The sequence below is a fragment of the Schistocerca nitens genome, chromosome 2 (genome assembly GCF_023898315.1).
Source record: "Schistocerca nitens isolate TAMUIC-IGC-003100 chromosome 2, iqSchNite1.1, whole genome shotgun sequence".
Taxonomy (NCBI): domain Eukaryota; kingdom Metazoa; phylum Arthropoda; class Insecta; order Orthoptera; family Acrididae; genus Schistocerca; species Schistocerca nitens.
In genome coordinates, this window is record NC_064615.1 from 211,289,593 (window position 1) to 211,866,308 (window position 576,716).

The 576,716-nt window shown below is 42.8% G+C and overlaps 3 protein-coding genes across 7 annotated transcripts; 2 read left to right on the forward strand and 1 right to left on the reverse strand.

The window, feature by feature from the left end:
• Positions 1–12,376: 12,376 nt before the first annotated feature.
• Positions 12,377–318,847, reverse strand: LOC126235928 (uncharacterized). 5 transcript variants are annotated; one of them, XR_007544840.1, is made up of 4 exons: positions 318,742–318,847; positions 283,504–283,561; positions 273,826–276,761; positions 12,377–12,971 (listed from the first exon to the last, which is right to left on the reverse strand). XR_007544840.1 is itself a non-coding variant. In XM_049944889.1 (3 exons), the coding sequence occupies exons 1-3, from the start codon at positions 318,817–318,819 to the stop codon at positions 15,701–15,703; spliced, it is 318 nt and encodes a 105-aa protein (XP_049800846.1). In that variant the 5' UTR covers positions 318,820–318,841; the 3' UTR covers positions 12,377–15,700. The 5 variants fall into 5 exon arrangements, 2 of the variants coding, with proteins under 2 accessions (XP_049800846.1, XP_049800847.1); XR_007544841.1 differs by lacking the exons at positions 273,826–276,761; positions 283,504–283,561 and adding an exon at positions 27,245–27,302 and having other exon boundaries at positions 12,377–15,882; positions 318,742–318,824; XR_007544842.1 differs by lacking the exons at positions 273,826–276,761; positions 283,504–283,561; positions 318,742–318,847 and adding exons at positions 27,245–27,302; positions 50,474–50,555 and having other exon boundaries at positions 12,377–15,882.
• Positions 318,848–374,619: 55,772 nt separating this feature from the next.
• LOC126234929 (uncharacterized) lies at positions 374,620–522,582 on the forward strand. The gene is made up of 3 exons (XM_049943669.1): positions 374,620–374,893; positions 488,657–490,407; positions 522,388–522,582. The coding sequence occupies exons 1-3, from the start codon at positions 374,620–374,622 to the stop codon at positions 522,580–522,582; spliced, it is 2,220 nt and encodes a 739-aa protein (XP_049799626.1).
• Positions 522,583–528,966: 6,384 nt separating this feature from the next.
• LOC126234329 (uncharacterized) lies at positions 528,967–551,760 on the forward strand. The gene is made up of 3 exons (XM_049943014.1): positions 528,967–529,087; positions 539,257–539,421; positions 550,251–551,760. Exons 1-3 carry the CDS (start codon positions 529,039–529,041, stop codon positions 550,604–550,606), a joined length of 570 nt encoding a protein of 189 aa, XP_049798971.1. The 5' UTR covers positions 528,967–529,038; the 3' UTR covers positions 550,607–551,760.
• The last annotated feature ends 24,956 nt before the right edge of the window (positions 551,761–576,716 follow it).

Below are 576,716 nucleotides of genomic sequence, written 5' to 3' on the forward strand. Positions count from 1 at the left end.
GTAAATACCAAATTAATGCAACAAATGCCCAAAATGATGTCCGTCAACCTCAATACATTTAGCAATATGTGTAACGACATTCCTCTCAACAGCAAGTAGTTTGCCTTCTGTAATGTTCGCACATGCATTGACAATGTGCTGACGCATGTTGTCAGATGTTGTCAGTGCATCACGATAGCAAATATCCTTGAACTTTCCTCACTGAAAGAAATCCGGGATGTCAGATCCGGTGAACATGCGGGCCATGGCATGGTGCTTCGAAGACCAATCCACCTGTCATGAAATATGCTATTCAATACCACTTCAACCACACACGAGCTATGTGCCGGACATCCATCATGTTGGAAGTACATCACCATTCTGTCATGCAGTGAAACATCTTGCAGTAACATTGGTAGAACATTATGTAGGAAATCAGCATACATTGCACCATTTAGATTGCCATCCTCCCATAATGCCGCACCATACATTAACCCGCCAAGATCACTGATGTTCCACTTGTCGCAGCCATCATGGATTTTCCGTTGCCCAATAGCGCATATTATGCCGGTTTATGTTACCGCTGTTGGTGGATGACGCTTCATCGCTAAATAGAATGTGTGCAAAAATCTGTCATCATCCCATTATTTCTTTTGTGCCCAGTGGCAGAACTGTACTCGGATGTTCAAAGTCATCGCCACGCAATTCCTGGTGCATAGAATTATGCTACGGGTGCAATCGATGTTGATGTAGCATTCTCAACACTGACGTTTTTGAGATTCCTGATTCTTGCCAAATTGTCTGCTACTGATGTGCGGATTAGCCACAACAGCAGCTTAAACACCTACTTGGGCATCATCATTTGTTGCAGGTCGTGGTTGATGTTTCACATGTGGCTGAACACTTCCTGTTTCCTTAAATAACGTAACTATCCGGCGAACGGTCCAGAGAGTTGGATGATGTCATCCAGGATACCGAGTAGCACACATAGCACACGCCCGTTGGGCATTTTGATCACAATAGCCATACATCAACAAGATATCAACCTTTTCCGCAGTTGGTAAACGATCTATTTTAACACGGGTAATGGATCATGAAGCAAATACCATCCGCACTGGCGGAATGTTAAGTGGTACCACGTACTTATACGTTTGTGACTATTACAGCGCCATCTATCATAAAGCGAAAAAAGTGGTCCAACTAAAACATTCATATTTCTTTACATACTACACGAATGTGTAATAAAAAATGGGGGTTCCTATTTAAAAAAAAACACAGTTCATCTCCATTTGACCTATGGCAGTGCCATCTAGCAGGCCAACCATAGCACCATCTGGTTTCCCCCTTCAAGCTAGACGAGTTTCGTTCTTTGTGGTTTTTTCATTTGATGCTTATTTCGTGAGATATTTGGCCCGGTCACTATCAATGGACCACCCTGTATATTCACTTATGAAATTTGTTATTAACAATCCGAACGAATTCAAAAGTAATAGCAGTGTACATGGTTACAACACTAGGAGAAAGGATGACCTTCACTACTCAAGGTTAAATCTAACTTTGGCTCAGAAGGGGGTAAATTATGCTGCCACAAAAGTCTTTGGGCACTTACCTAATAGCATCACAAGTCTGAAAGATAGCCATATAGCATTTAAAAGGAAATTAAAAGAATTTCTGCGTGGCAACTCCTCCTACTTATTAGATGAATTTTTGGATATAGTAAGTGGGTAACGCCACCCCCCCCCCCCCCCCACCAAAAAAAAAAAAAAAAAAAAATTAAGTGTCATGTAATATTTTGTGTAATGTAATATCTTGTGTAGACACCTTTGATTAACCTGACACGTTCCACATCATTACGAAGGTCGTATTCATGATCTATGGAACAAGTACTAATCTCATCTAATCTAATCCCCATAAATACCTTCCTCAAACATTTAGCCTTCGACCTCCACATAAATCATACAGTCTAATTCTTAATAAAAGCCAACGTGACTTCCCATCCTCTCTCCAGTATCTTCAACACCATCTTTATTTTTCTCACTACTATTGAGAGTCACATCTTCCTCACTAATCTCACTGTAATTGTCTAAGACACCCCCTTCACTGTTCTCACTATTATTACCTAACAATGGTTCTTCCCACATAGCTACAAGATTGCCAAGTTCACCAGCTTCAACATTAAAAACAGTAAATTAACATTTTGTATCTGAAATCCCTCCTCCCATGAATTATGGACGTTGCCATTGGTGGAGAGGTTTGTGTGCCTCAGCAGTACAGATAACTGTGCCATAGGTGCAGTCACAATGGAGGGATGTCTGTTGAGATGCCAGAAAAACATATGGTTCCCGAAGTGGGGCAGCAGCCATTTCTGTAGTTGCAGGAGCAACAGTCTGGATGATTGACTGATCTGGTCTTGTAACATCAACCAAAATGGCCTTGCTGCACTGGTACTGCAAACTGCTGAAAGCGAGGGGAAGCTGCAGCTGCAATTTTTCCAAAGGGCATGCAACTCTGCTGTATGGTTAAATAATGATGGCATCCTCTTGGGTAAAATATTCCAGAGGTAAAATAGTCCCCCATTCAGATCTCTGGGAGGGGACTAGTCGGGAGAATGTCATCATCAGGTGAAACAAAACTGGTGCTGTACGGACTGAAGTGCAGAATGTTAGATCCCTTAATCGGGCAGGTGGGTTATAAAATTTGAGAAGGGAAAAGGGAAATGGGTAGGTTACAGTTAGATATTTTGGGAATTAGTGAAGTTCAATTGCAGGTGGTATAGGACTTCTGGTCAGGTGAATAAAGGGTTAGAAATACAACACTAAATAGGGGGTAATGCAGGAGTAGGTTTAATAATGAATAATAAAATAGGAATACAGGTAAGCTATGAAGGTTGCCCAGAAAGTAATGCACCACATTTTTTTCTCAGCTGAAAACAATGCTACAAATGTGAAGTGTTATGTATGTACACTCCTGGAAATTGAAATAAGAACACCGTGAATTCATTGTCCCAGGAAGGGGAAACTTTATTGACACATTCCTGGGGTCAGATACATCACATGATCACACTGACAGAACCACAGGCACATAGACACAGGCAACAGAGCATGCACAATGTCGGCACTAGTACAGTGTATATCCACCTTTCGCAGCAATGCAGGCTGCTATTCTTCCATGGAGACGATCGTAGAGATGCTGGATGTAGTCCTGTGGAACGGCTTGCCATGCCATTTCCACCTGGCGCCTCAGTTGGACCAGCGTTCGTGCTGGACGTGCAGACCGCGTGAGACGATGCTTCATCCAGTCCCAAACATGCTCAATGGGGGACAGATCCGGAGATCTTGCTGGCCAGGGTAGTTGACTTACACCTTCTAGAGCACGTTGGGTGGCACGGGATACATGCGGACGTGCATTGTCCTGTTGGAACAGCAAGTTCCCTTGCCGGTCTAGGAATGGTAGAACGATGGGTTCGATGACGGTTTGGATGTACCGTGCACTATTCAGTGTCCCCTCGATGATCACCAGTGGTGTACGGCCAGTGTAGGAGATCGCTCATCACACCATGATGCCGGGTGTTGGCCCTGTGTGCCTCGGTCGTATGCAGTCCTGATTGTGGCGCTCACCTGCACGGCGCCAAACACGCATACGACCATCATTGGCACCAAGGCAGAAGCGACTCTCATCGCTGAAGACGACACGTCTCTATTCGTCCCTCCATTCACGCCTGTCGCGACACCACTGGAGGCGGGCTGCACGATGTTGGGGCGTGAGCGGAAGACGGCCTAACGGTGTGCGGGACCGTAGCCCAGCTTCATGGAGACGGTTGCGAATGGTCCTCGCCGATACCCCAGGAGCAACAGTGTCCCTAATTTGCTGGGAAGTGGCGGTGCGGTCCCCTACGGCACTGCGTAGGATCCTACGGTCTTGGCGTGCATCCGTGCGTCGCTGCGGTCCGGTCCCAGGTCGACGGGCACGTGCACCTTCCGCCGACCACTGGCGACAACATCGATGTACTGTGGAGACCTCACGCCCCACGTGTTGAGCAATTCGGCGGTACGTCCACCCGGCCTCCCGCATGCCCACTATACGCCCTCGCTCAAAGTCCGTCAACTGCACATACGGTCCACGTCCACGCTGTCGCGGCATGCTACCAGTGTTAAAAGACTGCGATGGAGCTCCGTATGCCACGGCAAACTGGCTGACACTGACGGCGGCGGTGCACAAATGCTGCGCAGCTAGCGCCATTCGACGGCCAACACCGCGGTTCCTGGTGTGTCCGCTGTGCCGTGCGTGTGATCATTGCTTGTACAGCCCTCTCGCAGTGTCCGGAGCAAGTATGGTGGGTCTGACACACCAGTGTCAATGTGTTCTTTTTTTCCATTTCCAGAAGTGTATATCTGAAGTCTCCTTAGTGAGTGTGCCAAGTTTCTGTCACGTCTGACAAAGCTTAGCAGCAGGACAGTTTCAAAATGGCATCCGTAGGTGATGTACATTACAATCAGTGTGCCACCATTGAATTTCTCACTGCAGAGAAAGAAACTGTGGGGAATATTCACAAACGCTTGTGCAAAATCTATGGAGCATCTGCTGTTGACAGAAGTACGGTTAGTTGCTGGGCATGGACGGTAAGGTCATCAGCAGGAGGCAGTTTGGCAGAGCTCCACGATTTGCAGCTGTCATACCTGACAACCCTGACCTAGCTCCTTGGACTTTCACTTGTTTTTGGCCATTGAAGGATGCCATTTTGAGGACAATGTGGAGGTGATTCACATACTGAAGCACTGGCTCTGCCACCAGGACAAGGATTGGTTCCGACAGTGCATACATGCCCTTGTTTAGCACTGGAGGAAGGCAATAGAATGAGATGGAGATTACGTGTGAAGATAAAACACCATTCTTTTGTATGTGTAATTCTCATTATGTTCAATCAAGAATTGTTGAAGAAAAAAATGCAGTGCTTTACCTTCTGGGAAGCCTTCATACTATGTACAGCATTGTGGACATATTGTTGTAGCCAAGATAGACAGAAAGCTCACACCCAGCACAGTAGTACAAGTTTACATTCCAGCTAGATCTGCAGATGATGAAGAGATTGAAGAAATGTATGATGAGATAAAAGAAATTATTCAGATAGTTAAGGGAGATGAAAATTTAATAGCAATTTGTGACTGGAATTCGATAGTAGGAAAAATTGTTGGTGAATGTAGACTGGGGGAAAGGAATGAAAGAAATGTCTCCCATCTCATCTTGATCTACCTTCTCTTCCTGTTTCTATAATACTGTCTGCGAGTTAAACTCCCTTATATACAACGTCAATGTACTCCTTACACTTTTCAGTTTTCTCTTCTTCTCTGCAAGCTATACCCGCAGCCCCATGGGGATCATACGGTCTGGTAGCCCTCCTTACTCCATTCACTATAGTTCAGAACTGCAGGGGTTAGTTTTAAGGATATGGGTGTCAAAGGGCGTATCACACCTTTCGAATTCTTATGAGAAGTCGATGAAGCACGTTGGAAATAGAGTGCCGAAGTGGCTGACTGGCCAAAATGTTCCCCCTAGAATGTTAGAGAATGTTCCAGAATGTATACAACGTTACAGAAGGTTCAATAACGTTTTTTAATGCTTTAGAAAGATGAAGTGAAGTGGGTCTTTTTCAGCTAGCAGAATTATGAAACTTGATGTCATAAGGATACGTATAATTTGATTCTTAAATTTTTTTCATTCTTTGCCTTTTGGACATTTAAATTTTTGAGGGTTATATCGTACATTAAGGTCAATGTATAGAAAACTCATTTTTATTTTGCAAAAAGGAACTACTTGGATCATAAATGGGTCTGAATTTGAGCTTGTCCGTCAGCTCACTCAGTCTCTCAAAGAATCTGTCGGCTTGTTCCCAGCTGAAACCAGCTACTGCTCGCTGCAGACACGTGGATTCAGCTGTTCTCAGCCTTAAGTTTCCATGTGTTTTCATAAAAACAGTAAATGTCTTTACCTGTTTTCATTTTTGTCTTATAGAACCAGTGCTTCATTTTCCGTTCCTCTGCATATTTGTACACTAGATTTAAGAACTCGTGTTTACTCTAAGGCACATGTTGGTTGCCAAAATTTTTACCATGATCATACAACATTGTTTTCTCTCTCTCTCTCTCTCTCTCTCTCTCTCTCTCTCTCTCTCTCTCTGTGTGTGTGTGTGTGTGTGTGTGTGTGTGTGTGTGTCTGCGCTGCTTCTACACTATTCACTATATTCACTTCATATCAGTCTCTGTCTTGCTGCCTGTATGCTCCAAAGTTTCTCATCCTTTCATAATCTTTTCTGGCTGTTTTTTCTTGCCCCAAATTGACAGGCTGCCAGAGGGACAACCCCTAATTTACCTGACCATTGCCCTATTCTCATATCTACTGTTGTTAAATGTTCTGTTATTTCACTTCTATGATATGTTCCTATTTTCATGTACTCTACTTCACTTCCTATTTCTGTCATTCCACTGTGATTCTCTCCTAGCACCTCTTCTCAGATGATAATTTGCTTAATTTCCTCCTCCTCTCCTTCCCGTAATTTCCTATATTATTGCAATTTTGATTCTTCATGGACTCCACCATACTTGTATTTATATTTTACAACAGTGTCAACAGTTACTTTCAATATTGTTAAAGTAATACATAATTAAATTTATAACTGAAATTTATCAGTTTGCTTGATTTCGATGACAGAATTTGCTTTGATGTTTCTCTGTAACAAATTTGAAATAATCAATATATTGAAATAAACCAGTTTTCACATTGAAATTTTATGGAATATGTATACATAACATCACTTAATGGTATCACTATCTCCAAAACATTTGGTGACGATCTGTTCACTATGTACAGTCACATTCTGCTACATTACTTTGTTTACATACTCTAGCTCATCCAAGGATTCGTGTGAAAACTATCAAAGTTTTCATTTCTTTTTGTGTGCATGTCAGGTGAGTGTTCTTTGTGAAAGATGCACACCATTGAGTAATGCTCAATTTATGTATCAAAATAAAAAATCTAGGTTTTATCACCAGTAACAGTGTTATAAATACATCTACAGTTAACTGATTTATATTTATACATAGTACTATTTCATACTGATAACCTTTTGTGTGTCCATCAAATAATGATTTACCCATTGGTGTGAAATTTTCATAAGTGACAGAATTTGGACAAAGCTGCTTAAGCAATCATATTGCCACTTCGATGAAATTATCCCCTGAGCGGGTGCACCTACATATAAAGTATGCCAAACACAAATAAAACTGTTTTGCACCTTTCATTTGTTGTTTCTTAATTGTGAGCCCATACCTAGTCTTTCACTATTCCTTCAGCTAACACAGTAATAAGTTGTGCTGTCATATTTCTAAGTGAGCAGCAGAAATATAAAATAAACAGTGAGATAGGGGAGAAAAAATGTACTATGCACGCAAGAAAATGACATGATTGTGAGCTAGCAACTCAATCCCACAATGAGGCCATTGTTCCATGAAATAATTAGTAATCGAATAATTGGCTGACTAGCATCTGATGCAACTGCATTGTTTAATGCCTTAAATGGGACATTACTTTATTTATTTATTATTTATTTGTCCCGTAGATCAAATCAGTACAATGGCTTGTACAACTGATATGGGATAAGTCAATACAAATATACAGTTTACAGGAGTCTAAAACAGTAAACAAGAACACAGAAGAATGATTATTTTACATTACCTACAAATTATGTTACTCAAAGTTACAGCTTTACAGAGAATTGTTACATGATGTGACAAAATTGACTTAATAACATTCAGCTTTGATACATTATCATGCACCAAGACAATTTTGATTCCAAATATTCCTGGATGGTATAAAAGCAGGCTTTTATTAAAAGAGATTTCACCGTCTGTTTGAATTTATTTATTTCTTGGATTTCTTGTTTAAAGGTTGGAAGATGGTTATATAATTTTATTCCCATGCACTTGACACCATCACTGTGCAGTTTTGTTGAGTGGGGAAGTATTCTTAGAGAGGTTTTTGATCTTGTGTCATAATCGTGGTAATCCATATTTTTGCTAATTTTGTTGATACTTTTTTTTGTAAAGAATAATAATTCTAGTATGTATTGGCATGGGAGGGGCAAAATATTTAGTTTCTTAAATAATGGTTTACAAGTGTCTCTTTGTTTTTTTGTTCTGACTGTCTTCTTGTGCAGTTTGAATATCTTAATTGATTCAGAATTTTGGCCCCAGAAGATGATTCCGTAGTTAAGTACAGAGTGAAAGAGTGCATGGTACGTTGTGGTTAGGGTACTTGTGTTAGTGACGTTCCTTATTGATCTAATCATGAAGCATACTTTACTAAGTTTTGTGTTGGTAACGTCAATGTGGCTTTTCCATGTGAGCGTATCAGTAATAGTGACCCCCAAAAATTTTATTTCATTTTCAAGTTTAACATTATTTTTTTCCAGTGATATAGTTGGTAGTAATGGATTTCTGGTTTGGGCAGTGTGGAAGGTTCTTCCAATTGTCTTTTTTGCATTAAGAAGCAGCCTGTTACTTTGAAGCCATCGACTTATTTGATCTGTGGTCCTATCTATATTAGATTGAAGAATTTGTTCGGGCACAGATATGAGTACAGAGGTGTCCTCAGCAAAAAAAAAAAAAAAAAGGGTTTTTGTGTCTGGTAGGCTGTGAGGAAGGTCATTTATGTAAAGTAAGAACAGCAAGGGGCCCAGGACGGAGCCTTTGGGAATGCCTTGCTTTATGGTATGTATGGAGAAATGTACAGTGCTAGCTGTATCTGAGAGCTTAGTTTCATTTAATTCGACATACTGCTGTCGATCTTCCAGATAGCTTTTAAACCAGTCATAGGCATTTCCTCTTATTCCATAGGCATGCATCTTTTGCAAAAGTATACTATGATTAACCATGTTGAAGGCCTTTGTTAGATATGGGAAGATACCTATGGCTGGGAGTTTTTTGTCCACAAGCTCCAGTGCATGATCTAGAAATTCTTGTATTGCATCAGTTGTAGCTTTCTTACTTTGGAAGCCGAACTGAGCAGGTGACAGGATATTTTCTTTGTCTAGAAAGGACATGATTCTGGTGGCCATTATATATTCAAATACTTTACTAAAAGTTGAAAGCAGTGCAATGGGTCGATAATTACTGGGATCCTCTTTTCTTCCTTTTTTGTGGACAGGTATAATTTTTGCAATTTTGAGCATACCAGGAAATGCACCATTCAGGAATGAGAAGTTTATTATGTGGGCTAGGGGTTTACTGATAAAGTTACTGCAATTATGAAGGAGGAAGCATGGAATTTGATCTTGTCCAGCAGATGATTTTTTTTTAAATGTTGCTATGAAGTGTCTTTTCTATTTCTATTTCAGATATAGGCCTTAAAAATAGAGTCTCAGAGCATAAGTTTGGTTCTAGTTGTAAGGGACAGCTATTTTTAAGATGGTTAGCCAGGCTTTCTACTGTTTCTGTAAAGTAGTTATTGAATTCCTCTGTTTCTTTCCCACTGGAGACTAATTTTCCATTTATTTTTAAGGTAATATACCTTTGTAGTTGTTTTTATCTATTAGTATTCATATTAATAAGTTGCCACATGCTTTTGCTCTTATTTGATGACAATTTGAGGTAGTTATCATTCTGTAGCTTTTTGGCTGCGTTTACTACATTCCTTAATATCTTTTTATATAGAGTAAAGTATGACTTAAATGCTTCACTACTGCCTAGTTTGGATTTGCTAATGTAAAAAAGTTCTCTTTTTCTTTGTGATGATCTAATGATTCCTGGGGTGATCCAGCTGGAGAGTTTTCTATCTTTGTTGATACATTTTGTTTGTAAGGGAAAGTGGCAATTAAAATAATAACAGAAAATATCCAAGAATGCTTCATATTTGCTGTCTACTGTTTGAGCCTCATATACATTTTGCCAGTTTTCATTTTGTATATCAAAGAGGAAAGTATGCATGTGGGTTTTATTGAAGTATCTCCTCTGTACAGTGATTTTATTGTGTTCGTGACTGTTATTTTGCAACCAGACCTGCATAATTAATGCATTGTGGTCTGAAAATCCTAGTTTGATGGAGGATGCAGTACAATTTATATTGCTTGCTACTTGATCCAGACAAGTGGTACTGTGACTTGTTATCCTGGTTGGAGTGTTGACCATTAGGTCTAGGTTGTAGCTGTTCATAAAATTTTTAAAGCTTAGATGGCTAGAGTTTTCTGAGAGAAAATCTATATTATAGTCACTACATATTAGAACACTATATGATTCTCTTTTACTTAGATTTTCTATTACTGGTGCTAGATTTTTGTAGAAAGTCCCTATGTTACCAGAGGGTGACCTGTAAAGTGCTATTATATAAACATTTAGATTTGTAAACTCTACACCTGACAGTTCTATATCTTTTTCAATACTATATGAATTGCAAATATCAAGAGGTGCAGCAGTAATGTTGTCTCTTACAAATATGCAACTACCTCCACCTTTGTAAGATGTTCTTGAGAAGCGACCTACGAGTTTAAAAGTTGGTATCACAACACTTTCTATTTCAGAAGACCTCATGAAATGTTCATTAATACATAATATCTGTCTATCTGACAGTTCACTTGCACTTGATAACAAAATTTCTAATTCATTAAGTTTGGTTTTGAGCCCTTTTACATTATGGATGTATACTTTTCGATCAAGAAATTTTTTGTTTACTTTTTTTATACATTGGTGAGGAGGTTCAGACTTCACCTTATTTACTACAAGTTGCTGATGGAGTCCTTTGCAAGTTTTATGGTGTATCTTTAACTTGTTTGATGATGCTATCTTTAACTTCTTTGGTGATGCTAAGTTTTTTCTTTTCTCAGAGGGGGATAGAAAAAATCCTCCTTCTTGGGTATATTCCACCTTGATCTTAAATTAACACTTACAGGTGTAGCTGCTGCAGTCGTTTGTGGATCTTCTGATGTCTCCTCTTTCCTGCTTTCTTCATTCTTGTCGAATTTGCTTTCCTCATTTTTGCCTGTAAGTCTTTCAGGAAGCTGATAGATCTATTTCGTAATAGTCTTTCTTTAATTATTTCACTGATGTTATCGCACATAACACTTTTTCCATCGTAATTAAGGTGCATTCCGTGTTTGGTGTGCAGGTTTCGATGTAGTTTACTTACGTCCAGTACGTCACACTTTGCGTATTACTCTGGGGTAATACCTGTCTGTGGCAACAGAATGATGTAATGAAAATTTATCTCATAATTGTGTAATTAAATAGTGCTTTAGCTCATATAAAATAAGTTTATTTTATCATTATTTAACTAAACAGAGATCAAACTGTGATATTTGCTCATATATACAGTATATTTACCTAGATAACACAAATATATCCATTCTCTACATGTCTACGAAGTGCACCATATGCCCCGTCATGTTGTGAAAAATTGTGTGCCCATTTGAGAGTTAAGTATCACTAAGTGGTTTTTCCCCCTCATGAGTTTTCCCATAGCAATGCAGTTTTCACAAATAACTGCAATTGTCAGATGTCTAGTCCTTAGCTTCTGATGAAGTTCTACCTCTTAAGAATTTCTGCAACCACTGAATGGCTGTTTCATCATAAGGATTTTTTTAAAACCCTGTTGCATACTCCCTTTCACACTTACTTAATCCACTCCTGAAATTAAAGAGATTGTGTGAAAGTGCTCCTTTCCCAGCTCCATGATGGTGATAATAAAGACCTAGTGTCTCGTGGACTGAATGATCGCAGCCCACACAGTGGTAAGTAGTTTGGTATTTCAAAACTTTCACAGATTAGTAATGAAAGACTTCTAAAGATACCATGTAAGCACTGCCTGACAAAAAAAGTGAAGTACTCAGAAGAGATGGTCAGATGTCAATGTAACTTCATATATATAACAGAGGGAAACATTCCACGTGGGAAAAATATATCTAAAAACAAAGATTCTGTAACTTACCAAACAAAAGCATTAGCATGTTGATAGACACACAAACAAACACAAACACACACACAAAATTCAAGCTTTCACAACCAACGGTTGCTTCATCAGGAAAGAGGGAAGGAGAGGGAAAGACGAGAGGATGTGGGTTTTAAGGGAGACGGTAAGGAGTCATTCCAATCCCGGGAGCGGAAAGACTTACCTTAGGGGGAAAAAAGGACAGGTATACACTCGCACACACACACACACATATCCATCCGCACATATACAGACACAAGCAGACATTTGTAAACATTTGTAAAGGCAAAGCAAACTACCAGCTACTAACTGAATTATGAAGTAAAAGCAAAAACAATTAGAAAAAACTTATTTATTTGTTTATTAATTATAAAATACAGAAGTAGTTGGAAACAAAAAGTGTTATTAGTGACAAGAATACAGGATTTTCTTAGAGGTATATATTGTCTTTCAAATTCCAAAAAGTAATCTGATGTTGCTGCTATTTAAAATAAAAATAACAAAGGAATATTTATTTTGTGTTCTTTATACATGTACTTGTACCAAGAAAAATTGGTAGAAAGCTAAAAACAGAAAAATAAGCTGTGAGAATTGCGTTGTACAATGAAACTATATATGAGTGGTATAGAGCACCACTAGTAAATATGTTAGTGAATCTTGTGTATCATCAAAATAACAGACAGGTATCGGTTTACATGTTTCTTGTTATTACTGTGTAGCACACAACTGCATTAGCAGCAAAACAGCAACCCATATGATTCATTCACATTCATTCATTATCTATGGATTGGAGTAAGGCAATTATACACCACCTACAATAGAACTTACTATAGATAGATTGAGGCAGCTAAGGCACGCTATCACAAATACGTCGAGAATGAATAAATAAATTAATTGAGATGCTACATTTTTCAAGTTATGGCAGACAATACAGCGAATTTCCCAATTTTCACAAGTAATTTTTATTTACATAACATGCATGGGACATGATCAAACAGTATCAAGATAACAGCACCATGGACCTGTCTCACCATCAGGGGAAGAGGTTCCATGAACGTCTGCCCTATTACACCAAATGTAAGCAATGACAGAACTCGGGGTATGGTTTTTATGTGTATCATCATGGCTATCATACCATGTGCTCAAAATGTTGACCTTGAGAATTGCTGCACACTATAAAGTGATTCTGGTGAAACAGCACTGCACATTGAATTTCACCTGGAATCAATGTGTTATAAGCCATTGCATTTCTTGGGAGTCATCAGTGTTTCGTCATAGACTTCTTGTCTTAAATCTCACCACAGACAAAGGTTAGAAGTGTTAAGTTAGGTGAGTCTGTAGACCATTTTGCATTTCCTGAACAACTGTTCCAATGCTCTCCAGAAGTTCTCTTAAGAGGGCCTGTCAACATATGTGTGGAATGAGAGGGATATCTATCATGTTGGTACCACACTGACTGCCTCATGTTCAGTGGGGTGTCTTCCAATAACTGCATCAGCAGTATATCTTAGGAACTCACATTACTTGAATGTATTTAGAATACATAGAGACCAGTGTTGTGGGTCTTGAAAAACATGCACCAAATATTGAAAGACCAAGAGCATTCATTGAGTCAGTATGGACTTTCAACTGACAATTAGTGCATATTGCAAAGACTGACTTGCCTATGGTTTGTAAATGGTGCTTCTTCCTTAAACAAAATTTTGCTTAGATATGCCGCATCACTTTGCACTTTTTGTAGATAACATTCAGAGGGCTGTAATCAAATTTGGATAGACACTGCCATGAAGCTGTAGATGTAGCGAAATTTGAAGAAGATGAAATATGATGGAATGCAGTGTTCGCAGAATGCTCATTTGATTGATACCTCTTGTACTTCTGAACTGCCAGTTAGTGACATTTGCATTGTGTGTTACTCCTTTAAAATGTTAGTTTAATTTCTTTCATCAGTTGCTCTTCTTTTCCCTTGGCATATTTTATTCTCCACACTTCAAGTTTTTAGAACTTTATTTATAACATTTACAAAGAAAGATTGTGACTGCTTGGAACAATCTGGACACTCTTCAGTGTACAACTGCACCGCTTCTATAACACTTTCACGACATTCGCCATAAACAATGCTTAATGCACAATGTGAATGTCTCAATAGTTTTACAAGCAAGTTGTCTGATTGCTACAACAGCAGAACACAGATTGGTGGGCTTCATGCACTCAGGTAAAAACAAGAACCATACCTGAGTTTTGTGTTTGCTTACATTCAGTATAACAGGGCAGATATTGATGGAACCTCTTCTCCTGGTGGTGGGACAGTGGTTTACAGTGCTGTTATTTTGATAATATTTGATCAAGTCCCATACATGCTCTGTCATTGAAGTTCTCTTAGAAGCTTCTTTCAAGTATCACAGAAAAAAGTATATACTTCCATCAGAACATAACAAAGTCAGTGTCATAATTTGGAGATTATAAATGATGAAAATTGATTGTGAATGTCAGGAAATTCGCCTTAGTGTTCACTACAACTAGGCAAAAACTGCACTCACACAAAAGACATACTTGCTCAGTTTTATGCCAAGGCATGCTTTGGTAAACATATCAGATAAAGTAGGATCAGGGATGTGCAAACACATTTTTCCTCAAAGTGAATGGAATTATAATTATAGAGGCACCTGTAATAAATTATTAAGGCAGAAAGTAAGAAAGCCACATTAATAACAACATTGAATAAGGTGAGAGCAAGTTGTGATGGCAAAGTGAGAAACTTTACTTAATATGTGGAAAACTTTTTAGAGAAATAAAAATGGTAGGTACAGTTAGATGCATTACAATTTAAGAACTGAGTGGTAAGGTACAATATTTATAAGCTTTTTCCAATCCATGATGATGTAACGCAGCAAACACTGGTAACAGTATCTGTTTTTCCATATTTATAAGCATTGATAGTACAAAAGCTTACTTGTTTAATAAATAATGACAACGAAGAGGCATCTGTTTATAATAATTATTATACAGCATAAAGAACAGAATTAACTGGTGTTACCAATGAAGATTTCTAATTTAAGACAAGTGCTATAAGAACTTCAATAAGGTACATGAGGGAGAATCTTAGTTCACTTCCTTAGATTATTGCCCAGTATCACATGATCATTCATTCAAAATTTCTCTTCTTACATGAGAGGTCTCTTAGAAATATGCACATGAAACTGGTAACTACGTCAGCAGAAATGGAGCAACTGCTGAAACTGGATGAATAATGAAGAAAATGATGTGTTATTAGAGCGACAGAGAAACACAGCTAAAAATGAATTGAAGTCAACTCAACATATGTACAACATATTTTAACCGCATCTTTCACTCACTAACTTTTATGTGTAAAAGTTATTCGCACTTGTAATCTATGCTTTGTACATGAAATTCATAAATGACTAAGAAGGAAAACAGTGATGACTGCATGCAAAAATAGTTACAGTCAGACTACATACGTAATTTATCAGTGTTGTCAGTTCATTCTTTTCAACCAATCAGAAGCAAAAGCTCATACAAGTGGACTGGAAGAGCTGTGATGAGGTTTGACAACAGAAGACTATGATGTTTCAGTCTGATTTCTGTTATTCTGTGCATTATTCCTATTACATATAGCTGCTCAATGGCAACATATTATTTCTTTAAGGTACTGTAAATTTCTGTTGTTCTTGATATTTATTTCCTATTGACACAATTTTTGAAAGAATAAATTCCATTGCCCATCTGAACATCAAAAAACCTGTTCATTGTCTGCTGAGCCTTCAGGCAGCAGAATTACCACTGATGATTTTGCTTGTTCACTTCCTAGCACCCATGCTGGCACAGTATTGAAGTGTTTTTTTATGGGTCTGTTCCTAAGATGTAACAGTTGTAGCACTTCTGGTCTTACATAAATCTCAGCATTTGACACACCTGTAAGATAAGTAAATTTTAATAATGAATTTGAGCCTGTAATGTAGCAGATCTATCAATTAAACAAGTAGAGAACATTTTAACTTTGTCAGAGAGCATATTAACTAGATTTTATACAAAACAATTTGGAGTTCATTGCTGCTGTGGTTTGAATGTCAATACCTGTATATCAGACTATATTGACTATTTGAAACTAGATATTGAAACACAGCAAAGTTGAACTTTTAGCCAAGTATGCTGTTGGAAAAAGTGGACACGTCTGTTGGGCCATGGGTGTGATGTCAAAGTACACCCAGAGTTTCTGTAAACTATTGTTGATTTGAACATGTTACAGTCAGTTTGTAAAGCATGTGAAGACAGTAGATAAGTATAACATCAGTGCATGTTACAGAGTAAAGAATTACTACTTTACAAAGCTCCCAATCAGGAGATTAATTGGGTAAAAAGTTCATGTAAAAAGTCTCCTCTTAATTAATTAAAACACAATTAATAATATTAGTTCTGATTGTGAATCTGATATATGAACCCCACAAAAGGAGACCTATCAGATAACATAGTTACAAATTAAAACTCAGAGAGATCAAATCACACTAGTTAAATAGCTATGAGCATATTCAGTACCAAACAATGATTAATATGATAGTATATGATAAATAATAACTATAGCCCACATATTTATAATGTACATCACTGTCATGGGATACTGTTCCTGACGAAGTACTAATGGTTTTCGAACTGAATGCATTTTGGCATGATTCTTATTGTTGTAACTGGGACCAGGATGGTCGTGGGGTAGCAATGACAGAAAGCGCAGCGGGACCCACAGAGAGGCCCGCGAACAACAACACAACGGGAGAGGACAGACATGACCAACGAAGTACAGAACAAATACAACAAGATTGAACAACAGAGTCACAAGGAAATAAAACACGTCTACTCGTACACAGAACACGGAAGTAAACTGTCTAACGTGAGGCGAGGTGTCAACCGACGTACGCGTGATTAGACTGGCTGGCTGAGCGAGAGACAGGTGCCTAAGTATGCTATTGGGGGCACCGCTATTGGCCGCTGGAACCACATGTTCTGCTGTGGCACCCTCACACTAAAAGCGGGCCAGGAGGCGCACGCCGCCACAACTTACGGCACAATGGTGCAGAGACCTCTATGGGTCTTCGACGTCCATGACATCTGACGCAGTTTCAAATTCTGCGGTGCACGGTACCAGACTTATATCATCACAAAAAGCTGATTAGATAATACAGTGGTCTCATATGGCACACTATTGTTATCTGTTTGATTATTATTTTATTTGATACACTGAATTTATACATGTCATTTGAATGCACATTTTAATAATTAATGGATCTCAGTGAACACTGAAATAATCATCTATTGTCTTTGTCAGCACTACAGTACACACACACATCATACGATTATAAATCATCTCTTATAATATAATTTTTTAAATTTATTCCTGTAATGTGAATAATAACATTGGAATATTTAAGAGGAAGGTGGTTTAGGTACACAAGAAGAGTTGCTAGAAGCCCCATGGATGGTTCTGGCCAGGCTTTTTGATGTAAGAGAAATGTTGAAGCTATCCCAGATCAGCAAATAAATTTCCAGCCAAGAGATATAAACATACCTTCCCCCTTTTCAAAATATATCTTGATAACAACTTAGTGAAATTGCTACAAAGAACTTAGTAATTTATTTTCACGTTCCATGGATCATTTGCACAATAATTCTCAATAGTATGGAATGAGTCATTTTACATTTACACTGCAAATTACTTTGCAAATATGGAAACATGCTGAACATTTTTAAGTTATTTTATTTTATTTATTTATTTTTTATTGTTTATTGCTTATACAATTGTGAGTTAGTAATTCTTACCAAACACCTTTTACACATTACAGTAACAGAAATTCTTCTATAGAATAAAAGGAGTTGTCAAGGAGAAACTTCTTCAGTTTGCTTTCAAATTTTACTTTGCTGTTTGTCAGACATTTTACATCACTTGGTAATTTGACAAACTGCCTATTGGCTTCTGTCTCGGGTTCTTCAGCCGACGTTCGTCTAATGATTTTTCTGACGTTTCGCCAGCACGAGTGGCTGGCATTGTCAAAGCTTCACCCTCCATTGCCGGTGGTGAACTGAAGGCGAGCTCGCGGCCGCAGACTATATGTACCTGGCGCGCCAACGTCCGAGGGCTTCTCCGCGGTCATTTCCGGTGCGGTTCTCCTCTTGCTACCTGCGACGGTCGTTCGCTGCAGTACGGGAAGCCAGGATGCGTTTACCTTAAGGCTTTCCTCTTTCTTGTTGAAACTGTTCACGTGTTTTTGGATTTCTACAGCTTCTCTGAACAAGCGCGTGTGATAGTGCTTCTCTACAGCCAGAACTTCCGTGTCGGCGAATTTTATTACGTGGTCGGTCTCATTCAGTGCGTGCTCTGCCACGGCCGATTTCTCCACCTGCCCCAACCTGCAATGTCGCTTATGCTCTTTGATCCTGGTGTTAATGGATCGTCCAGTCATTCCGACATAAACTTTTCCGCATGTGCAAGGTATACGGTATATTCCCGACATTGCAAGTGGGTCTCTTTTCTCCTTCGCCGATCTAAGACACTCTTTGATCTTCCTTGTCGGTTTGAAAATCGTCTTTACGCCGTGTTTGCGCAATATACGGCCGATTCTGTCCGTCACTCTGGGAATGTATGGCAGAAAGGCCGTACCCGACATTTCTTTTTCTGTTTCCTTACTTCGCCGAGTGTTTAGCTCTGTTACACTTCTAATGTAATTTGTGGAGTACCCATTGCTCCTCAGAACAGTTTCCAGGTGTTGCATTTCTCGTTTGAGGTGTTGAGGCTCACATATTCGTCCTGCTCTCGTTACGAGCGTACTAATCATGCCTCTTTTCTGGCTCGGGTGGTGGTTTGACAGTTTGTGCAGGTATCGGTCCGTGTGTGTCGGTTTTCGATACACGCTGTGTCCCAGGTTTTCGCCGTCCCTTGTGACCAGCACATCTAGAAATGGCAGTTTCCTGTCCTTTTCTACCTCCATGGTAAATGTTATGTTGGCATGGAGGCTGTTCAAGTGTCTCAGGAATTCACCGAGCTGTTCTTCACCATGGCTCCACACCACGAAAGTATCATCGACGTACCTGTACCACACCTTAGGTTTGCAAGTCGCCGAGTCCAGTGCCTGTGCTTCGAATTGTTCCATGAAGAAGTTGGCCACCACTGGACTGAGAGGACTACCCATGGCGACGCCTTCCAGCTGTTCGTAGAAATCGCCATTCCACGTGAAATAGCTCGTGGTGAGACATGCATGGAAGAGCTTTTTGATGTCTTGTGGGAACATGGAACCGATGTGCTCCAGAGCGTCACTGAGTGGCACTTTCGTAAATAACGAAACAACATCAAAACTGACCAGGATGTCGTTTGGCGCAAGTTTCAGTTTCTTCAGCTTCTCAATGAAATGTCCTGAGTCCTTAATGTATGTGTCGGTCTTTCCCACGTGTGGCTGGAGCAGAGAGGCCAAGTGTTTCGCCAGTTTATACGTTGGTGAGCCAGGAGCGCTAACGATCGGTCTCAGTGGAACGTTGTTCTTATGGATCTTGGGTAATCCATACAGCCGAGGTGGTAGGGCTTCTGTGTTGCGCAGGTTTCTCTGTATGTCCGCCGGCAGAGAAGACGCCTTGATTAATCGATTCGTATTCCGAGTGATACGCTGCGTCGGATCTGCGCTTAGTTTTCGGTACGTCGTCGGATCTAATAGGTCTCGGATCTTTTGCTCATAATCTTCGGTCTTCATTACGACGGTCGCATTCCCCTTATCGGCAGGCAGTACCAATATACTCTTGTTGGCGTTGAGATTCTTAATGGCTTGTACCTCTTCTTTCTTCAGGTTGCAAGCTGGTGGTTTTGCTCGGCGCAGTATCCTGGCTGTTTCAGTGCGTATTTCCTCTGCCCTTTCACAAGGAAGGGTCCGAATGGCTGCTTCGGTGTTGGCAATGATGTCCTCCATAGGTATAGTTCTCGGGATGATAGCGAAATTCCCTCCTTTTTGAAGGACTGACACTTCCTCTTCGGTCAATTGTCGTTCAGTGAGGTTGACCACTGTGTGTGACATGTCGGGAATCGCCTTGTCGGTCTGCTTCCGAGCGGCAAAAGAAAAAGTTTGAAAGATGCCGGAAGCAGACCGACAAGGCGATTCCCGACATGTCACACACAGTGGTCAACCTCACTGAACGACAATTGACCGAAGAGGAAGTGTCAGTCCTTCAAAAAGGAGGGAATTTCGCTATCATCCCGAGAACTATACCTATGGAGGACATCATTGCCAACACCGAAGCAGCCATTCGGACCCTTCCTTGTGAAAGGGCAGAGGAAATACGCACTGAAACAGCCAGGATACTGCGCCGAGCAAAACCACCAGCTTGCAACCTGAAGAAAGAAGAGGTACAAGCCATTAAGAATCTCAACGCCAACAAGAGTATATTGGTACTGCCTGCCGATAAGGGGAATGCGACCGTCGTAATGAAGACCGAAGATTATGAGCAAAAGATCCGAGACCTATTAGATCCGACGACGTACCGAAAACTAAGCGCAGATCCGACGCAGCGTATCACTCGGAATACGAATCGATTAATCAAGGCGTCTTCTCTGCCGGCGGACATACAGAGAAACCTGCGCAACACAGAAGCCCTACCACCTCGGCTGTATGGATTACCCAAGATCCATAAGAACAACGTTCCACTGAGACCGATCGTTAGCGCTCCTGGCTCACCAACGTATAAACTGGCGAAACACTTGGCCTCTCTGCTCCAGCCACACGTGGGAAAGACCGACACATACATTAAGGACTCAGGACATTTCATTGAGAAGCTGAAGAAACTGAAACTTGCGCCAAACGACATCCTGGTCAGTTTTGATGTTGTTTCGTTATTTACGAAAGTGCCACTCAGCGACGCTCTGGAGCACATCGGTTCCATGTTCCCGCAAGACATCAAAAAGCTCTTCCATGCATGTCTCACCACGAGCTATTTCACGTGGAATGGCGATTTCTACGAACAGCTGGAAGGTGTCGCCATGGGTAGTCCTCTCAGTCCAGTGGTGGCCAACTTCTTCATGGAACAATTCGAAGCACAGGCACTGGACTCGGCGACTTGCAAACCTAAGGTGTGGTACAGGTACGTCGATGATACTTTCGTGGTGTGGAGCCATGGTGAAGAACAGCTCGGTGAATTCCTGAGACACTTGAACAGCCTCCATGCCAACATAACACTTACCATGGAGGTAGAAAAGGACATGAAACTGCCATTTCTAGATGTGCTGGTCACAAGGGACGGCGAAAACCTGGGACACAGCGTGTATCGAAAACCGACACACACGGACCGATACCTGCACAAACTGTCAAACCACCACCCGAGCCAGAAAAGAGGCATGATTAGTACGCTCGTAACGAGAGCAGGACGAATATGTGAGCCTCAACACCTCAAACGAGAAATGCAACACCTGGAAACTGTTCTGAGGAGCAATGGGTACTCCACAAATTACATTAGAAGTGTAACAGAGCTAAACACTCGGCGAAGTAAGGAAACAGAAAAAGAAATGTCGGGTACGGCCTTTCTGCCATACATTCCCAGAGTGACGGACAGAATCGGCCGTATATTGCGCAAACACGGCGTAAAGACGATTTTCAAACCGACAAGGAAGATCAAAGAGTGTCTTAGATCGGCGAAGGAGAAAAGAGACCCACTTGCAATGTCGGGAATATACCGTATACCTTGCACATGCGGAAAAGTTTATGTCGGAATGACTGGACGATCCATTAACACCAGGATCAAAGAGCATAAGCGACATTGCAGGTTGGGGCAGGTGGAGAAATCGGCCGTGGCAGAGCACGCACTGAATGAGACCGACCACGTAATAAAATTCGCCGACACGGAAGTTCTGGCTGTAGAGAAGCACTATCACACGCGCTTGTTCAGAGAAGCTGTAGAAATCCAAAAACACGCGAACAGTTTCAACAAGAAAGAGGAAAGCCTTAAGGTAAACGGATCCTGGCTTCCCGTACTGCAGCGAACGACCGTCGCAGGTAGCAAGAGGAGAACCGCACCGGAAATGACCGCGGAGAAGCCCTCGGACGTTGGCGCGCCAGGTACATATAGTCTGCGGCCGCGAGCTCGCCTTCAGTTCACCACCGGCAATGGAGGGTGAAGCTTTGACAATGCCAGCCACTCGTGCTGGCGAAACGTCAGAAAAATCATTAGACGAACGTCGGCTGAAGAACCCGAGACAGAAGCCAATAGGCAGTTTGTCAACAAGTGGCCACGAAAGCCTTAACAATTTTGTACTTGGTAATTTATCAAAAATTTTAGTTGTGCACTGTGCACCCCTTTTGTGCTAAAGACAACATTAATGTTGACTATGAAAGTAATTTTTTCTTCTATTATTACAGTTATGCACATCATTATTCCTTTTGAACTGCAGTGGATTATTTATAACAAACTTCATGAGGGAATAAACATACTGTGAAGCAATAGTACACCCTACATCTTCAACAGATTTCTACAAATATGTCAGCTTACTGATTTGTCTCTCCCCAAGATTTGCAATGATTCTGAATGCAAATATGGCTGAACTAAGTTGTTTTAGGAGGCCCAAAAGTGCTTTTTCCAGTTTAAATTCACACCAGTGTGGGTATCTAACAATTTTGAATTTTTCACCCTGACTATTATTTCCTCACCATGAGTTACACTTATTGATGCAGTACCCCTAGATATGCAGAACTGAATAGCTTGTGTTTTTTAAAATGGAGGGTGAGACAATTTGCAGAAAACCAGTCAATGATATGTTTAAGAAGCTTGTTTACCATTTATTCTGTTGTTGCATGTATGCTTGGATTGAGTACAATACTAGAGTCATCTGCAAATAGAACTAATTCTGCTTGTTGTATAATAAATGGAAGATAATTTAAATATATGAGGAACAGTAGTGGATGTAAGACTGGGCCTCAGGAAACTTAGTTTTCTACATCTTTCACTCCTGATCTGTCCATTTTTAGCATTCACCCTCCCACATCTATCATAAACAATGCACTTAGCTTTTTGCTGTTATTAACTCATGTATGATGTTCTAACAGTAATCTCTGTCCTGCATATTACCCTATCTTCCATCTTTCAGCTCTCAGGTTTTCAGATCTCATGCAGTATAGTCCCCAACAATCAGTCTTTTCTTCTCATCCCATCCAGCAAGTCTCCCCTGACCTCGGGTTCTGGGTGACTTTTCCAAACTCTACCCCTTTCCCTATACCTCACAAGTCCTCTTCCTTCACTCCTTCTCCTTACGTTTCAACCCTTCTGTCAGAAGAAGGAGCCAATTGCTCTGAAAGCTTGCATATCTATACCTTATTTACGTGTGTTGCTGCCACTTGGTGAGTACATTTTTTTTTATCTGTCCAATTACATTATATGAGAATATTGTGATTTACAGAGTCAAATGCCTTAGATAGGCCACAGAAAATACCAAATGGCACTATTTTGTTATTTAATTCTTGTAATATTTGGTGATTGAACATGTAAATGCCATTCTCAGAAGAGCAATTCTTCTGAAATCCAAACTGTGATTTGCAGAGGATATCATAATTGCTGAGGTGATATGCTATTCTAGAATTCATCACCTTCCCAAAAAATTTGGAAAATGATGTCAGTAGTGAAACAGTTCAGTAGTTATTGACATCTGTTCTAACACCTTTCTTAAAGAGGGTTTTAACAAGGGAAGATGCTTTGAGATAGTGATGCATTACAGATTTGAGATAAGACACGGCTTGCTATATGGGAACAAATCTTTAGTCCTCTACTGGGAACACCATCAAATCTAGATGAGCTTCAATTTTTAGAGAATATATAAAGTTCTTAATTTCAGTAGGAGAGGTTTGTGTTATACTCATATGACTGAATTTTGTGAAAGTTGCTTTTTCAACGTACTGCTGTGATTTTTCTCTTGTACTGTTGGTCCTATACTTTCTGCTATATTTAAGAAATGATTATTAAATATATTTGGTACCTGTGACTCATCATTTATAGCCTTTCCATTCAGCTCAATAGTGATGTTATCCTGTTCTGTTGCTGGATGCCCTGTTTCTCGTTTCACTATTTTCTATACAGTCTTGCATCTGTTGTTGGAATCATTAGTTTCTGACATTTTACAGATATTCCCTGATTTTTAATAAGTTTTCTTAGTAATTTTGAGACGTTTTTGTAGTGTGCAACTACTACAGGACCTCTTCTTGTTTTCACCAATAGACATACTTCCCTTTTCCTTTCACAAGATACTTTAATCCCTCTAGTGATCCATGGTGTTGTACATGACTGTTTAATATCCTCTCTGATTAGCTTATGCAGAAAGCTATTTTCAAATAATAATATGAATTTATCATGGAATAGATTAAATTTTATTAATTATAAATTTTATTGCAGGTTGTCTCTTTAAACTGTTCTTGAAAATATTTGTCCTAGAGTAATTAATTATTCTGATTTCCACTGAGGAGTATCTATACTGTAAGGCACTGTCTTATTTATCCTGACTGACTTTGCTTTGTGATCAGCGAGATCATTTGTTACTGGGTTAACAATTATTTTCTTGCTTTGAGTGTCACCAAAGAAAATATTATCAGTTAGGGTTCTTCTGTCTTTATTCACCTGTATTGGAAAGTTAATTACTGAGATCAAATTGTAGAATCCAAATAAGGCTTCCACATCGTTTTTCCCATGAAAATCCCTTAGTAAATCTACACTGAAGTCACCACAGACTATTAATGCTTGCTACTGCCTAACTGACTATGTAGCAACGAATGGAGACTCCTCATAAACAGTTCCAAATTTTCCAGTGGGGAGCTATATACAATTACAGTTAAAAGTGATATATTTTTCAGTATTAATTCACAAGCACACACCTCTGCATGCTGATCACACAGAATCTAGTTGTGTCAATGTTTCTGAAGTTGTGTTCTGTCTAAATATATTTAACTAATTTTGTGCATCTGTTCAATGACCCTTCTTAAAAATGGGAATGACTTGAGCTTTTTTCCAATCATTAGCAATGCTTCACACCTCTGGAGACCTATGGTTCACTTCTGCTAGGAGTGTACGAATGAACTGGTATTCAACCAGGTCCAGTGGCCTTTCCTCTCCTAAGTGATTTCAACCGCTTTTCTATTCCTTGGTCACTTGTTACGATAACTGTCATTTGCCATCCATGCAATGATTTAAAGGAGGAACTACCTTGTGATCTTCCTCCATGAAATAGTTTTGTAGAAAGATTTTTAGTATTTCAGCCTTTTCTGTGGCATCCTCTGTTTCAATGTCATTATGGTCACTAATATGGTTGTCCAAGCATGGTGAGCCTTTTCCAGCCCTCACAATTTTACTCGACACATATCTGTCTAAAGAATGTTCTATGATGCTCTTCAATCTGTCAACTGATGCAGAACACTGTCAGTGCTGGAAATGAAATTTTTGTGTTTGCCTGTCAGGCAATCTGGAATTTGTCTCTTGTCACCCTTGTTAAACAGGAAGATCTTCATACCTTCCTTTGTATTTCTATTTACAGCCATATTCTATGAAACTGTAATGGACTTATGATCACTGATTCCCTGTTCTGTGCTGATTCAAAAACTTCATGTTTTTTTGTCACCAGCAGGTATAAGATTTTATCTTCATGAGTTGGTTCTCCAATTAACTGTTCATTATAATTTTTGGGTAAGGTACTTAGAGAAATTTCAAATGATTTTCTGTCACTACTACCAATCCTAATCACTTGAGTCTCCCAGACTATAGCAGGTAAGTTAAAATCTCCACATGATCAGAAAAATTACATAAAATGTTTTCCAAGTTTCCCCTTGGGTGTTCCACCATTGCTGCTGCTGCTGCTGCTGCTGAGGCAGGGAGTCCATAAAAGCATCCAGGGACCATGTTTGATCTGTGTTTAACACTTATCTTCACTCAAATTGTTTCACATTCTGAATCAGTATTCACCTCACTAGATATTATTGTATTTTTTATTGCTATAAACACACTTTTACCACCAGTGTTCAATCTATTTTTATGACACACATTCCAGTTGGAGTCTAGATTTCATTGATGTGACATGCAGTTTCAGCCAGCTATTTGTCCCTAATATTATGTGGATATTTTTTACTATTTATAAATGAGACTAGTTCTGGGACCTTCCATAGATGCTCTTGCTATTAGCTAATACAGTATTAACATTTTGTTTCTCCAATCTTCTATGATGAAAGCTATTCTGTGTTCACTCAGAATGTCTTATCAGGCGTGTAGAGGGATTTCTCTATCCTAAGAAATCGACATGTGATCGCTGCACTTACTCCGCTACCCTGGTAGCTACTTCCTGCATGTAGTGCACACACCTGACCTAGGGGGCTATACATTTCTCCAACCAATAGCAGAGGTCAAGAAATCCACATCCACAATGATCAAGGAATTGTCTGAGCTTCTGTTTTAAGCCTGCCTATTACCTCCAAACCAGAGGACCATGGTCATTTGTGGGAGTGATGCTGCATAATGTTAGCACTGTTTTCACTCTGTGAGAATGACCTGCTGTCTTCACCAAATCAGCCTGCTGCCTGTAGGAACTAAGGATGGCCTGTGAATCCTGGCAGCAGACATCAGTCGTGCTGACATGAGCAATGATTTGCAGCCAAGTGCACACAGTGTGCTCAGTCGCTGCTGACAGATCCTCCTCCACATCTCAGACAAGACACAAGACCCCCCCCCCCCCCCCTGTCAAGCAGACAGAGAGTGGACACTAGCCTTTTCCAACCTGCTCTGGCCATAACATTGCCCATGCCATGGGCTCCTGCAGAGCACACAGATCAGGTCAAACTGTCTTCGCTGTGTGCGTACCATGAAGTGTATAACATTTTAGGCCATGTATCATATACTGCTATACTGAATTAAGTAGTGTATTTAATAGTACAGCACTGTTTACCACATGTTGGGTACTGCAACAGAAGTTTGCAAGATCAAATACTGGCAAATAACACCCAAAAAAAATCATCACTACAGCTGCACACAGTGTCATCACAGTTTTTTTCAAGACAAGAAAGAAACTCACAAAGGAAATAAAGGAACAAAAATGCAATTGCAGGAAAGATACAAGTGTTAACTAGACTTAGTGAAAGACAGTGTAACAATCATGAACAGCATATATCTAAATTTATATTAACGTCTTAGGAAGACATTTGATAACTGCTTCAGACATAAAATATTTAAGACATTTGTACTTAATTGTTCAGGTTGTTGATCTAAAAGGACGAGTATGATACATATAACATACCATCCCCAGATGAAGTGAAAATAGTGTCCTCTGGATCCTTTTCCCTCCAGTTTAACTCCTGAAAAATACATGTGACTTAAACGAACAGTTAGCAAATGTATATTCTAAATGCATTGACATTTGTGAAACTGACAGCACTCAAAATTTATGGGATTATATAAATAATATTATTGACACAGCATATAATAATATTATTTACACAGTATATGGTGTATAAGAATAATGACTATCTATGTACAGCCAACTATCTCTCTATGTGATGTGTGCATAAAAGGAGGTAATACATTTGTTGGTTAATCCTGGAATACATACTCTCATAATTTTTAGAGTGGACTTGTGTCCTTCACCTGGGCAACACTGGCAACATTTTGAGGCTTATTACATATGTTTATTAATTAACTTTAACTTAGTTTATGACTTGTCACAAAAGAAAGATGAGAGCATTGACTTTGGACCTAGAGTTGCAACAAAAACCCCTATAAACATGTATACATTCCCATGCAACCAGTGCCTAACAAAATTTCCTTGATCCTCATTCTTCATATCAAACCTTGAGTTTCTATGGAAACTTCACTTCAGGCACTGGAATGATGAAAGACATACATTATTTTTGTACCTCCTCCATAATGTTGCCATTCTCTGACTTATCTGTAATATTTATTAATAATGATCATGTGATCATCTTCCTGCCAATATCTGGAGGAATATTTCTGTGGAACTTTATTTTATTTCTCTTTACAGTCATTTGTGAGTGGTGCCTCCTCTTTTACTAAATCCTGGAGTAGTAACCTCCGTGAAATGGAAACAAGTACTTGCCCTTGGCGGCCGAACTTCCCAGAATGGGGGACTTCCGGCCCACAATGCCGTACGCTCATTTCCATTTCCATGGCAGCAGAGCAGCTAGCCAATTGAGGTTTCCTTTCCTTCTCCTCTGGGAGGACAGGGGTATGTCATTTAGTTTTCCTTTCAAACTTAGTTGGCAGTATCACATCTTAACAGAAGAACAGAACTTTCACACTGTTCTTAAAATTGTGTCTGCTGGGTAGAATCTTCTCTAAGTCTTCTCTGTTCAGAAAGAAGAGGGCAAAAGATCCTTGTGTTTTTTCCAACCCTAATTGGGTTAACATCTCATGCTTTATGGTCGGTGTGGGCAACTGGTCAGTTTGCCATGCTCTCCATACAGGACTGATGCTGAGGGTTGTGACAAGTCTAGGGCGAAAAAGATTGTGAGTGGAGAGTCTGCTGAGAGGAGCTTGTGAGTATTGATGCTGTACTGAAACGTGGAGATGTAATTCTAGGTTGACTTGGATTTTATGAGTTAGGATCTGTTTAAACTTGTGGCACCTTCAGGCATAGGGAATGACTATGTTTATATTAAAATATCTTTTTGCATGTGAAATTTGTTACATCGAGTGAAGCTTGGTGTCAAAAATTCGGTTTATTAGAGGGTCTTGTATCTGTTTGTGTAGATGCTCCATGTAGTCATCATTAGGCTTGTACCCATCCTCCCCATTTAAAATCACTAAATTAAATTTGATGTGTGTAGCACTAATTCATTTCATCATACTCATGATGGCGAGTGAGTATTGTATTTCTCACCATGTGCAGAGTAGCATGTGGTCTTCAATCATTGTTATTTAGTTGGCAGCCATTTTGCCATTAAGCGGATCCTTGCAAGTTTTACTGTCACGATAGTCGCCGTTTCCCACTCTTATGCTTCACTGTTGATCTGACAGCCCGAAGGTATGTATGATACAGAAACCTATCCTTAAATAGATGATAAACTTTATGTTTCAGTGAGGCTTACCAGTGCTGATGGTCATACAAATTCACTTAATTCCCCTGCCTCATATATAAGTATGGGACTATAGCTATCACAACTTGACAATGAGTTGTGCTGATAATGTCCTGTTCAGTGCTAAATGATGTCACTAAATAACTGGATTCTTGAATGCTAAATCTCTAGACCATTAAGATTATTCAGGATCCCATTCCTTTATACACTGAGGTGATAAAAGTCAGAGGATACCTCCTAATATCGAGTCAGATCTCATTTTGTCCAGTGTAGTGCAGAAGCTCGACATGGCATGGACTTAACAAGTTGCTGGAAGTTCCCTGTGGAAATACTTAGCCATGCTGCCTCTAAAGCCGTCCTTAGTTGCAAAAGTGTTGCTGGTGCACAATCCGTGCACAAACTGTCCTCTTGATTATGTCCCATAAATGTTAGTGGGATTTATTGGGGTTTGCACAGCTGAATAAGTATTAAGGAGAAAAGAGACATCTTACTAACAACTATATTTGCACATTCAAGAACAAAACAAGATTACAGCGATCACAACACAAGAATCAGCGCACACAAAGAGTGTTAGGCAATGCCAAAGAGGTCAAAGAGGTCTATTTTACACAGTGCACTTTGCTCCGTCACACACGAAATATATTGTTCACACAATTCCAACACCCCTCCTTGAACTTATATTTTGTGTGTTGCTTCCACAAGATAAACCAAATAGTCCCACAATCTTCTCAAACTTCTCCCTTTCCAAGGGTTTGGTCAGAAGGTCAGCTAACATGTCTTCTGTACGCAGATAGTCCACGGCAATGTTCCGTCGTTCTACGTAGTCCCGAATGAAATGGTGCCGTATATCAATATGCTTTGTCCTAGCACTAGTAACATCATTTTTAGCTAGGTTTATGGCTCCCTTATTGTCACAGAAGATGGTTGTAGGTTCCTCAATTAAATTGGGTTCTATTTCACTTATTAATGTTCGTAGCCATAATGCTTCCTGTGTGGTGTAGGATAGTGCCATATACTCGGCCTCTACGGTGCTCAATGCAACAGTTTTTTGCTTTTGACAGGACCATGATGTGAGGCCCCCCATTAATTTAAAACAGCAGCCAGTGGTGGAGTATCTGTCTCCCAATTCACTCCCCCAGTCCGCATCGCTATATCCCTCTAGTTTTGCGTTACCATCTCTATGGTATTTTAGCTCATAGTTTGAGGTTCCTCTTAGGTATTGGAATATCCTCTTTACAGCTTTCCAGTGCTTTTCCTTTGGGTCTCTGCAATATCTGCTCACTGCATTGGTGGCAAAAGCAATGTCGGGTCGTGATGTTTGAGACAAATATAACAGACTCCCTACTGCTTCTAAATAAGGAACATTCTTGTCACATTCCACATCAGTCTCATTTACACTTCACTCCTACTTCCATTGGAGTACTTATGGGTTTGCAATCACTCATGCCAAATTTCTTTAATATTTTTTCCGTGTATGATGATTGACTTATGCTCAATTCTTGTCTTTCTTCATCCTTAGTAATTTGCATACCTAAATAACGTTTAACTTCTCCCAAATCATGCACCTTAAACTTGGTTTGCAGCTGTTTCTTGAAAATTCTCATTTGGCCTTCACTTTCAGTCAGGATAAAGAAATCGTCCACCCATATCGCCATAATTATTACACTCCTGGAAATTGAAATAAGAACACCGTGAAGTCATTGTCCCAGGAAGGGGAAACTTTATTGACACATTCCTGGGGTCAGATACATCACATGATCACACCAACAGAACCACAGGCACATAGACACAGGCAACAGAGCATGCACAATGTCGGCTCTAGTACAGTGTATATCCACCTTTCGCAGCAATGCAGGCTGCTATTCTCCCATGGAGACGATCGTAGAGATGCTGGATGTAGTCCTGTGGAACGGCTTGCCATGCCATTTCCACCTGGCGCCTCAGATGGACCAGCGTTCGTGCTGGACGTGCAGACCGCGTGAGACGACGCTTCATCCAGTCCCAAACATGCTCAATGGGGGACAGATCCGGAGATCTTGCTGGCCAGGGTAGTTGACTCACACCTTCTAGAGCACGTTGGGTGGCACGGGATACATGCGGACGTGCATTGTCCTGTTGGAACAGCAAGTTCCCTTGCCGGTCTAGGAATGGTAGAACGATGGGTTCGATGACGGTTTGGATGTACCGTGCACTGTTCAGTGTCCCCTCGACGATCACCAGTGGTGTACGGCCAGTGTAGGAGATCGCTCCCCACACCATGATGCCGGGTGTTGGCCCTGTGTGCCTCGGTCGTATGCAGTCCTGATTGTGGTGCTCACCTGCACGGCGCCAAACACGCATACGACCATCATTGGCACCAAGGCAGAAGCGACTCTCATCGCTGAAAACGACACGTCTCCATTCGTCCCTCCATTCACGCCTGTCGCGACACCACTGGAGGCGGGCTGCACGATGTTGGGGCGTGAGCGGAAGACGGCCTAACGGTGTGCGGGACCGTAGCCCAGCTTCATGGAGACGGTTGCGAATGGTCCTCGCCGATACCCCAGGAGCAACAGTGTCCCTAATTTGCTGGGAAGTGGCGGTGCGGTCCCCTACGGCACTGCGTAGGATCCTACGGTCTTGGCGTGCATCCGTGCGTCGCTGCGGTCCGGTCCCAGGTCGACGGGCACGTGCACCTTCCGCCGACCACTGGCGACAACATCGATGTACTGTGGAGACCTCACGCCCCACGTGTTGAACAATTCGGCGGTACGTCCACCCGGCCTCCCGCATGCCCACTATACGCCCTCGCTCAAAGTCCGTCAACTGCACATACGGTCCACGTCCACGCTGTCGTGGCATGCTACCAGTGTTAAAGACTGCGATGGAGCTCCGTATGCCACGGCAAACTGGCTGACACTGACGGCGGCTGTGCACAAATGCTGCGCAGCTAGCGCCATTTGACGGCCAACACCGCGGTTCCTGGTGTGTCCGCTGTGCCGTGCGTGTGATCATTGCTTGTGCGGCCCTCTCGCAGTGTCCGGAGCAAGTATGGTGGGTCTGACACACCGGTGTCAATGTGTTCTTTTTTCCATTTCCAGGAGTGTATTTCTTCTTTTCTCCCTTTACTCCCTTTATAGTAAATGCTGGGATCTGCCTTGGATTGCTTCATATTCATATTTATTAGAGTTTCATGTAGACATCGATTCCAGCAACGTCCACTTTGTTTAAGTCCATAAATACTTTTTCTCAAACGCCAAATCTTTTTACTTTCTGACCTGGTTTTTATGGCTTCCCTTGGTGGAATGACATATATCTCCTCCTCCAATTTCCCATTTAAATATGCCGTTTTAACATCCATATGATGAATTATTAAATTTCGTTTTACTGCCAAGGCTAAAAGATATCTCAATGATGTATACTGGACTACAGGTGAAAAAGTTTCTTCGTAATCTACCCCTTGTTTTTGTGAATATCCTTTTACCACAAGTCTTGCTTTGTATTTTGGTGATGAGCTTTCAGGGTTCTTCAGATTGAATACCCATCTTGCCTGCAGTGGTTTCTTATCTCCTGGCATATCTACCCATTCAAAGGTTTCGTTTCGATATAAAGATTCTAATTCTCTCTTCATCGCTTCTTTCCATTCTTGAGAGTTTGGGCCACTCATTGCTTCTTCTGCTGTTCTTGGCTCATCATTAAAAGACTGTGCTGTATACATCTCAAAATCCGGATATTCCTTCGGTTTTGGTACACGAGAAGAACGCCTTACATTGGTTTCTTCATGTTTTTCATCTTCTAACTCATTGTCATCATAAATTGCTTCCATTTGTCCTTGGCTGTCGTCTTCCTCTTCTTCACTTCCTATTTCCTCACACAAGGTTTCACCTTCTGAACTAGGTGCAGTTGACTTAGTGGTTTTGCTCTCTTCTGAGTCCTTTCTATTTTCAAAGAATATTACATCTCTACTTGTGACAATCTTTTTAGTCAATGGATCCATTAATCGGTAGCCCTTTGAATTTTCACAATAGCCTACAAAAATATACTTTTTAGCTTTCGGATCCCACTTTCCTCTTAGCTGTTTTGGAGTATGTGCCATTGCATCACACCCAAAAACCCTTATATTGCTTAGATCAGGTTTCTTTCCTACCCATATTTCATAAGGGGTTCTACTCTTTAATGTCTTTGTAGGTGATCTATTGTTTAAATATACAGCTGTTGACACTGCCTCTGCCCAAAAATCTTTGGATAATTCAGTGTCAGTCATCATGCTCCTTGCTTTCTCAACAATGGTCCTATTAGCCCTCTCAGCAACCCCATTTTGAGATGGGCTGTACCTTATGGTAGTTTGATGCCTGATTCCCTTTTCTGTCAGAAGTTTCTTCAATTTCTGGTTAATATATTCTCTCCCATTATCAGACCTGATGATCTTGATCTTCTTTCCTGTCCATCTTTCAACCATATTGCAATATTCCTCAAAGATATCACTCACTTGGTCTTTAGAACTAAGAAAATAAACATGAGTATATCGTGAGTAATCATCAATAAACATAAGAAAATAATTATTCCCACCTATGGATTCACACTCCATCGGACCACATACATCTGTGTGGATTAACTGTAAGACTTCTGTGGATTTACTCTTACTTGTCTTGAAGGGTAACCTTGCTTGTTTTCCCTTTATACATGTCTCACAAGGATCCTTGGACACACTAAAATTCTGTATTCCCTTTACCATATCCTTTATTATAGACATACTCTTTCTATTTAGATGTCCAAGCCTCTGGTGCCATAAAAAACCTTCTGCTGAATATACTGAATCACTAATATTTTTATATTTACTGTCAATGATATCCAACTTAAAAATACCCCTTTTGTTACTTGCTGTAGCTATAACTTCACCACTTTCACTGATTACACTTGCACCCTGCATGTCAAAGGTGACTGTATTTCCTTTCTTGACAATTTCCCCTACAGACAGCAGGTTAGTTGCCAAATTTTTCACATAATGAACATTGTGTGCTGTAACCATATCTGATTCACCATCTACACTTACATGTAGATCTAGTTTCCCAGCCAGGTGACACTGGAGTTTGTTGCCATCAACAGTAGATATTCCCATATGAGTCTTATCTTTGATGTCATAAAGAAGTGATTTATCTTTAACAATATGCACAGATGCACCTGAGTCTAAAATCCATTCCATATCACGGTTGCTCATCCCACAAAAAGAATAAAAACATGAGAGTGCTTTTACCTTTGTTATTGTCTCTCTGGTCTATCAGTAACATACCTCCTTCGCTGAGTGTCTGATCCTGGGCTTACTTTTTCTTTGCACTGAGACGCAATATGTCCCATCTTCTGACATTTATAGCACCTCACCGGTTTCTTCTTTTTGTTTTTGGAGTAGAGAGCAGACGCACCTTCGTTCTCCAATGTACAACAGCTTGGAGCACTCTTTACGTCCTGCAGGATTTTCACCTTAACACTGTCGCCTGTGATTGGTATACCCGAGCTTTCAAGTCCCATAATCATAGGTGCATACCTTTCGGGCAGTCCTGCCAAAAGCAATGTTCCTATCCATTCTTCAGCGATCTCGAATCCGATGTTTCTCAGTCGGTTCGACGTGGTTAATATTTTGTTAACGTATTCGTCTACACTCTTACATTTGTCCAGACGAGTGGTAATTAACTCGCGTAATAATCCTACTTTTCTCGTAAGACCACCATCCTCGAATGCACTTCGTAAATTGTCCCAGACTTCTTTCGCTGTAGCAGCTTTTTCAACGTGAACATAATTCACCGAATCGATCAGTAATATCAATTTTGATTTTGCTTTCCTATCCTTACTTGAATAATTCTGATCTGTGGATTTCATTGTCCCATCTACCACGTCCCATAGGTCGTCTAAACGTAAATACGCTTCTACTGCGAACTTCCAGGTTGCATAGTTTTCGCGACCTATAAGTCTTTCAATCTGTGGAATTTGTGCCGCACTCATTCTTAACGGTAACTTGATTTTTATTGCCGTAAAGAACACCGAAAAATAATGCGGAAAAAAATTGCGATCGTCTTGTAAGGATCACTCGCAGTAAATTGGAACTTTTCCAATACTTTCTCCTTACTATTTTGTTGATATACTTATTCCAAATGCACGCTGGGCCCATAACCTATTGGGGTTTGCACAGCTGAATAAGTATTAAGGAGAAAAGAGACATCTTACTAATAACTATATTTGCACATTCACGAACAAAACAAGATTACAGCGATCACAACACAAGAATCAGCGCACACAAAGAGTGTTAGGCAATGCCAAAGAGGTCTATTTTACACAGTGCACTTTGCTCCGTCACACACGAAATATATTGTTCACACAATTCCAACAGGATTCATGTCGGGCGATCTGGGTGGCCTACTAATTCCCTCAAATTGTCCAGAATGTTCTCCAACAGCCGGCCGGTATGACCTAGCGATTCTAGGCGCTTCAGTCTAGAACTGCGCGACTGCTGTGGTCGCAGGTTCGAATCCTGCCTCGGGCATGGTTGTATGTGTTGTCCTTAGCTTAGTTAGGTTTAAGTAGTTCTAAGTCTAGGAGACTGATGACCTCAGATGTTAAGTCCCATAGTGCTCAGAGCCATTTCAACCATTTTTTAATATCTATGAATAAAAATTTATCATTAGCTGGCAAATACTGCTGCGAAATCCATTATGTACTTTAAACGGCCAAGCAAAATTCGTAGTCTCCAGTATTTTTTGTTGATAACTAGAAAATGGACACATATTTTATTTTTAAAGTTTGTGGTAAGACGGAGAACAGATTTTACGACGTTTTCCGAAAAAGTCTTTTCATCACGAGGAATGTTAGTCTTTTGTGGATCCCGAAATTTTTATTTATTTGACCATGAATTCTACAGCTGGACGACTACAGTGAATTACTACTTGAAAGAAGCTGATAAGATTCAAAGAGGTCCAAAGACCGGCAACTTGGTTTAAATGCACAGAAACATAAAGTTGTAGACTTCACGAAAGAAAAAAGACATGGTATCGTATGACTACAATATCAGTGATTTGGCATAAGAAATCTTTGACAAATATCTGTGTGTAATACTCTGTGGATATGAAACGAGATAATCATACACGCTCAGTCGCAGGTAAAGCAAGTGGGAGAGTTCGGATCACTGCTAGGCTAGTGGGTCAATGCTTTCAGTCTACAAAAGACATTGTTTACAAAACACTCCGTCAATCCATTCTAGAATCTGCTCAAGTATGTAGGATCCATTCTAGATAGGACTATAGGGGATACTGAAAGTACACAAAGAAAAGAATCACGAACTGTTACAGGTTTGTGTGACCCAGGCGATAGCACCACGGAACTGCTGAAGAATCTGAGCCCATTCTGTGAAAGCTTATTAAGTGTTTCAAGGAGGAGTCTAAGAATTTACTACAGCTATCTACGTACCATTCCTGCAACCTTTGGTCACCTGCAGGCCTCATTCACATACACTCTATCGCACATACACGCCAAGCCACGCACAACACACACACACACACACACACACACACACACACACACACACACACAAAACCACTAAGGAATCACCCGAATGGGACGAAAATCTATAGGTGTGGTGTTCACGTACAAGTACAGACAAAGAAATAGTTACAATTTCAGAAAACCTGCATAATTTATTCACGATTAAGAACTTCACAAATTGAGCAAATCAATAACGCTTTGGTCCCCCTCTAGTCATGCAAGCAATTATTCGGGTTGGTACTGATTGACAGAGTTGCTGGATACCCCCCTAAGAAATATAGTGTCAAATTCTGTCCAACTGGCGCGTTAGATCGTCAAAATCCCAAGCAGGTTGAAGGGCCCTGCCCATAATGTTCCAAACGTTCTTAACTGGAGAGAGATCCGGCAACCTCGCTGGGCAAGTTAGGGTGCAGGTGGGCACTATCTTGCTGAAATGTAAACCCAGAATGGCTTGACATGGAGAGCAACAAAACGGGGTGTAGAATACTGTCGAGGTACCGCTGTGCTGTAAGGGCGCCGCGGATGACAACCAAAGGGGTCCTGCTACTATGAAGCAAATGGCACCCCAGACCAACACTCCTGGCTATTGGGCCGCATGGTGGGTGACAGTCAGCTTGGTATCCACCACCGTCCAGGGCGTCTCTAGACATCAGACATGTCTTCGCTGGTCATCATATCTCATCACTGAGGACAATTCTGCTCCAGTGAATGAGATTCCGGGTCGAAGACGTTTCTGGAGACCAACCTGACTGTCACCCTCCATACGGCCAGATAGCCAGGCGTGATGGTCTGGGGTGCAATTTATTTCATAGTAGCAGGACCGCTTTCGTTGTCATCTGTGGCACCCTTACAGCACAGCGGTACGTCGACAATATTCTACATCCCGTTTTGTTGGACTTCATGGCAAGCCATCCTGGGCTTACGTTTCACCAAGATTATGCCAGAGGTACTGGGAGATGAAGAAGGTTGCACTGGATAGAGTAGCATGGAGAGCTGCATCAAACCAGTCTCTGGACTGGAAACCACAACAACAACAATGCCAAACTGGTAAAATGCGAACCACAGAATGGCGAATATCCGAAAATGCGTCACGGGCGGGGTGCAACGCGAGCTCCTCGATCTGCCACGAATTTCTTCCTCTGGCTGGATCCGGCCCGCGGACTGCCTGTTGCCCATCCGTGCTGTGGAGAATGTGAAGACAAGACTGGAATTAATTACAGCACTCACAGAGACGTTAGGAAACGTTCTTCCTTGCTCCACATCCGAGCGGAACGGGAAGGAACCGTAATAAATACAACAATAAGAAATACCCTCTTCTCCACTGTGGGTTCAGGGTGTGGATATAGATGTAGATGAAAAGGTGGCAGCGTGTAGGCTGCTGCCTGGGTTTTAGACATTCGTCACTACTCTGTTTATCTCGTTTTATCCCACATACTGCCCAAGTTGCACATCCTAAAACAGCAGCCTTACAAAAACTGATATAAGGGGAAAAGATCCTCAACATTATGTCTGCGCGTTAGTGTGCGGGTGTTTTTGTGTTTTCTCCTATTGTAATAAGTGGCAGTATGGTTGTCTGTCCCATTAACATTGCGATGGTTGTTTAAGAGGCAGACAATTCTTCGCTAAGCGTATCAACGAGAGGGGAAATGAGGAACTAAAAGATGCGCTTGTCGATAATGGAGAAGTATATAAGGCACCAGCTGCGTGTCGTTGATTGTCGATTCACACTTTGAGAGCTTGCTGTAACCGTGTTCACGTGTTGTGTTCGCCATAAACTAAGTCAAACGCTAATACCGCAAATCGGATCATTTTGTATTTGTCACGTAAAGCTAAGAACATTTTACAAAAGTTTGGTCAAAATGAACCGTGTTGTTGTTTGGTTTCTTCTCCGGGTCAATGAGTGTCTCACAAGGGGAAGAAGGTTTCAGAAACGGCCAACTGATTCAGCTCATGATTGGTAGGTCCCTTGTGAATCACCTAAACAAATGAACTCTAAGATGTTTTGGCTCACTACCGCCAGTTTTTTTATAAAACCACCTCTGAAGTTCATGACGCGCTATCGACTCAGAATTGACAATATCGATAGATAGTACAAAACTGCATATCTGTCGTTATCATCATATATGGGGTTGGCAAATGAATATTTTTCGAGAAAATAGAAAAATAGTTATGCACCAAAACGGTTAACGCCTTTAAGCGCAAGTGTCGCTGGCCGAGCGACCAAGCCACCTGGCTGTGGACCGCTCACGTCATGTTTCCGATTCCTGAGTGCCTTCTGCAATTATTTTTTCATGTGTAGTTTTCTAGGTATCGAAATTGGCTGAAATAGAATGCTAAATAAGGTAAATAAATCAATAACGAGTTTTAACAAGGTAGGTAAATGTATGTCTCAAACAACTTCGATTAGTGAAGAGTTAAAATTTTAATCTTTGCCTTTCGTAGTAGCTCTTTTACTCACTCTTTTGCAAACCCTCACATTTTTCTAAAACACTATCTGGCTGGATCTAATCATATAAACATTCGAAAGAGGTATGTTCACGGCATCAATAATAAATAATGAAAACAATCTCTGAGAAACTATGGTAGCAAGGGCAGATAAGCGCGAAAACTCTCGCACGATCAGCCCAACAGCTCATATATCCAGGAAGAATGTGAAGGAGAATGAAAAAGAAAATTGAAAATCTGTTAGATGATCATCAGTTTAGCTTTCTGAAAGGTAACGATACCAGAGAGGCTGTTCTGACGTTGCTGTTGATAATCGAAACAAGACTTATGAAAAATCGAGTCACGTTCATAGGCTTTGTCGATATGGAAAAAGCGGTCGACAGTCTAGAATGGTGCAAGATATACGAACTTCTGAGAAAATAAGATTAAACTATGCAGGGAGAGACGGATAATATTCAATATTTGCAAGAACCGAGAGAGAAGAATAAGAATAGAATAGCAAGAACGAAGAGTCGGATTAAAAAGGGTGTGAGACAGGGATGTAGGCTTTTGCCCCTACTGTTCAGTCTATACAGGGTGTTCGGAAATTTTCATTACAAACTTCTAGGACTTGTAGAGGGGAGTGAGTACATAATATTTTGACTGAGAACCCATGTCCAGAAATGAACCGTTTCCGTTCTACGACGGTTTCAGTTCCGATGTGTAACGCGACCAAGTCTGCCGAGGGAAAGAGAAAAGTCTCAGAGTTGCTTGTCCTGGTAGGCAATAGGGTACACAGGATGACGTCAAATTTGGTTTCAGCATGATGATGCACCATCTCACTTCTCATGCGCGATTCGGTGACATCTCACCAGATGATATGGTGAAAGATGGATAGGCTAAAGTGGTCCAAACGCGTGGTCGCCGCGACCGCCGGATTTAACTCCTGTAGACTACTTCTTGTGAGGTCGTGCGCAAAGTTTAAATTGCGGGACTCCAGTAGATGCAGAGGAAGACCTGCTGGCACTAGTTCTGCCCGTTGCACTGGAAGCTGAAGAGATATCTGGTGGGATGCAGAGCGTGTACCAGAATATGCTTCGTACGTACAATGCCTGTAACAACGTTTCCGGTTGCCACATCGAGTTGCTGTTCTAATTTGTCAGTACCGTTCTGTACGTACAGTATGTTGGGTTCTATTTTGTTTTGGAATAACGTAAACACCTAATGGCTAAGTGTTAACACATACAAATTTGCTTAAGTGCTAAATGAATGGTTCGTTGTGTTTTGTTTGGGATTGTTAGCTGATAATTTTACTGTGTGACGCCTAATTCATTTCGTCAAGCAGAAGTGTATGAGTTAAACATTTGAGTTGAAACAGTCGTAGAACGAAAACGTTACTTTTCCGGACATGAATTCCTATTCAAAATATTACGTACTCACCCGCCTCTACATGTCCGAGAAGTTAGTAACTGGAATTTCAAATTTCAAATGGCTCTGAGCACTATGGGACTCAACTGCTGTGGTCATAAGTCCCCTAGAACTTAGAACTACTTAAACCTAACTAACCTAAGGACAGCACACAACACCCAGCCATCACGAGGCAGAGAAAATCCCTGACCCCGCCGGGAATCGAACCCGGGAACCCGGGCGTGGGAAGCGGGAACGCTACCACACGACCACGAGATGCGGGCAACTGGAATTTCCGAACGCTCTGTATATCAGAGAAGGAATTACGGAAATAAAAGAAAGACTCAAGAGTAAGACTGAAACTCAAGGTGAAAAAGACATTAATGATAAGACTCACTGATGACACTACTTCCCTCCTGTGCAAGCGAAGGAAAAATTAGAGACTCTGTTGAACGAAATGGAAAGTTTGATGAGGTCAGGGTCTGGACTGAGAGAACATCGAAGGAAGACGAAAATATTAAGAAGGAGAAATTAGATTAGCGATAAACTTAACATCGAAATTGTGGACCACAAATTAGTTGAGGAAGGAATTCTGCTATTCTGGAAGAAAAATAACACATGACGGACGAACCAAGGAGGACATATAAAGCAGACTAACAGAGACAAAGAGGTCATTCTGGCCAAGAAAGGTATGCTAGTATCAAGCGTAGGGCATAATCCGAGGAAGAAATTTCCAAGCAGATACGTTTTGGAGAACAGCATTGTGTGGTAGTGATTCGTGGACTGTGGGACAACCAGACAGGAAGAGCATCGAAGCGTTTGAGATGTTGTGCTACAGAAGGATGTTGAAAATTAGGTAGCCCGTTAAGATTAGGAATAAGGAAGTTCTCCACAAAATCGTCCAAGAAAGGAACACGTGGAAAACACTGACAAGAAGAAAGAAATAACTTCCATGGTAATAGAAGAAGTCGCAGAGGGTAAAAACTGTAGCGAAAGAAATAGAATGGAATAAATCCAACAAATAATTGAAGACGTAGGCTATTCTGAGTTGAAGAGGTTGGCCCAAGGGAGGAATTTTATGTAATCAAATAAACTTTTTCTCATTTAAACAAAATCTTATTAAAAGAGCAGAAAAAAGAACAATTGATATAAAAAACTTGAATTGAAAATGATAACAAACTTATTTTCAACATTTGATCCGTGTCACATCAAACCAGTCCGAAAATTAACAAAAACTCTGTTTGGGGAACGAACTTTGGTACTTACCATGCATACGGTAACCCCGTCGCCTGAGAAGTTTGTGCTGATCATGAATGGTGTTATGGATCGTTACTGAAACTGCGTAGTTGTCAGTTCCTGCTGGGTTTCCATAATTTCAACTGCGAAAGCCTCGAAATAGAGTTTTAACTTTTCAGAAAAAATTAACATCACATACCTGCCACACGGGCGTGTAGTTTGGCGTTATTACTTTTACCATGCAAGTTGTATAACCGCAGTCGTCTATAAACACGGTATGACGCTATTAGTTCGTCCAATCCAGAAATCCAATATGAGACAAAACTTGTTATCAGCAATGTTTGGTTTTAAAGCGCTCTCAGGATATGCTTTGTAAATTGAATTTGTAAGCTCTCACTACCCGAAATTCAAAACCTTCTATTCTCACGAATTTCAACACGAAGAAAAATATTTATGAAAAAAACTGTAGAATGCATGTATCAATCGAACACAGACGCTCCGTTAAACAGCCAGGTGCCTCGGTTTCTCGGCCAGCGCAGCTTTCCTTGAAGGGTGTTATACTTAGTGGTAGGGTAAGGTGACCTAACTGTGACACAAAACTGTTACGGAAAAATTGTAAATGTTAGAGCGTATTAGCAACTTTAATATTACACAGTCTTTAATTACAAATGTAAATTAGTAAAAATAGAACTGTATATCATTTTTTTGGACTAAAATTCTTAAATATTATGCGAGTGGCCCAAAGTATGATACACATATATTGTTGTGTACACTGGAAACAGAAGGTTGAGGTCTCAAAATATATAAATCACACAAAACGATAGGTATGTGTAAGTGAGATTTCTCTGTGGGTGATATTTCTGGGATATTTATGGCTGAAGCGTACTTAAGAATGAACTACAGAAATTTGTTTATTTGTTTTTCCTTTTTTTAATGCTATAAGGTCAACCAACAATGGGCAGGACCTGTTGACAATTATACTTAATATATTGCTAATAATACAAAAGTGAGAGATACACGAAAGAGAGTCACCGTCTTGTTATATTATTTTTCATGAACATGAAGAGAACCAGGAAACACAAAGCAGATTTCTCGTTTTATACGAGGGCCGTTCAATAACTTATGCCCCACTTTTTTTTCTCTGAACATATTTATTGTTAAGAGTCAGAATTGGTGACAATATACATCAACATGTCTTGTCCGTGTCCTGTTTTTCTATGTAGTCTCCATCACGTTCTATGGCCGTACGTCAACGTTGTGGAGGAGCAAGTATTCCCTGCTGGTAAAAGCTCTTGTCCTGTAGGTGTAGCCATATTTTCACAGCATAACTGACACTCTCGTCATCTTCAAAGTGTGTTCCCCATAGAGAATCTTTAAGCGGCCCAAAGAGATGAAAGCCCGAAGGTGCCGGGTCTGGACTGTAGGGTGGACAAGGCAATGATGTTCATCCCAATCTGGCGATGTGTTCCCAGGTTCTCTGACTTGTGCGTGGGAGTGCATTATCGTGTTGGGGCAAGATTTCTGCTGGATTCTTGTCCGATCGAAAACGTCGGAAACAGTTCTTGAGTTTATTCAGAGTCTTCACGTATGCTTCTGAACTGATGGTTGACACTCTTGGCATCACATCCACGGGAATGACACCAGCACAATCCCAGAAGATTGTCACCATGACTTTTCCGGGAGAGGAGATTTTTTTTAATTTCTTCTTTTGTGATGAATGAGGATGATGCCACTCCATGGACTGCCTTTTTGCTTCCGGCTCAAAGCGGTGCACCCAGCTTTCGTCCCCCGTAACGATCCGTGACAGACAGGCCTCTCCATCAGTCTCAAAACGCTCCAGCAATTCAGATAAAATGGCCTTTCTTTGAATCTTGTGGTCCGCTGTGAGCATTCGTGGAACCCATCCGAGAGTCTCGATCATTGCAGACGCACTTACAATGCTGACCGACAACTGTAGAGCCAAATGTCGAGCTGTGATGCGCCTGTCGTCACGAATAAAGGCATCCGCTCGATTCAGCATGTTTGGAGCAGTGGCTGTGACAGGACGTCTCGAGCGTGGCTGATCATGGAGCTCTGTTTCTGCATTTCCTCAGGCTGTAACTTTCTTTACCCATCGCCCAGCTGTACTCCTATCAACTGCAGCATCGCAAACGTTTATGGGTGCTCACCACTATTTCTTTTTCTGCACACAAGAATTCCATAACGGCAAGCTGCTTGTGGCGCGACTCGTATGTAGACGCCATTTTGACGCTGTACTACAGCTCTGCCATCAACCAGAACGGTTCGAAACTTCACCGGCGCACAGAACAAACATCAAATGAGAAGCACCAACAAGGATGTTTGTCTATGTATATTAATGGCTTAAAAAAATGTGCGGCATTACTTAATGAACAACCCTCGTATTTCCCACCGCATTAGCAACATGAGAAATTGGCACTTTCCTTGTCACATCAATAATAAGAGAAATGTCTTTTTCTTTTCATACGAAAACTGTCGTCCTTGTCCACAGTCTCTAGAGCCATAACTTTTAGGTCATTTTCCAGTACTTTTTTGTATGACACAGACATGTGTAGCTGTATGGATTCGTCTTTCCTCCTCTTCATTTAGCCAGGATATAATATCTTCCAGCTACGCTTGCAGGATCAGTCATTACAATAGGATCTGGTGTGGATTCTGCGAATAGAGCGACCTCATCCATGCTGTAGTCACTCTCCAAACAAATGTCGGAATCAGAATCAATCTCTTCAGTTTCCTTTCTATTTAATGTACTTGCCACAGCTTAGGTCACTGGCATGGCTTTCTGGCTCTCCCGCTTCTGGGCTACTCTTTTTTGTTTGGCAGCTTTTCACTTTCAGCAGTGAGTTTACTGCTGGAGTGTGGTCTCCCGCAGTTGTTTTCCTGGCGTATGGTAGGTGAGGCATCCCGCGCTACACCACTGTCTGGCTGATGGTTGGGTCATAGGCGACAGTGCATCACTTTATGGAATCTGTATAATACAGTATTTTGGAATGGAGCGTTTCGTATTTAAGGAACATACTGACTGATTAATAATCATACTCAAATAACTTATGTGTCAATAATGAATAAATTAGCAGACAGTGGACTATTTTCTATGTATCTCACACAAAAATATTTCTGGCATATAGTCAATACTTGCGTAAATGATACAAATGTTCCAGAACTGTGTTTCAGTCTGGAAAGTGAAGTTTCTAATGGAGAAAGAAATGATGACTAACTGTTTCTAAACAATGGCAGCATAACCAACTGCAGGAACATTTGTGATACGTGTGGTTTTTTTCATGGATAGACGGGGTATCATCTTTTTGGCGAGTTTTGACTATCAGTTTTAGGACACCTTACCCGGCTGCAATCATGAAAGTTTCGTTTCTCTATTTCTCGGACGTTGCAGGTCCCATATACGATGATATTGAAAACTGCTCAGATTTCAATTAGCCATTGTTGATGCCAATTATGAATCAATTGCGCTTATGAACATAAGGGCGGATTCCCAAGAAACTGAGGTAGGGAGTGATAAGGCAAAATAAAGTGACGGAAAAAAATCGCAACACCAAGAAGAAGTTGTGCGACATAAACAAAAATTTGTAAGATTATGTCTATTCAAATTTCACGACCGAGCGAGGTGGCTCAGTGGTTAGCGCACTGGACTCGTATTCGGGAGGACAACGGTTCAAACCAACGTCCGACCATTCTGATTTACGTTTTCCGTGATTTCCCTACATCGCTTCAGGCAAATGCTGGGAAGTTTCCTTTGAAAGAGCACCACCGTTTTCCTTACCCATCCTTCCCTAGTCCGAGCATGTTCTCAGTCTCTAATAACCTCGTTGTCGACGGGACGTTAGACACTAATCTCCCCCTTCTCCAAATTTCACTCCAGCTGCATAAGAGTGGCGTTAGTAGTGTCTCTATGTGGATGCAAATCAGGTTTGCTTTGAATGCACACTGTAACGGTCGCGAGCGTTAGTTACCTTTGAGATTGGACGTAGTGAGTTGATGTTAGCCGAGAACTCCTTTAAGGCGACAAGACGTCATGTGGTAGACATTTTACCACTTGTTGTTTCTCAAATGTCAGTACAACTGATTTTTGACATTTATGTAACAGGCTGTTCTCTTAAGAAGAATCCACCGTTGCTGAACGGTGGCGAAAGCATCTGTGGTGGGGGCTGCTGCATCATGATAAAGATACGCCACAGCGTGTTGTAATTCTAATCCTAACCCAGATTTGTATATACGTTTAACTATTTATCTATCTCAAGGAATATGCTTACGGGGGGTTGGAACACGATAATGAAATGCCTGAAATGCCCGTAAATATATACAGCATCTCAAGAGGTGAGGGCCATTTAAACTCGCAGAAAAATATCTTATGAAAAACGGGGGACTGAATACGGGAAATTTGACTGCCACGACACATCTTATAGTTCCGTTACGTTCTACGTAGCCTAGTCCGGCTACCGTGCTTAATTGTACAGACAACATCAAAGAAGTCACAGTCACAACCTTGTGATAAAATTAAGTGACCTGCAGACATGGAGCGCCTCGTGCAGTCGCAACATCGCATAAACACTATTATGTTGTCGGCGGAAATGGGAAATTAAGTTGTCGATACCCATGCGAAGTACAAAGAAATATGGCTGATCCATATGCAGACCTACACCACCATCTGCGAGTGCAAATTTATGCAGAATGGAACAAGAACTTGTGTATTTCTATCAACATGAAGGACAACACAATCTGTAAATCGGCACGAACATACCGTTGCGATCGCGGTACGATTCTGGAGGGTATAACGGAATTTTCTAGTGATACTGTTTAGCCTTCGTTTCCGTCGTGGAAAATTTAGATAGAATCACCATCGAGTGCAGTGGGTAGAAATAGCTTCGTGTGAGTGTGGCTGAAGGGCGACGCCAACCAAATCATCAAAGGCTGACCTCTGAGGTCAGAAGAAACAACCAATTTGCGAGTGCGATCCAAATGAAGTCCTTAAAAGTGCCATAAAATTCCTAAATGTCGTACCATTGGTTTGGAAGCTGGCAGAAGTTATCCTTGCTTTTCGACAAATGACGAGCAGTTAGCAGCCTGTTACTGTATCATAGAAAAGAAAACCATGCCAGTACAAAGGTGGCCAACACCTTATCGACTTGCACCGCTTGTAACAACAATCTGAGATACTTAGTTGAGAAGTGAAGTTGTTAAAAATGTGGAAATACATCGCAGGATGGAAGGACAGTACGGTGATCCATATGTGTCCCTGCAGCGAGTGTACGAGTGGTGTAGAAATTTCTGCGGAAGATGTTTCGCGGCTAGTTTAGGGACACAGCACAGTAACGAACTAAAACAATAGAGCTGTTGTGAAGGAGAACTGTAAAGTAATTTAAACTAATCAGTCACTGTTTTGGATGTTAGTGGTGGTTAGCACATAATTTTGTCTGTGGGATGCTGGATTCATTACAGCGTGCGAAACGGTGGCGCCACGTGAGCTGACTGCTGAATTGAAAGATCGTTGCATCGGTACCTGTGAGGAACTTTTGGGTCGTTTCCAGGTCGAAAGTAATGGGCTTCTGAACTGAATTGTTACATGAAACCTGGGCACACTATCACCAACCTGAAAAGAAAAGAGCGAGCACGTACTGGTGCCGTACCTCTTCGCCAAATGAAAAGAATGCGCACTCAACCATTGCTGCTCATCAATTTCAGCGACCGAGTACAACTGAGTGTTGTACGCAGCTGATGGTGCTGTCTGAAGATGGCCTAAGACTAGGCCGAAACCGGCCATTTTAATAAAATAACCGTCGCGATCCAGCCTGTTTTTTTTCGCTGATTTTATATGGTTTCCAAGATCGTTGTTTCCCAAAAATGTTACTAAAAATTTTGAATTCTGAAAGTAATTTCTGGAGTATGCGAAAGGAGTGTTATAACGCCGCTGTATTTACATTAATGAACTAATCGACAACGTCTGAAGCTGTATGGGGCTGTTTTCGATAATGTGATTGTGTGTAAGATGGTAACAATATGAGAAGAGGTGCAGAGGATTTTGAGTGGGGCAGGACGTGAATAAATGTGACATACTCCGCACACGTAGTAAAAGAAATCCGCTACTGTACAATTACAATTTTGGCGACAAATCAATGGAAACAGTATCTACCGTAAAATAAGTAGGAGTAACCATTCGGAGCGATCTAAAGTGGATGACCATATAAAACAAACAGCTTGAAAAGCGGATGCCAGGCTGAGATTAATTGGTAGAATCTTAAGGAAACGTCATTCATCCACAAAAGAAGTGCCTTGGAAAACACATTTGAGACCGATCATCAGTCTGGGGCACTTACCAATCAGCATTAATATGATAGAGAAGATGTAACGGTGAGCCAGGGTTGAGAAAACCGACCGGTTAAAACACATACTAGTATTTTAGTTCTAAATAAACGGTATTTGTTTCGTCTCGGCTATAACGTGTTTTTCTATTTTTTACTGATAACCGAGTAAAAAACCGAAATATCAATTACCCATATCAGCAGTGCTAAAATTTTTTGTTTTTAAATAAATCTTTCCTAAAAGAGGAGTAAGTTTTATTCGTGAAATTCATATTGGTTTGAAATATTGCGTTATTGTAGAAAACGAGGACAGTAAGCAGTGCCTTAGTAATAATGCCGACAGAAACGAGCAAGAAACACAGGGCGTGAGAACTGGTACAGCACTGCTGAGACAATAATGGTCGTGTTGTCGTGTGTGCTGGCTTAACGTACACGCGTACATGCACTGTGCAAGACTTTCCACTACCTGATATATTCGGTAGCTTCTCGCTGTCGTCGATGGGCATCCGACGTATTACAGAATGGCACCGGCTTTGGTCTGGAAATATTTTTACCAAGTTACGAAGCAATGAAGTACAACGCTTCATTTGCTTTAAAAGATGTAAGATTTGTCTGTCATTTCTATGAAATAATAAAAGAGGAAGGAAGTTATGGCAACATTAATATATTAAAAGCTTAAAAAAATTAATTCGTAGTATTCATTAAAAACATAAAATAGCTTATCTGCCTCCTGTGTCTACAGAATATGCCTTTATTTGCTTGCAGCTCTTGGAAACGGACAAATTAAAATCCACAACACAGGTATCCAGTCTCATTTTTCACCCATTAGCACTGGGTATTCGTAATGCCCATATAGTGGTACGATCTCCGATTACAAGATGATTTTTGAGCAGAGAATGAAAAAATTAGAATCACTAGGAGAATACTGGTGATTTTTTGTTGTATTCAGCCCGTTATCACCCTTCCAGAAGAGCAGTGAACGGTGGACGGGCTAAGTTTTCTTTTAAACTGCCTATGTAATATAACACTCTGATTCTTTATATCTTGAAATTAAGACAAAAAACCAAAATTGATTATTTCAGAAGCTTGTCATTTTGAGCGGTTTTAAAAGTCAGGCTAAAATGGCGTGAAATACTACCGACGGTCGACGCGTTTCGTAACGCGACGGTTTACTCGGTGAGAGAGCGTTACGGAGATGCTCAACAAACCCCAGACGCTACAAGAGAGACGTTGTGGACAGAGTACGTTTCAAGAAGAGTCTGGCGATTTCTTATTTTCTTTCACATACTTCTCACGAAATGACGAGGACGAGAAATTTAGAGAAATTAGATGGCGGTTTATCGACATCCATTCTCTCCCCGGGCTTTGGTGAATAGAACAAGAAAGGGGGGAGCAGATGATGGTACTACAAGTACCCTCTGGCAAACAACATAAGGTGCTCTGCCGACTACTGATGTAGATGCAGATAAACAATCAATAGCAAGGGTCGCAGGACAGTTGCTCAGTACTGCATCTGTATCTGACTGATGTCTGTATGTTGTATTAGTTTGTAGTAAGTTCCTATGGGACCAAACTGCTTAGGTCGTCGGTCCCTAGGCTTACACACTGCTTAATCTAACTTCCGCTAAGAACAACACATAGACACCCATGCCCGAGGGTAGGCTCGAGCCTCCGACGGGGGGAGCGCCGAAATGTGGCAAAGCGTCTCTGCCCGCGCGGCTGCCCCGTGCGGCTCGTATTAGTCGACCGCAAAATTCCAGATTGAAACTTTCACTTTCCACTGGAGCGCGCTATGATATGAAACTTCGTGGCAGATTAAAACTGTGTGCCGGATCGAGAACAGAACTCGAGACATTTGCCTTTCGCAGGCAATGAGCTACACAAACACAGAAACACGACTCATGACCCCTCTCTTTTCGGCTGTACTTCCGCCAGTACCTCGTCTGCGCCGGCCGCGGTGGTCTAGCGGTTCTAGGCGCTCAGTCCGGAGCCGCGCGACTGCTACGGTCGCAGGTTCGAATCCTGCCTCGGGCATGGATGTGTGTGATGTCCTTAGGTTAGTTAGGTTTAAGTAGTTCTAAGTTCTAGGGGACTGATGACCATCGATGTTAAGTCCCATAGTGCTCAGAGCCATTTGAACCATTTTTGAACCTCGTCTGCTACATTCCTTGGGCAGGCCAGTTGGTAGAGTGCTGGCCCGCGAAAGCCCAACCTTTCGAGTATCAGTGGCGGTCCGGAACACAATTTTAATGTGCCAGGAAGTTTCGACCAAAATATTGTTTCACCTCTGAGTGAGTGCGATTTGGTCCGCTCATTGTGTCAGCGCGTAATCGGCGTTGGTATTATACGCACATCTGACCTGAAGGCATTCACAATGCGATGCGATCACTTATGTGATTGTTTACTGTCACGTCACTGCATGTTTTCGATAGCTGCCAAGTGCAATGATATCGTGGTTAAGTAGTACAGTTACGGAACCACCTTGCTGATACAGCTTTCTCAACACAAATACGTGACGGAGCTTACCCAGCGCTCGGGCTGCGCCTGAACCTGTGATGTCAGCGCGGTCAGCAGCAGACAGATGAGCAGCGCGGCGACCTGCATGGCTGCGACTGGCTGCTGGACTCCGCGGTGAGGGCCGCTATATTGACGCTTCCGCGTGCTTCCCCTCCCGCCTAGCTCGCCCACGCAATCCGTCTAGCGCGCACGTCCTCTACACACACACACACACACACACACACACACACACAGAGCGTCTTCCACGGCCGTCATTCCATAACACTCTCACCTCCCCGTGTGCGCCACGTTTGTGGAATAAGATATTGCGGTAGCCATCCCACACGATAGCTTGGGTTTTTTTCCCTTCTACTCAGATGTATTTCAGCGTGTCTGAGTCTTCTCTTTTCTTTTAAAATGCCATTGCACTTACCACGTTAGCGTTCTCGCTTCCCACGCCCGGGTTCCCGGGTTCGATTTCCGGCGGGGTCAGGGATTTTCTCTGCCTCGTGATGGCTGGGTGTTGTGTGCTGTCCTTAGGTTAGTTAGGTTTAAGTAGTTCTAAGTTCTAGGGGACTTATGACCACAGCAGTTGAGTCCCATAGTGCTCAGAGCCATTTGAACCATTTGAAATTACCACGTAAGATACGGTCTCTCAGGGGGTTTATCCGGCATCGGTGCTCTGTGGAAAATTCGCCACTGTTGGTATTTTTCATAGCCGAATGCTAATAGTTTGTCGTACGCTGTTACCAGTGCCCATCTCCCGAACAAACGCCACGCAAATTAGAACGGTGCGTGCAGATGAAAAAGAATAGTGAATGCATTCTGCACAGAGGGAGACCAAGTATGCAAGTATGTGGCACTCATCGATCGCTCTTTTCTTTTTAACCTCTAAGTAGCTGTGATATTAGTAGCGGTAGTAGTTTTATTCATCTTTGAAATACATTTTTAAATTGCGTCAGGTAAATGCTCCTTCTTTAGACCGCTGCAGACAAATGCCAAGATGGTTCCTCTGAAACAGAAATTCGCGTATCTGTAGTAAAATCGATGCACAAAGCGTAGGACAAAAAATCGCTAAGTGCTTCTAAGGCTTCTATCTAGTCCCTAGCTGACCAGTCTGGTGTGGCAGTAGAAGATAGTAAAAGTAAAGCCGAAGTTTTAAATTTCGGGTTTATGAAATCATTCAAGCAGGAGAATCGCTACAAACATACCATAGTTTGACCACCGCACAGACTCCCATATGGAGAACATAGTAATAAACATCGCTGGTGTAGAGAAAAAATTGAAAGCAAATTAGTCGCCAGGTCTTGATGAAATCCCATTTCGGTTTTACAAAGAGTACTCTACAGCATTGACCCCTTATTTAGATTGCATTTATGGCGCATATCTCGCCAAACGGAAAGTCCCAAGTGACTGGAAAAAGAGTGCAGATGACTCCTGCAAATAAGAAGAGTAAAAGAACGGACTTGCAAAATTACAGACCAATATCTTTATCATCGAATTTGCTGCAGACTCGAACATATTCTCAGTTGGAATATAATAAATTTCCTTGAGAAGGGAAAAGCTTCTGTCCACAAATCAGCACATTTGTAGGAAGCATCGCACGTGCGAAACTCAGCTTGCCCTTTGCTCACAAGAGATGCTGCGATCTATGGATGAAGGGCAACAGGCGGATTCCACATTCCTAGATTTCCGTAAAGCATTTGATATGGTGCCACCCCGCGGACTGTTAATGAAATTACAAGCGTATGGAATAGGTTCCCTGATATGTGTGTGGCTCGAAGACTTTTTAAGTAACAGAACCCAGTATCTTGTCCTCGACGGCGAGTGTTCATCAGAGACAAGAGTATCTTCAAAAATACCCCAGGGACGTGTGATAATACTGCTGTTATATTACATATACATACATACATATATATAATGAGATCTGCCAGACAGATGATGCTGCAGTGTATGGGAAGGTGTCGTCGTTGATGGGCTGTAGAAGGATTCGAGATGACTTAGACATAATTTGTAATTGGTGTGATAAATGGTAGCTATCTAAAAATGCAGAGAAATGTAAGTTAACGCAGACAGATAGGAAAAATCAATCCACAATGCTCGAAAACAGTGCTGCTTCACACAATCACGTCGATTAAATTTCTAGCGTAATGTTGCAAAGCAATATGGAATGGAATGAACAAGTACGCACTGCAGTAGGGAAGGCGAATGGTCGATTTCGGTTTATTTGCAGAATTTTTGGAAAGAACCTTGCAGAACTAGCACTCCTGAAAGAAAGGATATTGCGGAGAGCAGGAGAGCATCTGTAAAGTTTAGAAGGTAGGAGACGAGGTACTGGCAGAAGTAAAGCTGTGAGTACCGGGCGTGAGTCGTGCTTCGGTAGCTCAGATGGTAGAGCACTTGCCCGCGAAAGGCAAAGGTCCCGAGTTCGAGTCTCGGTCGGGCGCACAGTTTTAATCTGCCAGGAAGTTTCATATCAGCGCACACTCCGCTGCAGAGTGAAAATCTCATTCTGAAAACATCCCCCAGGCTGCGTCTAAGCCATGTCTTCGCAATATCCTTTCTTTCAGGAGTGCTAGTTCTGCAAGGTTCGCAGGAGAGCATCTGTAAAGTTTGGAAGGTAGGAGACGAGGTACTGGCAGAAGTAAAGCTGTGAGTACCGGGCGTGAGTCGTGCTTCGGTAGCTCAGATGGTAGAGCACTTGCCCGCGAAAGGCAAAGGTCCCGAGTTCGAGTCTCGGTCGGGCACACAGTTTTAATCTGCCAGGAAGTTTCATATCAGCGCACACTCCGCTGCAGAGTGAAAATCTCATTCTGGATCCATAACTTTTATTTTACTATGTACAATCTCAACGGTAAGCGAACATGAATCCCCCACCTAATATGTGAATTATACGTATGCATTTTAATCGTACAAACTTTTTAATTTTTTTTACTGTCATGATTTCTGCCTTAAGCCATTATCAAGTACGACAATGTTAGTTATAATTAGAGTTTGTTAAGTGATGTCATCGTCAAGATCTATTGAACTGGGTGTCCCAATGTGTAGATAAGTATAAAGTGACCGAAATGAATGACAGACAGGTAACGAACGTGTTTTCAAACCATAAAACAAGTGAGCCACAGAATGGACATTAACACGGTAGTTACATGTTTGAATTCCGTGAATATAATAATTTCAAGTAAGAGGAAGAGGGAAATTTATATAGAGGCCAAAGTAATTCAATATACGCCACTACCTGCATACTACAAAAAGTACTTCACCATTTTAAGGGAAGTCATGAGAAGGTCCAGAAGTATGCACGTGCCAATAAAAATAAATATTGCAGATAATAATATTAAAACTACATGGGATATTGTCAAACGAGAGACAGGACAACCAACCAGTGTACAAGATGCCATAACAGTTAAACTAAATGACAATGTTGTTACTGTTAATTCACAAGTTACAAGTATTTTGAACAATGAGATACTGAATATAGCAGCTAGAAGTAGTACAAGCATCCTTCACTGAAACTTACAGAATTCTGAATATTCTAAAAGACGAAAGATCATATCATGCTGATGGCATTCTGAAAACTTGTTCCAAGTTCATACGTAATATGCTTAGCGATATATGCAGTGCACAACTGTCATAGGGAATTTTTAAAAAGCAAACACACTATATTCAGTCCTGTACAGCAAACAGAATCATACTAACAAGTGATATTGAGCAGATTAACAGCAGTCAGTAAGTAGGGTAGAATATTGATGAAAATGTGAACTGGAAGAAGCATATTACCTTGCCTCTCAAACAATTACGTTCGGCTACTTTTGCTCGTCGTATAATTGCGAATATTGTAAACAAATCAATCAACCTTTTTACATATTTTCCGTATTTACACTGCTGCTTTGAACGAAACGTGGTTCAAGCCTTGAACATCAGTTCATTTCTAAGGATACAATTTGGTAATGTTGGGTAAGCTAGAGGTTAATGGAGGAGCGACACTATTAATAAAGAACAGCATCAATTACTTCAAATGACTCAAGTGAGGTAGCTGCATAAATAGAAACCCCAAAGAGAAACTACAGTGTCATGTCCATATTCAAATACTCTACGAATGAAGGATGGGACATTAGGGTTTAACGTGTTGTCGATATCGAGGTCATTAGAGACGGAGCACAACCGCGAAGTGGGTAAAGGATGGGGAAGGAAACCTGCCGTTTCCTTTTCAAAGGAACCATCTCGGCATTCGCCTGGAGAGATTTAGGGAAATCACGGAATGTGAGTACAGTGTACTAACCATTGCACTCGATAAACTTCCTAAGAACATGACCAATAGCAATATCTGGCATCAACTGTTCATTAAACTCCATCGACCATTCGCTATTGATGGAGACTTTAATTCTCATTACAGTGCTTGGGGTATTGCTATTAACGACCCAGAAACGTGTGCCTTTGTAATGCAACTGAAGATCTAGATTTGCTTATTCTGAATGTCGGCACTCTAGCAGTTACACTCGCTTTCAAATGACCGCCTACAGGGGACTTGAGTCTGGTGTCCCTCGACATTAACAAAATTTGTAAATTGAAGGTCTTATGATGTTCCATGGGATCATACCATATTCCCACTAAAATAGTAGTGAGCATCGAGCTAAGTAAGGGGAATAGGTATTATTCGAACAGTCCACGGAAAATACTGAATACCAGGTGGAAGAAATACCCAAAACTAATACAGGAAGTACTCTGGAAACAAACTCTTGTATGGAACCAAGGGAAGCTTACGACTTTCTTATGTCTGGCATACGTCTAGCGGAAACAAATTTAATATTCTAGCGGAAAACAATTGTATTGTGTGAAACAGGCAGTTTCCCGTTGGGACTGACTGCCTCAAATCATTTATCTTAGGGAACAAGTAATAGAGCGATTCCTCGAATAGAGAACACAAGACTCAGACACTAGGAGACTTATCGATGAAACAGAGAAGGCGCGGTTCACCTACTGTAATAGCTTGAATAAGGACTGCAGCATTTCAGAGACGTAGAGGACAGATCGATCTCTAAAATATATTACTATGTTTGGTTCTCCAGTACTGAATCCAGCATGATTAGAAGAATTCGTGACAAAAGTAACTGCTCCATCTTTCCTGACATCCCATATCTTTTCTGCATTATACAGATTAGAATAATCCTCTATTAGCCCCATGCACTTGACATTTCACTGGCTTAGGATAACTTCCAAGACCACGAATTCCTATTCAAAAGTTGCTATATTCCGACTCTTCTATCTGCTCCTTCAGTTTGTGCGCGAACCTTTAAAATCACTGTATTCGAAAGCTTACCTTAAAATCCAATTTATTAATTACCAAAGAAAAATTCATAGCGGATGTCTTGAAAAATTGTCTACACTACTGAGAAATGAATAGAAGATATGTCGTCCAAACGTTTCCAAAACATCTAGATTTATTTACTCGACAAAACTGATGTAGTTACAACACATCAAACAATTTTCACAAGGCAGACAATAACGCATTTTTATTTTATTCTTTGTCTCTTATTTTCTTTGTTATTCTAACTATCAAATAACGTAGGAAATTATTTTTCTCGATAAATAGATCTCGCTTTTTCAATGTGGAAAGGATTTTCTTGAAAAACGTGTATCTATGCACGTCTTATTTGTCTACAATGTAGGCCTTTTCTTCATTCAGATGTTGTAAAACGTAAATACTGTCTCGCTTTCAGGTATTTCGTCTCTCGTATGGAAGAACGATTCTAAATTTAGTCAACATCTATAATCTGAAAGCCACTTTACGGTTTGTGGCGGATGGTACCTTGTGTACCAGTGTCACTTTGTAACGGAACCTATTAAAGGCTTTATTATAACGAAGTATGCGATACCCTCATAATTGAACAAGTTTAACTAGCAATTATGATAATAGGAAAGTAATTGTGTATGTTAGCAATGGTTGCATAACATGTCTACATAAACAGTCAACCCATTAAAATATAATTAATAACTGACCCACACAAAAGTTAACATCACTTGAAGACTGATACAGCAGATGTCATTATGTAAAAACACTATATTCAACTGAAATAATTAATATGAAATACGAATAATATTGGTCAACTTACGTATTTTGGATCTCCTTAAATAAAAATTACCCAGTGAAACCTATTTATTCACTAGGACTGTTTTCACTCACTATTCACGTAAACACATCTGTTTTAAACGAGAACCACTGTAATTTTTAATAATTCGCGTTATTTACTTATGTATGTACCTTTGAAAAACGGCCTTTTTGCAACGAAGAATTGTACTGACAAGTTGATAAATCTGTCTGTCATTTTAATGACCTGTTAAATTATGTCACTAGATGTAAATTAATAACTTTTTTGCACAAATTACGATAACAGATGGATGCCTGACTTATAAACCACATCTCTTCTTAGTAGTTCTTTGACAAGGTTATAAATAGAAGCAGCAAGAAGCCTCATCAGCTCAGTCTTGATAGAACTTTTGTAAAGTGTGTATGTTATTGTCTTCTGTGGAAAAACAATGGAAATATGTTGTAAAGGAAGTGTTACTCTGTACTGTGACAATGTCTTTGGGTGGTCAGCGGAGTTAAGATGGCTACCATGCAAATAAATAGTTGAAGTTCACTTATGCTGTCGTGCATTATTTATCAACAAGCACATCAACAACACGGGACCTCATCTTTTTACCCCTAGACGAATACATATAGAGCCAACATTAACATCAAGATACATCAGTGACCCAGCCAGTAGCAGCAGCAACTACTACAATACAATTTAATGGCGCCAACCCAATTCTCTACATCAAGTGCTAGCAAGCTTCGTATACAGGAGTGATATAGTGTGAATATAGGAATATCAACGATTGGGCGACCGCTATAATTGGGGGCTCGTCCGGGATCTTCAAGTGCATCGTTGATAATAGTGCAGCGATAAATTTCGTAAGTGCTTAGCACTACAGAGAAGTTTAATCGGTGCAGTGTAGCAACAGTGAAAATATTTTAAAGCGAAAAAACGTGCGTATGTGCGACTACGAAAATTATTATCACACCACTCAGAAGATTAACATCTGGATTATATCAATGGAATTCATCATTCAAGACTGCAGCTTCGATAAAACCGAATAAAAGTGAAGAAAGTCAACAAGGAACACCGACCACGATATCATAGCAGAGCTACAGCGAAAAAGAGCAAGGTATTTTTTTTTGTTGTTGTTTGAAAAAAAAAGTGTTAAGGTGTCTGTGGCTGAGAATGATGGGGTCGAAGTAAATGTAAAAACGGAAGATGGAGAGGGCGAAAAACTAAACCTGACAGATTGGTTAATAGGGTTTACAGCTCAAATAAGCTTGCAACTTAAACAATCGAGTGATCAAATAAATTTGAAATTTAAAGAAAACACAGATAGGCATGATCAATTAAGTACCCATCTCAATGAGAAATATGAGGAAATTAAAACTACCCTCAGTAATGACACCAGAGAACAGTTAAAACACTTCAGAAAAGAATTTCAAGTTAAAGTAGAAAATTTAAATGAAACCGTAAAAGCTAACACAGACAGCATTGTTGCCATTAACAACAGAGTAGATACTGAAGTAGAAAGACTAGATCAGAGAATAGACGAAACATCAGAAAACTTTAAACAAGAGTACAACCTGTATACCACTAATGTAGATACAAAAGTAGAAAATATAAAGGACCAAGTGTCCACTGTACACTCTAAATATACTCAACTGGAGGACGCTGTGATGTCCAACCAAATTTTCAACAATCAAAATACAATGTATGGGCACATCCTAGTGAAATGCTTTCCTGGTGAAAATCTGCACCCTGTTGACTTTCTACACCAATGTAAGGATAACTTTGTAGTAGGAATGCCAAAATGGTTCAAATGGCTCTGAGCACTATGGGACTTAGCAGCTATGGTCATCAGTCCCCTAGAACTTAGAACTACTTAAACCTAACTAACCTAAGGACACCACACAACACCCAGCCATCACGAGGCAGAGAAAATCCCTGACCCCGCCGGGAATCGAACCCGGGAACCCGGGCGTGGGAAGCGAGAACGCTACCGCACGACCACGAGATGCGGGCTAGGAGTGCCAGATAACGTAAAAATTAAGTTAGTAAAAAGATATCTAGGAGGAGAAACCCTGTCTTGGGCAAATGAAAATAATGGTTCTTGGAATACTGTTGAAGAGTTTGAAGCTAAATTTATTTGCAAATTATGGTCACAATCCATACAAGCCAGATTAAAGTCAGAATTTCTAATTGGACCAGTGTATAGAGGGAAAGTAGGGGGGAATGCAAAAGTTGTGCAGAGATCAATTGAAAAACCTTACTCATTTGAATAACTCTTTTGATATTATTACACAGATTGATGTTTTAAAAAGAAGGTTACCAGAGAGACTGCAGTGGGAATTGGTCCATGGACCAGTTGATTCAATGGAAGAGTTCCTGAAATATGTAGATAGATTGGACAGGGCCTTGGAAAGAGAAAATAACCAAAGTTTTGATTCCAACAACAACCAGTATGGGGGGTGGAACAGGAATGTAAATGGAGATAATTATGGGAGGAGAGACTTTGAAAATTCTAGAAATAATGCTCCAACTAGGGGAGATAGGAGATATGAAAATGGTTTCAGAAACAATACACATGAAGGAGGATGGAGGAGAGATAACAGGAATGATAGAAATAGGTATTGGGGAAGAGAACAAGATAGAAAGGGATTTGTTGAAATTAATGAACAAAACGACAACTACAGACAGACAGACCAAGGGAACCAGCTGGGAAACGGTGGACAGCCCCACTAGATGTCCATAGTTCTTGGGCTAGACAATATTATGACAGGACAATACATAATCGAAACTGGGAAAGGAGAGGATACAATGTAAAGAGAAGGTATCATGAAACTACTGAAGTTATTAGAATGAATAAATTTGAATTTAATAAAAGTTTTTGATATACTATGATCAAAAATGATACAGTTAGTAAAAATCGTGTTCAAGCACAGGCAGTTAGTGAAAGTCCAGAAGTTCAAGGTATTGCAGAGTTCCATAGTTGGGCTGAAAAAGATATTGGTGTTAATAACAGGTCAGACACACCACAGATAGAATCTATTTTGGGGGATTTATTTGATAAAAAGGAGGATGATGAAGTGTTCAATGGAGCCAAAGACTCAGTCGCTGAGATTCAGGTACATAAGGGGGAAACTGAAAATGGGAATGTTGTGGAGAAGGAGGAAGAGATAATAGAGGAATATTTAAATAATGATCATAAGACAAGCGATGTTATTGTTGAGAGTGTGGAGGAAGAAATAGAAGTATTTGTAGAATTGAAGAGTGATGATGAGGTAAAGGTAAGTTATGTGACAAATATGAATAATAATGGGGTTATTTTAAATGAAATACAGGAAATATGAGTAATAATGGGGCTATTTTAAATGAAATACAGGCTAGGGAATGTGTATCTGATGACGAGCTATTGGCTATTGGCTACTATGAAATACAAATCTATGAAAATGGTTGTTGTTGTTGTTGTGGTCTTCAGTCCTGAGACTGGTTTGATGCAGCTCTCCATGCTACTCTATCCTGTGCAAGTTTTTTCATCTCCCAGTACCTACTGCAGCCCACATCCTTCTGAATCTGCTTAGTGTATTGATCTCTTGGTCTCCCTCTACAATTTTTACCCTCCACGCTGCCCTCCAATACTAAATTGGTGATCCCTTGATGCCTCAGAACATGTCCTACCAACCGATCCCTTCTTCTAGTCAAGTGGTGCCACAAACTCCTCTTCTCCCCAATTCTGTTCAATACCTCCTCATTAGACATGTGATCTACCCATCTAATCTTCAGCATTCTTCTGTAGCACCACATTTCGAAAGCTTCTATTCTCTTCTTGTCCAAACTATTTATCGTCCATGTTTCACTTCCATACATGGCTACACTCCATAAAAATACTTTCAGAAATGACTTCCTGACACTTAAATCTATACTCGATGTTAACAAATTTCTCTCCTTCAGAAACGCTTTCCTTGCCATTGCCAGTCTACATTTTATATCCTCTCTACTTCGACCATCATCAGTTGTTTTGCTCCCCAAATAGCAAAACTCCTTTACTACATTAAGTGTCTCATTTCCTAATCTAATTTCCTCAACATCACCCGACTTTATTCGACTACATTCCATTATCCTCGTTTTGCTTTTGTTGATGTTCATCTTATACTCTCCTTTCGAGATACTGTCCATTCCGTTCAACTGCTCTTTCAACTCCTTTGCTGTCTCTGACAGAATTACAATGTCATCGGCAAACCTCAAAGTTTTTATTTCTTCTCCATGGATTTTAATACCTACTTCGAATTTTTCTTTTGTTTCTTTCACTGCTTGCTCAATATACAGATTGAATAACATCGTGGAGAGGCTACAACCCTGTCTCACTCCCTTCCCAACCACTCCTTCACTTTCGTGTCACTCGACTCTTATAACTGCCATCTGGTCTCTGTACAAATTGTAAATAGCATTTCGCTCCCTGTATTTTACCCCTACCACCTTCAGAATTTGAATGAGAGTATTCCAGTCAACAGTATGAAACGCTTTGTCTAAGTCTACAAATGCTGGGAACGTAGGTTTGCCTTTCCTTAATCTAGCTTCTAAGATAAGTCGTAGGGTCAGTATTGCCTCCAACATTTCTACGGAATCCAAACTGATCTTCCCAGAGGCCAGCTTCTACCAGTTTTTCCATTCGTCTGTAAAGAATTCGTGTTAGTATTTTGCAGCTGTGACTTATTAAACTGATAATTCGGCAATTTTCACATCTGTCAACACCTGCTTTCTTTGGGATTGGAATTACTACATTCTTCTTGAAGTCTGAGGGAATTTCGCCTGTCTCATACATCTTACTCCCCAGATGGTAGAGTTTTGTTAGGCCTGGCTCCCCCAAGGCTGTCAGTAGTTCTAATGGAATGTTGTCTACGCCCGGGGCCTTGTTTCGACTCAGGTCTTTCAGTGCTCTGTCAAACTCTTCACGCAGTATCTTATCTCCCATTTCATCTTCATCCTCTTCCATTTCCGTAATATTGTCCTCAAGTACGTCGCCCTTGTATAAACCCTCTATATACTCCTTCCACCTTTCTGCCTTCCCTTCTTTGCTTAGAACTGGGTTGCCATCTGAGCTCTTGATATTCATACAAGTGGTTCTCTTCTCTCCAAAGGTCTCTTTAATTTTCCTGTAGGCAGTATCTATCTTACCCCTAGTGAGACAAGCCTCTACATCCTACATTTGTCCTCTAGCCATCCCTGCTTAGCCATTTTGCACTTCCTGTCGATCTCATTTTTGAGACGTTTGTATTCCTTTTTGCCTGCTTCACTTATTGCATTTTTGTATTTTCTCCTTTCATCAAGTAAATTCAGTATCTCTTCTGTTACCCAAAGATTTCTACTAGCCCTCGTCTTTTTACCTACTTGATCCTCTGCTGTCTTCACTATTTCATTCCTCAAAGCTACCCATTCTTCTTCTGCTGTATTTCTTTCCCCCATTCCTGTCAATTGTTCCCTTATGCTCTCCCTGAAACTCTGTACAACCTCTGGTTCTTTCAGTTTATCCAGGTCCCATCTCCTTAAATTCCCATCTTTTTGCGGATTCTTCAGTTTTAATCTACAGTTAATAACCAATAGATTGTGGTCGGAGTCCACATCTGCCCCTGGAAATGTCCTACAATTTAAGAACTGGTTCCTAAATCTCTGTCTTGTCATTATATAATCTATCTGAAACCTTTTAGAATCTCCAGGGTAATTCCATGTATACAACCTTCTTTCATGATTCTTGAACCAAGTGTTAGCTATGATTAAGTTATGCTCTGTGCAAAATTCTACCAGGGGGCTTCCTCTTTCATTTCTTAGCCCCAACCCATATTCACTTACTACGTTTCCTTCTCTTCCTTTTCCTATGAAAATGGCAATAATAATAATATTAAAGAAAATATAAAGGTATGGAATGTACGTGTGTGTTTTCAAGAGAAAGGGGTAGAGTATTTAGAAGTTTTTTGGGACATCTACAGAAACTATATAAACGAAGATGATGTTTTGAAAGAATTAGCAAAGGTAAGAGCAACATTGTATCCTAGATGGTGGATAAGAACTCGTAGTGGACTTCATAAAAAATGGGGAGAAAACAGTAGTTTGTTAGATGGTAACACAGAGTCAAGAGGAACAGATGAAAATAACGGTTTACAATTAAATGTCAGTGCTTTGCAAACAGAGAGGGATGTGCCTAAGTGTAGAAAAGAGACATTAAACTTAGGAACTAAAGAAATTGAAATTGATCTATTGTTTGAAAATACAGAAATAGCTAAAGGTGTTGAGCTAGGTTGTCCATATGTTAGAGTAAACATTGACAAGTGGGAAGGAAGAGTGTTAATAAGCACAGGAAGTCCTGTTTCTGCCATCACTTCTAGACTTAGAGATAAGCTCAGAAATTCTCAACATTTTCCTGAGATGCCAGTTGTTGGACTAAAAGTGAAAGGAACTACAGGCAGATCCAGTAAGGTAGTTAAGAAACAAGTGTTACTTACTTTTAAAATTGATAACTTGAATTTTGAACATGGATGTTTGGTAGTAGATGACCTGAATGAGAATTTCATTTTAGATATGGATTGGATATTGAAAGTGCACACTGGGTTTAATTTTACAGCAAAACAAATGTGTATTGCACAACCAGTTACTCAACAAAGCTGTGTATTGAATTTGTTAATTTTAAACTGTGGTAACATCTGTAATCACATTCAATCAGTGTATCATGAAAATGAGGGTGTTTATTAGCCTGATGAGAACTTAGAGAGAGACGCAGAGTGTCAAGAGTTTGATAAATTAGTAAAGAAAAAACTAGGGGAAACTGGGAGCCTAAATAGTACACAGAAGGAAAAATTAAAAGAATTAGTATGGGAATTCCAAGATATATTTGATGACAGACATGGTAGAGTGGAATATTATCAGTGTAAATTACAGTTACAGTTAAAACCCCATGATCCTTTCTTTATAAAACCGTATGGAATACCATTTGCAAAAAGAGCTGCTGTGGAAAGAGAAATACAAAAAATAGAAAATTGGGAAATTATAGAAAGAAGTTGCAGTGCCTATAACAACCCGTTGGTCATTGTAGGGAAGAAAGACAATGATGTTAGGATTGTATTAGACTCTAGGCATCAGAACAAGTATCTCAACAGAGAAAACGATCACCCAGAAAGCATAGATGAGCTGTTGGGTAAATTTGAGTGAGTCAGACATATGACAAGCCTAGATCGCACAGCTGGTTTTCATCAAGCTGAACTTAGTCCTGATTCGAGAAAATATACAGCCTTCCTATATAATGATGAATGTTATCAATATACAGTCATGCCTTTTGACCTCAATGTATCAGTTGCAGAATTCATCAGAGCATTAGAATTTGTCCTTGGTCACAAAACTAGGTCAAAATTAACGATTTATGTAGATGACATTTTAATCACCTGGGAAGAATATCTCGATTTGTTAAGGGTGGTATTTATGAAACTCAGAAAGGAGGGAATGACATCAAAATTAGAAAAATGTAAATATGGGTTAGAGGTGTTAAAATTTTTGGGACACGTCATTACAGAACAAGGGATTTTGCCAGACAAAGACAAAATAAAAGCCATAGAAAATTTTCCAACACCTAGAAACAAGAAACAACTCAAATCATTTTTCGGCTTCACAGGATTGTACAGAAAATTCGTCATTAATTAAGCATTAAATGCAGTTTGTTTGTATAACTTGCTCAAGAAAAATGTAGTGTGGGATTGGACACCAGAATGTGAAAATGCTTTCAACAAAATCAAAACACAATTGTTTAACAGCCAACTTCCACATAGACTAGACATGTCAAGTCCTTTCTGGCTAACAACTGACAGCAGTGATGCAGGGGTGGGAGTACATTTATTTGACGAAAAGGAAATAAATGGAAAAAATGGAATACTGAACAATTGCATTTGCCAGCAGAATTCGGCAAAAACATACAAAACACTACACAGTGACTGAAAAGGAATTACTAGCTATACATGGGGATTTTACAAAATTTAAAAATTACCTCTTGGGACATAAAGTAATAGTACAGACAGACCACAAAGCATTAAGATATCTCCAAGAGTGCATGTTATATCATTACAGACTCACCAGGTGGGCCATGTTTCTCCAGCAGTTTGATTACGAAGTGAGGCACATTCAGGGCAAACAAAATGTGGTAGCAGATGCTTTATCAAGACTACCTTTGGGAAGTGATTTGGAAGGAAGTAGTGGGGAAGAAGAGAGAATTTTCAAAATTATGTATCTAAAGTTGTAATGGTACTTGAATTACGTAACCATTATGGTACCTCACCTGAACTTCTCAATACCAGTAATATTCTACTGTATTTCTGTTAACTACTTAACACATTTCTGAGACAACATTCAGATTTGGTTTCACTTTTGATACATCGATATGTTTATATTGCAATGACATTATTCTTATGTGTATTCTTTCTTTTGTCACTATGATCTTTGACGTACTTGTAACTCTGATTTTTGGGCGCGTAAGCGATTGTTAGTTGGTTGTTAACTTGTTAGAGAGTCGGACGTCTTGGAAGTAATGTAGGAAAGACGCATATTGTTGTCAACTTATAAAATGGGAATTTTAACAGTTACTGTGAGGAAGATGTTTGCAATTATGTTTTGTATTGTGAAGTGAGGTTTTGTGTTTACGTGATATTGCAATAAAAGCAATTAAAAGGAAGTGTAACTTAAATTCGGAGTGCTGATTATTTTTTTACATCACCATTGTGCTAACTTTGAAAGGTTTAATCTTGAAGAATGTTTTGAGTACAGTTACTTACCTATTTTCCATAAAGCACTTTACCAGCAAAGATTTTTACTGGGTGTGTCAAATAGCCCCTACCACTCAACCTATAGACCCTGGAAAAGTTTCAGATCTCTGAGAGAATGTTTGTACATTTTTTTATTATCACTATTTTATATTAAATTGTGAGACATCTTCTTTACTTACAATTGGCAAGTTTAACAACGGACCCAAAGAGGTGACAAACATTTATTTCCTTTTATAGTATCATTGAATATGGGACATACTTGCATTAAATATAGAAGACAATGTATAGATTGTTGTGCAAGACCCATCATTTTTGTTACTATTCTTTTCTTAAGCATAAGATTTGTGTACAAATTTCTACAGCTAAACAGATAATCACCAAGTTTGATGTTTGTGTTATGTTGTGACCAATTTAATGGGCTCTGAGCACTATGAGACGTGACTTCCTAGGTCATCAGTCCACTAGTTCTGCGACCATAGTGGTCGCGCGGTTCCAGACTGTAGCGCCTAGAACCGCTCAGCAACTCCGGCCGCCTGACCAATTTAACTGTCCAATTTTAGTATTAATATGTCAATGTAAATAACATAATTATGTACTTGTACTATCTTGACTATGTGTCTCAATGGGAGAAAATATTTAAAAAACTTTTTCATTTTTCAAATGCATACTATTTTCATGCATGTGACTTGTCTAGTGTTTGTGTATATAGCATGTCCGTACTTATGATTATGTATTTTTTTCATTTCTATTATGTGGCTCAAAGAGAGTAGACAGTTGTAATATTTTCTTATGGACATATAGCCTGTCCATTTATGTAATATATTAATGTCTTTTTTTATTTCGATTATTCTGTGGCTCAATGAGGGCCAACATTGAAATCATTTGCCTATATTTATATATCTTAACATTGCATATGATATATTTGTGTCTGTTTTTATCATTTTCCATGTGGCTCACTGGGAGCAAAGATCATACAATTTTTTTTACTTTTAAATATTAGTAAATATTTTTATTATGCTGACACACAGAGAGGCATAACACAAAGAAAATTCGACACAACACAACTAAAATATCTGCAGGAAAAAAGTCATTTTGAAATAGGGTAACAGTCATTGTATACATACACATTATACCAGACAAAAAAAATACTAAAATAAAACTTTGCAAAATTTTAGCCATTTGACACATTCTGTAAATGCTATTACCCGAGGGGGGTATTGTAACGGAACCTATTAAAGGCTTTATTATAACGAAGTATGTGATACCCTCCAAATTCAACCAGTCTAACTAGCAATTATGATAATAGAAAATTAATTGTGTATGTTAGCAATGGGTGCATAACATGTCTACATAAACAGTCAACCCATTAAAATATAATTAATAACTGACCCACACAAAAGTTAACATCACTTGAAGACTGATACAGCAGATGTCATTATGTAAAAACTCTATATTCAACTGAAATAATTAATATGAAAAACAAATAATATTGGTCAACTTACGTATTTTGGATCTCCTAAATAAAAATTACTCAGTGAAACCTATTTATTCACTAGGACTGTTTTCACTCACTATTCACGTAAACACATCTATTTTAAACGAGAACCACTGTAATTTTTAATAATTCGCGTTATTTACTTATGTATGTACCTTTGAAAAACGGCCTTTTTGCAACAAAGAATTGTTCTGACAAGTTGACAAATCTGTCTGTCATTTTAATGACCTGTTAAATTATGTCACTAGATGTAAATTAATAACTTTTTTGCACAAATTACGATAACAGATGGATGCCTGACTTATAAACCACACCTCTTCTTAGTAGTTCTTTGACAAGGTTATAAATAGAAGCAGCAAGAAGCCTCATCAGCTCAGTCTTGATAGAACTTTTGTAAAGTGTGTATGTTATTGTCTTCTGTGGAAAAACAATGGAGATATGTTGTAAAGGAAGTGTTTACTCTGTACTGTGACAATGTCTTTGGGTGGTCAGCGGAGTTAAGATGGCTACCACGCAAATAAATAGTTGAAGTTCATTTATGCTGTCGTGCATTATTTATCAACAAGCACATCAACAACACGGGACCTCATCTTTTTACCCCTAGACGAATACATATAGAGCCAACATTAACATCAAGATACAGCAGTGAACCGGCAAGCAACAGGAGCAACTACTACAATACAATTTAATGGCGCCAACCCAATTCTCTACATCAAGCGCTAACAAGCTTCGTATACAGGAGTGATATAGTGTGAATATAGGAATATCAACGATTGGACGACCGTTATAACTTCCCACTTTTCCATTTCCAGTCGCATATGTTTCCCGGGAACAACAATTGCTGGTAACCCTCGGTATGGGCTTGGATATCTATAATTTCATCGTAATGATTTTTTTATGAGATCAACGTCACAGGAGTCAATATACTGACTGTTCAAGGAACGTAGGCTCTCGGAATTTGAACGGTAGACCTTGCCGTGATGCAGAACGGTTCTGCCATTGGAATTGCGTGGCCACATCCGTGACGCTTTAGTGCTTAGTAAATGAATCTGAAACGTAACGTGCTACGATTCTTTGGCTCTCCTCTATTTACTCCATTTATTATAGCTAGTACGAATCCCAAACTGACGACCAGCATTCAAGTACTGGCCGAACGAGTGTTTTGTAAGCCACTTTCTTTGTTGATGGGTCTCATGTCCTGTGGATTCTTCCAATGCACTGGGGCTACAACTTTGCTTCCGACGTTTTTTCTCAAAGTTCGTGGCTTTATTGTGAGCATCCAACAAAAAATTTACGTTTCAAAGTATTGGCCATCGCAGAACTTTCTCCCATCTTTCGGGCAGCATACAAATCCCGCGGTGGAAGAACTGGGCGTCTTTCGAGAAGATCCATGCATCGATCCATTTTTCAGTTGTTCATATGACATGAAGCGCTGGGGAGCCAGGTCGTGTGTCATTGAACTAAAAAGCTGGTAGTCAAAGGGAACAATGTCTGGAGAATACGGCGGGTGGGGTAGGCCTTCCCATTTCAACGTTTCCAAATATGTTTTGGCTGGTTTTGCGACATGGGGTCGAGCATTGTGATGCTGCAAAATCATCTTTTCATGTCTATCGCTGTATTGAGGTCGTTTGTCTTTCAGTGATCGGCTCAGACACATCAACTGCTTTCGACAACGATCTCCTGTGAGTCTTCCGGTCGGTTACAGTAGCATCGAAAGCCATTTCCCTTTCACAACCGTGCCGGTCTTCAACGTCAAAATCACCGTTCATGAAGATTGGAAACCATTTTCTGCAAAGCTCTGTCATCAACAGGAGTCTCATCATAGGTCTTACCCAGATTTTTATGAGCCTCAGCAGCAGATTTCTTCATATCAAAGCAGAAAATTAAAACTTCCCGCAGATGACGGGAATTGGGCTCGTAAGTTGACATATTCAGCCGAGAATAACTTTAAGATGCAATCAAAAATCGACTAATATTTTGATGGCATTATGTTCGCAAATGCCTAAGCTTACTGTATGAAGCCGGCCGAAGTGGCCGTGCGGTTAAAGGCGCTGCAGTCTGGAACCGCAAGACCGCTACGGTCGCAGGTTCGAATCCTGCCTCGGGCATGGATGTTTGTGATGTCCTTAGGTTAGTTAGGTTTAACTAGTTCTAAGTTCTAGGGGACTAATGACCTCAGCAGTTGAGTCCCATAGTGCTCAGAGCCATTTGAACCATTTGACTGTATGACACTTACGACCTACGACTTGCGCCACTACTTTCCACTAATGCCGTCTACTGTAAAACGGCGAAAGCAAAGTTGTAGACCTAATATATCAGTCTGGCATCTGCCTTACCGACGATTAATTTGATGTAGTCGTTCCACTTTAGATCGCTGCGTACGCGAGCTTCTAGATTTTTAATGCAAGCAACTGCTTCCAGTGATTCTTCTGCAATAGTGTAACGATAGAATAAGGGGTCTTTATATGTGTATTGTGTATTGAACAGGGGACCTAGAAAGGACGGAGAGGCTTCGTCCCCGCCTTAGCCCTCAGTGGTTCACAACCCCACAACAGGCTACCGCCGCCCCACACCGGACTCTGGGTTATTGTGTGGTTCGGCCCCCAGTAGACCCCCCCACCCCTCCGGGAAGTCTCATATCAGACGAGTGTAACCCCAATCTTTGCGTGGTTGAGCAATTATGGTGTATGCGTACGTGGAGACAGTGTTTGCGCAGCAATCGCCGACATAGTGTAACTGATGCGGCATAAGGGGAACCAGCCCGCATTCGCTGACGCAGATGGGAAACCGCCTCAAAAACCATCCACAGGCTGGCCAGCACACCGGACCTCAACACTAATCCGCCGGGTGGATTCGTGCCCTGGACTGGCACGCCTTCCCGCTCGGGAAGCAGCACGTTAGAGCGCGCGGCTAGCCGGGTGGTCTCTTTCTATGTACTCGCAGTAAGTTACATTTGTCTATGTCGAGAGTCAGTTGCTACTCCCTTCACCAAGCGTCGACCTTCTGCAATTCTTCTTGGATTTCGCTACAGTTTTCTAGTGTTAGCAACTTCTGTGTGCATGACAGCATCATCCGTGAAAAGTCTTCCGATATTATCTACTGGGTCGTTTATATTAAATGAAAGAACAGATTTCAGCTGTTTATTACAGACAAACTATAAAACTCAAAACACATTCACATGGCCAATAGACCACAAGACAATTCATTCTGTGTGTTGGAATGTGCGCCAAGTCAATCCACTGTTCAGGTGCAACGTGCATTCCGTCGTCGATTCAGCAAGAAGCCGCCTCTATGCAAGCTGTTTTACTACTGGCGTACGAAATTCTTAGAAGTTGCTTGCAAATGTAGAGGGAAGAGCACAAGTCGGCCAAGCATATATGTTGAAAATGTGGAGCTTATCCGAGATGCGTTCACAGGCAGCCCTCGTATGTAAAATGCGTTTTAGACAGGCACGTGCCGAGTAAAACTGTGAGGGACGGGAAAAACCCACCGTGGTACAACAACAAAGTTAGGAAACTACTGCGAAAGCAAAGAGAGCTTCACTCCAAGTTTAAACGCAGCCAAAACCTCTCAGACAAACAGAAGCTAAACGATATCAAAGTTAGTGTAAGGAGGGCTATGCGTGAAGCGTTCAGTGAATTCGAAAGTAAAATTCTATGTACCGACTTGACAGAAAATCCTAGGAAGTTCTGGTCTTACGTTAAATCAGTAAGTGGCTCGAAACAGCAAAAAATGGTTCAAATGGCTCTGAGCACTATGGGACTCAACTGCTGTGGTCATAAGTCCCCTAGAACTTAGAACTACTTAAACCTAACTAACCTAAGGACAGCACACAACACCCAGCCATCACGAGGCAGAGAAAATCCCTGACCCCGCCGGGAATCGAACCCGGGAACCCGAGCGTGGGAAGCGAGAACGCTACCGCACGACCACGAGATGCGGGCTCGAAACAGCATATCCAGACACTCCGGGATGATGATGGCATTGAAACAGAGGATGACACGCGTAAAGCTGAAATACTAAACACCTTTTTCCAAAGCTGTTTCACAGAGGAAGACAGCACTGCAGTTCCTTCTCTAAATCCTCGCACAAACGAAAAAATGGCTGACATCGAAATGAGTGTCCAAGGAATAGAAAAGCAACTGGAATCACTCAACAGAGGAAAGTCCACTGGACCTGACGGGATACCAATTCGACTCTACACAGAGTACGCGAAAGAACTTGCCCCCCTTCTAACAGCCGTGTACCGCATGTCTCTAGACGAACGGAGGGTTCCAAATGATTGGAAAAGAGCACAGGTAGTCCCAGTCTTCAAGAAGGGTCGTCGAGCAGATGCGCAAAACTATAGACCTATATCTCTGACGTCGATCTAGAACTTTAGAACATGTTTTTTGCTCGAGTATCATGTCGTTTTTTGAAACCCAGAATCTACTCTGTAGGAATCAACATGGATTCTGTAAACAGCGATCGTGTGAGACCCAACTCGCTTTATTTGTTCACGAGACCCAGAAAATATTAGATACTGGCTCCCAGGTAGATGCTATTTTTCTTGACTTCCGGAAGGCGTTCGATACAGTTCCGCACTGTCGCCTGATAAACAAAGTAAGAGCCTACGGAATATCAGACCAGCTGTGTGGCTGGATTGAAGAGTTTTTAGCAAACAGAACACAGCATGTTGTTATCAATGGAGAGACTTCTACAGACGTTAAAGTAACCTCTGGCGTGCCACAGGGGAGTGTTATGGGACCATTACTTTTCACAATATATATAAATGACCTAGTAGATAGTGTCGGAAGTTCCATGCGGCTTTTCGCGGATGATGCTGTAGTATACAGAGAAGATGCAGCGTTAGAAAATTGTAGCGAAATGCAGGAAGATCTGCAGCGGATAGGCACTTGGTGCAGGGAGTGGCAACTGTCCCTTAACATAGACAAATGTAATGTATTGCGAATACACAGAAAGAAGGATCCTTTATTGTATGATTATATGATAGCGGAACAAACACTGGTAGCAGTTACTTCTGTAAAATATCTGGGAGTATGCGTGCGGAACGATTTGAAGTGGAATGATCATATAAAATTAATTGTTGGTAAGGCGGGTACCAGGTTGAGATTCATTGGGAGAGTGCTTAGAAAATGTAGTCCATCAACGGAGGTGGCTTACAAAACACTCGTTCGACCTATACTTGAGTATTGCTCATCAGTGTGGGATCCGTACCAGATCGGGTTGACGGAGGAGATAGAGAAGATCCAAAGAAGAGCGGCGCGTTTCGTCACAGGGTTATTTGGTAACCGTGATAGCGTTACGGAGATGTTTAATACACTCAAGTGGCAGACTCTGCAAGAGAGGCGCTCTGCATCGCGGTGTAGCTTGCTCGCCAGGTTTCGAGAGGGTGCGTTTCTGGATGAGGTATCTAATATATTGCTTCCCCCTACTTATACCTCCAGAGGAGATCACGAATGTAAAATTAGAGAGATTAGAGCGCGCACGGAGGCTTTCAGACAGTCGTTCTTCCCGCGAACCATACGCGACTGGAACAGGAAAGGGAGGTAATGACAGTGGCACGTAGAGTGCCCTCCGCCACACACCGTTGGGTGGCTTGCGGAGTATAAATGTAGATGTAGTAGATGTAGATGTCCACAAGGCGGGCAGGCCAGGAACTTCTTCAAACAACAGTGAGGCGTGTTCGGAAAGGACATCTGCGTATGAAAACTTACAAGGTGCAGTTACTGAAGCAATTGCGTCCCGGGAACCATAGCAGAAGGCAAGAATTTAGCGTCTCAGTTCTCCAGCATATGACAGAGAACACTTTTTCCTAACAACTCATTTTTTTCTGACGAATCGACGTTTCATCTATCGGGTAACGCACACCACCATAATGTAAGAATTTGGGGGTGTCACAAAATCCTGGCGTCGCCATCGAACATGTAAGAGACTCGCCGAAACTGAATGTGTTTTGTGCCGTTTCTGTTCACAGAGTGTACGGACCTTTCTTTTTTGAGGAGGAAACTGTGACAGGAATGTCATAGCTAGACATGCTGCAAAATGATGATTTCAATTATTTACTTTTATGCATACGGCGCCCCGTTTCATTTTCACCTCGAGATGCAGCGTAATCTTAACAACACCACCCCACCACGTTAGATTGGAAGAGGTGGACTATAAGATCTAGTTCATTGCTCTTGGCCTCTTAGGTCACCAGAACTCACACCTTGAGATTTTTTTCTGTAGGGGTGCATAAAGACTGTTCTTCAAAAGCTGAGAATTCAAACTGTTCAAGCTGTCGAGTCAGTAAACAGGAACCTGTCATGTCATGTGTGAAATTAGCAACACATGGTGCTCATATTAAGTGTTTGGATAAGTCTGCGCGAACATAAAACTTTTAAACTTCCTCTATGGGGTGACATAATCTTTTCGAATCACGCTGTATGTCGTCTGCAGCGTACTCAAGATTTTAGAATTCTATGATCGGCACATTCTACTGATCATTGACGTCGGCGAGGTGACTGGCGACTGATTTGCACGCAAGCACGTGACGCGCACCCATAACGAGTACTCGACTTTGACCAAAAAGTCGCTCTTGTAAGACAGACTTAACCGACGGACTGTTTGTGACACACTGGCGCTCCGCCAGAGGATTAAAAGAAAATGAATCTCTTCCAAAGTGCTGCGATACCGCTTCGAAATGACACGACATGAAAATCGAGAAAATTTTTATTGCATTCACATCTCAGCTGGTCAAAGAAGATTCAGCAGTCAGTCACAACTTGTGTTTATTGTAGCAGATGTATATTTCGATCACTCAACGACCATCTTCAGTGTTACAGGCAATACACTAACCAACTAAAGTGGAATCGTGTACATGTTAACACCAAAGTACAATAATATAATTTTCGCATATAAATGGATGGTACATATCAGCAGACAAAATTAACACAGTTCATCCGTTATTTGGCGTTGTCCATCTTGGATTAGACACGTCAAGAGTTCAAACTGCACTTAGGCTGCTGTTTACTGCTATCTCAAAGATGGCCTCAGTGACGTCAATGAGGCAAGTATATATTTTTTAAATGGGACGCTGTACTTTTTTTACCGTCATTCGAACGCGTATAGTGATGTAACGCATGTTGCTATTGTGATTCAAACTTTGCTTAAAAGAGGGCGGATGAGGATTTACCTTCGTAGCGTAGACCGTGCATGCTGCATAGAGCACGGCAACTGGCCTGCGGGTCGCGCGAGGCGTGTTTACAGTGTGCAGCCGCTTCCGACCGCCTCGACCTCCAATCGTACAATATTTCCCAGCGTCTTTTAAGCGAAGTTTGAATCACAATAGCAACATGCATTTCACCACTATACGCGTCTTTTCCAGAGCGTTCGAATGATGGTAAAAAGTACAGCGTCCCATTTAAAAAACAGTACTTGCCTCATTATCTCGGTCAATATAAACGTTGTGATTATCGTGCATGTACCAAAGTATGTGCCCCATAGTCAGCTATGATCCGCCGAACACCGCTTGTCGACACGTGCAATCGCCAAAGGAATAATGGGGGTGTTACGTCGTACGCGACTCACCCTATATGCACAAGTAGCCATTTTGGCGAAATGCACTTTTATCGGGGAAAACTGAAGCGCTAAAACGGTGAGTGATTTTAAATCGGTAAAAATTCTTTGGGATCGAACTGGTAGTAATGTGAACTACTTCCTGTAGGTAGCTACGGATGAGTACGTAATTGCTATCAAACAAGTACACATTAAGGTGACAAAAGTCACCCAGCGTCGTGTCGGACCGCCTTTCGCCCGGCGTAGTTTAGCAAAACGACGTATCATGGACTCAACATTTCGTTGGAAGTCCCCTGCAGAAATACTGAGGCGTGTTGTCTCTATAACCGTCCATAACTGCGAATGTGTTGCCGGTGCAGGACTTTATGCATGAAGTGAACTCTCGCTTTTGTCCCATAAATGTTCGATGGGGTTCATGTCGGGCAAACCGAGTTACCGTATCATTCACTCGAACTGTCCAGAATGTTCTTCAAACCAGTCGCGAGAAATTGTGGCCCGGTGGCATGGCGCATTGTCATCCATAAAAATTCAATCGTTGTTTGGGAGCCTGAAGTCCATGAATGGCTGCAAATGGTCACCAAGTAGCCAAACATAACCATTCCCAGTCAATGATCGGTTCAGTTTTACCAGAGGAACCAGTTCTTTCCATGTAAAGACGACCCACACTGTTATGGAGCCACCGTCAGCTTGCACAGTGCCTTATTGACAGCTTGGGTCTATGGCTTCGTGGGATCTGCGCCACACTCGAACCCAAACCCGTAACTCTTACCAACTGAAATCGAGACTCATCTGACCAGGCAGCAAAGGCACTCACGTCGGTCGTCTGCTGCCATACCCCATTCTCCACACTGTCCTAACGGATACGTTCGAGATACGTTCAACATTGTTTTCTGCAGTTATTTCTCGCAGTGTTGCTTGTCTGTTACCACTAACAACTCCACGCAAACGCCGCTACCCTCGATCGTTAAGTGAAGGCCATCTGTCACTGCATTGTCCGCTGTGGGAGGTAATGTCTGAAATTTGATATTCCAGGCACATTCTTGACACAGTGGATCACAGGATACTGAATACCATAACGATGTCCGAAATGGAATGTCCCATGCGTCTAGCTACAACTATCGTTCTGCGTTCAGAGTCTATTAATTCCTGTCGAGCGGCCATAATCACATCGCCACCAGTAATAAAACATAAGATTCAAATAGATCTAGATTTAAAGTAACTTACTTCTAGTTTAATAAAAAATGAAGTTTCGGAATAAAATTCAACTAAAGCTGATTAGTGTGAGCATAGAGAAGTCCATGAATGGCTGCAAATGGTCACCAGGTAGCCAAACATAACCATTCCCAGTCAATGATCGGTTCAGTTTTAACAGAGGAACGCAATTCTGGAGCGTATGTGGGATAATGTATCCTCACATCTGAAGTAATATCTGTTTGGATTTTATATCTGTTTTAGTACCGGTAGCAATTGAAAAAATATGGGAGCTGTGGTGTCACCGCCAGACACCACACTTGCTAGGTGGTAGCCTTTAAATCGGCCGCGGTCCGTTAGTATACGTCGGACCCGCGTGTCGCCACTGTCAGTGATTGCAGACCGAGCGCCGCCACACGGCAGGTCTAGAGAGACGTCCTAGCACTCGCCCCAGTTGTACAGCCGACTTTGCTAGCGATGGTTCACTGGCAAATTACGCTCTCATTTGCCGAGACGATAGTTAGCATAGCTTTCAGCTACGTCATTTGCTACGACCTAGCAATGCGCCATTATCATTTGCTATTTATCTTGTGATGCATGTACCGTCAGACCGATGTTCACCAATTATGGATTAAAGTTAAGTATTCCAGAAGCTACGTACTTTTTTTACTAGACTCAACTCCTTTAACTGTTCCAGACCTCACGCCAGCCTGCGTGAGCTTAAACGCGTGCCTTTCGGCTACCTCATAGTGGCTTGGCTGACTCGCCAAGTCACAACAGGAGCCACAATAATTGACAACTGAGGTGACTACCTTACATAAGCACCACCACGTGCTGATAATGGTGTATCTAAAATTGTGGTTATAATATTGTTAAATAGCTCACATAAGCACCACCATGTGCTGATAATGGCATATCTAAATTTGTGGTTTCAATATTGTTAAATTTTATAGAAACAATGGATGTGTAATGTTTCTAGATACATTTATACATGATGTACTTCTTTGATACAATATGAATGGCAATTCAGTACATATCAATAGCCAACTACAAGATATAGTTCACATTACTACCACTTTGACTGCAAAGAATTTTTGCTGCTTTCAAATCACTCACAGTTGTAGTCGCTTCTGTTGTACGTCGATAAAATATATTTCCTTAAAATGGCTACTTTTGCGATGTACAAATAACCAACTACGTATACACAATGCATTGTTGTATTCCGACATGGAACAAGGGCGCCATAGTCATGTATGGCGTACGCTGAGTCCATTTATGAGGTAATTGTTATCAGCGGCCTCAGTGTAATTTGAACTCTTGACATGTCTAGTCCAAGAGACATTATGCCAAATAACGGCTGAAATGTGTTAACTTTATCTGCTAGTATATACCACCCACCCACTTGCATGCGAAATTTATACAATTGTACTTATTTGTACTTCGGAGTTAATATGTATGCAGCAAATTGGTTCCTGTACTAACTATAGCAATGAAGATGGTCACTGAGTGATCGAAATTTAGATCTGATACAATAAACGCAAATTACGATTGATTGCAATACCTACTTTCACCATTTGAAACAACTACGCTCGCTGAACATTTCCAGGTTCCACATAGAGTCAGATTTAAAAAAGCATCTGCATCTTATAAGGGCCGAAATGATCACGAGGAATGAACTCAGACCTCATGTTGAGTTCCCAGCGAACGTAATGATGGCGATCTGTTTGGTGTGATCTAGGCGACAGCATACCTGCCGTGTCGCGACAAGGGAGAGCCGCAATAAGAACAACTTACCTGCTTGACCCTGGCAGCCGCCAAGTGTCTGTAGCTCCAGCGAGAGCAAGAGGCGGCATGCGCTGTGCCGTGGTCATCTTTATTTCTTGCTCTCTCTGTTCGTCCACGAGATACAGAGTCCTGTATACGTAGGCGCCCAATTTGATGCCGTGCTCCTTGACTTCAGGAAGGCATTTATACAGTTCTGCACTGTCGTTTAGTCGGCTTAGCGAGTATCGGTTCAGGTTTGTGAATAGATTCGGGACTCCCTTTCAGATAGAAGTCAACACTTCGCTCTTATCGGAAAAAAGTCGAAAGATGCGAGGGCAATTTCAGGAATAACCCGAGTGAGTGTACTAGGACCGTACTATTTAGACTATGTACAAATGATATAGTGGGTAACGTCGGAATCTCTACGAGGCTGTTGGCAGATGATGCAGCTGTCTGTAAGAAGGTAGCATCGATAGATGACTAACAAATTGCAAGAAGACCTGCAGACGATCGATGATTGATGTAGAAACTGGCAGTTGACCCTGAAGGAAAAGAAATATAACATAATGCGCACAAAAGGCGAAGTAATCTGCTTTTGTACAATTACACTTTTGGTAACAAATCACTGGGAGTAGTAACTACAGTAAAACACCCAGAAGTAAACATCCGGAAAGATCTAAAATAGAATGACCACATAAAAGAAATACTAGGAAAAGCAGATGCCAGACATTCAATTTTCACTAAACCACGGTTATTGATAAAAGCCTACCACCTACACATTTGGATCTACATATTGTAAGCTGTCACAACAAATATTTTTAAGTGAAAAAGAAAATAATATAATGGACAAATGATAATTAATTGAAACCCTCAGCTGCCGACAGTTGTTGTTAATGTACCTCGATGGGGACAGCTGAAAATGTGTACCCCGGCCGGGACTCGAACCCGGGATCTCCTGATTACATGGAAGACGCTCTATCCAGCCGAGCCACCGAGGACACAGTCGAATAGCGCGACTGCAGTCAGTTGGGAATGCAGGTCTCACGGGAAGCGTGAAAGGGGTAAGTCCCTGCTGTCGCGCTATTCATCTGTGTCCTCGGTGGCTGAAACGCCGGCACGGTAGCTCAGCGTTCGGTCAGAGGGCTGCGTGCTCTCTGTAATAAAAAAACTGAGTCGAGGAAACAACGATCAACTTGAACGGATGTCTTGTGACGTCAGCCCAGACCAAACGCAGCGAACTATATCGAACAGAATGAAAAAAACGAAAAAAAAGATGGATAGAGCGCCTTCCATGTAAGGAGGGGATCCCGAGTTCGAGCCACAGTCGGGGCACACATTTTCAGCTGTCCCCATCGAGGTCTATCAACACCTGTCGGCAGCTGAGGGTTTCAATTAATTATCATTTATTCTAGAGAAGCTGCACGGTGTGCAATGGTAACTGTTCTTTCGAGAACAGTTACTATCTTCATATAATATATTGGAATTACATCATTTTTCTGAAGGTTTAGATAGCGACCAAATTTCCCTGCCTTAGTGGGTACTGTGGACAGGATCATCGCAATAGGACCCCATGTTGCTTTTTAGATTTTCAGGCACATTTTTTAGGAATCTTGATTCCCTAGTATCTGAAAGAATGCCAAGCGCTTGCAGGAGACCGTTTCAATCGGACTTTTGTATTGGGCCAAATATAACACAACAGTGGCTATTTTTGTAACTTAATTAATTGAAAATTAACGCAAATGGATAGAATGGCGAATGATAGCTTTGTATAAGAAATGGTTTGGAAGTCAGTTTTATCTGTTTTATTAGGCGTGTTTTTACAAGCAACTAATTATTATTGCAGTGAACACCTTGGCCAATTTTCTCGCGAGTAGTGCAAACACTTTACCCGATCGGACGCCATGTCGACATGAGTGATTCACAGAAGGAACTATGAAAGTGAAATAAATAATAATAAACTGCATTTGTCGGATGAAAGACGTTGTATGAACATTGACATAGAAATTATTACTCTACATTTAAGTAAGGTAACAAGAATAACATAAATGATTTATTTTCTTCTCGAGCATGAGGAACATCTGGGTGACAGTTCCGTAGCTGTTCTAATGGTTCTGAAGAAAATGAACGCACCATCTTACATCTGGCCACTCAAAAAAAAGATAGAATTTACTAAAAAATAGTTGAACAAGCTTCCTCTGTCAACCTCACTGTCAACAATGGTGATGTATATTAGAACTGTCTGGCCACTTCTCGGCAGGCACAGCGCTATTCAAGGCGTAAAGTATCCAACGCCCACTATTCCCAACCTGGCCGACCTTAATATTAATCAGTAAACTACATAAAATTAGTACGTTGTATTAGTTAATAACACTAACTGCATTACGAATCACGATCAAACATGTTTCCTAAATGTTTTGAATGTCATTTTTCTTTTACTCATTACTTTTTCGTACAGCAACCTTAATATGATTTAATATAGCTGCTGCAAATATGTACCACATTTGAAGATAACAGTCTCTACAATGCGCATTCACTAATCCATGTTACTTCCGTTTGATATTTACACTGAAGGGTCAAGGAAACTGGTATAGGCAACCGTATTCAAATACGTAAATAGGCATAATACGGCCCTGCGGTCGGCAACGCCTATATAAGACAAAAAATGTCTTTTGCAGTTGTTAGATCGTTTACTGCTGCTAAAATGGCAGGTTATAAAGATTTAAGTGAGTTTGAACGTGGTTTTATAGTCGGCGCACGAGCGATGGGACACAGCATCTCCGAGGTAGCGATCAAGCGGGGATTTTCCCGTACGACCATTTCACGACTGTACCGTGAATATCAGGAATCCGGTAAAACAGCAACTCTCCGACATCGCTGCGGCCGGAAAAAGATCCTGCAAGAATGGGACCAGCAACGAATGAATAGAAACGTTCAACGTGACAAAAGTGCAACACTTCTGCAAATTGCTGCAGATTTCACTACTGGGCGATCGAGAAGTGTCAGCGTGCAAACCATGCAAAGAAACATCACCGATATGGGCTTTTGGAGCCAAAGGCCCACTCGTGTACCCTTACACTATGTGATCAAAAGTATCCGGACTCTCCCAAAAACATACGTTTTTCATATTAGGTGCATTGTGCTGCCACCTATCGCCAGGTACTCCATGTCAGCGACCTCAGTATCATTGGATTTCGTGAGATAGCAGAATGGGGCGCTCCGCGGAACTCACGGACTTCGAACGTGGTCAGGTGATTGGGTGTAACTTGTGTTATACGTCTGTACGCGAGATTTCCACACTCCTAAACATCCCTAGATCCACTGTTTCCGATGTGATAGTGAAGTGAAAACGTGAAGGGACACGTACAGCACAAAAGCGTACGGGCCGACTTCGTCTGTTGCTTGACAGAGACCGCCGGCAACTGAAAGGGTCGTAATGTGTAATAAGCTAACATCTATCCGGATCATCACACGGGAATTCCAAACTACATCAGGATCCACTGCAAGTACTATGAAAATTAGGCGCGAGGTGAGGAAACTTGGATTCCACGGTCGAGCGGCTGTTCATTAGCCACACATCACGCCGGTAAAGGTCAAACGACTCCTTGCTTGGTGAAAACGCGTAAACATTGGACGATTGAACAGTGGAATAACGCTGTGTGGAGTGACGAATCACGGTACACAATGTGGCGATACGATGGCAAGATGTGGGTATGGCGAATGCCCAGTGAACGTCATCTGCCAGCGTGTGTAGTGCTAACAGTAAATTTCGGAGGCGGTGGTGTTTTGGTGTGGCCGTGTTTTCCAAGGAGGGGTCTTGCACCCCTTGTTATTTTGAGTGGCACTATCACAGGCCTGCATTGATGTTTTAAGCACCTTCTTGCTTTCCACTGTTGAGGAGCAATTCAGGAATAGCGATTGCATCTTTCAACACGATCGAGCACCTGTTCATAATGCACGGCCCGTGGCGGAGTGATTACACGACAATAACATCCCTGTAGCGGACTGGCCTGCACAGAGTCCTGACCTGAATCCCATAGAACAGATATGGGATGTTTTGGAACCCCGACTTCATGCCAGGCCTTACCTACCGGCATCGATACCTCTCCGCAGTGCAACACTCCGTGAAGAATGGGCTGCCATTCCCCAAGAAACCTTCCAGTACCTGATTAAACGTATTCCTGCGAGAGTGGAATCTGTCATCAAGGATAAGGGTGTGCCAGCACAATACTAAATTCCAGCATTATCGACGGAGGGCGCGATGAACTTGTAAATCATTTTCAGCCAAGTGTCCGGATACTTTTGATCACATAGTCATGACTGCACGACACAAAGCTGTACCCCTCGCCTGGGCCCGTCAATACTGACATTGGACTGTTGACTGGAAACTTGTTGCCTGGGCGGAGAGTCTCGTTTAAAATTGTATCGAGCGGATGGACGTGTACGGGTATGGATCAGACCTAATGAATCCATGGACCTGCATATCATCAGGGGACTGTTGAAGTTGGTGGAGGCTCCATAATGGTATGGGGCGTGTGCAGCTGGAATGATATGGGAGCACTGATACGTCTCTGACAGGTGACAGGTACGTAAGCATCCTGTCTGGGCACCTGCATCCATTCATGTCCATCATGCATTCCAACAGACTTAGGCAATTCCATCAGGATAAAGCGACACCCCACACGTGCAGAAATGCTACAGAGTGGTAAGAGTAATACTCTTTTGAATTTAAAGACTTCCGCTGGCCACCAGACTCCCCAGACATGAACATTATTGATGTCTTGCAACGTGCTGTTTAGAAGAGATCTCCACTACCACGTACTCTTACGGATTTATGGACAGCCCTGCAGGGTTCATGGTGTCAATACCCTCCAGCACTACCTCAAATATTAGTCGAGTCCATGCCACGTCGTGTTGCGGCACTTCTTCGTGCTCGCGGGGTCCTACACGACGTTAGGCATGTGTACCAGTGTCTTCGACTCTTCAGTGTATGCCGCAGCAGCTGATCGTTGCTACTTACACACGACCGTGAGTTTTCAGCTTTGGAAGAATAACAATAAAATCTTTCCCCTCTCACTTCTTTTAACTCTGCAGGGGCCTCGCTACATAACACTTTGCTCCTGAAGTAAGTGGCAGACTTTACTTAATCACGGCTGAATTCACGAACGTCAATTAAATTAAGCACATCTTAAAATGTTAATGTTTCTGCATGTTTTTTGTTTGTTACTGAGCGAGAAAAATACAGTCTTAAAAAGACCTTAACGTTACTTGACGTTTCTGGATGGTGCTGTTAGTTGTTAGAAGCATATTGTCATAAAATACGGCTGAGAACAGCGGGCTGCACGAATACTTGATTCGTGCCGCTTTCGACGGCCACGTGTCTAGACCGTTACCAGGCTGGGCTCATAGAAGAGACAGGAAAGTTCTAAAGAAGAGCTGCGAATTCGTCACGGGGTCGTTTAGTCGACCCTAGAATGTTACGGCGTTGCTTAACAGATTTCAGTTGCAGACGGTACAAGAGAGCCGTTGTTCGTCACTGAGAGGCTGACTATTAAAATTCGGGAGAGTGCGTTCCCGGAAGAGTCTGGCTACGTACTGCTTCCTTCCACATACGCCTCGGGAAATAAGCATACCGAAAAAATCGAAGAAATTACAGCTAACGCGGAGATTTACCGACACTCATCCTTCCTGTGTGCTGTTCACGAATAGAACACGAAAGGATGATCAGACAGGGATAACCCAAGTACCCTCCGCCTCACATCGTAAACTGGCTCGCGGGAGATAGATGAAATGTTTTCAAAACATCTACACCCACACTTACACAAACTAACCACAAGCCATTGTGTAAAAAAAGTAACGAAGGGAGACAAGGATTGCATGTCCCGTCAGCGACACGGTAATTACAGATGGGACACAAACTCAAACTCGTTTCGGGGAAGGAAGTGGGCAGTGTCTTTCTCGGATGAATGATCCTGGCGTTTGTTTCAAGCGACCTAAGGAAAAACACGGAAAATGTTAATCTCGATGACGAGAGGTTGCCGTCTCCCAAATGCAATACCACTGTCTTAAGGACTGTATCAACGAACTAGTGAAATCAGTAGCAGTGAGGGAGAACGGCAGACTTGCATTTGTCGGAGGAGTGCTGTTCACGTTGTCCGAAAGTCACACAAATGCGTTTAAGGGGACATGCTCGAGAAAATACCAAAAACTAAAAAAAAAAAAAAAAAAAAAAAAATTCTTCGTCTATAGAAATGAATATTTCATGCTGATTTCAAAAATGTGTGGTTTATGGGCATTATCATTTTCCGTTCGTTCTAAAATTGAGATCGAACGTAATGTTGCACTGGGCTACTCCCGTCAGTTTAAAGTGCGTTTGAATAAGTGATGCACTATTTTGTTCTTCCATTTTTTCCGTCGTTAGTTCTGATCATTAACACAGGTGTATGCTAGAAGGCACTGACTTCTGGAACCAAAGCACAGCCATGTCTAGAAGACTGAGAATATACGATTTCGGAATTTCACAAGCGTGTGGTTTTGTAGTTATTGTGTGTTGTTTTGTTTCTGTGTGTGTGTTTCCTGTGCTACAAACGCCGAGAGTAAAGAAATTTAGCCCCAAATGAAAGTTTCGCGGCACCCAGCTGCAAACACAGCCGAATAATACACATCAGTTGCTTCAAAAGTCGCATGCGGAAATTGTGTCTGCAGGCATTGCTTGTAGACGTAAACTTTCACTTTCTGAATGTAACGAGAACAAGCCTAGTAGTATTGTGAGCAGCAATAACGACGGAAATGTTATTGTGAACCTAAATATGCTGTCAACATTCTGAAGAGTGCTGTGAAATGTAAGTACTGCAATTGTTAAGAGAGTATTGACGTTTCTGAGGATATATTAGCATGGAAGGGTCTTTTAAGTCGGTTAGTGAGTGCCTGTAACTCGTGTAAACATGCACAGTATTACTATGACACCGCCAGTAACTGATAGTCGACATTACTGTGTAAATGTTCAGCTTGCTTATGCAATGCTATGTATTGGAAGGGGAAGGAGAGCTGCCCAGACTTTTTGTGCAGTGATGGATTTGGCTCTACCTCCACTGAGATTTGACAGATACTATAAATTAATACATAATGCTTTACGTGGTGTAAGTGAACATTCAATGAAAAGAGCAGCAGAAGAAGCAGGAATCTTATCTGAGAATACAGACATTGTGGCAGCATTTGATGTATCTTGGCAGAAGAGAGGTCATACTTCTCCGAATGGGGTTGTAACTGCCATTTTTATTGAAACTGGTAAGATACTATATTATGAATGTCTAACAAACCACTGTCGGGGTTGTTCAAGTAAATTTATAGGCACCCATATTTGTGTAAAAAAATTTAACGGCCCAAGTGGAAACATGGAAACGAAAGGAGTTCTAAACATTTTTAGAAGATCAGAGGTCAGTCGCGGTGTGAGGTATGCAGGCTACCTTGGAGATGGAGGCTGTAAAGGACACACTACTGTTGTTAACGACAGACCATATGGGGACACTCTGATAGAAAAGCTTGAATGTGTTGGGCATGTACAAAAAAGAATGTGAGCTCGGCTGAGAAAGTTATGTAAAGACTTGAGTGGAAAAAACTGTCAGACGGAAAACACATAGGTGGTCCAGGTCGTCTTACAAAAGTAAAGCCGCGCGGGGTTAGCCAAGCGGTCTGGGGCGCTGCAGTCATGGACTGTGCGGCTAGTCCGAGCGGAGGTTCGAGTCCTCCCTCGGGCATGGGTGTGTGTGTGTCTGTCCTTAAGATAATTTAGGTTAAGATGTGTAAGTTTAGGGACTGATGACCTTAGCAGTTAAGTCCCATAAGATTTCACACACATTTGAACATTTTTTTGACAAAAGTGAAACTGATTATTTGACTCAATATTATGTACTAGCAATAAGGAGAAATGTAGGAGATTTGGAGAACATGAAACGAGTTGTCTGGGCAACATGGTTTCACAGAGTGTCAACAGATGAAACACCACAGTATGTGTCCAAAAGGGGAAGGAAGATTCGTGGTGCAATTACTGGTTGAGCAATGCTACACACAAGCAGCCCTTACCACTTGCCGTAATGGAGGCAATTAGGTCTAATATAGGGATTTGGCAAATAAAAATCTACTTATGAAATGTATGCATGGTCTCTCTCTCAGAATGGAAATGGAAGCTTCAACAGCGGTATATGGGAGAGAATATCCAAAACTGTATTTGTTGGGCTGACAGTGCTCAAGATTGGTGTAATGGATGCAATAATAACATTCAGTGATAGTGCAATTTCAAGGATCAATGTTACGAAGAAATTGAACATCCAGGCGGGAAGGAATATGACTTCCGTTCTAACTGCTTTCGATAAGCGGAGGGTAATCGAAGCAGAGACAGCTGCAGAAGCTGCTTCCAAGAAGTCAAGGATAAAGAAAAGAATGGAGGATAAGGAAACAGGAGGACAATTGGAGTATGCAACTGGAATGTTCTAGACGGGGAAGGTGGTAAGTTAATAAATCTGTAAATCTTCTTTTGCGGTTTACCGAAAACTTGAATTTTCATCATTCAGGTACACTTTTCTCCTAAATGACTGAAGTTAAACTCACAAAAATTGGTACAAATATTTAGAATGACCTCCTCTACCTCCCTTGCCTACTATTTACTGAAAAATTTATAACATGATGATGATATCGATGATATTGGAGCTACATTGTTAAATATTTTTGCTGTCGTAAAATAAATTCCTTGTCTTTTTCACAGATCAGCATCAGAGAAGGAAATTGGAGGCATAAAACATTTATGTGAATGTTGTCTGTACTCTCTTTTGCAAGCTGAGCAGTCAGTGGTTCCAAAGAAAATGGTACCGCAGTGAAATAGTGTTCTGTTTTCTATACTATTATAAATATTGTTGTCAGTACCAAAATATAATAAATATCTCAATGATTTTTTGGGAAATGCTTTGAATAAGACCTAATTGTGCATCAGAATTATGAGCTATCTCTCATTTATAGATCAGTTGCACTATGAAGGTGAAGATAATGCTAAAAATGCAGCCAGTTCAGGGGCGTGTCCCCTTAATGCAAGTTATTCTACAGTCGTACATCAGTGCGTGAAGCCCTCATAAAGCTTGTCTAACTGAGAAAATCGAAGGAATTTCAAAGCGCTATCGTAACTGGCCGTTGTAGGTGAAACTGAATGGTGACTGTTGGCTCCAAGGAGACAATGTTCTTGTGAAACTCCTCTGAATATGTCTAGAGAACCAGGTTTCGAGAATTCTTAGGAAGAATCTCTACTGTCTTCTGCATATGTATCGCTCAGGGATCATGAGAGAAAAAAAAGAGAGAACAGAGGATATTCGGAGGTCTACAGTAATTTTTTCCTCGCTCTATCCGCGGGCTAAAATATGTTTAAGGTGATCTCCACCATGTACTACACCATTGCTTGCATAATATCACTGTCACTGAATCTCTCGTTGTGGAAACTAATATTGTAATAGATCCGATTCTGATTCGCATAGTTCAGTGGACGGCTTGATCACTGCAATATTTAAGGTTGATGCCGCAATGACGATCCTTTGTCAACTATGAATCTGTGACACGAAATGTTAATTCTATAATAAAATAACGTATTTCAAATACAGTTGACGGATTTCATAAGTTAACTCCTGAACATAGCTTCACGTTGTTTTTACGAATACAAAATATTTGAGTTTCCTGACCCAATGAACATGATGCAACAAATCAAAAGCTCAATTAATAAATGTGGATGTTCTAAGGTCCTTACAAATTAAGCTATATTTGATGATAAAGACAAAATATTTGCACTCATTCGTTTACGCATTATCAGAATCTTAAAAATACTTCCTCTAGATTACGAATTCTGTGACGTGCAGTGGGTTCGCCTCAAATTCTTTTGTACTTACAGTATTGAAAAATCTTGTCAGCAGGCACGAAAATTTGACAGCCAGGATTGTTTCCTATCCTGTAACATAGTTCAGCCCGCTGTCTGATCTTCATTTGTAGAAAGCAGCTTTTTATCTGCGCGAGAATCAAACCATAACAAAAATTAAACTCTTCGTCTTGACTGTCATCGACTAGCTCATATGCTTAAGTACATTATGGCTTCTAGTATGATAAAAAAAATTATTACTATTAAATATATCTCAGTTGTTTCAATTTAAATATGAGTTTCATACTAGAATGTCGTGTTCCCAGTTTGGTACAGCTTTGCCACAGGAGACACGAAAGCGGTCGAAGACGTCCGTCTTCTGGTCGGCTCCTGATCGTTGTCAGAAGGAGGCTAGTTTTTGATTACGCAAAGACTTCTATTACTTGGAAAAGAACAACCCGGATTTCTTTACGTAATCAGTACGAATTTTATAATTACCTAAGGGACCTTTAACAATGAACAGTAAAAAAAAATGCATTTGCAAATGAAATCATTCATAAATGGGGCTGCTATGAGTTGTATAGAAGACAAGGAGCGGCCTTCTGTCTACGACCAGGATGCCGCAGTATTCTCTGCTGTAGTAAAAGCTGTTTGACATTCATAAAAATAATATGGCATGGAGATTAAAAAAGTATAAAGGAAAAAAACAGAATAAGAAGTCTGGTAAACATTAAATATATTCTAATAATTCTCACAAGCAATTAGAGCTACTTTATAGACAGCATAACTTACATAAGTAATTATCTAACTCCATGGTGCGAGCAGATTTCAGTCTGTCCTGTACTAGCTCCTATGTTCGCGTTTTTGTCACAAATTACAGTCACTTTTCTCCTTCGTTAAAGACAATTCTTGCACTGTTCAACACCTCTGATAACAATAGCTTGCCGAGTTACAGTTTCGAACATAAATTACTTGAATGTTATTAATTAAGAATGTTGTCTGCACGCTGGCAAGACCGCTCACTTTGTTAGCTTAAAGTCGACCTCCTTACGTTTTCACATCACAAGCAGAAGTACATTAAAAAATCTGAAGATCTACCAAAGTTTTTTTTTCTGTCATCTTTTTTTTAGATCGAAGCGGAACGTCAGTTCAGCTTCTGTTAAAATGTTTCTTTGACAGCGCAATCGATGTATTAGCGTCCGCGCTAGATGCGCATCTTTACAGTTATGTAAATTATACAAAACAAATGTCTTTCAAAGGGTACTCAAAGCTTTCATAGGACTGAAATACCAATAATATTACATCGCTTCCCGCGTGAGGAGTAATGAGTCTGAAAGATCGTTACGACTCACGCGCAGTCGTAATATTATTGGATTCACGTACTTAGTGAAAGAAGTATTTAAGGATCTCTCCTTGTAGGGAGCAAAACAAACATAACATAAGGCACATAAGAAGGGTGCCAAGACAAATGCAAATAACTACAGAGGTATCTCATTGTTATCAGTGGCCTATAAGATCCTATCCAAGGCACTACAAAACAGGATTGAAAATCAAGTAGAGAAAGAACTGGGTGAATATCAGGCTGGGTTTAGAAACGGAAGATCATGCAGTGAACAGATTTTCAGTCTACTCTCCATAATACAACTTCGCGCACGCACATCGAAAAATCTAGTAATTACATTCATAGACTTCAAAAAAGCATATGATTCTATTGATAGACCAACCCTGATTAACACATTAGAAGAATTTGGGATTGATGATAAAAGCAGAAGTCTAATCCAGGAAACCCTTACGGGAACAAAATCGCAAGTGAAGTTTTTGGGTAGATTGTCACAACCGTTTGTAATTGGAACAGGTGTTAGACAAGGGGATGGGCTCTCCCCACTGTTGTTTAACATTGTCCTTGAAAAAGTGGTCAGGGAATGGAGAAAGAAGATGGCAGAAGCTGGAGTGAAAAATGGGATAACGTTAGGAAGAAATAAAACAAAAATTGAATGTCTGGCATTTGCTGATGACATGGCAATATTGGCAGATGACATCGAAACAGCAAAGATTCAGATAGAAATGCTGCATGAGATCGCTGAGAAGACAGGTCTACAAATATCGTATGAAAAGACAGAACTGATGATACAGGACAAAACAGACCCAACACAGACATTGCAAACTAAATATGGAATAATTAAGAGAGTTCATAAATTTAAGTATCTAGGGGAATGGATTACACCGACAGGGTTACCAAATGTTTCACTACAGGAAAGAGCAATAAAGATGGAAACGGCGTACCAGCTATGCCGAAATGTATACAATAAAAAGTCGATCTCCATCAATGCCAAGCTCAGGCACTACAATGCGGTAATAAAACCAGAAAGTTTGTATGCGATTGAATGCATCCCACTGAACAGAAAACGTCTGTTGGAGAAATTGGAAATAAAAGAGAGAAAAATACTGAGAAAGATCTTAGGACCTAAAAAGGATGGACAAGATTATAAATTGCGATCCAATAAAGAGTTATACGAGAAAATTGAAAAACTGACAACATCCTTTAAAAAGAGAAGACTGAGTTTCTATGGGCATGTCAAAAGAATGGCACCAGAAAGAACGGCAAAGAAAATCCTGGAATACATGGAAAGCAGAAAGACACAAATTAACTGGCTGAAAGAAGTAAAAGAAGACATTGCAGAAATGAACATTATACCAGAGACAGTTTACAACAGAATGGAATATAGGAATGCCATCAACAAAATACAGGGATTCAAAGACCGAACGCAATCAAAGAAGACGGGAACAACCTGGTCGCAAGAACGTAAAGAAGCCCACTCAGAAAAAATGAAGAAGTACTGGGAAGAACGCAAGAAAAAGCACAAGAAATGACTGATGCTTAGCGTAGTCCAAAGTTGACTGTAACGAATAATTAAAAAAAAAAAAAGGCACATAGAATTATATACATGTCACACTATGTCGTCAAAGCTACTCACAGTTGCTTGATCATTAACAAACTTGGTTGTGGCATGATGCCATCATAAGTGTTCAAGGATTTCTTTTTTTTTTTTTTTCTCAAGAATTACTCTCATTCAGTCAATTGAAACATTGAAATACTAACATAGATACAAGTACAAATTAAATACACATACAGATACAAATATACATAAATATTGACAATAAGAAAAAAAAATTCTATTACAGTATTGGTGCATTTCCGCCAATTGTGAACAGAACATGAAACTTTTATCAGTCTTTCTCGTAGCGACGTCACTCCTCACTTTGTAGTTGGGAGTATTTCCCATGAACTCGGGTCATTTTCACAGGGGAATTCTTTCATCACTTTTCACTTTTCACTGCACTACAACTGGGGATCACTTTTTCACATTCTGGTGAAAAAACACTGGGAATTTCACTATGTGAAGAGGGAAGTGATATTTCTTGACTCGACGTTCCATCGGGTCATGTCGGGAATCAGGAAAGTTGATGACTGGTTCAATGACGAATGAGTCAGTTTGGTGGCTGTCTTAATCTCATTCCAATTCATGTTTCAGCACATGAAAATATAGAAAAAAAATCTGTATTAGGACTTGCTCATTAACTAGCATCTTAATCTAAGGGAATATAGAGTAAGAATTTAAGACAATAAAAATTACTACATAGACTATGTACATATACATTATATATTATTCATATTTTGTGTCTAGGTTTTACATTCTTTCGTTAGCAAATATTAGCAAAACACGTTTCGTCTTGTACAGGTCTTTCTTAAGCAATGTATTTAGCAATATTGCCGTAGCAATTTTCATAGTTAAGGAAAAGTCATCATTAGTGTCCTTTTAATGTAAATATAGTAAAATCGTGCGTAGTTTATCAACGTTTTATTATTTTTATGTCCATTTTCATCTCAAATCTGGAGCACGCTCGCGCCCGTTATGGAGAGGAATGCTTATTGTTGAGTACGGGCCGGCGAGCAGTCATTGAATGTTGCCACAGTGCTTCACAGTCACGTGGTAACGAACTGGCCGTTTAACAGCGTTGGCAGTCCGCGTCCTGCACGAGGCAGATAGTTCTGTGGCTGCCAACCATTCTTTTAACTTGTGCATTTTGTTGAATCGTGGGTACTGGAGCAGCTCGTCAAGGCGACATGGTCAACCTGGACGGTAAATTGACTGCACCAGCGACGAAGAACAGTCATCGATGAAAATGACTACTGTCACCTATTGCAGTAAGTACAATAGCTTGTCTATCCTTTGACTGATAGTCACTGTATCGTCGTTGCAACGTGAGAATACTTGTAATGCTACTTCACACGCGGAACATCACACGTGTCCATAAGTTTATTACAGTTTTGATTCACACAAGAGATAACTAGTTGTTCGTGTACATACATGTGTCTAATTACGATTTTACACACGTGTCCATTATTTTGTCACTGAGTCACACGCAGCAATCCATACGTGTCCATTTAGGTGTCTTTATACTACAGAGTAGTACAGGTAATGCTAAAATTACTTATCATGAAAGGATCATTTACAAAATATACATGGTTTTTTTTATTACTGTCCAAGACCTAACGAAAAACGTGTTTGCTATTCTGAAAGGTGCTTCTGAAGCACGTTAGATTTTATATATTTTTTAAATCTGATTCTTTTCCTTTTCTTATTGTTCTATAACAGCCTTCTTTTTTTTTGTTTCTTTGTTCATTTATTCGGTCACATCAATAATCAGTAAAATATACCCACTTTGGCGTGCCGAACAGTTCACGTTCAAAACTTCATCTAACAGAAATCGGGAAAATTATTCCTATTTCCTAGGATGCTTTTGCTCACAGCAAATCAGATGTACATCACGTTTCGATAAGTAACCGCAGATACGCATTAACCAACGAGCCACGATCGTCAATACACACAATATACACACGTCAAGTCTTTTGAACCAATTTCCAAATTTCTTCCCCTACCGGGTAGGGTAGAAAGGTAAGAACGCTAAAGAAGAAAACTACAATAGGATAGTGCAAGGAAATGAAAGATACGAAGATAGATAATAGGTGAAATAATCAGTTGAGCAAATTCATTCTTCGGCTCCACCGTTTTTTAGTGTCATCCTCGTGGGATAACTTGACTTCAGTATTAAAATGTCGCACAAATCCGCTTCTAAAGCATCTTCAAATATATCTCAAAATCACGGCATGCGGACATAGCAGAAGAATATAGGTAGATTATCTCAGTCCTCAACTAGGTACCTTAATATCGAAGGTTTCTGTATAATACTCATGACATAGGAATAGTCTCTCTAAGTTTCTCCAATACAGGACCTAATTATCATTATAAATGCATATTTCTTAACTGGCTGACTCATAGTAATAAATAAATTAAAGTTGCTCTCCAGTTGCGAGTACCATTATTCATTTCTTTGTACACTAACTATATATTGCTGCTTATACTCGGTGTAATCTACAGATTACAATGTATCAGTTTTTCATAGTACATTGTTCTGGCGACTTAAAATATCAATCCTTTGAAGGCTTAACTTAGGTTAATACTTCACATATACGGACATTCTGGTCTGAATGAGGGATTTAAAGAAAACCTTTACTACTTGGTAAAAAAGAGATTTGCCATAACTTAAAACTAAAGCAGCAGGTGGCACTTTGGCACATCCCTTACTCAATTCAACGACTGCAGTCTTCTCTTGCACAAGAAACTTAAAACTACCTTAAAACTAAAGTAAATCTTATTTTCCAAATACGTAGAGTACCTTCTTCAATCACTTCATATCTTTCAAGCTCCATCATTACTTTGTGTCCACCTCACTCAAATGATTACGTCACCTGCAGAATACATGTACATGCTGTTGATTCACATACTTTCTAAACAGATCACACTCTTGTTTCAAGTTGCAGCTTAACATAATAAATGATATTTTTTTAAATGTTTTTCATGGTACTTCTTCAGGTCTACATGGTGGTAAAGTCCTTTTATTCGTCCACTAACTGGATCTGCCAACACGTAACAACCAATATGTGGCTTCCTGACTATAACAAACGGTCCTTCGTATAGGTGTTGCCACTTACGATTTTTACGTAAGATGAGAGATGGTTTGAAGTGTGTCCTCAGAAGAACACGCTCGTTCAGGCGATACGACAGAACTTTATTGACATGCTTGTCAAATGCCTTTTTTCTTAAATTAGCATGAGTTGTGAGAGAGATCAGGGCTTGTCTTAACTTATTATCTAGGTTGACTTCTGGACCTGGTATCTTGAGGATAGGATCAGTCCATTCATTGCTTTCCTTTTGGCTGGAGATTAGTTCTGAAGGTGTGAAACCAGTCGAAGTGTGTTTTTAGTTTCCCGCATGTTCATTAGGTTGAATTTCGCTCACAATTACCTTTGAAGTACCGGGCGGTACGCTCGGTACGAAGTTTGCTTCCGTATTCCACCTAAGTTGCGGGCTATTTGCCGGAATTTCAGCCGAGATCGTGTGTGTTGGCTGGTTTGCTCAGGCATAATAGATGCGAGAATTTTGAGGTTCATGATTTTGACTTCGATAGTTAGTAAAAGGTGGAGGACTATTCCTAAAGTTTGGAGCATACTGTTGTTTGTATTGCTTGGAAGGATCTGGAGGATTTCTCCCTTGAGAAGAGTGCTGGAATCTAGGCTGGTTACCATACTGCTGTTTACTGTTGGTGTTAATCCAACGTCCTTTACCATTGAAATTATTATTTTGGCGATCGTTATTGTAGTGATAGCGATCATTGTAACTAACTGGTGAATTACCGTATTGCTGTTGTGTTGTCTGGTATATGGTGTGGTACCTGTTTTGATCCTGGAATTTATGTTTCTGCTTCCCGTTACGGCGATAGTAGTTGTTATTATCGCACGGAACGTCGTGTCCTTTACTGTTGTTGGGTTGGTATGACATACCTGAGTCTGCGCCTACACCGTGCGGCTGTGTAGTGTGCGGGCCAAGATTACAATTACTCCGCGCACTAGCACGCACGTCTTCTTGAATCATGTCAAGGTTGTCAAGTACTGACAGAAAAGCCTCCGTGTCGTCGTCACTGACATTTACTAACTTCTCCCTGATTGATACCGGTAGCTTTGACTTAAGGATCATAATTACGTCCTTCGTGGAAATGGGCGTGTCCCAATATTGTATTTTTCGCAGGTATTTCTCGAAGTACCTACGGAGACCAGCACTTCTCGTGTTAAACGGTTCAGCATTATATACCTCCTTTCTAAGGCGTTGTTGTATACCTGAACTCCAGAATTTGTTCAGAAATTGCTTTTCGAAGTCAGCGTAATTATTACATCTTTCAATTACTTCTGTTCCCCAGACAGAACCCTCTCCTTGAATGTATCCTACTATAAAGCGCATACGTTGCTTGTCATCCCAGCTCTCAGGAAAAACACCATTAAATGACTTCAGAAAAACCATTGGGTGGATGTTGCGTTTCTCTGGCAGAAAAGGCTGGAACACGCGGTGCTTGAGAACGCTTTCTTCTTTCATTAGGTCGACAAGAGTTACTTGATCATTCTGGTTGCGTACTAACGGATTCTTACTGCTGTGTCCATGTACAAGTGGGGAGAATTCTACACGAGACACGGGATTCTTATTGTATTCATGTTCTGAAGAAAGCAAGTGTGAATGCTCACTTCTATTGTCATTAGGAAAATCATTGACTTGTTGTTTCAACTGCTCGATTTCCTCAGTGAGGTGTCGTTTCCACTCGGGAAGATCTCGGTGAAAAACTACGAATCTCTCCTAGTTCAGTGAGAATCGTATCTCCTGATGTACCTGGAGCAGCTAAAACTTCAACTGTGGCTGACTTAACGGCTTCTTTTAAGTCGTGTTGAACCTTGTTTTCTATATACTGTTCCTTAGTCTCGACCCATTCTACAAATTCTTTTCCTATCGTGGAACGTACGTTGGCTGCAGCATCATTCACCCTCTTTTCAATGTTTATTTCGGATAGCGCCTGTGTCAGGTCATTGACTTGGCCTTGTAGAGTGACGACATTGTCTGCAAGCTTGTTTACTTTAGCTCCGACCTCAGCGGATTTTTTTGAAACTTCTGTTGTAACTGCCTGGCAACTTTCGATTTGTACTTTAATGTCTTTGTGCACGTTACTTACTGTGCTCTCACATGCATCTACCTTCTGCAGAATACCTTCTATCCTGTCATTAACTTTAGTACTTAATTCCGAGATATATTCCACCGTGACTGTCCTTATTCTTGCCTCTAAGTTGGCATCAATATTATCTAACCTATTTTTCATTGTACCAATCATGGTATTCAGGTCAAACCATTTTCGCTCTGTCTCCCGTTCCTTTTCCCTTTCTTTTTGTTCCCTTTCTTGTCTATCTCGTTGTTTTTGTAATTTATAAGCTTCCCTTTCCCTTTTCTCCTGTTCTCTTTCTTGAAAAAAAATTCTCATCATTTCAACCATCGAATTTTCTCCCGCTTGCTGTGACGATGATTGCTGTGACGATACGTCACGCACACCATCATCGTCTGCCGTTCTCTCCATTCGCGAATCGGGTCTGCCTGTTCCCGTTCGCGAACGTAGTGGGTATGACTTGACAACTGTGTCATCACCGTCATCCACACTGTTTGTCGGCTTTCCTTTGTCATCTGCCATGTTTATTTTCAAGTTTGTGACGTAACTGCTCAAAGAAATCTTTCGCAGCACGCCGATCGTCAACTCTCAGATTCGCACGCTGCGACGCTTCCTGATAGTCAAACGTCACACCGCGGTAGGTGACAATTGCAGAGCTATACCGGGTAGAAGACAAGATGGCACCTAACTTTGCAAATAAGTGACAAACACCTACTAGACACTTAATCCAGCTATTATGGCATCCATCTTGTGTTCCTATCCGTAGCAACAATGAAGATGCTAATAACGCTAACAAACAAACTTTGCATGAAGAGATCAGAAATGAATTCTAACTACGTAAATAAGCAACTCTGCAAGGAAATAACAGCGATAGGATAAAATGAAGCAGTAAGGAAAGAAATTCCGGAAATCAGTTTTTTTTTATACAAGACGCGAGATTTTATGCGTAATGAAAACCGTACTTACATCAGTCGTTTTGCGCACTGCTGTTATTTTCCGGAAAATTTTTTTTTTAATACTTCCTCGGTTTCGTTCGGTACTTCCTTTACGGCTTCCCGATGTCCACCGGATGATGTCATGAAACAATAACAGAACAGATTAAAAAAAATTTTATCAAGTCCCTGTTCGGGCGCCACATCTAGTATGATAAAAAAATTATTACTATTAAATATATCTCAATTCTTTCAATTTAAATATGAGTTTCATACTAGAATGTCGTGTTCCCAGTTTGGCACAGCTTTGCCACAGGAGACACGAAAGCGGTCGAAGACGTCCGTCTTCTGGTCGGCTCCTGATCGTTGTCAGAAGGAGGCTAGTTTTTGATTACGCAAAGACTTCTATTACTTGGAAAAGAACAACCCGGATTTCTTTACGTAATCAGTACGAATTTTATAATTACCTAAGGGACCTTTAACAATGAACAGTAAAAAAAAATGCATTTGCAAATGAAATCATTCATAAATGGGGCTGCTATGAGTTGTATAGAAGACAAGGAGCGGCCTTCTGTCTACGACCAGGATGCCGCAGTATTCTCTGCTGTAGTAAAAGCTGTTTGACATTCATAAAAATAATATGGCATGGAGATTAAAAAAGTATAAAGGAAAAAAACAGAATAAGAAGTCTGGTGAACATTAAATATATTCTAATAATTCTCACAAGCAATTAGAGCTACTTTATAGACAGCATAACTTACATAAGTAATTATCTAACTCCATGGTGCGAGCAGATTTCAGTCTGTCCTGTACTAGCTCCTATGTTCGCGTTTTTGTCACAAATTACAGTCACTTTTCTCCTTCGTTAAAGACAATTCTTGCACTGTTCAACACCTCTGATAACAATAGCTTGCCGAGTTACAGTTTCGAACATAAATTACTTGAATGTTATTAATTAAGAATGTTGTCTGCACGCTGGCAAGACCGCTCACTTTGTTAGCTTAAAGTCGACCTCCTTACGTTTTCACATCACAAGCAGAAGTACATTAAAAAATCTGAAGATCTACCAAAGTTTTTTTTTTCTGTCATCTTTTTTTTAGATCGAAGCGGAACGTCAGTTCAGCTTCTGTTAAAATGTTTCTTTGACAGCGCAATCGATGTATTAGCGTCCGCGCTAGATGCGCATCTTTACAGTTATGTAAATTATACAAAACAAATGTCTTTCAAAGGGTACTCAAAGCTTTCATAGGACTGAAATACCAATAATATTACAGGCTCTGAGCACTATGGGACTCAACTGCTGAGGTCATTAGTCCCCTAGAACTTAGAACTAGTTAAACCTAACTAACCTAAGGACATCACAAACATCCATGCCCGAGGCAGGATTCGAACCTGCGACCGTAGCGGTCTTGCGGTTCCAGACTGCAGCGCCTTTAACCGCACGGCCACTTCGGCCGGCGCTTAAGTACATAAAACAGTGGACATTCGATAATTTGTTTTCGCAAATCCTAAAGATAGGCAAGCGATCTGTACAGAGTTCAACGTATTGTATTCACTTTTTTAATGAAAATATGCGTCACTATCTTACACCAGTCTTATGATAGCATCGGCTTCTGCGTTTGAGAACTATTCCAGTGTTTCATATCAATTTCTGTTACATGTGTTTTGTCCACAACGATCCCTTAGATTTAGGTAATTTTCTCTTTCAGAGTTGTACTGCGTTTCAACTTAATATCAGGCCTACTATAGTGGGAAAGCCTACTAACTATGCAAATATAAGCACAATTTCGTTAATGAATGCTGAATGAAAAACTATGTTATACCCTATTACTGCGAGACAACATTCTGAATGCTTCATAATAGCAGACTGAAATGTTGATAACTTATTTAACCGAAACATGGACTAGTACAATACCAGTTTACAACTACAGTACAACATACGTTTGCCATCTTCATACTGCACATAATATCTGCTCAGTAAATATCCTTCTTCACACTGTACACAGTATCTGCTCAATAAACATCCTTCACTTCTTCCTGTACCTCATTATATCTCGTGATTATCAGCAAAGGTAAAGAAAAGCTAAAACGAGCAACATTTAACAATATTTTTGGACTCCTCTTACTGCTACCGTTAAAAAATAAGCTACATTTGAATATAAGTTGCACAGACTTTCATCAACAACATATTGACATGGATCGAACGTAGTTTTCCAGGTCACTATCATTAATCAGTTAACCGCGTCGTTATATCTTGGTGGTATTTTCTACTTACCGTTCCAGCATAGATTATTGTGCTTAGCCGATAATTTTTACAGCCTTTTGGTAAATATAAAGAACCACAGTGGACGCTAAAAGCAACGCATATATCTTTCAGGTGCAATAAATCGTGAACGCAACCAGCCAGCCTGCCACAGATTCCTTAATCCAGAGATATTACTTACTACTAAAGAATGCTGAACAGCTGAATAACTGAGAATGTGTACAGTGATGTGTCCACCTAATAACTGAGGTGTACATGGAATACATCGCAGTGAAACGATAGAGATAAAACTAGCGTTGTATATTTCACGTATTAACACTGAAAGTTTGCATGCATCTAAGTTAAACATCAGTTCTCTTTCATTTACATGTAAAAGAAAACGCATAGGACTACATTTTTCTGTGCTCTGTGAGCAAATGTTAGTTCTCTCTTCGTTTCTGTGTTATATTTCTACCTTTTTCCCTACCCCATTGAAAAGCATTAGGTTCATAGATTTCGTTAGTCACATACCAATGTGAACAGTTTATACTTCGTGCCTCGGAGCTATACACTGTCATTTATTATTCAGTTCCTTTACATCAAAATTCATTAAAGACAAGGCGAAGTACGGTTATAGCATTTATTTCTCAGTTTATTATGTACATGAATTACATCTCTGTATCGATGGGAGGGGGTAAACAGTTCCGGCATTCGCCTTACAACCAAGGAAAACCTCCCAAAAACCTTGATCGGAACTGAGGACGCTGTAGCTCAGTGCACTGCAGGGGAGTTGATGCGACGAGACGGAGAAGCGGCGAGACGGAGAAGCGACGAGACGGAGAAGCGACGAGACGGAGAAGCGACGATACGGGGAAGCGACGATACGGGGAAGCGACGATATGGGGAAGCGACGATACGGGGAAGCGACGATACGTGGAGGCGGCGAGACGTGGAGGCGGCGAGACGTGGAGGCGGCGATACGGGGAAGCGGCGATACGGGGAAGCGGCGATACGGGGAAGCGACGAGACGTGGTGGCGGCGAGACGTGGAGGCGGCGAGACGTGGTGGCGGCGAGACGTGGTGGCGGCGAGTCGTGGAGGCGACGATACGGGGAGGCACAGACACCGACTTCTCTGTGCCTATCTCCCGCGCAGTAGTGACGTCGTCCCATGCTGACCTCCCCTCTGCTGAACTGTACTGAATGTGGTCGCAGCGTGTGTCTTTATATACCCTCTGCACCTTTGTTGAGCTGTCGTTTCCTAGGAAAGCGACTATGTCATTGTTGTTTCGTCATATAGCTTCTGTCCATTATTATAAGATTAGCAATACTTTTCCGCATAAGTGCATGCTCAAGTTCTGTTACCAATATCTATATCTATTTATATAATACGCAAACCGCTGTACGGTGCATGGCGGAGGGTACTTGGTGCCAATATTAGCGATATTTTGTCCTATTTCACTCGCGTATTGGGAGAGGGAGAAATACCTACAGCCTCTGAACGTATCTTAATCTCTTCCACCTTATTTTTACTATCTCGACATGACATATATGATGACGGCGACAGAACTGTCGCACAGCCTTCTTCGAACACAGGTTTCAAAATTAATCCAACGTGGATTCGCGAGATAACGTCTTCTTTCTTCTGAAGGAAACATGGAATATTGCTGTTTAACGTTCAGTCTCCTGTAGGACTATTTCAAAGACACCATCACAGCATTCGCCTAAAGCTGTTTAATGAAATCATGGCAAACCTAAATCTAGTTGGCTGTGGGGGGATTTGCTCGCCGTCCTGCAGAATAGGAGGCGTCTTTCTTACCACTAAACAACATCACTCGGTTTTCTTCCAAAGATCCACACGTTATTTCCCCAAGGTCATTCTGACGTTTTCGAAAGCGTTATACCGACATGTTACGATCCTAGGAGAACGTCCCCGAATTCGTTCGACGTCTACAGTCATATCTGCCTGATAATGACTCCCATCAATGGATCACTGCTATAAAATTTGTCACAGTAACGCGTTGTATGCACATTCCACAAACCCTTCCAAGAAGACTTCCATCCGGCTAATACTGTTTTTATGTATTCATCCAATTTCCTATCGTTTCTTAACACTATTACAAAATAAAATATGTGATGCGTTCCACAGGCCGGGTACTAATATTGTAATCGGATATTAGGAGCTTTTTGCTCTTTTTACTGTGTTAATCTTCGATTTAGCCACTTTTGACGCTATATACCGTCTTCTGTGTTAATATAATATGATGTTTCCAAGCAGTGAGTGTTCTTTCCTGAGCAATGGCGTTTGTGCTTTATCGAAACTTAAGGCATGTAAATGAAGCAGCGTTACCTTTCTCGGTATTGACAGCTATCCTTCCACAATAGTTACACACATATGAGGTGACATAGACGATCACGTGAATCGATTAAAATCATTTTGAAAATGAAATTTCCTGGCAGATTAAAACTGTGTGCCGGACCGAGACTCGAACTCGGGACCTTTGCCTTTCGCGGGCAAGTGTTCTACCATCTGAGCTACCCAAGCACGACTCAGTCCCCGTCCTCACAGCTTTACGTCTGCCAGTATCTCGTCTCCTACCTTCCAAACTTCACAGAAGCTCTTCTGCGATCCCTGCAGAACTAGCACTCCTGGAAGAAATGATACTGCGGAGACTTGGCTTAGCCACGGCCTGTGGGATGTTTCCAGAATGTTTGGCTAAGCCATGTCTCCGCAACATCCTTTTTTTCCAGGAGTGCTAGTTCTGCAGGGTTCGCAGAAGAGCTTCTGTGAAGTTTGGAAGGTAGGAGACGAGATACTGGCAGACGTAAAGCTGTGAGGACGGGGACTGAGTCGTGCTTGGGTAGCTCAGATGGTAGAACACTTGCCCGCGAAAGGCATCTACATCTACATCTACATCCATACTCCGCAAGCCACCTGACGGTGTGCGGCGGAGGGTACCTTGAGTACCTCTATCGGTTCTCCCTTCTATTCCAGTCTCGTATTGTTCGTGGAAAGAAGGATTGTCGATATGCTTCTGTGTGGGCTCTAATCTCTCTGATTTTATCCTCATGGTCTCTTCGCGAGATATATGTAGGAGGGAGCAATATACTGCTTGACTCTTCGGTGAAAGTATGTACTCGAAAATTCAACAAAAGCCCGTACCGAGCTGCTGAACGTCTCTCCTACAGAGTCTTCCTCTGGAGTTTATCTGTCATCTCCGTAACGCTTTCGCGATTACTAAATGATCCTGTAACGAAGCGCGCTGCTCTCCGTTGGATCATCTGGTACGGATCCCACACTGCTGAGCAGTATTCAAGCAGTGGTCGAACAAGCGCACTGTAACCTACTTCCTTTGTTTTCGGATTGCATTTCCTTAGGATTCTTCCAATGAATCTCAGTCTGGCATCTGCTTTACCAACGATCAACTTTATATGATCAATCCATTTTAAATCACTCCTAATGCGTACTCCCAGACAATTTATGGAATTAACTGCTTCCAGTTGCTGACCTGCTATTTTGTAGCTAAATGATAAGGGATCTATCTTTCTATGTATTCGCAGCACATTACACTTGTCTACATTGAGATTCAATTGCCATTCCCTGCACCATGCGTCAATTCGCTGCAGATCCTTTTGCATTTCAGTACAATTTTCCATTGTTACAACCTCTCGATATATCACAGCATCATCCGCAAAAAAACCTCAGTGAACTTCCGATGTCATCCACAAGGTCATTTATGTATATTGTGAATAGCAACGGTCCTACGACACTCCCCTGCGGCACACCTGAAATCACTCTTACTTCGGAAGACTTCTCTCCATTGAGAATGACATGCTGCGTTCTGTTATCTAGGAACTCTTCAATCCAATCACACAATTGGTCTGATAGTCCATATGCTCTTACTTTGTTCATTAAACGACTGTGGGGAACTGTATCGAACGCCTTGCGGAAGTCGAAAAACACGGCATCTACCTGGGAAACCGTGTCTATGGCCCTCTGAGTCTTGTGGACGAATAGCGCGAGCTGGGTTTCACACGACCGTCTTTTTCGAAACCCTTGCTGATTCCTTCAGAGTATATTTCTAGTCTCCAGAAAAGTCATTATACTCGAACATAATACGTGTTCCAAAATTCTGCAACTGATCGACGTTAGGGATATAGGTCTATAGTCCTGCACATCTGTTCGACGTCCCTTCTTGAAAACGGGGATGACATGTGCCCTTTTCCAATCCTTTGGAACGCTACGCTCTTCTAGAGCCCTACGGTACACCGCTGCAAGAAGGGGGGCAAGTTCCTTCGCGTACTCTGTGTAAAATCGAACTGGTATCCCATCAGGTCCAGCGGCCTTTCCTCTTTTGAGCGATTTTAATTGTTTCTCTATCCCTCTGTCGTCTATTTCGATATCTACCATTTTGTCATCTGTGCGACAGTCTAGCGAAGGAACTATTTCGGCCTTTAGTCTGTCATCCTCTGTTTCAGTATCTTTTTGGTCACAGAGTGTCTGGACATTTTGTTTTGATCCACCTACCGCTTTGACATAAGACCAAAATTTCTTAGGATTTTGTGCCAAGTCAGTACATAGAACTTTACTTTCGAATTCATTGAACGCCTCTCGCATACCCTCCTCACACTACATTTCGCTTCGCGTAATTTTTGTTTGTCTGCAAGGCTTTGGCTGTGTTTATGTTTGCTGTGAAGTTCCCTTTGCTTCCGCAGCAATTTTGTAACTCGGTTGTTGTACCACGGTGGCTCTTTTCCATCTCTTACGATCTTGCTTGGCACATACTCATCTAACGCATATTGTACGATGGTTTTGAACTTTTTCCACTGATCCTCAACACTATCTGTACTTGAGACAAAACTTTTGTGTTGAGCCATCAGGTACTCTGTAATCTGCTTTTTGTCACTTTTGCTAAACAGAAAAATCTTCCTACCTTTCTTAATATTTCTATTTACGGCTGAAATCATCGATGCAGTAACCGCTTTATGATCGCTGATTCCCTGTTCTGCGTTAACTGTTTCAAATAGTTCTGGTCTGTTTGTCACCAGGAGGTCTAATATGTTATCGCCACGAGTCGGTTCTCTGTTTAACTGCTCAAGGTAGTTTTCAGATAAAGCACTTAAAAACAAGTTCACTGGATTCTTTGTCCCTGCCACCCGTTGTAAACGTGTGAATCTCCCAGTCAATCTGTTGAATTAAAATCTCCACCCAGAACTATAACACGGTCGGGAAATCTACTCGAAATATTTTCCAAATTATCCTTCAGTTGCTCAGCCACAACAGCTGATGAGCCAGGGGCTCTATAGAGACATCCAATTACCATGTCTGAGCCTGCTTTAACCGTGACCTTCCCGACTTCGAGTCTCGGTCCGGCACACAGTTTTAATCTGCCAGGAAGTTTCATATCAGCGCACGACCATCTGCAGAGGGAAAATCTCATTCTGGAAACATTTTGAAAATGTCTGTAGTTTAGTTGGGTCTACTAAGAATGCTTGAATCCCCGAAACATCTTATTACGTTTTAAACTGAATAATATATTTCTAGAGATATGGGATTGGAGTTAATAATTCGTTAAAATCTTACAAAGGCTCAGTATATACACGGCTTTCGGTCTCAAAATTGGAATATTTGCAGTTTTTTAATTCCTTTTTAGGGTTTCTTAACTCAGTCGGAAACAGACGGAACTATTTGGGATCGCTCTGTTGTCCGTCGGTTAAGACCCATTTTTCACCGGTAAGAGTAGAAGCATCAAACTGAAATTTATGTCGAATACTGAGGTGTATGGTCCCTTGCTAGCGTAAAAAAATTTAAGCTTCTGGGTCAATGGAGTCGAAAGATATGTATTTTGATATTCGCAAATTGACTCATCAAAACCTGGATCATGTTGAGCCCACTGCTGACATTAATGTTAATGATTAATCGAAACCACCTCATCTATCTATATGCGCAATTAAGTTTGTAAGGAACCCCAAGAGCGCGAGTTCTATTACTCGTATTTGTCCGCATTTTTTTTTTTTTGCATCCCGCGCTCTGTTGTCGGAATGGCATCTTTTGTCACGTAGAGGGCATGTGATAAGGTACAATTGCTAATAAGACTGGGACGGCAGGTAATCATCGGATCGCACCGTAAGCAGACAACGGAGTCTGCAGAATTATCGTAAAAAGCTGAAACTTGTAGAATGACGAGTGCTTTCGCCTTAAAGAATCGCGTGGTGTGGATGACAGACCAGTAAACGAAAGGCCCTTGAATACCAGCTTGTCATTAAAATGCAGGAACGTCTCAGCGCTGGCCGCTTTGTAGATCAGTACATACAGCAACGCGCGTTCAGCTCAGAAAATTATAGTCATTGGGTCAGCATAATGGGTTGCCTACCCTCCTAGTTAGAAGAATTACGCGTTAGGTTCGATGAGGTCAATGGTGGTATCAGCAAAGTAAAATCGTCAATGCTGTTAGGCCAAGGCATGGTCCTCTAGTTTCTTTCTACAGAACAGATATTTCGACTCGTCTGCTGGGATTTAAATTTACGACTGTAGACGTAAGAAGGAAAATGCTCTTATACATTGTGGTCTTCCTTCGAAATCCCGGTGGCAGAATTTGAATGTGCTGTCACGTCTGACCTGAGTGCAACACTACTGATGCCTTTTTTGCCCAAGAAAATGACGACACACAACATATTTAGCTTTGTTCCTGATGATCTCGTAAAGTCAGAACTCAGTATTTCCAATCCCTAATCGCATCCTGCACAAATTTGCGCAATGGGTTTTGTGGTGTTAATTGCAACAGATTAAGAAAATACCATTAGCCTGCGTGTTCTTCATTTTTACTAATAGCACCTTAGTCAAATTATATATCAAATACATTAAAATCCGGCAGGGGCGCTGACGTACCCCAACCCTTTATCATAGGTAGAATTACAGAAGACGTCTTTCTCACAACACACTTGGCAACCGACTACGTTCTCTGTTTTTCCGTGCCAAGTCTTTTGTCATGCGAATGTACGTACATTCAGTGAAATGTTAAATGACTTTATCATGTTGAAAGTTCTAACTATATTTGTTTTTATGTGTGAAGCTTTTGGGGGATTAAGCAAATCTGAGGATGACAATATTTTCCGAAACCGGTAATGTGAACATATATAAGCGATCGTTGACGTGATAAATTATTGTACAAACATTACAAAAGTCGCAAACTTCCAGTTCGCACCATGTCAAATTTTAAAAGCACAGCTTACCTTGGAGACATTTCGTTTTCCTTGCCTTCGAGTAAAATATCATTTGGATGGTGAGGAGGTATAACTACCTTGCAGGTAATTTCACTTCTGTTGGGTCCTCGGCTAGTTTCTGCCCGTAAAGCACTTTTTGTTGCCAGTGATGCTCGTCTATTGCTTCTATCTCACTTAGTAGTTTTGCTATTTTTGCGTCACCTGTACACACGTTTTGTTGCTTGTGATTTTCACGGGATGTCAGAAGGGATCACATCACGACCCCAAGGAGAACTGCATGTGTAAGCTATACAACGCATCGTCTGCTAACCGTTCGTTATACATTATTGTCAGTTCATGGCCAATAATGTACCAAAATCTTGAACGACACTCGACTGATAAGCCATCTGTTTAGGCTGCTTTGTTCTACATCTACATCTACATGATTACTCTGCAATTCACATTTAAGTGCTTGGCAGAGGGTTCGTCGAACCACAATCATACTATCTCTCTACCATTCCACTCCCGAACGGCGCGCGGGAAAAACGAACACCTAAACCTTTCTGTTCGAGCTCTGATTTCTCTTATTTTATTTTGATGATCATTCCTACCTATGTAGGTTGGGCTCAACAAAATATTTTCGCATTCGGAAGAGAAAGTTGGTGACTGAAATTTCGTAAGTAGATCTCGCCGCGACGAAAAACGTCTTTGCTTTAATGACTTCCATCCCAATTCGCGTATCATATCTGCCACACTCTCTCCCCTACTACGTGATAATACAAAACGAGCTGCCCTTTTTTGCACCCTTTCGATGTCCTCCGTCAATCCCACCTGGTAAGGATCCCACACCGGGCAGCAATAGTCTAACAGAGGACGAACGAGTGTAGTGTAAGCTGTCTCTTTAGTGGACTTGTTGCATCTTCTAAGTGTCCTGCCAATGAAACGCAACCTTTGGCTCGTCTTCCGCACAATATTATCTATGTGGTCTTTCCAACTGAAGTTGTTCGTAATTTTAACACCCAGGTACTTAGTTGAATTGACAGCCTTGAGAATTGTACTATTTATCGAGTAATCGAATTCCAACGGATTTCTTTTGGAACTCATGTGGATCACCTCACACTTTTCGTTATTTAGCATCAACTGCCACCTGCCACACCATACAGCAATCTTTTCTAAATCGCTTTGCAACTGATACTGGTCTTCGGATGACCTTACTAGACGGTAAATTACAGCATCATCTGCGAACAACCTAAGAGAACTGCTCAGATTGTCAGCCAGGTCATTTATATAGATCAGGAACAGCAGAGGTCCCAGGACGCTTCCCTGGGGAACACCTGATATCACTTCAGTTTTACTCGATGATTTGCCGTCTATTACTACGAACTGCGACCTTCCTGACAGGAAATCACGAATCCAGTCGCACAACTGAGACGATACCCCATAGGCCCGCAGCTTGATTAGAAGTCGCTTGTGAGGAACGGTGTCAAAAGCTTTCCGGAAATCTAGAAATACGGAATCAACTTGAGATCCCCTGTCGTTAACGGCCATTACTTCGTGCGAATAAAGAGCTAGCTGCGTTGCACAAGAACGATGTTTTCTGAAACCATGCTGATTACGTATCAATAGATCGTTCCCTTCGAGGTGATTCATAATGTTTGAATACAGTATATGCTCCAAAATCCTACTGCAAACCGACGTCAATGATATAGGTCTGTAGTTCTATGGATTACTCGTACTACCCTTCTTAAACACTGGTGCGACCTGCGCAATTTTCCAATCTGTAGGTACAGATCTATCGGTGAGCGAGCGGTTGTATATGAGTGTTACGTAGGGAGCTATTGTTTCAGCGTAATCTGAAAGGAACCTAATCGGTATACAATCTGGACCTGAAGACTTGCCCGTATCAAGCGATTTGAGTTGCTTCGCAACCCCTAAGGTATCTACTTCTAAGAAACTCATGCTAGCAGCTGTTCGTGTTTCAAATTCTGGAATATTCCATTCCTCTTCCCTGGTGAAGGAATTTCGGAAATCTGCGTTCAATAACTCCGCTTTAGCGGCACAGTCGTCGGTAACAGTACCATCGGCACTGCGCAGCGAAGGTATTGACTGCGTCTTGCCGCTTGTGTACTTTACATACGACCAGAATTTCTTCGGATTTTCTACCAAATTTCGAGACAATGTTTCGTTGTGGAACCTATTAAAGGCATCTCGCATTGAAGTCCGTGCCAAATTTCGCGCGTCTGTAAATTTTAGCCAATCTTCGGGATTTCGCGTTCTTCTGAACTTCGGATGTTTTTCCGTTGCCTCTGCAACAGCGTTCGGACCTGTTTTGTGTACCATGGGGGATCAGTTCCATCTCTTACCAATTTATGAGGTATGAATCTCTCAACTGCTGTTGCTACTATATCTTTGAATTTGAGCCACATCTCGTCTACATTTGCATAGTCAGTTCGGAAGGAATGGAGATTGTCTCTTAGGAAGGCTTCTAGTGACACTGTATCCGCTTTTTTTAAATAAAATTATTTTGCGTTTGTTTCTGGTGGATTTGGAAGAAACGGTATTGAGCCTAGCTACAACGACCTTGTGATCACTAATCCCTGTATCAGTCATGATGCTCTCCATTAGCACTGGATTGTTTGTGGCTAAGAGGTCAAGTGTGTTTTCGCAACCATTTACAATTCTTGTGGGTTCGTGGACTAACTGCTCGAAATAATTTTCGGGGAAAGCATTTAGGACAATCTCGGAAGATGTTTTCTGCCTACCACCGGTTTTGAACAAGTATTTTTGCCAACATATCGAGGGAAGGTTGAAGTCCCCACTTTACTTGGAGATTCTGAAACTATTGTTTCTCTTTCTTCTTCCGAGATGTTTTCGAGAAACCCTTCATTATCCTCGGTATTAACTGGGGGTTGTATATTAAAGAGGAAAGCTTCGTCCATAGTTGGGTCTCTGATTGAGGATTAAGATTCATATACCACCGTTCAGTACGTTGCCCTTTGGTTATCGTAGCTACTTCCTTCGTCGTTGAGAAGTGCATGGGGGCTTAATTAAAATAAAATGCAAATAATTTTTTTTTTTTTTTATTTAGTAGCTGTCTGTTCGATTACGAAGTCTCGTAAACGGTTGGCCCTGACTAGTATTATTACGCTATCTGACTGCATAGAACAATAACAAAGAATGAAATGGAAATTTTCATTAACACAATTAATTAATTAAGTCCCCAGCAACTATAAAACCTACGAAACCAAAGCACAAGTGTAACTGTTCTGTGTGTGGAAGTATGACTCAACGTACGCGTCTGGCACGGTTCTTCTTCAACAACACAAGAAATTTTAAATATCATTTATACTGAATTAATTAAAGAAAATAGAAATACCATAATTACTCAAGAAAACCAGAATTACACTCTAATACAAGAACACAAGCCAGATGCTTTGTTGACTGAACCTGTAATGACGCATTATTCAGGACATTGAAATAATGAGAAAGAAAAGAAAAGTAGTTTATTACCTTAATTTATATTGATGAAAAGCACTCTAGACATTACAATCTCTCCACACCGACTCGCTACTATCACATCTCAACTAGAACTTTTCAGTATCACATCTCAGCAAGCACTGCCTACTAGCTCATCTCAACAAACACTCCTCACTACGACATCTCAGCACTGACTACCACGAGTTCTCCCAAAGCACTGCCCACTACGAGTTCTCAATAATCACTGCCAGTGGAGGCGGCGGAACAATGCTCTCTAGCGCGATCTCTGGCGCTGTGGCTCAGTGTAGCCACCTTTCATATGCCCTTCCTCCACGGGCTAGAATTTGATGGTATTTTTGCCAGCATTGGTGGTGAAAATACCACCAAATTCGTCAAAAAATACAGACAAAAATAAAAGATAATATTAATGCGTAAATATCATATAACTAGATAAAATTTTGGCTTTGCACTGACCTTTCAATAACCATATATATGAAATACAGTAAGCAATACAAATTCTTTCATACATGTGACTTTACATAATAGTTTACACAAGTACTATGTGGTTAAACAATTCAATCAATAGCGCCAGCAATGACGAATATGTGCAGGTAAGAGTCTCATAACTTTTCACAAACAGTAATACACAAAAAAATCAGTTTATACAAACATTCACATAAACGCTTTCCATAGCTCAAGAATAAGCAGTTGACAGTTCCAGCAGTAGCACCCAGCAATGGTCAACAGGTGCAAAAACCAACAAGTGACATTTTTTCAGTAGAAACAGTCCATCAGTGGCACCCAGTAATGTTGAATAGGTGCAGACACCAACAGGTGACATCTTTTCAGTAAAAGCAGTCCATCAGTGGCACCCAGCAATGTTGAGCAGGTGCCGACACCAACAAGTGACATCATTTCGGTAGAAGCAGTCCATCAGTGGCACCCAGTAATGTTGTATAGGTGCAGACACCAACAAGTAACACCATTTCAGTATAAGCAGTTCCATTAGTGGCACCAGCAATGTTGAACAGGTGCAGACACCAACAAGTAACACCATTTCAGTATAAGCAGTTCCATTAGTGGCACCAGCAATGTTGAGCAGGTGCACACAGCAACAGGTGACATCTTTTCAGTAGAAGCAGTTCCATTAGTGGCACCAGCAATGTTGAACAGGTGCCGACACCAACAAGTGACATCATTTCGGTAGAAGCAGTCCATCAGTGGCACCCAGCAATGTTGAGCAGGTGCAGACATCAACAGGTAACATATTTTCAGTAGAAGCAGTCCATCAGTGGCACCCAGCAATGTTGAGCAGGTGCAGACACCAACAAGTAACACCATTTCAGTATAAGCAGTTCCATTAGTGGCACAGCAATGTTGAACAGGTGCAGATATCAACAAGTAACACCATTTCGGTAGAAGCAGTCCATCAGTGGCACCCAGTAATGTTGACCAGGTGCTGACCGCAGTCCATAAAATTCACTTTCACTGATCACACTGTTCATCAGCAGAAGTTAAACATGTCCTAGTGGCACCAACCATGTAGAAAAAGTGCAAGTAACAGTCCATAATATTCCCTATCACTAATCACACAGTTCATCAGCAGAAATTAGACATGTTCTAGTGGCACCAATCATGTAGAAAAAGTGCAAATAACAGTCCATAATATTCCCTATCACTAATCACACAGTTCATCAGCAGAAATTAAACATGACTAAATGTCACACATCATGTTGATAAGTGCAGCACCATCACTAATCAGACAATTCAGGCATGAACAATAGTTTGAATACACATACAATGCTTTTACACTAAACATACAAATCATAACAAACACACAAATGATATCAGATAATTGTCCTATTAACTATTACAATACACAAATACCAGTAAACCTATAATATTTATGGGTGTCAGTGCAAGCGACAACAAACAAGTAAAATAAAATTTAGGAGATAGGTTGGGATCACTTCTCTGGGATTATAAAAGGAAAACACACAAAACACACTCACTCATCTTTCATCCACATTTAGTGCTACTGTGTAGTTGAATAGTGTTAACTGTGTAAATGCAATTCTGTCAAAATTTTATGTTTATCATGTGTATCAAGTAGTAGTGGCAGCAATGTATAACAGTCAATAATAGTTAGTCAACGTCATAGTCATCATGTCAAGACCAATGTTTGCCAAGCCAGATCAAAATGTACGGTTGCTGAACAACTGTCAGTGTGCCAAGATATGCAAATACTTCCTCTCTCAAAAAAAAAGTATGTACTGCTTATTAATTTAACAAAGTGTGTGTGTAGACAATCTTCCTTCTACTTAAGTGTTCTAGTCTGCCATCTTCATCCTCCTTGTTCCATATAGACCAAAAAAAAAAAAAAAAAAAAAAATCATCAGCATCACATAATCTCAATACTTCAATAATACCTCTTCAATACGTCGATCATCAATATCATTTACCTTACCTCTTGTCCACGAAAACTCCAATAATCATCAACTTCACATAATCTCAATACCTCAATCATACCTCTTCAATACGTCGATATATATAAACCTCAGCACCAATATCATTTCACTTCCATAACAACTCTTTCCTCTAGTCAGTCTCCTCGAACAAGTACAGACAAAATCCTAGTGCAAACTTCAATTCAGCATCCCATACAATCCGAAGACACAGTGTCCACACACAACCTCTGTGTAACCCATGTGACCCAAATTTTCTACTCATTATAAATTATAAGATACATTTTGGTTCCTTGTCCATCATTAAATAAAAGAAATGCATACACGACCTCTAACAGCCTTTAGTTTGAATAACTTTCAGTAAGTAAGTACGATTACGAAGTGTTAATGATCATAATATTTCACAGTGTGTACACCACTTCAAGAATCGTGGCAGAAACAAACATGTGGAGTATTTCTTGTGTCAAGTGTCACTTCCTATTTCAATTGCTCACGAAGAATGCAGTGTAATAACTGTCAATGGTCTAACCCTAGTGTTGGTATGTCATGTCGTTATCTTCCTTCCTATTAGCGTAAATTTATACAGCTTCCATAAAACCTCCAGCTCATGTGACTTCTATGAAGTTTCTCGTACTAATGTCGTTCGTCGAATTATAGCAGTTCATTTTCTTATCTTAAAAATATAAAGCACTGAGCGTAAGCAAAACATGCAATAGCGAGTAAATATACCAGTAGAGAACAGAATGTCAACAAGTGGATGCAGCACAATCCCTACAACGAGGCTCTGCCAAGCAAACAATCTATAATTAATACCACAGTGTAACCTAAACTCTATGTTCGTACACAGTATTTCAGCATTTCTATATTCTAAATTAAAGAGTAGTTATGACAACAAAACAGAAATGTGTAAATATGCAATCCATACGCAAGGCAGCAAATATGTTATCTAACATAATAAGCAGGTCATTAGCATCATATCAGCATAAGCAAATAAATGTTCATACGTAACCTTAATAAGTAAATATGAAGGCGCAAGCAGATAAATCACAAAGTATATCTTACATACATAACCACAGTCAGCACAATTAATCAGTTGTCAATTACAATTTAAATAAATAAGGACAGCAGGCACATAATAAAAAAAATATGACATCAGTAAAAGAGCAGTGCAGCCAAGCGATGCATAATATATACAAATAACAAGCCTGTTCATTAATCAATAATTGTCAAAATCAGCAAATGTACACAAGCACGTCGTTTCACAAGTAAATTCATAGAACATGAAATTTAGCACAAAGTATGAATCACGTAATCGCAAGCAGCAAATTACGTCTAAAGTACGTACCTAAGTGGAAATATGTTACCTGAAAAATAAACTCAATTAATAGTTACCCTTTTTAGTTTATTACTTTTTTCTTCGAAATTACATTCTTCCTGAAATTTTCTCCAAAGCAAGTCGTCTTAACGTCGGACACGCATAGAATTTACCTGAAGGTCTTAAATATTTTATACAACTGTATCCTGAAAAATACTGAACGTTAATAACATAATTTATAAAGTCACCATAGCTTTATACTGAATTTAATCCGAGAAATTAGACTGTGTATTTGTTTACGTCTGTCAGTGCATTCCACTGAGCGCTCGATCAGCTGTAGACGCGTGACGTAGAAGGTGATTGTTTGCGGTCAACGACAGCCTTGTGCGGCGCGCAGACTGACTGTTGCTTTGAGTATGTGCCGCCGCCAAAACACAGCGCGGTATCCTTGTACTCTCCGCATGTTTACATGTAGCTGTTAGTTTCTCAAAAGTATGTCATTCCACAAAAATTTTAACGTTAGATATGTGATGTATTCCCTTAGAGCGCCGAGATTTAAGAGTTTCTACTTCAACAGTGTTATCATGGATAATTTTGCGAATCCTATATGGACCGTTATAAAGCAAAAAAAAAAAAAAAATTGCGACATAAGCCTTTTCCTTTATGAGACAAACGATGAGACTTAATTAACACCTTTTGACCAACTGACAAAATTTTTAAACGACCAGGACGTTTAGCTGATTTCTCTCTTCTAGCAGCCGCAGACGCAATATTTCGTAGAGCCAGGTTGACAACTTCAGAATGCCGCAGTTTCCGTGAAGGCGGAAAAGGAACGATTTCAGAAATGCGATTTGTTGGTACTTTATTTTTTAATATCAGTATAGGCGGTAAAGAAGTTGAGTCATTAGGAAGTTCATTCAGAATGTTTTGAAAAATATGAAGATACTGATCCCAAGTTCTGTGATTCTGATGACAATAAAGACGGCACAATTTATTGATTTCCTTCATCCATCTCTCTGAAGCATTAGATTGAGGGTGAAAAAGTGAAATAAAAATTGGTTTAATCTTACGACGCCGTAGAGTACGAAGCCAAATTTTAGAGCGAAACTGTGATCCATTATCTGATATAACCTTATCAACATGACCAACTTCTTTAAGAAAATGTTTGATGAAAGCGTTAGATACTGAACGAGCTGTTACTTTGCGTAAAGGTGTAAAACACACGTATTTTGATGTCAATTCCACTGCTACGAAAATGTACGCAAAACCATTAGTAGAACGAACCACTGGACCGAACAAATCGACTGCAGCCATGTCCTTTAATTTCGCTGGAATGATAGGAAACAACGGTGCTCTGTGAGAAATAGTTGGCGGCTTAGCCTGTTGACATAATTTGCATTTGGCAAGAACAGTTCGAATACGTTTTTCCATATTACTGAAGTAGCAATTTTCTCGTAATTTATAAAAGCATTTTCTAGGACCAAAGTGTGCATAACTGAAATGTATAAACGAGGTGTGGCCAAATCATCCAATCTAACAAAGCGTCTAAGAAAATTACAGACACCAAGGAAACTACGAACATCACGTTTTGTGGAAAGAACAGCATAATTACGAATTGCGTCTAGCTTCTCTGGATCAGGAAGAATACCTTCTGTAGAAATAATGTGACCGAGAAATTTCACATGAGAACGACCAAATTCAGATTTTTCCAAGTTCACTGTCATGCCAACTCGTGCAAAAATACGTAATAATGAATCCAAAATTTTGTTATGCTCACTCCAAGAACGTTTAGCAATAAGAATATCGTCAACATATGATGTAATATTGTCACGAAGATAAACAGGTAAGATTTCGTTTAAACTACGAATGAATGCTGCAGAAAATATAGTAAGTCCAAACGGTAATTTCCAAAGTCACTTTTGGGTAAAACAGTCAAATCCGGTTATTTTTTACCTACTGTCTAGATAGATGGATAGTAGAAGAGTTGTTTTTATAGATGCAAAGAATAGTATAAGAGTAGGCAGCGGTGCAGAAAACTAAAAGGAAAATAGCACCACTACAGCTCGGGGCCCTATGCTCGCTACGGCACATATTCACTTAGTGTAGTGAATCCTCTGAGGACTTTAATAGCTGCACATAAATTTCAGTTTGTGACTCAGTGGCAAATCTGGCGGAAGTGCGCACGTAAATCGATCCAACCATGAACATGGACGTATGTCATTCCTAGAATTGCAAAAGATCTTAAATTTCCGAACAGTCAAGAAGTGTTTATAGTCAAAGTTTTCGCCTCGTGGCGACAAAGACCTACCGCGTCTGTCCCAGTCCCAATGTCGATTATTGTCAAGTTCGCGCGCCTGGCGCTCTCTTGTTGCATCCCGTAAATGAAACAAATTATTTTCTTTAAACCCCTCTGGTATCTGTGATTCTAAATTTCTTTTGCCGTCTTTTCCTACGATTTCGCCTTCAATTTGTTTGACTTGCTTTTTTAATGCCTCAAATTCCCTTTTCACGCGTTCATTAAATTTTCCCTGATTTTCAACATGCTTATTTATGTTCTGATACTCTTCGGTTTCTGCAAATGGCAATGGTGCTGTATCATCTGAATCTCTGTCCCCATGTAAACTAAGATTTGTCAATTTATCTGAAATCTCCTCAACTCTTTCCGATAAGTCACCTATTTTTTCTTTCTGTTTATTTACGTCTTCCGTAAGTGTCGCGACTCGGGTTTCAGTGTTGACACATTTGGTAGTTAACTGTTCATATTGTTGTGTTAGATTATTTATTCTGTCATTTGGTACGGATTCCTCGATTCTCTCAAATATTTCTTCCTTATCGTGTGCACGTTGTAAATTTAACTCTGAAAATTTTTCTACTATCACGTGATCTCTTTCTTCCTGTTCTCTATCTTGTTCCCTTTGTCTAATCTCTACTGCAATTAATCTATTATTGTGAGAATTCAAAATTGGTTGTACTTCTTCTCTGATTTCTTTCTTTAATTCATCTTTCATATTTTTGAAACATGTCCCTATTCGTGAGTCTAACCGTGTTTCCATTGTTTCCATCTCTGTCTTTAATTCAGATCCAAACCGTGTTTCCATTGTTCCCATATCAGTTTTTAATTCAGATCGTAAAGTTCCCATATCAGTTTTTAATTCTGATCCCAAAGTTCCCATCTCGGTTTTAATTGTTCCTATCTCTGTTTTAATTGTTCCTATTTGTGATCCCAACTGTGATCCCAGTGAGTCTAACCGTGTTTCCATTGTTCCCTTTTGTAAGTCTAACCGTGTTGTCACTGTTTTTAATTCAGATCCCAAATTTAATATTGCACCCATCAACTGCTCCATAATAGCCGGTTCGAAATTCTTTTCGCCCCTAACATTTCCCGCGAAACCAACTTCTTTCGTCATGGCTGTAAAGCTATCTGTGTTCGATACTATTTCAGAATCTTCTATCGTTAATCTCGTATTCTGTGAATTTTCTGATTGAGAAAAATTTTGAATTGGTTCCGGACTATTTTCCCGACTTATTAAATTGTTTTCCACTTCATTATTCATGATACTGTTTTCCTCTGTTGGCGAGTTCGCCATGTTAACAATTTCGTCATTCTCACTATCCATCATTTTTGCCTTTTTCATCGATCGTGTAATCATTTACAAAACATACAAAACTCGTCACTATATGAAAATTACACACAATGACACTTTATCTCCAACAATACCATTCACACGAAATGTTTCCCTCAAACACGATTAATCGAACAATTGAAATAATTGCACTAATGGTCAAACCTGTAGACAAGACAACAGAAATGAAATTTTGCAAAAAAAAAAAAATACCATTAGAAGAATGACAATTACCAAATCTACACATGCAAAATAGACTACAATTACTAAACTACAAATTACTACAACAATACTACTGTCTACTATTTCTACAATCAGAAGAATTCCAAGGGACGATCCGAAGCAGCGGTCGCCACGTGCATGGGGGCTTAATTATTTATAAAATGCAAATAATTTTAATTTTTTGCTTTAGTAGCTGTCTGTTCGATTACGAAGTCTCGTAAACGGTTGGCCCTGACTAGTATTATTACGCTATCTGACTGCATAGAACAATAACAAAGAATGAAATGGAAATTTTCATTAACACAATTAATTAATTAAGTCCCCAGCAACTATAAAACCTACGAAACCAAAGCACAAGTGTAACTGTTCTGTGTGTGGAAGTATGACTCAACATACGCATCTGGCACGGTTCTTCTTCAACAACACAAGAAATTTTAAATATCATTTATACTGAATTAATTAAAGAAAATAGAAATACCACAATTACTCAAGAAAACCAGAATTACACTCTAATACAAGAACACAAGCCAGATGCTTTGTTGACTGAACCTGTAATGACGCATTATTCAGGACATTGAAATAATGAGAAAGAAAAGAAAAGTAGTTTATTACCTTAATTTATATTGATGAAAAGCACTCTAGACATTACAATCTCTCCACACCGACTCGCTACTATCACATCTCAACTAGAACTTTTCAGTATCACATCTCAGCAAGCACTGCCTACTAGCTCATCTCAACAAACACTCCTCACTACGACATCTCAGCACTGACTACCACGAGTTCTCCCAAAGCACTGCCCACTACGAGTTCTCAATAATCACTGCCAGTGGAGGCGGCGGAACAATGCTCTCTAGCGCGATCTCTGGCGCTGTGGCTCAGTGTAACCACCTTTCAGAAGGTTGAAGGATTTTCTGTTCCCTTATAATTTGGTGAACCGAAATATTTTCTTGACTGATATCAGTTGTGAGACGCGCTCGCACTTTTTTGCCTTCCATTGACTTCCGTACCAAAACAGTAATTTTTGGTTAGGTCTCATTCGAAAACTATTTGCTACCAAATTCCTTGGTTCGTTGTACAGATCGGGTAGGCATAAGAAACAGTATTCCAGTCAGCATGAAACGTCCCCTTAGAAAAATTTTACAAGACTGTCCTTAACCTGACACACAATATTTTTTTTTCTTTTAGCGCAAAACAATCTGACTTTCAAAAAAATCCCTACAAAAGAATGGCCCTGACTAACATTAACCTATACGTTTCACAAATCACTTACCTCACAAAAATCTTCACTACTCAAGCTACTACAATACTGCGAGCGCCACTACTGCCAGCTAAATAAAAGATTCAAACTACGGAAGGCACTAACTACTGATAGGCATAGTTAGCAAATGAAAGATTTTGATAGAGAACAACCAATGTATTTACCTCAATAGTCATAATATATGTAGCAGTTCATGACAAATTTCAAAACTCCGCCATCTCTCTCCCCACATCCACCACTGCTGGCGGCTCACCTCCAACTGCGCAACGCTACGCGCTGTTCACAGCCAGCTGCCTAACACTACAATGGCGAGTATTACAACAATGCAAAGCAGCCACAGACTGCACACTGCACAGCCAGTGATTTTCTATACAGAGGTGGCGTTACCAATAAAAAAACCTAAACAGCCTACTTACATAGCCCCCATGCTCCCCACAAAAAATTTTACAAATTGGTTTGGGCAGTGCCCAATACAGATTTGAAAAAAATTTTCATAATTACAATAACAAAGAAATCAAATGCACACACTTATTGATACAATGTTGGTCAAAAGCTAAAATTTTCTCACAGTCCATAAAGACAGTCCTAATCGTTCATCACAGTAAAATATCAGTCTTTTTCTCAAAGTCTGAGCAGTAAAAGAAAATGCACACTAAAGTAGTGGATTTCCATGCAGTCTTGAAGAAGTAGCGTTGTCCTTCCAACGGAAAGACAGTGCTGACTCTTGACATGCTGACAGGTAATGGGCCACAACAGACTAAACCCACAGCGGAGTCAGTCGAAATTTTGAAGAGTATTGGTGGGTAGGTCATCACAGAGCAGACCCACTGTAGTCTGGTAGAGATTACGGTATTGGTGGGCCACCAGAGGTGCAGACCCAGTGCAGTCCTTGTAGAAATAATGGTATTGATGGATCATCAAAGATGCAGACCCACTGTAGTCCTTGTAGAGATGGCCAGCAGCCATCTGTTGTGACTATGCAGGTGCACAATCACCATGAAGAGTCTTGCGGATAATAGAGCAAGTCCATAGCCACCACTTGTGCACTCACAAAGTTTTCAGGTTCGTATCCTGGCAGGGTCGCCATATGAAACGTCCCCTTTTGAAAAATTTTACAAGACTGTCCTTAACCTGACACACAATATTTTTTTTTTAGCGCAACACAATCTGACTTTCAAAAAAATCCCTACAAAAGAATGGCCCTGACTAACATTAACCTATACGTTTCACAAATCACTTACCTCACAAAAATCTTCGCTACTCGAGCTACTGCAATACTGCGAGCGCCACTACTGCCAGCTAAATAAAAGACTCAAACTACGGAAGGCACTAACTACTGATAGGCATAGTTAGCAAATGAAAGATTTTGATAGAGAACAACCAATGTATTTACCTCAATAGTCATAATATATGTAGCAGTTCATGACAAATTTCAAAACTCCGCCATCTCTCTCCCCACATCCACCACTGCTGGCGGCTCACCTCCAACTGCGCAACGTTACGCGCTGTTCACAGCCAGCTGCCTAACACTACAATGGCGAGTATTACAACAATGCAAAGCAGCCACAGACTGCACACTGCACAGCCAGTGATTTTCTATACAGAGGTGGCGTTACCAATAAAAAAACCTAAACAGCCTACTTACAAGCATTGTCTCCAACAGTTTGGGCAAACTGCATAATGCACTGCCTTTTTTGCGATTTTGCAGTTTGAATCCACCAGATAATATGCCATGACTGCCTTGACTGGTCCTGGAGGCATCGTGTCCATGTTTCAGTGATTGCTAGGCACAATACCTCGTCATCTAGGAGCGACGTGTTTAGTTTCTAGACCTCTAGCCCCAGGAGGCGCTGTTGTTCGTTGTAGTGAGCCGTGATGTGGTAGTCACGATGGTCCTGAAAATTAATAGGTCATACCTTTTTCACAGGAATTGAAATTACGGCACAGATCTTACCGACGCAAAACACAGTTCAAATTTCCTCTTAAAATTACATTATCTCAATGTCCGTTAATAGAGTCACTATTTCGTCTCGAAACAAAACCCTTCTGCCACCTTTGTCTGTTGAGCGAGTCGCAGCATTTACGAGCATACATACCAATTATAATTAAACTTTTGCTGTTTGAGAGGGGCCGCATGAAAAACGAGTGATCGTAGGAAAAGGAAACTTTGTGGAAACATTCGTGAAGACGTGTGGAAGAGAAATAACGGATAAACATTTAAAGAAACACATTTTGACTACCACACGAGGGGTAACATTTGCTAGCTGCATATCATGTTTACGTTCAGGCTTACAAACGTTGCTCAATATGACGACCACCTGCATCCACGATAGTCTGGGACTGCACTAGAGATGGCTTTACTGCTGCCTGAAATGTACCACGTGGCATTTTGGCTACCTTCCTCGCCATGCTGAGCTTCAACCTCCGATGTGTGATAGTGTTCCGATGATAAACCCTGTTCTTCTGGTAACCCCACAGCCAGAAGTCACAAGGGTTCAGATCTTGTGATGCAGTGACCAAGTGGCCTCACGAGGAATGGGTGAATAACCGCGAATAGCAGCAGCACTATTGCTGTTATTTTGATAAAACTACGAGTAAGTCCTGCTCGCCATGTCCAGACCGATGTTGACCGTCTGCAGCTGTAATGCACCCTGATCCTTGTGTTTGACCCTACGTCGCCGTACCAGTACCAGCACCAACCAGCAAGTCATGACACTGACACTATTAACAATGTAAATCTTGCAGCGCACAGTCTGAACATAATTCCTATAAAACTGCGTATCCATACGGTAAACAGTTTTCCGTATTCACTGGCTCAGGTATCGATACAACCCTATATTTACCAAGAACAGGTCGTGTATTTTTGTCGCACTCCTTCCGCTACTTTCGAGTGCTGATTGTGCTTGGCATGATATGCCCACCTTATACATTATTGCTGTCCCAAAAATGTCGGTGACTTTTTTTGTGATCACCTCTTGAAGTATAGCTACATTCACATCTGCCACGCATAAGTAATACCGTAGACATTCCACCCTGACGTCGGATTAGGTTCTGCTAATAATAACTATATTATATGCTTGCATGAATGTGAGGCGTCTATTCTTGACAGGTATCATCGGGTCAAGCTGTTACCGTATTAGGAAGGTTGTTGTTTGCTGTGTATGAGCGGTGGGTGGCTCATGTTCGTGCCATCTATTATTTAACATCTTGTTTTTACCGTACGCCCGCCTCGTCATTTTAATTTCAATTATTCGTGTCACTGAATTGCTGTCTTGCCTCCCTGTGAGTGGTAGCAGTAGCGCGTATCGATATTAGCCATGCTGCATTATCTTTGCTGGGCGGATATTTCTTTCCGGTCGTCTTGTGTCTTGAAGGGAGATCAGACGTGGAGTCGTAGAGTTGGAACGCGGCAGGAGTGCAGTCGGGACGTAGCAGCAGTCGGGGACGGAGCGCTAGGGAGGCGCGGACAGCCAGTACTCGCCGACCACTCGCGACACTGGATGAACTGTCCGACGGACGGAGATGGCAGTGGGATCGACCGTTGGCCGGTCGTTCACTTGGTCGCCTCTTTGGGCGACGTGTGTTTGGCCTTTTGACCGTTTCTGGGCATCGTCACTGGGTCATCTTGCTGGACGTGGCTCGGTTCCTTCTTGTGCGGCGACGTCGTGGCCAATCGGCAAGAGTTACCTCTGCATGATTGGGTCGAGCCAGTGTGCCCGGATCGCCGTGTCTCCCAGTTCCAGACGGACATCGGGTTGAGACGGGTTGGAGCTGCAGTGAGCTCCAGATAGTCAAGACTCGCCCGACCTTTGCTGACACATATGGTTTGAGTGGCAACGAGCTTGGTTGGTGGTTGGTCAGACGACGTGTATTTCGTCACCGACTGTCCTTCGGTTTTCTGTTTGTGTCCGCTTGTGATTTGTTCTAGTTGTTCATCAGTGATTCGTTTTACGAGTGTTCGAGTTTCTTGTGGCAGTGTTTCGTGGAACAGTGTGTACCCTGTGTCAGTTCGACTGAGCGATGCTTTAAATGCTGTAATCCTGTACTGCTGTAGCCAGTTGGTCGGTTGCGACAGAGCAGCGAGTGAGTGTTTTCTTACCGTGTTGGTGCTGTCCGCCACGGCGTTGCGATGTTCATGTATGTCAGTAGTTATTGTGCCTGGTCTTATTAACACACCAGCATCTGTAGACGAGTGTTACTGGTCTCTTCGCCTCGCTGGAATTTTGGTTGTAGGTAGTTAGTTGGTTCGTCGGCTGTCTGGCGGTTGGGTTGCCTTCCGGTTAAGAGATTGTTGGTCAGGCTGCCTGTCTCGCCTAAAAGGGCGTTAGTGTTACTATTTCATGCCGACCTTGGAAACTTCTGAGCGCCGTTCCGTGTCTGTTACATAGTAACTTCCCTGTTTGAGTGTTGGTATTTTGGTTAATGTGTGGCCTTCAGCCGAGTTTTAATATATGCTGAATTAATGTTCTTGTCCTGCCCTTAAGGCATAACATTCTTATTTTTTATATGGGGCTTTCTCCCGAATTTTACATGAAATCTTTTAAGGCTTTAAGCCGTTAAATTATTGTGCTGATGTGTGGCCTCCAGCCGAGTTTAATATCTCTTAAAGTGATGTTCCTAAGATTGTGATGCTTTACTATGGGGCCTTCAGGCGAATTTGCTTGAAATGTTTTAAGATAAGGCCTTCTGCCGTTTGGTTGAAACACTTCTTATTGCTTAATATGCAGCCTCCAGCCGAGTTCCATTAAAATTAAAGTACTAAGGCCTTCAGTCTGTTAAGATTAAAGATATAGAAAATATTCTTGGGTCACACCTGCAGAAGAAGCTTGTATGTCAATTTCTTACTTAGGCCTTGTTTCTTGGATTTTGTGCGTGGGCTTCAGCCGATCTAAAGTTAATCAAAGTAGATCGATTAAAACTTTGAGTGTTTTCCATTCTTGTTGTGATATTATTTGTGTGGACAAATAAAGTTTGTATTTTGAGTGCAACTGACAGCAACCTTATTCTGGCTTCTTTCCACAACCTAATCCGCTCTGTCCTGCTAGCTCAGGTATTTCAGTGTCCATGAAGTCATCTGTCTTATTTTCCACGCTCATCTTAACAAATTCGGCCCCGGTGTTTTCCTACGTTGAAAACTCTTGTGCTGTCCTTCTTAACCCTAGAACGCTAAAGTGGGGGGAAAAGTTACATCGTACTAAATCATTGTAAATTTTAATGTTCTACATTTTATATATAGGAATTTATAATTTATCTGTTACGCGTTAGTTAACTACAATTTTTAAATCTCCCACGGTTTTACAGAGTAAAGCATTGACTCATTATTTAGGTTGCATTTATCGCAAATCTCTCGCCCAGCGCAAAGACCCAAGCGAATGGAAAAAAAGCGCAGGAGGGACCTGTATATAAGAAGGTTAAAAGAGCATATAGGCAAAATTGCATGGACATATTCTGAGTTCGAGTATAACAAATATCCTTGTAAGTGAAGCTTCTTTTCACAAATGAGCATGGTTCTAGAAAGCATCGGTCGTGCGAAAATCAGCTTGCCCTTTTCTTACATGAGATCCTTGCGAACGATAGATAAAGGGCAACAGGAGGATTCCATTCCATATTCCTAGTGCCGCAATGCAGACTGTTAACAAAGGCACAAGCATGCGGAATAGTTTCCCAGGTATGTGAGTGGCTCAAAGACTTCTTAAGTAACAGAACCCAGGACGTTTTGCTCGACGGCCAGTGTTCATCAGATACGAGGGTATCGTCAGAAGTGCCCTAGGGGAGAATGACGAGACCGCTGTTATTTTCTGTATACATAAATGATGTGGCGGACAGGGTGTGCAGCAATGTGAGGCTGTTTGCCAACGTACATTTCGCGTAAGGACCATGAAGATGAGAGAGATTAGGCATCGTCCAGAAGCATATAGACGGTCGTTTTTCCCTCGCTTTATTTGCGAGTGGAACCGGAAAGGGAATGACTAGTGGTAGTAGAGGGTACCCTCCGCCACGCATCACACGCGACCAACGTCCTTCCGCTCAGAGGTCTGTGTACAGTGTGCTATAGGCCTGATTCTTCATTCTAAAATCGTTGTTTGTGGAACTCGTCCGTCTACCTACTTTGTATTTTCGCTAGAGGCAGCCACAGCGCACTTTCTTGCTTCTGTTGTTTACCTCCGCGCTGAGTGCGAGAGGCCCCACTGAACTCGACTCGGCCCTGGTGGCTCTGCGCCTGGTGAAGGCGGATCTACTACCTGGGTGTATGTTAGTTACTCTTCGTGCTTCATTGACGCTGCGGTTTGGCACGCAGACATCCGCTTTTTATATGTCCTGTGACACAGCAGATGACGCACGTCTGCGGTTGCCCGTCGAGTACCAGGAGGACCGAAGCCTCGAATCACGAGAAAAGAAGGCACGTGTTTCGTTAAATCGATTTTCATATTTACGACACCATTTTAAACGTTAAAGTGTTTGTGTCCTTGCCATTTACCGGCCGTTATTTGTATAAAGTTGCCGAACGGTGACAGGACCTGGCCGGATATACTCGAATCCCATTTCAGATGGAAGATGGAATAATCGAACTGAGCAAGACCTAATCCAGTACACCAGAATCCAACAGTAACAACTTCACCTTTAGAGGAGAGGTTGAAAGTACCGTTTTAATTGTAAGGTTCTTTCTATTTTTCAGTAGTTTAAAAATGACTGGTTTCGGGTTCTTACATGCCATCTTCAGGTGTCATACTGAAAATAAACACCCGAGACGGGAGCTAATAATAGTTTTTAAAAATGGTTCAAATGGCTCTGAGGACTATGGGACTTAACAGCTGAGGTCATCGGTCCCCTAGAACTTAGAACTACTTAAACCTAACTAACCTAACGACATCACACACATCCATGCCCGAGGCAGGGTTCGAACCTGCGACCGTAGCGGTCGCGCGGTTCCAGACTGAAGCGCCTAGAACCGCTCAGCCACACCGGTCGGCTAAGTTTGGTTCCGTAGGAACTTACCACCACAAATTACGAAAAACAGCATCCGCCTCCGTAACACAGCAGTTACGTTACCGCCTACCACGCAGGGGGCCCGGGTTCGATTCCCGGCAGGAGACAGGGTGTTGTGTGTCCTTCATCATCATTTTCATCATCATTGACTCGCAAGTCGCCGAAGTGGCGTCAACTAAAAAGGACTTGCAAAACGGCGGCGAACTCCCCCCCCCCCCCCCAACAATGCCATACGATCGTTTCCGTTTTCCGTTTCCAAAAATAGCGGTCGGGCTAGGTGCGGTGAAACCTAAGTCAGTGGCAAAGCGACATCAGACAGTACTACGGACGACTGTCTGGGTAAAGAATTATGCAATGAACGCCAGGACGCTTAACACTTTGTGCAATGACCCCGAGCGCCGCGCTGGACGAGTACAGGACGCGGTGTACCATCAGCGAGTGCAGAGCACCAACAAGGGAACCTCCCCATCGCACCCCTCTCAGATTTAGTTATAAGTTGGCACAGTGGATAGGCCTTGAAAAACTGAATACAGATCAGTCGAGAAAACAGGAAGAAGTTGTGTGCAACTATCAAAAAATAAGCAAAATATACAAAGTGAGTAGTCCATGTGCGACATAAGCAACATCAAGGAGAACGTGAGCTCAGGAGCTCCGTGATCCCGTGGTCAGCGTGAGAAGTTGCGAAACGAGAGGTCCTTGGTTCAAATCTTCCCTCGAGTGAAAAACTTATTTTCTTCATTTTCGCAAAGTTAAGATCTGTCCATTCGTTCATGGGCGTCTCTGTTCACTGTAATACGTTTGGTGTCTGTGTTTTGCGACCGCACCGCAAAACGGTGCGATTAGTAGACGAAAGGACGTGCGGCCGGCCGAAGTGGCCGTGCGGTTAAAGGCGCTGCAGTCTGGAACCGCAAGACCGCTACGGTCGCAGGTTCGAATCCTGCCTCGGGCATGGCTGTTTGTGATGTCCTTAGGTTAGTTAGGTTTAACTAGTTCTAAGTTCTAGGGGACTAATGACCTCAGCAGTTGAGTCCCATAGTGCTCAGAGCCATTTGAACCATTTTTGAAAGGACGTGCTCTCCAATGGGAACCGAAAACATTTGATCGCAAGGTCATAGGTCAACCGATTTCTCAACAGGAAAACACGTCTGATATATTCTATACGACACTGGTGACAGATAATAATTGTCTGAAAATAAAAAATTAAACTCTTCACTCATGTGAAGACTTGAACCCCAGACCTCTCGTTCCACAGCTGCTCACCCTAACCACGGGACCACGGCGTTTTTTTTTTTTTCGAAGATTCTTGATTAGTAACATGAAACAGAGGGATGTTGTAGTAAAAACAAAGAAAAGGTAAAAGTAAAAAAACAACGAAACAAAAACATATCAAACATCACTTCAATACTTCATGGAGCTTATATGAAATGTGTTTCTGTTATTCATAAACAACTTTAGCACACATCAATAATAACAGGAAGCTCTTGCATTTGATCGTGATGAAGAACGTTGTATTGAATAAAAGATAACTACAATAATTATATATTTTCTTTTATGTATTTGCATGTAAACTGTGCTCGCATCAAAAGTAATTGTTCTAGTTACAAAAGTTACACGACCAACTGGTTTCTATCACTTATAAAATACAACTTATATTTTGTAAAGGTATAAAATACACTTCATTGGGGACATGTTGAAAATGTGTGCCCCGACCGGGACTCGAACCCGGGACCTCCTGCTTACATGGCACATGTCCCCCTCGTCCGTCAAGGAATCAGGGATGGGAAGGGGAAATCTTTTGTGGGAATGATTATTTATTTATTTATTTTTATTTACTGTTTTAATACATTCTTAATGTGGTTTTACTTTATACCACAACAAAAATAAATGTATCTAGCACCGCATCGTGCTCTGAGAAAAAAAAAATCTCGGCACGTTCCTACACCGAGGTAATGTATATGGGGAAAACGGAAAAAAAGTGCTTCATACAGGATGCAGAAGGGTGTGTCGCTACTCTCCTTACGCTTCATCATCCAGGTACGTCTTCACGTATACCATGTTGTTCCACCGAGAATCGAACTTAGTCATGTCAGCTCACTCAATGGGTATCTTCTCCTACCTGTTGATGATCCAGCTGCGTGGAGGGTCGCGTAGGGCACTCCCTAAGTAATTAGAAAAATACTGTCTGTATTTTGGGTTCCGTACGATCTTGCAATGACGTTCTTGTAGGTAGTTCCAAAAGTCTAATACATCTTTAGGTCCATCGTGAAATAAGTAGTGTACCGCATGCGCACGGATCCACGTGACAGCGTTGGTCTTGGTGCGCGGGAAATACTGTTGATCCGGAAATAGTAGAAACCGAGGTGTAATGTGTTCCGGAGTCACTCGTAGAAAATACGACAAAATTTGACGCACCAAGCTCCATACGTCTTCTGCCGCGCCACATGTGAGACGGTGTTCGTCCGTGTCTGGTATCCCGCAGTCTACGCAGAGAGGCGATTCCGCCATGTTTATCTTGTGGATGCGTGATCGGGTGATCTGTTTACCATTGACTGTGATGTACCATGTGGATCGGACGGCTGTGTCCAGTGGAATCGCGTGAATCGTCTTCCACACCACCTTCCAATTAACCTGTGGACTTTTGGTCTCCACGATGTTTGGTGGGCGCCTCTGCTGTAGGACATGATATATATCCCGCGCCGACGCCTGTTTCGTCGGTGGTACTGCGATACGGACATAGCTGTGTTCAATGTAAAAGTTCCCGAAGTAGTAGAAGGGTGGGGGTATGTCTTGCGTCGTCAGTGGGGGCATAATGGAGGGCGGAGCTAAGGACTCCAACAGCAAACCTGTCAAACTTTCCGGGTGGTGCCGCCACAGCTTGATGTGTGAGCTGACATACAGGGCCACAGCTCTGTCGTGGACATGGACTAGACCAAGACCTCCCCTTTCTGGGGGAAGGGTCAGTGACTCATAGCTGACTTTGAAGAGCATGCCTGTACTGACGTAGGCTCCGAATGCCGCTAACAGACGTCGAGCCATCAGTAACGGTATTGGGAGAACACGCGCTATGTGTGGAAGGCGCGATGCGAGGTAAACATTGACGAAGTGTGTCCTTTGGAGAATGTCGAGGGTCCGCAGACGAAGGTTGAAGATCTGGACCCGAATTTGTTGTAATAAGCGGCGGTAGTTAAGAGCCGCGGTGTGCCGTATGTCGTCGTGAAACTCTATTCCGAGACATTTGACAGTGCCACGAAGCTGTAGGGGTTCGACACACGCTGGGGTCAACCCGTCTCCTATGGCCATGGCGACCGATTTGGCGACGTTGAGACAGCTGCCGGAAGCCACACCGTACGTGGTAATCCATTCTAGTGCTCTGTTGACATCGTTGCGATTGCGGAACACGAGAACCAGGTCGTCTGCATATGCTGTACAGCGAAATGTGACGTCACGTAGGGTAAGACCGGTGAGGCGTTGACGGAGACCACAGAGGAGCGGTTCCAGTGCCAGAGCATATAGTAACGTCGACAAGGGGCAGCCTTGACGGACGGAGCGGAAAATCGGGAGGGACTGCGAGAGACGCCCGTTAACGAGCACTTTGGAAGTCGCCCCTCGGAGTAGGCGCATCACGACGTCTGTGAATTGCTGTGGGTACTGCATGTGCTGGAGAACGGATGTTATGTACGCGTGATCCACTCGATCAAAAGCTTGGCTAAAATCTAGTGATGCCAGCGCTCCCGGGATGCGGCGTGCCCTGGCTAGGGCTATTAAGTCACGGTATCGACACAGTGCTGTGTGGATGTTGTTGATACCCCCTAGGGAAGTCTGATCTGACGAGATGACGTAAGGTAGGGTCGGTCGTAGACGGTTTGGTAATAGTCTGGTGAATATCTTCATGTCGCAGTTGACGAATGTTAGCGGGCGGTAATCTTGTATTCGAGCCCCACCTTTAGGCTTGTGAACCGGTATAATTATTCCTTCTACGAAGATCGCAGGGAGCGGCACCGCGGGGGACATAAGCTCCCGACAGATGTCTGTTAACATGGGAGCCAGTAAATACTGGAAAGTTCTATAAAACTCCACAGGGAGCCCGTCGGGGCCAGGAGACTTATTCGCCGCTCCTTTACCGATGGCGTCGATAACTTCGTCTTCCGTAATGTCGTTCAATAATTCAGTTTGTAAATCCTGTGGGACAATGCCGTAAACCAGTTGTGAGACTGCTGTCACCGTCGTCGGGTCGGAACATTGAGCAGAATAAAGTCGTGCGTAATGGTCGAAGAAGGCTGCAGCAATATCGCGTTGTGTGGTGTGATGACGGCCGTCCTCAGTGGTGATGGCATGTATCAGCGCCCGTCTTCGCAGTGTACGTTCTCGGATGACGTGGTACGTGGTGGGTCGTTCCGTTGCGAGTCTGTCTTGTGTCCGCGCTCGGACGATCGTCCCTTCGAGGTGTCGGCGCATATGGGCTACGATCTGTGCTTTCGCACGCTGTACTGTCAGCTGTCGTTCCGGTGTGGGTGGCAAGGAGGCGCATTCGCGAAGGACGGTGAAATAAAAATCAAGGGTCTGCCGCCTCCAAGCAGCAGTCTCACGACTATACGTAATAAAGGTTCGCCGTAGGGCCGGCTTGGCGCAGGTTAACCACCAACTAATCGACGTAGGATACGTTGGGAGGCGGCGGACGCACAAACTCCACGTGTCTTCGATGGCGCGTCGACAATCCGGAGAAGCGAGATGAGCAAGGTTTAATTTCCAGGGATGTCGGCTGCGCCACACCCGTTGGCGACGAAGGGTGACGGCACATATATAGGCATCGTGATCAGAAAAGGCTACTGGCCACACCTCCGCGTCACTCACCGTTGCCGCGAGAGAACGGGAGACGTAAATCCTATCGATGCGACTAGACGAGTGACTCGTGAAATGGGTGTATCCCGGTCTATTTCCTCGGACATGTTCCCATGTATCTACTAGCTGGAGATCGCCGATGAGTGTCCCAAGTTCGGGGCACGGTGAATGGCGTGGCAGCTGATCTTTAGGTGCTTGGGTGCAATTGAAATCGCCCCCTAATATCAAGTCATCGTGCCTGCCCTGAAAAAGCGGTGCTATTCCTTCTGCGAAGAAGAGCGATCGGTCACGACGGCGATTCGTTCCGGAAGGGGAGTACACATTGATAAACCGGACGCCTTGCACCGTTACGGCCATTCCTCTAGCGTCGGGGAGATATCGTACTTCGTCCGCCTCGAGGCCCTCTCTGAGGAGGATGGCGACTCCACTGTTAGTTGGCGAGGCGTGGGACACATGAGCCGTATAACCATACATACCCGGGAAATCGGCGACGAAGACTTCTTGGAGAAAGACAATGTCAACGTCTGCTGCATTGAGCATGTCTTGGAGCAGCGATAACTTCGTACGTGTCCGAATGGTGTTAATGTTGATGGTCGTCAAGCGATAGGTTTGTAGATCGTCTCCTGCGGTGGGGGCCGCCGTCAGTGTTGCCGTAAAAGGTGGGGCCCGTGATCTGCTGGCCGCGTCCGCGCCGTCATCTGTTGGTACTCGGGAGGGGCCGAGGTGTGGGAGGAGAGACCCCTCTCCTCATCCACCACAGCGGCCGTAGAATCGTCTTCAATGTCATCCGCCCAAGGTCCGTAAGTTAACGGTGACTGCGATAGAACACTTGTGGGCTGAGTGACTAAGGGTAAATCCGCAGTTGTTTCCGGTTGTGTACCAACGGCGGGCGCTGTGCTGGCCATCCGTTTGCCCGAGAGAGCGGAATCGGGTTTGTCAAAATCAGACAAAGTGACAGGTGAGGGCGATCTCGTGTCATCCATTTTCCCCGTCGTTTCGTCGGCCGTCCGGTCGTCAACTGGAGAAGACGTCCGCTGGAGGCAATCGTCTGAGGGTGTGCGACGTCGCTTTTTATGTTTTCTCGGTGACCTTTGTTTGCGGACGTGGGTTTCTGTGTCCGAAAGAGTTTGTGGTTCCCGTATAGCATCCCCCTCAGGGAGAAAGGCAGAGGTTGGTACAACCCTAGCGTCGAGTTCCATTCTCTCGTCCGAATCTTCATGTGGAATCGATGGCCGGCGTTCTTCAACCCTTGCAGACACCGTAATGGTGTTGGTCAATCCAGGACCGGCGACAGGTGCGCATTCTAACGCTTCCTGTCTTCCGGGGGGTTGTCGTCTGTCATGACGGTCGATCGTGTCACCTCTGCGTAATTGAGGGGGAGGGCCGTGAGCGTAGGAGGTGGTGTCGTGTCATGCAATGGAAGTTGTGTAACCCGACGTTGAATACACGCCGAGCGCACATGACCCTCCTGGCCGCAACCAGAACAAGTACGAGGTTTGCCTTCGTACATTATTATTGCTCGACAGCCACCTATGACTAAGTAGGACGGCACATGTTTCTTTAATTCAATTTTCACTTGTCGGACGCCGTTGAGGACTTGGTACGTCTCGAAGGTGTTCCATTTTTCGGCCACGTGGCTAATTACCGTCCCATAAGGGCGGAAAGCTGAGGTGACGGCGTCCGGTGGTACTTCGAAAGGGAGTTCGAAGACTCTTAGTGTGCGTAATCCTAGTCCAGCATGGTCAACAGTAACCTCTCCGATGTGACCATCGGAATGTTTGAACTTGAGAGTGTTCGCGCATCTGTTCACAACTGCGTGACATAACTCGTCATCGATCATCTTGACGTAAACGACGCTACTTGTGATGGATAGGTGGATACCGATGATGTGCTGTGTTGGTATTTGAACTTCGTCACGGATGAATCGTTCTACTTCAAAGGCTCGTGGTCGTGCGTAGTCGGGCTGGAAGCTGATCTTGATGGTAGCTTTTCTGTACGAATGAGCCATGGCGACTCAGTGTTAACGGACGCGAGAATTAGCTGCGGCGAGGAAGTAAACAAACTACGCGCGCTCGCGACTCTGCGGACGGGACCGCGACTCTGCGGACGGGACGTAAACAAGACCTCCTCGCCGCTCACCGGCCGAAAGCAGACTCATTCGTGAGCTCGAACTTTCCTTGATGTTGCCTATGTTGTACATGGACTACTCAGTTTGTAAATTTTGCTTATTTTTTTCATAGTTCCACACAACTTCTTCCTGTTTTCTCGATAGATCTGTGTTCAGTTTTTCAAGGCCTATCCACTGTGCCAACCTATAACTAAATCTGAGGGGGGTACGATGGGGAAGTTTCCTTGCAAGTAGCGTACACAAAGGTGGAAGTAAACTGACAAACCAGGGTGCTAAAAGTACTGCCATCTGTTGAGGGGAAGAACAACGCAGGCCCAACGAGCCCGGGCGTTCACGTTTTAAATTAGTAAGTTACATTCAAAAGGAAAGAAACCGTTGCATAGAAGTTTACATGAAAATCTATTCACGAAACATGGTTTTACACTCAAGTACGTGTTCAAATCGTCTACCATCGTGTGCAAGCCACAGATTTGGATGATACGACGTTGCATGCTACAGCTGTTCGACGGCGTAAATCGTCTGTCGTAGTTGGGGCTTCGAGCTAGACTGTACTTTTCAGTGCTCCCCACAGAAACAAATCAAGACTCAAATCAAGAGACCTGGCCACTTATTGCACTGCAGCATTCCGTCCTGTCCAATGGCCAGGAAACTTTTCATTCAATATTTGCGTTGCAACACGGGAAGAGTGAGCAGGGCAGCCGTCGTGACGAAAACACATACACTATCGATTATCCAGTGGTACTTCTTGTAGAAGAACATATAGAATATTCTCAGGAAAGTATGCGTATGTATTTCCGTTTCACATTCTTGGGATGAAGTAAGGCCCCACAACGGTGTTTCCTATAATGCCGCATCATAGATTTACGCTTCACGGTCATTATTGTTGTAGTAGACGAAGCCAGCGTGGATTTTCAGTATACCAGTACGACATGTTGTACTTAACTTTACATTACCGCGGTAAACATTGCTTCATCGGTAAAGAGCACAGGTTGGAAAAACCTAAAGTCGTTTTCCAAGCGATGCAAAGCAATCAATGAAATCCGATAAGATTTTCGAAATCACGTCCTCCGAGTGCCTGATATAGTAAAGCTGCTAAGTGTGGAATTTATGCCAGTGCTAGATGCTAATGACATTCATTTGGCTGATCCCAAATTCTGTGGCAACTCGTCTCTTGTCACCATTCGCCATTTAAAAGTAGCATGTGTATCTTCTCCTAATTAGTGTACATGTCTGCATGCAAAAAATTTTGAAGCACAAATAGATGACACAGTTCCTACTATTTCTGCATGCAGACAAATACACAGTCGAAAGGTTTGATAGAACGATATAGCCTGACTCCTCGGTAGCTGCATGGTCAGGGTGGCGGATTGCTAACCTAAGGGTCTCGGGTTCGGTTCCTGTTCAACTCTGATACTTTTCTCTACTCTGGGTCTGGGCGTTGTGTTGTCTTCATGTTTGTATCGTCATAGTTGATATTATACTATTGAGATAGCTGTATGGGCATGTCCCGAAAGCCAGGAGGGAAAAAATATAAAAAAAACAACAACGTAGCCTGGAATGAGCATATTTGCAACGCAATAGCCGAGTCCGGCCGATTACCAGTTTTAGAGTATTTCTCGGTTTCTTCTGTGAAGCGTTTCAACCTCTACAATAACAAGCATTATATAATTGTAGTCGCCTCTTCAAGCGCCTTCGAACGCCGTTAAAAGGTATATCATTATTTAAAAAATCCTGCTGCTTTAATACCTCGACCAATACAAGAGTTAAGACTCTGTATCACATGCGTCTTAGCGTACTGTAATTTGCCGAAAACCTCGTTTCGATGTCTAGAACCGTAACTGACATAGAAGGGATGTTATCGTCTCACGTGACGCATTATTGCACTGAAGCGCCAAAGAAAGTGGTATAGGCATGCGTATTCAAATACAGAGATATGTAAACAGGCAATACTCGGCGCTGCGGTCGAAAACGCCTATATACGACAACCAGTGTCTGGCGCAATTGTTAGATCCGTTACTGCTGCTACAATGGCAGGTTATCAAGATTAAAGTGACTTTAAATGTCGTGTTGTAGTCGGCGCACGAGGGATGGGACACAGCATCTCCTAGGTAGCGATGAAGTGGGGATTTTTCCGTACGGCCATTTAACGAGTGTACCGTGAATACCTGCACTCCGGTAAAACATCAAATCTCCGACACCGCCGCGGTCGAAAAAGGTGCTGCAAGAACGGGACCAACGACAACTGAAGAGAATTGTTCAACGTGACAGAAGTGCAACCCTTCCGCAAATTTCAATGCTGGACCATCGACAGGTGTCAGGGTGCAAACCGTTCAACTAAATGTCATCGATATGGGCTTTCGGAGCCGAAAGCCCACTGTGTACCCTTCATGACTGCACGACACAAAGCTTTACGCCTCGCCGGGCCTGTCAACACCGACATTGAACTGTGGATGACTGGAAACATGCTGCCTGGTCGAACGAGTCTCGTTTAAAATTGTACCGAACGGATGGACGTGTAAGGGTATGGACACAACCTCATGAATCCATGGATCCTGAATGTCAGCAGGGGACTGTTGAAGCTGGTGAAGGCTCTGTAATGGTGATGTGGGACTTGTGCATCTGAAGTGATTGGGTCCCCTGATGCGTCTAGACATGGCTCTGACAGGTGACACGTACGTAAGCATCCTGTCTGATTACCTGCGGCCGCGCGGGATTAGCCGAGCGGCTTAAGGCGCTGCAGTCATGGACTGTGCGGCTAGTCCCGGCGGGGGTTCGAGTCCTCCCTCGGGCATGGGTATTTGTGTTTGTCCTCAGGATAATTTAGGTTAAGCTTAGGGACTGATGACCTTAGGAGTTAAGTTCCATAAAATTTCACACACATTTGAACATTTTTTTTTTTGATGACCTGCGTTTATTCGTGTCCATGGTACATTCTCACGGACTTGGGCGATTCCAGTAGGATAATGCGACCACACACGTCCAGAATTGCTGCAGAGTGGCTTCAGGAACGCTCTCCTGAGTTTAAAGACTTCCGCTCTTCACCAAACTCCACAGACATGAACATTATTGAGCATATCTGGGATGCCTTGCAAAGTGGTGTTCAGAAGAGATCTCCACCCCGTCGTACTCTTACGGATTTATGGAGAGCCCTGCAGGATTCATGGTGTCAATTTGTCAATTTCCTCCAGTATACATTAGTCGAGTCCTTGCCACGTCCTGTTGCGGCACTTCTGCGTGCTCGCGGGGCCCCTACACGATACTAGGCAGGTGTACCAATTTTTTGGGCTCTTCAGACTATATATATGGTGAGTCACGTAGCCTTTGTCCATCTGAATGTTAATTAGAGAACCGTGCAAAAATTTGAAGCAACATTGTTAAGAACTATTCGATATTTTTTGGTAACAACATTTCTCCTCTCGGTCTAAAAGTTATTTTACTATTGTGTAAAAATCTGACCCAGTGAGGTGCCGCAGTAGCCAGCATCGTGGACTGGCATTCTGGAGGACAACGGTTCGAACCCGCGTCCAATCATCCGTGATTTCTCTAAATCGCTCCAGGCAAATGCGGTATGGTTCCTTTCAAGGTCCATGGCTGGATGCCTTCCCCATCCTTGACACAATCCGAACTTGTGCTTCGTCTCTAATGACCTCGATGTCGACGGACGTTAAATCCAATCTTCCTTCCTTCGTTTTTGTAAAAATCTTTTCGAGATTATTGCTAAAAACGGTGTTACAAAAAGGTACGGCCAAAATTTCAGGAAACATTCCTCACACACAAAGAAAGAAAAGATGTTATGTGGACATGTGTCCGGAAACGCTTACTTTCCATGTTAGAGCTCATTTTATTACTTCTCTTCAAATCACATTAATCATGGAATGGAAACACACAGCAACAGAACGTACTAGCGTGACTTCAAAAACTTTGTTACAGGAAATGTTCAAAATGTCCTCCGTTAGCGAGGATACATGCATCCACCATCCGTCGCATGGAATCCCTGACGCGCTGATGCAGCCCTGGAGAATGGCGTATTGTATCACAGCCGTCCACAATACGATCACGAAGAGTCTCTACATTTGGTACCGGGGTTACGTAGACAAGAGCTTTCAAATGCCCCCATAAATTAAAGTCAAGAGGGTTGAGGTCAGGAGATCGTGGAGGCCATGGAATTGTTCCACCTCTACCAATCCATCGGTCACCGAATCTGTTGTTGAGAAGCGTATGAACACTTCGCCTGAAATGTGCAGGAGCTCCATCGTGCATGAACCACAAGTTGTGTCGTACTTGTAAAGGCACATGTTCTAGCAGCACAGGTAGAGTATCCTGTATGAAATCATGATAACGTGCTCCATTGAGCGTAGGTGGAAGAACATGGGGCCCAATCAAGACATCACCAAGAATACATGCCCAAACGTTCACAGAAAATCTGTGTTGATGACGTGATTGCACAAGTGCGTGCGGATTCTCGTCAGCCCACACATGTTGATTGTGAAAATTTACAATTTGATCACGTTGGAATGAAGCCTCATCCGTAAAGAGAACATTTGCACTGAAATGAGGATTGACACATTGTTGGATGAACCATTCGCAGAAGTGTACCCGTGGAGGCCAATCAGCTGCTGATAGTGCCTGCACACGCTGTACATGGTACGGAAACAACTGGTTCTCCCGTAGCACTCTCCATACAGTGACGTGGTCAACGTTACCTTGTACAGCAGCAACTTCTCTGACGCTGGCATCAGGGTTATCGTCAACTGCACAAAGAATTGCCTCGTCCATTGCAGGTGTCCTCTTCGTTCTAGGTCTTCCCCAGTCGCGAGTCATAGGCTGGAATGTTCCGTGCTCCCTAAGACGCCGATCAACTGCTTCGAACGTCTTCCTGTCGGGACACCTTCGTTCTGGAAATTTGTCTCGATACAAACGTACTGCGCCAAGGCTATTGCCCCGTGCTAATCCATACATCAAATGGCCATCTGCCAACTCCGCATTTGTAAACATTGCACTGACTGCAAAACCACGTTCGTGATGCTACCTACTGATGTGCTTGATGCTAGTACTGTAGAGCAATGAGTCGCATGTCAACACAAGCACCGAAGTCAACATTACCTTCCTTTAATTGGGCCAACTGGCGGTGAATCGACGAAGCACAGTACATACTGACGAAACTAAAATGAGGTCTAACATGGAAATTAAGCGTTTCGGACACATGTCCACATAACATCTTTTCTTTATTTGTGTGTGAGGAATGTTTCCTGAAAGTTTGGCCGTACCTTTTTGTAACACCCTATATATAAGGAGACAACGTTTTTAGCAAAAATATCGAATAGATTTTTACAAAAACGAAGGAACGAAAATTGAACGTCCCGTCGACATCGAGGTCATTAGAGACGGAACGCAAGCTCGGATTGTGTCATGGATGGTGAAGGAATCCAGCCATGGACCTTGAAAGGAACCATACCGGCATTTGCCTGGAGCGATTTAGAGATATCACAAATGGATATCTGAAAGATTTATAGCGTATGTCCAGCGTAGGTTTATTAAAGTATTGCGTAAAAATCTGAAATAAAATGGTCACAAACTTCTCGATATTTTTGCTACAAATGTTGACCCCTTTTTAGAGTATATGTCTACTATTGTATTATATATATTAAAATATATGTAGACTACGTCTCTCAGAACAGTTGTTAGAGTATCACGTAAAATTTTGGAGTAAATAAGATAATTACTTTCCGATATTTGTGGTGACAATAATAAACATCAACTTACCTTTATGTAGTCGTATTCAAGATAACTAAATGACTATCCCGGAACCCGGAACTCAGTACCAGCTATAGCGTAGGGGCAACAAAATCCGATTGTTAATATTTAGCGTAATTATTGAGCGAGTTTAAAAATTTAAAATGCTCTCATTACCTGTTTTTAGGGGGTATAATCTTATTTTAAAGGTTTAACACAGTAACACAAGTACTATAGTTACAAACTGTGTGTTTGTCTCGAGGCAACGTACCTAACGGCGCACAAAACCACGGACTTAATCCATCCACTATTTGAGAAAGAGAGCAGTTAACAACGAAGTTTACACATAATTGCAAATCTTTACGAAATTTTTTTCTCCCTGGTAGCGGCTCCCGTCCCCTCCCCAGAAAATGATGAGAGGAAAAAAATTTATCGCTTACTACATTTTCGCCGTTCGTACAGTCATACTTCAGCATCAGGCATCACGCTTTAATTTATTACCTCTTTATTACTAACTCTTTTCGCAATACGTTTTGCATACAGTGTCTACATGTACGGGTATAATTTAATCTACCTGCAAAACTACTCCATTGTACAACCGACAATACATGAGATATGATGCCATACAGATTAAGATGAGTGAAAACCTATATTTTGCTTAAAGTGGCGAGCAAATTAACCAGCCTGTATTCACCCCGTATTCGATAGCGAGAGCGCTTAGGAAATTCTAACAAACTTTAAGCATAATTTCAAACCTTTAGTAAACCTCTTCTTGCTTACATGCTTAAACGCAAATGTTTAACACAGTAACTCATTCGTAATTAGATGTTTCAAGCTGTTTTGTGTATATGATGGTTCAAATGGTTCAAATGGCTCTGAGCACTATGGGACTTAACGTCTGAGGTCATCAGTCCCCTAGACCTTAGAACTACTTAAACCTAACTAACCTAAGGACATCACACACATCCATGCCTGAGGCAGGATTCGAACCTGCGACCGTAGCAGTCACGCGGTTCCGGACTGAAGCGACTAGAACCGCACGGCCACCGCGGCCGGCTTGTGTATATGAGTTCGAGTCTTTAAGAATCGGGCATCAATGGTTGAACACTAATTCTCATGTTGGGAAGTTAGTCCTAGACTGAAGCATTCTTGAAAGTCGACATTTTATTTGAAACTTATGGCATGATTTATTACTATCATTCAATACTACTTTTTGACAAATGATAGAATAAACGAATAGTAGCGTCTCAGTGCATTGTGCGTAATGAATTTCTTGTGATGAAACAACCCATCATCGAGAATGAGCAGAGTAACTACCAGCGAAAGGAGGCAATGCAGCAGAAGCATTACAAACTGCAGTCTGGCTTTTGACAAGTCGTAGGTAAAGTTTCACTCCCTGCATTCTTATCCTCATAAATGTAGAATGTACCTATCTAGTAAGTGTACCGTCTCAAATAACCATGACGTCGACAGAAGCTGAACTGCAAATTTCCTCCATTTTTTATAAAGACTACAGTGCCTAACGGACTTTAATTGTGCCTCCTTTTCTGAAAACGGGAGACCGTGCTCTCCACAACGCTGGCCAGTCTCCTAATCACCACGTCGCCCGCATGTTGACTCACAACAGAACAGCTGTGGACACTTTGTCGTGCAACATCTTCCAGAGCTGCAGAGGCATCCGGTTGTAAGAAGGACGCCTTGCGGTTCTGTGAAGTCGCATTTCGCCCTGAGATCGCTAGCATTCCACGGCCTAATACGGCGAACGTCGTACCTGGACCAATTAGTCGGTAAACTCCCGGGAACGGCTACATTACCAGAGCATCGTAACAGCTTCCTCCTCAAAGGCGTTGGCAATCTTACTCTCCGTTCTCAGCACTCTCTCTTAATAGTATCGGTGGCTAGTGGAAAAAAATGACGCAAATGGACTGCGCATTACACAAACACAATCATTATCGTCATCATATCCCCTCTTTCGTTACTGAAATTAGGACAGCTAAATCTGTTTCATTTGCTCCGGACTCGTACAAGCGCTTCTAAAACTACAGTTTTCGCTTTACTTACCACGTCATGTTTGAACGATAACTCATCCTTTCGATGACTTCCTCCATCGGCAGAACCACGATATGACCGACATATGCAGTTTTAGAAAATCAGAGCCTTCCTGTGCAGGAAATCGTGTATGCTCCGAGCCCCTAAAATACAAGAAATAATTTACAGAGACCGACTGTACAGAAAATATTTATAAGGTGTTTGACAAAACGGGAGAAAAATCAGAGCATTTGGCAACATCAGCATAAAAACCGGACCAGGACGTGACGTCAGACAGAGGGGTCATTGATTCAGGATAAGCGAGATATCCGATGGTCAGTCTGCACTCACCTATGCCCCGTGTGCTAAGGGTTACTTACTTTACGACATAGATTAGGGACCTGACTAAATGTTCGAATCGCAGCGAGAGCATCTGGATACCAACAAATATGAAATACAGAGGCTATTAAAGATTTAAGAATGCGCTTATAAGGGATCGCTATTTACCTTTCAGGTTTAACTAAGAAAGAAAGACCAACTTGAAATCATAACTTAGCACATTTTAGAATGAAGATAAAAGCCAGAAAGTTACCTTCGACGAGCACTTGGACACTAGTGTTCAAGGAGACTGCTCTAAAGTTAGTCTCTCATGGCGTAATGTTTAGAGGAGTGGAGCGGTAATCAGGAAGTGTAGAGTTCAAAGCTACAAGTTCTGATTTTCTTATCGTTTGCATGATTTATCTAGAATGAAATGGACGCGAACTTTTGGACAACGCTTACCCCAGTTACGAAATCAAGTATGAGAGTAACAAAGTATCAGGATTTTTTTGTTTTGAAAATGGTAACGAGTATTTTTCTTCGATCAGATTTTTGGCGACTTGCAGTGTTTTAGCTGGGAATAAGCGTAGTGTGTTAAGTAGAGACTGGTAGTGATTTATGTTCCCGATTCAATGGAAGTAATCTGGAAATTAACGTAATGTAATGAGGTTGCTACAGAGCTGACAGTACGTGGGAGGGGGTGGGGAGGGTGGTATCAATCAAATAATCGATACTTCTTACGAAAAAGACTCTTAAATTGTCTCTGTGTGCTTTCCACTTACCTTCGTCGTTTACAAGAGCCTGAAAACTATTTTTGCAGTTAGCCAGGAAGCGATGGAGAACGTACTGACCATAATTTTCAGTCTGCAAGTCCAGATTACTCTTTGTGCTCACTGAAAGAAAATGTTCCTACTTTCTATTTACTCAGCGAGATCAGGAACTATGGCTATAAATAAAAGTTTCGAGTTTAACTGATTGATATATTCTGTAAAAGTTTACATACACAAATACAAGTCCTAGTATTGTATCTAATATCCCTATCGGAAACAGCACTATTAGCAGTTCATTGGTGACCTCTATGGGAAACTCGAAGTAAAATAGTCTTTCATTCTAACTTCTAATCACTGAAGCTAATTTCTCGCCTTAAACATGGAAAATAATCTCGCCACTTGCCACTTGGTTTTGTCAACATTAGTGGCGGCACACAAACAGTTACTCGTACTTCCGTTAAATCTAAGCGATGCAGGACGGTGTACAGTCCTCGCGAGTTCATTTCCTACTTTTACCAAAAACGCGTTCAAGTCCGCCCAGCTCTGATTTCATCTGAGGAACAACAGACGCAGGTGTTTGTTTGACTGACGCGAAGAGATTGATATCTCGGGGCGAAGTATGTCATTTCACTGCCTCTCTGGCTATATTTATATAGGGGTCCAACGGACCGCGAAACGGAACAACTACTATCAACCGCCCTAGGCACAAGTAGCGGTAGCTAAATGGCCCCTTTCTCGGACACGTATCAATTAATAGCTCTGCCGTTTCACAATTTGCAATCTTCTTAATTTTCATATAAACAGAGTTAGGTTTGCTTTAGTTACTGAAAATGTTTTAGCTCGACCGTATTTAAATGTTTGCCGGCTAGAATTTTTAGAACGGAATCGACAGTAGAACATGGCCTCTGAACTGCCTTTTTAAGATTCCTTGTAAACATTATTTGCGATTCAGTCTTGAAAGCGGTACAGGTGCATTATTTCACGAATGTAATCAAGTGCTGTAATTAGAGCTTTCTATTACAAATACAAATTATACTTAGTCTATCGTGAATGAGCAAGTTTTCGTTCCAAATTTGGTTTTTAGTAAATAACTTGAAAACTACATAGGTTTTTACTTGTAACTGAGGACACATACGAATTTTCGCCTCTCTGTGTCTAATATTAAGCGCCTTCAGATTTCTCATCAAGTTGAGACTTGTAACCTTTAACTGTGATATACATTTACATATTCTGAATAATTTTTAGCTTTGTAGATTTATTATTCAGGGTCACTTATTTTTTCTTAAGATCGTATACCTTGTCTAATATATTCATTTGCTTACTCTGAGACTTTACAGTGTTAACATTGATTTACTTAAGTATGTACTGATGAAGCTTGGCGAAGTTACATTAATTTTTAATTTCTCTCTCAAATTATGGTGCAGTCCTTCGTATGTTAAGCACAGGAGCTTTATGATGACGTTGCGGTGGTAGTAGTGAACTGGGGCAAGCCATGGCACACTCGCTCGCCTCTGTACATCTTACTATGATACAGCGCTTGTTTCGCCTCAAGTAGTATATGTGAGGTACCGTTTTTGTCCATGTCTCGCAGACCAAGGCGAGACTGGTGATCCTTGACGAAAGTGTTTCGGTAATAAGTGTTGGGAGTTGATCCGGGTTTGCTGATAAATTTGTACCATGTTGGCAAAATTGCCTCGTGCAGTGAATCAGCTTATCCTATTGCAGTGCGACTGTGTTGATACTCGTCAGCATAACCAAGAACCGCGAAATTTAAAAAAAACAGTCTATGACGTGTATTAGGCGTTCTTTCGTCATTTGGGGGCAAGTAAACACAGGAATGAACTTCATTTGTTGCCTGAATGTTTCATCTGTTCCATTCTTGTATCATCTAAAACTATTCGTTTAGCATTTTTGGCCTTCTTAAGGACTTTATGAAGTTCTTACATGGCGATTCCAACTGTGTGATTGCTAGTCTCCATATCTGTTTGTCGTTCCCTTCTGTTGTATGTTTGTGACCCTCAGTTTTTCATTTATGCAAGAGCTGACGAGCAATACTATGACGAGACAGGTTGATGTTCCCTGGACCTCTCTGGAAGCCATGATTGTACCTTTACAATAGCTTCCAAGGGTTTTCAGTAGTTTGAATGAAACGATTTCATCTATCTGCCGTTAAGCATTCCGGATACGCCTCTCTGGGCGGAGGGTTTAGCTTAAACGAAGAACGATATTTACATCCAGGGACATAATTTAAGTTCCATCAACAGGCTGGGGGTTGATTGTCTGAAACTACTTTTTATCCTTACCATGGCAAGGTCTCAGTCTGCCACAGACGAAATTGTCCAGATACTTAATAAACTGTCGAATACCGCCCAGTATTTAATCAAATTATGTATTTTAACTGGTTCCACTGTCGGTTCTTGGTGGAACGTTGTAAATTACGTAAACAATGCTGTTTTTTCCCTTGCTTCACAGATTTTATTACGGTTAATGCACAAGCTAGATTTCGCTTATAACCCAATTTTCAAATACATTACGATTCCAAAGATCATAAATCAATGATAAACATGATGTTAAGGCAAAGACAAACATCCCAACTTCTTAATGTATCGGTCCTTGGTTTAATGTAAAAGTTCTTCAGTAACATTTTTTTGACAACTTACTCAATTGAGCAATTACACAACATGACCAAACATACCTAAGAATGAGGCAAAGCATCAGCCTAGAAGTTTTTGTATACTCATGGACTGAGGCCCAAAATTTTGTCAAGAAATTGTGGTATTATCTAAAAGAAGTGAATAATTGAACTGGGTTGCTCATTTAATAATAGGTGTGGGGAGACAGACATGTATATGCGCTTCAGCCTAGACCCTTTTATCTACTCATGGACCGAGGCCCAAAGATTTATCAAGGAATTGTAATACGTGTATATTTCTACACCCGTTATTAAATGAGCAAACCCAGTTAAATTATTCACCTCTTTTAGGTGATATCGCAACTCCTTGATAAAACTTTGGGCCGCAGCCCATAAGTACGTAAAAAGTTCTAGGCTGGCGCATAACTTTGTTCCTAAGCATGTTTACAGAGTTTTTTCAAAATGTTCTGTCAATTTTAAGAAGATGAGAAATGTGGATGCAAAATAACGGTCCTCTGGCGAGCTTCCAACCTATAGCGAATACGGCGATCACATTACCATTACGCTAAGAGCCAGTTCTGTTTCTTTCTCTTTCTTTTTGTATATATTTTTTATATTTTTTCAATGGATTCGGGCTTGATCTCCCAGCTGTCTACTTCTTTATTGATAGAAAGCTTCATTCTATTTACGTTTTCACATGTTTACATACCACTGCTAGGGAAAAGCACCTTTCAAATGCTTTACTTAAACTACAGACAACAATTTTACTCATCTGCGGGAATTTCATTTTCCTTCTTCAGAGAATTATATCAAATTATTAACAGGAACAAAATAAAATACAAAAAACTGTCTTTATGACTCAGTTTATAGAATGACTGCATACGTTTTAGTACGTGGATAGTGCATCGCTCCAAGAAGAATACAATCTCTGGTCAAAAGTTGTGTTGCCCCATTCGAAGAACAAAAAAACGATCATTTTTGTCACCAGACGCTACACTTCTGCCGAGGGGCCGCATATAAGGCGGTGTTCATCGTTGTCCAGGGTTTGGCACCGATGGCACAATGACGAATTCGTCATATGAATCGCGTGGAGTACGGACCGGGCCACATTTTTACCATTAACTGTTAGTTATCTCATTATACGTGATTCTATGTCTAAGGAGCATGATGTATCGATCGCCATACTTCATGCCAATTCATGTGGACGCCTTGCCTCAACAGGACTGCTACGTGCGCCGTTGCATGTCTGGTTTCCGGCAGAGCTATCTGAACGTAGCTGTACTCGATAAATAAAGCGCGTATATGGTGAAATGACTGGAAAATGTGCTAGAGCGCCACTGCCACTGTCCAACAAACTCGTTCAGTTTCTTCTGTTAAGATTTCCGTCTGACATATGTGATGTCATCTCCACAGTTTTAACACTGTGCTGATATATAACGCCGTCGCTCGATCGTTTACATGCAGAAGATCCAATGCACACCTACCGAGAGGGAGGGTAAGGGCGTCGTGTCTTACTGTAAGTAGTAGGCCTACACTAATGAAGGAACCGTAGGCCGCCAGTATGCGTCGTTCTATCATCACCGTCATCGGGTGTACTTGGGCAGAGTGCGGTATTCGTAACGCTAGGTGGGTGTTTACATTTGTGACCAGCTGGTTAGCGTCTAACGCCCGTATGATGTCCCCACTGACGCTGTCCGGACTCATTGTCTCTTATGGTTATGCGCTCCTGTGCGACGTACACTGATCAGGTAGAACATAATCATCATCTGTTCACTATCGATATAAACCCGTCCAGGCGATAGCTGCGTCACCTGACGAGTAGGCTGGACAGACTGGTAAAACAGGACAGCTGGCGAACTGTGGCGGAACTAACATCAGACTTTAATGCTGGGTAGAGTACAAATGTTTCTGAAGACGCGGAGCACCAGATGGCTCTCCGAAGCCGACGACCTATGCATGTGCCAAGGTTAACGCCACGACATCGGCAGCTACTGGCATGTGACCATCGGCACTGGACGTTGGCGCAGTGGCAGACCGTTGCATGGTCTGATGAGTCCCAACAACTTCATCATGCCAATGGGAGGGCGCGAATCCGTCGTGTTCCAGCGGAACAGCTCCTTGACGCCTGTACTACGAGACGGAGACAAGCTGAGGGTGGCTCCATTATGCCCCGGGGAACATTCAGGTGGGCATCCATCTCCAATGGAGCTCGTGCGAGGCACCATGATGGCCAAGGAGTATCGTAAACTGTTTGCAGACCACGTACACCCCTTCATGACGATCATGTTTCCGGACGGCAGTGACATTTTTCAGCAAGATAATGCTCCATGTCACAAGGCCAGGTGTGTGATGGAGTGGTGCGAGGATCACAATGGTGAGTTCGAATTGATGTACTGCCGCCCATGACCCCCCCCCCCCCCACCACCACCACCCCCACCACGCAAACTCGACAGATCTGAACCCTGCCAGTCTTGCTTACGAGATGAAGGCAGAGCTCACCATCTGCAGCATCGTTGACAGAACCGACTGCGGACCTTTGGTGCAGAGCCGGGTGGAGGGTCTGAATCAGAGGCTCAGACGGTTTTGCGACCGTGTTGGCTGCAGATTCCTTGACTTGCGCCATAGGGTGGTGGTGTTTCGGGTTCCGCTGAATAGGTCAGGAGTTCACTACACTCAGCTGGCGGCTACACGGGTAGCGGAGGCTGTGTGGCGTGGAGTGGACGGTTTTTTAGGTTAGAAGACCTCGGGAGAGTACAGGGTGGGCTGCAATCTCAAAGGGTGCATGGCAAATACAGGACGTGCTTGGATCAAGGAACAGTCGGAATTGTAGTTGTAAATTGTTGTAATTGTGCTGGGAAAGTGCCTGAGCTTTAAGCACTAATAGAAAGCACAGAAGCTGAAATCGTTATAGGTACAGAAAGCTGGCTAAAGCCTGAAATAAGTTCTGCAGAAATTTTTACGAAGTCTCAGACGGTGTTCAGGAAAGATAAATTAGGCAGAATTGGTTGTGGAGTGTTTGTGTCTGTCAGTAGTGGTTTATCTTGTAGTGAAGTCGAAGTAGATACTCCGTGCGAATTGGTATGGGTGGAGGTTATACCTAACAGCCGAACTAAGTTAATAATTGGCTCCTTATACCGACCCCCAGACTCCGATGATATAGTTGCTGAACAGTTCAGTGGAAATTTGAGTCTTGTAACAAATAAATACCCCACTCATACGGTTATAGTTGGTGGGGACTTCAACATTCCCTCGGTATGTTGGCAAAAATACTTGTTCAAAACCGGTGGTAGGCAGAAAACATCTTCCGAGATTGTCCTAAATGCTTTCTCCGAAAATTATTTCGAGCAGTTAGTCCACGAACCCACAAGAATTGTAAATGGTTGCGAAAACACACTTGACCTCTTAGCCACAAACAATCCAGAGCTAATGGAGAGCATCATGACTGATACAGGGATTAGTGATGACAAGGTCGTTGTAGCTAGGCTCAATACCGTTTCTTCCAAATCCACCAGAAACAAACGCAAAATAATTATCTTTAAAAAAGCGGATAAAGTGTCACTAGAAGCCTTCCTAAGAGACAATCTCCATTCATTCCGAACTGACTATGCAAATGTAGACGAAATGTGGCTCAAATTCAAAGGTATAGTAGCAACAACAATTGAGAGATTCATACCTCATAAATTGGTAAGAGATGGAACTGATCCCCCATGGTACACAAAAAAGGTCCAAACGCTGTTGCAGAGGCAACGGAAAAACATCCGAAGTTCAGAAGAACGCGAAATCCCGAAGATTGGCTAAAATTTACAGACGCGCGAAATTTGGCACGGACTTCAATGCGAGATGCCTTTAATAGGTTCCACAACGAAACATTGTCTCGAAATTTGGTAGAAAATCCGAAGAAATTCTGGTCGTATGTAAAGTACACAAGCGGCAAGACGCAGTCAATACCTTCGCTGCGCAGTGCCGATGGTACAGTTACCGACGACTGTACCGCTAAAGCGGAGTTATTGAACGCAGTTTTCTGAAATTCCTTCACCAGGGAAGAGGAATGGAATATTCAAGAATTTGAAACACGAACAACTGCTAGCATAAGTAGATAGATACCTTAGGGGTTGCGAAGCAACTCAAATCGCTTGATAAGGGCAAGTCTTCAGGTCCAGATTGTATACCGATTAGGTTCCTTTCAGATTACGCTGATACAATAGCTCCCTACTTAGCAATCATATACAACCGCTCGCTCACCGATAGATCTGTATCTACAGATTGGAAAATTGCGCAGGTCGCACCAGTGTTTAAGAAGGGTAGTAGGAGTAATCCATAGAACTACAGACCTATATCATTGACGTCGGTTTGCAGTAGGGTTTTGGAGCATATACTGTATTCAAACATTATGAATCACCTCGAAGGGAACGATCTATTGATACGTAATCAGCATGGTTTCAGAAAACATCGTTCTTGTGCAACGCAGCTAGCTCTTTATTCGCACGAAGTAATGGCCGTTAACGACAGGGGATCTCAAGTTGATTCCGTATTTATAGATTTCCGGAAAGCTTTTGACACCGTTCCTCACAAGCGACTTCTAATCAAGCTGCGGGCCTATAGGGTATCGTCTCAGTTGTGCGACTGGATTCGTGATTTCCTGTCAGGAAGGTCGCAGTTCGTAGTAATAGACGGCAAATCATCGAGTAAAACTGAAGTGATATCAGGTGTTCCCCAGGGAAGCGTTCTGGGACCTCTGCTATTCCTGATCTATATAAATGACCTGGGTGACAATCTGAGCCGTTCTCTTAGGTTGTTCGCAGATGATGCTGTAATTTACCGTCTAGTAAGGTCATCCGAAGACCAGTATCAGTTGCAAAGCGATTTAGAAAAGATTGCTGTATGATGTGGCAGGTGGCAGTTGACGCTAAATAACGAAAAGTGTGAGGTGATCCACGTGAGTTCCAAAAGAAATCCGTTGGAATTCGATTACTCGATAAATAGTACAATTCTCAAGGCTGTCAATTCAACTAAGTACCTGGGTGTTAAAATTACGAACAACTTCAGTTGGAAAGACCACATAGATAATATTGTGTTGTGTTGCGTTTCATTGGCAGGGCACTTAGAATATGCAACAAGTCCACTAAAGAGACAGCTTATACTATACTCGTTCGTCCTCTGTTAGAATATTGCTGCGCGGTGTGGGATCCTTACCAGATGGAATTGACGGAGGACATCGAAAGGGTGCAAAAAAGGGCAGCTCGTTTTGTATTATCACGTAATAGGGGAGAGAGTGTGGCAGATATGATACGCGAGTTGGGATGGAAGTCATTAAAGCAAAGACGTTTCTCGTCGCGGCGAGATCTATTTACGAAATTTCAGTCACCAACTTTCTCTTCCGAATGCGAAAATATTTTGTTGAGCCCAACTTACATAGGTAGGAATGATCATCAAAATAAAATAAGAGAAATCAGAGCTCGAACAGAAAGGTTTAGGTGTTCGTTTTTCCCGCGCGCCGTTCGGGAGTGGAATGGTAGAGAGATAGTATGATTGTGGTTCGACGAACCCTCTGCCAAGCACTTAAATGTGAATTGCAGTGTAATCATGTAGATGTAGATGTACATCTGGGATGTGACCGGACGTGGCGTCAGAGTTCAATGCCCCCTCCACGGAATTTTGGGAATTAGGTGACTTGTGTGTGCAGATGTGGTGTCAGCTCCCTCCAGCGACCTACCAAGACCTCATCCTTCCATGCTACGATGCGTCGCCGCTGTTATCCGTGTCAAGGTGGACATACCGGCCATTAGGTTGGAGGCCATAATGTTGTGGCTGTCGTTGGTATTTCAAGGTATCCGTTAGTCATAAAGGTGCTGGACATTCTTCCATTAGTCCACTACCAATACCCATCGTCGAAGACTTGTCTACATTCATGCGGCTGCCAGTGGCCGCTCCATACTTGTGGCCCAATCTAAAGCCACGCGCATATCGTTTCCATTCCGCACTACGAGCATCAGGTTTGTACTTAAAAGCACATCCTTGCAAAGTCATTCTTGTCAAGCGGTGACGATGGCCGCAGAGTAACACGGCGAAGGCCAGAGCACATGCTGTCTTTATCGAAGATGAGGTCCATTCTTGTCTGACCGATCTCGCTACGATGAAGGATTTCATCTTATGTCCACTGACGAGCACTTTGGAGTAGCCGTATCAAGACGGTGACAAATGGTCGGGGAAACGGTATGTGCATCAGGACTTCTTCTGCAAGACAGATGTTATGATGACGACGAACGAGTCGTCGCCAATGTTGACAGGTTACCAATGCTGGATAGAAACGTATAAATCACAGCAGGTTTGTCAATAACGTCGATAAGGTGCTGGCTGCATGGTATGGATCTGCAACGACTAAAATAATTAGAAGTCGTTGGTAAAAATAATACAGAAGGGTCCAAAAAAAAAAAAAATTATCCACTGTTTAAAAGTCCATAACTTGCAAAATAATTGACGGAGTTGTATAATTTTTGGTGAAAGAGTAAGTTAGTCCAACTTAAAGATATCACTGTAGGTGTTCGAAAAGGTCACCATTAACGTCCACACACAAACGATGCCGCCGAACTGCAGCACGAACTACTGATTGCAACGTGTTCAGTTGGATATTTGCACGTGAATGTACGATGGATTCTTGAAGTTCATCCAATGTGTGTGGCTTTTGTCGATAAACGACGTCGTTTAGTGTTCCCCACAGGTAAAAGTCCAGAGGAGTTAGGTCTGGGGAACGTGGTGGATACTCCACAGCACCTGTACGGCCTATCCGTCTTCCTGGTAGATTTTCGTCGAGATACGCCCTAACACGATTATGGTAGTGGGCTGCGTCACCATCTTGTTGAAAGTAAACTCTTCCGCCTCCTGCCGGCCGGAGTGGCCGTGCGGATCTAGGCGCTAGTCTGGAACCGAGCGACCGCTACGGTTGCAGGTTCGAATCCTGCCTCGGGCATGGATGTGTGTGATGTCCTTAGGTTAGTTAGGTTTAATTAGTTCTAAGTTCTAGACGACTGATGACCTCAGAAGTTAAGTCGCATAGGGCTCAGAGCCATTTCTTCCGCCTCCATACAAGTCTCGGATGGCAGGCAAAATGGATGTCTGAAGCTTCTGAAGGTACACCTCACCGGTAACTGTGCCGTCAAAGAAGAATGGCCCAATGAAGCCCCCGTAAGACAACCCACACCACATATTTACTCCTGGGAAATTCACGGCTTTGTCTACATGGACTTTCGGGTTTTCGGCGGCCCAGTAGATGCAATTGTGGCGATGTACTGTACCATTGAGTTTGAACTGTTCCTCATCAGACCACAGAGTCATCTACTCCATTCTACGATTTGGGTCGTCCTCGTTCATTGCGTGTAGCAATCGTGGGATGTAGCACTTCCACTTTGCTGTCTTCAAAATTCGCCGAACACTTGAGCGACTCACTTCAGTTTCACGGGCACACTGTCTCACAGACTTCTGTGGTGAGCGAGTGAATTGTTGTAACACACGACGGGAGTTAGCTGGACTTGTTACTGTTACAGGACGTCCAGATCGTTGTTTGTGTACATCTTTAACATAGCCTTCGGTTTCAAATTTGTCTCGAATGTGACGAATCGTTAAACGTGTCGGTGGCTCTGTTTGATACTCATTTCGCCATTGCCGTTGAACCTCATTAATGTTTTCGTGCTTAAAATACCACTTCAAAACTGACTTCCTTTCATCGAATGTAAGCCTTGCGCCAGTCATGTTTACTCGAGTAACTAGGTGCAACTAAGAACAAAACACTGTCTATCTGGCGACTGTCATCCGACAAAACAAAACAACGCAATACAACACTTGTGTGGCGATTGCCGGAACTACAAACTCTTAAACTACCAAAGATGAGACAACTCCGTCAATTAGTTTGCCAGTTATGGACTTTTAAACAGAGGATATATTTTTTTGGACACCTCTGTATATATTGTACTTAACTGGTTGTACAGGATTCTTCTTGGCTGCATACATATAATTATATGCAGATAGCTATTGAGGCCTCACTTAGGCATTACGTTACTAAGCGCCTTGTTAGGGGTTGCTTCCTATCAGCAGCCGAAGGCTATGCTACTTTACTACCTGACGTCCCGCGGAGCGGCGCTAGCGGCGCTGGTCGCGACTCGCGGATCCAACGATACTAATACGGACCGCGGTCGATAACTACAACCCCTAACAAGTGTGGCATCGAACGTTGATACTACAACAGATATGACTTAGACAAAGGCTTGATCAAAATCTATCGATGTTTGCGCTCCATGGAGGCGCCACGTCTTTGCTACAACAATCAAATCGCGATATTCACAAAGCGCCCTCTGTATGCTGGCAGCTCCGCCCCACGACATTTGGTCAGGTGAGATCACTTGGCCAGTACTCTTCGGAGGAGTGCTGCTAATAGTCTGGTGAATATTTTAAAGTCGCAGTTCCGTATCTGCGTGCCACCAAAGGGTTTGTGTATCGGGGATAATCAGCCCCTCCACAAAAGCCGACGGGAAGGGCATGTCAGGCGACATTATAATCCACGGCAGATAGCAGTCCATCGGGGTGCCGTGATATAGCTAAAGGTCCTACAATACTCCAAAGGGAGGCCATCTGGCCCCGGCGATTTATTCACTGCTTCCCTACCAATGGCCTCCACCACCTCGTCCTCTGTAATTTCCTCCATTAGTTGTGCCTCCGCCTCTGGTTCAATGGTGTCGAATATCGTATGTGTAATATAGGTAATTGCCACCATATCTGTATCCACTGGCGGTGTAAAGTTGAGTGTAATGTTGTACAAGGGCATTACCTATTTCGTGTTGTGCTTTAGGCGTCCGCCATCATTCGTGTTCGCAGCTTGTACCAGAGCTCTTCGTTGATGATATGACACATCGATGGGCGTTATCCTGTAACCCGGTCTAGTATCCGTGCCCTGATCGTTGCACCTTCGGACTGGCGTTGCATCATGGATATAATTCTGGCCTTAGCTCGTCGTACTACCGCTTCCCCCTCCGGAGAAGGCACTAGATCGGTGCATCCCCATAGCACCGTGAAATAGAATTCCATCGTCTCACGTCGCTACACTGCCTGCTGACGAACGTATGTTATTACCGCACGGCATAGCGCCAGTTTGGTATAATCCATCCACCAACGTAGGATTGTAGGATACGGCCGGAGCAATCCTTTGCAAGATCTCCAAACTTAAATGGCATCTCTCAAATGGGTGACGTTCATTTTCGAAGGACCGCGCCTCCGCTATACCTGCTACCGCTGGAGGGAGATGGTACATATTAATGCCTTATGGTCGGCGTAGGCTGCAGGCCACAGTTCCGCTTCGATGAGGTCAGCGTTAAGACTGCGTGCAACATATATTCGGGCGAATCGGCTAGCGGAATGACTCGTCGGTGGGCGTATTCAGGATGGATGCCATGGATATGTTCCCAGGTGGTAACCAATGCATATTCTGCAGCAACATTTGTAGGATTAAACGGTCGTGTCGACCTTGGAAGAGTGGGGCAATTTCCTCTGCGAAGAAGCGGAAACACTCCCATCTACCGTCTGTACCGGAGGGTGCATAGATGTTGATGTGTCGTACATCAAGCACCGTCATTGCTAATCCCCGCGCCAACGGTACGTACAGTACATCCTCCGCCGTGATGATCTGACTGAGAAGTATTTCTACGCCGCTGCCAGTTGCAGAGGCGTGTGGTACGTAGGATTCGTACCCATACATGACAGGAAATTCGTCAGCCTATACTTCTAGCCGGAGGACGATGTCGATCTTCGCCGCTTGTAGCATAGCTTTGGGTAAAGACATCTTAATTTACGATCGTACTGTATTGATGTTGATAGAGGCAAGTCGATATGCCTGTCTTTGTTGCGGCGCGTGTGTATCGGCCATGGGAGCTTACGCCTTCTGCTGTTGACTGACAGGGTACGTGGCTCCGTCTTGTCCACCGGCGTTGGTTGTATTTCTAACTTTATAGAGGGCACCGCCACCGCCTTGTCGCCTGTTGCGACCGAAAGTGGGACTCCTTCACAATCATCAGCCCAGTTTTCTTGGGACAAGTTTGCCGTCGGCTGGGTCTTTCCAACCACGTCTTTCTGTGTCGTTTCTTCTACTAACTCGGATTGGCAGCTGACTGCTGGTAGCTCTTCGTTGTCGAGTTTTTCAGGTCGCTCTTGGCGTATGCTGCTGTCGAGACTGTGGTGTTCTGGATGTGAAGTCTCGGTACCTCCATACGGTGGCCGTCTTCTTCGGCCTTTTCTTCATCGTGTTAAGCAGTCGTCCGACGGGATGAGGCGTCGTTTCTTGTGCCCTTTCGCAGATCGTTGCTTACGCATGTGCGTTTCTGTACCAGAACGTGGGGGTGTGTCTTTGTCGCCACTGGGTCTGACAGGGAAACAGCTGATAACACTGGTGTCGTCATCCGCTCTTCGACGTGACTGTCCAGCTGTTGGGTGAGGTGACTGTTCTGTGGGGCATGGGGCGTCCTTCCGGAACACATCTGTATATGTGAGAGGGAGGGATGTCGCCAAAGATGCTGCTACATCTTCACCTTGAAGACATGCTGAACGGGCGTGGCCTTGTTGACCACAACCCGAGCAAGTTTTTGGCTGACCATCATCTGCAGCCTCTAATTGTGGGATAAGACTACAGATGTTTTGATAGTTGGCTCCGTATTTGTAGCACCCAATTAAGTACCGAGTACTTAGTAAAAGTTGTCCATTTTTCTGTTACCATAGAGTTGTGGCGCTGCAACCACGATATCAGCCTGAATCTCAAATTGCAGCTCGAATACTCCAACAGTTCTTAATCCAAGCCTCGCCTGATTAATAGCCACTGCTCCGACATGGCCGTCAGAATGTTTAAATTTGAGTCCATCCTTGTAGTGGCGTGCGATGCAGAAGGCAATGGAAACCACTGCATTAAAGACACGTAATGTGTTCACAGGACATGTGGCCTGCAACTGAGAAAGTGTCGTGACGGTCTCTCCATTGGCTAAAGATTCCAGAATAGTCCCCCATTCGTACCTCCAGGAGAGAACTACCAAGAGCGAGGTGACTATGAGAAAAAGACTGTGGTGTGGAATGTCGGAAGCTTAAACGTGGTAGGAAAACTGGAAATTCTGAAAAGGGAAATGCAAAGGCTGAATCTAGATATAGCAGGGGTGAGTGAAGTGAAATGGAAAGAAGACAAGGATTTCTGGTCAGATGAGTTTTGGGTAGACCTGATATCAACAGCAGGTATAACGGAAGTAGGATTCATTATGAATAGGAAGATAGGGCAAAGCGTGTGTTACTGTGAACAGTTCAGTGATAGTGTCGTTCTTATCAGAATCGACAGCAAACCAACACTGACAACGATAGTGCACCTTTACGTGCCGACGTCGCAACCTGAAAATGAAGAGATAAATAAAGTGTATGAGGATATTGAAAGGGTAATACAGTATGTAATGGGAGGTGAAAATCTAATATTCATGGAGGACTGGAATGCAGTTGTAGGGGAAGGAGTAGAAGAAAAGCTTACAGGAGAATATGGGATTGGGACAAGGAATGAGAGGAGAAAGACTAATTGAGTTCTGTAATAAATTTCAGTTAGTAATAGCGAATACTCTGTTCAAGGTTGACAAGAGGAGGACGTATACTTGGAAAAGGCCGAGTGATACGGAAAGATTTCAATTAGATTACATGACGGTCAGACAGAGATTCCGAAATCAGATACTGCATTGTAAGGTATAACCAGGAGAAGATACAGACTCAGATCACAGTGTAGTAGCGGTAAAGAGTAGGGTGAAGTTTAAGACATTAGTCTGGAAGAATCAATATGCAAAGAAGTGGGATGCGGAAATACTAAGGAACGGCGAGATACGCTTGATGTTCTCTAAGGCTGTAGATACAGCAATAAGAAATAGCTTATTAGGCAGTACAGTTGAAGAGGAATGGACATCTCTAAAAAGGGCCATCACAGAAGCTGGAAAGTAAAACATAGGTACAAAGAAGGTAACTGGGAAGAAACCATGGGTAACAGAATAATTACTTCATTTGATCGATGAAAGGAGGAACTACAAAAATGTTCTGGAAAACTCAGGAATACAGAAATACAAGTCGCTGGGGAATGAAATAAATAGGCAATGCAGGGAGGCTAAGACGAAATGGCTGCTTGAAAAATGTGAAGAAGTCGAAAAAGAAGTGATTGTCGGAAGGACTGAGTCAGTATACAGGAAAGTGAAAACAACCTTCGGTGACATAAAAAGCAAGGGTGATAATATTAAGGGTGCAACGGGAATACCACAGTTAAATGCAGAGGAGAGAGCGGATAGGTGAAAGAACACTTTGAAAGCCTCTATGAGGGGGAAGATTTGTCTGATGTGATAGAAGAAGGAACATGAGTCGATTAAGAACAGGTAGGGGATCCATTATTAGAATCAGAATTTAAGAGAGATTTGGCGGACTTAAGATCAAATAAGGCAGAATGGCTTGATAAAATTTCGTTTGAATTTGTAAAATCGTTGGGGGAAGTGGCAACAAAATGACTATTCACGTTGGTGTGTAGAATGTATGAGTCTGGCGACATACCATCTTACTTTCGGAAAAACATCATCCACACAATTCCGGAGACTGCAAGAGTTGACAAGTGCAAAAATTATCGCACAAGCGGCTTAACAGCTCATGCATCCAAGTTGCTGACAAGAATAACATACAGAAGAATGGAAAAGAAAATTGAGGATGTGCTAGATGACGATCTGTTTGACTTTAGAGAAGGTAAAGGCACCAGAGAGGAAATTCTGACGTTGCAGTTGATAATGGAAGCAAGACTAAAGAAAAATCAAGACACATTCATAGGATTTGTCGACCTAGAAAAAGCGTTCGCCATTGTAAAATGGTACAAGATGTTCGAAATTCTGAGAAAAATTGGGGTAAGCTATACGGAGGGACGAATAATATACAGTATGTACAAGAACAAGACGGAATTATAAGACTGGACAACCAATAAAAAAGTCTCGGTTTCAGTATTCACCTTTTTTAAGAAGAGCGGGTGATTGGCCCACCGCTTCCGATTTCCTTGGTGGGGCTGCCACCTTATCGCCCAGATGCTCGACATATGGGATTGGCATTACCTCCGCACCCCTATGTGTGCTTTAACCGCCAGCATCGGTTAAGTGGGGGAAATGGAAAGGAAAAGAAAAAGGATGGGCTATGGACAGGAAAAGGATAGAAGGCACGTTTTCGATAGGTCGTTTAGGGACACAGTTGGTCTGGCTCCTCCCCTTTGGCCTGCCCGGCATGGGTGACCCTGCTGGTAGCTGCGCTATCGCCGGCAAAGCCCTCGAGAACCAGAGCACGCAAACCTCCTCGCTCGCAGTGCTACGTTAAGGCGGTGTCCCCTGAGGAGGAAGAACGAGGTACTCGTATTAAAAAGGTTGTAAGACAGGGGTGTAGTCTTTCACCCCTACTGTTCAATCTGTACATCGAAGAAGCAGTGATGGAAATAAAAAAAAGGCTCAGGAGTGGAATTAAAATTCGAGGTGAAAGGAAATCAATGTACGATTCGCTGATGACATTGCTATCCTGAGTGAATGTGAAGGACAATTACATAATGGAATGAATAATTTAATGAGTACAGAATATGGATTGAGAGTAAGTCGAAGAAAGACGAAAGTAATGAAAAGTAGCAGAAATAAGAACAGCGAGAATCTTAACATCAGGACTAATGGTCACGAAATAGATGAAGTTAATGAATTCTGCTACCTAGGCAAGGAGGACATCAAAAGTAGACTAGCACTGGCAAAAAGGGCATTTCTGGCCAAAAGAAGTCTACTAGTATGAAACATGGGCCTTAATTTGCGGAAGAAATTTCTGAGAATGTACGTCTGGAGTACAGCATTGTATGGTAGTGAAACACGGACTGTGGGCAAACCAGAACAGAAGAGAATCGAAGCGTTTGAGATGTGGTGCCACAGACGAATGTTGAAAATTAGGTAGACTGATACTGTAAGGATGGAGGAGGTTTCTGTGCTGAATCGGAGAGGAAAGGAATATGTGGAGAACACTGACAAGAAGAAGGGGCAGGATGATAGGAGATCTGTTAAGACAGACGGAATGACTTCCATAGTACTAGAGGGAGCTGTAGAAGAAAAAAATTGTAGAGGAAGACAGAGATTGGAATACATGCAGCAAATAATTGAGGATGTAGCTTGCAAGTGCTGCTCTGATATGAAGAGGTTGGCACTGGAGAGGAATTCGTGGTGGCCACATCAAACCAGTCAGAAGACTGATGACCCCAGAAAAAAAAGATATTGTCACAAACCTTGTTGCTGGTCATTTTGACATAGACCACACTGCTTGTATTGGAGAAGTGGTTTCCAATCATATGTGGTGGTTCAGTTTTAATTTCTTCTCGTATAAACTGTTCCACTTCAGACGCCCTCCGTCGTGAAAATTCAGTATTAAAGCCGATGTTGGTGGTAGACTGTCGGTACGGCTGTGCCATTCTACACTCCTGGAAATGGAAAAAAGAACACATTGACACCGGTGTGTCAGACCCACCATACTTGCTCCGGACACTGCGAAAGGGCTGTACAAGCAATGATCACACGCACGGCACAGCGGACACACCAGGAACCGCGGTGTTGGCCGTCGAATGGCGCTAGCTGCGCAGCATTTGTGCACCGCCGCCGTCAGTGTCAGCCAGTTTGCCGTGGCATACGGAGCTCCATCGCAGTCTTTAACACTGGTAGCATGCCGCGACAGCGTGGACGTGAACCGTATGTGCAGTTGACGGACTTTGAGCGAGGGCGTATAGTGGGCATGCGGGAGGCCGGGTGGACGTACCGCCGAATTGCTCAACACGTGGGGCGTGAGGTCTCCACAGTACATCGATGTTGTCGCCAGTGGTCGGCGGAAGGTGCACGTGCCCGTCGACCTGGGACCGGACCGCAGCGACGCACGGATGCACGCCAAGACCGTAGGATCCTACGCAGTGCCGTAGGGGACCGCACCGCCACTTCCCAGCAAATTAGGGACACTGTTGCTCCTGGGGTATCGGCGAGGACCATTCGCAACCGTCTCCATGAAGCTGGGCTACGGTCCCGCACACCGTTAGGCCGTCTTCCGCTCACGCCCCAACATCGTGCAGCCCGCCTCCAGTGGTGTCGCGACAGGCGTGAATGGAGGGACGAAAGGAGACGTGTCGTCTTCAGCGATGAGAGTCGCTTCTGCCTTGGTGCCAATGATGGTCGTATGCGTGTTTGGCGCCGTGCAGGTGAGCGCCACAATCAGGACTGCATACGACCGAGGCACACAGGGCCAACACCCGGCATCATGGTGTGGGGAGCGATCTCCTACACTGGCCGTACACCACTGGTGATCGTCGAGGGGACACTGAATAGTGCACGGTACATCCAAACCGTCATCGAACCCATCGTTCTACCATTCCTAGACCGGCAAGGGAACTTGCTGTTCCAACAGGACAATGCACGTCCGCATGTATCCCGTGCCACCCAACGTGCTCTAGAAGGTGTAAGTCAACTACCCTGGCCAGCAAGATCTCCGGATCTGTCCGCCATTGAGCATGTTTGAGACTGGATGAAGCGTCGTCTCACGCGGTCTGCACGTCCAGCACGAACGCTGGTCCAACCGAGGCGCCAGGTGGAAATGGCATGGCAAGCCGTTCCACAGGACTACATCCAGCATCTCTACGATCGTCTCCATGGGAGAATAGCAGCCTGCATTGCTGCGGGCCGGCCGCGGTGGTCTCGCGGTTCTAGGCGCGCAGTCAGGAACCGTGCGACTGCTACGGTCGCAGGTTCGAATCCTGCCCCGGGCATGGATGTGTGTGATGTCCTTAGGTTAGTTAGGTTTAAGTAGTTCTAAGTTCTAGGGGACTAATGACCACAGCAGTTGAGTCCCATAGTGCTCAGAGCCATTTGAACCAGTTTTTTGCATTGCTGCGAAAGGTGGATATACACTGTACTAGTGCCGACATTGTGCATGCTCTGTTGCCTGTGTCTATGTGCCTGTGGTTCTGTCAGTGTGATCATGTGATGTATCTGACCCCAGGAATGTGTCAATAAAGTTTCCCCTTCCTGGGACAATGAATTCACGGTGTTCTTATTTCAATTTCCAGGAGTGTATATCGAAAGTGCAAGCACTGGCAGAGACTAACACGAAGTAAACAACCGCGTGAGCGTGAAGCTCTGTGATAGGGTTGTAAACAGACGTCCTAGCCGCACGACTGCGGAAAGCATAATAATGTTTCAGGCTAATGCCATACTTATAGTTGACATAGACAATTTTCTCCGTGGAACTTTCTTCTTCGACTGAAAACCATAAATCTGATAAATCAATTCCGCATCTTACACGAAAATCATTCAGAATATTTAATGCTGCTGCAAGAAAATGTCAAGTGAATTTACGAGAATAAATCTAAGCCTTTCCAGGAAATATCTTGAACACAAAGTTGCCTAACATATTAGGTGATTTTGACAATTTGCTAGCCACAGGAATAATACGTTTACACTGCGAACGGTTTCCCTGAGCAGGCTTGGAAATGCAGAATGTAGCTCGCGTCTCAAACGTACATTGCCGAGTTGACCCAGGGCCGAAACGTGAACAGTATTAACCAATGACTTTTACTTTTATTTCTGTAACTAGTCTTATGGGCTAAAGCATAGATACTAATAACATCCAGATGCACTGACTGCAAGCTGAAAATCACAAATCAATGGCTGTCACAACCACTATAGTTTTTCTGTCTAAGCGTACTGTAAACTGAAAATCTCATTCGCCAAATGTAATTAACATTCTTGGAGCGTCTACCGTGCTTGTAATGTAAACATTATGCGTACTTAAGACATATTTTGATCTTTATAGACGTACGAAGATATTTCTTGAGAACACTGTCATTGTCTCTACCCTCAAAAACAAAACAGAGGAATGCAAATTAGAAGACAAAATCAGAGCATTGCTTGTAGAACGCGAACATTCACAAAGAAATTCCGTAAGCTACGAGTAATGTAAAGCCTCAAATCATACAAGTGAAATGCGCAAAGAAACAATACTTAATTATCAAAATTACCGAAAAAGCGCACTCCAAAGGAATACAGAAATTTAAGCAGGAAATGTAAGAAGGAACACAACACAATGACAGAGAAGTCTTTAATACGGTATTCTAAAGTAAATTTGTCATACGGTCTATAATAATCAGAAGAACGCAAAATAACTTCTACCCACGACGACTACGAAACAGTCATCGCCGATACTATGTCCAGAAGAGTGAAAATGTTCTTATGAATAAACTGTTCGGTTTGCACTACGCTTATGACAGAAAGAGACGGAAACAGCAATAAATGGTTAATGTAACTGAGCGTGGGGCACATTTGCGAAGTAATGTCTCACAGCCAGTGCCTGACAGTTTGATATTAACTTCTTTAGGTCCTCACATTATTTTCAAGGCGTTCGGAAATTTCCGTTACAAACTTCTAGAACTTATAGAAGGGAGTGAGCAGATAATATTTTGAATAGAAACCCATGTACGGAAACTTTACGTTTCCGTTCTCTGGCGGTTTCAATTCAGATGTTTAACTCTTCCACTTCTGGTTGAGGAATCGAATTAGGCGTGACACAGTACAATTAGTAGATAACAATTCGAAAGGAATCATAACGAAACATCCATTTATCACTCAAGCACATGTGTTTGTTGTGGTCTTCAGTCCTGAGACTGGTTTGATGCAGCTCTCCATGCTACTCTATCCTGTGCAAGCTGCATCATTTCCCAGTACCTACTGCAACCTACATCCTTCTGAATCTGCTTGGTGTATTCATCTCTTGGTCTCCCTCTACGATTTTTACCCTCCACTCTGCCCTCCAAAACTAAATTGGTGATCCCTTGATGCCTCAGAACATGTCCTACCAACAGATCCCTTCTTCTAGTCAAGTTGTGCCACAAACTTCACTTCTCCCCAATCCTATTCAACCCCTCCACATTAGTTATGTGATCTACCCATCTAATATTCAGCATTCTTCTGTAGCACCACATTTCGAAAGCTTCTATTCTCTTCTTGTCTAAACTATTTATCGTCCATGTTTCACTTCCATACATGGCTACACTCCATACAAATACTTTCAGAAACGACTTCCTGACATTTAAATCAATACCCGATGTGAACAAATTTCTCTTCTTCAGAAACGCTTTCCTTCCCATTGCCAGTCTACATTTTATATCCTCTCTACTTCGACCAGCATCAGTTATTTTGCTCCTCAAATAGCAAAACTCCTTTACTACTTTAAGTGTCTCATTTCCTAATCTAATACCCTCAACATCACCCGACTTAATTCGACTACATTCCATTATCCTCGTTTTGCTTTTGTTGATGTTCATCTTATGTCCTCCCTTCAAGACACTATCCATTCCGTTCAACTGCTCTTCCAAGTCCTTTGCTGTCTCTGACAGAATTACAATGTCATCGGCGAACCTCAAAGTCTTTATTTCTTCTCCATGGATTTTAATACCTACTCCGAATTTTTCTTTTGTTTCCTTCACTGCTTGCTCAATATACAGATTGAATAACATCGGGGAGAGGCTACAACCCTTCTCACTCCTTTCCCAACCACTGCTTCTCTTTCATGCCCCTCAACTCTTATAACTGCCATTTGGTTTGTATACAAATTGTAAATAGCCTTTCGCTTTCTATATTTTACCTCTGCCACCTTCAGAATTTGAAAGAGAGTATTCCAATCAACATTGTCAAAAGCTTTCTCTAAGTCTACAAATGCTAGAATCGTAGGTTTGCCTTTCCTTAACGTAGCTTCTAAGATAAGCCGCAGGGTCAGTATTGCCTCACGTGTTCCAATATTTCTACGGAATCCAAACTGATCTTCCCCAAGGTCGGCTTCTCCTAGTTTCTCCATTCGCCTGTAAAGAATTCGCGTTAGTATTTTGCAGCCATGACTTATTAAACTGATAGTTTGGTAATTTTCTAATCTGTCAACACCTGTTTTTTTGGGATTGGAATTATTATATTCTTCTTGAAGTCTGAGGGTATTTTGCCTGTCTCATACATCTTGCTCACCAGATGGTAGAGCTTTGTCAGGACTGGCTCTCCCAAGGCCGTCAGTAGTTCCAATGGAATTTTGTCTACTCCCGGGGCCTTGTTTCGACTTAGGTTTTTCAGTGCTCTGTCAAACTCTTCACGCAGTATCATATCTCCCATTTCATCTTCATCTACATCCTCTTCCATTTCCATAATATCGTCCTCAAGTACATCGCCCTTGTATAGACCCTCTATATACTCCTTCCACCTTTCTGCTTTCCCTTCTTTGCTTAGAAGTGGATTTCCATCTGAGCTCTTGATATTCATACAAGTGATTCTCTTTTCTCCAAGTTCTCTTTAATTTTTCTGTAGGCAGTATCTATCTTACCCCTAGTGAGATAAGCCTCTACATCCTTACATTTATCCTCTAGCCATCCCTGCTTAGCCATTTTGCACTTCCTGTCGATCTCATTTTTGAGACATTTGTATTCCTTTTTGCCTGCTTCATTTACTGCATTTTTATATTTTCTCCTTTCATCAATTAAATTCAATATTTCTTCTGTAACCGAAGGATTTCTACTAGCCCTCGTCTTTTTACCTAGTTGATCCTCTGCTGCCTTCACTACTTCACCCTCAAAACTACCCATTCTTCTTCTACTGTATTTCTTTCCCCCATTCCTGTCAATCGTTCCCTAATGCTCTCCCTGCAGCTCTCTATAACCTCCGGTTCTTTCATTTTTTCCAGGTTCCATCTCCTCAAATTGCCACCATTTTGCAGTTTCTTCAGTTTTAATCTACAGTTCAAACAAATAGATTGTGATCAGAGTCCACATCTGCCCCTGGAAATGTCTTACAATTTAAAACCTGGTTCCTAAATCTCTGTCTTACCATTATATAATCTATCTGATACCTTCTAGTATCTCCAGGATTCTTCCATGTATACAGCCTTCTTTTATGATCCTTGAACCAAGTGTTAGCTATGATTAAGTTATGCTCTGTGCAAAATTCTACCAGGCGGCTTCCTCTTTCATTTCTTACCCCAAATCCATATTCACCTACTACGTTTCCCTTCTCCCTTTTCCTACTACCGAATTCCAGTCACCCATGACTATTAAATTTTCGTCTCCCTTCACTATCTGAATAATTTCTTTTATTTCATCATACATTTCTTCAATTTCTTCGTCATTTGCAGAGCTAGTTGGCATATAAACTTGTACTACTGTAGTAGGCGTGGGCTTCGTGTCTATCTTGGCCACAGTAATGCGTTCACTATGCTGTTTGTAGTAGCTTACCCACACTCCTATTTTTTTTATTCATTATTGAACCTACTCCTGAATTACCCCTATTTGACTTCGTATTTATTACCCTGTATTCGCCTGACCAAAAGTCTTGTTCCTCCTGCCACCGAACTTCACTAATTCCCACTATATCTAACTTTAACCTATCTATTTCCCTTTTTAAATTTTCTAACCTACCTGCCACGCTCCGATCCGTAGAGCGTCAGTTTCCTTTCTCCTGATAACGACGCCCTCTTGAGTAGTCCCCTCTTGAGTAGATCCGAATGGGGGACTATTTTACTTCCGGAATATTTTACCCAAGTGGACGCCATCATCGTTTAAGCATACAGTAGAGCTGCATGCCCTCGGGAAAAATTTCGTTTGTAGTTTCCCCTTGCTTTCAACCGTTCGCAGTACCAGCACAGCAAGGCCATTTTGGTTAGTGTTGCAAGGCCAGATCAGTTACTCATACAGACTGTTGCCCCTGCAACTACTGAAAAGGCTGCTGCCCCGCTTCAGGAACCATGCGTTTGTCTGGCCTCTCAACAGATACCCCTCCGTTGTGGTTGCACCTACGGTACGGTTATCTGTATCGCTGAGGCACGCAAGCCTACCCACCAACGGCAAGGTCCATGGTTCACGGGTGGGGGAGGGGGGGGATGTGTTTGCATTAAAACTTAAAATTACGTGTTTACATTATTCTAAAACAAGAAAGAATCCAGCATACTGTACGTACGTACAGAACAATTCTGATGCATTACAACAGTGGCTCGATGTGGTGACCACCAAGGTTGTTACAGACATCGTACCTACGAAAGATGAAGGTATACAGTCTCCAACCATCTCACCTCATGTTTCTTCAGTTTCTAGTGCAGCGGCCAGAGCTCGTGCCAGCAGATCTTCCTCTCTCTCTGCAAGAGTGTCGTACATTAAACTTTGCGTACGACCAGACAAGAAGTAGTCCAATGGGGTTAAATCCGACAATCGTGGCGGCCGCGCGGTTGGACCATCTCGGCATACATCGTCTGCTGAGATGTCACCGAGATGTCTGAGGAGGTGGACCATCATGCTGAAACCACATTTCCTGACGGACATTCAGTGGCACAACTTCTAACAACGGGTCCAATACGTTTTGCAGGGAGATGTAGTATGCAGGACCAGTATGAGTGGAAGGAGGTATGACCCGCCCCCCGACCGTCCAGAATACCTGCCCACACATTAATAACGAACCGGTGCTGAAATCCCTAAACATGCATGAGACGAGGGTTTTCGCCTGCCCAGACATGGCTGTTTCGCGAATCCAGATCGCAGTCCCTAGTGAACTTAAATTCATCTGTGAACGGAACTCGACGTAGAAACAGTGGTGTGTCGATGCAGTGGTGCTGGAACCACGTTCAGTAGGCAACGCGTTGTGGTAAATCGGCTGGACCGAAAGCGTGTACCCTTAGCAAGTGGTTGTAATTCTTGCTCGCGCAGAGTGTCCCAGACGACTCTGTAACTAACACCCAATGCCCGCACAACAGATCGAGTTCCCGTTAAAGAGTTCTGTTCAGTGCGATGCAGCACATCTTCAAATTCGGGCGTGCAGCATTGCCGTGGAGCACAGCAGTGCTGCATCCTCAAGGTGAAGATACCCGCTTCTCACAGCCGATGCGTGACTAGGGCAAAAAATTTGTGCGATGACGTGCTACGTCGCGGGAGACGTTCGTGGTACAGCCGACTAGCAGCTCTTCCGTTATCAAGAGTTTCGCCATACACAAGGAGGATGTCTGTGTATTCCGAAAACGTATACCGAACCATATTTACTGCATCGGAGACGCACGTGCATTGAGTAGGTCTCGAAATGGGGAAGACGTTAAGTGACATCAGATGGCGGTCTGACATAGTGCACGTCATTCTCTCTACCTATTGCACACCAGTACAGGAAACTCTGAGGTTTTTCTCTTTACATCAGCAGACATCGACGCGTTGCACATCTGAAATGAAACAGTCGTAGAACGGAAACAGTTCGTTTACGGACATGGGTTCCTTTTCGGAATATTATATACACACTCCCCTCTACAAATCCTAGAAGTGTGTAACGGGAATTTCTGGATGCCCTTCATGCGAGGATCATAGAGGAGCAGTTGCTAGAACAGACTGCTATTTTATGCGGAAATTTACGAAATAAGGTAATGCTCATCGTTGATACCAACCCTTGAAGACTTCAGTATGTCCAAATACAGTCATAAAGTATGTAGACTATTGAATAGATTTAATAACGCTTTGAGCACATTTACTAGTCTGCAGAAGCAGCTCATCAGCTCTTTTTTAACTTAAAGCACTTGGGTAGACAACTAGTGTAAAACCAGAACGACCATTAGAAGTGAAAACTAGGGATCTCCCAAGTGACATCAGCATGGAAAACATGGAAAACTCATTGTAAAATCGTGAAATGAAACAGAAATATACAGCGGTATCAAAAATTAAAGCAACAAACGAAACTTTTGCAAGGTAGGTGACAGTAAAGTAGAAACAATGTGAAGAGCACAGAACGTACACAACTACAACATGCATATAACTATGGACAAAACTTCTCTTCGTTTTTTCCAACTGAACGGATTAGCACACACATTGAGACACCTGATTAATGTGCTCAGCATGGGGTGTTACCACGTCTGGCCGCCATACAGGCCTGACAACGATGGGGCATGCTGTGAGTGATGTCATCAGTCTCCTTTTGAGGCAGTAACGCCCATTCTTCCTACAGAGCTGCTCGGTTGTCTTGGAGAGTGGTTGGTGGATACTGACGTGATGCAACCTGTCTCTCTAGTGCATCCCAGACATGCTCTACGGTGTTCAGTTCGACGTCTGGGCCCACAGCACCACGCAACAACCGCACACGAGGTCCCAAGATCTCGTCGCGATACCTGACAGCAGTCAAACCTTGCCAATTCACCCGTACAATTTCATGAACAGGTGTTTCGAATGGTCGAGATAATCCCTGCCCACACCACAAAGAATCCTCCTCGATATCGGTCTCTTTCCACAATGTTTGGATTCTCAGATCGTGTTCCACATTCCCTCCAGATGCGAGTGCGTCGAGACTCTCTGTCCAGACCAAATCGGGACTCATCTACAAAAAGAACATTGACCCAATGTTCGACCGCCAGGTGGCATGCTGACCACTCCTCTCTAGATGTTCCCTTCTGTGAAGACGCATCAGAGGTACACACACAGAAGGTCTCCGACAATAAAGGCTACTCTGCCGAAGCCTCCAGTACACCTTTTGTCTCGATACAACTCATCCAGTGGATGCTGCGAGATAAGATGCTACTTGCCATGCAGTGCTAAGGCGGTACCGTCGTGCCCTTACGGCCAAATAAATGTCCCCTCCTTTTCATATCACATGTGGTCGGCCATGCCCTGGTCTTCGGGATATTGTTTCTGTCTCTATAAACTGTCACCATGTCCGAGAAACAACAGAACTATTCACATCAAGCCTTCGATTACATCTGTTTGTGACTGTCCTGCTTCCATTCTTCTTATGGCCCTCTGAGAGTCTAGTAGGCGTCTTCTTTGTGCCATAATCCACCGTCTGTGAGCGTATACATAGCGACTGTGGATGTGGGACTGCCGGGAAAAACTACTTCGTTTGATAGGAGCCATGACGTCATCGTTGGCGTCGTTGTCCATGTACCGGAGTGCCATCTTCCGTGAAGAACACGATTGTACGGACATCTGTTGATATTTTGTATGATTATACCGTGAAGTAGACACAACACGGGGAAATACCTGTTTATTGGACACCAATGTACATCGCTTGACCACCAACTAGTATCCTAAAATATAATTAGAAATTTCAGCAAAATTTTTAAAAAATCAAGCCAAACAAAAAATTCCCAGTTTAACGAGTGTCATAAGACCTGTAGGTAGTTATTCGCTGCCCTCGCTAAGTTACACCATCTTCTTCCTTTCCGTACACTGTGCTTTGAAGAACAAAACTGCTATTTACCATCAAGTCAAGCGCTTCTGCGCTAAATTACAACACTCGCCCTCGGATGTCAGATACTGGTGACGAAACTAACGCGCACACACAGAAACAGGACGTATTCTTGTACTTTTTTCATATCAGAAATGAGCTTGACCAGTCCATGTGGATCCCGTATGTCAGCTTTGACGCACTGGTATAGTACTGAAATAAAGCTGAGTCCATTTGACCACTAACACCTTCCTTCTATCCCTGACGAGGAACAATAACCGACTCGTCAATTCCACGAGGTCCCAGCGGACCTTGCAATTTTTTTGATATATTTTGTTTGGCATCTAGCCGCACACACGGGCCTTTACACTAGTCTAGCCTCCTATGCCCCTAAAAGTACAACGTGCTGCTTTCTGAACAAACCTCAGGTAACTTTCTCACCGCAAACATCAGAAAAGTTCTCATGACCTCACGGGAAACCGTCACATCGAGTCCAGAACAGCCGACGACAGTGGTTTCCCATGATTAATGGCTGCACACAAACGGAGGCATCCAGCTTGCCTACCAATCTCAGCCCAAAGCTCGTTAAGTGTGAGACATGGGAGGGGATATTAAAGGTGAAAAAATATTAGAAGAAATCTGTTACTTTGTTTTGGGAGAAGGCAGGAAGTAGCAATAGAGGGCAAGAGAGAGATGAATTTGAAATAACAAAAAATAGCCTTAAAAAGTCCCTCATAATTGATTACTTTTTAAGTATGTACGCAGAGAGCAACTGAAAGAGAAATGTAGTGTTTAAAAACATATTTAAAAGATATTTATCGCCGAAATATTTTGTCCATTGAACACTATGAACCGGCATTACAACCGTGGGCTGTTCGATCAACAAATACGCCGGGAGGAACTGAAGAATAATATTTAAAATAAATTTATGTCTATTAAAAAGGGAAATTAAAGGAAACTAATTCATATTTTATTACCCCTGGTTCAGTTCTCTAATATCTTGTCCAGAATCGCCCATTGTTTCTAACTTTAATCATGCGTCTTGGCATGGAATCTGTGAGGAATCGGATGTAACTGCCAGATGAGACAACTTTCTATCAGGTTTGAAGAGCAGTCTTGGAGGGCGTCAGATATAGCTGAATGGTTTCGTGGACACTTATCTGACAGATTTAGTGCTACCCTAGCTCAAATATTCTCAAATGGATCCTTTTTTTTATTTTTATTTTTATTTTTTTTTTTTAAGTCATCCGTCTTGTGACTGGTTTGATACAGCCTGTCACGAATTTCTCTCCTCTGCCAACCTTTTAATCTCAGAGTAGCACTTGCAACCTACGTCCTCAATTATCTGCTTGATGTATTCCGACCTCTGTTTCATCTACAGTTTTTGCCGTCTACAGTTCCCTATGGTAACATGGAAGCTGTTCCCTGACGTCTTAGCAGATGTCCTATCATCCTGTCTCTTCTCCTGGTCAGTGTTTTCCATATGTTCATTTCCTCGCCTATTCCTCGGAGAAGCCCTGATTCATTACCACATCAGTTCACCTAATTTTCAACATTCTTCTGTAGCATCATAGCTCAAATGATTCGATTGTTTTCTATTCGTGTTTTCCTACAGTCCATGTTTCACTACCATACAATGCTGTGCTCCAAACGTACATTCTCAGAAATATCTCCTTAAAATTAATTCTTATGTTTGATACTAGTAGAATTTTCTTGGCCAGGAATCCACTTTGCTAGTGATAGTCTGATTTTTATGTCATCCAGCCTGTGTAGCAGAATTCCTTAACTTCTTTTACTTTGTGATCCCCAGTTCTGATGTTAAGTTGCTTACTGTTCTTATTTCTGCTACTTCTCATTACTTTCGTCTTTCTTCTATTTAATTTCATTCCATATTCTGTACTCATTAGACTGCACATTCCATCAAACAGACCCTGAAATTCCTCTTCACTTTCACTGAAGAATGTCACCAGCAAATCTTACGATTGAAATCCTTTCAGCCTTAATTTTAATCCCACTCTAGAATGTTTCTTTTATTTCCGTCATTGTTTCTTCGGCGTATAGACTGAACAATAGGGACGAAAGAACACAACCCTGTCTTACGCCCTTTTAAATCCTACCACTTTGTTCTTGGTCTCCCGCTGTTTTTTGTACATATTGTATGTTTCCCGGCTTTCCCTGTAGCTTATTCGTATTTTTCTCAGAATTTCGGACATCTTGTACAACTTTACATTCCCTGACCCTTTTTCCAACTCGACAAATCCTATGAACGTATCTTGATACTTCTTAAGTCTTGCTTCCATTACCAATCGTAACGTCAGAACTGCCTCTCTGGTGACTACCTTTCCTAAAGCAGGGTGATTGTCATCTGACAGATCTGTAATTGTGTTTTCCGTTCTGCTGTATAGTATTCTTGTCAGCAGCTTGGATCCATGAGCTGTTAAGCCGATGGTGCGATGATTATTGCCCTTGTGGGCTCGTGCCATCTTCGGTATTGTGTGGATGACGTTTTTCCGAAAGTCTGATGGTCTATCGTCAGTCTCATAGTATGTACACGCCAATTTGAATAGCCATTTTGTTGTCACTCCCGCCAGTGATTTTAGGAATTCCAATGGAATGGTATTTACCCCTTCTGTCTATTTGGTCTTAAGTCTTCCAAAGCTCTTTTAAACTGTGACTAATGCTGGATCCCGTATCTCATGCCTGTCGACTCCTGATGTTTTTCTTTATTCGTATCAGCAGGCTGTGGCGGCCCATTTATAACGTTGATGTCCTTTTTTGGACAGCTGCTGGTGAACGAGGGTGGAACTATGCACAGGAGAATGATCTTCCTGTAACGTGAATTCTCCTTCACTGTGTAAGCAGTTCGTGGTCATGTGGTTAGCATAGCTCTGGATCACGAGGCCCCGTGTTCGATTACTGACAGCGTTGAGGATTTTTCCGCTCGGGACTGTGTGTGTGTTCGCACGCGCGTGTGTGTAAGTGCGTGTGTGTCTTTTGCTCATCATCGACGCTCAAGTCGTCGAAGTGGCTCCAAGTAAAACGACGACTGAACGCCCCACATGGGGACTCTCCACCAATAGTGCCGTACACACTTTTAATTTTTTCTTTTAATGAATAGCATTCGCTCTGAAGGAAGCATCACATTCCTCACTACGTGGAAGTACTGGCATTTCCCTCTCAGGGTTACTGTTTCACAGCGGATCTTTGTGCGCGCAGTTCTCCAGTTTCCCTCTGCCTTCGGCGATCTGCGTCACGGTAATCGATGAAGTTAATCTCTCGCCGCAACTGTTTCACGTTTAGTAAGGAAAACTTGTCGGCACTTACGCACAAGCTCTCTGTCCTCTAGGTGCGTTATCAGTTTCTTCCTGCATGAGGCAGGAAATCTGTTGTAGTTCCTTTTTCAAAATAGTTCCTCTAACATCTTTTTGTAGTTATAGTTGGCATACCAGACCTTCTGTTAACATCTCTAGTTGAAAAACCGCTTTCTTTAAGTCAGAGCGACGACTCTAAGTGAATTCTCACGGTGAGCAGTTACGGCTAACTGCCCGTGATGTTATTTCTGCCTGCCCTTCTTATACTGATGCATGGGGAGGAAGTAAACATTTATATCTCCGTCCAAAGGAGCGGTAGTTGTGACGAACTGACGAAAACCTATTCAAAAATTCTTGCTCCTTTGGTCTGTCCTTAAGCCTGTGTGGGTACGGCTTGTGGAATCCGAGTGGACCAAGATACTAAGACGCTATTTCGGAGATCGCGGAGACGAATCCCTCCCGTGAAATTGACGATTTTGTCTTGAGTCAGTGCTCATCCATGTGCGTCTGTGTGCGTCACTAAATAAACATTTGTAAATTTTCGCAAATAATTGATAGCTGAAAAGTTGTTAAATACCAGTAATTAGAGTCTATAGCAGTGATATGTTTCTGTAAGAAATATATGTATAAATAAAGAGAAAGAGTTTGTTTGGCTACCTTCTGTAGATGGAACTAGGCGGCAATGCGGAGATCGATGGTTCGAATGTATTCTAAGGCACGGTGATTTTCGTACAGTGATTCTGTTGTCTTTTTGCGTACTCAGTGAGTAATAACGATGACTGTAGAACACAGCGAATGGTTGTCTGGCCTAGTACCGGATGCCAATTTAGAGAATATGGACTATTGTAACATGCATGTTTCCAACGTCGAGTTGCTAAACAAAAGGAAAAAGAATCGTATCTACCAAAAAAATACAGAGCAAAAGTATATGTAATGTATTCAGTTGTTGTTGGCTTGTCCTGAATTCCACACATTATTGTGTTCAGAGCTCGAGACTAGACGTACATCCTTGACATTCTGAGGTTCCAACCATAGCACTGGTGGATATTTAATCCACAGTACCCAGTACACATGTGAGGTGCATTTGCCTAGTCATCTCTGAGGTGAACTCGTTTAGCCGTTGACAATAAATGTTACTGCTACTTAATCGCTGTCGTGTCGATACAGAACACCTAAAAACTTCTAAACGTGCCAGACATGTGACACACATGGATGGCAAGTCATTTTATCTGCATACGTAAGTGTTTGCTGAATCTTGTGCTGCTGTGGCTAAGCACACACTGGAGGAAAGAGAGTGAGTTCGTAGAAAATTGTTTTAAACACCTTCGACATCGTGAGCTTGATAAGAGAGATAAACATCACAAGACTATGATAGTGTGACATTAGTTATAAACCTCTCTGACAACACCTCAGTTACAGTCACCCACCCACAAGCGGCGCCACGAGCGTGGTACAGTTCACTAAGGTAAACGGTTCGAGTTTAAACCAGCACATCAATAGCGACATGTAGTGACGTGTTCGTTTGTTTGTCTATGTATATTTGTAATGTTTGTTACTAGGAATTAGTGTCCCGCGATTGTTCAAGGTCTCTCACAACTTTTTCAACTGCTCGGTGTCCCACCTACATCTACATCTACATGATTACTGTGGTATTCACAATCAAGTATCTTGCAGAGGGTTCATGGAACCACGTTTAAGATACTTCTGTACCGTTCCACTCTTAAAAGCACGGGAAAAACGAACACTTAAATATTTCCGTTCTAATTCTCATTGCTCTTATTTTATTATGATGATCATTTCTCCCATTAACAAAAATTTCCACAGTGAGGAGGAAGCTGGCGATTGAAATTTTGTGAGGTCATGCCGCAGCGAAAAGCACGTTAGTTTAAATGACTGTCACCCCAATTCGTGCTTCATATCCGTGGCACTCTCTCCCTTATTTCGCGGTAATACAAACCGAGCTGCCCTTCTTTGAAGTTTTTCGATGTCCTCCGTCACTCCTACCTGAAGCGGATCCCACAACGCACAGCAGTACACTATAAGAGGGCGGACACGCGTAGTGAAAGCTTTCTCTTTGGTAGGCATGTTACATTTTCAACGTGTTCTGCCAATAAACCATGGTCTTTGGTTTGCTTTCCCCACAATATTATCTATGTGATCGTTCCAATTTAAGATATTCGTAATTGTAATCCCTAAGTATTTAGTTGAGTTCACAGTCTTTAGATTTGTGTGTTTTGTTGCATAACTGGAATTTAATTGATTCCTTTTATTGCTCGTGTGGATGACTTCACGCTTTTCATCATTTAGAGTCAACTGCTTCTTTTTACACCTTACACATACCTTGTCTAAAACATTTCTGGAGTTAGTTTTCATCATCTGACGACTTTACAAGATGTTAAATGATAGCAACATATGGAAACAATATAAGAGGGCTGCTCGGATTGTCTCCTAAATCGTTTGTGTGGATCAGGAACAACAGAGGGCCTATAACACTCCCTTGGGGAACGCCAGGTATTACTTCTATTTTATTGCGAACCGTGCCCTTTCTGACAGAAAATCACGAATCCAGTCACACAACTGAGACAATGCTCCCTAGGCAAACAGTTTAATTAGAAGTAGCTTGTGAGGAACGGTGACAAAAGCCTTCTAAAAATCTAAAAATATGGAACCAATTTGAAGTTGTTGTTGTTGTGGTCTTCAGTCCTGAGACTGGTTTGATGCAGCTCTCCATGCTACTCTACTCTGTGCAAGCTTCTTCATCTCCCAGTACGTACTGCAACCTACATCCTTCTGAATCTGCTTAGCGTATTCATCTCTTGGTCTCCCTCTACGATTTTTACCCTCCACTCTGCCCTCTAATACTAAATTGGTGATCCCTTGATGCCTCAGAACATGTCCTACCAACCGATCCCTTCTTCTAGTGAAGTTGTGCCACAAACTTCTCTTCTCCCCAATCCTATTCAACCCCTACTCATTACTTATATGATCTACCCATCTAATCTTCAGCATTCTTCTGTAGCACCACATTTCGAAAGCTTCTATTCTCTTCTTATCTAAACTATTTATCATCCATGTTTCACTCCCATACATGGCTACACTCCATACAAATACTTTCAGAAACGACTTCCTGACACTTAAATCTGTACTCGATGTTAACAAATTTCTCTTCGTCAGAAACGCTTTCCTTGCCATAGCCAGTTTACATTTTATATCTTCTCTACTTCGACCATCTTCAGTTATTTTGCTCCCTAAATAGCAAAACTCCTTTACTACTTTAAGTGTCTCATTTCCTAATCTAATTCCCTCAGCATCACCCGACTTAATTCGACTACATTCCATGATCCTCGTTTTGCTTTTGTTGATGTTCATCTTATATCCTCGTTTCAAGACACTGTCCATTCCGTTCAACTGCTCTTCTAAGTCCTTTGCTGTCTCTGACAGAATTACAATGTCATCGGCGAACCTCAAAGTTTTTATTTCTTCTTCATGGATTTTAATACCTACTCCGAATTTTTCTTTTGTTTCTTTTACTGCTTGCTCAATATACAGATTGAACAACATCGGGGAGAGGCTACAACCCTTCTCACTCCCTTCCCAACCAGTGCTTCCCTTTCATGTCCCTCGACTATTATAACTGCCATCTGGTTTCTGTACAAATTGTAAATAGCCTTTCGCTCCATGTATTTTACACCTGCCACCTTCAGAATTTGAAAGAGAGTATTCCAGTCAACATTGACAGAAGCTTTCTCCAAGTCTACAAATGCTAGAAACGTGGGTTTGCCTTTTCTTAATCTAGCTTCTAAAATAAGTCATAGGGTCAGTATTGCCTCACGTGTTCCCATATTTCTACGGAATCCAAACTGATCTTCCCCGAGGTCGGCTTCTACCAGATTTTCCATTAGTCTGTAAAGAATTCGCGTCAGTATTTTGCAGCCGTGACTTATTAAACTGATAGTTCGGTAATTTTCACATCTGTCAACACCTGCTTTCTTTGCAATTGGAATTATTATATTCTTCTTGAAGTCTGAGGGTATTTCGCCTGTCTCATACATTTTGCTCACCAGATGGTAGAGTTTTGTCAGGACTGGCTCTCCTAACGCTGTCAGTAGTTCTAATGGAATGTTGTCTACTCCCGGGGCCTTGTTTCGACTCAGGTCTTTCAGTGCTCTGTCAAACTCTTCACGCAGTATGATATCCCCCATTTCATCTTCATCTACATACTCTTCCATTTCTATAACATTGCCCTCAAGTACATCGCCCTTGTTTTGACCCTCTATATACTCCTTCCACCTTTCTGCTTTCCCTTCTTTGCTTAGAACTGGGTTTCCATCTGAGCTCTTGATATTCATACAAGTGGTTCTCCTTTCTCCAAAGGTCTCTTTAATTTTCCTGTAGGCAGTATCTATCTTACCCCTAGTGAGAAAAGCCTCTACATCGTTACATTTGTCCTCTAGCCATGCCTGTTTAGCCATTTTGCACTTCCTGTCGATCTTGTTTTTAGAGGTTTGTATTCCTTTTTGCCTGCTTCATTTACTGCATTTATATATTTTATCCTTTCGTCAATTAAATTCAATATTTCTTCTGTCACCCAAGGATTTCTACTAGCCCTCGTCTTTTTACCTACTTGATCCTCTGCTGCCTTCACTACTTCATCCCTCAAAGCTACCCATTCTTCTTCTACTGTATTTCTTTCCCCCATTCGTGTCAATTGTTCCCTTATGCTCTCCCTGGAACTCTGTACAACCTTTGGTTTAGTCAGTTTATCCAGGTCCCATCTCCTTAAATTCCCACCTTTTTGCAGTTTCTTTAGTTTTAATCTACAGTTCATAACCAATAGATTTTGGTCAGAGTCCACATCAGCCCCTGGAAATGTCTTACAATTTAAAACGTGGTTCATAAATCTCTGTCTTACCATTATATATTATCTATCTGAAACCTTTTAGTATCTCCAGGGTTCTTCCATGTATACAACCTTCTTTCAGGATTCTTGAACCAAGTGTTAGCTATGATTAAGTTGTGCTCTGTGTAAAATTCTATCAGGCGGCTTCCTATTTCATTTCTTAGCCCCAATCCATATTCACCTACTACGTTTCCTTCTCTTCCTTTTCCTACTGTCGAATTCCAGTCACCAATGACTATTAAATTTTCGTCTCCCTTCACTATCTGAATAATTTCTTTTATGTCATCATACATTTCTTCAATTTCTTCGTCATCTGCAGAGCTAGTAGGCATATAGACTTGTACTACTGTCGTAGGCGTGGGCTTCGTGTCTATCTTGGCCACAGTAATGCGTTCACTATGCTGTTTGTAGTAGCTTACCCGCAGTCCTATTACTTTATTCATTATTAAACCTACTCCTGCATTACCCCTATCTGATTTTGTATTTATAGCCCTGTATTCACCTAACCAAAAGTCTTGTTCCTCCTGCCACCGAACTTCACTAATTCCCACTATATCCAACTTTAACCTATCCATTTTCCTTTTTTAATTTTCTAACCTACCTGCCCGATTAAGGGATCTGACATTCCTCGCTCCGATCCGTAGAACGCCAGTTTTCTTTCTCCTGATAACGACGTCCTCTTGAGTAGTCCCCGCCCGGAGATCCGAATGGGGGACTATTTCACCTCCGGAATATTTTACCCAAGAGGACGCCATTATCCTTTAACCATACAGTAGAGCTGCATGCCCTCGGGAAAAATTACGGCTGTAGTTTCCCCTTGCTTTCAACCGTTCGCAGTACCAGCACAGCAAGGCCGTTTTGGTTAGTGTTACAAGGCCAGATTAGTCAATCATCCAGACTGTTGCCCCTGCAACTACTGAAAAGGCTGCTGGCCCTCTTCAAGAACCATACGTTTGTCTGACCACTCAACAGATACCCCTCCGTTGTGGTTGCACCTACGGTACGGCTATCTGTGTCGCTGAGGCACGCAAGCCTCCCCACCAACGGCAAGGTCTATGGTTCATGTGGGGGCAATTTGAAGTACCCTGTCGAAAGAACTGATAAAGAGCTAGTTGTGTTTCACAAGAATCATATTTTCGAATCCGTGTTGACTGTTTGTCAATATATCGTTTTCTTCGTGGTGATTCACATTGTAAGAGCCGGCCGGTGTGGCCGTGCGGTTAAAGGCGCTTCAGTCTGGAACCGCGTGACCGCTACGGTCGCAGGTTCGAATCCTGCCTCGGGCATGGATGTGTGTGGTGTCCTTAGGATAGTTAGGTTTAATTAGTTCTAAGTTCTAGGCGACTGATGACCTCAGAAGTTAAGTCGCATAGTGCTCAGAGCCATTCACATTGTAAGAGGACTGTATTGGCTTCAGAATTCTACTGCGAATTGACGTTAGTGATTCGGGTTTGTAATTCAGTGGATTACCCTTATTTCCTTTCTTGGGTATCGGTGTGACTTGTGCAGCTTTCCAGTCTCTGGGTACACATCTTTCTATGAGCGAACGGTTGTATATTATTGCTAAGTATAGAGCTACTGTATTAGTGCACTCTGAAAGAAACCTAATTGGAATGTAATATGGACTGGAGTCCTTGCCTCTCTTAACTGTTTTCAGCAGCTTCGCTACAGCTAGGATGTCTACTGTTAAGTTACTCTTGTTGACAGTCGTTCTTGATTCGAGATCTCGAGTATTTACTTCGTCTTCTTTTGTGAAGGAGTTACGGAAAACCTTGTCTAGTAACTCTGCTGTAGTGGCACTGTCAACAATAACATCACCATTGTCATGGCACGGTATACTTTACATGTGGCCAGAATGTCTTTGGGTTATCAAGACAGAGTTTCGTTGTGGAAACTATTAAAAGTATCTCGCATTGAAATTCGCGCTAAATTTCGAGCTTCTGTAAAATTTCGCCAATCTTGGGGATTTTGCGTTCTTTTAAATTTGGCATGCTTTTTTTCGTTGTTTCTGCAATTGTAGTCTGACGTGTTTTGTGTACCATGGGAGATCAGTAACATCCCTTATTAAATTATTTGGTATTTATCTTCAATTGGCGCTGATACTATTTCTTTGAATTTAATCCATATCTAGTCTACACTTCCATAGTTACATTGGAAGGACGGGAGACTTTCTCTTAAGAAGGTGTCAAGCGAATTTTTATCTGCTTGGTTTTGGATGCTACGATACTCAGTCTAGCTACAACAACCTTGCACTCACTCATTCCTCTGCCTGTCACGATGCTTCCTACTTGGTCAGGATTATTTGTTGCTAAGAGGTCAAGTATCTTTTCGCAACGATTTACACTTCGAGTAGGCTCCTGAACTAGTTGTTTTCTAAACAATTTTCTGATAAGGCATTCAGTACGATTTCGGACGACGTTGAACGCTTACCACCGATTTTAAACATGTATTTTCGACAACATATCGATGGTATATTGGAACACGTGAGGCAATACTGACCCTACGGCTTATCTTAGAAGCTAGATTAAGGAAAGGCAAACCTACGTTTCTAGCATTTATTGACTTAGAGAAAGCTTTTGACAATGTTGACTGGAATACTCTATTTCAAATTTTGAAGGTGGCAGGGGTAAAATATAGGGAGCGAAAGGCTATTTACAATTTGTATAGAAACCAGATGGCAGTTATAAGAGTCGAGGGGCATGAAAGGGAAGCAGTGGTTGGGAAGGGAGTGAGACAGGGTTGTAGCCTCTCCCCGATGTTATTAAATCTGTGTATTGAGCATGCAGTGAAGGAAACAAAAGAAAAGTCTGGAGTAGGTATTAAAATCCATGGAGAAGAAATAAAAACTTCGAGATTTGCCGATGACATTGTAATTCTGTCAGAGACAGCAAAGGACTTGGAAGAGCAGTTGAACGGAATGGATAGTGTCTTGAAGGGAGGATATAAGATGAAAATCAACAAAAGCAAAACGAGGATAATGGAATGTAGTCGAATTAAGTCGGGTGATGTTGAGGGTATTAGATTAGGAAATGAGACAGCCGGCCGTGGTGGCCAAGCGGTTAAAGGCGCTACAGTCTGGAACCGCGCGGCCGCTACGGTCGCAGGTTCGAATCCTGCCTCGGGCATGGATGTGTGTGATGTCCTTAGGTTAGTTAGGTTTAAGTAGTTCTAAGTTCTAGGGGACTGATGACCTTAGAAGTTAAGTCCCATAGTGCTCAGAGCCATTTTGAACCATTAGGAAATGAGACACTTAAAGTAGTAAAGGAGTTTTGCTATTTGGGGAGCAAAATAACTGATGATGGTCGAAGTAGAGAGGATATAAAATGTAGACTGGCAATGGCAAGGAAAGCGTTTCTGACGAAGAGAAATTTGTTAACATCGAGTACAGATTTAAGTGTCAGGAAGTCGTTTCTGAAAGTATTTGTATGGAAGTGAAACATGGAAGATAAATAGTTTAGATAAGAAGAGAATAGAAGCTTTCGAAATGTGGTGCTACAGAAGAATGCTGAAGATTAGATGGGTAGATCATATAAGTAATGAGGAGGTACTGAATAGGATTGGGGAGAAGAGAAGTTTGTGGCACAACTTGACTAGAAGAAGGGATCGGTTGGTAGGACATGTTGTGAGGCATCAAGGGATCACCAATTTAGTATTGGAGGGCAGCGTGGAGGGTAAAAATCGTAGAGGGAGACTAAGAGATGAATACACCAAGCAGATTCAGAAGGATGTAGGTTGCAGTAGGTACTGGGAGATGAAGAGGCTTGCACAGGATAGAGTAGCATGGTGAGCTGCATCAAAGCAGTCTCAGGACTGAAGACCACAACAACAACAACATCGATGGTAGATTGCAGTCACCGCCAACTATAATTGTGTAAGTGGGTATCTACTTAAAATGACGGCACGTTGTCTTTTAACTATTCAGCAACTGTGTTATATGAGTCGGGGGTCGGTAAAATGAACCAGTTATTGATGATGATGTATGGATTGTGGGGCGCTCAACTGCGTGGTTATCAGCGCCTGTACAAATTCCCAACCTTTATTCAGTCCAGTTTCGCCACTTTCATAAATGATAATGACAATACAAACATCCAGTCACCTGCAGGCAGGTGAAAATCCGTAATCCCGCCGAGAATCAAACCCGGGACCCCGTGCTCGGGAAGCGAGTGCGCGACCGCGAGACCACGAGCTGCGAACACCAAATATCAATTTATTCATGTACCCATAATAACTCACAGGAACTGTATAATGCAATTTCACTACAAGGTAAACTATTTCTGACGGCAATAAATACTCCACCACCAACTGTATTTAATCTATTCTTTCTGAATACAGTTGGTCCTTCGAAAAAATTTCGGCTGGACTTATTTCCGGCTTTAGTCATATTTCTGTGCCTACAACGTTTTGAAATTCAGTGCTTTCTATTAGCGTTTGGAGCTCTGGTTCTTTTCCAAGATAGCTTTACAACTAAATATTTATTGTTGCTAGTCTATCTTCTCGCTGTTTTTGTCCTGCACCCTTTGAAACTGAATCCCTTTCTACACTTCCCTGAGATCCTTTAATAAACCCTCTTGTAACCTAAAAAGTCGCCCAGTTCCCTTCCCACAGCTCCCGCTACCTGGGAAGCCACTTCCTGCATGTTATGGACTCCTGATCTATTTAGTGGCTCCTGGAAACCCACTACCCTGTGGTGGAAGTCGACGAATCTGCATTTGACACGGTCGTGGAACGGTCTGAGCCTTTGATTCAGACCCTCCACTCGGCTCTATATTAAAGGACCACAGTCGGTTCTATCGATGATGCTACAGATGGTGAGCTCTACCTTCATCTCGCAAGCAAGACTGGCAGTCTTTACTACTTCAGCTATCCACCCGAAATCAGAGAGAATTTCTTGCGATCGAAAGCGACGCACATCGTTAGTACCTACATGAGCCACCACCTGTAGTTGACTGCAACCTGGACTCTTCGTGGGAACTGGAAGCACCTGTTGCACATCTGGAATGATTCCTCCCGGCATGCACACCGAGTGCACATTGGATTCCTTCCCCCCCCCCCCCCCCCTTCGCAGCGGCATCCCTAATGGGCCCCATTATGCGTCTAACGTTGGAGCTCCCAATTTCCAGTACTCCCACCCTTTGTGAATGCTCGGCCAGTACCCGGGACAGCCACAATAGTGAAATGATCGGGCGACGGGTGAGGCATGCTGGACGTTCCTCAGATTACCCCATTCGCCCCTCATTGCGTCTCCCACTGGCAACAGCCTCAAGCTGTGCGACCGAATCCAACATCACCTGGAGCTGTGATCTAATGGTCAACAACTTGGCTCACATCTAAACACAGCAATCACAGTTCCTATCCATACTGAAGACAGGCTGATAAATAAACAGACACACACGAAGTATATGAGTTGAACCTAAAGATACCGACAAAATTTAAAGCAACTCGCTTCTAATGAGAAGCTGTATCAAGTCGCAGTACTCTAATGCGCTGTTGCTGTCGCTACTACGACACCTATCACTCGACTGGGGGTTCTAACTACTACAAGGGGCTCTTGAAACACAGAACAAACGCCTGTAGCGATGTAAACAGGGGTTCCACGCACTACACATTTAATAAAGCGAGGAACTGTGCCTCATAAACAAAGAAATACGCACGCGATATAAGAGTTAAAGCCAAAGAACGCTGACGAAATTTAAAGTAAGTCGCTTCTTATGAGAAGTTGTGTGAACTGGCGGAACACTGATGCGATGCTGCTGCTGTTATGAGTGCCATGATGGTTCATCACTTGATTGACAGTCATCTCCCCATCTTCTTAGTTGTTTTCCCCTTCTCGTTCTTTTTTCTTTTAGGGGAGATTCGTGTATTGTTAATATGTTTGTAAATAAACACAGGGACTTCCATACGATATACAGTGTCCCAGAACTCGCGTCCGAGGCATTAACCGTATATGACGAATATGACGAAAACTGAATGATATTACAAACTCCATAAAAAGTTAGAGGCTTTTTTGCTGTAGAAGTGTTTATGGAGCTGCATTTCACAACGTCGACATTGCACTGGCCCTATGCAGACATTTTAGTCATGGGAATGCAAAGTGACATAGTTCAACACATGTGATGGATGAAGTTTGTAGACATGCAGATTGATTCAAAAGTAACTGTGCACACTTCGTGGGTGTTGTGTATGCATTAAAAGAAGTGTAGAATGTTAAATTTTCGTCTGAAATTGCTTTATTTAGAAGTTATGATACATAATGTCATTTATGATAGCCATTATATCATGAGCCAGTGCAGGCTTTTGGCGTGTCGTTTTCGCCAGCGTATCGACTGATGTTGTTTTGTGCACCCCTCGACATTAGTCGGTTGATACTGTCACGAAATACTTTTGTTTACTTGACAGGTGTGGTCTGTCATACTCTATGGCGCTGTAGTAGTATAGCTACACCCAGACGTACTATGTACATTTATTCTGTTCATCCACCGCAGTCGTTCTGTACGATACGCTGGCGTACTCAGCCAGTGAATATGCGGATATGCACCTACTGTACGATGTAGCGGAAGAAAATGGACGAGCAGCAAGACAACGGTATATGGAAATGTTTCCAAACAGAAGGCCGGCCGGAGTGGCCGAGCGGTTCTAGGCGCCACAGTCTGGAACCGCGCGACCACTACGGTCGCAGGTTCGAATCCTGCCTCGGGCATGGATGTGTCCTTAGGTTAGTTAGGTTTAAGTAGTTCTGAGTTCTAGGGGACTGATGACCTCAGAAGTTAAGTCCCATAGTGCTCAGAGCCATTTGAACCATTTTGAACCAAACAGAAGACTACTAAAGCACCAGACTTTCGCAGCTGTGGACAGGCGTTTAAGGGAAGATGGCATTCGTGTAGAGCCGTGGTTAGGTCGGCCGTTAGGTCGGCCTCAATTGAATAGAGCGTTTGTTGAGAATATCCTGGAAACGGCACACGAAAATCCGACCATAAGTACCTCCGTATAAACGTCACTGCAAGGGTTCTTAAATCAAGTGTATGGCGCCTGCTTCGGAGACAGCAATTTCACCATCTCACCTACAGAAGGTACACAAGCTGACACCTGTAGACTACGTTAGACGTCAGAATTTCTTTCACTCGTTATTCCGACGTCATGCTGCTGATCCACTGTTCGGTCGTCGGGTAGTGTTCACGGATGAGAGCCTACCTACCCATGTGGTTGTCGTGAACGCTCGTAACAAGCACTTTGGGCGTATGAGAATCCTCACGTAACTACAGTACGAGGATATCAACACCACTTTGCAGTGAATATTTAGTGTAGTACAGTGAACAATCAGTTACTCAGACCGCATGCTGTTCCACAACGCCTGACTGGTAGAATGTATCGGCAGTTTTTGTAACATGAATTGGCTTGTCTGCTGTAACGAGTCTCACTCGCTACACAAACCAAATTGTGGTTAATGCACGACGCTGACGCTGCACATTTCGTTCGGGAGGCAAGGCAGTGTCTGAACGTTGCTTATCCCGACAAGTAGACAGGCCGTGCAGGACCAGTTGCTTGGCCTGCCGGATCTCCGGACCATAAGCCCTCGGGCTTCTGTATTTGGGGCAGTCTCAGGGAGCACGGTCTTGCAATTGAGAATGTGGCACAAGTACAGCAGCGAAATGAAAATGGCTTTGCAGCTATGAGCTGAATGGAACCTGCAACATACCGAGAACGGCAAGGCTTCGAGAATGCACTGTCTTCGTCTACATGGACATCATTTTGAACATGTACTGCGGTAAATGTACAGTACGTAGTTGTGTTGAATTTCGGGTCCCTTCGTGTCTTTGCTTTCTGAGGAAAATTGATTTAATGTCGTTTGTGTTGCACTCGTGATACCTACTCTACTGCACAATTCTGAGCTAAAGCTTTTACAGACAAAAAGCTACTAACATTTTACGTTTATTTTGATGCATACATTACATTGACGAAGTGTGTATAGTGACTTTTGAACCACCCTGCATAATGGTGCATTGTGATGCAGACCAACGGGTGGAAGATACAGCGAATCACGATGTTTCACTGTTTTCATTCATTTACCATGATGTCTGGTTTGTATTTAACGAGTTATACCGAAGCAAAAGCCATTAATTGTACTTAACTCATTACACAAAATGAGAACAGTAGAGTTCCAGATCCTCTGTGAAGCTTTGAATTGTGGACATAATTTATTTCTAGACGTTCGTAACAAACTCTACTGTAAATTTATAGGTAATCCACTAACTTTAGGTTACTAATCTAATCAAACTGCCCTTTCATGAGAGCTTTGACGGCTATTTATAGGCGCACAGCTACTCGTAATATCGTTACTTGTTCGCTGTTGATGAAGGTATTCTATTGTTAATTTATTGGGAAAATGTAATCAGTGCTTCTAAACACTTAGGTGTAGCTGTACAAATTTGTGACATTCCTTGCGCTGAACTAATAATGATTTCATGTTCGGTTCTGTCTTGTGAGAACAGCTCTCGAAAACATTGCTTTTGTGTTTGGATATTTTCTTAGACATAAGGAACCATATCTTTCGCGACTTTAACTACTTGAAGAAAAATATTCCAATTGTTGCAAAAACGATATGCAGTAAGGCCAGCTATTTCGTTACTTTCATACTTGATTTCATAATTTGGGTGAAAATTGTCCGAAGTTTCGCTGTCTTTTTCATTCTAGTGCATTCGCACAAAACAATAACAAATGTATAAAATGCTTATTTGACCGGTTTCAGTCTTGGACCATCTTCACGAATAAGGGTTAAAATAGTTTAAGCCACCACATTACATTAGTCATTACTTAAATAATGTGTAATGCTTGCCATGAATATCGATATATGACGCAGGACTTTTAGAAGCAAAGATACGAATAATTGTAATTTTTATCTGTTTTCCGTCTTTCCCTTAGTTGCTCTATATTCGTGGAGGTATGTACCGTCCAAGAAACTAAATGAAGGCATTTTGTTTCTTGCCATACGCGTTTCGCTTCTTTTATTTGGGAAGCATCATCAGTGGCCTGAAATACGTGTTTCTTTTTATTCATACAATAAACGTATTATGTGATGGATATAATATGCTGCTATATTACATACTGTAGTGTTTTTCTCTTGCTTTTTAGGTTAGAAGCAACTTTTGTAGTTCCGTATTGTGAATGTATCGTTCGGTGTTACTTACGATTTCAAGGGCTGTTAACACATGTTTATGGTCCTGGAGATGTATTTGTTAGTCTTCGTACTCCAGCTGGCCGATTTCTGGCGATGTTTCATCCAAATTTGTCACATCGAATGTTTCACTTTTACTTCCATTTGGTGATCAACATATGTATGTTTTCGCTGTGTAGTGTTGCGAACTGTTGTTGTGTGTTTGTATGTGTTTTGTTTCTATTGTGTTTGATGTTTTTCATTTGTTGTGCGTGTGTGTGTTTATTCTCTGTGTTTTTTGTGAGTTTGTGTGTGTGTGTGTGTGTGTGTGTGTGCGTGTATTTCGCTGTGTGTAAATGTAGTTTTTTTAATACATATGAGTTTATGTGTATGTGTGTCTGTGTATATTTGCAGTGTGCCAATGTATTTTTTTAAATAATAAATATGGGTTTGTGTGTGTGTGTGTATTTTGCTGTGTGTAAATGTATGTTCTTTTTATTTAAATATGAGTTCATGTGGCTGTCTGTCCTTCCCCGACTTGAACCTGTTTGACTTCTATTTGTATCTACATCTACATCCATACTCCGCAAGCCATCTGACGGGGTGTGGCGGAGGGTACCTTGAGTACCTCTATCGGTTCTCCCTTCTATTCCAGCCTCGTACTGTTCGTGGAAAGAAAAATTGTCGGCGTGCCTCTGTGTGGGCTCTAATGTCTCTGATTTTATACTGATGGTCACTTCGCGAGATATACGTAGGAGGGAGCAATATACTGCTTGACTCCTCGGTGAACGTACGTTCTCGAAACTTAGACAAAAGCCACTGAGCATCTCTCTTTCACTGTCTTCCACTGGAGTTTATCTGTCATCTCCGTAACGCTTTCGCCATTACTAAATGATCCTATAACGAATCGTGCTGCTCTCCGTTGGATCTCCTCTGTGGGGGCATTTAAAAGCTTTGGTTTTATTCCAGCCCTGTTGATAGTGTCAATGAACTGTAGGGATACATTGTGGATTGCTGCCAATGCATTCAGAACACACCTGGAGTTTTTGAACCTGTACGGGCTTCAGTGAGGAGACTCATGCTGGAGCCTGCCTTCATGTGAGTGCTGGTCGTGCGGAACACTTGTAATTCGTTTCTTCTCAAGAGAACGTCGGCAGTTTGGACCCACAGGGTTTTTCACGCACTCAGGCGTAATACTTCATATTGGAGAAAACATGGTCTATGAACTTTTATTTATTAGGATTATTTCGCCTACTCGCTCCTTTAATTTGTGCACTCAGCAGTAAGAAAATTCTGCTATTGTAGATAAAAAAAAGGCAGCACAATCGGAACATTTGGCAGTGGCAGCAAAAAGCTGGGCCAGAGACTGACATCAATCAGAGGAAGTGAGTAACTGATCAGGATATGCGAGGTACCCGACGCTCACTCTGTGTTCACCTGATTTCACATGTGCTACTTTACAACACAGATTATGGACCAGACTAAATGTTCAAAATTGCAGCGACGTCATCTGGTTACCATAAAAATTAAGGCACAGAGGCTATTGAAATTTTAACAATGTACTTGTAACATCTAAGAGCATCAGCCTTGAAATCAGGAAAAGATTTTTGAAATCATATGTGTAGAGTGTGGCATGCTATGGGTGTGAAACATCGACTCTCGGGACAGAGGAAGAGCAGAAGCTAAAATCTTTTGAAATGTGGTGCTATAGACGCATGCTCAAAATAAAATGGATTGACAAGGTCACAAACGAAGTGGTTCTGGAAAGAGCAGGTGAGAAGAGAAGCTTCTGGAGTTTCATTATTAAAAGAAGAGTGCAATTTACTGGCCACCTATTAAGACATAAAGGACTCCTGAACACAACCATAGAGGGATATGTCGAGGGAAAAAGACCAAGAGGAAGACCACGACTGAGGTACATGGATCAAATCGTGAAAGATGTGGGATGTAACACCTATAAAGAAATGACGAGAAACGCTGAAAGACGCACAGAATGGAGACAAGCTGCCATTGTAGCTGTTGCAAACCAACCCTTGGATTGACCACTACAGAAGAAGAAGACTTGTAATGGTCCTCTACGTACTGTTCAGGCTTAACTAAGAATGAAAGATCAATCTTACCAATTACTTTTTTTAAAAAAAATCACTCATATTCGTCTTTTGCAAGTTGAAATAATACATTTGCTCGTTTTAGAATAAAGACTAAAGTCACAACATTACCTTCGACGAGTGTTTTCCAAGTGCCTGGTTAAGCAAGCCGTTGCATCGCAGTGCACCATTATATCCCTACAAATTTCGTCCGTCACGTGTGGGGAACTATTACTTGACTTTCTATTACCATGACTCAAGTGTTCAAGGAGAGCCCTCTGGCAGCTGTCTCCAATGGCGTTATGGTTAGAAGAGTAGAATAGTAATCTGAAGGTGCGGAACTCAAAGCTACATGTTTCCATTTTTTTATTTTAAACATTTTTGGAAGGTGACTATGAACAGCTGTCAAGTAATGTATCAAATTCATGTTTGTCCATCAGCTTCTTTTATTTTAAACCCAAATGTCAACCTTTTTCAGTCTTGGACCATCTTCACGGATAAGGGTTAAAATATTCTGAGCCACCAGATTACATTAGTCATTACTTAAATAATGGGTAGTGCATGCCATGAACATCAGTATATGACACAGAACTCTTAGAAGCAAATATAGGAATTATTCGTATGTTTGGCATGACTGTACTTGTGGATACGTCGTATCAGGGAAACCATTGGTTTCTGGACCGGTTTTTATTAGGATTAGTTGCTTGTTTCATTGGCCTGTACTCAGCCCTTTCGTTTGTACTTATAATAACCAAAACAATCTGTATATTCTAGCATCATCCATTCCTTATACTGTAACTGTCCCTATTCGAATATTGTTATTCTGTATGTCATTAGAGGCACATTTGTTTTATATGCTACAGATTTCTAACCTTATTCATAAATTTTGTTTCCCTCCATATTTTGACTCTTTGAGACTCTTGGAATCTTTCTCTTCGTCTGTAAATGATGTGTGATACGTGATGAGTTTCTTTCCTACCCTTCATTACTAAGTGTAAAGTCATAATTGGTTCCTGAGTGTTCATACCTATTTCATATCTCCTCTTTTCTCCTGTACTTTAACTCTGTTATTAATATAAAATTTAAAACAGTTTTTGCATTTTGCCATTTCTGTCGTATGTTATGTTTAGTTGTCTTTGTATATCATAAACCCAGTACGTCGATACTTATGTAGATACGACTGGTTATGTATTTATACGCTTTTGCTGAGATTGCATTTCAGCTCGAGATCCTAGAAGGTGATCACGGAAAACATTTTAAGAAACTACGTTTGGAATAATCCATTAGATTTCGGACGTGCAACCACTGGACCTTTATAACGGCATAAATGTGTACACGTGGTCTACTCGGAATTCAGTTTAATAGAGCGAGTTGAAATTATTGCTCTTATTTAACTTATCGTCAAGTATACAGTGATATCCTACATTTCTTGTTACTCTGTGTCAGTATGTCCTTTGGAGCTTTACTACAATCAAAATTAATGATTTGTGTTCCATGCTGCAGCCTTTTTCTTTCTTTACTTTTCTCTTCCTCCACTAGTCTCACAACTTCCAAATTATTTGCTCTCTCCCATAAACCAATCCAAGTTCCAGGTAATGCTTGTTGAGAGACTTCTTTCACCAAGTTATTCAGTTAGCACATTTCCGTTTCCTGTTCTGTTTCGCCATATAACTTTCAACACTCCTCGTACCATGATATTAAAAATGCTTCACAACGACAATCTGTTTTATTGTACATGTTTAGAAACTTCTTCGTTAATTCTAACGTAACAGTCGACAGTAGTTTTTACTGAAGAAGCAATATTTTCACTTGTACTGTTATCACTAATGATGGGCAACCTTTCATAACTTCTGTTACTGCGCCCCGTTATTTTAGCGAGTGCTGACGTAGGGAACAAGTGAAGGTAAATTAGTCGTCTCACAGGGTGTACAGTAGAGACCAAATGCCAGTCGCCTGGCGAATGAGGAGAAGCAAAAACGGACACGGTAACAAATTTCAGATTCTCACCACCTGCCTCAACTGACTTCTGCTTCTCAAGACGAAAAGCAGTTACGCCAAAATTTGCGCATCCGCTTAAGCAGTCGTAACTGTCGACAAATTTTAGCACGCAGACGGTTTACGTAAGGCAGGCTCCTCGAAGACGGAGATCGACACGACTGCTTGGAGATGTTACACTTCAGGGAGTTACGTAACATTCTCTGTTTCTGTTTCTCGGAGTCTGAGCAGCGCTTTTCCTTGTTTTTCTGCATCGAGTTGTTACGCCATGGATTTCTTCTTACTGACTTTTCGGCCGAATGTGTCTAATGCGAAAGAGAGAGAAAGAGAGAAAGCAAGTTGGCGGAACAGATGTGTGTATAACAGTTGTGAGCACTGTTTGCGCATTTGTGATAGCAAGAGAACCATGGGCTTCCGCAGAAATTTAGCCAGGAGGGTGGGGGGTGGGGGTGGAGTGGGAAGGGGGGGGGTAAATGGGGGGGGGAAATTGTTTTTGGAAGGGGAAGATTCTAAAATTGCCAAACAGACATGTTGTTAAAGCCACATACACTCATACCCAGAAAAAAAAAACCAGAAAACATTGAACTACTAGAGACTATTCACAGGACTTGTACATTAGTATGTTCTGCGGACGTAATTAGCATTTTAGTCACCTCCGTTCAGCATGTGTCCTGTTGCCTCGTAGGCACAGGGTCCGCCATGGGCCCTGACAACTTGTTCCATGCGTGTTGGACATAAAAGGCGCGAATGGCGTCCTGTGGGTTAGCCATCCACGCCGTATTCACCCGGTTCCAAAGTTTATCTGCAGTGGTTGACATTGATTCACAGCACTGGACCGGTCGTTTCACCATATTCCATACAGTATTGACTAGCGGCAAGTCTGGTGATTTGGCCTGCCAGGGAAATAGGCTGACATCCTGTGACGCCAAGGAGGTTCGTGTTAGTGCAGCAAAATGTGGTCCAGAAATGTCTTTCTGAAACATGGCGTCTGGGGTATTGTGCAGACGTCATTCACGTAGGTCGCATTGGTCACAGTGCCCTGGTCACGCACCAACTGTGGATTGTACCCAATAGCACCCTACATCTACATCTACATTTATACTCCGCAAGCCACCCAACGGTGTGTGGCGGAGGGCACTTTACATGCCACTGTCATTACCTCCCTTTCCTGTTCCAGTCGCGTATGGTTCGCGGGAAGAACGACTACCGGAAAGCCTCCGTCCGCGCTCGAATCTCTCTGATTTTACATTCGTGATCTCCTCTGGAGGTATAAGTAGAGGGAAGCAGTATATTCGATACCTCATCCAGAAATGCACCCTCTCGAAACCTGGACAGCAAGCTACACCGCGATGCACGGCGCCTCTCTTGCAGAGTCTGCCACTTGAGTGTATTAAACATCTCCGTAACGCTATCACGCTTACCAAATAACCCTGTGACGAAACGCGCCGCTCTTCTTTGGATCTTCTCTATCTCCTCTGTCAACTCGACCTCGTAAGGATCCCACACTGACGAGCAATAGTCAAGTATAGGTCGAACGAGTGTTTTGTAAGCCACCTCTTTGTTGATGGACTACATTTTCTAAGGACTCTCCCAATGCTCTCAACCTGGCATCCGCCTTTCCAACAACTAATTTTATATGATCATTCCACTTCAGATCGTTCCGTACGCATACTCCCAGATATTTTACAGAAGTAACTGCTACCAGTGTTTGTTCCGCTATCATATAATCATACAATAAAGGGTCCTTCTTTCTATGTATTCGCAATACATTACATTTGTCTATGTTAAGGGTCAGTTGCCACTCCCTGCACCAAGTGTCTGTCTGCTGCAGATCTTCCTGTATTTCATTGCAATTTTCTAATGCTGCAACTTCTCTGTATGCTACAGCATCATCCGCGAAAAGCCGCATGGAACTTCCGACACTATCTACTAGGTCATTTATATATATTGTGAAAAGCAATGGTCCCATAACACCCCCCTGTGGCACGCCAGAGGTTACTTTAACGTCTGTAGACGTCTCTCCATTGAGAACAACGTGCTGTGTTCTGTTTGCTAAAAACTCTTCAATCCAGCCACACAGCTGGTCTGATATTCCGTAGGCTCTTACTTTGTTTATCAGGCGACAGTGCGGAACTGTATCGAACGCCTTCCGGAAGTCAAGGAAAATGGCATCTACCTGGGAGCCTGTATCTAATATTTTCTGGGACTCATGAACAAATAAAGCGAGTTGGGTCTCACACGATCGCTGTTTCTGGAATCCACGTTGATTCCTACAGAGTAGGTTCTAGGTTTCCAGAAATGACATGATACGCAAGCAAAAAACGGGTTCTAAAATTCTACAACAGATCGATGTCAGAGATATAGGCCTTTAGTTTTGGCATCTGCTCGACGACCCTTCTTGAAAATTGGAACTACCTGTGCTCTTTTCCAATCATTTGGAACCTTCCGTTCCTCTAGAGACTTGCGGTACACGGCTGTTAGAAGGGGGCAAGTTCTTTCGCGTACTCTGTGTAGAATCGAATTGGTATCCCGTCAGGTCCAGTGGACTTTCCTCTGTTGAGTGATTTCAGTTGCTTTTCTATTCCTTGGACACTTATTTCGATGTGAGCCATTTTTTCGTTCGTGCGAGGATTTAGAGATGGAACTGCAGTGCGGTCTTTCTCAGTGAAACAGCTTTGGAAAAAGTTGTGTAGTATTTCAGCTTTACGCGTGTCATCCTCTGTTTCAATGCCATTATCAGCCCAGAGTGTCTGGATATGCTGTTTCGATCCACTTACTGATTTAACGTAAGACCAGAACTCCCTAGAATTTTCTGTCAAGTCGGTACATAGAATTTTACTTTCGAATTCACTGAACGCTTCATGCATAGCCCTCCTTACGCTAAAAATCCTTTAGCTTCTGTTTGTATGAGAGGTTTTGGCTGCGTTTATATTTGCAGTGAAGCTCTTTTTGCTGTCGCAGTAGTTTCCTAACTTTGTTGTTGAACCACGGTGGGTTTTTCCCGTCCCTCACAGTTTTACTCGGCACGTACCTGTCTAAAACGCATTTTTCGATTGCCTTGAACTTTTTCCGTAAACACTCAACATTGTCAGTGTCGGAATAGAAATTTTCGTTTTGCTCTGTTAGGTAGCCTGAAATCTGCCTCCTATTACTCTTGCTAAACAGATAAACCTTCCTCCCTTTTTTTATATTCCTATTTACTTCGATATTCAGGGATGCTGCAACGGCCTTATGATCACTGATTCCCTGTTATGCGCTTACAGAGTCGAAAAGTTCGGGTCTGTTTGTTATCATTAGGTCCAAGATGTTATCTCCACGAGTCGGTTCTCTGTGTAATTGCTCGAGGTAATTTTCGGATAGTGCACTCAGTATAGTGTCACTCGATGCCCTGCCCCTATCACCCGTCCTAAACATCTGAGTGTCCCAGTCTATATCTGGTAAATTTAAATCTCCACCTACGACTATGACATGCTGAGGAAATTTATGTGAAATGTATTCCACATTTTCTCTCAGTTGTTCTGCCACTAATGCTGCTGAGTCGGGAGGTCGGTAAAAGGAGCCAACTATTAACCTAGCTCGGTTGTTGAGTATAACCTCCACCCATAATAATTCACAGTAACTTTCCACTTCTATTTCACTACAGGATAAACTACTACTAACAGCGACAAACACGCCACCACCGGTTGCATGCAATCTATCCTTTCTAAACACTGTCTGTGCCTTTGTATTAATTTCGTCAGAATTTATCTCTGGCTTCAGCCAGCTTTCCGTACCTATAACGATTTCAGCTTCGGTGCTTTCTATCAGCACTTGAAGTTCTGGTAGTTTACCAACGGAGCTTCGACAGTTTACAATTACAATACCGATTGCTGCTTAGTCCCCACATGCCCTGACTTTGCCCCGCACCCTTTGATGCTGTTGCCCCTTCTGTACTTGCCCGAGGCCATCTAACCTAAAAAACCGCCTAGTCCACGCCACACAACCCCTGCTACCCGTGTAGCCGCCTGCTGTGTGTAGTGGACTCCTGACCTATCCAGCGGAACCCGAAACCCCACCACCCTATGGCGCAAGTCGAGGAATCTGCAGCCCACACGGTTGCAGAACCGTCTCAGCCTCTGATTCAGATCCTCCACTCGGCTATGTACCAAAGGTCCGCAGTCAGTCCTGTCGACGATGCTGCAGATGGTGAGCTCTGCTTTCATCCCGCTAGCGAGACTGGCAGTCTTCACCAAATCAGATAGCCGCCGGAAGCCAGAGAGAATTTCCTCCAATCCATAGCGACACACATCATTGGTGCCGACATGAGCGACCACCTGCAGATGGGTGCGTCCTGTACCCTTCATGGCATCCGGAAGGACCCTTTCCACATCTGGAATGACTCCCCCCGGTATGCACACGCAGTGCGCATTGGCTTTCTTCCCCTCCCTTGCGGCCATATCCGTAATGGGCCCCATTACGCGCCTGACGTTGGAGCTCTCAACTACCAGTAAGCCCACCCTCTGCGACTGCCCGTACCTTGCAGACTGAGGGGCAACCACTGGAATAGAACAAGCAGCCATGTCTCGCCGAACATCAGTATCAGCATGAGACAGAGCCTGAAACTGGTTCGTCAGACAAACTGGAGAGGCCTTCCGTTCAGCCCTCTGGAATGTCTTTCGCCCCCTGCCACACCTCGAGACGACCTGCTACTCTACCGTGGGTGAGGGGTCAGCCTCAATGTGGGCAGTATCCCGGGCAGCCACAGCCATAGTCTGATCGGGGGATGCGTGGGACGAGCTGGCCATCCCTGAGAATTCCCCGTCCAGACCCCCACATTGATGCCCACTGGCAACTGCCTCAAGCTGTGTAACCGAAGCCAACACTGCCTGAAGCTGGGAGCGAAGGGATGCCAACTCAGAAATAATGCCTGAAGTTGCACTGCATATCTTGTGCGAATGCAGTCATTGTGCCGCTCCCCTTCTCTGCGGCAAACCAAAATGCGGCCACCATTTTCAAACAAACAGATCCTGTATTTGTCCGAAAACACTGTCTGATGCCAATTGTGTCCCCAGTGACGTCGTTCGATACACCATTGCCGCCTAGCAAGTTTCTGCACATTCGTCAAAGGTAGGCGGAGAAGTGGACTACGCGCACGTAACCCATGCCATAATATACGGCAACGGACTGTCACACCTGATAGTGTGCGATGTGTTACACTGTTACACTGTTGCGTTAGAGCCGAGGAGGATGCAGATCGGTCCGGCGATGCCATTCTGATGAGGTGTTGATCTTCTCGGGGGGTTCAAATGGCTCTGAGCACTATGGGACTTCACTTCTGAGGTCATCAGTCCCCTAGAACTTAGAACTACTTAAACCTAACTAACCTAAGGACATCACAAACATCCATGTCCGAGGCAGGATTCGAACCTGCGACCGTAGCGGTCGCGCGGTTCCAGACTGCAGCGCCTAGAAACGCTCGGCCACCAAGCCCGGCTCTCGGGGGATGGTCTGGTTGGCGCAACGTGACCCATCTTATTGCGTCCTACGGTCTTTCGTGAACCATTTTAGAGATGCTCGTTGCACTGCCGAAACTCTTCGTCTGGCACGAGCAGCAATTTCCCAGACGGATGCATCACATTCTCTCATGCCAATAACGTGCCCTCTTTCAAACTCACTCATTTGAGGATACGGTTCGCTCTCACATCTGCCAGATATCCTGCACGTCTGCTCAGGTCACACTGATCCATTAGCTCCGGTCTACAGCGACAATGAGAGCCACGGGCACATTTAACAGGTAGGTGGTGTTGTGCCGCGACACCGATGTTGACCTTGAACCCGCGGGCCGACATGGTTCAAATGCTGATCATTTCTGCAGAACATACTACTGAACATGCCCTGTGAATACGAGCGTCCTATCTCTGGTCATTCAAGATGTTCTTTTTTTCTGAACGTGACTGTAATTGCATCACTGCCATCAGGCACGTGATGCTGTCCTTGACGAAACGAGATGGGCACCAAAATCACGGAAAATCGCTTCTAGACGTTTATAGAACTGTGTAGCCAGATTCCAGGGGGAGGGGGAGGATAAGTGTTCCTTCCATCCCCTTCCCATTTCGCCTATGTTGAGAGACAACAATAGCAAAGACAAAAACTGGGGTGATTTTTAATTTTTATCATTATCTGGCATTCTGGAAGGCATGACGTCAATAGCCGTTTCCAAATTATGCAATAAACTGCACAGAACTGTCTAAATTGCGATGTTAATACTCTTTGTTACTGTAAGACTGCCTTCGAGCCTAATTTGATGATGAGCTTACCCTTTAACTAGTCATCAAGAAAATTAATACTGCAACTTCGACGGTTCTCTGGAGTTTATTGCGTAATTAGGTGATTTTTAACTTAATCTTTTATTTCTATGTGATCACTCAACGGCATGCTTGTCCGAAAAGGTTGCATTACGAAAACTGCCTTGTCTATTCAAAGCTATACTGAACGAGGTGGCGTGTCTGGTAATCCAGATTCAGGATTTTAGTGGTTTCCCGAAATCACTCCAGCACAATGCCGGGATGGTTCCTTTCAAAGGGCGCGACAGATTTTCGTCTCCATCCTTGAAATTTCCGAGACTGGACTCCATCTTAAATGACCTCAATGTCGACGGGACGTAAATCCCTAATAGTGCTTCCTTCCTTTCTTTATTCTCAGTTATTTCTGGGAAACAGCGAAACACGTAATTTGTGTAACCATAATGGAAAGAAAATAGTCATTTTCGTGATACAACACGTTAATATTGTGTAACACGACCTCTAGCCTTGATGACGTCAATTCACTGAGTAATGGAGTCGATACGGTACTTCTGTTATGCCATATGCGTATGAAGCCACTAACTGATGCTTAGATCCTGTGGAGCTACCAAAATGCAGGGATGTTAGTAGTGGAACAGGATACATACAAGACCATGATCCGAGGTCGCGGCGTAACTGATACCCCACCAACGCCTCTGGGACAAGTGTGTGTGGTACATTCAAGGTAAAAATGTAACTTGGTAGATTGTCACTTATACCCTCCAGGGTGATGGTTGGCTCTTAAGTAATTCTATGACATAAATATGTACATGAAATTATTCGCAATTGCAAATTTGGACAACCATCAGCTGCATAATGCAATAATAAAACTGCAGTGTCGAAAATGCAATGACGGAAATGGGAAGTTGTGCCAGACTGGCAATCGAACCTGGATTACCTACGTATCGCGAGCGGTCGCGTTATCATTAGTTCATCCGAGCACGACTCAAGGCCAGACCGAAATTTCCATACTTCTCAACCATTTGTCTACAACCTGTACTCGTACGTCCATGATGTGTATTCCCCTTACAGGCGAGACATTTTACTTGAAAGTCGCTTGTCCTATGTCTGCACATAAATACAATATTGCAATGCCTGTGCTATTCCGAATTACGATGCAATGTTCCTTTCGAGTCTGCAATATCATATTTATCCGCCGATACCGGGTTGGTTGGGTTGAATGGAGGAGAAGACCAAACAGCGTGGTCATCGGTGTCATCGGAATAGGGAAGGATGTCGGCCGTGCCCTTTTCAAAGGAACCATCCCGGCATTTACCTAAAGCGACTTAGGGAAATCACGGAAAACCCAAATCAGGATGGCCGGACGAAGGATTGAACCGTCGTTGTCCTGAATGCGAGTCCAGTGTGCTAACCACTGGGCCATCTCGCTCGGTCCCGACACCAGACAAGCGACATTCAAGTATAATGTTTCCCCTGTACAGGAATGTATACAGTGCATGTACGAGTACAGGTTGTGGACACATGGTTGTCGACATGTGGAAGAGTGAGTCTGGTCATGAGTCGAGCTCAAATAATCTAATGGTGAGGCGACCACTCGCGATACGCGGGAAATCTGGGTTCGAGTGCGGGTCTGACACAAATTTTCACTGTCATCATTCCATTATACAGCTGATGGTTGTCCATTTCGCAATTGCGAGTATATTTCATTTCCGGCTGCAGTCGCTGCAATGTCTTTTCCTTTGAACATGCAGGTCTAAACTGAACTTAAGAAACATGTCCCCACATATCTCTATATCAGCGGCTGCCGTGCCATCGTCATTTACGACGGACAACCAAGAACCTGTTCCGGATGTAGGAAGGAGGGCCACTTCCGATCCGGATGCATCCATCGCCGGATCACGCACCCACCGCCTGCGGACATGGCGCCGCGTTGCAGCCGATACTGCTTCCCCCACTTACGTTGCCCTCCCTCACGACTGCTACCACTTCATGGCGGCAGCTGATTCTCCCAGAAGACCCAACAAAGCATACTCCGACGCAGCGGTAAGATGAAACGCCCGTTCTACGCGTTGCGGACTCCAGTTTGACAGCGACTGTCCCATCAGCTGATGACAATGTCCATAACGATAAAATGGTAATTGACTTGTTGACCGTGCCACCTGCGGCCTTTGGGCAGGAGCGTCGTGATTCGCTGCTTTCGTTTGAAACAGAAGGGCGCAGAAGGACGCGCCGTAAGCAGGGGTTCAGAGCAATTTCAGAACAGGCTGAGGACCAGCCACTGGAGGACGAGGACTTCACCTGCCAAGATGATTCTTCCATAGAGGCAACCGCCGCCAGCTGCAGCGTGGGAACACAGAATGGGATTGAGGAAGTTTCGTACATACCCACAGCTGAACGATCAGACATCGATAGGCGAGATTTGTGCTGCTGTCCACATGCCTCCAATCCTCCTGGAGTTCAGGCACCCATTCCGTGCCCTGGGGAGACGATGGTATATGGTCTTGCTCTGCTTTCAGCGGCGTGGGCGGAGGACGATGACGATGACGCCATACAAGTTACACCGACAGGGGCTGGCCTGTATGGCCGAGCGGTTCTAGGCGCTTCAGTCTGGAACCGCGCGATCGCTAAGGTCGCAGTTTCGAATCCTGCCACAGGCATGGATGTGTGTGATGTCCTTAGGTTAGTTAGGTTTAAGTAGTTCTAGGTTCTAAGGGACTGATGACCTCAGATGTTAAGTCCCATAGTGCTCAGAGCCATTTGAACCATTTTTGAACACCGATAGGGACTGATCCGGTGGCACCGGCACTTGACGAATGGTTCCAGCTGAGGTATTGGGAATGGCCAGGGGCGATTATGCAGCTCGACACTCAATAGACATTTCCGATCTAAAGAATGACTTGGCACCTGCAGTTCGACGACAAGCTCATCGTATCGCCACAATTGAAGTCAGTATGATTCGAACAATGGTGATCATCCATCTGCTACGAGAGATGTTTCGTGTGTCGGGTATTGACTTTGCCTTATTGCAAGAAGTGCATTTCGTGTTGCTCCCCGACATAAATGATACGGGGTGATCAGGCCGGCAGCTGTGCGGCGATACTAGTGCGTGACGGTATTCTCATTGATGTGATTTACCTTCCCTCAGCTTGGGGCTGGCGCTCACGGCGGTGGTTACACGTATTGTTAACGTGCATGCACCATCGGGAACCGACAAACGCCACGAAAGGTCGCAGTTCCACTCAGAGGAAATCACCCCCCTCCCCTTTCTTCCTTGGTCACTACGATCACTATATCTTCTGCGGTGATTAACTGTGCGCTCCATTCCAACGGCTAGGTCTCACACTTTGCGACTTGTGAGAATTTCAGATATTGGTGCAAGACCTGCATCCCCTCGATACTTGGGACAGAGTGCAAGGTGGCTACTACGCACATATCTTGCTAGTCACTGGGCCAGTCGTCTTGATCATATCTATGTCTCACGTGATCTTGTGTCAGGAGTGTTGGACGTCAAATGGTGGCCACTTGCCTTCTCAGACCATAGTTCCTTCTCATGAATGGTCACCATCCTAGCAATAACGCAGCCGTGGTATGTGGAAGAGAAATGCGGCACAGCTGCAGGACCCAGAATGCTGTCAGATTATCGGCATCGCGTTGGCGGAATGCAAAACAAGTCTCCACGATACCTTTCGATGTTGGCATGGTGGACAGAATATGCAAAACCAGCGTTCCAACGGCTGCTGATACAGCATCGAAAGTACATCACCACATGGCATCGTCATGCTTTGGACTTTTATTACACGACTCTTCACGAACTCGCATCCCAACTGCCCTCACCAGACGGAAAGATGGTAAGCCGCCTATTTAAAGCCAACATATTGCTTGTTAAATGGAGAAAATTGGAAGGGATCGACGTGCGGTCGCGGCGACAAGGCTGAGCAAACGGCAAAATCCCATCTGTGCACGACATAGTTCTTGATAGCCGTCGACGCTGAAAATGTCTAATTACGGACCTCACTTCGCCGGTTGGTCGAACGTTAACCACCCAGGAAACCATTGTGGAAGCCTTTGCGGACCATTATCGACGTTTTTCCCGGGAGGAGAGTATAGAGGAGAGGAAGGATAACGACATTTTGCAGCACCTCGACGACTCAGCAACATTGGCCCCTTTAGCGGCGATTACGCAGGACGACACTGAGGATGCGCTAGATAAGGGTGCACTTAACAAGTCGCCCAGGCCGAATTCTGTCGCACTTTCTGCATCCTGACGATGACATGCAGGATCACTATGTACTAAGAGCTAAGGTCCCCTTGGTTTTGTATGCCACCTACTTTCGGTGATGGACTACTCATTCAATACACAAGCCTTACAGAGGTCGGTCAATCGAGCGCTACCGCCCCATTACAACGCTCAATTTGAGTTACTGCCTGTGTGCATAAAGAAGGTCCTGTCACTAACCCTTTCAACGGAACAAACGACATAAGAAGGAGAGTCCAACATGCAAACAGCCACTGGCGAATGTAGGAATTTGGTAGCTCTCACCACATCCTGACACCTTCGAGTTGCTGTGACCTAATTGACTTCGACCACGCTGTTAACAAAGTGCACCACAAGTTTCTTACGGCAGTTCTAGCCCACGTGGGCTTCCCATCTGACTTCTTCGACGTAATTTTGCGCCTCTTACGCGGAGCAGCCTCCTATGTACTGGTAAATGGACATACAGTGGATCACTTGCCAGATTCTATTCGACAAGGATGCCCAATCGCTATGATTTTTTACGCAGTCACACTGAAACCGTTCTTAGGAGTGCTGAAAAGCAGACTTCATGGAATTACGTTGAGGGGCCACACCTTTAACTGCAGAGCACGTGCTGATGACGTTCTACTGTTGGTAAAATCAACGATGAGGTGCACTTCCTGCCTGAATGGATTAAGCGATATGGATTGGGTGCACTTCCTGCCTGAATGGATTAAGCGATATGGATTGGCGGCGAGACACCACATGAATGTAGCCAAGTCAGCGGCGATGCTTATCAGAAGGGACCTCCAGGAGGCTGCATGGCATCCCTCCCAGAGGTGGATGTGATCAGCTATTTGGGCATAACATTTACACTAGATGTGCATCGAATAGCTACCATGAAGTATATACGTCTACTGTAGGCAATACGCACAAAAGTCCACCAGAACCTACTTTGACACATGGACGTCCTACAGTGTCAGCAGTATCTTGACCTTCATGTGGCAAGTAAGTTGATACACATGGCTCAGGTTCTCCCAATACTGACACCGATGGCACGCAGACTGCAAATGGCATTTGGATATTACCTTACTGCTGAATTCCTATTTAAAGAATGCTATGACACCCACACCCTCCCTCTGTGAGAAGGCAGACTGAGACTTATAAATGTATGAACGAGGACAGCAGCCTTATATTTGTGTGCAATGACAAAACTGTGGACTCGTCAACACAGTCTGTTGGAGAAACTGATGCCGGAATTCATACCGCCACCTGTTACGATTGCGCACATAGCTCCCTCTCTTTGCCACATCTCGGCATACATGCTCGAATATAGCTATGTGCATCCTGATCTACCCACCACCAGAACTCTGAAGCCGAGAGGCATCTATCACTTGCTGCTGAGATACATCGCTTGCAATGTAACTGAAACACCAACCCACACTGTTGTATCCTGCCTACTCGTCAAATATGGGGTGCCTAGAAACACTACGGCCTGTGGCGCGGAGAGCTGTCCAACAACCAAACCCTTTCCCCCTACACGGATACGAGCAACGTGGTACCACGTGGTCAACTGAAAAATACTTCACGCGACACAGGTTACTCGCTATTCAGCTCACGGTTTCACCACTCTGCCCACCCTGCCACCTCCTGGACACTGACGAACACCATTTGACATGCAGAACAGCGTTTGACGTATTGATGCTGGTACAGAAGATCCTCGCCTGTTCCCTTCATGTCCACCTCGCAGGCTTGACCCACAGCTCTTCCTGAGCCCAGAGGATAGTTACTTCCCGATTGCGAAGACTCATGCTACAACATGATTTAAAGGCATGTCCTTTTATTACTTATTCTGCGATGATGAGAAGATGGTTCTTGACTACGGACGATATCTCCAAGATAACTAGAGCGCACTTGAGCACATGCCTCGCTATCAACAACTGTTCGCGAACTATTTGCACAGTGTCTTCATAAGCCCCCTTACAGATGGGATGTACCAGGTAGAAGGCGACCCCCCGTAGTGCACCTTCACATGAGGCGAAATGATTATCAACTTACTGCCAATGAACATTGTCCGCAGATGGGAAGCGCGCGTGGAAAAGCATGCTGAAATTGTTTTTCATCATTATTTTGATTTCCTTTGATCGTGAGGTGGTTGGATGTTTAGAGTTCACCTGTGTGTTGGAAACTGGGCGACCTTAGTAAATATGGTTAAAAATAAGAGTTCACCTTCGTGTTGTAAGCTGGACGGTCGTAGTACATGTGGGTAAAAATAGTTTTATTTCATGTTAAGATGATTTATGTTCTTTAATTTGTTTAAAGTGTTTCATACTAACAGAAACAATTTGTACTGAATGGTATCCGCAATTTTGTAGTAGAAGAACAAAATAAATAAACTGAAAAAAAGATAAAAAGTGAATGAAAGTAAAATCGGAGGGACCTTCAGGCACGGGAAGGGGGAGGCATCGTGGCCAGGTCTCGGGTTTCGACCCCTGCCCACAACGTCTCCACCAGCCTGAAGTAGACACTCCACTTCCCAAAAACGAAAGAAAAAAAAGGTGACCAGTCCGTAAAATAAGTCCTGGAGCAAAAAATAAGAAAAAAAGGTAAACTGGCCTCCCGCAATAAGCGGGAAATCCGGGTTCAAATCCCGGTCGAGAACAAATTTTCATTGTCATCATTCCATTACACGACGGATGGTTGGCCATATTAAGAACTGTACATATATTTCATGTATTTCATAACGGCTGTACGTCGTCACAGCGCCTGTTATTTGTACGATCTCCCTCACCCTGTCCTGTGAGGATGGGAGTTAGTGCTCTAATTCTATGTGTGTAACATTTTTATGTGTCATTATATGGAAGTAGGCTTTCTGTACATACTGGACTTGATGTGTTTTCTGGAGGATCTGAGTTCCAGATACCCTTTAAACGTAAGAAATTCTTTGCTTACTCATCATTATATTTCGTTCTGTTTACTTTTAAGCATTTCCAACGCATTATTACTCCCTCCCTACTGCTTTGTATTTCTGGAGCTTTGTTACATTGTTTTGTGTGTTTCACCTTTCCCTTCATTTATTTTGGTATCTTCAATGGTACTAGTTCCGTTACCTGATCCTGTGAGTGCTTGTACTCGTGTCGTATGCCATGATTCCTTTTTCTTTCTCTTTTTTTTAAATAAAAACTTTGAAATTTCATACATTTTATTGTATATCACTATATAGCATGGTTCACACTTTTTGTCAGTACATCATTTGTGCATAATTTTGATTTTGTGTAATTGATTTATACAGGGTGTTACAAAAAGGTACGGCCAAACTTTCAGGAAACATTCCTCACACACAAATAAAGAAAAGATGTTATTTGGAAATGTGTCCGGAAACGCTTAATTTCCATGTTAGAACTCATTTTAGTTTCGTCAGTATGTACTGTACTTCCTCGATTCACCGCCATGATTTCATACGGGATACTCTACCTGTGCTGCTAGAACATGTGCCTTTACAACTACGACACAATATGCGGCTCATGCACGATGGAGCTCCTGCACATTTCAGTCGAAGAGTTCGTACGATTCTCAACAACAGATTAGGTGACCGATGGATTGGTAGAGGTGGACCAATTCCATGGCCTTCATGCTCTCCTGACCTCAACCCTCTTGACTTTCATTTATGGGGGCATTTGAAAGCTCTTGTCTACGCAACGCCGGTACCAAATGTAGAGACGCTTCGTGCTCGTATTGTGGACGGCTGTGATACAATACGCCATTCTCCAGGGCTGCATCAGCGCATCAGGAATTCCATGCGACGGAGGGTGAATGCATGTATCCTCGCTAACGGAGGACATTTTGAACATTTCCTGTAACAAAGTTTTTGAAGTCGCGCTAGTACGTTCTGTTGCTGTGTGTTTCCATTCCATGATTAATGTGATTTGAAGAGAAGTAATAAAATGAGCTCTAACATGGAAAGTAAGCGTTTCCGGACACATGTCCACATAACATGTTTTCTTTCTTTGTGTGTGAGGAATGTTTCCTGAAATTTTGGCCGCACCTTTTTGTAACACCCTGTAAACCTTACACGTATTAAATTAATGCTTTATTAATGACATTTGGTGCCAATATAAAAATTGTTTTATGGCGTGTCATTTAACTGTCTTGCTTTGTATACCTTTCTGAAAGTTATGGATTATATTCAACAATTTTTATGTAAATAAATTAAAATTTATCATTCTGTTTTCACTGCTGTGCAGCTATGTATGCTTCACCGCCCTCTAGTGACGTAAATTGCCTGCATGAAGTAGTTTTGAGAATTGTCTGCCATGACTGCTGTATAAGTTACAACGTGTCTATGCATCTGAATATGGTTTGTCAGCTCTCAATAAGACAAAACTCTGTAATGGTTGTATTCTCGTCATGTTGCTCTGTATACCTTTGTATATTTTCTGTCATTTGTATTTTGGTGTCCAGACTATCTGATGATGGGTATCTCCTGAAACGCTTCAAATAAAGGCATTGGTTTTTCATCTAGTGGAATTTCATTTAACGACCAATTCAGCAATTTTGAAGCACTCATATTAATTTGCAGTATGATCGCATTTCTCCTGCGGTTTTTTTCACAGTTTTTTATTTGTTCTATTCACATATTCCATAGTACTTGTTTTCATTTGGGTAATGTCGAGGAGTGGTGTATTGACTGCCAATCCATTACCCTAAAAGACCAATTGTAGAGTTTACTCCCATGGTCGGTTTGAAGTTTGTCTGGGCGGTAATTCGTCCCTGTCTTCAGCAATTGTTCAATGCATACGAATTTGGAATATGTATGTAAAGCCATTAATATATACTTGAGACCTTTATTTGCTCTTGAATATTGCCTCATATCCACGACATCTGCCTGCCGCAAATTATCCAAACCACGTGTAATAACGCTCCTTCATATTTTTTTCCCTCTTTTTTGCGCTGGTTTATGGAGCTGTAGGATGACCATCTCCATAATGATTCAATAATGCGTCTTTCTTGAAGCTCTGAAATGACTGATACGATTTCGTTCTTGTGAGCGGTATTCCGCACACCAAACGACACTGATCAGCTGTAACCGTTCAATGTTTTCGTTAGGGTCGTCATAGTGTATCTGCTCCAACGGTCGATTGTTATTCTGTTATGCTGGATGTCGATACCTTTGCCCACACCTTGTTCAACTTACAATTCAGGTCTAATAATATTCACATTTTTCTTGCTCCTTTCTATTCGTCCATCTGTGATGTTTAGCGCATGTGCATTAGTCATACACAATATTTAAGCATATACTTACACCTCTTTTCAAATGAATCAAATGGCACTATCGTACTTAACATCTGAGGTCATCAGTCCCCTAGACTTAGAACTACTTAAACCTATCTAACCTAAGGACATCACACACATCCATGCCCGTGGCAGGATTCGAACCTGCGACCGTAGCAGCAGCGCGGTTCCGGACTAAAGCGCCTAGAACCGCTCGGGCACAAGGGGCCGGCACACCCCTTTTGTGAAATAAGTGTTAGTATTCAGTTTTTGAGACTATCAGATAAACTGAACTAGGTGTTCACTCAAATTCCTTCTCTCCAACGTTTATTAAATGCCTGGTTAAGTGTATAGCAAGCTTTCCCATCATTTATGGTTTATCCTTAATGACTCCGTACGTCTTAGCAGTTTAGATGGCACTCTGTTGGGTTATGTAGTCGGTAATAGTATACCTCTCTTCTTCTTCTTCTTCTTCTTGCTCCTCCTCCTCCTCCTCTTCTTCTTCTTCTTCTTCTTTTTCTTCTGCCCCCATTCCTCGTGTCTGAGACCCGTTTAAGACTTTCACTTACTGGCCTAAACGCCTCAGAGAGAATAATCTAGCTCCAACTGCCCTAATTTTAGCATTGGTAATTTACGACGAATAGCCTTCCATACCGATGACTTTTTCATTTTAGTAACGATACTGCTGCTTACTAAACTATCTTCAAGATGGTGCACAACTTATTTGAACATGTATGTTAATGTACAGGGTTTTATTTTCGAATATACACTCCTGGAAATTGAAATAAGAACACCGTGAATTCATTGTCCCAGGAAGGGGAAACTTTATTGACACATTCCTGGGGTCAGATACATCACATGATCACACTGACAGAACCACAGGCACATAGACACAGGCAACAGAGCATGCACAATGTCGGCACTAGTACAGTGTATATCCACCTTTCGCAGCAATGCAGGCTGCTATTCTCCCATGGAGACGATCGTAGAGATGCTGGATGTAGTCCTGTGGAACGGCTTGCCATGCCATTTCCACCTGGCGCCTCGGTTGGACCAGCGTTCGTGCTGGACGTGCAGACCGCGTGAGACGACGCTTCATCCAGTCCCAAACATGCTCAATGGCGGACAGATCCGGAGATCTTGCTGGCCAGGGTAGTTGACTTACACCTTCTAGAGCACGTTGGGTGGCACGGGATACATGCGGACGTGCATTGTCCTGTTGGAACAGCAAGTTCCCTTGCCGGTCTAGGAATGGTAGAACGATGGGTTCGATGACGGTTTGGATGTACCGTTCACTATTCAGTGTCCCCTCGACGATCACCAGTGGTGTACGGCCAGTGTAGGAGATCGCTCCCCACACCATGATGCCGGGTGTTGGCCCTGTGTGCCTCGGTCGTATGCAGTCCTGATTGTGGCGCTCACCTGCACGGCGCCAAACACGCATACGACCATCATTGGCACCAAGGCAGAAGCGACTCTCATCGCTGAAGACGACACGTCTCCATTCGTCCCTCCATTCACGCCTGTCGCGACACCACTGGAGGCGGGCTGCACGATGTTGGGGCGTGAGCGGAAGACGGCCTAACGGTGTGCGGGACCGTAGCCCAGCTTCATGGAGACGGTTGCGAATGGTCCTCGCCGATACCCCAGGAGCAACAGTGTCCCTAATTTGCTGGGAAGTGGCGGTGCGGTCCCCTACGGCACTGCGTAGGATCCTACGGTCTTGGCGTGCATCCGTGCGTCGCTGCGGTCCGGTCCCAGGTCGACGGGCACGTGCACCTTCCGCCGACCACTGGCGACAACATCGATGTACTGTGGAGACCTCACGCCCCACGTGTTGAGCAATTCGGCGGTACGTCCACCCGGCCTCCCGCATGCCCACTATACGCCCTCGCTCAAAGTCCGTCAACTGCACATACGGTTCACGTCCACGCTGTCGCGGCATGCTACCAGTGTTAAAGACTGCGATGGAGCTCCGTATGCCACGGCAAACTGGCTGACACTGACGGCGGCGGTGCACAAATGCTGCGCAGCTAGCGCCATTCGACGGCCAACACCGCGGTTCCTGGTGTGTCCGCTGTGCCGTGCGTGTGATCATTGCTTGTACAGCCCTCTCGCAGTGTCCGGAGCAAGTATGGTGGGTCAGACACACCGGTGTCAATGCGTTCTTTTTTCCATTTCCAGGAGTGTATGAAATTCGTTGAGTCTCATCAACATTTGCCTTCACTCTATTGATTAACCTCAGAATGGTTCTAGTGCTTTATTCCTGTGCATTTCTTTCCCCAGTATTCACAGAAGGAGTTTTATTTATCTTCTAATTTTCCTTCAGTTTCATTGCCCTTTACAGTTACGGTTTTGGCGTCATCTCCCTCCCTCCATTCCTCCTCCTGCGCCATGCTTGCATTTCAGTACGTTGTTTAAGAGTTTTGGTGATATTTTCAGTAGAGCAGAAAAGACTTTCAGTTTTTGTGTCAACGTATAGATAGATGTTGGTCTGCATATCACACCATCGAGATGAGTGCATGACATTCTTGTGAACCTATCCATAGCAAACAATATACTGATGCATTGATGTATTGCTACACCGTCTTTTAAACAAAAATTCCTGGAAATTTCTTCTGTATCGGCCATCATTCAGTTTCGTAGTTTTATCAATAACTACACACATCAAAAAAAGTTTTGCATCATCTCGGTTTCGAGAGTTCCGGAACCGGTGCAGAAAATTGGAGTAGAGATCAACATAAACATCATTTCCGCCCTTTTTATTGCTCATGAAAACCACACATTGCATGTTTCACCACCATACAATGAGACCTTCAGAGGTGGTGGTCCAGACTGCAGTACACACCGGTACCTCTAATAACCAGTAGTATGTCCTCTTGCATTGATGAGTGCCTGTGTTCATCGTGGCATACTATCCAGAAATTTATCAAGGCACTGTTGGTCCAGATTGTCCCACTCCTCAACGCAGATTCGGCGTGGGTCCCTCAGATGGGTCACAGCCTCCATAAACAACCCTTTTGTATTCTATCCCAGGAATCTTCGATAAGTTTCACGTCTGGAAAACATGCTGGCCACTCTAGTCAAGAGATGTTGTTAGCCTGAAGGAAGTCATTCACAAGAAGTGCACGATGGGGGTGCGAATTGTCGTCCATGAAGACGAATGCCTCGTCAATATGCTGCCGATGTGGTTGCACTATCGGTCGGAGGATGGCATTCACGTATCGTACAGCCGTTACGGCGCCTTCCGTGACCACCAGCGGCGTACGTCGGCCCCACATAATGCCACCACAAAACAGCAGGCTACCTCCATCTTGCTGTTCTCGCTCGACAGTGTGTCTAAGGCGTTCAGCCTGACCGGGTTGCCTCCAGACACGTCTCCGACGATTGGCTGGTTGAAAGCACATGCGACACTTATCGGTAAAGAGAACGTGGTGCCAATCCTGAACGGTCCATTCGGCATGTTGTTGAGCCCGCCTGTACCGCGCTGCATGGTGTCGTAGTTGCTAAGATGGAACTCGCCGGAGACGTCGGGAGTGAAGTTGCCCATCATGCAGCCTATTGTGCACAGTTTGAGTCGTAACACTACGTCCTTTGGCTGCACGAAAAGCATTATTCAACATGGTGGCGTTGCTGTCAGGGTTCCTCCGTGCCATAATCCGTAGGTAGCGGTCATCCCCTGCAGTAATAGCTCTTGGGTGGCCTGAGCGACGCAGGTCATCGACAGTTCCTCTCTCTCTGTATCTCCTCCATGTCCGAACAACATCGCTTTGGTTCACTCCGAGATGCCTGGACACTTCCTTTGTTGAGAGCCCTTCGCCGGCCGAAGTGGCCGTGCGGTTAAAGGCGCTGCAGTCTGGAACCGCAAGACCGCTACGGTCGCAGGTTCGAATCCTGCCTCGGGCATGGATGTTTGTGATGTCCTTAGGTTAGTTAGGTTTAACTAGTTCTAAGTTCTAGGGGACTAATGACCTCAGCAGTTGAGTCCCATAGTGCTCAGAGCCATTTGAACCATTTTTTTGAGAGCCCTTCCTAGCACAAAGTAACAATGCGGACGCTATCTAACCGCAGTATTGACCGTCTAGGCATAGTTGAACTACAGACAAGACGAGCCATTTACCTCCTTTCCGGTGGAATGACTGGAACTGATCGGCTGTCGGACCCTCTCCGTGTAACAGGCGCTGCTCATGCATGGTTGTTTACACCTTTGGACCGATTTAGTGACATCTCTGAACAGTTAAAAGGACTGTGTCCACGATACAATATCCACAGTCAACGCCCTTCCTCAGTAGTTCTGGGAACCGGGGTGATGCAAAACTTTTTTTAATGCCTGTAGAAAGTCATATGAGAGTCATTCCAACAGTCCTCGCATATAGTGAAGAACTCATTGAATGACATTTTGGTTTGTAGTATGGCTTGGTAAGTATGCTTTAAATTCAGACTGACTTGTTTGAAAGCATTATCCCTGATCAACAGCATTCGAATCCTTGAGTATGTCTGACTCAAATAAAAGACTTTAACTTTCATATGATGGCAAAAATAGAAATATTTCCGGATCTCATCCTGATTCTCCATTGAAACGTTGTCAAATGTGAATACACTATTTTGTTTTACTTTTTCGGTGGTGGAATATGTAGTGGACTGTTAAGGCAGCCAGTCCACAGTGAAGTAGCCGAAAGGGCACGCGTCAACTCACGCCGTCTGGCGTTAAGTCTGGAACAGGATTCGTAATGAATGTGATAAAGAAAAGAACGTAGCTACTAGAACACTCAACTTTTATATTGTCCTTTGGTATACAGCATTCTGGATGATACAAGTGAGACTCTATCTTGAGGTACATGCAACGTTACAAATGGTTAATGGCGCCTTGCTAGGTCGTATCCATTAACTTAGCTGAAGGCTATTCTAACTGTCTCTCGGCAAATGAGAGAAAGGCTTCGTCAGTGTAGTCGCTAGCAACGTCGTCGTACAACTGGGGCGAGTGCTAGTACGTCTCTCGAGACCTGCCTTGTGGTGGCGCTCGGTCTGCGATCCTGACAGTGGCGACACGCGGGTCCGACATGTACTAATGGACCGCGGCCGATTTAAGCTACCACCTAGCAAGTGTGGTGTCTGGCGGTGACACCACATAATATCAGTGCTTTCACTGAACGTCTGGTATGTTACTCCCTCGACGATGTGCAGCATTACCTGCAGTACCTGATACTTGGACTGAAATAATGGTTTTCAAAAATGTATATACATTTTCGAAGTGGATCCTACTTCCCTGCCCCCCCCCCCCCCCCCCCGCCCCACCTCCCAGGATGTGTTAGCGGCGACAGTACAAGATTACTCGTCCCACAGGCAGAAGGCCCGATAATTAAATCGCATATGTTACTGAGAAGGATTGACCCTCCTTCTCCTCGGAATCAGCATCATTGTGGGACTAGCTGGTTACTGCGAAGTCCTTGTAATTCGGACGTTTCATCCACTCAGCCATGGTGATGACTACAGGTTTACATTAGCATCCAGAGGATTTTATAGAGAGAAAAGAAAAACACATATTGCTCTTACACTTTCATTCATTTATAATTTATTACTTTTGTAAGGATAAATATACATACTTAAGTATGCTTGTAATACAGTGCTCACTGCAGGCATGGTTGGTTCACACACATTCCCATGTATTGATGCACAGCATGCATCATACAGGTGAACAATGATTTCCTCCGACAGATTAGGAGTTTGACGCGCCAACTCCATCAAATCCATCTCGTCGAATCTGTACGTGTATGGTTGTAAGCTTAGAAACCTGTCCAGAACATGCTGAATTGCATTAAGTTTATAAATGTCTGCTCCTATAGATGAGTGCTCTCCTTTCCGGTATAAGTTTTGATCTTGCCAGAGAAGTCCCATAAGGGAACTCTATGGTTATCTCATCTAAGGATATTATGACTTTGGAATCACTATGTCAAGGATCGATTGAAGATACCCCCATACTAACATGTTTATTGTCACTGGTATTTTAACTGTAGGTGGTGTTATATAACGTAAGTCTAACATCCGGTGGCTTCGCCTCACTTGTGGAAGATGAAGAAATGTGTTAGATACACACATGCGTGGTCACCTGCTTTTAGTAAATCTCCACAGCCACTAATACTTACTTGCCACTTGTCTCAAGGAAAAGGTGAGCTGTGCTTCACGGTTGACATCTTTGCTCTAAGAAGTCTTACTTGACTGATGTAGTGATATTCTAAACCGCCGTTAATATATTGTATTTGCAGCAGTGTATGAAACATTAAAAACGAAAAAACTGCATGTAATCATTCTTCGTCTCAGGTGTGTAAGAAGAAGTGTGCAGAGAGCTCCAGAGTCAGTTTATCCCTTGACACAATGCATACGGTCATGGTAATAGATGCCAAATGCGATAAGAAGTGTACGGTTGTATTAGTCATTAATTTAAATGCAAGCGACGAGTGCATACTGCAACTCCTCACCACAGAAGCATCTTTCAAAACTCTGCAGTCGACAGCCATTCTAAAGCCGTTATAAATATACTTGAACAAATTTTAACAGAATACTTGACGATGGTGCAACTAGAAGACTCTGGATTCGAGAAGGGGTAGAGTGTTATGCATATTACATACTGAAATAGCTTAAATCTAGATGAGAGGCCAAGGTGATTCTTGAAATGTATACAAACATGTTATGGATGAATGCTGTAATTTGAATGCAACAGATTACTATTTGTTTCCTAGAGAACTGAGGCCTGCTTTGTGTAATATTACTCACAAATTTCACAACCTACCACTAGTGTTTCAGACTGACGAGTTTATTTCCACGTATGACTACTGTGATAAGCTTTTTCAGTTGAATGGAGACTGTGATGCTTTTGGTCCAACTTCTATTAAACTTTGATGAGAACATTGTAAAAAAGCTATCGAATAAAAATAAATTCTTTTTTAATATGTCTTCTTATTATTTTCGTATAAAATGTGAGCCTGATTTAGCACAACCAGCTTTCATAATGGCCACTCTCTTTGTCTGTTCACAAGTACCATACTGACTGTGTTAAACCAGCAGCATATCTTTAAGCACTTTGAGTAAGATGCAAATCATGTAGAGAGAGAAACAAAGAAAGACAGTGGGCCATGTGTCCATGTGTTTACTCCAGAGAGTGAGGAAGAGGAAGGTGCGACTACCCACAGCCAACAGTCCGTGCCTTCCTGCATTGAGCACCGCTCGTCCGTCCGTTAGCCGCCTGGCGCTGTGGCATGACCCATCATTCCCCCCCCCCCCCCCCCCCCACCTATTCGTCTTAGCCGACCACAGTGTCAGTAAAAAAAGGACATAGCTAATCCATCCCAATGTTATTTACTATAATGTTATAGTGTCACAGTAGAAAGATAGTATTTTTTGTTGCGATGTCACATTAGTTACTAGGTTCTGTATTTTTGTGAAGGAACGTTATTTACTATAATATTAGAGTAAAAAGAGTATATTTTGGTGCACTGTGGCGTTAAGTTCCATATTTACAACTGTATTCCTTAAAAAATCGCTAAAAGGCATTGAGATGAATTAGTGTGCTGAGGTGGTGGTGTCGCTGGAGCGAGGTACAGACTATGAATGACAGTCTCAGGATGCTGCAGCCACTGAAGGAGGTGGTGGTGTGGTGGGAGGACACTGCAACAGTGGGGGAGGGGAGACGACATTCTAGGGTCATAAACTGCCGTCTTCATGATGACAGTTATCACTTGACGCTAAAAGCATCCAAACATCAGGGTAAACACGAACACTGACATATTGCCTATAAATTACAGTAATTATAATGACAGTTGAAGGCCCTGAATTGTAATTATCATGACAATTACTGCCCATTAATCATGTCTTAAATAAGCAAAACAAGAGTCCAAGCAAGTGGCTCGCTTACGTAAGGGTAACTAGGAAGAGGCCAGTTTGTTTACATAACAAGAACAATGGGACCCTCTGCTCTGAAACTGTTACAGCCTATTCACCCCCTCTATTGTAGTTGGTTCTTAAATGTATTCTAAAACGAAGCAAAGGCCATGTGTATCATGTGGTAGCTTAACTTAGTAAACAGCTAACATGACTAAGAGGTTAGTTCATGGTGATGATGAGGAGTGCATACTGAACGTTATGGATAATATTTTCAACGGCGACAATGAAGTAAGTGATTTGACTTTCAGTGATTCAGATTCTGAAGAACTCCAAGCAGTAGTTCAAAGTGCCCTTGGTTATGAGAAGTAATGGGTGGCGTAGACCTTCAAAAGGAGATGACAGCTCTTGTTATAATCATGTGGCGCACAGTAAAGGAGTATAGTAAGATGTTTTTTTCTTATTGATATGTGTATACTCAATTCCTTCATTGTGTATCGCAAGATCAGTGGGAAGGAAAAAAAATCTGCTACATCTCCTTCAATACTAACTTTGCGCAGTAACTGCCAGAGGGTGCCCAGCTACGTGAGTTCTTTGTTCACAGACGATCATCAACGACCACTTTAAGACACCTTAGACAAATACAGGAGCTCATTTCCCGACTCACATACCGCCCAGATGAGAAGGTAAAAAGTCACTGAAAAGGTATGTATGTGTTACTTAGGAGGAAAAAGAAGCGAACGTGCATGCGAGTGAAAAATGCGCAGTGTTGCGCTACGTTTAGGATACTCAGCACTCAGACTCACTGGTATGAATTAAATCTGACTATGGAGAGCCAGTAGGGTAATTAAATATGATCTCATTGAGTAACGCCTTTATGCATTATGTCTGCAAACATCCATCTATTTGACCATGTCACAGCCTTCATAACCTATTTCAGATGGTCGCAGCCAGATGCACTATGCTCATCTCTCAGTAACCTGCGTGATGAATCAAATAAGTATCATTTAATCGTAAATGCAACAGAAAGCCTCACTTGTATAGTATCCTAGCTTTGTCATCTTCAGTGAACTTGAGGAACGATTGCAAGACCTTTTGAATGAAATGAACAGTTTAACGAGCACAGAATATGGCCCGAGAGAAAGCCAAAGAAAGATGCCCGCCCAGTTAGCCGTGCGATCTAACGCACGGCTTTCCGGATTGGGAAGGAGCGCCTGGTCCCTGGCACGGATACGCCCGGTGGACTTGTGTCGAGGTCCGGTGAGCTGGCCAGTCTGTGGATAGTTTTTAGGCGGTTTTCCATGTGCCTCGGCGAATGAGGGCTGGTTCCTCGTATTCCGCCCCAACAACACTATGTTGGCGATTGCTGCACAAACAAGTCGTGGGGTTGTGGACCACTGCGGCTGCGGCGGGGACGGAACCTCTCCGTCCGTTCTAGTTCCCCAGTTAACATACAATACTACACAATGCAAGCCAGAGAAAGACGAAAATAGTGTGTAATAATAGATGAGAGGTTCATAACAAGGTTAACATCGAACTTTAGGGCAACGATGTAAGTGAAGTGAAGCAATGCTGTTACCTTGGTGTCAAAATAAACCATGATAGACGAAGCAAGAAGGATATACGCTGAGGTGATGAAAGTCGTGGAATAGCGATACGCACACATAGAGATGGCGCTTATATGGCGTAGACAAGGTACAAAGAGCGTATGCAGAGCTGTCTTTTGTATTCAGGTGATTCATGTGAAAAGGTTTCCAGTGTGATTATGGGTACTCACAGGAATTAACAGACTATGAACGCAGAACCTTAGTTGGAGCTAGGCTCGTGGGACTCTCCATTTCGAAAATCGTTAGGAAATGCAATATTCCCATGACTTGCTCTTCCCGCCAGTGGATCCAATTTCGAACGTAGAACACATCTCCGGACGTAACGCTTGATTGATCCACCGTCGTGCCCAATCCCACATGTGACGTGTTGTGTATCCGCATCCCAACATAGCTCCGGATATAATGCTCAGCGAATCCACCTTCAAATCCTGTTCCGGACGTGGTATATTGTGAATCCACATCCCAACATCACTCCGGATATAACTCTCGGCGTATCCACACTTGAACGCTAACTCGGGTCAACTGTGAGACATGGGAGCCACCCGCGGCTCATGGACAGTTACAGACTACAGTAACGTGCTGCAACTGCAGAATATGCGGTTGGAGGCGACTGGTTGCATTCGAGTACAGTGCTATACTATGCCGCCCGACAAGAAAAATAGTGCATTTGCGTTAGGTATTGGCAGCTGTACTACATTTACAAGCAATTTTGGAAGACGGAACGATAAGTGATGTCGTGTTCACATGGATAGAAGTAACATAAGATCGATAAATTACGGAAAATACGTATAAATTGAGGGACAATAGGCCGAAATGTGGGGAAATTGAGGAAGTACTTGCATGACTTCTGATTGGTGCAGAACTATTTTTGTACATGGGAAAGAGTATACAACAGCAAGAGGAATACGGGAAATCATTGAGATGAAGCACCAGCAACCGGGGAAACAGTCTTTTATTTTTCGTCGTGGCAACGTTCTACTGTATGTCTGTTGAGGTAATAATGACACTCGCGAGTTGATGCTTTCCTGAATAAAAAAAAAAAAGAACCATCTGCCCCTAAACTTAGTTGCATCTGCGTTAAAGGATGACAGAGAGTGGATGGAGTAATCAGTTGAGATGGAGTTGTAATGAGGTAGGATTTAGTGGTAGACTGATGATGCATGGTAGAGAGAGGGGGGGGGGGGCATGTTGCTGTAGGTCATTTGATAATTTTTTCCGTTGTTCTGTCGGGTTGCATCAGTTGTGCGATATAACCTGCGATCGACTAGCATACAACTGCGTGTTCTGTATGTGACTTAGAGCACTGTCTACTTGCGATCGTTAACAGCAAACTTCTCGGTCATCACAGGACTTCCAGCCTGTTTCGACACATTCCTCTAGACGAACGAAGATTTATACGACGTACTCCATCCCTCTGCCGCATCTTGGGCATAAAATGGAGTCCTTAGTTTCATAACTGCGGTGATTCTAAGTAAGCGACAGGTGTTTGTGAGGCACTACAATCCCTGTGTATACATTTCCTAGACAGATGTCCTGTTTACGGAGCGAATGGCGGGATGACGGGCATTTTCACATGTGAAATTCCGCTGCTATGCGTTTGTCCGTCACTAACGATCATTTTATATAGGACTGATGCGAACACAGTATAATTTCTGAACCGTCGTCGGATGTGAATAGTGGGGAGCTATACACCTCGGGAAATCTCTGTTGTACGTTTATCACAACGAATCAATGTTTTAAGGAAGTAGTTTTTCATATTACAGTTTATCACCGTAATTTGTCGTAGAGAAACCTGCAAGGAGAATGTAGGTCATGCGCTGGAAATATTTCTTACATTGGGATAGTAACAGTATTGCTTTCCATACGACTAACAGGTCGGAAACGGCAACGACCTAACATTATAGCGTGTTTTAAGTGTAGAACATTGTAGCCTTAGGAGTGCATGTGGTCATGTTCTCTCTTACTAGTGCCTTCTTGGTTCTCACCCCAGACACTAGAACAATACTTCAGAATTGAGAGCGCAGTTGATTTACGTAAAACGCAACAACCACTGTCCTTCTGGAGCTCCATCGTGCATGAAAACTACCCGTTTCTTGTTCTTAACCATCTGTTATATCATAACAACAGTTTAATATCTACTGTACTTCGATAAGGGGTGCTAACCTCCTCGACATTCGCGCCTCTGCAGAAAGCTTGTGCTCTTGGATGGGTGCGGGACAGCAGTTACAGCTTCGGTTTGCACTGTTCCTACACGGAACGTGGAATGTAGTGGTCTACTTCTGGTCGACTGCAGGGGGTGATGGTCAGAGACAATGTGAGGAGATCTTTATGTCTCTAATTGCCGCGCGGGATTAGCCGAGCGGTCTGAGGCGCTGCAGTCATGGACTGTGCGGCTGATCCCGGCGGAGGTTCAAGTCCTCCCTCGGGCATGGGTGTGTGTGTTTCTCCTTAGAATAATTTAGGTTAGGTAGTGTGTATGCTTAGGGACTGATAACCTTAGCAGTTAAGTCGCATAAGATTTCACACACATTTGAACATTTGTCTCTAACTTTATTCTTAGAATGCGAGAATGTCTTGTGACTCCATCCACAATGAGAAAGATCGTAATTTACGCACTATGATCGAAGTGCTAGAGATCTGTAGGTAGCTGTCTGGTATACTTTGGTGTGTATATTCGAGAATTAACAGTGAATGCACGTACTGCACAGTCATCTACTTACATTCGCGATGGTACTCGCAAAGTATTGGAGGGGCTGTTTAGCGATGATACAAATTGGTAAACATGCTGTCACGTCATTGGTTGGTGTTTAAAGTACGATAAAATTGCTAAAACTGATCGCACTATCAACTATGACGCTTATTATTACAGTAAATCGACGGTGTCTTTTCAATCCCAGCAGTCCACTGGTATGCTGTTGATTACCACATAATGATTGACTGACATCACTTATTTGAGATAGATAAAGAGTCTTATTGGAGGAGGCAACACCTTCCGGGGATTGTTAACACCAAAACAGTGATCATGTGCATTGCAGCAATATGAGGAAACAAGCAAACGGAACACAGCGCCATTAGCTATCCCATCACTGTGAATGATGGTCGACAATCACCTTCGGAAAGCAGTTTGGAAACGCTCCAAAATGTCTCAAAACTCTTCCAGTTTTCTTATGTTCTGACTGTCTTTTATTTTAGTCACCCAGTGTGTGGGTGTGTTGTGGGAAAAGCAGCACCAGCATGATTTACACCGTGGGATGTCTAGTTTCCTGGGGGAGTCAATGGACCAAACGTGTTAATGTCAATTTAGAATCTGACACAGACGTCGAAGTCGTGGCGGGAAAAAAAAAAAAACAAAATGTATGGCAGTGTACAAAGCGTGTTACAGCAGAAGAAGCTGTGTATCAAACAACGAAACAGGGACCCTCTCCTGCGACTGATAACATGTGGGTGAAGGTTCTCGTACCGCACAGGCGGTGAAACTTTATACCAGTCTGTGAAAGTGACGTCGATCACTGGCCACCTGCTCCAATGGATAAATACCTGTATATTTAATAGGATAGCGGTATATGTTCGATGCCGGCACGTAGACGGTATTCGTTTTCGATATATTGGAAGAGAAAGATGTGGTAAAAATCTATCGGATGAAGTTAGTGGAGCTTTCGTAGTTCGTAATTTTTCTCTGTTGGATAGTACAGAAAAACGATGATAGAATGTTTGGGTGATAGACGTGGATGGTCCCTGAGGGATGCGGATCTGCTTCAGACTGCAGTACCTGTATGATGTGGAGTCTTCCTATTTTTCCCAACAAGAAACACCACCGTAACTGTTCGTACTGTCTTTTATGCTATGTCGTGTTGCAGGAGCAGGCTTTGTTTGGAGCTGACCTTACACATCATACACGGGTGGCGGAACTACAACAATATGTTCCCATTTCTACTGAGTGGTCAAAACACGGTCCTATAGCATTAACTCAACTCACTCTGTTTCTACACAGGTTGCAAAATGTGGTAATATTGCTCCCTCTGACTTCTGGGTGAAATTGATCTCGCTATCAACTGCAGTGCGTATTACAGCACATCGCCCCATGTCAGTGGTGTGTTTCCCATTCCGACTGTCCACTGGGTACACAGTTGATACCCGCACAATGACTGACGGGCACCACGTGGTTGAGATGGAGGAAGGTTTGGCGGAACACCGGATATCTGTTACTTGTCGCTGTGGAACATGGGATTAAATGTAGAGGTCATCACCTTAATACATTCATTTGGAGGCGTTCCTCATTGCTACAGACTCGTCCTATTTCCATATGCTGCGGTGCCCTACACATGTTTTTATTTTTTTTCACCAGTAAGTGTGAACAGCACCTTCCGGCGATGGTCAACAGTGGAACAGTAATCATGTACATCAGTGCAAAATGAAGGAACAATGCTTTTCGAAACGGAGCACCGAGGCATCCGCTACCCTGTCGATGGGAAGATGAGAGTAACCATACAGGTTATCATCTTCGAATAGCTGTTGGAAACGCTCTACAATACCGCAAACACTTCTATTTTCCATCTGTTGCAATGTCTTCCGCATTTTTGTCAATGAGAAACATCGTGTCTGTGTTTTATTTCTACCAGCCTGTGTTGTTGTAGCTGTATAGTTTATGCCATGTGATGTTCAGTTTTCTGTGAGAGCCAGTGGATCGAAACGTGTCAATGTAGGTTTAGCAGCTGAAATGGATCTCTTTTAAGTCATAGTAGAAAAAAAAAGTGTATGGTGGTGTACATTGATTGGGTGTGTTATAGCCGAAAAAAAAATGTATTAAACTGCTTATGAAAGAGCAATACAGGAACCCTCTCATGTGATTGATAATCTGTTGGATATGGTCATCGTACAGTACAGGTGATGAAACTTTACACCAGACTGTGGAAGCGACTTCGATCATTAACCACATGCTCCAATGAACCAATATTTGTATATTTAATAGGATCGCCACATATGTTTGGGTGATAGACATGAATGCACCCTGAGAGACGCAGATTTCCTTCAGACTGCAGTACTTGTATGTAGTTTGGAGATGTGCCGCAATGCAGTAGCAAAATCTTCGTCCTTCCTCCATGCCATATATGATGTGTAGTCTTCCTAATTTTCCCAACAAGAAACACCACCATAGCTGCTCGTACTATCTCTTCTACTACTTCGTGTTGCAGGGGAAAGCTTCGTTTGGTGCTGGCCTTATACACTGTACACGGTTGGCAGAGCTATGAGTGGTCAAAACGCGCTCCTGTCGCATTAACTCAGCTCGTCCTGTTTCCCCACAGGATGCAGAAGGTCTTAGATGTACAGGTCAGACTTAAATTGGGACGATCACATAGACTACGCTGCAGGGAGGGCAGGGCAGAGACTTAGGAGCAATTATAAGATGCAGAGGGACTGTCTAAAAACAGCGCTGGAGTTCTTGGTGTATGGGATCCTTAACAGATGGGTTCGAGAAAAGGTGACTCGTTTCGAGATACGAGAGCGGCACGAATATGATTCACCAGTGACTGTAAACATTAAAAGACGTATCTAAAGAATCCAAAGCAAATATGTGGTAGAATCGATAGACTTGGTTCCAAATTGCAGACAGCATTTCCACCCGAAAGCGTAACACTATCAGCGACTCTTGTGTGTGCCTGTAGACGCAAGACCGCTTTTTATGGGGGGTAACGGTAATATAGTCGCTACGATTGTGTTTTTAATAGCGCAGTTCTTACACAAAATGTATGTGTGGGCTGTAGAATCCCTGTACGGTTACCTTCAAATGTCGGTTCTCAGCAGCGTTCCTCGAAAAGAACATCATGTTCCCTCCATGGATTTGCAGTTGTCCTACTTGGCGACTTTAATCCGATTGCTGAAAACAAAAATTACTTGCCAGGCAAAGTGATTCTTGTGATCAATTTAATTAATTAGCCTATCAAATTTATATCAAAGACATGCCGCCTGGCGGTTGGAAGAGATGGCTAGGGCGCCAAGGTATGATTCTCGATAAGGGTTTCTTTTTTTTTTTCTTTTTCGTTGCAGCGATATCTTGTAACGAAATTTCAATCTCCCACCTACACAGGTCGAGACAGGCTCTCACGATTTGCTTGGTAAACGATAGTATGATAAAGCATCGCATGTTTTGTCATAGTGTACAAAAGAGCTACATTCTCTTGAATTATAGCTTGTTGTTGTCGAATGTAAAATGATTGTGTTTCTTCCGACTTGTGAGCCAATGGCATGAAATATTTTATTCTCTAATGTTATTTCACGAGCATGAGAGTTTATTTGCAGACACTGAACGCAAGATACGCTCTCAGGTCATATAATTTGTTCAACAGACTGAAAGAAATTGCTTAATATAAATTATTAATTTTTTCTTTGTAGTTTAAAGTATCGTTCCTTCTTTACTCTGATGACAGTTTCAAAATACCAAGGACATTCTGTGGTGCTCAGTAGTTTTTACAGCAAAACTGTCGAAGTTTCTTTTTTTCTGATTTTACGTAGGGTTGGCATGTCTCCGCTGATCATTTGTGATCGGTGGCGGTGCACTTTGTTGGACATGACAAAATAATGAGATGCGACTGCAGTCGAACGTAAAAACTATACCGATTTTTTCTCATAAAACTGAAAAAATGGAATGTGCCTATTTTCGTGGAAAGAGGACATTTGTTACGGTCGCGATTGTGTTTTACATTTTTAATAGTTGCTTTATTATAGGAGTCGAGTTGGTGTTAAATAGTCCAGCACAGAAGGATGGGCTGCTGTGAGCGAATTCCTTAACAGGCCGCAGCTCTCTCTCTCGGTTGTGATAGCAGTCACTTATCATGGTTCTGAGGAATGTAAGCATGAGTATGTGCTCGTTTTATGCTGCAGGGGCTTCCTGTTTCACACGCAACTGACTTTTAAAATAGCCGTCTGGAGCATTCTCTGGATGGGTGAGGTTATGCTACTTAATTTCCCTTTTGTTTTCTCTAGGTCTGCCAGCTCAAGGCCTGCTGCGTATCGTTAGTGACGCAAAGGGGGTGGTAGCAGGTCGCGTCTGTAGTCAGCGGTCGCTGGACACAGCTACTCTCTGCGTAGGAGGTGGTGCGTGGGGGCTCTGTCGCTATATTTTAGAACAAGTTGCGCTTTGTTGTGTTGGCATAGGAGCGTCGCCTTCAGGCGGCGGCCACATGGTGGAAAGCCGAGTGCTGGCAGCAGCCTGAGAGGGTTGGTAGCAGGGGTGCGAGACGCTCGGTGGAGCATCTGGCCATCTCAAGAAGCTTGTGTCCCCCCCATAGGTGGATGGAGGGAGGGCGGGTGGAGGGAGGAAGAGGACCTCGATTTTCGGCAGTTTGTCGACACCTGTCGAGGAAAATGCATGTTCGACTACCGTCCCCTTTGTAGTCTTTTAGGACGACGATTTTCCCCCGGAACATGTAGTGCATTATGTACCATTCTTTACGAGTGCTGGGTTTGTTCACAACAATTTCGAAGTAAATTTACAACTGTAACGCGTTCTTTTTTCCTTCAGTTGTGGTATTGTGCATTGCCATCGGTTACCCCATCTGCAGACAGTTCTTTCATCAGGCATCTGTAGAAAACTCTGATGTCAAACAGCGATAGATAATGCATGCTTACTGGTAATGCACCTCTTAAACTTCTCTCTGACCAACACCAGCATCTCGTCAGTTGAACATTGTTCTTGCCAAAAAGATTAAAGATAATACCTTACACCCCTGCCTTTTTTCTGCCAGCTTGTATGTGTAGCGTAGATTTTGTGTCTATCACTAGTTTCCAGTGGTACTGCGAAATTTTTTCCTGCAGGATAACACCAGTTGTATGGTATTGTCAGTTTTTGAAATGTATTGCACTTACATGCCGTCCTTGTCTAGTGCTGTGCATATAGTTGTGTAATTAGGTCCAACTTTGTGATTAATTACTTAATTTGGATCGATCTTTACACCAGTTTCCCAACCAAAATAAATAAAGTACACTAACCCAACCTTCCTCTCCCGCATCTGGACAGTTCCCATGTGTTAGGGAGTTGCACTTGGGCTTTCCATCCAGCAGAATCAGGGTTCGAGTCCAAGAAACGGCACCACCAGTTTTCATTTCCTGTCAATTCCTGGGGTCGGTGGTGGGGTGTGACGTCAGCAAAGCCCTGGGACAAAGAAATTTCCGCCAAAATTCGAAATTTCCACCAGATTCTCAATTCCCATCACAATTCAAACTTTCTACCAATAGCGTAGGTTGGGGGAGGGGGAAGAGAGGGAGAGGAGAGGGGTAGGGGAGGGGTAGGGCCTGGGGCACACGTGCGGGCTGAGAAAAATGTGTGACATCATCGAGGGGTGGAGTGGGCGTGATTGGGGGTGGGGCTGGGCGGTCTAGGGTGGAGCTGGATGTGATTAATTGATCAATTTAATTAATTTTTATGTCAATTTGATATCAAAATTGCACCTGTAACCCCAACGCCCCACTACTCACGTCTGTTTTTAAAGGTCTGCAGTTCAGTTTTTCTGGCATCCCTCTTGCACTCACCCATAGGTCAGACAAACCTGTCACCATATGTTCTGCCCTTCTCTGTATACTTTCCATAACCCCTGTTAGTCGTATCTGGTATGTGTTCCACACACTTGAGCAATACGCTATAACTGATCACACGAGTGATGTCTAAGCTCTCTCCTTTGTAGACTAATTGCACTTCCCCAGTGTTCTACCAATAAACCCAAGTCTACCAGCTGTTTTACCCATTTCGTATACCCACAAAGTGCTATACTCAGGTACCTGTCTGAATTGGCCAATTCCATCTGTGACTCATTGATATTACAGTCATGGGATACAATGTTTGTTCATTTTGTGAATTGTACAGTTTCAAATTTCTGAACATTTAAAGCAAGTTGCCAATCTTTGCACCACCTTGAAAACTTATCAAGATCTGATTGAATATTTATGCAGCTTCTTTCAGACAGTAATTCATTACAGATAACTGCATCATCTGCAAAAAGTGTGATATTAGTATTACTGCTGTCTGCAGAGTCATTAGCATACGTCTTAAACAGCAAGGGTCCCAACACACTTCCCCGGGACACACCCAAAGTTACTTCTACACCTGACGATAACTGTCCATCCAAGATAATATGCTGTGTACTCCCTACCAAAAAGTCCTCAATCCAGTCCAAAATTTCACTTGATACCCTACATGATCATGCTTTTTACCTTAAGCGTAGGTCTGGTACTGAGCCAAATGCTTTTCAGAAATCAATAAATACTGCATATACCTGACTGTCTTGATCCAAAGCTATCAGTATGTCAGAGTGCGAATTGGATTTCACATGATCGATGTTTTTGGAATCCATTCGAGATACCTCATTATGTTGAGTTCTACAGCAAGTCAGGCCGAAACCCAGTCTATGCAGATTAAACTCTCATGAGCGCAACTGAAAGGTATTCTTTCTTAAAGGAAGCTTGCATTTTCTTAAAAATTTTTCGCCCTATTCAAGACTCGTTGTTCTCACGAAACTGTATTCTCCGAAAGTTATGTGGATAATTTGCAAGTGACAACTGTAAAAATATGAACGTTTTAATTAAAAGTTGTCTTCTTGTTTCCACTCTGACAAGTCACTTTCGGTTGTTTGGTGCTGTACATATCCTCCCCCCCCCCCCCCCCCCCCGCAGCCCCCAGCCCTCTCCAGTGCCTATGCCCCACCCAACTCCCCCGGTGAGTGTCACCTTGAACCTTGCCTCCACCCAACTCCCCCGGTGAGTGTCACCTTGAACCTTGCCTCCACCCAACTCCCCCGGTGAGTGTCACCTTGAACCTTGCCTCCTACCATCATCGTTCACTGTCCTGCTCTGAAAGCGCCAAAGAAAACTGGCGCGAATACCGCTTAATTTTAGCAAATGTCACGATCTCGATACGCTACGGATTTTTCTTAGAAAGGAAGAGACAATAGAGAGGCATTGTTCTTATCACCGAGTTTGCACAGCGAATCAGGAAACGTGGTTACGTCATTTACCTCGCAGTGTAGTGCGAGCACCGGACAGCAGTTTCCGCCTTTTTAAGGAACGCAAATGCTGTATGTGACATCTAATCCGAAGGTGGGGCGAAGATTCACTACCTAGCTTGTCGATAATATTTTAGAGATGATCCTGTTCCACCGAAGCAGGAAGTAGCAGCACCATTTAAAGGAGGCTGCGGGACAGTATGTGCCAAGTTACCGCCTTCAGTCCACAATGATGAAGAGTCTGGTGGTCGCCCTGCTACTGTTTGCTGCAGTATACGGTGAGAGAGACACGAGCCTAGCAATGGAGCTACGAAGATCTTTCGGCTTAGAGGAAGGTCGAAGTATTCAATACGCTTTTCCGAAATTATAATACGAGTATTTCCTGAGCATTATACTGAAACATTCCTCACACTAATTACCCCGCCCTCTGTGACGTCCAGCGGTCAGTTTAGCATTACGTAGTGGTCTCTGGATATTTTTGATCATATAGCGTATAAAATAAATGTAAGTGTGAAATGACTGTGCACGCCACTATAACTCTGCAAGCCATCCCCGCAGCCCTATGGGGATCGTATGGTCTGGTAGCCCTCCTTACTCCATTCACTATAGTTCGGAACTGCAGGGGTTAGTTTTAAGGATATGGGCGTCAAAAGAGCGTGTCACACCTTTTGATTTCTTATGGGAAGTTGATGAAGCGAGTTGGAAATAGAGTGCCGAAGTGGCTGACAGGCCAAAATGTTCCTCCTAGAATGTTACAGAATGTTCCAGAATGTATACAACCTTACAGAAGGTTCAATAATGTTTTATAATGCTTTAGAAAGATGAAGCGAAGCGGGTGTTTTTGAGCTAGCAGAATTATGAAACTTGATGTTATTAGAATACGTATACTTTGATTCTTAAATTTTTTTCATCCTTTGCCTGTTGGACATTTAAATTTTTGAGGGTTATATCGTACATTGAGGTGATTGTACAGAAAACTCATTTTTATTTTGCAAAAGGAGCTACTTGGATCGTAAATGGGTCTAAATTTGAGTCTGTCAAAAAATCTGTCGGCTTGTTCCTAGCTGAAACCAGCTTCTGCTAGTTGCAGACACATGAATTCAGCTGTTCTCAGCCTTAAGTTTCCATGTACTTTCATAAAAACATAGTAAATGTCTTTACCTGTTTTCATTTTTGTCTTATAGAAGCAGTGCTTAATTTTCCGTTGCTTTGCATATTTGTACACTAGATTTAAGAATTCGTGTTTACTCTAAGGCAAAAGTTGGCTACCAAAATTTTTACCATTATCGGACAACATTGTTTTCTGTGTGTGTGTGTGTGAATTCCTAAGGCACCAAACTTGTGAAGTCATCTGCCCCTAGACTTACACACTACTTAAACTAACTTATGATAAGAGCAACACACACACACACACACACACACACACATACACACACACACGCACGCACCCACGCCCGAGGGAGGACTCGACCCTCCGGCGACAGGGGCCTCGCAATCAAGTCTGCGGTAATGATGGAAGCCGAAGAAATGAATTAAAGTTTGTGCCACAGTCGGGACTTCAACTCGGGCTACTTCCTTACTAGGCAGGTGTGCTAGCCATTGCACCACCGGAGTAGATTAGTTAACACAGCTGGGTGGACTACCCTAGTCCGATTGCCTCCCCAACACAAACTCCAGGTGTGTTACCTATGCTGCTGCGCTGATGTCATGGTTAGCCCATCTACTTAGTAAGCAAGGAGAGGTGGGTTTAAGTCCCAGCTGTGCCAAATACTTTAGTTCATTTCTTTAGCTGCTGTCATCATCACAGATAAAGCTGAGACTCAGATGTGCCAAGGAAAATGTAATTACGTATATCAGCTTTGGTCTTTCATCCAACATATTCTTGAGACTGAATATTTCTCACTCGCTCCTGGAATGTCGTTTCAAGACGTCTTTTTCTACGGCTTCCTTCATATTCTTTTCACTCCATTTATATTTGACTTTTGGATTTTTGCTAGTTGAAGGCAAATATTAAAATTTTAAGTTCTTTTGCAATCTGTTTTGTCTGATGCAACCCGAAATCGTTTTATCCGTTACCGCCGTTTTAACTTATCATTCCCAATGTTTTTATTTGTGCTAGACACTGTTACAGCTCGCAATGTAGGGAATATAACAGTTGTATCTAAAGATAGAATTGAAAAGTAATATTACTGACTTGCAACACACAACACTTCAAAATTACGTTAGTGCACCAAAAAACTCGATAGGAAGAGATAAGTTGTCCTTGGAAATGCACTGTTGTTTTGATTCAAAATCGTGTAGGCGGTCTTCGTCCTCCATAGCTCACATTGTGGCGTTGCGACAGGCGTTGTCACTCGTGCTATCGTTTAGAGAAAGACCTTGTCCGATACAGTCCGCTTTCCAAAACTACCCGACCTTCTCGTATGTCCCGTTAATAACACTTCTGATCCCGTAGTGGTATGAGTAGCGGATACGTGGGAACAGACTGAAAGTAATATATCACAGTTGAAAGAGCCGTACGTGGAAAGGATGAGGCTCGTTTAAGATTCAGTTACTTGTTATCGGTGAAATAATTTTCTCGAATTTAATGTGACTTTAACTTGTGATTATATTTCGTGTATGTGTGGTGTGTGTGTGCTTGTATGTGTGAAGCTTGTAAAAAGTAAAGGTATTACATCCATACATACAATATTTAACATCATTTATGAGACAGGTTGCTACCCTGAACAATCGTTAAGTTCACTTTTACTTCCTTGGCTTTGAAGACTAACGTATCAAAGGCGGAGATTATAACGTTCTTTGAGCATTCATAAACTAAAAGTAATACGCCGATGACAAAAGAGAGATATGTGATTCACAATTTGGGTTTAGACAGAGGCTGGGTACAAGGGAGGTGATAGCTGCAACGGAAAGGCTCATCTAGAACTCTTATATACGACAAGAAATCATAAACTACGCTGAGGTGAAAACATTCCTGGGATACCTCCTAATATTCCGTCAGACCTCTTTTCGCCAGGGGTGGTGCAGCAGCTCGACGTGGACTGGATTAAACAAGTATTGGAAATTCCCTGTAGAAATACTGAGCCATTCTGCCTCTACAGCAGTCCATAACTGCGAAAATGTTGTTGGTGAAGGACGTTGTCCATAATTGACCTCTCGAATATGTCCCATAAATATTCAGTGGGGTTCATGTCGGGCGATCTGGGTAGAGAAAATCATTCGCCTGAATTGTCCAGAATGTTCTTCAAACCAGTATCGAACAACTGTGGCGAAGTGACATGACATCGTTGTTTGTGAACATGCAAATGTCTCCAAGTAACAGAACACAACCATTTTCGGTCAATGACCGTTTTAGCTGTACCAGAGGACACAGTTCACTCCATGTAAGCGCAGCCCACACCATTATGGAGCCACCCCCAGCTTCCAAAGTGCCTCGTTGGCAACTTGGGTCTTTCGCTTCGTGAGTATGCGGTACACTTGAACCATACCATCAGTTGTTACCAACTGAAATAGGGACTCATCTGACCAGGCCACGGTTTTCCACTCGTCTAGGGTCCAACCGTTATGGTCACAAGCCTAGGAGAGGCGCTGCAGGCGATTCGTGCCGCTAGCAAAGGCACTCGCGCCGGTTGGTTGCTGCCATAGCCCACTAACGCCAAATCTCGCCACACTGTCCTAACGGATGCGTTTATCGTACGTCTCACATTGATTTCTGCGTTCATTTCATGCAGTGTTGCTTGTCTGTTAGAACTGACATCTCTAAGCAAACGCTGCTGCTCTCGGTCGTTAAGTGGAGGCCGTCGGCCGCTGAGTTGTCCGTGGTGAAAGCCAATCCCTGAATTTGGTATTCTCGGCACACTCCTGTCATTGTGGATCCCGGAATATTGAATTCTCTAGCGATTTCCGAAATGGAATATCCCATGCATATAGCTGCAACTGCCATTCCGTGTTCAAAGTATGTTTATTCCCGTCATGTGGCATAATCATGTCGGAAACCTTTTCATATGAATCACCTGTGTACATATGTAAGATCCATCAATGCACTGTCCTTTTATCCTTGTGTACACGATGCTACCTCCATCTGTATATGTGCAGATTAGATTAGATTAGATTAATACTAGTTCCATGGATCATGAATACGATATTTCGTAATGATGTGGAACGAGTCAAATTTTCCAATACATGACATAATTAAGTTAATTTAACAACATATATAAGTTAATATAAAGACTTATTTATTTTTTGTGTTTTTAGATTTTTTATTTTTTACTTTTTTATAATTTTTTTGTTTGTTTTTCCCCTTTTTTTATTAATTTATATCTAAAAATTCCTCTATGGAGTAGAAGGCGTTGTCATTCAGAAATTCCTTTAATTTCTTCTTAAATACTTGTTGGTTATCTGTCAGACTTTTGATACTATTTGGTAAGTGACCAAAGACTTTAGTGGCAGTATAATTCACCCCTTTCTGTGCCAAAGTTAGATTTAATCTTGAATAGTGAAGATCATCCTTTCTCCTAGTATTTTAGTTATGCACACTGCTATTATTTTTGAATTGGGTTTGGTTGTTAATAACAAATTTCATGAGAGAGTATATATACTGAGAAGCTACTGTGAATATCCTTAGATCCTTAAATAAATGTCTGCAGGATGATCTTGGGTGGACTCCAGCTATTATTCTGATTACACGCTTTTGTGCAATAAATACTTTATTCCTCAGTGATGAATTACCCCAAAATATGATGCCATATGGAAGCAATGAGTGAAAATAGGCGTAGTAAGCTAAATCAATGGACACACCTAAAAATTAGGAATATTCTACCTTAGCTATATGCTTCTTATTAAGGTCTGTATGTATTAATGGCGTCATACCATTCACTGTATGGAACTCTATGTACTGTGTCTTATCAAAATTCAGTGAGAGTCTGTTTACAAGGAACCACTTAGTAATTTTCTGAAAGACAGTATTGACAATTTCATCAGTTAATTCTTGTTTGTCAGGTGTGATTACTATACTTGTATCATCAGCAAAGAGAACTAACTTTGCCTCTTCATGAATATAGAATGGCAAGTAATTAATATATATTAAGAACAACAAAGGACCCAAGACTGACCCTTGTGGAACCCCATTCTTGATAGTTCCCCAGTTTGAGGAATGTGCTGATCTTTGCATATTATGAGAACTGCTTATTTCAACTTTCTGCGCTCTTCCAGTTAGGTACGAATTAAACCATTTGTACACTGTCCCACTCATGCCACAATACTTGAGCTTGTCTGGCAGAATTTCATGATTTACACAATCAAAAGCCTTTGAGAGATCACAAAAAATCCCAATGGGTGGTGTTCAGTTACTCAGATCATTCAAAATCTGATTGGCGAAAGCATATATGGCATTTCCTGTTGAAAAACCTTTCTGGAAACCAAACTGACATTTTGTTAGTACTTCATTTTTACAGATATGTGAAGCTACTCTTGAATACATTACTGCCTCAAAAATTTTGGATAAAGCTGTTAGAAGGGAGATTGGATGATAATTGTTGACATCAGATCTATCCCCCTTTTTATGCAAAGGTATAACAATAGCATATTTCAATCTATCAGGGAAAATGCCCTGTTCCAGAGAGCTATTACACAGGTGGCTGAGAATCTTACTTATCTGTTGAGAACAAGCTTTTAGTATTTTGCTGGAAATGCCATCAATTCCATGTGAGTTTTTGCTTTTAAGCAAGTTTATTATTTTCCTAATTTCAGAGGGAGCAGTGGGTGAGACTTCAATTGTATCAAATTGCATAGGTATGGCCTCTTCCATTAACAGCCTAGCATCTTCTAATGAACACCTGGATCCTACTGTATCCACAACATTTAGAAAATGATTATTAAAAATATTTTCAACTTCTGACTCTTTGTTTGTAAAGTTTTTATTCAATTTGATGGTAATACTGTCTTCCTGTGCTCTTGGTTGACCTGTTTCTCTTTAAATAATATTCCAAATTGTTTTAATTTTATTATCAGAGTTGCTGATTTCAGACATGATACACTTACTTCTGGATTTTTTAATAACTTTTCTTAATATAACACAGTAGTTTTTATAATGTTTGATAGTTTCTGGGTCACTACTCTTTCTTGCTGTCAGATACATTTCCCTTTTCCAGTTACAAGATATTTTTATGCCCTTAGTAAGCCATGGTTTGTTACAAGGTTTCTTACGAGTATATTTAACTATTTTCTTGGGGAAGCAGTTTTCAAATGCATTTATAAAAATGTCATGAAATGAATTATATTTTAAATTGGCATCAGGTTCATGGTACACCTCATCCCAGTCTAACTGCTGTAGGCTTTCCCTGAAATTTGCAACAGGCTGAGCATTTATCTGGTTAAACTTATCTTGGTCTATACAGAAGTTATCTATCAGTGAGCTGCTATCCTTTACCACCCGAGAAGGAAAATCAATAACGGGTGTCAAATTAAAAGAACTGAGTAATACTTCAAGGTCATTTTTCCTATTACCCTCTTTCAGAGAATCTACATTGGAGTCCCCACAAATAATAATTTGCTTCCCCCCTGTCTGACAGATAGCACAACAAGGAGTCCAAATTTTTCAGAATTAGATGAAAATTTCCTGATGGGGACCTATACACAGTTACAATTATAAATGTGCCTTTATTTAATTTAAGCTCACAGGCACATGCTTCTATATGTTCCTCTACACAAAACTTTTTTGTTTCTATACTTTTTGCACAATGATAACTTTTGACATATATGGCAACTCCTCCTTTCTCCATATTTTCTCTCATTACATGTGCAGAGAGCTTATATCCATTTACATTTACCTTATCCATATCAGTAACAATGTGATGCTCAGACAGGCATAGTATATCTATTTCATCCTCAGCTTCTAAATCTTCTAAACAAACCAGAAGCTCATCTATTTTATTCTTTAAACTCCCAATATTTTGATGAAATATACTTACATTATTTTTAATTATACTTTTATGAGAACCTTTCCTTATTCTAACATTTGCAGTACTCTCCCGTCTGAGTTTCTCATTGTGCTTAGGCCTAGTTCCTATACCAGTGGTCACATGCTGTTCAGAGAGGCAGATTATGTCAACTGAGTTGGGTGACTTTAATTCATCAATGAAATTACCTAGCACTGAGATACAACTTGGTGGAGATAAAATTTCTGGTGATTGGTGAAAATTTATAATTGACATCTGTGACTGGTGATCCAATGTGCTAGAATTGTGCTGTTTAATTTCTTTCCTAAACTGAAGATTTGTTTCAATCCTGACCTCTTGTAGAACTTGACATCTTTCTGTCTTACCTATCCTAAAAAAGGTGCTGCTCCAACACCTGTAACTACTGGTATTTTACCATTCATGGCAGTGCCTCACCCCCTTAAATTTCTGCTATTACCCCAGCCAGTTTCCCCTTCCCTTTCCTGTTGAGATGAAGGCCGTGCCTGGTATAGTCCCACCTACTGAGAGAATCAACAGGAACCACACCAATATGAGCCCCCGCACCCGACCCAAGCAGCCGTTCCAACTCCAAATTAACTCTTCCAACAGAAGAGGATACAAATTCAACATTGGTGTGTCTCGATGCCGACGCAATCTTCACCAGGTCACACTCTATACTGTACCCACGATCTCTGTCGATGCTGTTCCCTGGCCCACCCACAATAACCACGGTGTCTTCCCTGGTAAATCCTTTACAGAGTGAACCTAAATCCTCTGTCACCTGATTCAGACTAGCACTTGGTTTGAAAAAATTTGTGACCTGGTAGTCTGGTCCTAATTCCTCCTGCAGAAGTTGGCCTACACCTCTGGCATGAGAACTGCCCAACAACAAAACTTTCTTCCTTTTCGATGACTTTCCTACATTCTTTTTCAATTTCCTACTGAAAGTTTGTTGTGTCCTGTCTACACCTACCTCTGCTTGAGGCTCATCAGTTTCTAACTGAAGCAACAGGTCAAACTTATTTTTGACATTCACCACAAAACTGTCAGACTTAGTTCTAGGCCTGTTCCTTCTGTTACCTGTTGCCACTTCCCACCTCTCTTTGCCCTTCTCCCTCCTTAACCTGTCCAGATCTTCCCTAGCCTGATCTCGCTCAGCCTGAAGGACAGCAATTTTCCCCTCCTGTTCCACTATCTACTTATCTCTGCTGCAAATCCTACATAACCACTGATGAGCCTGATCCACTTTCCCGACACCCACGCCACTGCAGTCCCCCCCCCCCCCCACCGTGAAAAAAATGCATCCATCACACCAAACCCCGGAACTAACAATTCTACGGCAAGTCAGGCACTTCTCACTCATGGCAAAAATAATACTTTAGTTAGAATAAATCAATTAAATTACCGAAAATCAAGAAAAGACGTTACAAGAATTAAGCCTATTCACAAATGTATATAAGCAAGTTTCTGATTTAAAATTCCGCTGTTTTTCTGAGATCTGTATTAAAACAATGAAGGTATACGCTATTTACTATATATTTCACTCGATGGAATGAAAAAAAGGACAATTAAACGAGATACTTTAAGTCTGATTCTCCAAAAACGTTACGAGAATTAGGCCTATAAACAAATGTATATAAGCAAGTTTCTGATATAAAGTTAAGCTGTTTTTCTGAAATCTGTATTAAAACAATGAAGTTATACGCTATTTACGGTAGTTTACTTATTTGTTACCGAGAAACTAGTTAAATTACCGTGAAACAAGAAACAAACACATTTACAAAATTTAAGCCTAAGCGCGACTTCGCGAAGTTACGATATTTTTCGTGTTTTCTGAAAAAATACGCAAAGAAAAGTCAAACCTTTAACGGCAAGACTAAACGATACACTAATACACGTATTGAATTTGTTGTCGGCGTTAAACTAAATTATATTCCTGTCTAAATCACTCAACTTTCTGGAAATAGTTTCTGGCGTCACTTACTCGGCGGCCATCTTGAAATCAGCATCCCGTGATTTTCGTCACCTCAGTGTAATGAAGCTACTCAGGAAAACTTATTCTAGGACAGAACAACATCGTTTATACGATTCCCCTGCATGAATGATTTTTTAAATGCAAAATTTAAAACTTCAGCTTTCCATTTGCTGTCTTCTGTTGCCACAACACGCTGCTTGATGACTGACTGGACAGAAACCTTTGACCCGATTGGTGATTTTATGTGGGTCTAGAATTTTCTCATGTTGGGTTCTCGACAAGATCTTTTGTTAATTTATGACAGTTGCCGTAGTTGTATGATTCATGTATTGATCTACTTACTGGCACATGAATTTCTACTAACTTTTATCTGCTGACATATATGCACATTCTTTTTTCAACTGAGAGTGGAAGAATCTCTGGTTCTTAGCTTAACTTTGCACTAGCAATTCTTTACTCTCTCTGGTTTCTCATCATACACATCACAATACACCCATAAAAATTTACTTAAATCCTCCTTTTGAATCTGATTAAGTTTCTTAGCACCCTCTACTTTGGCTTCTATTAAACTGTTATTATATTCTAGATCTCCTCTCTCTTCAAGATAATCATTCCCTTCTTCAAAGTACCCTTTTTCACCTAAACCTCCTGATGCAATTAATACTGTTTATGCTATTTACGGTAATCAGTTTTGTTGGTTGTGAATTTTTCATCTAGGTTCAGCGAGAAACAATTACATATTTGTGCAACAGAATCCTATTTTAACTTTTACAATCGTATCCATTCCCATAATAATTTCCTTGCTTCACTCGGGAATCACAGGGCAACACTGAACAAATGGTATGTTGTTAACTCAACAGGACAGTAATATTCACGAAAATAATCAATTTATGAAAATATAATGTAATTGGATAGATAAAAATATGTATTCACCAAGCAGTCACAGGAGAACACACATACAAAGTTTCTAAAGTTTTCAAGCTTTTGGAGCTAGTGGCTCCTTCTTCAGAAAGAAATGTTGAAGGAGTAGGACAAGGGGTGAAGAAAAAGGACTGGTGATGTTTGGGAATCATCTCTTGTCAATTTGCTTGTGAAGACATAACCCTGTCTCGAAAGTTGGCTACACTGCATTTTATCAGAAAGTTGAGTGCAGCTGTGTGTTCATGCTTCAGTTGCTGTGAGAAGTTCATGTTAATGGATTTTTACAGAGATGGGGCAGTTTGCATTAGAAAAGTGAAGTGATATTGTGGAGTGTTGAATAAAGACAGGCTCCATCAAGGAATGTAAAGAAATATTTCAAGTGAAATATCCTGGTACTAAACTCCCGCAACCAGCACTATTTAAGATCTGTACAAAAAGTGGCAGGATGTAGGATCCGATGAGAATGTGCATATAAATAGGCGACCAACAGCGAGGACACCTGAAACTAGACAGAATTTGCATGGATATTACGAGAAATTTACGCAAATTGGTAAGATGGTTTTTGCAGTAGGTTGGTGTTTCTTGTACATCATGTCATTGTGTACTAAAATATAGGAAATTAAAAACCTATTGTGTGAGTGTTGTGGAAGAGTTGAAATTTGAGGATCAGGAAAAAACAGTTCATTACTGTAACTGAGTGTTAACATCAATTGTTAACCGTTACTGGGACTCCTTGCATTATTTCATGTCGGATGAGGCTGGTTTCATTTGTCAGATTACATAAAATCCCAGAATTGAAGATATTGGTCACAGGACAACCCACATATTCTATGTGGAGAACCTCTCTACTTAGAGAAGTTTGGTGTGTGTCGTCGATTACACCTTAAGTAGTGCCAGATATTTCGACTCTTTTTATGCACAGTTAACAGATGCAGAGAAGATGTATGCAATTTTTAAACAAGATGGAGCAGCTGCTCACCCATCCAACCAAAATATGGCTCACGTCACTAACGTGTTCCCTATATATTCTCATGTCAAAATCATACAAATTTATTGTGGTCATACACATCAATAAATAAATAAATACACACACATATGTATACAAATTGTATTTATATTACATGTGCCCAGTACTTTCAACCTCCAAGGTGCTTGGAGTGGCTTGCAGGATGGATCATTTTTCATGCAGGTTGTAGGGCACAAAGGGCACTGATGCATGTGGCTTGTGATTTGTCCTTGTCCACAATCAAAGGATGTATCTTCTGTTATGAAGCCCCATCTCTTCAGATTGTCCAAATCCTGATCATAATCTGTTTAAAGATTTCCACACCAGTGAGCTTTCATTGTGTCCAGGTGGTAGTTCTTGAGCTCCTGGCATCCATCTGTGCAGGTGAGGCATTGACTTCTTCCATGACTCCAGTCTTGCCTTCTCTGATGAAATGGTGAACTTCTTCAACGTCCTCAGGAAGCTCTTTCATGAGCTCTGCCATTGCTATTGTGCATTATGTCCCTCACACAATAGACTATCTTAAATGGACCATTACAAGAGATTATTCCTGCAGATTACAGTGTGTTGTTAGTAACATCATCGCACAAAGTAAGTGATGCCTTAATTTAGCTCATTCATATCTGGATTGAGACAATGCAATGAATTATAATAATGAATATTAAATAGAGATCAATTAAGTTTACGAATTGGTAAAATATGTTTCATGCAAACTCTTGGCACTTGAGAATGGCTTTTTCTGTTAAAGATCCGTTCATGTATTTTTAACCGTGTTTCTTCTCTCAGTGTTTTGACTAAAATCAGACTCGTAATAACACAGCACCAGAAGACAATGGTTGATCAAGCTGGATGATTTTTTGCTTACAAGTACAGAATCTTTTGCCATGCCAAGTCACTCAACAATCTTACAATGATGAAAGATACAAAATAAAACATACATAGGTTATTAATAACAGTATAATCTGAAATAAAACATAATTAAATTATGACACTTACATTCAGATTTGAATTATGCAACTTGTGAACACATTAATAATCCAATGGTGGTGTACCAAAATATGTCCAACCTGGACAAGACCTAGAAAACAAAAAGTTGCCTCTTATTCCACCAATAACCTGATGATCAAAAATCTTCAGATGTTTCCAGCGGCTGCATTCAATATTTTATACAGCCATGTACTGTATCTATGGCTCAAATTATTTCTTTATTTCATTACTTATAATTATGGTTTCACTAATAAAAGCTCAGCATGTAAATGTGCCTTTAAAATGCCCATGGCCCCACTTCCAGCATCTCTTATAAACAGGTAACTACATTTTTAAAAATTATTATTATTATTATTTATCCTTTTTAATCAGTTCATTGTTACTTGGATATCAGGTGTCAGGATTACCAGTTTCATCTGGGACACCCTGAACATGTTCTGCAAGTTACAGGGTTGGTGTAGGCAGTGGTAGGTGGGTGCATAGGGCAAGTCTTACAGCAGTGATGGTTACAGGGATAGGAGCCATTGATTTCATACTCACTGAAGGTGTGCTACACACTTCTGTTCACATTAAACAAACAGGAGTACTTTCATTTTGACAGTTGCCATCCTTTCTATTTCAAACATTCCCTCCCATACAGCCTTGGCATTTGAGACAAATGTATTTGTTCAGATGCAGACTCTTTACAGGAATAAAACACCATTCTCACCTCAGCCTTTGCCGGATATAATTACCCCAAAAGCATAGTTCAAAAACAGATTTCCCGGGCCATCACATCTAATTTTAGTGCTGCTGATCCCTCCAAAAAACAACTTAGGAGTACACCAAGTGTCACTCAGTAGTATTCTGGTATTGAATGTGTTTACCAGCTACTTTGAAAAGGTTATGACTTCCCAAAATTGTGCCCTGACATTTTTCCCACCACACCCAGAGTATCTTTCCATCGCCTTCCAAATCTCTGCAATATCCTTGTCAGACCGTATGATCCTTTTGCACCCATCTCTTTAGGCTATGGATTCTACCCCTGTGACCATCTCCATTGTAAGAACTGCTCTATTCTCCCTCATACAACCAACCATACCAGTCCTGTAACTGGTGACACATATCATCAAAGGAAGGGCCAGTTGTGAAACAACACTTCAATACCAGCTATTACATTAACACTGTTCGGCCTTCTACAGTAGCATGACTACCACCAAGTTATCAGTTAAGATGAATGGGCGTAGGCAGAGGGTGAAGACTGGAAGCACACAATATCATGTTGCAGAACATGCTGTACAATGTGACATGTTTCACCACATGTGCCATCTGGATTCTTCCCGAGATACCAGTTTCTCAGAACTCCACAGATGGGGACAGGCACTACAACATATCCTTGGTTCTTGTCATCCACTCAGCAATAATTTACTTTAATTTGTTTGGTCTCAACATTTCTTCACAGTAAATATTCCTTTCTTCACTTCCTTTTTGTTATTTACGTCTTTCATTTTCTGACCCATCCTTTTTTCGTGCTACCTCCCCCCACCCATCTCTTATCACATACAATGCTCTTAGCTTTCCACTCTTATTAACTCATGCACAATGTTTTCACAATAATCTCTGTCTTGCATATTACCCTGTTTTCCATCTTTAAGCTCGCAGGTTTTCAAATCTTGTTTGGTACAGTTCCCAACAATCAGTCTTCCCTTCTCATCCCATCTGGTAAGTCTCCCATGACCCAGGGTTCTGTGTGACTTTTCTGAACTCTGCCCCTTTTACTAAGCCAGACTAGTCCTTTTCCTTCACCCCTTGCCCTCCCACTTCAACCCTTCTGCCAGAAGAAGGAGCCACAGAGTCCATAAGCTTGCAAACTTTTATATCTTTGTATGTGTGTTTTCCGGCTGCTGTTTGGTGGATAGATTTTTTAACTGTCCAATTATATTATATTGACAGTAATATTGTCACTTCACAATTTTACTATGTCATCCAGAAGCTCTTCTAATCTTAGCACCTATTAAAGATAACTCAACAAAATGTTGACTGTGTTTAGTTCCATCTCTTAATTTTTCAGGAACTGTTCATATTGTACTCCTTGTTTCAGACTGCTACTGTTCCAATTATCATTTTCAATATGAATATATATATGTAGACTTCCTTGCATATCACAATCATCTTTGTTTTCTGTTTTATACAAAAGAAATTTGTTAGTTTCCTTAAATCCCATATCTTTTACCTCATCTTTGTTTATGTGTGTTTCTACTTTCGGTTGCATGGCACTCACAGACATATCAATTTTTCCTAAGTTCTGTGCATCATTTCTTGTTTCTTTCCACCATTTTGGATACAAACTTTCACATACCTTTTTCAGCAAATCTTATATTCCACTATCACAACTCTCATTATCATAACAACTCCAAGCTACCCTTAAAATTTCATTACTTATACATTTTGCATACTTTCTTTCATCTTCACAAAAGCTTACCGTTTTACTGATATCACCCGGTAAAATTTCACTTTCATGTACCTCTCTATCACAGTTCTGACCTTCCTGAATAAGTTTTCAGCTGTCACCATTTAATATTTCTAAAATTTAAAAAAACCTCTCTCACACCGGCCTGATTTAGCTTCACTGATCAGGATAGTAAAAACATGCGTATATTAAGGGAATTTTCATTGACAAAGCAGGCTTATCACATTCACACAGTTCAATACTGTTCTATCCTGATTAAATTGAGCTTAACTTAAATTCCATAAGGCAGTGAAGCGATTTCGAAGTCTCGGTGCGACGAAAATTGTCAGTCGATCTCCTGGAAACATTTGTAATAATTATTAACTTTCGGTGATCACATGGGGAAGACCGGAGATCTGCTGGTATGACCGTGTTAGCCTATTTATTTGAAGTAACTGGATATCCTGAGCATACAAAATGGCAGGTTCGTCCAGTGTAAATCAGACGTTCCCCACTGATCCCTTCCAACACAGCGTAGTAAGCAGACACTGTCAATAATAAACAGTTAAATAATACGCGAACACACTTACTTTAATTTAGTTCATGTATTAAATTCCTTCTCATACAGAATCTCATCAAGATGGCGACTAGCCCAACAATACATACATATACATCCTTCTTTCACGACTAATCGGCAAGAAGTCCCATTCTTTTCATAAGAGAAAACATAGATAGCAGAGAAGCTATTCCATGGAGTAAATGGACGCTCCAAGGAATAATTGGGCTTGAAACTACTTTGCATTGATAATCGGTAAGATAAGAAGAGATATTTCGAGATATGTACTGAGTTATATAATTTATAAAATTTCTGAAAATATCGCGGAGAGACTGCTGCAAGAGACATTACATCCATAAATACCTTCCTCCAACAGAATGAGATTTTCACTCTGCAGCAGAGTGTGCACTGATATGCAGAACTAGCATTCCTGAAAGAAGATCTGCAAGGTTCACAGGAGAACTTCTGTGAAGTCTGGAAAGTAGGAGACGAGGTACTGGCAGAAGTAAAGCTGTGAGGATGGGGCATGAGTCATGCTTGGGTAGCTCAGATGGTAGAGCACTTACCCGTGAAAGGCAAAGGTTCCAAGTTCAAGTCTCGGTCCAGCACAGATTTAATCTGCCAGGAAGTTTCACCTTCCTCCAACATTTCGCCTTTGATGTCCACATAAATCATACCATCTAATTCTTAATAAAAGTCAGTCTGACTTCCTATCCTCTCTTCAGTATCTTCAACATCATCTTCATTTTTCTCACTACTATTGAGAGTCACATCTTCCTCACTAATCTCACTGTAATTGTCTAAGACACACCCTTCACTCTTCTCACTATTATTACCTCACATAGGTTCTTCCCCCATAGTTACATGATTGCCAAGTTCACCAGCTTCAACTTTAGAAACAGCAAATTAACATTTTGTATCTGAAATCGCTCCTCCAATGAATTATGGACCTTGCCATTGGTGGAGAGGTTTGTGTGCCTCAGTGATACAGAGACCTGGACCATAGGTGCTATCACAATAGAGGGATGGAGGGATGTCTGTTGAGATGCCAGAAAAATGTATGGTTCCTGAAGCGGGGCAGGAGCCTTTTCAGTAGTTGCAGGAGCAACAGTCTGGATGATTGACTGATCTGGCCTTGTAACATCAACCAAAATGGTCTTGCTGCACTGGTACTGCAAACTGCTGAAAGTGAGGGGAAACTGCAGCTGCAATTTTTCCCAAGGGCATGCAACTCTGCTGTATGGTTAAATATTGATGGCATCCTCTTGGGTTGAAATGTAGAATGTTAGATCTCTTAGTCAGGCAGGTAGGTTATAAAATTGGAGAAGGGGTAAGGGAAATTGATAGGCTACAGTTAAATATTGTAGGTTAGTTAGTTAATTACGTTTTCCATTAATCAAAACCGGAATGATGTGGCATGTGTCAAATGCATAAGAAATGCACACAGGAAACAAGGTTTTACTTTTTTTATTTTTTTTACGTGTTATAGTGTTATACCCAAATATTTCTGTTATCTATCCCATTTCCTTAAATGGCACAAAATGCATATATCTCCAGATTTATTAACTCATATTCAAGAATTCATCTATGGTATAGAAGGAGTTGTCAAGGAGGTATGATTTCAATTTGTTTTTGAAAGTATTACTGCTATCTGTCAGACATTTTATTTCATCTGGTAATTTATCAAAAAGTTTTATAGCAGCATATTTTACCCCTTTCTGTGCCAAAGATACGTTAAGTAAAGGATAGTGTAGGTCTTTCTTTTTCCTGGTATTGTAATCATGAATGTCGCTGTTGATTTTAAACTGGTCTATGTTGTTGAGAAAAAATTTCATTACTGGGTAAATGTACTGCGAAGCAGTTGTAAGAATTCCTAACCTTTTAGACAGATGCCTACAAGATGTGTGACTATGAACCCCACACATTATTCTAACTACTTTCTTTTGAGCAGTGAATACCTTTTGCTGAAGTGTTGAGTTGCCCCAGAATATTATTCCGTATGACATCAGAGAGTGGAAGTATGCAAAGTATGTTAGCCTACTAATTTATACATCCTCAAAACTGGCAATTATTCTGACTGCAAAAGTTGCTGAACCTAGTCACTTTAGGAGATCCAAAACATGACTTTTCCAATTAAGATTCTCATTTATATGTACACCCGAAAACTTAGTGTTCTCTACCCTGGCTACTGACTTCTTTTGATGTGTTATGTTTATTGAAGGAATTATACTTTTGCAGCAGAAAATTGGATGTACTGTGTTTTTTCAAAGTTCAGAGCAAGCACATTAATAGAAAACCAATTAATAACTTTTCCAAAGATCTTATTTGTATCATTTTCTATCAGACTTTCTTTTACTGCATTAATTATTATGCTTGTATCATCAGCAAACAGTGTCAGTTCAGCATCTTGTTTCATAAGAAGGGTGGTCATTCACACATATCAAGAACAGGAGGGGAACCATGATAGATCCTTGTGGAACACTTAATGTAATTTCACCCCAGTTAGATGAAGTGGCAAACTCCTTTGAATCACTTGAAGTATATAAAGAGACTTTTTGCTTCCTGTTCTGTAGATATGACGTAAACCACTCATATGCTGTTCCATTTATACCATAGAATTGTAATTTCTCTAACATAATGTCATGGTTCACACAATCAGATGCTTTGGATAAGTCAGAATATTACTACTGGTGACATTTTACTATTTAAAGACTCTGTCATGTAGACAGTGAAACTGTATATTGCTGTTTCAATGGAACAGCATTTCTGAAATCCGAACTGTGATTTACTAAGTATCCCATTACTGTTGAGATGGCTATCACTCTTGAGTACATTACTTTCTCAAAGATTTTGGAAAATGCTGTAAGCAAGTATACTGGCCAGTAACGATTGACATCTGTGGTTTCCCCCTTTTTGTAGAGAGGCCTGACAATGTCATATTTTAACCTGTGTGGAAAAATACCCTGAGTTAGTGATGCAGTACATATGTGACTCAAAACATCAGCTGTAATTGCTCCACATTGTTTTAATAACTTGTTAGAGATGTCATCTACTCCAACAGAACATTTATTTTTCAAAGAGTTAATAATTTTCCTTATTTCACAAGAGGTTGTTAGATGATACTTAAGCTGACTAAAATTTTGCAAAAGTGACTCATCCATGTACTTCCTGGCTTTTTCTTTTGAACAATTCTCACCAATTATTTCTCCTACACTTAAGAAGTGATTGTTAAATACATTGGCTACCTGAAACTTCCTGGCAGATTGAAACTGTGTGCCCGACCGAGACTCGAACTCGGGACCTTTGCCTTTCGCAGGCAAGTGTTCTACCATCTGAGCTACCGAAGCACGACTCACACCCGGTCCTCACAGTTTCACTTCTGCCAGTATCTCGTCTCCTACCTTCCAAACTTTACAGAAGCTCTCCTGTGAACCTTGCAGAACTAGCACTCCTGAAAGAAAGGATACTGCGGAGACATGGCTTAGCCACAGCCTGGGGGATGTTTCCAGAATCAGATTTTCACTCTGCAGTGGAGTGTGCGCTGATATGAAACTTCCTGGCAGATTAAAACTGTGTGCCCGACCGAGACTCGAACTCGGGACCTTTGCCTTTCGCGGGCAAGTGCTCTACCATCTGAGCTACCGAAGCATGACTCACGCCCAGTCCTCACAGCTTTACTTCTGCTAGTATCTCGTCTCCTACCTTCCTAACTTTACAGAAGCTCTCCTGCGAACCTTGCAGAACTAGCACTCCTGAAAGAAAGGATACTGCGGAGACATGGCTCAGCCACAGCCTGGGGGATGTTTCCAGGATGAGATTTTCACTCTGCAGTGGAGTGTGTGCTGATATGAAACTTACTGGCAGATTAAAACTGTGTGCCCGACCGAGACTCGAACTCGGGACCTTTGCCTTTTGTGGGCAAGTGCTGTACCTACTGAGCTACCGACGCACGACTCACGCCCCATACTCACAGCTTCACTTCTGCCAGTATCTTGTCTCCTACCTTCCAAACTTTACAGAAGCTGCAAGGTTTGCAGGAGAGCTTCTGTAAAGTTTGGAAGGTAGGAGACGAGATACTGGCAGAAGTAAAGCTGTGAGGACCGGCCGTGAGTCGTGCTTCGGTAGCTCAGATGGTAGAGCACTTGCCCGTGAAAGGCAAAGGTCCCAAGTTCAAGTCTCGGTCGGGCACACAGTTTTAATGTGCCAGGAAGTTTCATATCAGCGCACACTCCGCTGCAGAGTGAAAATCTCATTGGCTACCTGTGTACTGTTGGTTAAGATGGTCTCATTCTCTTTAACATTAATACTACCTACCCCAGTGGTTACTTTTCCTTTCTCCCTTCTAACAACATTCCATACTGATTTGATTTTATTGCTGGAGTTGTTAATTTCTTCTCTAGCATACATATTTCTTGATTTACTTACAACTTTTCTCAGTATGTTACAATAATTTTATAGTGTAAAACTACCTCTGGATCTTTACTAGTTCTTGCTGTCTCATACAGTTTTCTTTTTCTTTCTTATGACACTTTAATACCTGTAGTAATCCAAGGTTTCTTTGAAAAGTTTGTGGTGTTACATTTAGTAATTTTCTTTGGAAAACAATGTTCAAAAAGGGATATAAATTTATCAAGAAATATGCTGCATTTATCATTAGCATTTGGCTCATTATATACATCTTCCCAGTTTACGTTTCCTAAACTTCCTCTGAAGTAATCTATAGATACCGGCTTGAGCACCCTCACACTTTTACTTAATGGTTTCTGAAGTGTACGCCCTGTTAGGTTTTGTAAGTTAATCAGTTGTGCATCATATACCACAGGGAAAGCATGTGTTTGACATACATCCTCTTGCTGCACAAATACATTATCTATTAGAGTACTACTGTCCTGAGCTATACATGTAGGGAAATTGGTCACTGATTCTACGTTATATGTAGTTTACAACACTTCTAGTTCACTTTTCCTATCAGAATTGCTTAGAAAGTTTACACTGAAATCATCACAGAATAATAACTTCTTCTTTTTGTCTGACAGACAGCATAATAGGGAGTCAAACTTTTTATGAATAGCTCCCAATCTCCTAGCGGAGACCTGTGCGCTGTTTTTAATATCAACACAAAATTTGCTTACTTCAACATTTCTGTATCCAATAACCACAGGGATCACCCCTTGTGTGACCAGTATCTGCTAATAGAGAAGCTAACTTATCTTTCCCCTTACTATTAAGGTGCAGGCCATGTGTAGTGTAACCCCACCTACCAATAGCATCAACTGGAACAACACTCATGTGAGACTTTGCTGGTGTCTGGAGCATCCTGTTCAGCTCAGTGTTAACACACCTTACAGCAGTGTTTACCCAGGGCTGATCATGGCGCTGAAAGACCTCCACTAACCCCACATTCATGTGTCCGGTTTCTGCTCCTATTTTATCCAGATCACTGCTAATACTAGGAATTAGTGAAGTTCAATTTCAGGTGGTATAGAACTGGTCAGCTGAATATAGGGTTATAAACACTAAATTAAATAGGGGGTAATGCAGGAGTAGGTTTAATAATGAATAAGAAATTAGGAATTCGGCTGAGATGCCCTGCTAAACCTCCAGGACAGGATAGGTAGTTTAAACTGTGGAAAGGGGTCAAAATAAGCAGCTGTCATTTACACTCAAACATACAACTTTATTTACTTGACCAAACAACATAAGAGCCAAGAAAATTTATAGAAAGAATACAGCATTAATTTTTGGAACTTAATTACTGGCTGAATGAGCCTTAAGGGCAAGACCACTTTAATTTAAAATTGGCTAAAAGCCAATAACTTAAGGCTCAAACCAAATTCAGAAAAGAAAAAGACAGAAGGCCGTATCTTAAATCAGTTCTTTCAATTAGGCTGAAGGCCCAAACAGCCTGACACCTTAAGAGCAAAACTAATTTAAAAATTGGCTGAAGGCCCATCACTTAAGACTCAAACCAAAATAAATTTTTAAAAGGCCAGAGGCCTTAACTTAAAGCAGTTCTTTAAATTAGGCTGAAGGTCCAAACAAACTTACACCTTAAGGGCAAAACAACCTTAATTTAAAAATTGGCTAGAAGCCATACAAATACAAACAACAAGAACAAATAAGAAAAGGCAGTACACCCAATGGCACTCAAAAGTTTCTGAGGGTCAGCCTGGAATTCAAACACTAACCCTCACTTAGGTGAGACAGGCAGATGGCCCAACCATTCTCGATCTGACTACAACCCAACCAACAGACAGTCAATGGACTCAACGACAAGATAACTTCCACTCCACCTGACCAGCACACAACGGGGAGATCAATGGAACAATGTAGAAAGTATTGGTGCCCACAACCAATTATACATTGAGCTGTCAAACTACAGACCATGCTGGACAGCAACAACATGATGAGGAAAATGCACTGCCTGAATTTATGCCAATGGCCAGGCAGGTAACCGGAATGATCACGGCCACAAGGCAGAAGATTCCACTGGTGCACCTCAATTCAAAATAACCAAGTACAGTTGAACTCTACTGAAGGGTGGCTAAAATTTGCCAACTTGAAAACACACGTTGTTGCTTGCAGGAATGTCTTAACAGCTGACAATGAAATCCAAATGACACAATGTGATCCGTCATGACTTGCTGGTAGATTAAATCGAAACTCCACTTTCGTGTCCAGGATTGGTGAGCCACAGACCTCGTAGCAATGGGAACTGTACTACACATTCCTACCACACTTACATGCAGCCAGTGGCCCCGACCAAACTATGCGCCGTGGAGATTTCCTCACTGCTCCACGCCAACTGACCAACTGCCAAGGCCCGGAAATGGTGAAAGGACAAAATATACTTTGCCTGATGAGATGATAAACTGAGCAACCAACCAACGGTTGTCCCGTTCCAATCTCCCTCCATCGGACAGTTCATGTGTGTCGCCAGTGGCCGGCGAGCACTGGCTGTTGGTGCCTCACCGGCACTCCATCCCCGACTTCACTACTGCTGCATCCCGACTGCACTGCTGGTCCATCTCCAACCGACTGCCAGAAAACGAGGACCCAGAAATACTATCAGTCGCTCCAGAGATGGTACAACAGTGCACTTATCGATATGCGCTGCTGCTGCTGCTGCTCATGGGCAAGTGAGGCAGGAAGTTAGTGATGCCAGTAAATGGAATAAGGAAATGAGGCAGCAGTACAGTAATAGATGACAAACAATAAATGGCATGAACACGAGCCGTGCATGGCTCAGCGGATAAGCTGTGAAGGTCGCCCAGAAAGTAAGGCACCACATTTTTTTCCTTAGTTGAAAATAATGATACAAATACGAAATTGTTATGTATGCATTATCTGAAGTCTCCTGAGTGAGCGCACCAAGTTTCTGTCACTTTTGACAGAAATCTAAGCTGCAGGACAGTTTCAAAATGGTGTCTGTAGGTGATGCACGTTACAAGCAATGTGCTGCCATTGAATTTCTCACTGCAGAGAAAGAAACTGTGGGGAATATTCACAAACACTTATGCAAAATCTATGGAGCATCTGCTGTCAACAGAAACACAGTTAGTTGCTGGGCATGGAGGGTGAGGTCATCAGCAGGCAGTTCGTCAGAGCTCCACAATTTACAGTGGTCGGAGAGACCACCCATAGAAGTCATACCTGACAACCCTGACCTGGCCCCTCAGACTTCCACTTGTTTTGGGCCATTGAAGGATGCCATTCATGGAAGACATTTTGAGGACAGTGTGGATGTGATTCACACAGTGAAGCACTGGCTCTGCCGCCAGTACAAGGATTGGTTCCAACAGGGCATACATGCCCTTGTTTCACACTGCAGGAAGGCAATAGAACGGGATGAAGATTGTGTGGAAAAATAGGGTGTGTAGATAAAACATCATTCTTTTGTGTGTGTAATTCTCATTATGTTCAATAAAGAATTGTTGCAGAAAAAATGTGGTGCATTTATTTCTGGGCAACCCTTGTACTATGTACAACTTTGTGAACACATTATTGTAGTCAAGACAGACAGAAATCTCTCACCTAGCACAGTAGTACAATTTATATTCAAGCCAGCTCTGCAGATGATGAAGAGACTGAAGAAATGTATGATGACATAAGAGAAATTATTCAGATAGTTAAGGAAAATGAAAATTTAATAGTGATTTGTGACTGGAATTCAATAGTAGGAAAAATTGGTAGTATTTTGCACAGAGTACAATTTAATTATCACCAACACCTGGTTTAAGAACTGTGAATGAAGGTTGTACATGCAGAAGAGACCTGGTGATACTGGAAGGTTTCAAATTGATTATATAGTGGTAGGACAGAGATTTTGGAACAAGATGTCAAACCTTCACTCATTTCCTTGTTGTAAATTATAGTTGAAAACTGAAGAAATTGCAAAAAGATAGGAAATTAAGGAGATGGGATCTGGATAAATTGAAAGAACCAGAGGTTGCTGAGAGTATCAGAAGGAGCTCAGGCAACAATTGGCAAGACAGGGGAAAGGAATACAGTAGAAGAGAAACGGGTAGCATTGAGAGATGAAATAGTGAAGGCGATAGAGGAATCAAATAGGTAAAAAAACAAGGCTAAGGAGAAATCGTTTGATAAGAGAGGAGATTTTGAATTTAAATGATGAAAGGAGAAATATAAAATGCAGTAAATTAAGCAGGAGAAAGGTAATACGAAAGTCTCAAAAATGATATTGATAGGAAGTGTAAAATGGCTAAGCAGTAATGGCTACAGAACAAATGTAAGGATTTAGGGGAAAGATAGATACCACCTACAGGAAAATTAAAGAGGCCTTTGGAGAAAAGAGAAGGAGCTATATGCACATCATGAGCTCAGATGGAAAACTAGTACTAAGAAAAGAAGAGAAAACTGAAAAGTGGAAGGAGTATGTAGACATTGTATACAAGTGAGTTGAACTCGCAGGCAATATTATAGAAACAGGACAAGAAGGTAGATGAAGATGAGATGGGAGGCAAGATATGTGAGAAGAATTTGACAGAACAGTGGAAGATTAAGTTGAAGGAAGGCCCCAGGAGTAGACGACATTCTGTCAGAAACACAGATAGCCATGGGAGAACCAGCCATGACAAAACACTTCCATCTGGTGAGCAAGATGTATGAGACAGGTGAAATACCCTCAGACTTCAAGAAGAATATATCCCAATTCCAAAGAAAGCAGGTGCAGAAAGATGTAAATATTACCAAACTATCACTACTGGCCATTAAAATTCCTACACCAAGAAGAAATGCAGATAATAAACGGGTATTCATTGGACAAATATATTATACTAGAACTGACATGTGATTACATTTTCACGCAATTTGGGTGCATAGATCCTGACAAATCACTACCCAGAACAACCACCTCTGGACGTAATAATGGCCTTGATACGCCTGGGCATTGAGTCAAACAGAGCTTGTATGGCGTGTACAGGTACCACTGCCCATTCAGCTTCAACACAATACCACAGTTAATCAAGATTAGTGACTGGAGTATTGTGATGAGTCAATTGCTTGACCACCATTGACCAGATGTTTTCAATTGGTAGTGATCTGGAGAATGTGCTGGCAAGGGTCGCAGTCGAACATTTTCTGTATCCAGAAAGGCCCGTACAGGACCTGCAACATGCGGTCATGCATTATCCTGCTGAAATGTAGGGTTTTGCAGGGATCAAATGAAGGGTAGAGCCATGGGTTGTAACACATCTGAAATGTAATACCCACTGTTCAAAGTGCCGTCAGTGTGAACAAGAGGTGACCGAGATGTGTAACCAATGGCACCCCATACCATCATACCGGGTGATCCAGTATGGTGATGACGAATACACGCTTCCAAATTGTGTTTAACGCGATGTCACCAAACACAGACACGACCATCAGGATGCTGTAAACATAACCTGAATTCATCCAAAAAAATGATGTTTTGCCATTCATGCACCCAGGTTCGTCATTGAGTACACCACCGCAGGTGCTCCTGCCTGTGATGCGGCATCAAGGGTAATTGCAGCCATGGTCTCCGAGCTGATAGTCCATGCTGCTGCAAATGTCATTGAATTGTTCAAGCAGATGGGTGTTGTCTTGCAAATGTCCCCATCTGTTGACTCAGGGATCGAGATGTGGCTGTATGATTCATTACAGCCATGCGGATAAGATGTCTGTCATCTCGACTGCTAATGATATGAGGCCATTGGGATCCAGCACAGCGTTCCATATTACCCTCCTGAACCCACCAATTTCATATCTTGCTAACAGTCATTGGATCTCGATCAATGCGAGCAGCAATGTCACGATACGATAAACCGCAATCGCGATAGGCTACAATCCAACCTTTATCAAAGTCAGAAACATGATGGTACACATTTCTCCTCCTTACACGAGGCATCACAACAACGTTTCACCAGGCAATGCTGGTCAACTGCTGTTTGTGTATGAGAAATTGGTTGGAAACTTTCCTCTTGTCAGCACATTGTCAGTGTCACCAAAGGCGTCAACCTTGTGTGAATGCTCTGAAAAGCTAATCATTTGTATATCGCAGCATCTTCTTCCTGTCAGTTACATTTCATATCTGTAGCACATCATCTTCATGGTGTAGCAATTTTAATGGCCAGTAGTGTAGTTTAATAACTCACGGTTGCAAAATACTACCACAGAAGAATGAAAAACCTGGTACAAGCTGACCTCAGGGAAGACTAGTTTTCATTCTGGCGAAATGTAGGAACAAGCGAGCCAATACTGACCAATGACTTCTCTTAGAAGATAGATTAATGAAAGGCAAACCTACGTTTACAGCATTCGTAGGCTTAGAGAAATCTTTTTACAACATTGAATGGAAGACTCTCTTTGAAGTTCTGAAAGTAACAGGGGTAAAATACAGGGCCCAAAAAGCTATTTACTGCTTGTACAGAAACCAGATGGCAGTTATAAAGAGTCGAGGGGCATGAAAGGGAAGCAGTGGTTGAGAAGGGAGTCTGACAGGGTTATAGCCCAGCCTTGATGTTATTCAACTGTACATTGGGCAACCAGTAAAGAAAATGAAAGAAAAATATGAAACAGGAATCAAAAGTTCAGAGAGAAGAAATAAAAACTTTGAGGTTTGCTGATAACTTTGTAATTCTGTCAAAGACAGCAAAGGGCTGGAAGAACATTGAACAGAATGGGCAACATCTTGAAAGGAGGATATAAGATGAACATGAACAAAACCAAAACAAGGATAATGGAATGTATTCAAATTAAATCAGGTTATGCTGAGGTAATTTGAATTGGGAATGAGACATTTAAAGTAGTAGATGAGTTTGCTATTTGGGGAGCAAAATAACTAATGATGGTCAAAGTAGAGAGGATATACAATGTATGCAAGAGCAAGAAAAACATTTCTGAAGAAGAGAAAGTTATTAACTTTGAGTGTAGATTTAAATGTTAAGAAGTCTTTTCTGAAAGTGTTTGTATGGAACGTAGTCATGTATTGAAGTAAAAATGGACAATAAACAGTTTAGACAATAAGAGGATAGAATCTTATGAAATGTGGTGCTACAGAAGAATGGTGAAGATTAGGTGGGTAGACCACACGTATGGTGGTGGGGCAGGGGGGGGGGGGGTTAAAATCATAGAGGGAGACTAAGAGATGAATACAGTAAGCAGCTTGAGAAGGATTGTAGGTTGCAGGAGTTATTTGGAGCTGAAGAGGGTAGCATGGAGAAGGTGCATTAAACCAGTCCTTGGATTGAAAAACGCAACAACATCTGCAGCCTCCTCAATCAGCAACTTATGTAACCCAAATTCATAAAAAATTATCAGTTCTATCTTCTCCCACTAAAACTTTGTTACTCGATACATTGCAAAGATTTGTTAATGATTTCACATCTAGTTTTACTTCCACACTGTGAGTAACAAATCCCAATTTTCTATGCATAACAGTGTTTGTGTGCTCCAAAATTTCCTATCAAAATATAGAGTATTCATATCAGTCTTTGTCTTGCTGCCTGTATGCTCCAAAATTTCTCATCCTTTCATAATCTTTTCTGTCTGTTTTTTCTTGCCCCAAATTGACAGGCTGCCGGAGGGACAGCCCTAATTTACCTGACCATTGCCCCTATTCTCATATCTACTGATGTTAAATGTTCTGGTATTCCATTTCCATGATCTGTTCCTCTTTTCATGTACTCTATTTCAGTTCCTATTTCTGTCATTCCACTGTGATTCTCTCCTAGCATCTCTTCTCAGAATTTCCTTAATTTTCTCCTCCTCTCTTTCCCATAATTTCCTATATTATTGTAATTTTGATTCCTCATGGACTCCACTGTACTTGTAGGCTATTTATATTTTACATCAGTGTCAACAGTTATTTTCAACATTGTTAAAGTAATACATAATTAAATTTATTACTGAAATTTATCAATTTGCTTGATTTTGATGACAGAATTTGCTTTGATGTTTCTGAGTAACAAATTTGAAATAATCAATATTTTGAAATAAACCAGTTTCCACACTGAAATTTTATGGAATATGTATACATAACATCACTTAATGGTATCACCATCTCCAAAACATTTGGTGTTGATCTGTTCGCTATGTACGGTCCCATTCTGCAGCATTACAGTGTTTACGTACTCTAGCTCATCAAAGATTTCATCTGAAAGCTATCAAAGTTTTCATTTCTTTTTGTGTGCCTGTCAGGTGAGTGTTCTCTGTGAAAGATGCACACCATTGAGTAATGCTCAATTTCTGTAACAAAATAAAAAGTCTAGGTTTTACCACCAGTAATAGTGTTATAAATACATCTACAGTTAACTTATATATATATATATATATATATATATATGATGTGACTTACCAAACGAAAGCGCGGGCACGTCGATAGACACACAAACAAACACAAACATACACACAAAATTCAAGCTTTCGCAACAAACTGTTGCCTCACCAGGAAGGAGGGAAGGAGAGGGAAAGACGAAAGGATGTGGGTTTTAAGGGAGAGGGTAAGGAGTCATTCCAATCCCGGGAGTGGAAAGACTTACCTTAGGGGGAAAAAAGGACGGGTATACACTCGCACACACACACATATCCATCCACACATATACAGACACAAGCAGACATATATATATATATATATATATATATATATATATATATATATATATATATATATATATATATATATTACTATTTCACACTGATGACCTTTTGTCTGTCCATCATATAATGATTCACCAATTGGCGTGAAATTTTTGTAAGTGACGGAATTTGGACAAAGCTGCTTAAGCAATCATATTGCCACTTCGATGAAATTATCCCCTGAGTGGTTGCAACTATGATTAAAGTGCGCCAAACACAAATAAAACTGTTTTGCACCATTTAGTTACTATTTCACAATTGTGAGCCCATACCTAGTCTTCCACTATTCCTTCAACTAACACAATAATAAGTTGTGCTGACTAGCATCTGATGCAACTGCATTATTTAATGCCTAGCCTAGAATGGGACATTACTCTGGGGTAACACCTGTCTGTGGCAACAGAATGATATAATGAAAGCTTATGTCATAATTGTTTAGTTAAATACTGCTTTCACTCATATCAAATAAGTTTATTTTATCATTGTTTAATTAAACAGAGATCAAACTGTGATTAAGATGATGTGACTTACCAAATGAAAGTGCTGGCAGGTCAACAGACACACAAACAAACACAAACATACACACAAAATTCAAGCTTACGCAACAAACTGTTGCCTCATCAGGAAAGAGGGAAGGAGAGGGAAAGACGAAAGGATGTGGGTTTTAAGGGAGAGGGTATATATATATATATATATATATATATATATATATATATATATATATATATATATATACACACCCCTAGATAACACAAAGATAGCCATTCTCTACATGTGCACGAAGTGCACCACATGCCCACTCGTGTTGTGAAAAATGGTATGCCCACTTGAGAGTTAAGTATCACTCTGTGGTTTTTCCCCCTCACGAGTTTTCCCATGGCAATGCAGTTTTCACAAATAACTGAAATTGTCAGATGTCTAGTCCTTAGCTTCTGATGAAGTTCTGCCTCTTCAGAAGTTCTGCCTCTTCAGAATTTCTGCAACCACTGAATGGCTGTTTCATCATAAGGATTTTTTAAACCCCTGTTGCATACTCTCTTTCACACTTACTTAATCCATTCCTGAAATTAAAGTCATGGTATGAAAGTGCTTCTTTCTCAGCTCCATGATGGTGGTAATAAAAACCTAACATCTCATGGACTGAAACATCACAGCCCATACAGTGATAAGTGGTTTGGTATTTCCAAACTTTCACAGATTAGTAATGAAAGACTTCTAAAAATACCCTGTAAGCACTGCCTGACGAAGAAAGTAAAACACTCAGAAGAGATGGTCAAATGTCAGTGTAACTTCATTTATATACATACGTACAATCAGCAGGTATGTTAATGATTACAATTGCAATTCTCTGTGAAAGGTTGAATGGCTACCTGAGTGCATTAGTATTGTTTATGTTTAGTGTTGTTATTAAGCCTGGTAGAGGATGTAAGAGGAATGAATAGTGTCACATGGGTGCTCCCTATGAAGAACTCATTGCTGCTGCATACTTGTGTCAGACAGCGTGATTGGTACGTGATGGAGTTTGAAAGGAGCAGTGTTGTGGGACTCAATTTGGGTGGCTTGTTAAATTGTCCAGTATCCCAATTTGTGAGGCATTCAGATGTGACAGTGGCCCAATTTATTTATTTATTTATTTGTTTATTGTTCCGTGGGACCACATTAAGGAGAAGTCTCCATGGTCATGGAACAAGTCAATACATGAAATTATAACACGATTGTAGAAACAGATAAAATGAAATATAAGAAACATATTCAGGCGACACGTCATTAGTTTAAATAAAGAAAATCAAGAATGTAACACTGGAATTTGCTTAATTTTTTAGCTCTTCCAGGAGCTCCTCGACAGAATAGAAGGAGTGAGCCATGAGGAAACTCTTCAGTTTAGACTTAAAAGCATTTGGGCTACTGCTAAGATTTTTGAGTTCTTGTGGTAGCTTATTGAAAATGGATGCAGCAGAATACTGCACTCCTTTCTGCACAAGAGTCAAGGAAGTGCATTCCACATGCAGATTTGATTTCTGCCTAGTATTAACTGAGTGAAAGCTGCTAACTCTTGGGAATAAGCTAATATTGCTAACAACAAACGACATTAAAGAAAATATATACTGTGAGGGCAATGTCAAAATTCCCAGACTATTGAATAGGGGTTGACAAGAGGTTTTCGAACTTACACCACACATAGCTCGAACAGCCCGTTTTTGAGCCAAAAATACCCTTTTTGAATCAGAAGAATTACCCCAAAAAATAATACCATATGACATAAGCGTATGAAAATATGGGAAGTAGACTACTTTCCGTGTTGAAATGTCACTTATTTCAGATACTGTTCTAATGGTAAATAAAGCGGCATTTAGTTTCTGAACAAGATCCTGAACATGGGCTTTCCACAACAGCTTACTATCTATCCGTACACCTAGGAACTTGAACTGTTCCGTCTCGATTATAACATGCCCATTCTGTCTGATTAAAATATCAGTTCTTGTTGAATTGTGAGTTAGAAACTGTAAAAACTGAGTCTTACTGTGATTTAGCATCAAATTATTTTCCACAAGCCACGAACTTATTTCATGAACTACATTATTTGATAATGTTTCAATATTACACACAAGATCCTTCACTACCAAGCTGGTGTCATCAGCAAACAGAAATATTTTTGAATCACCTGTAATACTAGAAGGCATATCATTTATATAAATAAGAAACAGCAGTGGCCCCAGCACCGATCCTTGGGGAACGCCCCATTGGGACTGAACATCATTACCACTCTCAATATAGCGGAGAATTACCTTCTGCTTTCTGTTCTTAAAGTAAGCGGCAAACCAACTGTAAGCTACTCCCCTTACTCCATAATGTTCCAACTTCTGCAGTAATATTTTGTGTTCAACACAGTCAAAAGCCTTCTTTAAATCAAAGAAGACACCTAATGTTCGCAACCTTTTATTTAACAGGATGTTGGACTGCATGGGAATGTGAAGTCAGGTGTAGTTGTCATCAAGGTTCCGCTCAACCACATCTGACCATGACAGTGGAGGATCACCATATTGTAACTCCTTCATGTCTGTGCCTGTCGTTTGAGAATGACTGACTGACTTCCAGAAAGATTTTGTGCCATCCCGCACCATTGATCAAAGACTAGCAGCAGATGGATTAGGGAATTGCCATCCCATGTGTACACCATGGTTAGCACCAGAACAAAAACAGCTGCTTTTGGATTGATTTTATGACTGGGAAGCATGGACTGCTGATGAATGGAGTCACATTGCATTCAGTAATGAACTGTGGTTCTGCACTAGTCTAGATGGGCACCGTCAGTGAATTTGGCAGCAATGTGGGGAGAGGTGGAATTCTTCCAATGATTTAGAGAGCCACTCTAGTGTTACTCCTAGCATCATAGTGTGTGGATTCATCAAGTATGACTTACGTGGCACTGATTAAGTTACCTCTCTTCCAACATCCTGCATCCTCATGTGTTACCTCTTGAGCAACAATGGTGTTGTGCAAATTTTCAGCAGGATAGCAGGATAACAGTTGTCCACATGACATGTCTCTTTATAAACTGTCTGCGTGATGTTAAGGTACTGCTGTAGCCAGCATGATTCCCAGATGTATCCCCAATAGAAAATTTGTGGGGCAACCTTAGATGTCAACTACATCTCAGTGCCAGTATCTAGGATATCAAGACCAGTTGAACAGTTGCAGGCCAGCTTACCTCTGCAGACAATACAACAGCTTTATGACACCCCTCCCCTATATGGAGTTGGCACTAGAAACAGCACAACTTAAATCTAAACACTTCTTCTATTACGTTGATGACACATTCATTGTGTGGGAACATGGAAGAGAAGCCCTGAATGAATTCCATGAACACTTGAACAGCATTCACTAAAACACACAGTTCACAATGGAGTTAGAATAAGATGGATGTCTTCCATTTTTGGATATTCTTATAAGGAGAAAAGCAGGTGGCATGCTAGGACATGCAGTATACAGAAAGAAGACCCACATGGACCTATATCTCCATGCTTCGAGCTGCCATCCCCCAGCACAGCATCACACCATTCTAATGATGCTGGTTCACATAGCAAGAGCCATCTGTGACAAAGACAGCCTTCCAGCTGAGATGCAGCACTTTAAGGATGTGATTCATCAGAATGGTTACAGCATAGCACACATTAGATGTGCATTGAGGAAGAAAAAGAGTGACACAGCCATTCACAAAGAAGAGGAAGAGGAAAACAAACTCGCCTTTATCCCCTACATTGGTGCCCCTGTTAGCCAAAATTGCAAGAATAATGGGGGGAAAACAACATCAAAGCAACTTTTTGACCACCTCCAAAAATGAAAGAGTTACTGGGCTCGGTGAAGGACAAATTGCAGCTACAAGTTCCCGGTATATATAGTATACCATGCACTTGTGGGCTCCAGTACATTGCTCAAACACAATGCTGCAACTCGCAATGCTGCCAGGAACACATTAGATATGTAAGGCTGGGGCACAAGGGCAAATTGGCCTTGGCAGAACACAGCCTTGATGAGGCACACAGCTTCCAATTTGAAGAAACAAAAATGCATTGCTGAGCCAGTGGCTTCTGGGAGAGTGTCATAAAGGAATCAGTCGAAATAAGATTACATGACAATCTCGTCAACAGGGATGAGGGCTACTATTTAAGTTTGCCATGGAACCCTGCAATAGCAGCTATACACTGGGACAATGCTCAGCTGGAAATGCTCCTTGATTCTAAGCTAGACTAATGCGGCAGGCAGCTGGTGTTCTGGTGTTGCCTGGCCCTGAGTGGTGGGAAGGGACAGCCGCCACTTGCCGCTGACCAGTTCAGTTATATATACAGGATGGCCACAGCCCATCGACACTTTGCCAGATGATGATGTGATGATGAGAATAACACTCATCAAGCCTTGAGCAGCCGCTGGTGAAGTATCAGTGCAGTAGCGAGTCGCATATTTAGCTTTCATATTTGTTTTGTAGTTTGATTCTTAATTTCTTTCTGAGTGTTTGTGCGCTTGCATTTTTAATTACATAAAAACCTTGTGTATTCTCATATTTGAGAGGAGTAATAGTGCTTATTGATAGCTATAGAGTATAAATTCATGGAGTCATTAGATATTGGCAGTAGGATGGATAGGGTGTGTGTATGCTGTGTGCAGGCGCAGGAGGAACTGGCTACGGTTCACGAGCAGCTGAGCGTGCTGTTGGCCATGGTCAGTCGCATTCAGGCTGCTGCCTCGAGGTGCAGCGATGGTGGAGGGTCTGGCGTGTCGCTTGAGACACCCCAGGTGTTGCTTGCTGCGTCCGCTGACTCAGCCACCGAGGCACCTTCTAGTGTACCCAGCGTGTTGGGGCCGCCCTCACCTCAGGGTGAGTAGTGGGGTGCAATGTGTTCACGTCGCTCAAGGCGGAGGGCCAATGTGAAGGCTGGCTGGCTGGCCTCACCTGTCCATCCTGTCAGTGGGCAGGTGGCCGCTCCTTCAGCAGGGCCCAAGCAGGCACAACACGGGGGCAAAGGCTTGCTGGTTATTGGGAGCTCCAACATTAGGCGGGTGATGGAGCCCCTTAGGGAAATAGCGTACAGGGCTGGAAAGAAATCCAATGTGCACTTGGTTTCTCTGCTGGGGGGCCTCATCCAAGATGTGGAGGTGGCCTGGCCTGCAGCTATCGAGCGTAAGGGGTGCAGTCATTGGCAAGTAGTTGCTCACGTTGGCACCAATGATGCCTGTCACTTGGGTTCTGAGGCGATCCTCAGTTCTTATGGGCAGCTGGCGGATTTGGTGAAGGCCGCTGGCCTCGCACGCTCTCTATTTGTAGCATCGTTCCCAGAGTGGCTCGGGGTCCTTTGGTTTGGAGCCGAGTGGAGGTTCTCAACCAGAGGCTTCGTCGACTCTGTGACGGTCTTGGTTGCAGATTTCTAGACTTGCGCTGTTGGGTGGGGAATTGTAGGATGCCTCTAGATAGGTCGGGGGTGCACTACACAAAGGAAGTGGCTACTCGGGTAGCAGAGTACTTGTGGCGTGCACATGGGGGTTTTCTAGGCTAGGCAGTAGTGTGAGGTTGGTTCAAATGGCTCTGAGCACTATGCGACTTAACTTCTGAGGTCATAAGTCCCCTAGAACTTAGAACTATTTAAACCTAACTAACCTAAGGACATCACACACATCCATGCCCGAGGCAGGATTCGAACCCACGACAGGAGTGGTCGCGCGGTTCCAGACTGTAGTGCCTAGAACCGCTCGGCCACCCTGGCCGGCCATAGTGCGAGGTGTCCTGATGAGCACTCACCAGTCAACGTGCAGGCAGGGGAATCAGGACACGCTCAGTGTAAAGACACTTCAGCTATCAAGATATTAGCAGTAAATTTTCAGAGTGTTTGGAATAAACTTCCTGAATTTACTGCCCTCCAGGAAGCATGTGGCATGCAAATTATTCTCAGGACTGAGACCTGGCTGAACCCTGAGATAGGAAATTCTGAAATATTTAGTGAGGGTTGGAACATGTATCAGAAAGACAGATTAGACACCATAGGAGGTGGTGTCTTCATTGCAGTTGACAAAAATATTGTGTCTACTGAGGTCGAAGTAGAGTGTGATTGTGAAGTTATCTGGACACGTTTAACAGGGCTAGGGGAAATAAAGTTAATTGTGGGGTGTTATTATCGACCACCAGGTTCCACCGTGACAGTTCTAGAATCGTTCAAAGGGAGTCTACATTCTGTATCGCAGAAGTACCCGGATCATGCTATATTTGTCAGAGGCAACTTCAACCTACCTAGTATAGACTGGGATGTCTATGGATTCATTACAGATGGTACAGACAAGCTGTCGTGTGAATTACTTTTGAACACATTATCCGAAAACTGTCTTGAGCAGCTAAATCGACAGCCAATGCGTAATGGAAATATTTTAGATCTGGTAGCCACAAACAGACCAGACCTCATTGGCGGTGTCCTTGTTGAGACAGGGATTAGTGATCATGATGTTGTCATTACGACTATGGTTACAAAAGTTAAAAAGTTGGTCATGAAGGCTAGGAGAGTATTCTTACTAGAAGGAGCAGATAAGCAGTTGTTAGCATCCTACTTAGTAAATGAATCAACTTCATTTACTTCCGGTATGATGGATGTGGAAGAATTATGGGCAAATTTTAAACACATTGTAAGTCACGCATTGGACAAGTATGTGCCAAAAAAGTTGCTTACGGACAGAAAACACCCACCGTGGTTTAACAGCGCAATTCGGAGAATGCTCAGGAAGAAAAGGCAGTTGCACTTGCGGTGCAAGAAAGATTGGGAGAGTGAGGACAGACAAAAGTTAGTAGAGATTCATGCTGCTGTAAAAAGAGCAACGTGCAAAGCATTCACCCACTACCACCGTCATACCTTAGCAAAAAATCTTGCTGAAAACCCAAGGAAATACTGGTCTTACATAAAATCGGTAAGTGGGCCGAAGGCTTCCATCCAGTCACTCACTGATCAGTCTGGCCTGGCAACAGAAGACAGCAAAACGAAAGCTGAAATTTTAAATTTAGCATTTGAGAAATCTTTTATGCAGGAGGATCGTACAAACATACTGCCGTTTGAGTCTCGTACAGATTCCCGTATGGAGGACATAGTGATAGACATCCCTGGCGTTGTGAAGCAGCTGAATGGGTTGAAAATAAATAAATCGCCAGGTCCTGATGGGATTCCAATTCGGTTTTATAGAGAGTACTCTACTGCATTGGCTCCTTACTTAGCTTGCATTTATCGTGAATCTCTTGCCCAATGTAAAGTCCCGAGTGACTGGAAAGAAGCGCAGGTGACACCTGTATATAAGAAGGGCAGAAGGACAGATCCTCAAAATTACAGACCAATATCCTTAACATCGGTTTGTTGCAGGATTCTCGAACATATTCTCAGTTTGAATATAATGAATTTCCTTGAGACAGAGAAGTTGCTGTCCATGCATCAGCATGGCTTTAGAAAGTATCGCTCCTGCAAAGCGCAACTCGCCCTTTTTTCACATGATATCTTGCGAACCATGGATGAAGGGTATCAGACGGATGCCATATTCCTTGACTTCCAAAAAGCGTTTGACTCGGTGCCCCACTGCAGACTCCTAACTAAGGTACGAGCATATGGGATTGGTTCCCAAGTATGTGAGTGGCTCAAAGACTTCTTAAGTAATAGAATCCAGTACATTGTCCTCAATGGTGTGTGTTCATCGGAGGTGAGGGTATGATCTGGAGTGCCCCAGGGAAGAGTGGTAGGTCCGCTGTTGTTTTATATCTACATAAATGATCTTTTGGATAGGGTGGATAGCAATGTGCGACTGTTTGCTAATGATGCTGTGGTGTACGGGAAGGTGTCGTCATTGAGTGACTGTACGAGGATACAAGATGACTTGGACAGGATTTGTGATTGGTGTAAGGAATGGCAGCCAACTCTAAATATAGATAAATGTAAATTAATGAAGATGTATAGGGAAAAGAATCCTGTAATGTTTGAATACTCCATTAATAGTGTAGCGCTTGACACAGTCATGTCGATTAAATATTTGGGCGTAACATTGCAGAGCGATATGAAGCGAGACAAGCATGTAATGGTAGTTGTGGGGAAGGTGGATTGTCATCTTCGGTTCATTGGTAGAATTTTGGGAAGATGTGGTTCATCTGTAAAGGAGACCACTTATAAAACACTAATACGACCTATTCTTGAGTACTGCTCAAGCGTTTGGGATCCCTATCAGGTCGGATTGAGGGAGGACATAGAAGCAATTCAGAGGCGGGTTGCTAGATTTGTTACTGGTAGGTTCGATCATCATGCGAGTGTTACAGAAAGGAGGCATTCTTTTCCTGAATCACTACTGAGGAAATTTAGAGAACCAGCATTTGAGGCTGACTGCAGTACAATTTTACTGCCGCCAACTTACATTTCGCAGAAAGACCACAAAGATAAGATAAGAGAGATTAGGGCTTGTACAGAGGCATATAGGCAGTCATTTTTCCCTCGTTCTGTTTGGGAGTGGAACAGGGAGAGAAGATGCTAGTTGTGGTATGAGGTACCCTCCGCCATGCACCGTATGGTGGATTGTGGAGTATGTAGTAGATGTAGATGGATTTTTGACGCAGCTACCCAGATGGAAGCCCGAGAAGATTTCATTACAAGTCTCATTTTGTTTCCTGCTTCCCAATTGCGGTGCTCCACTTTTTTGTCAGGCAGTATGTCAGAAGTGAAATATTGGAACCCAACATATCATACTTTGAAACTTTCATAATGACTCGCATATATGGCTGATGAGAAAGTAACACCAGTGTTAAATTACAGTGAGGCAGTGACGCTGGTCAATACTTCCCTTCTTTAGACAAAATTCTAAGGACTGTCAATACAGAGAGAGAGAAAAGGACTATTTCTAGCTTTCTGAACTTTCATGTCTATTCTTCATGGAGGAAAGTAGGCTTAGCTACTAAAGGTTGGAAAGGAGTAGCAAGTCATTCTGATTCCAGGATGAGAAGGACACACCACATAACCTAACCGTTATTGCAATCTAATTATCCAGACCAACATAACTGTATGCTTTCATTGCGATACAATGTTTTGATTATATTGATGGAAGGATTTGCAGTTTATTAACTTAATTCATTGAATCAATTCTAACTTTCAGCAATGCCTATGTGCAAAACAGGAGGTCAATTTGTAGTAAAAAGTTGAAACTACCTTACCCCAGCATAGTAAAACCTTCAAGTTCATTATTAAGAAAAGTGAAACACCTGTACTATGCTCAAATCATAAAGTGCTCCAAGAATAAGACAACAACTATTTGAAGCATCATTAACAAGGACCAAACTAAAAACAGTGTCCCAAATGAAAGTGAGCCCTCAGAAAGTAGCTCTGGCAAAAGTGATACTTAAATCATTGGCCACATAATTCAAGGATTACTTCCTACCAATGGCAGCAAACATTTCACCCCTTATAAACAACCAGATATGGTTGCATTAGTTTTGCTTGTTCAGACAAAACCAAAAGACAACTAATGAGAATACAAAATTCATCAGGTGGTTAAAAAGCTGAAATTCTGCTGACTGTGTTCATGATGACATGATAGGACAACCCCAAACACATTAACAATTATTGTGGCTGAGATAAGTGTACACATTCAAAGGTGCAATATTTAGTCTAACTTTACAGCTGTAGAATAGGAGTGTGCACAGGCAACAAAGTGATGGAGAACAGATTTTTTTTGCTGCAGTTTTTTTTTCTTGTACACAATTGTTTGTGATATACATTCTTGGAAGTGGTAGCTAATTAATCAACACTGGGACCTTCTTACACTAAAAGGAATAGGAAGTATGAAAAATTTGCTGATGATCAGTTACTGAACATATTGGAAGGTATTGATTGTGTGTTGAGAGATAACTAATTGGAGGAGAATGGCTAGAATCTAAAACACACAGAAACTTGCCTCAGTGATGATAGTGTGGAACAGAACTTCCAAATATTTTCTGTGATGCTGAAGAATCAAAAGATAAGGGTAGTGAGGGTAACAAAAGCAATAGTGATAAAGGATCACATAACATTCAGTATCTTACATTTACAAAACAAGAATGTTCATTATACTAGTAATACACCAATGGATTTACTTAGGTTTCATACTTATAGATGTCATACTTCAGTTTGTAGTTGGTTAAAAGAATGATAATGCTGTGAATATATATTTGACTGAAAATACGAAGGATAGGCCTAGGATTAGTAAGTATGCTTATGTTTTTGAAAGTTACATTACATACAGATAATATGATATCCATCTGATAACAAGACTATTTATTTATTTTATTTATTTATTTATTTATTCATCTGTAGATAACTTGTGTTGTATGGATGTCGTCAACTGTATACATGGAATGAGTATATACATAATAGTACTTCTGGTAGTACATATTTCTATGGTGCAACTTAATCGTTTGTACACAAAACGAATACACACCAATCTTAGTTACAAATAAATATAAATTTACAAATGTATTCTTGCATGGATTACACAAAACAGATACACACCAATCTTAATTACAGATAAATATAAATTTACAAAGGTACTCTTGCATGAATTGAGGTGAACACATGTCATTTACAGTATTCTTTGAAAGTATAGTAACATTTATCTGCTAAATAATTTTTTGCAGCTTTCCTAAAGGCATGTATTCCAGTTTCAGCTTTGATCTCCTCTGGAAGTCTATTATACATTTTTAATCCATTAAATAATAAACTATTTTGGGTTTTTGTTTTTTTTTTTTCATATGAGATGCAAATGGTGGCAGGATCTAGTCCAGTGTTGGTGTATAGATCTGTTTTGTGTGTACTGGTCAATGTGTTTCTTTATATATATCACAGTCTGAAAGATGTATTCACATGGTACCGTCAAGATTCCCATGGTTTTGAATAAATCAGTACAGTGAGCTCTCTTGCTGCTTTTTGTTATTATTCATACTGCCCTCTTTTGCAGCTTGAAAATTGCTTGTATGTTCTGCACATTTGTATCCCAGAAGGTTATGCCATAACTAATTATTGAATGCACATATGCAAAGTATGTAGTCTTAGCACATGAACTATTACATACTGACATAATTATCCGGAGTGCATAGCAAGCAGTAGCAATTTTCTTTTCTAGTGCTGCAATATGGTCGGTCCAGTTAAGCTGTCAACATGCATTCCTAGGAATTTTGTGTTTGTGACACAATCTATAAGTTCATCTTTAACTTTTAGGCCTATGCTATTATGTTTTTTATTTATGTGGAAATTAATACTGTTTGTTTTTTTAATATTGAGGGTTAATTTGTTGCTTACTACCCACTTGCATACATGATCAAGAGTTTCTTCAGCTTTGTCTCTCAATTTGTCTGGTGACTCATCACTGATAAGGATGCTGCTATCATCTGCAAATAGTATTGCTTCCCCGTATTTGACACTCTGGGGAAAATCATTGATATATATTAGGAAGAGTATTGGCCCTAACACACTTACCTGAGGGACTCCTATGTTAATATGTTCTGGTTTGGAAATGTGTTTTGTCAATCTGCTGAACTTGGTTTGTGAGATCTCTACACACTGTACCCTATTTTCCAAGTATGATTGAAACCAATTATTTACTGTTCCCCTTATTCCTAGTGCCTCCATTTTGTTTAGTAGTATTTTGTGGTCTACCGCGTCAAATGCTTTGCTAAGGTTGAGGAAAATGCCTGTTACATGTTCACCTTCGTCAAGTGCTTCTAAGACAAAATTTGTGAAGTGAGCTACTGCTGAACCTGTGCTTCTTCCTGGCCTGAAACCAAATTGTTCTTTACACAGTAGGTTGTACTTGTTTAGGAAATCCATTAGTCTCTTTTTCATTATATTTTCTATTACCTTGGAAAAGGATGGGAGCAATGAGATGGGCCTATAGTTTTCTATATTTTCTGGATCGCCTTTCTTAAATAGAGGCAAAACTTTTGCACATTTTAAGTATTCTGGGAAGCAGCCTGCAGTGAAAGATTCATTTATGATGTGTGCCCAAGGATGTTGTATGCTGTCAATGCAGTCCTTCAGTAAGCACACTGGCACTTCATCTAAACCTGCTGATGTTTTATTCTTTAGATTCTTCACAACCATCCTTACTTCTTCTGTAGAAGTCGGTAACAGTAACATTGAGTTATCCATATAGTTCAATTTTTGTTCAGGCTGTTTTTTGCCAAACTTTTGCTGTAGCTTGGTAGCAACACTGCTGAAGTACTCATTTACAGTATTTACTAGTGTATTTGGGTTATGTATAATAGCACCATTATGTTTAATTTGAATGTTTACTGTTTTTAATTTATTACTGTTTGTTTCCTGTTTGGTAACAGTCCAGGCTGCTTTAATTTTATTTTCTGGCTTTTCTATAATACTGTCATTGTGGGCTTTTTTTGCATCTCGTAATACTCTTCTGTATATTCTTTTGTATGTGTGGTAGTAGTTTAGGAAACCAGGATCACTATGGTAGTTTTTTAACCTGTTCAGTTGTTTGAGTGTTGCAGAGGATTTCCTTATTCCTTTGGTCACCCAGGTATTTCTTTTGTGTGAGTGTACTGCAGTTTGCACCTTTGGGAATGCTTCATCAAATCTGAGTTTAAATAGTGAGATGAATTTAGAAAATTTCTTATTTACACTAGTTTCAGCATACACTTCTTCCCAAGTTATACTGTTTATTTGCTTGACAAATTCTGATCTGTTTGGTTTGGAGAAAACCCTTCTGTATGTGTATGTTTTAGTTGTATTGTCTATATTTATGTTTAATTTTAGGATTTGACAGGAGTGATCAGAAAGGCCAAGGTTATCTACAATAATTTCACAACTTTCTTTATCTATGTCTGTGATGATGTAATCAATTGTTGATGATGAGTTTTTGGCTATCCTCGTGGCTCTGTTAACTAATGGTGATAACTTATAACAGCACAATATATTCAAGAATGAGTTACAGAATCTATCTGGGTTTTGTGTGTTTATATTTAAGTCTCCACAAATGAGAACCTTCCCTTTAGGATTCGAAGCCATGTCTAGAATCTGGATTAGTTTTGCAGTGAAAGTATCTATATCACCACTGGGTGAATGGTAAATACATATTATAGTTAACCTTTGTGCCTCATCTGTCTTACTTATCTCTATGGCTGATATTTCTATGTGTTTTTCCTCACTTACAGAATTAATATCATTTCTAATTTTATAGGCAATTCCTTGCTTAACATATATACATGATCCACCACCTCTAATGGTGGTTCTACTATAATGACATGCTAGTATATATGAGCTTAAATTTATTAATGTTATTTCAGTTCCTCTACACCAATGTTCAGTAATGCATGTGACTGAACTGTTTAAAGTTTGTAGTTCCACTTCTAATTGTTGCACTTTGTTTCTGACAGATTGTATATTTTGATGAAAGACTGAGAAACGAGCACAGCTTACCTTGCCTGTATCTTTTGTTTGCATTTTGTTGACAGTGACTGATGCTTTGCGCTGGTTTGTCCCAGTTTTTTTCTCCTCTTGGTGCTGAACCATAAAAAATCCTACTTTGGAGTGATGTACTTTCTTGTCCTCTGGCTCCTTCTGATGGGGTGTGGTTTAGCTGGTGGCTTCTCCATTGGTACTGTGGTTTCTGGTGCTACTGCTGTTGCTGGCTTTGCTGTTGTCTGTCCCACTGTTGCTGTGTCTCCTGTTCTTATTGTTGGTGGTGGTGGTGAAGGTTCTGCTGATGTCAGTTCTGCTGCTGACGAGATGACTGCCTTTGTTGATTTTTCTTGTACTGTGGAATGTTCTATTACTGATAGTGGTATAACAGTTGTTTTTGTGTTGAAGGTGTTTTGAAGTAGTTTTAATTCCTTCATTATCATGTTCGCCAGATATTCTTTCCCAATACTGTTTCAGTGTAGTCCATGTTGTGTATGGAATCTACGACCTATATTATTTATATTAACACATTTAACATTTTTAAAACGTCTACAGATCTTGGCAAACTGATAGTTGGCTTTTTGTATTTCTGTATTTACACATGATTGGTTATCCAGATCGTGCCGATGTGGTGTATTCACGATTATCTTTTGTATGCGTGAGGTTCTTCAGACACTGTTTAAGATAACGTGTAGCATTTGCAGTTTCATTTTTATATACATCGTTTGAACCTCCGATGAGTATTACACAGTCTTTATCGTGTAGATTTTTAACCTCTCTAGATTCAGTCGTTTTTATTATTTCCCCTAGTGGGGCTCCCGGTTTTACTATGTTACACAAACTTCTATTAGTTTTCTCTTTAATTTTCTTTGCGAGTCCATGGCCATGACTATCTGAAAGCATGAGTATTTTATTATGCGAGTTATCTGTTACAATGTTTTTCGTTTGAGTGTCTGTTTGTATCGGTATTTTGTGACGTACTTCGAGGTCATTTTGTACCAGTATTGTCTCATGAAGTTCATACGACACTTTATCACTGTTTCGAGATTTTTTGATGTGTTTAGACTGTTCACTGGTGGTTTTAGGCCTACTATCTTGAATGTTTTTCTTCCCAAGCGACTCATAACGGCTCGTTTTACCCTCGCTGTCTACAATTGCGAGTACTTCAAATGAGTTTTCATGCACGAAATTAACGTTGCGGTCATTGTTCACACGATTTAACACTTCTTGTTTGTTGTTTTTAAACGTAGCTTGGTTGTTTTTAAACGTAGCTTTGTTCCAGTTTTTGGAAGCAGGCGAAACGTTTTGCACCGAGTCCCGCGTGTAGTACGTACCTTGTTTTGATCGGAGATCATAATTTTCTTTCTTGAGCCATGAAATTTCTTTACGAAGCACTTCGACAATTTTCTGTAGGCTGATAATACGTTCATTTAATTTTGTTGTAACACCATTATCATTCACATTGTTTTTCACTACGGAGCTGTAATTTTTCGCGCACAGGAATATTACGAACACTTGAATCTGTCGCCACTACTGCAAGGAAGATCTCTAGCCTCAAAACAGAGCAGTAGTGATGAGTGTGTGCAGATATGGCTTTATAATCATGTTACACTTATTATACTTTGCTAAAAAAGCCACAGCCAAGACACCCAAATAAATGATTTTGCAATACTAAGTAGGGCCTATACCAAATTATTTTAACAGCAAATTATGTCAAGTGTATTACTCATGAAGAGATACTGTTAAATGAATTGATGATTCAATTGAGATGGAGATTGTCATTTATATGATACATACCAAATAAAATGTGTAAATATGGTATCAGAATGTACATGTTGAAGAATCTGGATGGTTTTGCAAGTAAGTGATCTGTGTACAAGGGGACGCTTGACAGTATAGTTGGAAAAGTCATGTTGGAAAGCTCATTTCACATTTTTTTTAAGTAGCCTTATGTTGGCAATCACACACATTTACATGGACAGGCCTAATTATTAGGAAAGCCATACATTATCTAAAACCCTTTTGCTTATATAAAAAAAAAACACTAAGCTTAAATAGGAGGAGCATCCTTAAAGAAGTATCTGCCAAACTGAGAGAAGGAAATACAATTGTTCTGTACTCGCAAAGTGTAATGATAAAAAATGGGGGATGAGATACTATATTTCCACAGAATTAACACCAGAAAATGACCTCAAAACTTCCACCAATTGTCAAATAAAATGCAAATATGCCTCACATTGATAGGCAGTATCAGATGCTTTCATACTATTCATGTGAATGTAAGGCTATATACCAGCTTAAGAAAACTATTCTTTCATGTAACAGAAATGCTCCTTTCCATATAGCTGAGATACCGAGTCACAGAAAGGCACAAGAAAAAGACTGTCAGACAACCAGCTTTTGGCCAACAAGGCATTTTTCAGAATTAGACAAAACATGTGCGTACACACATGCACACGCACAAATGACCACAATCTCTGGCAGCTGGAGCCAGACAGCGAGCAGCAGTGCATTATGGAAGAGGCTACCAGATGGTGGTAAGGAGGAGGCTGGCACGGGAAGGGGGAGGGATGCTGGGAGTGCACAGGGACGAGGTGGAGAGTGGAGCAGCTAGGTGCAGTCGGGAGGTTAGATGGAGGTTGGGGGTAGAGAGAGTGTTAGAGGAAAAGGAGAGAAGTAATAAGACTGGGTACTGGGTGTGTTGGTGGAATAGAGGGCTGTGTACTGCTGGAATGGAAACAGGGAAGGGGCTAGATGGGTAAGGACAACGACTAATAAAGGTTGAGGCCAAAAGGGTTACGGGAATGTAGGATGTATTGCAGGGAGAGTTTTACCTGTGCAATTCAGAAAAGCTGGTGTTGGTGGGAATGCTCCAAACAGCAAAGGCTGTAAAGCAGTAATTGAAATGAAGGATGTCATGTTGGGCAGTGTGCTCAGCAACAGGGTGGTCCAGTTTTTTCTTGGCCATAGATTGTTGGTCGCCATTTGTACAGACACACAGCTTGTTGGTTGTCATGCAGATGTAGAATGGAGCACAGTGTTTGCAGCTTAGCTTGTAATCACATGACTGGTTTTACAGATAGCCCTTCCTTTGATGGGATAGGAGACAGGGCTGGAGGGATATGAGCGATGAGGCAAGGGGTTAGGAGCAGGGGTTGTGTAGGGATGAACAAGGATATTATGTCGGTTTGATGAGTGGCAGAATACCATTGTGGGAGGAGATGGGAGGCTAGTGGGCAGGACATTTCTCAGTGAGACTCTCAGTATATTTAAAGAGAGACCCCTCATCTCTACAGATGCAACAGCCATTGGTGGCTAGGCTGTATGGAAGGAACTTGTTGGTATTGAATGGGTGGCAGCTGTCAACGTGGAGGTATTGCTGGTGGTTGGTAGGTTTGATATAGACAGAGGTACTGATATAGTCATCTTTGAGGTGGACGTCAACATTGAGGGAATTGGCTTGGTGGGTTGACTAGGGCGAGGGGAAGTGAATGGGGGAGAAAGTGTCGAGGTACTGGAGGAATGTGGATGGGGTGCCCTTGCCCTCGATCCAGATGATGAAGATGAGGAGTTTGGGATTCTGGGTGTTTAGGAAGGATTCCTCTAGATGGGCCATGAAAAGGTTAGCATAGGATGGTTTCTTGTGGGTGCCCATAGACATACTCCAGATTTGTTTGTAGGTAATGCCTTCAAAGGAGAAGTAGTTGTGGGTGAGGATATAGTTGGTCATGACAATTAGGAAGGAGGTGGTTGGTTTGGAATTCATCAAGTGTTGAGAAAGGTATTGTTCAATAGTGGTAAGGCCATGGGCATCAGGGCTGTTAGTATAAAGGGAGGTGCATCAGTAGTGATGGGCAGAGTGCCGTGGTAAGAGGACAGGAACCGTAGAGAGTTGGTGTAGGAAATGATTGGTATCTTTCATGCAGGAGGGTAGGTTGCTGGTAATAGGCTGTAGGTGTTGATGGTAGGGGTCAGGAGAGAGATGGACATTGGGGAGAGGTTCTGGGACGGGCCTAAGGATTTGAGTAGAGACTGGAGATCCTGCTGGATTTCTGAAATGAGGTCACTGTGGCAGGTTTGTAGGTGGATGAATCTGACAGCTGGTCGAGTCCATGTACCAAGTAATCCTTGCTGCTCAAAACAACAGAAGTGGAGCCTTTGTCAGCACGTAGGATTATAAGGTTGGGGTCATCCTGGATTTTCCTTTGTTTGAGAAATGCTACTTTTCAATTCACTTTACCTGTACAAAGAATACTCAGTGAGTAAAATGGAGCTGTATGAATGTAGAATAAAAAATTATATGGGAACTATTTCCCCCAATGGAAATTCGAAGAAATATGAGAAAGATTGTCCATTAGAAAACATTTATTCTGAAAGAGTGCGAACCAAAATGCTGCCATAATGAAGAGAAGCAGAAATTACACTGGTCAGGTCATGCATAAAGATTCAACAAATGTCCAATAAATCCTAGATTCTGTTTTGAATTGCTGCATGATTAGACATAATTAGAGAATATTTTGTTTGAGACTGGGAATTCTTAATATTAGAAAAGAAAAGCTGTTTTTTCCTGTGCGTGATATTTGAATGTTTTAATTACTGTTTTGTAAATGCTAGTTCAAAACAAAATGTTTATTTTTCACCAAATATAAACACTTGTTTATTGTTTGAATAGTATTTTGTTTGCATTGGTAAGGAGGTACCATTAAGCTTGTCTGAAATAATGCATACAATACTTATGTGTTGATAGCATGAAGGCTTTATCAGACTATTCCACTACAGATGCCAGTAATGTGGTTTGCACCTAGCACCCTCTCATGTGCAGACATTACTTTAGCTGTCAATATTATGTAAGTATAGAACAAAAACTTCAAGGTCTTGCTTGAGTATGTTTTCAGCTTGTAGCTCATTCACACTCACAAGTTTCTGTATGTTGGTTAGTAGTTCATGCTGCTGCCCATGTCAAAATATGGTAAGAGTTAATATTTCACTGTGGCTCCTACTAGAGTCCTCTCTGCATTCATCACTGAAGACTACAGCATGTCACGCCATCTTCAAGTGATCCTCTGACAGCACCAGTCAAGCTACGCATGTCGATGCTGTGGCATGAGTTGAAGAAGGGCTAGAGGTGTGTGTGCCCATAGTTCCACTGCCACCGGCAGTGGCCATGTGGTTCTAGGCGCTGCAGTCCAGAACCGTGGGACTGCTATGGTCACAGGTTCAAATCCTGCCTCGGGCATGGATGTGTGTGACGTCCTTAGGTTAGTTAGGTTTAAGTAGTTCTAAGTTCTAGGGGACTGATGACCTAAGATGTTAAGTCTCATAGTGCTCAGAGCCATTTGAACCAAGTTCCACTGCCAATAACCAGTTCACAACAGTTTGTATCAACATGCCTGGGTTCACAAGCCCTCTTATCTGTGCTGTGATAGCTGTACAATCTGCCATTGCTGCCCTCACAACACAATGATCCTGGTGGGCATCTGTGGTGCATAGGCATCCAGATTATCATCTATGGGTGTGAGAACATTCATGGGCCACTGGTACCAGCATCACTACACATCTAACACAGCATGTCCGAATTGTGTGGCAATTTTTTGAAAGGACCATCTTATCACTCAGAAGGCCACAGTTTGATCCCTTTCAGCAGTTGGCTGAAGGGAACATGAGTGCATCTCCATGACATGTTTGCCTGATTGCTTCACACATGTGCACCACACTGAGCTTTCTGGCTGTGAGCATTCCCTATTAAAAGAGTAGACACAGATGGCACACTGGTACCTATGCCACTACACTATCTGTACGTGGATGATGTTCAAATCATTATCAGTACATCTACTATCCCCCAGGTAGCATATGCCATAATCAGACCAGAATCAATGTTGCCTTTCCAGGTGTACTAATTTCTTTTTCTGCCCCTGTATGGGGACTACTCAGAAAGTAAGGTCCAGCCGATCACAAAATGGAGATGGCAGTAAAGATTTGATGATGCTTTGCACAAATGTAGTGGACAGTGCCTCTAGTATGCCTATCAATTGTGCCACATAGGCTTGAAAGTAATGTCAGAATGTGAGAACATAATACATGAAATGCTGCAAGGATCAGTACTGGGCTCCATCTTGTTTAATTTACATAAATGATTTTTCAGTGACTGAATTGCAGTGCAGAAGCTATAATGTTTGATGATAACACAAGCATAAATCCAAACTCAAACTCAGTAGAAACAGACCAGATACCAGCTGAACAGCCCTACAAGTTGTTCACAGCTAACAGTTTAAGTCTCACAAAGACTTATGTTACACAATTTAAAATAAACAGTAATGATCTGTTGTGCCATAAGTAGACATTAATGGCCACACACTAAATGAAGCACATTTTATCTTTTGTGAATATATATCCTGACTTGTTCCATATCCCTGAAGGTTCTCTTTATGTATGGGATCTATGGAACGGTGTGAGTAAATGACTGAATATCAACCAGAAATGGAAAGTAAACAACCAGCTACTAACTGAATTACGAAGTAAAAGCAAAAACAATTTAAAAAAACTTATTTATTTGTTTATTAATCATAAAACACAGAAGTAATTGGAAACAAAAAGTGTTACTAGTGACAAGAATACAGGATTTTCTTAGAGGTATATATTGTCTTTCAAATTCCAAAAAGTAATCTTATGTTGCTGCTATTTAAAATTAAAATAACAAAGGATTATTTATTTTGTGTTCTTTATACACGTATTTCTACCAAGAAAAATTGGTAGAAAGTTAAAAACAGAAAAATAAGCTGTGAGAATTTTGTTGTAGAATGAAACTATATATGAGTGGTATAGAGCACCACTAATAAATATGTTAGTGAATGTTGTGTATCATCAAAATAACAGACAGGTATCGGATTTATGTGTTTCTTGTTATTACTGTGTAACACACAACTGCATTAGCAGCACAACAGGAACCCATATGATTCATCCACACAACCGAGATTCATTATCTATGGATTGGAGTAAGGCAATTATACACCACCTACAACAGAACTTACTCTAGATAGATTGAGGCAGCTAAGGCAGGCCATCACAAATATGTCCAGAATGAATAAATATATTGAGACGCTACATTTTTTTCAAGTTATAGCAGACAATACAGTGAATTTCCCAATATTCACAAGTAATTTTTATTGACATAACATGCATGGGACATGATCAAACAGTATCAAGATAACTAATGACTCTGAGCACTGTGGGACTTAACATCTGAGGTCATCAGTCCCCTAGAACTTTGAACTACTTTAATCTAACTAAGCAAAGGACATCACACACATCCATGCCCAAGGCAGGATTTGAACCTGTGACCATACCAGTCGCGCAGTTCTGGACTGAAGTGCCTAGAACCGCACCATGGATGTGTCTCACCATCAGGGGAAGAGGTTCCATGGATATGATCAAACAGTAACAAGATAACAGCACCATGGACCTGTCTCACCATCAGGGGAGGAGGTTCCATGAATGTCTGCCATATTACCCCAAATGTAAGCAAGGACAGAACTCAGGGTATGGTTTATATGTGTATTATCATGGCTATCATACCATGTGCTTAAAATGTTTCCTTGAGCATTGCTGCACACTATGAAGTGATTCTGGTGAAACAGCCTGCACATTGAATTTCATCTGGAATCAATGTGTTACAAGGCATTTCATTTCTTTGGGAGTCATCAGTGTTTTGTAATAAACGTCTTGCATTAAATCTCACCACAGATAAAGGTGTAGATGTGTTAAGTTAGGTGAGTCTGTAGACCATTTTGCATTTCCTGAACAACTGTTCCAATGCTCTACAAATGTCCCCTTAAGAGGGCCTGTCAACATACGTGTGGAATGAGAGGGATATCCATCATGTTGGTACCACACTGACTGCTTCATGTTCAGTGGGATGTCGTCCAATAACTGCAGCAGCAGTATATCTTAGGAACTCACATTACTTGAATGTATTTAGAATTCCATCAATAACACAGAGACCAGTGTTGCAGGTTTTGAAAAGCATGCACCAAATATTGAAAGACCAAGAACATTCTTTGAGTCAGCATGGATTTTCAACTGATGATTAGTGCACTTTGTGAAGACTGACTTGCCTACGGTTTGCAAATGATGCTTCTTCCTTTAACAAAATTTTGCTTAGATATGCCGCCTCACTTTGCACTTTTTGTAGATAACATTGAGAGGGCTGTAATCAAATTCGGATAGTCACTGCCATGAAGCTGTAGATGTAGTGAAATTTGAAGAAGACGAAATATGATGGAATGCAGTGTTCGCAGAATGCACATTTGATTGATACCTCTTGTACTTCCGAACTACCAGTTAGTGACATTTGCATTGTGTGTTACCCCTTTAAAATGTTAGTTTAATATCTTTCATCAGTTGCTCTTCTTTTCCCTTGGCATATTTTACTCTCCACACTACAAGTTTCTAGATCTTTATTTATAACGTTTAAAAAGATAGAGCATGACTGCTTGGCACAATCTGGACACTCTTCAATGTACAACTGCACCGCTTCTCTATCAGTTTCACAATGTTCACCATAAACAATGCTCAGTGCACAATGTGAGTGTCTCAACAGTTTTACAAGCAAGTTGTCTGATTACTACAACAGCAGACACAGACTGGTGGGCTTCATGCACTCAGGTAAACACAAGAACCATACCTGAGTTTTGCGTTTGCTTACATTCAGTATAACAGGGCAGATGTTGATGGAACCTCTTCTCCTGGTGGTGGGACAGTGGTTTGCAGTGCTGTTATTCTGATAATATTTGACCAAGTCCCACACATGCTCTGTCATTGAAGTTCTCTTAGAAGCTTCTTTCAAGTGCCACAGAAAAAAAGTATATACTTCCATTAGAACAGAAAAAAGTAAGTGTCATAATTTGGAGACTATAAATGATGAAAATTGCTTGTGAATATCAGGGAACTTGCATTATAGTCCACTACAACTAGGCAAAAACTGCACTCACACAAAAGTTATACCTGCTCTGTTTTACAGCAAGGCATGCTTTGGTAAACATATCGGATAAGGTAGGATCGAAGATATGCAAACATATTTTTTCTCAAAGTAAATGGAATTATAATTATAGAGGTACCTGTAATAAGTTATTAAGGCAGAAAGTAAGAAAGCCACATTAATAAAAACATTGAGAAAGGTGAGATCAAGTTGTGATGGCAAAGTGAGAAACTTTACTTAATATGTGGAAAACTTTTTAGAGAAATAAAAATAGAAGGTACAGTTAGATGCATTACAATTTAAGAACTGAATGGTAGGGTACAACAACATTTATAAGCTTTTTCCAATCCATGATGGTGTAATGCAGCAAACCCTGGTAACAGTATCTGTTTTTTCATATTTATAAGCATTGATAGTACAAATCCTTACTTGTTTAATAAATAATGACAATGAAGATGCAGCTGTTTATAATAATTACTATCCAGCATAAAGAAGAGAATTAACTGGTATTACCAATGAAGATTTCTAATCTAAGACAAGTGCTATAAGAACTTCGATAAGGTACATGAGGGAGAATCTTAGTTCACTTCCTTAGATTATTGCCCAGTATCACATGATCATTCATTCAAAATTTCTCTTCTTACATGGGAGGTTTCTTAGAAATATGCACATGAAACCGATAACAAAGTCAGCAGAAATGGAGCAACTGCTGAAACTGGATGAATAACAAAGAAAATGATGGGTTATTAGAGTGACAGGGAAACACAGCTAAAACTGAATTGAAGTCAACTCAACGCACGTACAACATACTTTGACTGCATCTTTAACTCACTCACTTTTATGTGTGTAAAAGTTATTCACACTTGGAATCTATGCTTTGTACATGAAATTCATAAATAACTAAGAAGGAAAACAGCAATGACTGCTTGCAAAAATAGTTACAGTCAGACTAGATATGTAATTTATCAGTGTTGTCAGTTCATTATTTTCAACCAATCAGAAGCAAAAGCTCATACAAGTGGATTGGAAGAGCTGTGATGAGGTTTGACAACAGAAGTCTATGATGTATTATATGGAGTTTCAGTCTGATTTCCGTTACTCTGTACATTATTCCTATTACATATAGCTGCTCAATGGCACATATTATTTCTTTACGGTACAGTAAATTTCTGTTGTTCTTGTTATTTATTTCCATTGGCACAATGTTTGAAAGAATAAATTCCATTGTCTATCTGAACATCAGAAAACCTGTTCATTATCTGCTGAGCCTTCAGGCAGCAGAATTACCATTGATGATTTTTCTTGTTCACTTCCTAGCACCCATGCTGGCATAGTATTGAAGTGTTTTTTTATGGGTCTGTTCCTAAGACGTAACAGTTGTAGCACTTCCGGTCTTACATAAATCTCAGCATTTGACGCACCTGTAAGATAAGTAAATTTTAATAATGAATTTGAGCTTGTGATGTAGCAGATCAAGCAATTAAACAAGTAGAGAACATTTTAACTTTGTCAGAGAGCATATTAACTAGATTTTATACAAAAAAATTTGGAGTTCATTGCTGCTGTGGCTTGAATGTCAATATCTGTATATCAGACTACACTGGCTATTTGAAACTAGATATTGAAACATAGCAAGGTTGAACTTTTAGCAAAGTATGCTGTTGGGAAAAGTGGTCATGTCTGTTGGGCCATGGGCATGATGTCGAAGTGCACCCAGAGTTTCTGTAAACTATTGTTGATTTGAACATGTTACAGTCAGTGTGTAAAGCATATGAAGACAATTGATAAGTATCAGACAATGAAAATATAACACCAATGCAGGGTAAAGAATTAATATTTTACAAAGCTCCCAATCAGGAAATTAAAAATCAGAGAGACCAAATCACACTAGTTAAATAGCTATGAGAATATTCAGTACCCAACAGTGATTAATATGATAGTATATGATAAATAATAACTATAGCCCGCATGTTTATAATGTAAATTGCTGTTATGGGATACTGTTCCTGACAAAGTACTAATGGTTTTTGAATTGGATGCATTTTAGCATGATTCCTGTAACATCACAAAAAGCTGATTAGAAAATACAGTGGTCTCATATGGCACACTGTTGTTATCTGTTTGATTATTATGTTATTTGACACACTGAATTTATACATGTCATTTGAATGCACATTTTAATAATTAATGGATCTCAGTGAACACTGAAATAATCATCTACTGTCTTTATCAGCACCACAGTACACACACACATCACATGATCATAAAGCATCTCTTATAATAGAATTTTTTATACCTGTCATGTGAATAATAACATTGGAATGTTTAAGAGGAAGGTGGTCTTAGGTACACAAGAATAGTTGCTAGAAGCCCCATGGATGGTTCTGGCCAGGATATTGGCTTAAGAGAAATGTTGAAGCTATCCCAGATCACCAAATAAATTTCCAGCCAGGAGATATGAACATCCATTCCCTCTTTTCAAATAATATCTTGATAACAACTTAGTGAAATTGCTATAAAGAACTTAGTAATTTATTTTCATTTTCCATTGATCATTTGCACAATACATCTTAATAGTATGGACTGAGTCATTTTCATTTACACTGCAAATTAATTTGTAAATATGGAAACATGCTGAACATTTTTAAGTTGTTTTATTTTTATTTATTTTTTTTTATTTTTTATTGCTTATACATATGTGAGTTACTAATTCTTACCAAACACCTTTTACACATTACAGTAACAGAAATTCTTCTATAGAATAAAAGGAGTTGTCAAGGAGAAACTTCTTCAGTTTGTTTAAATATTTTACTTTGCTGTTTGTCAGACATTTTATATCGCTTGGTAATTTGGCAAAAATTTTAGTTGTGGCAATGTGCACCCCTTTTGTGCTACAAATAACATTAATGTTGAGTATGAAAGTAATTTTTTCTTCTGGTATTGCAGTTATGCACATCATGATTCCTTTTGAACTGCAGTGGATTATTTACAACAAACTTTATGAGGGAATAAACATATTGTGAAGCAATAGTCAGGAAACCCTACACCTTAAACAGATTTCTACAAATATGTCAGCTTACTGATTTGCCTCTCCCCAAGATTTGCAATGATTCTGAGTGCAAATATGGCTGAACTATGTTGTTTCAGGAGTTCCAAAAGTGCTTTTTCCAGTTTAAATTCACATCAGTGTGGGCACCTAACAATTTTGAATTTTCCACCCTGACTATTATTTTCTCACCATGACTTAAACTTATTGGTGCAGTACCGCTAGATATGCAGACCTGAATAGGTTGTGTTTTTTAAAATGGAGGGTGAGACCAATTGTAGAAAACCAGTGAATGATATGTTTAAGAACCTTGTTTACCATTTCTTCTGTTGCTGCATGTATTCTTGGACTGAGTACAATACTAGAGCCACCTGTAGAAAGAGCTAATTCTGATTGTTGTACAATAGATGAAAAATAATTTAAATATGTGAGGAACAGTAGTAGATGTAAGGCTGAGCCTTGGGAAACTTAGTTTTCTACATCTTTGACTCTTGGTCTGTCTATTTTTTGCCTTCACCCTCCCACATCTATCATAAACAATGCACTTAGCTCTTTGCTCTTATTAACTCATGTATGATGTTCTGGCAGTAATATCTGTCTTGCATATTACCCTAACTTCCATCTTGCAGCTCTCAGGTTTTCAGATCTCGTGCAGTACAGTCCCCAACAATCAGTCTTTCCTTCTCATCCCATCCAGCAAGTCTCCCCTGACCTGGGGTTCTGGGTTACTTTTCCAAACTCTACCCCTTTCCTATACCTCACAAGTCCTCTTCCTTCACTCCTTCTCCTTATCTTTCAACCCTTCTGTCAGAAGAAGGAACCACTGGCTCCGAAAGCTTGCATATCTATACCTTCTTTACGTGTGTTGCTGCCACTTGGTGAGTACATTTTTTTTATCTGTCCAATTACATTATATGAGAATATTGTGATTCACACAGGCAAATGCCTTAGATAGACTGCAGGAAATTCCAAATGGCACTATTTTGTTATTTTATTCTCGTAATATTTGGTGATTGAACACGTAAATGCCATTCTCAGAAGAGCAACTCTTCTGAAATCCAAACTGTGATTTGCGGAGGATATCATAATTGCTCAGGTGAGATGCTATTCTAGAATTCATCACCTTCCCAAAAAATTTGGAAAATGATGTCATTAACGAGGGGTTTAACAAGGGCATATTTCAGTCTCTCTGGAAAGATGCCTTGAGTTAGTGATACATTACAGATTTGTGATAAGACAAGGCTTATTATATGGGAACAAATCTTTAGTCCTCTACTGGGAACACCATCAAATCCAGATGAGCTTTAATTTTTAGAGGATATATGATTTTCTTAATTCCAGAAGGAGAAGTTTGTGTTATATTCATATGACTGAATTTTGTGAAAGTTGCTTTTTCAACATACTGCCGTGATTTTTCTCTTGTACTGTTTGTCCTTATACTTTCTGCTATATTTAAAAAATGATTGTTAAATATATTTGGTACCTGTGACTCATCATTTATAGCCTTTCCATTCAGCTCAATAGTGATGTTATCCTGTTCTGTTGCTGATTGCCCTGTTTCTCATATCACTATATTCTATATAGCCTTTCATCTGTTGTTGAAATAATTGATTTCTGACATTTTACAGATGTTCCTTGATTTTTAATAAGTTTTCTTAGTAATTCTGAGACGTTTTTGTAGTGTGCAACTACTACAGGATCTCTTCTTGTTTTCACCAATAGATATACTTCTCATTTCCTTTCACAAGATACTTTACTCACTCTAGTGATCCATGGTGTTGTACATTGTGTAATGTCCTCTCTGATTAGCTTATGCAGAAAGCTGTTTTCAAATAATAATATGAATTTATCATGGAGTAGATTAAATTTTATGTTGAAATTTGATTAATTATAAATTTTATTCCAGGTTATCTCTTTAAACTATGTTTGAAAATATTTGTCCTGTAGTAATTAATTATTCTGATTTCCACTGAGGAGTATTTATACTGTAAGGCACTGTCTTATTTATCCTGACTGACTTTGCTTTGTGATCAGCGAGATCATTTGTTACTGGGTTAACAATTGTTTTCTTACTTTGAGTGTCACCAAAGAAAATATCATCAGTTAGGGTTTTGGTGCCTTTATTCACCTGTATAGGAAAGTTAATTATTGAGATCAAATTATAGAATCCAAATAAGTTTTCCACATCATTTTTCCTATCAAAATTCCTTAGTAAATCTACACTGAAGTCACCACAGACTATTAATGCTTGCTACTACCTAACTGACAGTGTAGCAGCGAATGGAGACTCCTCATAAACAGTTCAAAATTTTCCAGTGAGGAACTATATGCAGTTACAATTAAAAGTGATCTATTTTTCAGTATTAATTCACAAGTGTGATGATGGCACAAAATTTACTTGTGTCAATGTTTTTGAAGTTGTGTTCTGTATTAATATAAATAACTTTCAATGGAGAAATAACAGTGGCAACTGGTGGCAAATATTTTTTTAATACATGTACCTAGGTTTTGACACTTCTAAGGATGTCTGCATCAGAATGAAAATTTAAAAGCAATGAAGTAACTTTGCGAGAAGGCAATAATCAAAGTTTAGGGTAGACATGCTCAAGTCAAAAATTAAAAATTAAAAACATTCCAGCTTTGGTATGTACACCTATATTTTATGGAAGTAGCTACTTCTGCAGTCACACAGCATCTACCTGGCTTTCATAGGATTGTTTTTTATGGAACCCATGTTGATGTCTACAGAGGAGATGTTTGATCTATAGAAATGTCATAATATGTGAGCATAAAACATATTCCAAACTTCTACAATAGATCAGTGTCAAAGGTATAGGCCTATAATTCCGTGCATCTTTTCAACATCCCTTCTTGAAAAGGGGAATGACCTGAGCTTTTTCCAATCATTACAATACTTCACACCTCTGGAGACCTATGGTTCACTTCTGCTAGGAGTGTAGGAATGAACTGGTATCCAGTCAGGTCCAGTGGCCTTTCCTCTTCTAAGTGATTTCAACTGCTTTTCTATTCCTTGGTCACTTGTTATGATATGTGTCATTTTTACCCATGCAATGATTTAAAGGAGTAACTACCATGTGATCTTCCTCTGTAAAATAGTTTTGTAGAAAGGCTTTTAGTAGTTCAACCTTTTCTGTGGCATCCCCTGTTTCAATGCCATTATGACTACTAACATGGTTGTCCAAGCATGGGTAGTCTTTTTCAGCCCTCACAGTTTTACTCAGCACATATCTGTCTAAAGCATGTTGTATTACGCTCTTCAAATCTGTCAACTGATGCAGAACACTATCAGTGCTGGAAATGAAATTTTTGTGTTTGCCTGTCAGGCAATCTGGAATTTCTCTCTTGTCACCCTTGTTAAACAGAAAGATCTTCCTACCATTCTTTGTATTCCTGTTTACAGCCATATTCAGTGAAACTGTAATGGACTTATGATCACTGATTCCATGTTCTGTGCTGATTCAAAAAGTTCATGTCTTTTTACCACCAGCAGGTATAATATTTTTTCTTCATGAGTTGGTTCTCCAATTAACTGTTCATTATAATTTTTGGGGTAAGGTACTTAGAGAAATTTTAAATGATTCTCTGTGACTACTACCAATCCTAATCACTTGACTCTCCTAGACTATAGCAGATAAGTTAAAATCTCCACATGATCAGGAATATTACATGAAATGTTTTCCAAGTTTCCCCTCAGGTGTTCCTGCTGAGGCAGGGAGTCTATAAAGGCATCCAGGAGCCAAGTTTGTTCTGTGTTTAACACTTATCTTCACTCAAATTTTTTCACATTCTGAATCAGTATTCATCTCATTAGATATTATTCTATTTTTTATTGCTATAAACACACTTTTACCACCAGCATTCAATCTATTTTTATGATATACATTCCACTTGGAGTCCAGATTTCATTGCTGTTGACATGCAGTTTCATCTAGCTATTTGTTCCTAGTATTATGTGGGTATTTTTTACTATTTATAAATGAGACTAGTTCTGGGACTCTCCCATAGATGCTCTTGCTATTAGCTACTACAGTTTTAACATTTTGTTTCTCCAATATTCTATGGTGAATGCTATTCTGTATGCACTCAGAATGTGTCTTAACAGGTGTGTAGAGGGATTTCTCTATCCTAAGAAATCCACATGTGCCTGCTGCACATACTCCAGTACCCTGGTAGCTGCTTCCTGCATGTAGTGCACACACCTGACCTAGGGGGCTATACATTTCTCCACCCAATAGCAGAGGTCACAAAATCCACAACCACGATGATCAAGGAATTGTCTGAGCCTCTGTTTCAAGCCTCCCTATTACCTCCAAACTGGAGGACCATGGTCATTTGTGGGAGCGACGCTGCATAATGTTAGCTATGTTTTCACTCTGTGAGCATGACCCACTGTCTTCACCAAATCAGCCTGCTGCCTGTAGGAACTAAGGATGGCCTGTGAATGCAGGCAGCAGACATCAGTCGTACTGACAAGAGCAATGATTTGCAGCTGAGTGCACCCAGTGTGCTCAGTCACTGCCAGCAGAGCCTCCTCCACATCTCAGACTAGACCCTCCTGGCAAGCAGACAGAGTGGACACTAGCCTTTTCCAACCTGATCTGGCCATAACATTGCCCATGCCATGGGTCCCTACAGAGCACACAGATCAGAGCAAACTGTCTTGGCTGTGTGCATACCATGAAGTGTATAACATTTTAGGCCATGTATCGTGTACTGATATACTGAATTTGGTAGTGTATTTAATAGTACAGCACTGTTTGCCTCATGCTGTGTACAACAACAAGATCAAATACTGGCAAATAACACCCATAAAAAATCATCACCACAGCAGAACACAGTGTCATTACAGTTTTTTTCAAGATAAGAAAGAAACTGAAAAAGGAAACAAAGGAACAAAAATGCAGCTGCAGGAACAGATATAAGTGTTAACTAGACTTAGTGAAAGTTTAGCAATCATGAACAGCACATATCTAAATTTATATTAATGTCTTAGGAAGACATTTGGCAACTGCTTCAGACACAAAATGTTTAAGACATTTGAACTTAATTGTTCAGGTTGTTGATCTGAAAGGAAGAGTATGATACATATCACATACCTTCCCCTGATGAAGTGGAAATAGTGTCCTCTGAATTCTTTTCCCTCCAGCTTAACTCCTGTAAAATACATGTGAATTAAACGAACAGTTATCAAATGAATGTCCTAAGTGCATTGACACTTGTGAAACTGACAGCACTCAAAATTTATGGGATTATATAAATTATATTATTTACGCAAATTACTCATGGTGTATAGTTCACCACATTTGTTTTGAGTCCAACTCAAAAAATATTTTACTAGGAAGATTAGCTGTAGTTAAAACTGAGATGATTAGAAAGAGGATACTTTTACATTTGTCCTGCAAAACTCAGTATTGTTTCTTGGTGCATGGTGGTCACAATTGATAGGTTAATAGTGGAACAAACAAGTTTTACACACTTTCCTTCAGAGATATAAAGAATGAGGGAGGAACAGTGTATACCATCCATAGAATAACTCTTAGGCAATCTTAACCAAAAGGGCTGGGAAACATTGTGCTAACATTCTCAGTACAAAAATAAGGATTCTTTACTCAATTTTGATAATTTATACTAAAATAGGTATCGATCATTACGTATCAGATGGGATTTTAAGGAACTGCAAATCACAAAAAATGGTAATCAGTCCATATGTGTACCAATGTGTCACAGAGTCTACATATACATCTGTCCCTGCATGCACCAGTATAGTTGGCTCACAATGTCCTTCCTAGTTCCTGATTGACTTAGGCCAGTAGAAGGTGGCAGACTAGAGGCCATGAAAGTTTTGTGCCTGTCTACTGCCAACATTAGTGATCTAAAATACAGTACCTATGTGTACTGTAGCCATTATGAAGTGATTGCCTTATTGTACTGTGCCAACCCAGTAAGCACACGTGAAGTGCCAGAACTTTGTCAGGAAAGTGCAACTTGTTCTCCCTGCACTACCACTGTCACTGTAGCTGCCAATGTGTTGGGCTCCAGTAGGTGGAGCTTGCTTCCTCCACTCCTCACACCTTCCTGAAATTTCAGTCAGGACATTGTGAACAAACTATAAGTGTGTAGCAGAGGTACACAACCCTCCTCTCCTGCCTATTTAATTTGTATGTGGTATATAAGAATAATAACTATCTGTGTACAGCCAACTATCTCTCACTGTGATGTGTGCATAAAAGGAGGTAATATATTTGTTCGTTAATCCTGGAATACATACTTTCATAATTTTAAGAGTGGACTTGTGTCCTTCACCTGGGCAACATTGGCAACATTTTGAGACTTATTACATAAGTTTATTAATTAAATGTAACCTTGTTTATGACATGTCACAAAAGAAAGTTGAGAGCATTGACTTTGGACCTAGAGTTCTGTCAAAAACCCCTATAAACATGTATACATTCCCATGCACCAAAAGCCGGCCGGTGTGGCGGAGTGGTTCTAAGTGCTACAGCCTGGAACTGTGCGTCTGCTAGGGTCGCAGGTTCGAGTCCTGCCTCGGGCATGGATACGTGTGATGTTCTTAGGTTAGTTAGGTTTAAGTAGTTCTAAGTTCTAGGTGACTGATGACCTTAGAAGTTAAAGTCCCATAGTGCTCAGAGCCATTTGAACCATTTTTGAACCATGCACCTAAGGCCTAACAAAATTTCCTTGATCCTCATCTTTCATATCAAACTTTGAGTCTCTATGGAAGCTTCACTTCAGGCATTGGAATGATGAAAGACATACATTATTTTTGTACCTCCTCCATAATGTTGCCATTCACTGACATATCATCTGTATTATTTATTAATAATGATTATGTGATTCATCTTCCTGCTAATGCCTGGAGGAATATTGCTGTGGAACTTTATTTTATTTCTCTCTACAGTCATTTGAGATTGGTAACCATGTGCCTCCTTCTTTTACTAAATCCTGAAATGGAAACAAGTACTTTCCCTTGGTGGCCGAACTTCCCAGAATGGGGGACTCCTGGCCCACTATGCCATATGCTCATTTCCGTTTCCCTGGCAGCACAGCTGCTAGCCAGTGGAGGTTTCCTTTCGTCCTCCTCTGGGAGACCAGGGATATGCCATTTAGTTTCCCTTTCAAACTTAGTTGGCAGTATCACATCTTAGCAGAAGAACAGAACTTTCACACTGTTCTTAAAATTGTGCCTGCTGGGTAGAATCTTCTCTAAGTCTTCTCTGTTCAGAGAGTAGAGGGCAACAGATACTTGTGTTTTTTCCAACCCTAATTGGGTTAACATCTCATGCTTTATGGTGGGTGTGGGCAACTGGTCAGTTTGCCACTCTATCCATAGAGGACTGATGATGAGGGTTGTGACAAGTTTAGGGAGAAAAAGATTGTGAGTTGAGTGTCTGCTGAGAGGAGCTTGTGAGTATTGATGCTGTACTGAAATTTGGAGATGTAATTCTAGGTGGACTTGGATTTTATGAGTTAATATCTGTTTAAATGTGTGGCACCTTCAGGCAAAGGGAATGACTATGTTTATATTAAAACAACTTTTTGCCTGTGAAATATGTTACATCAAGTGAAGCTTGGTGTCAAAAATTCAGTTTATTAGAGGACCTTGTATCTGTTTGTGTAGATCCTTCATGTAGTCATCATTAGGCTTGTACCCATCCTCCCCATTTAAAATCACTAAATTCAATGTAATGTGTGTAGCATTAATTCATTTTATCATAATAATAATGGTGAGTTAGTATTGTATTTCACACCATGTGCAGAGCAGCATGTAGTCTTCAACCAATGTTATTTAGTTGGCAGCCATTTTCCCATTAAAAGAATCCTTGCAAAGTTTTACTGTCAGTGGTAGTCACAGTTTCCCACTCTTATGCTTCACTGTTGATCTGACAACCTGAAGGTAGAGTATGATGCAGAAACCTATCCCTAAACAGATTATAAACCTTATGTTTCACTGAGGCTTATCAGTGCTGATTGTCATACCAATTCACTTAATTGCGCTGCAGTCTGGAACCGCAAGACCGCTACAGTCGCAGGTTCGAATCCTGCCTCGGGCATGGATGTGTGTGATGTCCTTAGGTTAGTTAGGTTTAACTAGTTCTAAGTTCTAGGGGACTAATGACCTCAGCAGTTGAGTCCCATAGTGCTCAGAGCCATTTTTTGAACCAATTCACTTAATTCCCCTGCCTCATATACAGTATAAGTATGGGACTATAGCTATTACAACTTGACAATGAGTTGTGCTGATAGTGTCCTGTTCAGTGCTAAATGATGTCACTAAATAACTGGATTCTTGAATGCTAAATCTCTAGTCCACTATTATTATTCAGAATCCCACTCCTTTATACACCGAGGTGATAAAAGTCATATGATACCTCCTAATATAATGTCAGATCCCATTTTGCTCCGTGTAGTGCAGCAGCTCAACACGGCATGGACTTAACAAGTTGCTGGAAGTTCCCTGTAGAAATACTTAGCCACGCTGCCTCTAAAGCCGTCCCTAATTGCAAAAGTGTTGCTGGTGCACAATTCGTGCACAAACTGTCCTCTCGATTATGTCCCATAAATGTTAGTGGGATTCATGTCGGGCAATCTGGGTGGCCTAATAATTCGCTAGAATTGTGCAGAATGTTCTCCAAACCAATTGTGAACAACTTTGGCCCAGTGACATGGCGCAATGTCATAAAAAAAATTCCGTCATTGTTTAGGAACATGAAGTCCATGAATGACTGCAAATGGTCTCCAAGCAGCGGAACATAACCATTTCCAGTCAGTGATGGGTTCAGTTGGACCACAAGACTGAGTCCATTCCACGTGAACACAGCCCCCATCAACATGGAAGCACAATTACCTTGCACAGCGCCTTGTTGTCCAATTGGGTCCATGCCTTCATTGGGTATGCACCGCTCTCAAACCCTACCATTAGCTCTTACCAACTGAAATCTAGGATTTTCTGACCAGGCTACGTTTTTTCTGTCATCTAGGTTCCAGCCGATGTGGTCACAAGCGCTGCAGGAGAATTCATGCTGTATTCGAAGACACTCGCGTCCGTCGTCTGCTGCCGTAGCCAAATTTCGCCGCACTGTCATAACGCACACGTTGGTCGTACGTCAAATATTGATTTGTGCTTTGTTTCAAACAGTGTTGGTTGTCTGTTAGCACTGAAACTCTACGCAAACGCCACTGCTCTTGGTCGTTAACTGAAGGCTGTCGGCCACCGCGTTTTCCATGGTGAGTGGTAATACCAGAAATTTGGTTTTCTCGGCACACAATTGCGTTTGTGGGTCTCGGAATACTGAAATCCCTAACCATTTCAGAAACGGAATGTCCTATGTGTCTAACTCCAACTACCATTCTGAGTTCATAGTCTGTTAATTCCCGTCTTCCGGCCATAATCACGTCGGAAACCTTTTCACTTGAATAACCTGACTACAAATGACATCTCCGCCAATGCACTGCCGTTTTATGCCTTCTGTACGCGATACTACCGCCCTCTGTGTACGTGCATATCGCTATCCCGTGACTTTTGTCACCACTGTGTATACCAAACATGTTTAAAAATTGTCTTGCTAAGAATGCATGCTGAAGTAACTTCGTTACTACGTGGTCATTCCGGATAGTTTATTTTGTTTGGTTCAGTCTGTTTAAATCATAGGGCTTAAATGTTTCACAATCATGTCAGAATTCAGTACTACCCTGCACGCTTAGTGAACGAGCATTCATAAAATTTTATGTGTACAGACTGAAGCGGCTGCGAAAATTTGTACCCAGTTCAGGAATCGAACCAGGCTCTCCTGCTTACTAGGTAGGCACTAAGCTGCCTTGGCACAGCGATTCACACAACTGCACGGATTACCCTGGTATGGCTCTCTCCTCGATCCAGATTCGCACTGCTGCGCCAGTCTACTTTAAACTCCTCCTTACACACGAACAGAATTGCGGAGGCCCTCCATGTTCTGAAATAGAACCTCAGCATCGAACGTAAATGGGGGATCCGGCCCGAAACCCAGAAGCAGGTACTTATACAAACGAAATGACATAGTTTCAGAGACTTTACTGGTTTCATACAGATATGATTTTATGTATATAGAGTGAAGTGGTTGGTGAAAATTTGTACCAGGGTTGGGAATCAAACCTGGGTCTTCCACTTACTAGGCAGGCGTGTTAGGCACTAAGATGCCTTAGTGCAGTGGTGGAGGAGTAAGACATGCGAGGGTAAACCGTGCAGTTGTGTGAACCGCTGTGCCATGGTGGTTTAGTGGCTAACACAACTTCCTAGTAAGCAAGAGATCCAGGTTCGAGTTTGGGTCTTGGTACAAATTTTCACTTGCCACTTCAATATACACTCCTGGAAATGGAAAAAAGAACACATTGACACCGGTGTGTCAGACCCACCATACTTGCTCCGGACACTGCGAGAGGGCTGTACAAGCAATGATCACACGCACGGCACAGCGGACACACCAGGAACCGCGGTGTTGGCCGTCGAATGGCGCTAGCTGCGCAGCATTTGTGCACCGCCGCCGTCAGTGTCAGCCAGTTTGCCGTGGCATACGGAGCTCCATCGCAGTCTTTAACACTGGTAGCATGCCGCGACAGCGTGGACGTGAACCGTATGTGCAGTTGACGGACTTTGAGCGAGGGCGTGTAGTGGGCATGCGGGAGGCCGGGTGGACGTACCGCCGAATTGCTCAACACGTGGGGCGTGAGGTCTCCACAGTACATCGATGTTGTCGCCAGTGGTCGGCGGAAGGTGCACGTGCCCGTCGACCTGGGACCGGACCGCAGCGACGCACGGATGCACGCCAAGACCGTAGGATCCTACGCAGTGCCGTAGGGGACCGCACCGCCACTTCCCAGCAAATTAGGGACACTGTTGCTCCTGGGGTATCGGCGAGGACCATTCGCAACCGTCTCCATGAAGCTGGGCTACGGTCCCGCACACCGTTAGGCCGTCTTCCGCTCACGCCCCAACATCGTGCAGCCCACTTCCAGTGGTGTCGCGACGGGCGTGAATGGAGGGACGAATGGAGACGTGTCGTCTTCAGCGATGAGAGTCGCTTCTGCCTTGGTGCCAATGATGGTCGTATGCGTGTTTGGCGCCGTGCAGGTGAGCGCCACAATCAGGACTGCATACGACCGAGGCACACAGGGCCAACACCCGGCATCATGGTGTGGGGAGCGATCTCCTACACTGGCCGTACACCACTGGTGATCGTCGAGGGGACACTGAATAGTGCACGGTACATCCAAACCGTCATCGAACCCATCGTTCTACCATTCCTAGACCGGCAAGGGAACTTGCTGTTCCAACAGGACAATGCACGTCCGCATGTATCCCGTGCCACCCAACGTGCTCTAGAAGGTGTAAGTCAACTACCCTGGCCAGTAAGATCTCCGGATCTGTCCCCCATTGAGCATGTTTGGGACTGGATGAAGCGTCGTCTCACGCGGTCTGCACGTCCAGCACGAACGCTGGTCCAACTGAGGCGCCAGGTGGAAATGGCATGGCAAGCCGTTCCACAGGACTACATCCAGCATCTCTACGATCGTCTCCATGGGAGAATAGCAGCCTGCATTGCTGCGAAAGGTGGATATACACTGTACTAGTGCCGACATTGTGCATGCTCTGTTGCCTGTCTCTATGTGCCTGTGGTTCTGTCAGTGTGATCATGTGATGTATCTGACCCCAGGAATGTGTCAATAAAGTTTCCCCTTCCTGGGACAATGAATTCACGGTGTTCTTATTTCAATTTCCAGGAGTGTATATACATAAAATCGTATCTGTATGAGACCAATAAAGTCTCTGAAACTACGTCATTTCATATGTAACGATAAAATGGCGGATCACGTTACATTTTTGGTCCCAGCAAGCCAGAGTAAATTCCTTAAAGTAGAAAGTTAAGATTCCCATTTCACGCGGTTGGCTCGCAACATAGTGTAGTAATCTGTGCTTAATCTCAGAGTTAAGTATTGCTGCGCTTAATCCGAAATTTGTCTTCAGCATTACAGTGCATCTGCACCTACGTATATGCAATGCAAACCACTGCGAAGTTCATGACAATGGGTACTTAGAATGGTACCACATGTTTAGGGTTTCTTCCAGTTCCATTCACGTGTGGAGCGTGGGAAGAATGATTGTTTAAATGCCTCTGTAATTAATCTAATCTTATCCTCATGATCCCTATGCGAGGGGGTCGTCTTATATTCCTAGAGTCAACATTTAGAGCCAGTTCTTGGACCTTTGTAAGTAGGTTTTGTCTGGATGCTTTACAACTATCTTCAAGAGTGCCATTTCAGCATACCTGTATCACTCTCACGTACAAACAAACCTGGGGCCATTCGTGTCACCCTTCTGTGTTAGTCCTATTTGGTATGTATGCCACACACTCGAGCAATATTCCAAAATGGGGATCAAGTTATTTATAATGAATCTCCATTGTATACTGTCTTCATTTCCCTTGTTTTCCGCGAATGCACCAAAGTCTGCCACCTACCTTACCTACGACCGAACCTATTTGATCATTCCATTTTTCATCCCTACTAAGTGTTACGCCCTGTTGTTTGTTGGAGTCGAATGTTTCCGCAGCTAACGCATTTACGTTTATGAAGATTTAAAACAAATTGTCAAAATTGTAATCATTTTGAATAACAGGGCTCCTAGCACACACCTCTGGGGCTCGTCTGAAGTTACTTTTACTTCTGTCGACGACTTTCCTTCCAAGATAACACGGTGTGCTTGCAGGTACACAACCGACTTTTTTCTATTTTATGCACATTATTTCAGCGACCAGCCCAGTACTTATTTTCATGTGCTGTAGTTTTGCTGTTATGTGCGTTAGCTGGCTGGACCCCACCGCAGTGGCTGGAGTCTAGGTAGCGAGTGCACATCATCATCATCATTTAAGACTGATTATGCCTTTCAGCGTTCAGTCTGGAGCATAGCCCCCCCCCCATACAAAATTCCTCCATGATCCCCTATTCAGTGCTAACGTTGGTGCCTCTTCTGATGTTAAACCTATTACTTCAAAATCATTCTTAACCGAATCCAGGTACCTTCTCCTTGGTCTGCCCCGACTCCTCCTACCCTCTACTGCTGAACCCATGAGTCTCTTGGGTAGCCTTGCTTCTCCCATGCATGTAACATGACCCCACCATCTAAGCCTGTTCGCCCTGACTGCTACATCTATAGAGTTCATTCCCAGTTTTTCTTTGATTTCCTCATTGTGGACAACATCCTGCCATTGTTCCCATCTACTAGTGCCTGCAATCATCCTATCTACTTTCATATCCGTAACCTCAACCTTGTTGATAAGGTAACCTGAATCCACCCAGCTTTCACTCCCATACAACAAAGTTGGTCGAAAGATTGAAAGGTGCACAGATAACTTAGTCTTGGTACTGACTTCCTTCTTGCAGAAGAGAGTAGATCGTAGCTGAGCGCTCACTGCATTAGCTTTGCTACACCTCACTTCCAGTTCTTTCACTATGTTCCCATCCTGTGAGAATATGCATCCTAAGTACTTGAAACCGTCCACCTGTTCTAACTTTGTTCCTCCTGTTTGGCACTCAATCCGTTTATAGTTCTTTCCCACTGCCATTACTTTCGTTTTGGAGATGCTAATCTTCATACCATAGTCCTCACATTTCTGATCTAGCTATGAAATATTACATTGCAAACTTTCAATCGAATCTGCCATCACAACTAAGTCATCCGCATATGCAAGATTGCTTATTTTGTGTTCACATATCTTAATCTCACCCAGCCAGTCTACTGTTTTCAACATATGATCCATAAATAATATGAACAACAGTGGAGACAGGTTGCAGCCTTGTCTTACCCCTGAAACTACTCTGAACCATGAACTCAATTTACCGTCAACTCTAACTGCTGCCTGACTATCCATGTAAAGACCTTTAATTGCTTGCAAAAGTTTGCCTCCTATTCCATAATCTCGTAGCACAGACAATAACTTCCTCCTAGGAACCCGGTCATATGCCTTTTCTAGATCTATAAAGCATAGATACAATTCCCTGTTCCACTCATAACTCTTCTCCATTATTTGCCGTAAGCTAAGGATCTGGTCCTGACAACCTCTAAGAGGCCTAAACCCACACTGATTTTCATCCAATTGGTCCTCAATTAATACTCGCACTTTCCTTTCAACAATACCTGAGAAGATTTTACCCACAACGCTGATCAAAGTGATACCTCTGTAGTTGTTACAATCTTTTCTGTTTCCATATTTAAAGATTGGTGTGATTACTGCTTTCGTCCAGTCTGATGGAACCTGTCCCGACTCCCAGGCCATTTCAATTATCCTGTGTAGCCATTTAAGACCTGACATTCCACTGTATTTAATGAGTTCTGACTTAATTTCATCCACCCCAGCTGCTTTATTGCACTGCAATCTATTGACCATTTTCTCCACTTCCTCAAATGTGATCCTATTTCCACCATCATTCCTATCCCATTCTACCTCGAAATCTGAAACATTACTGATCGCATTTTCACCTACATTGAGCAGCTCTTCAAAATATTCCCTCCATCTGCCCAAGGCATCCACAGGATTCACCAGCAGTTTTCCTGACCTGTCCATAATACTTGTCATTTCCTTCTTACCTCCCTTTCGAAGACTGCTAATTACACTCCAGAATGGTTTTCCAGCAGCTTGATCCGTCGTCTCCAACCTGTTTCGGAAGTCTTCCCAAGATTTCTTCTTGGATGCTGCAATTATCTGTTTGGCTTTGTTTCTTTCGTCAACATAACTTTCTCTGTCTACCTGAGTTCTAGTATGTAGCCATTTCTGATACGCCTTCTTTTTCCTTTTACAGGCTGCCTTGACTGTGTCATCCCACCAAGCTGTTTGCTTCATCCTACTTTTACACACTACTGTTCCAAGACATTCTTCAGCCACTTCTAGTACTGTGTCCCTGTACCTTGTCCATTCCTTTTCCAATGACTGTAATTGACTACATTCAACTAACTGGTACCTTTCTGAGATCGCTGTTATGTACTTGTGCCTGATTTCCTTATCCTGAAGTTTCTCCACTCTTATCCTCCTACATATGGACCTGACCTCCTGCACTTTCGGTCTCACAATCCCAATTTCACTGCAGATTAAATAATGATCAGTGTCTTCAAAGAATCCCCTGAATACACGTGTGTCCCTCAAAGCCTTCCTGAATTCCTTATCTGTTATTATATAGTCAATGACAGGTCTGGTTCCCCTGCCTTCCCAAGTATACCGGTGAGTGTTCTTATGTTTAAAAAAGGAGTTTGTGATTACTAATCCCATACTGGCACAGAAATCCAAGAGTGCACATAACATCAAAATTCGCGATACCTGAAGATGACGACTAGGTAGATCGTCGAAATATTTTACGTAAAATGGAAAGAACAACTCAGCTATGTATCCAGAACCACACTTTTAATCAATCACTCCGAGAAAACCAGAAATCACATAACAAGCTTCGTCCTCCCCACCAAGAAATCCTCAATCCTGTCACAAATTTTGTTTAATACGGTAATCCATATAATAGTACTTTTTTAATAATCGTTGTTTTAATGACGTGATCCTGCTAGAAATGGCTCGCTCTTCCTCTGGCCTGCAAACCGATACGTCCAGTCACTTATGCGGGGACACAGAGCTTGGTGTTAAATCTAAACCAAAAGGATGTTTAAACATGGTCTTTTATTGTTACAGTAGCTGAAAAACAGGCATGGCCAGGCTGTTCATTTTCCAATTATCTTTTAGCAACGAAAACAAAAAATGAACTGTGTTTTTAGTGTAATATCAAAAAAATTCATTTCCTTGTATTTGTGAAAACACCTTTGAAATTACGAAACAAATGTATAAGCACAGTATCCGTATTAGACAGTTTCGGTCCACAGGGCGCAGCTGCTTCTCTTCTCTATGACTATTGTTTTCGCCTGCAGCTGTTTGCGCTTCGCACCTGAAAGCTGTCAAAAGTGCAGCCAGGTGTCAGGGATTTCCTTAAGATGACTAGACTCTGGAAATGTCTTCGTAGTAAAGAATAAATGTCTACAACTTTATGCATGATGCCGCAGTTTTTCACGCATCTCAGAGTTTATGACGTCATATCTCCTGAATTATGTGTGGTACCATGAAATAATACTGTAGGTGGATTTAGCGGCATATGTGGATACTGTCTGCGAAATTTATTGCGAATAGATTTTGTAGCACAGGAACAATAAATTTAAACATCATGCGTGATGCGACAGTTTTTCACACATCTCATTGTTTATGATGTCATATCTATTGAACTATAGTCGTCAGGGGGATCTTACCTCCACAGCGATTGTTGACCAATAGTAAGAGATACGTGTACCAAGTTTGGTTGAATTTGCTCCAGTGATTTAGGAGGAGATGTGGAACATACATACATAGATTCTTTTCTATAATATGTATGGATGCTACATCTACATCTACATCTACATCCATACTCCGCAAGCCACCTGACGGTGTGTGGCGGAGGGTACCCTGAGTACCTCTATCGGTTCTCCCTTCTATTCCAGTCTCCTATTGTTCGTGGAAAGAAGGATTGTCGGTATGCTTCTGTGTGGGCTCTAATCTCTCTGATTTTATCCTCATGGTCTCTTCGCGAGATATACGTAGGAGGGAGCAATATACTGCTTGACTCTTCGGTGAAGGTATGCTCTCGAAACTTTAACAAAAGCCCGTACCGAGGTACTGAGCGTCTCTCCTGCAGAGTCTTCCACTGGAGTTTATCTATCATCTCCGCAACGCTTTCGTGATTAGTAAATAATCCTGTAACGAAGCGCGCTGCTCTCCGTTGGATCTTCTGTATCTCTTCTATCAACCCTATCTGGTACGGATCCCACACTGCTGAGCAGTATTCAAGCAGTGAGCGAATAAGCCCACTGTAACCTACTTCCTTTGTTTTCGGATTGCATTTTCTTAGGATTCTTCCGTTGAATCTCAGTCTGGCATCTGCTTTACCGACGATCAACTTTATATGATCATTCGATTTTAAATCACTCCTAATGCGTACTCCAAGATAATTTATGGAATTAACTGCTTCCAGTTGATGACCTGCTATTTTGTAGCTAAATGATAAAGGATCTATCTTTCTATGAATTCGCAGCACATTACGCTTGTCTACATTGAGATTGAATTGCCATTCCCTGCACCAAGCGGCAATTCGCTGCAGATCTTCCTGCATTTCAGTACAATTTTCCATTGTTACAACCTCTCGATACACCACAGCATCATCCGCAAAAAGCCTCAGTGAACTTCCGATGTCATCCACAAGGTCATTTATGTATATTGTGAATAGCAACGGTCCTATGACACTCCCCTGCGGCACACCTGAAATCACTCTTACTTCGGAAGACTTCTCTCCATTGAGAATGACATGCTGCGTTCTGTTATCTAGGAACTCTTCAATCCAATCACACAATTGGTCTGATAGTCCATATGCTCTTACTTTGTTCATTAAACGACTGTGGGGAACTGCATCGAACGCCTTGCGGAAGTCAAGAAACACGGCATCTACCTGTGAACGCGTGTCTATGGCCCTCTGAGTCTCGTGGATGAATAGCGCGAGCTGGGTTTCACACGACCGTCTTTTTCGAAACCCATGCTGATTCCTACAGAGTAGATTTCTAGTCTCCAGAAAAGTCATTATACTCGATCATAATACGCGTTCCAAAATTCTACAACTGATCGACGTTAGAGATATAGGTTTATAGTTCTGCACATCTGTTCGACGTCCCTTCTTGAAAACGGGGATGACCTGTGCCCTTTTCCAATCCTTTGGAACGCTACACTCTTCTAGAGACCTACGGTACACCGCTGCAAGAAGGGGGGCAAGTTCCTTCGCGTACTGTGTGTAAAATCGAACTGGTATCCCATCAGGTCCAGCGGTTTTTCCTCTTTTGAGCGATTTTAATTGTTTCTCTATCCCTCTGTCGCCTATTTCGATATCTACCATTTTGTCATCTGTGCGACAATCTAGAGAAGGAACTACAGTGCAGTCTTCCTCTGTGAAACAGCTTTGGAAAAAGACATTTAGTATTTCGGCCTTCAGTCTGTCATCCTCTGTTTCAGTACCATTTTGGTCACAGAGTGTCTGGACATTTTGTTTTGATCCACCTACCGCTTTGACATGAGACCAAAATTTCTTAGGATTTTCTGCCAAGTCAGTACATAGAACTTTACTTTCGAATTCATTGAACGCCTCTCGCATAGCCCTCCTCACACTACATTTCGCTTCGCGTAATTTTTGTTTGTCTGCAACGCTTTGGCTATGTTTATGTTTGCTGTGAAGTTCCCTTTGCTTCCGCAGCAGTTTTCTAACTCGGTTGTTGTACCACAGTGGCTCTTTTCCATCTCTTACGATCTTGCTTGGTACATACTCATCTAACGTATATTGTACGATGGTTTTGAACTTTGTCCACTGATCCTCAACACTCTCTGTACTTGAGACAAAACTTTTGTGTTGAGCCGTCAGGTACTCTGTAATCTGCTTTTTGTCACTTTTGCTAAACAGAAAATCTTCCTACCTTTTTTAATATTTCTATTTACGGCTGAAATCATCGATGCAGTAACCGCTTTATGATCGCTGATTCCCTGTTCTGCGTTAACTGTTTCAAATAGTTCGGGTCTGTCACCAGAAGGTCTAATACGTTATCGCCGCGAGTCGGTTCTCTGTTTAACTGCTCAAGGTAGTTTTCAGATAAAGCACTTAAAAAAAATTCACTGGATTCTTTGTCCCTGCCACCCGTTATGAACGTTTGAGTTTCCCAGTCTATATCCGGCAAATTAAAATCTCCACCCAGAACTATAACATGGTGGGGAAATGTACTCGAAATATTTTCTAAATTATCCTTCAGGTGCTCAGCCACAACAGCTGCTGACCCAGGGAGCCTATAGATACATCCAATTACCATGTTTGAGCCTGCTTTAACCGTGACCTTCACCCAAATTATTTCGCATTTCGGATCTCCGTCTATTTCCTTCGATACTATTGCACTTCTTATCGCTATAAACACGCCTCCCCCTTCACTGTCCAGCCTGTCTCTGCGGTATACATTCCAATCTGAGTTTAGGATTTCATTACTGTTTACGTCTGGTTTCAGCCTACTTTCTGTCCCTATTACTATATGGGCGTTGTGACCCTTTATTAATGAGAGCAGTTCTGGGACTTTTCTATAGACGCTCCTGCAGTTTACTAATAGCACATTAATATTGTTATTCCCTGTTGCATTTTGCCTACTCCTACCTTGCCGCGTCTCAGGAGGCGTCTTGTCGGGCCTAGGGAGGGAATTCTCTAACCTAAAAAAAACCCATGTGCACTCCACACGTACTCCGCTACCCTTGTAGCCGCTTCCGGCGTGTAGTGCACGCCTGACCTATTCAGGGGGACCCTACATTTCTCCACCCGATAGCGGAGGTCGAGAAATTTGCACCCCAGATCACCGCAGAATCGTCTGAGCCTCTGGTTTAAGCCTTCCACTGTGCTCCAAACCAGAGGACCGCGATCGGTTCTGGGAACGATACTACAAACAGTTAGCTCAGATTCTACCCCGCGAGCGAGGCTTTCCGCCTTCACCAATTCCGCCAACCACCTGTACGAACTGAGGATGATCTCTGAACCCAGACGGCAGGAGTCATTGGTGCCGACATGAGCAACAATTTGCAGTCGGGTGCACCCAGTGCTCTCTATCGCGCCGGCAGGGCCTCCTCCACATCTCGGATGAGACCCCCCGGCAAGCAGACAGAGTGAACACTGGCCTTCTTCCCCGACCTTTCCGCTATTTCCCTAAAGGGCTCCATCACCCGCCTAACGTTGGAGCTCCCAATAACTAATAAACCCCTCCCCCCGTGTGCCTGCTCGGACCTTGCTGAAGGAGCGGCCACATGTCCACTCACAGGCAGAGCGGGCGATGCCACACGGCCAGCCTCCACATTTACCCACCGCCTCGTGCGCCGCGAACGCCGCTGAACCCGCCACTCCGTTTGGAGAGAGGGTGGCCCAACCGCTCCCGGTACCCGCGAAGATGTCTCGACAGCAGGGACAATGGGTGAAGCATGTAACACCTGGGGTGTACCATGCGACGCAGCAGACTCCCCACTGCCGCTACACTCCGAGGCAGCAGCCTGAAGACGGCTGACCGCGGCCATCAACACGCTCAGCTGTTCGCGAACAGTGGCCAGCTCCTCCTGCATCTGTACACAGCAGTCACACATCCTGTCCATCCTAAGAAATCAATTTACTGTAGAGAGTTAATCAACTTTTAACTAGACTGCTAATTCACTAAAGGCGGCTGATTGTTGACTAACCTGTGGTTGCTAGCCACTTCTTGTAGAAAACAATGAAAATAGCACTACCTGTCTCTGGACTATATTTAAAACAAACACTAGCACTACTGGCACTATAGCTGACTAAAGGGACTCTCTCTGGCTGTATTAAAAACAAACACGAAATCTATGGAACACTATTACTAGCACTCGACAATTAAAGCTTCCTAAAAGCAAAAACACACGGAAGAAGAAGTGACAAGTAATAAAAATACTGTTAATACTTAAATTAAGGTAGCTCGCTGTGAGGCAGACGGCAGTTACGACGACACTGTGGAGCCTGCAATGAGTGGATAACCAGGAACAAACGAAATTGGGATTCTCAAGTGATTTCTGGGAGTGTTAGTTGTTATAAAAAAGTGCTGACTTCATATTATTTAGTGATACACTGGAAACCGCTCGTCACAATGCAACGATGATTGACATACAATGTGCAGTGGGTATTAGACTCTGCCTCCAGTTGTGACTGTTGATCGTTATCGCCATATGATAACACAGTTTTTATGACCACAATTGCAAGAACTGTATGTGGAACGCATGTGGTTCCACCAGGAGAGGGAAAGCACGCCACACTAACGTTGAACATCAAGGTTGCTGAGAATAAGATTGCCTGCTCGTCTCATCTCTCGCAATGGCAATCAGAACTGGCCACCGAGTTTGACACCATGTCAAATCTCGTGTTTATATGATCAATCCACGAACCATCCCTTAACCCAAGGCGGGAACTGGACGCGCCATTGGCCAAATTCAAGCTAAACTTTGCTCTAGTATAGTCGAAAATTTTGTGGATATCTGCAGAAGAAGCGGGGTGGAACACATTTGCCTGTTTCTTGTTTAATCTCAGTCTTTGTGTTCCGTATTGGCGGTTGACATAATAACATTAGTGGTTTTCAAATAAAGTATGTGTTTTATTATTAAATTAAATATTGCATTCTTTATGGGACACCCTGTACATAATATGTAAAATTTAATATCTGTGAATAAAAAGTTATCATTAACTGGCAAATACTGGTTCAAAATCAATTATGTACCTTAAACGGCCTAGCAAAATTCGTAGTGTCCAATATTTTTTGTTGATAACTATAAAATGGACAATTATTATATTTTTAAATTTTGTGATAAGACGGAGAACACATTTTACGACCTTTTCCAAAAATGTCTTTTCATCATAAGGAATGTCACTCTTTTGCGGATCGTGAAATTTTTATTTATTTGACCATGAATCCTACAACTGGACGACGACAGTGAATTACTACTTGAAACAAGATGATAAGATTTGAAAGTGGTGCAAAGACTGGCAACTTGGTTTAAATGTCCAGAACATGACTACAATATCAGTGATTTGGAATAAGAAATCCTTGACAAATATCTGTGTGTAATACTCTGTGGACATGAAATGAGATAATCATACACGCTCAGTCACAGGTGGAGCAAGTGGAGACTTCGGATCACTGCTAGCTAGTGGGACAATGCTTTCAGCCTACAAAAGATATTGTTTACAAAACACTCCGGCAATCCATTCTAGAATTTGCTCCAGTGTGTAGGACCCATTCAAAATAGGACTGTAGGAGAACGGAATCGCTAACTGTTACAGCTTTGTGTGACCCAGGCGATAGCGCCACGGAACTGTTGAAAAACCTGAAGCTGTTCTGTGAAAGCTTATTAAGTGTTTCAAGGAGCAGTTTAAAAATATACTACAGCTATCTACGTACCATTCCAGCAACCTTTGGTGACCCGCAGGCCTCATTCACATCAACAACCCCCCCCCCCCCCCGCACACACATACACACACACACACACACACACACACACACACACACACACAAACACATACATACACACACACAAACCAGTTAAGGAATCACCCAAATGGGACGAAAATCTATAGATGTGGTACTCATGTACGAGTACAGACAAACAAATGCTTACAGTTTCAGAAACCTCCATAATTTATTCAAGAGAAAGAACTTCACAAATTGAGCAAATCAATAACGCTTTGGTCCCCTTCAGGTCCTTATGCAAGCAATTATTCGGGTTGGTACTGATTGACAGAGTTGCTGGATATCGTTCTGGGGAATATACACTCCTGGAAATGGAAAAAAGAACACATTGACACCGGTGTGTCAGACCCACCATACTTGCTCCGGACACTGCGAGAGGGCTGTACAAGCAATGATCACACGCACGGCACAGCGGACACACCAGGAACCGCGGTGTTGGCCGTCGAATGGCGCTAGCTGCGCAGCATTTGTGCACCGCCGCTGTCAGTGTCAGCCAGTTTGCCGTGGCATACGGAGCTCCATCGCAGTCTTTAACACTGGTAGCATGCCGCGACAGCGTGGACGTGAACCGTATGTGCAGTTGACGGACTTTGAGCGAGGGCGTATAGTGGGCATGCGGGAGGCCGGGTGGACGTACCGCCGAATTGCTCAACACGTGGGGCGTGAGGTCTCCACAGTACATCGATGTTGTCGCCAGTGGTCGGCGGAAGGTGCACGTGCCCGTCGACCTGGGACCGGACCGCAGCGACGCACGGATGCACGCCAAGACCGTAGGATCCTACGCAGTGCCGTAGGGGACCGCACCGCCACTTCCCAGCAAATTAGGGACACTGTTGCTCCTGGGGTATCGGCGAGGACCATTCGCAACCGTCTCCATGAAGCTGGGCTACGGTCCCGCACACCGTTAGGCCGTCTTCCGCTCACGCCCCAACATCGTGCAGCCCGCCTCCAGTGGTGTCGCGACAGGCGTGAATGGAGGGACGAATGGAGACGTGTCGTCTTCAGCGATGAGAGTCGCTTCTGCCCTGGTGCCAATGATGGTCGTATGCGTGTTTGGCGCCGTGCAGGTGAGCGCCACAATCAGGACTGCATACGACCGAGGCACACAGGGCCAACACCCGGCATCATGGTGTGGGGAGCGATCTCCTACACTGGCCGTACACCACTGGTGATCGTCGAGGGGACACTGAATAGTGCACGGTACATCCAAACCGTCATCGAACCCATCGTTCTACCATTCCTAGACCGGCAAGGGAACTTGCTGTTCCAACAGGACAATGCACGTCCGCATGTATCCCGTGCCACCCAACGTGCTCTAGAAGGTGTAAGTCAACTACCCTGGCCAGCAAGATCTCCGGATCTGTCCCCCATTGAGCATGTTTGGGACTGGATGAAGCGTCGTCTCACGCGGTCTGCACGTCCAGCACGAACGCTGGTCCAACTGAGGCGCCAGGTGGAAATGGCATGGCAAGCCGTTCCACAGGACTACATCCAGTATCTCTACGATCGTCTCCATGGGAGAATAGCAGCCTGCATTGCTGCGAAAGGTGGATATACACTGTAGTAGTGCCGACATTGTGCATGCTCTGTTGCCTGTGTCTATGTGCCTGTGGTTCTGTCAGTGTGATCATGTGATGTATCTGACCCCAGGAATGTGTCAATAAAGTTTCCCCTTCCTGGGACAATGAATTCACGGTGTTCTTATTTCAATTTCCAGGAGTGTAGTTTCAAATTCTGCCCAACTGGCGCGTTAGACCGTTAAAATTCCAAGCTGGTTGAAAGGCCCTGCCCATAATGCTCGAAACGTTCTCAACTGGAGAGAGATCCGGCAACCTCGCTGGTCAAGTTATGGTGCGGGTGGGCACTATCTTGTTGAAATGTAAACCCAGGATGGCTTGCCATGGAGCGCAACAAAACAGGGTGTAGAATATTGTCAACCTACCGCTGTGCAGTAAGGGTGCAGCGGATGACAACCAAAGGTGTCCTGCTACTACGAAACAAATGGCACCCCAGACCATCACGCCTGGTTATCGGGCCGTATGGCGGGTGACAGTCAGGTTGGTATCCACCACTGTCCGGGGCGTCTCCAGACATGTCTTGGCTGGTCACGGATCTCATCATTGAGGACAATGCTGCTCCAGTGAATGAGATTCTAGGTCGAAGACGTTTCTGGAGACCAGCCTGACTGTCACCCACCATACGGCCAGATAGCCAGGCGTGATGGTCTGGGGTGCCATTTATTTCATAGTAGCAGGACCGCCTTAGTTGTCATCCGTGGCGCCCTTACATCACACCGGTACGTCGACAATATTCTACGCCCTGATTTGTTGCCCTTCACGGCAAGCCATCTTGGGCTTATATTTGTAACGTCTCTTAGCAAAAGACATATTATGTAATAAAGAGAAAGCATTATGTGTCATGTTTTGTTCTTGTATAGAATTATGTACTGTTTTTTTTTTATTTAGATAATATCTGTGTCGGCGAGTACTGAAACCGCCACAGACGATACTTATTAAATATCAAACAAAGATGAGACTATGTGACTACTATAAATAGTACAGAACGAACATTAATTTCTCTGTCGTCTTCTTGTAGTTACGTGAGTAGGAAGAGCCTGTGACGTTATATTGTACGCTTGCGTAGCATTCTTTTGTCAAGATTGTGAGAGGGAGGCCATTAGACATAGCTTGGGAAAGGTGTGTAATAACTTGATTTGTTTAAATGTTTTGAATAGAGTTACTTAGTAAACCTTGCGTTATGATTTGTAATAAGCTTGCCTTCTATTTTGTCCCATCCCTTTAAGAAATTTTCAGTTATTTAAATATTATTCGTGGGGCAGAGCTGCGCTACGAACGAACGAGCCGCTGCCGCGGCGTATTCAAACTGCATTAAATGAAACCAATCATACCGCAAAGAAGCGGGCAGGTAATAGTGAAGTAAAATTATTTCTTTCAGCTTTCGGAATTGCAGAGCAGAGCAGCAGATTTTATGATGTGTTTTACAGGTTGACGCGGGCTGCTGATAATATATTATTAACACTGCAAAAAGATAATTTACCTTCATAACATAAAAGAAATCTTGCTGTGCGTAGTTCTGGTCTGACCAACCTTATAGTAAAAACATCTTTTTCTATGACGATAGTCTCATGTTCTCGTGTTAGTCGTGTTACTTATTGGTGTTTTACTATTAACAAAAATCCACTGCAAAATTTTGATGTTGAACAATCATTGCGTACTGTAACATCAGTATTGATAACGAAGTAACTTTCATTAACCTTTTCAATAACTATACAGTAAGGAAGATATGTTGAACTTTACGGCGAGTTACAGTAACGAAAAAATGTTCCTTTAATAGAAAGCCAGATCCAGAATAATAAGAACATAATATATTTCGTTTTATTGAAAATTAATGGTCCAAAGAAAGTCATAGCACAGCATCACTATAAGGTATTTCGGGGCTCTTTTCGTAGCAACATATTTTATCTCATATATTAGTTGCTACGCGAGTAATAGTAAAACAAAGCAAATAGGGTAAAGAGCCAGCGAAATATTTCACCGAGCTAATGCCAAACTGGTAAAATGCGAACCACAGAATGGCGAATATCCGAAAATGCGTCACGGGCGGGGTGCAACGCGAGCTCCTCGATCTGCCACGAATTTCTTCCGCTGGCTGGATCCGGCCCGCGGACTGCCTGTTGCCCGTCCGTGCTGTGGGGAATGTGAAGACAAGATTGGAATTAATTACAGCACTCACAGAGACGTTAGGAAACCGTTCTTCCTTGTCCATACGGGAGCGGAACGGGGAGAAACCGTAATACATAGAACGATTAGAAATACCCTCTTCTCCACAGTGGGTTCAGGGTGTGGATATAGATGTAGATGAAAAGGTGGCAGCGTGTAGGCTGCTGCCTCGGTTTTAGACATTCGTCACTACTCTGTACATCTCGTTTTATCCCACATACTGCCCAAGTTGCACATCCTAAAACAGCAGGTTTATAAAAACTGATCTTTTACTAAGGGGAAAAGATCCTCAACATTGTGTCTGTGCGTTAGTGTGCGGGTGTGTTTGTGTTTTTTCCTGTCGTAATAAGTGGCAGTATGGTTGTCTGTCCCATTAACATTGCGATGGCTGTTTAAGAGGCAGACAATTCTTCGCTAAGCGTATCACCGACAGGAGAAATGAGGAACTAAAAGATGTTCTTGTCGATAATGGCGAAGTATATAAGGCACCAGCTGCGCGTCGTTGATTGTCGATTCACACTTTGAGAGTTAGCTGTAACCGTATTCACGTGTTGCGTCCGCAATAAACTAAGTCAAACGCTAATACCGCAAATCGGATCATTTTGTATTTTCCCACGTACAGATAAGAACATTTTACAAAACTTTGGTCAAAATGAACCGGGTTGTTGTTTGGTTACTTCTCCAGGTCAAAGTGTGGCTCACAGGGGGAAGAAGGTTTCAGAAACGGGCAACTGATTCAGTTCATGATTGGTAGGTCCCTTGTGAATCACCTAAACAGATGAACTCTAAGATATTTTGTCTCACTACCGTCCATTTTTGGTAAAACCACCTCTGAAATTCATGACGCGCAATCGACTCAGAATTGACAGTATCGATAGATAGTAAAAAACTGTGCGACTATGGAGTCGACAAAAGCATATTTTTAGAGAAATCTAGAAAACGAGGTTATGTTCCAAAAAGGTTAACGCCTTTAAGCGTAAGCGTCCCTGGCCGAGCGACCAAGGCACCTACGTGTGAACCGCTCACGTCATATGTTCGATTCCTGCGTGCCTTCTGCAGTTCTTTTTTCATGTGTAGTTTTCTAGGTATCGAAATTGGTTGCAATAGGATGGTAAATAAGATAAATAAATCAATAACGAGTTTTAACAAGGTAGGTAAATGTATGTCTCAAACAACTTCGATTAGTGAAGAATTAAAATTTTTATCCTTGCCTTTCTTGTAGCTCTTTTACTCACTCTTTTGCAAACCCTCACATTCTCCGAAAACGCTAGCTGGATGGATCTTATCATATAAACATTCGAAAGAGGCATATTCACGGCATCAATAATATATCATGAATACACTCTCCGAGAAACTACGGTAGGAAGGGCAGATAAGTGCGAAAACTCTCCCACGATAAGCTCAACGGCTCATATATCCAAGAAGAATATGAAGGAGAATCAAAAAGAAAACTGAGGATCTGTTAGATGATCATCAGTTTAGCTTTCTGAAAGGTAACGATACCAGACAGGCACGTCTGACGTTGCTGTTGACAATCGAAACAAGACTTACGAGAAATTAAGACACGTTCATAGGTTTTGTCGATCTGGAAAAAGCGTTCGACAGTCTAAAATGGTGCAAGATATATGAACTTCTGAGTAAATAAGAGTAAACTATGTAGGGAGGGACGGGTAATATTCAATATGTGCAACAACCGAGAGAGAACAATAAAAATAGAATACCAAGAACGAAGAGTCGGATTAAAAAGGGTGTGAGGCAGGGATGTAGACTTCTGACTCTACTGTTCAGTCCATACAGGGTATTCGGAAATTCTCATTACAAACTTCTAGGACTTGTCGAAGGGAGTGAGTACATAATATTTTCACTAGGAACCTATGTCCTGGAACGAACCGTTTCCGTTCTACGGCAGTTTCAATTCAGATGTGTAACGCGACCACGTCTGCCGAGGGAAAGAGAAAAGTCTCAGAGTTGCTTGTCCTGGTAGGCAATAGGGTACACAGGATGACGTCAAATGTGGTTTCGGCATGATGATGCACCACCTCACTTCTCACGTGCGGTTCGGTGAAATCTTACCAGATAATTTGGTGAAAGATCGATAGGCTGAGGTGGTCAAAAGGCGTGGCCGCCGCGACCACCGAATTTAACTCCTGTAGACTACTTCTTTTGAGGTCGTGTGCAAAGTTTAATTTACGGGACTCCTGTAGAGACAGAGGAAGACATGCTGGCACTAGTTCTGGCCGCTGCACTGGCAACTGAAGAGACATCTGGTGGGATTCAGAGCGTGTACCAGAATATGCTTCGTACGTACAATGCCTGTAACAACGTTTCCGGCTGCTGCATCGAACTGCTGTTGTAACTTATCAGTACCGTTCTGTACGTACAGTATGCTGGGTTCTGTTTTGGTTTGGAATAACGTAGACACTTAATGGTTAAGTGTTAACAAATACAAATGTGCTTAATTGCTAAATGTGTGTTTAATTGTGTTTCGTTTCTAATTGTTACCTAATAATTTCACTGTGTCACGCCTAATTCATTTTTTCAAGCAGAAGTGTACGAGTCAAACATCTGAACTGAAACTGTCGTAGATCGGAAACGGAACTTTTTAGGATATGAATTCCTATTCAAAATATTATGTACTTATCCCACCTCTACAAGTTCTAGAAGTTTGTAACGGGAATTTACGAACGCTTTGTACATCAAAAAAGGAATTACGGAAAAAAAAGAAAGACTCAAAAGTAAGACTGAAACTCAGCGTGAAAAGACATTAATGGTAAGACTCACTGATGACTTTGTTTCCCTTTGTGCAAGAGAAGAAAAAATTACAGAAACTGTTGAACGGAATGGATGAGTACAGGATCTGGATTGAGAGTATATTGAAGGAAGACCGAAGTAATAAGAAGCAGAAATCAGATTAGCGATAAACTTAACATCAAAATTGTATACCCCAAAGTAGTATAGGAAGGAATTCTGCTATTTTGGACCAAAATAACACATGACAGACGAAGAAAGAGGACATATAAAGCAGACTAACAGAGACAAAGAGTTCATTCTGGCCAAGAAATGTATGCTAGCAGCAAACATAGGGCATAATCCGAGGAAGAAATTTCCAAGCATATACGTTTTGGAGCACAGCATTGTGTGGTAGTGATTCGTGGACTGTGGGACAACCAAACAGGAAGATCATCAAAGCGTTTGAGATGTTGTGCTACAGAAGGATGTTGAAAATTAGGTAGACCGTTAAGACCAGGAATAAGGAAGTGCTCCACAGAATCGTCCTAGAAAGGAAAACGTGGAAAACAGAGACAAAAAGAAAGAAATAACTTCCATGGTAATAGAAGAAGTCGCAGAGGGTAAAAACTGTAGTCAAAGACATAGATTGGAATACATCCAACATATAATTGAGGACGTAGGCTATTCTGAGTTGAGGAGGTTGGCCCAATGGAGGAATTCGTGGCGTGTCACATCAAACCAGTCCGAAAATTAACAAAAACTCTATTTGGGGAATTAACTTTGTTACTTACCATACATACGATAACCCCGTCGCCTGAGAAGTCTGTGCTGATCATGAATGTTGCTATGGATCGTTACTGACACTGCATGGTTGTGAGTTCCTGCTGGGTTTCCAGAATTTCAACTGTGAAAGCCCCGAAATAGAGTTTTAACTTTGCAGAAATGATAAACATCACATAGCTGCCACATGGGCGTGTAGTTTGGCGTTATTACTTTCTCTATGCAAGTTGTATGACCGCAGTCGTCTATAAACACGGTATGACGCTATTAGTTCGTCCACTCCAGGAATCCAATATGAGACAAAGCCTGTTATCAGCAATGTATGGTTATAAAGCGCTCCCACGATATGTTTTGCAGATTGAATTTGTAAGCTCTCTTTCCTCTAAATTCAAAACCGTCTATTCTCACCTACTTTGACATGAAGGAAGACATTTACGAAAAAAGAAACTGCAGAATGCATCTAGGAGTCGAACGCAGACCCTCTGTTCAACAGTTAGGTGCCTCGGTCGCTCGGCCAGCGGAGCTTTCCTTGAAGTGTGTTATCCTTATTGGTAGGGTAGAGTGACCTAACTGTGACACAAAATCACAAAACTGTTAGGAAAAAATTGTAAATGTTAGAGTGAATCAGCAGCTTGAAAATGACGCAGTATTTAATTACAAATGTAAATTAGAAAAAATAAAAACTGTATATCATTTTTGGACAGAAATTCTTAAATATTATGCGACTGGCCCAAAGTGTGATACACGTGATATTGTTGTGTACACTGGAAATAGAAGGTCTCGAAAACGTTATATAAATCACACTAAACGACACGTATATGTGAGATTTCTCTGAGGGGAATATTTCTGGGACATTTATCGCATGAAATGTACTTCAGAATGAACTACAGAAATTTGTTTACTTGTTTTTCCTTTTTTTAGTGCTATAAGGTCAACCAGCAATGGGCGGCACTGTTGACAATTATACTTAATATACTGATAATAATAAAAAAGTGAGAGATACACGAAAGAGAGTCACCGTCTTATTGTATTATTTTTCATGAACGTGAAGAGAACTGGGAAATACGAAGCAGATTTCTCGTTTCATACGAGGGCCGTTCAATAACTTACGCGCCACTTTTTTTTCTCAGAACATATGTATTATTAAGAGTCAGAATTTGGTGACAATATACATCAACATGTCTTGTCCATGTCCTATTTTTCTACGTAGTCTCCATCATGTTCTCTGGCCAGACGTCAACGTTGTGTAAAAGCATGTATTCCCTGCTACTAAAAGTTCTTGTCCTGTAGGTGTAGCCAAGTTTTCACTGCATGGCTGACACTCTCGTCATCATCAAAGTGTGTTCCCCATAGAGAATCTTTAAGCGGCTCAAAGAGATGAAAGCCCCAAGGTGTCATGTCTGGACTGTAGGGTGGACAAGGCAATGATGTTCAGTCCGATCTGGCGATGTGTTCCCGGGCTCTCTGACTTGTGTGTGGGCGTGCATCGTGTTGGGGCAAGATTTCTGCTGGATTCTTGTCCGATGGAAAACGTCGGAGACGGTTCTTGAGTTTATTCAGAGTCTTCACGTATGCCTCTGAATTGATGGTTGAACCTATTGGCATCACATCCACGCGAATGACGCCATCACAATACCAGAAGACTGTCACCATGACTTTTCCGGCAGAGGAGGTTGTTTTGAATTTCTTCTTTTTTGGTGAATGAGGATGATGCCACTCCATGGACTGCCTTCTTGTTTCCGGCGCAAAGGGGAGCACCCAGCTTTAGTCCCCAGTAACGGTCCTTTACAGAAAGGCCTCTCCGTCGGTCTCAAAACGCTCCTACAATTCAGATGAAATGGCCTTTCTTTGAATCTTGTGGTCCGCTTTGAGCTTTCGTGGAACGCTTCGTGAGGACCTCTTTGAATATCCGAGAGTCTCGATCATTGCAGACGCACGTCCAATGCTGACCGACAACTCTAGAGCCAACTGTCGAGTTGTGATGCGCCGGTCGTCAAGAATAAAGGTATCCGCACGATTCAGCATGTCTGGAGCAGTGGCTGTGGCAGGACGTCCCGACCGTGGCTGATGGTGGAGCTCTGTTTCTGCATTTCCTGAGGCTGTAACTTTCTTTACCCATCGCCCAGCTGTACTCCTATCAACTGCAGCATGGCCGTACGCCACACACAAACGTTTATGGATGCTCACCACGATTTCTTTTTCTGCACACAAGAATTCCATAACGGCAAGTTTCTTGTAACGTCAGTCGTATGTAGACATCATTTTGACGTTGTTCTACGGCTCTGACATCTGCCAGAACGGTTCGAAACTTCACCGGCGCACAGAAAAAACATCAAATGTGAAGCACCAACAAGGATGTTTGCCTATGTATATTAATGGCTTTTTTTTAAAAAAAATGTGGGGCATTACTTACTGAACGACCCTCGTATTTCCCACCGCATTAGCAACATAAGGAATTGGCACTGTTCTTGCCACATCAGTAATAAGAGAAATGTCTTTTTCTTTTAATATGAAAACTTGTTCTTGTCCACAGTCTCTAGGGCCATAACGTCTAGGTCATTTTCCAGTGCTTTTTTGTATGGCGCAGACATCTGTAGCTGTTTGGATTCCTCTTTTCTCGTCTTAATTTAGCCAAAATATAATATCTTCCATATACGTTTGCAGGATCAGTCATTACAATAGGATCTGGTGTGGATTCTGCAAATAGAGCGACCTCATCCATGTTGTAGTCAAATTCCAATTAAATGTCGGAATCAGAATCAATCTCCTCCGTTTCCTTTCTATTTACTGTCCTTGCCACAGCTTTGGTCGCTGGCATGGCTTTACTTTTTCGGCAGTGAGTTTACTGCTGGAGTGTGGTCTCCCGAGATTGTTTTCCTGGCGTATGGTAGGTGCGGCATCCCGCGCTACACCGCTGTGTGGCTGTTGGTTCGGAAATAGGCGACAGTGTATCACTTTAAGGAATCTGTATAATACAGTATTTTGGAATGGAGCGTATCGTATTCAAGGAATATACTGACTGATTAATAATTATACCTAAATAACAAATGTGTCAATAGTGAATAAGTTAGCAGACAGAGCACTATTTTCTGTGTATCTAACACAAATTTGACTGGCATATAGTCAATACTTGAGTAAATGAGGCAAATGTTCCAGAACTGTGTTTCAGTCTGAAAAGTGAGGTTTCTAATGGAAAAAAAGGATGACTGACTATTTCCAAACAATGGCAGCATAACTAACAGCAGGAATATTTGTGATAGGTGTGGTTTTCCTATGGATAGACTGAGGGTATCATCCTTTTGGCAAGTTTTGACTATCAGTTTTAGGACGCCTTACCCTACATCGACTGCAATAATGAAAGTTTCTTTTCTCTATTTCTCGGACGTTGCAGGTCCCATATACGATGATATTAAAAACTGCTCAGATTTCAATTAGCCATTGTTGCTGCCAGTTATGAATCCATTGCGCTTATGAACTTCAGGGCGGTTTCCCAAGAAACTGGGGTAGGGAGTGATAATGCAAAATAAAGTGACGGAAAAAAAATCGTAAAACCAAAAAGAAGTTGTGCGACATAAAAAAAAATTTGACAGATTATGTCTATTCAAATTTCACGACCGAGCGAGATGGCTCAGTGGTTAGCGCATTGGACTCTCATTCTGGAGGACGACGGTTCAAACTAGCGTTCGACTATTCTGATTTACGTTTTCCGTGATTTCCCTAAATCGCTGCAGGCAAATGCCGGGATGTTTCCTTTGAAAGAGCATGGCTGTTTTCCTTACCCATCCTTCCCTAATGAGAGCTTGTGCTCCGTCTCTAATGACCTCGTTGTCGACGGGACGTTAGACACTAATCTCCCCCTCCTCCAAATTTCACGCCAGCTGCATAAGAGTGGCGTTAGTAGTGCCTCTATGCGGATGCAAATCAGGCTTGCTTTAAATACACACTGTAACGTTCGCGAGCGTTAGTTCCTTTGAGACTGTACGTAGTGAGTTGATGTTAGCCGAGAACGCCTTTAAGGCGACAAAGACGTCATTATCAACACCTCAGTGAGTCTGAACGAGGTCGTGTAATAGGGCTACGAGAATCTGGATGTTCCTTTTGTGATACTGCAGAAAGACTTGGGTGGATTGTAACCATTGTACATGACTGCTGACAACGGTGGTCACGAGAATGTACGGTCGCAAGAAGGCCGAGCTCCAGACGGTAACGTACCACTACCGAGCGGGAAGAGCTTCGTGTTAGGCGTATGGCTCTGGCGCGTCGTACTTCATCTGCAGCAGCAATTTGAGCAGCGATTCTCACCAAAATGACACAACGAATTGTTACAAATTGGTTGCTTCAAGGACAGCTCAAAGCCAGACGTCCTGTAGCGTGCATTCCACCGACCCTAAGCCACCGCCATTTGCGATGTCAAGCGAGAGCCCATTGGATGGCAGGGTGGAGGTCTGTTGTGCTTTCTGATTAAAGTTGTTTCAGCCTCAGTGACAATGATGGCGATTCGACCTGTTGTGCTGCGACTGACGAACAGCATTCCAGGGGGTGTTTTCCAGGAGGATAATGCACGCCCGCATACCGCCGTTGTAATCCAACATGCTCTAAGGAGTATCGATATGTTGCCTTGGCCTGCTCGATTAACAGATCTATCTCCAATCGGGAACATATGGGACATTATTGGACGACAACTCCAGCATCATCCATACCAGCGTCAACCGTTCGGGTACTGACTAACCAAATGCAACAGGCGTGGAATTCCATCGCACAAACTGACATCTGGCACCCTTACTACACAATGCATGCACGTTTGCATTCTGGCTTTCAACATTCTGGCGGTTACGCCGGTTATTAATGTACCAGCATTTCACATTTGCAATACCTTATCTCGCATTTACATTAAACTGTGATCTTACAATGGTAATCACTGAAATATGTTATCTAGAGAAATGTGTTCCCGAATTTCATTACTCTACATTAATTATTTTTTGGTGTCGTGATTTTTTTTTTGCCAGTATATCTTAGAGTCCTTCATTTTAGGTGGTTGCCGCACGGGGTAGCGGCGCGGTCTTTGGCGCCTGGCCACGGTTCGCGCTGCTCCTCCCGTCGGAGGTTCGAGTCCTCCCTCGGGTATGGGTGTGTGTGTTGTCCTTAAAGTTACATTAAATAGTGTGTATGCCTAGGGACCGATGACCTCAGCAGTCTGGTCCTATAGGAAATTACCACAAATTTACACAAAAGACCTACTAAACAAGTGCCGAAACGGCTGGCCTTGGACGCCTTCCTCTTATCAGTGATTCCAGAGGTGACTGTGAGTGTTAGTGCTTACCACGAAGACGCCTTTTTTTATTACTTTTGCATGTTGTTTCCTAACATGTCGTGGTAAAATTGCTTCGTCCACGGATCTAACTTCTAACCAATTTCGGGATGTTCACCACTGTTTCAGTCTCCTTAGTGCCATATTGTGTGGCACGGTGTCTTGTGACGTTTACCTGTATGAAAATTATCGCGTTTTAACACAAGAGATTTCGAATTTATCGTTGAGTAACAAATTTCAAGTCAACGCGTTTCAGGGCGCCTAACTGTCTCAAAAACTACTTTATATTTTGTACTTAATCATTTCTTTCGTTAGACATCCACACAAGCACCACGGTAAGTTTACAACCAATATGACGTTATTTATTGTGTTTTTTTCATCAGTTCACTGTGTCTAGCAAGGCGCGATCATAGACTTTTTAGCTACAAGTTAAGGAATGTGCTAGACATTTTACCAGTTGTCTTTTCTCAAATGTCAGTACAACTGATTTTTGACATTTATGTAACAGGCTATTCTCTTCAGAAGAATCCACCATTGCTGAACGGTGGCGATAGCAAAGCATCCGGGGTGGTGGGGAGGGGGGGCGGGGAGGCGGAGTGCTGCTGCATCATGATAAAGATGCGTCAGAGCGTCTTGTAATTCTAATCCTAACCCAGATTTGTATATACGTTTAACTATTTATTTATCTCAAGGAATATTCTTACGGGGGGTTGGAATACGATAGTGAAATGCCTGAAATGCCCGTAAATATATACAGCATCTCAAGAGGTGAGGGCCAATTAAACTCGCAGAAAAATATCTTATGAAAAACGGGGGACAGAATACGGGACATTTGACTACCACGACACATCTTATACTTCCGTTACGGTTCTAGGTAGAATATGTCCGGCTACCGTGTTTAACTGTACAGACAACATCAAAGAAGTCACAGTCACAACCCTGTGATAAAATTAAGTGGCCTGCAGACAGGGAGAATCTCGCGCAATCGCAACGTCGCATGAACACCTTATGTTGTCGGCGGAAAAGGGCATTAAGTTGTCGATACCCATGGGAAATACAAAGAAATACGGCTGATCCGTACACAGACCTACACCACCACCTACGAGTGCAAATTTGTGCAAAACAGAACAAAAACTTGCGTATTTCTTACCAACATGAGGGACAACACAGTCTGTAAATAGGCACGAACATACCGTTACGATCGCGGTACGAAACTGGAGGATATAACGGAATTTTCTAGTGATACTGTTTACCCTTCGTTTCCGTCGTGGAAAATTTAGATAGGATCATCATCGAGTGCAGTCGTTAGAAATAGCTTCGTGTGAGTGTGGCTGTAGGTCTACGCCAACCAAAACATCATAGGCTGACCTCTGAGATCAGAACAATCAACAAATTTGCGAGGGCGATCCAAATGAAATCCTTAAAAGTGCAATAAAATTCCTAAAAGTTGTACCATTGGTTTGGAAGCGGGTAGAAGTTATCCTTGCATTTCGACAAATGACAAGCAGTTAGCAGCCAGTTACTGTATCATAGAAAACTGTGTCAGTACAAAGGTCGCCAACACCGTATTGACTTGCACCGCTTGCAACAGCAACCTGAGATACGTCCTTGAATAGTGAAGCTGTTAAACATGTGGAAATACATCGCAGGATGGAAGTACAGTACGATGATTCATGTTTGTCCCTGCACCAAGTGTACGAGCGGTGTAGAAAGTGTAAAAGAGGAGAAATTAGCACAGTAACGAACGAAAACATTACCGCTGTTGTGAAGGAAAACCGTAAACTAATTTAAACTAATTAGTCGCTGTTTTGTATATTAGTGCTGGTTAGAACATAATTTTGTCTACGAGGTGCTGGATTCAACACAACGTGCGCAACGGTGGCGCCACGTCAGTTGACCGCTGAACTGAAAGATCGTTGCATAGGTCCCTGTGAGCAACTTTTGTGTCGTTTCCAGGTCCAAAATAATGGGCTTCTGGACTGAATTGTTACATGAAACCTGGGCACACTATCACCAACCTGAAAAGAAAAGAGCGAGCACGGACTGGTGTCGTACCTCTTCGCCAAATAAAAGGAATGCGCACTCAACCATTGCTGCTCATCAATTTAAGCGACTGAGTACAACTGAGTGTTGTACGCAGCTGATGGTGCTGTCTGAAGATGGCCTAAGACTAGGCCGAAACCGGCCATTTTAATAAAATAACCAACGCGATCCAGCCTGTTTTTTTCTCTGATTTTATATGGCTTACAAGATCGCTGTTTCTCAAAAATGTTACAAAAAATTTTGAATTCTGAAAGTAATTTCTGGAGTATCCGAAAGGAGTGTTATAACGCCGCCGTATTTACCGGGTGATGTAGATAGAGAGGTAAAAATTGACACACATGCTTGGAATGACATGGGGTTTTATTAGAACAAAAAAAAAAAAAACACCCCATATTGCTAGACGCGTGAAAGATCTCTTGCGCGTCGTTAGGTGATGATTGTGTGCTCAGCCGCCACTTTCGTCATGCTTGACCTTCCAGGTCCCCAGACCTCAGTCCGTGCGATTATTGGCTTTGGGGTTACCTGAAGTCGCAAGTGTATCGTGATCGACCGACATCCGACGCCAATGCCTCACCATAACTCCGAACATGCTTTACAATGCTGTTCACAACATTATTCCTCGACTACAGCTATTGTTGAGGAATGATGGTGGACATATTGAGCATTTCCTGTAAAGATCATCATCTTTGCTTTGTCTTACTTTGTTATGCTAATGATTACTATTCTGATCAGATGAAGCGCCATCTGTCGGACTTTTTTTGAACGCTTGTATTTTTTTGGTTCTAATAAAACCGCATGTCATCCCAAGCATGTGTGTCAATTTGTACCTCTCGATCTACATTATTCCATGATTTATTCAGTTTTCAAATTTATACTGACTTTTTGATCACCCGGTACATTAGTGAACTAATCGACAACGTCTGAAGCTTCATGGGGCTGTTTCCGATAATGCGGTTGTGTGTAAGAAGGTAAAAATATGAGACGAGATGCAGAGGATTAATGAGTGGGGCAGGGGCTGAACGTGAATGTAACATACTGCGCGCACATAGTAAAAGAAATCCAGTACTGTAAAATTAAAATATTGGCGACAAATCAATGGAAACAGTATCTACCGTAAAATACGTAGGAGTAACCATTTGGAGCGACCTAAAGTGGATGACCAATTAGCATTAATATGATAGTTGGAGAAGATCTAACGGTGAGCCAGGCATGAGGGAAACCGACCTGTTAAAACACATACCGGTATTTTAGTTGTGAATAACCGGTATTTGTTACGTCTCGGCTATAACGTGTTTCTCTCGGCTATAACGTGTTTCTTTTAATTTTTTACTAATAACTGAGTAAAAAACCGCGATATCAATCAGCCATATCAGCAGTGCTAATTTTTTTTGTTTTTAAATAAACCTTTCCTAAAAGAGGAGTAAGTTTTATTCGTGAAATTCATATTGGTTTGAAATATTGCGTTATTGTAGAAAATGAGGACAGTAACCATTGCTATTTTAGTAATAATGCCGACAGAAACGAGCAAAAAACACAGGGCATAGGAATTGGTACAGCATTGCTGAGACAATAATGTCCGTGTTGTCGTGTGTGCTGGCTGGACTTACGCGCGTACATGCAGTGTGCAAGACTTCCCACCATCTGATCTATTCGGTAGCTTCTCACTGTCGTCGACGGTCATCCGTCGTATTGCACAATGGCACCAACACTAGTGTGGGAATATTTTTACCAAGTTACGTAGCAATGAAGTACAACGCTTCATTTGCTTTAAAAGACGAAAGATTTGTCTGCCATTTCTATGAAATGATAAAAGAGGAAGGAAGTTATGGCAACAATAGTAAATTAAAAACTTAAAAACAATTCATTCGTAGTGTGCAATAAAAATAGAAAGTAGCTGATCTTCTGCGTCTGTGTACATAATATGCCTTATTTGCTTGTTGCCCTTGCAAACGGACAAATTAACATGAAAAACACAGGTATCATTTTTTACCCTTTAGCACTGAGTATTCGTAATGCCCAAATACTGGTATGATCTCCGATTACAAGATGATTTTTGACCCGAGTTTGAAAAAATTAAAATCACTAGGAGAATACTGGTGATTTTTTGTTGTGTTTAACCAGTTTTCACCTTTCCAGAAGAGCAGTGAACGGTGGACGAGCTATGTTTTCTTTTAAATTGTCTATGTAATGTATCATTCTGAGTCTTTGTATCTTGAAATTAAGAGAGAATTTCTCAATCTATCTTCGATTTCCCTGTTTATTACGGAAAATAATAAGAAAAAAAATTGATTATTTCAGAAGTCGGTTATTTTGAGCGGTTTTAACAGTCAGAATAGCGTGAATTATTACCTATACAACCGAAAACCGGTTGTTTCAGCGGTAACAGCCATCCCGATGGTGAGCGACGCGTTTCGTCACGCGATGGTTTACTCGGTGAGAGAGCGTTATGCAGATGTTTAATAAACCCCAGACGCTACAAGAGAGACGTTGTGGAGAGAGTAAGTTTCAAGAAGAGTCTGGCGATTTCTTATTTCTCTCACATACTTCTCACGAAATGATGACGACGAGAATTTTAGAGAAATTAGATGGCATTCGGAGGTTTACCGAAACTCATTCTCCCTCCGGCTTTGGTGATTAGAACAAGAAATGGGGTAGCAGATGATGGTACTACAAGTACCCTCTGCCACACAACGTAAGGTGCTTTGCCGATTACTGTTGTAGATGCAGTTAAACAATCAATAGTAAGGCTCGCAGGACAGTTGCTCAGTACTGCTTCTGCATCTGACTGACGTCTGTATGTTTTATTAATTTGTAGTAAGTTCCTATGGGACCAAACTGCAGAGGTCATCAGTCCCTAGGCTTACACATTACTTAATCTAACTTACGCTAAGGACAACACATAGACACCCATGCCCGAGGGAGGGCTCGAGCCTCTGACGGGGAGAACGCCGAAATGTGGCAAGGCGCCTCAGACCGTAGGGCTACTCCGCGCGGCTCGTATTAGTCGACTGAAAAATTCCAGAATGAAACTTCCACTTTCCAGTGAAGCGCGCTCTGATATGAAACTTCGTGGCAGATTAAAGCTGTGTGCTGGATCGAGACTAGAACTCCAGACCTTTGCCTTTCGCAGAAAAGGCCTCTATCAACTGATCTACACAAACACGACTCACGACCCCTCTCTTTTTGGTTGTACTTCCGCCAGTACCTCGTTTCCTACATTCCTTGGGTAGGTCAGTTGGTAGAGCGCTGGCCCCCGAAAGTCAAACGCTTCGAGCACCAGTGTCGGTCCGGAACACAGTTTTAAGCTGCCAGGAAGTTTCGACCAAAATATTGTTTCACCTTTGAGTGAGCGCGTTTAGGTCCGCTCATTGTGTAAGAGCGTAATCGGCGTTGATAGTATACGCACAACTAACCAGAAGACATTGACAATGCGATGCGTTTTCCTTAGTTACCCATGTGATTGTTTACTGTCACGTCACTGCGTGTTTTCGATAGCGGCCGAGTGCAATGATATCGTGGTTAAGTAGTACAGTTACGGAACCACCTTGCTGGTACAGCTTTCTCAACACAAATACGTGACGGAGCTTACCCAGCGCTCGGGCTGCGCCTGAACCTGTGACGTCAGCGCGGTCAGCAGCAGACAGATGAGCAGCGCGGCGACCTGCATGGCTGCGACTGGCTGCTGGACTCCGCGGTGAGGGCCGCTATATTGACGCTTCCGCGTGCTTCCCCTCCCGCCTGGCTCACCCACGCAATCCGTCTAGCGCGCACGTCCTCTACACACACACACACACACACACACACACACACACAGAGCGTCGTTCCACGGCCGTCATTCCGTAACACTCTCACCTCCCCGTGTGCGCCACGTTTGTGGAATAAGATATTGCGGTAGCCATCCCACACGATCACTTGAGTTTTTTTCCATTCTACTCAGATGTATTTCAGCATGACTGAGCCGCCTCTTTTCTTTTAAAATGCCATTGCACTTACCATGGAAGGTAGGGTCCCCCAGGGGGTTTACCCGATATCGGTGCTCTGCGGAAGTGTCAGCACTGTTGGCATTTTTCATAGCCAAATGCTAATAGTTTGCTGTACGCTATTACCAGTGCCTAACAAAGACCACGCAAATTAGAACGGTGCATGCACATGAAAAAGAATAGTGAATGAATTCTGCACAGAGGGAGACCAAGGACAGTATGTGGCACTCATTGTTCGCTCTTTTCTTTTTAACCTCTAAGAAGCTGTGACATTAGTAGTGGTAGTAGTTTTATTCATCTTTGAAATACAGTTTAAAATTGCGTCAGGCAAATGCTACTTTTTTAAACCGCTGCAGGCTAATGACAAGACGGTTCCTCACCGGCCAGAGCGACCGAGCTGTTCTAGGCTCCACAGTCCGGAACCGCGCTGCTTCTATGGTTGCAGGTTCGAATCCTGCCTCGGGCATGGATGTGTGTGATGTCCTTAGGTTAGTTAGGTTTAAGTAGTTGTAAGATCTAGGGGACTGATGATCTCAGATGTTAAGTCCCATAGTGCTCAGAGCCATTTGAACCATTTGATGGTTCCTCTGAAACAGAAATTCGTGTATCTGTAGAAAAATCGATGCATAAAGCGTGGGACAAAAAATCGCTAAGTGGGTCCAAGGCTTCTATCTAGTCACTAGTTGACCAGTCTGGCGTGGCAGTAGAAGCTAACAAAAATAACGCCGAAGTTTTAAATTTGGCATTTAAGAAATCATTCAAGCAGGAGAATCGTCAAACATACCATAGTTTGACCATCGCATTGACTCCCATATGGAGGACATAGTAATAAGCATCGTTGGTGTAGAGAAACAATTGAAAGAATTGAAAGCAAATAAATCGCCAGGTCCTGATGAAATCCCTTTTCAGTTTTACTATGAGTACTCTACAGCGATGGATCCTTACTTAACTTGCATTTATGGCACATATCTTGCCAAACGGAAAGTCGCAAGCGACTGGAAAAAGACTGCAGATGACTCCTGCAAATAAGAAGAGTAGAAGAACGGACTTGCAAAATTACAGACCAATATCTTTATCATCGAATTTGCTGGAGACTCCTTGAACATATTCACAGTTCGAATGTAATAAATTTCCTTGGGGGGGGGGGGGGGGGGGAAGCTTCTGTCCACAAATCAGCACATTTGTAGGAAGCATTGCTCGTGCGAAACTCAGCTTGCCCTTTGCTCACATGAGATCCTATGGATGAAGGGCAACAGGCGGATTCCACATTCCTAGATTTCCGTAAAGCATTTGATATGGTGCCACCCCGCCGACTGTTAATGAAGTTACAAGCGTATGGAATAGGTTCCCAGATATGAGAGTGGCTCGAGCACTTTTTAAGTAACATAACCCAGTATCTTGTCCTCGACGGCGAGTGTTCATCGGAGACAAGAGTATCATCAAGAATACCCCAGGGACGTGTGATAATACTGCTGTTATATTACTTATACATACATAATATGTATAATGAGATCTGCCAGACAGACGATGCTGCAGTGTATGGGAAGGTGTCGTCGTTGATGGCCTGTAGAAGGATTCGAGATGACTTAGACATAATTTGTAATTGGTGTGATAAATGGTAGCTATCTAAAAATGCAGAGAAATGTAAGTTAACGCAGATAGATAGGAAAAATCAATCCACAATGCTCGAAAACAGTGCTGCTTCACACAGTCACGTCGATTAAATTTATAGCGTAACGTTGCAAAGCAATATGGAATGGAATGACCATGTAAGCACTCTAGTAGGGAAGGCGAATGGTCGGTTTATTTGGAGACTTTTAGGAAAGTCTGACTCGTCTGTAAAGGAAGCAGCGTGTAGGACACTAGTGTGACTCATTGATCAGTACTGTTCTAGTACTTTGGATCGGAACTAGATCGGATTAAAGAAAGATATCGAAGCAATTCAGAGGCGCGTTACTAAATTTGTTACCGGTAGGTTCGAACAACACGCAGGTATTACGGAGATGCTTCGGGAACTCAAATGGGAATCACCGGAGAGAAGGCGACGTTTTTTCGAGGAACACTATTGCGCAAATCTAAAGAACCGGCATCTGAGGTTGGCCACAGAGCGATTCTACTGCCGCCAACGTAAATTTTCCGTAAGGACCTCGAAGGTAAGATAAGAGAAGTTAGAGCTCATGAGGAGGCTTATAGACAGTCGTTTTCGAACGCTCTGTTTGCGAGTGGAACAGGGCAGGGAATGTCTAGTAGTGGAACAGGGTACCCTTCGGCAAACACGGTGCGGTGGCTTGTGGAGTGTGTATGCAGATGTTCATGTAGATGCGGATGTAAAAAAGGGCACGATTGAATTCCTTCCTCATCTTCCGTAATCGCAGCCTCTGCTTCTTTTCTATGGATGTCTCTGTCGATGAGGCATTAAACTCTCGTCTTTCTTTTTTCGACTCATTTTTACAAGGATATTCGACATGTCGTGATATTACAATTTAAGAACAATAAAAATAGCATGATTCATATATACAGGAATTGATGTACTGACAGGACTGGTTTGACAAGGATGGAGCAGGTAGTCGATCGTGGCCTTGTAGTAGGAATCATCCCATCATTTGCCTTAATTTATGGAAACCATGGAAAACCTAATTCAGGAGGGCTGTAAGGAATTAGAGTCTTCATACTCCCGAATAAAAGGCCAGTTCTGCTTATAACAGTGCAACATCGTTCGCTTTATTCCTGGTGCAGAATGCTGTTTTGCAAAGAAGACATTTAATAATACACTCCTGGAAATTGAAATAAGAACACCGTGAATTCATTGTCCCAGGAAGGGGAAACTTTATTGACACATTCCTGGGGTCAGATACATCACATGATCACACAGACAGAACCACAGGCACATAGACACAGGCAACAGAGCATGCACAATGTCGGCACTAGTACAGTGTATATCCACCTTTCGCTGCAATGCAGGCTGCTATTCTCCCATGGAGACGATCGTAGAGATGCTGGATGTAGTCCTGTGGAACGGCTTGCCATGCCATTTCCACCTGGCGCCTCAGTTGGACCAGCGTTCGTGCTGGACGTGCAGACCGCGTGAGACGACGCTTCATCCAGTCCCAAACATGCTCAATGGGGGACAGATCCGGAGATCTTGCTGGCCAGGGTAGTTGACTTACACCTTCTAGAGCACGTTGGGTGGCACGGGATACATGCGGACGTGCATTGTCCTGTTGGAACAGCAAGTTCCCTTGCCGGTCTAGGAATGGTAGAACGATGGGTTCGATGACGGTTTGGATGTACCGTGCACTATTCAGTGTCCCCTCGACGATCACCAGTGGTGTACGGCCAGTGTAGGAGATCGCTCCCCACACCATGATGCCGGGTGTTGGCCCTGTGTGCCTCGGTCGTATGCAGTCCTGATTATGGCGCTCACCTGCACGGCGCCAAACACGCATACGACCATCATTGGCACCAAGGCAGAAGCGACTCTCATCGCTGAAGACGACACGTCTCCATTCGTCCCTCCATTCACGCCTGTCGCGACACCACTGGAGGCGGGCTGCACGATGTTGGGGCGTGAGCGGAAGACGGCCTAACGGTGTGCGGGACCGTAGCCCAGCTTCATGGAGACGGTTGCGAATGGTCCTCGCCGATACCCCAGGAGCAACAGTGTCCCTAATTTGCTGGGAAGTGGCGGTGCGGTCCCCTACGGCACTGCGTAGGATCCTACGGTCTTGGCGTGCATCCGTGCGTCGCTGCGGTCCGGTCCCAGGTCGACGGGCACGTGCACCTTTCGCCGACCACTGGCGACAACATCGATGTACTGTGGAGACCTCACGCCCCACGTGTTGAGCAATTCGGCGGTACGTCCACCCGGCCTCCCGCATGCCCACTATACGCCCTCGCTCAAAGTCCGTCAACTGCACATACGGTTCACGTCCACGCTGTCGCGGCATGGTACCAGTGTTAAAGACTGCGATGGAGCTCCGTATGCCACGGCAAACTGGCTGACACTGACGGCGGCGGTGCACAAATGCTGCGCAGCTAGCGCCATTCGACGGCCAACACCGCGGTTCCTGGTGTGTCCGCTGTGCCGTGCGTGTGATCATTGCTTCTACAGCCCTCTCGCAGTGTCCGGAGCAAGTATGGTGGGTCTGACACACCGGTGTCAATGTGTTCTTTTTTCCATTTCCAGGAGTGTATAAAAAGCTATTGTTACAGTGTTCATTCATTTTGTACTACCGATTACTACACATACTACGTACTTATTATTACGTAATGTAAAACTTCACTTACTATCAGCTGAAATGATGGGCATAGTGACGATGTTTGTCTTCCATTTTGTGTACCGCAACTTCTCACTGGCTAGCCCGAAAAACTGAGGCACCATCCCTCTGTAATGAGTGGAATGTGTAATTATTATTCACTGCATAACTTTGACAGTAAGGTTTTCCAGAAACGGAGAAAACAGTGTGAAAGAGTTATGTGAAAAGATAGTTTATTATTATTATTATTATTTGCTTGAGCTACTTTTTAGCAAACCCCTACTAGTGTTATCTAAATAAGCATTTCCTGTGCAAAGCATCTTGCTTAAGAGAAACTTTTTAACAGCGCTTTTAAGTTAGTTTACTTTAGTAATCTCCATGGGCAGTGTATTGTGTTACGTTGTTCATCCACACTGTCTCTCCCCCTACACTATTTAATGTAACAAAGAACCGTATACTAGGAGAAAAATCGCTCCTTTGAAAAACAAAAAATATTTTTACGTGTGTTGTATTAAATATCTGCTCACGAATTATTAATATTGACTGCGACCAGTCGCTGCCATAACGTAATTTTAAAAACTATTATGTTCCTATTTCTCACTTTTATAGCCTCTGAGGATTCAGTATCACATAGTGGGAGTTTATAGGAACTCCATTTTTGCAGCAAGTGCAAATAGTCCCTGGCTTCGTGACGATGTTATGTAATTCCGTAATTTATATGCAGTTTAGAAACATCCATTTCACGCAAGTGCCGAAAATACAGCACTTGTGTGTGATTTAAGAACTTAGCACTTAGCGACATTACAAACCATCCACTAATTTAACTCAGTGGCAGTGATCGTCAGCCAGAACGACTGGAACAATTACGCTGAAGAGCCAAGAAACTGGTACACCCGCCTAATGCCGTGTAGGACCCCCGCGAACACGCACAAGTGCTGCAACACGACGTTGCAGGGACTCGACTCTTCTCTGAAGTACTGCTGGAGGGAACTGACACCACGAATCCTGTAGGGCTGTCCATAAATCCGTAAGAGTACGAGGTGGTGAAGATCTCTTCTGAACAGCATGTTGCAAGACATTCCACATATGCTCAATAATATTCATGTCTTTGGAGTTTGGTGGTCAGCGGAGGTGTTTAAACTCAGAAGACTGTTTCTGGAGCCACTCTGCAGCAATTCTGGACGTGTGGGGTGTCGTATTGTCCTGCTGGAACTGGACATAAACGGATGCAGGTGGTCAGACAGGATGCTTACGTACATGTCAGCTGTCAGAGTCGTATCTAGCCATATCAGAGGCCCCATATCACTCCAACTGCACACGCCCCACACCATTACAGAGTCTCCACCAGCTTGAACGGTCCCCTGTTGACATGCTGAGTCCATGGATTCATGAGATCGTCTCCGTACGTGCACACGTCCATCCTTCTCCTCCTCCTCCTCATCATCATCATTTAACACTGATTATGCATTTCAGCGTTCAGTCTGGAGCATAGTCCCCCTTATAAAATTCCTCCATGATCCCCTATTCAGAGCTAACATTGATGCCTCTTCTGATGTTAAGCCTATTACTTCAAAATCATTCTTAACCGAATCCAGGTATCTTCTCCTTGGTCTACCCCGACTCCTCCTACCCTCTACTGCTGAACCCATGAGTCTCTTGGGTAACCTTGCTTCTCCCATGCGTGTAACATGACCCCACCATCTAAGCCTGTTCGCCCTGACTGCCACATCTATAGAGTTCATTCCCAGTTTTTCTTTGATTTCCTCATTGTGGACACCCTCCTGCCATTGTTCCCATCTAGTAGTACCTGCAATCATCCTAGCTTCTTTCATATCCGTAACCTCAACCTTATTGATAAGGTAACCTGAATCCACCCAGCTTTTGCTCCCATACAACAAAGTTGGTCGAAAGATTGAACGGTGCACAGATAACTTAGTCTTGGTACTGACTTCCTTCTTGCAGAAGAGAGTAGATCGTAGCTGAGCGCTCACTGCATTAGCTTTGCTACACCTCGCTTCCAGTTCTTTCACTATGTTGCCATCCTGTGAGAATATGCATCCTAAGTACTTGAAACCGTACACCTGTTCTAACTTTGTTCCTCCTATTTGGCACTCAATCCGTTTATATTTCCTTCCCACTGACATTACTTTCGTTTTGGAGATGCTAATCTTCATACCATAGTCCTTACATCTCTGATCTAGCTCTGAAATATTACTTTGCAAACTTTCAATCGAATCTGCCATCACAACTAAGTCATCTCCATATGCGAGACTGCTTATTTTGTGTGCACATATCTTAATCTCACCCAGCCAGTCTATTGTTTTCAACATATGATCCATAAATAATATGAACAACAGTGGAGACAGGTTGCAGCCTTGTCTTACGGCTGAAACTACTCCGAACCATGAACTCAATTTACCGTCAACTCTAACTGCTGCCTGACTATCTATGTAAAGACCTTTAATTGTTTGAAAATGTTTGCCTCCTATTCCATAATCTCGTAGAACAGACAATAACTTCCTCCTAGGAACCCGGTCATATGCCTTTTCTAGATCTATAAAGCATAGATACAATTCCCTGTTCCACTCGTAACACTTCTCCATTATTTGCCGTAAGCTAAAGATCTGGTCCTGACAACCTCTAAGAGGCCTAAACCAACACTGATTTTCATCCAATTTGTCCTCAACTAATACTCGCACTTTCCTGTCAACAATACCTGAGAAGATTTTACCCACAACGCTGATCAAAGAGATACCTCTGTAGTTGTTACAATCTTTTCTGTTTCCATGTTTGAAGATTGGTGTGATTACTGCTTTCTTCCAGTCTGATGGAACCTGTCCCGACTCCCACGCCATTTCAATTATCATGTATAGCTATTTAAGACATGACATTCCACTGTATTTGATGAGTTCCGACTTAATTTCATCCACCCCAGCCGCTTTATTGCACTGAAATCTATTGACAATTTTCTCCACTTCCTCAAATGTGATCCTATTTCCATCACAATTCCTGTCCCATTGTACATCGAAATCTGAAACATTACTGATCGTATTTTCACCTACATTGAGCAACTCTTCAAAATATTCCCTCCATCTGCCCAAGGCATCAACAGCATTCACCAGCAGTTTTCCTGACCTGTCCAAAATACTTGTCATTTCCTTCTTACCTCCCTTTCGAAGACTGCTAATTACACTCCAGAATGGTTTTCCAGCAGCTTGACCCAAGGTCTCCAGCCTGTTTCCAAAGTCTTCCCAAGATTTCTTCTTGGATGCTGTAATTATCTGTTTGGCTTTGTTTCTTTCTTCAACATAACTTTCTCTGTCTACCTGAGTTCTAGTATGTAGCCATTTTTGATATGCTTTCTTTTTCCTTTTACAGGCTGCCTTGACTGTGACAGTCCACCAAGCTGTTTGCTTCATCCTACCTTTACACACTACTGTTCCAAGACATTATTTGGCCACTTCTAGTGCTGTGTCCCTGTACCTTGTCCATTCCTTTTCCAGTGACTGCAGTTGACTACATTCAACTAACTAGTACCTTTCTGAGATCACTGTTAAGTGCTTGTGTCTGATTTCCTTATCCTGAAGTTTCTCCACTCTTATCCTCCTACACATGGACCTGACCTCCTGCACTTTCGGCCTCACAATACCAATTTCACTGCAGATTAAATAGTTATGTGTCATCAGAGAATCCCCTGAATACACGTGTGTCCCTCACAGCCTTCCTGAATTCCTGATCTGTTATTAGATAGTCAATGACAGATCTGGTTCCCCTGCCTTCCCAAGTATACCGGTGAATGTTCTTATGCTTAAAAAAGGAGTTTGTGATTACTAAGCCCATACTGGCACAGAAATCCAAGAGTTGTTTCCCGTTCCTGTTGGCCTCCATATCCTCTCCAAATTTACCCACAACCTTTTCATACCCTTCTGTTCGATTTCCAATCCTGGCATTAAAATCACCCATGAGCAGAGCACTGTCCTTGTCCTTTACTCTAGCAACTACATCACTGGGTGCGTCATAAAAACTATCCATCTTATCTTGATCTGTCCCTTCACAATGCGAATATACTGACACAATCCTAATTTTCTTGCTAGCACTGTCAAATCTATCCACATCAGTCGTTCGTTTACATACCTTATTGCAACTACGCTGGGTTCCATTTCTTTCCTGATGAAAAGCCCTACACCCCATTGTGCTATTCCTGCTTTGACTCCTGACAGGTAGACCTTGTATTCTTCCACTTCCTCTTGTTTCTCACCCCTTACCCGAATGTCACTAACAGCTAAAACGTCCAACCCCATCTTATTTGCAGCCTCTGTCAGCTCTATCTTCTTCCCAGAGTAGCCCCCACTGATATTAATAGCTCCCCATCTCGTTACCATTCGTTTGCCGAGTCGTATCTTAGGAGTCCCTGGTTTGTCAATTAGAGATGGGACTCCGTCACCTCCAAAGGTCCGAGGCATTTTGCTCTGATTGTTGCCAGCATCATATTTATAGTACCAGGGAAGCAGGTTGCTAGCCTTACTTGCCCAGGGTCCCATTGAGTTTTACCCCTAACGGTTGAGGGACTAACCGGTGGATTTGGTAGTCTTTGCCGTCTGAGCGCAAAGGTAGCCACGACTCGGAATATGTCCGAGATGCCCAGCCTTATTCCAAAGTAACTGGTATCCCGACTATCAGGACCACTTACTTGGCCACTAATACGTTGCCCGTGGTTCATGAAGTAGGACATGATACCAGGAACCCACACCATGAACCACAGTAACATGTTTATACAAATTTAATTTTGAAATGTGAAAAATAGAATTAGAGAAGAAGAGAGTTTTTAGTCAACAAACAATCTAAATAATATCAATCCAGTACTTGTGAACAATAAATTATGAGCATTAGGTCTCTATTAGAGTGAAATGCGAAAGGGACGTACCAAGTTACGTGACGCAGTTTTTAAATCTCTGGCCTCGCATCCGGAAGGAGAAGGGTTCAGATCCCATATGGTTGTTAAGATTCATCTTTTCTGTCGTTTATGTACATCAATTCACACGGTTTTCAGAACAATGCCATCTTAATTATATATTATGAGTTCGAACTACTTTGCCAAGGACTTCATCCTTGACAGAACATTAAGCCATAATCTGAATTATTCTTTGCTTTGCGCGCAGCATGTGGCAATAGCCATGTTAGTCTTGTTGATATGAATAATAATTGTGTTCAAAAACTGTAAACTGTTCTACTAAGCTTGTGTAGCTTTGAGCACAATATGGTCAGGTTTTAGCAAATTGTCAAGGCAATGGTTATTCCTAGAAAATATTCCCAGACTGCAGATGTGGCGCTGTAAAACAGCTAGGTGGAACACTTCGACAGCATAGTGATGGACTGTACACAGACAAATACAATGATTAGAATACGTAATCAAAAAAAGTGAACTTTGAAAATTAGCACTGTTAAGTGTTACGTGCAGCACAACAGCGAACGGTAGCTGACTTATCTTTAACGCTAATGAAAGGGTATTTTGCGACTTCTTCCCATAGATCAGTCAGAAATCACAAGAATAACGATAATTTAAAAGCATAAATACTAAATGTGATAAAACATTGACAGTGAAAAAGACATGACGTGTGGGAAATAAAACATAATAGATAACAGCATACGCTCGATTTGCAACATAACTGCAATGCATTAACTTATGTGTAAGACTAGTGCAGCACAAGGAATGGCGGTGCGTCACACAAATGTGTTATTCCGTTAATAATAAGAGATTCTAAATATAGCAACTACAAGTAGCACCATCATCCTTCACTGAAATTAATAGAATTCTTAAAATTTTAAAAGACGAAATATCATGTGATGCAGATGCCATTCTGGAAAGTTGTTCCAACTTCATAAGTAATGATCTTAGTGATTTACGCAATGCAACACTGTCACCGGGAATTTTTAAAAAGCAATCATACTTTCTTTATTCAGTCCTGTACAACAAACAGAATCATACTAACAAGTGATATAGTACATTAACAGCAGTCAGTTAGTAGGGTACAATGCTCCTAACTTTTGAGCGTACATATTGATGAAAATTTGAACTGGAAGAAGCATTGCGAATCTTGTAAACAAATCAATCAATCTCCTTACATATTTTGGATATTTTCACTGCTGCTTTCAACGAAACGTGGTTCAAGCCTTGAACATCACTTCATTTCTAAGGATACAATTTGGTAACGTTGGGTAAGCTAGAGGGTAATGGAGGAGCGACACTATTAATAAAGAACACCATCAGTTACGGATAAAGAAAATGAAACTTTAATGTTTAAATGACTCAAGTGAAGTAGCTGCATAAATAGAAACCCCAAAGAGAAATTATGAAATTATGTCCATATTCAAATACTCTACGGAAGAAGGAAGGTGTAGGGCGGCAGGTGGAATATATTGTTGTTAAATCAATGTTCTGTTTGTTTTTCCCGGCCGATTAGCCATATGTGGGGCGGCGGGTGGAATATATGTTGTTATTTAAATGTAGAGTTTAATGTAGAAAAGATGCATTTCCCGGCCGATGCACCATATGTGGGGCGGCAGGTGGAATTAATTGTTGTTATAAGATGTTTTGTTTTTCCCGGCGATGCACCATATGTGGGGCAGTGGGTGGAAATTATTGTTAAAATGTTTTGTTTGTTTTTCTGGCCGATTAGCAACATATGTGGGGCGGCGGGTGGAATTATTGTTGTTAAATGTGTAGAATGTAAAGTAGAAAAGATGCATTTTCCAGCCGATTAACCATATGTGGGGCGGCGGGTGGAATAAATGGTTTATTAATGTTCCTGTTATTTATTTAATGCTGTTGTTTGCCGTTCTCAACACTGGCTCACTAACTACAATATTGGTAACAAGAAAGTGATTAGCAAAATGTGAAGCCTGTAATTAGAATTCCTAGTGCCCACTTCATCTGAGAAATACACTTATAGCTACAGCTTATAGCTCTGAGGAATTAGGAGATTGTCTGGGATTCATAATCAAAAACGATTCTCTAAAAATGTTCACTATATTCTGAAAGTCACAGACCAAAAAGCATCCACACAATCCAACTAACAGATCAGTTCAGAGTCTAATGCGCTGATACAACTATAACTGTTCAAATTAAATGTTTAAGTGAATGCTCGCCATAATTTGATGATAATGTTCATCAAACGCCTCACTAAATAATGGTAGAATGTCTGTCCCGCGGCGGCACGTGAAAATACGACATACGCCAACTGAAGATAGACCATTAAAGTCATCCCAGAATTAACACTTCACTCGAAAACGATTTCATGGTTACACATATCCCGAGTAACTTATTACGGCATCTGAGGCTGTTTATAGCAATGATACCGACGCGACGCGACTCCCGGCACAGGTGGTGTGATATTCAGCGTCTGGAGAGAACTGGGGCCTTTTTCTCTCACGCAGCGTTCTTATATATAAAGCCGCGGTGCGGACGGCTAAGGGAACGCCTGATCAAAATTGCTCTCCCGACTAGCCGCTGGGCTAGTAATGCACCACTTCAAGTTATTGAATGAACCATTTCTTCCTTTGCTGATGGCCGATGGAGCTCTCAAATTAAATGAGCATTCAGCACACAGGTAAGTAATCATAATAAAAGTCTGACATGGCTAAGTCAAATATTTTGGGTGAGAGAATTAATTTAATTACACTACACGCAGTAGACGAGCTCTGAACTTGCTCTTTGGAGATACGCTATAGCTATAGTTTTATAGTTGTTCTGTTGAAACTTCTCACATCTTTATGATTATAGCGGATCTCCCTTCTACTTAAATTTAAACATCCTAGCCTTACTTCTTCGCCTACTTAATCTATCTTGCTTTCTTAATTTCTAAGACAAAAACCAGAAAATCATGAATTTCTACTAAAATTTTAATTTGTGAGATCCAGAGTACTGTTTCTACTAAATTATTATGAAAAAGGAATCTAAATATAAATTTTAAGTTTCTAGCTCTTTTCTGTTGCGCCAATGATTTTTTACAGAGAAACGTCCAAATTTCGAAAATGGTTAAAGTTATTGAACTGACATTCAACACATATCGATTTAGTATTGCTCCTGACATGCTAGAAACGTTTAAGGTTATTTACTTGATTTTTAAAGTATTGCCCAACATTTATGACATCAGAGCTAGTTACAGCGGACTAGGCTGGCACACAATAGAAAGACTGATGTGAGTTTTATACGGAGTGAGTAGGCTGCTTCTCTACATCACCCTATACTTAATTTTTTTGATTGTAAATGGAAAAGAAAAAGAAAAAAAAATTAATTACAAAAGGGAAGCAAGAGTACAGCTTAACTCCGTATGAAAAATTAAAATTTAAATGTAGACATGTAGAAATATTAAAAAGAAAACTGAATACCTACTTCAATTATTTAAATTGCTGGCATGTTCACTGCCTCTTAAGCAACATTATCACTCAAAATTTAAGCAAAATCAATGAAACACTTTGGCATACATATTGCCTTTGACAAACAAACACATAAAAATATGTAAAATTACGAAAATCTTAAATCCATTAAATACATTTGTACGTATACAAATTCAAAGAAAATAACACAGTTATTCATGATACTTAAACAGATAATTATATCTTAGCAGTCTTTTCTAAACCTGAAAAAAATTTCACAAATCATGACAATTTCATTTTTACACACGTGGTTGTAGCCGCTTTGGCTGGCGTTCTACACTTCCATTCACAAGGGTAGAGGAGGGGAAGTTGCTATGGTGTGCGTCCTTCATGTTCACTCTAAATTACATGGGGAAAGGGGAGGGGTCACTGTGAGTTGTGTCCAAGTCACTCCACACTTACCGCAGCTACCAGGCTGCCAAAATCTGGTTTGTCATGTAGAACAAACAAAAAGAGTGCCTCAGACTCTGTTCACTTAATATCTAAGGGTGGGTCACAATGAAATGGGGAATATACGTTTTATCTTTCAATATGTTACTGGAACAAAGTTGACAGAACTTTTTCAATTTTACTCTCACGGTTACTTAACTGTCATAAAATCGATAAACAAATGGCTCAAAACGTCATTAGTCACGTACTAGAAAAAATTTATGCTCAAGGCATACAATCATAAATCCTATTTAATCTCAATTTATCATTTCTGGGTCGGAACACTGAACCAATGCTCGGTACATTCTTGATACATTTGTATTTTATTTATTTAGCTGACTCATCTTTGATTACCTTATTCTTAGAGATAGTATGAGTATATTTGATTAGTAATTGTCTTCTCAGCCTCTTTGTACATGTGAGTATACTTGTGGTAATAGTACAGTTCTGAGTGTTCAAAACACACTACGTTTAGTTGACTACTAAATCCACTTATTGGTCCTCTGCTGCTGTGTCAGTTCCACATCTGCAATTATGTACTTACTTCATCGAAGTGTATTTATGCTGAGCTATAAATAATGTTTCCAGTCTGCCATTATATTACTCAATTATGTTGCTAGTGTATGTACTTATTTAACACTCACTCTATTAACATTTAAAGCATAGGATAGCACATTTATTTCATATCTATAGTGTATAGCAGCTGATCAGTTTGCTCACGTGGCAATGCATTTCCACTCGATCGGACGCTGAAACCACAGGTAGTCTCTCTCGACCTACCACTAAAGTGCATTAAGTAATTATGGACGAGCGTAATGCTAAATTCCTTAAACCTATAGGACACCATGAGCTGCTCTGTCTCATCTAACATAAGGGTACCTACGGTCGCATTCACGCTTCCAACTCATAACCTCAATACATGTAGGTGTGTCCTGTCACACACTACACCAAATAACGGCCAGCTCCAACCTTATAAATATTTCAAAGACGTTTCCTTCACGTCTCAACCACAAACACTGTTCAATTCTATTACACTGTCATTCCTTGCTACACAAGGTGGGTTTATTCTTACAACGTATCTGCATATTTTTCATAACACAAAGCAATCTCTTTTACTATTAATTAGTTAGCTCTACAGCATACAATAGGTTTCACTGCCACTTCAGATCCTGCTTGTACACGAACTTGTATATCTTTTTTAAATATTGTTGGTGGGCTATTTCCAATAACACAACACTTTGTACTTACAATATTACCAGGATTCTATACATACTTGTTACTCAAATACATTTGTATCTTAATTACGTCATACTTCTCTGTTGTTTATGTCACTGTTAGGTTTGTCACATTAGATATTTTCTTCACTAATCGGTGGATAGGATGGTTGCAGAACTCATGGCTTAATAGCCATGACAGAAAATTTTTGTATTGCAAAGAACGAGTCGAAACTTTGGTGGATAGGAAAGATGAAGAATGAGTGAGACCTGAAATGGGAAAGAAGATCTCACGCAGCTGGGACTGCACAGCTGCCACACTGTGTAGAGGCTACAGAACTCATGGCTTGATAGCCATGACGGAAAATTTTAGTATTTGAGAGTAAGACCCGAAATTTTGGTGGATAGGAAAGATGAAGAATGAGTGAGACCTGAAAAGGAAAGAAGATCTCACCCAGCTGGGACTGCACAGCTGCCACACTGTGTAGAGGTTACAGAACAACCTCCTCCCTACAGAATTCATTAGCTTAATGCTGGCTTGATAGTCATTCCAGAAGATTTTACTATTTGAGAGTAAGAGCCGAAATTTTGGTGGATAGGAAAGATGAAGAATGAGTGAGACCTGAAAAGGAAAGAAGATCTCACACAGCTGGGACTGCACAGCTGCCACACCGTGTAGAGGTTACAGAACAGCCTCCTCCCTACAGAATTCATTCACTACCTATGAACTTCTTTAGGTCGATCACGTTCCTGAGACCTAATATCTTTTTACTCTTAGGGTACTCTAGCCTATATGCATTGGCATTTAGTTTTCCTATGATCCTGAAAAGTCCTTGGTATTTACTAAGATTAATATCTTCGTCCCAATATCTCCTATTTTTCAGAACTCGTATAGGCAGCTCCCAAGTTTCATCACTAGTTACTACATGTTTATCAATAAAAGGTACCGTAATTACTCCAGTTATCGGCAAGACCAATTTTAACTGGCTTCTTTCAAAGTCAACAACACTCTGATATTTCGACAAGAAATCTATGCCAATTAAAACCTCAATACTGAGATTGTTTACAATTAAGCATGGATGATCAATTAAATTACCATTAATGTTAAAGGGCAGCAAAGCTTCTTGCTTTACCGTTTTTGACCCCTTGCCAGTAGCACCAATTATTCTTAGTCCTGATACCTTCATTACTGTAAGCTTGTCTTTACCAGGTAATGCATCAAAGAAGGACTGAGATATCGCACTCACCTCACTACCACTGTCCAAGAGACAGCGTACATTGATACCCAACATATTCACTATTATTATAGGGTGGCTTATTCTAGTCTGTACAGGTGGTTCCTCAAACTCATCCAATAGTTCCTTTTGGATTTGTCTCCAACTGAAGTGATCGACATCTGTCTTCATTATATTTAGGTCAAAGTGTGTAGGGGTTTCCTGAATTACATTTTCAGCTGCCTTTTCCAGTCGGTCTATTAATTTTAAATCGAAACACCGCATGACTTCATTACATTTAGTTTGCTGAACATGACCCAAATTACTATAGTCTGAGCGATTCTGCGCCTCCAGACCGGGCATAACACTAGTTACAGCTAAACCACTTTCACTATTATCGTCGGGTTCCTTCTCCAGTGACAACTGGTCACAGCTACTGTGTTCATCGACCCCCAACAGGCTATCCTCTACATTCTCACTTACCTCCTGTCCTACATCTATTAGTACAGTATCAACATCCTGCACAGGTACTTTAGATAAGAGCGCATCATCCTCATCGTAAATATAAGCATGAATTTCTTCTACTTCTTCACCTGACAATTCAATATTTTGTAGCTCTTCCCTACCGTTACACTGCTGCGCCTTCTCTTTCTCTTCCCACTTAGAAAGCGTCTCTAACACGGTATCTATCAAATACTGTGAGTGATCTAATATTTCTGCTGTATCCTTAGATGCTACCGACCCCTCATCCACATGTTCAGTCTGAGTATTCTGATCTGTCTTACCAAATACTGTAATTACTGGCTTAGGAAAAGTAACCGCCTGGTGAGCGCCAGTGTCCTCATAGACGGGAACTAGTTTTCCTGCCTCGGCCTACTACTGTTTCCTTTATTTCCATTGTAGTTAACTGGCACAGCATTGCTTTCCGCACTGTTGTTTACCTGCATAATTTTGTTCGGAACAAAATTACTATCATTTGGATGCCATTGTTCGTTCTGATAATTATTTCTCCAATTCCTACCTGTCTTAGGATGACGAACACCTACTGTTCTGATGTTTACATTGCCATTCTGCTCGTTCTTAAAATTACTACTAGTGTTATTAGCATTTCTGTTATTATGTGCTTGCTCCTCATTGGCAGCAACACGGTCTACGCTTTCAAAACTGAATGAAACATCTGATTGATCAGTCATATCTAACTTATCCTTTTTCAACTCTACCACCTCTGATGAGTGTTTCGTTTTTAACTCATCAGATAAACTATCATCCAATAAATTAACGATTTCTGATTTCTGCTTTACTACAGGAGTCTCTATTATTAAATCATTGCCCCTTTTCACACTAATGTCAGGAGACAATACTTCATATATCGCTTTAACGTTACTATTTTCATGCATATTTACACTTGAACCATTGTCTGGATTTACAATTCCCTCAACACACATAGGTTCTGATTTAAGTTTAACCTCGGTTTCTTCTGGCAGTTCCATCGCCGACAGACTTTTAGTGCAGGTTAGTAAAATTTTTAACAGCTTTTCACTTAACTTAGTTCCTTCTGCACGACTACGGCGTTGCCGGCGCGACATACCAGGATTACTGATGAGACGCAGCACGTTGAACTGCAGACGGCACTTCGACGGCTGCTGTGTGGCCCGCAACTGCAGGCGCGACTCCAGTTGCTCCGGCGGACATCTGCAGTGAGGCGAAACTGGCTTCTCGCGATGCCAGCAGTGCAGCTAGACTCAGCGCCAGCTCTGTCAATCCAGATGCGTTGTTAATCCAATTGCATCGTCCACATGCACATGTAACACTGTATATCACTGTTCCATTGCTCAGTTGCATGTCACATTTCACTTCCGAATCCGAATATTTAAAAATCACTTTCACTTTTACTCAGTTTCTTTCCCGGCCGATGCACCATATGTGAGGCGGCGGGTGGAATAAATTGTTGTTAAATGAATGTTTTGTTTGTTTTTCCCAGCCGATCAGCCATATGTGGGGCGGCGGGTGGAATATATGTTGTTATTTAAATGTAGAGTGTAATGTAGAAAAGATGCATTTCCCGGCCAATGCACCATATGTGGGGCGGCAGGTGGAATTAATTGTTGTTATAAGATGTTTTGTTTTTCCCAGCTGATGCACCATATGTGGGGCAGCGGGTGGAAATTATTGTTAAAATGTTTTGTTTGTTTTTCCGGCCGATTAGCAACATATGTGGGGCAGCAGGTGGAATTATTGTTGTTAAATGTGTAGAATGTAAAGTAGAAAAGATGCATTTTCCGGCCGATTAACCATATGTGGGGCGGCGGGTGGAATAAACGGTTTATTAATGTTCCTGTTATTTATTTAATGCTGTTGTTTGCCGTTCTCAACACTGGCTCACTAACTACAATATTGGTAACAAGAAAGTGATTAGCAAAATGTGAAGCCTGTAATTAGAATTCCTAGTGCCCACTTCATCTGAGAAATACACTTATAGCTACAGCTTATAGCTCTGAGGAATTAGGAGATTGTCTGGGATTCATAATCAAAAACGATTCTCTAAAAATGTTCACTATATTCTGAAAGTCACAGACCAAAAAGCATCCACACAATCCAACTAACAGATCAGTTCAGAGTCTAATGCGCTGATACAACTATAACTGTTCAAATTAAATGTTTAAGTGAATGCTCGCCATAATTTGATGATAATGTTCATCAAACGCCTCACTAAATAATGGTAGAATGTCTGTCCCGCGGCGGCACGTGAAAATACGACATACGCCAACTGAAGATAGACCATTAAAGTCATCCCAGAATTAACACTTCACTCGAAAACGATTTCATGGTTACACATATCCCGAGTAACTTATTACGGCATCTGAGGCTGTTTATAGCAATGATACCGACGCGACGCGACTCCCGGCACAGGTGGTGTGATATTCAGCGTCTGGAGAGAACTGGGGCCTTTTTCTCTCACGCAGCGTTCTTATATATAAAGCCGCGGTGCGGACGGCTAAGGGAACGCCTGATCAAAATTGCTCTCCCGACTAGCCGCTGGGCTAGTAATGCACCACTTCAAGTTATTGAATGAACCATTTCTTCCTTTGCTGATGGCCGATGGAGCTCTCAAATTAAATGAGCATTCAGCACACAGGTAAGTAATCATAATAAAAGTCTGACATGGCTAAGTCAAATATTTTGGGTGAGAGAATTAATTTAATTACACTACACGCAGTAGACGAGCTCTGAACTTGCTCTTTGGAGATACGCTATAGCTATAGTTTTATAGTTGTTCTGTTGAAACTTCTCACATCTTTATGATTATAGCGGATCTCCCTTCTACTTAAATTTAAACATCCTAGCCTTACTTCTTCGCCTACTTAATCTATCTTGCTTTCTTAATTTCTAAGACAAAAACCAGAAAATCATGAATTTCTACTAAAATTTTAATTTGTGAGATCCAGAGTACTGTTTCTACTAAATTATTATGAAAAAGGAATCTAAATATAAATTTTAAGTTTCTAGCTCTCTTCTGTTGCGCCAATGGTTTTTTTACAGAAAACATCCAAATTTCGAAAATGGTTAAAGTTATTGAACTGACATTCAACACAAATTGATTTAGTATTACTCCTGACATGCTAGAAACGTTTCAGGTTATTTACTTGATTTTTAAAGTATTGCCCAACATTTATGACATCAGAGCTAGTTACAGCGGACTAGGCTGGCACACAATAGATAGACTGATGTGAGTTTTATACGGAGTGAGTAGGCTGCTTCTCTACATCACCCTATACTTAATTTTTTTTGATTGTAAATGGAAAAGAAAAAGAAAAAAAAATTAATTACAAAAGGGAAGCAAGAGTACAGCTTAACTCCGTATGAAAAATTAAAATTTAAATGTAGACATGTAGAAATATTAAAAAGAAAACTGAATACCTACTTCAATTATTTAAATTGCTGGCATGTTCACTGCCTCTTAAGCAACATTATCACTCAAAATTTAAGCAAAATCAATGAAACACTTTGGCATACATATTGCCTTTGACAAACAAACACATAAAAATATGTAAAATTACGAAAATCTTAAATCCATTAAATACATTTGTACGTATACAAATTCAAAGAAAATAACACAGTTATTCATGATACTTAAACAGATAATTATATCTTAGCAGTCTTTTCTAAACCTGAAAAAAATTTCACAAATCATGACAATTTCATTTTTACACACGTGGTTGTAGCCGCTTTGGCTGGCGTTCTACACTTCCATTCACAAGGGTAGAGGAGGGGAAGTTGCTATGGTGTGCGTCCTTCATGTTCACTCTAAATTACATGGGGAAAGGGGAGGGGTCACTGTGAGTTGTGTCCAAGTCACTCCACACTTACCGCAGCTACCAGGCTGCCAAAATCTGGTTTGTCATGTAGAACAAACAAAAAGAGTGCCTCAGACTCTGTTCACTTAATATCTAAGGGTGGGTCACAATGAAATGGGGAATATACATTTTATCTTTCAATATGTTACTGGAACAAAGTTGACAGAACTTTTTCAATTTTACTCTCACGGTTACTTAACTGTCATAAAATCGATAAACAAATGGCTCAAAACGCCATTAGTCACGTACTAGAGAAAATTTATGCTCAAGGCATACAATCATAAATCCTATTTAATCTCAATTTATCATTTCTGGGTCGGAACACTGAACCAATGCTCGGTACATTCTTGATACATTTGTATTTTATTTATTTAGCTGACTCATCTTTGATTACCTTATTCTTAGAGATAGTATGAGTATATTTGATTAGTAATTGTCTTCTCAGCCTCTTTGAACATGTGAGTATACTTGTGGTAATAGTACAGTTCTGAGTGTTCAAAACACACTACGTTTAGTTGACTACTAAATCCACTTATTGGTCCTCTGCTGCTGTGTCAGTTCCACATCTGCAATTATGTACTTACTTCATCGAAGTGTATTTATGCTGAGCTATAAATAATGTTTCCAATCTGCCATTATATTACTCAATTATGTTGCTAGTGTATGTACGTATTTAACACTCACTCTATTAACATTTAAAGCATAGGATAGCACATTTATTTCATATCTATAGTGTATAGCAGCTGATCAGTTTGCTCACGTGGCAATGCATTTCCACTCGATCGGACGCTGAAACCACAGGTAGTCTCTCTCGACCTACCACTAAAGTGCATTAAGTAATTATGGACGAGCGTAATGCTAAATTCCTTAAACCTATAGGACACCATGAGCTGCTCTGTCTCATCTAACATAAGGGTACCTACGGTCGCATTCACGCTTCCAACTCATAACCTCAATACATGTAGGTGTGTCCTGTCACACACTACACCAAATAACGGCCAGCTCCAACCTTATAAATATTTCAAAGACGTTTCCTTCACGTCTCAACCACAAACACTGTTCAATTCTATTACACTGTCATTCCTTGCTACACAAGGTGGGTTTATTCTTACAACGTATCTGCATATTTTTCATAACACAAAGCAATCTCTTTTACTATTAATTAGTTAGCTCTACAGCATACAATAGGTTTCACTGCCACTTCAGATCCTGCTTGTACACGAACTTGTATATCTTTTTTAAATATTGTTGGTGGGCTATTTCCAATAACACAACACTTTGTACTTACAATATTACCAGGATTCTATACATACTTGTTACTCAAATACATTTGTATCTTAATTACGTCATACTTCTCTGTTGTTTATGTCACTGTTAGGTTTGTCACATTAGGTATTTTCTTCACTAATCGGTGGATAGGATGGTTGCAGTACTCATGGCTTGATAGCCATGACAGAAAATTTTTGTATTGCAAAGAACGAGTCGAAACTTTGGTGGATAGGAAAGATGAAGAATGAGTGAGACCTGAAATGGGAAAGAAGATCTCACACAGCTGGGACTGCACAGCTGCCACACTGTGTAGAGGTTACAGAACTCATGGCTTGATAGCCATGACGGAAAATTTTAGTATTTGAGAGTAAGACCCGAAATTTTGGTGGATAGGAAAGGTGAAGAATGAGTGAGACCTGAAAAGGAAAGAAGATCTCACCCAGCTGGGACTGCACAGCTGCCACACTGTGTAGAGGTTACAGAACAACCTCCTCCCTACAGAATTCATTAGCTTAATGCTGGCTTGATATTCATTCCAGAAGATTTTACTATTTGAGAGTAAGAGCCGAAATTTTGGTGGATAGGAAAGATGAAGAATGAGTGAGACCTGAAAAGGAAAGAAGATCTCACACAGCTGGGACTGCACAGCTGCCACACTGTGTAGAAGTTACAGAACAGCCTCCCCCCTACAGAATTCATTCACTACCTATGAACTTCTTTAGGTCGATCACGTTCCTGAGACCTAATATCTTTTTACTCTTAGGGTACTCTAGCCTATATGCATTGGCATTTAGTTTTCCTATGATCCTGAAAAGTCCTTGGTATTTACTAAGATTAATATCTTCGTCCCAATATCTCCTATTTTTCAGAACTCGTATAGGCAGCTCCCAAGTTTCATCACTAGTTACTACATGTTTATCAATAAAAGGTACCGTAATTACTCCAGTTATCGGCAAGACCAATTTTAACTGGCTTCTTTCAAAGTCAACAACACTCTGATATTTCGACAAGAAATCTATGCCAATTAAAACCTCAATACTGAGATTGTTTACAATTAAGCATGGATGATCAATTAAATTACCATTATGTTAAAGGGCAGCAAAGCTTCTTGCTTTACCGTTTTTGACCCCTTGCCAGTAGCACCAATTATTCTTAGCCCTGATACCTTCATTACTGTAAGCTTGTCTTTACCAGGTAATGCATCAAAGAAGGACTGAGATATCGCACTCACCTCACTTCCACTGTCCAAGAGACAGCGTACATTGATACCCAACATATTCACTATTATTATAGGGTGGCTTATTCTAGTTTGTACAGGTGGTTCCTCAAACTCATCCAATAGTTCCTTTTGGATTTGTCTCCAACTGAAGTGATCGACATCTGTCTTCATTATATTTAGGTCAAAGTGTGTAGGGGTTTCCTGAATTACATTTTCAGCTACCTTTTCCAGTCGGTCTATTAATTTTAAATCGAAACACCGCATGACTTCATTACATTTAGTTTGCTGAACATGACCCAAATTACTATGGTCTGAGCGATTCTGCGCCTCCAGACCGGGCATAACACTAGTTACAGCTAAACCACTTTCACTATTATCGTCGGGTTCCTTCTCCAGTGACAACTGGTCACAGCTACTGTGTTCATCGACCCCCAACAGGCTATCCTCTACATTCTCACTTACCTCCTGTCCTAAATCTATTAGTACAGTATCAACATCCTGCACAGGTACTTTAGATAAGAGCGCATCATCCTCATCGTAAATATAAGCATGAATTTCTTCTACTTCTTCACCTGACAATTCAATATTTTGTAGCTCTTCCCTACCGTTACACTGCTGCGCCTTCTCTTTCTCTTCCCACTTAGAAAGCGTCTCTAACACGGTATCTATCAAATACTGTGAGTGATCTAATATTTCTGCTGTATCCTTAGATGCTGCCGACCCCTCATCCACATGTTCAGTCTGAGTATTCTGATCTGTCTTACCAAATACTGTAATTACTGGCTTAGGAAAAGTAACCGCCTGGTGAGCGCGAGTGTCCTCATAGACGGGAACTAGTTTTCCTGCCTCGGCCTACTACTGTTTCCTTTATTTCCATTGTAGTTAACTGGCACAGCATTGCTTTCCGCACTGTTGTTTACCTGCATAATTTTGTTCGGAACAAAATTACTATCATTTGGATGCCATTGTTCGTTCTGATAATTATTTCTCCAATTCCTACCTGTCTTAGGATGACGAACACCTACTGTTCTGATGTTTACATTGCCATTCTGCTCGTTCTTAAAATTACTACTAGTGTTATTAGCATTTCTGTTATTATGTGCTTGCTCCTCATTGGCAGCAACACGCTCTACGCTTTCCAAATATTCAATGAAACGATCCAGATTGTCTCTACGGGCAGATATAATTCTAGTTTGCCAATACCATGGCAGTTTGGCTTCAAGACCTAGTATTATCATTTCAGGTTTTAGCTTTTCGGCCAAATGTGACAAATGTGAGATCCATGACCTGGCAAACTCTTTAATAGATTCCTTGCCTACATAGAAGCGTTTTCCACTCCAAAATTCTCTCAACACTTCATTTTGATTATTGATAGACCAATACTCATTAATTAAAGCTGTTTTAAATTCCGCTAATGTTTTACACTTCAACATAACACCAGCTGACCAACGCATGGCGTCACCTGCTAAATGACTTCTAATAAATGAAATTTTCTCTCATTCAGACCAAGTTGGTGGAATCACATCTTCAAAATCGTTCCAGAAATCTAGCGGGTGGATATTTTTATCTGGATCGAACCGCAAGAACTGCCGACACCCGATAAAAGCGGCGTTTGCAGCTACAACTTGTTGCATACTACCATTACCAGAAGTTACTGAAGCTACTTTACTCTCAATGTTAGCAATGTTAGTACTAACATTTTCTACTCTCATTTCAACATTATCTACTCTTTGCACAATATGAGTAGTATCAGTTTTGATTGCATCTACTTCTGCTTGACATATGTTTACTTTTATATTAACATCTTCAAACCTATCAGAGCACAGTTCAGATTCTGCCTCGATCTTTTCTGTTAACTTGTGCTTCCATTTGGAAGTGTCTGCGAACCTCAGCAACTTCGGATTTTACTGTTTTATACATTTCAGAAAATTGTTGAGCAACGTTTTTCTTAATATCCTCATGATTTTAAGCAATTTTATAATTCAAACTGTCCAGATGCTCTTTCAACTTATTTCAACCAACCTTGAAGGTGTTGTCCATTACCTCCAATCGTTTATTAAAATTAGATTGGCTGGCCACAATCCTGTTATTTACCTCAATTATATCAGATTTTAATTCAGTTGTCATTTTAGCATTACTGGCTAACATTTTTGCATTACTGGCAGCTATTGCTTGTAATATTACATTTAAATCAATAGCCCCAGTATCTTTGGGTTGCTCACTAGCTGGCTTTTTATCACACTCAGGTGACGAAAAACTAGCTCCAACACCAAAATCATCAAAACTGAATGAAACATCTGATTGATCAGTCATATCTAACTTATCCTTTTTCAACTCTACCACCTCTGATGAGTGTTTCGTTTTTAACTCGTCAGATAAACTATCACACAATAAATTAACAATTTCTGATTTCTGCTTTACTACAGGAGTCTCTATTATTAAATCATTGCCCCTTTTCACACTAATGTCAGGAGACAATACTTCATATATCACTTTAACGTTACTATTTTCATGCATATTTACACTTGAACCATTGTCTGGATTTACAATTCCCTCAACAGACATAGGTTCTGATTTAAGTTTAACCTCGGTTTCTTCTGGCAGTTCCATCGCCGACAGACTTTTAGTGCAGGTTAGTAAAATTTTTAACAGCTTTTCACTTAACTTAGTTCCTTCTGCACGACTACGGCGTTGCCGGCGCGACATACCAGGATTACTGATGAGACGCAGCGCGTTGAACTGCAGACGGTACTTAGACGGCTGCTGTGTGGCCCGCAACTGCAGGCGCGACTCCGGTTGCTCTGGCGGACATCTGCAGTGAGGCGGAACTGGCTTCTCGCGATGCCAGCAGTGCAGCTAGACTCAGCGCCAGCTCCGTCAATCCAGATGCGTTGTTAATCCAATTGCATCGTCCACATGCACATGTAACACTGTCTATCACTGTTCCATTGCTCAGTTGCATGTCGCATTTCACTTCCTAATCCGAATATTTAAAAATCACTTTCACTTTTACTCAGTTTCATTCCCGGCCGATGCACCATATGTGGGGCGGCGGGTGGAATAAATTGTTGTTAAATGAATGTTTTGTTTGTTTTTCCCAGCCGATCAGCCATATGTGGGGCGGCGGGTGGAATATATGTTGTTATTTAAATGTAGAGTGTAATGTAGAAAAGATGCATTTCCCGGCCGATGCACCACATGTGGGGCGGCGGGTGGAATTAATTGTTGTTATAAGATGTTTTGTTTTTCCCAGCTGATGCACTATATGTGGGGCGGCGGGTGGAAATTATTGTTAAAATGTTTTGTTTGTTTTTCCGGCCGATTAGCAACATATGTGGGGCGGCAGGTGGAATTATTGTTGTTAAATGTGTAGAATGTAAAGTAGAAAAGATGCATTTTCCGGCCGATTAACCATATATGGGGCGGCGGGTGGAATAAATGGTTTATTAATGTTCCTATTATTTATTTAATGCTGTTGTTTGCCGTTCTCAACACTGGCTCACTAACTACAATATTGGTAACAAGAAAGTGATTAGCAAAATGTGAAGCCTGTAATTAGAATTCCTAGTGCCCACTTCATCTGAGAAATACACTTATAGCTACAGCTTATAGCTCTGAGGAATTAGGAGATTGTCTGGGATTCATAATCAAAAACGATTCTCTAAAAATGTTCACTATATTCTGAAAGTCACAGACCAAAAAGCATCCACACAATCCAACTAACAGAGCAGTTCAGAGTCTAATGCGTTGATACAACTATAATTGTTCAAATTAAATGTTTAAGTGAATGCTCGCCATAATTTGATGATAATGTTCATCAAACGCCACGCTAAATAATGGTAGAATGTCTGTCCCACGGCGGCACGTGAAAATACGACATACGCCAACTGAAGATAGATCATTAAAGTCATCCCAGAATTAACACTTCACTCGAAAACGATTTCATGGTTACGCATATCCCGAGTAACATATTACGGCATCCGAGGCTGTTTGTAGCAATGATACCGACGCGACGCGACTCCCGGCACAGGTGGTGTGCTATTCAGCGTCTGGAGCGAACTGGGGCCTTTTTCTCTCACGCAGCGTTCTTATATATAAAGCCGCGGTGCGGACGGCTAAGGGAACGCCTGATCAAAATTGCTCTCCCGACTAGCCGCTGGGCTAGTAATGCACCACTTCAAGTTATTGAATAAACCATTTCTTCCTTTGCTGATAGCCGATGAAGCTCTCAATTTAAATGTGCATTCTGCACACAGGTAAGTAATCATAATAAAAGTCTGACGTGGCTAAGTCAAATATTTTGGGCGAGAGAATTAATTTAATTACACTACACGCAGTAGACGAGCTCCGAACTTGCTCTTTGGAGATATGCTATAGCTATAGTTTTATAGTTGTTCTGTTGAAACTTCTCACATCTTTATGATTATAGCGGATCTCCCTTCTACTTAAATTTAAACATCCTAGCCTTACATCTTCGCCTACTTAATTTATCTTGCTTTCTTAATTTCTAAGACAAAAACCAGAAAATCATGAATTTCAACTAAAATTTTAATTTGTGAGATCCAGAGTACTGTTTCTACTAAATTATTATGAAAAAGGGATCTAAATATAAATTTTTAGGTTTCTAGCTCTTTTCTGTTGCGCCAATGATTTTTTACAGAGAAACGTCCAAATTTCGAAAATGGTTAAAGTTATTGAACTGACATTCAACACATATTGATTTAGTATTACTCCTGACATGCTAGAAACGTTTCAGGTTATTTACTTGATTTTTAAAGTATTGCGCAACATTTATGACGTCAGAGCTAGTTACAGCGGACTAGGCTGGCACACAATGGTAAGACTGATGTGAATTTTATACGGAGTGAGTAGGCTGCTTCCCTACAAAAGGACATTAGGATTCAGCGTGTTGTCGATATCGAGGTCATTAGAGACGGAGCACAAGCTCGAAGTGGGTCAAGGATGGGGAAGGAAATCTGCTGTGTCCTTTTCAAAGGAACCATCCCGGCATTCACCTGGAGAAATTTAGGGAAATCATGGAAAATATAATCAGGATTGCCGGAGGCGGATTTGAACCTTCGCTCTTTTGAATGTGAGTGCAGTGTACTAACCAGAGCGCTCGATAAACCCCTAAGATCATGACCAGTAGCAATATCAAATGGTTCAAATGGCTCTGAGCACTATGCGACTTAACTTTTAAGGTCATCAGTCACCTAGAACTTAGTACTAATTAAACCTAACTAACCTAAGGACATCACACACATCCATGCCCGAGGCAGGATTCGAACCTGCGACCGTTGCGGTCGCTCGGCTCCAGAATGTAGCGCCCAGAACTGCACGGCCACTCCGGCCGGCGTAGCAATATCTGGCATCAACTGTTCATTAACCTCCATCGACCGTTCGGTATTTATGGAGCCTTTTAACTCTCATTACAGCGCTTGGAGTATTGCTATTAACGACCCAGAAACGTGTTGCCTTTGTAATGCAACTGAAGATCTAGATTTGATTATTCTGAATGTCGGCTCTCTAACAATTATACTCGCTTTAACATGACCGCCTACTGGGGTCTTGAGTCTGGTGTCGCCCGACATTAACAAAATTTGTAAATTGAAGGTCTTATGATATTCCATGGAATCATACCATATCCTCACTAAAATAGTATTGGGCATCGAGCTGAGTATGGGAAATAGATATTATTCGAACAGTCCATGGAAAATACTGAATACCTGATGGAAGAAATACACAAAAGTTATACAGGAAGTACTCTGGAAACAAACTCTTTTATGGGCACCAAGGGAAGCTTACGACTTTCTTATGTCTGGCATACGTCTAGCGGGAAGAAATTTAATATTCTGGCGGAAAACAGTTGTATTCTGTCAAACCGCCAGTTTTCCGTTGGGACTGACTGCTTCAAATCATTGGCTAAACGAAAGTTAGCCTAGCCATAGATCTTAGGGAACAAATGCTAGAGCGATTCCTGGAATAGAGAACACTAGACACAGAAACTAGGAGACTTATCAAGGAAACAAAAAAGGCGCGGTTCACCTACTGTAATATCCGCCCCCGGTAGCTGAGTGGTCAGCGCTAAAGAATGTCTATCCTAAGGGCCTGGGTTCGATTCCCAGCTGGGTCGGAGATTTTCTCCGCTCAGGGATTGGGCGTTGTGTTGTCCTTATCATCATAATTTCATCCCCATCGACGCGCAAGTCGCCGAAGTGACGTCAAATCGAAAGACTTGCAACCGGCGAACGGTCTAACTCACGGGAGGCCCTAGTCACATGACTTTTTTTTTACCTACTGTAATAGCTTGAATAAGGACTGCAGCATTTCAGAGACCTAGAGGACAGATCGATTTCTAAAATATATTAATGTGTTTGGTTCTCCAGTACTGGGTCCCGTATGATTAGAAGAATTTGTGACAAAAGTAGCTCCTCCATCCTATCCTTACGTCCCATACCTTTCCACATTAAACAGATTAGAATAATCCTCTATTAGCTCCATTCACTTGACATTTCACTGGGTTAGAATAACTTCCAAGACCACGAATTCCTATTCCAGAGTTGCTGTATTCCGATTCTTCTATCTGCTCCTTCGGCTTGAGCGCAACCTTTAAAATCACTCTGTATACGAAAGATTACCTTAAAATCCAATTTATAAACTACCAAAGAAAAATTCATAGCGGATGTTTTCGAAAAATTCTCTACACTACTGAGAAATGAATAGAAGATATGTCGTCCAGACTTTTCCGAAACATCTAGACTTATTTACTCGACAAAACTAACGTACTTACAACACATCAAACAATTTTCACAAGGCAGACAATAACGCATTTTTATTTTATTCTTTGTCTCTTATTTTCATTGTAATTCTTACTATCAAATAACGTAGAAAATTATTTTTCTCGATTAATAGATCTCGATTTTTCACTGTTGAAAGAATTTTCTTGAGAAACGTGTATCCATGCACGTCTTATTTGTCTACTATGTAGGCCTTTTCTTCATTCAGATGTTGTGAAACGTAAATACTGTCTCGCTTTCAGGTATTTCGTCTCTCTTGTGGAAGAAAACTTCTACATTTAGCCAACACCTATAATCTGAAAGCCACTTTACGGTGTGTGGCGGAGGGTACCTTGTGTACCAGTGTCACTTCCTACTTTTCCTGTTCCAGCCGCATATGGTTCGCGGGAACAACGACTGATGGTAGCCCTCAGTATGGGCTTGGATCTCTACAATTTCATCTTAATGATTTTTTTACGAGATAAACAACACAGGAGTCAATATATTGTCTGACTGTTCTAGGAACGTAGGCTCTCGGAATTTTAACGGTAGAACGCCTCTGCCATTGGAATTGACTGACCACATCCGTGACGCTTTAGTGTTTAGTAAATGAATCTGAAACGAAACGTGCTACGCTTCTTTGGATCTCCTCTATTTACTCTATTAATCATAACTGGTGCGGATCCCAAACTGACGACCAGCATTCAAGAACTGGCCGAACGGGTGTTTTGGAAGCCACTTTCTTTGTTGATGGGCCACGTTTCCTGGGGATTCTTCCAATGTACTGGGACTACAACTTTACTTCTGCCGTTTTTTCTCAAAGTTCGAGGCTTTATGGTGAGCATCTTACAAAAAATTTACGTTTCAAAGTATTGGCCATCGCCAGCCCCTAATTTCTCACGTCTTTCGGGCAGCATACGAATCCCGCGGCGGAAGAGCTGGGTGTCTTTCGAGAAGTTCCATGCATCGATACAATTCTGCAGTTGTTCATATGACTGCATGCGCTGGGCAACCAGGTCGTGCGTGAACTAAAAAGCTGGTAGTCAAATGGAACAATGTCTGGAGAATACGGCGGGTGGGGTAGGACTTTCCGTTTCAACGTTGCCAGGTACATTTTGGCGGGTTTTGAGACATGGGGTCGAGCACTGTCATGCTGCGAAATCATCTTTTCATGTCTATCGCCGTATTGTGGCCTTTTGTCTTTCAGTGATCGGCTCAGTTGCTCAATTGCTTTCGATAACGATCTCCTGTGAGTGTTCCCGTCGGTAGCAGAAGCATCAAAACCTTTTTCCCTTTCACAACCATGCCGGTTTTCAACGTCAAAATCACCGTTCTTGAAGCATGGAAACAATTTTCTGCAAAGTTCTGGCACTAACAGGCGTCTCATCGTAGGTCTTACCCAGCTTTTTATGAGTCTCAGCCGCAGATTTCTTCATATCAAAGCAGAAAATTAAAACCACCCGCATATGACAAGAATTGGGCCGAGAATAACTTTAAGATGCAATAAAAAATCGACTAATATTTTGATGGCATTATGTTCTCAAATGCCTAAGCTTACTGTATGACACTTATGGCCTACGACTTGCTCAACTACTTTCCAATAATGCCGTCTACTGCAAAACAGCGGAAGCAAAGTTGTAGAGCTAATATCTCAGTCTGGCATCTGCCTTACCCGCGATTAATTTTATGTAGTCGTTCCACTTTAGATCGCTCTGTACGCAAGCTTCTAGATATTTAATACAAGCGACTGCTACCAGTGATTCTTCTGCAATAGTGGAACCAGAGAATAAGGTGTCTTTATATGTGTATTGTGTATTGAACAGGGGGCCTAGAACGACGGAGAGGCTTCGTCCTCGCAGTAGCCCTCAGTGGTTCACAACCCTACAACAGGCTACAGCGGTCCACTCACCCCATCGCCGACCCACACCGAACCCACGGTTATTGTGCGGCTTGGCCCCAAGTAGACCCCCCGCCCCCCGTGAAGTCACATATCAGACGAGTGTAACCCCAATCTTTGCGTGGTTGAGTAATTATGGTGTACGTGTACGTGGAGGCAGTGTTTGGGCAGCAATCGCCGACATAGTGTAACTGAGGCGGAATGAGGGGAACCAGCCCGCTTTCCCCGAGGCAGATGGAAACACGTCTTAAAAACCATCCACAGGCTGGCAGGCACACCGGACCTCGACACTAATCCGCCCGGCGGATTCGTGCTGGGGACCGTTTCCCGCTGGGGAAGCAGCGCGTTAGAGCGCGCGGCTAGCCGGTTGGTCTCTTTCTATGTACTCGCAATAAGTTACATTTATCTATGTCGAGAGTCAGTTGCCACTCCCTTCATCAAGCGTCGACCTTCTGCAATTCTTCCTGAATTTCACTACGGTTTTCTAGTGTTGCGACTTCTGTGTGTACGACAGCATCATCTGCGAAAAGTCTGCCGACATTGTCTACTGGGTTATTTATATTAAACGAAAGAACAGATTTCAGCTGTTATGACAGGCAAACTATAAAATATAAAACTCATTCACATGGCTACTAGACCACAAGAGAAATATTTCTGTTTTGGAATGTGCGCCAAGTCAATCCACTGTTCAGGTGCAAAGTGCATTCCGCCGTCGATTCAGGAAGACGCCGCCTCTGTACAAGCTAATTTACTACTGGCTTAAGAAAGTCTTAGAAGTGGGTTGCAAATGTAGAGGGAAGAGCACAAGTCGGCCATGCACATACGTTGAAAATGTGGAGCGTATCCGAGATGCGTTCACACGGAGCCCTCGTAAGTCCACAAGACGGGCAGGCCAGGAATTTCAACTTCTTAAACAGTGTGGCGTATTATGAAACGGCACCTGCGTATGAAAACTTACAAGGTGCAGTTACTGCAGCAATTGCGTCCCTGAAACCATAACATAAGGCACGTATCTTGTGTCTCACTTCTCCAGCATATGACAGAGAACACTCATTCCGAACAACTCATTTTTCTGACGAATCGACGTTTCATCTACCGGGTAACGTACACCACCATAATGTAAGAATTAAGGGGTGTCACAAAATCCTGGCCTCGTCATCGAACATGAAAGAGACTTCCCGGAACTGAATGTGTTTTGTGCCGTTTCTGTTCACAGAGTTTACGGACCTTTCTTTTTGCGGAGGAAACTGTGACAGGATTGTCATACCTAGACATGCTGCAAAATTGGTTATTTCCTCAACCACACGAAGATTTCAATTATTTATTTTTGTGCATACGGCGCCACGTTTCATTTTCACCTTGACATGCGGTGTGATCTTAACAACACCATCCCACCATGTTGGATTGGAAGAGGTGGACGATAAGATCTTGTTCATTGCTTTTGGCCTCGCAGGTCACCAGAACTCACACCTTGCGATTTTTTGCTGTAGGGGTGCGTAAAAGACTGCTCTTCAAAAGCTGAGAAGTCAAACTGTTCAAGCTGTCGAGTCAGTGAACAGGCACCTGTCAAGTCATGTGTGAAATGAGCAAAACATGGAGCTCACGTTAAGTGTTTGGATATGTCTGCGCGAACATAAAACTTTGAAACTTCCTCTATGGGGTGACATGATCTTTTCGAATCACCCTCTATGTCGTCTGCAGCGTACTCAAGATTTTAGAATTCTACGCTCGGCACATTATTGTTGTGACTTGGCAAGACAGCCAAGCCACTATGATTGTTAGCCGAAAGGCACGCGTTTAAGCTCACGCAGACTGGCGTGAGGTCTGGAACAGTTAAAGGGATTGAGACTAGCAAATAAAGTACGTAGCTGATGGAATACTTAACTTTAATTCATAATTGGTGAACATCGGTCTGACGGTACATGCATCACAAGATAAATAGCAAATGATAATGGCGCCTTGCTAGGTCGTAGCAAATGACGTAGCTGAAGGCTATGCTAACTATCGTCTCGGCAAATGAGAGCGTAATTTTTCAGTGAACCAACTCTAGCAAAGTCGGCAGTACAACTGGCCGAGTGCTAGGAATTGTCTCTAGACCTGCCGTGTGGCGGCGCTCGGTCTGCAATCACTGACAGTGGCGACACGCGGGTCCGTCGTATACTAACGGACCGCGGCCGATTTAAAGGCTACCACCTAGCAAGTGGGGTGTCTGGCGGTGACGCCACATTCCTCCCCCGCAAATCGGCGTACGGTTGTATTATAAGGCTTCCGCCCGCCGTGGGGAGGACCCCATGTTGACGTATGCGACGAGGTGAGGAGCCTAACAACAGGCGAGGCTGTGCCACCCGCACCCTGCCATTCGGTCCGAGGGGAGCTAGGAAACGCCTGAAAACCTAGTCCAGGGTGCACGCCAACATGCGGTGTATGCGCCCGTAAATAGTCAGGAGGGGCCGAAGGGTCGACCTCCATCGAGTCGGGGCACCCGACGGGCGAAGACGACATCTGGTCCGAAGCGGGCAAGAAGTCCATGGCGGAGGACAACGGGTCACGGGAAGCGATCGGCGGCGCGTGACCCTGGGAGGCGCCCGGCGGTTGCAGCGACGCGTCCACTGCGGGCGTCGCCGGCGGGAGAACAGGCGGCGGCGGCGGCGGCGGCGGCGGCGACGGCGGCGGCCGCGGCGCGTCGCCATGGGGCAAAATGGAAGGCAGCGTCGGTAACACCTGGGGCTGAGGCGAGCCAGTAGATGGGTCCCCAGGGCGCTGACCGGACAGCACCGTCGCTGAAAGCAGACTGGGAGCGGCAGATACCGTGCGACGACAGAGTCGCAGTTGATTGAGATGACGACGCACCTCACCAGAGGCCCCCAAAGCCAGATACATAGCGCGGCCGAGGCAGCGAAGAATGCGCCCTTCGAGCCAACGCCGTGAACCTCGATAGGTGCGGTAGTAGACAAGATCGCCTGGGGCAAAAGCCGGTGTCTGCCGCTGCACAGGAACCTGATGCGGCGGATGTAGCAAAGACATCAAGGTGCGATGAGGGCGACCGTGAAGCAATTCAGCCGGCGAGCGACCATCTCGGGGCTGAGAGCGATACGAGGACAAAAAGAGCAATAACGCGTCCTCCCGAGAATGCGACTCTTTCAACTTCAACATCTGTGACTTGAAAGTCCTGACCAAACGTTCAGCGGCACCGTTTGACTGTGGCGATAACGGCGCGGACGTCAGATGTTGAATACCATTGGCCTTGCAGAATGACTGAAATTCTGCGGACATGAATTGGTGGCCATTGTCGGAAACAATAGTCTGTGGTAGACCTTCAATGCAAAAGATAGCGGACAACGCTTGGATGGTGGCAGAAGACGTCGTGGAAGACATCCGGACAACAAAAGGAAAATTACTGAATCAATCGACCAGAACCAACCATCGAGCATTCCAGAATGGACCAGCAAAATGGATGTGTAAGCGTTGCCAAGGGGAAGTGGCTTTTGGCCATGCAAAGAATTTCCGCGGTGGTGCTGATTGTTGTTCGGCACGCACCATGCAAGAAGAGCACATATTCGTAATCGCAGCATCGATTCCGAACCAAGTACAGTGCTGACGAGCAAGTTGTTTCGTTCGCACTATACCCCAATATCCTTGGTGGAGAAGCCGTAAGACGGAGGACTGTAACGAACGTAGGACCACGACCCTGGAATGATCATTATCAGAACGCAACAGCTAAACACCACGTCGTACAAAAAGTCTCCCCTTGTGAGCAAAAAATCGGCGAACCAACGGATCCTCGATCCGTGACTTTGACAAGGGCCATTGCATAGCAACAAAACGCAAAACGGTAGCAAGGACAGGGTCGGCAGCTGTAGCTGTAGCTACACGACGAAAATCAATCGGAAACGATTCGACCACGTCATCGGTTTCCGAATCAATGAACATGCAAACAAGTTCGGAGGAATCGAATGCTCTATCCTCAGCAACAGGCAAACGGGACAACGCATCGGCGTTTCCGTGCTTAGCAGTGGACCGATACAAGATATCGTAGCGGTACTGCGAGAGGAAAATAGACCAGCGAATGAATTTCTGCTCCGTACGTGGAGGTACAGGCTTGGTCGGATGAAAAAGCGATGTCAAAGGTTTGTGGTCTGTGATGATGGTAAAGCGACGACCATACTAGAAATCATGAAACTTTGTAACACCAAATACGAGAGCCAGTGCTTCTTTCTCGATCTGTGAATAATTGCTTTGCGCAGACGAGAGCAATTTGGACGCAAAGGCAATAGGGCGATCGTGCGAACCATCTTTGTGCGCAAGCACAGCACCGATCCCGAAATCCGATGCATCCACCATCAACAAAAGGGGCTTCCGGGGATCGAATGGCGTAAGGCAAGTATTGGAAAGCAACGCCGATTTCAACTGGCGAAAGGCGCTTCGCATTCCGTCGTCCAAACGAACGGAACACCCTTACGGCGTAAGCGATGAAGCGGAGCTGAAATGGAAGAGGCGTGGCGCACATAGCGATGATGATAATTTATTTTTCCCAGCACACTCTGTAGCTGCTTCAAATTCTGCGTCTAAGGCAAGTCTTGTACGGCACGGAGGTGCTCTGGACTGGGATGTATGCCTTGGGCATTGAGTACGTGTCCCAGATAGGGTAAGTCACGAGCAAAAAACACACATTTGTCCTTCCGCAAGGGAAGACCATTTTGTCGCAAGACCTGAAATAATGTTCTGAGATTGGCTAAATGTTCTTCTTCCGTCTTTCCGGAGATCACAATATCGTCCAGATAGTTTGCTGCAGTAGGGACCGACGCACAAACAGTTTGTAGATATTGCTGAAACAATGCAGGGGCGGATGCACACCCGAATGGCAGTCATTTGAATCGGTACAAATCAAGATGCGTGTTAACCACCAATACGCGCTGGGATTCTTCGGCCACCGGCATTTGCAAGTACGCATCTGCTAGGTCCAACTTCGAAAAATATTTAGCCGGGCACAGTTTGTCAAAAAGATCTTCCGGGCGGGGTAAAGGAAATGTTGCAGTCACTAGTTGTGGATTCACTGTTGCGTTAAAGTCCACACAAAGTCTCAATTTTCCGGAAGGTTTTTGCAAAATTACTAAGGGTGATGCCCAGAGAGAAGCCTGCACACGTTCAATTACACCTTGTGATTCCAAATCGTGTAATGTTTTTGCGACCTCATCACGCAATGTGTGGGGAACATTGCGCGCTCTGAAAAATTTCGGTTGCGCGTTGACTTTCAGTTCCAAATGTGCTTTATAGTTCTTGGCGCAACCAAGGCCCAGTGCAAAAATGTCTGCAAATTCGTCACATAGACGAGAAACACTGGCTGAAGGCACAGTCTGGTTCACTGATAGGACCTGATTTACTATAGACAAGTTAAACAACTGAAATAAATCTAAACCAAACAAGTTCACTGCAGAAGAAGAACGAAGTACGAAAAATGACACAAGTTTTGTTTGTCCCTTGTATGTTGCAAGAAGGCTGCACTGTCCTAACACAGGGATCGCCTGTCCGGAATAACTAGTTAGCTTAACATTTGCGGCACACAACGGAGGTGTGCCCAGCTGTTTGTATGTGTCGTGATTGAGTAGTGAAACTGCAGCTCCGGTATCGAGCTGGAACGGTATCACTTTACCGTTCATGTCCAAGTCCACAAAAAGTTTATTGTCCTGCTGACGACAAGAGCAACTGTCTCGTGCAATGTGAACTGACACTGGTACAGAATCACAGAATCGATGTCGACGCACTCTTTTTGTGGGACGAACACAGTCACTGTTAGAGAGAGTGGCACTGGGCGGAGTGGAATTTACTACATGAATTTCCATGGGCGAAGGTTCATGAGCACGAGTATTCTTGGTTCAATTCCGGCGCGATGCAAAGGGCCTCGAATGGTTGTGAGTGTCCGATCGGAGCTTTTTCTGGCAAACACTTTGAACATGTCATTTTTTATTACAGAAAAAGCAAATAGCCTGGCGTGACGGGCAATTCTCACGTGAATGTCTAGTAGCACACCGCGGGCATGATTTCACTGCATTTGCATGCTGGCGTGGGACACGTGGCCGAGAGCCAGGCGGCTTTGTCGCGGCCGGGCGGGAGGACTGTTTACTGTTCCGTGCAGCTCGCCTGGCGGGCCGGTTAACCTGACACACGGGTGGCGAAGTTTCAAATGATTCCTGAGCAAAGTCAAGCGTGTCCTGCCTATCCAATATGTCCATCACTTGTTGAAGGGAGGGATTGACTAGCTTCAAAATCTGTGCCCGTATACGAACATCAGAAACGTTCTGTGCAATAGCGTCATGTACCATAGTATCTGAATAAGGGAGCCCACATTCACACTCAAAAGCACAATCCCTAGTAAGGCCTTGCAAGGTTGCAACCCACTCCCTGTTAGTCTGTCGGCCGTACGTTTTGTACGAAAGTACGTATACCGTTTGGCAACTACATTGACTGATTCCTTGAAATATGCATCTAATGCAGACAAAATTTCGTCATAGGACAGAGTTGCTACGTCGCGTCGGGGAAATAATTTGACTATCACACGGTACGTGGACACGTCGACACACGATAATAAGAAAGGCTGCCGCTCGTTACCTTGAATTCTGTAGGCGGCGAGATGGAATCCAAATTGGCGTGACCACTCCGTCCAGCTTTCCAGTGCCGCATCAAAAGGACGAAAAGGTGGTGCAATTGCGTGTTGTGGCTGCGTGATCGGTGGAGCGGCGGCTGCCGCATCGTTTTGCAGTGCACGTTGACCCTGGACGAGCTGTCCAAGGGCATCCAATAAGGCCTGCGTCTGCTGATTCTGCAAGCGATAAAATTCGGACAGTACATCTGGAGATTGTGGCGAAGCCATGACACATGTAAATCAATACGAACGCAAGATTCTCGTCGCCAATTTGTTGTGACTTGGCAAGACAGCCAAGCCACTATGATTGTTAGCCGAAAGGCACGCGTTTAAGCTCACGCAGACTGGCGTGAGGTCTGGAACAGTTAAAGGGATTGAGACTAGCAAATAAAGTACGTAGCTGATGGAATACTTAACTTTAATTCATAATTGGTGAACATCGGTCTGACGGTACATGCATCACAAGATAAATAGCAAATGATGATGGTGCCTTGCTAGGTCGTAGCAAATGACGTAGCTGAAGGCTATGCTAACTATCGTCTCGGCAAATGAGAGCGTAATTTTTCAGTGAACCATCTCCAGCAAAGTCGGCAGTACAACTGGGCGAGTGCTAGGAAGTGTCTCTAGACCTGCCGTGTGGCGGCGCTCGGTCTGCAATCACTGACAGTGGCGACACGCGGGTCCGTCGTATACTAACGGACCGCGGCCGATTTAAAGGCTATCACCTAGCAAGTGTGGTGTCTGGCGGTGACACCACAATTATACTGATCATTGACGTCACTGATTTACACGCAAGCACGTGACGCGCACCCATAACGAGTACTCGATTTTGACCAGAAAGTCGCTCCTGTAAGATGGACTTAAACCGACGGAATGTTTGTGACACAGTGGCGCTCCGCCAGAGGATGAGAAGAAAATGAATCTCTTCCGAAATGCTGCCTTACCGCTTCGAAATGACACGGCGTGAAAATCGAGAAAGTTTTTATTGCATTCACAACTCATCTGGTCAAAGAAGGTTCAGCAGTCAGTCTCAACTTGTGTTTATTGTAGGAGATGTATATTTCGACCACTGAGCGACCATCTTCAGTGTTACAGGCAATACACTAATCAATTAAAGTGGAATCGTGTACATGTTAACAGCAAAGTACAGCCGGCCAGAGTGGCCGAGCGGTTCTAGGTGCTACAGTCTGGAACCGCGAGACCGCTACGATCGCAGGTTCGAATCCTGCCTCGTGCATGGGTGTTTGTGATGTCCTCAAGTTGGTAGGTTTAAGTAGTTCTAAGTTCTAGGCCGGCCGAAGTGGCCGTGCGGTTAAAGGCGCTGCAGTCTGGAACCGCAAGACCGCTACGGTCGCAGGTTCGAATCCTGCCTCGGGCATGGATGTTTGTGATGTCCTTAGGTTAGTTAGGTTTAACTAGTTCTAAGTTCTAGGGGACTAATGACCTCAGCAGTTGAGTCCCATAGTGCTCAGAGCCATTTTTCTAAGTTCTATGGGACTGATGACCTCAGAAGTTAAGTCCCATAGTGCTGAGAGCCATTGTTTGAACCAAAGTACAATTATATAATTTTCACATATAAATGGATGGTACATATCAGCAGACAAAATTAACACAGTTCATCCGTTATTTGGCATTGTCCATCTTGGACTACACACGTCAAGAGTAGGCTGCTGTTTACTGCAGTCTCACAGCTGGCCTCAGTGACGTCATACATGACTATGACACCCTCTGTACATTCGTCATGTTACAGTAATGCATTGTATATATATATATATATATATATATATATATATATATATATATATCGCACAAGTACCCATTTTGGCGAAATGCATTTTTATCGGGGGAAACTGAAGCGCTAAAACGGTGAGTGATTTTAAATCGGTATAAATTCCTTAGAATCGAACTGGTAGTAATGTGAACTACTTCCTGTAGGTGGCTACAGGTAAGTACGTAATTTCTATCAAACAAGTATACACTGAGTGACAAATTCACTCAGCATGACGGCCGGAGTGGCCGAGCGGTTCTAGGCGCTTCAGTCTGGAGCCGCACGACCGCTACGGTCGCAGGTTCGAATCCTGCCTCGGGCATGGATGTGTGTGATGTCCTTAGGTTAGTTAGGTTTAAGTAGTTCTAAGTTCTAGTTTCCAGGTTAATAAAAAAATAAAGTTTCGGAATAAAATTCAATTAAAGCTGATTAGTGTGAGCATAATGAACGCTAGTTGCTGAGCAATTCAGGAGCGTATGTGGGATAAGGTATACTCACATCTGAAGCAATATCTGTTTTGATCCTATGTCTGTTTTAGTACCGGTAGCGATGCAAAAATATGAAAACCACAATAACTGAGAATTGAGGAGTTGACTAGCTCACATAAGCACCACCACGTGCTGATAATGACATATCTAAAATTGTGGTTTTAATATTGTTAAATTTTATAGAAACAATGATGTGTAAAGTTTCTAGATACATTTATACATGATGTACTTCTTTGATACAAAAAGAATGGCAATTAAGTACATATCAATAGCCAACTACACGATATAGTTCACGTTACTATCACTTTGACTGTAAAGAATTTTTGCTGCTTTAAAGTCAATCACCGTTGTAGTCGCTTCTGTTGTACGTCGATAAAAATATATTTCCTTAAAATGGCTACTTTTGCGGTGTACAAATAACCAACTACGTATACACAATGCACTATTGTATTCCGATGTATGGATCAAGGGCGCCATAGTCATGTATGGCGTACGCTGAGTCCAGTTATGAGGCAATTGTTATCAGCGGCTTCAGTGCGATTTGAACTCTTGACGTGCGTAGTCCAAGAGGCATTATGCCAAATAACAGCTGAAATGTGTTGACTTTATCTGCTAGTATATACCACCCACCCACTTGCACGTGAAATTTATACAATTGCACTTCGGAGTTAATACGTATGCAGCAAATTGGTTCCTGTACTAACTCTAACGGTGAAGATGGTGATCGAAATTTAGATCTGATACAATAAACGCAAGTTACGACTGATTGCAGTACCTACTTTCACCATTTGAAACAACTACGGTCGCTGAACATTTCCAGGTTCCACATAGAGTCAGATTTAAAAAAGCATCTGCAGCTTATAAAAAGCCGAAATGATCACGAGGAATGAACTCAGGCCTCATGTTGAGTTCCCAGCGAACGTAATGATGGCGAGCTGTTTGGTGTGGTCTAGGCGACAGCATACCTGCCGTGTCGCGACAAGGGAGAGCCGCAATAAGAACAACTTATCCGCTTGACCCTGGCAGCTGCGAAGTGTCTGTAGCTCCAGCGAGAGCAGGAGGTGTCATGTGCTGTGCCGTGGTCGCCTTTATTTCTTGCTCACTCTGTTCGTCCATGAGATACAGAGTCCTGTAGACGTAGGCGTCCAATTTGATGCCGTACTCCTTGACTTCAGGAAGGCGTTTATACAGTTTTGCACTGTCGTTTAGTCAGCTTACCGAGTATCGGTTCAGGTTTGTGAATAGATTCAGGACTCCCTCGCAGACAGAAGTCAACACTTCGCTCTTATCGGCAAAAAGTCGAAAGTTGCGAGGGCAATTTCAGGCAAAACCCGAGTGAATGTATTAGGACCGTACTATTTACACTATGTACAAGTGATATAGTGGGTAACGTCGGAGTCTCTACGAGACTGTTGGCAGATGATGCAGTTGCCTGTAAGAAGGCAGCATCGATAGGTGACTAACAAATTGGAAGAAGACCTGAAGACGATCGATGATTGATGTAGAAACTGGCAGTTGACTCTGAAGGAACTGTTCAAATGGCTCTGAGCACTATGGGACTCAACATCTTAGGTCATAAGTCCCCTAGAACTTAGAACTACTTAAACCTAACTAACCTAAGGACATCACACACACCCATGCCCGAGGCAGGATTCGAACCTGCGACCGTAGCAGCCTCGCGGTTCCGGACTGCGGCGCCAGAACCGCACGGCCACCGCGGCCGGCGACTCTGAAGGAAAAGAAATATAACATAATGCGCACAAAAGGCGAAGTAATCTGCTTCTGTACAATTACACTTTTGGTAACAAATCACTGGGAGTAGTAACTACAGTAAAATACCTAGAAGTAAACATCCGAAAAGATCTAAAATAGAATGACCACATAAAAGAAATACTAGGAAAAGCAGATGCCGGACATTCAATTTCCACTAAACCATAGTTATTGATAAAAGCCGACCACCTACACATTGGGATGTACATATTGCAAGCTACCCCAACAAATATTTTTAAGTGAAAAAGAAAGTAATTTAATGGACAAATGATAATTAATTGAAACCCTCAGCTACCGACAGGTTTTCTTAATGTACCCCGACCGGGACTCGAACCCGGGATCTCCTGGTTACATGGCAGACGCTCTATCCATCCGAGCCACCGAGGACACAGTTGAATAGCGCGACTGCAGTCAGTTGGGAATGTAGGTCTCACGGGAAGCGTGCAAGGGGTGAGTCCCTGCTATCGCGCTATTCATCTGTGTCCTCGGTGTCCGAAACGCCGGCACGGTAGCTCAGCGTGTTCGGTCAGAGGGCTGCTTGCTCTCTTTATTAAAAAAACTGAGTCAAGGAAACAACGATCAACTTGAACGGATGTCTTGTGACGTCCGCCCAGACCAAACGCAGCGAACTATATCGAACAGAATGAAAAAAAGGAAAAAAAAAGATGGATAGAGCGTCTTTCATGTAAGGAGGAGATCCCGAGTTCGAGCCCCGGTCGGGTCACACATTTTCAGCTGTCCCCATCGAGGTATATCAACAACACCTGTCGGCAGCTGAGGGTTTCAATTAACTATCACTTATTCTAGAGAAGCTGCACGGTCATCAATGGTATCTGTTCTTTCGAGAACAGTTACTATCTTCATATAATATTTTGGAATTACAAGCATTTTTCTGAAGGTTTAGATAGCCATCAAATTTCCATGCCTAAGTACTGTGGACAGGATCATCGCAGTAGGATCCCATGTCGCTTTGTAGATTTTCAGGCACATTTTTTAGGAATTTTGATTCCCTAGTATCGCAAAGAACGCCAAGCGTTTGCAGGAGACCGTTTCAAACGGACTTTTGCATTGGGCCAAATATAACACAACAGGGCTGTTTTTGTACCTTAATTAACTGAAAATTAACACAGATGGATAGAATGGCGAATGATAGCTTTGTATATGAAATGGTTTGGAAGTCAGTTTTATCTGTTGTGTTAGGCGTGTTTTTTACAAGCAACCAATTATTGTTGCAGTGAACACCTTGGCCAATTTTCTCGCGAGTAGTGCGAACACGTCACCCGATCGGACGCAATGTCGACATGAGTGATTCACAGAAGAAACTGCATTTGTCGGATGAAAGATGTTGTACGAACATTGATATAGAAAGAAATTATTACTCTACATTTAAGTAAGGTAACAGGAATAACATAAATGATTTATTTTCTTCTCGAGCATGAGGAACATCTAGGTGACAGTTCCACAGCTGTTCTAATGGTTCTGAAGAAAATGAACGCACCATCTTACATCTGGCCACTCAAAAACAAGAAAGAATTTACTAAAAAATAGTTGAACAAGCTTCCTCTGTCAACCTCACTGTTAACAATAGTGATGTATATAAGAACTGTCTGACCACTTCTCGGCAGGCACAGCGCTATTCAAGGCAAAAAGTATCCAATGCCCACTATTCCCAACCTTGCCGACCTTAATATTAATCAGTAAACTACATAAAATTAGTACGTTGTATTAGTGAATAACACTAACTGCATTACGAAACACGATCAAAAATGTTTCCTAAATGTTTTGAATGTCATTTTACTTTTACCCATTAACTTTTTCGTACAACTACCTTAATATGATTTAATATACCTGCTGCAAATATGTACCACATTTGAAGATAACCGTCTCTACAATGCGCATTCACTAATACATTTTACTTCAGTTTGATATTTACACTGAAGGGTTAAGGAAATTGGTATAGGCATGCGTATTCAAATACTGAGATATGTAAACAGGCAGAATACGGTGCTGCGGAAGGCAACGCCTATATAAGACAACAAATGTCTTGTGCAGTTGTTAGATCGTTTACTGCTGCTACAATGACAGGTTATCAAGATTTAAGTGAGTCTGAACGTGGTTTTATAATCGACGCACAAGCGATGGAACACAGCGTCTCCGAGGTAGCGATCAAGCTGGGATTTTCCCGTACGACCATTTCACGAGTATACCTTGAATATCAGGAATCCGGTAAAACAGCAACTCTCCGACATCGCTGCGGCAGGAAAAAGATCCTGCAAAAATGGTACCAACAACGAATGAATAGAAACGTTCAACGTGACATAACTGCAACACTTCTTGCTGCAGATTTCAGCACTGGGCGATCGAGAAGTGTCAGCGTGCAAACCATGCAAAGAAACATCACCGATATGGGCTTTTGGAGCCAAAGGCCCACTCGTGTACCCTTACACTATGTGATCAAAAGTATCCGGACTCTCCCAAAAACATACGTTTTTCATATTAGGTGCATTGTGCTGCCACCTATCGCCAGGTACTCCATGTCAGCGACCTCAGTATCATTGGATTTCGTTAGATAGCAGAATGGGGCGCTCCGCGGAACTCATGGACTTCGAACGTGGTCAGGTGATTGGGTGTAACTTGTGTTAAACGTCTGTACGCGAGATTTCCATTCTCCTAAACATCCCTAGACCCACTGTTTCCGATGTGATAGTGAAGTGAAAACGTGAAGGGACACGTACAGCACAAAAGCGTACAGGCCGACTTCGTCTGTTGCTTGACAGAGACCGCCGACAGTTGAAAAGGTCGTAATGTGTAATAGGCTAACATCTATCCAGATCATCACACGGGAATTCCAAACTGCATCAGGATCCACTGCAAGTACTATGACAATTAGGCGGGAGGTGAGGAAACTTGGATTTCACTGTCGAGCGGCTGTTCATTAGCCACACATTACGCCGGTAAATGTCAAACGACGCCTTGCTTGGTGAAAACGCGTAAACATTGGACGATTGAACAGTGGAATAACGCTGTGTGGAGTGACGAATCACGTTACACAATGTGGCGATGCGATGGCAGGATGTGGGTATGGCGAATGCCCAGTGAACGTCATCTGCCAGCGTGTGTAGTGCTAACAGTAAAATTCGGTGGCGGTGGTGTTATGGTGTTGCCGTGTTTTCCAAGGAGGGGTCTTGCACCCCTTGCTATTTTGAATGGCACTATCACAGGCCTGAATTGATGTTTTAAGCACCTTCTTGCTTTCCACTGCTGAGGAGCAATTCAGGGATGGCGATTGCATCTTTCAACACGATCGAGCACCTGTTCATAATGCATGGCCTGTGGCGGAGTAATTACACGACAATAACATCCCTGTAAAGGACTGGCCTGCACATAGTCCTGACCTGAATCCCATAGAACAGATATGGGATGTTTTGGAACGCCGACTTTATGCCAGGCCTTACCGACCGGCATCGATACCTCTCCTCAGTGCAACACTCCGTGAAGAATGAGCTGCCATTCCCCAATAAACCTTCCAGTATCTGACTGAACGTATTCCTGCGAGAGTGGAATCTGTCAACGATAAGGGTGGGCCAGCACGATATTGAATTTCAGCATTATCGACGGAGGGCGCGATGAAGTTGTAAATCATTTTCAGCGAAGTGTCCGGATACTTTTGATCATATAGTCATGACTGTACGACACAAAGCTTTACGCCTCGCCTGGGCCCGTCAACACCGACATTGGACTATAGATGACTGGAAACTTGTTGCCTGGGCGGAGAGTCTCGTTTAAAATTGTATCGAGCGGATGGACGTGTACGGGTATGGAGCCGACCTCATGAATCCATGGACCTGCATATGATCAGGGGACTGTTGAAGTTGGTGGAGGCTCCATAATGGTATGGGGCGTGTGCAGCTGGAATAATATGGGAGCACTGATACGTCTAGATACGTCTCTGACAGGTGACACACGTGTACGTTAGCATCCTGTCTGGGCACCTGCATCCATTCATGTCCATCATGCATTCCAACAGACATTGGCAATTCCATCAGGATAAAGCGACACCTCACACGTGCAGAAATGCTACAGAGTGGTACGAGTATTTTTTTTTTTTAATTTAAAGACTTCCACTGGCCTCCAGACTCCCCCGACATGAAAAAATGGTTCAAATGACTCTGAGCACTATGGGACTTAACATCTATGGTCATCAGTCCCCTAGAACTTGGAACTACTTAAACCTAACTAACCTAAGGACAGCACACAACACCCAGTCATCACGAGGCAGAGAAAATCCCTGACCCCGCCGGGAATCGAACCCGAGAACCCGGGCGTGGGAAGCGACAACGCTACCGCACGACCACGAGCTGCGGACCCCATACATCAACATTATTGAGCATATCTGGGATGTCTTGCAAAGTGCTGTTCAGAAGAGATCTCCACTACCACGTTCTCTTACGGATTTATGGACAGCCCTGCAGGATTTATGATGTCATTTCCCTCCAGCACTACCTCAAATATTAGTCGAGTCCATGCCACGTCGTGTTGCGGCACTTCTTCGTGCTCGCGGGGGTCCTACACGATGTTAGGCAGGTGTACCAGTGTCTTCGACTCGTCACTGTATACCGCAGTAGCTGATCGTTGCTACTTGCACATGTTCGTGAGTTGTCAGCTTTGGAAGAAAAACAATAAAGTCTTTCCCCTCTCACTTCTTTTAACTCTGCAGTGGGCTCGCTACATAACACTTTGCTCTTGACGTAAGTGGCAGACTTTACTTAGCTCAAGGCTGAATTCACGAACGTCAATTAAATTAAGCACATCTTAAAATTTTATTGTTTCTGCAAGTTTTTTGTTTGTTACTGAGCGAGAAAAATACAGTCTTAAGAAGGTCTTAACGTTACTTGACGTTTCTGGATGGTGCTGTTAGTTGCTAGATGCATATTGCCATAAAATACGGCTGAGAACAGCGGGCTGCACGAATACTTTATTCGGGCCGCTTTCGACGACCGCGTCTCTAGACCGTTACCAGGCTGGGTTCAAAGAAGAGACAAACAAGTTCTAAAGAAGAACTGCGCGTTTGTCACGGGATCGTTTAGTCGACCCTAGAATTTTACGGCGTTTCTTAAGAAACTTCACTGTCAGACGGTCCAAGAGAGGCATTGGTCATCATTGAGAGGCTGACTATTAAAATTCTGGAGAGTACGTTCCCGGAAGAGTCTGGCTACGTACTGCTTCCTTCCACATACGCCTCGGGAAATAAGCATACCGAAAAAATCGAAGAAATTACAGCTAACGCTGGGATTTACCGACACACATCCTTCCTGTGTGCTGTTCACGAATAGAACACGAAAGGATGATCAGACAGGGATAACCCAAGTACCCTCCGCCTCACAACGTAAACTGGCCCGCAGAAGATAGATGAAAAGTTTTCAAAACATCTACACCCAGACTTACACATATTGACCACAAGCCATTGTGTAAAAAAGTAACGAAGGGGACCAGGATTGAATGTTCCGTCAACGACGGGTAATTACAGACGGAACACAAACTCGTTTCGGGGAAGGAAGTGGGCCTAAGGAAAAACACGGAAAATGTTAATCTTGATGACCAGAGGTTGCCGTCTCCCAAATGCAAACCACTGTCTTAACGACTATGTCAACGAACTGGTGAAATCAGTAGCAGAAAGGGAAAATGGCAGACTTGCATTTGTCGCAGGAGTGCTGTTCACATGGTCAGAAAGTCACACGAATGCGTTCAAGGGGACATGTTCGAGAAAATACCAAAAATTCGAAAAAAAATTTCTTGGTCTACAGAAAAGAATACTTCTTGCTGATTTCAAATGGCTCTGAGCACTCTGGGACTTAACATCCGAGGTCATCAGTCCCCTAGAACTTACAACTACTTCAACCTAACTAACCTAAGAACATTACACACATCCTTGCCTGAGGCAGGATTCGAACTTGCGACCGTAGCAGTCACGCGGTTCCAGTCTGAAGCGCCTAGAACCGCTCGACCACCGCGGCCGGCTGCTGATTTAAAAAATGTATAGTTTATGGGCATTATCATTTTCCGTTCGTTCTAAAATTGAGATTGAACGTAATGTTGCACGGGGCCACGCTCATCTGTCAGTTTAAATTGCGTCAAAATACGAGATGCATTATTTTGTTCTTCCGTTTTTTCCATCGTTGGTTACGGATCGTTAACATAGGTGTATGCTAGAAGGCACTGACCCCCGGAACCAAAGTACAGGCATGTCTAGAAGACTATTGTTCGAATGTAAAGAAAGATATGAGACTATAGGATTTCGGAGTATCAAACGCGTGTAGTTATTGTGTGTTGTTTTGTAATTGTGTGTTGTTCTGTTTCTGCGTGTGTGTTTCCGCGCTACAAATGCCGAAAGTAAAGAAATTTAGCTCCAAACGAAAGTTTCGCGGCACCCAATTACAAACACAACCGAATATTACACATCAGTTGCTTCAAAAGCCGCATGCGGAAACTGTGTCTGCAGGTAGTGCTTCTAGACATAAACTTTCGCTTTCTGAATGTAATGAGAACAGGCCTAGTAGTATTGTGAGCAATAATAACGACGGAAATGTTATTTTGAACCTAAATATGGTCAAGACTTCTGAAGAGTGCAGTGAAATGTAAGCACTGCAATTGTGAACATAGTATTGATGTTTCTGAGGACATTTCAGCAAGGAAGGGTCTTTCAAGTCGGTTAGTGATTGCCTCTAACTCGTGTAAAGATGCACAGTGATACTATGACATCGCCAGTAACTGATAGTCGACATTGCAGTGTAAATATTCAGCTTGCTTATGCAATGCGATGTATTGGAAGGGGAAGGAGAGCTGCCCAGAGTTTTTGTGCAGTGATGGATTTGCCTCTACCTCCACTGAGGTTTGAGAGATACAATAAATTAATACATAATGCTTTATGTGGTGTAAGTGAACATTCAATGAAAAGAGCAGCACAAGAAGCAGGAATCTTGTCTGAGAATACAGACATTGTGGCAGAATTTGATGGATCTTGGCAGAAGAATGGTCATACTTCTCCAAATGGGGTTTCTAGTATGATAAAAGAGAAAAACAGGTAAGTTAAATATATTTCACTTCTTTCAATTTTCATCTGATAATTATATATACAGGGTGAGACACCTAACATTACCGCTGGATATATTTCGTAAACCACATCAAATACTGACGAATCGATTCCACAGACCGAACGTGAGGAGAGGAGCTAGTGTAAGTGGTTAATACAAACCATAAAAAAATGCACGGAAGTATGTTTTTTAACACAAATCTACGTTTTTTTAAATGCAACCCCGTTAGTTTTGTTAGCACATCTGAACATATAAACAAATACGTAATCAGTGCCGTTTGTTGCATTGTAAAATGTTAATTACATCCGGAGATATTGTAACCTAAATTTGACGCTTGAGTACCACTCCTCCGCTGTTCGATCGTGTGTATCGGAGAGCACCGAATTACGTAGGGATCCAAAGTGAACGGTGATGGACCTTAGGTACAGAAGAGACTGGAACAGCACATTACGTCCACATGCTAACACCTTTTCATTGGTCTTTTTCACTGACGCACATGTACATTACCATGAGGGGTGAGGTACACGTTCGACGGGCGTTTCATAGGACGTGGAGGACGCATAAATTGGCCAGCCCGTTCTCCCGATATTACACCTCTGGACTTCTTTATGTGGGGTTCGTTGAAGGAGAATGTGTACCGTGATGTGCCTAAAACCCCAGAGGATATGAAACAACGTATTGTGGCTGCCTGCGGCGACATTACACCAGATGTACTGCGGCGTGTACGACATTCATTACGCCAGAGATTGCAGTTGTGTGCAGCAAATGATTGCCACCACATTGAACATCTATTGGCCTGTTATGTCGGGACACACTCTATTCCACTCCGTAATTGAAAACGGAAACCACGTGTGTACGTGTACCTCACCCCTCATGGTAATGTACACGTGCGTCAGTGAAAAAGACCAATAAAAAGGTGTTAGCATGTGGACGTAATGTGCTGTTCCAGTCTCTTCTGTACCTAAGGTCCATCACCGTTCACTTTGGATTCCTACGTAAGTCGGTGCTCTCCGATACACACGATCGAACAGCGGAGGAGTGGTACTCAAGCGTCAACTTTAGGTTACAATATCTCCGGATGTAATTAACATTTTACAATGCAACAAACGGCATTGATTACGTATTTGTTTATATGTTCAGATGTGCTAACAAAACTAACGGGTTCCATTTAAAAAACGTAGGTTTGTGTTAAAAAACATACTTCCGTGCATTTTTTTATGGTTTGTATTAACCACTTACACTAGCCCCTCTACTCACGTTCGGCCTGTGGAATCGATTCGTCAGTATTTGTTGTGGTTTACGAAATATATCCAGCGGTAACGTTAGGTGACTCACCCTGTATATTGTGTTTCATACTAGACTGTCGTGTTCTCAGTTTGGCACAGCTTTGCCACAGGAAACACGAAAGCGGTCGAAGACGTCAGTCTTCTGGTCGGCTCCTGATCGTTGTCAGAAGGAGGCTAGTTTTTGATCATGCAAAGACTTCTGTTACTTGGAAAAGAACAACCCGGATTTCTTTACGTAATCAGTACTAAATTTATAATCACCTAAGGGACCTTTAGCAATGAACGATAAAAAAATTGCATTTGCAAATGAAATGATTAATAAACGGGGCAGCTATGAGTTGTATAGAAGACAAGGAGCGGCCTTATGTCTACGACCAGGATGCCGCAGTATTCTCTGCTGTAGTAAAGGCTGTTAGAAATTTACAAAAATAATATGACATGGAGGTAAAAAAAATATAAAGGAAAAGACTAGAATAAAAAATCTGGTAAACCCTAAATATATTCAAACATTTCTCACAAGCAATTAGGGCTTATTTATAAACAGTATAAGTTACATAAGTAATTTTCTAACTGTATGGTGCGATCAGATTATAGCCTGTCATGCGCTAGCTCCTTGGTTCACGTTTTTGTCACAAATTACAGTCATTACTTTTCTCTTTCCTTCAAGGTAATTCTTGCACCGTTCAACACCTTCATAACATAACTCGCCGGTTTACAGTATCGAACATAAATTACTCTAATTTTATTAATTAATAATGTTGTCTGCACGCTGGCAAGACCGCTCACTTTTATGGCTTAAAGTCGACCTTCTTTACGCTTTCACATTACAAGCAGAAGCACGATAAAATCTGAAGATCTACAAAAGTTTTTGCTGTCATCTTTTATTTAGATCGAAGCGGAATGTTCAGTTCAGCTTCTGTTAAAATGTTTCTTTGACTGCACAATCGATGTATTAGCCTCCGCGGTAGATGCGCATCTTCACAGTGACGTAAATTATATAAAACAAATGTATTTCAAAGAATAGGTCTCATCTCATAAGTTGACCATTTAATATACAGATAGGTAAATGCCTTTCCAAGGGTACTCACAGCTCTCATACGACGGAAATCCCAATAATATTACAGGTTGTAACTGCCACAGTTATTGAAACTGGTAAGATACTAGATTATGAATGTCGAACAAAGCACTGTCAGGGTTGTTCAAGTAAGTTTAGTGGCACTTATGTTTGTGTAAAGAACTTTGACGGCCCAAGTGGAAACATGGAAACGAAAGGAGTTCTAAACATTTTTAGAAGATCAGAGGTCAATCGTGGTGAGAGGTATGTAGACTACCTGGGGGATGGAGACTGTAAAGGACACACTACTGTTGTTAATGACAAACCATATGGGGACACACTGATAGAAAAGCTTGAATTTGTTGGGCATGTACACAAAAGAATGGGAGCTCGGTTGAGAAAATTATGTAAAGACATCAGTGGAAAAAAACTGTCAGACGGAAAACACATAGGTGGTCCAGGTGGTCTTACAAAAGTGAAACTGATTCTTTGACTCAATATTATATACTAGCAATAGGGAGACATGTAGAAGATTTGGAGAACATGAGACGAGTTGTCTGGGCAACATAGTTTCACTGAGTGTCAACAGGTGAAACCCTACAGCATAGTATGTGTCCAAAAGGGGAAGATTTGTGGTGCAATTACTGGTTGAGCAATGCTACCCACAAGCAGTCCTTACCACTTGCTGCAATGGAGGCAGTTAGGTCTAATATAGGGATCTGGCAAATAAAAATCTACTTAGGAAATGTATGCATGGTCTCTCCCAGAATGCAAATGAAAGCTTCAACAGCTGTATATGGGAGAGAATATCCAAAACTGTATTTGTTGGGCTGACAGTGATGAAGATTGGTGTAGTGGATGCAATAATAACATTCAATGATGGTGCAATTTCAATGATCAATGTTATGAAGAAATTGAACATCCAGACGGAAAGGAATATGACATCGGCTCTAATAGCTATTGATAAGCGGCGGTTTTCGAAGTTGACACAGCAGCAGAAGCTGCTACCAAGGAGTCAAGGATAAAGAAAAGAAAGAAGAGAAAGAGTATGGAGGATAAGGAAACAGGAGGACAACTGGAGTATACAGATGGAATGTTCTAAACGAGCATAATGGTAAGTTAATAAATCTGCATATCTTCTTTTGCGATTTACCGAAAACTTGAATTTTCAGCATTCAGGTACACTTTCTCCTAAATGACTGAAGTTCAACTCACAAAAATTGGTACAGATATTTAGAGTGACCTCCTCTACCTCCCTTGCCTACTATTTCCTGAAAAATTTATAACATGATGATGATGATGTCGGTGATTTTTGAGGTACATTTTTAAATATCTTAGTTGTGGTAAAATAAATTACTAGCCTTTTTCACGGATCAGCATCAGGGAAGGAAATTGGAGGCATAAAACATTTATGTGAATGTTGTCAGTACTTTCACTCTTTTTCCAAGCTGTGCAGTCAGTGGTTCCAAAGAAAATGGTACCGCAGTGAAACAGTGTTGTTTTTTTTCTATTATAAATATTGTTCTCAGTACCAAAGTATAATATATATCTCAATGATTTTTTGGTAAATGCTTTGACTAATGACCCTAATTGTGTGTCAGAATTTTGAGCTATCTCCCATTTAAAGATCAGTTGCACTATGAGGGTGAAGATAATGCTAAAAATACAGCCAGCTCAGAGGCGTGTCCCCTTAATACAAGTTATTCCACAGTCGTACATCAGTGCGTGAAGCCCTCATAAAGCTTGTCTAACTGAGAAAATCCAAGGAATTTCAAAGCTCTATCGTAACTGGCCGTTGTAGGTCATACAGAGATTGGGCCTATTTTGTGAAACTGAAAGGTGAGTGTCGGCGCCAAGGAGACATTGTTCTTGTGAAACCACTGAATATGTCTAGAGAACCAGTTTTCGAGAATTCTTAGGAAGAAACTCGACTGTCTTCTGCATATGCATCGCTCAGGGATCATGAGAAAAAAGAGTAAGAACAGAGTACATTTGGAGGTTTACAGTAATTGTTCCCCCGCTCTATCTGCGGGCGAAAATATATTTAAGGTGATCTCCACCACGTACTATACCATCGCTTGCAGATTATCACTGTCACTGAATCTCTCTATGTGGAAACTAACATTGTAATAGATTCGATATTGATTCGCATATTTCAGTGGAACGGCTTAATCACTACAATATTAAAGGTTGATGCCGCAATGATAATCCTTTATCAACTATGAATCTGTGGCACGAAATGTTAATTCGATAATAAAATAACGTATTCCAAATACAGTTGACGGATTTCATAAGTTAACTCCTTAACATGGCTTCAAGTTGTTTTTACGAATACAAAATATTTTAGTTTCCTGACCAAATGAACATGAGGCAACAAATCAAAAGCTCAATTAACAAATGCGGATGTTCTAAGGTCCTTGCAAATTAAGCTATATTTGATGATAACGATAAAATATTTGCACTCATTCCCTTACGCATTATCAGAATCTTAACAATACTTCCTCTGGATTACGAATTCTGCAACTTGCAGAGTGTTCATCTCAAATTCTTTGGTACTTACAGTATTGCAGAATCTTGGTCAGCAGGCACGAAAGTTTTGACAGCCAGGATTGTTTCCCATCCTGTAACGTAGTTCAGCCCGCGGTCTGTTCTTCATTTGTAGAAAGCAGTTTTTATTTGCGCGAGAATCAAACCATAACAAAAATTAAACTCTTCGTCTTGACTGTCATGGACTAGCTCATATGCATAAGTACATAAAACAGTAGACATTCGATAATTTGTTTTCGAAAATCGTAACGATAAGCAAGCGAATGTATTCACTTTTTTAATGAAAATATGCGTCACTATGTTACACCAGTCTTATCATAGCATCGGCTTCTGCGATTGAGAACTATTCCAGTGTTTCATATCCATTTCTGTTAATGTGTTTTGTCCATAACGATCCATTAAATTTACGTAATTTTCTCTTTCAGAGTTGTACTGCGACTCAGCTTAATCTCAGGCATACTATAGTGGGAAAGCCTACTAACTATGCGAGTATAAGCACAATTTCGTTAATGAGGGCTGAATGAAGTACTATGTTATACCCTATTACTGCGAGACAACATTCTGAACGCTTCATAACAGCACACTGAGATGTTGATAACTTATTTAATCGAAACATGGACTACCGCAACACCAGTTTACGACTACAGAACATACGTTTGCCATCTTCACACTGCACATTATATCTGCTCAGTAAATATCCTTCTTCGCACTGTACACAGTATCTGCTCAATAAACACCCTTCACATCTTCCTGTACCTCATTATATCTCGTGATCTTCAGCAAAGGTAAAGAAAAGCTAAAACGAGGCAACATTTAACAATATTTTTGGACTCCTCTTACTGCTACAGTTAAAAAAAATAACCTACATTTGAATATAAGTTGCACAGACTTTCATCAACAACATATTGACATGGATCGAACGTAGTTTACCAGATCACTATGATTAATCAGTTAACCGCGATGTTAGATCTTGGTGGTATTTTACACTTACCGTTCCAGCATAGATTATTGTGCTTAGTAGATAATTTTTAAAGCCTTTTGGTAAATATAAAGAACCACAGTTGACGCTAAAAGCAACGCATATATCTTTCAGGTGCAATAAATCGTGAACGCAATCAGCCAGCCTGCCACAGATTCCTTTATCCAGAGATATTACTTGCGGCTAACGAATGCTGAACAGCTGAATAACTGAAAATGTGTACAGTGATGTGTCCACCTAATAACTGAGGTGTACGTGGAATACTTCGCAGTGAAACGATAAGCAACTAGCGTTGTATATTTCACGTAGTAACACTGAAAGTTTGCATGCATCAGTTCTCTTTCATTTACATGTAAAAGAAAACACATAGGACTACATTTTTTCTGTGCTTTGTGAGCAAATGTTTTTTTCTCTCTTCGTTTCTGTGTTATATTTCCATCATTGTCCCTACCCCATTGGAAAGCATTAGGTTCATAGATTTCACTAGTCACATACCAATGTGAACAGTTTAAACTTTCCACCGCAACAGTCAGCTATACACTGTCATTTATTATTCACTTCCTTTACATAAAAATTCATTAAAGACAAGGCAAAGTAGCTTATAGCATTTATTTCTCAATTTATTATTTACATGAATTACATCTCTGTATCGATGGGAGGGGGGTAAACAGTTCCGGCATTCGCCTTACAACCAAGGAAAACCTCCCGAAAACCTTGATCGGAACTGAGGACCCTGTAGCTCGGTGCACTGCAGGGGAGTTGATGCGACGAGACGGAGAAGCGACGAGACGGAGAAGCGATGAGACGGAGAAGCAGCGACGAGACGGAGAAGCGACGAGACGTGGGAGGCGACGATACGTGGGAGGCGACGATACGTGGGAGGCGACGATACGTGGGAGGCGACGATACGTGGGAGGCGACGATACGTGGGAGGCGGCGAAACGTGGGAGGCGGCGAGACGTGGGAGGCGGCGAGACGTGGGGGCGGCGATACGTGGGGGCGGCGAGACGTGGTGGCGGCGAGACGTGGTGGCGGCGAGACGTGGTGGCGGCGAGACGTGGAGGCGGCGAGTCGTGGAGGCGACGATACGGGGAGGCACAGACAACGACTTATCTGTGCCTATCTCCCGCGCAGTAGTGACGTCGTCCCATCCTGACCTCCCCTCTGCTGAACTGTACCGAATGTGGTCACAGCGTGTGTCTTTATATACCCTCTGCAGCTTTGTTGAGCTGTCGTTTCCTAGGAAAGCGACCATGTTATTGTTGTTTCCTCATATAGCTTCTATCCATTATTATAAGATTAGCAATACGTTTCTGAGTAAGTGCATGCTCAAGTTCTGTTACCAATATCTATATCTACTTATATAATACGCAAACCGCTGTACGGTGTATTGCGGAGGGTACTTGGTGCCAATATTAGCGATATTTTGTCCTATTTCACTCGCGCATTGGGAGAGGGAGAAAAACCTACAGCCTCTCAACGTGCTTTAATCTCTTTCACCTTATTTTTATTATCTCGACGTGACATACATGATGACGGCGACAGAACTGTCGCACAGCCTTCTTCGAACACAGGTTCTCAAAATTTATCCAACGTGGTTTCGCGAGATAACGTCTTCTTTCTTCTGAAGGAAAGAAGGAATATTGCTGTTCAACGTTCAGTCTACTGGAGGAGGCCGCAGTTGGAAATCGGCCGTACTATTTCAAAGACACCATCACAGCGTTCGCCTAAAGGTCTTTAATGAAATCATGGCAAGCCTAAATCTAGCTGGCTGTAGGGGGATTTGCTCGCCGTCCTGCAGAATACAAGGCGCCTTTCTTACCCCTAAACAACATCACTCGGTTTTCTTCCAAAGATTCACGTTTTCGAAAGCGTTATACCGACATGTTACGATCCTAGGAGAACGTCCCGTAATTCGTTCGACGTCTACAGTCATATCTACCTGATAATGACTCCCATCAGTGGATCACTGCTATAAAATTCGTCACAGTAGCGCGTTGTATTCACTTTCCACAAACCCTTCCAAGAAGACTTCCAACCGAATAATACTGGTTTTATGTATTCATCCCATTTCCTATCGCTTCTTTATCACAAAATAAAATATGTGATTTGTTCCACAGGCTGGGCACTAATCTTGTAATCGGATATTAGGAGATTTTTGCTCTTTTACTGCCTTAATTTTCCATTTAGCCACTTTTAACGCTATATACCGTCTTCTGTGTTAATATAATATGATTTTTCCAAGCAGTGAATGTTCATTCCAGAGCAATGACGTTTGTGCTGTATCGAAACTTAAGTCACGTAAATGAAGCAGCGTTACATTTCTCGGTATTGACAGCTATCCTTCCACAATAGTTACACACATCTGAGATGACAAAGACGATCACGTGAATCGATTATAATCATTTTGAAAATGTCTGTAGTCTAGTTAGGTCTACTAAGAATGCTTCCATCCCCGAAACATCTTATTACGTTTTAAACTGAATAATGTATTTCTAGTGATATGGGATTGGAGTTAATAATTTGTTAAAAATCCCACAAAGACTCAGTATATCCACGGCTTTCGGTCTCAAAATTGGAATACAAAATTGGAATATTTGCTGTTTTTTTAATTACTTTTTAGGGTTTGTTAACTCAGTCGGAAACAGACGGAACTCTTACGGGATCGCTCTGTTGTCAGTCTGTTAAACCTCATTTTTCACCGGTAAGAGTAGAAGCATCAAGTTGAAATTTATGTCAGACACTGAGGTCTATGGTTCACTGGCAGCAAAAAAAAAAAAAAAAAAAAAAAAAAAAAAAAAAAAAAAAGGACGACTTCCAAGATATCATTTGTCCTACTCACGCACCGTGGGAGTGACAGAGTGTAGAGCTGCTGTGTAGTTCTGTATCAGATACTGAGGTACTGAACTCTCTAATCCTGAGCCCCGTGTTTTCTTTTGTTTGTTTGTTTTTTTTTTCTTTTTACAGGGCAGCACGCAATATGCATACGTTATTAATACTAATGGTAATAATTTCAACTCCTACATGATGTTTTGTCAACGGATTGCCGTATTTTTTAACAATTACGTCTAATTTAATCGCCCTCTAGTTAGTTAGACTTCAGCTCTACTGAACACATACGTATTTTCATAGATTGTCAATTGTGCCAGCTGCTTTAGCTACTTACGCACTTCAGACTCACATGCATTGACGACTTACTGCTATCTTGCACGACTGACGCGGTCCACCACGCTTTTATGGCGCTAATGATAACATTGTGCCAAAACAGTATTAGCAGTTGTTGTATTTATAGCGGGGTACGTTTATAAGAGTGAGCAACTTGTAGTATGCAGCAGACTAGTGCAGGTAAAGAGGGAATTCGTCGCTAAAACAGATATATACCTTAACTTGAGGGTCCGCAGCTCGTGGTCGTGCGGTAGCGTTGTCGCTTCCCACGCCCGGGTTCCCGGGTTCGATTCCCGGCGGGGTCAGGGATTTTCTCTGCCTCGTGATGACTGGGTGTTGTGTGATGTCCTTAGGTTAGTTAGGTTTAAGTAGTTCTAAGTTCTAGGGGACTGATGACCATAGATGTTCAGTCCCATAGTGCTCAGAGCCAGCCTTAACTTGAGGAAGAAGTTACTGGGAATGTACGTTTGGAGTACAGCATTGCATAGAAGCCGTCCACTGACTGTAGACGAAGATATAAATATGTTATAAACACAGTACAACAAGGAACACTGTGACAGGATATGTGTTACGATATCGTAGAATAACGTCCATGGCACTAGAGGGATACGCAGAGGACACGCAGTGTAGAGGGAGACAGAGATTGGAATATGCCCAACAAATAACTGAGTCCATGCGTTGTAAATGCTATTCTATCCCTTTGGTATTCTGGGATCAGTCTGTGGGTACAGTAGACTTCCAAGAGCTGAATTCGGTGGGAACTAGGACATGATGGCAAACGTTGCATTGACCGAAGGAACTAAGGCTGGTTGGCTGTGATTTTTAGCCAAGCAAGGGATATTTCTTCTCGACGTATCCTGCGGTCCTTGGTTTATCTGAGCGGGTCTTGCGTTAATGAGGATGTGTATCATTTTGCCACAGCTGTCTCGTGCTGTTAAACTTTTAACCAAATTACAACAAAGTTATGAAAACTGGCAGGGGCCAGTTCAGTAGGCAGGTTAATTGAAGAGGAATGAACATTCCTAAAAATGGGATCCACAGAAGTTGGAAGTTATCTGGGAAGAGACCATGGGTAACAAAAGAGCTGATGGATGAAAGAAGAAACTACAGAAAGATTGTCGGAAATTCAGAAATACAGATGACACAAGTAACTCAGGAATGAAATAAATAGCAAGTGCAGGAAAGCTAATGTGAAATGGCTGCATGAAAAATGTGAAGAAATCGAAAACGAAACTATTGTCGGAAGAAATGGCTGCGAATATATAAAAGTCGAAACAACCTTCGGTGAAATTAAAAGCAAGGGCGGTTACTTTAAGAAGTAAATGGGAACTCCGCTGTTAAATGTAGAGGAGAGAGCGGATAGGTGGAAAGAGTATATTGAAGGCCTCTATGAAGGGGAATATTTGTCTGATGAAGCGATATGAAAAGGAAACGGACTTGATAGTGAACAGATAGGAAAACAAGCATTACAATGAGAATTTGAAAGAGGTTTGGACGACTTAAAATCAAATAAGGCAGAAGATAACAATCAATCGGAATTTCTAAAATAACTGGGGGGAAGTGGCAACAAAACGGCTATTAACTTTGGTGTGTGGAATGTATGGGCCGGCCGCGGTGGTCTCGCGGTTCTAGGCGCGCAGTCCGGAACCGTGCGACTGCTACGGTCGCAGGTTCGAATCCTGCCTCGGGCATGGCTGTGTGTGATGTCCTTAGGTTAGTTAGGTTTAAGTAGTTCTAAGTTCTAGGGGACTGATGACCACAGCAGTTGAGTCCCATAGTGCTCAGAGCCATTTGAACCATTTGGAATGTATGAGACTGGCTATATACCGTTACACTTTCGGAAAAGTATCATCCACACAGTTCAGAAGATAACAAGAGCCGACAAATGCGGGAATTATTGCACAATCAACTTAACAGTTCACGCATCCAAGTTGCTGACAAGAATAGTATACAGAAGAATGGATAGGAAAACTGAGAACCTGTTGGATGACGATCAGTTTGGCTTCGGGAATGCTAAAGGCACCGGAGAGGCGATTCTGATGTCGTGGTCGACAATGGAAGCAAGACTGAAGAAAAATCAAGACACATTCAAAGGATTTGCTGGCTAGAAAAATTGTTCGACAATGTAAAATGGAGCAATATGTTAGAAATTCTGAGAAAAATAGGAGTAAGGAATAGGTAATGTATGGTATCATAGATCGATACTCCCTCACCGGCATCTCACAGTTGGCAACGGAAACGCACGTTTCCGAGGGACGCCGTAAGTGGATATAGTATGGCCGGAAACAGCTACACGGCCCAGTCTCAGTCGCCGTCTTCTCGTTCTTGTCTCAATCAGCCTTCGACAGTTTGCCCGTGCATTATTAGCGACGCTCTTAGTTTGTTTCTTACAATAGCTGAACTTTACTGCTGCTTATCATTTTCTAACGTTCGTTTGCAAAGCATGGAAAAGATGTAAGCAAAGTAAAACTTCTGTTTACTGTGTTTATGTGTTCATTAATCTTCTCTGTTCCTGTCCACCTTCCCTACACCACTCTGTAGCTCACCTCTCGTTACCGTTGTGTACGAAAGAGTCCACAACTAAGACGCAGATAATACACAGTTTGTACAAGACCCAAGAGAGAAGAATAGAGTGGACGGCCAAGAACCCGATTCAAAATAGTTAAGGCAAGGATGAAGTCTTTCCTGTTCAAGCTATACACCGAAGAGGCATCGACAGAAATTAAAGAAAAGTTCAATAGTGAGATTAGAAGAGATGAAAGGATGTCAGCCCATAATATTCGCTAATGTCTCTGGAAAGACTGAACTAATGAGAAACACCAGAAATGAGAGTAGTGAGCAACTTGACATGAATATTTTGGGATCACGAAGTAGACGGTCAAGGAATTCTGCTACCTAAACAGCATGGTGGACGGCTTCCCATCTACGGAATTGTCTCCAGTCGAGCACGTCTGAGATGGGAAGAGAAATGCTTCTCGCGACTCATCAACCAACACCCCTTGCTGAACTACGTGAACAGGTTTAGAAGGCTGAACGTATCGTATCCCAAGACAGTATTCGCCATCTGTACGATCGACCGAATGCCAGTGTCAGAGCCTGCATTGCCACCCGTGTAGGTTGCAGCACGTATTAATATTGTAAGTAGACTGTTTAGGTTTTTTTATTGGTAACGCCACCTCTGTATGAAAATCACTGGCTGTGCTGTGTGCAGTCTGTGGCTGCTTTGCATTGTTGTAATACTCGCCATTGTAGTGTTAGGCAGCTGGCTGTGAACAGCGCATAGCGTTGCGCAGTTGGAGGTGAGCCGCCAGCAGTGGTGGATGTGGGGAGAGAGATGGCGGAGTTTTGAAATTTGTCATGAACTGCTATATTTATATATGATGATATCAAGGTAAATACATTGTTTGTTCTCTATTAATATCTTTCATTTGCTAACTATCCCTATCAGTAGTTAGTGCCTTCCATAGTTTGAATCTTTTATTTAGCTGGCAGTAGTGGCGCTTGCTGTATTGCAGTAGTGGGAGAAACGAAGATTATTGTGAGGTAAGTGATTTAATGATTTGTGAAAGGTATAGTTTAATGTTAGTCAGGGCCATTCTTTTGTAGGGATTTTTGAAAGTCAGATTGCGTTGCGCTAACAAAATATTGTGTGTCAGCTTAAGCACAGTCACGTGTAATTGTTCAAAAGGGGAAGTTTCATATGTCGACCCTTAGCCTAGGATACCTCACTGGAATCTTCTGATTTTTTCTTGTAGTTTGTGTAATTAGTGTAGATTTTGTTTATTGCTAGCGCGTAATTGTAGAGAGAATCTCCTTTGTAGTTGCAGCCTTTCATTGTTGTACAGTAAAACAGTTGTGGCATGCATGTAGATTTGCACCAAGTATTTCGCAGCTGCAATTAACTAGATATTATTTTCAGTGTTATGTTAATGTGTTCTCTTATTTTTGCTCTTCAAATTGTGTTTTTCTGTGTTGTCGTGTGAAATACTGTGACAATGACGGCGTGTGAAAAACGTAACACTAGGCTCCAAAGTAAATTGAGAAATGACAGCGAAGACGAAAGCAGTCTGTTAGCGCCACCGTGTAATGAATTAACTAATATTCAAAGTAGTAATTTGGTAACTGTGCATAGGGAAATGGAGCGGGTGGTAAACAATGGCGTAGACAGTGAAACAAATAGTGAGCAGGGAAGCATTATCGATCGATCGGTCGGCAACAGCTCGCCTCAGGCATCGGGAATGACAGAGCACAATATTGGAAATACTGTAGACTCAGGTTTTGGGTTCTCACCGTTTTCTCAAATGAGTCAAGACACATTTTCTGCTTGTCAAAATGTGAATGTTGCCAGTGCAACTTCACTGCCTAAAAGTACTGAGGAACATGTTTCAGACACCAGTGCATTGTTATTACAATTAATGCAACAAATGGGACAAAGGCTACAAAAGTTAGACACAATGGAACAAAATCTTCAAAAGTTGGACACAATGGAACAACACCAGAGACAAACACAGCAACAGTTAGACGCAATGGAACAAAATCTTCACACCACGCTTGAACAAACACGTGAAGATTTAACTACTGAGTTACATAACATCGAATCGAAATGTCAAAAAGTCTGTAATGACGTAAAAACACAAATTTGTGAGCATTTTCAACCTATTTTTTCGCGGCATGAAAATGCATTACAGAATCACGAAGCAGCCATAAAAGAACTGCAAACCATTGTTCATGAAAATCATGAGACCTTGTCGGCTAAAATTGACTCAGTTGCATCTACCGATTCGGTTACGCAACTTGCAAAAACTCAAGAAAACTTAAAGGACACAGTAGATTCGATTTCAACACAAATGGACACTCTGAAACTTGGTTCAGAAAAACACACTGAGGAAATGTGTTCACTATCGGAGAAAGTAGCCGAACTTTCGGATCAGTTCACTAACTTACCTACGAAGGTAGACGATAATCTGAACGACACAAAACCGGTAGTCTTTAATGACACAGAAGAGTGCGAACAAATTAGGAAACTGAAACAAAATCTGAATCAAATTAATACGCAACACCAAAGAGAAATCCGCGAAGTACAAGATCAGCTGACACAGGTAATACAAGAATTACGTATTTCAGAGGACACTCGCGCCCCAACACGGGAAGAGGGACTTAGAAATACGGAAAAGACGCAAAATAATAACACAGGGCATTTCGGAAGTTATGAAAGAAACTAGCAATGTACACCGAATTTCGAGATGGAACGGCCGACACGACCTAAGAATGACCGATATGCGACTCGCCGGCACGATGATTTTGACTATAAGCTGTTCATTACTACACGTAAATTCAAAACGTTTAAGAATTCTGGCAACGACATTCATCCACAAGCGTGGCTCCATCAATTCTCTCATTGTTTTCCTCCCAACTGGTCGTTAGAACACAGATCAGAATTTATGTGTGGCTACTTAGAGAATGAACCAGCTGTAAGAATGCGATCAGTCATTCACGATTGCCACAGTGAAGGAGAATTTTACCATGCCTTCCTCTCAGCATATTGGTCTCAAGCCACACAAGACCGAGTAAAACATGGCATCATAATGATGAAACATTTCGAACAATCTGAATTCTCCAGTCTTGTGAAATATTTTGAAGACATGTTGCACAAGAATCAGTACCTGTCAAACCCATACAGCCCCTCAGAACTCATCCGTATTTGCTTAATCAAATTACCTGAATATTTACGACATATTATTTTAGCAGGACGTTGCAAAGAAGACATTGAGGCTTTTCAGGGACTGTTACAAGAACTGGAAATTGACACTGACAATCGCGGAACGCACGAGCACAACAATTACAGATCACATCCGTCGCAATTCCGCGATGAAAGAAATAATAACTGGACGCGACACGGCTATTCTCACAACACATATCGTGACCAAAACAGACACCACCCGTATGACAACCGTTGGCAGAGTAGTAATAATTACAGGGAAAGATCACCTCTCCGCGGTAATGACTATCACAGAGACAATCAGAGAAACAGACAATATGGGAACCAAAATAAATATTATCAGGGGAATAACTTTAGACGCAACGGTCCAGCGCGCAGTTTCGATTCAGGGAGAAATTCTCCACCACGTGACCGACAAGAAAGAAACTATGGCATCTACCGACATGACGACAGACGATATGATCGTAACGAAAGACCTGAATTGCATCAGAACTGGCGGGATTCAAACAGAGCTGGGCCCTCTCGGCAAGGCGAATTTGTAGAAGTTCGGTCTCCTAATCCCAATAACGACGCGCGCCAACAAAGAGACACACAATGACTCGCACAGCAGGCAGCCGCGTGCGCCCGCTGGCTCCGAGAAAAATAACATAAGATGCTAACCTTGAGAAAAATTCCAGTATTCTTTACCGACATATACCACACGATGATTCCGTTGAAGCTGGAACTCTGCATAGTAGTAAGAGTAAAGGTTTAAACCACATTTCACATGTAAAACCGTTCATTGAGAGATAATCTGTTTTTTAACTTAGTCTTTGCTATAAAATTTTTCACTTTACATTATTGTATGCTTTGTCAGACTTAGAATCTGTTAACATGCAACAATGTTTGAAGTTAAATATCCAATCAAGAAGCAAGAGAACTTATTTAAACAGAAATTACGAATGCATTGTTATAGTGAACAGACGTCACAGTGTTATTGTGTGTGTACATTCTTGCTTGTTAGTTGCACGATTACGTAATGACTATAAGGCTCACATACTTAGAACATTTACCAGTACTGGTAATGAGATTTTAGTGCAACATTTTGGTTTACTTGAAAATACATTATGGATTCAAGGTGCTTTCTGAGAGATACCAGATGACACAGTGGTTAGTTTATTTGACAGCTACACGACTATATCACGACGCTACTAATGTGTGACACAATTTACATTGTTGCTTTTGCGGTGTATCTGTTTTATATTTGCACAATTTTTCTGAATTCTTCTGGAAAGTAAACATGTTTTAGTAGTAACTTTTGTGGTATAGCAACAATGAGACAGCCTTTTTCGTGGCACAACAATACGTTACAGCACAGTACTTTCCTCATCACAGCAATAAGCGTAATAACTAAGATATCTATACGCAAAGCATTTCACTTTTGTGTATCATGAGGTAAGTACATTGACTTCTGCAGAACTTAGCTTTCGGAGGACGATAACTACGACACTTCCACAGAATTATCTTACAGCAAGACGCACATTTAGCGCTACAGGACACGTATTTGAGTGATTAATTTCGCACTTAAAACATTTTTTTAAGATATTTGAAGTGCAATGATACAAGGGTTTTCCGTGATACATTTCATTCCATTGCTGTAATCTGTAACACCTGAGGGTATAATTACATTAATCCTCAGGGGGGTACACGCTTACTTTGTGTACCATGTGTGTGGCAACCACAAGGAACCCTAGCTAATGTGGTATTTGCTTATACAACTTTACACATCGGTACCATATTTCTCTAACACACAAATTACACAGCTATCTGATTATTTACCTGAGAGAAACAAACATTTTTTTTACTATATTAGTGACAGATGTTTACGTAATTACACAGTTGAATAATTTCACACTTATGAAATTGTATTTTGTCAGTACTTTGTGAACTCTTCATATTTTTTCGGAACCATTGTGGTACTATGAGAGCTTTGAATGATGTATTTGGTATGGGATCATGATTTTAAAGTACGTTTGAGGCAGATGACACTTTTGACATGAGCAGAGAATTTTTTTAGGTTTTGAAATTATTGGAGGAAGCTACGACGATTTTGAGATTTGACTGAGGTGTTATGATGTTATTTTTACGACGACGATGTGTATTATGCTGCTGAGGTATGTTTGTGGTCAAGAAGCTGATGCTATATGAGGAATTTGATTATGCTACATATTTCATATAATGAAATATTAAAGAAGCGTCGACGAATATATATATGTGTAATAAGGTAAGGAGTAATGAATAGAAGGTAGGGACTCTGACTGGTGAAAAAGGATGTTGTAAACCGAGAATCGTACTTTAAGAGTTATGAAATGTGTGTAAATGCGCGAATGTATCACAATGCCGGCGAAAATTTTTTGGACAGTGTTATATTCATACAATTTTGTTTCTACAGTTTTGTAACGCAAATTCTTGACCTATGAAATTTTTATATGAGACTGTCGCTGTAGCGAAAACTGCTGTCGTAAATATTTCGTTAAGAAAGGTAAGTGACTGTGAAGTAATTCGTTGTGAGCGGCCAGGTGTGTCAGACGCCTGGAGAAAAAGCCATTATTGCGAGCCCTTTTCAGCGGCACATGTAGAAAAAAAAAAGGGAGGCCATTATCCTCGCTATTGACGTTCCTTTGTAGAGAGCATCGCAAAAACGACATGGTCGAACTTGAAAACATATGTTGACACTGTGGAGCTCTTAATTTATGATATTTACAGAAATGCCTAATGAAATGACGAGAAATATTTTTACATCTGCACACCTGATTATGACAAGCGTCTTTCTACGAGAGTTGAGAGATTTTCTGTACTACCTTATGAAATGCCCTATGGCTAATGAATGATGTTTGATGCCTTCCTTTGTACATATTTACTCATTTTGTTTAATATCTAGTTTCTAGCTGCATTGCAGCATTGGTTAAAACAAAATTTTATAGATGTACTAATATAAATATTTTCTGTCTGCAGATCGAGTAAATAATAATTTTTTCAAAAAAAAAAAATGAGGGAGCACAAAAAGACATTTACCTTCACAGGAACTGCAATCATAGTTTTCTTTTCAAGTACTTGTTAATTTCTTTTGTAGAATAAATTGTGATGCATCACTCTAGTGTTAAGATGTGACATAGGTATTAGACATGGCCATTTTTAGTGTAATACTTTTTCTGCTTGAACTTTGTCATGTTTAGGTATAAGTTATGCTGTTTGCCAGGCATAGTGCTACTGAATTTTAATTTGTGTTACTCTGCTAAGCCAGATTTATTTTTCTTGTTTGCTGCACATTGCCTTACATTAGTTGTAATATTGCAATTGCTTCGCTAATTTCTAAAATGCTGCTTCCTTTGCAAATCTGCACTTTTTTGTCATTGCTGTTTGTGTTAATTGTTTTATGTGCTGCTGCATTGCCTCGTCCCTTAGTTTAGCATCTGAGCTCAGTAGATTTAAGTTAGCTTAAGAGGGGGTAGACTATATAAGAAACTAGTTGTGATGAATGGAAAGAAATGCATTGAAGGTATATGAAAACGTTTTGGGCCAAAATGAGTATTGTACAATGATCCGTAATTATTTTGAAAGAAATATGGTTAGAATACAGAAAGGAGGTATAGATAGGACTTTTTGGGAATAATGATGAAGGAAGGGAGATCTCCAAGAACAAAAAAAGTTTTGTTCGCAAGATACTGCAGTAAAACAAACCCTGTCCTTTCCCTTTCTGTTATTCCGCTATGTGTTTGTGTAATCTTGTACATTTGTGTTCTTCCTGTCTTTATGTGTTTATCTGATGAGAGTTGTAGAATTTTTTCTGATAATATGTTATTTACCTTGTAAAGATGCTTAGACATTATTTATTCTGTTTTGTTTTAATGCTTATGTGTGAAGTTGATGTTCCAAAAGTTATTCTGATATTTTATGTATTTACTTATGTCATAATTCCTGTAACATTGATGCATATGTTTATTTCTGTTCTGTTGTAAAACCTGTACTACAAATGTTATCTGTATTGTTATGTTCTTTAATAATGTATTTTGTACCTTTGTAATTGTATTCTCATGTTATAATATTGTAATTGACACCAGTTCTTCAAATTAAGTATCATTTCACTGCACACGTTTCTGTTGGTCATAGTATATGGACAATATGTGAGAAGTAGGGACTGATAGTGTTTGCACGTGTGTTAATAATTCAGCAAGGGACTGGATAACAGCATTGCTGGTTCTAAGGACAATTCCAAAAACTTTGTGAGTGCACAAGTGGTGGTTATGGACTTGCTATATTATCCGCAAGACTCTTCAATGGTGATTGTGCACCTGCATAGTCACAACAGATGGCTGCTGGCCATCTCTACAAGGACTACAGTGGGTCTGCATCTTTGATGACCCACCATTACCATTATTTCTACAAGGACTACAGTGGGTCTACATCTTTGATGATCCATCAGTACCATTATTTCTACAAGGACTGCAGTGGGTCTGCACCTCTGGTGGCCCACCAATACCGTAATCTCTACCAGGACTGCAGTGGGTCTGCTCTGTGATGACCTACCAAACGATATTCTTCAAAACTTCGATTGACTCCGCTGTGGGTTTGCTCTGTTGTGGCCCATTACCTGTCAGCATGTCAAGAGTCAGCACTGTCTTTCCGTTGGAAGGACAACACTACTTCTTCAAGACTGCATGGAAATCCACTACTTCCGTGTGCATTTTCTTTTACTGCTCAGACTTTGGGAAAAACACTGCAATGTGATGAATGATCAGGACTGCCTTTATGGACTGTGAGAAAATTTTAGCTTTTGACCAGCATTGTATCAATAAGTGTGTGCATTTGATTTCTTTGTTATTGTGATTACGATTATGAAAAATTTTAACAAATATGTACTGGCCAGTGCCCAAAAAAATTTGTAAAATTTTTTGTGGGGAGCATGGGGGCTATGTAAGTAGACTGTTTAGGTTTTTTTATTGGTAACGCCACCTCTGTATGAAAATCACTGGCTGTGCTGTGTGCAGTCTGTGGCTGCTTTGCATTGTTGTAATACTCGCCATTGTAGTGTTAGGCAGCTGGCTGTGAACAGCGCATAGCGTTGCGCAGTTGGAGGTGAGCCGCCAGCAGTGGTGGATGTGGGGAGAGAGATGGCGGAGTTTTGAAATTTGTCATGAACTGCTATATTTATATATGATGATATCAAGGTAAATACATTGTTTGTTCTCTTTTAATATCTTTCATTTGCTAACTATCCCTATCAGTAGTTAGTGCCTTCCATAGTTTGAATCTTTTATTTAGCTGGCAGTAGTGGCGCTTGCTGTATTGCAGTAGTGGGAGAAACGAAGATTATTGTGTGGTAAGTGATTTAGTGATTTGTGAAAGGTATAGTTTAATGTTAGTCAGGGCCATTCTTTTGTAGGGATTTTTGAAAGTCAGATTGCGTTGCGCTAACAAAATATTGTGTGTCAGTTTAAGCACAGTCACGTGTAATTGTTCAAAAGGGGAAGTTTCAATATGTGCGTTTCAATATGGGTCGATACCTGGTACCTCAGAACCGTTTGTGCTAGTGATCTGTAAATCTTAACGTTTCACTTTCTCTATTTGTAATGTTGTAACAATAAATCTTGAGTGAACTAGAAGCCTCTAACCGGGTGTACTAACTTTTTCCGGCAGTGTACTTTGTTCACGAATCATAAGAGGAGGAGGTACACGTCGAAAAGGCCAGGACACACGGGGCGATTATACAATGTAAGCTTTCACGGCCGGTATTGTCTTCACTTAAAACTTCTGGCGTGATAGGCCGTGGTCGAAGTATGAAACTCTTTCCTGACGTTTCGTCTCCGACTGCGGGAGACATCCTCGGAGGTAAAGCGGCGAACTGCGAAGAGAACTCGAGGAAGCGCTGATTATATAGGCAGTACAGAGGCCGCCCACTGTCGATCACGTGGCGTCGGCTATGAGATTGTCTCTGGTAATGCCAACATTCTCGATTGAAAGTAATCGATCGTCACGCTTGCGGTGCAACGCTGACATCCAAATTTATCCAGTTTAACACCTTCGTCTTTCCTGTTAAAATTATTACGATGTTTATCAACCTCGATAGCCTCTCTATACAAGCGTGCATATTAATGGGAGGTTTTTGATATGACGTTCGTCTCGCTGAATTTTATTTCATGATCACCTTCCTAGTAAACATGTTCCGCTACGGCCGATTTATCCGTGTGACCCAGGCGGCAATTCCTCATATGTTCAACAAGACGGGTGTTCACACTTTTCTTTGTGGTACCGATGTAAACCTGTCCACAACTACAAGGAATTTTATATACCCCCGGTGTAGCCAAAGGGTGTCGTGCATCTTTTTCCGACCTTAAAAATTCTTTTATTTTCCTGGTGGGTCTGAAAATAGTTTCCACCCCATACTTGCCTAAAACTTTCCCAATGCGATCTGTGACCTTACTAATGAACAGAAGAAAAACTTTGCCCTTGGGCGACTGTTGTTCGTCATTACTCCTGATTCTCTGCCTAGAGCGAAGTGCTCGACCTACATCCTTGCTAGCAATTTGAACATAAGAGGAATTGCCGCCTGGGTCACACAGATAAATCGGCCGTAGCGGAACATGTTTACCAGGATGGTGATCATGAAATAAAATTCAGCGAGACGAACGTCATATCAAAAACCTCCCATTAATATGTACGCTTGTATAGAGAGGCTATCGAGATTGATAAACATCGTAATAATTTTAACAGGAAAGACGAAGGTGTTAAACTGGATAAAATTTGGATGTCAGCGTTGCACCGCAAGCGTGACGATCGATTACTTTCAATCGAGAATGTTGGCATTACCAGAGACAATCTCATAGCCGACGCCACGTGATCGACAGTGGTGCCCTCTGTACTGCCTACATAATCAGCGCTTCCTCGAGATCTCTTCGCAGTTCGCCGCTTTACCTCCGAGTATGTCTCCCGCAGTCGGAGACGAAACGTCAGGAGAGAGTTTTATACTTCGACCACGGCCTATCAGTCCGGAAGTTTTAAGTGAAGACACGGGGAGATTCTAGCTGGATTTCATCATGGTCAGACAGATTCCGAAATAAGATATTGCATTGTAAGGCGTACCCAGGACTAACACAGACTCAGGTCACAATTTACTAATGATAGAGAGTATACTGATGTTTAAGGGAATCGTCCATAATAATCAGTGTGGAGGGAAATGGGTACTAAAATACTGAGGAATGACGAGACGCGATTGAAGTTCGCTAAGGGTGTGCGTGCCGCGACAAGAAATATCAGAGGGGCAGCTTATTCGAGGAGGGGTAGACGTCTCTGACAAAGGCAATCACAGGTATTGGACAGATAAACACTGACACAAGGAAGGTAACGGCAAAAAAACCTTAGGTAACAGGTGAAATATTTCAATTCATCGACGAAAGGAAGATGTACATAAATGGTCAGGGAAAGACAGAAACACAGCAATATTAATCACTTATGAATTAAATAAATAGGAACATAAAAGGCATCAAGACGAAATGGCTGCAGAAAAATTTAAAGAAATCGAAAAACGAGTGATCGTTGGAAGGACTGACTCGCCGTATGGAAAAGTGAAAACAACATTCCGTGAAATTAAAAGCAAGGGTGGTAACACAGGTGGTAAAACTAAAGAGTGCAACGTTAATTTCTCTGTTAAACGCAGAAGAGAAAGCAGGTAGGCAGAAAGAGTATATTCAAGGCCTCAATGCCTCTATGAGCAGAGGACGCCTCATGATAGAAAAAGAAACTGTAGTCACTATGGAAGACTTAGTTGCTCCAGAATTACAGCCAGAATTTAAAGGGCTCTGGAGGTTTAGCGATCAAATAATGCATCGAGTAACATTCAGCCGGTACGGAAATTCATACCCTCTACAAATCTAAATAATCCATATTAGTTATTATTCGATTTTGTTCAAATTTGGTACACAGCCTTTGTTACTAATGGAATGATGCCGTCAAAATTTCAAATTTTTATTTATTATAGTTACGGAGAGAGACCGACGCTTATGTTTTAAAACCCAGTTAGGAACAATAACAAATTGACTTTCAATATCATTTGAAGCCATTAAAAGGTTATCAGAGCATAAAATCAATTAATTAGAATTTTCTTTTCAAAATTTTGGTTTCTTTATATTACGTAATAAAAAAGTCGCTCAAAATTATTATTTGCTTATAATATTGCTGTGTGAGTGCATGAGAATGATTGAGAGAGTGTATGTGGGACATACGTTAAATTTTAATATGTCATTTTAGGTAAAACCTTGTACAAACGAACCGTGGGAAAGTTATGGCGCAATCACGATTCAGATGACGTATGTCGATGTGAGCTTGCTTTTGTATAAAAGCATCCAGAATGAAAGTTAGAGGCGGATAAGTTTATTTATCAGTTTGAAGAATAATTCGTACTTCGCTTATTTTGATTAAACAATATACTAGACATTGAAGTTTTAATGACGTTAATTATTATCAGGTTATTGATTGGATAAGGCAAGTTTTACCGCGAGAATGATCTGAAAGGAATATTCCAATTGGTCGTTTAGATCAACAGCCAGTCAGAACTAAGCTGTTCCCGCGCGGCTGTAGTGGAGTGGGCAGTGAGTAGAATAGTTGGAGATAGTCGCTTGCTAACCGGCCTAAGGATAACACCATGTTAGATATCTCCGTAAAAATAGTCCGTAAGATAAAGAACTAGTGAGTTCATTTCGGTTGGAACGTGTCGTAACTGAAGCGACTGGAGTTACGAACATTTTAATGAAAGTTTGGTGTTTCTAAATTAGATAGTTGGAGATTTATGAGCGTGTGAACTTTCTTGTTGTAGCACCAATTTCGCATGGCATATTTCGTGTTCTGTACTGAATACATTGGTGAGCACTTCTTACTAAGAAGACCACTGAAACGACCGAATGTTTAACTCGCTAAGAGTGGTGGATCTGTGACTGTTAGAGCGTGAAAATTAGTCGGGTCGGACTTACTAAAATTTTGACTGCTTTTCGAGTGAAAATGTGTTGTACAGGCGGTGAATTTTGAAGGATAAAGTTTACCATTAAACACGGACTCGACAGCCATTTCATGTGTTACCGTATGAATAAAAAGTAGATTCAATATAAATTTTAAATGCTTTCTGCAAGTAGACTGCATCCTCCGAACGCCTGATTTTTGAAATACTAACTTTCAGGAACTGACTTTCAACTCGAGTTACGCGGCCTCTGTGTGGTAGGTATTAGGTAGTAGTTTCATCAACGGTGCTTTACACTGCCTAGCACGTATCTGTTACTACAGGGACGTCGGAAGGAAGGAATATCGAGGTAGGTGGACTTCCGATAATTCAGAGAGAGAACGAAGATGACCGACCCCGGCCCGCCGCAGTGTGTAGACACTATGAGATTGGCGATGTACCATCAGACATTCGGAAAAAAATCATCAATACAGTTCCGAAGACAGCATGAGCAGATAAGTGTGAGAACTGTTACACAACCAGGTTCACAATTCATGCACCCAAGATACTGACAATAATAATACACACAGGGTGTTTGGAAATTCGTGTTACAAATTTCTAGGACGTGTAGAGAGGAGTGAGTAGATAATATTTTGAATAGGAACCCATAACCGGAAACATACCTTTTCCGTTCTACAACGGTTTCATTCCAGATATGTAACACGTCCATGTCTGCTGAAGGAAAGAGAGAAGTCTTAGAGTCGCTTGTCCTCATATGCAATTAGGTGGACAGGATGACGTGTACTACGTCAGACGGTCACCTGAAGTCACTTAACGTCTGCCTTGCTACGAGACTGCTGTGGACACAGAGGAAGGTCTGTTGGCACGAGTTCTGGGCGCTGCACTAGAAACTGAAGAGACGCCAGATGGGATGGAGAGTGTGTACCAGGACATACTTCGTGGGTCTCTAACAACATGGGTGGTTGCCACATTGGGGCACTGTTGTAATGCATCAGTAATGTTCTGTACATACAGTATGCAAGGCTCTTTGTTGTTTTGGAGTGATGTAAACATTCAATGCGTAAATTTTAATAGAAACAAATGTGCTTCCGTGATAAATGGATGCCTCGATTGGTTCAAACGGCTCTGAGCACTATGCGACTTAACTTCTGAGGTTATCAGTCGCCTAGAACTTAGAACTAATTGAACCTAACTAACCTTAGGACATCACACACATCCATGCCCGAGGTTGGATTCAAACCTGCGACGGTAGCGATCGCCCGGCTCCAGACTGTAGCGCCTAGAACCGCACGGCCACTCCGGCCGGCAATGGATGTCTCGTTATGTTTCCTTTCGAATAGTTAACCTGATAGTTGTACTGCATCACGCCTAATTCAGTTTATCAACAGATCTGAATTGAAACCATCGTAGAACGGAAACGATATACTTTTCTGGACATTGCTTCCTATACAAAATATTATGTACTCACTCTCCTCTACAAGTGCTAGAAGTATGTACAACGAATTTCGAACACCCTGTAGAAGAATGGAAAACAAAACTGCGTATCTGTTAGATGATCGTCAGTGAAACTTTAGGAAAAGAAAATTGAGGGTGTGTTAGAAGACCATCAGTTTGGCTTTAGGAAAGGTAAAGACACGAGAGAGGCAGTCCTGACATTGTGCTTCATAACGGAAGCAAGACTGAAGAAAATCAAGATACATTCACAGGATTTATAAACTCGGAAAAAGCGTTCGACAGTGTAAAATTGTGCAAGATGTTCGAAATTCTGATAAGAATAGGAGTAAGCTATAGGTGAAGACAGGTAAATACACTACGTACAAGAATCAAGGGAGAACAATAAGAGTGGAATAGGAAGAACGATATGCTCAGATAAAAAAGGGTGTAAGACAGAGATGCAGTCTTTCATCCTTAATGTACTGTAACACTTCTGACACTAAATGCAACTGGGTTTTCTCTTTTATGATGCTAGTCAATTGTCAGAATGAGCATTACTGCAAAGGGCATTTGATTCTAAAGCATTATGTCAGGGTGAAAAACACTAAATAAATTACTTTTTCTCTATTAACAAAATGTGGGCAGGGTGGGTTCTTCCTTGGCAAGGGTATGAGGTAGAATGAAACAGCATTTTTAAATAAGATAACTTTTATTGAAAGTTTTGTACAACTGTTTCCTTACTGGATGGTCTGGCTGGGAGAGTGGCAGCTGTGTCGTTTGCTAAGCCTTCTTCTGCGGCAGCGGCGGAGTCTGATTACGCCCGGCGGTTTGTATCTCGTGTCACCGTTTCGCCCAGTTGACTGGAGACGCGCCCCGTGCAGTGGCCCGTTTACTTATTGAGAACGAAGTCGTGAATCGGATGGTGATATCTTGGATTTGTGTTTCTCTTTTCTAAGCGGCCGCGTGTGTCAGTGTTGTGCGTCGGCCAGCGGAGCGGCGTGGCAGGGGAAGGCCAGTGTCCAGGACTCGAACAACGGACTACAGCTTGCCAGTCTTCGGCTGTCCGATCTTCATCGCAGCTCACAGGTGAGTGCTGATGTGAGGCCGTCTCCTTCCGTCCTCACGAGTCACCCGGGTACGTAAAAATCAGACTTCAATTACCTTTTAACTTCTGTCTTCTGGCGGCGAGGCTGCGGCTTGCTATTCCGTCACAGCGGCGGACTTGGTGCTTCTGTGTACGATGTAGTCTCTTCCTGCATGACGGTCTTCAGCACCGAAACTGACTGGAAACTACTCCTCCTGTCGGGCCCACTGCGTCTCGCGTATTTATTCACTTCAGTTTACTGGAGGTGAACGACTTCACGGTCATTGCCTCTTCTGTCACGTTGAAAAGCTTCTCGAAGAATCTTCTTAACGTCGGTCATTGGCTCTTGGAATGTATGCGAGGGCATGTGACAACTGAGAAACACGTGAGCCGGTCGGGCGATGCCCTGACGGCACAATCGACAGCGTCCGCTTATGTGGGGAGGGTGATGGCTTTTCTTGAATGTGCTGACTTGCAAGCGCTGGACGTTGCCACTGCTGCTCTGTCCGCTGTTTGCCAGTGTGTAATTCTTCTAAACTAAACTAAGTTTTTCATTTATTTTCTAATTTCTACTTCACTTCACATTGATTTCACTAATTTATTTATCTTAAGTACCACTCAACAGTACTCAGAAGAAGTAATGACGGAAATAAAATAAAAATTGAAGAGTGGAATAACTAATCATAGTGAAAGGATGTGAATGATAATGTTGCTATCCCCTGTGAAGAGGATTACTGGATGTGTTGAAAGGAATGTACAACCTAACGAATAAAGTACATGGATTGAGAGTAAACCGAAGGAAGTAGAAAGTAAAGAGAAGTAGCTGAAATGAGAATAGCGAGAAACTGAACCTCAAAAACGGTGACCACGAAGTAAATGGTGTTAAATATACAGCTACCTTGAAAGCAAACACCACGTGAAATATGAGGCAAGGAGGACGTCAATGGCAGACTATCACAGGCAGAGAAGGTATTACCGGCCAAAAAGAAATCTGTAAATATCAAATGTAGGTCTTAATTTGAGGAAGAATTTTCCGAGAATGTACGTTTGGTGTAAAGAATTGTATGATAGTGAGATATCGGCTGTTGGAAAACCGGAAAAGAAGGCAATAGAAGCATTTGCGATGTGGTGCTACAGAAAAATGCTGAATATTACGTGGATCGACAACACAGGAAAAGCAAAGACTGCATTTTATTGGCAGGACAGTTTGAAAATGTAACAGATCTACTAAAGAGACTACCTACACTACACTTGCCCGTCCTCTTTTGGAGTACTTCTGTGCGTTATGTGATCTTTATCAGATAGGATTAACAGAGCACATCGAGAAAGTTCAAAGAAGGGTAGCTTGTTTTGAATTATCGTGAAATAGGGGAGAGAATGTCACATAGGATTTGGGGTGGATATCATTAAAACTAAGGCGTTTTTCGTTGCGGCGTAATCTTCTCACGAAATTTTAATCGCCAACTTTCTCCTGCGAATGCGAAAATATTTTGTTGGCGCCGACCTACATAGGGAGAAACGATCATCATAATAAAATAATGGAAATCAGAGCTCGCACAGAAAGATACAGGTTTCGATGAACCCTCTGCCAGGCACTTAAGTGTGATTTGCAGACTATCCATGTAAATGTAGATAAGGAATGATTAGTTAGAATCTAAACAGGATCTGACAAGAAGAAGGGGTAGGATAATACGATAGCTGTCAAGACATCATGGAATGACTTCCATGGTACTAGAGAGAGGGAGGAAAACAGTAACAGGGAAATTTGTACAGGGAGACAGAGATTAGACTACAACCACCAGATGATTGAAGCTGTAGGTCGAAGGTAAGTCGATGGACTGCAGTATCGAAACATTATGTTTGCGCCATGGACGAGCCGAGTGAAACATACGCTCGTCTTGCTGTGCGCAACTGTCTAGTGGGCAGAGTGGAACTGCGATGCACACAAGTCAATTTTCGGCGTTTTCTCTTTGTTCTCAACAAATCAGAACGGAAAATGTACAGCAGAGTGCCTAAGCGAGTTTGCCGCTGCTTTTTTAACATAAAAGAACGATCCTAACTATGCAGAAATCCTTATTCAGTGAATTTGATCTGAGATTCATTAAAACTCGTTATTTTCAATCCGTCGAATTTCCCCAGACGCCTTCAAGATCGCAGCTGAAACGGAGCGAGCACGTAAGGTCGGTATTGGGGAAGGCGGCTTGTCGACTTCATTTTATTGGAAGAATTCTAAAAAAAAAAATAGCTTACCTATGAAGGAGACTGCGTGTAGAACGTCCGCGAGTAAATATTCTTTCACTTCTACTCTATTGTTTGCGGTCTCCACGAGGTCGGATTAAAGGAAGACGTCAAAGTAATGCAGAGACATGCTAAAGAGGATTACCTGGAGAAAAGTCGACGTTCTTTTCGCGAAACAATGTTGAGGAAGTTTAGAGAAGCGGCCTTTGCGACTGTTTGTAGAACGATTCTACTGCCACACGTGAGAACCTCGAAAACAAGATAAGGGAAATTAGGGCTGGTACGGAAGCTTATAGGCAGCCTTTTCCTGTTAGCTCCGTTTACGAGTGCCACACGAAAGGTAACTACTACTGTATTAAGGTACCCTCAGCCCTGCGCCGTATGGTGGCTAGCGCAGTATGGATGTAGATACGTGTATAGGAAAACAACAACCAACTGTCATTAAGCTCAAACATTCTGTTTATTCCTATATATGTCATACATGAGCAAAATAAAATGCCACTTTTTTAAGCAGCTATCATTTAAGTACTACCGTTTCATTAATATTTCTATGAGTAATATGCATGTTATCATTTAAAGTAAACAAACAGAATGTATGTTGTACGTAATTGTGAATTTATGCACCACAAAAGTCGACTTCAAAGAAAGAGTCAAAAGACAACACACACACACACACAGGCGTCACATTTAAAAATGATGTAAACAACCACAGTACTGGAAATCGAAAATAAATTCTTGAAACGCATGGAAAAAAGTAACTAGCACAGCACACTAATAACTCACGAAGAGTAACAATTACACATACATTCCGTATAGGAACAGAGCTCTGTTTAGAGGCCATTTTTGTTCAAACTCTATTAAAAGCCGTTTACAATCACTGGGTCAACGTAAGCCAATGAGTTTCACGAACGAGTAGCTAAGAAGGGTTTCTTCCTTAATAACGTGTAATAATTCTCAGTTTCTTGCCTTAACTGTGAAGGCAAGGCAAATTATTAAAGATATATGACGCAGAACACAGAATTCCATTCTCAACCCTAGACAAGGGGTGGTTCCAGATTTCCCTTTCTTCTGAATAATTCAAGTCGAAAGCTAGAACGTTACCATCAGTCTCCTGACTGGACTGAAGCGGCCCGCCACGCTCGTGCGCTAACCTCTTCATCTCAGAGTATCTCTTGCAGCCAACGTCCTAAATTATTTGCTGAATGTATTCCAGTTTCTGTCTTCCTCTATAGCTTCCTCTGCAGCTCCCTCTCTACAATGGAAGTTATTCCCTGATGTCTTAATAGAAGTCTTGTCATCCTGCTCATCTTCCTGTCATTGTTTTCCACATATTCATTTCCCTCCAATTCTGTGTAGAACCTTATCAGACCACCAAATTTTTAACATTCGTCTGGATCAGCACATCTCAAAGGCTTCGATTCTCTTCTGTTCCGGTTTTCTCACAGTCCATGTTTCATTAGCATACAATGCTCTGCTCAAAATGTACATTCTCAGAAATTTCTACCTCAAATTAAGGCTTATGTTTGATACTAGTAAACTCATCTTGGCAAGGAATGCCCTTTTTGGCCAGTGCTAATCAGCTTTTTATGTCGTTATGGGTTATTTTGCTGCCTAGGTAGCAGAATTCCTTAACCTCAACTACTTCATGACCATAAATCTAGATGTTATGTTTCTCACTGTTCTCATTTCTGCTGCTTTTCATTGCTTTCGTTTTTCTTCGATTTATTCTCAGTCCATATTCTGTACTCATTAGACTGTTCATTCCATTAAGCTCATGTGCATATTGTATATTACTATCTGGCACTGTCGACCGCTTTATCCAGGTCGACAAATCCTACGAACGTGTCTTTATTTTCTTCAGCCTTGCTTCCATTATCAACAGCAACGTCAGAGCTACCATCTAGTGCCTTTCCCTTTGCTAAGGTCGAACTGATCGTCATCTAACACATCCTCAATTTTCTTTTCCGTTCTTCGGTGTATTATGCTTGTCGGCAACTTGGATTCATAAGCTGTTAAGCTGACTGTGCGATAATTCTCACACTTGTCACTTCTTGCTGTCTTCGTAAAAACAAATGGTACATCGCCAGGCTCATAAATTCTACATACCAACTACATAGTCGTTTTGTTGTCATTTCACTGAATGATTTGACAAATTCTAATGGAATGTTATCTATCCCTTCAGTCTTATTTGATCTTAAGTCTTCCAAAGCTCTCTTAATTTCTTGTTATAACACTGGCTCCGTTATCTCTTCTATATCGACTCCTGTTTCTTCTTCAATCACATCAGGCAAGTCTTCCCCCTCTTAGAGGCCTTCAATGTACTCTTTCCACCTATCCGCTCTCTCCTCTTCATTTAACAGAGGAATTCCAATTGCACTCTTAATGTTACCACTCTTGCTTTTCATTTAACCAGAAGTTGTTTTGAATTTTCTATATGCTCAGTCAGTCCTTTCGACAGTCATTTCTGTTAGATTCCTTCAGATTTTTCATGCAGCCATTTGCATTAGCTTCCCTGCACTTCCTGTTTATTTCGTTCCTAAGGGACTTGTATTTCTGTATTCCGTAATTTCCCTGAAAACTTTTGTACTTAATTCTTTCATCAATCAAATGAAGTATTTCTACTGTTACCTATGGTTTCTTTGCAGTTACCTTCTTTGTGCCTGTGTTTTCTTTCAACTGCTGCGATTGAATTTTTTGGACACGTCCATTCCTCTTCGACTGTGCAATCTACTTAGCTATTCATTATCTCAATATCTACAGCCTTAGGAAACTTCGAATGTGTCTCTTCTTTTCTTAGTAATTCCGTATCCCACTTACTTGTGCATTTATTCTTCTTGACTGGTCTGCCCGAGGCAGGATTCGAACCTACGACCGTAGCGATCGCGCGGTTCCAAACTGAAGCACCTAGAACCGCACGGCCACACCGGCCGGCCAACCTATTATTTACCAAGGTAGCTAGGACGTCCTGCTTGAAAACGGGGGCTATCATGAATCAAAAGATCCGTGAACAATATTTATGAAATGGCCTAAAAATTAGGTCACACCCTTAGAACCTTAAGTAACTAACACAAAACACATGCATATCCTAGCAGGTCTCACACGGAATCGTCGTCTAAATTACTCATCAGCAGTTACGGCCACGTGTTAAGCTAACTAGACGGGGTGAGGCCCCAGGTTACTTTAAAATTGCAAAGCTGCTGTTAAGAGTGGAACTATGCGATTTTTTTCTGCTATTGCTGCTCTCGTATGCTGAAGGCACCAACTGATCACAGCACTATAAATGGATAACGTGAGCCCCCACGCTCACCTCTGGAACAGAAACCCTAACTGAAAACTTTTGTACAGGCAAAATTTCTCAAAAAGGAATGGCCGTTACGACACGCTAACTTATTCCACCCTGAAAAAGAGCGGATTAATAACAGTGTAACACATAATACCTCATCCCACAGTGAAATTGGCGGCAAAGACGGAGATCGCCCTCGATTCCGTCCGCTCAGTTCAGCCGCTACCCCCAGGAGTGACTCTATCATGGTGGCTCTCAACGGCCGTTCCCCTTACATGGAGGGGAGGGGGACCTGTTACCAACCCTGAACTACCCACTGGCAAACAGGTGCATCATCGCTGTCTTTACTCCAGGCTTAGGATGGCACTAAACCGACCTACAGGGTGACCACATCTCTGCCTTGGGACTACAAGTAGACGAACTCTTAATACAAACCCCAAAGTTAATTAACCCAAAGCAACGTTGAGGGATTAGGAAAGGAAGTGCATTTATGTACACTCCTGGAAATGGAAAAAAGAACACATTGACACCGGTGTGTCAGACCCACCATACTTGCTCCGGACACTGCGAGAGGGCTGTACAAGAGCAATGATCGTGTGCACGGCACAGCGGACACACCAGGAACCGCGGTGTTGGCCGTCGAATGGCGCTAGCTGCGCAGCATTTGTGGACCGCCGCCGTCAGTGTCAGCCAGTTTGCCGTGGCATACGGAGCTCCATCGCAGTCTTTAACACTGGTAGCATGCCGCGACAGCGTGGACGTGAACCGTATGTGCAGTTGACGGACTTTGAGCGAGGGCGTATAGTGGGCATGCGGGAGGCCGGGTGGACGTACCGCCGAATTGCTCAACACGTGGGGCGTGAGGTCTCCACAGTACATCGATGTTGTCGCCAGTGGTCGGCGGAAGGTGCACGTGCCCGTCGACCTGGGACCGGACCGCAGCGACGCACGGATGCACGCCAAGACCGTAGGATCCTACGCAGTGCCGTAGGGGACCGCACCGCCACTTCCCAGCAAATTAGGGACACTGTTGCTCCTGGGGTATCGGCGAGGACCATTCGCAACCGTCTCCATGAAGCTGGGCTACGGTCCCGCACACCGTTAGGCCGTCTTCCGCTCACGCCCCAACATCGTGCAGCCCGCCTCCAGTGGTGTCGCGACAGGCGTGAATGGAGGGACGAATGGAGACGTGTCGTCTTCAGCGATGAGAGTCGCTTCTGCCTTGGTGCCAATGATGGTCGTATGCGTGTTTGGCGCCGTGCAGGTGAGCGCCACAATCAGGACTGCATACGACCGAGGCACACAGGGCCAACACCCGGCATCATGGTGTGGGGAGCGATCTCCTACACTGGCCGTACATCACTGGTGATCGTCGAGGGGACACTGAATAGTGCACGGTACATCCGAACCGTCATCGAACCCATCGTTCTACCATTCCTAGACCGGAGAGGGAACTTGCTGTTCCAACAGGACAATGCACGTCCGCATGTATCCCGTGCCACCCAACGTGCTCTAGAAGGTGTAAGTCAACTACCCTGGCCAGCAAGATCTCCGGATCTGTCCCCCATTGAGCATGTTTGGGACTGGATGAAGCGTCGTCTCACGCGGTCTGCACGTCCAGCACGAACGCTGGTCCAACTGAGGCGCCAGGTGGAAATGGCATGGCAAGCCGTTCCACAGGACTACATCCAGCATCTCTACGATCGTCTCCATGGGAGAATAGCAGCCTGCATTGCTGCGAAAGGTGGATATACACTGTACTAGTGCCGACATTGTGCATGCTCTGTTGCCTGTGTCTATGTGCCTGTGGTTCTGTCAGTGTGATCACGTGATGTATCTGACCCCAGGAATGTGTCAATAAAGTTTCCCCTTCCTGGGACAATGAATTCACGGCGTTCTTATTTCAATTTCCAGGAGTGTAATTATGAATTAAATAAACAGGTAGTCCATTTCTTCACTCGAGCTATAACATTTCTTAAATTTTAAAAAAATGATGCAAGTATCATAAACATCTACAGTATTCCATATAATGAAAAAAACTAATTATAAAGAGATGGAACAAGTTGTTCCCTCCCAACCTCCTCTTGTGATTCTTGAACAGAGTATCGCTATTACTGGCTGATATTTACTGCAGAACTCAATTAGTCCAACTCCTTTCTCATTACTAACACTAAGTCCATATTCTCCCGTATCCCATTCTTCTACTCCTTGCCCTACAACTGCATTCCAGTCCCACGTCAGTATTAGATTTTCTTCTCCATTTATGGACTGAATTACCCCCTGATTATCCTCATATACTTATATACTTTCTCTATCTCTTCATCTTCAGCTTGCGATGTCGGCATGTATAGCTGAACCATTGTTGTCGATGTTGGTTTGCTGTCGATTCTGATGAGAGCAGCACTGTCACTGAACTATTCACAGTAACACAGTCTCTGTCTTACCTGCCTACTCATAACAAATCCTTCTCCCGTTATACTATTTTCTGATGCTGTTGATATTACCCTATATTCATCTGACCAGATATCCTTGTCTTCTTTCAACTTCACTTCACTGATCCCTACTATATCTAGATTGAGCCTTTGCATTTCCCTTTTCAGGTTTTCTAGCTGCCCTACCATACTCACGCTTCTGACATTTCACGCACCGACTCGTAGAACATCATCTTTTCGTCTGTTATTCAAGCTTTTTCCTATGGTCTCTTCCCCCATGACTAGACCTAGTATAGCGGATGTTATTGATCCACTTTCCGTTCAATTTTAAGTTCTGTAGTCCTCAACTTTTTAGTATCACTCTCTTGATTTGTTGTGGTTTGAACAGGTAATTATTTGAAGTTATTTGTGCAGTTTTGTTCCAGCCGAAGTTTTCAGTACATCGGAAGGTCCTAGAATAGGTTTTCCTGAGTAGCTACACTACACTGAGGTGCCGAAAATCACGGGATAGCGATATGCACATATACAGATGGCGGCAGCATCGTGTACACAAGGATAAAAGAGCAGAGCATTGACGGAGCTTACATTTGTACACAGGTGATTCACGTGAAAAGGTTTCCGACATGATTATGCCGCACGACGGGAATTAACATACTTTGAACACGGAATGGCAGTTGCAGCTATACGCATGGGACATTCCATTTCGGAAATCGAAAGAGAATTCAATATTCCGAGATCCACAGTGTCAAGAGTGTGCCGAGAATACCACATTTCAGGCACTACCTCCTACCACGGACAACGCAGTGTCCGACGGTCTTCACTTAACGACCGAGAGCAGCAGCGTTTGCTTGGAGATGTCAGTTCTAACAGACAGCCAACACTGCATGAAATAAATGCAGAAATCAATGTGGGACGTACGATAAATGCATCCATTAGGAGAGTGTGGCGAGATTTGGGATTAATGGGCTACGGTGGCAAGTAATTGGCGCTAGTGCCTTTTCTAACAGCACGAATCGCCTGCATCGCCTCTCCTGGGCTTGTGACCATGTCAGTTGGACCTTAGACGAATGGGAAACCGTGGCCTGGTCAGATGAGTCCCTGTTTCAGTTGGTAAGAGCTGATGTTGGGGTTCAAGCGTAGCGCATACTCACGAAACCAAGGACCCAAGTGCCAACGAGGCACTTTGGAAGTTGGGGGTGGCTCCATAATGGTGGGGGCTGCATTTACATGGAGTGGACTGTGTCCTCTGGCACAGCTAAAAACGGTCATTGACTGAAAATGGTTATGTTCTGTTACTTGGAGACATTTGCATGTTCACAAACAACGATGTCATGTCACTGCGCCACAGTCGTTCGATACTGGTTTGAAGAACATTCTGGTCAATTCGGGCGAATGATTTTCTCTACCCAGATCGCCCGACGTAAATCCCACTGCATGTTTATGGGACACAGTGGAGAGGTTAGTTAGGGACTACGTCCTTCAGTTGCAACACTTTTGCTGTTATGGGCTGCTATAGAGGCAGAATGGCTCAGTATTTCTACAGGGAATTTCCAATACTTGTTTAGTCCAGTCCACGTCGAGCTGCTGCACCACTCCTGGCGAAAAGAGGTTTGACAGAATATTAGGAGGTATCCCAGGAATGTTTTCACAGCGTAGTTTATGATTTCTTGTCGTGTATAACAGTTCTAGATGAGCCTTTCCGTTGCGGCTATCACCTCTCTTGTACCCAGCCTCTGTCTAAACCGAAATTGTGAATCACATATCTCTCTTTAGTCTTCGGTGTACTACTTTTAGTTTATGAGTACTCAAATAAGGTTATAATCTCCGCCTTTGATACGTTAGTCTTCAAAGGCAAGGAAGTAAAAGTGAACTTAACAATTGTTCGGGGTAGCGACCTGTCTCATAAATGATGTTAAATATTGTATGTATTGATGTAATGCCTTTTCTTTTTACAAGTTTCACACACACACACACACACACGAAATATTATCACAAGTTAGTCACATTAAATTTGAGAAAATGATTTCACCGATAACAAGGAACTGAATCGTAAACGAGCCTCATCCTTTCCACGTACATTTCTTTTAACTGTGATATATTACATTCAGTCTGTTCCCATGTATCCGCTACTCATACCACAGCAGGATCAGAAGTGTTCTCAACAGGACGTAGAAGAAGGTCGGGTAGTGTTGGACAGCGGACTGTATCGGACGAGGTCTGTTTCTAAACGATAGCACGAGTGACAGACAGCACTTGTCGCAACGCCACAATGTGAGCTATGGAGGACCAAGACCGCTGACACGATTTTGAATCAAAACAACACTGCCTTTCCAAGTGGCATCTTATCTGTTCCTAGCGAGTTTTTTGGTGCACTTATGTAATTTTGAAGTATTGTGTGTTGTTGCAAGTCAGTAACATTACTTTTTTATTCTATCTTTAGATACAACTGTTATATTCCCTACATTACGAGCTGTGACAGTGTCTAGCCCAAATAAAAACATTGGGAATGTTAAGCTAAAACGGCGGTATCGGATAAAACAATTTGGGGTGCATCAGACAAAACAGTTTGCAAAACAACTTAAATTTTTAATATTTGCCTTTAACTCGCAAAAATTCAAAAGGCAAATATAAACTGGGCGAAAACAATATGAAGGAAGCAGTAGAAAAAGACATCATGAAACTACATTCCAGGAGCGAGTGAGAAATATTCAGTTTCAAGAATATGTTGGCTGAAAGATTTAAAGCTGATATAATTATATTTTCCTTGGCACATCTGAATCTCAGCTTTATCTATGATAATGATAGAAGCTAAAGAAATGAATTAAAATATTTGGCACAGCTGGGACTTAAACCCACCTCTCCTTGCCTACAAGGTAGGTGGGCTAACCATGACACCACCGCAGCAGCATAGTTAACTCAACTGCATTGACTACCTTAGTCTAATTCGCCCCCTCCCCCCCCCCCCCCCCCCCATCCACCCAACGTGAAGAAAGACGTGTTGCGGAGGGGATCGCACTAGAGTAGCCCGTTCAGCTGTGTTAACTACGCTACCGCGGTGGTGCAATGTTTCAATGGCTAGCACACCTGCCTAGCAAGCAAGTAGCCACAGTTGAAGTCCCGGCTGTGGCACAAACTTTAATTCATTTCTTCTGCTTATATCATTACCTTAGACTTGAAGCTGTAAGTGAAAACAAGGAGACGGACACAAAGTCTGTTTTATGTACTAATATGTTTTTTCGATAACGTTCAGTGATGAAGAAGCAGCGCGGAGTGGCCGCGCGATTAGAGGCGCCATGTCACGGATTGTGCTGCCCCGCAGAGGGTCGAGTCCTCCCTCGGGCATGGGTGTGTGTGTGTGTGTGTGTGTGTGTGTGTGTTGCTCTTAGCGTAAGTTAGTTTAAGTAGTATGTAAGTCTAGGGACCGATGACCTCACAAGTTTGGTGTCTTAGGAATTCACACACACACACACACACACACACACACACACACACACACACACACACAGCGATGAAGAGAAAACAATGTTGTACGATCATGGTAAAAATTTTGGTAACCTTAGAGTAAACACGAGTTCTTAAATCTAGTGTACAAATATGTGGTGGTGGTGTGTTGGGGCTTATGGGCGCTCAACATCGAGGTCATCAGCGCCCTGACACACATGAAAAGGAACGAATGTGGACAGACCTAAGAAAACTAAAGCACACACTCAAAGAAAGCAGGAAAAGAAGGAAAATGCTACATAAGAAAGTAAAACCTAAGGAAAGGGGAAACATAGCAACAAGAATGTCACAGGAAATTGTTATTGGCTGGCCACTTACATAAAATATGGGCGAGCTTGTCACACAGTGAGCAAATTAAAATCCTCTCCCTAAAATCTTTGTAAAAACATTTGACAGGGCACAGAACTTTAAAACTTTAACCACATTCGTCCGAGTGTTGCCTAAAAGAGATGGCAGGTCCGCTGGCAAGTCAGCCGCGACCCGCTGGACAGAAAATAAAACGCAATCCAATAAAACGTGGCGCACAGTGACCTGGACGCCGCAAGCACCACAAATTGGAGGGTCCTCTCGCCGGAGCAGGAAGCCGTGCGTCATAGGGCTGTGGCCTATTCGAAGCCGAGTGAGGAGAACCTCGTCCCGTCGATGGGGCTGAAAGGAAGTACACCACACACGCGTTGTGGGCTTGACTATACGGAGCTTATTGTCAATCACTTCCAGCCACTCATCCTCCCACCGGCGCATGACCCGTGAGCTCAACAGCGAGGTGAGTGCGTGCAAGGGGATAGCACACTGAGATACTTGTGGGGCGAGACACGCCTCCTTGGCTGCGAGATCTGCCCTTTCATTCCCAGCAATGCCAACATGCCCCGGAACCCAGCAGAAAGCTACAACCTTCCCCAGTCGCTGTAGTCGGAGGAGGGCATCCTGGATGGTCTGGACAATTTTGTCTGCCGGATACAAACGTTGCAATGAGTGAAGGGCACTGAGTGAATCGGAACAGACAAGAAATTTAGGAGAGGAAGAATGTCTCATGTGCTCCAGTGCCCGCAAGATCGCAAACAATTCTGCATCAAAGACAGTAAAAGTCTGAGGCAGTCGGACCTTGAGGACACGATATGGAAAAACAACTGAGCAACCAACAGAATCCCCTTGTTTCGACCCATCCGTAAAAACAGTTACATAGTCGTGGTGCTCAGATAAAATGGCAGAAAATGCTGCATTAAAAACGGTGGCAGGAGTGCAATCTCTCTTGTACTGCAATAAATCTAAAACCAATCCGGGCCTCTTCAGTAACCAGGGTGGCAGGCGGTTAAAACCTTGGATTTGGGGTTGTACAGACTCCACACCGAGGGACTCTAGTACACGTTGCACACGGATCCCAAACGGCAACGTAGCCCGGGGACGGCGGGAAAAAAGGCGGTCCAGAGGTGGATGGGCAACAAGACGTTGAGCAGGCGAGCTGGGAGATGCAAGAAACTTACAAGCCTGGCGCACCAGCAGGAGCTGCCGCCGGATGGTAAGTGGCGGTTCGCCAGCCTCAGCACAGAGGCTGGGTACGGGACTGGTCCGATAAGCACCCGTGGCCAGTCGGATCCCAGCATGGTGAACAACGTCAAGGATCCGCAAATAAGATGGCCTCGCTGACCCATATACTGTGCACCCATAGTCCCGCCGTGAACGTACAAAAGCTCCATAAAACTGAAGGAGACGCGCCCTGTCCGCGCCCCAAGACCTGTGGCTGAGGCACTTGAGGATGTTCAGTGCCTTCAGCGTTCTGGCTTTCAAGTCACGTAGGTGTGGCAGCCAAGACAACCTGGAGTCAAAAATTAGGCCCAGAAACCGCACTGTGTCTCTAAAATGTAGGACAGTATCCCCCATATGCAAGGCAGGCAAAGTAAAAAGATGACGAGAACGATTAAAATGAACACAAACACACTTATCGGCAGAAAACCGAAAACCCGTCTTTGCAGCCCACTCCTCTAACCGCCGCACTGTTAGCTGCAACTGACGGATCACGGTTGCAACACTGGTGGAGGAACAGAAAACAGCAAAGTCGTCCACAAATAAGGAGCACTGTGACAAACTGCCTATTGGCTTCTGTCTCGGGTTCTTCGGCCGACGTTCATCTAATGATTTTTCTGACGTTTCGCCAGCACGAGTGGCTGGCATTGTCAAAGCTTCACCCTCCATTGCCGGTGGTGAACTGGAGCCGAGCTCGCGGGCGCAGACTATATGTACCTGGCGCGCCAACGTCCGAGGGCTTCTCTGCGGTCATTTCCGGTGCGGTTCTCCTCTTGCTACCTGCGACGGTCGTTCGCTGCAGTACGGGAAGCCAGGATCCGTTGACCTTAAGGCTTTCCTCTTTCTTGTTCAAACTGTTCGCGTGTTTTTGTATTTCTACAGCTTCTCCGAACAAGCGCGTGTGATAGTGGTTCTCTACAGCCAGAACTTCCGTGTCGGCGAATTTTATTACGTGGTCGGTCTCATTCAGTGCGTGTTCTGCCACTGCCGATTTCTCCACCTGCCCCAACCTGCAATGTCGCTTATGCTCCTTGATCCTGGTGTTAATGGATCGTCCAGTCATCCCGACATAAACTTTTCCGCATGTGCATGGTATGCGGTATATTCCCGACAGCGCAAGTGGGTCTCTTTTCTCCTTCGCCGATCTAAGACACTCTTTGATCTTCCTTGTCGGTTTGAAGATCGTCTTTACGCCATGTTTGCGCAATATACGGCCGATTCTGTCCGTCACTCTGGGAATGTATGGCAGAAAGGCCGTACCCGACATTTCTTTTTCTGGTTCCTTACTTCGCCGAGTGTTTGGCTCAGTTACACTTCTAATATAATTTGTGGAGTACCCATTGCTCCTCAGGACTGTTTCCAGGTGTTGCATTTCTCGTTTGAGGTGTTGCGGCTCACATATTCGTCCTGCTCTCGTTACGAGCGTACTAATCATACCCCTTTTCTGGCTTGGGTGGTGGTTTGACAGTTTGTGCAGGTATCGGTCCGTGTGAGTCGGTTTTCGATACACGCTGTGTCCCAGGTTTTCGCCGTCCCTTGTGACCAGCACATCTAGAAATGGCAGTTTCTTGTCCTTTTCTACTTCCATGGTAAATGTTATGTTGGCATGGAGGCTGTTCAAGTGTCTTAGGAAGTCACCGAGCTGTTCTTCACCATGGCTCCACACCACGAAAGTATCATCGACGTACCTGTACCACACCTTAGGTTTGCAAGTCGCCGAGTCCAGTGCCTGTGCTTCGAATTGTTCCATGAAGAAGTTGGCCACCACTGGACTGAGAGGACTACCCATGGCGACGCCTTCCAGCTGTTCGTAGAAGTCGCCATTCCACGTGAAATAGCTCGTGGTGAGACATGCATGGAAGAGCTTTCTGATGTCTGGCGGGAAAATGGAACCGATGTGCTCCAGAGCGTCACTGAGTGGCACTTTCGTAAATAACGAAACAACATCAAAGCTGACCAGGATGTCGTTTGGTGCAAGTTTCAGTTTCTTCAGCTTCTCAATGAAATGTCCTGAGTCCTTAATGTATGTGTCGGTCTTCCCCACGTGTGGTTGGAGCAGAGAGGCCAAGTGTTTTGCCAGCTTATATGTCGGTGATCCAGGAGCGCTAACGATCGGTCTCAGTGGAACGTTGTTCTTATGGATCTTGGGTAATCCATACAGCCGAGGTGGTAGGGCTTCTGTGTTGCGCAGGTTTCTCTGTATGTCCGCCGGCAGAGAAGACGCCTTGATCAATCGATTCGTATTCCGTGTGATACGTTGCGTCGGATCTGCGCTTAGTTTTCGGTACGTCGTCGGATCTAATAGGTCTCGGATCTTTTGCTCATAATCTTCGGTCTTCATTACGACGGTCGCATTCCCCTTATCGGCAGGCAGTACCAATATACTCTTGTCGGCGTTGAGATTCTTAATGGCTTGTACCTCTTCTTTCTTCAGGTTGCAAGCTGGCGGTTTTGCTCGGCGCAGTATCCTGGCTGTTTCCGTGCGTATTTCCTCTGCCCTTTCACAAGGAAGGGCACGAATGGCTGCTTCGGTGTTGGCAATGATGTCCTCCATAGGTATGGTTCTCGGGATTATAGCGAAATTCCCTCCTTTTTGAAGAACAGACACTTCCTCTTCGGTCAATTGTCGTTCAGTGAGGTTGACCACTGTGTGTGACATGTCGGGAGTCGCCTTGTCGGTCTGCTTCCGGCATCTTTCAAACTTTTTCTTCTGTCGCTCGGTGCAGCGCTCGAGTTCGTTCTGCATGCTCCTGTGAGTGATGCTGTCGATCTTGTCCCAGTCGTCTCGATGCATTCTGCTACTTAGTTGATAGAAGATGTCCAGAAGTTCCTGATCCGTTCTTGCCAAGTCTCTCCGTGTTGTATGTATTCGCTCACGAAGAAAAGCTCGTTCCATTCTGTCGTAGATACGATGTGCTTGGGCGGTGGTGAATAGGCGCTTGCATCTCAAGAACTTCGGTGTAGCACATTCATCTCGGCACCGTGACAGAAAGGCGAGAGAGGACATCAGTCGCGCTTTCTTCTTCCGTCGTTGGTCAAGGCGTCGGTACAATCTGCAAATCTCCTCCCCGTAGAGGCGTAATACAAAATTGTTAAGGCTTTCGTGGCCACTTGTTGACAAACTGCCTATTGGCTTCTGTCTCGGGTTCTTCGGCCGACGTTCATCTAATGATTTTTCTGACGTTTCGCCAGCACGAGTGGCTGGCATTGTCAAAGCTTCACCCTCCATTGCCGGTGGTGAACTGGAGCCGAGCTCGCGGGCGCAGACTATATGTACCTGGCGCGCCAACGTCCGAGGGCTTCTCTGCGGTCATTTCCGGTGCGGTTCTCCTCTTGCTACCTGCGACGGTCGTTCGCTGCAGTACGGGAAGCCAGGATCCGTTGACCTTAAGGCTTTCCTCTTTCTTGTTCAAACTGTTCGCGTGTTTTTGTATTTCTACAGCTTCTCTGAACAAGCGCGTGTGATAGTGGTTCTCTACAGCCAGAACTTCCGTGTCGGCGAATTTTATTACGTGGTCGGTCTCATTCAGTGCGTGTTCTGCCACTGCCGATTTCTCCACCTGCCCCAACCTGCAATGTCGCTTATGCTCCTTGATCCTGGTGTTAATGGATCGTCCAGTCATCCCGACATAAACTTTTCCGCATGTGCATGGTATGCGGTATATTCCCGACAGCGCAAGTGGGTCTCTTTTCTCCTTCGCCGATCTAAGACACTCTTTGATCTTCCTTGTCGGTTTGAAGATCGTCTTTACGCCATGTTTGCGCAATATACGGCCGATTCTGTCCGTCACTCTGGGAATGTATGGCAGAAAGGCCGTACCCGACATTTCTTTTTCTGGTTCCTTACTTCGCCGAGTGTTTGGCTCAGTTACACTTCTAATATAATTTGTGGAGTACCCATTGCTCCTCAGGACTGTTTCCAGGTGTTGCATTTCTCGTTTGAGGTGTTGCGGCTCACATATTCGTCCTGCTCTCGTTACGAGCGTACTAATCATACCCCTTTTCTGGCTTGGGTGGTGGTTTGACAGTTTGTGCAGGTATCGGTCCGTGTGAGTCGGTTTTCGATACACGCTGTGTCCCAGGTTTTCGCCGTCCCTTGTGACCAGCACATCTAGAAATGGCAGTTTCTTGTCCTTTTCTACTTCCATGGTAAATGTTATGTTGGCATGGAGGCTGTTCAAGTGTCTTAGGAAGTCACCGAGCTGTTCTTCACCATGGCTCCACACCACGAAAGTATCATCGACGTACCTGTACCACACCTTAGGTTTGCAAGTCGCCGAGTCCAGTGCCTGTGCAGACCGACAAGGCGACTCCCGACATGTCACACACAGTGGTCAACCTCACTGAACGACAATTGACCGAAGAGGAAGTGTCTGTTCTTCAAAAAGGAGGGAATTTCGCTATAATCCCGAGAACCATACCTATGGAGGACATCATTGCCAACACCGAAGCAGCCATTCGTGCCCTTCCTTGTGAAAGGGCAGAGGAAATACGCACGGAAACAGCCAGGATACTGCGCCGAGCAAAACCGCCAGCTTGCAACCTGAAGAAAGAAGAGGTACAAGCCATTAAGAATCTCAACGCCGACAAGAGTATATTGGTACTGCCTGCCGATAAGGGGAATGCGACCGTCGTAATGAAGACCGAAGATTATGAGCAAAAGATCCGAGACCTATTAGATCCGACGACGTACCGAAAACTAAGCGCAGATCCGACGCAACGTATCACACGGAATACGAATCGATTGATCAAGGCGTCTTCTCTGCCGGCGGACATACAGAGAAACCTGCGCAACACAGAAGCCCTACCACCTCGGCTGTATGGATTACCCAAGATCCATAAGAACAACGTTCCACTGAGACCGATCGTTAGCGCTCCTGGATCACCGACATATAAGCTGGCAAAACACTTGGCCTCTCTGCTCCAACCACACGTGGGGAAGACCGACACATACATTAAGGACTCAGGACATTTCATTGAGAAGCTGAAGAAACTGAAACTTGCACCAAACGACATCCTGGTCAGCTTTGATGTTGTTTCGTTATTTACGAAAGTGCCACTCAGTGACGCTCTGGAGCACATCGGTTCCATTTTCCCGCCAGACATCAGAAAGCTCTTCCATGCATGTCTCACCACGAGCTATTTCACGTGGAATGGCGACTTCTACGAACAGCTGGAAGGCGTCGCCATGGGTAGTCCTCTCAGTCCAGTGGTGGCCAACTTCTTCATGGAACAATTCGAAGCACAGGCACTGGACTCGGCGACTTGCAAACCTAAGGTGTGGTACAGGTACGTCGATGATACTTTCGTGGTGTGGAGCCATGGTGAAGAACAGCTCGGTGACTTCCTAAGACACTTGAACAGCCTCCATGCCAACATAACATTTACCATGGAAGTAGAAAAGGACAAGAAACTGCCATTTCTAGATGTGCTGGTCACAAGGGACGGCGAAAACCTGGGACACAGCGTGTATCGAAAACCGACTCACACGGACCGATACCTGCACAAACTGTCAAACCACCACCCAAGCCAGAAAAGGGGTATGATTAGTACGCTCGTAACGAGAGCAGGACGAATATGTGAGCCGCAACACCTCAAACGAGAAATGCAACACCTGGAAACAGTCCTGAGGAGCAATGGGTACTCCACAAATTATATTAGAAGTGTAACTGAGCCAAACACTCGGCGAAGTAAGGAACCAGAAAAAGAAATGTCGGGTACGGCCTTTCTGCCATACATTCCCAGAGTGACGGACAGAATCGGCCGTATATTGCGCAAACATGGCGTAAAGACGATCTTCAAACCGACAAGGAAGATCAAAGAGTGTCTTAGATCGGCGAAGGAGAAAAGAGACCCACTTGCGCTGTCGGGAATATACCGCATACCATGCACATGCGGAAAAGTTTATGTCGGGATGACTGGACGATCCATTAACACCAGGATCAAGGAGCATAAGCGACATTGCAGGTTGGGGCAGGTGGAGAAATCGGCAGTGGCAGAACACGCACTGAATGAGACCGACCACGTAATAAAATTCGCCGACACGGAAGTTCTGGCTGTAGAGAACCACTATCACACGCGCTTGTTCAGAGAAGCTGTAGAAATACAAAAACACGCGAACAGTTTGAACAAGAAAGAGGAAAGCCTTAAGGTCAACGGATCCTGGCTTCCCGTACTGCAGCGAACGACCGTCGCAGGTAGCAAGAGGAGAACCGCACCGGAAATGACCGCAGAGAAGCCCTCGGACGTTGGCGCGCCAGGTACATATAGTCTGCGCCCGCGAGCTCGGCTCCAGTTCACCACCGGCAATGGAGGGTGAAGCTTTGACAATGCCAGCCACTCGTGCTGGCGAAACGTCAGAAAAATCATTAGATGAACGTCGGCCGAAGAACCCGAGACAGAAGCCAATAGGCAGTTTGTCAACAAGTGGCCACGAAAGCCTTAACAATTTTGTATTACGCCTCTACGGGGAGGAGATTTGCAGATTGTACCGACGCCTTGACCAACGACGGAAGAAGAAAGCGCGACTGATGTCCTCTCTCGCCTTTCTGTCACGGTGCCGAGATGAATGTGCTACACCGAAGTTCTTGAGATGCAAGCGCCTATTCACCACCGCCCAAGCACATCGTATCTACGACAGAATGGAACGAGCTTTTCTTCGTGAGCGAATACATACAACACGGAGAGACTTGGCAAGAACGGATCAGGAACTTCTGGACATCTTCTATCAACTAAGTAGCAGAATGCATCGAGACGACTGGGACAAGATCGACAGCATCACTCACAGGAGCATGCAGAACGAACTCGAGCGCTGCACCGAGCGACAGAAGAAAAAGTTTGAAAGATGCCGGAAGCAGACCGACAAGGCGACTCCCGACATGTCACACACAGTGGTCAACCTCACTGAACGACAATTGACCGAAGAGGAAGTGTCTGTTCTTCAAAAAGGAGGGAATTTCGCTATAATCCCGAGAACCATACCTATGGAGGACATCATTGCCAACACCGAAGCAGCCATTCGTGCCCTTCCTTGTGAAAGGGCAGAGGAAATACGCACGGAAACAGCCAGGATACTGCGCCGAGCAAAACCGCCAGCTTGCAACCTGAAGAAAGAAGAGGTACAAGCCATTAAGAATCTCAACGCCGACAAGAGTATATTGGTACTGCCTGCCGATAAGGGGAATGCGACCGTCGTAATGAAGACCGAAGATTATGAGCAAAAGATCCGAGACCTATTAGATCCGACGACGTACCGAAAACTAAGCGCAGATCCGACGCAACGTATCACACGGAATACGAATCGATTGATCAAGGCGTCTTCTCTGCCGGCGGACATACAGAGAAACCTGCGCAACACAGAAGCCCTACCACCTCGGCTGTATGGATTACCCAAGATCCATAAGAACAACGTTCCACTGAGACCGATCGTTAGCGCTCCTGGATCACCGACATATAAGCTGGCAAAACACTTGGCCTCTCTGCTCCAACCACACGTGGGGAAGACCGACACATACATTAAGGACTCAGGACATTTCATTGAGAAGCTGAAGAAACTGAAACTTGCACCAAACGACATCCTGGTCAGCTTTGATGTTGTTTCGTTATTTACGAAAGTGCCACTCAGTGACGCTCTGGAGCACATCGGTTCCATTTTCCCGCCAGACATCAGAAAGCTCTTCCATGCATGTCTCACCACGAGCTATTTCACGTGGAATGGCGACTTCTACGAACAGCTGGAAGGCGTCGCCATGGGTAGTCCTCTCAGTCCAGTGGTGGCCAACTTCTTCATGGAACAATTCGAAGCACAGGCACTGGACTCGGCGACTTGCAAACCTAAGGTGTGGTACAGGTACGTCGATGATACTTTCGTGGTGTGGAGCCATGGTGAAGAACAGCTCGGTGACTTCCTAAGACACTTGAACAGCCTCCATGCCAACATAACATTTACCATGGAAGTAGAAAAGGACAAGAAACTGCCATTTCTAGATGTGCTGGTCACAAGGGACGGCGAAAACCTGGGACACAGCGTGTATCGAAAACCGACTCACACGGACCGATACCTGCACAAACTGTCAAACCACCACCCAAGCCAGAAAAGGGGTATGATTAGTACGCTCGTAACGAGAGCAGGACGAATATGTGAGCCGCAACACCTCAAACGAGAAATGCAACACCTGGAAACAGTCCTGAGGAGCAATGGGTACTCCACAAATTATATTAGAAGTGTAACTGAGCCAAACACTCGGCGAAGTAAGGAACCAGAAAAAGAAATGTCGGGTACGGCCTTTCTGCCATACATTCCCAGAGTGACGGACAGAATCGGCCGTATATTGCGCAAACATGGCGTAAAGACGATCTTCAAACCGACAAGGAAGATCAAAGAGTGTCTTAGATCGGCGAAGGAGAAAAGAGACCCACTTGCGCTGTCGGGAATATACCGCATACCATGCACATGCGGAAAAGTTTATGTCGGGATGACTGGACGATCCATTAACACCAGGATCAAGGAGCATAAGCGACATTGCAGGTTGGGGCAGGTGGAGAAATCGGCAGTGGCAGAACACGCACTGAATGAGACCGACCACGTAATAAAATTCGCCGACACGGAAGTTCTGGCTGTAGAGAACCACTATCACACGCGCTTGTTCAGAGAAGCTGTAGAAATACAAAAACACGCGAACAGTTTGAACAAGAAAGAGGAAAGCCTTAAGGTCAACGGATCCTGGCTTCCCGTACTGCAGCGAACGACCGTCGCAGGTAGCAAGAGGAGAACCGCACCGGAAATGACCGCAGAGAAGCCCTCGGACGTTGGCGCGCCAGGTACATATAGTCTGCGCCCGCGAGCTCGGCTCCAGTTCACCACCGGCAATGGAGGGTGAAGCTTTGACAATGCCAGCCACTCGTGCTGGCGAAACGTCAGAAAAATCATTAGATGAACGTCGGCCGAAGAACCCGAGACAGAAGCCAATAGGCAGTTTGTCAACAAGTGGCCACGAAAGCCTTAACAATTTTGTATTACGCCTCTACGGGGAGGAGATTTGCAGATTGTACCGACGCCTTGACCAACGACGGAAGAAGAAAGCGCGACTGATGTCCTCTCTCGCCTTTCTGTCACGGTGCCGAGATGAATGTGCTACACCGAAGTTCTTGAGATGCAAGCGCCTATTCACCACCGCCCAAGCACATCGTATCTACGACAGAATGGAACGAGCTTTTCTTCGTGAGCGAATACATACAACACGGAGAGACTTGGCAAGAACGGATCAGGAACTTCTGGACATCTTCTATCAACTAAGTAGCAGAATGCATCGAGACGACTGGGACAAGATCGACAGCATCACTCACAGGAGCATGCAGAACGAACTCGAGCGCTGCACCGAGCGACAGAAGAAAAAGTTTGAAAGATGCCGGAAGCAGACCGACAAGGCGACTCCCGACATGTCACACACAGTGGTCAACCTCACTGAACGACAATTGACCGAAGAGGAAGTGTCTGTTCTTCAAAAAGGAGGGAATTTCGCTATAATCCCGAGAACCATACCTATGGAGGACATCATTGCCAACACCGAAGCAGCCATTCGTGCCCTTCCTTGTGAAAGGGCAGAGGAAATACGCACGGAAACAGCCAGGATACTGCGCCGAGCAAAACCGCCAGCTTGCAACCTGAAGAAAGAAGAGGTACAAGCCATTAAGAATCTCAACGCCGACAAGAGTATATTGGTACTGCCTGCCGATAAGGGGAATGCGACCGTCGTAATGAAGACCGAAGATTATGAGCAAAAGATCCGAGACCTATTAGATCCGACGACGTACCGAAAACTAAGCGCAGATCCGACGCAACGTATCACACGGAATACGAATCGATTGATCAAGGCGTCTTCTCTGCCGGCGGACATACAGAGAAACCTGCGCAACACAGAAGCCCTACCACCTCGGCTGTATGGATTACCCAAGATCCATAAGAACAACGTTCCACTGAGACCGATCGTTAGCGCTCCTGGATCACCGACATATAAGCTGGCAAAACACTTGGCCTCTCTGCTCCAACCACACGTGGGGAAGACCGACACATACATTAAGGACTCAGGACATTTCATTGAGAAGCTGAAGAAACTGAAACTTGCACCAAACGACATCCTGGTCAGCTTTGATGTTGTTTCGTTATTTACGAAAGTGCCACTCAGTGACGCTCTGGAGCACATCGGTTCCATTTTCCCGCCAGACATCAGAAAGCTCTTCCATGCATGTCTCACCACGAGCTATTTCACGTGGAATGGCGACTTCTACGAACAGCTGGAAGGCGTCGCCATGGGTAGTCCTCTCAGTCCAGTGGTGGCCAACTTCTTCATGGAACAATTCGAAGCACAGGCACTGGACTCGGCGACTTGCAAACCTAAGGTGTGGTACAGGTACGTCGATGATACTTTCGTGGTGTGGAGCCATGGTGAAGAACAGCTCGGTGACTTCCTAAGACACTTGAACAGCCTCCATGCCAACATAACATTTACCATGGAAGTAGAAAAGGACAAGAAACTGCCATTTCTAGATGTGCTGGTCACAAGGGACGGCGAAAACCTGGGACACAGCGTGTATCGAAAACCGACTCACACGGACCGATACCTGCACAAACTGTCAAACCACCACCCAAGCCAGAAAAGGGGTATGATTAGTACGCTCGTAACGAGAGCAGGACGAATATGTGAGCCGCAACACCTCAAACGAGAAATGCAACACCTGGAAACAGTCCTGAGGAGCAATGGGTACTCCACAAATTATATTAGAAGTGTAACTGAGCCAAACACTCGGCGAAGTAAGGAACCAGAAAAAGAAATGTCGGGTACGGCCTTTCTGCCATACATTCCCAGAGTGACGGACAGAATCGGCCGTATATTGCGCAAACATGGCGTAAAGACGATCTTCAAACCGACAAGGAAGATCAAAGAGTGTCTTAGATCGGCGAAGGAGAAAAGAGACCCACTTGCGCTGTCGGGAATATACCGCATACCATGCACATGCGGAAAAGTTTATGTCGGGATGACTGGACGATCCATTAACACCAGGATCAAGGAGCATAAGCGACATTGCAGGTTGGGGCAGGTGGAGAAATCGGCAGTGGCAGAACACGCACTGAATGAGACCGACCACGTAATAAAATTCGCCGACACGGAAGTTCTGGCTGTAGAGAACCACTATCACACGCGCTTGTTCAGAGAAGCTGTAGAAATACAAAAACACGCGAACAGTTTGAACAAGAAAGAGGAAAGCCTTAAGGTCAACGGATCCTGGCTTCCCGTACTGCAGCGAACGACCGTCGCAGGTAGCAAGAGGAGAACCGCACCGGAAATGACCGCAGAGAAGCCCTCGGACGTTGGCGCGCCAGGTACATATAGTCTGCGCCCGCGAGCTCGGCTCCAGTTCACCACCGGCAATGGAGGGTGAAGCTTTGACAATGCCAGCCACTCGTGCTGGCGAAACGTCAGAAAAATCATTAGATGAACGTCGGCCGAAGAACCCGAGACAGAAGCCAATAGGCAGTTTGTCAACAAGTGGCCACGAAAGCCTTAACAATTTTGTATTACGCCTCTACGGGGAGGAGATTTGCAGATTGTACCGACGCCTTGACCAACGACGGAAGAAGAAAGCGCGACTGATGTCCTCTCTCGCCTTTCTGTCACGGTGCCGAGATGAATGTGCTACACCGAAGTTCTTGAGATGCAAGCGCCTATTCACCACCGCCCAAGCACATCGTATCTACGACAGAATGGAACGAGCTTTTCTTCGTGAGCGAATACATACAACACGGAGAGACTTGGCAAGAACGGATCAGGAACTTCTGGACATCTTCTATCAACTAAGTAGCAGAATGCATCGAGACGACTGGGACAAGATCGACAGCATCACTCACAGGAGCATGCAGAACGAACTCGAGCGCTGCACCGAGCGACAGAAGAAAAAGTTTGAAAGATGCCGGAAGCAGACCGACAAGGCGACTCCCGACATGTCACACACAGTGGTCAACCTCACTGAACGACAATTGACCGAAGAGGAAGTGTCTGTTCTTCAAAAAGGAGGGAATTTCGCTATAATCCCGAGAACCATACCTATGGAGGACATCATTGCCAACACCGAAGCAGCCATTCGTGCCCTTCCTTGTGAAAGGGCAGAGGAAATACGCACGGAAACAGCCAGGATACTGCGCCGAGCAAAACCGCCAGCTTGCAACCTGAAGAAAGAAGAGGTACAAGCCATTAAGAATCTCAACGCCGACAAGAGTATATTGGTACTGCCTGCCGATAAGGGGAATGCGACCGTCGTAATGAAGACCGAAGATTATGAGCAAAAGATCCGAGACCTATTAGATCCGACGACGTACCGAAAACTAAGCGCAGATCCGACGCAACGTATCACACGGAATACGAATCGATTGATCAAGGCGTCTTCTCTGCCGGCGGACATACAGAGAAACCTGCGCAACACAGAAGCCCTACCACCTCGGCTGTATGGATTACCCAAGATCCATAAGAACAACGTTCCACTGAGACCGATCGTTAGCGCTCCTGGATCACCGACATATAAGCTGGCAAAACACTTGGCCTCTCTGCTCCAACCACACGTGGGGAAGACCGACACATACATTAAGGACTCAGGACATTTCATTGAGAAGCTGAAGAAACTGAAACTTGCACCAAACGACATCCTGGTCAGCTTTGATGTTGTTTCGTTATTTACGAAAGTGCCACTCAGTGACGCTCTGGAGCACATCGGTTCCATTTTCCCGCCAGACATCAGAAAGCTCTTCCATGCATGTCTCACCACGAGCTATTTCACGTGGAATGGCGACTTCTACGAACAGCTGGAAGGCGTCGCCATGGGTAGTCCTCTCAGTCCAGTGGTGGCCAACTTCTTCATGGAACAATTCGAAGCACAGGCACTGGACTCGGCGACTTGCAAACCTAAGGTGTGGTACAGGTACGTCGATGATACTTTCGTGGTGTGGAGCCATGGTGAAGAACAGCTCGGTGACTTCCTAAGACACTTGAACAGCCTCCATGCCAACATAACATTTACCATGGAAGTAGAAAAGGACAAGAAACTGCCATTTCTAGATGTGCTGGTCACAAGGGACGGCGAAAACCTGGGACACAGCGTGTATCGAAAACCGACTCACACGGACCGATACCTGCACAAACTGTCAAACCACCACCCAAGCCAGAAAAGGGGTATGATTAGTACGCTCGTAACGAGAGCAGGACGAATATGTGAGCCGCAACACCTCAAACGAGAAATGCAACACCTGGAAACAGTCCTGAGGAGCAATGGGTACTCCACAAATTATATTAGAAGTGTAACTGAGCCAAACACTCGGCGAAGTAAGGAACCAGAAAAAGAAATGTCGGGTACGGCCTTTCTGCCATACATTCCCAGAGTGACGGACAGAATCGGCCGTATATTGCGCAAACATGGCGTAAAGACGATCTTCAAACCGACAAGGAAGATCAAAGAGTGTCTTAGATCGGCGAAGGAGAAAAGAGACCCACTTGCGCTGTCGGGAATATACCGCATACCATGCACATGCGGAAAAGTTTATGTCGGGATGACTGGACGATCCATTAACACCAGGATCAAGGAGCATAAGCGACATTGCAGGTTGGGGCAGGTGGAGAAATCGGCAGTGGCAGAACACGCACTGAATGAGACCGACCACGTAATAAAATTCGCCGACACGGAAGTTCTGGCTGTAGAGAACCACTATCACACGCGCTTGTTCAGAGAAGCTGTAGAAATACAAAAACACGCGAACAGTTTGAACAAGAAAGAGGAAAGCCTTAAGGTCAACGGATCCTGGCTTCCCGTACTGCAGCGAACGACCGTCGCAGGTAGCAAGAGGAGAACCGCACCGGAAATGACCGCAGAGAAGCCCTCGGACGTTGGCGCGCCAGGTACATATAGTCTGCGCCCGCGAGCTCGGCTCCAGTTCACCACCGGCAATGGAGGGTGAAGCTTTGACAATGCCAGCCACTCGTGCTGGCGAAACGTCAGAAAAATCATTAGATGAACGTCGGCCGAAGAACCCGAGACAGAAGCCAATAGGCAGTTTGTCAACAAGTGGCCACGAAAGCCTTAACAATTTTGTATTACGCCTCTACGGGGAGGAGATTTGCAGATTGTACCGACGCCTTGACCAACGACGGAAGAAGAAAGCGCGACTGATGTCCTCTCTCGCCTTTCTGTCACGGTGCCGAGATGAATGTGCTACACCGAAGTTCTTGAGATGCAAGCGCCTATTCACCACCGCCCAAGCACATCGTATCTACGACAGAATGGAACGAGCTTTTCTTCGTGAGCGAATACATACAACACGGAGAGACTTGGCAAGAACGGATCAGGAACTTCTGGACATCTTCTATCAACTAAGTAGCAGAATGCATCGAGACGACTGGGACAAGATCGACAGCATCACTCACAGGAGCATGCAGAACGAACTCGAGCGCTGCACCGAGCGACAGAAGAAAAAGTTTGAAAGATGCCGGAAGCAGACCGACAAGGCGACTCCCGACATGTCACACACAGTGGTCAACCTCACTGAACGACAATTGACCGAAGAGGAAGTGTCTGTTCTTCAAAAAGGAGGGAATTTCGCTATAATCCCGAGAACCATACCTATGGAGGACATCATTGCCAACACCGAAGCAGCCATTCGTGCCCTTCCTTGTGAAAGGGCAGAGGAAATACGCACGGAAACAGCCAGGATACTGCGCCGAGCAAAACCGCCAGCTTGCAACCTGAAGAAAGAAGAGGTACAAGCCATTAAGAATCTCAACGCCGACAAGAGTATATTGGTACTGCCTGCCGATAAGGGGAATGCGACCGTCGTAATGAAGACCGAAGATTATGAGCAAAAGATCCGAGACCTATTAGATCCGACGACGTACCGAAAACTAAGCGCAGATCCGACGCAACGTATCACACGGAATACGAATCGATTGATCAAGGCGTCTTCTCTGCCGGCGGACATACAGAGAAACCTGCGCAACACAGAAGCCCTACCACCTCGGCTGTATGGATTACCCAAGATCCATAAGAACAACGTTCCACTGAGACCGATCGTTAGCGCTCCTGGATCACCGACATATAAGCTGGCAAAACACTTGGCCTCTCTGCTCCAACCACACGTGGGGAAGACCGACACATACATTAAGGACTCAGGACATTTCATTGAGAAGCTGAAGAAACTGAAACTTGCACCAAACGACATCCTGGTCAGCTTTGATGTTGTTTCGTTATTTACGAAAGTGCCACTCAGTGACGCTCTGGAGCACATCGGTTCCATTTTCCCGCCAGACATCAGAAAGCTCTTCCATGCATGTCTCACCACGAGCTATTTCACGTGGAATGGCGACTTCTACGAACAGCTGGAAGGCGTCGCCATGGGTAGTCCTCTCAGTCCAGTGGTGGCCAACTTCTTCATGGAACAATTCGAAGCACAGGCACTGGACTCGGCGACTTGCAAACCTAAGGTGTGGTACAGGTACGTCGATGATACTTTCGTGGTGTGGAGCCATGGTGAAGAACAGCTCGGTGACTTCCTAAGACACTTGAACAGCCTCCATGCCAACATAACATTTACCATGGAAGTAGAAAAGGACAAGAAACTGCCATTTCTAGATGTGCTGGTCACAAGGGACGGCGAAAACCTGGGACACAGCGTGTATCGAAAACCGACTCACACGGACCGATACCTGCACAAACTGTCAAACCACCACCCAAGCCAGAAAAGGGGTATGATTAGTACGCTCGTAACGAGAGCAGGACGAATATGTGAGCCGCAACACCTCAAACGAGAAATGCAACACCTGGAAACAGTCCTGAGGAGCAATGGGTACTCCACAAATTATATTAGAAGTGTAACTGAGCCAAACACTCGGCGAAGTAAGGAACCAGAAAAAGAAATGTCGGGTACGGCCTTTCTGCCATACATTCCCAGAGTGACGGACAGAATCGGCCGTATATTGCGCAAACATGGCGTAAAGACGATCTTCAAACCGACAAGGAAGATCAAAGAGTGTCTTAGATCGGCGAAGGAGAAAAGAGACCCACTTGCGCTGTCGGGAATATACCGCATACCATGCACATGCGGAAAAGTTTATGTCGGGATGACTGGACGATCCATTAACACCAGGATCAAGGAGCATAAGCGACATTGCAGGTTGGGGCAGGTGGAGAAATCGGCAGTGGCAGAACACGCACTGAATGAGACCGACCACGTAATAAAATTCGCCGACACGGAAGTTCTGGCTGTAGAGAACCACTATCACACGCGCTTGTTCAGAGAAGCTGTAGAAATACAAAAACACGCGAACAGTTTGAACAAGAAAGAGGAAAGCCTTAAGGTCAACGGATCCTGGCTTCCCGTACTGCAGCGAACGACCGTCGCAGGTAGCAAGAGGAGAACCGCACCGGAAATGACCGCAGAGAAGCCCTCGGACGTTGGCGCGCCAGGTACATATAGTCTGCGCCCGCGAGCTCGGCTCCAGTTCACCACCGGCAATGGAGGGTGAAGCTTTGACAATGCCAGCCACTCGTGCTGGCGAAACGTCAGAAAAATCATTAGATGAACGTCGGCCGAAGAACCCGAGACAGAAGCCAATAGGCAGTTTGTCAACAAGTGGCCACGAAAGCCTTAACAATTTTGTATTACGCCTCTACGGGGAGGAGATTTGCAGATTGTACCGACGCCTTGACCAACGACGGAAGAAGAAAGCGCGACTGATGTCCTCTCTCGCCTTTCTGTCACGGTGCCGAGATGAATGTGCTACACCGAAGTTCTTGAGATGCAAGCGCCTATTCACCACCGCCCAAGCACATCGTATCTACGACAGAATGGAACGAGCTTTTCTTCGTGAGCGAATACATACAACACGGAGAGACTTGGCAAGAACGGATCAGGAACTTCTGGACATCTTCTATCAACTAAGTAGCAGAATGCATCGAGACGACTGGGACAAGATCGACAGCATCACTCACAGGAGCATGCAGAACGAACTCGAGCGCTGCACCGAGCGACAGAAGAAAAAGTTTGAAAGATGCCGGAAGCAGACCGACAAGGCGACTCCCGACATGTCACACACAGTGGTCAACCTCACTGAACGACAATTGACCGAAGAGGAAGTGTCTGTTCTTCAAAAAGGAGGGAATTTCGCTATAATCCCGAGAACCATACCTATGGAGGACATCATTGCCAACACCGAAGCAGCCATTCGTGCCCTTCCTTGTGAAAGGGCAGAGGAAATACGCACGGAAACAGCCAGGATACTGCGCCGAGCAAAACCGCCAGCTTGCAACCTGAAGAAAGAAGAGGTACAAGCCATTAAGAATCTCAACGCCGACAAGAGTATATTGGTACTGCCTGCCGATAAGGGGAATGCGACCGTCGTAATGAAGACCGAAGATTATGAGCAAAAGATCCGAGACCTATTAGATCCGACGACGTACCGAAAACTAAGCGCAGATCCGACGCAACGTATCACACGGAATACGAATCGATTGATCAAGGCGTCTTCTCTGCCGGCGGACATACAGAGAAACCTGCGCAACACAGAAGCCCTACCACCTCGGCTGTATGGATTACCCAAGATCCATAAGAACAACGTTCCACTGAGACCGATCGTTAGCGCTCCTGGATCACCGACATATAAGCTGGCAAAACACTTGGCCTCTCTGCTCCAACCACACGTGGGGAAGACCGACACATACATTAAGGACTCAGGACATTTCATTGAGAAGCTGAAGAAACTGAAACTTGCACCAAACGACATCCTGGTCAGCTTTGATGTTGTTTCGTTATTTACGAAAGTGCCACTCAGTGACGCTCTGGAGCACATCGGTTCCATTTTCCCGCCAGACATCAGAAAGCTCTTCCATGCATGTCTCACCACGAGCTATTTCACGTGGAATGGCGACTTCTACGAACAGCTGGAAGGCGTCGCCATGGGTAGTCCTCTCAGTCCAGTGGTGGCCAACTTCTTCATGGAACAATTCGAAGCACAGGCACTGGACTCGGCGACTTGCAAACCTAAGGTGTGGTACAGGTACGTCGATGATACTTTCGTGGTGTGGAGCCATGGTGAAGAACAGCTCGGTGACTTCCTAAGACACTTGAACAGCCTCCATGCCAACATAACATTTACCATGGAAGTAGAAAAGGACAAGAAACTGCCATTTCTAGATGTGCTGGTCACAAGGGACGGCGAAAACCTGGGACACAGCGTGTATCGAAAACCGACTCACACGGACCGATACCTGCACAAACTGTCAAACCACCACCCAAGCCAGAAAAGGGGTATGATTAGTACGCTCGTAACGAGAGCAGGACGAATATGTGAGCCGCAACACCTCAAACGAGAAATGCAACACCTGGAAACAGTCCTGAGGAGCAATGGGTACTCCACAAATTATATTAGAAGTGTAACTGAGCCAAACACTCGGCGAAGTAAGGAACCAGAAAAAGAAATGTCGGGTACGGCCTTTCTGCCATACATTCCCAGAGTGACGGACAGAATCGGCCGTATATTGCGCAAACATGGCGTAAAGACGATCTTCAAACCGACAAGGAAGATCAAAGAGTGTCTTAGATCGGCGAAGGAGAAAAGAGACCCACTTGCGCTGTCGGGAATATACCGCATACCATGCACATGCGGAAAAGTTTATGTCGGGATGACTGGACGATCCATTAACACCAGGATCAAGGAGCATAAGCGACATTGCAGGTTGGGGCAGGTGGAGAAATCGGCAGTGGCAGAACACGCACTGAATGAGACCGACCACGTAATAAAATTCGCCGACACGGAAGTTCTGGCTGTAGAGAACCACTATCACACGCGCTTGTTCAGAGAAGCTGTAGAAATACAAAAACACGCGAACAGTTTGAACAAGAAAGAGGAAAGCCTTAAGGTCAACGGATCCTGGCTTCCCGTACTGCAGCGAACGACCGTCGCAGGTAGCAAGAGGAGAACCGCACCGGAAATGACCGCAGAGAAGCCCTCGGACGTTGGCGCGCCAGGTACATATAGTCTGCGCCCGCGAGCTCGGCTCCAGTTCACCACCGGCAATGGAGGGTGAAGCTTTGACAATGCCAGCCACTCGTGCTGGCGAAACGTCAGAAAAATCATTAGATGAACGTCGGCCGAAGAACCCGAGACAGAAGCCAATAGGCAGTTTGTCAACAAGTGGCCACGAAAGCCTTAACAATTTTGTATTACGCCTCTACGGGGAGGAGATTTGCAGATTGTACCGACGCCTTGACCAACGACGGAAGAAGAAAGCGCGACTGATGTCCTCTCTCGCCTTTCTGTCACGGTGCCGAGATGAATGTGCTACACCGAAGTTCTTGAGATGCAAGCGCCTATTCACCACCGCCCAAGCACATCGTATCTACGACAGAATGGAACGAGCTTTTCTTCGTGAGCGAATACATACAACACGGAGAGACTTGGCAAGAACGGATCAGGAACTTCTGGACATCTTCTATCAACTAAGTAGCAGAATGCATCGAGACGACTGGGACAAGATCGACAGCATCACTCACAGGAGCATGCAGAACGAACTCGAGCGCTGCACCGAGCGACAGAAGAAAAAGTTTGAAAGATGCCGGAAGCAGACCGACAAGGCGACTCCCGACATGTCACACACAGTGGTCAACCTCACTGAACGACAATTGACCGAAGAGGAAGTGTCTGTTCTTCAAAAAGGAGGGAATTTCGCTATAATCCCGAGAACCATACCTATGGAGGACATCATTGCCAACACCGAAGCAGCCATTCGTGCCCTTCCTTGTGAAAGGGCAGAGGAAATACGCACGGAAACAGCCAGGATACTGCGCCGAGCAAAACCGCCAGCTTGCAACCTGAAGAAAGAAGAGGTACAAGCCATTAAGAATCTCAACGCCGACAAGAGTATATTGGTACTGCCTGCCGATAAGGGGAATGCGACCGTCGTAATGAAGACCGAAGATTATGAGCAAAAGATCCGAGACCTATTAGATCCGACGACGTACCGAAAACTAAGCGCAGATCCGACGCAACGTATCACACGGAATACGAATCGATTGATCAAGGCGTCTTCTCTGCCGGCGGACATACAGAGAAACCTGCGCAACACAGAAGCCCTACCACCTCGGCTGTATGGATTACCCAAGATCCATAAGAACAACGTTCCACTGAGACCGATCGTTAGCGCTCCTGGATCACCGACATATAAGCTGGCAAAACACTTGGCCTCTCTGCTCCAACCACACGTGGGGAAGACCGACACATACATTAAGGACTCAGGACATTTCATTGAGAAGCTGAAGAAACTGAAACTTGCACCAAACGACATCCTGGTCAGCTTTGATGTTGTTTCGTTATTTACGAAAGTGCCACTCAGTGACGCTCTGGAGCACATCGGTTCCATTTTCCCGCCAGACATCAGAAAGCTCTTCCATGCATGTCTCACCACGAGCTATTTCACGTGGAATGGCGACTTCTACGAACAGCTGGAAGGCGTCGCCATGGGTAGTCCTCTCAGTCCAGTGGTGGCCAACTTCTTCATGGAACAATTCGAAGCACAGGCACTGGACTCGGCGACTTGCAAACCTAAGGTGTGGTACAGGTACGTCGATGATACTTTCGTGGTGTGGAGCCATGGTGAAGAACAGCTCGGTGACTTCCTAAGACACTTGAACAGCCTCCATGCCAACATAACATTTACCATGGAAGTAGAAAAGGACAAGAAACTGCCATTTCTAGATGTGCTGGTCACAAGGGACGGCGAAAACCTGGGACACAGCGTGTATCGAAAACCGACTCACACGGACCGATACCTGCACAAACTGTCAAACCACCACCCAAGCCAGAAAAGGGGTATGATTAGTACGCTCGTAACGAGAGCAGGACGAATATGTGAGCCGCAACACCTCAAACGAGAAATGCAACACCTGGAAACAGTCCTGAGGAGCAATGGGTACTCCACAAATTATATTAGAAGTGTAACTGAGCCAAACACTCGGCGAAGTAAGGAACCAGAAAAAGAAATGTCGGGTACGGCCTTTCTGCCATACATTCCCAGAGTGACGGACAGAATCGGCCGTATATTGCGCAAACATGGCGTAAAGACGATCTTCAAACCGACAAGGAAGATCAAAGAGTGTCTTAGATCGGCGAAGGAGAAAAGAGACCCACTTGCGCTGTCGGGAATATACCGCATACCATGCACATGCGGAAAAGTTTATGTCGGGATGACTGGACGATCCATTAACACCAGGATCAAGGAGCATAAGCGACATTGCAGGTTGGGGCAGGTGGAGAAATCGGCAGTGGCAGAACACGCACTGAATGAGACCGACCACGTAATAAAATTCGCCGACACGGAAGTTCTGGCTGTAGAGAACCACTATCACACGCGCTTGTTCAGAGAAGCTGTAGAAATACAAAAACACGCGAACAGTTTGAACAAGAAAGAGGAAAGCCTTAAGGTCAACGGATCCTGGCTTCCCGTACTGCAGCGAACGACCGTCGCAGGTAGCAAGAGGAGAACCGCACCGGAAATGACCGCAGAGAAGCCCTCGGACGTTGGCGCGCCAGGTACATATAGTCTGCGCCCGCGAGCTCGGCTCCAGTTCACCACCGGCAATGGAGGGTGAAGCTTTGACAATGCCAGCCACTCGTGCTGGCGAAACGTCAGAAAAATCATTAGATGAACGTCGGCCGAAGAACCCGAGACAGAAGCCAATAGGCAGTTTGTCAACAAGTGGCCACGAAAGCCTTAACAATTTTGTAAGGAGCACTGTACTGGACTCCTCACTGTAGACGTTATACTGTTGATGGCTATGGCAAAGAGGGTAACGCTTAAAACACTGCCCTGGGGGACACCGTTCTCTTGTTCAAAGGGATCAGACAGTGTGTTACCAACGCGGGTCCGAAAAAACCGCTGAGACAGGAAAGACCGAATGAAAATCGGGAGGCGGCCACGAAAGCCCCATTGATGCATTTGTGCAAGAATACAGTGTCTCCAAGTAGTATCATATGCCTTACTGATATCAAAGAAGATACCGATACAGTGATGCTGACGGAGAAAAGCCTGCTGAATAGCCGCCTCTAGGAGGGTCTGGTTGTCGACCGTGGACCGAAATTTTCGGAATCCACACTGAAAGCGGCTAAGGAGCTGTCTGGTCTCTAACAGCCAGACCAGACGCCGATTAACCATCCGTTCCAGGGTCTTTCCGACACAGCTTGTCAAGGCGATACTACGATAACTACCGGGACATGTGCGGTCCTTTCCTGGTTTGAGGAGAGGGATGAGAATTGCCTCCCTCCACGAGGTGGGGAACACTCCTGTCTGCCATATGAGATTAAAACATTCGAGGAGGATTTCCTTTGACGCCGCTGGCAGATGTCGAAGCATGGAGTACCGGATGCGGTCGTAACCTGGCGCAGTGTCAGAAGTCTCAGTAAGTGCCGATTCAAGTTCCCACATGGAAAAGGGGAATTGTAGGCCTCAGAACTGTTCGACCGAAAGTCCAAGGTCGCTCTTTCGACAATCGCACGGTAGCGACGAAACGCTGGATCCTGATTTGCAGTGGCAGTACTTTGTGCAAAATGCTCTGCCAGCGTCTGAGCAATGGCTCTGGGTGTCGTTTGGAGGCATCCCTGGTTCAGGACAGCAGCTATTGGTAAACGGCTATGTTTACCGGAAATCCTCCGGATGGCTTCCCATACTCTTGTGGAACAAGTGGAACGGTTGATGGAGTCCAGGAACTCCTGCCATGACCTTTTCTTGCTGTCTTTAATGACACGGCGTGCCCTGGCTCTCGCGATTCGAAAGGCGGTAAGATTGACCACTGTTGGGCGGCATTTAAATCGGCGAAGAGCCGCACGCCTGTCCCGGATGGCTGAACGGCACTCTTCTGTCCACCAAGGCACAAGGCGCCGCTTAAGAGTGCCAGAAGACTGTGGTATGGACAGGTCAGCAGCATGATGGACCACAAGCGTGATGTGATCCACCCATTCCTGTACGTTATTGTGGCGGTCAAAGACAGCCAACCGAGTGAACAGTGGCCAGTTAGCCCTGCCAATCATCCACGATGGTGGCCGCTGCTCCAGCAATACACCATCCAGGATATGAATGCGGATAGGGAAGTCATCGCTGGAATGAAGGTCGTCAGTGACCTCCCAGTGAACAGAGTCGGTGAGGGTTGGAGAGCAGAAAGATAGGTCAATGGCTGAGAATGACCCTGTAGCAGTAGAGAAATGAGTCGGAGTACCTGTGTTGAGGATGCACAACACTTGAGATGTTAGGAGGCTCTCCAAAATTCGACCTCGAGCGCAAAGAGAAGTGGAGCCCCACAGGACATGATGGGCATTGAAGTCTCCCAGGAGGATAAATGGGCGGGGGAGTTGGTCGATAAGATCTGTGAGAGCGTCTAAGGTCATTGCATCCAGAGGGGGTAAATAAAGGGAGCAAACGGTAAGCCTCCGAGGTGAATGAATTTCAACTGCAACTGCTTGCAGGTCAGTATCCAGGGGGAGAGCAGAGGAGTGGTGGTCATTATTGACAAACACAGCGACTCCACCTTTGGCCCTTTCTCCAGTCAGGTCATCTTTGCGATATGACGTATAGCCCCTTAGTACAGGAGCATCAGATGGTTTTAAATGCGTTTCCTGTAAACACAAGCACAGGGGGCGTTGCCGTGCTAGGAGGTTCAGTTCCTCCACATGTGCCCGGAATCCATTCATATTCCACTGTATAATGGGAGCCATCTATCAGGGTGGGAGTACCTTCATTCTCACTTTCTGTCGGGGAGGAGAGCCCACAACAGGTGGAGGCTCAGTTTTGGGGCGAGATGATTGCCCCAGTCTGACATCAACCTCCATCGCCTCAGAAGAGGAGTCGAGAGAGACGTCAGAGAGAATGACATCCACATCAGGAGACTGTATAACTGCAGTCTCCTTTAGTGGGCGAGTCTTCACCTTTGACTTTGGCTTCGATGTTCTGGCCTGAGGTGGCATTGGAGCCAAAACCTCAGAAGCAGTAGGGGGTGTAGCAGCGCTGGGCAGTGCACAAGACTGGACCCGGGAAGGGGCAGGAAGTTCCATGATGTCAGCTACCACGGCCTGTTCAGAAGGCCGGGGGGGAGCAGCAGGCTTCACAGGAACGGCAGCAGCACACGTACATTGACAAGTGCAGGTGCTAGTGCTGACAGTAGCAACCTCCGTTTGTGTAGCGGCATCGGTTTTCAAAACTGGTTGTTTGAGAACGGAAGAAAATGAAGCAGCGAACGTGGGTGGCTGCATGGACTTGTAAATTTTCTTCGCCTCACCATACGGGATGCGTTTTGTAGTTTTTAGTTCCTGGATCTTCCGTTCCTCAAGGAAAACTCTGCATTCCCTACTCCACACAGGGTGATCCCCAGAGCAGTTGACACACTTGGGAGGAGAGGAGCAACCAACTCCCTCATGGGCGGCTTTACCACAATTCCCGCAAGTGGCTTCCCCTCTACAGCCGAGAGTAGTGTGTCCAAAGTGTTGGCATTTAAAATACCGCATGGGGTTGGGGTAATAAGGCCGTACACTGAGACGTAGGAAACCTGCCTTCACATGCTCTGGCAATTTGGTGCTGTTAAATGCAAGGATAAATGAGTCAGTCTTTATGAGAGCACCATCCACCCGTTTCATAATGTGTTGCACGTCAACAATTCCTTCCCGGGACCATTCAGCCTTCAGTTCATCTTGGGGAATGTCAACGAGATCTCTGCAAGTCACCAACACCCTTGCTGTAGTTCAAGGTGTTGTGAAATTCAGTCTCTATCGCAAACTCCCCAAGAAATTGTGCCTTCTGAAGGTTCTGGACTTGCTGGAAGCTAGATGTTTCAACCAACAAGGTGCCATTTCGCAAGCGCTTTACAGATTTTAATGTGCCAGCAATACCTTCTAAGCCCTTCTGTATATAAAATGGCGAAACTTTTTCAAAACTCCCATCTTTTCTTTTAATTATGAAAAACACATTCTGCGAAGCAGCATGCGTTCTGTCACTACTACCCGAATCAGGAGGACTGGCTACACGAGCCCTCTTGTTGGATTGGGTGTTAGAACCCACCAGCGGTCCACCCTTTCCGCTGGCAGGAGAAGAATAAAAGTTCGAGGGTTCCATCTCGGTCCCACGAGCAGCTAGGGAACTAGAAGTCCACCTAGACAGAGCCCCGCGTGCCTAGGTAAGCCTTATACAACTGAGGTGCGGCAGGTGCCCCAGAGGTTGCCCGCTTGCGACTGTTCCACCCCAACAGCCATGCATCTTAAAGGCGCGCAGCACACCGTAAGATTGAGGGGTTTTTATAGAGGTTTACCTTCCTCGCAATCCAGGCGGTCAAGACAAGATTACCATTCCCCGCAGCACACAACATTCCACCGCCGCGCCATGCGGTGGTCGCTGAAGCATGTCCGGGGGTTACGGTGACAGGAGACTGGCGGCGCTGACCAGTCCCCAGCTCAGGACCCCGGGGTCGCCAAGCCCGTACTCAGCAAATGAATGCTGAGCCCCTGGGGGGGGGGGGGGGTAGTGTACAAATATGCAGAGCAACGGGAAATGAAGCGCTGGCTCCATAAGACAAAAATGAAAAAATGTAAAAACATTTACTGTGTTTCTATGAAAAGATATGGAAACTTAAGGCTGAGAACACCTGAATCCACGTGTCTGCAGCGAGAAGTAGCTGGTTTCAGCTGGGAACAAGTAGAAAGATTCTTTGACAGACTGAGTGAGCTGACGGACAAGTTCAAATTTAGACCCATTTGTGATCCAAGTAATTTTTTTTGCAAACTAAAAATGAGTTTTCTATACATTAACCTTAATGTACGATATAACCCTTAAAAATTTAAATGTTCAAAAGTCAAAGGATGAAAAAAATTTAAGAATCAAAATTCAAATGGCTCTGAGCACTATGGGACTTAACATCTATGGTCATCAGTCCCCTAGAACTTAGAACTACTTAAACCTAACTAATCTAAGGACATCACACAACACCCAGTCATCACGAGGCAGAGAAAATCCCTGACCCCGCCGGGAATTGAACCCGGGAACCCGGGCGTGGGAACCGAGAACTCTACCGCACGACCACGAGCTGCGGACGTGAGAATCAAAGTATACTTATTCTTATGACATCAAGTTCCATAACTCTGTTTGCTGAAAAAGACCCGCTTCGCTTCATCTTTCTAAAACATAATAAAACATTATTGAACCTTCTGTAAGGTTGTATATACACTCTGCACGTTCTCTAACATTCTAGGAGGATCATTTTGGCCAGTCAGCCACTTCGGCACTCTATTTCCAACGTCCTCCATCGACTTCTCATAAGCATTCGAAATGTGTGATACCCTCTTTTGGCACCCATATCCTTAAAACTAACGTCTGCAGTTCCGAACTATAGTGAATGGAGTAAGGAGGGCTACCAGACCGTATGATCCCCATGGCGATGCGGGGATGGCTTTCAGAGTTATAGTGGCGTTTACAGTCATGTCACACATTTATTTTATACAATATATGATCAAAAATATCCAGAGACCACTACGTAATGCTAAACTGACCACTGGACGCCGCAGAGGGCGGAGTGATTAATGTGAGGAATGTTTCAGTACAACGTTCAGGAAATACTCGTATTATAATTTCGGAAAAGCGTATTCAATACTTCGACCTTCCTCTAAGCCGAAAGATCTTCGTAGCTCCATTGCTAGGCTCGTGTCTCTCTCACCGGATACTGCAGCAAACAGTAGCAGGGCGACCACCAGACTCTTCATCATTGTGGACTGAAGGCGGTAACTTGGCAAATACTGTTCCACAGCCTCCTTTAAACGGTGCTGCTTCTTCCTGTTGCGGTGGAACAGGATCATCTGTAAAATCTTATCGACAGACTAGATAGTGAATGTTGCATACTATGTTCGCCCCACCTTCGGATCAGATGTCACATACAATATTTGCGTTCCTTAAACAAAGCAGAAACTACTGCCTGGCGCTCTCACTACCATAAACTGCGAGATAAATGACCTTTTCGGATTCGCTGTGCAAACTTGGCGATAAGAACAAAGCCCCTCTACTCTCTCTTCCTTTCCAAGAAAAATTCATAGCGTGCCGAGGTCGTGACATTTTCTAAAATTAAATGGTATTCGCGCAAGTTTTCTTTGGCGCTTTCAGAGCAGGACAGTGAACGGTGATGGCAGGGAGCAAGGGACAAGGTGACACTCACCGGATGACGTTGGGTGGGGCATGGGCACTGGGGACGGCGTGGTGATTTGGTTGGGGGGGGGGGGGGGGAGATGTACGTTTCTCAGCAGCGAACTACTGAAAGTGACGTGCCAGAGTGCAAACCAGAAGATAGACGCAGTTTAAGGGAGGTTGGGGGCAGGGGGCAGAGCATGCGGTTATGAACCCCCCTCACCCTCCCCACCCCCGCAACCAACTTTTAATAAAAACGTTCATATTTTTACAGTTATCACTTTCAAATTTTCCATCTAACTTTCGAAGAATACAGTTTTGTGAGAACAAAGAGTTTCGTAAATAGCGAAAATTTTTTTAAAAATTACAAGCTTCCTTTAGCAGAGGATACCTGTCAGTTGTGTTCATGAGAATTTAGTCCACATAGACTGGGTTTCGGCCTGCTGTAGAACTCAACATAATGAGGTATCTCGAGCGGATGCCAATAACATAATGAGGTATCTCGAACGGATTCCAAAAACATCGATCATGTGAAATCCAATTCGCACTCTGACATACCTTTGGATCAAGACAGTCATGTATATGCAGTATTTATTGATTTCCGAAAAGCATCCGACTCAGTACCAGACCTAGGCTTACTGTGAAAATTATGATCATATGGGGTATCAAGTGAAATTTGTGACTGGATTGAGGACTTTTTGGTAGGGAGGTCGCAGCATATTATCTTTGATGGACAGTTATCATTAGGTATAGAAGTAACGTTGGGTGTGTCCTGGGGAAATGTGTTGGGACCAGTACTGTTTATAATGTATGCTAATGACTTTGCAGACAATGTTGTTGTTGTTGTGGTCTTCAGTCCTGAGACTGGTTTGATGCAGCTCTCCATGCTACTATCCTGTGCAAGGTTCTTCATCTCCCAGTACCTACTGCAACCTACATCCTTCTGAATCTGTTTAGTGTATTCATCTCTTGGTCTCCCTCTACGGTTTTTACCCTCCACGCTGCCCTCCAATACTAAATTGGTGATCCCTTGATGCCTCAGAACATGTCCTACCAACCGATCCCTTCTTCTCCCCACTTCTATTCAATACTTCCTCATTAGTTATATGATCTACCCATCTAATCTTCTGCATTCGTCTGTAGCACCACATTTCGAACGCTTCTATTCTCTTCTTGTCCAAACTAGTTATCGTCCATGTTTCACTTCCATACATGGCTACACTCCATACAAATACTTCCAGAAACGACTTCCTGACACTTAAATCAATACTCGATGTTAACAAATTTCTCTTCTTCAGAAACGCTTTCCTTGCCATTGCCGGTCTACATATGATATCCTCTCTACTTCGACCGTCATCAGTTATTTTGCTCCCCAAATAGCAAAACTCCTTTACTACTTTAAGTGCCTCACTTCCTAATCTAATTCCCTCAGCATCACCCGACTTAATTCGACTACATTCCATTATCCTCGTTTTCCTTTTGTTGATGTTCATCTTATACCCTCATTTCATGACACTGTCCATTCCGTTCAACTGCTCTTCCAAAGCCTTTGCTGTCTCTGACAGAATTACAATGTCATCGGCGAACCTCAAAATTTTTATTTCTTCTCCATGGATTTTAATACCTACTCCAAATTTTTCTTTTGTTTCCTTCACTGCTTGCTCAATATACAGATTGAATAACATCGGGGATAGGCTACAACCCTGTCTCACTCCCTTCCCAACCACTGCTTCCCTTTCGTGCCCCTCGACTCTTATAACCGCCGTCTGGTTTCTGTACAAATTGTAAATAGCCTTTCGCTCCCTGTATTTTACCCCTGCCACCTTCAGAATTTGAAAGAGAGTATTCCAGTCAACATTGTCAAAAGCTTTTTCTAAGTCTACGAATGCTAGAAACGTAGGTTTGCCTTTTCTTAATCTAGCTTCTAAGATAAGTCGTAGGGTCAGTATTACCTCACGTGTTCCAACATTTCTACGGAATCCAAACTGATCTTCCCCGAGGTCCGCTTCTACCAGTTTTTCCATTCGTCTGTAGAGAACACGCGTTAGTATTTTGCATCCGTGACTTATTAAACTGATTGTTCGGTAATTTTCACATCTCTCAGCACCTGCTTTCTTTGGGATTGGAATTATTATATTCTTCTTGAAGTCCGAGGGTATTTCGCCTGTCTCATACATCTTGCTCACCAGATGGTAGAGTTTTGTCAGGACTGGTTCTCCCAAGGCCGTCAGTAGTTCTAATGGAATGTTGTCTACTCCCGGGGCCTTGTTTTGACTCAGGTCTTTCAGTACTCTGTCAAACTCTTCACGCAGTATCGTATCTCCCATTTTATCTTCATCTACATCCTCTTCAATTTCCATAATATTGTCCTCAAGTACATTGCCCTTGTATAGGCCCTCTATATACTCCCTCCACCTTTCTGCTTTCCCTTCTTTGCTTAGAACTGGGTTTCCATCTGAGCTCTTGATATTCATACAAGTCGTTCTCTTTTCTCCAAAGGTCTCTTTAATTTTCCTGTAGGCAGTATGTATCTTACCCCTAGTGAGATAAGCCTCTACATCCTTACATTTGTCCTCTAGCCATCCCTGCTTAGCCATTTTGCACTTCCGGTCGATCTCGTTTTTGAGACGTTTGTAATCCCTTTTGCCTGCTTCATTTACTGCATTTTTATATTTTCTCCTTTCATCAATTAAATTCAATATTTCTTCTGTTACCCAAGGATTTCTACTAGCCCTCGTCTTTTTAGCTACCAGGTCCTCTGCTGCGTTCACTATTTCATTCCTCAAAGCTACCCATTCTTCTTCTACTGTATTTATTTCACCCATTCCTGTCAATTGTTCCCTTATGCTCTCCCTGAAACTCTGTACAACCTCTGGTTCTTTCAGTTTATCCAGGTCCCATCTCCTTAAATTCCCACCTTTTTGCAGTTTTTCAGTTTTAATCTACAGTTCATAACCAATAGATTGTGATCAGAGTCATCATCTGCTCCTGGATATGTCCTACAATTTAAAACCTGGTTCCTAAATCTCTGTCTTACCATTATGTAATCTATCTGAAACCTGTCAGTATCTCCAGGCTTCTTCCATGTATACAACCTTCTTTTATGATTCTTGAACCAAGTGTTAGCTATGATTAAGTTGTGCTCTGTGCAAAATTCTAGCAGGCGGCTTCCTCTTTCATTTCTTAGCCCCAATCCATATTCACCTACTACGTTTCCTTCTCTCCCTTTTCCTACTATCGAATTCCAGTCACCCATGACTATTAAATTTTCATCTCCCTTCACTATCTGAATAATTTCTTTTATTTCATCATAATTTTTTCAATTTCTTCGTCATCTGCAGAGCTAGTTGGCATATAAACTTGTACTTGTACTTGTACTTGTACTTCTCTCCCTTTTCCTACTATCGAATTCCAGTCACCCATGACTATTAAATTTTCATCTCCCTTCACTATCTGAATAATTTCTTTTATTTCATCATAATTTTTTCAATTTCTTCGTCATCTGCAGAGCTAGTTGGCATATAAACTTGTTCTACTGTAGTAGGCATGGGCTTCGTGTCTATCTTGGCCACAATAATGCGTTCACTATGCTGTTTGTAGTAGCTTATACGCACTCCTATTTTTTTATTCATTATTAAACCCACTCCTGCATTACCCCTATTTGATTTTGTATTTATAACCCTGTATTCACCTGACCAGAAGTCTTGTTCCTCCTGCCACCGAACTTCAATAATTCCCACTATATGTAACTTTAACCTATCCATTTCCCTTTTTAAATTTTCTAACCTACCTGCCCGATTAAGGGATCTGACATTCCACGCTCCGATCCGTAAAATGCCAGTTTTCTTTCTCCTGATAACGATGTCCTCCTGAGTAGTCCCCGCCCGGAGATCCGAATGGGGGACTATTTTACCTCCGGAATATTTTACCCAAGAGGACGCCATCATCATTTAATCATACAGTAAAGCTGCATGCCCTCGGGAAAAATTACGGCCGTAGTTTCCCCTTGCTTTCAGCCGTTCGCAGTACCAGCACAGCAAGGCTGTTTTGGTTAGTGTTACAAGGCCAGATCAGTCAATCATCCAGACTGTTGCCCCTGCAACTACTGAAAAGGCTGCTGCACCTCTTCAGGAACCACACGTTTGTCTGGCCTCTCAACAGACACCCCTCCGTTGTGGTTGCACCTACGGTATGGCTATCTGTATCGCTGAGGCACGCAAACCTTCCCACTAACGGCAAGGTCCATAGTACTATTGTCTTGCAGACAATAGTAATACTAATATCACACTTTTTGCAGATGATCCACTTATCTATAATAAAGTACTGTCTGAAAGAAGCTGCATAAATATTCAATCAGATCTTGATAAGTTTGTAAGGTGTTGCAAAGATTGGCAACTTGCTTTAAATGTTCAGAAATTTAAAACTGTACAATTCACAAAACGAAGGAATCCCATGACTATAATATCAGTGAGTCACAGATAAAATTGGCCAACTGATACAAATACCTGTGTGTAGCACTTTGTGGGTATACGAAATGAGTGAAACAGCTGGTAGACTTAGGTTTATTGGTAGAATACTGGGGAAGTGCAATTAGTCTACAAAGGAGATTGCTTAGACATCACTCGAGTGATCAGTTATAGAATACTGCTCAAGTGTGTGGGACACAAACCAAATATGACTAACAAGGGATATTGAAAGTATACAGAGAACGGCAACATGTATGGTGACAGGTTTGTCTGACCCTTAGCAGAGTGCAAGAGGGATGCCAGAAAAACTGAACGGCAGACCTTTAAAAATACACACGAGTAGTAGGGCGTTGGGTTACAGGTGCAATTTTGATATCAAATTGATATGCAAAATAATTAAATTGATCAATCAATCACCCCCACCACTGCCCTACCCACCCACCTCCTATCACGCCCACCCCCACCCCTAGATGACGTCACACATTTTTTCAGCCTGCAAGTGTGCCCCACACCCTCCCCCTCCCCTCCCCCATCTTCCCCCTCCCACAACCTACCCTCTTGGTAGAAAGTTTGAATTGTGATGGGAATTGAGAATCTAGTGGAAATTTCAGATTTTGGCGGGAATTTGTCCCAGGGCTGTGCTGACATCCCCCCCCCCCCTCCCACCAGGGGACTGACGGGAAATTAAAATTTGTGGGGCCCTTTCTTGGACTCGAACCCTGATTCTACTGGATGGAAAGCCGTAGTGCACCCCCTAACACATAGAAACTGTCCAGATACGGGAGAGGAAGGTTAGATTACTGTACTTTATTTATGTTGGTTGAGAAACTGACGCAAAGATCGATCCAAATTACGTAATTGATGACAAAGATTGGGCCTAATTATACAATTATATGCATAGCACTACACAAGGACAGCATAAAAGCTCAATACAGCTCAAAAACTGACGATACCGTACAACTGGTGTTATTCTGATGGAAAAAATTTCGCAGTACCACTCGAAACTAGCGGCAGACACACTCAAACTCTACCCTACACCTCCAAGTTGGCAGCAAAAAGGCAGGGGTGTAAGGTGCTACCCTTATTCTTTTCGGCAGGAACAATGTTGAACTGACGAGATTCTGGTGTTGGTCAGAGAGAAGTTTAAGAAATGCATTACCTGGAACCATACAGTATCTATCGTTGTTTGACATCAGAGTTCGCTACAGACACCTGTTCAAAAACCACCTACAGCCCAGGTAACCAATACCAACACACGATACCACAACTGAAGGAAAAAAGAACGCGTTACAGTTGTAAATATATACTTCGAAATCGTTGTGAACAAAACCAGCACTCGTAATGAATGGGTCATTATGCAGCACATGTTCTTTGGAAAATCGTTGTCCAAAAAGACTGCAAGGAGACGGTAGCAGAACGCGTGTTTTCCTTGATAGACGTCCACAAACTGACGAAAGTCGAGGCCCTTTTCCTCCCTCCGCCCGCCTGCCCTCCATCCACCTATGGGGGGGACACAAGCTTCTTGAAACGGTCAGATGATCCGCCGAGCGTCTCGCGCCCCCGCTACCACCCCTCTCAGGCTGCTGCCAGCACTCGGCTTTCCACCATGTGGCCGCTACCTGAAGGCAACGCTCCTACGCCAACACAATAAACCGCAACTTGTTCTTCTAAAACATAGCGGCAGAGCCCCCACACACCGCCTCCTAGTCAGAGAGCGGCTGTGTCCAGCGACCGCTGACAGCAGACTCAACCCGCTGCCACTCACGATACGCGGCGTGCCTTGAGCCGGCAGACCTAGACAACACAAAAGGGAAATTAAGTAGCATAACCCCGACCACCTGGAGAATGCTTCAGATGGCTATTTCAAAAGTCGGCTGCGTGTGAAACAGCAAGCCCCTGCCGCATAAAGCGAGCACATCCTCACGACGGTATCCCTCAGAACCATGATAAATGACTGGAATGACTCCTATCCCGACCGAGAGAGAGAGAGAGCCATGGCCTGTTAAGGAATTCGCCTGCAGCAGTCCATCGTTCTGTGCTGGACTATTCAACATCGACTCGACTCCTATAATAAAGCAACTATTAAAAATGATAAACACAATCGCGACCATAATAAATGTCCTCTTTCCACGAAAATAGGAAAAGTCCATTTTCTTTTAGTCTTATGAGCAAAATCGGTACAGTTTTTACGTTCGACTGCAGTAGCATCTCATTATTTTGTGATGTCCAACGAAGTGCACCGCCACCGATCACAAATGATCAGCAGAGACATGCCCACTCTGCGTAAAAACTACACTCCTGGAAATGGAAAAAAGAACACATTGACACCGGTGTGTCAGACCCACCATACTTGCTCCGGACACTGCGAGAGGGCTGTACAAGCAATGATCACACGCACGGCACAGCGGACACATCAGGAACCGCGGTGTTGGCCGTCGAATGGCGCTAGCTGCGCAGCATTTGTGCACCGCCGCCGTCAGTGTCAGCCAGTTTGCCGTGGCATACGGAGCTCCATCGCAGTCTTTAACACTGGTAGCATGCCGTGACAGCGTGGACGTGAACCGTATGTGCAGTTGACGGACTTTGAGCGAGGGCGTATAGTGGGCATGCGGGAGGCCGGGTGGACGTACCGCCGAATTGCTCAACACGTGGGGCGTGAGGTCTCCACAGTACATCGATGTTGTCGCCAGTGGTCGGTGGAAGGTGCACGTGCCCGTCGACCTGGGACCGGACCGCAGCGACGCACGGATGCACGCCAAGACCGTAGGATCCTACGCAGTGCCGTAGGGGACCGCACCGCCACTTCCCAGCAAATTAGGGACACTGTTGCTCCCGGGGTATCGGCGAGGACCATTCGCAACCGTCTCCATGAAGCTGGGCTACGGTCCCGCACACCGTTAGGCCGTCTTCCGCTCACGCCCCAACATCGTGCAGCCCGCCTCCAGTGGTGTCGCGACAGGCGTGAATGGAGGGACGAATGGAGACGTGTCGTCTTCAGCGATGAGAGTCGCTTCTGCCTTGGTGCCAATGATGGTCGTATGCGTGTTTGGCGCCGTGCAGGTGAGCGCCACAATCAGGACTGCATACGACCGAGGCACACAGGGCCAACACCCGGCATCATGGTGTGGGGAGCGATCTCCTTCACTGGCCGTACACCACTGGTGATCGTCGAGGGGACACTGAATAGTGCACGGTACATCCAAACCGTCATCGAACCCATCGTTCTACCATTCCTAGACCGGCAAGGGAACTTGCTGTTCCAACAGGACAATGCACGTCCGCATGTATCCCGTGCCACCCAACGTGCTCTAGAAGGTGTAAGTCAACTACCCTGGCCAGCAAGATCTCCGGATCTGTCCCCCATTGAGCATGTTTGGGACTGGATGAAGCGTCGTCTCACGCGGTCTGCACGTCCAGCACGAACGCTGGTCCAACTGAGGCGCCAGGTGGAAATGGCATGGCAAGCCGTTCCACAGGACTACATCCAGCATCTCTACGGTCGTCTCCATGGGAGAATAGCAGCCTGCATTGCTGCGAAAGGTGGATGTACACTGTACTAGTGCCGACATTGTGCATGCTCTGTTGCCTGTGTCTATGTGCCTGTGGTTCTGTCAGTGTGATCATGTGATGTATCTGACCCCAGGAATGTGTCAATAAAGTTTCCCCTTCCTGGGACAATGAATTCACGGTGTTCTTATTTCAATTTCCAAGAGTGTATTTTGCTGTGAAAGCTACTGATCACCACAGAACGTCCTTGGTATTTTGAAACTGTCATCAGAGTAAAGAAAAAACGATAATTTAAAGTACAAAGAAAAAATAAATAATCTATATTAAGCATTTTCTTTCAGTCTGTTGAACAAATTACATGACCTGAGACCGTATCTTGCGTTCAGTGTCTGCAAATAAATTCCCATGCTCGTGGAATAACATTAGAGAATACAATCTTTCATGCCATTGGCTCACAAGTCGGAAGAAACACAATCATTTTACATTCGACAACAACAAACTATAATTCAAGAGAATGTAGCTGTTTTATACACTATGACTGGTCCCATTTTACCAATGCGACGCTTACGAAACAAATCGTGAAAATCTGTCTCGTACGGTGTAGGTGGGAGTTTGAAATTTCGTTCAAGATATCGCTGCAAAGAAAAAAAAAAGAAACGCTTGTCGAGAATCATACTGTGGCACCCCAGCCATCTCTTCCACCTTCCAGGCGGCATGTCATTGATGTCAGTTTGATAGGCTAAATAAATTGATCATGAGAGTCACTTTGCATGGCAAGCAATTTTTGTTTTCAGCAATCGGATTACACTCGCCAAGTAGGACGACTGGGAATCCATGGAGGGAACATGATGTTCTTTCCGAGGAGCGCTATTGAGAACCAATATTTGAAGTTAACCATACAGTGACTCTTCAGTCCATACATACATTTTGCGTAAGAACTGCGCTATTAAAAACACAATCGTAGCGACTATATTACCATTACCCTGCATAAAAAGCAGTGTTGAGTCTACAGTCACACACACGAGTCACTGATAGTGTTACGCTTTCGCGTGGAAATGCTGTCTGTAATTTGGAAACAAGTCTATCCATTCTACCACGTATTTGCGTTGGATTCTGTAGAGACGTCTTTTAATGATTACAGCCACTGGTGAATCATATTCGTGCCACTCTCGTATCTCGAAACATGTCACCTTTATTCGAACGCATCTGTTAAGGATCCATTACACCAAGAACTCCAGTGCTGTTTTCAGACAGTCCCTCTGCATCTTATAATTGCTCCTAAGTCTCTGCCCTGCCCTCCCTTCAGCTTAGTCTATGTGGTCGTCCCAATTTAAGTTTGACCTGTACATCTAAGACCTTCTGCAGCCTGTGGGGAAACAAGTCGAGCTGAGTTTTTGCGATAGGAGCGCGTTTTGACAACTCAGTGGATATGGGAACATGGTGTCATAGCTCCGCCAACCCCAGCGCCAAACGAAGGTTTCCCCTGCAGCACGAGGTAGTAGAAGAGATAGTACGAGCAGCTACGGTAGTGTTTCTTGTTGCAAAAATTAGGAGGACGACACATCACACATGGCATGGATGAAGGACAAAGATTTTGCTACTGCATTACAACATATCTCCAAACTACATACAGGTACTGCAGTCCGAAGGAGATCTGTGTCTATCAGGGTGCATTCATGTCTATTACCCAAACAAATGTGGCGATATTATTAAATATACAGATATTGGTTCATTGGAGCAGGTGGTTCGTGATCGAAGTCGCCTCCACGGACCGGTGTAAAGTTCCATCACCTGTACTATAGGACGACCATACCCAACAGACTATCAATCACATGAGACGGTTCCTGTATTATTCCTTTATAAGCATTTTAATAAATTGTTTTCTTTGGTTGTAACACACCCAATCAGTGTACACCACCTTCGTTTTTTCTACCATGACTTGGAGATCCGTGTCAGCTGCTAAACCTACAATGACACGTTTCGATCCTCTGGCTCTCACAGAAAACTGAACATCACATGGCGTAAACTATACGGCTACAACAACACAGACTGGTAGAAATAAAACACAAACACGATGTTTCTCATTGACAAAAATGTGGAAGACATTGCAACAGATGAAAACTGGAAGAGTTTGCGGTATTGTAGAGCGTTCCCAGCAGCTATTCGAAGGTGATTACCTGTACAGTTACTCTGATCTTCCCATCGACAGGGCAGGGGATGTCTCGGTGCTCCGTTTCGAAAAGCGTTGTTCCGTCATTTTGCACTCATGTACATGATTACTGTTCCACTGTTGACCATCGAATGAAGTTGATGTTCACACTTATTGGCGAAAAAAAATAACAGAAATAAAAATAAAAACATGTGTAGGGCACCGCAGCATATGTAAATAGGACGAGTCTGTAGTAATGAGGAACGCCTCCAAATGAACGTATTAAGGTGATGACCTCTACATTTAATCCCATGTTCCACAGCGACTAGTAGCAGATATCCGGTGTTCCGCCAAACCTCCCTCCATCTCAACCGAGCTGTGTCTGTCAATCATTGTGCGGCAATCAACAGTATACCTAGTGGACAGTCGGGATGGGAAAAATACCACTGATATGGGACGATGTGCTGTGATACTCACTGCAGTTGATAGCGATATCAATTTTACCCAGAAGTCGGAGAGAGCAATATTACCACATTTTTCGACGTGTGTAGAAACAGAGTTAGCTGAGCTAAGGCTAAATACCGAGTTTTGACCACTAGGTAGAAATGGGAACATGTTGTAGCTCCGCCACCCGTGTACGATGTGTAAGGTCAACGCCAAACAAAGCCTGCTCCTGCAACACGACATAGTATACAAGACAGTACGAACAGTTATGGTGGTGTTTATTGTTGGGAAAAATAGAAAGACTCCACATCATACAGGTACTGCAGTCTGAAGCAGATCCGTGTCACTCAGGGTCCGTTCATGTCTACCACCCAAACATTCTATCATCGTTATTCTGTACTATCCAACAGAGAAAAATTACGAGCCATAAAAGCATCACTAACTTCATCTGATAGACTTTTACCACACCTCTCTCTTCCGATGTATTGAAAACAAATACCGTCTACGTGCCGGCATCGAGTATATGCGGCGATCCTATTAAATATACAGGTATTTATCCATTGGAGCAGGTGGCTAGTGATCGACGTCACTTTCACAGCCTGGTATAAAGTCTCATCGCCTGTACTGTACGAGAACCTTCACCCACATGTTATCAGCCACAGGAGAGGATCCCTGTTTCGTTGTTTGTTACACAGCTTTTTCTGCTGTAACACGCTTTGTACACAGTACATTGTTTCCGCCATGTCTTCGACCTCGGTGTCAGATTCTAAACTGACATTAATACGTTTGGTCCATTGACTCCACCCATAAAACTGGACATCGTGCGGTGTAAATCATAGTGGTGCTGCTTTTCCACAACACACCCACACACTGGGTGACTGAAATAAAAGACAGTCACAATATAAGGAAACTGGGAGAGTTTTGAGACATTGTGGAGCGTTTCAAAACTGCTGTCCGAAGGTGATTGATGACCTCTACATTTAAACTCATCATTCACAGTAATGGGATAGCTGATGGTACTGTGTTCCATTTGATTGATTCCTCATATTGCTGCCATGCACGAGATCATTGTTTTTGTGTTTGCCATCCCAGGAAGGTGTTGCCTCCTCCACTAAGACTCTTTCTCCATCTCAAACAAGTGATGTCAGTCAATCATTATGTGGTAATCAACAGCATACCAGTGGACTGTTGAGATGGAAAAGACTGTAATAATAAGCATCATAGTTGATTGTGCGATCAATTTTAGAAATTTTAACGTAATTTCAACACCGACCAACGACGCGGCAGCATGCTTACCAATTTCTGTGTCATCGCTAAACAGCCCCCGCACTACCTTGCGAGTACCATCCCGAATGTAAGTATATGACTGTGCAGAACGTTCATTCATTGTTAATTCTAGAACATATACACCAAATAATACCAGACAGTGACCTACGTATCTCTAGCACTTCGATCATAATACGTAACTTACGATCTTTCTCTATGTGTATGGGAGTCACAAGGCATTCTCGCATTCTAAGGATAAAGTTAGGGACCGAGAGATCTCCTACCGTCGCCTTTGACCATCACCCCCTGCAGCTGACCAGAAGTAGACCGCTACATTCCACGTTCCGCGTAGGAACAGTGCGAACCGAGGCTGTAACTGCTGTCCCGCACCCATCCAAGAGCACAAGCTTTCTCTAAAGGCGCGAATGTCGAGGAGGTTAGCACCCCTTATCGAAGTACAGTAGATATGAAACTGTTGTGATGATACAACAGACAGTTAAGAACAAGATAGGGTGGTTTTTGTGCATGAGGGAGCTCCAGACGGACGGAGTTTGATGCGTTTTACGTAAATCAACTGCGCTATCAATTCTCAAGTATTGTTCTAGTGTCTGGGGCCAGAACCAAGAAGGCACTAGTAAGAGAGAACATGACCACATGCACTCCTATGGCTAAAATGTTTTACACCTAAAACACGCTATAATGCTAGATCGTTGCGGTTTCCGACGTATTAGTCGTATGGAATGCAACACTGTTATTATCCCAGTGTAAGAAATATTTCCAGCGCGTGACCTACATTCTCCTTGCAGGTTTCTCTACGATAAACTAAGGTGATAAACTATAAAATGAAAAACTACTTCCTTGAAACATCGATTCGTTGTGATAAACGTAGAATAGAGATTTCCAGAGGTGTATAGCTCCCCACTATTCACATCCGACGATGGTTCAGAAGTTATACCACGCTCGCATCATATAAAATGATCGTTAGTAACGTAGAATGCCTTTTACAAAGAAAGGGACAAACGCATAGCACCAGTATTTCACATGTGAAATTGCTCGTCATTCCATCATTAGCTCCGTAAACAGGACATCTGTCAAGCAAATGTATACACAGGGCTTATAGTGCCTCACAAGCACCTTAACTTAGAATCACCGCAGTTATGAAAATGAGGACTCGATTTTATGCCCAAGATGCAGTAGGGGGATGGAGTACGTCGTTGCAATCTTCGTTCGCCTAATGTGTCAAAACAGAATGGAAGTCCTCTGATGAATGAGAGGTTTGCCGTTAACGATCGCTAGTAGACAGTGCTCTAAGCCACATACAGAACACGCAGTTGTATGCGAGTCGAACACAGGTTATATCATACAACTGATGCAACCCGACAGAACAACGGAAAAAATTGTCAAATGACCTACAGCGACATGCCCCCCTCTCTCTAGCCACCTCTACCACTAAATCCTACCTCATTACAACTCCATCTCAACTGACTACTCCATCCACTCTCTGTCATCCTTTAACGCATATTCAAGTGAGTGTAGGGGCAGATGGTTCTTTTTTTTTCAGTAAAGCATCAAAGACAGCAGCTAACTCGCGCGTGTCACTATTACCTCAACAGACATACAGTAGAATGTTGCCTCGACGAAAAATAAAAGACTGTTTCCCCGGTCCCTGGTGCTTCATCTCAATGATTTCCCGTATTCCTCTTGCTGTCGTATACTCGTTCCCATGCGCAAAAATAGTTCTGCACCATTCAGAAGACATGCAAGTACTTCCTCAATTTCCCCGCATTTCGGCCTATTTTCCCTCAATTTATACGTATTTTCCGTAATTTATCGATTTTATGTCACTTCTATCCATGTGAACACGACATCACTTATCGTTCCGTGTTCCAAAATTGCTTGTAAATGTAGTACAGCTGCCAATACCTAATGCAAATGTACTATTTTTCTTGTTGGGCGGCATAGTATAGCACTGTACTCGAATGCAACCAGTCGCCTCCAACCGCATATTCTACAGTTACAGCACGTTTCTGTATGTCTAACTGTGCATGGGCTGCGGATGGCTCCCAGGTCTCATAGCTGAACCGAGTTAGCGCTCAAGTGTGGATCCGTCAAGAGTTATTCCGGAGTGATGTTGGGATGTGGATTCACAATATACCACGTCCGGAACAGGATTTGAAGGTGGCTTCGCTGAGCTTTATATGCGGAGCTATGTTGGGATGCGGGACCACAACACATCACATGTGGCATTGGGCTCGACGGTGGATCAATCACGCGTTACGTCCGGAGATGTGTTCTATGTTCGAAGTTGGATCCACTGGCGGGAAGAGCACGTCATGGAAATACTGCATTTCATAACGATTTTCGAAATGGAATGTCCCACGCGTCCAGCTCCAACTAAGGTTCTGCGTTTATAGTCTGTTAATTCTTGTAGTGTGTCCATAATCACAATGGAAACCTTTTCACGTGAATCACCTGAATACAAATGACAGCTCTCCATACGCACTTTGTACCTTGTCTACGCCATACAACCGCCATCTCTGTGTGTGCGTATCGCTATCCCACGACTTTTATGACCTCAGCGTATATCCTTCTTGCTTCATCTACCATGCGTTTACTTTGGCTCCAAGATAACAGGATTGCTTCACTTCACTTACATCATTGCCCTAAAGTTCGATGTTAACCTTGTTACGTACCTGTTAACTATTATTACTCACTATTTTCGTCTTTCTTTGGCTTGTATTGTATTGTATTGTATGGATGTTAACCGGAGGCCTAGAAACGACGGAGAGGCTCCTTCCCCGCCGCAGCTGCAGTGGTCCACAAAACCAGGACGACTACCGCAGTCCACTTCACCCCTCCGTCACCCCACACTGAACCACTCTTTCAGGATTATTTTATTGTGCGATTCAGCGGCCGTGGACCTCCCCCCCACCCAAGGGAACGTCTCACACCAGACGAGTGTAACTCCTACGTTCGCTTGGTAGAGCATTGGTGGTGTGCGCGCACGTGGACAACTTGTTTGTGCAGCAATCGCCGACACAGTGTAGCTGAGGCGTAATAAGGGGAACCAGCCCGCATTCGCCGAGGCATATGGAAAACCGCCTAAAAACCATCCACAGACTGGCCTGCTCACCGGACCTCGACACAAGTCCGCCGGGCGGATGCGTGCCGGGGACAAGACACTCCTTCCCAATCCGGATTAGACCGTACGGCTAACCGGGCGGGCTTATTTCTTTGGCTTACTCTCGGGCCATATTCTGTGCTCGTTAAAGTGTTCATTTCGCTCAAAATGTTTTGCAATAGTTTCTCAAGTTCGCTGAAGATGACAAAGCTAGCCGGCCGGAGTGGCCGTGCGGTTCTGGACGCTGCGGTCTGGAGCCGAGCGACCGCTACGGTCGCAGGTTCGAATCCTGCCTCGGGCATGGATGTGTGTGATGTCCTTAGGTTAGTTAGGTTTAAGTAGTTCCAAGTTCTGGGCGACTGATGACCTCGGAAGTTATGTCGCATAGTGCTCAGAACCATTTGAACCATTTTTTTTGACAAAGCTAGAATATTATATTATAGCTTTCTGTTGCTATTACTATTAAATGATACTTATTTGATTTATCAAGCAGTTTACTAAGATATGAGCATACTGCATCTGGCTGCGACCATCTGAACTGAGTGCGACATGATCAAATAGTTGGATGTTTGCAGACATAACGCACTCAGGCGTTAACTCAATGAGATCGTATTTTATTACCCTACTGGCTCCTCCATAGTCAGATTTAATTCGTACCAGTGAGTCTGAGTGCCCTAAACGTAGGGCAACACACTTTTTTCACTCGGAGGCACCTTTGCTTCTTTTTCCTCCTAATATATACACACCTTTTCTGTGGCTTTTTACCCTCTCATTTTGGGGTACGTGAGTCGGAAATTGCTCTGCCTCGTGATGACTGGATGTTGTGTGATGTCCTTAGGTTAGTTAGGTTTAAGTAGTTCTAAGTTCTAGGAGACTGATGACCATAGCTGTTAAGTCCCGTAATGCTCAGTGCCGTTTGAACCATTTTTTTGAGTCGGAAAATGAGCTCATGTATTTGCCTTAGGTGTCTGAAGTTGGTCGTTGATGGTCGCCTGTGAACAAAGAACTCACGTAGCTGTGCACCCTCTGGCACTTCCTGTGTAACGTTAGTATTGAAGGAAATGTAGCAGATTTTTTCTTCCCACTTATCTTGCGATGCACAATGAAGGAATTGAATATACGCATATCAATAAGAAAAAAACGTCTTACTATACTCCGTTACTGTGCGTCACATGATTATAACAAGAGCTGTCATCTCTTTCTGAAGGTCTACGCCACCCATTACTTCTCATAACCAAGGGCACTTTGAACTACTGCTTAGAGTTCTTCAGAATATGAATCACAGAAAGACAAATCACTTACTTCATTATCACCACTGAAAATATTATCCATAACCTTCCGTAAGCATTCCTCATCATCACCGTGAACTAACCCCTTCGTCATGTTAGTTGTTTACTAATTAAGCTACCACATTATACACATGGCCTATGCTTCATTTTAGAATACATTTAAGAGCCAACTACAATACATAGTCCCATTGTTCTTGTTATGTAAACAAACTGGCCACTTGCCTAGTTACCCTTATGTAAGCAAGCCACTTGTGAACTCTTGTTTTGCTTATTTAGGACACGATTAATGGGCAGTAACTGTCATTATAATTACAATTCATGGCCTTTAACTGTCGTTATAATTACTGCAATTTATAGGCAATATGTCAGTGTTCGTGTTTCCCTGATGTCTGGATGCTTTTAGCGTCAGGTGATAACTCTCATCATGAAGACTGCAGTTTATGACCCTCAAATGTCGTCTCTCCTCCCCCACAGTTGCAGTGTCCTCCCACCACACCATCACCTCCTTTAGTGGCTCCAGCATCCTGAGACTGTCATTCATAGTCTGTACCTCGCTCCAGCGACTCCACCACCTCAGCACACTAATTCACCTCAATGATTCTTAGCGATTTTTTAAGGAATACAGTTGTAAATATGGAACTTAACGTCACAGTGCACCAAAATACATTCTTTTTACTCTAATACTATAGTAAATAACGTTCCTTCACAAAAATACAGAACCTAGTAACTAACGTCACATTGCACCAAAAATACTATCTTCCTACTCTGACACTATAACAGTATAGTAAATAACATTGGGATGGGTTAGCTACGTACTCTGTTGACTGACACTGTGTTCGGCTAAGATGAAGGGGGGGTGGGGGGGTGGATGGGGGGGGGGGCAAGAATCATGGGTCATGTCACAGCGCTAGGTGGCTAATGGACTGACCAGCAGTGCCCATTGCAGGCAGGCAGACTGCTGGCTGTGGGTAGTCGCACCTTCCTCTTCCTTACTCTCTGGAGTAAACACATGGACACATGGCCCACCGTCTCTCTTTGTCTCTCTCTCTCTCTCTCTGCATGATTTGCATCTTATTCAAAGTGCTTAAAGACATGCTGCTGGTTTAGCACAGTCAGTACGGTACTTGTGAACAGACAAAGAGTGGCCATTATTAAAATTGGTTGCGCTAAATCAGCCTCACATTTTATATGAAAAAATAAAAAGACATACTAAAAAACATTTATTTTTATTCAATCACTTTTTTACAATGTTGTCAATAAAGTTTAATAGAAGGTGGACCAAAAGCATCATAGACTCCATTCAACTGAAAAAGCTTATCAAAATAGTCATACTTAGAAATAAACTCGTCAGCCTGAAACTAGTGGTAGCTTTTGAAATTTATGAGTAATATTACACAAAGCAGGCCTCAGTTCTCTAGGAAATAGATGGTAATCTGTTGCATTCAAATCATAGCATTCATACATAAGATGTTTTTATACATTTCACGAATCACCTTGCCCCATATTCTAGCTTTAAGCTATTTCAGTATGTAATATGCGTAACAGTCTCCATCTTGTCGGATCCAGACTCTTCTAGTTGCACCATCGTCAAGTATTCTATTATAATTTGTTCAAGTATATTTATAACGGCTTTAGAACAGCTGTCGACTGCAGAGTGTTGAAAGATGCTTCTGTGCTGAGGCGTTGCAGTATGCAATCGTCGCTTGCATTTAAATTAATGACTAATACCACTGCTCACTTCTTATCGCATTTGGCATCTATTTCCATGATCTTATTCATTGTATCAGGGGATAAACTGACTGTGGAGCTCTCTGCACACTTCTTCTTGCACACCTGAAACGAAAGATGATTACATACAGCTTTTCCCTTTTGAATGTTTAATACACTGCTGCAACTACAATATATTAACGGCGGTTTAGAATAGCACTGTATCAGACGAGTAAGACTTCTTAGAGTGAAGCCATCAAATCGTGAATCACAGCTCACCTGTTCTCGAGGCAAGTAAAATGTAAATGTCGTGTGACTAGGGCCTCCCGTCATGTAGACCGTTCGCTGGGTGCAAGTCTTTCGATTTGACGCCACTTCGGCGACTTGCGCGTAGATTGGGATGAAATGATGATGATTAGTACAACACAAGACCCAGGCACAGAGCGAAGAAAATCTCCGACCCAGCCAGGAATCGAACCCGGGCCCTTAGGATTTACATTCTGTCATGCTGACCACTCAGCTACCGGGGGCAGACCTTGAGGCAACTGCCAAGTAAGTATTAGTGGCTGTGGAGATTTGTTAAGAGAATGTGACCACACATGTGTGTATTTAACACATTTCTTCATCTTCCCACAGATGTGACGAAGCCACCGGATGTTAGACTTACCACCTACATTTAAAATATCAGTGACAACAAACGTGTTAGTGTCGGGGTGATCTTCGATTGCGAGTTATACCCAGTGCTGGTTTTCCAAAATTCCTTGATATAGTAATTCCAAAGTCATAATATCCCTAGATGAGATAACCATAGAGTTCCCTTATGGGACTTCCCTGGCATGATCAAAATTTATACCGAAAAGGAGAGCACTCATCTATAGGAGCAGACATTTATAAACTTAGTGTATGCTACTTGCGCAATTCAGCATGTCCTGGACAGGTTGCTAAGCTTACAACATACACATACAGATTCGACGAGTAAAAGTGGACCAATTTGATGGAGTTGGCGCGTCAAACCCCTAATCTGTCGGAGGAAATCATTGTTCACCTGTATGATGCATGCCCTGCATCAATACATGGGCATATGTGTGAACCAAACATGCATGCTGTGAGCACTGTATTACAAGCATACTTCAGCATGTATATTTATCCTTACATATGTAAGAAATTATAGATGAATAAAAGTGTAAGAACAACATGTGTTTTTCTTTTCTCTCTATAAAATCCCCTGCATGCTAATGTAAACCTGTAGTAATCGCCATGGCTGAGTGGATGAAACGTCCAGCTGGTCCCACAATGATGCTGATACTGAGGAGAAGGAGGGTCAATCCCTCTTAATAACGAATGCGATTTAACTATCAGGCCTTCTGCCTGTGGGAAGACTAATCTTGTACTGTCACCGCTAACACATCCCGGGGGGTGGGAGGGGGGCGGTGGTGGAGGTTGGGGAGGATCCACTTCGAACATGTATATATATTTTTGAAAAACGGTATTTCAGTCCAAGTATCAGCCACTGCAGGTGACTCCGCATAGCATCGAGGGAGTAACATACCAGACGTTCAGCGAAAGCAGTGATATTCCACCACCTGAAAAAGTAAACCAAACAGCGTGTTCATAATTGACAACGTTTCAATGGAGAACCAGGATGAGATCCGGAAATATTTCTATTTTTGCCATCATATGAAAGCATATGAAAGTTAATGTCTTTTATTTGAGTCAATCATACTCAAGGATTCGAACGCTGTTGACCAGGGATAATGCTTTCAAATAAGTCAGTCTGAATTTAAAGCTTATTTATCGAGCCAATCTACAAACCAAAATGTCATTCAATGAGTTCTTCAGCACATGCGAGGATTGTTGGAATGACTCCCATATGGCATTCTACACACATACAAAAAAAGTTTTGCATCACCCCAGTTCCCAGAACTCCTGAGAATAGACGTTGACTGTGTATATTGTATCATGGACACAGTCCTTTTAACTGTTCAGAGATGTCACTAAATCGACCCAAAGATGTAAACAACCATGCATGGGCAGCGCCTGTTACACGGAGAGGGTCCGACAGCCGATCAGTTCCAGTCATTCCACCGGGAAGGAGGTAAATGGTTCGTCTTGTCTGTAGTTCAACTATGCCTAGACGGTCACTACTGCGGTTAGATAGCGTCCGCATTGTTACTTTGTGCTAGGAAGGGCTCTCAACATGGGAAGTGTCCAGGCATCTCGGAGTGAACCAAAGCGATGTTGTTCGGACATGGAAGAGATACAGAGAGACAGGAACTGTCGATGACCTGCGTCGCTCAGGCCACCCAAGAGCTATTACTGCAGTGGATGACCGCTACCTACGGACTATGGCTCGGAGGAACCCTGACAGCAACGCCACCATGTTGAATAATGCTTTTAGTGCAGCCACAGCACGTCGTGTTACGACTCAAACTGTCCTCAATAGGCTGCATGATGGGCAACTTCACTCCCGACGTCCATGGCGATGGATCTCTTCGCAACCACGACACCAAGCATCGTGGTACAGACGGCCCCAACAACATGCCGAATGGACCGCTCAGGATTGGTATCACGTTCTCTTCACCGATGAGTGGTATATGCCTTCAACCAGATAATCGTCGTAGACGTGTTTGGAGGCAACCCGGTCAGGCTGAACGCCTTAGACACACTGTCCAGCGAGTGCAGCAAGGTGGAGGTTCCCTGCTGTTTCGTTGTGAGATTATGTGGGGCCGACGTACGCCGCTAGTGGTCATGGAAGGCGCCATAACGGCTGTACGATACGTGAATGCCATCCTCCGACCGATAGTACAACCATATCGGCAGCATATTGGCGAGGCATTCGTCTTCATGGACGACAATTCGCGCCCCCATCGTGCACATCTTGTGAATGTCTTCCTTCAGGCTAACAACATCTCTCGACTAGAGTGGGCTGCATGTTCTCCAGACATGAACCCTATCGATATGCCTGGGCTAAAATACAAAAGGGCTGTTTATGGAGGACGTGACCATCTGAGGGATCTACGCCGAATCGCCGTTGAGGAGTGGGACAATCTGGAGCAACAGTGCCTTGATAAATTTCTACGATGAACACAGGCATGCATCAATGCAAGAGGACATACTACTAGTTATTAAAGGTACCGGTGTGTACAGCAATCTGGATCACCACCTCTGAAGGTCTCGCTGTATGGTGGTACAACATGAATGTGTGGTTTTCATAACCATTAAAAAGGGCGGAAATGATGTTTATGTTGATCCTTATTCCAATTTTCTGTACCAGTTCCGGAACTCTTAGAACCGAAATGATACAAAACTTTTTTTTATGTGTATAGTTATTGATAAAACTACGAAACTGAATTCTGGCCGATACAGAAGAAATTTCCAGGAGTTTTTGTTTAAAAGACGGTGTAGCAATACATTAATGCATCAGTATATTGTTTGCTATGGATAGGTTCACAAGAATGTCATGCACTCATCTCGATGGTATGATACGCAGACCAACATCTATCTATACATTGACACAAACTGAAAGTCTTAAAAGCTCTACTGAAAATATCACCAAAACTCTTAAACAACATACTGAAATGCAAACATGGAGTAGGAGGAGGAAATGAGGGAGGTAGATGGCGCCAAAACGGTAACTGTAAAGGGCAATGAAACTGAAGGAAAATTAGAAGATATAAAAAACTCCTTTTCTGAATACTGGAGAAAGAAATGCACAGGAAGAAAGCACTAGAACTATTCTGTGGTTAATCAATAGAGTGAAGGCAAATGTTAACGAGACTGAACGAATTTTATACATACGAAAAGAAAACACTGTACATTAACATACATGGGCAAATAAGTTGTGCACCATCTTGAAGATAGTATAGTAAGCAGCAGTATTGTTAAAAATGAAAAAGCCATCGGCATGGAGTGATTCGTCGTAAATTACGAATGCTAAAATTAGGGCAGTTGGAGCGAGATTATTCTCTCTGAGGCGTTTAGGCCAGTAAGTGAAAGTCTAAAATGGGTCTCAGACACGAGGAATGGAGGCAGAAGAAGAAGAAGAGGAGGAGGAGGAAGAAGAAGAAGGAGAAGAGAGGTATACTATTACCGACTACATTACCCAACACAGTGCCATCAAAACTGCTAAGACGTACAGAGTCATTAAGGATAAACTATAAATGATGGGAAATCTTGCTATACACTTAACCAGGCATTTAATAAACGTTGGAGAGAAGGAATTTGAGTGAACACCTAGTTTAGTGGATCTGACAGTCTCAAAAACTGAATACTAACACTTATTTCACAAAAGAGGTGTAAGTGTACCCTGAAATACTGTGTATGACTAATGCACATACGCTAAACATCACAGATGGACGGATAGAAAGGAGCAAGAAAAATGTGAATATTGTTAGAAATTGATTTATAAGTTGAACATGGTGTGGGCAAAGGTATCGACCTCCAGTATAACAGAATAACAATCGACGCTTGGAGCACATACACTATGACGACCCTAACGAAAACATAGAACGGTTACAGATTCTCAGATTATCGTTTGCCTTGGGGAGTACCTCTCGCAAGAACGAAATCGTATCAGTCATTTCAGAGCTTCAAGAATGACGCATTAGTGAATCATTACGGAGATGGTCATCCTAGAGCTCCATAAATAAGCGTAAAAAAAAAGAAAAAACATCCATATGCAGGCGTGTTATTACACATGATTTGGAAGATTTGCGGCAGGCAGATGTCGTGGTTATGAGGCAATATTCAAGAGCAAATAAAGGTTTCAAGTATATCTTAATGGCTATATATACATATTATAAATTCACATGCGTTGAACAGTTGCTGAAGACAGGGACGAACCACCACCCAGACAAACTTCAAAGCGATCATGGAAGTGAACTCTACAATTGGTATTTTAGGGTAGTAATGGATTGGTAGACAATACACCACTCCTCGACATTGCCTACATGAAAGCAAGTACTAAAGAATATTTGAATAGAATAGGTGTGGGGGTATACACGTATTACAACTGCTTGATAAAACTTTGGGCCTCGGTCCATGAGTAGATAAAGGGGACTAGGCTGAAGCACAAACACGTCTGTATCCCCACAACTGTTATTAAATGAGCATCCCAGTTCAATTATTCACTTCTTTTAGATAATATCACAATTCCTTGACAAAATGTTGGGCCTCTGTCCTTAAGTACACAAAAACTTCTAGACTGATGCTTTGCTTTATTCGTAGGTATGCTTAGTCATGTTGTGTAATTGCTCAATTGTGTAATTCCATGTGTAAGTTGTCAAAAAATGGTCACTGAGGAAACTTTACATTAAACTAAAGAACGATACATTAAGAAGTTGAGATGTTTGTCTTTGCCTTAACATCAGTTTATCTTTGCTTTATCATCTTTGGAATCAGTAATGTACTTGAAAATTGGGTTAAATTGAAACCTAGCTTGTCCATTAACAGTAATAAAATTTGTGAAACAAGGCAAAAAACAGGTTGTTTACGTAGTTTACAACGTTCCACCAAGAACTCACAATGGAACCAGTTAAAATACATAATTTGATTAAATACTGGGCGGTATTTGACAGTTTGTTAAGTAACTGGACAATTTCGTCTGTGGCAGACTGAGACCTTGCGTTGGTAACGATAAAAAATAGTTTCAGACAATCAACCCCCAGCCTGTTGATGGAACTTAAATTATGTCCCTGGATGTAAATATCGTTCTTCGTTTAAGCTAAACCCTCCGCCCAGAGAGGCGTATCTGGAATGCTTAACGGCAGATAAATGAAATCGTTTCATTCAAACTACTGAAAACCCTTGGAAGCTATTGTAAAGGTACAATCATGGCTTCGAGAGAGGTCCAGGAAACATCAACCTGTCTCGTCATAGTATTGCTCGTCAGCTCTTGCATAAATGAAAAATTGAGTGTCACAAACATACAACAGAAGGGAACGACAAATAGATGTGGAGACTAGCAATCACACAGTTGGAATCGTCATGTAAGAACTTGATAAAGTCCTTAAGAAGGCCAAAAATGCTAAACGAATAGTTTTAGATGATACGAGAATGAAACAGATGAAACATTCAGGCAACAAATGAAGTTCATTCCTGTGTTAACTTGCCCCCAAATGACGAAAGAACCCCTAATACAAGTCATAGACTGTTTTTAAAATTTCGCGGTTCTTGGTTATGCTGACGAGCATCAAAGCAGTCGCACTGCAATAGGATAAGCTGATTCACTGCACGAGGCAATTTTGCCAACATGGTACAAATTTATCAGCAAACCCGGATCAACTCCCAACACTCATTACCGAAACACTTTAGACAAGGATCACCAGTCTCGCCTTGGCCTGCGAGACATGGACAAAAACGGTACCTCACGTATACTACTTGAGGCGAAACAAGCGCTATATCATAGTAAGATGTACAGAGGCCATGGCTTGCTCCAGTTCACTACTACCTGCGCCACGTCATCATAACGCGCCTGTGCTTAACATACGAAGGGCTGTACCATAATTTGAGAGAGAAATTAAAAATTAATGTAACTTCGCCAAGCTTCATCAGTACATACTTAAGTAAATCAATGTTAACACTGTAAAGTCTCAGAATAAGCAAATGAATATGTTCGGCAAGGTATACGATCTTAAGAAAAAATAAGTGACTCTGAATAATAAATCTACAAAGCTAAAAATTATTCAGAATATGTAAATGTATATCACAGTTAAAGGTTACAAGTCTCAACTTGATGAGAAATCTGAAGGCGCTTAATATTAGACACAGAGATGCGAAAATTCGCATGTGTCCTCAGTTACAACTAAAAACCTATGTAGTTTTCAAGTTATTTACTAGAAACCAAATTTGGAACGAAAACTTGCTCATTCACGATAGACTAAGTATAATTTGTATTTGTAATAGAAAGCTCTAATTACAGCACTTGATTACATTAGTGAAATAATGCACCTGTACCGCTTTCAAGACTAAATCGCAAATAACAATGTTTACAAGGAATCTTAAAAAGGCAGTTCAGAGGCCATGTTCTACTGTCGATTCCGTTCTAAAAATTCTAGCCGGCAAACATTTAAATACGGTCGAGCTAAAACATTTTCAGTAACTAAAGCAAACCTAACTCTGTTTACATGAAAATTAAGAAGATTGCAAATTGTGAAACGACAGAGCTATTAATTGATACGTGTCCGAGAAAGGGTCCATTTAGCTACCGCTACTTGTGCCTAGGGCGGTTGATAGTAGTTGTTCCTTCCTGGCAGATTAAAACTGTGTGTCCGACCGAGACTCGAACTCGGGAACTTTGCCTTTCGTGGGTAAGTGCTCTACCACGAGAGCTTCTGTAAAGTTTGGAAGGTAGGAGACGAGATACTGGCAGAAGTAAAGCTGTGAGTACCGTGCGTGAGTCGTGCTTCGGTAGCTCAGATGGCAGAGCACTTGCCCGCGAAAGGCAAAGGTCCCGAGTTCGAGTCTCGGTCGGGCACACAGTTTTAATCTGCCAGGAAGTTTCATATCAGCGCACACTCCGCTGCAGAGTGAAAATCTCATTCGGGAAACATCCCCCAGGCTGTGGCTAAGCCATGTCTCCGCTTATCCTTTCTTTCAGGAGTGCTAGTTCTGCCAGGTTCGCAGGAGAGCTTCTGTAAAGTTTGAAAGGTAGGAGACGAGATACTGGCAGAAGTAAAGCTGTGAGTACCGGGCGTGAGTCGTGCTTCGGTAGCTCAGATGGTAGAGCACTTGCCCGCGAAAGGCAAAGGTCCCGAGTTCGAGTCTCGGCCGGGCACACAGTTTTAATCTGCCAGGAAGTTTCATATCAGCGCACACTCCGCTGCAGAGTGAAAATCTCATTCTAGTAGTTGTTCAGTTTGGCGGTCCGTTGGACCCCTATATAGATATAGCCAGAGAGGCAGTGAAATGACACACTTCGCTCCGAGATATCAATCTGTTCGCGTCAGTCAAACCCGTGCATCTGTTGTGCCTCGGATGACGTCAGAGCTGGGCGGACTTGAACGCGTTTTTGGTAAAAGTAGGAAGTAAACTCGCGAGGGCTGTACACCGTCCTGGATCGCTTAGATATAACGGAAGTACGAGTAGCTGTTTGTGTGCCGCCCGTAATGTTGACAAAACCACGTGGCAAGTGGCGAGATTATTTTCCATTTCTAAGACGAGAAATTAACTTTAGTAATTAGAAGTTAGGGTGATAGACTATTTTACTTGGAGCTTCCCATAGAGGTCACCACTGACATGCTAATAGTGTTATTTTCGATAGGGATATTAGGTACAATACTAGGACTTGTTTTTGTGTATGTAAACTTTTACAGAATATATCAAACAGTTAAAACTAGAAGCTTCTATATATAGTCATAGTTCCTGATCTCGCTGAGTAAGTAGAAAGTAGGAACATTTTCTGTCAGTGAGCACAAAGATTAATCTGGACTTGCAGACTGAAACTTATGGTCACTATGTTCTCCATCGCCGGTCAGTGTGACCGAGCGGTTCTAGGCAGTGCAGTCTGTGTGATGTCCTTAGGTTAGTTAGGTTTAAGTAGTTCTAAGTTCTAGGGGACTGATGACCTCAGACGTTAAGTCCCATAGTGCTCAGAGCCATTTGAGCCATTCTGTTCTCCATCGCTTCCTGGCTAACTGCAAAAATAGTTTTCAGCCTCTTGTAAACGACGAAGGTAAGTGGGAAGCACACAGAGACAATTTAAGCGTCTTTTTCGTAATGATAAAAAAGTATCGACTATTTGATTGATACCCGCCCCCCCCCCCCCCCTCCCAAGTACTATCAGCTCTGTAGCAACATTACGTTAAGTTTCAGATTACTTCCATTGAAGCGGAAACATAAATCACTAACAGTCTCTACTTAACAGACTACGCTTATTCCCAGCTAAAACACTGCAAAGTTGCCAAAAATCTGAGCGAAGAAAAATACTCGTTACCATTTTCAAAGCAAAAAATCCTGATACTTCGTTACTCTCATACTCGGTTTCGTAATTGGGGTAAGTGTTGACCAAAAGTTTGCGTCCATTTCATTCTATATAAATCATCAAACGATAAGAAAATGAGAACTTGTAGCTTTGAACTCTACACTTCCTGATTATCGCTCCACTCCTCTAAATAATACGCTATGAGAGAGAGACATCAGAGCAGTCTCCTTGAACACTAGTGTCCAGGTGCTCGTCGAAGGTAATTTTCTGGCTTTTATCTTCATTCTAAAATGTGTTACGTTATGATTTCAAGTTGCAATTTTTTGGAAAAATAGTTGGTAAAACTGCTCTTTCTTTCTTTGTTAAACCTGAGAGGTAAATAGCGATCCCTCATAAGCGCATTCTTAAAACTTTTATAGCCTCTGTACTTCATATTTGTTGGTATCCAGATACTCTCGCTGCGATTCGAACATTTAGTCAGGTCCCAAATCTATGTCGTTAAGTATGTAACCCTTAGCACACGTGGCATAGGTGAGTGCAGTATGACCATCAGATATCTCGCTTATCCTGAATCAATGACCCACTTCCTCTGTCAGACGTCACGTCCTAGTCCGGTTTTTATGGTGATGTTGCCAAATGCTCTGATTTTTCTCCCGTTTTGTCAGACACCTTATAAATATTTTCTGTACTGTCGGTATCTGTAAATTCTTTCTTGTATGTGAGGGAATCGGAGCATACACGATTTCCTGCAAAGGAAGACTCTGCTTTTCTAAAACTGCATATGTCGGTCATATCGTGGTTCTGACGATGATGGAACTCATCGAAAGGATGAGTTATCGTTCAAACCTGACGTGGCAAGTAAAGCGAAAACTGTAGTTTTAGAAGCGCTTGTATGAGTCCGGAGCGAATGAAACAAATTTAGCTGTCCTAATTTCAGTAAGGAAAGAGCGGATATGATGATGATAATGATTGTGTTTGTGTAATGAGCGTCTATTTGCGTCATTTTTTTTCAAGTAGCCACAGATACTATTAAGAGAGAGAGCTGAGAACGGAGAGTAAGATTGCCAACGCCTTTGAAGAGGAAGCTGTCACGATGCTCTGGTAATGTAGCCGTTCCCGGGAGTGTACCGACTAATTGGTCCAGGTACGACGTTCGCCGTATTAGGCCGGGGAATGCTGCGATCTCAGGGGCAATGCGACTTCACAGAACCGCAAGGCGTCCTTCTTACAACCGGATGCCTCTGCAACTCTGGAAGATGTTGCACGACAAAGTGTCCACAGCTGTTCTGAGGCAACATGCGGGTGACGCTGTGATTAGGGGACTGGCCGGCGTTGTAGAGAGCACGGTCCCCTGTTTCCAGAGAAGGAGGCACAATAAAAGTGCTTCAGGTATAGTAGTCTTTATAAAAAATGGAGGAAATTTGCAGTTCACCGTCCGTCGACCTCATGGTTATTGCAGACGGTACACTTACTAGACAGATAAATTCTACATTTATCAGGATAAGAATGCAGGGAGTGAAATGTTACCTACAACTTGTACAAAAGTCAGACTGCAGTTTGTAGTGCTTCTGCTGCATTGCCTCCATTCGCTGGTAATTACTCTGCTCCTTGTCGATGATGGATTGTTTCATCACAAGAAATTCATTTCGCACAATGGACTGAGACGTTACTATTCGTTTATTCTATCATTTGTCAAAAAGTAGTATATTGAATGATAGTAATAAATCATGCCATAAGTTTCAAATAAAATGTCGACTTTCAAGAATGCTTTAGTCTAGGACGAATTTCTCAACATGATAATTAGTGTTCAACCAGTGATACCCGACTCTTTAAAGAATCGAACTCATATACACAAAACAGATTGAAACATCTAATTACAAATGAGTTACTGTGTTAAATATTTGCGTTTAAGCGTGTAAGCCAGAAGTGGTTTAGGAAAGGTTTGAAATTATGCTTAAAGTTTGTTAGAATTTCCTAAGCGCTCTCGTTATCGAACACTGGATGAATACAAACTGGGTAATTTGTTCGCCATTTTAAGCAAAATATAGATTTTCACTCATTTTAATCTGTATGACGTCGTATCTCCTGTATTGTCTTTCTACAATGGAATAGTTTTGCAGGTAGATTAGGCTATACCCGTAAATTAAAGCGTGATGCCTGATACAGAAGTCTGACTGTACGAACGGCGAAAATGTAGTAAGCGATAAAGTTCTTTCCTCTCATCGTTTTCTGGGGAGGGGGCGTGAGCGGCTATCAGGGAGAAAATAGTTTCGTAAAGATTTGAAATTATGTGCCAACTTCGTTGCAAGCCGTTAACTGCTCTCTTTTACAAATACTGGATGAATGAAGTCCGTGTATTTGTGCGTCGTTGGGTACGTTGCCTCGAGACAAACACATAGTTTGTAACTATAGTACCTGCCTCGCGACAAACACACAGTTTGTAACTATAGTACTTGCGTTATTGTGTTAAAACTTTAAAATAAGATTATACCCCCTAAAAACAGATAATGACAGCATTTTAAATTTTTAAACTCACTCAATAATTACGCGAAATTTTGAAAATCGGATTTTTGTTGCCAACTGGTACTAAGTTCCAGGTTCCAGGATAGTGTTTTAGTTATCGTCTATACGACTACATAAAGGCAAGTTGATGTTTATAGTTGTTACCAAAACTATCGAAAAGTAATTAACTGATTTATTCCAAAATTGTACATGATACTCTAACGACCGTTCGGAGAGACGTAATCTACAAATATTTTAATATAAATAAAATCATAAAATACAATAGTAGAAATATACTCTAAAAGGGGGCAACATTTTTAGCAAAAATATCAAGAAGTTCGTGACCATTTTACTTCAGATTTTTACGCAATACTCTAATAAACCTTCGCTGGACGTACGCTATAAAATTTTCTGGATGTTGTGTACATAGTTCGGCGTAGTCAGCGCGTACACAACTTTCCCACTAGAGCGCGCCCCGCTAAGCACAACAGCGCAGGCGCAGCGCTCGTCCGTCTCTGCACTACGAGATGGCGCTGTCTTAGAGACGGACCAAATTCTGCTTCCGCCGATCCGCATATTAGTATGTCACGCAGCCAATGAGATTGCTGCTAACGTAGAACCTTTTCTCGTCGCGGATCACACTCACGCAGTGATACCAGAACGCGCGAGGGATTATAACGAGAGTACAGACCTCCGATTAGTCAGACTACATTAGACTGCATTAGTCTGCATTAGTCTACATTTGTCTGTACCAGTCTATAGTCAAGTTTCAGTCTGCGCCTAATAAGATTATCATATTCCTGTACATAGCCATGAAGAGAAATGTATTGACACTTTGTCAAGTATCAGAGATATGTGAGAATAAGATTAACGTACCAAGACCAAAGGAACATCAGATTGTCAATTGTAAACAGTATCCAGAATCAAGTTAAGTAATTTCTATGCTTTTTATTATTTTAATAAATGTGTGTGAAAATTAATCAAGTTCTGTTTAAAGTTGGTCACCGTCAATCTGCTACTCTAAGCGTGCAAGTGGCATTTCTATCGTCTGACCGAACGGCAGAAGATAAACACGCCACGATAAGACCACGAGACATATTGCTGACACTCGTTTAGAGCGACAAGTCAAATAATCTGATGGTGTGTGTACCGAAGGTCTTACAGTACGCACACCACACACACACACACACACACACACACACACACACACACACACACATATATATATATATATATATATATATATATATATATATATATATATATATATATATACTACTGGCCATACCACCACGAAAATGACGTGCTACAGACGTGAAAATTAACCGACAGGAAGAAGATGCTGCATATGATTAGCTTTTCAGAGCATTCACACAAGGTTGGCGCCAGTGGCGACACCTACAACGTCCTGACATGAGGAAAGTTTCCATCCGATTTCTCATACACAAACAGCTGTTAACCGGCGTTGCCTTGTGAAACGTTGTTGTGGATGCCTCGTGTAAGGAGGAGAAATGCGTACCATCACGTTTCCGATTTTGATAAAGGTCGGATTGTAGCCTATCGCGATAGCGGTTTATCGTATCGCGACATTGCTGCTCGCGTTGGTCGAGATCCAATGACTGTTTGCAGAATATGGAATCCGTGGGTTCAGGATTGTAATACGGAACGCCGTGCTGGGTCCCAACGGCCTCGTATCACTAGCAGTCGAGATGGCAAGCATCTTATCCGCATGGCTGTAACGGCTCGTGCAGCCACGTCTCGATCCCTGAGTCAACAGATGGGGACGTTTGCAATATAACAACCATCTGCACGAACAGTTCGACGACGTTTGCAGCAGCATGGACTATCAGCTCGGAGACCATGGCTGCGGTTACCCTTGACGCTGCATCAAAGACATGAGCGCCTGCGATGGTGTACTCAACGACGAACCTGGGTGCGCGAATGGCAAAACGTCATTTTGTCGGATGAATCCAGGTTCTGTTTACAGCATCATGATTGTCGCATCCGTGTTTGGCAACATCGCAGTGAACGCACATTGGAAGCGTGTATTCGTCATCGTCATACTGGCGTATCACCCGGCGTGATGGTATGGCGTGCCATTGGTTACACGTCTCGGTCACCTCTTGTTCGCATTGACGGCACTTTGAACAGTGGACGTTACATTTCAGATGTGTTACGACCCGTGGCTCTACCATTCATTCGATCCCTGCGAAACCCTACATTTCAGCAGGATAATGCACGACGGCATGTTGGAGGTCCTGTACGGGCCTTTCTGGATATAGAAAATGTTCGACTGTTGCACTGGCCAGCACATTACCCAGATCTCTCACCAATTGAAAACGTCTGGTCAATGGTGGCCGAGCAACTGGCTCGTAACAATACGCTAGCCACCACTCTTGATGAACTGTGATATCGTGTTGAAGCTGCATGGGCAGCTGTACCTGTACATGCCGTGCAAGCTATGTTTGACTCAATGCCCAGGCGTATCAAGGCCGTTATTACGGCCAGAGGTGGGTGTTCTGGGTACTGATTTCTGAGGATCTGTGCACCCATATTGCGTGAAAATGTAACCACATTAACAGTCTTTCCACTTTACACATCACATGTGTATTTATGTATTATATCTATTAAACATTACATAGCCTTTGTCCATCTGAATGTTAATTAGAGAAACGAGTAAAAATTTGAGGGCAAATTGGAAAGAATTTTTCGATATTTTTGGTGACAACGTTTCTCCTGTCTGTCTAAAAGTTTATTAGACTATTGTGTAAAAACCTGTCCCAGTGAGGTGACGCAGTGGCCAGCAGCCTGGACTGGCATTCAGGAGGACAACGGTTCGAACCCGCGTCCAGCCGTCCGTGATTTCTCTAAATCGCTCCAGGCAAATGCCAGTGTGGATCCTTTCAACGGCCATGGTAGGTTTCCTTCGCCATCCTTGACACAATCCGAGCTTGTACTCCGTCTCTAATGACCTCGATGTCACTGGGACGTTAAATCCAATCTTCCTTCCTTCGTTTTTGTAAAAATCTTTACGTGATTTTTTCTAAAAACGTTGTCTATATATCCCTGCAGGATTCATGGTGTGAATATATATATATATATATATATATATATATATATATATATATATATATATATATATATATAAATTGACACCATGAATCCTGCAGGGCTGTCCATAAATCCTTAAGAGTGCGAGGTGGTGGAGATCGCTTCTGAACAGTACGTTGTAAGGCACCCAAGATATGCTCAATAATGTTCATGTCTGGGGAGTTTGGTGGCCAACGGAAGTGTTTAAACTCAGAAGAGTTTTCCTGCAGCCACGGTGTAGCAATTCTGGACGTGTGGGGTCACATTATCCTGCTGGAATTGCCCAAGTCCGTCGGAATGCGCAATGGACACCAATAAATGCAGGTGATCAGACAGGATGCTTACGTACGTGTCACCTGTCAGAGTCGTGTCTAGAAATATGATGGATCTCAATCACTTCAGATGCACACGTCCCCACCACGATTACAAAGCCTGCACCAGCTTGAACAGTCCCCTGCTGACATGCAGGATCCATGGTTTCATGAAGTTGTCTCCATACGCGTACACGTCCATCCGCTCGATACAGTTTTAAACGAGTCTCGTTCGACCCGGCAGCATGATTCCAGTCATCAACAGTCCAATGTCGGTGTTGACAGGCCCAGGCGAGGCGTAAAGCTTTGTGTCGTATCGTCATCAAAGGTACACGAGTGGGCTTTTGGCTCCGAAATAGAAATGCGCAAAGTCGTTCATCCTTGGGAACTAGTACACTGATGATCGCTCTTTTTTGGGAACCGTTCATTTTTACTCGTTCACTGTTCATTGTGCTTATGAAAAAATTGAAAATTAGTAGCATAGGTGACTGAAGATGGAGTGTGCCAAGAGGGGGCACTTGCCTCCCCGCTGGAGTACAGAGTTTTTATTCATCAGAATTCTCACACACTTGGAGAAGTAATTTTCGTGATTCTGCAAAACATCTCGTTTAGCCAACTGCAGCGTTATGTGGCTAATCGCAGTGAAATAATGTAAGGTGGCGCACGAAAAACCAGCCGCGCGTACAGACTGCTCGCCAATTACGCACGATTTGTTGACCGCTACGAGCAGAATAGATAAACATGCAATAATCAGGCACTGAAGAAATAACAAATAAGCTAATGCAAACTACTTCGAAACAACAGATGACGATTGGTAAGCGACAATGAGCAGTCTAGTACTCGGGGACGATTTTTCGTGCGCCACCCTGTACCACTGAAATAATGTTGTTGGTGTTATCATTTTCTCTTTACAGAATGTGACACCATACACTCGATTACGAAGCGCGGGCTTCATTCGATTGTTAAGTCGGTTTGCCTTCCATAACGATGAACATATTCTTTTACCTTGGATTTAAAAAACATGGGAAATGGCCACTCATGTGTGCCATGCTGACGTACTTTGCATGTGTAATAACAAAAAAATCTTGTCTTTTTACAAGTATTTCTTCCGCTGTTTATCGAAATAGTGAAGTAAGCTGATACGCCGTTTTGTTAACTGAAAAGATGTCTGTATTACATACCACGTAATTTTTATGTAATTTACATAATTGTAAAATACATTTTAATCACAGGTCGTGGACGCTGAATAGAATACGAAAAGAACCAGAAGTTCAGAGTTCGAAGAAGGTTTGAAACAGATCTAGAATGGGCGTGCGAAGCGAACGAAACGAACAATAACGATACTGAACTATGAGCAGTCGGCAGTGGAACTGCGACGAGTGGCCACGCGAAGAAGGACGAGTCCGGCCGAGCGAGACCGAGACAGACGGGTACGGGACCGAGGCTGAAACGAGACCGACCGACGTGCCGTTGCGGGAACGAGATGGACAGTTTCCCGTTCCCGGGAAGTAGAAGTAGAAAGCCGCGACCGGAGTGAAGTATGAAAGACCGTTCCTTACAATTCGTTCCTCGCTCGTTCCGTTCAGTTTGGTGAACCGTTCCTTTCGACCTGTTAGTTCGCGAACGACCCATCTCTATGCCGAAAGCCCATGCCGATGATGTTTAGTTGAATGGTTCGCACGCTGACACTTGTTGATGGTCCAACATTGAAATCTGCAGAAATTTGCGGAAGGGTTGCACTTCTGTCACATTGAACGATTCTCTTCAGTCGTCGTTGGTCCCCTTCTTGCAGCACCTTTTTCGGCCGCTGCAGTGCGGAGATCTGATGTTTTACCGGATTCCTGCTATTCACGGTACATGTATGAAATGGTCGTACCGGAAAATCCCCACTTTATCGCTACCTCGGAGATGCTGTGTCCCATCGCTCGTGGCGCCGACGATAACACCACATTTAAAGTCACTTAAATCTTGATAACCTGCCATTGTAGCAGCAGTAACCGATCTAACAACTGCGCCGGACACTGCTTGTCGTATATAGGCGTTTTCGACCGCAGCGCCGAATTCTGCCTGTTTACACATCTCTATATTTGAATGCCAATGCCTATAGCAGTTTCTTTTGCGCTTCAGTGCAATAATGAGTCACGTGAGATGATAACTTCCCTTCTATGTCGGTAACGGTTCTAGACATCGGAACGAGATTTTCGGCAAATGATAGTACGCTAATACGCGTGTACGTTGGTACGTGATAAAGAGGCATAACTCTTGTATCGATCGAGGTATTAAAGCAGTACGATTTTTTAAATAGAATGATATACCGTATATAAGGTTCTCGGGCGAGACGTCGGATGTCATAGTGAAAACTCCACAATATTTCATCAGCGCAACTGGCCGACATCTTCAGGTGCGACGAATACACTGCTAAGGCAGGACCAAAGCCCCCTATTTATGCCAGTCTTAGGCAGGAAGTGCGCATGCGTGGAGGCGCCAAATTCAATGGCCAATAGCGACGATATCAACCGACAGCTGGAAGGACAGCAACGCCACCTACAGGATGAAGAACCAAAGACCTCTGCGCACGAGCGGAGGCTGCCGCTGCTGCTCTGCGCTACCATCGGCCGCCCCATCGACCTCTGTCGGAAGCCGCAAGCAAAAATGCGCGTCCGCGTAGGCGCCTAGATTATCCTCCAGTTGTCAACAGGATATTTATGTTGCTGGTGAATCGTCATCCGTCGTATGACCAATAGTACTCCTCCCTGCTCGAAGCGACTTCAATATGGCCAGTGGTGGATCCCAAGCTGTACTGAGCTGAAAGCCCGTGTCTCTGTTTACAAGATTCGTCGAGCTACGTATTTCCACTGCTTCCTTAATAACACTGTCCCAGTACGAACTCGTCGATGCGAGAATTTTGGTATGTTGATAATTCATAGAATGGCCTGTACTGAGACAATGCTCGGCCACTGCAGACTTTTCTGGTTGCTCCAGACGAGTGTAGCGTCGGTGTTCAGTACATCTCTCTTCTACAGTGCGACAAGTTTGTCCGATGTACGACATGCCGCAGCTACAAGGAATCTCGTAAACACCGGGTCTTCTTAGGCCAAGGCTGTCCTTAGATGAGCCCAAGAGAGCTCTGAGTTTTGCCGGTGGACGAAAGACACATTTAACTTTATGCCTCTTCAATAATCTTCCTATTTTTGAAGAGACACCGCCCATGTATGGCAAGTTGACCATTCCCCTTTGTTCTTCGCCTTCTTCCACTTCCTCACGTTGGGTGAAACGTCCCCTTTTTAAAACAATTATACACGACTGTCCTTGAACTGACACACAATATTTTTTAGCGCAACGCAATCTGACTTTCAATAATCCCTACAAAAGAATGGGCCCTGACTAACATTAAACTATACCTTTCACAAATCACTTACCTCACAAAAATCTTCGCTACTCAAGCTACTGCAATACACCGAGCGCCACTACTGCCAGCTAAATAAAAAATTCAAACTACGGAAGGCACTAACTACTGATAGGCATAGTTAGCAAATGAAAGATTTTAATAGAGAACAAACAATGTATTTACCTTAATAGTCATAATATATATATAGCAGTTCATGACAAATTACAAAACTCCGCCATCTCTCTCCCCACACCCACCACTGCTGGCGGCTCACCTCCAACTGCTCAACGCTACGCGCTGTTAACAGCCCAGCTGCCGCTGCCCAACACTACAATGGCAGACAACAATGCAAACTACCCACAGACTGCACACAGCACAGCCAGTGATTTTTCATATTGAGCGCTACGTGGCGTTACCAATAAGAAAACATAAACAGCCTACTTACATAGCCCCCATGCTCCCCACAAAAAATTTTACAAATTTTTTTGGGCACTGGCCAATACAGATTTGAAAAATTTTTTCATAATTACGGTAAGAAAGATATCAAATGCACACACTTATTAATACAATGTTGGTCAAAAGCTAAAATTTTCTCACAGTCCATAAAGACAGTCCTGATCATTCATCACAGTGAAACTGCCGTTTCTTTTCTCATGGGTAACCCGCTTCGGTTGTAAGGCACGGCGAATCTCCCGTTCGGAGTACCCATTTTGTTGGAAAGTGGTACGCAGATGGAGTAGCTCATTGGATAAGCTGTCTGAGTCTGATATGGCTCGTGCTCTGTGAACCAACGTCCTCAGTACGCCACTTCGTTGCGAAGGATGGTGACAGCTGGTGGCCTGTAAGAATAAGTCCGTGTGTGTTGGTTTACGGTACACTGCGTGACCTAATGTGCCATCTTCTTTTCTCCGTACCAACACGTCCAGGAACGGAAGTTCGCCGTTTTGTTCCATCTCCACAGTGAACTTGATGTTGGGATGAAGCGAGTTAAGATGCTCAAGAAAAACATTCAGCGATGCAATGCCGTGAGGCCAGATAACAAAGGTGTCGTCCACATATCGCCAAAAACACGTAGGTTTCAAATCCGACGTCTGGAGTGCTCTCTCCTCAAAGTTTTCCATGAAAAGATTAGCCACAATGGGTGACAAGGGACTACCCATTGCGACGCCGTCAGTCTGTTCATAGTAATGTCCATTAAATAAAAAGTACCTCGAGGTGAGCACATGTTGGAATAAGTCTAAAAGTTCCCCATCCAGCTTCTCGCTAATGAGCAACAACGATTCCTGCAATGGTACTCGAGTAAAAAGTGAGACTACGTCAAAACTTACGAGTATATTTGATGGTGCGAGTCGTAAGTTCTTGAGCCGACGAATAAAGTGGAGTTTTCACTATGACATCCGATGTCTCGCCCGAGTACCATATATACAACATGTCCGTCGGGAAAGCCTCAAGCAACAGAATGATATACCGTTTAACGGCGTTCGACGGCGCTTTAAAGGTGACTACAATGATATAATGCTTGTTATTGTAGAGGTTGAAACGCTTCACAGAAGAATCCGAGAAATATTCTACAACTGGTAGTCGGCCGGACTCGGCTATTGCGCTGCAAATATTCTCATTCCAGGCTATGTTGTGTTTTTTTTCCTCCTCCTGGCTTTCGGGACATGCCCATACAGCTATCTCAATAGTGTTATGTCAACTATGACGATAAAAACGTGAAGACAACACAACGCCCAGACCCAGAGTAGAGAAAAGTATCTGAACTGGACAGAAACCGAACCTGGGACCCTTAGGTCAGCAATCCGTCACCCTGACCATGCAGCTACCGAGGCGTCAGGCTATATCGTTCTGTCAAACCTTTCGACTGTGTATTTGTCTACATGCAGAAATAGTAGGAACTGTATCAGCTATTTCTGCTTCAAAAATTTTTGCATATAGACATGTACACCAATTAAGAGAAGTTAGACATTCTACTTTTAAATGGCGAATGGTGACAAGAGACGAGTTGCCATAGAATTTGGGATCAGCCGAAGGAATGTCATTAGCATCTAGCACTGACATAAATTCCACACTTAGCAGCTTTACTATATCAGGCACTCGGAGGGCGCTATTTCTAAAATCGTATGTAATTTTGTTGGTTGCTGTGCATCGCTTGGGAAACGACACCAGGTTTTTCCAACCTGTGCTCTTTACCGATGAAGCAATGTTTACCGCGGTAATGTAAAGTTACGTACAACATGGAGTATTAGTATACTTAAAATACACTCTGGCTTCGTCAAGTATAACAATAATGACCGTGAAGCGTAAATCTATGATGCGTCATTATGGGAAACTCCATTATGGGGCCTTACTTCATCCCAAGAATGTGAAACGGAAATACGTATGCATACTTTCTTAAGAACTTTCTATATGTTCTTCTACAAGAAGTACCACTGCATAATCAACAGTGTATGTGTTTCCGTCACGACGGCTGCCCTGACCACTCTTCCCGTGTTGCAACGCAAGTTTGAATGAAAAGTTTCCTGCCCGTTGGACAGGACGGAATGCTGCAGTGCAATAAGTGGCCAGGTCTCTTGATTTGAGTCTTGATTTGTTTCTGTGGGGAGCACTGAAAAGTACAGTCTAGCTCGAAGCCCCAACTACGACAGACGATTTACGCCGTCGAACAGCTGTAGCATGCAACGTCATATCATTCAAATTTGTGGCTTGCACACGATGGTAGACGTTTTGAACACGTACTTTGTAAGTAGGCTATTTAGGTTTTCACATTGGTAACGCCACGTAGCGCTCTGTATGAAAATCACTGGCTGTGCTGTGTGCAGTCTGTGGCTAGTTCGCATTGTTGTCTGCCATTGTAGTGTTGGGCAGCTGGATGTTAACAGCGCGTAGCGTTGCGCAGTTGGAGGCGAGCCGCCAGCAGTGGTGGATGTGGGGAAGTGAGATGGCCGATTTTTGAGAATGGATAATCTGGAGGTGTGTCCATCAGAAACAGTACATTTGTAAGAATGGATGTCATGAACTGCTATATATTTTATGACTATTAAGGTAAATACATTGTTTGTTCTCTATTAAAATCTTTCATTTGCTAACTATGCCTATCAGTAGTTAGTGCCTTCCGTAGTTTGAATCTTTTATTTAGCACATGAGCATATGAAATGTTCCCTTAGAACAATTATACATGATTGTGCTTAAACTGACACACAATATTTTTTTAGCGCAACGCAATCTGACTTTCAGTAATCCCTACAAGAGAATGGCCCTGACTAAATTAACCTATACGTTTCACAAATCACTTACCTCACAAAAATCTTCGTTACTCGAACTACTGCAATAGAGCGAGCGCCACTACTGCCAGGTAAATAAAAGATTCAAACTACGGAAGGCACTAACTACTGATAGGCATAGTTAGCAAATGAAAGATTTTAATAGAGAACAAACAATGTATTTACCTTAATAGTCATAATGTATATAGCAGTTCATGACATCCATTCTTACAAATGCACTGTTTCTGATGGACATACCTCCAGATTATCCATTCTCAAAAATCGGCCATCTCACTTCCCCACATCCACCACTGCTGGCGGCTCGCCTCCAACTGCGCAACGCTACGCGCTGTTAACATCCAGCTGCCCAACACTACAATGGCAGACAACAATGCAAACTAGCCACAGACTGCACACACCACAGCCAGTGATTTTCATACAGAGCGCTATGTGGCGTTACCAATATGAATACCTAAATAGCCTACTTACAACTTAAGTGTAAAACCATGTTTCGTGAAAGGCTTTTCATGTAACTCTCTATGTAACGGTCTCTTTCCTTTCGAATGTAACTCACTAATTTAAAATGTGAATGCCCGGGCTAGTTGGTCCTGCGTTGTCCTTCCCGTCAACAGATGGAAGTACTTTTGGCACCCTGGTTTGTCAGTTTTCTTCCACCTTCGTGTACGCTACTCGGTGCTCTGCGGTCGCTGGTGGTACATTGGGTCCTGTCCTCGTGCAGCACAGCGCTCGGGGTCGTAGCACAAAGTGTTCAGTGTCCTGGCGTTCATTGCATAGTTCTTTACTCAAGCAGTCGTCCATATTATTGTCTGGTGTCCCTTTGCCGTTGACTTAGGTTTTACTGCAGCTAGCCCGACCGCTGTTCTTGGAAATGGAAATGATCGTATGGCGTTGCTGGCCGGGAGGCCCCATTTGGGGGAGTTCGGCTGCTGTATTGCAAGTCCTTTTTAGTTGACGCCGCTTCGGTGACTTGCGAGTCAATGATGATGAAGGACACACAATACCCCAGTCCACTGCCGGGAATCGAAACCGGGGCCCCTGCGTGGTAGACGGTAATGCGGACACTGTTTTTGGAAAATTGTGGTGGTAAGTTCCTATGGGACAAAACGTAGCTAACATGAACTAACTTACGCTAAGGACAACACACACACCAATACCCGATGGAGGATTCGAACCTCCAACGGGAGGAGCCGCGCAAACCGTGGCAAGGCGCCTGAGACCACGCGGCTACACCGCCTGCGCTGTTTTCTTAAATTTTATATGGAACTTCGTTTTCCCTTTTGTACATGTACTGTTGCTTTTAAAAACTATAATTATCTCCGGTCTCTTATTTATTTTCAGTATGACATCTGATGATGGGCGTGTAAGAACCCGAAACCAGTCGTGTTTTAACTACTGAAAAATAAAAAGAACCTTATAATTGAAACGGTACTTTCAACCTCTGGTCTAAAGGTGAAGTTGCTACTGTTGCAAACTGGTATACTGGATTAGGTCTTGATCAGTTCGATTATTTAATCTTCCATCTGAAATGGGATTCGAGTATATCCAGCAGGCCGTGAACCGTTCGGCAACTTTATACAAATAACGGCCGATAAATGGCAAGGACACAAACACTTTAACGTTTAAAATGGTGTCGTAAATGTGAAAATCGATTTAACGAAACACGTGCCTTCTTTTCTCGTGATTCGGGGCTTCAAGGTCCTCCTGGTACACGACGGGTAACCGCAGACGTGCGTCATCTGCTGTGTCACAGGACACATAAAAAGCGCGTGTGTGCGTGCCAAACCGCAGCGTCAGTGAAGCACGAAGAGTAACTAACATACACTCAGGTAGTAGATCCGCCTTCGCCAGGCGCAGAGCCACCAGGGCCGAGTCGAGTTCAGTGGGGCCTCTCGCACTCAGCGCGGAGGTAAACAACAGAAGCAATAAAGTGCGCTGTGGCTGCTTCTAGCGAAAATACAAAGTAGGCAGACGGACGAGTCCCACAAACAACAATTTTAGTATGAAGACTCGGGCCTATAGCACACCGTACACAGACCTCTGAGCGGAAGGATGTTGATCGCGTACGATGCGTCGCGGAGGGTAACCTGTACTACTACTAGTCATTCCCTCTCCTGTTCCACTCGCAAATAAAGCGAGGGAAAAACGACCGTCTATATGCTTCTGCACGATGCCTAATCTCTGTAATCATATCTTCATGGTCCTTACGCGAAATGTACGTTGGCAGACAGCCTCACATTGCTGCGCACCCTGTTCGCCACATCATTTATGTATACAGAAAATAACAGCGGTTTCGTCATACTCCCATAGGGCACTTCTGACAATAGCCTCGTCTCTGATGATTACTGGCCGTCGAGGACAACATACCATGTTGTATCACTTAAGAAGTCTTTGAGCCACTCACATACCTGGGAACCTATTCCGCATGCTCGTGCCTTTGTTAACAGTCAGCATTGCGGCGCTAGAAATATGAAATCCTCCTGTTGCCCTTTATCTATAGTTCGCAGTATCTCATGTGAGGAAAGGGCAAGCTGATTTTCGCACGACCGATACTTTCTAAAACCATGTTAATTTGTGAACAGAAGCTTTTCCTTTATAAGCACATTTGTTATACTCGAACTCAGAATATGTTCAAGGATTCTGCAGCAAACTGATTTTAAAAATAGTGGTCTGCAATTTTGCCTATATGCTCTTTTACCCTTCTTATATAAAGGTCTCTCCTGCACTTTTTTGTTTCGCTAGGGTCTTTGTGGTGGGCGAGAGATTTGCGATAAATGCAACCGAAATAATGAGTCAATGCTGTACTCTGTAAAACCGTGGGAGATCTAATAACTATAGTTAACTAACGCATAACCCATAAATTATGGCCGGCCGAAGTGGCCGTGCGGTTAAAGGCGCTGCAGTCTGGAACCGCAAGACCGCTACGGTCGCAGGTTCGAATCCTGCCTCGGGCATGGATGTTTGTGATGTCCTTAGGTTAGTTAGGTTTAACTAGTTCTAAGTTCTAGGGGACTAATGACCTCAGCAGTTGAGTCCCATACTGCTCAGAGCCATAAATTATGACCGAGCGAGGTGGCGCAGTGGTTAGCACACTGGACTCGCATTCGGGAGGACGACGGTTCAATCCCGTCTCCGGCCATCCTGATTTAGGTTTTCCGTGATTTCCCTAAATCGTTTCAGGCGAATGCCGAGATGGTTCCTTTGAAAGGGCACGGCCGATTTCCTTCCCAATCCTTCCCCAACCCGAGCTTACGCTCCGTCTCTAATGACCTCGTTGTCGACGGGACGTTAAACACTAACCACCACCACCACCATAAATTATGAATTCCTTTATATAAAATGTGGAGTATTGAACTTTACAATGATTTAGTACAATGTAACTTTTTCCCCCACTTTAGTGTTCAAAGGGTTAAGAAATACAGCACAAGAGTTTTCGACGTAGGAAAACACCGGGGCCGAATTTATTAATATGAGCGTCGAAGATAAGACAGTTGAATTCATGGGCACTGAAATGCCTGGTCTAGCAGGACAGAGCAGATTAGGTTGTGGAAAGGGGCCAGAATAAGGTTGCTGTCAGTTGCACTCAAAATACAAACTTTATTTGTCCACACACATAATATCACAACAAGAATGGAAAATACTCAAAGTTTTAATCGACCTACCTTGATTAACTCTAGATCGGCTGAAGGCAACACTCAAAATCCAAATGCAGGGCCTAAGTAAGATATTGACATACACGGTTATTCTGGAGGTGTGACCCAAGAATATTTTCTAAATCTTCAATCTAAACAGGCTGAAGGCCTTAGTACTTTAATTTCAATGGAACTCGGCTGGAGGCCGCATATTAAGCAATTAGAAGTGTTTCAATCAAACGGCAGAAGGCCTTATCTTAAAACATTTCAAGCAAATTCGGCTGAAGGCCCCATAGTAAAGCATCACAATCTTAGGAACATCTGTTTAAGAGATATTAAACTCGGCTGAAGGCCACACATCAACACAATAATTTAACGGCTTAAAGCCTTAAAAGATTTCATGTGAAATTCGAGAGATAGCCCCTTACAAAAAATAACAATCTTATGCCTTAAGGGCAAGACAAGAACCTTAATTCAGAATATCTTAAAACACGGCTGAAGACCACACATTAACCAAAATACTAACACTCAAACAGGGAAGTTACTATGTAACAGACACGAAACGGCACTCAGAAGTTTCCAAGGGTCGGCCTCAAATATTAACCCTTACGCCCGTTTAGGCGAGACAGGCAGCCTGACCAACAATCTCTTAACCGGAAGGCAACCCAACCTCCAGACAACCGACGAACCAACCAACTACCTGGTCGGTCACCAGACCAACGGCGCTACAACCTAATTGCCAGCGAGGCGAAGAGACCAGTAACACTCGTCTACAGATGCTAGTGTGTTAATAAGCCAAGGCACAATAACTACTGACATACATGGACATCGCAAAGCCGTGGCGGACAGCATCAACACGGTAAGAAAACACTCACTCGCTGCTCTGTCGCAACCGACCAACTGGCTACTGCAGTACGCAGACAGCATTACAGCATTTAAAGCATCGCTCAGTCGAACTGACACAGGGTACACAGTGTTCCACGAAACACTGCCACAAGAATCTCGAACACTCGTAAAACGAATCACAGATGAACAACTAGAACAAATCACAGGTGGACACAAACACAAAACCGGAGGATTGTCGGTGACGAAAACACGTCGTCTGACCAGACGACCGACCAACAACCAACCAAGGTCGTTGCCACTCAAACCATATGTGTCAGCAAAGGTCGGGCGAGTCTTGACTATCTGGAGCTCACTGCAGCTCCAACCCGTCTCAACCCGATGTCCGTCTGGAACTGGGAGACACAGCGATCCGGGCACACTGGCTCGACCCAATCATGCAGAGGTAACTCTTGCCGATTGGCCACGACGTCTCCGCACAAGAAGGAACTGAGCCACGTCCAGCAAGATGACCCAGTGACGAGGCCCAGAAACGGTCAAAAGGCCAAACACACGTCGCCCAAAGAGGCGACCAAGTGAACGACCGACCAACGGTCGATCCCACTGCCATCTCCGTCCGTCGGACAGTTCATCCAGTGTCGCGAGCGGTCGGCGAGTACTGGCTGTCCGCGCCTCCCTAGCGCTCCGTCCCCGACTGCTGCTACGTCCCGACTGCACTCCTGCCGCGTTCCAACTCTACGACTCCACGTCTGATCTCCCTTCACGACACAAGACGACCGGAAAGAAATATCCGCCCAGCAAAGATAATATGGCAGGGGTACTATCGATACGCGCTGCTGCTGCCACTCACAGGCAGGCAAGACAGCAATTCAGTGACACGGGTAACTGAAATTAAAATGACGAGGCGGCAGTAAATAATAGATGGCACGAACATGAGCCACGCACGGCACAGACACAGCGAACAACAACCTTCCTAATAGGATAACAGCGTGACCCGATGATACCGGTCAAGAATAGACGCCTCACATTCATGCAAGCATATATATAGTTACTATTAGCAGAACTGAATTCGACGTCAGGGTGGAATATCTTCGGTATTACTAATGCGCAGCAGATGCGAACGTAGCTATATTTCAAGAGGTGATCACAAATAAAATCACCGACATTTTTGGAACAGCAATAATGTATAAGGTGAGCATATCATGCCAAGCACATCAGCACTCGAAAGTAGCAGAAGGAGTGCGGCAAAAATACACGACCTCTTCTTGGTAGATAGAGGGTTGTATCGATACCTGAGCCAGTGAAGACGGAAAACTGTTTACCGTATGGATACCCAGTTTTATAGGAATTATATTCAGACTGTGCGCTGCAAGACTTACGTCGTTAGTAGTGTTAGTGTCATGACTTGCTGGTAGGTGCTGGTACTGGTACGGCGACGTAGGGTCAAACACAAGGATCAGGGTGCATTACACCTGCAGACGGTCAACATGGGTCTGGACATGGCAAGTAGGACTTACTCGTAGTTTTATCAAAATAACAGCAATAGTTGGTTCAAATGGCTCTGAGCACTATGGGACTTAACTTCTGTGGTCATCAGTCACCTAGAACTTAGAACTACTTAAACCTAACTAACCTAAAGACATCCCACACACCCATGCCCGAGGCAGGATTCGAACCTGCGACCGTAGCGGTCACGTGGTTCCAGACTGAAGCGCCTAGAACCGCACGGCCACCTCGGCCGGCTAACAGCAATAGTTCTGCTGCTCTTCGCGGCTATTGACCCTTTCCTCGTGAGGCCACTTGGTCACTGCATCACAAGATCTGAACCCTTGTGACTTCTGGCTGTGGGGTTCACAGAAGGACAGGGTTTATCATCGGAACACTATCCCACATCGGAGGTTGAAGCTCAGCATGGCGAGGAAGGTAGCCAAAATCCCACGTGATGTACTTCAGGCAGCAGTAAAGCCACCTCTAGTGCATTCCCAGACTATCGTGGATGCAGGTGGTCGTCATATTGAGCAACGTTTGTAAGCCTGAACGTAAACATGATATGCAGCTAGCAAATGTTACTCCTCGTATGGAAGTCAAAATGTGCTTCTTTAAATTTTTATCCGTTATTTCTCTTCCGGACGTCTTCACAAATATTTCCACAATGTTTCCTTCTCCTACGATCACTCGTTTTTCATGCGGCCCCTCTCAAACAGCAAAAGTTTAATTATAATTGGTATGTATGCTCGTAAATGCTACTACTCGCTCAACAGACAAAGGTGGCAGAAGGGTTTTGTTTCGAGACGAAGTAGTGAATCTACTAACGGACATCGAGGTAATGTAATTTTAAGAGGAAATTTTAATTGTGTTTTGCGTCGGTAAGATCGGTGCCCTAATTTTAATTTCTGTGAAGAAGGAATGAACTATTAATTTTCAGGACCATCGTAACTATCACATCACTGCTCACTACAACTAACAACAGCGCCTCCTGAGGCGAGAAGTCTAGCAACTAAACATGTTGCTCCTAGATGACGAGGTATTGTGCCAAGCAGTCACTGAAACATGGACACGATGTCTCCAGAACCAGTCAAGCCATATTATCTGGTGGATTCAAACTACAAAACTGCAAAAAAGATAGCGTATTATTCACTTTGCCCAAACTGTTGGATACAATGCTGAAATACTGTTTCTCATGCCTACCCGACGTGTACAATGAACCAACGAATTCGGTAGCAAATAGTTTTCGAATGAAACACACCAAACCAAAATTACTGTTTTGGTACGGCAAAAAAGTGAAAGCGCGTCTCGCAACTGATATCAATCAAGAAAATATTCCGGTATACCAAATTATAAGGGAACAGAAAATCCTTCAATATCTTCCCCACGAACAAGGAAACAGCTACGATGACCAAAGTGCAATTAAGCTACATACTGAACGGTAGTATATGAATCTTTATCCTGAATCAGAGACCCAACTGTGGACGAAGATTTCCTCTTTAATATACAACCCCCAGTTAATACCGAGGATACTGAAGGGTTTCTCTAAAACATCTTGGAACAAGAAAGAGAAACAATAGTTACAGAATCTCCAAATAATAAAACAGCCGAAACAGATCAGTTGAGTGCCATTCAAGATTTTGGAACATTATTGTCCATGAACTAACCATAATAAGTAACGAACTGTTGGCAGACGATACCTTACACATGCAGTTCTTCTTGAGGTCGTGATATGATCTCTTCTGACATCCCGTGATAACCACAGGCAACAAAACGTGTGTACAGGTGACGCAAAAATAGCAACACTACTAAGTGAGATAGAAGCAATAGATGAGAATCAGTGGCAACAGAAAGTGCTTTACGAGCAGAAACTAGTCGAGGACTCTAATAGAAGTGAAATTACCTGCAAGGTAGCTATACCTCCTCACCATCCAAATGATATTTTACTCGAAGGCAAGGAAAACGATACGTTTCCAAGGTAAGCAGTGCTTTTAAAAATTGACATGTTGCCAACTGGAAGATTGCGACCTTTGTAATGTTTGTACAATAATTTATTACGTCAACGATCGCTTATATACATTCATATTACCGGTTTCGGAAAAAAATTGTCACCTTCAGATGTGCTTAGTCCATTAAAGGCTTCACACATACAAACAAATATAGTTAGAACTTTCAACATGATACAGTCATTTAACATTTCGCTGAATGTACGTATCGTCACATGACAAAAGACTTGACACGGAAAAACAGAGAACGTAGTCGCTTGTTAAGTGTGTTGTGAGAAAGACGTGTTCTGTAATCTCCACCTATGTTGAAGGGTTGAGCTACGTCAGCGCCCCTGCTGGAATTTTAATGTGTTTTATGTATAATTCGAACAAGGAGCTATGAGTAAAAATGAAGATCACTCAGACTAATGATCTTTTCTTGATTTGTTGCAATTAACATCACAAAACCCATTACGCAGATTTGTGCAGGATGCGATTAAGTATTGGAAATACTGAGTTGTGACTTGACGAGATCATCAGGAACAAAGCTAAATATATTGTGAGTCCACATTTTCTTGGGCGAAAAAGGCATCAGTAGTATTGAACGTATGTCAGACGTGACAGCACATTCAAATTCTGCTACCGAGATTTAGAAGGAAGACCACAATGTATAAGTGCATTTTCCTTCTTACGTCTACAGTCGTAAATTTAAATCCCAGCAGACGGGTCGAAATGTCTGTTGTGTAAGAAGAAACTAGAGGACCATGCCTTGGCCTAAGAACATAGACGTTTTTACTTTGAGTGCAAACATTTTTCTTTTATTTTGGAGGTAGTAGTAGCGTCCTCTCGTTGTCATGGTAACCATGCCGCGCTCAACAGCAGGAACTATGGTAATGACTGCTGTAATGTCATATAGTTAATCCAACTGGATCCCTGACACACTTTCAACGCATCAATCATCACATTATTGGGCGCAGATATGCTCGGCGTTTAGCGCCCGTAAGCTGCAAATACACACAAACACATTATCGGATTCAGTAACACCAACTACTTTACTAGAATATTTATATAGTGGAATACGTAGTTCAGTATGACAGGCCGGCCGAAGTGGCCGTGCGGTTAAAGGCGCTGCAGTCTGGAACCGCAAGACCGCTACGGTCGCAGGTTCGAATCCTGCCTCGGGCATGGATGTTTGTGATGTCCTTAGGTTAGTTAGGTTTAACTAGTTCTAAGTTCTAGGGGACTAATGACCTCAGCAGTTGAGTCCCATAGTGCTCAGAGCCAATTCAGTATGACATACAGCAACTGCTAACCTTATTATCCGACCGTCAACAGGAGCTCAGCCTCAGGTGTAAAAAAGTATTTTATGGCATTAACGGAACAAAACGATAGATGAAACTTCCTGGCAGATTAAAACTGTGTGACGGACCGAGACTCGAACTCGGGATCTTTGCCTATCGCGGGCAAGTGCTCTACCATCTTTTTTTTTTTGATGTCTCGTTTTGTTCTGTACTGTTCGCTGAATTTGTTCGTGGCGGACGTCCGATGACACCCGTTCAGGTTGCTCGTTGATCCGTTCACTCAGTTTTTTACGAGGGTTATTCCAAAAGTAAGGTCCGATTCGCCGTAACTATTGAAATTTGGCGCCAATGACAAAACACGCATGCGCGCCGACTCCCGGCAAGCCTTGCGCGTCAAACGCCGCCATTCGCTTTGTTACTGTTGCTGAGTGTAGTTCACAGTGTCACTTTACAATGTTTAAGACAATTGATCAGCCCGCCGATTGTGAAGTAAGGGCAGTGATACGGTTTTTGTCTGCAAGAAACAATTCAGCGGCGGAAATCCATCGGCAGATTACTGAAGTGTACGGTCCTAACATAATGAGCGACAGTAAAGTGCGCAAGTGGGTGCGAGCTTTTAATGAAGGACGGGATAATGTGCACGATGAACCACGGTGTGGCCGACCATCAGTGATTTCAGACGATTTGGTCAATGCGGTTGACAAAAAAATTCGTGAAGATCGCCGATTCACTATTACAGACGTAGACATGCATTTTCCGAATGTGAGTAGAACAACTTTGTACAGAATTGTGTCTGAACATTTGAAGTTTCACAAATTGTGTGCCCGTTGGGTTCCCAGGTTGCTTACTGAGCCCCAACGAATGAAAAGAATGGCTTTTGCTCTTGATTTTTTGGAGCGATATCATAAGGAAGGTGACAGTCTTTTAGACAATGTTGTCACTTAAAGGAGTTTCTCGGCGGCAAGCGCTTCGACACAGATGATGAAGTGAAAGAAGCAGTTAAGGACTGGTTATCGTCACAGGCGGCCGATTTCTATAACATGGGCATTCAAAAGCTTGTTGAACGATGTGACAAAAGTTTAAATAAGTATGGAAGTTATGTAGAAAAATAGATAAAGATGTAAGGAATGTAAATAAAACAATTGTTTTGAAAAAACATTTTAGTTTTGATTTTTTTTTTATAACCGGACCTTACTTTTGGAATAACCCTCGTATTACAGAGGGTAGCCAAACCCTCTGACCGAACACGGCGAGCTACTGTGCCGGCGATGAAGGATGATGATGAAGACGACACAAGAACACCGATTCATGGCGGGGCAGGTGAGAAGCCAACTGAGCTACCCAAGCACGACTCACGCCCCGTCCTCACAGCTTTACTTCTGCCAGTATCTCGTCTCCTACCTTCCAAACTCCACAGAAGCTCTTCTGCGAACCTTGCAGAATTAGCACTCCTGGAACAAAGGATATTGCGAAGACATGGCTTAGCCAAACATTCTGGAAACATCCCAGAGGCTGTGGCTAAGCCATGTCTCCGCAAAATCCTTTCTTCCAGGAGTGCCAGTTCTGCAAGGTCCGCAGAAGAGCTTCTGTGAAGTTTGGAAGGTAGGAGACGAGATACTGGCAGAAGAAAAGCTGTGAGAATGGGGTCTCAGTCGTGCTTGGGTAGCTCCGATGGTAGAACATCTGCCCGCGAAAGGCAAAGGTCCCGAGTTCGAGTTTCGGTCCGGCACACAGTTTTAATCAGCCAGGAAGTTTCGTATCAGCGTACACTCCGGTGCAGAGTGAAAATCTCATTTTGAAAACGATAGATGTTTTGCGTCAGGGAGGTACTGAAGAAATCCCAGCTACCGATTCCCTTGGAAGGTCACAGCTTCAGCATAGAATAAGAGCAGTCTTCCAGAAGCAGGGCAATATCTAATGCTCAAAGTGTAGCCTCCACTACATCGATGTTGCAGGATCACAACTACAATGGCGTACCTCATGGTCAGTCACGGCTGCTTCGAAAACCATCTGTTCCACGTCCGTTTTACACGCCGTGTGCACTTGCTTCTTGAGAAAGAGGTGAATCATATCTTCCTCAGTTGCATTAATCAATTTGATTCCACGAATACTCTGTTCCAAGACCTAAAACAGAAGTGGCCCCTGCCAGTTTTCATAACTTCGTTGTTATTGGAGAAAAGTTTAACAGCACGAGGCACCTGTGACAAAATGATACACATCCTCATGAACGCAACACCCGATCAGATACACCAAGTACCGAAGGACACGTCGAGAGGAAATATCCCTTGCTTGGCTAAAAATCACAGCCATCCAGGCTTAGTTCTTTCGGTCAATGCAACGTTTGCCATCATGTCCTAGTTCCCATCGAATTCAGCTCTTGGAATTCTACTGTACCCACAGACTGACCCCGGAATACCAAATGGGTAGAGTAGCATTTACAACGCATGGACTCAGTTATTTGTTGGATATATTCCAATCTCTGTCTCCCTCTACACTGTGTGTCCTCTGCGTATCGCTCTAGTGCCATGGACGCTATTCTACGATGTCGTAACACATATGCTTCACAGTGTTCCTTCTTGTACTGTGTTTCTAACATATTTCTATCCTCGTCTATTCTGTAGAGGAATCCTCACTTTTTATCTATGTACACCTAATTTTCAATATCCTTTTGTATGACCACATCTGTGACGATTCGCTTCTTTTCTTTTCTGGTTTTTCAACAGTCAGTGGACGGCTTCTATGCAATGCTGTACTCCAGACGTACATTCCCAGTAACTTCTTCTTCAAGTTAAGGTATATGTTTGTTACTAGCAGACTTCTTTTAGCAACGAATTCACTCTTTACCTGCACTAGTTTGCTGTACACTACAAGTTGGTCACTCTTATAAACGTACCCCGGTATAAATACAACAACTGCAAATATTGTTCTGGCACAAAGTTATGATTAGCGCCATAAAAGTGTGGTGGACCGCCTCAATCGTGCAAGATAGCAGTAAGTCGTCAATGCATGTGTGTCTGAAGTGCGCAAGTAGCTAAGCAGATAGCACAGTGTGAACATTTATAACGCTTATTGACAATCTATGAAAATACGTATGTGTTCATTAGAGCTGGAGTCTGACTAACTATGAGGCGATTAAATAAGCCATAATAGTTAAACAAATACGGAAATCCGTTGACAAAACATCATATAGGAGTTGAAATGATCACCATTAGTACTGATAATGTATGCATATTCCGGGCTGCCTTGTAAAAAAAAAAAAAAAAAAAAAACAAAAAAACAAAAAAAACACGGGGATCAGTATTACACAGTTCAGTACCTCAGTATCCGATACAGAACTACACAGCAGCTCTACACTGCCACTCCCACGGTGCGTGAGTAGGACAAATGATATCTGGGAAGTCGTCCTTCACTGATACCACCATTGACCTCATCGAACCTAACGCGTAATTCTTCTGGCTAGGAGGCTAGGCAACCCATTATGCTGCCCTAGTAACTATAATTTTCTATGAGCTGCATCGCGCGTTGCTGTATGTACTGATCTACAAAGTGGCCAGCGCTGAGACGTTCCTGCATTTTAATGACAAGCTAGCATTCGAGGGCCTTTCGTTTACTGGTCTGTCATCCACACCACGCGATTCTTTAAGGCGAAAGCACTCGTCATTCGACAAGTTTCAGCTTTTTACGATAATTCTTCAGACTCCGTTGTCTGCTTACGGTGCGTTCCGATGATTACCTGGCGTCCCAGTCTTATTATCAATTGTACCTTATCACATGCCCTCTACGTGACAAAAGATGCCATTCCGACAACAGAGCGCGGGATGTAAAAAAAACTGCGGACAAATACGAGTAGTAGAACTCGCGCTCTTGGGGTTCCTTACAAACTGAATTGCGCATATAGATAGCTGAGGTGGTTTCCATTAATCATTAACATTAATGTCAGCAGTGGGCTCAACATGATCCACATTACTTCTTTTACAGGTTCTGATGAGTCAATTTGCGAATATCAAAATACGTATCTTTCGATTGAATTGACTCAGAAGCTTAAATTTTTTTACGCTACCAAGGGACCATAGACCTCAGTGTCTGACATAAATTTCAACTTGATGCTTCTACTCTTACCGGTGAAAAATGGGTATTAATAGACGGACAACAGAACGATCCCATAAGAGTTCCTTCTGTTTCCGACTGAGTTAAGAAACCCTAAAAAGTAATAAAAACTGCAAATATTCCAATTTTGAGACCGAAAGCCGTGTATATACTGAGTCTTTGTAAGATTTTTAACGAATTGTTAACTCCAATCCCATATCTTTAGAAATATATTATTCAGTTTAAAACATAAGATGATGTTTCGGGGATGGAAGCATTCTTAGTAGACCTAACTAAACTACAGACATTTTCAAAATGAGTATCATCGATCCATGTGATCGTCTTTGTCATCTCATATAACTATTATGGAAGGATAGCTGTCAATACCGAGAAAGGTAACGCTGCTTCATTTACGTGCCTTAAATTTCGATAAAGCACAAACGCCATTGCTCAGGAAATGACATTCACTGCTTCGAAAAATCATATTATATTAACACAGAAGACGGTATATAGCGTTAAAAGTGGCTAAATGGAAGATTAAGACAGTAAAAAGAGCAAAAAGCTCCTAATATCTGTGGAACACATCACATATTTTATTTTGTAATAGTGTCAAGAAGCCATAGGAAATGGGATGAATACATAAAATCAGTATTAGTCGGATGGAAGTCTTCTTGGAAGGGCTTGTGGAATGTGCATACAACGCGCTACTGTGACAAATTTTATAGCAGTGATCCACTGATGGGACTTATTATGAGGTAGATATGATTGTAGACGTCGAACGCATTCAGGGACGTTCTCCTAGGATCGTAACATGTCGATATAACGTTTTCGAAAACGTCACAGGGACCTTCGGGAAATAACATGTGGATCTTTGGAAGAAAAACGAGTGATGTTGTTTAGTGCTGCAGGACGACGAGCAAATCCCCCTACAGCCAACTACATTTATATTTGCCCTGATTTTACTAAACAGCTTTAGGCGAATGCTGTGATGGTGTCTTTGAAATAGTACGGCCGATTTCCGACAGCAGCCTCCTCCAGTAGACTGAACGTTAAACAGCAATATTCCTTCTTTCCTTCAGAAGAAAGAAGACGTTATCTCGGGAAACCACGACGGATAAATTTTGAGAACCTGTGTTCGAAGAAGGCTGTGCGACAGTTCTGTCGCCGTCATCATATATGTCACGTCGAGATAATAACAATAAGGTGATAGAGATTAACGCATGTTAAGAGGCTGTAGGTATTTCTCCCTCTCCCTATACTCGAGTGAAATAGGACAAAAATGGCTAATATTGGCACCAAGTATCCTCCGCCATGCACCATACAGCGGTTTGCGTATTGCATGAGTAGATATAGATATTGGTAACAGAATTTGAGCATGCACTTACGCGGAAACGTATTGCTAATCTTATAATAATGGATAAAAGCTATATGACGAAACAACAATGACATAGTCGCTTTCCTAGGAAACGACAGCTCAACAAAGCTGCAGAGGGTATATAAAGACAAGTCAGCATGGGACCGTCTCGTCGCCTCTCCGAATCGTCGCCTCTACGTATCGCCGCCTCCCCGTATCGCCGCCTCTCCGTATCGCCGTCTCCACCTCTCGCCGCCTCCATGTCTCGCCGCCTGCACGTCTCGCCGCCTGCACGTCTCGCCGCCTCCCCGTATCGCCGCCTCCCCGTCTCGCCGCCTCACCGTCTCGCCGCCTCCACGACTCGTCTCGCCGCCTCCCCGTCTCGCCGCCTCCCCGTCTCGCCGCCTCCCCGTCTCGCCGCCTCCACGACTCGTCTCGCCGCCTCCCCGTATCGCCGCCTCCCCGTGTCGCCGCCTACCCGTCTCGCCGCCTCCACGACTCGTCTCGCCGCCTCCACGTCTCGCCGCCTCCCCGTCTCGCCGCCTCCCCGTCTCGCCGCCTCCACGTCTCGCCGCCTCCCCGTCTCGCCGCCTCCCCGTCTCGCCGCCTCCACGACTCGTCTCGCCGCCTCCACGTCTCGCCGCCTCCCCGTCTCGCCACCTCCCCGTCTCGCCGCCTCCACGACTCGTCTCGCCGCCTCCCCGTATCGCCGCCTGCACGTCTCGCCGCCTCCCCGTCTCGCCGCCTCCACGACTCGTCTTGCCGCCTCCACGTCACGCCGCCTCCCCGTCTCGCCGCCTCCCCGTATCGCCGCCTCCCCGTCTCGCCGCCTCCCCGTCTCGCCGCCTCCACGTCTCGCCGCCTCCACGTCTCGCCGCCTCCCCGTATCGCCGTCTCCACGTCTCGCCGCCTCCCCGTATCGCCGCCTCCCCGTATCGCCGCCTCCCCGTCTCGCCGCCTCCCCGTCTCGCCACCTCCACGACTCGTCTCGCCGCCTCCACGTCTCGCCGCCTCCCCGTATCGCCGCCTCCCCGTATCGCCGCCTCCCCGTCTCGCCTCCCCGTATCGCCGTCTCCACCTCTCGCCGCCTCCATGTCTCGCCGCCTGCACGTCTCGCCGCCTCCACGTCTCGCCGCCTCCCCGTATCGCCGCCTCCCCGTCTCGCCGCCTCCCCGTCTCGCCGCCTCCACGACTCGTCTCGCCGCCTCCACGTCTCGCCGCCTCCCCGTCTCGCCGCCTCCCCGTCTCGCCGCCTCCACGACTCGTCTCGCCGCCTCCACGTCTCGCCGCCTCCCCGTCTCGCCACCTCCCCGTCTCGCCGCCTCCACGACTCGTCTCGCCGCCTCCCCGTATCGCCGCCTGCACGTCTCGCCGCCTCCCCGTCTCGCCGCCTCCACGACTCGTCTTGCCGCCTCCACGTCACGCCGCCTCCCCGTCTCGCCGCCTCCCCGTATCGCCGCCTCCCCGTCTCGCCGCCTCCCCGTCTCGCCGCCTCCACGTCTCGCCGCCTCCACGTCTCGCCGCCTCCCCGTATCGCCGTCTCCACGTCTCGCCGCCTCCCCGTATCGCCGCCTCCCCGTATCGCCGCCTCCCCGTCTCGCCGCCTCCCCGTCTCGCCACCTCCACGACTCGTCTCGCCGCCTCCACGTCTCGCCGCCTCCCCGTATCGCCGCCTCCCCGTATCGCCGCCTCCCCGTCTCGCCGCCTCCCCGTCTCGCCGCCTCCACGACTCGTCTCGCCGCCTCCCCGTCTCGAAGCCACCCCATATCGCCGCCTCCACGTCTCGAAGTCTCCACATCTCGAAACCTCCACGTCTCGCCGCCTCCCCGTATCGTCGCCTCCCCGTCTCGTCGCTTCCCCGTATCGTCGCATCAACTCCCCCTCAGTTCCGATCAAGGTTTTTGGGAGGTTTTCCTTGGTTGTAAGGCGAATGCCGGAACTGTTTACCTCCTCCCATCAAAATTCATGTAAATAATAAATAGAGAAATAAATGCTATAAGCGTACTTTGCCTTGTCGTTAATGAATTTTGATGTAAAGGAACTGAATAATAAATGACAGTGTATAGCTGACTGTTGCTCTGAGGCAAAAAGTTTAAACTGTTCGCATTGGTATGTGACTAGTGAAATTTATGAACCTGATGCTTTTAAATGCGATAGGGACAAAGATAGATATATAACACAGAAACGAAGAGAGAACAAACATTTGTTCACGGAGCACAGAAAAATGTAGTCCTGTATGTTTTCTTTTACATGTTAGTCAAAGAGAACTGATGTTTAACTTAGATGCATGCAAACTTTCAGTGTTACTACGTGAAATATACAACTCTAGTTGTATCCCTATCGTTTCACTGCGAAGTATTCCACGTACATCTCAGTTATTAAGTGGACGCATCACTGTACACATTCTCAGTTATTCAGCTGTTCAGCATTCGTTAGTCGCAAGTAATATCTTTGGTTTAAGAAAGCTGAGGCAGGCTGACTGATTGCGTTAACGATTTATTGCTCCTGAAAGATATCTGCGTTGATTTTAGCGTCCACTGTGGTTCTTTATATTTACCAAAAGGCTGTAGAAATTATCTGCTAAGCACAATAATCTATGCTGGAACGGTAAGTAGAAAATACCACCAAGATCTAACATCGCGGTTAACTGATTAATCGTAGTGATCTGTTAAACTACGTTTGATCCATGTCAGTATGTTTTTGATGAAAGTCTGTGCAACTTGTATTCAAATTTAGCATATTTTTTAACGGTAACGGTAAGAGGAGTCGAAAAATATTCTTAAATGTTGCCTCCTTTTAGCTTTTCTTTACCTTTGCTGAAGATCACGAGATATAATGAGGTACAGGAAGATGTGAAGGATGTTTATTGAGCAGGTACTGTGTGCAGTGCGAAGAAGGATATTTATCGAGCAGATATTTCGTGCATGCGAAGATGGTAAACGTATGTTATACTGTAGTCGTAAACTGGTATTGTAGTAGTCCATGTTTCGGTTAAATAAGTTATCAACATTTCAGTCTGCTATTATGAAGCATTCAGAATGTTGTCTCGCAGTAATAGGGTATAACATAGTTTTCATTCAGCCCTCATTAACGAAATTTTGCTTATACTCGCTTAGTTAGTAGTCTTTCCCACCACAGTACGCCTCATTTTAAGTTGAATCGCAGTACAACTCTGAAAGAGAATATTACTTAAATTTAACGGATCGTTGTGGACAAAAAACATGTGACAGAAATTGATATGAAACACTGGAATAGTTCTCAAACGCAGAAGCCGATGCTATGATACGACTGGTGTAGCATCATGACACATTTTTTAATTAAAAAAGTGAATACATTACTTTGAATTTTGTACAGGTCGCTTGCTTATCTTTAGGTTTTGCGAAAACAAATTTCGAATGTTTACTGTTTTATGTACTTAAGCATATGAGCTAGTGCATAACAGTCAAGACGAAGAGTTTAATTTTTGTTGTGGTTTGATTCTCGCGCAGATAAAATACTGCTTTCTACAAATGAAGAACAGACAGCCGGCTGAACTATGTTACAGGATGGGAAACAATCCTGGCTGTAAAAACTTTCGTGCCTGCTGATAAGATTCTCCAATACTGTAAGTACCAAAGAATTTAAGACGAATCCACTGCACGTTGAAGAATTCGCAATCTAGAAGAAGTATTTTTAAGATTATGATAATGCGTAAACGAATGAGTGCGAATGTTTTATCGTTATCATCAGACATAGCTTAACTTGCAAGGACCTTAGAACTTCCGCATTTGTTAATGGAGCTTTTGATTTGTTGCATCATGTTCATTGGATCAGGAAATTAAAATATTTTGTATTCGCAAAAACAACTAAAAATCTATGTTCAGGAGTTAACTTAAAAAATCCGTCAGCTGTATTTGGAATGCGTTATTTTATTATAGAATTAACATTCCGTATCACAGCTTCGTAGCTGACCAAGGATCGTCATTCCATTATCAATCTTTAATATTGTAGTGATTAAGCCGTTCCACTGAACCATGCGAATCAGTATCGGATCTATTACAATATTAGTTTCCACACAGAGAGATTCAGTGACGGTGATACTCTGCAAGCAATGGTGTAGTACATGGTGGAGATCACCTTAAACATATTTTAGCCCGCGGATAGAGCGAGGGAAAAATTACTGTAAACCTCCAAATGCACTCTGTTCTCTCTCTCCTTTCTCACGATCCCTGAGCGATACGTATGCAGAAGACAGTAGAGTTTCTTCCTAAGAATTCTCGAAAACTGGTTCTCTAGACATATTCGGTGGAGTTTCACGAGACCAATGTCTCCTTGGCGCCAACAATCACCATTCAGTTTCACAAAATAGGCCCCATCTCCGTATGACCTACAACGGCCAGTTACGACAGCGCCTTTAATTTCTTCGATTTTCTCAGTTAGACAAGCTTTATGAGGGCTTCACGGACTGATGTACGACTGTAGAATAACTTGCATTAAGTGGACACGCCCCTGAACTGGCTACATTTTTAACATTATCTTCACCCTCACATTGTAACTGATCTATAAATGGGAGATAGCTCAAAATTATGACACACAATTAGGATCATTAGTCAAAGCATTTCCCAAAAAATCATTGAGACATTTATTATAATTTGGTACTGACAACAATATTTATAATAGTATAAAAAACGGAGCATTATTTCACTACGTTACCATTTTCTTTGGAACCACTGACTGCACAGCTTGGAAAAAGAGTCAGAGTATAGAAAACATTCACATAAATGTTTTATGCCTCCAATTTCCTTCCCTGATGCTGATCTGTGAAATAGACAAGTAATTCATTTTACTACAACAACGATATTTAAAAATGTACCTCAAATATCACCGACATCATCATTATGTTATAAATTTTCCAGGAAATAGTAGGCAAGGGAGGTAGAGGAGGTCATTCTAAATATCGTACCAATTGTTGTGAGTTGAACTTCAGTCATTTAGGAGAAAAGTGTACCTGAATGATGAAAATTCAAGTTTTCGGTAAACCGCAAAAGAAGATTTACAGATTTATTAACTTACCACCTTCCCCGTTTAGAACATTCCAGTTGCATACTCCAGTTGTTCTCCTGTTTCCTTATCCTCCATACTCTTTCTCTTCATTCTTTCCTTTATCCTTGACTCCTTGGTAGCAGCTTCTGCAGCTGTCTCTGCTTCGATTACCCACCGATTATCAAAAGCAGCTAGAGCTTAAGTCATATTCCTTTCCATCTGGATGTTCAATTTCTTCATAACATTGATCGTTGAAATTACACTATCATTGAATGTTATTATTGCATCCATTACACCAATCTTCAGCACTGTCAGCCCAACAAATACAGTTTCGGATATTTTCTCCCATATATAGCAGTTGAAGCTTTAATTTGCATTCTGATAGAGACCATGCATACATTTCCTAAGTAGATTTTTATTTGCCAGATTCCTATGTTCGACCTAATTGCCTCCATTACAACAAGTGGTAAGGACTGCTTGTGGGTAGCATTGCTCAACCAGTAATTGCACCACGAATCTTCCCTTTTGGACACATACTGTGCTGTGGGGTTTCATCTGTTGACACACTGTGAAACCATGTTGCCCAGACAACTCGTCTCATGTTCTCCCAAATCTCCTACATTTCTCCTTATTGATAGTATATAATATTGAGTCAAAGAATCAGTTTCACTTTTGTAAGACGACCTGGACCACCTACGTGTTTTCCGTCTGACAGTTTTTTTCCACTGAAGTCTTTACATAATTTTCTCAGCCGAGCTCCCATCCTCCTTTGCACATGCCCAACACATTCAAGCTTTTCTATCAGTGTGTCCCCATATGGTCTGTCATTAACAACACTAATGTGTCCTTTACAGCCTCCATCTCCAAGGTAGCCTGCATACCTCACACCACGACTGACATCCGATCTTCTAAAAATGTTTAGAACTCCTTTCGTTTCCATGTTTCCACTTGGGCCGTCGAAGTTCTTTACACAAACATAAGTGCCAATATATTTACTTGAAAAACCCTGACAGTGGTTTGTTAGACATTCATAATTTAGTATCTTACCAGTCTCAATAAAAGTGGCAGTTACAACACCATTCGGAGACGTATGACCTCTCTTCTGCCAAGATCCATCAAATGCTGCCACAATGTCTGTATTCTCAGACAAGGTTCCTGATTCTTCTGCTCCTCTCTTCATTGAATGTTGTGACATTACAGCCTTTATCACTGCGATTTTTAACATCTAAAAGTTTTTTTTTCTGTATTCGCGTCAGTATGTGCGAACTTTTAACATATACCAATGAATGTTGTAACCAGATATCTTTGCCGCGCTCCTGAAAAACGCAGAATATCACGATAGCTATAAACTGTTATACGCTGCTATCGATCAGTAAAAAAAAACGATGCACCTATGTTTCAAAATAACAATTGCCAATTTTTACTTCTGCAGGGAGCCGCGCCGCTCTGTAGCTGTTCTGTGAATGTGTTGCGAGTCGGACGCAAAAGTATTGTGCTCCATACTGATATAATCATTTTATTGTAACTTTAAGAGTTTAAGTGATTAAAAAATATATGTAGCCACAAACAAGCGAGAATGTATATCATGAAAATTCGCTCCACCGCCACAATGGGTGGCCATGTTAATGTAAGTTTCCGTTCCATAATATAATACTTGAAGCCTTGAAGTTTATTTAATTTCAAAGAAAATCTCTCAACCTTATTTTCATTAATTATACTTGTGATAATCTTTCCTGTTTAAAAGATTTATGCAGCTTATTATCCAGCGTGTGTTCTGTCGGAACAGGAGGCTGTCGTGACGACATCGTTATAGTATTTATTCCAAGTTCTTTCAGTTCCGTTTATATGTTCGTACAAATCCAATTAGTTGGTCCCTTAGGTTTCTTTCATGTAACTTCCGTCTGTTTTCTCCGCGCGATCTTCCTCTGAAAAAAAAAAAATTCTGTTCATTTTTTTTAGTAATTTTCGATATCGCGAATGAGAAAAGACAGCCGCCTCCTGCTCCGAACGGAACACCACGACTTTTCTAACGTCGGAGAGTACCGCACGAATTTTCCGCTAAAAGGTAATAGAATTTCTTAAAGCTGGATCAATTACACATGTTGCTGCTGTTCTCCGACAAATCTGGTGTGATTAATAGTAATTTATTCTGTCACGACAAAAAGAACCAATTTTATTTTTACCAAAGCAACAAAGCTTTCAATTAAATTACTAAAAAAAAAATCATGCCAGAATGTTCATTTACACCACATAAAGCATTATGTATTAATTTATTGTATATGTCAAACCTCAGTGGAGGTAGAGGCAAATCCATCAGTGCACAAAAAGTCTTGGCAGGTCTCCTTCCCCTTCCAATACGTCGTATTGCATAAGCAAGCTGAATATTTACCCTGTAATGTCGACTATCGGTTACTGTCTATGTCGTAGTATCACTGGGCATCTTACACGAGTTACAGGCAATCTCTAACCGACTTGAAAGACACTTCCTTGCTGTAATATCCTCAGAAACGTCAATACTATCTTCACAATTGCAGTACTTGCATTTCACAGCACTCTTCAGAAGTGTTGACAGCATATTTAGGTTCACAATAACATTTCCGTCGTTATTGCTGTTCACAATACTACTAGGGTTGTTCTTATTACATTCAGAAAGTGAAAGTTTACCTCTAGAAGCATTGCCTGTAGACACAGTCTCCGCAGGCGACTTTTGAAGCAACTGATGTGTATTATTCGGTTATGTTAGGAACTGGGTGCCGCGAAACTTTCATTTGGGGCTAAATTTCTTTACTCTCGGCGTTTGTAGCACAGGAAACACACACACAGAAACAAAACAACACACAATAACTACAAAACCACACGCTTGTGAAATTCCGAAATCAGATACTTTCAGTCTTCTAGACATGGCTGTGCTTTGGTTCCGGGAGTCAGTGCCTTCTAGCATACATCTGTGTTAACGATCCGTAACTAACTACGGAAAAAATGGAAGAACAAAATAATGCATCTCGTATTCTGACGCACTTTAAACTAACAGATGGGCGTGGCCCTGTGCTACATTACATGGAGTCTCAATTTTAGAACGAACGGAAAAGGATAATGCCCATAAACTATATATTTTTGAAATCAGCATGAAATATTCTTTTCTATAGACCAAGATATTTTTTTCAAATTTTTTTGTATTTTCTCGATCATGTCCCCTTAAACGCATTTGTGTGACTTTCGGACCATGTGAACAACACTCTTGCAACAAATGTAAGTCGGCCGTTTTCCCTTTCTGCTACTGATTTCACCAGTTCGTTGACACAGTCATTAAGACCGTGGTATTGCGTTTGGGAGACGGCAACCTCTGGTCATCAAGATTAACATTTTCCGTGTTTTTCCTTAGGTCGCTTGAAACAAACGCCAGGATCATCCATCCAAGAAAGACAGTGCCCACTTCCTTCCCCGAAACGAGTTTGTGTCCCGTCTGTAATTACCGCGTCGCTGACGGGACATGCAATCCAGGTCTCCCTCCGTTACGTTTTTACGCAATAGCTTGGGGTTAATTTGTGTAAGTCTGGGTGTAGATGTTTTGAAAACATTTCATCTATCTCCCGCGAGCCAGTTTACGGTGTGAGGCGGAGGGTACTTGGGTTATCCCTGTCTGATCGTCCTTTCGTGTTCTATTCGTGAACAGCACAGAGGAAGGATGAGTATCGGTAAATCTCCGCGTTAGTTGTAATTTCTTCGATTTTTTCGGTACGCTTATTTCCCGAGGCGTATGTGGAAGGAAGCAGTAGGTAGCCAGACTCTTCCGGGAACGTACTCTCCCGAATTTTAATAGTCAGCCTCTCAATGATGAACAACGCCTCTCTTGTACCGTCTGCCGCTGAAGTTTGTTAAGCAACAAGGGTCGACTAAACGACCCCGTGACGAACGCGCAGCTCTTCTTTAGAACTTGTCTGTCTCTTCTATGAACGCAGCCTAGTAACGATCTAGAGACGCGGTCGTCGAAAGCACCTCGCATGAAGTATTCATGCAGCCCGCTGTTCTCAGCCGTATTTTATGACAATATGCTTCTAGCAACTAACAGCACCATCCAGAAACGTCAACTAACGTTAAGATCTTCTTGAGACTGTATTTTTCTCGCTCGCTAACAACATACAGAAACAGTAAAATTTTAAGATGTGTTTAATTTAATTGACGTTCGTGAATTCGACCATGCGCTAAGTAAAGTCTGCCTCTTACGTCAGGAGCAAAGTGTTATGTACAGAGGTCACTGAAGAATTAAAAGAAATGAGAGGGGAACGATTTTATTGTTTTTCTTAAAAAGCCGACAACTCACGAACGTGCGCAAGTAGCAACGATCAACTGCTGCGGTATACACCAGCCTAATATCGTGTAGGACCCCGCGAGCACGCAGAAGTGCCGCAACACGACGTGGCATGGACTCGACTAATATTTGAGGTAGTGCTGGAGGGAATTGACACCATCAATCCTGCAGGGCTGTCCATAAATCCGTAGGAGTGCGTGGTGGTGGGGATTCTTCTGAACAGCACGTTGTAAGGCATCCCAGATATGCTCAATAATGTTCATGACTGGGGAGTCTGGTAGCCAGCGGAAGTATTTAAGCTCAGAAGAGTGTTACTGGTACCGCTCTGTAGCACTTCTGGACATGTGGGCGTGCCGCTTTATCCTGCTGGAATTGTCCAAGTCCGTCGGAATGCACAATGGACATGAATGGATGCAGATGACCAGACAAGATGTTTACGTACACGAGTGTCACCTGTCAGAGACGTATGTAGACGTATCAGTGCTCCCATATCACTCCAACTACACACGCCCCATACCATTACAGAGCCTCCACCAACTTCAACAGTCCCCTGATCATATGCAGGGTCCGTGGATTCATGAGGTCGTCTCCATACCCATACACGTCCATCCGCTCGATACAATTTTAAACGAGACTCTCCGCCCAGGCAACAAGTTTCCAGTCATCTATAGTCCAATGTCGGTGTTGACGGGATACTTGCCTGAAAATGATTTATAAGTTCATCGCGCCCTCCATTGATAATGCTGGAATTCAATATGGTGCTGGCCCACCCTTATCCTTGATGACAGATACCACTCTCGCAGGCATACGTTCAATCAGGTGCTGGGAGATTTCTTGTGGAATGGTATCCCATTCTTCACGGAGTGTTGCACTGAGGAGAGGTATCGATGTCGGTCGGTGAGACCTGGCATGAAGTCGGCGTTCCAAAACATCCCAAAGGTGTTCTATAGAATTCAGGTCAGGACTCTGTGCACGCCAGTCCATTACAGGGATGTTATTGTCGTGTAATCACTCCACCACAGGCCGTGCATTATGATCAGGTGCTCGGTCGTGTTGAGAGGTGCAATCGCCATCCCCGAATTGCTCCTCACCATTGGGAAGCAAGAAGGTGCTTAAAACATCAATGCAGGCCTGTGATAATGCCACTCAAAATAACAAGGGGTGCAAGCCCCCTCCATGGAAAACACGGCCACACCATCACACCACCGCCTCCAAATTTTACTGATAGCACTACACACGCTGGCAGATGACGTTCACCGGGCATTCGCTATTCTTACTTCCTACCATCGGATCGCCACATTGTGTACTGTGATTCGTCACTCCACACAACGTTTACCACTGTTCAGTCGTCCAGTGTTTACGGTCTTTACACCAAGTGAAGCGTCGTTTGGCCTTTACCGGCGTGATTATGAACAGCCGCTCGACCATGAAATCCAAGTTTTCTCACCTCCCACCTAACTGGCATAGTTGTTGCAGTGGATTCTGATGAAGTTTGGAATTCCTGTGTGCTGGTCTGGATAGATGTCAGCATATTACACATTACGACCCTTTCAACTGTCGGTTGTCTCTGTCAGTCAACAGACGAAGTCGGCCTGTACGCTTTTGTGCTGTTCGTGTCCCTTCACGTTTTCACTTTACTATCACATCGGAAACGGTGGATCTAGGGATGTTAAGGTGTGTGGAAGTCTTGAGTACAGATGTATGACACAAATTACACCCAATCACCTGACCTTGTTCGAAGACCATAAGTTCCGGGGAGCGGCCCATTCTTCTCTCTCACGAAGTCTAATGATACTGAGGTCGCTGACATGGCAATAGGTGGCAGCACAATGCAACTAAGATGAAAAACGTATGTTTTTGTGAGTGTCCGGATACTTTTGATCACATAGTGTCAGGGTACACGAGTGGGCCTTTGGCTCCGAAAGCCCATGTCGCTGATGTTTCTTCAAATGGTTCGCAGGCTGACATTTCTTGATAGCCCAGCACTGAAATCTGCAGCAATTTGCAGAAGTGTTGCACTTCCGTCACGTTGAACGATTCTATTCATTCGTTGCTGGTCCCATTCTTGCAGGATCTTTTTCCGGCCGCAGCGATGTCGGAGATTGGTGTTTTACCGGATTCCTGATGTTCCGGTACACTCGTGAAATGGTCGTACGCAAAAGTCCCCACTTGATCGCTACCTCGGAAATGCTGTGTCCATCGCTTGTGCGCCGCCAATAAAAACACGCTCAAACTCACTTAAATCTTTATAACCTGCCATTTTAACAGCAGTAAACGATCTAACAACTGCACAAGACACTTGTTGTCTTATATAGGCGTTGCCGACCGCAGCGCCGTATTCTGCCTGTTTACACATCTCTGTATTTGAATACGCATGGCCCGCATCTCGTGGTCGTGCGGTAGCGTTCTCGCTTCCCACGCCCGGGTTCCCGGGTTCGATTCCCGGCGGGGTCAGGGATTTTCTCTGCCTCGTGATGGCTGGGTGTTGTGTGCTGTCCTTAGGTTAGTTAGGTTTAAGTAGTTCTAAGTTCTAGGGGACTGATGACCATAGATGTTAAGTCCCATAGTGCTCAGAGCCATTTGAACCATTTGAATACGCATGCCTATACCAGTTTCCTTGACCCCTCAGTGTAAATGTCAAACGGAAGTAACATGGATTAGTGAATTCGCGTTGTACAGACGATTATCTTAAAATGTGGTTCATATTTGCAGCAGGTATATTAAATCATATTAAGGTTCAAATGGTTCAAATGGCTCTGAGCACTATGGGACTTAGCATCTGAGGTCATCAGTCCCCTAGAACTTAGAACTACTTAAACCTAACTAAGCTAAGGACATCACACACATCCATGCCCGAGGCAGGATTCGAACCTGCGACCGTAGCAGTCGCTCGGTTCCGGACTGACGTACCTAGAACCGCCCGACCACCGCGGCCGGCTCATATTAAGGCTGTTGTACGAAAAAGTAATGATTAAAAGAAAAATGACATTAAAAACATTTATGAAACATTTTTGATCGTGTTTCGTATTGCAGTTACTGTTATAAACTAATACAACGTACTAATTTTGTGTAGGTCACTGATGAATAGTAAGGTCGGCCAGGTTGGGAATAGTGGGCGTTGATATTTTTGCCTTGGATAGCGCTGTGTCTGCGGAGAAGTGGTCAGACAGTTCTAATATACATCACCACTGTTCCACAGTGAGGTTGACAGAAGAAGCTAGTTCAACTATCTTTTAGTAAATTCTTTCTTGTTTTTGAGTGGCTAGATGTAAGATGGTGCGTTCATTTTCTTCAGAACCATTAGAACAGCTACAGAACTGTCACCTAGATGTTCCTCATGCTAGAGGAGAAAATAAATCATTTACGTAATTCTTGTTACCTTACTTAAATGTAGAGTAATAATTTCTTTCTATATCAATGTTCAAACAACGTCTTTCAGCCGACAAATGCAGTTTCTTATGATTTATTTCAGTTTCATAGTTCCTTCTGTGAATCATTCATGTCGACATGGCGTCCGTTCGCGTAAAGTGTCCGCACTATTCGAGAGGAAAGTGGCCAAAGTGTTCACTGCAAAAACACTGCTTGTAAAAAACACGCCTAATACAACATATAAAACTGACTTCCAAACCATTTCATATACAAAGCTATCATTCGCCGTTCTATCCATATGTGTTAATTTTCAATTAATTAAGTTACAAAAATAGCCACTGTTGTGTTATATTTGGCCGAATACAAAAATCCGATTGAAACGGTCTCCTGCAAGCTCTTGGCATTCTTTCCGATACTAGGGAATCAAGATTCCAAAAAAATGTGCCTGAAAATCCGAAAAACATCATTGGATCCTATTGCGATAATCCTGTCCACAATACCCACTTACGTACGGAAATTTGGTCGGTAACTAAACCTTCAGAATAATGCATGTAATTCCAGTATATTACTTTCTTTTTCACTTAAAAATGTATGTTGTGATAGCTTACAATATGTAGATCCAAATGTGTAAGTGGTAGGCTTTTATCAATAACCATGGTTTAGTGAAATTTGAATTTGTCTTTGAGTGGTCACTTTACTCCCCTCCTTCCCACCTCCCTATGCAGCCTGAGGTGTTGCGTTACAATGTCAATATTGTCTCCTAACCAAAAAGTTTGACGCCCACTAGTCTAGCCTGACGAGCAATGCTCAAGAAACGGACGAACAGGTGTTTTCTAAGCCCTTTATTTCGTGGATAAATTACATACTCTTAAGATTCTCCAAAAGAGTCTGTCTGGCATCTGCTTTTCCTACTATTTCTTTTATGTGGTCATTCTATTTTAGATCTTTCCGGATGTTTACTTCTAGGTATTTTATGTAGTTAATATTCCCAGTGATTTGTTACCAAAAGTGTAATTGTACAGAGGCAGATTACTTCGCTTTTTGTGTGCATTATGTTATATTTCTTTTTCGTCAGGGTCAACTGCCAGTTCCTACATATATATCGATTGTCTGCAGGTTGTAAGACGTGTATATTTCTATTGTCTATTGTCAAACCACAATTTATGAAAGATGTTTATATTTTATTAATAGGATTAAGTAGGAATAATTAATGTTTGTCATTTTGGAAATAATTGTGGTAGCAGGGAATGTCTGCACCTACGTATTGTTGACGGGAGAGACCGCACATTGATATAATTTTAAAAAGGACGGGAGAGACCGTGTATGGATATATTTTAAGAAAAGAGCGGGAAAGACCGTGCATTGATACAGGGATGTGGTTTGACAATAGACAATAGAAATATACACGTCTTACAATGGGATGCATATTACCGGATGCAGAAGCTATGAAAAAGGAATACCAATGCTCTTATTGCTAATGACATCACTGCCAGAACGGAGTCAAATGTCGGTACCTGCAAGTGGCTCCAGGGAATTTCGAAATTCATGACACTTGGCTGCGTCAGAATAATTTATTAATTTGATGCCGGTTTAGGTCACTGACCAGAATGAAGTAACTGAATCAACGTTAGAAAAAGGAAATGACAACAAAACCTCATGTACAAAACGTCATAAAGGTACGAAATACAAAAACGTAATTACGAAAAATTGGCTAGTGCAGAACACATGTCAATCATGCTCAACCATACCATCGAGTTAACTGTCACTTTCATGAGTGGCAATGTAGAAGAAAAGTACTGTTTCATACGTCAACAACCTTCTTCGTGCACACACAACAGGAAATTGGCGAAATGTTGCCAGGACATATCACGAGAAGCAAAAGCACTTGTAACCTCCAGTCGATATCAGTCATAACATACAACGATAATTTTAAGACTAAAACAACCATAATTACAACAATTACAATACAGTCACATTTAACAAAATGTATAAAAACCACGAGCATCGAAAAGAGTTGGCTTTCTTTGCTGTTTGTTTAGTAAGCATTACATGACAATGACGTAAATAAAGTGACCTAGGATAAAAATCTTTGAATCAAAATTAAAACAAGAGAGGCAAGTCCTAGGTATAATGTATAAATCAGTGTATAAATTAGTATAATAATCAGTAGAATATAAAATCAGTATAATAATGTATAAATCAGTGTATCATACGTCCCAACAGACAGGGACACGGAAACAAATAACTATGATTAAGGTTCCCGGGATATCACTGAGAAGCTACATCAACCTGGAAATAACAAAACCAGGGTTAAACAGTACAAGGTACACAGTGTCGCAACTCAGTAATTTCAATAACGGATATCTTAATGATAGTATGCAGCAGATCTGTCTATATAAACATTCTTTCATGTCCACATGTGTGTTTAAAATAATATAGCACACATATCTAACTTAAAATCAAACAGTAGTTACTTGGAATACATTTCATCAGAGGGACCAATACAAAATACCCAGATGTGTGGTTTTTGTACATTTTTTTACTTATGAATGTTCTATAATTGTTGTAATTATGGTTGTTTTTATTTTAAAATTATTTTTGTATGTCATGATTTCTATCAACTGGGCATCTTGGGGTTGTCTTTGACGTTACAACTGTTTTAGCTTCTGGTGCTATGTCCTGACTACCCATCGCCAGTTTCCTGTTTTCTGTGCATGAGGAAGGTCGTTGATGTATGAAATAGTATTGTTCTTCTTTATTATCATTCATGAAACTGACAGGTAGTACGACCGTATTGTTCAGTACGATTGACTTGCTTTCTGCAATAGCCAATTTTTCGTAATTTAAGTTTTTGTATTTCGTGGCTTTATGACTTTTATATGTGAGATTTTGTTATCATTTCTGTTTTCTGACGTTGATTTAGCTGCCAGATGATCGTCAGTGACCGAAACCGGATGCAAATTTATAAATTGTCCTAATGCAGCCAAGTATCATCAATTTCCTGGAACATACATCCTCTGGTAACAGTTGCCTGAAGAAAACATTTGCAGGTGAAACTTGTATTAACGTAAATTTAAATATTTTAGGTTAGTAGTGAAATGCAATGCATCTTCAGAGAAACAAATCCATTTAGTAGTTAAGATTCATTCCCATATTCAACGTCTTTCTGGAGGCACTAGAAACTCTAGAAAATCCAAGTTCGATCGAAGATTCAAAACGAGGGGAAATGTTGTTGTCACCTCCTCGTGGTAGAAATGGGTAAACACCCGCACAGATGATGTACAAATGGCCAACAAAGCAGGAACAAGTATCACTCGGGACAAGCAGAGCCCGTCCGTCCTTCTGCCAACCCCTCTCAAAGTGGATGGTTGGCCCACGCTTGTCCTCCTAGAATGGGAAACATAGTATGGCCAATTACAGTTTCCAACACAACAGTGAGGTGTAATTTCATTGTCAATTTATTGACAACAGATTTCGATGACGATACACTTCATCATCGGCCCAATATACATATACAGGGTGGTCTATTGATAGTGACCGGGCCAAATATCTCACGAAAAAAGCATCAAACGAAAAAACTACGAAGAATGAAACTCGGCTAGCTTGAAGTGGGAAACCAGATGGCGCTATGGTTGGCCCGCTAGATGCCGCTGCCATAGGTCAAACGGATATCAACTGCGTTTTTTAAAAATAGGAACCCCCATTTTTATTACATATTCGTGTAGTACGTAAAGACATATGAAAGTTTTAGGACCACTTTTTTCGGTTTGTGAGAGATGGCGCAGTAATAGTCACAAACGTATAAGTACGTGGTATCTCGTAATATTCCACCAGTGCGGACAGTATTTGCTTCGTGATACATTACCCGTGTAAAATGGACCGTTTACCAATTGCGGAAAAGGTCGATATCGTGTTGACGTACGCCTATTGTGATCAAAATGACCAACGGGCGTGTGCTATGTATGCTGCTCGGTATCCTGGACGACATCATCCAGGTGTCAGGACCGTTCGCCGGATAGTTAAGTTATTTAAGGAAACAGGAAGTGTTCAGCCACATATGAAACGTCAACCATGACTTGCAACAAATGAAGATGCCCAAGTAGGTGTTTTAGCTGCTGTCGCGGCTAATCCGCACATCAATAGCAGACAAATTGTGCGAGGATCGGGAATCTCAAAAACGTTGGTGTTGAGAATGCTACATCAACATCGACTGCACCCGTGCCATATTTCTATGCACCAGGAATTGCATAGCGACGACTTTGAAAGTTGTGTACAGTTCTGCCACTGAGCACAAGAGAAATTACGGGACGATGACAGATTTTTTAGTACGCGTTCTATGTAGCGACGAAGCGTCATTCACCAACAGCTGTAACGTAAACCGGCATAATATGCACTATTGGGTAACAGAAAATCCACGATGGCTGCGACAAGTGGAACATCAGCGACGATGGGGGGTTAATGTTTGGTGCGGCATTATGGGAGGAAGGATAATTGGCCCCCATTTTATCGATGGCAATCTAAATGGTGCAATGTATGCTGTTTTCTTACGTAATGTTCTACCGATGCTACTACAAGATGTTTGACTGCATGACAGAATGGCAATGTACTTCCAACACGATGGATGTCCGGCACATAGCTCGCGTGCGGGTGAAGCGGCATTGAATAGCATATTTCATGACAGGTGGATTGGTCGGCGAAGCACCATACCATGGCCCGCACGTTCACCGGATCTGACGTCCCGGGATTTCTTTCTGTGGGGAAAGTTGAAGGATATTTGCTATCGTAATCCACCGCCAACGCCTGACAACATGCGTCAGCGCATTGTCAATGCATGTGCGAACATTACGGAAAGCGAAGTACTCGCTGTTGAGAGGAATGTCGTTACATGTATTGCCATATGCATTGAGGTTGGCGGACATCATATTGATCATTTGTTGCATTAATGTGATATTTACAGGTAAACACGTTGTAACAGCATGCGTCCTCAGAAATGATAAGTTAACAAAGGTAGATGTATCACATTGGAACAACCGAAATAAAATGTTCAAACGTACCTACGTTCTGTATTTTAATTGAAAAAACCTACCTATTACCAACTGTTCGTCTAATATTGTGAGCCATATATTTGTGACTATTACAGCGCCATCTATCACAAAGCTAAAAAAGTGGTCCACTTAAAACATTCATATTTCCTTACGTACTACACGAATATGTAATAAAAAAAATGGGGGTTCCTATTTAAAAAAAGGCAGTTGATTCCGTTTGACCTATGGCAGTGCCATCTAGCGGGTAAACCATAGCGCCATCTTGTTTCCCCCTTCTAGCCAGTCGAGTTTCGTTCTTTGTAGTATATAGTGGCTGAATTTCCCAGAAGGACGTCAGTCAGAACGTCCCGCATGAAAATAACAGGTAACAGTATCAGCTCTTGTAGTAAGCAACCACACACAGTGAGACCACACACAGTGAGACCACAAACAGAACTTTTGCAGTCTCACCGTTTGTGGTTGCTTACTACAAGAGCTGATGCTGTTACCTGTTATTTTCATGCGGAACCTTCCGATTGATGTCTTTCGGGTAGTTCAGCCTCTGTACATATACAGGGTTTGCTGATGATTAAGTGTACCATCGAAACCGGTTGCCAATGAATTGGTAATGAATTTACAGCTTACAACAGTGTTGAAAATTGTAATATTCCTATCCGTTATGGTTCTCTCCTCCTGATTAACAAGGATGGATATGCTGATACTATGCCGATGTCATAGAATGCGGAAGGAAATGGGAAACCAGTGAGGTCGAGAAGCAGCTTAAATCGCTAAAACTCAATAGCACACCAGGGCCTGGTAGAATAATTGTCAAGTTCTATATAGAATTTATGAATTAATTAGTTCCGCATATGCAACCTTGTAAATGTTCATATAATAATTTATTACACCAAAAAATTACAACGTTCGGTTTTACTCTAGCTTGTGATTTGAATGTATTACTTTTAAAATGTACATACGGGAAATGTAAGTTGATACAGAGAGCGCTATTGTTCGCCCAGCTTCGCCTATGGTCCCTCTTCCGCCACTCTCTGTATCCTATCTCTACCATAATCCTTATATAATAGCACACTGAAATATTTTAATTTCACTTTTTAGTCTGTGACGACATGATGTACTTACTTACTGATATACAGGGTGATTCCCTGATGACGTTACAAACAGTCAGGTGTGATGGGAAAGGGTAAATGTATCAATCTACTCTAAAGGATCTTGGCCCAGAAACGACTGAATCAGAAGTTGTAACTGAAAATCGTTCTGATACATCTGATAGTGAAATACGTGTACCGCTACTGTTGTTGTGAAGTTTGTACTATAGACGACTTCGGAGCTGATAGTATGGATCAAAATAAGAAAAATGTCCAGTAAATACGGGCTCCAAAATGTATATTTTAAGAGCTATGGGAACTTGTTCAGTAGAAGAGATGTGTTTTACAGTAGCAAAGATGAACAACTGCTCATAGGTCTTAAAGAATGCATTTTAGAGCCCATGTTTACTGAAACTTTTTCCTAGCTTTGGTCCATACTACTGTAATCCGTTCATCATAAGAATAAATCTGATGTAAACAAACACAAATGCCATGATTGGTCAGAGGCCGTAGCACATATACACTAGTGTAGGTCCTTCTTACGTATTAGATATCTTATTACTAAGTTACGTTAAATGAAACTTTAAGATATTCAAATGTATTAACAACCACCAACTTTCTTTTAATCACGGTTTAGCTACGTAGTTTCTATTTCAAAAACAATGTACAGTCACAGCCTCTGCATCGTTGTGCACTGAGTGTTGCGCTGTTATTGCAAAGTAGGGAAATGGCTGAGGCTGCTTTCTGTTCCGTAGTGAAACACGCGCGTGGAACACGGTTAAAAAGTCCGAAAAATAGCCTGTTCTTAACGTTTTTCATAAATTTACGGAGATAATCGGCTTTGAAGTTTTGCGAGTATTGTATATAATGCAGTATAATCCACATTGAACATGTAGCGCAGTCGGTAGCATCAAGAAATAAGCCAAATCTCCCCCGTATCAGTATTTTCTCGTTCAATTTGAAATACCTACATCTCATAATTATAAAACTGATCATCATTTTTATTAATAACGCACGGCTTCTTGTTTCCAATTACACTACTGGCCATTAAAATTGCTACACCACGAAGATGACGTGCTACAGACGCGAAATTTAACCGACAGGAAGAAGATGTTGTGATATGCAAATGATTAGCTTTTCAGAGCATTCACACAAGGTTGGCGCTGGTGGCGACACCTACAACGTGCTGACATGAGGAAAATTTGCAACCGATTTCTCATACACAAACAGCAGTTGACCGGCGTTGCCTGGTGAAACGTTGTTGTGATGCCTCGTGAAAGGAGGAGAAATGCATTCCATCACGTTTCCGACTTTGATAAAGGTCGGATTGTAGCCTATCGCGATTGCGGTTTATCGTATCGCGACATTGTTGCTCGCACTGGTCGAGATCCAATGACTGTTAGCAGAATATGGAATCGGTGGGTTCAGGAGGGTAATACGGAACGCCGTGCTGGATCCAAACGACCTCGTATCACTAGCAGTCGAGATGACAGGCACCTTATCCGCATGGCTGTAACGGATCGTGCTGCCATGTCTCGAACCCTGAGTCAACAGATGGGGACGTTTGCAAGACAACAACCATCTTCACGAAGAGTTCGACGACATTTGTAGGAGCATGGACTATCAGCTCAGAGACCATGGCTGCGGTAACCCTTGACGCTGCATCACAGACAGGAGGGCCTGCGACGGTGTACTCAACTACGAACCTGGGTGCACGAATGGCAAAATGCCATTTTTTCGGATGAATCCAGGTTCTGTTTACAGCATCATGATGGTCGCATCCGTGTTTGGCGACTCGCGGTGAACGCACATTGGAAGCGTGCATTCGTCAACGCCATACTGGCGTATCACCCGGCTTGATGGTATGGTGTGACATTGGTTACACGTCTCGGTCACCTCTTGTTCGCATTGACGGCACTTTGAACAGTGGACGTTACATTTTTGAGATGTGTTACGACCCGTGGCTCTACCCTTAATTCGATCCCTGCGAAACCCTACATTTCAGCAGGATAATGCACGACCGCATGTTGCAGGTTCTGTACGGACCTTTCTGGATACAGAAAATTTTCGACCGCTGCCCTGGCCAGCTCATTCTTCATACCTCTCACCAATTGAAAACGTCTGGTCAATGGTGGCCGAGCAACTGGCTCGTCACAATACGCCAGTCACTACTCTTGATGAACTGTGTTATCGTGTTGAAGCTGCATGGGCAGCTGTACCTGTACACACCGTCTAAGCTCTGTTTGACTGAGTGCCCAGGCGTATCAAGGCCGTTATTACGGCCGAAGGTGGTTGTTCTGGGTACTGATTTCTCAGGATCTATGCAACCAAATAGGGTGAAAATGTAATCACATATCAGTTCTAGTATAATATATTTGTCCAATGAATACCCGTTTATCATCTGCATTTCTTCTTGGTGTAGCAATTTTAATGGCCAGTAGTGTACATTGTGGACGCGTAATTCCTGTTTCCATTTCAAATACAAATTCTTAATTATCGATGTTTCATGAAGGACTGTTCATAAAACTTGTTAAAATTAAGAGAAAAAACAATTTAATTTTTTAAGGCAAAAATGAAAAACCAAAGCCTCTTCACTTGGACTATGTCCGTTGTTTTGTACCACAGAGGTAGATAAGTATCGTAGAAACATAAACAACAGTCATTTTCACAGCGTCGAGCACATCTTACAAATGCTGCATCTTTACGTTTCCTCCTGGACCATTGCAATATGAATCCAGCAGAACTGATCTGGAGCCAAGCTGTGGGATTTGGCCCGAGAAATAACAAGACTGTTAAGCTGCCAGACGTACTGGAACTAACGCATGCAGCTTTTTCACACGTCACTGCCGAACGCTGGAGGGTTATAGAACGGCCCGTCGAAAAAGAAGGAGAAAATGCTGCGCCTGGTTGGCTTTGTGGATTCTGTTGTTGATAGGCTCGTTATCAACGTAACAGGTGACACTTACAGAACTGAAATGTATTTCTCGTATTCAGATAAGGAAGGAGCTAAGAGTTTACCAGACGACTAACTGTAAGTAATACCTTCAGTGGCTTTAATATTTAACTATACCGCGAAATGCGTCAGTACTCTCTTACGTTACACACAACGTATGCAGAAAAATTGTCCTGTGGTTAAGTCAGGAATTTTCATTGTTCTTGTTTTTAATTGCAATAGTGCGTTAGCTAAAAACGATAACTTGTTGCCGTTTTCGTGTAGGCGTCTAAGGAGCGTATTGTGAGAGATTTGCAGTGAATTATTTCATTATGCTTAAAAATTAAATGACATTCGAAGCTGTATTGCTCCTCTGCTCTTCTCTTTTTACGTGTGAACTGCAGCTGGCCACGCCACTGCAGGCTAGCTGTACCAGCTGACCGGCCAGTGCTGCCCAAGTTAAACGAGCCGGTAAAGCTATTGTCTCGTATTATCGCTAAGTCGATGTGCTCGTAATGCACAGCACAAAACGTACCCTTATTATCGTACTTGACAGTACTCGAGACAGCTTGGCTGCAGTCCCACGTGAAACGGAAATCCAGTGAGGTTCCAGAAAACGCGGAAGAATACATAGTGCAATGTTTACATCAGATCTATTCTGATGATGAACGGATTGTACCTCTGGAAGTCGCCTGCCCTACAAACTTCGTAACAACCGTAGTGGTATATGTATTCCACTGGCAGAGGTATCAGAACGAATTTCGCTTACAGCTTTAGAGTCGGTCATTTCCTGACCAGGGTCCGGTACATCAGATTGATACAGTTACTGCTCTCCATCATCTCTGAAAGTTTGTAACGTCATCAGGGAGTCACCTGAACTTTATACGGCTTCATGATATTCATAGAGTAAGACTCGAATTGTTGTATATCGTGACGAAGCTGTTAGTCGATTCTTCACTTCTGAAGATAGTAAGCAAATGCCGAAACCGGTAATGTGAGCATTGGTATTATTAAGCGATCTTCACGTAATAAATAGTATGTTCACCATCTCACCTCTAACACCCACCTTATTTTTGGCACAATACTAGAATGTATTCAGAGTCTGCACATTATGATCTAAAGGGTGACAATTATTGAACTATATGAAATAAAATCGTCATAACTTCTGAATGGTTTGCGTTAGGTCGTTCAAGCTGCACGGTTGGCCGCGGGGCATGATGGGAATTAGTATGCGCGTGCATGCGACGAAGCCCACTTTCATTTGGATGTATTAGTCAATAATCAAAACTGGCACATTTGGGGAACTGAGAATCCGCATTTCGCCGCTATCGAGAAGTCTCTTCACCATCAATGAGTCACTGTGTGGTGTACAACGTCCAGTCACGTAATAATCGGTGCGATATTCCTTGATGGCACAGTGACTAACGAACGGTACGTGAAGGTTTTGGTAGATGATTTCAACCCCATTATCCAAAGTGACCCAGATTTCGACAAGATGTGGTTCATGCAAGACGGAGCTCGGCCTCATCGATGCAGGAGAGTGATGTCCTGAAGGAGCACTCTGGGGTACCCAGAGGCCATGGGCATCGGCCTCGATTGGACGCCATATTCTCCGGAACACATGTGACTCCTTTTTGTGGGGCTGTATTAAGGACAAGGTGTACAGCAGTATACCCACCAATGCTGAGCTGAAAACAGCCATTCAGGAGGTGATCGACAGCATCGATGTTCCGACACATCAGCGGGCCGTTCAGAATTTCGCTATTCGTCTGTGCCACATCATCGCCAATGATGGCAGGCATATGGAACATGTCATAACCTAAATCCTAATATCTGTAGTGACGTTTACATGTTGAATAAAGTGTGTGCAAGCCGGAGTTTGTAACTAATTTACGTTTGTTTTTTCGTATTGTTCAATAATTGCCACCCTCCAACTAGAACAAAAAACTTTCTCCATGGAATCTGTATGGGTTACAAAAATATCGATCATGCGAAACTAAATCTGAACTTTTAAATGCACGATAGACTGTATGCCTTGGACAGGGCATAACGAGTAACTCCCCACGCCTGATTCATTGAAGAATAGAACTCCCATGTATATAACAGCTTCATATGTGAAACAATTGAGTTGATGAACTGTGCGTCGCACAATGATGTAATTTTGCTAGTACTTTCAGAGGTATATCTGAAAACTGTTCGCAAAAGTGTTGTGTATGAAGTTAGTAGTAAAGCAGTAATAAATTTAAATGTTATGCCTTATGCCCTGAAGTTTCTCTGCATAAACAGCGAAAACGTAGTAAGCGACAATTTTTGATACTGAAGTTGGGGGGGGGGGGGGGATGTCAGTGAGAAAAAGTTCCGAAATTGTTTGAAATTACGTGCAAAATTTGTCGCTGAGTGCTCACGGTCTCAAATACTGGATGAATATGTTCAGGGTAATTTGAGCACTGTAATGTGGCTCAAGATATACAGGGTGGTCCATCGATCGTGACCGGGCCAAATATCTCACGAAATAAGCGTCAAACGAAAAAACCACAAAGAACGGAACTTGTCTAGCTTGAAAGGGGAACCCAGATGGCGCTATGGTTGGCCAGCTAGATGGCACTGCCATAGGTCAAACGGATATCAACTCTTTTTTTAAAAATAGGAACCCCCATTTTTATTACATATTCGTGTAGTACGTAAAGAAATATGAATGTTTTAGTTGGACCACTTGCTTCGCATTGTGATGTATGGCGCTGTAATAATCACAAACATATGGCTCACAATTTTAGACGAACAGTTGGTAATAGGTAGGTTTTTTAAATTAAAATACAGAACGTAGGTACGTTTGAACATTTTATTTCGGTTGTTCCAATGTGATACATCTACCTTTGTGAACTTATCATTTCTGAGAACGCATGCTGTTACAGCGTCATTACCTGTAAATACCACATTAATGCAATAAATGCTCAAAATGCATTTGGCCATACGTGTAACGTCATTCCTCTCAACAGCGAGTACTTCACCTTCCGTAATGATCGCACATGCATTGACAATGCGCTGACGTATGTTGTCAGGCGTTGGCGGTTGATCACGATAGCAAATATCCTTCAACCTTCCTCACAGAAAGAAATCCAGGGACGTCAGATGCGATGAACGTGCGGGCCATGGTATGTATGGTGCTTCGACGACCAATCCACCTGTCATGAAACACGCTATTCAATACCGCTCCAGCCGCACGCGAGCTATGTGCCGGACATCCATCACGTTGGAAGTACATTGCCATTCTGTCATGCAGTGAAACATCTTGTAATAACATCGGTAGAACATTACATAGGAAACAGCGTACAATGCACAATTTAGATTGCCATCGATAAAATGGGAGCCAATTATCTTTCCTCCCACAATGCCGCACCAAACATTAACCCCCCATCGTCGCTGATGTTCCACTTGTCGCAGCCATCGTGGATTTTTCGTTACCCAATAGTGCATATTATGCTGGTTTAAGTTACCGCTGTTGGTGAATGACGCTTCGTCGCTACATAGAACGCGTACTAAGAAATCTGTCATCGTCCCGTAATTTCTCTTGCGCCCAGCGGCAGAACTGTACACAACTTTCAAAGTCGTCGCCATGCAATTCCTGGTGCATAGAAATATGGCACGGGTGCAATCGATGTTGATATAGCATTCTCAACACCGACGTTTTTGAGATTCCCGACTCTCGCGCAATTCGTCTGCTACTGATGTGCAGATTAGCCGCGACAGCGGCTAAAACACCTACTTGGGGATCATCATTTGTTTCAGGTCGTGGTTGACGTTTCATATGTGGCTGAACACTTCCTGTTTCCTTAAATAACGTAACTATCCGGCGAACGGTCCGGACACCTGGATGATGTCGTCCAGGATACGATGCAGCATACATAGCACACGCCCGTTGGGCATTTTGATCACAATAGCCATACATCAACACGATATCGACCTTATCCGCAATTGGTAAACGGTCCATTTTAACACGGGTGATGGATCACGAAGCAAATACCGTCCGCACTTACCGGATGTTACGTGATACCACGTACTTACACGTTTGTGACTATTACAGCGCCATCTATCACAAAGAGAAAAAAGTGGTCCAACTAAAACATTTATATTTCTTTACGCACTACATGAATATGTAATAAAAATGGGGGTTCCTATTTAAAAAAAACGCAGTTGTTATCCGTTTGACCTATGGCAGCGCCATCTAGTGGGCCAACCATAGCGCCATCTGGTTTCCCCCTTCAAGCTAGACGAGTTTCGTTGTTTGTAGTTTTTTCGTGATGCTTATTTCGTGAGATATTTGGCCCATTCAGTATCAATGGACCACCGTGTATATACAGTTCCTATCTTCAATACGTGTCTTACTGTGTTGTACCCTCAAATTAAGATTATACTGCCTAATGAGCAGATTATGACAAAGTTTTAAATTTTTGAAATCGGCTCATAATTATTATGTGAAACACATAAAATGAAATTTTGATTGCCCTTGGAAGCATCTCCGGCGGTAATTCTGTAGGATACCGCCCTTCGATTGTGCCATTCCAGCACTAATCGAAGCGTTATGGTTTCAGGTGCCGGCGAGCCGAGCAGCGGCAGTCCCGGCCAGCAGCAGCGGTCCAGCCAGCCAGCCCTCCAGCAGCAGCGGCGGCGGCGGCGGCGGCGGCGGCGGCGGCGGCGGCGGCTCCCCGGCCCCGTCCGCGGCGGCAGCAGCAGCTGCGGCGTTCCTGCCAGCCGTCGCCAGCGCCTGCGCCAGCACCAGCGGCAGCAGCGTGGGACTCTGGTCTTCGTCCGTCTTCGTCCGTCCCCAGTTTTTTCCTCCTTTTCGTCCTGTGCTGTTTTCGTTCATCCCTGTCGTCATGTCAGCCCCCACCACCAATGCCACTACTGCCATTGTGTACACTTTGCCCTCCGCCGCCGCCACCACCACCATTACATGGTGTGCTCAGTCAGCCCCCCCCCTCTTTCCATCCCTCTTCTAACTCTCCCTTCGGCCTCGCTCTTTGCCGCCCCTCCCCAGCTTCTTCCTCCCACTCCTCTCCCTCTGATCCTTTTCCCCCACTCCCCCAGCCTCTCACTGCAGCTCCGGCTAGCGTGGCGGCCGTGGACAGGCCCGTCGGGCCACTGCCCATGCCCAGCTCTCCCCGTCGCCTTCGCCATCACCGCCACCGCCGCCATCACCATCGCCGTCGCCGTCGCCTTCACCATCACCATCTCCGGCGCCGACTACTGCGCCCACGCCGGGACCTGCCACTTCCCACCTCCTCCCTATAGCTCCCGTCCCCCATGTCACCACCCACCCTTCTGCCGCCATTAAACGCCCTAGTGGCACCACCTCCTCCTCCACTCCCAAAAAGGCTCCGCCCAATCCTCCTTCCCCCCCAGGATGCCATGGATGTCTCCCCACCTGGCCCAGCTCCCTCCACCTCCTCCTCCTCCTCCTCCTCCTCCTCCTCCCCCCCTCTTTATACAAATACCTCCCCTCCCATCCCAATCCTTCCCTTCTTGAGGCCCAGAACCTCTCCCTCCTCCTCCGCCAACACTTCCCAGGTGCCCCTATCTCACTCCTCACTCCCAGACGGGATTCAGTTCTCATCTCCTCCCCAGCCCTACCCTCCATACTGACATCCTCTCCCGCCTCCCCATCACCCGGTTGGGCCCCAACGCCTCCGTCACCCCTGCTCCTTCTCCATCTCCTACTCACCAACCCCAACCTCACATCGCCCGCCGACCCTCACCGCCGTGATCACTCGGCTTAGTCTGACGATCACGGAGGAGGAGGTGTTGGTGGAGCTCAAGGCGCATCCCTCGCTGGAGGTGCGGGCAGTCTGCCACATTTTTAACTCGGCCGGCCCCACCTGCCTTATGTGGGTTTTCTCCGAGGACGCCCCCTCCATTGACCATCTCCTGAAGGAGGGTGCTCTCCTCTTCAACCAGCACTATAAGGTCGACCCCTCCCGTTCCCCTCCTCAATCCCTGCACTGCCAGAGGTGTCTGCGCTGTAACACGCACCCAACAGCCGAGTGCCACGAGCCCCCACCTGCCCGCATTGTAGGCAAGCGCACTTCCTCCGGCAGTGCCGTAACCTTCAATCCCCTCCCTCCTGTAATACCTGCAATCTCCCTCATCCCACCTACTCCCAAAAGTGCAAAGCCCGACCCCCTCCGACCACTCCTGCACTCACCATCCCTGTCCGTCCTCTGGATGCCTCCACTCCTCCTGGCAATTCCCTTCGTCCCCCCCCCCCCCCACTGCTAAGGACATCATCAGGTTCCTCACCATTGTCCTGCAAAACGTCCACCCTTTCCAGCGCCCTCACACCCTCCAGCAGGATTCCCTTGCCACCCATTCCGTCTTCCACCTACAAATGTATGCCACCTACTCCCACAACCAGGCCTATTTCACCTTCTCCCGTCTCGACACCCTCGTCTAAATCCCTGTCATGGCGCGACAGCACCGTATCCTGTTCAACAACATCCGTTCCCTTCCCGCCAACAAGACCCTCTTCATGCACACCCTTGCAACCCACCGCATGGATGCCTTCCTCCTCAATGAAACCTTCTTCCAACCCCAACACGCCGTCCACACTTCACCCTACCTTCTCCACAGCTCCGATAATCCCCTACCGATTGCGCGTGGTGGAGTTGCCATTGACCACCAACGCCAGATCCCGGTTCGGCTCCAATCTCTCCTTCCTGACCCCACCGAACACCTGATCCTTAGTCTCTTCTTCCCCGGCCTTACCGTCACCTGCGCCACCATCTATGTCCGCCCTAACGCCCCTATTCCTTTCGACTTCCTCTCCCAGATTGATCGTACCTTCTCCTCCTACGTGATCGCCACCGACCTCAACATCCATAGTCGCTCCACCACCCAGTTACGGTGGTGGCATCAGTTCCACTCCAGCCTCCAAGGCGACCTCCTCCCCATTCCCCAGCACAGCCGCCCCGAATCCAACTACACTCCTCATGTCATCCTCTCCTCCCCCAACCTCCTTGGCCGTATAGCGGTGGATGTCCTGGACCCCATTGGTAGAGACCATCTCCCAGTCCTCCTCACCATTTCTGATGGTTGTCGCCCCCGCCCCGACCCTCGTAATGACCCTCCCCCCAAGTACGTCCATGACTATTCCCGTGCTGACTGGAATGCCTACCGGGATACCCTCGTCTCCCGGGTCGAATGCCACCCCTTCACCTACCACCACCCTGACGATGTTGCCCATGCCGCCTCCTTTCCCCAGCAGACCTTGTCTGAGGCCATGGAGGCCCACGTCCCTACTGTCGGCATCCACCCCCACCATCCTACCTTACCCCCACAGGCCATCCTCCTCCTCCGTGAATCCCGCCATCTCTACCATGCCTTCCTCCACACACATGACCCGGACACACTACGACACAACCGGCAACTCCAGCGACACATCCGAAACTTGCTCGCGGCTAAGAAACGCTGCGACTGGCAACAGACATGCACCTGTTTGAATGCTACCCTACCTATAAACTCGTCCAAGTACTGGTCAGCCTTCCGTCGCCTTACTGGAACTAAACCCTCCCCCTACTATCCTCTTCTCCATGATGGTTACCCCTTCCCTGACACCCTTAGTAAGGCCGATCACTTTGCCTCCTACCTTTCCGATGTCTTCTCCATCACCGACGATCCCCAGTTCGATTACTCCCTATTCCCGGATGTCTGCGATCGAACTGATACCTCTGTCCCTCCCCTCGCACCTGGTTTCCAGTACTTGGACAAAATTACACACACAGAACTCAATGCCCCTATCACTACACAGGATCTCATTGCTACACTCTGCACAAAACGCAACACTGCTCCTGGTCATGATCGTGTCACCTACCGCCACCTTCGTGAAGCTCCTGTCTCTTTCCTCTCCACCCTGGCCAGGCTCTACAATGTAGTCCTGTCCACCAGCTACTACCCCGACCTGTGGAAAACCTCCCGTATCCTGATATTCCTTAAATCTGGTAAACCACCGTCCGCCGTCTCCTCCTATCGTCCCATTAGCCTTACCTCGGTCTTCAGCAAGGTCCTGGAATCCATCCTCACCCGACGCATCCAACAGCATCTCCACCAGCACTGCCTCCTTCCCGTTACCCAGTGCGTCTTTCGACCGTCCTGCTCTTTCGATGATCTTCTCCTCCACCTCACTCATCTCCTTTCTGAACAGCTAAATTCCCATCGCTCTGCAATCTTCCTCTCCCTGGACCTCGAATATGCTTATGACCACATATGGCATTCCGGTCTCCTCTTCAAGCTCCAAACCTTCGCCCTTCCCATTAACTACGTCCGTCTGATCGGCTCCTTTCTCTCCCACCGTCCTTCCTACGTCACCATCCATAACACAGATTCCTACACCTTTTTTCCCTCCGCCGGTGTGCCCCAAGGCTCCGTCCTCTCCCCCCTTCTGTACCTTTTGTATACGGCGGACGTGCCGCCGCCGTCACCCCCCATCCACCTTCTCCAGTTTGCCGATGACACCGCCTTCCTTGCCCTCGCCCCCACCCTGCAGCGTTCCCAACACCTTCTCCAATCCCATCTTGACCGGTTCACCGCTTGGTGCAACCAGTGGTTGCTCAAGGTCAATCCCTCCAAAACCCAGGTGATCATTGTAGGCAAAACCACCCCTTCCTTCCGCCTCCTTGATTTCTATCTCACCATCTATGGCCGTCCTATCGCCCTCACCCCCACCCTTAAGTACCTTGGCGTCACCCTCGACCGTCGCCTCTCCTAGACCCCCCCCCCCCATGAGGAATTTGCTCCTCCGGACAATCCAAGCCAAGGCATGCTGCCGACTCCATCTCCTCAAGCTCCTTTCCAGCCGTATGTGGGATCTGGACCCCTCCACCATACTCCACACCTATAAATCCCTCATCTGCCCTATCCTCTGTTACGCCCATCCTGCCTGGATCTCCGCCCCCCCTACCTTTTACAAACCCCTTCAGATCCTTGAACGCCATGCTCTCCACCTCACCTATCGCATCTGTCTCCCCTCCCCCACGCAGATCCTGCACGACCTCATTCCGTTCCCCCACCTCCTCCTTTTCCTTGAACGGATACGGATCCTGTACACCTCCCGAAAACTCGATCCTCCTCACCCGCTTGTCTTCCCCAACCACCCCCGCCCGCTGCTGCGCCTGTATTCCCACATCCCACCCGGTCTCCATGTCTCCACCCTCCTTACCCTCTCCCAAGGTGGCTTCCGCCAGCTCCCTGTCACTAATGATGCCCTCCTCCCCTCCATCTACCCCTCCTACCAACTTTGATCCTTCCTCCCTCTTCCTGTGTTTGCTCCTTTGCGCACCCTCCCTCCCTTCTCTCCCTCTTTCCTCCCTCCTCCATTTCTCCCCAATCCTCCCCCGGGCTTCCCCTCACGTGTCTCTCTACTCCTTCCCCCATCTCCTCAGCCATTGGCATCTTTGTTCTCCCCTCTCCCCCCCTCACCTTTCTTCCCCTCTTGGCAGGTCCCCGCAGTCGCACACGCTACATGGACATTCGGACGCCGGAGATCATCGCCATCAGTGTCTCGTGTGTGCCGTCGTGTTTAGTGTTCAGTGTTCACCGTCGCACTCCATAGCTCACCTGTGCCATCGCCATCTTCAGTGTTTGTGCGTCGTGTCAATAGTTTGTAGTGTGGATTATCGTCGAGTGTGAACGGCTCCGTGTTTGTCTTTATGTGTCTACTGTTTTATTACCCACCGTTATGCCACTTATGTGTATTCTTTCTGTTGTTTATTTATCTATTCTATGGCTAAAGAGCGGCGTAACGTGCTGCTGACAGCCTGCCTGTTTGTACTGGTTTGAAAATAAGAATAAAGAAAAAAAAAGCCCGTGGAAGCTGTTAGATAAGCAATGTCAGATAAGCAATATGAAACCGTGACTGGGTGACCATTAAGCACTTTACTAATGGGCTTTGTTTGATTCGGTGTTTCTAGGATTTCGCAATGCTTGTTATTCGTTAGCTTCTTGTACACTGAAGTTGCAACAGTCATTCGATAGCGATATGCATATGTACAGATCGCGGTAGTATGGCGTACATAAGGCACAAAGGGCAGTGCATTCGCGGAGCTGCTATTTGTACTCAGGTGATTCTTGTGAAAAGGCTTCCGACATGATTATGGCCGCACGACGGGAATTAACAGACTTTGAACGCGGAATGGTAGTTGGACCTGCTCAAGTATGGGACAATCCATTTCGGAAATCGTTAGGAAATTCAGTATTCCGAGATTCACAGTGTCAAGAATGTGCCGAGAATAACGAATTTCAGGCATTACCTCTCTCCACAGATGACGTAGTGGTCGATGGCCTTTTACGTAACGACCAAGAGCAGCAGCGTTTGAGCATAATTGTCTGTGCTAAAGCCAAGATATACTGCGTGAAATAACGCCATAAACCAATGAAACCAATGTGGGACGTACGACGAGTGTATCCGTTACGACAGTGGCGAAATGTGGCGTTAAAGGGCTGCGGCAGCAGACGACCGACGCGAGTGTCTTTGCTAACTGCACAACATCACCTGCAGCGCCTCTCCTGGATTGTGATTATATCGGTTGGACCCTAGACTATTGCAAAACCTTGGCCTTGTCCGATGAGTCCCGATTTCAGTTGCTAAGACTTAATGATAGGCCCCACGCAGCTATGGAATCAAGTTTTCAACAAGGCCCGGTGCAAGGTGGTGGTGGCTCCATAATGCTGTGGGCTGTGTTTAGATCGAATGGACCGGTCCCTCTGGTGCAACTGAACCGATGATTGTCTGCAAACGGTTGTGTTCGGCTACCTGGAGGCCATTTGCGGTCATTTATGGACTTCATGTTCCCAAACAATGATGGAAGGTTTGTTTTTGTTGTTGTGGTCTTGACTCCAGAGACTGGTTTGATGCAGCTCTCCATGCTGCTCTATCCTGTGCAAGCTTCTTCATCTCCCAGTACCTACTGCAACCTACATCCTTCTGAATCTGCTTAGTGTATTCACGTCTTGGTCTCCCTCTACGATTTTTACCCTCCACGCTGCCCTCCAATACTAAACTGGTGATCCCTTGGTGCCTCAGAACATGTCCTACCAACCGGTCCCTTCTTCTAGTCAAGTTGTGCCATTAATTTCTCTTCTCCCCAATTCTTTTCAATACCTCCTCATTAGTTATGTGATCTACCCATCTAATCTTCAGCATTCTTCTGTAGCACCACATTTCGAAAGCTTCTATTCTCTTCTTGTCCAAACTACTTATCGTCCATGTTTCACTTCCATACATGGCTACACTCCCTACAAATACTTTCAGAAGCGACTTCCTGACAATTCTATACTCTGTGTTACCAAATTTCTCTTCTTCAGAAACACTTTCCTTGCCATTGCCAGTCTACATATGATATCCTCTCTACTTCGACCATCATTAGTTATTTTGCTCCCCAAATAGCAAAACGCATCTACTACTTTAAGTGTCTCATTCCCTAATCTAATTCCCTCAGCATCATGGAGGGTTTATGGATGACAATGAGCCATTTCACGGGTCGCAATTGTTCGCAATTGGTCTGAAGAACGTTCTGGACAATTCGAGCGAATGATCTGTTCATCCAAATCGCCAAATCCCATCGAACGTTTATGGATTTATCTGACTTGATCGAGAGCTCAGTTCGTGCACAAAATATTTCACGGGCAACACTTGTGCAATTATAGACGGCCTATAGAGGCAGCATGGTTCAGTATTTCAGCAGTGGACTTGCAACGACTTGTTGAGTCCATGCGACGTCGAGTTGCTGCACTATGCCGTTCAAAAGGAGGTCCGACACGACATTTGGATGTATCCCATGACTTTTGTCACCTCAGGGTACTTCCCGTAGAAAGCAGGGTGGCGAAAAATCTTACACTGCTGTCGATTCTTACAATAACTTAAAATGATTACTTTTCCGACCTCTGTCCGAAAAAAAAAAATTCGCCAGAAAAAGATTTATGGTCATGTAGTACACTTCTGCCGCCCCGAGAAAAGCAAAGGTGAAGCGAAGGTGAAACGGACGTGCCTGTGTAAGCATAAAACTCGGCGGATTGCGCTTTATCATGCAGGTCACGACACTGTGCTGGCAGAGACTGTGCTGTGAATCGTTCTTCCGCAAATTACCGGAGACACTGAGTGTCGACTATTGTGCCAAGAAAAGTTCTGACCTCACCATCCATTCACTAACACGTTCTGTAGGTGCCTTCGCGAAGAATGCTGTGGAGTGCAAGACAATAACAGAAAAAGTAGCTTCACAAACTTGAATGTGGTTGTTAACAGCTACTGAGGGTGCATTTAGTTGATAAAGTAAACAGCCAACCAGTTGTCAGAAGTTTATTTACTTAAACGTGACCTATATTTCGACACTACTATGAGTATCATCTTCACAAGTGTACCTTGCTTACATTAAAACATGTTACATGGATCACGAGCTAACCAACTCAAGTCACGTGCGGTAGCCACAGTTAAAACGTCCACTGAAATTTTAAAAGTGAGGTAGCTACGGCCGTTGAACAGAAGCAAACGCTGAACTCGAACTTTGACGTCTGCCTCTTCTCAAAAGCCATAACTATCTCACTTCCACGGAGGCCACATCTGAATGGTTCAAATGGCTCTAAGCACTATGGAACTTAACATCTGAGGTCATCAGTCCCCTAAACTTAGAACTACTTAAACCTAACTAACCTAAGGACATCACACACATCCATGCCTGAGGCACGATTCGAACGTGCTACTGTAGCAGCAGCGCGGTTCCGGACTGAAGCGCTTAGAACCACTCGGCCACAGCGGCCGGCGTCGCATCTGACTACCATCACTTTAATTTTGGTCCAATTTCCATTAAATACTCTCGTCGGTAGTTTCTAGCTTTACGATCATATACATTATCTTATCGATGCCATCTGGACACCAATTGGTGGACATTAAAATGAGATTTAGCCAACCTTCGCTTTTATGACCGCTCGAACGCTACTGGAGACATTTTCATTGCGGTGTGTCATAAGTCTATGGAGAAATGGTAGGTCATTCTTCCTAATGAGCCGAAACCAGAGAAGATAGGGAAGTTGGACGCTGTGATCTAGAGTGAAGTCATATCATAACTCATCCAAAAGGTGTTTCATTTGGTTCAGGTCCGAACTATGGGTATTTATAGTCCATTTCAGGAAAGTATTGACCAAAAACCATTGCCAAACAATTGCTGTTTTGTCGCACGGTACACAGTCATAATGATGCAAACTATCATGGTCGCCGCAGTGTTCTTCTACTGTACACGGTACAAAATGCTGTCAAATGTGCTCATATCCTTCCGCATTTGCCGGCCGAAGTGGCCGAGCGGTTAAAGGCGCTACAGTCTTTAACCGCACGACCGCTACGGTCGCAGGTTCGAATCCTGCCTCGGGCATGGATGTGTGTGATGTCCTTAGGTTAGTTAGGTTTAAGTAGTTCTAAGTTCTAGGGGACTTATGACCACAGCAGTTGAGTCCCATAGTGCTCAGAGCCATTTGAACCATTTGAACCTTCCGCATTTAGCATTTGCTTGAGCGCAATGTGGGTATCTGACCCCAACCAGGATAAACAACACTCTACCGTAACACCATCTCGTCTGTATTTCACTATCCATACTACACATGGTAGCTGGTAGCATTCTCCAGGCGTTGCCAAACCCAAAACCCTTCCTTCGGATTGCCACTGTGTATATCGTGATCCAAACTCCAAATCATTCATTTCCAGTCATTCACTGCCTAATGGCGTCGCAGTTTACACCACCTGATGCGTCGCTATGGAAAAGGTGTTGCTTATGCTTTCCGTGGCAGCGTTGCATGCCTAGAGGTTGTCTGTTCAAATCGTCCTTTCTCAACACAGTAACCCCATGAACCAACTGCGGGAGAATTCCATACCAACTGTGCATGACAATATTCCTGAAACAATGTGTTGATCACAAAATATTGCTCCAGAAGTTGGGCCGTTACGGAATACGGGATGTAGCTCACAATTGGTTCACATCTTCGTTTAACAACAGACAGCAAAAGGTCATTATCGACAGTTTTGAGAATGGCTATGAAGTGGGATCGAAGTGGGGCACAGTCAAGTGGGTGGTACCCCAGGGATCAATGCTGGGGCCACTCCTCTTCCTTATTTATATAAGTGATATGCCCTGTAATAATACAGTGATTCTAAAATATTTTTGTTTGCTGATTGGTAGTAATGGACGTGTGTGCAACATCGGCTCTGTTTCAAATAGTGCAGTTCATGACGTAAGTTCATGTCCTGTAGAAAATAAACTAACGCTAAATTACAGTAATACTCAGTTTTTACAGTTTCTAACACATAATGCAACAAAACCCGATGTTTTAATTTCACAGAATGGACGTATGATTAGTGAAAGTGAACAGTTCAAATTTCTAGGAGTTCAGATAGGTAGTAAAGTATCGTGGAAAGCCCACATTCAGGATCTTGTTCAAAGACTTAATGCTGCTATTTTTACTATTCCAACGGTATTTGAAATAAGTGATAGTTCGACTCGAAAAGTAGTCTATTTTGCTTATTTTCATTCACTTATGACGTATGGTATAATATTTAGGGATAACTCGCCCATTCCCAAAGGATATGTTTGGTTCAGAAACGGGCGGTTCGGTCAATAAGTGATGTAAGTTCACGAACCTCTTGTCGACCCCTGTTCATAGTCTGGGTATTCTTACATTGGCCTCTCAATATATATATTCTTTACTGTCGTTTCAAGTTAATAATATCAGCATATTCCCAAGAAGTAGCAGCTTTCCCTCATTTAATACTAAGCAGAAATCTAATCTTCATTTGGATCGCATCTCCTTGACTCTTGTGCATAAAAGTAGTGCAGTGTACTGCTGCATCCATTTTCAATAAGTTACCTCTTAGCAGCAATCCACGCGCGAGTTTCCTCATGGGTCACTCCTGTTCTGTCGAGGAGTTACTTGAAAAATTAAGCTGATTCCTGTGTTACATGGTTGATTGCGTTTACATTAACTTGTGGCTTTTCTTTTTTTGGGTTCATAAACATTTTTATCTTTTCTTACTTTTCCGCTGTAATTTCATGTACTGGCAAGTATCATGACCTTGGAGATTTGCTCCTCAATTTGCTCCTACGGAACTACACGTGTGAAAAAAATAAGAGCAAGATTCTCAGGGAAGACGCAGGAAGCGTCACAGAGAAGATCTTCGAAATGTTTCGACCCATAGATTTAAGGCCGCCGATTTATATCGACCACAGCGAAAATTTACGAATATGCCTTCTACATAGAAATACGTTTCTTAGGAGAGGACGCGCTGAAACAATCCTCAGCAAGAGTCTACCAATAATTAATCTAGTGCGTTCCTAAGCATGTGCCGTTATTTCGACACAGTTTAATGGTAGAACCCTTGCAATTGGTAGAGAGAGTTTCCACAAAATAAGAGGAACGCTTCTATTGGTCGAAAAAGCCTTGACGTGGAGAATGAAATAACCCAGGTGGGGAGACAGTTCGGCTATGAGAAAGACAAGACGGAAATTTTGAGGGGGCTCTTCTCTGAGCTGGTGTCTAGTGCAGAATGGGGTGCATAACGCTCTGTACGACGCACAGGAGAAATTTGTGTGAACACTGCATTCACAGTGGCTGACATCCATCTAAAAATTAGCTGTAGCGTCATAGAGCCCCAACTGTGGAGAAACAAACCAGCCAGTTAGCTAACTTTTCTTGCAGGAACTGTGAGGGCATTATAATATGCACGCTGCTCCAGCCATAGTCTGAGACTAGGGATGAGTTCATGTTTTCTCGCATATCGAGAAACATAGGGAGAGTTTCTGCTGGAAAATTCAGCAAAGGTTTCATTACTTTTTTAGGAATTTCAGAGGGCGAGAGCAGCCAGGCAGACGACAGCTCACTGCAGCTAAGGCAAATACCGTGTGCAGAGGTGTAAACTTGTTGGTTCACCAGCTTGCGTCCACTATAAACTCGAGCGACCTTCGGTAATCTTTTGCTCAACTTGTTACAAAACCAACCATCCTCTGTAGATTCGATTGTCATCCTAAAAATAGTACCAAACTTTGAACCGGAATCGGATGATTTATCGTAGTACTGGCCAACATCACAATGTAATCGTAAGAATAATTTTGTAAAGGAACTTCTAGTTAAAATTTAATATTGTTGTGTTTAGGATTATTTAACTTTCTGAGAGTTAAAATTTAATACTGTTGTGTTTAGGATTAGTTCACTTTAAGAGGACGAAATGCATTATTTCGGCAACTGTCTTAACATTGTCACATTGTAAACTGTGTAAAAGCGTGTATTTCCCTGACAAGATTGCAATATTAAACAATGTCATAAAAGCTTGCACAGTTGTGTTCAGTCATAGAATGAGAAACCACCTAACCGTAACCATACATGATCCAACAATGAAGCGTAATTGAATCCAGTTCTGTTTCTGCCTTTTTTCTAGTAATCCATGAGGACTACTCCTTAGTAATGCAATCACTTTAACAGCTGACAAAATGGTCGTTGCCTTATTCCGTGCGCTTTACTAGCCTTTCTCGATTATTTTGGCTCCTGTTTTGATTCTGGTATGTAGTAATGGATCCAGGTTTCATTAACAGTAACAAATCGGCGCAAAACGTCTTGGAGATTGCCGTTTAGCATAGCCAGATATTGAGTTGAGTTGTTGTGGCGGATGCGCTTTTGGTCGACTGTTGCCAGTTCCGGCACCCACCTTGCACACAGCTTCTTCATATGTGGGGTATTACACACGCGCTCGGTTGAGATGCCTACTGTCTCAGCAGTCTCACGAATTTTTTTACGGCCGTCTTGCATTAGCACATCATGGATTTTGCCAGTGGTTTCCTTTGTGGAAACCTCAATTGGATGGCTTCAGTGTTTGTCCAGCCTTGTTTAAATTCATTAATCCAAGAGTAAATGGTCTTCAGTGAAGCTTCATCCAGTTCTGTTTGATTTGTGCGGCAGTCCACTCTTTCAAATCAAAGTTTTTAATAACAGCATGAAACTCGATTTTCTCAATTTTCAATTGCAGTGAAACACTGGCCAACTCAGATGGCTGTCAACACTGAACTATACATAGTACGTTGTTGAAATTCTTTATAACACCCTTAGAATAATGAAGCTTACCAACTATCAAGACACAACAAAAATGTTTCATTTTTTCGTGTAAATTTACTTAACTAATTAATCCACCCTCGTACATTTAGCTTTGAGTCAGAATATAATTTAGTGTTTTGTTAAGTCGGTATACTGGACTGCTCATATAATTGACTGTTGATCTGACAGGTGTTTCTTTTATGACAGTTTCTGGACTGTGATCATGGGGTGGGTGCAGATAGGTTCATCATAGTTCAGTATGCTTTTTCTCTTGTATCAAATAAAAAATCTGTTTCATTCAGGGCTTTCTAATTAGGGCTTGGAATCGTACAGTTGGGTCTTCATCTAATGAAAAATACAAATAGCACGTATTATTGGAAACGCTCAAAACTAGACTAGTAAAATAAACTACTACCAAAAAGCGGATTATGTCAGACAATTAATTATCAACAGGACATGTTCATAAATACAATAGCAACAAAATTTCACAGCTTTGAAAATCTCATGATTTATTTGGTATAAAATCGACGTATACTCAACCCATTATAAGTATGTCAATTTGCTCTAAGATGGTGAACCCAAGTATGCAGACGATGTCAATTTTAGCATAGAATGAGTGAAGATTTTCACCTAAGTGTGGGAAAGTCGCTCTGTTTCTTTTCTTAGTCTTTCTGTATTGACTTCCCTCTGCCTCCCAAAACATGTCAGATTTGTTGTTGGCATTAGATTTGGTCAGGCTGAGAATGGGCGCTCCTTCCTGGCTGGAATGTTTCCTAAGGGCAGGCAGGCAGAAAACCAATCTACGTAGACTCACCTGCTGGAAGGTGGCTGACCAGTATCCTTTGTTAAACTAAGGTTGTAATTTTTTTGAACTCCTTGTCATTTTCGAGACTCTTAGTTCTCGTAATACTGTATGGATTAAATTGCAAATTTAAAAATGTGAACTTACTCATATAAAAGCTTTTACTAAACATTTATTTGGGGGGGAGGGGGAGAAGTGTCACGACCTCATGTCCTCCCCTCCTACACCCCCTTCACCCTCAGCCTACTCGAATCTGTGCCTGTCTGCACTCTGCGTCTCCACTTTTGCTGGTTGGCAGCGCTGTATGAGGAAAGTGCAGAGTGCACACTTCCCCCTCCTCCCCCGCCCACTCCTATGGTACCATGCTCCGCGCATGACTATCCTTCACTGTCCGTCTTCGAATGCGTCAAAGAAAACTTGCGCAGATAGTATCTAATTTTAGAAAATGTCACGACCTTAATGGTTCTCGCTACAATTTGTTCTCGGAAACGAAGAGGCTGTACCTAGTGATTCTTCCAGCATTAGAGTGGCATTGTTCTTCTCACGGAGTTTGCACAGCGAGTCCAAAAACATGTTTACGTCACTTATCTCGCAGTGTAGTGCGAGCACCCGGCTGCAGTTTCCACCTTGTTTTAGGAACACTAATGCCGTATGTCACAATGTAATCCGATAGTGTGACGAAGGTAGTACGCAACATTTACGACCTAGTTCGTCGGTAAGGCCTTAGAGATAATCTTGTTCTGCTGCAGAAGGAAATAGTAGCGCCGTATAAAGGAGACCGCAGAACGGCATCTGTCAAGTATTTGTTTCCAGCCACAATGATGAAGAGCCTGGTTTTCGCACTTGTGCTGGTTGCTGCAGGATTCGGTAAGAGAGACACAAAGTTAGCAATGGAACTACAATGCTGTTTTATGTGACAAGTATGTCTGATACTATCGGATGTGTAAGTTTTTCCAAAACGTAATATTTTTGAAGGCTGTATTGAAACTCTTCACATGAAGCAATACTTTGATACCTTACTTAGTCAATATGCACTGTCTGATCTCCGCTTCGATAGCTGACCGGCGCCGGCACGGTAGCTCAGCGAGTTCGTTCAGTGTTAGATGCCTCCTGTAGTAAAAAAAAAAAAAAAAAAAAAAAAAAAGAAAAAAAAAAGGTGAACGGATCAACGATGAACTTGAACAGGTGTCATGGGACGTCCACCCAGAACAAATACAACGAACAATAACGAACAAAATGAGATCAGGAACAAAAAGTGGTCAGCGCGACGGAATGCCATGCATAGGGGCCCGAGTTCGATTCCTAGCTGGGTCGGAGATTTTCTCCGCTCAGGAACTGGATGTTGTTTTGTCTTCATCATCATCAACTCGTCCCCACCGACGCGCCAATCGCCGAAGTGGCTAAATGCACGAATCTTGCCGCTCTTCTTTGGACCTTCTCAATGTCTTGAATCAGACCCAGCTGGTAAGGGTCCCATACACACGAACAATACTCTAAGACTGGACGAACTAACGTATTGTAAGTAATTTGCTTTGTTGAAGGACTGCATCGCTTCAGGATTCTACCAATAAACCGCAATCTAGAGTTCGCCTTGCCCGTTACTTACGTAATCTGATCATTTCATCTGTGATCATTTCGAATAGTCACACCCAGATACTTGACGGATGTTACCGCTTCCAGAGACTGGGCGTTTATTTTGTACTCGTACATTAATGGGGATTTTCGCCTTGTTATACGCAGTAGGTTACACTTACTACGTAATATCGAGAGATAACTGTCAGTCATTACACCACGCATTTATTTTCTGCAAATCCTCATTGATTTGTTCACAACTTTCGTGTGATGCGATCTTCCTGTAGACTACAGCATCATCGGCAAACAGTCTAAAGCCGCTGTCAATACCATCAACCAGATCGTTTATGTAAATCGTAAAAAGTAGCGGACTTATTATGCTGCCCTGGGGAACACCTGAAGTTACGCTTGTTTCTGTTGAAGTCACCCCATTCTGGACGACATACTGCTCTCTGTCTGTTAGAAAACTTTCTATCCAACCGCATATGTCATCGGATAGACCGTAAGCGCCCACTTTCTGCAGCAAGCGACAGTGCGGAACTGAGTAGAACGCCTTTCGAATGTCGAGAAATATGGCATCAATCTGGGAGCCGGTATCTAGAGCCAGTTGTATGTCATGCACAAAGAAGGCCAGCTGTGTCTCGCATGAACGCTGTTTCCTAAAACCGTGCTGGTTTCTTTAGATGAACTTCTCAGAGTCTAGAAAGGTCATTATGTCTGAACACAAAATATGTTCCATGATTCTACAACAAATCGATATCAGTGAAATTGTCCGGTAATTATGTGCATCCGATTTTCTACCCTTTTGCATACATTGCTATGACCTGGGAATTCTTCCAGTCCCGTGTAACTTTCTCAGATGACGATGATGATGATTGGTTTGTGGGGTGCTCAAGTGCGCGGTTATCAGCGCCCGTACAAATTCCGAACCTTTGCTCAATCCAATCTTGCCACTTTCATGAATTATGGTAAAATGGTGAGGACAACACATACACCCAGTCATGTCGAGGCAGGTGAAAATCCCTGACCCCGTGCTCGGGAAGAGAACGCGACCGCGAGACCACGAGCTGCGGACGTAACTTTCTCAGAAGACAACAGGCGACTAAGCCACGTTCGATGTCAATCAGCCCTTCTCACCGACCAGTTCTGGTGTTATTCCTTCTCCATTGACAACAAAATACTCCATGCCTGTCTTAAAACTGGTGAGTCCACCTTTCGTGACATCTAGTGGTCATAAGGATATCAAGATAGTTTTAATCAGATAGCGTATATCATAAATGTAAGTGTTGCTTGTCCTGCGTGTCGCTGTTAACGATATCGTACAATAGCCGTCAGTGCCCCATCCGTGGTGACGGTTTCAGTTCTGAACTGCTGTACGAAGATTGTGGGTGTCAAAAGAGGATATCACACTATTGGAATTCTTATGGCAAGTCACTGAAACGGCTGGGAATTGTGTGCCGAAGTGACCTGCTGGCCAGAACGTTCATTCTAGAACGTTCTAGAATGTTTGAGAATGTTCCACAATGCTTAGAATCTTCCAGAAGATTCGAGAATGTTCTCGAATGTCTCATTGATGTGATTCTGTGTAATAAGAATACACTTTCCTTTATTTTTAACTATTTTTACACCATTCGCAGTTTGGTCGTTTTCATTTTTGGAGGACTGCATCAGATATGAAATTGTAGTGTGTATAAAGAAATTTTTACTGCGAAAAGTTTTAACTTGATCCCAAATGTTTATAAACTTGAGCTTGTCCATCAACTCGCTTGGTTTGTCAAGGAATCTATCGATTTGTTCGTTGCTGGAACCTGTAACTGCTTGTTGCAAACTCGTGGATTCAGCTGTCCTCGCCATTATGTCTTCATCTTTTCATAAAATCATAGGCCTAGTAATACTCTTTACAGATTTCATTTTTCTTTTATTGAACCGATGCTTTATTTTCATTTACTCGGCCTGTGCGCACACTGGATTTAAGAACTCATCCTTACCCAAACACACAAGCTGCCTATTTAAATTTTTACCACAATAGTACAACAATGTTAACTGTTCATACATACTCAACGTCACCACAGAAAACTTATTATTTCTTAAAACAGATTTTATGCTCTCTGTTTTGACATATAGCTTTAAGTCTTTCTCCTAATGTAATCTTGGAACTCAATATTTCTCACTCGCTCCAGGAAAATCATTTCAGGAAGTCCCTTTCTTTGTCTTCTTTCGTATTATTATCACGGCACTTTTGTCCCGACATCTCAAAGTTCGCCTGATAAAAAGAACTTGAAAATTTAAGTTTTTGTGTTTTCCGATACAATCCGAAATTGCTTTTTCCGATACAACCTAAACGTACCGCTCTGATAGCTTATCATTCTCATTGTTATTACTTGGGTTATACATTGTCACAGTTTGCACTATAATCAACAATACAATATTAAAGATGCACAAAAAATGTGATGTTACTTGCTTGCAAACAAAACTCAACACGCCCAAGTTAAGTTCGTTCACCAAAAAACTAGACAGGAAAATATAAATTGACGCTTCGAAAAGTTGTGTTGTATTGATTCAAAATCGTGTGAGTGACCTTGTTCCCCCATATCTCACATTGTAGTGGTGCGACAGATGTTGTCACTAGTGTTATTAGAAGTATCTCTTGTCCGATACAGTCGGCTGTCCAACGCTTGCCGACCTTTAACGTCATGTGTAGAATACTTCTAAACTCCGCAGTAGTGCGACTGGAGGATAGGTGGGAAGAGAATGCCTAAATATCCAGTTTCCTTGGAACGGAAAAGATTCTGTCCACAAATCAAAACAGATTTATAAAAGCAGCACTTGTAAGAATTTCAGCTTGCCCTTTTCTCACATAATATCCTGAGAACCATGGATGAAGGAAAATAGGCAGGTTCCATATTCCTAATTTTCCGAAAATGTGTAACACGGTACTACAGTGCAGACTGTTAACGAAGATTCACGGATACAGAATTGGTTCCCAGATATGTAAGTGGGTGAAACACTTCTTAAGTAATAGAATCGAGTTTGTTGACCTCGACGGCGATTACTAATCAGAGACAAGGGTATCGTCAGGATTGCCCCAGGGAGGTGTGTCACGGCCGCTCCTCTTCTCTACGTACGTCAGCGGTGTGAGGGATAGAGTGAGCAGCGATCTCTGTTTGTTTGCTGATGACCCTATGGTATAAGGCAAGGTGTCGTTGTTGAGTGGCTGTAGGAGGATACGAGATGACTTAGACCAATTTTTTAGTTGGGGTGATGAATGGCAGTTACAAAAATGTAACTTAGTGCACATGAGTAGGAAAAACAAACCTACACTACTGGCCATTAAAATTACTGCACCACGAAGATGACGTGCTACAGACACGAAATTTAACCGACAGGAAGAAGATACTTTGATATGCAAATGATTAGCTTTTCAGAGCATTCACACAAGGTTGGCGCTGGTGGCGACACCTACAACGTGCTGACATGAGGAAAGTTTCCAACCGATTTCTCATACACAAACTGCAGTTGACCGGCATTGCCTGGTGAAACGTTTTTGTGAAGCCTCGTGTAAGGAGGAGAAATGCGACTTTGATAAAGGTCGCAATTGCGTTTTATCGTATCGCGAAATTCCTGCTCGCGTTGGTCGAGATCCAATGACTGTTAGCAGAATACAGAATCGGTGGGTTCAGGAGGGTAATACGGAACGCCGTGCTGGATCCCAACGACCTCGTATCACTAGCAGTCGAGATGACAGCCATTTTATCCACATGGCTGTAACGGATCGTGCAGCCACGTCTCGATCCCTGAGTCAACAGATGGGGACGTTTGCAAGACAACAACCATCTGTACGAACAGTTCGACGACGTTTGCAGCAGCATGGACTATCAGCTCGGAGACCATGCCTGCGGTTACCCTTGACGCTGCATCACAGACAGGAGCGCCTGAGCTGGTGTACTCAACGACGAACCTGGGTGCACGAAAGGCAAAACGTCATTTGTTCGGATGAATCCAGGTTCTATTTACAGCATCATGATGGTCGCATCCGTGTTTGGCGACATCACAGTGAATGCACATTGGAAGCGTGTCTTCGTTATCGCCTACTGGCGTATCACCTGGCGTGATGGTATAGGGTGCCATTGGTTACACGTCTCGGTCACCTCTTGTTCGCACTGACGGCACTTTGAACAGTGGACGTTACATTTCAGATGTGCTACGACCCGTAGCTCTACCCTTCCTTCGATCCCTGCGAACCCTACATTTCAGCAGGATAATGCACGACTGCATGTTGCAGGTCCTGTACGGAGCTTTCTGGATACAGAAAATGTTCGACAGCTGCCCTGGCCAGCACATTCTCCAGATCTCTCATCAACTGAAAAGGTCCGGTCAATGGTGGCCGAGCAACTGGCTCATCACAATACGCCAGTTACTACTCTTGATGAACTGTGGTATCGTATTGAAGCTGCATGGGCAGCTGTACCTGTACACGCCATCCAAGCTCTGTTTAACTGAATGCCCAGGAGTATCAATGCCGTTATTACGGCCAGAGGTGGTTGTTCTGGGTACTGATTTCACAGGATCTATGCACCCAAATTGCGTGAAAATGTAATCACATGTCAGTTCTAGTATGATATATTTGTCCAATGAATACCTGTTTATCATCTGCATTTCTTCTTGGTGTAGCAATTTTGATGACCAGTAGTGTATAATGTTCGAAAAAAAAATTAGTAGTGCGCTGCTTGACACAGCCACGTCAATGAAATATATAGTCGTAGCATTGGAAAGCGATAGGGAACGGAACATGGATGTAAGAAAGGTAATAGGGAAGGAGAATTGAGGACTTCAGTTTCTTGGAGAATTCTAGGAAAGTGTAACTCATGTGCAAAGGAGACCACGTATAAAACACTAGTGCGACTCGTTATTGGGTGCTGCTCGAGTGTTTGGGATCTCCACCAGGTCGGTCTAAGGAAACACATCGAATTAGTTCAGAGGCGGGCTGCTAGATTTGTTACCGGTAGGTTCGAGCAACACGCAAGTATTGTGGAAATGCTTCGTGAACTCAAATGAGAATTCCTGAAGGGAAGAAGACATTCTTTTCGCGAAACACTGCTGAGAAAATGCAGAGAAACGGCATTTGAGACTGATTACAGAATGATGCCACTAGCATCAACGTACAATCGCGGAAGGACCACGACGATAAGATCAGAGAAAACAGGGCTCGCACGTAGGCATAGAGTCGTTTTTTTCTTGCTGCATTGGTAACGGGAAAGGAAATGACCAGTGGTGGTACAAGACACCCTCCGCCATGCACCATGTGGTGGCATACGGAATACAGATACAAACAGTTCTAATGCTGTACGTGAAAAGAATCAGGCTGGTTTAGAATTTAATACTGGTCAGCGGTAAAGTAATTTTCTCATATTTAAATTGATTTTGACTTGTGATAATACTTTCTGATGTGAAACTTTTAGACGGAAGAGGTCTTATATCCAGGTATGAGATATTTAACATCATTTATAAGACAGGTTGCTACCTCGAACAATTTTGTTTTTTCAAATACGTAGACCATAATCTTATATTAGGAGTTATAAATTAAAAAAATACACCAAAGATAACAGAAGAAACATTACAAAGAGATAAAAGGTGCACAATTTAGGTTTAGACAGATTCTGGGTACCAGAAAGGCATTAGCTGCTACGAAAATCTTATCCAGAACTGCTATAGATAATAAATAAGCTTTTGATCGCACATAGTATCATAAAATAATGTAGCCGCTCGGTTTTGTAGGTCATAATAATATGCGATGTGTTGAAAACGCATACTGGAACGAAACTGCGTGGGTAACTTCGTATAAGCTCTCTTCAACTCAAGACAGATCAGGTAAGTGGCAACACAGGGCTGAGGGCTATCGGGCTTATAAATGAACAGAAAGTGGATCAACAATATCCACTATAATGACTGTGTTGTCGTAATTGTTGATGATACAGACGATCAATAACAACTAATCAACGTAATTAGAGAACACAGTAAATTAATAGACCTGGATATCAGTACCAAGAAATGAAATTTGTGATCATCCAGTGGAACTTGAACTTAATTCGAGACCCTAGCACAACATTTAATCCGGTCTGTTCAACGCTAACGTTCCAGCTTCCACTTGGAAAACTGGAATGAACCGTTGCCTAATGTTCAGAGTGGGGAATCTGTAATCTGCATCAAATATCTTTGGGAAGTTGCCTACACAGTTAAGGCAAGAAACTGAGAATCGCTACAAATTAAGAAGGAAAAAAAAATTCTTATAACCCCTCCTGTAGTCGAACATTACCGGATTGTTTTTCCTCCTCGTCTGCTTTAACCAACATTTTTTCAACATTTAGTGAAAGAGCTATTCATCACCCCAAATATACTACCCATCTATGCTGCATCCTCCTACAGTCACTCAATGACAACAATTTCGTATACTGTACAGCGTCATCTGTAAACAGATCGCTGTTCACCCCGTCCGTCTGATAATTTGTGAATATAGAGAACAACAGGGGTCGTAGCACACTTCCATGGGACACTGACGACGATACCCTCGTCTCTGATGAACACTCGCAATCGAGGACAAAGTACTGGTTTCTATTACTTAAGAAGTCTTCGAGCCACTCACATATCTGTGAACTTATTCCATATGCTCTTACCTTCGTTAACAGTCTGCATTGGGGCACTATGAAAAACACTTCTCGGATATCTAGCAATATGGGATCTGCCTGTTGCCCTTCATCCATAGTTCGCAGAATATCAAATGAGAAAAAGGTAGGGTGAGTTTCGCACGAGCGATGCTTTCTAAATCAGGGTTGATTTGTGGACAGAAGCTTTCCCGTGGCAAGGAAATTTGTTGTATTCAAACTTAGAACATCATCAGGAATTCTGCAATAATCTCAAGTTAAGGGCACTAGCCTGTGATTTTGCGGGTCCGTTCCTTTGTCCTTCGTATATAGGGGTGTCACCTGCGCTGTTTTCCAGTCGCTAGGGACTTCGCGCAGGGTGAGAGATTTATATATAAAATTGAAAAAAAAAACAAGCTTCTTTTGTCAATTTTATATATGAAAAGAGCGGCTCGGCTTCATCTACTCGAATACACCATCATGTGATGTAACAAGACTCACTACTTCTGAGGAAGCCGCCGCGGTGGTCTAGCGGTTCTAGGCGCTCAGTCAGGAACCGCGCGACTGCTACGGTCGCAGGTTCGAATCCAGCCTCGGGCATGGATGTGTGTGTTGTCCTTAGGTTAGTTAGGTTTAAGTAGTTCTAAGTTCTAGGGGACTTATGACCACAGTTGTTGAGCCCCATAGTGCTCAGAGCCATTTGAACCATTTGAACTTCTGAGGAAGATATTTTTACAAATATTGAAACCTAGATCAAGGGGCAACTTGTTAGCTGATTTTTCAACGTCTTCGCATGTACATAGTTACTGTTTCGCAGCCATGTTTAACATTTTCATAACTGACTTATTTAGTTTCATAACCGAGAAAGATCTATAACATAATTGTGAATTGTGTGGATCGGAATATTATATCGCTTTTGGCACCTCATTATGGAAACTTGGGAAATCTACCTGAGGAACGAAATTAGACGTTCTGGACGGTTTAAAAAAAATTGACGCTGAAAGTGGAATTATCTTTCTTGTCAATTAGTTACGTCCATACATGTATAGGGGTGCCTTCAACTTTAAATGGCAAATGATCTCGAAAACAGTTCGAAAAGAGATGTAAGACTGACAATATCCTCAAAACATTTATAAAACTATCCTTTCAATTCTTGCAAGGCCACAGTGAATTCTTTAAACATCACACTTTCTTTAACGCCAGTGAGCTTAGGAAAATGGACTGCCTTTGTCAAATGTGTCCCTTCTACAACGGGATATTCTTTTTAAGTGCATCCCCATCAAATCAGAAAGAAGTTATCTTGCAAGATTTTACTGTGAGCAGTGTGCAGTCATGTCCACTTAGCCCGTCCTGTTGGCAGCGCCGTCTAACGCGCTGCTTCCCGAGAGGGAAGGCGTGCCGGTCGTAAGAGCTGACGGTAGGATTAGAGTGCGGCGCAGACCCCACGAAGCCATGAACCCAGGTTGTCAACAAGGCACTGTGGAAGGTGGAGGGCCGGCCGCGGTGGTCTAGCGGTTCTAGGCGCGCAGTCCGGAACCGCGCGACTGCAACGGTCGCAGGTTAGAATCCTGCCTCGGGCATGGATGTGTGTGATGTCCTTAGGTCAGTTAGGTTTAAGTAGTTCTAAGTTCTAGGGGACTGATGACCACAGATGTTAAGTCCCATAGTGCTCAGAGCCATTTGAACCATTTTTGAAAGTGGCGGTGGCTCCATAATGGTGTGGACTGTATTTACATGGAATGGACTGGGACCTCTGGTCCAACCGAACCGCTCATAGACCGTCTGCAGCCATTCAAGGACTTCCTATTCCCAAACAACGATGGAATTTTTACGGATAATAATGCGCCATGTCACCAGGCCACAACTGTTCGCGATTGGTTTGAAAAACATTCAGGATAGTTCGAGAGAATGATTTGGCCACTCAAATCGCAGACATGAATTCCATCAAACATTTGTGGGACACAATCGAGAGGTCAGTTCGTGCAGAAAATCCTGCATCAGCAACACTTGCGCAATTATGGACGGCTCTAGAAGCAGCGTGGCTCAATATTTCTGCAAGGGACTTGCAGCCGCTTGTTGAGTCCATGCCACGCCGAGGTGCTGCAGTACGCCCAGCGGAAGAGGTTCAAATGGTTCAAATGGCTCTGAGCACTATGGGACTTAACATCTGAGGTCATCAGTCCCCTAGAACTTAGAACTACTTAAACCTAACTAACCTAAGGACATCATACGCATCCATGCCCGAGGCAGGATTCGAACCTGCGACCGTAGCAGCAGTGCGGTTCCGGACTGAAGCGACTAGATCCGCTCGGCCACAGCGGTCGGCGGCGAAATAGGGTCCGACACGATATTAGAAGGTATCCCAAGACTTTTGTCACCTCAGTGTATGAGAAGTCTTGTCTGCTGTTGTCCATGGCCTCCAGTGCTGGCTCCAAGCTGATGTCGCTTGCTTCACTCACCTGCGACTCGACACCCATTTCAGCCAACGCCACTCCTAACCAAGGCGTGGCGCTGTATTCGACACTCTTACCAGTCATATGTACCCTCGCCCGTGCCAGGAATGCGTGATCAGCGCTGGCACCAACAGACAAGTCGGACGCGAATTCAAAACAACGAATTAAATCAATTTCAAAGCACTTTGCATGGACACCGACAGATGTTTGAGATTTTTATGGGGATCATGAAGGACGATAGAGTAATGTTATGATTGATTGCAGAAGCAGTACACACTTTACATACCTTCTGGAATTTTTAAAGTTATGTTTCCAGGGTCTACCTTTGACCTTCTCAACGGATGAGGTGACAAGTATGCTCTTGCTATTACAGTGGCGCCGTATCCGCGCTATGAGGAGGTGGTGCGCAGCCCCAAGGACTTCGACCTGCTCTACAGCTCGACGTCAGGACCTCACAACGAGACGTGGTACTTTGCCTCCGTAGTCAACCTAACGTCCATCATCATCCCGTCGCAGATCTTCAACTTCTGGAGCTCAGGTAGGCACAGGGTTACTGGCTTCGAAGTGTCTGAAAAGTATTCAGTCGTTACGGAATCCGTGGCAAATTGATTAAGTGCCAGGCTAGAGCTCCAAAGGTACGGGCATCGATCCCTGGTCAGTCCCACAATCTTTGCCTGTCACATGTAGAGCCTGGGACGAATGATTGCTTAAACACCTCTGCACACCTTGTAATTAATCTCTTATCCCTAAGGGAGCGAAACATACGGGATTGGAGTATATTTCTAAATTCATCACTTCAAGTTGGTTCTTAAAAGTTTGCAAGTAAGCTTTCGAAGGACAGTTTATGTTTATCTTCAAGTGCTTGGCAGTTTAGATTTTTAGCGTCTCCATGATTCTCTCCCATGGCTCAAAAACAGTGGTCATTTGTACATCTGTTCTTTATACACATACAATATCTCATGTTAGTCCTATTTGGCACGGATCCCACACACTTGAGTAATAGTGCAGCATGGGTCGCACTTGTGTGCTCCTAACAAACTCTTTTGTAGACCGATTGCATTTCCCTAGTAGTCTACCAATGAACCTATGTCTGCCACCTGCTTTTTCTATGACTGACCCTATGCGATCGCTCTGTTGCATATCCCTAAAAAAACTGCGGGTAAATTCTACACCACAAAGAACGGTATCCCACAGGGATCGGTTCTATCCTCGCTTTTGTTTACCTTGTACCTTGTACACCAGCGACATAGTCGCCACTTATTCCATAGTTTTCGGTTCGTCGACGATCTAGCGACAGCGACTCAAAATAGTACGGTAGAAGAAGGTGAACAAAAACTTACTCACGCTCTAGGAAAGACAGGCCCTTAATACTGAAAGTGGATACTTTGCCGGGACCCTACTAAAAAAGAAGTCAGCTCTTTAAAACCTTACCAGGAGAATGGCAAACAGAGAATTGAATTAACGTTCCGAAACAAACAAAAAAAAAAATTACGACGTAGTCGACTTCTTAAATATTTTGATGTGACTCTCGATAGATCCCTGGCATTTAGGAAACACATAGAACTAATAGAATATGCACTAAAATCAAGAATAAAATATTAATAAAAGCCGGCCGAAGTGGCCGTGCGGTTAAAGGCGCTGCAGTCTGGAACCGCAAGACCGCTACGGTCGCAGGTTCGAATCCTGCCTCGGGCATGGATGTTTGTGATGTCCTTAGGTTAGTTAGGTTTAACTAGTTCTAAGTTCTAGGGGACTAATGACCTCAGCAGTTGAGTCCCATAGTGCTCAGAGCCATTTGAACCATTTATTAATAAAACTGGTTGGTGCTAGCTCCTATTTGGAATCTAATGCAAACACCTTAAGAATTGCAGCACAAGCGCTTGTGTATCCTGCCATCAAATACTGATCTTCTGTTCGGAGTAGAAGTTGCCATGCCAACAAAATAGGTATCCATTTAATGACACCATGAGGATCGGGAGAGGAACTCTTAAATTCACACCAATAATCTGGCTGTCAATAATCGCCAATACTGCCCCTTCAAGTCTCCGACGACAACAGGCAGTAACAAATGAACTGATAAAACTCAAAAGCCCCAGAGACTTACCATTTCATGAAACGCTAAACAGTTCACCACGCTCCGACTAAAATCTACAGAATAAAGCTGGGTAAACAATGGCTAACTCGCCGCAAAAAGCTATAATCTGAAAGATGAGTGGAAAAATCATAGACGTCTTTCCATACGCATAAGAAGTTGGATAAAATAGATAAGGCCATCCAACACCAGGGAGCGAACTAACCAAGAAAAACATGGAGCTCTCTCAACCGTATCAGAACTGGCCTCGCCGTGACCAAAGCAATGCTGCACAAATAGGGAATTACCGATGATGAGTAAAGCGACTGCGGAACGTCGTAACAGACACAGGAGCACATTTTGCACGGCTGCCGAAGAAGAAAATTCATGTGCACTTGGGAAGATCTCGTGGACGCCACACCTGCAGCAATTAAAAGATTGGAGTCTTTGAATATCCAACTATGATGGGAAATGGATATCTGGACTTCTTTTAGCTATTGCCGCTTCTCCAGCTTTCATTATTACTTATACATAGATATCTATATATACATGCATCTTCTTGTATTGTTTCATATCATTTTATCTTTTTTGTATCAATCGAATTGTATGTAATTAAAAAGTATAATTCTGTTAGCCATGTTGTTGTTGTTGTGGTCTTCAGTCCTGAGACTAGTTTGATGGAGCTCCCCATGCTACTCTATCCAGTGCAAGCTGCTTCATCTCCCAGTTCGTACTGCAGCCTACATCCTTCTGAATCTGCTTAGTGTATTCATCTCTTGGTCTCCCTCTACCATTTTTACCCTCCACGCTGCCCTCCAATCCTAAATTGGTGATCCCTTGATGCCTCAGAACATGTCCTACCAACCGATCCCTTCTTCTAGTCAAGTAGTGTCACAAACTCCTCCCCAGTTCTATTCAATATCTCCTCATTAGTTATGTGATCTACCCATCTAATCTTCAACATTCTTCTGCAGCACCACATTTCGAAAGATTCTATAATCTTCTTGTCCAAACTATTTATCGTCCATGTTTCACTTCCATACATGGCTACACCCCATACAAATACTTTCAGAAACGACTTCCTGACACCTAAATCCATACTCGATGTTAACATATTTCTCTTCTTCAGAAACGCTTTCCTTGCCATTGCCAGTCTACATTTTATATCCTCTCTACTTCGACCATCATCAGTTATTTTTCTCCCCAAATAGCAAAACTCCTTTACCACTTAAGTGTCTCATTTCCCAATCTAATTCCCTCAGCATCACCAGAGTTAACTCTACTACATTCCATTATCCTCGTTTTGCTTTTGCTGATGTTCATCTTATATCCTCCTTTCAAGACACTGTCCATTGCGTTCAACTGCTCTTCCAAGTCATTTGCTGTCTCTGACAGAATTACGATGCCATCTGCGAAGTTTTTATTTCTTCTCCATTGATTTTAATACCTACTCCGAATTTTTCTTTTGTTTCCTTTACTGCTTGCTCAATATACAGATTGAATAACATCGGGGAGAAGCTACAACTCTGTCTCACTCCCTTCCCAACCACTGCTTCCCTTTCATGTCCCTCGACTCTTATAACTGCCATCTGATTTCTGTACAAATTGTAAATAGCCTTTCGCTCCCTGTATTTTATCCCTGCCACCTTCAGAATTTGAAAGAGAGTATTAGAGTCAACATTGTCAAAAGCTTTCTTTAAGTCTACAAATGCTAGAAACGTAGGTTTGCCTTTTCCTAATCTAGCTTCTAAGATCTACATCTACATCTACATCTACATACATACTCCGCAATCCACCGTACGGTGCATGGCTGAGGGTACCTCGTACCGCAACTAGCATCTTCTCTCCCTGTTCCACTCCCAAACAGAACGTGAGAAAAATGATTGCCTGTATGCCTCTGTACGAGTCCTAATCTCTGTTATCTTTGTGGTCTTTCCGTGGAATGTAAGTTGGCGGCATTAAAATTGTACTGCAGTCAGCCTCTAATGCTGGTTCTCTAAATTTCCTCAGTATCAATTCACGAAAAGATCGCCTCCTTTCCTCCAGAGACTCCCACCCGAGTTCCTGAAGAATTTCCGTAACACTCACGTGATGATCAAATCCACCAGTAACAAATCTAGCAGCCCGCCTCTGAATTGCTTCTATGTCCTCCCTCAATCCGACCTGATAGGGATCCCAAACGCTCGAGCAGTGCTCAAGAATGGGTCTTATTAGTGTTTTATAAGCGGTCTCCTTCACAGATGAACCACATCTTCCCAAAATTCTACCAACGAACCGAAGACGACTATCCGCCTTCCCCACAACTGCCATAACGTGCATGTCCCATATCCGTCTGCAGTGTTACGCCCAAATACTTAATCTACATGCGTGTGTCAAGCGCTACACTACTACTGGAGTATTCAAACATTACAGGATTCTTTTTCCTATTCATCTGCATTAATTTACATTTATCTATATTTAGAGTTAGCTGGTATTCTTTACACCAATCACAAATCCTGTCCAAGTCATCTTGTATCCTCCTACCGACACTCAACGACGACACCTTCCAATACACCACAGCATCATCAGCAAACAGCCGCACATTGCTATCCACCCTATCCAAAAGATCATTTATGTAGATAGAAATCAACAGCGGACCTACCACACTTCCCTGGGGCACTCCAGATGATACCCTCACCTCCGATGAACACTCACCATCGAGGACAACGTACTGGGTTCTATTACTTAAGAAGTCTTCGAGCCACTCACATACTAGGGAACCAATCCCATATGCTCGTACCTTAGTTAGGAGTCTGCAAAAAAAAAAAATGGTTCAAATGGCTCTGAGCACTATGGGACTTAATATCTTAGGTCATCAGTCCCCTAGAACTTAGAACTACTTAAACCTAACTAACCTAAGGACAACACACACATCCATGCCCGAGGCAGGATTGGAACCTGCGACCGTAGCGGTCCCGCGGTTCCGGACTGCAGCGCCTAGAACCGCACGGCCACCGCGGCCGGCTAGGAGTCTGCAGTGGGGCACCGAGTCAAACGCTTTCCGAAAGTCAAGGAATATGGCACCCGTCTGATACCCTACATCCATGGTTCGCAAGATATCATGTGAAAAAAGGGCGAGTTGCGTTTCGCAGGAGCGATGCTTTCTAAAGCCGTGCTGATGCATGGACAGCTACTTCTCTGTCTCAAGGAAATTCATTATATTCGAACTGAGAATATGTTCGAGAATCCTGCAACAAACTGATGTTAAGGATATTGGTCTGTAATTTTGGGGATCCGTCCTTCTAACCTTCTCATATACAGGCGTCACCTGCGCTTCTTTCCAGTCGCTCGGAACTTTACGTTGGGCAAGAGATTCGCGATAAATGCAAGCTAAGTAAGGAGCCAATGCAGTAGAGTACTCTCTGTAAAACCGAATTGGAATCCCATCAAGACCTGGCGATTTATTTATTTTCAACCCATTCAGCTGCTTCAGAACCCCAGGGATGTCTGTCACTATGTCCTCCATACGGGAATCTGTACGAGACTCAAACGGCGGTATGTTTGTACGATCCTCCTGCGTGAAAGATTTCTCAAATGCTTAATTTAAAATTTCAGCTTTCGTTTTGCTGTCTTCCGTTGCCAGGCCGACTGATCAGTGAGTGACTGGATGCAAGTCTTCGACCCGGTTACCGATTTTACGTAAGACCAGAATTTCCTTGGGTTTTCAGCAAGACCTTTTGCTAAGGTATGACTGTGGTAGTAGTTGAATGCTTCGCGCATCCCTCTTTTTACAGCAGCAAGAATCTCTACTAACTTTTGCCTGTCCTCATTCTCCCGATCTTCCTTGTACCGCGAGTGCAACTGCCTTTGTTTCCTGAGCATTCTCCGAATTGCGCTGTTAAACCACGGTGGGTCTTTTCCGTCCGTAACCCACTTTTTCGGCACATACTTGTCCAATGCGTGATTTACAATGTGTCCATCGTACCGGAAGTAAATGAAGTCGATTCGTTTACTAAGTGGGATGCTAACAACTGCTTATCTGCTCTTTCTAGTATGAATACTCTCCTAGCCTTCTTGACCGACTTCTTAACTTTCGTAACCATAGTCGTAATGACAACATCATGATCACTAATCCCTGTCTCAACACTGACACTGTCGATGAGGTCTGGTCTGTTCGTGGCTACCAGATCTAAAATATTTCCATTACTCGTTGGCTGTCGATTTAGCTGCTCAAGACAGTTTTCGGATAATGTGTTCAAAAGTAATTCACACGACGGCTTGTCTGTACCATCTGTACTGAATGCATAGACATCCCAATCTATACTAGGTAGGTTGAAGCCGGGTACTTCTGCGATACTGAATGTAGACTCCTTTTGAATGATTCTAGAACTGTCACGGTGGAACCTGGTGCCGGTAATAACACTCCACAATTAACTTAATTAATAATTATTTTTAATTTACAATTAATAATTATTTTTGTCAACTGCAATGAAGACACCACCTCCTACGGTGTCTAATCTGTCTTTCCGATACACGTTCCAACCCTCACTAAATATTTCAAAACTTCCTATCTCAGGGTTCAGCCAGGTCTCAGTCCTGAGAACTGGGCGCTAATGACCACTGTAGCTGTGCGCCCTAAAACCACAAAAAAAAAAAAAAAATCAATCCCGAGAATAATTTGCGCGCCAGGGTCAGTATTGCCTCACGTGTTCCAGTATTTCTACGGAATCCAAACTGATCTTCCCAGAGGTCGGCTTCTACCAGATTTTTCCACACGTATCTAAAGCCATATACTAGATAAAATAAATAAATTCCCCATTACGAGAGCATGCTAAAAAGTAACGCATCCGAACTTTTTATTTGAACATTATTAAAACTTTTTAAATGAAACAAAATTTATTGATATTCTGTAACTGCAAGCAAGTCTCCTGAGTGGAGTCCAATTTAGAGACTTGCAACAGGCCGTCGTGCCAGACGACATTATTTATTATTCTTCATGTCTACTTATTAGCAGCCGTCTGCCGCTAGAGGGCTCCGTACTACAGCGTGCAACATCGCAGTCTGCAATGTAACTAAAAGAAATATCTCGGTGCGTGAGAAACAGTGTGCTATAATCCAGTTTCGAATTCGAAAGATTCCATCCAGACATGGAGCACCCTCTCCTTCAGCATGACAATGCCATACCACACACGACCGGTGCGACATCTGCAGCCATATGACACCATGGGGTCATTGTCGTCGATTATCCTACATACAGTTCTCACTTGGGCCCATTCGATTTTCATTTGTTTCCAAAATTTAAAGAACACCTTCGAGGACTTCACTTTGCTAGTGATGAATCAGTGCAAACAGAGGTGAGGTTGTAGCTCCGTCAACAAAGTCAAACATTCTACAATGACGGTATTAACAAACTGGTCTCTCAATGGAAGAAATATGTTCGTTGCCATGGTGAAACAAATAGGCCCTATGTAGTCATGAAGAATCAAGATGTAGAATGTTAATATTATTTGTTTTATTTAAAAAGCTTTAAGGGGTTTCACATAAAAAAGTGGATCCATTAATTTTTAGCACGACCTCGTAGACTGAGCTACAATTTTCACAGTCTGTCTCTGTGCCTGCCGGCCTGTCTGTCTCTCTTTCTCTCTCTCTCTCTCTTCGTGTTGACATCGGTATCTACCTTCATTCATTTTGTTTTACTGCACAGACTTGCTACATGACAAGGTAATTGATAAACTGATTTTGTCAATGAGGAACATCACATATTTGTGTCGACATAGCCATATACAGGGTGTTACAAAAAGGTACGGCCAAACTTTCAGGAAACATTCCTCACACACAAAGAAAGAAAATATGTTATGTGGACATGTGTCCGGAAACGATTACTTTCCATGTTAGAGCTCATTTTATTACTTCTCTTCAAATCACATTGATCATGGAATGGAAACACACAGCAACAGAACGTACCAGCGTGACTTCAAACACTTTGTTACAGGAAATGTTCAAAATGTCCTCCGTTAGCGAGCATACATGCATCCACCCTCCGTCGCATGGAATCCCTGATGCGCTGATGCAGCCCTGGAGAATGGCGTATTGTATCACAGCCGTCCACAATACGAGCACTAAGAGTCTCTACATTTGGTACCGGGGTTGCGTAGACAAGAGCTTTCAAATGCCCCCATAAATGAAAGTCAAGAGGGTTGAGGTCAGGAGAGCGTGGAGGCCATGGAATTGGACCGCCTCTACCAATCCATCGGTCACCGAATCTGTTGTTGAGAAGCGTACGAACACTTCGACTGAAATGTGCAGGAGCTTCATCGTGCATGAACCACATGTTGTGTCGTACTTGTAAAGGCACATGTTCTAGCAGCACAGGTAGAGTACCCCGTATGAAATCATGATAACGTGCTCCATTGAGCATAGGTGGAAGAACAAACTAAAATGAGCTCTAACATTGATCTTAAGCGTTTCCGGACACATGTCCACATAACATCTTTTTTTTATTTGTGTGTGAGGAATGTTTCCTGAAAGTTTGGCCGTACCTTTTTGTAACACACTGTATACTGCAGAAAACTACTATTGTAGAGGAGTCGTCGCAACAATTTGGCTTGTGAGATCAGACATCTTTCAAACAAATAGACTGTATGTTGTAAGGGCACTCATGGACATGCTGCGTGACATAAAATCAAAATTTCACCATCAATATACACTGATGAGTCAATACATTGTGACGACCTGTTTAATAGCTTGTTTGCCCGTTTTTGGGACGAAATTCATCACTGATTCTGCGTATCATGGATACTACAGTTTGTTGACAGGCTTACTGAAGTATGTGGCGTTAGATGTCTACGCACAGGTCATGTAATCAGCGTAAATAACGGGCCGCTGACCTGCGTACGCGGCGTTGGCGCCCGATAGCGATCCAGATGGGCTTCACAAGATTTACATCAGGCGAATTTGGTCGCCGAGACACAAACATGAGTTCACTATAATGCCCCTCAAACAACTACAGAACGGTTGTAGCTCTGAGACGCGGACGGTTATACTGCTGGAAGATCGTATCACCTGTCGGGAAAGACATCAAGCATAAAGATGGTTCGCAGCTGGCAGCGTGTCTTCGATTACTACCACAAGTCCCATGCAAGTGCAGGAGAAGTCTCCCGTAGCGTAGTACGGCTCCCACCAACCTGCGTCCGTGACACACTGCACATTCAGAGCCGCCGTTTACCTAGATGACGACGTCTGTGGAGATGACCATCGACCTAGTGTAGCCAAGATATGATTCACCCGAAGAGCTGACACGATTCCAGTGATCGACGGTCGAATCCGATGGTTCCGTGCCCACTGCAATCGTAACTGACGATGTCGTTGGGTCAACATGTCAACACGTAGGGGTGGTCTTCTGCGCAATCAACACAATCTACAATGAACAGTGTGCTCTGAAACACTTGTGCGTGCACCAGTATTGTGCTCTTTCGGCAGAGGTGCCACAGATCACCACCTATCTTACTTTACAGAGCAGACAAGCCTCCGAAGCCCATGTTCTGTGAAGAGTCGTGGACTTCCAACCATTTAGCGCCTAGTAGCAGTCTCACTATTTTTCTACATCTACATCTACGTGATTACTCTGTTATTCACAAGAAAGTGCCTGGCAGAGGGTTCAATAAACCACTTTCAAGCTGTCTCTCTACCGTTCCACTCTCGAACCGCGCTTGGGAAAAACGAGCACTTAAATTTTGCTGTCCGAGCCCTGATTTCTCTTATTTTATCGTGATAATCATTCCTCCATATGTAGGTGGGTGCCAACAGAATGTCTTCGCAATCGGAGGAGAAAACTGGTGGTAGAAATTTCGTGAGAAGATCTCGTCGCAATGAAAAACGCCTTTGGTTTAATGATTGCCACTCCAATTCATTTATCATGTCTGTGGCACTATCTCGCCTATTTCATGATAATACAAAACGAGCTGCACTTCTTTGAACTTTTTAGATGTCATCCGTCAGTCCCACCTAATGCGGATCCCACACCGCACAGCAGTACTCCAGAATAGTGGGGACAAGCGTGGCGTAAGGAGTCTCTTTAGTAGACCTGTTGCACCTTCTAAGTGTTCTGACAATCTTTGGTTTTCTCTACCCACAACACTATCTATGTGATCGTTCCAATTTCGATTATTTGTAATTGTAATCCCTAAGTATTTAGTTGAATCTGCAGCCATAAGATTTGTGTGAGCTACCACGCAATCGAAATTTATAGGATTTCTTTTAGTACTCATATGAATAACTTCACATTTTTCTTTATTGATGATCAATTTCCACTTTTCGCACAATGCAGATGTCTTATCTAATTCGTTTTGGGCATCTGATGACTTTACAAGACACTAAATGACAGCATCATCTGCAGATCTGCAAACAATCTAAGAGGGCTAATCAGATTGTCTCCTATGTCGTTAATATGTATCAGGAACAATAGAGGGCCTATAACACTTCCTTGGGAAACGTCGTATATTACTTCTGTTTTACTCACGAATCCAGTCGTACAAATGCGATAGTCCATAGGCACGCAGTTTGATTAGAAGACGCTTGTGAGGAACCGTGTCGAAAGCCTTTTGGAAATCTAAAAATATGGAATCAACTTGACTTCCCCTGTCGATAGCACTCATTGCTTCACGAGAATAATGAGCTTGTTGAGTTTCACAAGAACGATATTTTCTGAACCCGTGCTGACTATGTGTTAATAAATTGTTTTCTTCGAGGTACTTCCTAATGATCGAACACAGTATGTGTTCCAAAACCGTATTACAAATCGACGTTAGTGATAAGGGCCTGTAATGCAGCGGATTACTCCTCTTTCCCTTTTTGGGTGTTGGTGTGACTTGAGCAATTTTCCAGTCTTTAGGTACGGATCTTTCCGTAGAAGCTCACGTCAACATTCGACCAGCTGCGCCGGAGATACTCGTTCAAAGGATTTGCGTAATAATAATCTGTCCCTTGACAAAGTCGCTTATCTTAGTGCGTTTTCTTATATGCAGCCCATTTCTTCGCTAGGGTGATCCCCCATCCGCCTCTCCGGCGCTTACATAATTTTCATTGCGCATTACGTGTCCGCAACGTCACTAGGCGGCATCCAACCTCATGGTGGGCAATGGTCATAATGTTTTGACTGATTAGTGCAGATGTTAAAAGCCACCCTTCTCTAACCCTGTGTGTTTTTTCAGTTAGAGATGAGGATCTTTTAATCACATACAATTAAATAAAATTGTTTGAAACTGATCCAGATACACAGCATTTCCGGATCACAGCTTCTTTGTTGGTTCTTTTAACAGGTCCATGGACGAGTGGATCGTACAAAGAGGAGGTTGACATTTACGTGTACGAGACGGTACTCGCGAGCGGTTCCGGGTCGCAGACTTACTTGTTGGCGTCTGGCTCCTTCAACGGCACCGCCAGCTTCGGCCAGGAACTGGACATCCCGCTCAGGAACGCTACGCTCAACGGCGCGCCCCCAGTCGGTCAGTACTTCAACGCCTACAGGGGCTACAAGTACACGGTCAACATCGTCTTCAAGAAGACCGGCATCTACCCGTGGTACACGGCGAGGACTCTCTCCACCTACTCCGTGGTTTCGGCCGTGACAAATGGAGTTGGAATTGCCATCGGACTGTCGTACACTCTTGTCTGAGAGGTTGTGCCAAATGAACGCATCGCTTTGGTTAACTATGAGACTCTACTGTCGTAGAGGCTTGAAGACTGGGGCGTTATTCACTACTCCTGCTGCTATTGTGGTTCGTGCTACAAACAATTTGTACAGCCATCTCACTGCTTACAGAAAGCGGCCGAAAAATGCTTTCTAAGTCTGCATCTCAGCTTTAGTTTACTATCAAAAATATCAATGAACTGAAGCTGAGACGTACACATGGACAGCAAACATTTTTCAGCCGCATTCCAGTAGCACTGAGTCAGCTGGCCGCATCGTTTGAAGCAAGAAGTCATTTTCATTTTGTATCTGAACCAAAGATGTTAGGTTCCGTTACCAGTTGTATTATGTACTTTAGTAACATTTTATTTCTCAGATTTCTTGTTTTATGACATAAAAGTCTTAGCGACAGCAAGTTTCGCTGAAATGAAAAATAAACACACAAGCAGTTAAAATGTGGTGAATGTGCTAGCATAGATATTTCACTAAATTTGTTCAATGTATCCTTAAAAAAACAACCAGGCAAGCTTGGTGTCATATGCTGTATACCCTCCTCACAAAAATTTGGCTCTTGTATATATAAACAGAGCACGACAAATTTATGTATAATGGCTCAGACTGAAAGCCTTGTCATCTAATGAAATCTGTATCGGATGGTAAAATAGCATAAAGCTACATATAGTACAATTCAACTGTAACGAATGATCTGTAGTTGCTACTTTGCAGCATTTGAGGTAACGTATAAAGCACATTCACGAAAACGGTCACGCACGATATTAACAGTTGATGTACTGAATGGAACTTCTCTTTAAATTTCTACAAATGCAAGATATTTTCCATAAACAAGTAAAATAACCCGATAGTGTGGTGACGATACTCGCGACTCCAGAGAATAAGCCGCGCTAGAAACACTCGTAGTGCAGCAGTACGGGTTGGCAGAACGAACTATACCGAGGTTCGCCAGGGGCCGCAGCTGCCAGCCCATGGGCATCACGTGTGTAGACAGAGATTGATCGATGCACTGAGCTACGGCGGACAGTTCTCTTCAGTGTCCCGAGTCGTGTACAGTCTCCAGTTACCGCCGAGTCTACAAGCTGTAGGGTTCGTCCATCGTGTCCAAGACTTAGGCACCGTAGGTATCGTAGGCCAGCTGTGGACTACGGAGACATTAATCAGAAACGCAGTGACAGGACTTTAAATATTTCAGAGAATGTGTAATAATTTCAATTATCTGATTGTAATAATTTCAATTGTCTGATTGCGCTGGACATTTCATAAGAAGTATCATTTAAACTGAGTATTTCTTCGTATTTAATAAACATAATTTTATTACTAATTGTTCGGAATTTTTCTGATTGAAGATAACCTACGCCGTCCTCCTTTTGCATTCCCTACAGGTAGTATATCGTTTTCGAAATCAGAAAGCTGAATTATATCTCTAGCGTCACGAAAGCTAATGATCTATTATGTTACAACTAGGTACATTGCTTTGCCACAGTTCCTAACTGAGACAGCCTACCTCAATTTCCCTCTCATACAACACGTTACTTCTTATCTCAGATTCGTATCCTTACTCAGGATTGCATCTGTATAGTCCTCTGTCAATATTATTACTGCTACTACTACTATTACGTTTTTGTAATTAGTAGTAATATTGCTGTTATGAATTTATAACCAGTAAAGGTAATTCCAAATGGCACTAGATAAATGCAGGACCATACTTCCATTTCTTCCACTGCTGTGAATTGCTCTGAATAACCGAACATCACCCATTGGGATATTTTTTGATCTCTCAAAGAGAGATGTGTGAATCATGGAATTATTCTAGTGTTGTGGTATGAGTGGGACAGTGCATAAACTGTTTAATTCATATTTAACTGTAAGAATGCAGAAGGCTGAAATTAACAGTTCAGATAGTGTGCTAAAATCAGCAGAGTCCTCTGACTGCTGAGGTATCAAGAGTGGTGGCCCACAGGGTACACACCTGGATCCCTTATTGATCTTAATATATATTAAAGAGTTTCCACTCTATATTCATGAAGATGAAAAGCTATATCTTTTTGCTGATGATACAATTATAGTAGAAACAAGAATTAGGTGAGGAAATTGTAAGCAATGTCTTTCAGAAAATTATGAAGTGGTTCTCTGCAAATGGACTCTCACTAAATTTGGAGAAAACACGGTATATACAGTTCTGTCCGCTAAATGATAACCGTTGCTAAATGTAGACTTTGAACGGAAGTCTGTTGCTGAAGCAGAATATTCCAAATTTCTGGGTGCATGCACTGGTGAAAAATTGAATTGGAAGAAACACTTTGATGATCTACTACGTTTTTGTAATTAGTAGTAATATTGCTGTTATGAATTTATAACCAGTAATGATAATTCCAAATGGCACTAGATAAATGCAGGACCATACTTCCATTTCTTCCACTACTGTTACTATTGTTTATAACATTTTAACTATCATCATTTTATTGATCTGTGATGTAGAAATGTTATGTATGGAATCATGGTCCAATGACGAGACAGTATCAACGCCCTAATCTCATCAGAGTAAATAAATCAGTAAATGAAATATTACGTGATTTGTGTTGAGCATTTTTATCCTCTGCATTGCTTAAATACGTGGCGATAATATGAGAGAATAATATGAAGTGGAACAAGAACATGACATGTTTTCCTTTCTTTTTTTTCGAAAGACTATAAGCTCTTTCTTTCTTTTTTTAAAGACATTTATTATTTAACAGCTTCCAATAAGAGCATCACGTAATAGATAACAAACTCATTTTAAAAATAGTTATATAATCTACAACACATTCACATTTGTCTTTAGTACGAAAATCTCCAAGAAATTGTCCATAGAGTTATTTCTTAGATGACACTTTTGCAAGATTCACATTACATCTCTTTTTTTTCATTAGGTTTTATGACAAAAATATTATCATAAAATTTAAATACTGGAATTCTGAGAAAATTCTCGTACGTATTCCCGTATTTAGGATGACGAGTTACTGTCTCGTGTTCATCCTATAAGGATTCCAGACACTGTACTTTCTCCGTTAATTTAAGTCCAAAAATTATACGAAATGTGTGCGCCACGATCCACATTGTAGCGTGTCGCGTTGCTTTCGGGAATGGTTTCCATTCGGGTGTTATTGCCTTATAAACCTGTATTACTGCAACTGTTCGTTCAATCGAATCACGTCCACAGCTGTGTGCTATATCGTGACAAATTTAGGGCACTCAAAATGATGTTTGAGTGAGTCTACCGAGTTACAATTTCCACATGCGGCTGACGGTTTTAACTGGATGGAGTAAAGTTCTGAACCGGTCGCGCTATTATGCAGTTTATCACTTTGTACCAAGGTACCTGGAGAAAGCTTTCGACAGTGTCAGATGCTGCAAGCTTATAAGGAGGATGCTTAGGTCTTAGACGGAGTCTGCACTAACAACTTGATCTAGGACGCGTGAATCGGTATGCTACTTGGGGGCATTCAGACTTACAACTAATCTGATAAAATTTCAGAGTCGACACCAACCTAAGCCGACTCTTAAGACAAGAGAACCGACAGAACTGGAAAATGTGTATAAAAAAAGGATTTACGTTTCCCCCTCTTTTTATTCTTAATTAAATTTTTCTGGTTATTTTCACCTTCTCTTTTATTACTGCCCTTAGGCAATGACTCGATATAAAAGTGAAGAGAGCATTCATATTGATTTTGCAATTGAAATCGGGTATTAACGTAAAGACCACGAAATTGGTGGTATACAACTTATCTCTGGTTTATTCAATTAGCAGTGCTCAATAATGGATGGAGTCAGTTACAATATAAGAGAAAACGTTTGCCTGATATTGGAACAAAATAACTTGCTTCTCTTTCATGAGAAGAACGTAACATTTGTGAAATTCAGCGGAAGGAAAAGGACACGTAGTAATAAGGAAATGACCATACACTCAATTACTCAGTTTGACTCAGAATATGGACTCACGCAAGAACCACCATAAGCACTCTCAAGCAAAGGAGGAAAATTGGGCAGATAGAGAGCATTTCTATCACAGAACAGCAGCCGTATAAATCAAATCGATGGGGAATAATTTGGTCTTGCTGAAGGCCTCCCCCTATTTCACACCCTACAGTAGCTTTGTTACGCCAGATTTCCACACTTGCATGAAAACTTCGAGAATTCACAAATAATATCATAACATGTAATTACTTAAGTTTACAAAGAAAGAAACTTATTATAGAGGAGAGGTTGAGCAGGTGGTTCTTCAAAGAATGACAACCGTTACAATTCGAACAAAGTGCACGACAATCAGCTCAGAAATCAAGGGCATCAATAAACTGAAAAACACACACCCATGAAGAAACAATCACTCTTACTTTCACACGAAGTATGGGCAAGTTATTCTAACTTAAACATGATGGAAAGTTTCAGTGGTCGGTGAGTTGAACCACGTTGTTCCACTGGGACAAAGTCAAGTCTGATCAGTGCAAAAATTGCTTATAATCGTCAGGCTCATAGCGTTTCAGATGAACTGATCTTAAATGTGTCTGGGTATTTTACAACGGACAAAACGCAAATTTCGGAAGTTCCTAGCAGAGCAACATGGGACTACGTCTGTACTCACCAGTATCCAGCAGCAGAATGCCTTCGTCTCCACAAAAGTTCCACCGGCTAATACGTGAGAACGTAAACCAGAGAGAGCTTCCGTCACCAACCTGACACATAATAACCCACAACGGACGGAGCAAGGAGGACATCAGAAACAGACTAGCACTGGCGAAAAGGGGATTCCTGGCCAAGAGAAGTCTACTAGTATCAAACATACACTTAATTTGAGGAAGAAATTTCTAATAATGTACATTTGGAGCACAGTATTGTATGGTAGTGAAAAATGGACTGTGGGAAAATCGGAACAGAAGAAAACCGAAGCATTTGAGATATGGTATTACAGAAGAATGTTGAAAATTAGGTGGACAGTTAAAGATCAAGGAGGACCTGCGCAGAATCTGCGAGGAAAGGAATATGTGGAAAACACAGACAGGGAGAAGGGACAGGATGATAGGACATCTGTTACGACATGAGGGAATGACTTCCATGGTACTAGAGAGAGTTGTAGATGGCAAAAACTGTAGAGGAAGACAGAGAGTGGAACACATCAAGGAAGTAATTGAGGACGTAGGTTGCAAGTGCTGTTCTGAGATGAAGAGATTGGCACAGGAGAGGAATTCGTGGCTGCCTGCATCAAACGAGTCTGAAGACGGCCATGTTACAAACTTTTCCTTGTTTTGGGACGTCTATTGGTATGTAGCTTTTATTGAGATAATAAATTCGTACAAAGCTTAATTGGTGTGGGATATTGACAGTATTAACCTATGCTAGCTCTGATATCTGGTGATAATTGTGAAATCTTTCAGCAGTTGGCGGGTTGGTCCCTTTTCTGTTGCACGTTTATTTCAGATGACGAGTAGCACCGTGAATTATGCGTGCAGGGGCATTAGTATCAGTCCATCCACATTTAAGCTGAGAGTGCAGGTCTTCAGAGTAACTTTAAAGACTTTGCTCCTCCATATAAACCAATATATCGCTTGCTGTAAAGCCCTCCATATTTTTTTTGGGCACCGGGAGCACCAGAGCTAAGTACCATGCTTTTGCGAGTGTTGCTTACCTTCAATTTTTGTGTCATAGTTAAATTTCTATCTGCACAGATATTTACTATCGCTCTTACTTTATGTAGTGTAGTGTGACAATTGAGAGCCTCTATTCTTTGTCGGTTATTTGTCATAATGACGCCTAACACTCGGTGCTGATCTTTGGCAGTTAATCGGTTCCACTGTGTATGTCACTTATTTTTTTGTAGTTGGCAACATCAGTGTTTTTGGGGTTCATAATTGCACATTTACCTATGAGGGTATTATGTCAAATGTCAACAGCTCTTGAACTCATTATGAAAGCACCCAAGTCATCGGCGCCAGCTCTGTATGAGAGCCGTTCATTTTCTATTGAAATTTCTTGACAGTCTCAACATGCGATGCACAGGAGAGGATCTAAAGCTATTGCATATAGCGTCATAGATAATGGACAGCCTTGTCTGACTGATCTCTTGGTGGGAATTTTCGTGGCAACCGTATACCACTTCTGGAGTAAGTTACTGTTATGGTGTATGAGGTACTTATGAGGTATTCGAAGTTGATGTATGAGGGCTATTCGGAAAGTAAGGAACGATAGGTCACGAAATGGAAACCACAGTGAAAATCAAAACTGATTTATTTGCAACAGTTGGCTACACCTTCCAGCTACTTCTCTATACAATCGCCGCTCAGACCTAGACATGTGTCGTAGCGTTGTACCAACTTTTCAATTTCCTCGTTATAGAAGACAGCCGCCAGTGCTTTTCGACAATTTTCTACTCTGGACTGCAGCTCGTTGTCTGTGTCAGAATATTGTCTTCATAGCCAGCGGTTCATTTGAGCAGAGATGAACCCCAGGGGTATCCAATTACGGGCTGTATTGTGAGTGATCAAACACTTCCCATCGAAAACGTTGCAGTAGCATCTTCATTGCCCCTGCAGATTGCGGCCAAGAATTGTCGTGTAGAACGAACCGCATGACAGTTATGTTATGTGGATTGCATAGCTTCAGGCGAAATCTTTCGCCAGGCCCTCATACTTGGCGGGAGACGCTAATTTCTAGCCATCTTTACGTTTTCACTGTGAGCTCAAAACTGAAAAGAGCGACACGATGCAATCGACGGGCGTACTAGACACAGTGCCCAACGCATCTGTGCAAAGCTTCGGAGGTCATTCCGAAGTGTGGTTCCTGCTGCTGAAAAGGGCTTTCTTGAAAGCGGCTCAACGATACAGGGGGACGGAAAGGATTTTGCTCTGATGTAGCGAGTATTTCTGCCGTGTTGTTCAGAGAAGATCGTTAGGGTCGAGGTGAGAGATGAGGGACAGATTTTCACTGTATTTTCCATTTCGTGACCGATCGTTCCTTACTTTCCGAGTAACCCTCGTAATTCAGTGATGTGCTGCTGGGGTCGTGACAGGTCGATACAGTTTACATGTATGTATATCAGAGGTGAACTGAATATTTAAACGGGAATCCTTCGAGATAACTAATGTCCTTCTCGCCAAACGCTTCTAGATAACATTATGCAAAGAACTGGCATTGGAGATAAATGCAATAATTATACTGCATCTACCGTTTATCTCCTGTCGTGGAAAAGAGATGAGAGACAGTGGGTCGAGACTTTGTGAGTTATACAGATCGTCCTTTTTCCCCTCTATCTGTAAGTGAATGGAGGAGGAGTGGGTATCATTGATGACAAATATCCTCTGTCATGCACTTTACTGGGGATTGCCGAACATATTTGTAGTTAGTATACTTAAAAAATATGAAAGACATTAGGTGGACTACTGTTATAAAATACTACCAAGAAAATAATAAAAACAACTAAAACCTAAAAACTAGATTCCAGCTTTAATTCCCCCATCTAATAAGCGACAGCCACGAATTCGCATCAGAAAGACTAATCCGATATTACTTATTTTATTTTTATTTATTTGTTTAACCTGATCTTCAGGACCTCTCTCACATCGAACCAATGTTTCACGCATACAGTACCTTTTTTTTACATTACAGATTAAGATGATAGTAATAAAATAGTATTAATGATAGACGTAGGGCGAAACATTTGTACCTCCGTTACAATAGTTAAACTTGAGACCACTATGTACAAATAATGCCTGATATTCCGTACGATTTTTGTTTGAAAATGCGCATCGACATCCATTTTATAAGGATTTGAATTTATAATTACCATTTTCTCTAATGTACCTTTTCTCAAAAACTAATCAAGCAATAAAACTGGAATTTCACAGTTTACATCTGCATAAGAGGGTAATAAAACGTGGGAAACTGATTTTTGTTTAAGGTCATAGCTGCTTTGTAATTAATTTTTCAGTTTTGTGCTGCCCGGGACTGCTATATTTTTATCAGATTTTAAAGGAGAACTTTTCTCAGAGAAAAGGTAACGGAAACGTGCTGCTCAGGATTATTCAGTAACTAATTATTAAGAAATATGCCAAATTTCAGGCTGCTAGCTTTTATAGTTCCTGAGAAAAGGTGCATTATAGCTCAAAAATCATTTTAATGCAATTCGCATTTGAAGTTTTTATTTCAATTTGTGACAGTATTGCCATACCTCTAATGGCTAATGCTGGCCATATCCATAGTCTTCATTCTCTTCCACGTCTTCCTGGAATAATCTCTTCCCCTGCCTCCTTTGCCTGGCAAAATTTTGCATTTTTTGTTCTGCTGCCTGAACTTTGACTAGTTGCGCTTCATCGATGCTTTTGAGTATCTTCAGAGTGAATACACCTGGATGGAAGCCTAGTATTTGTAGGCACTTAATCCTACATACATTTCCACTACTGAACACTAGACAGGCATCACATACGGCTATCTCCTCAACAACTGAGGACACAATACTGTTTTGGACAATGCATCCATGTAACGTGATTTTGGATCTCATTTGGATTCTGTTTTCCAATGTACACATTTTTTCAGCAGTTCAGGATTGGCTTATACCTGAAAGTTGTTTTAATCTAAATCCACTGGAAAACTAGTCTTTGGCACTATACACAGCATCATAAATTCCTTCACCAATCTTCTTCTTCGATGTACTGAGTGAATTCGTCGAAAATTGTTCTTCGCACTTAGGGCCAGCATCTGTAACACTGTTATTTAAATTTTCTGATCATTGAAATTTGACATTCCCTCACTTCTGTTATTACCAATTTCAAACAAAACGGGTTGACATATCCAAAACTGCAGCGCATAGTCTTAAAAGAAACCACTCTGTAAACAAAGGAACAAGCAAAGATAATCTTTCTCACATCTGCAGTTCGTTTCGATTCTGTGAACGAAAAATTAATGCACAAAAAATCTACAGTGCAGAGAAAGTGTGGAACACGGCATAAAAAGCGGGGGCTTTTTCAAAAGGTATTTCTAGCCAGATTTCGATAATGAAACTTTGCGATGTAGTCCTTGAAGAATCAATCTAGTAAATTATTCAATAAAATAAATTCGAATTTTTTGAAATTTTGCCATACGTCTGCCTTTATTATAACGAAAAATGATAAACAATACTAAGATATAGTAAAGTTAATAACAGCAGTTTTGATATTACTGCTTCTGCTGCTGCCGCAATAAGAATAATGTCATTATCATCAGGTGCAAATCGTACTTACAGATGTAAATAAAGTTATTTTTGACGTAGCGAATTCTGAGAGAAAGAGATTTAGATAGACTGCACCAGCTAAGGGCATTGGGAAATGTGGAGGATCATCTTGGGAAGGCGTATGTAATGTTGCAGCGAGTAGGTATGGAGACAAAAGTAGACTTTATTGTTGCCTTACTAGTTATGTCATTAACTGCCATTTAGAGATGTAGATGCTATTCATTTCTCTAATACAATGACGGAGCATGCGTCGACAAAAGTCTTGCGTATAGACTGAAAATTTTCTTTACTGATTACTGGTTTTGGCTCATTACTGAGCCATCTTTAGATCAGTCTAACATGTAGTTAGGTGTGTGACACTCATTACACATCGTCGTACTTTTTAGAGCTAAGTCGCCCTAGCCAAACAAAAAAATCCTAAAGCGAAAATCTTAGTTGCTTATGTGAATTGACAACGTTTCACTACTCAGACGTTATTTACATAACCAACTAAGATTTACACTTCAGGAATTCTTATTTAAATAGAGCGATTAGCTATAAAAATAGGACGATGTGTAATGAGTGTCAAACACCGAACTACATTTTAGACTGATCAGTAGATGGCTCGGTAATGAGCCGACACCAGTAAACAGTGAAGAAAATTTGCGAACTTGACGGATTTTTTATGTCCACACGTGTTTCAAATCATCTGATGGCGTATTTCATCCCACTGACAATGTCAATAATATAATGACGGAGGTCATTCCGGAGTGTGGTTCCTGCTGCCGAAAAGGGCTTTCTAGAAAGCAGCTCAACGATGCAGGGGGACGGAAAGGATTTTGCTCTGATGTAGCGAGTATTTCTGCCGTGTTGTTCAGAGAAGAGCGTTAGGGTCGAGGTGAGAGACGAGGAACAGTGTACGAGGAGACAGATCATACGGAAATGTCTGAGTCTGTCTACAAGTAGCCGGGTTAGCTGTGTATAAGACGGTGAAATATGATCAGAGAGTCGCACGTGACAGATATATCGAACGCAAGTGTTCAGCACCAGTTCCAGGCGCCGTGGTCTTTCCTCAGAGAGACCTTGCGGGATGATACGCTGTAATCAACAGCGCTACTGTTTCTTTTTCAGGTCGAAAGGGAAGAGCTTTTCCTATTTTTTGTAGGACACGGAGAGATGCTGATGGCTTCTTACATACCGCAGCCCAATGTAGTTTTTGATCTATTGAAAATTACACGCTTGTCTCTATGTTCATCCGGACGAAAGGCCTGCCATGAAAATGCACTGATTAGTTCCAAGGAAGGGGTTCACAATGAAAAATCAAATGCTTGTCATAAAGTGAAGCAAGTTGTGTGGGGCTATCACCAATGAAAAAAAAACCAGATAATTTGCTGTGATGAAGAGCATGTGGAAATTAAATGGAAAAATGTAAAAGCGTTTCGTCCTGGATGGCATGCTGCAGTTAACATGAATAACAGCACAATAACAAAACCTGGAAAAGGTTGTAGTAAGATTCAATAGCTTGTGTCGAAATTAATCCTACTATAAAACTTGTAGCCGCTATTCACTTGTCATCACTTCGACATTTCCTGTATGTTTGAATCTAATGCTTGGGCGCTTCACACAGTGGAAACTCATCACGCTGAAGCAAATTCCTAAAAATTCAGCTGGTTGTATTTATCATTTTAGGATTTAGAGGTCTGAAATTGTAAGTCAAGACTATGAATACCGAACCCCTATTTGCTCTAGTCAAGTGAATAATTAAAAACAAACAGCACAGAGAAATGTTCATAAGAATGGAGTAAACTACAGTAAAATGACCCTAAGCACTGTAAACCCTGCATTAATGTGAAGACTGTAGGAAAAAAATAGAAACAAGACTTGCACATCTGGGCAGCTAGCAAATTCAAGATAATCGAGACTAATATTAAATACAAAGAATTGTGCATGCAAGATGCATAACAGTATTAGTTAACTGCAAGTTGCTCAGAGGATGGACTCCACTACAGTCTGGGGGCACATACATTTTCCAATTAGAACGAATGGGCACCAGTCAGGACAAGAGAAAAGCCGGAAAGTGAACAGATAGCAAATTCAAGTTCTCTCTCCTGAGCTGACCACAATTCCCAAACTCCACTTGCAGAGGTGCTGGCAGGACAGCGGACGAGAACATACCACTAAAACCAGACAAGACTGCATATGACGATTCATTAGGTTCGCACTGGTACCAAATATTGGTTACCATGATTTGCACCACATTTGGTGGCGGGGATAACAGAAGGTATTCCACATAAAACCGATACGCCTCATGTACCGGTTAGTAATCTCTAATAGAATTGCTTGTGAAATGGCAACACTGTCTCGAGAGTTGGCGACACTACATTTTATCGGAAAGTTAAGTGCAGCTGTGTGTTCGTGCGTCGAGGATTGTGAGACTCTTTCATTGCTGAGTTCCTACAGAAATGGGGCAGTTTTCATTAGAATAGCTAATTGATATTGGGGAATATTACATAAAATGGTTCAAATGGCTCTGAGCACTATGGGACTTAACATCTATGGTCATCAGTCGGAATATTACATAAAGACAGGCTCTATCAAGAAATGTAAAGAAATGTTTCAAGCGAAGTATCCTAGTAGGAAACTTCCAGGACCAGCATTACTCAAGATCTGTACAAGAAGTGCAGGGCTGTGGGATAAGTTCAGATTGTGCAGAGGAATAGGCCACCGACAGTTGGTACCTCTGAAACTACCGACAGAATTCACATGGACATTACGAGAAGTCATCTCAAGTCGATAAAGAGGTTATCGCAGCAGGTTGGTGTATCTCGTACATTGTGTCATCGTGTACTAAAGAAAGTGAATGTAGTGCAAGAGTTGAAATTTGAGGATCAGGAAAAAAAGAATTTAGTACTGTAACTAGCTGTTAACATCAACTGCAAACGATTGTCGGGACCTCTTGGTTTACTTCCTGTCAGATGAGGCTAGAAGTGCCGATACTGGTCTCAGGACAACCCATATAGTCTGCATGAAGAACCTCTCCACCCAGAGAAGATAGGTGTTTGGTGTTGTGTTGTCTGGTACGCGAGTTACTGGTTCCATATTTTTAAATACATCTTAAACAGTGCCAAGTATCTAGAGATCTTTAACTCTTTCTATGCACAATTAACAGATGTAGAGAAGCCATTTCCAGCATTCCAACAAGATGGAGCAACTGCTCACACATCTGACCAAAGTAAAGCAAAGTATGGCCCATATCAACACCGTGTTCCCTGAAAACAGACTTGTTAGTAGGGGCCTCTGGTGCCCAAGGTCTCCAGGCTTCACAACGTATGATTTTTATTTATGGGGCACACTAAAGAACGACGTGCCGGTAATCCTCGCACAACTGACGATCTTAAACGGAAGATTGCTAGAGAAATTAACAACATCACGCCTGGAGAATTTCATCGTGTTGCTGGTAACATCATCAAACGAAGTCACCGATGCTTGGATGCACATGGACACCACTTCCAGCATCCCTTATAAACAGGTAACATATTTTTTAACGTTACTGTTATCTATTAGTTTTTAGTTATTTCATCTGTACTTGATCTTGGGCAAGAGACGTACTGAACTTTGGGTTTGACAGTTTGTAAATTGGAAAACGACGAACTTTCTCACGCAGCCATGGCAGCAGCGGTAGGCGGGTCTTTCTGATCTGCAGACAGAATGGTAAATTTCACTCTCAGACAACTATAGGTGGACGCTGTGGAAACTGGCGGCACCGCGCCTGTTGCAACGGATTAGCACCAGGAACTGGTAACAGTAACATTTCGGGAAACACAAACTATCCACAAAACTGGGTTCCTCCTATGAGGCTGCCGTTTCCTACTTTTAAGACGTCGTGAAAGACTTCAGCAGACCATACTGTACACTGCTGTGCACTCCAAAATCACTTCTCTCTTGTGAGAAATCGAATAACTTTCCAGCCCCAGCAAAACGCACACGCGCGCGCTCGTACATAATAAATTATCGACTAAGCGTATCAGAACTTAAATAAAAATCGTGAAGCTGTATGTGACATGCATGTTACATTACCCCCTCAATCCACCTCAAAGAAAAAATAAAATTTACATCTTATACAGCAATATTCGTTTGACACCTATTGTAGATGTCTTGTCTAAATCCTTTTGTAATGGTTTTGGTCAACTAGTGATTTTAAAAGACTATAAATGACTGCATAATCTGCAACAATGCGACAGGGCTGCTCAAATTGTCTCCTAAATGTTAATATAGATCAAGAACAGCTGAGCGCCTGTAGCTCTTTTTTGGTGAACGCCAGATATCATTTCTGTTTTAATCGATGACTTTCCGTCAATAACTACGAACTGTGACCATTCTGACAAGAAATCATGAATCCACTCCTCGTACAACTGAGATGAATATGCGACATAAGTGGTCGCGTCTTTTGATTGTATTGACGTAGAACCTCAAACGTTTTACAGCGCTAAAGGACCGTAGGACTCAGCATGTCGCATAAATTTCAACTCGATACCTCTACATGTTCCTGAGAAAAAGCGGTCTTAACAGACGGAGAGACAGATGAAAAAAAAGTAATCCTATAAAGATCCCGTTTTTACCGGCTGAGGTACGGAATAAAAAAAAAAAAGATCCACATTGCTAGGAACCAATAAAAACTAACAAGATATGACGTGAAGTTAAGTGTACTTGCATAAGAAAACGCCTTTATAAGAAGCAGGAAATTTATCCAAACTACAGACTAATGTGACGGCAAAATGATAAAAAGTAGCTCTTCATACTGGCCCAGGAAAAACATAGTTCACTAAACGAACTCTAACATATGGCAGATGTGTGTACAATTTGCTCCATTTAATGGTGGCTTTTGCCCCGTGTACAAATTACAAATTACTGAGAGCTACACTGACCACCTCCTACCTGAGGGTACGATCTTTTAAATAACTCATGTTTACAAATGGAAACCATTAGTAGTGGGATAAAGTCAGTTATGTGCAACTTCGTTAGTGCAGGCGGCATACAATCAGGGAGAAACTCGAGTAATTTGTGATCTTAACCTATTATTCTGCTAAGAGGTTTATGACCCTCTGGGGATTCATTATTACCCGCTGGGGATAATCTGTCCTTCTGAGAACCCCCTCAACCCTCACCAGTTATCTCCCCCACCCCACGCCTCTGGGAACTCCCCTCGCTGTTACAAATGCACCTTTGATATAAAATTAATCGACTAATTAATTAAATCAATAAATTAATTAACACCTCCCTCTTGGCAAATATCTCAAGTTCTGCCATCCAACACCCCAACCCCCTCCCTCCCCATTGGATATTGGTAGGAAAAGGACTCAGTTTGTGCTGGAGAGGATCTCTCTCTCTTTCCCTGTCTATCTCTCTCTCTCTCATGCGGATGCTTCCTGTTTGTGTGAACTAACATATGCAAAAACACAAACATACATATCAATATGTCACTCCCACCCCTTTTCCTTCAATCCCTCCAGGACCCACCTCACCACTCAACTACCTGGCGATGGTAGTCGGTACGTCCCTTCGCTCTCACACTTCCAGTGCGATGGAAACCTGTATCAGATGGAACAAATAATTCAAGAATAATTAGGTAGCGTCTGTCTTGTGCCACACTAACCCAGCATATGTCCTGAACATAGTGGATACCTGCCAATCTCCCAGCCATGGTCTTCATGGAAATATTCCCTCACTCTATTTTATTGACTGCTTAATTAAATCGATGATACCCTTTCCTTGCATCATATTAGTGAATACTAGGATTGGTATATTTGATGGGATTCAGTCCTGCAACTGCTCAATCTCCAAACACTACTCTCTCCCCTACCAGAATATTTTTCCATTGCCTGTTATTGGTGGATATTGTCACAGTTAGGTCATTTGTTAGGAAGTCCATTGCATCAGAGTTAGCTGAAAATTTCAGATTTCAGATTAGTTGCATTCTATATCCTTAAACAATCTGTGAAACAGGCTGGACAGATGCATGATTGCAGTACCACTGTTAGAAACAACAAATGCACATATCAAAAAAAGTTTTGCATCACCCCAGTTCCCTGAACGCCTGAAGATAGACGTTGACTGTGGATATTGTATTACAGACACAGTCCCTTTGACTGTTCAGAGATGTCGCTAAACCTGCCCAAAGATGTAAACAGCCATACATGAGCAGCGTCTATTAGAAAGAGGGGTCTGACAGATGATCAGCTCCAGTCATTCCACCAGGAAGGAGGCACACGGCTCGTGTTGTCTGTAGTTCAACCATGCCCAGACGGTCAATACCGCGGTTCGATTGCGTTCGCATTGTTACTTTGTGCCAGGAAGGGCTCTCAACAAGGGAAGTGTCCAGCGTCTCGGAGTGAACCAATGCGATGTTGTTCGGACATGGAGGAGATACAGAGAGACAGAAACTGTCAATGACATGCGTCGCTCAGGCCGCCCAAGGGCTACTACCGCAGTGGATGACCGCTACCTACGGATTATGGCTGGGAAGAACCCTGACATGAACGCCACCATGTTGAATACTCACCTGAACAGTCGGCAGAGCTGTCGTACGATACCGTCCACATACGTATCACTGTAATCATAATTAACTATTACAATTGCAGCCCCAATCCCCACCTTGCGGTTGCGCTCTTCTGCGAATCTCGCGTCGTAATTTCTGTATCTGTATCCTCCTTATGACTGGACACAATTTTCCACATAAAATCTTTCATCCCCCTTATGGATATTGTAGCGCTGAAATCTCAATTTTTCAAATGTACATATTATTTTCTTTGCACATGTTGGAACGCATACCACCGTAACTTTACATCCTAATATAAACTTTATAAGCCTGCTGATCACAGCGAATCTATCACATATCCCCAACCGCCAATAATTGAATTCTGGTGACACCAAAAAATATTGAGCGAAAATCCGCGATCGATGGAAATGCTCCAGGTGTTTTTCTTGCGAGTGGCACTAGCGTGTCTTAGGACGAGAGACATAATCGTCTTATAAGGGACCAGCTATTAAAACCACGAACGTATCGACCATGTTACTGTTACCCATCATAAAAAGCGGTCTTGGTTCTACAGGGACACATAAGCATCGTTAATGATATCTATGATAAAAACTATACATGTTTTATAAATCGAGGTACGAAATTGCTTGAGAATGAAGTGATGTCCCAAACAAATACCGGAACATTGAATAGAAACGGTGATTTGTGGTGCGTCTATTGGCAGATCTAAAGTGCGGGGGCACTTCGCCAGCTCGTAATAAAATCATCCTTATTATCGAATTTAGAAGGTGATTTGGCTTAGGAACGTGACATTAATCCGATATTTTTGACTCCCTCATGCTTTTGCTAGATATTGCCCCCGCTAACAAACAGTACTCGTAACGCATTCTATCTCGATACCATGTAGAAAGTGTAACAAAGGTTCGGCAGTCACCTTATAAATTTTTATAAAGTTTCATTTGCTAAAAAGCGTTGTGTTACACCAGCTGGGGGACTGCAATATACAACTACAGAATGGATCACGTGTTTGACCCTGTGCAAGACTGTTTAAGTGTTTTAAAGCCTAACAAACAGTATTTACAATGTGCTTCTCTGTATTCTCTGCCAAACACAACCATGTGGTGTCAGTTAACAAATACATTACAGAAAAATTGCGCAATGGTTTTTAATAACATTCAGCTGTACGTATACTGAGGTAACAGGGATACATGCAGGTTGACTGCTGTCTTTGATGTTTTCCTGGATAAGAGATCCATCTGACTCTAAATTAACATGGTTCTGCGTTAGAGGATGATGGAAAGTAGATGGAACGATCGGTCGAGATGGAGCTATAACGAGGTATGATTTAATGGTAGACTGATGCATTCTAGAGAGGGGGAGATGTTGCGTGGGTCATTTATCACGCTTTTAACCATTTTTTTCGGTTGTTCTCTAGGGCTACATGAGTTGTGTGGTATAACTTGCTTTCGACTCTTATACAATACATGCAATCGTTAGCAGCAAACCTCTCTATACCACACTCAGCAGAGGACTTCCAATGCATATGTGATGAATTGTGTCCATCAATGGAAAACCTATTTCAACAAACTCCTCTAGATGAATGAAGATGTATGCGAAGGACTCAATTTCTCTGCCACATCTGGGCACAAATCGAGTCTTCAGTTTCATAACTACAGTGATTTTAAGTTAGTGACGGGAGTTTGTGAGGTACTGCAAACGCTGTGAATACATTTGCTTGACAGTTGTCCTGTTTATGAACTTAATGCAGCATGGGGTGTAATTTCACATGTCAAACGCCGACGCTATGTGTTTGTCTGTTTCCTTGTTAGATGCATTATCCGTTGCTGACGATCATTTTATAGGACTGATGCGAGAATATTATAATTTCTGAATCATAACTGGGTGTGAACAGTGTGCGCTACACACTTCAGAAAGCTATATTGTGGATGTACCACGAAGAATCTATATTTTTCTTTGGTGTAGAAGGAAATGGTTTTATCATCTTAAAGTCTGCCACAGAGGTGAGTGGGATAGCAAACTTGCTAGACGTATGTCAGGTGTTGGACATATATGTCCTGCATTACAGTATTAAGACCGTTGCACTCCACATTACTAATAGTTTGGAAAAGATGAGACTTTAACATTACAGTGTGTTTAAGTGTAGAACCTTAAAGCCTTACGAGTGTGTGTGTTTATGTACTACAATCATTTCTCTATTGTCACTGACCCCAGATACTAGAGCAATACTTTAGAATCGATAACACAGTTGATTTACGTAAGATACTTCAAACACTATCCATCTGGAGCTTTATAATGAATAAACCACGCATTTCTTCTTAACCATGAGTTACATCACCTCAACACTCTCATGTCTACTACACACCGATAAGGTGTGCTAACCTCCTCGATATGTACACACCTCGAAAGATCTTGTGCACTTGGATGGGTGCTGTAAGTAGGATTCGTGCAGAACAGTTTTCGCTGAACAGCAGTTACGGACTCAGCTCGCTCTGTTCCTTCATGAGACATGGAATGTAGCGAGTATAGTACTCTCCTACTTTTTGTCAGTTGCAAATTAAATCGGTGACAGTCAGTATTGCAGGGAGGGTTAGTCGAAGACAGTGTGGGGGTATCTTTCAACCTACAACTTTATCATATGAATGTGAGAATACTCAATGACTCCCATCCACACAGATGAAGATGGCCAGTCATAACCGTAAATTCCGCACTACAATCAAAGTGTTGAAAATTTGTTGATAACCTAACTGTATCGATGTAGGACGCTGTTTGGTATACTTTGGTGAATGTGTCCGAGTATTAACTGTGAATAGACGTACTGCACAGTTATCTATACATATTTTCAATGTGGTATATGAGTGCTTTAGTGACGATACAGAAATTAGGAAGCGTGCTGGCGTGTCATTGGTCGTCGTTGAAGTTACAGAAAAACTGATAAAAACGCTAAACTTAATTGGATTACTATTACAGTGCATCCTCCCATATGGACGGTGTCTTTTCTGACCCATCTGTCCACTGGTATACTCTTGATTACCACATAATGACTGATGGACACCACTTGCTTCAGATGGAGGGAGTTTTGGTTGGAGCAACACATTCCAGGGGCGGCCAGCACTGAAACAGTGATCACATACCTCGTAGCAATATGAGAAGTGAATGCTCTTGGTCTCTCCAAACTAGAACACCTAGGCATCTGCTACCCTGTCGCTATGGAAGATGAGATTAAATGTAGAGGTCACCACCTCCATGAAGGTGTGAACTCTTCCAGTTTCCATCAATTACAGTGTCCTCCACATTTTTGTCAATAAGAAACACCGCCTCTGCTGTTGTCAGAGCAGCATGGTTTACACCTACCTTTCTGTGAGAGCCAATGGATCAAAACTGTTAATATCAGTTTAGTACGTGACACAGAGTTCAAAGTCATGGTGCAAAAACAAAATCTGTGGCAGTGTACAGTGTTGTAGTTACATATTGCTTGGATGTGCTACAGCAGAAAAGCAATGTATCAAACTGCTTATGAAAGAACAACAGAGGGACTCTGTCTTGTGATTGATAGTCTGTGGGATGTGGTTCTCCTACAGTATGGGTGACGAGACTTTACACTGGCCTATGCAATTGACTTTGATCACTTTGGCAACCTATTACAATGAACCAAAATCTGTAGATTTAATTGGGTAACCATATATGCTCGATGTCGTCACAAGGTGGTATCCGTTTTCGGTATACTGGAACAGAGGAACGCGGTAATATCTTATCGAGTTCTCTACCAGGTGACGTTAGCAAAGAATATATACTTCATAGATTTTCGTTGTTGGATGGTACAAAATAATGAGGAGAGGTATTTGGGTGCCAGATGTGAATACATCCTTAGTGATGCAGATCTCCTTCATAGTACATGTATGTAGTTTGGAAACACAATGCAGTAGCAAAATCCTTGTCCTTCTTCCAGTTCCCATATGATGTGAAGTCTTCCTAATTTTCCCCATAAGAAACACCGCCGTAACTGCTCATACTGTATTTTCTAATGTCTCGTGTTGTAGGAGAAAGGTCCATCTGGTGCTGTCCTTAAACATTCTGCATGGCTGGCGGAGCTACGATAACATGGGTCCATTTCACCAAGTGGTCAAAACTTGGTTCTTTCGCATTAATTCAGCTCACCCCGTTTATCCACAGAATACAGGTGGCAGACATAGCATTCTCGGATTTCTACTCGGTTCTGACTGAAATTGGAACGATCACATGGACAAAATCGCAGGGACCGCGGGGACAGTCTACAACCACGTTGGAGTTTTACTGTAGCAGATAGGTTCGAAAAAGGTGACTGACATGAATATGATCCACCAGTGGCTATAACCATTAAAAGGCATCTCCATAGGATCCACTGCAAGTATGTGATTGTATGGAGAGACTTGATTCCAAATCGGGGAAAGGATGTCTACAAGCAAGCGTAACCCAATAGGTTGAAAAACCGGTGTACTGGCCACTGGATTTAGTACATCTTTGCGACTTCAATCTAGCGTTGCATTTTTATATGGTTCCTCACATAGCACACCACCTACCATATGTGATCATGAATATTGTTAGCGACATTTATGAGTCCCTGTAGAACCAAGACAGCTTTTTGTGCATAGTGACAGTAACATGGTCGTTGCGTTCTTGTTTTTAATAGCTGGTCACTTACAAGGCGATTATGTCTCTCTTCCTAAGACACGCTGGTGCCACTCGTAAGAAAAACAAATGGAGTATGTCCATCGATCGTAGATTTTCACTCAATATTGTTTGATGTCACCAGCATTCAGTTATTGGGGAAGTTTTATTGTTAATAGCGGACGTGTGATAGATTCGCCGTGATCAGCAGGCTTATAAAGTATGTGTTAGGATGTAACGTTACGTTGCTCTTTATTGCAACATTTGCCAAGAGAATGAAACGTCTAGTCATAAGAGAGGTATGGATTTGACGTTAAAATTTGTGATTTCAGTGCATCAATGGCTATAAGGAGGATGAAAGCTTTTTTGTGGAAAATTGTGTCCAGTCATAAGGAGGATGTAGATACAGAAATTACATTGCGAGGTTTGTCGCAGAGCCACAGCCGTCAGGAGGAGGTGTTTCCTATACTTCACACAATATCGAATGTCACGAGATTGGGGCTGCAGTTGTAATAGTTAATTTTGATTACAGTAATAAATATGTGTCTGGTATCATAGGACAGCTCTGCCAACTGTTTGGGTGTGTGGCGGAGGTAGTCGGTGACCGAAATAAATTAACATTTCTGCCTTAACGCTTTCGCGGGCAGTGGGTACAAAAAAAGTTCTTATTGAACAGCTAGTAGGTTATTGCCCACAGCTGCCCTGGCCACGATCTCTGGACAGCTGAATAGCGAACTACTACTAAGTGTTTAGCTATCTCTACGACCACGTGTGTTGCATGTTTGCATGGGAAGTTGAGCGATTCAGTATTGATCACTGCCATGTGTTGGCGCTGGACGTAGTGATAACATCCGAATTCCTACCACTCCAGGCATCCCCGGACGCCCTCCATGGCCAGGATGGTACACTCTGGGAGACACACGCGTCCACGACTGCAGCTGCGGCCACGGCGGCAGTTTTCTCCGACCTCTGAGCATTGGCGCTGGCGGTGTACAAAGGGACTGCCATGTGGTATGTGGACATTAGGGCACGAGAGTGCAGGATGTGCGAGTGTTTCAGTAATCTGTGACATCTGTCCATGACAGCTTCTACTACTACTGCGGATTGGATTGTGGTTTAAGTGTGTGGTGTTTAGAGCTTTTTGACACATGGCACTGGACTCTGTCCTGCCATAGTACGAGAAGCCTTTGAAAAGTCCGTGCAAAAATGAAAACTGCGTACGTGTTTGGGGTAAACCTTTTTTATCTTTCGACATAGCCTCCTTTTAGACTTATACACTTCGTCCACGCTGTTATAATTTGTTGATCCCTTCCGAATAATAGGAATCGTCCAAGTCTGCAAAATAGCTATTAGTTGCTGTAATCACCTCCTCGTTTGAATAAAATCTTTGTCCTGCCAGCCATTTCTTCATATTGGGGAACAAATAGCAGTCCGAGGGAGCCAAGTCTGGAGAATAGGGGGGTGTGAGACGAGTTGGAATCCTATTTCCATTAACGTTACGACCACAACTGCTGAGGTGTGTGCTGGTGCATTGTCGTGATGGAAAAGGACTTTTTTGCTATCCAATCGCCGGCCGCGGTGGTCTCGCGGTTCTAGGCGCGCAGTCCGGAACCGTGCGACTGCTACGGTCGCAGGTTCGAATCCTGCCTCGGGCATGGATGTTTGTGATGTCCTTAGGTTAGTTAGGTTTAAGTAGTTCTAAGTTCTAGGGGACTAATGACCATAGCAGTTGAGTCCCATAGTGCTCAGAGCCATTTGAACCATTTGAGCTATCCAATCGCCGGCGTTTTTCTTGCAGCTTAGTTTTGAAACGGTCCAATAACGATGAATAATATGGACCTGTAATAGTTTTACCCTTTTCGAGATAGTCGATGAGGATTATCCCTTGCGAATCCCAAAAGACAGTCGCCATAACCTTCCTGGCCGAAGGTATCGTCTTCGCCTTTTTTGGTGCAGATTCTCTCTTGGTAACCCATTGTTTAGATTGTTGTTTGGTCTCAGGAGTATAGTAACGTATCCATGTTTCATCCACAGTGACGAAACGACTCTTAAAGTCCTGCGGATTCTTCCTGAACAGCTTCAAACCATACTTGCAACACTTCACACGATTCCTTTTTTGGTCAAGCGTGAGCATTCGCGGAACCCATCTTGCGGATAGCTTTCTCATGTCCTAATGTTTATGCAAAATATTATGTACCCGTTCATTCGAGATGCCCACACCACTAGCAATCTCACGCACCTTAACTCTTCTGTCATCCATCACCATATCATGGATTTTATCAATGATTTATGGAGTCGTAACCTCCACAGGGCGTCCAGAACGTTCACATCACTTGTGCCCAAATGGCCACTCCGAAAACTTTGAAACCAGTTATAAACTGTTATAATCGAAGGTGCAGAGTCACCGTATTGTTTATCAAGCTTCTCTTTAGTCTCCTGAGGCGTTTTTCCTTTCATAAAGTAATGTTTAATCACCACACGAAATTCTTTTTCGTCCATTTTTTTTGACAATCACTCGACTTCCTTCATTCACACGAATGACAAACACAAAGAAATAGACCAATATGGCTGAAACTTGGTGTGCGTTCTTTCCAGAGATGCTACTAACTAAACATGACCTCGATACGCCCCAGTGGTGCCATCTCTCGGACTTTGCACGGAATTTTCAAACACCCCTCGTATTTGTAGTTGTATCTATCCTATCATGCAGTAGGCCCTTCCTCACCCTTCTGACTTTAGCGGAGAGAAGCAATTTAGGCATTCTGTAATGCTTTAAAAACCCAATAACAATGTCAAATTCCTGGGTGACCAATTTATTTTTTTCCAATAGTGGTATTGCAATCATGCATCTCTCCAGCTTCTTCTGTAAATTGTTTAACGACATGGTATGCAGTTGAGCTGAAATTTGAAATACTCAGCTACGTCTAATATAACGGACTTCCTAATAAAATTACAGGATGACAGTTACGGAACTATATGAAATAAAATCTTCATAACTTCTGTACGGTTTGCTTTAGGACATTCAAACTGCATGGTTGGCCGTAGGGCATGATGGGAATTAGTACATATAGTTCGGTTTGGTCTAGCGACGAAACTCGCTTTCATTTGTATGTCTACATCTACCTCTAAATGGTTACTCTGTAATTCACACTGAAGTGCCTGGCAGAGGCTTCATGCAACCATTTTCATACTACATCTCTACCATTCCACTCTCGAATGGCGCGTGGGAAAAAGGAACACCTAAATCTTTCCTCCTAAATCTTTCCGTCCGAGCTCTGATTTCTCTTATTTTATTATGATGATCATTTCTCCCTACGTAGGTGGGTCTAACAAAATATTTTCGCATTCGGAAGAGAAAGTTGGTGATTGAAATTTCGTAAATAGATGTCGCCGCAAAGAAAGCCGCCTTTCTTTCAGTGACTGCCACCCCAACTCACGTATCGTATCAGTGACACTCTCACCCTTATTACGCGATAACACGAGACGAACTGCCCTTCTTTGCACTTTTTCGATGTCCTCCGTCAATCCTACCTGGTAAGAGCAATATTCCGCGCAGCAATATTCCAGCAGAGGACGGACAAGTGTAATGTAGACTGTCTCTTTGGTGGGTTTGTCGCATTTTCTAAGTGTTCTGCCAACAAACCGCAGTCTTTGTTTCGCCTTCCCCACAATATTATCTATGTGATCTTTCCAATTTAAGTTGCTCGTAATTATAATTCCTAACAAGGGAACCTCCCCATCGCACCCCCCTCAGATTTAGTTATAAGTTGGCACAGTGGATAGGCCTTGATAAACTGAACACAGATCAATTGAGAAAACAGGAAGAAGTTGTGTGGAACTGTGAAAAAATAAGCAAAATATACAAACTGAGTAGTCCATGGGCCACATAAGCAACATCATGGAGAATATGAAGTCAGGAGCGCCGTGGTCCCGTGGTAGTGTGAGCAGCTGCTAAATGAGAGGTCCCAGGTTCAAGTCTTCCCCCGAGTAAAAGTTTTACTTTCTTTATTTTTGCATAGTTGTTATCTGTCCGTTCGTTCATTGACGTCTCCGTTCACTGTAATAAGTTTAGTGTCCGTGTTTTGCGACCGCATCGCAAAACCGTGCGATTAGTAGGCGAAAGGACGTGCCTCTCCAATGGGAACCGAAAACATTTGATCGCAAGGTCATAGGTCAACCGATTCCTCCACAGGAAAACACATCTGATATATTCTATACGACACTGGTGACGGCATGTGCGTCACATGACGGGAATATGTTGTCGACCCACCTAACTTGTACACTTGGCGAATGGGTAAAAAGATTCTTCTACCTTGCCCGATTTAGGTTTTCTTGTGGATGTGATAATCACTCCCAAAAAAGTGATGAAAACATAAGAGTTTGTCACATAAACTGAAAATAAAAAATTAAATTTTTCACTCGATGGAAGATTTGAACCAAGGACCTTTCGCTCCAGAGCTGCAAACGTTACCACGAGACCACGGCGCTCCTGCATCCGCAGTATCCTTGATATTGCATATCTTCCCATGGACTACTCAGTTTGTATATTTTGCTTACTTTTTCACAGTCCCACACAACTTCTTCCTATTTTCTCAATTGTTCTGTGTTCAGTTTTTCAAGGTCTATCCACTGTGCCAACTTACAACTAAATCTGAGGGGGGTGCGATGGGGAGGTTCCCTTGTAAGTATTTAGTCGAATTGACAGCCCTTAGATTTGTGCGATTTATCGTATACCCAAAATTTATCGGATTTCTTTTAGTACGCATGTGGATGACCTCGCACTTTTCTTTGTTTAGTGCCAATTGCCACTTTTCGCACCGTCCAGAAATTCTCTCAATATCATTTTGTAATTTGAATTGATCGTCTGATGATTTCACTAGACGGTAAATTACAGCGTCATCTGCAAACAATCTAAGGGGGCTGCTCAGATTATCACCTAGATCATTTATGTAAATCAGGAACAGCAGACGGCCTATGACGCTACCTTGCGCAACGCCAGATATCACGTCTGTTCTACTCGATGATGTAACGTCTGTCACTAAGAACTGTGACCTCTCTGAGAGGAAATCATGAATTCTGTCACACAACTGAGACGATACTCCATATGCACGCAATTTTATTAATAGTCGCTTGTGAGGAACGGTATCAAAAACCTTCTGGAAATCTAGGAACGTGGAATTGATCTGAGATCCCTTGTCGACAGCGCTCATTACTTAATGGGAATAAAGAGCTAGCTGTGTTGCACAAGAACGATATTTTCTGAATCCGTGTTGGTTATGTATCAGTAAGTCATTTTCTTCAAGGTAATTCATAATGTTCGAGTACAGTGTATGCACCAAAATCCTACTGCAAATTGAGGTCAGTGATGTGGGTCTGTAATTCAATGGGTTACTCCTATTTCCTTTCTTGAACATTGGTGTGACTTGTGCTACCTTCCAGTCTTTAGGAATAGACCTTTCGTCAAGTGAGCGGTTGTATATGATTGCTAAGAAAGGCACTATTGTGTCTGCATACTCTGAAAGGAACCTGACTGGTATACCATCTGGACCGGAAGACTTGCCTTTGTTAAGTGATTTGAGTTGTTTCGCAACACCTATCTAGTTTTATGTCACTCATGCTAACAGCTGTTCTCGTTGAAAATTCTGGAATATTTACTTCGTCTTCTT

What these genes read in the sequence shown, in the direction of transcription:
- LOC126235928 (XM_049944889.1), bottom strand. Translation starts at nt 318,819, where the DNA reads ATGCAGGTCGCCGCGCTGCTCATCTGTCTGCTGCTGACCGCGCTGACG. An exon ending in AGGCGCAGCCCGAGCGCTGG is followed by an intron (nt 283,562 to 318,741) that starts GTAAGCTCCGTC and finishes TGTATTTTACAG; the next exon opens with GAGTTAAGCTGGAGGGAAAA. An exon ending in TTCCACTTCATCAGGGGAAG is followed by an intron (nt 15,883 to 283,503) that starts GTATGTGATATG and finishes CTTATCTTACAG; the next exon opens with GTGTGTCAAATGCTGAGATT.
- LOC126234929 (XM_049943669.1), top strand. Translation starts at nt 374,620, where the DNA reads ATGAGACGGAGAAGCAGCGACGAGACGGAGAAGCGACGAGACGTGGGA. An exon ending in AGACGTGGAGGCGGCGAGTC is followed by an intron (nt 374,894 to 488,656) that starts GTGGAGGCGACG and finishes TCGCTTTCCTAG; the next exon opens with GAAACGACAGCTCAACAAAG. An exon ending in CCCCGTCTCGTCGCTTCCCC is followed by an intron (nt 490,408 to 522,387) that starts GTATCGTCGCAT and finishes TTTATCATGCAG; the next exon opens with GTCACGACACTGTGCTGGCA.
- LOC126234329 (XM_049943014.1), top strand. Translation starts at nt 529,039, where the DNA reads ATGATGAAGAGCCTGGTTTTCGCACTTGTGCTGGTTGCTGCAGGATTC. An exon ending in GCTGGTTGCTGCAGGATTCG is followed by an intron (nt 529,088 to 539,256) that starts GTAAGAGAGACA and finishes TTGCTATTACAG; the next exon opens with TGGCGCCGTATCCGCGCTAT. An exon ending in CTTCAACTTCTGGAGCTCAG is followed by an intron (nt 539,422 to 550,250) that starts GTAGGCACAGGG and finishes TTCTTTTAACAG; the next exon opens with GTCCATGGACGAGTGGATCG.